Raw genomic sequence first — 576,716 nt, 5'->3', positions numbered from 1 at the left:
TATTCATAGTAAAAGTTGTGTCAGGATGAAGGGATAATACCTCTTCGTAACAGAGCAAGCTAAGGATAATTTTAAACTGCATCAGTTTGGAGCTAGGAGGGGTGAGACAAAGACAATGAACATGGCAGAGAAAAAGATGTTGTTGGGGTGTGTCCAGGGGCAAGTACAGAAAAGTCCACAATCACAAATTGGAATAAGGCAGCTCATACTATGTCTGTAAGATCCAAGGATTGTGCCTCTCAAATCCTCTGCAGCATGGTGAGTGATTCTGAGTGGCACACTTGGAGTGCATGATGTGAAAGTCTTGAGTGACCTCTTGCTACCACCAAATCATTCATTAAAATCAAAGTAAACTTTACAACTGCAAATGGGAAAGAAACCTGCTGAAAGAAACTTAGGGAACTTCCACAGCATCCTAGGCTTTGCTCCTCACACCTCATCCAGCACGCGGCTCCTCACTGCTGCTCTACCTGCCGTGCTCTGTCCTCCCATGGACCCATGCAGCACTATTCAGTTGGTCAATGGGGGGGGGGGAATAGAAAAATGAGACCCAGCCAGCCAACCCCATTCTCACTCTTTCCTCTCCATATTTACTCTTCTTGGCAAAGAAAAAATGGTTGTCACGCGGGGGAAAGCCAGGACCTTGGCTTCAGTGGGAGAGGGAAACTGGAGGACCAGGGAGGGAAGATGAAGCTTTGCAGCATTTCCTCTGGAGTAGCAGCTGAGCTAGAAGTTAGTAGGCTCAGCTGCAGAAGACCTCTGGCATCACAAGGACACAGGATTATGGTCTCAATTCTGGATCAGCACAGTCCTTGCATTGAAGGGGCCTCTGCATACTTGGAATTGAAACACTGAACCTTCTGATCTGAGCTTCCAGTATAAATTGTCAGAGTTTTCAAAGAGTACCAGTTCAATTGTTGTATATTTTTGAACCTAAAGTGAGCATCAAGGTTGAGGCAGGGATTTGCCTATGACCACATCCTGGGCTTTGAGGGCATCAGGAAACAGTCACACATCTCCAAGCTTCTGAGCATTTCAGCTCAGAGCAACTGTAAGCAAGAAGCTCTGTGTCCTGATCCTGTGGAAGGATAAGAACTCATCCATAGGATTTGTCATCCTGAATCTCAGAAGTCTATCAAATGGCAGACTTTTGCTTTATCCTAAGGAGAAGGATAGGACTGGTGGCAACAAGTTAGCTACACGTGATTTTGGATAACTGCCCATATCAATCAAATGGCCTGGACCACCACTATCAAACACCTCAGGGAGTGAATACTTAGAAAAACAAGGAGACTAAAACCCAAGATTCTCTCTTCTTTGCAGCTTCTCCTATCATGTTGAATACTCCTCCCCATCTATGACTGGATTCACACATTGTTGAAGTTGCTAAGTAATAAAATCAGACTTATTGATGATAATTGGCTGAGTTCACACAACCTCCTAAGCCAAAATCAAACAAGCCATGTTCAGGTTTAGAACATGGTGTGACATATCTGAGAATATTTCTGCTAATATGGTAGCTGGAGAGAGGTAGGGAGATGACCATGTCAGAAATATGCAAGAACTGTTACCGAGGTAAAGGGAGATGAAATGTTCTTTAAATCCTGGAACAAGATAATATTCAGATGTGGCTCAGGCAAACGCCTCCCTGATTCACTGGGGTGCAAGAAGAAGGGGAGGGAAAACACAATCAGTCTTGCAAGAGTCTTTTATTATAGCCAATCTCAATGAAGTGTAGTTCTAGTCTTCCCATGGAGTTGGTTTTCTGGTCTGGTTTACCGGGTGGGGCTGATTGACAGCAGCAGCCTCTCTTGTCCCTGGGACAACCTTCCAAGCTAAGCCAACATCCTTATACCACAACTGTCCACAATCCAAATGAGGATTTGAACCCTGGCTCCTGTCTGTTGTCAGGATGACAGTGTTTTATTTGTCCTGAACGCCTCTGGTTCTGATGACAGTGAAGAGAGTATTTGGTGACACCTGGACTTTCTGAGGGTGACATCTTAGCCACTTAAAGACCAGTTTCCTCTAGAAACCTTCAACCCTGGGCAGTGCCACCAGGCTTGACAGCCAGAATAGCCCTGCAAGGGCCACTGCCCAGCTGCCTTGTCACTGCTGGAAAAGCAGACTGGGCCATCCTTGGGTCTGGGCTCGGAGGTTGAGCGGGAGAGTATTTCTCCCAATAACCTGCAGTTTGGAAGGTTTTGAAACAATAATAAGTAGGCGTAATGATTTCCATGCCTCATTCCTGGGCAAGCCAGGAGCAAAAGCCGGTTTTAATTAAAGAAAGGGAGAGGAGAAAAAGAAAGTCTGGGAGAGAGAAAGAAGGGGGAGAAAAAATAAGGAAAGGCTTAGTGCTGTAACTGACTTGGAAGTGGTTCCAAGTATACTAAAAGATTTGCCCCTTCCCTTATTGTCTCACCCTCTAAAAACACAGTAAGTATGAAATGTGAAGTGCAACAGACACGTTCCAACAAAAATGTCTGTCCAAGCACCATTGAAACAAGTAAGACATCTACAAATGCCCCTTAGAGAGCACCCCTGCGCAAGACACTCACTTCTTTAGCAGGAGTGGAGGAGAATCTTCACAGCTAGCATGGCAGTTTGCAAGCCTGTTCTGTAGGTGAGCTATGCATATCCAGGTCATGAGTTAAAGATACAGGATCATTAATTCACCCAGGATTGTGTCTGATATGTAGCCCGTTATGATTTAGTTAGATAAAATAACGAATAGATTAAAGAAATCTCTGAATAGTGGAGGTGGAGATGTTTTCTTAAATTATACTCAAATGCTTCCAAAAATCTGTGGGTTTTAAAGAGATGTTCCCCCTTCTCTGTCATGAAGGATGCAATGTGCCTTCTCAGATGCAGCCTGCTGTGCAACTGGTGTTCTGTCCATCATCATCACCCAATAGGGTGGCAGACACCACATGGAAGAGGCTTTCCTTCCTGTGTGATGGAGAAAGTAGAATGCCTCTTATATGACTGATGGTGCCCCAGTGTAACTAACGTGATAATACAGAGACCGAGCCATTTGAAGCACTATGCTGTCTGGTGTCAGCACAGAACAATGCCGGCATCAAATGGGCAGCCCATATCACCAACTCCTACCCTAGATCTGTATCATTTGTCGGGTTGTCCACATTTGCCATCCATGGCAGTATTTCCATGGCTGGCTCTCTATTTTGCTGAGCTTCATAGAAAGGTATTAATACACAGTATACACAAACCAAGTAAATTGCAGGTAACTGCTTTCAGGACTGGGATATGCATTCCAACAAAATCTGGATTTTAACCTTGTACTCAAGCTCCTTTAGAAAGAGGGAATTTCCACTAGTTTAATTTTTTGACTAAGTGTGCTTGGCACATTTTTACATAATAAAACATTTTCATTATTTATTGCTCAATAAAGCAGTTTCAGGATCTTCCTTATCATGGTGGGATTGGGACAGAATTGGCACCTGCTGAGTCTATCTTGGGTCCCAAGGGGAGATGGCATGCCTAGACCAGCCCAGCATGACCAAGACACATCTCCAGTCACATCTGTAAAAACTCACCTGACTTGACATTCACAATAAAGAACGGCAAAGCATTAAAGTTATGGCAGACTTGAAGCGGTGCGGGGCAAGCGTCCAGCTAAGAGGGAAAAGTTTTTTTATTTTAAGATATGAAGCAACAGTGTAAGATGGCTGAAATCATGGAGCGAAGCTGCGTTGAGGCCAATTGTGCAACTAAAGGGGAATACTGGAGTTGGCAGGGCATCACATAGTACCACTATAGACATCACATTAGAAAAGGGTTAGGGGGTGTTTTCCCAAAAAGTTTTCATCCACAAGACTTTTTCCAAACAATTTCATAGTATTTTTCAGAAATAGTAATGAGCCATGTGACATTTTCTTTTTATGACATTCACATTTTTTCTAGTGTTTAGTCTACCTCTTTCTTTCTGTTAAGGAAGATGGGAGATGGCATAGCTGCAACATGGGCTTTGCTTGGAATCAGTCACCTTATGCCTTCCTCTTCCTTCTGTCATGGCAAGGGGGCAAAGCTGATGCTCTAGAGATTTTCCAAACAGAGTTCAAGTAGGTAATCTCCCCCCACTTACTCTTCTCCCCAATCTCTCTTGACTAAAATTATTTTTATTAGGATTTTAAAACAAAACTATTTTCTCATGCAGAACTATTGCTTTTTCATTTGTAAGTTTAGGCACACGTCACTGACTAGTAAAATAATAACATACTTAAACAATAAAGATTCCATTTAACTTAAGCTTGTCTTTTGGAAAATAAATACGTTTCCAATGTTCATTATCCTTGGTGGATTTTTCAAAAGTTTTGCTTAATCCTGGGCATTCTGAGTTAAGTTGTAGGATCAAGAGTAAGTTCTTATTCAGCCCTCACACAACTTCTAAACCATTGTTTTTTTTCAAATACAAGATTATATGTAATTCATTTATTTTTAATTACAAAGTATTTATACAAATTTTCAACAGGATGTCCAGAAGACCAGAACAACAATGAAGATTTCAGCCCAATTCAAATATTTTAAAAGCAGATAATTTCCAATGGAAAAGTCATGTTCCAAGTAGAATTTCACTTTGGTGGGGAGGGAAAGGTGGATGGGGGTGGGGGGGATCTGGGAAAAAAAAGAACGTATGAACCAAATGAACAAATCCGTGCCCCACTGGCTAACAGCTCATGTAGTCAGGTTCCTCCTGATATCTAACCTGAAGCTGCTCCATTGCAGTTTTAATCTATTGGTTTTGGACTAAAACCAATTATTTTTAATCTGTTGGTATTGCCCTTTGGGGCAACACAGAATAACCCTACTCTGTCTTTTGCAGGAAAACCCTTCAGATATTTGAAGATTTTCTCATACCTCCCCTTACAGGATGATCTCCAGTCCTTTTACCATCTCAAGCCCTTCTCTGAAGTTGCTATAATTTGAACTGTAGTGTCCAGAAGTGCATATACAGACATAGCACTTTAAAAAGGATTGGACCAGAGCAGAACAGAGGAGGACAATTTCTTGCCATGATATGGACTCTATATGAATGCATCCAAATATAGTGTTTGCCCCTTTAACAGCTGCATCACAGAGTTTGGCTCATGCTTAACTTGTAGTCAACAACAGCACTTTGTTGTTGGCCACAAGAATATGAATAATGTCATATCCTTTCTCTTAAGTAGTAGCTATCTTTTTAATTCATAGCTATGGTTCTCTATTTGCATTGGATTGGCATTGCTTGTAATGCCAGTATAATTTTAATACTTTTAAATCTTGAGTAGCAGACCAGATTTTGTACTTCCTTCTTTCATTTTCAACAAGAGAGCCCTTGAATCTCCCAATTTTGAACCATTTAGTTGTTCCATATTCTAATTGTTGCTTCCTTCTCATCAAATTCTTCAATAGGCAGACGAGGTGTCCCAGTTCATCCATTTTTTAATGAGCTTTTCATAATTGGTTAAGGTCTATATTGTCAAGTCTTCAATAAGGCAGTCATTTTTTAGAATTCCATTGCCTTTTCCATTATCTATTAGATATTAGCTATGTGAACTCAGATGGCCCTGCAATTATTGAATCCAGCTTTTATATCTGGTAGTTCTTGTTCCTTGCATTTCTGAAATCAGGATTGCAAAATCTGGAGCAATATGTTACTAGCATATGAGATAAGTTCAAATGTCTGGAAGTTTTAGCATCCTTTAGCTCCAACCCTTTTCTAGGGCCTATTTAACTTCACTTTCCAGAATATCTAGCCCTAGTTCCTACATACCATAGATTTTCATGATTATTTTTGTAGTTTTTCTGAACATTTTGTACCATCACTTCTTTATACCTCCCTTCTTCAATAGATCTTGGTTTTCTTTATCTTTTATTGTGCCCATCTTTGTAGAAGTTTCCTTTGGTTTCTCTAAGTTTCTTAAACAAGTATCTTGTTCTTCCACTCAGTTGCCATCCTCAGTCCTTGCCAGCTTAAACAAGAAGGTGCCCTGGGTCCCACACTGTGAAAATGACCCCCCCCCCCACCCCTTGCAGGATTCTGGACTTGGCTGCCTCTCCTCTCTGCAGCCCTTCAGCTCATCAATGGAGCCATGATCCCACCTTGGTCCAGTTACCTGCCTCTGCCTGGTTGGAGCTTCAGTCTTGCTTTTTCTGATACTGCCCATTCAGTCTTGGCTTGCTAGGCACCTTGGATTCCTCCTGCCCATCTGTTGGCTGCCCCCTTTTTTTTCCCTTTAGAGTAAGACTGCCAGAGGGTTCCCTCCCTTGATCACAGCTGCTCCTTCTTCCTTGACTTGTCTTTCCTCTAGTTGCTCTAAGAAATACAACCATTTTAGACTACAAATGGAGGCGGGGGGGGGGGGGGGGCAACATGATTAAATGCTTCCATATGGAGAAGGGAAAGTCTCCCCACATTCCTGCATAGAGAAAAGGCTGGAATAAGGCTTAGCCTGACTTGCTGGTTTTCAATACAGCGGGGGGGGAAATTAAATTGGTATGGAGGCGTTTGCATATTATTAAATATTAAATTGGTATGGAGGCATATGCAGCCTCCTCCTGCAGCCTGAAGTGGTTTTTCCTGTCTGTAAGAACGAATGGGCTTTAGGGTGTCATAATTCAGGTAAGGGGACAGATGGGGGGGAAAAACAGTGAAGAAAAATGATTGGGAGAAGCAGAGTTTCTGCCTCCTGGTCCAGCAGCAGATTTACAAGAACAGTGAAAAATCTAGGCTGTATCTTGTGCTTCTTTAGTGTTCCTTACCACTGTGTGACTCCCAGCAGTATAAACCATGTGAATCGTACCATCAGAGTGGGGTGGGCAAATCAGAGCATCCAGATAAATGGCCCTTAGCCTCTCCTTGAATACATCCAGTAAAGGGGAGCCCCATCTTTCTGGATAATTGGTTTCACTGTTGAACTTTTACTGTAGGAAGTTCCCCCCCCCCCAACATTCAGCAGAATCTGCCTTCCTCTAACTTAAACCTATTATCCCATGCCCTTCATTTTGAAATCATGGAAAATGAGTTTTGACCTTCTTTGAGACATCCTTTCAGGTACTTGAAAAGGGGAGCTATGACATGCTGTCTCAGAAAGTTAGCTCTGGCTAACCCTGTTTAGATTTTGCAGGGTCATGCCTGGTTAGGACTTGAATAGGAGAATTTCCACATGAAGAAAACTGCATGGAAGTTACCAGCTGGGCTCCAAGGTGTCTTTACTGTTAACTTGTTCCACCATCTTATTCATTCTTCTCAAGGCTAAACACAGTGTTTAACCTCAAGAATAAAATGATGTTGTTTTAATTTTAACCTTCTTGCTCTTCTCTGAGCCTTTCCCGTTTTGTCTGAGCCCTTCTTAAAGCCTCGAACGGGATGTAGCGCTCAAGATGAAGGGCCTTGCCTCACTTGCAAACCGCTGATCAGTGGCACTTCTACTTCTGCCACTCCTCCACTGGTCTGCTGCAAATCCAGGTAATCGCTCTGTCCCGTTCAGGCCCAGATCTATCAGAGGTTGCTCTAAGGACCCTGCTCTCCACCAATTCCTGTGGCTGCCACAAAACTCTACCACACTAACCTGCTGCCAAAAGAGGATCCAAAGACCCTCCACATCTTCCTCTGGGCTTCACAACCTCCCCTTACCCACATCAACATGCTTCTCCAGCCATTCCTTAGGCCCATCTGAACCACACCTCTGCCCTTGGCACTGTCACAAAATATACATCGTCAGTCCACTTCTGTTCATGGACTGCTCTGGCTTTTAAAGACACTTGCAATGTCTTCTCTTTTTTCATCCTATGGCATTTTTATTTTATTCTTTCAATTGCAATTATTGTTTACTTTCTTACCACACTGTATTCTCATCTCCTCCAGAGCAACAGCTGGCCTCCAACTGCATAAAAATTCTCTTTATTTACTTCTTTCCCTTCTTTAATCTTCCTTCCACTCTTTTAAACTAGAGTTGTTCATCGAAACTCCTTGTCCTACTGTCACTGATGACTTAGCTCATTAGTATTACTGGTGGATAAATCCGGGGACAGGGACTTTAAAAGCCCCCAGATGTGTGACTGGGTCCTTCTCAGATATATTCCATATTTTGTAGAATGGCTGAAACCAGAACTTGGCCAGCATTTTTTTCTCCCCTTGGCAGGTGGGGTGAGGAATTAAGTGGAGAAGAGCAGTTGCAGATCACTCAGTCCTGAATGTGTGTGCGCGTGTTTGTGCATGCATGAGACAGGCAGAGAAACTCCTGGATTTGCAGATGGCAGGGCAGGTTTTGAAAGGAAAAGACCAAGCTCAGCAAAACTCACCCACCATTTAGCCTTGACCCCACCCTGACCCCACTGCAGACCAGCTTCTTCCCAATCCCCAGGCTGGAGCAACATTTAGCTCCATGGGTGCTACATCCCAGGGGGTCTGCCTTCTCGCCATTATGAGATCCAAATATTGACCTTGCTGAGGTGTGGCAAAAGCAGGCAGCAGCAGTTTCTCTATTCCCACTTTTTCTCCTCCAGTTTTAAGAATAGGAGGATGGCACATTAATGCAGCTATTCGGCTGAGCCCATTATTACTTCCTGTGATTTGGAAACTATTTCTGAAGATGCAGCCTAAAACTGCATTTGACTTTTCTGCAGCCACATCACGCAGCTGGCTCGTATTAATTTTGAGATCAATTCATATTGCAAGATCTTGGTTCATATTGCAAGAGTATGAGCCTTGAGTCAGGGTTTCCCCACCCATTACCCGTGGATCTGTTTTTGTTTCCTAAATAAAGAACGCTTTCCTTCTGTTCAGTGCTACTGAAGTTACTTTCAGAACAGTTCTTTCTGTTCAGTGCTACTCTGTTACTTTCGGCCCATCAAAATTGTTTTGAATTTTATTTTTGTTTCCTATCTCATCCCATTTTGCCTACTTTACGCACTAAACGCTCCTCCCGCTTCTTCATCCAAGTGGCTAGCAAAAAGGCTGGAGCGGACTCGCTTCATCTCTGGCTGTTTCCAACTGCGGCCTCCCGAGAGAGCGCTCCGGCCTACCCCATCCCGCCCCGGGGCTGCCTCGTGGTAAGGCGAGGCCAATCCGAGAGCCCCGCAGCCGAGCCCGCAGCCTCCCCGCGGCCACACTCGAGCAGCTCCGTGAACTTTTGTTCCGTCAGCTCCTCGAAGCTTCACCCTGGCGCACGTCCGCACGCACGCGCACGCGCTTTCGCAAAGTGGAAACACACGTCCCCTTCCACAGCGCGGCTCTGCTCGTGCACGCCCCACCTCCGCTCCTGGACCTCCGCCAGAAGCACCTTCCAGGCGCCCCGTCCTTTCCCAGCTCTGCAGCTCTGGCGGCGCCCGCCAGCAGGAGCCTGCTTTCGCTTGGGACCCGTCCCGGCCGCAGGGGAGGGTTCGCGGGCGGCGGGCATCGCGAAGGATGTGTCACGCGGAGTTCCGGTGGACTCGCAAAGGGGACGTGACGGTCGCTGGTGACACTCGGGCCCGGAGTGGAGCCGACCGCAGTTTTCCGCCCCCGCTCCGGCTTTCCCCGCACCGTCTCTAGGATCCTGGTCCCTCCCTTCTCACATCACAGTCTATAAATCCGTTTGACTCTTGCAGTTCCCCTCCCCCCGTTTACGGTCCAATTGCTCTTTCGCCCTCCTTTTCTTTGCTATTTTGTTTCACTCTTCTCATTTTCTTTGTTCTCAACTTTTGCCAATATTTGTAACAGCACATTTCTGCAAATTGCTTCCAAAAGTCTGCAGTTGTAGAAAATCTATCACGGGGCTTGGGGTTTGATTCAAAGTTCAACATGGTTTTATATCCTCTCTATAATATCTATTTGAACACGTCCATTGGACAAAACAGAACATTGGTTTTGGCTGGATTCTCTGCTGAGGCTTTTGTAGGTTTTAGAATCTATTTGCTTTTTCTTTAGCAAATGTCAGAAACGTTTTAACCCTTCACTTTGGAGACAGGACAGTTCTTGCTGGGCTGGGGGAGTCACATGCCTTGGTGGCCCTTTCTCCTCTGAACATGGACCCCACCGTTCGGATTCATAACTGAATAAAAACGGACTCTTGAGTATTTCCAACTGTTGCTTCTAATCCAAAATTATTCTGGCTTGGGCCCAAAATGCAGAGCTGGCAGTGCAGGCAGAGACCCCTCCTAGGTATTTACGATTCTGGTTCTCATCCACTCGTGTTTCATTTGTGGAACATTTTCTTTTTCTTTTTTTACCCTAACCTCTGCTTTTTCATTTTCAATCTGTCCCTTTTCCTTTTCTGATATCTTAATGTTTCTGCTTCTGTTTGTTTTCTACTCTTCCTTCTTTGTTCCTCACACATTTATCCACAATTTGAGGCCATCCCTTGGCGGTTGGGTGGGTGGGGTGGGGGTTTCTAAGGTAACTCTGGTCTGTAGCCTTCCCAAATTCAGCAGCCAGCCCAGGACTCATCTTAGCTTCCTCATATCTGAAGTGTGGTTCCAGTAGCCCAAATCCCAGGACATAAAAAGAACGCCAAGAAGATACTAAAGATGACCTCCAGTCCATCTACTGTATGGTTGTAGTTAATGTAGGAATATAAGATGAGCCCTCCAGATTAGGCCTAGCCTATCTTAATGGAGCAGCCAAGTAGATGGCTCAGTCTGATTTAGCAGGACTCTGCCATAGAGGCAAAAGCCAGCAAAAATAAAAATAAAAAAAGAGTTGGGTGGATCAGGGCAAGGGCTGTAGATTAAAAAAAACCCAGAAAAGAAGAATGCAAGGCATTCCTATGGGAAAAATAGTTGGGCAGTGGTTCAGAATGCCGCCAACTCCTCTCTTCTAAGCCCTCTCCTTCTTCCTTCCCAGTCAGGTGACCTAGAACAGAACTATTTTAAGGGGCTGGAGGGAATTTGAACAGCTATGGTCTGTGTGCTTTCCCTACCTGGTTATTTCTTATCATGGTTTACAGGATTGTACTTTGCAGAGTGGACTATTATTCTCAGTCTGTTTAGCCTTCTGCAAAGTACCCAACAGAAAAGTTGGTTTACCACCCACAATTCCCAACAAGCGTTACTAGGCTGGGGAAGGCTGTTTTAGTTTCTCCTGTGTCCCCTGTAACTTTCTGAGTTTGGAGATAAGCAGCACTGTGGTTCCCAGGAAGGAAAGCTTGGGAAGTTTTGGGCCTGAAGTGGAAGCTGGCTGTCAGGACCAGAATCCTGATGCCTCAAGGAAGACAAGTAAAAGTTTCTCACTGCTGATTGGAGTGCAATGGAGTTTAATAATAATGTCCTGTGGTGTCACCATTCTCTGTTCTTTCTGGCCAAGCCAATAAAGTATGGCTGCTTGAAAATCCTCTTTCCAAGGCCTAGTCTTAGACTTGTAATAGATCAGTTACAATTGCTAATAAACCAGGTGTGGTTGCTAACCACACAATAAAAGTAAAGCCACGTTTGACCCTAAAAATCCCCAATATTGTCATCTTTCCTTAGTGCGCCCTTTCCATAATGTGATCTAATCACACTGGGTGTATTTTTATTCTTTTTTTACCTTTTTGAGAAGTGCCAACCAAATAAAAACATGCACCTGACCGTATGTTCTAAGATTCTCCAAATAAGAAAGGGGTACAGGTTCAGAAAAAAGAAGTGCAGAGTAATCACAGCGGTGCATAGCTCATAAAGTGACTTAGAGAGTATGTGGTACAGGGGAAGTCAGATGTATGCTACTTTGGTTGTACAGCTGAAAAGATTTCAGCAAATTCACTTTTTCTGATCATGAGAAGCAGCATTGTCAATACGTCTTCTTATGTACAAATATAAATTCCCTAATCAAATCCTCTTTGCATCTAGTCATTGTACCTAAGGAGCATGTCTGTGTATAACTACAAATACATGCAATAGCTTACCGTAGTTGCTATGCTTAATTTAATTTAATCTTTAAAATACACTCTTGATGTGGGACTCCTAGGATCTGAGGATAAAAGCCAAGAACTGTTCAGTCTTTGGAATATCATCCCCCTATGCTGATATTTGCAGAATATTGTTTTAAGTAGCAAATTATAACGATTGTTTAAAATGTAACTTTGTTATTTAATTGTAACACTTTGCTGTTTTGTAGCTAACAGAAGATTTTTTTCTTTGTTGCAGTTCTAATACATCAGATCTTCAAAAACATTCAAAGTACAGGACTTATTGCAGGACCACATTAGGGCCAAGCTACATGTGATGTTCATGTCGAAAAACACTTTTCAAAACAGTTTTTAAAGAAATAAATAGTGGGTGGGTGAGGCTGGTCAGGAATGTGTGAGAGAAGGCAGATGAGGATCTTCCCGCATTTGTGATCCAGGTTTTTTGGGAGAGGGTGTCTGATGTTTGCATTGGGATATGCTGGGAACAGAGCCCACTAAGAAGTCAGCTGACCAAGTTTTTTTCTAATCCTTTCTTGGCCATGGAGGGAGGGGTGGTGGGTGGGAGCTAGCAAAATACTTTAAAGCAGGGGCTTAGCAACCTTTTTCAGGTGATAGTTCACACTTAGCCTGTAAGAGGCATGCCAGAGTTTGCATTCCAAAGTGCAGGGCCAAGACAAAGAATGACTGGAGGGAGGACAAAAAAATACATTTTATTGAATTTTATTAAATTGAATCATATATTAAATGGTTACAGTATTAATATAACTTCTCCCCATGTATTTAGTAAGTCTCTGCCAGATTAAATATTACTGTTCTTATAGATTTTCCCCTACTTAGTACTTGTAGGGAGGTGTGGAATGCAAGGGCTTATCAACTTTAGTCTGATCTTTATGAGCATGGCAGATTAACATTATAAGGGACTCCACACTTGAAAATAACAAGGCAGGCAATCCTTCTATTGGGAGAGCCTGGGTGTAGAATGGAGTATATTCGGTCATATCAAGTAACAGAATTAGATTAATGCATTTTACCAATTTATATGTCCTTTGCCAAAAAAGGGCAGAGTGGCAACACCTTTTTATGCCTAGACTTATGCCAGCAGACCTAAATGTTTCAGAATCCTTTTTAGTACTAGTTGATTTAACATGTTCTTCAGAAAATAATAAGCCTATAATAGCTATTTATAACTAGTTGTTAATATGAAATTAGAACAAAGTATTAAAGCATAGAATAAGGAATTGAAAGGGCTAGTACATAAATATCAATAGAAGATCATTTGGACATCTGTGACACTTTCATATGATTAATTAAGCAAAAATTATTTTGCATTTGTCTGATACATAAACCTCTTAAATAAAAATTTAGGGTGTCTAAGTATTGGAAATGTGATGCTCAGGGTTTATAAGATACAATCATTTCTGTGGTGGCGTCCCTTTGGACTGAAGTTATTTAATAAGTTATTTTAGTTCAGGATTTTTTTTAAGGATGATTATGTCAATCACATCAAGCAATGGAATGTGCTCAGAAAAATGGGAATTCCAGAACACTGTCCTCATGAGAAAGGGACCTTATATATAGGTCAAGAAGCCACAGCACAGACAGAACATGGTGAAACAGGCTGGTTCCAGGTTGGCAAAAGAGTGTGACAAGACTGTATATTCTCCCCTTATTTGTTCAGCCTATGTGCTAAATACATATTAAGGGAAGCTGGATTGGAAGAACATGTGGTTTTAAAATTGGAGGAAGAAACTTCAATAACTTATACTATGTTGATGACACTACCCTGATAGCTGAAAATGCAAAGGATCTGCAAGTTCTAGTAATAAGGAATACAGAAAAAAATGGGACTAAAATTAAATATAAAGAAGACCAAACTAATGACATCAGGTTAGAACAACCAGTCTTAGAAGTTACAATGAAGATATTGAAATGACGGATAGCTTCTGCCTTTTAGGATCAATCAACAGTAAAGGAAGAAGCAGTCAAGAAATGCACTGCATAATAGAACTTGGTAGAACAATATAAAAGATATTCAGATGCTGTGATGTGTCTGTACCTACAAAGATCAGAATCGTGCAAGCTATGATATTTCCTGTGACATTCTATGGAACTGAGGCTTGGCTTTGAAGAAGTCTAGGATAGGAAGAGTAGTGACCCTTTTGAACTTTGGTGTTGGAGAAGACTCCTGAGAATACTATGGACAACCAAGAAAACAAACCAATGGATCATCAAACAAATCAACCCAGAGTTCCCACTCAAGGCACAAATGACCAGGCTCAAATTATCCTACTTTGGAACACATTATGTGAAGACCTAATTCTCTGAAGAAGGCTCTAATGCTGGAAAATGTGGAAGGAAAGAGAAGAAGAGGATGACCAGCAGCAAGGTGGATGGAATCAGTTACAGTTACAGTGGTGATGAGTGCATGTTGGAAGACCAGGTTAGGGAAAGATTGTCATGGAGAAAATCTATCTATGTGGCCGCTAATAGTCGACAACGACTTGATGGCACATAACCAAATTAAAAAAAAAACGTCCTTTCCAACTCTAGACCAATTGTTCTGCAACTAGCAAGACAATAGAAAGGGATACTGTTATGGTTGCACAAATTAATTTCTACTGCTGTTAAGCTAGAGGGGCACTCTACCTTGTTAATCATAAAATGAACTGAAGAATTCACCTCTCTTGGACTCCATGCTAATGCCAGGAGTCCCATTTGAAAAATTTGAATTCAGACTGCATGTTGGTTAAGTAAAATTATTCAAATGTTAACAGTTTAATTGTATAATATGACAAGGCTAGTTTAGTTTATTTCATAAAAGATTGTGCTTTTGTGGTAACTTTCTGGTTTTTGTATATATTTAAATAAATCCCAGTTCTGCTGTAAGTTTTGAAGGGCTCTAAGGGACACACTTAGGATTATTGGAGGGGTTCCCACAGCTCTGCACTCTTGCTTTAAAAATTAATAATAATGCATTGAACTCTGGCAGCCAAAGAAGATTTTTTAAGGACTTGTGAAATGTGCAGATAGAATGAAAAAGTGCATAGAGGAGCATCATTTTCCTTGTTCTGGGAGAAAATACAACATAAAGTTAACTACGTCATGTTAGTATTTATATCAAAGAGATGAGGCGAGATCAAGGGTCTTCCTCCACTGCTGAGTTGCAGTGCTGTCTATCCAGCCTTGAACTGGCAAAAAAGAAAAAAACCCTATGAAATGTGCTATTTCCATTGCCTCTGTTGTCTTTGTTCTGACTTGCTGCTGAATGGTGCTGTCCTGATTTTACGTGTGTAGCACATGATAAAGCAACTGGTCGATTCCTCTGGCTTTGCTGCCCTTCCTCTTCAGAACACTACCAGCTGGAGGGGAAAAGGTCCATCCATCGTGGCCCAGCAGCAGTGGGTCTGGCTGCACGACTCTGCCTTCTGTAGGTACCTTCCTTCTTGTGCCTTTCTTCCTTCTCCCAGTTCTCTTGTGACCAGAGCTGAGAGCAGGTAAAAAAAAAAGAGGATGGAGTCAAGAAGGGACTGAACCACAAGCAGAACTTTCTCTCCCCTTCTGTTCCTTTCTGTACATAGGCAAACAAAGCTGACTTCCTCCTCTGTGCTCTATTTAGGAAGCAATGAAGGTGTCAGCTCCACTATATCAGAGTTACACTATTTCACGCTCGTACCATTTCACTGTTAAGTATTGCAAGGCAGAGCAAGTAGTTTTCGTTCAGTTTTACAGTACATATCACTGTGCCCAGCTTTTAGGGAGAGACAACAGCAGGATGGTAGCAGGTATGGCTAATGGAGGACCAGAGGGGTGGAGGCATGCTTGCGACAGACTGAAATGGCTACAAAGTGCTGCTCTGATCCCACCCATTACTGGTGACCCAGCTTTGCCTCCAGTGTAATGAAAGTGGAACAGATTATATACACCTTGCAAATGCCTTTGGATACTGTCACATTATGAAGAAAAACACTATTTTAACACCAGTTAAGGATGACTTAGTCCGGTCTCATTCATGGTCTGGGGGCAAGATGAGGGCAATGTCACAGGTATAGAGCAGAAAAGAAAAATCATAAGTTTACACTAGGGTTATGTTCAATGAGGGAAAGGTTCTAGGACCCAGGTTCAACTGGTAAGGTGTCTTCCCTCCAAGAATATACAGTAATACCTCGGTTCATGAACGCTTCTGTTCACGAACAATTCGGTTCATGAACAGCAGCGTTCGCAAAAGTTTGCTTCTGTTCACGAACTCCGCATCGGGACGAACACGACCCGCGGCCATCTTCCCTGCTCTGACACGTGGTCGTGGCTTCCTCTAGGTGAGATCGCCTGTACTTTATTTCATATTTTTGTGGTTAAAAAAAAATACATATGGTTCAGAACGGATTAACCTTATTTACATTGAACCTTATGGGAAAATTTGATTCGGTTGGCGACCAATTCGGTTCACGACCATGTTCGTAGGGGTCAGAATGGATTAACCTTATTTACACTGAACCTTATGGGGAAATTTGATTCAGTTTGCGACCAATTCGGTTCGCGACCAGAATCGTGGAACAAATTAAGTTCGTGAACCAAGGTACCACTGTACATCCTCTCTCTCTCTCTCTCTCTCCTCTCTCCTCTCTCCTCTCCCCCCCCCAAAGTAACAGATTCAGAGAAAAGCAATAAAATCATTCAGAGTTTGTATCATCTCTTCTAGACCCTAGTCATACATGCCTATGAACAGTGTTCTCAAAATCTACTCTGCATTTACCATCACCATAACATCGCCGTGCAATGAAATAATTTCATACTGAAGGAAAATCATACCCACCACAGAAAAACACAGCCCAGATGTTTTTCCCACTCAGGAGGGAAGGCTGAGGAAGGCAAGGAAGCAGCTGTCTCAAGCACTGGATGCTGCTGTGAGCACAGGGCGTGGAGAACTGAACTGGCTTGACTCCACTCAAAGGATGGGCCTTCGGGAGGCTACACTGAGGATCCCAGGATTTGCTGAATTCTTTGCCTATATCTGCCCTGCCTGATGTCAGTGCAAGAGGTAGACTGAGATGGAACCAAAGCCAGGATTAGGAACTTGTGGTGGTCTTCCAGATGTTGCTGAATTATTGCTCCCACTTAGCTTCTGGGTGTCATAATTCAGCAATGCTTGATAAGTCTGCTCCTGGTTTAAAGGCTATAGGATTTGTTTAGAAATATTTTGCTGGGGACTTCAACATCCACTGACATCATCCCAACAAAGGGAAAATGGTTCTATTCTGTCCTTTTGAAGCAAGTAACAAAAAGTTTTCAAGGATTAATGGAGCAATAATGGCTGCTGCCTGCAGGTGAGCTGGACCAGTTTGAGGTTGCTAGTCCTTTGAACCCCTGATTAGAAATGTTTGATCCACACCAGACCACTGTTTATTCTTTAGTTCCTAGGACTTTTGCATAGTCAGGCTGCAGCCAGAAGGCATATGCTTAATTCCACTGTAAGAGCAGCAGCTTGTTCTAAGAACAATCTCCTCAGAGTTTCTGCCAAAAGATTAAAATCTCAGTCAGAGGTCAGGTGGAAGAGCATATAGGGGAAGTGACTGAAGCTGGCAGACAGAAGGACACTGGCAGATAATCAACAAAACTCCAGGTAGGCATCCCTTATTTTTTTCAGGATACTGTGAAAAGTGGAGCTGCTGTATCACGCTGGACAACCTTTGGGCCCTACCTGGAGGGGGAGAACCTTGTACCTATGTCCTGAACATGGCTAGGATCAATGTGTTGCTCAGGAAGTTGCCTTTGAAGACTACCCAAAAGCTACAGTTGTTATAAAATGAAGCTACCCATATCTTGATGAGCAACAGCCACCATAATCACATGATGCAGGAGTTGGAGGTGCTGCACTGGCTTCTGATAGTGTCCCAAGAACAATTTAAATACTGATTTCAACTTTATGGCTCAGTAGCCAGGGTTCTGTCCGGATCTTCTTCAAGAAGTGTCAATCTGCCCGGTATGTTTCTCCTGAATTGGGGTGCAGAGGAAGCACCTCCTTATATGCGATTTGAGAGGAGGAAGCAGGAGCCAATGTTTTTCAGTCTTTGCTGCATCGTTTGGCAGTAGCCGCTCCCCTGAAATCCAGATGTCCCTCATCCTGATGATATTTAGGAAAGCAGTGAAAACACAGCTTTTTTGCAGAGCCTTTAATTTATAGCATGTTGCTAGGAACAGGGAGGCTGGAAGAGGGTTAATGGTTATTTCTAATGTTTTTGTGTGGTTGATTTTGTAGGAAGATAATAGAAACCACCAGGAATCCTTGTGGAGTTGGCGGTATATAAATATAGTAATACATAAATAAAACAGGGAAACATTTTGGAATTGTATAGCAGAGATCTGCTCTCCTTTTTTGTATTTGGTTGGAAATTGGGGAGAAGATGATTTCAAAAAGGGGTAGCCGGGAAGTGATGGGTGTGAAGGGAACTTAGGAAACTGAACTCTGATGGAGGGAGCAGAGACCAAGAGGGAAACGGCTGTGGTAGAGCTTGGCTGATGACTAGATGGAACTGGAAGGGACACACTTCACACCTCTGAACACACCTCTGGTCACACCAGGTCCTTTATCTTCACCTCCAAGTAATGGTGGCAAAGCATTGCACATTATCTCCAGATTAATGCATGCTTTCTATGCTTCTGCTAAGCTCAACCCCTCGGACCTGGCAAACACCACCACCCAGAATTTTCTCCTGGACCACCAAGACATCTAGCAAACTCAGCAAACAGGTAGGTGAGAAGATGGCAGAGCCACACTTGTTTTTCAGTGGTATCTCCCCCTGCACAGCCCTGGAATACTTTCCCCAGGGAGACATGTCTGGGGCCTATCTTTTTAAAGCTACTTAGGCAAAGATACTTTCATTTTATTCTTTCTTTATTTTAACTGTGTACTGAACAAAGCTTTTGTTTTGTTTACAAAAGTTGCCATTTGTGCTTTTGTTATTTAATACATAAGCTAATATTCCAAGTCTTTCTTTATTAAATAATTTAATAAATCATTCTATTTATTGTATTCTGAAGTTTTAGGGTTGGTTGGTTTTTGTTTTTAGTGATTTTAATGTTTGTAAACCACTTGAGATAACTGTTTGAAGGATAGCACCCATTTCTAAAAGAAACAAATTTGGTGCCTTTTGTACTATACTACAACTCCCGTGATTCCTTCATGATTTAAAGGAAATTCTGTCTTAGAACCTATAAGTATTAAGTCCTCAAAGTACCCTTTTATCTGAGGGCACTTACACTTGTAAGGATTTGCCATTCTCAGATGGGCACCATCTTCTGGCCCCCTATCCCAGGTTGGCATTTCTAGCCTTCTTCAACTGGCCCCATTGCTGCTCTAGCCCCATTGATGGAAACACTTTTCTCTTCCTGCTTCCAGCTCTTCCCTTCCCAGGCAAAATTGTCCACATGCCATGGCTGTTTTCTGGCTCCTCTGAAGAGTTCATTTGCCGTTTCCTGCACTGCGGCTGATTTCTCTTTTTCCTCTTGGTGAAAAATGAACACAGTGAGGGCAAAGAAGGAACAAGTGGGGTACCAGTTAGCCACCATTTTAAATGTTTCCTAATTTACCAGCTGGAGAAGGCCCACTTTGAGGAGGCCAAGGAGAAAACTTTTCCCAAGTGGGCATATGAAAGCGACATATATAGTACAAATGTATTTGGCTTGTTTGTGTCTTAAAGGACTTTTACCATATCAAAATGGAAGTAGCTTGTTCCCTCCATGAGCATTTGCTTTCTAAAAAAAAAACAAAGTAATTTTAACTGTTGTAAATGTGGCTGGCAGACTGGAAGGAACTATGAGGAAGACGAGTTTCTAAAGTAGGCTGTTGCCAATATTCTCATGGATGGCTTTTAGACGGAGTGGACTGTACACTTAGTAAATTCACAGATGCTACAAAATCAAGAAAGAGTAACTGAACCCATTATCTTATTAATGTTCATAATTAACATTAAATTACATTTTGGCTGGACCCCACCCACATATTGGAGTGCCCTCCCTCCTGTCCTCAAAGACCAAGTCCAAAAGACCAAGTCTTCAGCCCAAACAAGGGTGCACCCCCCCCCGATTTGGATTTAGAGGCTATAGAAAACAATTTCAATACTGTGAAGATTGGGCCGATAGTAATGAACAGAAATTTAAAATGTTCCAGATGGGAAAGAAGAACAAAATGCGCAAGCAATCAGGGCTCTCCACACTGTTAACGATTTATAGCTTTTTATTTCTTAATTCTTAATACTTGAATGGGAATGACTCATCATCCCATGTTCTTAAATGTTAATGTATAAAAAAAAAATCCACCCTACTCCTGTTCCATTTTTCCCTTTTCCTCTCCTTCGTTTGCATGTAAGTTAGGAATGGAATTAAAATGATTGGGGATGAGTTTGCTATTACATTTTAATGGATTGGTTTTGTTGATTCGAATGAAAATTATTGATCCCTTGGATCCTAAATTATAAGGACTAAGTATTAAGATGGGGCTCCCTAGATGTGCAGGGACTGGACCGGTTGCCCCTTTTAAAAAGGATCTCTCTGTGTTCCTGTCTGTGTCTGTGTTTGTGTCTAAAAAGAAGCCTGCACCGCCTCGGAACTATCGTTTGGGGTCTGAGGCCCTTTTTTCTGCTATACTGGTTTGGGGCTTGGAATGCCAGCCATAAAAGGGCCCCAATTTGGCTGTGAATGGAATAGATCAACCTCTCCGTATACAAGAAGTATACATGGCCTGCCTTCCTGGGATAAAATCCCAACGTGTCATTGGTGCTGCTGCTACCGAGAATTACTGATCTATTTTGCAGATACACAACAATATTGAGCCTATAGCAACACGGGAAAGCCTGTGGTGAAGCCAGGAATTGTTCCAGGTTTTCCCAGTCCAACGGTGCACCATCTCTCTATCTTTTCTCATGTAAACAATGGAAATGATAGAATCCATTGGTTGGCCATCTCTGAGCAGTCCCGCCTGGATCTGCCATGCTGAGTGTTTATCCTTTATTAGTTAGATTTTCTAAAGCATGAATAAGGAGGAGCTATCGCACTTGCATGCAGTAGAAATCCCTTTTAATTGCCTCTGCAAATTCTGGGCGGATGGCGTCCAAAATACCCTGAAATGCTTTAGATTCAGCAGCGTGTGTGTGAGGTGGGGGGGGGGGCTCTATTGGGGTGGAATCAAAGGGAACATATTTAACTCCCCAACCTGCACAGACGCTGCAGATTTCTTGCCTCAAAGCCCAGTGTAGTTGGAATGATATTTTTGCTCATGAGCATGCGTGTGTGTGTGCGTGTGTGTGTGTGCATGCACGTGTGTGTGTGTGTTTTAATTCATTTCCCAAAGAAGATGTAATGTCTTCACAGAGCACTTGACTCCTACATCTGTGTCTGCAATATGGCGTCCTGGCACATCTGTTGGAGCTGAGGCTTGTACTACAAATACAGCCGGCTCTGGCCATCTGGAGTGCATCCCCCCCCACCCCCAGGCTTCTTTTCTTGCCCGATGAATCTCAGGGAAAAGAGGCAGAGCTATCCCTAGAATAACTGGAGGCACATGCATGTTACTTAAGAGGAGCTCCTGACAATATCGGCCATGGCCTCTTGTGGGATGCTTCTGGCTAGTTGATTATTTCTGCATCTACGAGCATCCTTGCCATGAACACGGCAAATACACATGAGCCTGTGTAAAAACACATGGACTTATATGTGGCCCGCTTACCATTGTATGCTTTTATATACTCACAGATAATCCTTCTACCTGTGCGCGGGAATGGAAACGACATTTCTTAGTGATGAATCATAAGGAGACCTCTGCCAGGCAGCTGAGGAAGTAGCTTTTTGGAGCCAAGTTACTTCCAAACAAAATAATTTGGGTTTTCATTTTGCATGAGCCCAAGATGTTCTGCCGCCTAAGGCTGAGCAGCAAACTGCACCGCCATCCAGCCAAATCAAAGCACGTACTACCCCAAACCCGACAAGGTATTTGAACGGAAGTGGTGGAAAATCTCCCGAGCTTTTTTTGCCATTGCTGGCATAGAAACCAACCCTGCGATTAACCATGTGCTGTCCTGGGGTGGCAGCTGGCACTGGTTGCTGCTTTTCTGGGTTGTACAGGCACATACATACGAAGATATCTGAAAAAGCGACAAGAAATGCAGCACCCACATAAGCCAACACACTGCCGGTGGGACAAAGAGATATGGCTGAGCAGGTCCTGCTCTACTGTACAGTTTTCTTCTCTTCATCCCCAACAGCTTGCCATCGTCCGGAACCCAGTTCCCTTGCCTGCCTTCCCTGCAGATAGCAGCTCCCTGACCACAGGGGCCTGGTTCAGCGGGGGGGCTTCTGGCCTGGGGCTCCCAGCAGATGTAGAAAAGAGGCCAGTTGTTTACTCCTAGTTGCCTCTGGAGTATTGCCTGCCCTGTATGAAGCTGCCATTTTTGGAAAAGAAAGAACCTGAACATTTCCTGACCTCCCCAATTCAGATGTCTCTTGGTCATGATGTCAGTGTTGAGACACACTGCTTATTTCATCGCTGATGAAATGTGAGCTCCTTCCCCATTCATAGGGGAAAGGACAGCTCAAGTTTCAAATCTGGGCTTCTTGCAATCTAGTAAGGTCCCCACCTGACCTTTATTCACTGAACTACGTTGCAGCTTGCTTGAGGAGCGAGCCCCTTACTCTTTGCAATGCCGCGGGATTCTCCTTGTGCAGCTTTCAACTTACAAAGGTTCCACTCAGAAGCTATCAACTGCCCTTAAAATGTTGCCGCAACTAAGCTATATCTTGACTTGCTTCTCTGAGCCAGTGCCAGTGCCTGTCCCTGTCCCTGTCCCCAGATATCAAAGGCGCTGGTCTGACTCAGAAAACACTTTCATGTGTGACTCAGGCATTTGGACCCGCAGGTTCTCTGCGATTGTGCCACTACAATAAATCGGAGCTGCAAGATTATGTCCCATGGTTTGACTCCCCCCTCCCTCATATTTGGTCACCTTCAAGGATCCTTCAAATCCACAATGTTTTTTTACCTGTGGGACCCATTTGGTATATTTAATTTTTTCAGGATGGTAAGAAGTCTCCATGTGCAAACAGGGACAGCCAGATTAAGTCTGGAATAAATACACCTCTATGCACATACATGGATGGAGACCCCGCCCCGCCAAATTGCACCCTGGAAATACGGTCCTTCATGTTCCTCCATTCAACTCCACCTTGCATCTGCTTTTCCCCACCTCCCCTCCCCGCCCCAACTCACTGGGCTGTTTTTCTAAATTGTTTTGTACCTAAGTTCCTGACATATTCTGGAATGTCTTCCTTATGCTTAAGCACCATTTTGACTAAATAAGCAATGGTACTTACCCTTATACATTAGTAGCCGAAAGGAAAACCAAACCAAACCGAACCGAACCAAAGTGGACCTCTGCAACAAAATGTTACAGTGCAGAGTACAGGATTTCACCCACTCATGTTGCTTTTCTTCTCTGTTCTGGCTTTGTTCATAATTATAAGCACTCTTTGGTAAACAGTTTCTCAGTATGCAACAGGAAATGACTTATCTAGAGGACAGTTCTGCCTCTTTACATTTATCTCTGTATCTTTTATCCTTTTTTCTTATTTGGACACCCCTGCTGTTTTCCATCCAGTTTTCATGTCACTACATTTTTACTGGGTCAACCTTTCAGAGACCTCTCTCTTAAGTAATTTTTCTTTAATATTTTCACACACTGCAAACCTTGGGGTAATCCTGAATCTGCTGATAGCTCCATCTTGTCCACAGGTAATGTTGTTTTGTCTGTATTTGCACACGCATGGAAAAATCTGAGTTGGCTCTGAAGTACTTCTAATCTTTTATACCCACCATCAATGTATAGGTTGTTTTTAGCAGTCCTCCCCCATTATGTTTTACCCTCCAGATGTGCGGGACTTCAAATGACTTTTGACTGACTTTCTAGCCAAGATAGTCAGTGGCTTCTTGGCCTACTAATACAGTAAACCATCTTATCCCAAAAGTGATCCCTGCACTAAGGAGCTTAAAATCCAAACTTTTGAGTGGGGGAGGGAGTTGGGCAGGAGACATCATAAGAGAAGGGAAGGATGGGAAAGGCAAGAAGAAAGGGATGAATACAAGCAACTGTGTTACAAGAGCTTACTTAGGCATTGTTTCAGCTAGGGTGAGGACTAAGGCTGGAATTAGATATTACAGCATGCATCAGGCTGTTGCCAAGAGCAATATAATTCTGCATCTCCTCCTCTTTCTCTCATAATATCTAGTAATAAAAAACATGTGACATGATGTCATTGTGTTGCAAGCATCCCTGCCCTCTTCCAACTCATGGGCTGCCAATCAGACGGTCATGGGGGGGGCTGTCAGAGAGCAAAACTTGCAACGTGACAGCATCAAATCCCACCATGTCTTTTGCATTATGAAACATCACTGTGGAACAGGAAAAATGCAGAGGCAGGACCACAGCTTTTGGTGGCAGTCACGTGTATGTATCTATCTATGTGTGCCATCAGGGCTTGGCAGAGCCAAATATTTTGGCTCAGCCTTCAGAAGTGGGGAAGGGAGGAAGCGGCAGAATTTGAAGCAGGATCTGGAAGTGGCTTTGTTCTAGAAAATGGAAATATCCAGAATTTGCTTTGGTTAGAAAAGATGGGCCAAATCTGCAAACTGTAAAAAAGAGATAACTTACCATTTTAAAAAAGGAAGGAAACCCTCCAAGATCATTGGGTTCAGCAGGACAGTTCTCAGAGATTAATCCTGCCTCACAAACACAGATAATTTATTTATTAATATTACTTCGAATGCTTATGGTTTGAATTTGGAAAAACTTTTTATTTCATGGATAGTGTTTGCCTGGGGGGTGGGGGGAAGGGGAGCGGATGATGACAAATATATAATGTTATAATCACACAAGTACCATGGTTTACTTAGTTGCATCAGATCATGACAAGTACATAATTGCAATTTTTGCATAATTCTGTCATTGCTCATGTGTCATCATTTTGGTGTCATGATGGCTTGCTGATTCCATTTTTGATAAAACAACTAGGGGTAAATATCACAAGTGCTCAAACAAACATATTCCACAGGTAGCCAGGTTAGGGTATGTATGGTTGGGCCATAGGGACAAGTTGGTGATTTTTCTGTTGTACCATCCTTGCAGCTGCACAGCTGCTCAACTTCACCCTGGAGATGGTGGTTGAGAAATCTAAGCTGATGGGCATGGGTGACTTCAATCTGCCACCCCTGGGCAGGATTGGAGGCAGCTCAGGATTTTATGGCCACCAAGACAACCATGGTCTTCTCTCAAGTCCTCATGGACCCAACATATAAGAAGACCACCCATTAGACCTTGGAGCAGTTAAGACATTGATCTGGTACTGTTATAAGAACTACTTCCCAGTCATGGACAGATTACTTTCTGGTAACCATAGGATTAACCAGTGCTGGGAAGTAGGAATATAAAACCAATTAGAATGGTCCACCCTAACTGTTTGATGGATCCAATTTGTTTCCAGATAGTGTTTGGGGAGTTTCCTAGCAATCTGGAGGGCAGTTCTGTCAGAAGCTTGATCAAGCTTTGGAATATGGAGTTGATAAGGGCTTCTGAGAGGCCTCTCCCTGTGTGCTGATTCCAGGGGCTTCTTGGAGATGAAGCACCAGAAGAACAGCACTGGTAGAGAATGAGGAGCAATCCTGACTGGACATAGGTCTGTGCCCAAGCTCAGATCTAAACCATAGCAATAAGGTCAGTGAGGTGAAGTTAATAATCTGTCCTTATTGCAGCTATGCAGTACCATCTAGCAGTACTTCTTAACAGGACCCAGGAAGGATGAACTGAGAAGAACTGTTCACAGGCAGCTGTGAGATATTAGTGGAACACTTCACAGATAAAAATCACTCCCATTTGCTTGGAGTTAGAAGTCAGCTGGACAAAGTCTGAATAAGTGGTGAGGGTAACATCTGGTGATGGGAACAGCTGAAGCTGTTGGTTCTGAGGAAGTGGACAGAGTCCTGGTGAAATGAGCTCTGCCACCTGTGAGCTTGTTAGATGCCCCACCTGGCTTGTATGCCAGAGAGGAGATGGGGGATTGGGGCCAAGCTACTGTGAATGCCTCATTGAGGGAGGGGGAGATGCCAATGTCCTTGAAGAGGGCATTGGTGTGTTCCATTCTTAAGAGACCAACCCTGAACCCAACTGTACTGGACAATTATCAGACAGTCTTCAACCTTCTCTTTTTAGGGTGGTTGTTGAGAAGATTATGGGAGATCAGCTCCAAAGGACTCTGGAAAAAAATGGTTATCTGGACCCTTTTCATTCAAGATTCATGCCTGGGCATGGGACAGAAACTGTACTAGTTCTTTTCACTGATGATTTATAGTGGTGTAATGGTATCTGGGAATGGCCTTGGGAGACAGGAGGAAGAACTGCAGCCTAGACAATGGTCTGATAAACAAAAATTGAGTCCAAAGGATGAGAGATGGTGAAAACATCTTGCAAGATTCTGTTAATGTAACCTTACAATAAAGATAGAGCTAGTACTCTTGGGTGTGCTTCTTGTCTGGACTACCTCACAAGGCTGATACTAGTCTTGCAAGTCTAAAAGTACCCCTCCTGTCCCTCACTTTTACTTTCCCAAAAACTAGGGAGGGCCACCCATTTTCACCACCCGTCTTCCTTTGGACTCAAATTTCATTTATCAGACTGTTGTTTAGGCTGTGACTCTTCCTCCTGTCTCCCAAGATCATTCCCATATACCATTACAAGTGGGGCTTAGATGGAGAAACATAAATCTACTACTTCAGCTGCATATTTCAGCAGGCTTCAATATTACTGACCATAGTATTTTTCTGGAATGCCTACAAGGGTTAGGGGTTGGGGGCAGCTCTTTCCTGGGTGGACAGTGCCACTCAGTGTTGTGGGAGAAGACAGGTCAAGCCTTTCAGCAATCTAGTATGAGGTGCTACAGGGCTCTTTCTTTTATTTAACATCTGCATGAAGCTATTGAGGGAGGTAATCTGATAGTATGGAGGTCAGTATTATCAGTATGTGGATGAAACTCAATTGTACTTCTCACCCTGTCCAGCAAATGCAGTGGAAATCTTAACACAGCATTTGGATGAAAAGAAATAGGTTGAGATTTAACCCAAGTAAGGTAGAATGGCTGCTGGTTCAGCAACTGTATCTGGGGCAATGCCAACTTTACTTGACAGGTTGGGGGTTCTCTTGGATTCTCAGCTTCAGCTGGAACAGCAGGTGAAAACTGACCAGGAAAGCTTTTCCCCAATGTGCCAGTTGTGACTTTTCCTAGAACAGCAGGTACTGGCAATGATCACTTATGCCCTTGTCACTTCATGGATGGACTACTGTAATTCAGTATTCATTTATATGGAACTGCCCTTGAAGGCCATCTGGAGGCCCCAGGTGGTGCAAAATATAGTGGCCCATGTACACTGTAAACAATGCGTAACTCTCACATAACATCAGTACTGCAGAAACTGCACTGGTTGCTGGTTAGTTTCTGGATACAGTTCAAGTTACTGGTTATAAACGTTAAAGGCCCACATGGCGTGGGGCCTGCTTGTCTGTGAAACTTCATATTCCAGACAGATCTTGCCCACCCAAGGCATGCAGGCAGAGGCTGTATGTTAAGAGTCTCCACCTCACATAAGATGAGGCGGGAGGGGGTATGAAAATGAGCATGCTCTGCTGGAAATGCTTTCTCCTAGGAAATGCCTTACCCCCAATACAGAGTCTGCATCCTCACTCCTGTTATTCAGGAAGCTGCTAAAAATATGGCATTTAAAAAATGTATTTGGGGGCTGAGAAGGAAGTTAGAGCAGTGTTTCTTAAAATGTAGGTCCTAGGACCTCTCAGGGGTCCACAAAATCAAAATGGTTTGCCAGCCTGTGTTGAAAAATAATACAATATTAAAATCCCATCAAACGATCATGAGAAGTGGTAGTGGCAGCGAATACATCCATTTTAATTTTTAATATAGTAAATATTGCTAAATATAACCCATACAAACAAAAGTTATTTGGGGGTCCTCCATAATGTTTAAAAGTGGGAAGGGGTCCTAAGAGAAAAAAGTTTAAGAAACACTGAGTTAGAGGATTACTTGAGATGGATATTAGAGTATGATGCCGCTAATTATTGTGATGATTGTGATTACTGATATAAATATTGTTACATTGTTGATTTTATTATTTAGCTTGCATGCTGCTTAAAGTTGAGTAGTTGAAGCAGCATAAAAGCATTTGTACTAAATAAAATAAAGAAATGCAGTCATGGCCTGAGAGCTATCTGCTCCTTGACAGGCATGTTTCATTCTGCCAGAGCAAGAGAGAGAAGATTTTTTGCCGAGTTAGTTTTAGAGAGACAGGGAACTATATGAGAAGCCCCAGAAAGTAGCTTTCTATTCAGAGTTCTTAGAAATTTCAAAAACAGAGAGGCCCCAAAGTCACCCGCTGGGGGAGATGGGCAGCATACAAATTTAATAAATAAATAAAATAAATAAATATTGCTGAAACGATGTAATACTGCCTTTGGGCTTACTCAAAGAATGGATGAGATATTTTCCTATCAATGGCATTAACAAAAATGGAGATTTTCCTGGATCCCGTTTTCTCTCTTTCTGTCTCTCATATGCACTCACACACACAGAGTCTGAAAGGAAGACTCAGATGAAAGGCTTGTGGTCCAAGAAGCCAGTAGGGCTTATTTCTTCTAAGCCAGGGGCTTTCAAACTTTTTCAGGTTGCGGAGCCAGTTAGTTAAAAAAAAAAATAAATCATGGAACCTCTGATCAAAGCGCTAGTGATAGAAGATTGGCTGTGTTTGAGTGAAGGTTTTTTTGGGGGGGACTTAGTCTCTAATGGAACCCCGTCAGGTTTTTGGGGAACTCTAGGGTTGCACGGAACACAGTTTGAAAAACTCTGCCCTAGAGGGTCAACCATAACACCCAGCATTCGGATGTATACAGATGTCCTTGTATCTGTCTTCTGGACCAGTGGATCAGTTTTTTGGAGGGTGTACTGGTGAGCTAGACCTTGGAAAACGTCATGGCCCTGCATCTGGAAGTATTAATGTCAACCGAGAAAGCTATTAACGTTGCACTGGAACAAGCCCCTTCTGTTTCTCTTTCTAATAATGGAATAGAGTATAGCAGTGATTCTCAACCTTTTTGAAGCTGCCACCCCCCTAAGGAGCGGAAAATTTTTCAACGCCACCCTTTGTGAAAATCCTGTAATTTAGGGTATTTTGGGGGGGGGGGGGAGTTACTGAATTATAAAAGGCAAAAATTTTAAGTAATTTTTTTCAGTAGATTTACACACCAAATTTGTTCGATTTAACTCGATACTTTTGCCCTGGAAGGTAATTGCATTCCTTTTATTAAAATTAAAATGACTAATGCAAAAAAAATAATTCACGACCACGATAAAGAACTAATAAGCGCAGTTACCTAGCCGACTGGCCAAATAAATAATGAAAGTAAATTGAAACTGAGGGGAAAAAACAGAAATGAAGCAAACGAAAAGCAACTCAAGAAACACGGGTCAAATCAAACATTCATATTGAAAGGACGCTCAATGCACGCGCTGCGATTAATCGCGCGGGAAAACAGCTGACGCATGCGCTGTGCTGGTTGGGATCGGAGAAGAATCGTAGTGCCAAGTTCTTCAAGGTCAGCCTACCTAGAATACAAATTCGTCTCACCATTCTTAGAAGTGCGTGAGGGCAGCCGTCGCGTAAGTTCGTTTTATTGCTGGTACAAATGGCGTAAACCGGATAATTGATTTAATAAATTTTTGGGGGAGTTTTAAAATTAAGTTCGAATGCCAAAACATGCTTATCGCCCCTCTACCACCCAAAACATGCCCACCGCCCCCCTACCGCCCAGAACAAGTTCACCGCCCCTCAGCATCCTCCCACTGCCCCCCGGGGGGCGGTACCGCCCCCGTTGAGAACCAATGGAGTATAGCATTGCCAGTGGCCTCTTACTTCATAGAAAGGCCCTTTCTCACATGTTTTAGATTCAGTAAGCAATAAATTATAATCTTGTACACTGTGAGCTACAACTGAATGCATTAGCTTAAAAATGATCTCTTGGTAGTTCCTATGACATCTCATAGGCTCTTCCAGACAGCTGCAGTCAAGCGCTATCCACCAGTCCTCAAGCTGGCAGAAAAGTTTGTCATATCAATAGTGCTGTCCCCATTGCCAATCCCAATTCTGCCACTGTGTAGAGTCCAGTGAATGGTGCTGCCCTTACTCTTTTTTTTAATATATAATTTTTATTAAGAATTTTGATTATAATAGCAAAATCTAATACAAACTAAACTTAAAGAAAGAAAAGAGACTAGAAAGGAGTAAAAAGTGCAAGAAAAAAGAAAAAGAGAGAGAAGAAAAAGTAAGAATTTAATAAAGAAAGAGAAAGAAATATATGAAGAAGTGACTTCCAACCTTCATCATAACAAGTATAAACTGTTTAGAACTCTTCACCTCCTCTATGGTTACAAACGTTTATCTCTTCATCCCATATCTCATCTCTTTTCTATAAACAAATCCATAAAAAGTCCCATTGTCTCCCGACGCTCAAACCCATGGAAAACCACTGTCCTGCAGACTCCTCATGAGGAGCAGCTGTCTGGAGCACATGTAGGCGATGTTCTGTGTTCTCCTGAGCCAGAGAAGTTCCAAGGAACCAGTCTATTCACCAGTTCCTTGGTCTTTGCCACCATCGTTGGCTCTGCTTTCACAGGCCTGTCTTCAGTTTGCCATACATCCCCTGGAAGTTCCTGTGGTGCCTTTACTGATTTGATGCCAGTCATTAGGAATGCAGTTGGTGGATTTCTCTGACTTTTTTGTCCCTCCCACCAAGTATCACCTGCTGGTAGCAAAAACAGCCATCAGTTCCTCTCCTTAACATGGAGTGGAGCAGGACTGGAAAACTGTTGGTGGGTGCTTCGAACAATGGGCTTAGTCACTTGTCAGTTTAGCAGGTGCTGGAGGGGTTTAGCATGGAGTAAAATGGAAGGGAGCTCTCAAGATGATTCTCCCAATCCCTTCCCAGTATCTCTGACCTATTCTGAAGACAGCCCAGCATTTTTCTGAAAGAGTGCTGAGCCAAATTCATAAATAGCTCAGCTGACATAATAGGCGTGGGTTAAGCAACTCTGGAGGACATGCAGTTGTGATTGGCCTGTGTGTAATTTCAACAGCCATCACCATGACATCTAGGACCCCCAAATCGAGCATGAAGTAGGCAAATAGTGCAACTCCTCCTACGCCAATGGAAACATAAGGAACTGTGATTACTGCAGATGCAGGTTACTGGTCCTGGGAGTGTTGTCCAGTGAGGATGAATGTAGTAGTGCTCATGTGCAAGTCTTCAGAATTAATACAAGTAGTTAAAAGCACAGCCATGCAAAATTCTTTGTGGAGGAAAGAAAGCCTGTAATGCTACTAAGGGTGGCAAGAATTAGCAACAACCAGTTAGGAGAAACCAACTCTCTTTCCTGACTTAAATCAACTTTCTGTATAGCACAGGACTAGCACTCTCTCAAAAGACTGCCAAACCATGTTGGTAAGGATCCCATGTAAGACCTCAGGAGCCCAATGAAAAGCATCAGTGTAGCATTACACAGGCAGATGTTGCTGCAGAGGTCAAGTGTCTGGTCTCTTCTGCATCCCAGGCCAGAATGACCATGGAAGCCAGTTCCCAGCAACCAAAGGTCAACCCTCAGCTGCCTAAAGTAGCCATTAGGACCTGGGGAGATCTGAGCCCATCACCATATCAATTTTAAAAAATCACCGGGAAGCATGCCTGATCATATCCTTGGCAAAAATTGTGTCAGGAGAAGAGGGAAAAGACTAATTTAAACTTGGAACACCTAAAGAAAACTTTAAGCTGACTCAGCTATGTACCAGGGATGAGATGAACTTGATGAATATATGGTAGAAAAAAGCAGTTACCAGGGCATATTTGTGCCATGGTTAGGGGCAAGGGAAAAAGAGCCTATATTCTGGAATTTTTCATAAACCCTGCAGAAGAGATACCAAGCAATTCTGCTCTAGCACACACAACAGGCATCTCATGTGATGATGACTTGCAAAAAAGCTTGCCAGAAAGTCACAAACTGGTATTAAGAAAGTGATCCCAGGCTTGGTTTTGTTAGATGTTTGATCTGAGAACAGAACTGATTCAGCTAGAAGCAGCACTGCTTCTCCTGGCTGCAATTCCTTCCTCAATTTGCAAATAAGATAGCTATTTTTCCCCACTTTTTCTAACTCTCCCTCCACAGAGTCTTAACTGAGCTTTCCTACTGTTTCAGGGCTACACAGTGCTGCTAACAGACAGTTATTGTCTGAGGATACATTAGTGAAAGGGCTAAAATGAGAAGTGAGGGACACAAGGAAAAAAACAATTATATTTGGTCTAAACAATCACTCCCTGACTTATAGCATTGATAACCCTTAAGATAGGAACCCACTTTTTTTTTTCTAGATATTCTGAAGGTGAAGGTTGTCATGGGAACTATGAATTTACCTGATTCCTGTATGTCTTTTCCACAGGTGTGTCTTAGACAATGATTATAACATTTTCAGTCCAAAGTAAGATAGGTTGTAGAATCAAGTTGAACTTCTGCTACATATATTGTACTAAGACATGGCGTTATGCTATATCGTTGACTTTTTTTACCACCCCTTTTTTGGATGGTAGGGGAATTTCACTAATTTTGCACAATGTATATCCTGCATGGTGTTTTCAGTCACGCTGACCACCAGGAGGCACGATGTGACTGATTTTGTCCTACTGGGACTCATCAGAGGTGGGTAGCCAGGAACTGAATGCACAGACCTTTGAGTACAGTGTATTAGCTTTAGGTCCAGGTCCTGGCAAATATGATTTATAAGACACAGTGGCTAAGCCCAAAAAAACCAAATGGACATACATAATAGCTTAACACAGTATGCAGATCTGAATTTAAAACCATCCAGAACCTAGAAATGGGGGCCTGAAGAGCAGCTTGATAGGCACCTAGCATGCGTAGTTCAGGCACTTCACCCATCTTTTCCTGCGTTATACCTTGGCCATTTCAATGAAAATGGCAATTCCACAAACCTCTCCTATGTCTGAAGCCATTCCAGACTGCCTAAGTGTTCTTCCATATCTTCAAGATATCGTACAGCTTCTGGCAGTCTTTGTGTGTTGAGCCAATTAACTTCAGAAGTTAATTGGCTCAGCTCCTTTTCCAGAGGAAATGCAGCAGAGGTGGATTAGTGGACCAGGTGATTCCTTATGAATGATTCCCAGTCTCTTGGGAATCGCACCTCTCCTTTCGAGGTGACACCTCTGGCACATCTTGCCTCCTTCTTTTCTGTCTGTTCTGAAGACCCCTTTGCTATATCCCTGCACATCGGTTGTGGTTTGGTTTGGTTCGGTTACTTGTATTTTGCCTTCCCATGAAAAACAATTGCAGAAACAAGAAGTGAGAAGAACAAGAAGGGGGAAAGGTGCTCACTGGCTGCCATTTTTTTGTGCTTCCACTGGCCACCTGGAGGGGCCAAGGGCTGGTTCAAAGGTGGGAAGTTGAGAGCACCTGGGCAATGCTGTTGAATGTTGGTGGGTGAAGCAAAGGTGGCAACTGCAATGAATGGGCATGATTCATTCAGATTTACAGATGGGCCTTCGTGAGATTTGCAATAGATGAGCAAACAGTCCTGACTCCCAGGTACCTAACATTGGCAACTATTTAAAATCTCCCTGCTCAAATCAGATTGCTGAATATACTTAGGAGTGGATATTTATGTGAAAGTAATTGTGAATTTGGTTCCGGGACTGATCACCAATTCCTAGGTGGAATACCTGCTCAAAGGCACCCTTTATTTTCAGTGTGTCTGCTTGCCTGGGCCACTGCTTTCCACCTTGCTCCATTCTCTGTATCTTGAGGTTGCAGTGAAAACAAAGGAGATCCCGGGAGCATCCACAGCCAGGGACAGGAGCCTGTGGTCTGGCTTTGGAAATGGATACGTAGCTTCCACAAACCTGGCTTTTGTTCGCCACAGTGCTGCCATTCAAAGCTCTAATCATATGAACCAGCAAAGAAGCAGGTTCTACGATGAAGTATTTAACCACCAGCTCACACTATTCTGTGCACAGGATTTACATCTGTTGAAAGCACTTAATAATAAATCTCACGCCAAACATATGGTCCATCACAATTGTTCAGTCATTAACTGCCCTCAAAGCCGGACACAATTTCTACTAATGAAGCACTAATAAATGAGCGTGCTGATTGTTTTACCTGTTACTGCCACCATCATGAACATGAAAAGGCCCCTGTGATTTTGGAGACTGAATTTATACATCTGGCAAAAGTTGTTGCAATAGGAAATGCTCCACCTGGCAGAAGTGAAGAGCCTTTTATTCCACTGAGGGAAAGTGTCAGGGAGCTCTCCTCTGCAACTCCGGGAGGGGTGCAGCTAGGCCAAGCTGTGTAGCAACAGCTCTTCATGACTTGGGAAGCTCGAGTGGACTGGAAAGCAAAGACAGCAGTAGGGTTTCTTCGCCTTCACGTCATCTGGAAAGAGAGTGAGGCTGAAGGCAACCATGTTTGCTTCTCTGGGCACGGTCTCAGGGCCACACTAAAGCGCTGCCCTCCATGGCATCAGCCAGCAGAAAAGGTTGCTAGCCTAATTATGCAGCTCCTATTGCCGGTCCCTATTGTGTCTCAGTCATGAGGTTGGTGAGGGGTGCCTTTACTCTTTTTAACTCAGGACAAGTTAAGGAAAGCCACTAGAGGGTTCCCCTCGCTTCATTTCCCCTCCTACTGACCATCACCTGCTGGCAGGAAAAACAACCTTCAATCAATCTCCGCAATGGCGGTGGGGTAGGGAGGGGGGAATTTAAGTGGATGCTTAAATGGCTGGGTTAGAATGTCTTACCCTAACCTAGCCAGTCACGTTGTCCAACTAAAAGGTTGCAGATGTGGAGAAGAGACATGGGGTGAAGCAGGAGGGAGAGGGTGACAACAAAGGGTTTCCATTCTCTGGCAACAGGGAGAGGGGCAGTGCTGGCAATGAGTGGCTGGACTGGCAACACCTGGAAGTCCCCTACAGAGTGGGCAAAATGGTGCTTCCCCCCCAAGTAATAAAAACAGTAAAAAGTATAGCCACACAAAACTCCTTGTCGTCAGAAGCATCAGAAAACCTGCAACTGATGACAGAACTAGCCACAAAGAGCTGGCAGAAATTTCTGGCTCTCTTTTCCAGTTTAAATCAAGCAAATGCTAGTTATGTTTTTTACATGCAGGTCTAGTGCTCTTTCAAAAGACCCGAGAAGCACTTTCACAAGTGCTGGCCATGCATTTCACAGCCAGACACCTCTACAGAAGCCAGCTTTCTGGGTTCTCTTGCAGCCCAACTCAAAATGCCCATGGAGGGCAATTTCCAAAAAATGAAGGAGGGGGATCAGGACAATAGAAGCTGGTCAGAGTCAAACCCTTAACTGTGGAGGAGCCACATTGTCAATAAAGTATCACAGGTCATGTCCACTGCAAAAATTGTGTTGGGAGGGGAGAGAAAGCAGTACTTTCAAACTAGAACAGCTAAAGACAACACAATTGTCTTCTTTGGGACTGGGGATGAGACAAAGCAGTATCATGGGTACAGGGCATGAGAAAGTGATTAATGGGACATATTCAACCAAAGAGGAAGCAGCAGCAGCAGCAGCACCATATGATCCAAGATGCAGACTGCAAAGCTTGGACAGAACTAAAAAAAAGTATTTTTGATGCCTAGGTAGAGAATACAATCTCCTTCTCTCCCAGTAGCAAATTTAGGGCCTTTCCCGTCTGCTGTTTATTCATCTTTGAATCAGTAGAAACCATTGCACTTTGGTATGCCAAGAGAGGCTATAATTTGCTGTCCCCTTTGCCAGTCCCTACCCATGCATCTGTTTCACTGCAGTTACATTTCAAAGTAATGGGTGACAAACAGATTTTACACACTTCAAGGCTACCCTTGATGATATTGGAATAAGGGGAAAATCCCATTTTTATACTGCTGCAGCTAAGGACAACTCAAGGCTGTCTCTCTCATGGATTTGCAATGAAATGATGGCAACCGCTTGGGTCATGGCAGAAAGAAGATGTTGCCAGGGCATGTTTGTAGGGAAAGGCCCATAGACATACAATCCATTACAGCTGATACACAATAATGTATTCCTGGTCTTTCCGTGAGGACCACACTCAGGGGAGATCCTTGGTGGGCAATACACTCTAGATCAGATCTGTGTGTCCCCATACTTCTGCCCAAGCCACCATCTGGGATGGCAGCATTATTCTGCCAAGGGTACATCTGACCTGGAATATTTGGTAAGGACCCTCATATTGCTCCTGGGCTAAGGTTTCCAGCACCTTTGGGGATTCTGTCCCTTTCTGCAAGAGGAGAAGCTATGGCCAGTGTGTGGGGAGCAATGATTGGAACAGCCATGGGGGATGAGGGCAAGGGCGAACAGGGGTGGAAGCCAAGATTCTTGGATAGAATAGCTATTCTGAATAAGATTTGATGGGGCCTTCCTTCTATTTTCTGATGTCTAGGAGCCTTGCCTGGAAAAGGTAAAAAGGTTGATTCTAGATCAGCAGATGTTGTTGAAGAAAGACGGGGACAGATTCTAATCTTAGCCACATTTGGGATCAATGCAGGTCAGGCATTCCCTTGACATCCTGCTTCATTTGTGGCTGGGCCTTGATGAACAACCTGGGGGTAGATGGAGGAATGAAGCAGGCCTTGAGTGTACGCATGTATACAATCTCTCTCTCTCTCTCTCTCTCTCTCTCACACACACACACACACACACAATACAGTGAACAGCCACAGATTGGGGGGACTAGGGGGGTTAGAACTGGAAGCAGATGGTCACTTTGGCAGGGCGCCGAAAAAAAGAATCTGTTCCATACATCGCACACAGCAGTCTCGGCAGTGGCCTCTGCCAGGAAAAACAGAATTACCTCTCTGATTACAGCAAGCGGGCGCAAGCATTCTTCCTGTAACATTGGGCTTTGTGAGCTAGCCAGGCCAAAGAGGGGTTGCTGGTTTTTACAAAATAAAGTACTCCTGCCACACTCTTCAGGAATGGCTTGTTGAAGAAAAATGATTTTTTTCCCTTAGTTTCTACATAATCCCAAGAAAGAAGGGAAGGGAAGGGAAGGGAGTACAAAGAAGAAAGTATTGGGCCATTATCACTACCACCCGACCTCACATAGACATCTTAGTTACCCTTCAGCGTTAACCTCCCTTTTTACCTTTTGAGGAATGTTTCCTTAAAAAAGAAAGAAATCTAAAGTATATTTTGCCTTAATATATCTTTTCAAGTCAATAGTCTGTTATGAAATCTCACTAATGGTTCTACAGCAAAATTCTTTCATTTGCATGTAAATCTTACTATATTCTGTGAGGCCAGCTTTTGATGTAGAATTGCAATTCTCTGAGTCCTCAGTGACCATAAAATAGGAGGATTTCTAGCTAAATGCATACTGAGGATTGCCAGAATAATGATATTGAAGAGAAAGGAAACTTGTTTTCCATCCTCAACCTCACCTGATTTGTATAAATGAAATTAGCTGTTTCTTAAAAAAAAAATTGGCTGTTCGTCTAGAAGTCTCAGGAAATCTAGAGACCCTTCCTAGCCAAAAACAGTATAATTGTTTCATTGGCATATGACTTTGGGTGCTTTCCATTAGTAAAGTTAATTATAGATACCTGAAGTAACTAATAGCATTGATGGCATTTGAAAGTTTTTTAACATCACATATTTTCTGTACTGAGCATACAGTACATACAGTAGAATGCAATCTATCCATGCATGTATCTCTACATGTGTTAAATATACCTTGTTAAATCTCCTAAGCCATCGATACATTACATATACATTAACATTTTAATCTTCATTCATCCATAGGTTCCTTAAACCTGTCATCCATATAATTCTTTCTTTGCAAGTGAGGAAAACAATAAAGATTATTTTAATACCGTAGGTCTTGTTTCTACAATATGATTACCTCAATCACTTGCCAGTGCAGTCAAACCTTCTTTATGGTAGCTCTGACACTCTGGTTGGCACTCACACCAGCCACCATAATCCCCATCTACTTCCTAGAAGAGTCCCAGGAGAGTCCCGGTGAGGCACCACTATATCACTTGTTCCTTCCCATTGGCCAGACAGGCAGTAGTGGATTTGTAATGCAGCCAATCAGTGTTTGGAAGTGGCCTTGACAGCAAGGTCTACGATGAAAACCTTTCTCTTTTAGACCTTCTCTCTCTAACTTTTTCTTGGAAAGCTAGGTAAACAAAGCAATTAGGTTCATTGACAAGGTTTGATCTTTTCATGACAAAATAATTGGGTGAAAGTCACTTGTGAGTGACTGGGTCTGTTTGGGGCTAAAATTAACTAAATTAAGTAGGCCAACTGATCCTTTGTTGGTGTCCTGCATTAACCCTTTCTTGATTGATTATGTGCCATCAAGTCATTCTTCACTCCTAGTGACTACATAGATTAACCCTTTATAGGCCCACTATACGTAAAAATGAGCATGTTTTAAAATTCTAAGCTCTTAATTCAGATGCCCAATATAATGCATAGCTTATCTTAAGCTGCAGAGCAAAGTCCTATGAATATTTAGTAGGATTTTTAAAAAATGAATATGTTCTGAATCTTTAATTCTGAGTTTAATCTTGAAAATACAACCATCAGTAGCTTCAGCAAAATAACTATTTGGTTTTATCAGAACTTCAAATGTACTCAAAAATCTCTTTATAAACTTTAAAGATGTTCATATAAATAGGATAAGGTTGTTGTGTCCATCCATCCATCTATCCAGCCATGCATCTTGCTATTCTGTTTTGTGATAAAGAATGTTATACAAAGTGCAGGAAAGAAGTAAGTAATAGTAAGCCATAAATAAATAAATAATAAAGATGTAAGATAAGAAAAAGAAAAGGAAATATAGTGATTTTGTTATATCTTCACCATTCACTATATCTTCTCTTACTCTTCTTTCCTTGCAAATTAGCTTCGTTTTTACAATGTTCATGCTCAGCTTCATATATTTTGTTTTTTAGAATGTTCACCTCTCCTTTTTAAGGATCTCACCACCTCCATCCACGCACAATTTCCTCAATCTTCTCTTTCTCAACCCACTCAGTCTTCTTTCATACATCTTTTTTTACTATTTGATTGTATTTATTCTCTTTATGTAGCTAAACATCCATAACTGTTTTTTCATCCTGGTTAGTTGTTTTTGTATTCATTCTACATTCATTCATTCAGCATGCATTCATTCTTGGTCCTATCTCTTCTTGTATTCCTACACACACTTCTTCTTAAGTATCCCATTCCAACTGCATTCAACTTACTTTGATGTTTCTCCTGACATTTCCAGTTCTCACTTCCATATAGCAAAGTGGGAGAAGCATACTCTTATCTATTTTCAACTAACTTTCTATTAGCATTTGCACATCTTTAAATTTCTCCATTCATTTTCCCACATTTAATAAGCATTTCATCATAAATTCATCTACTGTCTCTAATGTTTTGCCATTCATTTATAACTTGCCATGATTCACTCTATTTGCCTTTTCAAACACAATTACCTTGGTCTTCAATATACAGTTTGCAAATATGTACTCCTTATTGTATCATACAGTCTAACTGCTGCAAATCAGCTGGGTACTCAGCAAATAACATGGCATTATCTGTATAGTAACGTACATGTACTTTTATGTTCCCAACCAATATACTTCTAACATCCTTGTACCTTTTGCCTATAAATACATTACACACGTACTTGTGTTACTCCTGTTCATTGCTCATTTGCTAAGCATTCAATTTATTTTCATGCATGCTTTAATTCCATCATGGTTCATTGAATTCAGCAACCAACTTTCACCTGCATATTCTTGCAAATATACCATAATTCAAGCTATTCATAAGTTTTCTTTAAATCAACAAACATACCAAAATGTTTCTTTCACGCATTTATACAATTAGTGACTTATTGCAAAGCAAAAAAGTCTACATCTCCAAGCTAGGGTTTTAACTGCACAGCATTTCCCAAATTTTGGCCATTGTCATCTCTTTTCCCCTTTCAATCAGAATTCTGTCAGAAACCTTCCCTGGCTTTTACAAAACGAATCCTCCTACGGTTTCTACATTCATGCTGGCTATCTTTCCCTGTCTAAAATAAAACAATAAAAACCTTCATTCAGTTGCCAGGCAATCTTCACAAATACATTAAATAAATTGCACAAATATTTCATAATAAAAGTACATCCTTATTTTAACATTTCTCCAATTACACTATCTACACCTGCAGCATTATTGTTTTTCAACTTTCCCCCAGCATTTGTGACTACATTTTTTTCCTTGGACCCCAACATTTATAGCATTAATTGCAATGCCACTATTACTCCATACAAACTTCCAGCATTCACTTTCATCTCAAATAATTTCATCATTTATATTTTTAATTTCATGTGGTCTGATGGGGGCTTCCTCTTTAGCCTTCTTTACCCTTTTTTTATATTCATCAACATTTCTCTGCATTTTTATGCCTCATCCAATCTTAGCATTTTTTTGCTTTCTTTAACTACATCTTTTGCAACTCTTTTGTTTCTCAGTACATATATTATGGCTGATCTTTATTTTCTTTGTCTTTATTTCTTCATACTTCATTTTTGTTGTTGTTTAGTCGTTAAGTCGTGTCCGACTCTTCGTGACCCCATGAACCATATTGCGCCAGGCCTTCCTGTCCTTCACTGCCTCCCTGAGTTTGCTCAGTTTCATGCTTATTGCTTCAGTGATGCATACTTCATTTATTATCTTATATTCTTTTCTCATCCACACCTGCTTTTAGTTCACCATTGTACCAAGTGTCCTTTTTAATACTTCCCTCAGCAAATTTTCATATGCCTAATATAAATCTTTTAACTCTGTTCTAAACAGCTTCCATCTCGTTTTTTTTTTGTTTTTTTTGTTATGTCTACTTTTCATTCATTCTCTTGGGAGATTAATCTATCTTCTAATACTTTTTTGTACAGGAATTATACTTTTCTTCCTGTGGTCATTTTACTTTCACTCTAATTTCTTTCATTTATTGCTTTTTTTTTTCCTATGACCATTCCCATCCCTCTCTGCCCCCACCAAGATCTACTCTTGATACTACCAAATAATGGTCTGTCCCACATTCTCAACCACTCATCATTCTTGCATCCTTCACTAATTCGCTCAATTTTTCATTATAAACAAATTCATTATGCTTTTAGATTTAGATTTATTTGTTTGCCATGTGTAAGTATGAATAGACATATGTTTAAACCACTTACTGGAAACAGATCTTTTTAAAGTTGATATTCATTAAATAGTTAACCATTTTCATTCATGCTTCAGTCTCCAAATGGCCCAGTCACTTTTTCTGTACTCTCCTGTCTTGTTCTCATCCATGATACAAAACATAATATTTTCCCCTTCTGACTATATTGATTCAGGACGTTGAACATTTTTCCCCAAAACTCATCCCTGGATTTTCTATTCTCACCATTCACTGGAGCGTAACTTGCAACCATCACCTACCCCACATTCTTACTTTCCTCCACACTCACAGCAGTCTAGGTGACACCATTTCATACTTTTTGACATACATTTTAAGCCTTTCATTCATGTATTTGTGAATCCGGACAAGTATAATGAAATATGGGACTCATTTATACAAAATACGCTGGGTTAAAAAAAATGTTAGCCATATGACTTTATTAGAAGTATATATGTACTTGAATAATATTTGTATTAGATAAGCATATATAGAATTGTAACTGTTTATTGTTATAATGATATATTAACTTTTTTCTTTTTGTTGTATTTTTTTCACTTTTATGTTAAAGCACTTTTATGTATTTTTCCTTCTTTTTGTGATTAATTTTTTTTAAAAAAAATAAAAAATGTATTTGTGAACCCCACTCCATAAGATCAGACCACTTTCATTCAGTTCTATAACATCCTTTCCATTTCTCAACCTATCTGTTTTTCTTTCTTTCATTTCATTTGCTAATTCATACTGTTTAGCATTTAGTCCTCTTAGATTCCAAGCCACAATTTTCCTTTGCCATGGTCATGACCAGGTGGCCCATAAATATTAACATCCACTGCTCATCAAGATATCGGTCAACTTAGGCTTTTTCGTAACACTTTTTAGCAAGATAGAGAAGGTGTAGGTAAGATTACCAGCCTTAATAATACTCATGCCACATATATATATATATATATATATATGTATATGTATATGTATATGTATATGTATATGTATATGTATATGTATATGTATATGTATACATATACATTCTGTGCTAAAAGAAATAGTGATCAAAGACTGCAAGGGGAAGAAAGAAAAATCTAATGTATCAACCAGTCAATTTTTTCATTTCCATTATAGATTCTAGTCAAGATAGCTTTGTTGTAAGTTACAAAGCCAATGGCAGCTGTTTGCATTTGGCAGAACAGGTAAACGACAATTAACAGAGCTGCATATGGTCAGGAAAAGGGGCAACATTGCAGTATATGCATGCTCATGACTTGAATTTTACTATTTTACAGCTACCATGCCTAACTAACCCAGCCATGGTGTGAGCACATGCTATAAACCACCTATTGCACGCCAGGTAGATCACAGGTATTTCCAGTTGCTTTTTCAATCTTCAGACTGGGTTTTAAATTCTTCTATAGAAACCCAGTGAATTTAGTTTCCTCTCCATGCACGCAATCCCATCAGATCATTCAGCAGCAACAACAAAAGTTTAACAACTGCATGAGCAGTTCCATAGTTATGTAGAAATGCTGGCATTAAACTACAGATAGTGCAATTATTTTCAGCTACCCACAAGAAATGATCTTAAAAAATACATTAAAAAAAAAGGTGGATCCCCCTTTTTCTATTAATGGAGGTCAGAGGAGAAGGTAGGGATGTTATAAAACAGGTCCCACAAGCTACTCCAACTAGGGTAATGTTACAGTGTGGCTAGAACAGCACACATTTATAGTGATCCCTCACCATACAGTACTCAGGTTTACCATATGTGAATCTGAAATTTTCTGTATTTCAGCCTCCTGTGCATTACCGCCCAAATCTGAGTAATCATGAGCCAAGTGTGGCATAATTGTTCTTCTCACGAGGGCTGGAGAACCATGTCATCTGATCTTGTTGGTTTAAGATGTCTCCCAGGCATGTTAGAACTGAAGACGTTCATGAAGAGGTATATGTTACTAGGTGCTCTAGGTCCAAAAAAACATTAAAGTGCTGGATAAGTTATAAGCTATAAGTGTGAGAGTAAAAAAGTGGAGCTGCAATATTGCTTAAGGTCTTGTATACGGTGTGTGATAGCAAAGATGGAGCAGGTGTTCCATCTTTGGATGGAGGATTGGATCCAGAAGAAAGTATCCATCATTTAAACACCATTATGAAAGAAGTTAAGAATATGAATGAATATTTTGTAGCCAGTATTGGAAAGGGAGAGTCTAGTAAGGTATGGCCAGCAGAGGCTAGTTTGGAAATGTTAAGAAACTCTACAATTTGCATAACCTGAATTGGTAGAAAAGGCCCCATCCAAGGTTCCTGCTTCCAAGGAAGGATAAGTTATCCAATATGTAGCAGTGCTTCAGGAGACTTCGGGAATGCGCGGTTGCCAAAGTCTTTGCTTTAATACTATACATTGATCTATGGTGGAATATTCTGATCTAAAACCAGCTTGTCTGGGGACCAATATTGAGCATTTAAACTATGTGCTCTCAAGGGCAACAATATAAGATTAATCTTCTTGTTTCCTGGAGAGTGAATAGGAAAAACATGGGTAACTGGTACACTCTTCATGGAATGAATTTAAAATATTGATTTACAAGTTTCTACTCATATTCCTAGCACAATGCTTTGCTTTGGCCCCACCACTTCCCCACCTAAATGGCAGTCAAGATAGGGCCTATAGGCAGCAGGAGATGCTGGAGACAATACTGGACTTCATCCTAGCATCCAGGGATGAAAGGATTTTGATAGCCAGACAAGGGCCAGATTAAGGCCAACTGATGCCCTAAATGCTGGCCAACAATGGTGCCCCTTGGCCCTTTCATTGCTTAACTGACAAGACATTAAGGCTGAAAAATGTTTAGTGTTGCAGTGAAAGAGTTAAGGGCATGATAGCTGGGGGAAAAAACTCTGTGGTGCCCGCCTTCCCTTGGTGTCCTAAGCACATGCTTATTTTGCTTAATGGTCAATCCAGGACTGAGTCAGACCCTAACCCTAACCCCATAGCATAACAGAATAGGGAGTATTTGGGTGGCCAGTGCAGAGACAACCGGCACCCTCTAAGAAAGAAGAATTTGTCCAAGTCTTCAGATCTGCATATCCTGATTTGCACATAGTTTAGCTATACTGCCCTTGGTCGCTCATGCAGCACGCTGAATCACATATATTCAAGGGTTGGTGTACTTGCCAATAATCCACTGGCTACCTTGAGCCTGCCTTGCAGGATTGTATCTTGCTTACTTATTCTTTCTTTTTTGATTTAAAGTGAATATAGATTGATAGTCTGGCTGCCAATGAACAGGGATTTCACTGTACTTCTAACACCTATCATTGGACTCTTATGAATTATCTCAAGGCCCTGCGCCTTTGCTAACAATTCTGCCTTTTTAGATCTATACTGCCCATGAGTTGGGATGCAGGTACCAAGGAACTGGTCACTGGTATCCTGGGAAGAAATTGCAAAATGGCTACCCAATAGGCTAATTGGTGCAAACATTTCCAGCATACAACCTCCTTGGATGATGATCCTAGAATCTGATCTTGCTGTGGGTGGGGGGCTTGGCTTCTGGGAAACAAACCACATTGACACTGTCCATTACTCTTTGTAATTAGAACTATAATTAATTTAATTAGGCTTTTACAGGGATTCAAGCACAAGAATACCCACCCAACATGTTTAGTACACCATTGCAAATGAAATAATGGAAATGGGGTCATCCTGTGCTTTCCCCAACTTCTTTCATATTGCAGCCCATTACTGGAAACTTTGGACAGATCCATCAAGTGAAAACAGTAGGTGCTTGTCACAGTTGTCTATACAACTCAAACATGATGTGGTAGGCCAACGTTTGTTTTTGTAAGGAGTTTCTGATGCTCCCTGGTCACAGTCATGCTGTACTTCAAAACAGTGGGCTGCTAACTCTTTTTTCAAGCCTGCTAGCATTACCTCTAGTGTAAGGTTTGCCCCGTTCAACAGAGAAACTCTCGTGACACGTGTGGTTCACAAAAGAGGTTTACTCATGCGTAACGTAGCAGTCACAAGCAAAGCCAGGACTGGCTTGGTACAATTGCATCACTTGTTATATTCCCCCTTTCCCGCGCTTTTTTCCGCCCCGCGATCGCGTTACCACTGCGGATTATCGGCCCCCCAATAATCCCTCTTGATTGTCCATGATGGCAGGTTCGGTCAGGGTCCATTGTCCTTGATTGACAGTCCCCCTCCGGCTTGGGTTGGTCCCTCCCCGTTACGTGCAAGCCCGAGGGTTCTGTGCTGCGTTGCGATCTTGTTTTGCTGCCTGCGGCCCCGTTCATTGTTGGCTCGCGCCGTTATCAGTGTATAGTTAAAAGCTTCCGCTGCGGTTTTCCTGTTTGGCTGGGCGCAGGTGGCCCGTTAATTAGCGGCGCTTTCAGTTCCTCTTTTCCTCGCTAGCTATCGCCGGTGGAGTTCGCGTGGTCTGGCTGCGAGCTTCCCCGAAGCCCCGTGCTGACCGAACCTGACATACCGCCCCCCTGAAGACAACTCCCCCCCCGACTTTATTTCGGTTTCCCGGGGTATTTATTGTAAAAGTCCCGCACTAGGTCCGGCGCTCTTATGTGGGTTTTACTTACCCATTCGCTGTGGGACTTGGGAAAATGTTTCCATTGCACTAGGAGCTGGACCTGCCCCTTGTGCCTCCTGGCGTCCAGTATCTGGTTGATCTCGAAATGCTGCTCCCCCCCGTCCATGATGGGTGGTGGCACCCCCTCTGCCTTGTGCCAGGCATTCCCCGGCTGGTGCAGCTTTAGCAGGCTGCAATGGAACACCGGGTGGATCCTCCCGAGGCTTTTCGGGAGCGTCAGCCTGACGGTTACTGGGTTGATGACCTCTGCAATGGGGAACGGCCCCACAAACCTCGGGCTGAGTTTTTTCGATGTCTGGTGCGTCTTTAGGTTTTTGGTTGACAAATACACCTGGTCCCCCACTTTCCACTGCCCCTCGGGGAGTCTCTTGCGGTCCGCGTGTTTTTTGTAATCGGCTTTGGCTCTTTGCAATGCCGCGTGCGCCGCTCACCGGGTGGCGTCGATTTGGGCGAACCAGGCGTCCAGGGAGTTGATTTGGGATTCCGGCTGAGGCAACTCCGGCATGGGGACGAAGTCTCTCCCGGTGGCTACTTTGAATGGAGAGAACCCGGTACTCTTGTGGACGGCGTTGTTGTATGCCACTTCCGCGAATGGCAGTAGCTCCGCCCAATCGTCCTGTTGGTGCCCCACATAGCAGCGCAGGTACTGTTCGAGCCCCCCGTTCAGGTGTTCCGTGGCTCCGTCCGTCTGCGGATGCGCCGCGGAGGAAAGGGCTTGCTTCGTCCCCACCCGCTTCAGGAACTCCCTCCAGAACCGCGCGATGAAGTTGCCACCCCGATCGCTGATGACCCGTTGGGGCGCGCCGTGGAGCCGGTAAATATGTTGCACGAACAGCCTCGCCAACCCCTCTGCCGTGGGGACTCGCCGGCACGCTACAAAGTGCACTTGTTTGGAGAATAAGTCCGTAACCACCCAAATAGCGGTCTTCCCCTTACTCTCCGGGAGCTCTACTATGAAGTCCATGGCGATCTCTTGCCATGGGCCGTCGGGCTCCGCTACCGACTGGAGTAACCCTCTAGGCTTGCCTTTGGCCCCTTTCGCCGTCGCGCACACCGGGCAACCCCCCGAGTATGCCTCCACGTCCTTACGGAGCATTGGCCACCAGAACTGCCGCCGAATTAAGTGGAGTGTCTTCACGAAGCCGTAATGCCCCGTGTTCCGGCTGTCGTGGGCTCTTTCCATGACCTCCCGTCGGCACCCCTTGGGCACGTACAACTTCCCTTCGTGCCACCACAAACCCTCTTGGCTGGTTAGCACTTCTCGGTTTTGCTTGAGCCAAGTGTCCCGCTCCGCCGCCTCCGCGAACCCTTGCCTTACTTCAGTCGCCGCGTCCCGTCGCTCCCCCTTGGTCTGGCTCCGGGTCACCGCCTTTGCAGCCAGCCTGCTGGCAGGGATGATGGAGTCCACGATCTCCTCTCGTAGGCTGGCGTGCTAGGGCATGCGAGACAACCCATCTGCTAGGAAGTTGCGCTTCCCGGGGATGTGTTTTAGGGTGAACCTGAACCTCCCGAAGTATTGGGACCACCGCGCCTGTTTGGGGGATAGCTTACGCGGGGTCTTCAGGGCCTCGAGGTTCTTGTGGTCCGTCCACACCTCGAATGGTTCAGCTGCCCCCTCCAATAGATGCCTCCACATGGCTAGTGCCCACTTGACGGCGTACGCCTCTTTCTCCCACACCATCCACCTCCTCTCCGTCTCTGTGAATTTGCGAGAGGCGTAGGCGCATGGGTGGATGGTCCCCTCCGGACTGGGCTGGAGCAGGACTGCCCCCGTTGCCACATCTGACGCATCTACTTGGATGATAAACCGCCGATCTGGGTCGGGATGGCGCAGGATCGGCTCCGCTGTGAACCGCCATTTTAGCTCCTCAAATGCCCCCTGGCATTCTGCAGTCCACGCAAGTGTCATGCTGGGCTTGGGGGGTTTTCCAGTGCCCTTGGTTTTTAGCAGGTCTGTTAGGGGGAGGGCGATTTGGGCGAAGTTCGGGATAAACTGTCTATAGAAGTTCGCAAACCCTAAGAAGCTTTGAAGTTGCCTCCGGGTTCGCGGCGCTTCCCAGCCCAGAACATCCTTTACTTTCGCCGGGTCCATCTCAATTCCCCGACTGGATATTCGGTAGCCGAGGTAGTCCAGCTGCTCCCGATGAAACTCGCATTTTGATAGCTTCGCGTACAGCTGCGCCTTCAGCAGTCTCTGGAGCACCGTGCACACCAGGCTCACGTGCTCCACCAGGGTTTCGGTGTAGATGAGGATGTCGTCCAGGTAGACCAGGACGCCCCGGTAGAGTAGGTCGTGCAGCACCTCGTTTATTAGCTGCATAAACACCCCCGGGGCCCCTTTTAATCCGAACGGCATCACAGAAAACTGGTAGCTTCCGAGCGGCGTGTTGAACGCCGTTTTCCACTCATCCTTAGCGCAGATCCTGACCCTAAAGTAAGCTTCGCGCAAGTCCAGTTTTGTGAACACCCTCCCCTTAGATAGGTGCGACATTAGGTCCTTCATCAGGGGGAGGGGGTATTTGTACTCGGTGCTGATTACGTTCAGCCCCCGGTAGTCCACGCACATCCGGAGCGAGCCATCCTTCTTCTCCTGGAATAGTACCGGGGCCGCTAATGGTGACTTCGCGGGTTGGATGAATCCCCGCGCTAGGTTCTTGTCTATGAACTCCCGCAGAGCCCCCATCTCCCTCCTTGACAGGGAGTACATTTTCGGTTTAGGCAGCGTTGCCCCTGGCTCTAACTCGATGGCGCAATCACTGGGTCGGTGTGGAGGGAGCTGGTCGGACTCCTTCTCCCCGAACGCCGCCGCCAGGTCTCGATATTGCCTCAGGATTCCGCCGCCCGTTGTGGGTTCCCCGGACTCTGTCTCTCGCTTTGCAGTTGTTCCGCCAGTCGCCGCTGCCTCCCCACGCCTCGGGATTGTTGCGAGTCTCCGGGGTCCCGGCGCTGCTGCTGCTGCTGTTGCCGCCCGGGTCTTAGGCTCTGTCTGCTCTCGCCCCGCCTCCCTGTGCCTCGAATCCTCCACTTGCCCGTCTGTGGTCGCGGTCGCGCCCGTTGCCACGGCCCGGTCCCCTCTGCTCTCGCACTTCGCCGGTCTGTCGACCCCGAATCGCACTGCCTCCGCCGTCCAGTCGACCCGTGGGTTCCGTCGCCGCAGCCACGCCAAGCCGAGCACCACCGCGTAGTCAGCCACCGGGACCACCACAAATCTTAGTTCTTCCCGGTGGCTCCCAATCGTCATCTGGACCGGCTCGGTGTAATACTGAGCTGGCCCCCCCCCTGCCAGTGTGCCGTCTAGCTGGCTGAATGCAATAGGCTCCTGGAGGCGCCTCAGCTGTAGTCCGAGTCCCGAGACCACAGCTGGGTGCATCAAGCAGTGGGTGCAGCCTGAATCCAGCAGTGCCCGCAGCTGTGCCTCCCCTCCGGATCTCACCCCCCGGATGTGTATCCTCACCCGGAACGGAGGGCAGTCCTCATCTCCGATTGGGTCCGCGCGCCTCGGTTCCCCTGCTCGCACTGGGACGCCGTTCAGTGCGAGCGCGCCTCGTTTCCCGCCGGCTCCGAGTCCTCCCCGGAGGACGCTGTCTCCGGGGTCGACCACCCCCACCGTCCTCTCTCGGTCACCGCCGCCACTGCACCCTTCCGCGGTCGGTCGCCGGCCCTTTTCCCGGTAGGACGCGGGGGCTTGACTTCGGGCCGTGGTGAGGCTCCTTCCCGCGCCATTGGGCGCTGCGCCACTCGGTGGCCTCTGCCTCCGCACTGGAAGCACAGGTTTGGGGTTCTGGTCGCCTCTCGCCCCCCGGTGGACTGCCGCTGACTACTCCGCCTTTCCTCTGGGGGTCTCTCCCTCGGCTGGTCCCTTGTCTGGTCCCGTTGCCTCGCGCTTTGTTGAATCTGCCGCCATGCCGATTCTGCCGTCCCGGCCAGCCAGATCCAATCTTTCACTGTGGACGGGTCGTCCCGTCCCAGTGCCCGCTCCAGGATCTCTGGATTGAGCCCCCTCTTAAAATACTTCACCCTTAGGGACTCCGGCCAGTCCGTGAGCTTCTCTACCAACCTCCGGAACTCCAGGGCGTACTCCGATACCGACTTATCCCGCTGTCTGAACTGCAGGATGTCGTCCTCAGCCCGCTTGGCGCTCAATGTGTCCTCGAATCTGTCCCGGAGTGCCTGCATGAAGTCCGGGAAACTCCGCAGTTCCGCCGCGTTGGCGTCGTATAGTCCGATCACCCAGCTAGCCGCTTGGCCGTCTAACAGCTCGGCCACGTAGGATACCCTATCCTCGTCCCTAGCGAATAGGTGACCACCCCTCTGCATGAAACCCCTAACATGCGTCAAAAAATGTGGTAGCTGTTCAGGGTCCCCTGAGAACTTCCCAGTGATGCTTCGAAGTCTCAAGGCGTCCGCCGCCCGTCGGTCCACCGACCGGGGCATCGTGGGCGGTGCCGGCTGGGGTGCCGCACTGCCACCCCTGTTGCTCGCGCCATCGCTCACCGCCGATGGTCCCACTCTCTGTAGCAAGGTCTGGAGCATCGCCTCCATGGTGTCTAGGCGCCGCTCGACCCTCTCCTCTAGTCGGGTGAGCTTCTCGTCCCACTCGCGGTTCCGGGGCCCCGAACCTCGGGTCATCGTGACGCCTGAGCTGTCTGGCCCTTGGTTCACGCACATCGACCACCGCTCGGTTGGAGGGTACCCAGTCCTGGTCGCTGTCCCGTCGCTCCCGGGTGGCTCTGACCGTCCCTCCTCGAGCCTGGGTTCCTCGTGCTCCAGCTGACCCACGGATTCCTCGTCGCTGTCATGCCTGTATTAGAAAGAGAAAAGCTCCTCGAAGCATGTTGTTGGGCTTGTAGATGTTCCCTTCTAACAAAAAAGGACAAGTTTTCACTGCTTTACCATATCCCTATGTGCTCTGTACCTGTATCTGCACTACTAGAGTACCTTCAGATGTCTCCCTAACCATTAAATGCAATCCATAGGGCAGCAGTGTGGCATGATCAAATACTCATTTCTGGAATCCATAAAACCATCCAGCCTCTATTGCACAACCTCTAACGAGGGGTAGTCTACCACTGCTGTATGGAGACTGCTTCAATGCTTAACACCTCTCACGATTAGGAAATCCCTTCTCTCCTTGATGTGTAGTCTTTTGGAGCAGATCCTGTCATCTGGACATAATGCTTCAGTTACTGCACCTCAGGACTGCATTGACCTTTTTCACTTCAGTGTCACTCATACTTTGGCAAACTTGCCTTGTTTACCAAACTATTGCATTTTCAGCAAATGAAAATTGCATTCTTAAAAACACAACAACAAAAACAGCAAAAGGAATCGTCTTTGTACTCTAGAGTTCAAAGACTGTGTAGGTCTTTGAACTATATAGTACAATTCAGCTGGGTAAACACGGTAGAAGTCATAGATGATACAATGGAGAAGTGGCCATAGAAATTACCTAGTCCATTGGGTGAATAATTACAAAAAGCTGAAATGCCTCAAGCAAGATGCAGCCTGCAGGTATGTGCTAGCATGAAGCTGTGGTATACAGAGAAGCAAATTCATGCGCATTGTGACTACAGTGACAACACTACTCTGCTCACCTTTGGTGTTGTAAGTTCTTATGTTCCCTTTCTTTCTCAGCTCTCTCCAGTGTATGGAATGTAGCTGTGAGAGCGTGGTTCATACCCAGCATAATGTCTCCACGTCCTGAAGGAATGGAGACAAGATGCAGAAGACTCTGACAAGTCACCATAAAGCCTGCTACTTACCCAAGTTCTTCCCGTCCTGTCTCTTCCACTTTGCCATGTGCTGAAAAATATTTTGCACTACATTCATAAGGTTCCTTTGTTTTAAAAAATTGCACAAGCTGCTTTTTCTAGGCCTAGCCCACAAACCAGGATTTCACAGTCAGCATCCTTTGAGTTGGCAGTTTTCCATAAGATCTTTGATGGAAACCTAGCCTGGACTATGTGATAAGGTTATAAAGTATTGTCTTTGTTTATGGCTTAGCAAGATGCATGGATCCATTCACTGTGCTTTAGAAAGTAACATGTCTTTCTTGGAATGTGTTTCCATCACATGTTAAGCCAAAACCCTTAAACCACATTATGGCTGACATGGAGCCATTTATAGGGGCAGTGATATTTGATTCAACCCCCACAACCAAATTCAGCTTCTGTGTCCCTGGCTTATTACATTATATTCTGGAGTGCCTTAGCAAGTAGTGTATGGGTTGTAAGACTGGTTGTATATTCTGCTGTTGCTCCCAAGATGCAATACTGCCTATGTTATATGCTCAGGAGATTTGGAGCCATCCCCAGGTACAGCTTTCCTCCTTTCTTGAAAGGTAGTATGACTTGGAGGATCATCAACCACCGGAGCAACTAGTGGAGCACAAGCATCTTGGAACTCATCCAAATTCTAATGGGGGCCTTGCTCTCCCATTGTTATAGAGGTAAATGTATTTTTGGTTAAAATACAAGAAACTACAGTTTTGGTACACTTCTCTCCAATTCTCTCCCCCATTGATATCATTTTCCTGAAGCAATGATAAAAGAACCTGAAGTGAAAAGAAAATGACCTTAATGCAGTGCAAAGTCTTTGTATTATAGAATTATTATTTATGAGCAACCCCAAAAGAGATGCCTGCTTGAAGCCATACAGCTAAAAGAGTATGGCTAAGACAAATACTCGTGCATTTTCTAAATATATCATATCCACTTACATTTAAAATTAATTACCTATGAAAAAGTATTTAAAAAAAAATCCCAACCCTATACCAACTGTTTACAGTCAGTCTGTTGCTTGTATCCAACAGAACTGCAGACGTATAGTTCAGTTGGAAGGTACAGATGAAATAAAAACTGCACATGTGTAACATTAAAGCTTTATGTATGTGGAGGTGTTGGAATCCCTTCCACAGTACAAGAAATATACCAGTTCCTGCTGCCACCAGGCCAAAGCTAAAGCTAATATTTTTATTAAAACATAGGTATTAAAAAGCTAAAAACAGGGTACCCCATGAGAGGAAAAAAAAAAGATACCTTAGCACATGACTGGCATGACCAAGTCAGGCCACCAAGGGCCACCTGTCCTGCTCTGTCCTCTGCCACACATTGGTAACTGTCAGAACAGTCTGGTATTCCAGCTGGATACAGTCTGGTGGGTGCTATAATATCCACACTCATACTCTGGGCCTGCCATATGTTCTCATAGATGTTTTGCAGCACAATGCGTGATGCACAGACCCTTCGCTTAGCCACCAGAAGTCTTCCACATCCTGCCTACGTGACTTCAACTGCTGCAAAGTCCAATCCATTACCTTCCTGCAGTGATTGCATACAGAAATATAGGCTGCTTCTCTTGGAACAGGGTGACCATGAATGGCTTCATCAGCCAGCTCTGGACAAGGTGTGCACTGTCCCCTAGGATAACGGATGGGATGTGACCCCCTTGTTCATTGTGATTGGGTTTCTGGGAACAAATTGGCATAGGACAATACAGAGTTCCTCCCAATGAAGTAGGTATTTGACCTGAGCCGCTGTTTTTTTAGCAGTATATATGTGTATATTAATCCGAGGGTGTTGTCTTCTTATTGTTATTTTATGAGGGTGCAGTTGCAATGGCTCTTAGGCCATTGAGGCCATTCCCCACAATGGCCCTAAGGGACACCAGCAGGCTGCATAAAGACCGCTTCATGAACTAGTCTTTTTCCCATGGCAGAGGGACTCTGCCTCTTCCTGGCCCATGCAACACAAAGTCACTTCCAGGTCATGGAAAGGTGATGAGGGTGGTTTACTATCATACTGCACAGGACCAGAAGTCTCATACTCTTGCAAAAGTAAACCAGTATGTGTAGCAACCACAACTGGCTCCAGGGGTTTCCTAGTGATGTCATCTCCTGCAGAGTTTTGTGCAAGGAAATGTGCAGGCAAAGTTCCCAGAGGACAGTCCCCCTCTCGTAGGAATTTCTGCCTCACTATACCTCCTAAAACCTAGGTAGCTTGACACCTTTCGGTGTTCTTGTTTTTGTTTGAATATTACCAAACAAATGTACAACTTAGGATATGAATATCCTTATGTGTGTGTGAGCTTTATTTCCCTTTTGTGTGACCTTCAGCTGTTTGGGATAGAGGAGTTCTTGGACCATTTGCAGATAGGACTGTGATTTTTGCTCCTTGTTTTCCATATTACAAAGTCAGTCGGTTTGAAGTCAGTCATGGACTGACTTCATGCTTTTTGGGAATTGGGAAATGGAAGCAATTAAAGTTGTGGAAGTGTCCTAAGTTTTATGTTACAGAAATAAATGAGACATCGTTGGATTGGGATAGAGTTGGGTCTTATCCTTTCTCTCCCCAGGGTCTATGTGATTTGTTTCTCTCCTTCACTCACCCAAGCAAGTCTGGGAGAGAAAGAGTATGATCCAAATGTCAACCAATGAGCTTCAGGGCTAGCAGAGTCCCTCCAGTCCTGGTTCAGCAATCTAACCACTATATCATACTTTGCTCCAAAGGAGCATCAGACCATGATAGATCAGTGAGTACAGGAAATCACCTCAAAAAGCTAAGCGCTGCAGTTGCTACATTTGCCCCCAGGCCAGTTCCGTTTCATTTCCAAGAGTGTGAGCGGGGCAGGAAATTTGGCTCCATTGGAAGGACAAATGAATCTAAGCAATGTTTAAATTATGTCAGGGCTTAATCTTATTTTAGTATATGCATGAGAGAGAGAGAGAGAGAGAGAGAGAGAGAGAGAGAGAGAGAGAGAGAGAGATCTTTTAAAACAGAAATTCTCCACATCTTCCCCTGGGAATGAGCAGCAGGAAGATAACGAACTGCCTTGATGCACTGAAATTTGCTTTGCTTAAAATGTAAAAGTATAAATACATAAACACACATTTAAAACTGTTGCTAACTCCAAAATCTTCTCCCATACAAATTTCTTATAAATGTATTGCTCCCTCCAAACTTCAGTGGTACTTTTTGTTTTCCCCACTCCCTAAAACATACACAAAAAGAACTGTGACACATATCACCAAAACATGTAGATTCGTTAGTCAAATAACGTCTTCCGGGATCCCCTTTTGGGATCTGAAAGCAGGTAATGTCTGCTTAGATGCGCTCTCCTTTCAAGATCATACATCCATTGTTTTGGATTAACTTAATAGCACTGAGGATTTGAGATTCCTGGATGTCAGGCAAGCTAGAAAGTCCCTTCCCTTGATATCCTAGTAGGTCGTTTAGAATCAAGACAAAATGCTATTCTACTTCCTCGCCTTAGACACTACACCTGTATAGGTAACAAAAACCCTCCCTTTTTTCAAGATTCACTGCAATCCACATATCAAGAACACTGTTGATTACACTCAATGGCCTGTAAGGCCAATCTGGTATATATTCCACCGTGAGCATTAACCGACAGGAGTTTGCATCCACTCACACTGCATTGGGTCCTGGCTTGCAGTTGCTCCTGCTGCAGTTGCAAGGTTTGAACTAAACAGGAACACTCCATTTGCAAGCAGTGAGCTGAGTGCTGAAGTGGCTGCATTTTGCTCCCTTGGGTGGCACAGGATGGTCTCCTGTTACCAACCCTGCCAGGTCTTGATCTCCCATTGTAGTGGCTGAGCAGAAGGGTTGGCCAGGAACAGAACGATAGAGTCAGCAGTTGTATTACCCTGTTGGACAGAAGAAACAGTATCAATTGTTTTTTATGGCTTATTAATTGGGGGATTTGTTTTTCAGTGCAAGATGGAGGGACCAGGATAGCTTAGCATTGATTAAGTGAGTCATCTTGGTGCTACTTTTTTGGCCAAGAAGAGATATTCTGATTGGCTGTTGGCTTCCTGCAAATGCTGCAAACTGTATAGAAGCAAACATGTTTTCTTGTAGCTTCCTGGTAACCTTGAGTGTGAGAACAGCCTGCTCAAACCCTGCTTTGTTTTAACTGTGAAATTAGGGGACTTAAACAACAGTTAGATTCATCATCTGGAAGTGCTCTACACCAGTCCCTGCGATCTATGGCTCCTACTGAAGCCTAATTGTGTTATATGTATTCAGACTAGTTGCTATTTCTTGTGCTAAGTGGAATCTGAAACTGAGGCTGGTAGCATGTAGTGTGAAATAAGCCTTCTTCTCTCGTACTGCTATTCTGTATTCTTTGCCACCGCAGAAGCAGAGACCATCCATTTCCCAAATAGCACACTGATCATAAACATTTCTTTGGATTAAAAGCTTCTACTGATTTTTACAACAGCTCTTTCTGTCAATTAGAGCAGGAAGAAACAACACTAGTTTTTGTCCTATCAGTTTCACAAATCTGAAATGTGTGAATCTAAACCTCTTGCCATATTTATGAAGAGCACATTAGAGTAACACAAGAGGGTTTAACATTCGTCTCTTCTTTTATAGCTTTGAGCTTGTAATTTGTGGCTTTGCTGTTTTCACTTGTACGTAACTCTAAATTGGTAAATTGTCAGCCATTACAGTAGCTGTGGAAGTCTCAAAACAACAAATTGCAAAGTCACACAATATAAAACTGTGTTCTTGAATAGTGAATTGAGAAATCTTGAATAATCAGCCACCAAAGGAAAGCAAACTGCCAGGAAGAATATACAAAAGTGGGGTTTTTCTTAAAGGTGAGCTCCCAAACACTATTGTTAAAGTTTATAAAACAGAAAATGGTGTGAAGATAATAGGCCGAAAATTTCTTTCCTCTTTCAAAATAATACTAGAACTCGGGGTCAACTAGTGAAGTTAATTAGCAGTGGAGAGAGGAGGACAAACAAAAGAAACTGCTTTACACAACACATAATTAACAGATGGAGTTCACTGCCACAAGATGTAGTGAATGCCAATAGCTTGGGGCCAAAGTTGATGTTACATGAAAACAAGGTTAAAGATAGCCCAATAGCCACAGTTTGCCTGAATGGTTTTTTGAATTCAGAGAAGTTGGGGAAGAAACAAGGAAAGAAGCACTTAATTCTTTCCCCACCTGCCATTTTCCTGACTCAAACCATTTTTTTCAGGCAGCTTCACCCATAAAATTTTAACTCGCAAATGCATGAAACTTGAGGCTGGCAGGAAATGGTCACCAGGGAAAGGATTAAGAGCCCCTAATTATCTCTTCCAGAAATGGACGTTTCTGGCAAAAGGGCTATTGGGCTATCAACAAATACATTTCCTTGTAATGGGTAGTTGAGCCCATGGAAATCTTACAAGAGAGTTTATAGAGGAAAATCTCCCTGTGGTTGTTAAGCATGATGTGGAATGGAGTCTCCATGTTCAGGATCAGCCAGTGTATTTTTAGATTTCTTTTAATCTCACCTTTATTATTTTTATAAATAACTCAAGGCAGTGAACGTACCTAATACTCCTTCCTCCTCCTATTTTCCCCACAACAACAACCCTGTTAGGTGAGTTGGGCTGAGAGAGAGGGACCGGCCCAAAGTCACCAAGCCAGCTTTCGTGCCTCAGGTGGGATTAGAACTCACCATCTCCTGCTTTCTAGCCTGGTGCCTTAACCACTAGACCAAACAGTGTATTTTTGCCATTGCCTTCTGATCCTGCTTGTGAGCAGGATATTGTAACAAAATGCTGGATTAGATTTGCATTTGGGGGCTAATCTAGTATAGGGTGGTTACTACTATTATTTCTAGTACAGTAGTGTTTTCTTCTATCCTGCTTTTTATTCTATTATTTGAAGTGTTAAAGATTAACATGTACTTTAACATGGGCTAGTCATGCCTTGACATTTGTCTTTCCCCTTGGCCTCAAGACATTGACCACAACTCCAGCCCATGAATGAAACAGCCTTAAGTCATCATTAGCAGTTCTGGTGTTCAGGTAAAAATGTTCCTCCTTTCCCACCACATCTTCAGGTAGGGTATAACCTTTCCTTGTCACTATAAGTACACTATTTAACTAACAGTATTCTGAAATATCTTTATCCTAAGATGCAACAGTTCCACTTTTCCTCATTACAGGGCCCAGAAAATAATGAAGGATGTTGAATGGAGTTTCATTGCTTATTTGCCAGTATCCCTATTTTTGTCACTTTCAATCACTCCCCCTATCCCACCTTGAAATAAAATAACATTGGCCTAAAATCTTGTCAGTTTCAATTTTCCAGCTTCACAAAAACCTGGCTGATGACACAGTCATGGCAAGGTCTGCCTCCCCACTCTTTTTGGCTATTTCTGTCTTGATGTCTTCCCATATGTTTCTTTATTTCACATTCTTTTAATCTGGGAGATGTCCAAATGGGATGTGGGAAGAGGTGCCGACAGCCTAGACAAATCCAGATAGAGTCCTGAAATCAAATCTACTCCATTCTCCCTGCAGCGTCTTGATTAGCAGATCCTTTCCCAGCTATCCTGCCTCTATCAAGGGATCAGGATAGTCCCATTTGACGGTGGCTCAGAACAGATGCAGTAGGGCTAGGGCAGTGGCTGGCAATGAGGACCGTACATATTATGCTGCCATTCTTTTCTGCAGACTTAAGGATGGGTAGAGAGCATTTTAATTCAGAAGCTGGGAAAGGCTGAAAGTTTCTGTGGACATCTCCCACTGTGGTACGTTTCCCACTTGTGACTTACAGCATCTTCTAGAGTCATCCAACCAACCATCGCTGTGTCAAGACAGTTTTTTTATGACTCAATCGTTGTGGGGGATGCTTGACAGTGATACAAGTCATTGTTGGGCAAGTGGCCATTGTCAAATTGAACTTTGATGCAATCCAGTGTGTGGATTTTGGGGAGGAGGAGCAGAGATCCTCATCTCCATAAAGTTCTTGATAGCTTCCCTTCGTATTTTTTCAAGAAAAATTTCAAAAGGGTAAATTTTGGCAAGGCTAAATATAATGAAGGGTGCAATTCATTCTTCTCTCAATAAATAAATAAATAAATAAATAAATAAATAAATAAATAAATAAATAAATAAATAAATAATTGACCACTAGTGTCTTGTTTCCCAACTACAAATAAAACTTGAGAGATGGAGTCTGTTATGCTTAGCCTCCAGTGAAAAGTAGTAATGGTTAATGTTAATATTCATCCTTGTTTTCTCTAATGTTCAGTTAAGAAATTGTTGTTGTTATTGTTATTATTATTGTTGCTATTTCTTAATAATACTTTTTAGTAACGTGAGGTGTCACTCATTCACAGCATTTACTAAAAAAAGCTTACCATACGATAGAGCTTAAACTATGGCTTTGGCCATATGATGTATTTAGTAACCTATGCCATTTTCCCAAACTGAACAAAGATTTTCAGGAGCACCGCTACACTTACTTTATAGACAAATAGTTCTAATCCATCTTTATAAACTTATCAGTGTGTATGCTACCAGAGAGACTCAATAGCCAACACCAGGAAATGGATAAAATAGATGATCCAGTTTAACATTTTAAAAATATAACATTTAAAATGGAGAATCTTCTCCTCATCTTTCTCCTTTTCTTACTATGCTGGTAGCATATCCCAATATTTACTCATTAGTCAAAATCACTACTCTTATTATTGGGGGGGGGGGGAAATAACCCCTGAAAGCAACAAACAAAGAAGCTTTAAATGTTTGTCAAAATGTTTCTGCATGATCAGGTATTAATACTAAAAATTGCCATATTGATTAGTATAATGCTTATATTTAATTATCTTTTCTCAGCACTGAAGGAATGTTACATTTTCCAGCTATGCTATATTGTACATCTAGGATAATGTATACTCTGCCACTGGCTAGATTTCATAGATGTAGCATCATTAGAACAGAACCCTGTTTCCATGATTGCACAGTATTTTCTAATTATGAATTTAAATTACATGTTAATGTCATAGGAAGGCTGTCTACTTCCCTGCTGTGAGGGGTAATAATTTTCCCATTATGAGATTATTATTACTATTACTATATTTTCTATACAGAAAAGGTTAAATATCTCTCGTTCCTTAACTTGAGATGCCATTCTAGAAAATGATACATTTTTAATTTTGTATTTCCTTACAAGCTGTAGACTTCCCAGTTTTAAGAAAATAATTACATTTTTATCACTGAATGAGGCTGCACGCCAACTTAGAGTCACACAGTTGAAGTGGCATAAAAACATGGAAAAGAAAGGGAAGTTGGAAGTATACACACACACATACACACAAACACATAAATACAGGAAGGAGGGAGGGATTGCTGAAAGCTAGAGAGCAGAACACCAGTGAAAAGACAAGCTGGAGACAGTCACGTTTTAAAAAGACAAAAGAAAAGTGGTGAACAACAGTGAGATTTGAATGGAGTTGGCTCATCCCCCTTCCCAAACTTTTCTTTCAGGAAACTCATGGGCACACTACTCGCTACTCCATTCTAATTCCCCAGCTGCATTCCACATCTTTCAGTACTAAGGCAATCTCACATAAATTTTAAAGACTTTGAAAAGCTGTGTTCTTCTCGGCACAGTAAACCCCTTGCTCTCTTAAATGGGTGGCACCATTTAAATGCATGGAGAGAAAATGCTGGGCAATACAGCCTATGAACATAGGCTCCCCCCCCCCCTTGCTTTCTTTAATATACAGAAACAAAGAAGAAATACAGCAACAACAAAGCAAACAGAGAAAGGGGAAAAAATAAAAAGGACAAAAATATATTATAATACATATAAAAACAGCTCAGTTTTTAAACAGGGCACATCTATAGAAAGCCAGTTCATAAGCAGAGACTGAACACATATTATTAGTCCAAGAGAAACCTTTTTGCTAAATTCCATGCTTGATAAATCCAATGTTCTTCATATAATTTGGAATAATGTTCACACCTTTAAACCATATTACTGTTCCCAAAATGATATTAAAACAAACTTACAGATATTAAGTCAAAGTGGAATCATACTGGGTCAGGATCACATGATATGCTGAATTGTCACCTCCATTATTTTATACTCCCAGCATGATCAACTTGACACCAAAGCTTCTTTTAACATTCTCTGAGGTGTCCAATAAACAGGAAAAATATTTTACTGAATTAATCTCTTCATAAGATCGGAAGGAATTTGTTTGCTAGAATTGTAAGACCCTTAACTACTGATTTAGTAATATAGGGCTTTCCAACGCTTTATTCCAAAGTTCTTGCTAATAATCAATATCCACTTTAACAACATTATTTAATTATCTCTATAAAATACTATAGTTTTGGAGTTGTCCAAAACACATTGCAGTGCTGATGGTAATTCAACTTTAGCTGTCTGAGATGCTGCTAATGCATCTGGATCAAACTGTAAAATCAAAACATGCTTTAATTGAATATACTGCCATGCTACAGTTTTAGGCAATCCAAATTCCTCTTGCAATAATATAAATGATTTTAAAAATTGTTTGGCAATTAGCTGATCTAAAATATTAATACCTCAATTAGCCTGTGATTTAAAAGAAAAAAAAAAGTCCTACAGTTTTTACTCTGGGATTATCCCAGAGTGTAAGTTTATCATATGAATATGGGCAAAATTATGTACTGTATCTATCCTAACATCTTTCAAATATGTCTTGCTGGAAATACAGTATTTTTTTTAAGGGACCAACAGTCCTGCCATATTGTCAGAGAGATCACATAATTTTTTATTTGTACCCAAAATGGTTTTGGACAAGATCACTTGGATTCTATAGTGAAAATGAAGTCAAAATACATGCCTAATAATAAAGCTGTAAGTCAGGAAAGTTAAATGTCATCAGATGATTAAAGTAATTTAAGTAAAGAATATCTAGGAGTTTGTCCTTCCCATAAATACTTTCTTAATAACTTATCAATTTGCTTGACAAGCCTTAACATATTAACTTAGAAATCCTTCTAAATCTCCATCCATCCATCCATCCATCCATCCATCCATCCATCCATCCATCCATCTTGAAGCAATACAGTATTCATTTGAATAACTGCTGATGTGAATGCAGTCTGTGCAACAAAGGAATAAGCAATGTAAGAAGGTCAAAAAGCAGAGCCTGTGGCACAATCTTCATTTCCTCCCAGTCACCAAGTAGGTATTGTATCCATTTTGCAAATGTCTGAAAATCACTCATTGTGTCACCGATTTCCGAAGTTTGGCAAGGTTGGTGGGCTGGCCTAAGACAAAGGAGAGACCCCTGCTCTGATGAGTTTAAAGTCTAAATGTTGGCACAGGGAAGATGGTTCTTTGGACAAAAAGGAGTGAATACTTCCTTTTCCTGAGAAGAGAGAGGAAGGGGAAAGGAGGAGGATGAGACTTCTGTTGGTAATAACAGATGAATATGAGCAAGTAGGGACACCTTAAGGCTCACCGGTATCTCTTCAAAGTGTGGCACTTGCAATCCTCCTAGAGTCTGTCTAAACACCAAGATCTGCAATTGGTCTCCAACTCCCCCATTTTCCCCCTGTGGAAAAGTTGCCTTGAAGTGGTGGTTTGGAATTGAGGCACAGCAGGTGGATGAAATACCCCCTCTTAATGTAATGTAGCTTTTACTGAGAGTACACAGGGGAGGGATGGAGGGTGGGAGAAAGCCCATGTGGGTTTGCTGATCTATCTTTGAGTGCGATCTGTTGTTATCCCTCAAGGATAACTAAATTCAAACTTGACTTTAGCCCAGCTTAAGACTCTATGGGTGGTGAAGGTCCTCCCCCCTATCAGTGATCTGGAAAGGCCTCCCAATCTGTTGAAACCCCCCTTCAAGTATTATATATCCTTTGTCCCATCTGCCCCCAGGACAGAGAGATGGATGGACAAACTTACAGGCTGTAGTTTAATTACTATGAAAACCCTATACCTCTTTTGGCGGATTGCTCCTCTGAAGAAGATGGATTTCTGCTGCAGAGGCATGGCAGAAGATAGCCTTCTCTCCAGACCTGAGCAGACAAGCAGAAAGTGTTCACACAGAGCTAACTCTGGGAATGATATGATGCTCACCAAAGAAATTCTGTGCTCCAAGTTGTTTTTTCCCTCAAACTTTATTGAATTAAATGCCATATATTATTTTCTCTTTTTGTTTGAAAATTACTGATTGGGATTCTTTCAATGTCCTTGTCCTAAACTGTAGTCTTTAAAATAAAAGCTACTTTAATGAATTTGCTATATTTTATTTAATATAAGTATTCTTTTAAAACATCTTATTCATTTTCTCTTCAATATTTGATACATCACTCATTTGGAATTTTGTTATTTTTAATTTAACAGTTGTGTAGCTGTTGAGCTAGGAAAAATATAAGCTGAGTAAATTAATGCCTTTTAATAAGAGCAATAATTCAATTAGTTTATTTAAATACATTTCAACAGATGTTTTGTTTCTTCAAAGATCAAATGATAAAAACAAAACACTTTAACATATATTTAAGGTCTCTTCAAGCCTCTTCCCTTGTTGAAGAGAAACAAGGAGGCTTATTTCTTCTCTCCCTTTCTTTATAGTTACTTAGAATGTGATAATAAATAGATGTCATAATTTCAAGAAGAGAAGAAAAATAGCTAATAAATTAGAAAAGGCCAGTATCATTTTTCTTCAAGAAACTTTATATAAAAATAGAGGTGAACATTACAACATTTTTTAAATGAAAAAATAATTCTCCACTTCTCTGCTGGATATTCTCGCAGCTGTATTTTAAAAAATCTGTATAAGGTATTATCTATGATGATACAAACGTTAATTCTTAAAGGACATGCTCATAATAAAAATAACTTTTGATTGGGTCCACAGACAGGAACAAAATCACTGACTGCCTGGAATCCATCAAATAACAGGTAAGTTTACAGAAAAAGTGCTACTTGGAAAGGGTAAAGTTTTGAAAGGATATTAGGATTGCAATCCTTTATGCCCATTTAACCTAGTGAGACTTTTCTAAATAGAAATACGTAGAATTAAATTGTAAAACTTGTAGACTTATTTTCACTTGTTTAGAAATACGTCGCTCTGAACTCACTTCTGAGGAATTGTACGGAGGCTTGTCTGTCATACAAGCTGGACTGATTAAAAGTAGATATTCAGCATATAGTATTTTGCAAAATTGTGACATATAATGAATGGATATAGTATAAGAAAAGCATACTGCTTTTGTTTTTGCCTCCACATAATTCATATTCCTGATTTTTCAAAATAATTCGGATCATTAATTCAGAAATTATTTGAACTCAGTGTAATTCTATCAATCTTATTGAACCCTGAGTAATGTTGAAAAGCAATAACTGACTCTGTTTACAGAAAGTGCTCAAAGGCTGTTATATACATTACCTGAATAATATAATTGTCTTGCTTAATAAACCAGTAGTATTTTCATATTGTGGATCGGCTGATTGAGGTCAGCGTAAAACAGTCTTCTTGAGGCTAGCCCTTAAGTTCATGGCCAACATTACAGTTTAAAGTGGGTACTTTCAACTATGATATCATAGCAGACTTCTGTATGTATGTTAAATTACTGGAGAAAGCCAGTCTGAAAAGACAATGTTTTATTACAAATTAAAAATGGTTTAGCAACACATATCATGTAGCTTCCTGTTTGAGGAGCAAGAAACAGCACTAGAGTAGCGAAAAGGAGTTTATTAATCCAGCATTATTTTTAAACAGGAAATAGTTTTTCCTATGCAAAAAGAAAGGAAAAGGGGGAAACATACAGCTGCATGCATTATCATCTGTAAAGAACACACAGGGAACTTTAGTTTTAATTTCAAAAGAAGAATGAAAGCTGAAGCAGTAACTTCTGTTGCATAATTGTAGCCAAAGAGCCACTTGCAGGGTTTTTATCTAGAAGGAGAAAGAGAGGTCTGTGCTCCTGTTCTTATCTAGAGGTTATTAATCAGAAAACAATGCGGGTGAAGCAATCTTAAAATCACCTTTTGTCAAATATCAAGGTGTTTCTTTCGCAAGGCAGGCTGCTGGCAAAGGAAGTCTTCACAGCGGCGACACTTTGGGGACAGGGAGGCTATGGAGAGGTTCTCCTGTGCCTGGACCAAATTGGGCTGCAACTTTTCAGTGGCTTGATTTTGCAGGTTATCAATATGTAAATGCTTCCTGTGGTTGCTCTTCATGCCACGGCTCCGTTCCAAGGTGGGTGTCTGCCAAACGCCACTTTCTTCAGCAAACGTGGGCCTTGTTTTCTTCCTCCTCCTCCTCCTCCTCCTCCTCCTCCTCTGGTGTTACTACTCCCTGTTTGGTTGTTGTCCCCCCCCCCCCCTGGAAAATACCGTCTCGGGATCCAGCCTCAAGGGGAAAAGTGCAAGAGGAATTCTCTGCCAAGGGCTGACTGGAAGCTCCCGATTTCAAAGAGTGAGATTTTTGGCAGGGTGAAGTAGACCACCTCTGCAGCAGGTTTGGGATACCAATATAGGTCAGAAAATGACAACGGGTTGATTTATTATTTGGTTTTTCACCATTATGGGAGGGGGACTGGCAGAGCATCGTTTCCATTTTTCTACCTCAGACAGTGAAATGTCCTGGGCTGTTTCTCTGCCAAGAGGGCTGTGATTTGAATCAGGCTATTCAGCAGGACCTTGGGCTTGTCCTTCCTGCACAGAGCTGTGTGACAGACTGGTGATATCTAGGGAGGGGGTGTCTGGAGCTCTGACTGGGGAGAGCATCTTGGGCTTGGAGAGGGATCTCCCCTCAACCGCCCCTCATGTCCTGAAATTCCAGTTTCAAGGGGTAGAACTTTGAACAAAGCCTCAATTGACGAGATGCCCGTTGGTGCCATAGCAACGCCGGCTCTGTCTTATATGGGCAGAGTGTGCCAAGAAGGTGCCATGGTGACGCTCGAGAGGCGCGTGGAAACCTGTGAAATCCCTGCAGCCGATGAGGAGGGCAATTGTCTGCCCTAGGCACTCTCCTTAAAGAAGCCACATTCCCTTCCCCACCCCATGCGCCTGGGTAGGGATGGCTTGGCAGAGGTTTCCCTCCTAAGCTGTCTCTCTGCAGCTGTTATTTGGGGAGACACAAGCTTAATAGAGGACCCCCCCATTGGCAAAGGCTGTGCGCTGGGCTATTGTGCTCTATACCAGCCTGCTGAATAGGAGGTGGCATCTGTTTTCTTCCAGCGATGGGAACTTCATCTCCAAAGCCCTGGCATCAGATTAGGGGACGATCGGTTTGGGTGGGGGAGAACACTTTATTGTCCGAAGGGGGCATTACTTTTCTATCACTAATGCAGCTCACACAGAGAAGGCAGAGACGTGATGCCAACAGCCTTGACCCAGTCTGCCCCAGCTGGCAGCCTTGCCAGTCTCCTAGTGCCACCCCCTTCCCTTCAGTCTGCCCACCCCACCCCACCCCCTCCTGGATTAGCTTTCAAGTGAGTGCTAGCGAGCCGACTGAACAAGAATAGCAGACTTTGGCCGCATCCGAAGTTTGGGTTTCTTTTAATGTAAGGGTTTAAAACATTAGATTCTGTCTGATTGGCCAAAAAGGCACTGGCTCAGACTAATTGGAAAGTCTGATTATATTCTTATTAATGTGATTGATAATTTTTATCATCTTGGCTATTTTGGTCATTTTTCTGACTTGATTTTAATATTATTTCTTAAAGTGTAATACTGTACATGGTTTTCTTTGCATCTGTTCCAATTCAATGTTATTTGTAAGAATTATGGTGGAGTGTTTTTCCTTTTTAACATCTTGTAAATTCTTATGAAATTTACAAGATGTTTAAAATTTTAATATTTGGAAAATCCTTGATGTTTTCTTTTTTTCTTTTCTTCTTTTTTCTTCCCTTCTGTCTTACAATCAAAGCTCAAAAAAAGAACGAGAAAAGCAGATCTTCAGAACTGAAGCTGGTGAAAAAGTATGGGCGTCTTTGGTGCAGTGAAGGGAAGGAAGCTGAACGTCAGACAGCTGGGTTTGTTCCCACATTCCTGAAAAGTAGCAGGATCTAAGTGGGTTTATGCAGCGGGGCAGGGAACTGGGTCAACTAATTAGCCTCATTTTCTGAGCACTGGTTTCTATCAATTGGACTACTATACTGCTACAGTAATGGTGAGGCTTTAAATATACAAGCAAATAAATATCTGCTTTTAGTTCGGATCTAGAACGCAACATTCATCTAAGGAAAATAGATAATTGATCGTATTCTCTGGTGTCCAAGAGACAATTTTCCTGAATGGAAATTTATATAGGAAATAAAGGAATAAATCCAGGCAGGGAATCCTGGAGGATGTACAGAAATTTTTCTTTATGTCTTTAGAGACTGATAAATACTGCTAAGCAGCTTGACTGAAAATGGTTCTGAACACTGACAACAAATGTAGATTTAAAAATAACTTTTTATTGAAGAACCCGTTTTCCCTAGCATGCAAACAAAATCAGGAGTATATGAATGAAAAAGGAGTCAGGACTGCAATATAAAAGAAACTGTTCATAATCAGCACAATTTGACCTTCGTTCACAACTTTCCCATTTGGATCCTCATAGCAAGTCCTTGAAATCATGGAACCAACCCTCTTATCTGGCGTATTTATAACCTTTAGCTAGCAAGAGGGGTGACCACGTCTGTCAGGGCAACCCAAGACCTGAGCTTGTCCAAATGCAAAACCCAAAGAGGCAAACGGCAAGACAAACTATAACGTGGTGGTGCCTTGTTCTTAAGACCAGTTTAAGCCACTGTAATGAAGTCCACTAAACAAAGACTCAGGCTTGGCAATCACACAATTCAAGATTCAGGAAAAAAGTTAAATTAAAACATTTTCAGTGATATAACTCTAAAGCTTGCTTCAGCGTTGATTAAGGAATGTTCTAAATAAATAAATAAATTGGAGGGAAAACTCTTCCAAATTTGGAAAAGTTGTTTAAATAACAACAGCAACAACTGCATTTAACGTGAATCAACGGGAAGATGAACTTGAATATTCCAAACAGGAGAACAAACAAAAAGTCTGCAAAAGTGTCAGATAAACAAAATGAACAAAGCAAAAAAGCAAAACTCCAGACAAGGGAAGCAAGTTTAGAAGTACTCTAGATGGTTCCATAAAGCAGATGATACACCAAGGTATAGTGGTCAAGTGAGAACAGCCTCCCCAACATAGCAACCTTCCCACGTGCCAGGACTACAATATTCCCATTCCCAACATAGTTATAAGGCATCAGGCTGAGAAAGATGGACTTCCCAAGTGAATTTATTTTCTGCACATAGCACTGGTGAAACAAGAACTCCAGAAGCCCTGCAGTACAACAGACTGAGTGCCCTCAATGCCCATAAAAGTCTCATAGGATTTTTTAAAATACAGGCCCTCCCCTGCTCTCCAAGTGTCTTTCACGATAGACCAACTTTCTCCTGTGCTTCAAATCTTTCTATAGGTGCAAACTCATAGGATTAATGAGGGGGAAACAGATTAGTCAGTTATTTTTTGACAGGTTCAATACCTGTGTGGAGGTGGTGAGTTACCCAAGTGCATTTGTTCTATAAACCTCCTTCCAGGTGATGGCATTCTTATTAAAAAAGGTTATTTCAAATCCATTGTTTATATTTTAACGGAACCTAAAGGGCGGAGTCAGCCTGAAATATGATGGATTTAAAATAAAGCGTGAAATGCTTCTTCCTCCCTTGCAAGATCACGGCCTGTCACTCCCTGTCCCATGTGCCTCAGCCCAAGACCTTCATTGACACGTTTCTTCTTTGAGGAGTACGTGAGAGACTCTTTCTTGATTCCATTCTTGCCACCTCACAACACAATATTTTTAGTATCTCCCTGTCTCTTCTAGTCTTGACCTGAGTCTTCTTTCACTCCAGCCTGTTGTGTGAGAGGAACAAGAGGCTAAGGTAGTTTTTACTCTACATGTTTTATCTCCCATAGTAGTTACCAAAGGAAAGCTCATTCCAAAAGCAGCTGAGGACACAAATAACTTGTGCAAGGATTGAGTGTGTTTGTGTGTTTCATTAACTGGGTTAAATTAAACAACACACACACACACACACACACACACATTAAAAACCCTTGTGTAAAGATAATGAGCATATTAGTAAAAATAAAACAAAATCCCTAGAATTTCTCTCCCCACTTAATTTTTCTGTGAGCAGGGTACATGGCAATCAATGTGGTGATTCCACACACATCCAGTTGTGTAGACTTATTGCTTCATCTGTCAGCGCAGCTGTGGCACAACTGCTTTGTCAATATATGTATACTTCAAAGGATGGAGATATCTAATCATCTTATAAAAAGGGTCTATAAGGGAAAGAAAATGAACCTGCCTTAAGCTTAGATGATTTCTCTCCAAGCTAGCTGATTTCCAGTATTGGAGATTGGCTCAAAGAATCACAGAGCTCAGGTGACTATAAACGTGGCTCTTATCAGAATCACTACATAACTGATTTTAAAACATAAATTGCCACTTCCCTATTTTACTGATTAAGAGGGATAGGGAAGTGACAGCACACTGCCCTGCTGAGGCCTGAGATCTTGTTTGCCCACATCCCCTTGCCAGATTTGTTCTGTTGTATAATCATAATCAGAAAAGTGAAAAAGGTAGCTCTGTGCTTTCTTACCTACCTACACACAGAAACAGAAATTAGCTTGAACTGTGAGGCCTTCCAAACTCAAGGGCTGTGCCTGTCTGAGATCAGCACCACCACCTTGCATCTCTAGAGCACTAGAGATGCTGAGCTGATTAATTTGGGGGAAGCTGAGCTGATTAATTATTGATTTAGCTCCTATTCCAGAGAAAACAGAGGGCAATTTTGCAGGTCTTCTATGGAGCAAAGGGAACACCATTTCCCATTTCTGGGGAGCGCCGCCTCATCCTGCTCCTCAGATTCCCCCCTTCTGGTAGTCTAGGTGCTGTGGTACCTTGCCCCCAGTCCTCCTCAGTAGCTCCAAGGGGCAACTTACTACACTCACTCGCTTTTTTATAGCACTCACTACAAAAAGCAAAAGCAGCAAATTGAGTCTAAGGGCAGGGAAGGGATGGGATGGGATGGAATACTGTTTGGCTGCCATTTTTTTGTGTCCACCAATTTGCCAGTGGGAGGGAATGCAACAGTGGAGGCACCAACATAATGCCATGAAGTTGCTGCAGAAGATCTGAAAGCCATGGCTAAGTGGCTGAGTGTAATGACCCTATTGGGTATAATGCCAATATATAGGTAGTCCTTCAGGTTCAAAGAAGACACACTGTTGTGCAGTTCATCTGTGGGCACAGAGGTGGCTCAGCAATCCCAGTCTGGAAGCGCAGAGGCTTCACAGCACAGGGCTTGCCAGCAGGTTCTATCAGCACCTTCTAGTTCCATTGGCTGGATGTCGCAGTTGCGGAGGGTTTCCTTCACAGCGTCTTTCTAGCACTTGTGTGGATGACTTTGAGGTCTCTTCCCAGTCTCCAGTATACCATAGAGCAACTGGCAAGGCATACGGTGGTCATCCATTCTGATGAAGTGTCCCACCCACCACATCTGGGCTCTGATAATCAGGGACTCAATGCTGGTGGACTTTGTGTGATCCAAGACCTCCAGGTTGGAGATACAGTAGATATAATGCATACTGTGCTAATTTACAAGGGGAGCTCATGTGTGAAAATGGACGTGCTGCAACTTCTCTGCTTTGTTCTCTGGAAATACTGCCTTTCTAGGGGTCTACTCCTGTGACCAGCTACCCAAGACATGACTTTCTAAAAGGCCCTTCGGTTTAATTATAAATACTGATCCTCAAATACTGTCTGGCCCTCCCTCTACTTAACCTCTTCAGATTGGGCGACTTAAAAAAAAAAAATCTTATGGAAAGCTGCCAGGTAGCCCTGTTTTTCCTGGAGCTTTTATGATGTTTTTAGAGTGACAGACAGGGAACATACATTTCACCAATGACAACTTTCTTTGTTGACCTGTGGGTAGCTCTGTCTGTTTTTTTCTACTGAACCAGTCTAAAGGGATGTCCTAGGAACAGATTTTAAAGTTGTACTCTGAGGACAATATTAAAAAATATTGCCAAATGGTAAAACAGTACATAAAAGTTATAATGGTTACATAAGAGCCTTAATATGCAGCTAGTGTTAATGTAACTGCAGGGCTGCTTGCCTTATTCCAAAATAAAGGCAAGGACTTAAACTTTTTTTCTACTGCGTTTTTTTGTATTCATTCAGACCTAAACATACTTTTAGGATTTAGCATCTGGGGTCTGGAAGGGGTGCCAGTAAACAGAGGCATCTGAGGTCTGAAAGGAGTAGTTGTAAGTGGTCTGGGTTACCAACTGCTGCAACCCTTTTGGCTTTTCCATGGGCTCTTTAACAGATGCAGAAGACATCACAGATGCTGGAACATTCACTTCAGCCATAGTATTCATAAATTCATCCAAACCTTTAGGTTTCCCCTTCCTAAGGTTACAGTGCTGGGCTACCCAGTTCACCAAGTCTTGAATGTTAGTACCAGGAAGAGGCACACTCTTGTATAAGAACGTACCATTATTGTCCCAGATTGAAAAGTCCTGGTGCTGCTTCATTTTGTTCAGCATTTTTCCTCAATGTGTACTTATGCTACTTAAGACCTCTTGCACTGTCATGTCTATGTTGGTAGCAGTGACAATTCTACTGGGGATGTTAGAGGAATCAGATGTGGTTAACTGGAGAGCTCCTCTGGTTGGGAGAGGGGCAAATGAGATACAGTTTGTCCTTTTCAGACTAATTTTGACTGGTCAGTCTTAAGAACCTTTGCAGCATGGAACTGTAGAGTTTAATTTTGTCATTTTCAGAGAAATCTGCTCTTCAAAGAATGACACGCATGTCATCATCCAGTAGTAGGTACTCTGCTGCATGGTTATTCCATCTGATGACGTGGCACCAGATACATTTTCTCAGCATGGTCCATGGTTTGCCCAGTAAATAGATTGCTCAGCAGCTGAATAATTTATTAAAATTTATTAATAATTTATTATGAACTTAATAAAGGCCCAGTTAAGCCTCCAGCCTGCTTGACAATCTGCTTCATCTTCCTGAGTGAGGCCGTTCTATCACTGAACTTTTTAATGATCCATTTCTTTTGCTTTAAGATTCAGATGCTTTCAGAGGAAGATTTCCATCTAACACGCTCAGAGCTATTTCTGCTATTGCCTCCATCAGATCATTATTAGCACTGCATAAAATGGCCTCCCTCTGTTTTGGTCCAGACTTTACAAACATTTCTAAAATCTCCCAATTTCTGTGCACCCTCTTCAACTACTACTGCTTTTTACTCTTCTATTTCATAGTGTAAACAAAAGGCCAATCAGGTAGAAAAAGGCTGTTCTCAGTTTGTAGGCTTCCAGGTTAGTGGCTGCCATATTTAACAAAAGGTAACTGTGGGGGTTGTGGGTGGCATCTTGGAAAATTTCTAAAAAGTACTGTATGTGAGTGGGGTACACCCGTCGCAGAGGCAACAGAACAACACCAAGTATTTGGAATTCAGAGTGATCAGTCTCATTTTCTTACCTTGGAAAAATAAGTTTTGAAGAATGAGAATAATGCTCTGGTGTCTGTAATGCATATACTACAAGAACGCCTTTTCCATTTGACTGCTATCAAGGCTGAGGACATGAGATCATCTACCACTGATAAATTCATTTCATTTGGTGGAAACAACTTGTCTTCAAAAGAAGATGGAAGACCTTCCACAAACTTAATATATGGAGATTTATCAAGCAGCTATTTATACTGTACAAAGGTTGTAAACAACCATAAAGCCACACAAGATGTTGAGGCTTTTGAGGCAACACAGCATCGCCATATTGTTTGATTAAAATTAGTTTTGCAGAACTAGACAACCCACTCACAGGAGAAAGGATGTACAAATTGTAAGGTTTTTCCATCATAGTTAATAAGGTACCAGATAGTAATCTTTGTCCTTTGGCACTCTTTTATTGTATACCACCTTTACAGTTTTTCAAAGTGCCCATATTCGAAAGGTACACCACTATCTTTTTCTTACTCTCCTCCTCAGACAAGCAGTAACTATCCACCAAATCTTAATTTGTCACAATTAGCACTGTTCAATGTAAGCCCCTTCACTATCAGCACCACTTTCCATTTGATAAAATTTTAGGTATATTTTTGGACCTGCTAACACAGACTTGGTGATCATGTTGTTTGGTGAGATCTTGCTTGTCAGTTGCCCTAAATAATTTCCTAAGGGCTGTGTCCACACTCTTTCCCTGCCGATAAAGATGACTGAATTGGTATCATGATACCGATACTTCTTACCCAAACTGCTCAAGAACCTGCGCAGTTCCACCCGTGCATAAGCTGTAGTAAAACAGGCAATGAATGCATTAGTACATGAGGATTTGGTGGAGTGGTGTTTGGCAATTTTCCATGACATGATGGCTATCTCTGTGTCAAAAAACTCAACATGAAGACACTTCATAGTAGGGCATAAAAAGATATTTGAATAATTCTTCTGGGTTTGCCACTATGCACATGGTTGCATTGTTGGTGCTCTGTCTAAATTTTCCCCACAGTAAATTTAAAAATAATTTACCAATCTCTCTTTTGGCAAAGTTCACTTTGATATGCTCACGCCTAAGCAGATGCCTTCCTTCTTTTCCTAATCTGGAACGTACCGGTCTTTATCCCGTTCTGTCTTGCACCAGTCAGGGTACCTACTAGCTTCTTGTCTTCTCTGAGATGTATGTTGATATATTTTGAAAATAGTGTACTTGTCTTTCTTTCAAAATGCCAGACTTCGTAGATTTCAGCAATGTAGTGTCCTTTCTCTAAAGCAAGATCTAAAGTTCAGATCTATGGTACACCATGTTCCAAACAGGGATCTCATGTCACTGTGGCTACACAAAATGGTCTGTTGTGTTTCTGTGCAGCTTGCATGGAAAATAAACACAACTTAGACCCTGATTTGGTGGATAAGGCTGGGAATTAGAGGCTCCTCAGCAGGTACACTTTAACATTAGCAAGTGCCCCCCCAAAAGTGTATGTCCCCCAAATGTTGATAGATTATTCACAGATGACCAACATTCTTTTTCTTGTTCACAAATAGATAAAATGGTGACATTGGGATATAAGATTTGTTCTCCTGCTTTTGGCTTGTAGTATAGCCACGCAGCATTTGTTCTACTGCCAAAAAAGAGCATCTCATGGGTTCAGGGGTACAGGAGCTTCTTCCCAATTACAAACTGCTTCAAGGAAGCATCAGTCACCAGCTTGGCATCCTCTGTGTTCCCAGATGCTGTGTATGATATAACTCTGACACTTGAGGTATTCTTTAACCCTACTGAGATTGTACAGAACCTTATATGTTAAATCAAGCATGCCATTGAAGTCCTTTGCACAATAACAGATGGGGCAACTGTTGGGAGGGAAAAAACCTGGTTAAAATCAAAAGCCATGGGAGTGCCGTTGACAGAAAAATCATCCAAAAAATAATTACCTACTCGCTTCTCAGCCCCTTACAACGCATGTGGAATATTCAGGTTCTCCTTATAAGGCATGTACATCAATCACTGTGTGGAAAATCTTTTTTGTGACTTGGTGGTAGCCATGCTAATGTGATTTTTTTTTCCAAATACCTGAAATGGTACTGGGTCATTCAGACAGGTCCCAGTGTAACATACTGTACCTCAATATAGCAAATCTCAGTCTCCTAAGGAACATCCTCGTTTTCATCACTTGCTCCCTAAAATGATTACAAGCCTCTCTCAATATCTCCATATCTTAGCTGCAGTAATAAGTCAATTTAGCCCTTTTCAGTTTAAACTCTGTACCTGTGTTAGCAACATTCTACCTCAGAAATTCTCTTTCATTAGGCAACATAATGCTTGACAACAGGGAGTGGTCCCATATAATCTCAATTGGCCTTCATGTTCAACTATAGGGGAAATACCCCTGGCTGCCTTGAAAAGCCATAGCGTGGGGAGTTAGCTTAATTTAAGGGGCAAAAAACAGATTGTCAATAAACTGAATCTTCAGAGTGGCAGTTTAATACATAGCGGTTTATCATCCCTGAGTCAAAAGTTCAACTTGGACCCGTTCAAGGATCAGCTTGAAGGATCCCATCACTTCTTCACCATCCTCTTTCTCCTGCATATCCGTGGCATAGATGTAATTTTGTACGTGGACTCCTGTTAATGTTCAGAATTGAAACAATGCCCTACTTCTGGCTGAGGCAACTGGTTCAGAAAACATAAATAAATTCACTGCCGTGTTTTCAACTTTTCACTAACACCTGCCCACGCTTTCTTTTTTGACATATTTTGTGGGTGTTAAAGTCATAGACCCAGCATGTGTCACACTATACCTTCTCCTTAAACCCTTCCTTTGTCAGCTGCATGTGTTTTTGGAGGTAGAACTTGGAATGGCAAAACAATGTGCATTTAATGCATTTTGTCCCTTCCCCATCCACTACGTGACACTTTTGCTTTAGACACACACCACAGTAGACGGCGTGACAGAATTCACGGAAATAGCATTCGCTCAGGAAGCTCTTGGTGTTTCTGATTCCATCGTAATAATTATACAGCCAAGGCACCCCCAGGAAATCTTTCACCTCGCATTTGTACTTTTTTGCATGATGGGTCTGGATGAAACAGCAGAAACATACAGAACTACAGCAAAATCACAATAACACATTTACACACCTGGTTCCTTAAATCTGCCTGCAGTTGGATAAAACATGGCAGATATGTTTACTTTCTAATCTTCCATGTGTGCATTGAATGTAGGGATCTGAAGTTTCTGCCCCCCCCCGCCCCACATCACATCCAGTGCTGCAAAGACTGGATCATCCAAATAAGCTAAAGAAAAAGGAAAAGTGACCCAAGAGAGGACAGAGTTACTGCAGAAATACTTGAAAAGAACCTAAAATTCTACCAATATTTATTTCTTTGAAAATGGATTACCATCATAGGCTTTCTCGTGTGGTGAGTTGGATATTTCATTCTGCTAAGGGAAAGAAGAGAACGGTCATAAATACAATTTTGCTTCTAACAAAGTTACTTCTCAAAAAAAGTAGTCGTAAAATTTACTTATGTCCATTCTAAAAAAAGTTCTTAGATGAGAAATGGTACACGCAAAATCTCATACTGAAATATGTTCCTGCCTGTATGTTGACATCACAAAGACATCACACCTAAATTCTTAATACCTTTGCCAAGCCAGTCAGATTCAGAAAGGCTGATTTGTATAATACCTTACTTTGCTTTGATGAAATGGTATCTGTCTGCTTTACAGACTGTCATGGTTAAACAAGGTTAGCAAAAGAAATAAAACAGAATTTGTTTTATGTATAAATACATTTTATCATAAAATTCAATGAGAGAATGTTAACATCTTCTTCTAGTTGACAGGAATAACATTTGATGTACCAGCTTTTTCAAACTAACAACCAATTTGGCCCCAATGTTTGACATTACTAAAAGTAGATTAGCGTCCTCTTCAACACAACATATGAAGGTTGCCATTTCAACAAAAGTGTTCCGTGTCAAATACAATTTATCCAACTTGGATGAAGTATTGATGATGATGCAAAGGACCTCAGATCTGGAAAGTCTGCAGCAAAAGCTTTTCATGAGCTCTGTTTCTGTGCAGCTGTCAACTTGTTCTTCTTGGTCACATAGACCAGTGTTCCTCAACTTTGGGAACTTGAAGATGTGTGGACTTCAACTCCCAGAATTCCAATTCTGGGAGTTGAAGTCCACACATCTTCAAGTTCCCAAGGTTGAGGAACACTGACATAGACAACCCATCAGACAAAGACTAAGGATTTTTGTGATTCTGTAGGCTTTCAGAATCTGTGTCATGCTAACAGCTTGAGATCTCACTGTTTCTAAAAAGAAAACAAAACAAAATAAAATTAGGGTGTTGGGCTTAAGAACTAACCTGAAGTACTATCTTGCTTAAACTTTATACTTACCATTTGCTGGTTTACAAAACCTATAGGATAACTCCATCCTGTGCTTTCTACTCAAAGTGGCTATTTGGTTCAGGAGGGTGGCCCCTTTCTTTTCCTGCCCCTTCACTCTGGAGACTGACGGGTCCATTTTACATCAGACAAATCAGCTGCCATGCTGTTTGATAAAAGGCCATGCTTCTGCCCAGACATGCCAGGATGTGCCACCAAGATCCCCTTTATTAAGTGACAGATATTTACCCTTGCAGAATTTGTCTGGGCATGCCTAGAGTAGTTACTTTGGGCATGCCCAGACATAATGAGGATGAGCTTTGCCTATGCCCAGAGTACTTCCTCTGGACATGTCCAGACAAACAAACATCCTATTGCAGGATGTGCCATGCGCATGTCTGCAGTCATCGCAAGGGTGTGTCTCTGCTCTGTTGCAGATCTGTAGTTAAACCTGTTGCACACAGCAGTTTAACATTTTCACCAGCTTTTAATTTTGTTTAGAAAGACTCAAAATAGGCTTTGTTTTCTATGTTAATTTTTTTCATTGCTTGCTAGAGGTTGGAAGTATATGTATTTTTCCAGTTTCTATATATTTGCAAAACTATATGTATGTATTTAACTTTCAGAAAAAAAAATCAGGCAAGCAGGATGTAGCTTTAAAAAGTTCTTTTCCCCTGCATTTAAGGTGCTGATTTAAACAGCTCAATAAAAATAAAGTTTATTAGGCCTTTCTTTATTGCACAATTGCTCAAACTGACATTTGCTTCATAATATAGGTTTTCAATATAGCCAAGCTCTTAGGGTTACCGGAGGTCAATGCACTCAGATAGAGGGCTATGTTAATCGTTATCTTTAGCATTGACAAGCAGCCTTTCCTGATGGCATTTGTAACAAGTCATATCTAGTAGCGTTTTGTGACCTGATGGCATGAGTTCTCATGGTTTACTTTGATGATATCACTGATTAAAACTACTGATACATTTCCATTAGAAGTTAGTATACACTATAACTCCAAAACCGTTTTTTCCAAGCAATGCCAACTCAATTATATTTGTAAGAGGCATAGCTACACCTGAGGCATCTGCTAGTTATAAAGATTTTACAGGTAGGCATTTCTTCAAGGGCAGGGAATTAACATGGCTACACAGTACAGCAGCCTGTAGGCGGTACTAGGGACTGTACTTACAGCCAGTTGTCCAACAGGATTGTACGGATTGCTACAAGTATCAGGGAAAAGATGGCACGTCCCAGCTTCACTTGTTCCTGCAGAGTTCCGGTGCTTGGAAGAACCACTCCACAAACTTCCTGTTTGTACTAGAGCTATTTTACTCTCTGGAAGTACCCTACAGGCATATAGAAATATTTTCAAGTTGCATCTGTGATATTCCAAAATATCTGTTTATAGTGCTCCCTCCTTCTATTTTTCCTCACGGAAACAATAACAAAATGTTATGTCGGCAAACCTTTCTGCCAGCTCAAAACTAGTGGATGGATAGCTTTTTAATGTGGCTGACTGGGCCCAATCTCTCCCTCCTCCCTGCCATCTCAATAAAATTGAAAAATTGTATGTTCGGAGCATGGGGGAAATGCTTGAATGTAGAACTGCAATTAATATCTTCTCATGCTTGCACCAAACTGTAATCACATCTTATTCTGCATCTCGGATCTTCACGGCTGACTATTTCAGTACTCTGGGCATGTTTACCCCACAGGTGGCCTCTTCGTGCTGCTGCAGCTGGCTCTGACTATTTGCAATTTGCCTGATCATCTACATTTAGTCTGCCCCCAAGTAGGGCCCTTGCGGGTTTGCAGGCATAAGATCCACATATCTTAGAGATACGCTGGAATAACTGGGTTACTGCAGAAATGCACAGGCAAGTTTTATTTTTCCCACTCTGTTTTTCGTCATCGTTTTAAATAAAACCTTATAGGGGAAAATTTGCAGTTGTGTTAACAAAGCATTCTTGTGAGTATTCCACAGATTTGCACAGCTGCACAAGGGATGCTCAACAGGTGAAAAACCCTACGATGTAATGCAGTGTGAGAAATGGCCCCCTCTACGTAGCCTACATCATATTTTGTGCTATGGAGTACAGAGAGAGGCTGTCATGGAAAAAGGAAACGGGGATGAGGGCTTTCCTGGATCTTCAGTACAGCTGTATGTTAAGAACCAAAGGACCTATGAGATGAAGCATGTTAATGCTTCATGCATTTTTGTGATAAATAGCAGCTGCTGATACCTCCAATGAAGAGGGGTGACACTTCCCTTCTCTGCAGCATTTCTGACATCCACCTGCTGTCAGGTTATTTTCACATAACAGCAGAAGCTCTACAGCTAAGCGCTGACCCAAAAGAACAGGCTTATGATTGATAATTCTGTGATGCAGACAACAGTTCTTACAACAGCATTGATATTCCCACTTAGCCAATCTAAGACATTTTGCACCTGTGATAGGAAATCCAAGCTAACTGCATCTAGAAGTTAAACAAGGACCAGTTCCCATACACAGCACACAGTTGTGTAGCTCTGCTTTAATTTCATGCTGGTGCTGGTGAAAAACCACAAGGCTTTCCATCAGGCTGTCCCCCAAATGCACCCTTGCCTTACAACTAGAAAGGATTTGCTGTGTATCCCCGTCCATCAGCCTTCGTGTGCCAGAGTCCAAGGTCTGTGATTGGCAGTCAGATTCCAAGCCCTGGCCAACATAAGCCATTGTGTACAAAGCCACCAACTGTCCTGTTGCAGAATCGGTAATTATGTTTTCTCCACAGTGCCATAGACATACATAGTGTTGTGGTGGATCACTGGATGCACTGAGTGAGAAAACGACAACTGCAAGTGTTGTTCAGCATTATGCTATTGCTCCTCATGGGGCACTTATAAGGCAGGATCTCACCCCAAAGCCCCTAAAATGATCCCGAGAACCCAAAGTAACAAACATGCATGCTGTCCCCTCCTGCTGAATGCTTGTGCCTGGGGAAGTAGTCGGACCAGCAGCAGTGGCCCAGCCAGCTCAGGGGCTGGTATGTCAACCTCTTCTTGGGTTTGCAAGTCAACCCGCACAGCCATTTTAAAAATGGGTTACAATTATATTAAATAAAATAGGAAAAAAGACACTCACAGAGGAAGCCCATGAGCGTTCTTTCAGTACGCCTATTTTGTTGACAATTTCCATAGACGTGATATCTGGAACGGGCTACCTAGTGCCTTCAGATAGACTGGTAGTCTGGTTGACCACCTTGTTTATTAATGGAAGCTGAGGTTTCAGTCACACATGTAGCCAAAAGAAGAGGTCAGGAACCACAGGAAACTGGCAGAACCAACTGCAGCCAAATATTCACCAGCGCAGCAGGCATTGTTTTAGGCTGCCTCCCCCTCATGTATCAACATACCTTGTGTTGTCTGCATGAACAGGCAACATGGAAACCACAATCTCCAGGGCACGGCACATATATCTGTTTGAAAATGGATCAATGAAAGGATTTGTTTTTTGGGGGAAAAATCCAATAATAAAACCTCTATAAATCAAGCAAAAACAGAATTGAAATAATATAACACAATAGCCAACGGCCTGTATAACAGCTGCAACCCCATAAACAGTAGTGCAAAGAAGCTATGTGGTCAAAGACTGTAGGTGGAATTCACACATAGCGAACCACCACCTATAATATGATTTATTTGGTTTGGACTTAATGCAGTAGCAGGCATTTGGCCAGGGAGCAGGAATACATCTTTTTTAAAAAATTAACTACCAAAGGGATCTTGGTAACACTGTGGACCTTTTGGGTGCAGACAACAGGTTTAAGGTCAAAAGAAATGTGTTCAGCCTTGCAAAAAAATGCAAAATGGGGCAAGGGCTAAAAAATGGTGTCACTGAAAACCAGCCATTTTGCTGCTAAAGTATGGCAGCACAACCTTAGGAGTTAGTTATTTAACAGCAAACCATGGTTAAGCAAAATATTTCTTGAGGGTGGAACATGAATCTGGAATCAAAACCAAGAAATAGGAATTTCAGGAGACTCCATTGAGATACATCCAAAACCAGGGTCACTGAAGAGTAAACCTGAGACCCCCAATGTGGTATCTGTGTGTGCCCGATACCCACCAGTGCCTCAGACCTATTATTTTTATTTTAAAGAAAATGTTAACACTATGCAAAATTAGAAATGCCACGCTGCAAGGCAGCACACATCAACCTCTACATTTTTCCTTTCTTTCCAAGAGCACACGTGGATTCACAGGACCCGTAAGCAGAAAAGATAATGACAGTAAAATGAAGATTAATAATGAGAAGCTGGCAGAGGGCACCCTTACCGATTTGTCTTGTGGTTAATTTGGGTTTTATGATAGGCACATACACTGTCCTCTAGTACTGTAGCTATTTGAGGAATGGGCAAGGCCTCTTTCAAGCCCTACACAACTTAATGTATCTACTGCCAAGACCCCAGGATTGAACTATATAAATACTGTGCCTTTTGGAATAAGTCCAGTGAGAAGTACCTCTGTGTTAAATACATGGAAAACCACACAAAACAAAACCATGAACAGCTATCATACAGGTTCCAGAATCATATCAAACTTCAAGACCCTTCCTGATAAAGTGCAACCTAGCGGGGTCTCTGCGGTCTGTCTCTCTCCCCGTTGCCCCCTCCCATATTAATAACCACCCTTGGCATGGTTCTGGTGATAGCATCAGTGTCTATGGGGCCCTCTACAAAGTGAAATCTGAGTCAGGTGAGGGGAGAGCAAACCACAACAGCAACCATGGATCTTCTGCTGTTTGGCCAGGATGCAGAGGCCAGGCCTGGCAGCTCTGATTCATTTCAACTGAGTTGTGCAGGCGAACTGCCCCATGCATTTTGGGGCGTGAATCAAATTTACTTGCCTCCCCATTTGCTGCAATGAATGGTTTCCCAGTTTATCTCATGGCATCATCTACCACCAACAGTCCTTGGTCCTGAGATCCCATTTTTGTTTAAACTATTGTAATGTGATCCTCAATAACTTTCAGGCACATCTTAATACTAATACATGTGTGACCACGTGGCTGCGTGATACCATTTTTGAAACAAGCAATCCCCAGCACATCTACATGATTCAGGTGATATATTTGAGCGAATGAACAGAATAGACCTGTAACAGATGAAACCATTTCCCAGTTTTGTTTATTTATTTATCAAATTTGAAAGGCTGCCAGACTCCAGGACCACTCTCCATGGCATACAGAGTTAAAAATAGTTTAAACAATACACAACAAAGAAGGAATGATGGAAAGAATAAAACAAACACCTTCTCTAACACACAACAATCCCACAAGGGGCCCATCACCCAACCTGGCCCATGGCCTGGGAGAAGAGCCAAATTTTAAGGGTCCATTTAAATGAGGTGAGGAGAGGGACAATATGGATCTCTTTAGGGATGCTGTTCTAGAGGGCAGGCACCTCGACCGAAAAGGGTCCCAATCCAATGACATTGTTTAACTGACAGGACCTGAAGGTCAAAAAGGATTAGCAGACACTACAGGTCCCGCAGATAGCCAGGCCCTCTGCTATGAAGAGCTTTATTGTCGATAATCAACACCTTGAACTGCACCCGGAAGCCTAGTGGTAGAGGTGTTACATGGGCACAGTGTTGCATGCCCATAACTACCTGTGCAGCTGCATGTTGGACCAGTTACAACTTCTGTGAGGTCTTTAAGGGCAGCCTCATGTAGAGAGCATTGCAACAGTCCACACATGAGCTGACTCAATAGTATCTTAGCCCCCTATCTGGAAATGGAGATAATAATAGTAGTCCGCTTTCCATGACCATTGTATTTATTGCTGTGGAAAGAGACATGAAGCACTTTGAACATTTAAATCCCCTGTGCAAATTCTACATATATGCGACTAGCATTACTATTATTAGAATTCATCATATTAAGGACTGCCCCCCGCCCCCCAATATCTCACTCCTTGCCATTCCACTTAAATCTGAGTGCCTGCTCATGTTTCCTTCTGACTTGTAGGGATCCTAATACAAGCAGGTCCTTTTCTGTAATGGTGCCAGATGTATGGCCTGCCCTAGGCAGCAAAGCTTGCTATGCTCTAACACCAAGGGCCAGCAAAACCATTGCTTTCCCCAAAAGCACTTAGAAAATTTGCATTTTGTAGCTATCCCCCCCCCCCAGCACCTTCTGCTTGGAGAGGAATTATTTTCTTTTTAAAAAATTACTGTTTTTAGTTTGTGGGCAATTCTGTTCCTTTGCTTTCTCTATTCTGCTGTTGTTTGTTTTGTTTTATTTTATTTTGTTTTATTATTGTTTTATTTGTTTTATTATTTGATTGGTGTAAACCCTTCTAAGATCTATATCTATCTATCATCTCTATATCTATCATCTATCTATCAACATAATTCATACCCAGTCAGTAGCCTGCAAGAGTACTACAGGTGGTGGGTGGGGAATTTGGGAATACTGTTACAAAGCATCAACTTTTCAGTAATTTAATTAATCATTGTGTGTTTATCACTGATGGGGAAAGGATTTTTTGCCTCTAGACCAAGATTACAAATGGCCTCTCTTAAGTAATTTCAGTGGGGGAAGGCTACATACTGGTACAATATACTTTTCACATGTAGTGAAAAGCCATACATTTATATATATATGCTGGTGTGTTTGTATATGAGAGAACCCCCTAAATCACCCTCCTAAATCCTTGGCGGAACTAAGACTTAGGATAAATCCTTAGGGCTAAAACTAACCACTGCTCTCAGATCTGTTAAGAGAGGAATTAGAGAGGTGGACAGAATGATGTTCTTAAGTCACTTAAAATATATTTTATTAAAGCAAATGGCCATGAAAAAAGCACACTTATGGGAGCGCTCTATCCACATTCAAAGTATCCAAAATTGTTTCTTCTCCACCATCTCAGAAGCAAACCTTCTTTCCTTCTGCCCATTACAACATCCATGCTGCTCCCCTATTCTTTCTCATGTCTCTCCATTGACTGGTGCTCTCAACTACCAACTTGTTGCTGTTTTAACTTTTGTGAGATTATCTCTACCTTGCCTACCTCAGCCAAAATTGATAGTTGGGAGCTATCTATTTTATTAAATAAATGCCCGCCCCAAGCACACCTTCCCTGATCCTGCCCCTTCTACCTACCCACCTACCTGCCTGCCTACCTACCTACCTACCTACCTACCTACCTATCTCTCTATTGCTCTGGCAGAGCAAGTTATTCCTTCCTGCCCTTGCAAACATCTGCAGACAGTTGTCAGAAGCCAGAAAAACCTGCTTGTGGAGGGACTGCCAACCCAACATCATTTCAAAACAACCCTCCCTCGTCCCACCCTGTTGCTGCCAGGGCCAGCTCCTCCCCTCCTTTGGCAGGGAATCATGCTGAAACTCTTTTCTAGATGGAAAACCAAATTAAAGTGGATCCATAATCCCTATTCCCCTTGCCCCTGTTTGCATCCCCTTCCCCCCTCCCCCCCACGCTGCTGTGTTTCTCAAAGGATAGCAGCCAGGGATCACAGCTGTCCCCTCCCCAGTTTAGTGCTGTTGCTAAGTGGTTGTTTGTCCTGAAGCCATCCCATCTGCCAGCCCGGAGAGGCCACCACTGCTTGCCAGGGGCTGCTGCTGCTGCGGCGGTGGCGGCGGCGATGGCTGCCACCCCTCCCCACTAGATTCACTTTTTCCCCAGCCATAAGGGCCTTGGATTCTGCGGATGCTTTTCCATCCCAGTCCCATTCTGGTCAGTAAAGTAGAAGGCAATTTTCTGTGTCCATCAGTTCTCATCACTAAAAGGCAAACAGAACCTCCAAAACACCTGATGCCCTTTTGGTTCATATATGCCACTCTTGCCAAACTGAACAATCCCATAGGGCTCTGCATTGCCCTGTGTCTTAACCAGAAAGAGGGAGCAGAATTGGGTTTGTCTGGCAAGAGTGCCAAGTGGTTGTACTCTGTCACCAGGCTGGCCATACAAATGAGGCAGGTTGGAGATCTCTGTTTCAAGGCCACCGTTGCATATGGTCCTGATCCATCCAGATCTCCTGATGCCTTTTTAAAAAGCCATTCAAAAAAGTGGGGAAGATGTGCTTTACTCTTCCTCTGCCATGCTCCCTTTTCTCCCAAATCCCCTTCTTCTTTCCAGCAACCCATAGCCTAAATGAAAAGGGGAAAGAAGAAACAATGTGGGCATTGTGAGACAAGTAAATGTACCTGCCCCAGAGCCACTACTCTGGACCAATTAGCTTCCCAACCCAACTAAAGGTAAAGTCTCTTCTGAGCTGAGTTTCATTCCTGCTGACTTCATGGACAAATCCATGTCACTTTCTTGGCAACCTTGTGGAAGTGGTTTGCCAGTGCCTGTCCAACTGTCCAGTCTAGCCTACAGCCTTGGGATTTCCCTGGGACTCTCCTCTATCCAAGTATTAACTAGGGCTGATCATGCTGAGGTTTCAAGCTGAGAAAGTCAGCTGGGCGCTGCCATCAGCTGAGGCCAACGCAACTTCTTTAAGGCTCTTTTGGTCAGGAGGCCCTCAGGTCATACACAGTTTGGCCTTCTATCACCAAACTCATTTGGTCATTTTTTTCTCTTCATCTCAGCTATAATGGATGCAGCAGCTCTGTCAGTCCCCCAAGATGGGGTATGCTAAGTTGGAGAACTTTTAAGCGCTATGCAATCTCCAGGCAAAAGGCTTCTTTTCCACCTCCAAATCAAGCATTGCGAAATTGTCACCCTTCTCCCTGCCCCCTCTTTGCCCCATATTTATAGGCGTACGTCTTCCGACAGAGGGTGAAGTCATTTCCCTTCCTTAACCCCATTCAACAAAAGGTTCTTGAGAAAAGGAAGCTATTTTGGTCTCTCTGAGATTTATTTATAGGCCCTTTCAGAGCCTGAAAGGGAAAGTGATTCATCCCCCCCCCCCCCATATTTGCCAAGCAGCTTTCTTTCCCCCCTCCTGCATCCCCCCTTCTCTGGCCTTTATGCTTGGTCGATAATAACATGGTGGTGGTGTGTGATCATCACAGCACCTTTTTGCCTCATTATCGGGGAACGGGTCCCATTTGAGATTAAGTCCCTGCCAACTGCCAGCTTGTTAATAAATTACAAGGCCCACCCCTCCTCCCAACAGCATTCACTGAAGCAGTGTGGAAGATGGAGGGAGACTACAGAGTGCGCACGGGCAAGAGCAAGAGCTGGCTAGTGCCCTGAGGGGGGGAAGTCATCTTCTGAAAGGGCAAAGATTGCCATAAGGCAATATAAACAGTGGGAGTGAAGAGGAGGAAGGAGCAGGGGGCACCGTCGCAATGAAAGGAACTGGAGCAGCGTGTCACGTTGTTTCCACGTTACTAAGCAAAAGAGGTGTCATTCAACCTCCCTTCCTCAAGGCCCAGGGGGTCCAGCGCCAACTCTGTTTTTGTACTTAGTGCTGGGTTTCTACTCCAGGACTTATTATTTCTGTTTTGTCTTCACACCAGCTCTGCTCCCCAAGCTGTTCCTTGCATTTCCTCACACTGAGCACCCCGCTTTGGAGCTTTCATGGAGTGAGAGCTAAATAATGAATGATGATCAGTATTATGTAGTTTGTCACTGGTTTTGTTTATTTGTTCTATAAATGGCAGCTATGGACTGCCAGTTGCAAAAAAGAAGAGAAGTATCATGTTGTCATGTTGGCAGGTTTTTCTGCTGAAGATTACCCCCCCTTTTTTTTAAGTGGGGCAAAAAACAGCTGGGAACATTTAATGAAACAATGGCCGATGTTCTGCTTTCGTTTGAGCATCATGTATAGTTTGGATGTCTTTCTTCCACCCCAACGCATTCCTGAGGGCCCTGGAATGTCAGCCGTCCGATTGCAAAAGCTTACAGAGCAGGCACGTGCGAGCATCCTGGGGTCCCCTCTGTTCAGACATCTGTTGATTCTGCAGAGGATTGTTGGCATGGTGTCATTCTCATGTTACAACTGTCATAAATTAAAGAGAGAATTTCCTGAATCCTTTGGGGTGGAGACAAACTAAGGCATGTTATTGGCTAGTGGTTTAAAAATAGCGGGGCTCTTTCTTTGGAAGCTAATTGGAGCTCCTGAGTGACAAGTTCAGTTAGTCTTTTCCCTGGTCTTGCTCATCATCATGGATTATGGATCATCATTACAGATCATCTCCCATAATTTTCTGGCATAAGTAGTGAGATAGCAGATACTCTCATTTTACATGCAGTAATGATCTCCCAACCACACCTACCTAGTGATTGACATGAACTGTGTCCTAAAAGAAGAAAATGACAACCACAGTTCTAATCAACGTAAGAAATGATGATAGCTATGTCCGTAAGAAAAAAAGCCAAGACTTGTAGTAGAGCAATATTCTTATCAGGACCACAAATTATAAGCTTTTGTGCTTATCAGAAATGGCAAAAAAGGGATGGAAGCTTTGGAGTTTTCCAGAACATTCCATCATGTAAGATATTACAAAAAGAAAATGATGGGGAAGAAAATCCAAAAATTAAATTCAGTGTTTTTGCCATGAAGTCTTGAGCTTAAAATCAGTCTCAGGATGGAGACTGAAGTATCCTGGAGACCTCTAGAATGTGCATATGCCTTTATGCATTTTATTTGTCTTAAGAAAACTATAAATTTGTTGACTTCATTCTTTTCCTCCAAATTCCTTAGCAATACTTATACTGAAAGCAGTTTTTGGGGGGATGCTGGATGCGACAGCTGGATTATCCACAGTTACTTATGTGGGACTCATCATCAAATTATCCACCAGGAAATGCAAATATGTTAGGAAAATAGTAGAAGCACCATGATGTTGTCTAATTGCCCCAAGCCATTTCACTGAGTCTCTAGTAAAGCTTATTCTTTCCAGTTTCTTTCATGCAAAAACTATTTTTGTATGAAATTCAGCAGAATGTTGTGAATTCTTTAAAATGGCTGTACAAACTTCTTCCTTAAAGGAGACATTTAAAATATACTGCATATCCATGCAGAGTATTTTTAAAAAGCAGGAAGAGAATCCTGCACAGAGGAGATCAAAGGGCTCTTGGAAGGTGCTGATGAGCCAAGAAATAATTGGAGCAATCTAAATATTTGGGGGTTCAGGTCTTACTGGAACCATACGTACAGAAGTCCTGCCAGTTTTTCCCCCTTTTTTCCAGTGGGAAGAAGACCCACTAGCAGGCAGAAAGCTAGGATCCAGGACTCCTGGGCTAGGGTGCTTTGGACAGGAAAGACCTTGTGGGCTGAAGATTAGATCAAAGCCAGAGCTCCTGCGTTATGTATCTTCTCAATGTAGGAAGAGAGTTTACTTTAGTTAATAACCTAAGACTTTAGTATTTTCCAGATTCCTGTAGACATAATAGAACCCAGAAATCTGGCATTAGCCCAACTCCAAATTCTCAGTGCTGCTTTTGAGCTGGATGTCCATGCTCAGAGTTTATTTATATCAACATGTATATTCCACTTTTTGGCTGCTACTCTGAATACTCCAGAATTCAAACCAGAAGTTAAGCAGTTACTGATGTTCTGAAAGCCTCATCCATGGGGCCAATTCTTGTACAGGATTGCTACAGACTCAGTTGGGGTATAGGAAATAAAACAAGGAGAGGTTGACAAGAAAGGTAGAGACTGCTCCCCCAATAGTGTCCTCCAGGCTCTTGCTTAGGTCTTATCCTCCCCCTCCCCTTAATTGATTCTGGTAAGTTCTCTGTCCACAGAGCCTTTCAAGTGAGCAGAACTAAAATGAGGATGACCCTGTGCAGTAGGCAAATCCTTTGTCTTCTGGTGGAAGCTTACAAATAAGCCCATTGTGACGTTCCTGCTCCCCACACTCCATGAAAAGGTTGAGTGGTCTTTCTGATATAAAGAACAGGCAGTAACAGATCCTGATATACTTTGAGATCTCACAATAGTGAGATTGTTTCTTCTCCTGACACCCCGGAGATATATTTTACTACAGTTCCCATGATCTTCAATGAGTTGAGTTGTCCTGTGGAAAGTGCAGCACACCCTGACTTTTGCCAGAAACCAAAGAAACTTAGGGACATTGGGAAGTTGCACCTACTGTCTCACAGGAGCAAGGCCAGACAAAAAGGACACCAAGCTGGCCTTCAGAGAAAGAACAGTTATGAGAGGATCGCTTCTCCTTCCCTGCCAGAAAGGGCACTCTATTCCAACTTCCTATAGTCCTAGGACTGTAGAAGTAAGCATGTTTGGGACTTATCTAGGAGGGAACAGGAGCCACCAACTGCTTTTCAGCAAAGGAAAATTGGCCCAGCTGGACTGGATATATCCATTTTTGCTCACTATTCTGTTCTGGTCTTCAGGTACTATTGCTTCAGTTTCCTTCCACTCCCTGGCTTTTATGCACTTTGTCTTCTAGCATTATGAGTCTATAAAGGTAAGATTAGTCTTTTCTTTTTTATTGCTATGAGATACTTTGAAAGACAATTATTGGGTGAAAAGCAGGATAAAATGAACTGAATAGAAGTGAAAATAAATAGATAATCTTGGACCAGACCAGTAAATGATCTTTGCTAGTAGAAGAAACCTTATATGGTTCCTTCTACTATAGCCTACCATAGCCTACTATGAAATTCTGGGACAAATGTATAGTCCTTCCTGCAAACTTACAATTTGCAGAGCTGACAATTCTTTCAGTGCAGTAAGGTTATTTTGATAACTAGGGAATAGGACTTTATATAATTTAAATATGTTGTTTGTCATAAATCACACCCACCTAGGTTGATTAATAGGACAAGTTGAAAGGAAGAAAATACTATACAATTAAAGAGCAGGTCTTTCTTGGGCAAAGAATACCAAACGATGGGAAAAGTAACTAGAAGGCAAAGACGTAATGTTGAACATCTCCACCTTTTCAAATTGTCCCATGACTGTCTCACATTTGGAAGAAGCAGCTTGGTTTCCCAAGACCAGCACTTGGGTCTAGCCCCTCAGTGCTTTTGGGGAAAAATCAGTAGAGGGCAGCACAGATATAGCAGCATGCCTGGCCTGACGTCCTGAGTGGCAAAGGCATGGAGCAGGGATGGGGCGAGGGGCATTTCTAGACTGTCCTGCTGCTGCCACTTCAGTTCTTTTGACTGACTGACTGACTGACTGACTGACTGACTGACTGACTGACTGACTGACTGACTGACTGATTGATTGATTGATTTAGCCAGCCAGCCAGCCAGCCAGCCAGCCAGCCAGCCAGCCAGCCAGCCAGCCAGCCAGCCAGTCATCTGGTGGCTGAACATTCCTGGAAATATATTCGTCTGGCCCATGACTTCTCAAAAAGCAGAGAGCAATGGAAAAATATTTGTTGTGGGTCAAAATCCAGAAATCTTGACCCCTCAATTCTGTTCATCTTAATTTATTAGAAACTCCTGTATTACCAGAGCTGGAGTGAGAAGTGAGGAAGAGAATCCAAAGACTTCATTTAGTTGTAATCTCTTGCTACTCCAGGACATATACACACACACACTACAAAATACAACAATTGTGTCCCAGCTTTCTCTCAGGGCCCTTCCCAGTTTTCAGCCCCTTGAAATTTGGAAATTTTAAAACGTAACTATTTCTGACACTTTCTTGTGATTGAAATATGTCACCATCTACTTTTTGTGCTTGTGGTAAGGCACAGGGGTACAAGCAGGGCTCTCTGGGCACCAAGGCAAACCCTTCAGATTATGACCCCAATGGTAAGTTGGGCCCATCTCTGCCACTCAAAATTCCTTGTTACATTTCATTTCCTGGAATTCTTGTTCCAACACCTCTTTGCCTGTTGTGTTTGGGTTGCTACCTCCCAGAGGAGAAGGCAGGGTAGGCAAGTAGAAAATTAAGGGTAGAAATGGTAGAATGCTTGGAGGAGGGATGGGTGGGGGGGAGAGAAGGAGAAAAAAGAGGGCCCTACACCAGAAAGGATTCAGGCATTCCCCCTTTTTTCCTGGAACTAAATTTGGAAGCCAAAAATGAAGACTAGAATAGGACTAAATAAATAAACAAACAAAAACACTAAAGCATCTGCATCAAGCATAAGACTGTTCAAAAATCACCTTTCTATAAAACAGCCAGCGTCTGCTCCCGACTTCCTTCCATTCAGTTTCTCTTTTACAGCTCCTTTTGGAAGTAAAGAGATACAGAACCCCCAAACTCTTTACTAACTTCCAGTGATTGCCCAGAATCTGAAGCTCAGATCTGGTAGACCTATCCAAAGTGACCAGGTTTGTTGAAGGCATGAGTTAAGGAGTGGGTGGCAAGGGAGAGCCTCGTAGGTGGCTTCTTCCCCTGCCTTCCCTATGTTTAATCCCCTAGTAAAGCATCAAGAGATTAATACATTTCCTCTTTCCCAAAAACAAAAGCTCTGTTTGCTGCCAAACTGAAGCAAGAAATTGGGTAGCCCTACTGGATCAGCCATGATTATGGTACAGGCAACCCTTGAATGTCAATCCAAAAATAATTCCAACATTGGCAAATTCCCTCCTTATTCTACCTTGTTCCATTAAGAATGTCAGATCACTTACAACCAATACAGCTTTGGGAACCATATGTGAGAACAGTGTTTTAAGGAATACTATAAGCTTCAGAAGTTGGAATAAAGCTACTAATCATCATTGGGGGATGTTAAAAGCCGGGGTAAACTGCAACTCCCAGGAGCCACAGCTGTCATGGACAGTAGTAAAGGGAAAAAGTGAGCTAGCAACATCTGGAAGGCGATCAATTCCTTATCCCACATTCCTTCCAAATGTATTAACCAATGGCTGGACTGCTTAGAGTTTATAGGAACTGAATTCCAACCTCCAGAGCATACCAGGTTGAGAAGATTGCATCGTCCAATAAGAAAAACACACTTTACAGTGCAATAATGTCATCTGGAGATGAATGTATTTCTACCAAACCTTATGAAATAGTTCTTTTCATGCCATGAAGATTCAAAGATCTCCAAAATATGAAATTTAGCTTTGGGGAATACAGGATAAATTTCTCTCACCAATTTTCTTTTCATTTTAAAATGGAGGTCAGCACACCCATGCATTGAAACAAGAATTGTTTATTATGATACTGGAGACATCAAAGCAAAGCTGGAAAGGGTAGAGATGCAGCCCCTCAATAAAGAATTATGCAAATTAGAGTATACATATGGTTGGATACAGCAAAGCAATTAGTTGGGTATACCAGCACATCATGTGTTTAGTGAGGTTACAACTACAAAAACAATGATTTATTGAGAGAACAAAGACTACTCTACAAATATGGTTTCTTTCTAGAGCAGTGCTTCTCAACCTTGGCAACTTTAAGATGTATGGACTTCAACTCCCAGAATTCCCCAGCCAGCCTTGCTGGCTGGGGAATTCTGGGAGTTGAAGTCCATAGTTCTTAAAGCTGCCAAGGTTGAGAAACACTGTTCTAGAGAGTTACTTGTATGGGTTTATCTTATACTGGACTTGCTTTCAAGAGCCTATGCTCACCTCTTAGCATTTCTCCCAGCTTTATCAACATTCTGTGGCCTTCTAAATGTTTTATGGCTGAGCCGGCAGGGTTTATTGTTTCTCAAGTTCCAGTAATTAGGGAGGGGGGCCGTTTGCTTGTCCTAACCAACACAGTACACTTCTACAGTTAGTCCTCAGGTTTGGGACTGGGATTGCTGGCACTAAGTGATGCAGTCACTTAGTGATGCAATCCTGGCACTCCTGGCTGCCTTTGTAACCCAAGACACACAGATCATTAAGCGGGAAGTGGCAGGAGTCCCCGGTAAGGAATGCAGGGGTGCTGCAAGGGTGTGGGGACGACCAGGGGAGGCCCTGGGGGCCCCCTCCCAGGCCATGTGCTAGTCGGGGGAGGCTGGGGAGGGGGTGCTGCAGCATGGTACATGTGCAAGAAGGCTGGGGGCTGGATGGGATGGCAGGGTGTATGTGCAGGAAGGCCAAAGGTGGGTGGCGGGGTGGGGCACGAGGGCAGGAAGGCCAGGGGGATTTACCAGAGCAACTTGCAACCTTCCCTGCTGGCTTCCCCACTGACTTTGTTCCTGGGAAGCTGGCAGGGAAGATTGCAAATAGTGATCACGTGACCGCGGGACGCTGCAACCGTCATAAGTGCGAGCAGGTTGCCAAGCACCCGAATCACAATCCCGTGACTGCAAGGATGCTGTGACGGCTGCAACTTAGAGGACTGGTCATAAGTACCACTCGTTCATCATTATTGCAATTTTATACAATTGGTGAGGGCTACCTATATTGAAAACTGAGTTTTCCAAGCACCACTACTATGATCCCCATAATAAATGAACAATACAATGCTTTTATATTATCCTACAAATGGGTCACCTGATGAGACAGTCAGTAAAGTTGGGGAGGGACAGGACAGGCACTTCCCTATCAGTGGTGAGAGCTCTAGAAATGGGTGGGGATAAGGGGGGCCACCAGCTGAACTCATTCAGAGGCTGTAGTTGTCTCCCCCCCTGTTGGTCTCTCTTTCTCACACACACACACACACATACAAACACACAGGTTGCTTCCCTCTCCAAAGCCTACTTTTATATTAAATTCAAATCATATTAAGGAAATACCTTTATTTAACCATAAGATTTACAAAATAATATCCAAGCCTTTGAGTTCCACCAGACACGATATGCAAGCTTGCACACTATTTTGCAAACATTGTTTACTGGATATGTAATGGTTGTTTTTGCTTTTTTTTCTTAGGATAAACTGCAGCTTTTCACAGTAGTGCCGCACTTACGTACAAACCTCAGATGTGAGGAATCCATACTTGAGAAACCTTGTGAAGATGTGGAGAGCCATGTCTTAACCGCTGCCCTCATCCTCTGTAAATTGACTTGGGCAGACATCCCTATGTTGGGTGTATTTGCACTCAGAACACTTGCCCTTTAGGTGCAGTGGGTATCACAGACAATGTCTAGCCCTCCATCAACTTTTGAGCCCTAGACTGCTCCCCAGATAGAAAGATGCATTTTTTTTCTCTCCTCACCTTGTGTTCAGAATAGTATAATTTAGGAAAGACATTAACCTTGAAAAATGAAGAAGCTGACAGATCTGGGGGAAATGCGCACATGTACTCATAAACATATTTCAATACTTGCATTCATTCAAATAAAATTCAGAATGCTGGACCTCATTAAAAACAACTCCTTTATGTATTGTAACGCTAGTGCAGTCTAAACTACTATTTCTAGTCTGTCTTCATTAATTAGGCAGCTCTCACTTTCAGTATCTGCTTACAAGACATTGCTAACATCCAAACCCAACAACAGCTTGAATGGATTTAGCAACATACATTTTAATTAACTGATAAAAAGGTTCATAACCTTTTAAAGGCTTTTGCTTTGATCTAGCTTTGTAAACAAGTGGGTCTACCTCAACTGCCGCTGGTATTATTGTAGGTGCTCTATTGGACATTTGCCAACAGGACCATCACCCTGCTCTGCCCTGAAGCAATACCTGGTCTTTAGCTTGACTTTTCTTTCAGTGACCAATCCCCATAGGAGCCAGAAGGGGCCAGAACAGATGGTTGATAGTCTCCGATGCTCAACTGGGGGGGAACGAACACTTCTTGAAGTTATGAAGAATACTATGAGGTAGTATTGACTTAATGGGGGAAAAACTACAGGCTCATACTACCGACTTCTCTGATGAAAAGTGAATAGGTTACACATGTGATATGAAGTTAAGAGGTTAGATTTCTGGAGTGAGACGAGATGGGGCAGGTATAAGAAGTGAAGATCATACTGTCATCCCTGGATGCTAGTCCTGTAGTAAACCAGGGGAAAGATACCCTCTATTCAGCATAGCACTTGATGGAAGTAAGGCGTTAATTCTATAGAATGTGCCCAAAATGGCTCTGTTGCTCCTTGCTAGGCTCTTAACAAGGAGAAAGAGGTTAGAATGCATGAAGAAGATTCCCACCCAGTTTGAGAGATTCCACGATTATAGTCACATTGAAATGAGAAGCAAAGAAGGAGTTTTTATGATTGATAATATCTTATCCATCAGTCTACAAGGGAGGATCCAATGCTTTGCAATGGGAGATGCCCAGTACAATTCCCTTCCGTAAAGGTACAGATAAGTATGGTTGTGCTAAGCTGGGGAGCTGCTATTCCCACTTTCAGTTTGATTTCTGCAAGAGAAGCAGTTTGCCTTTGCTTGGAAAAGTGCTGCTGCTACATCCTAATGAAGAGAGAGAAAAGATAGAAGTTTCTTATTTATTGCAGCCGTGAAGATAAGAAATAAAGCTCAGTAGTGTACCTGGGGAAGGATTTTAATTTTTGTTTGCTTATTTGTTTAGGTTTTTTGTGTGTGTCAGTCTGCATACAGGTTGTCCTTGACTTATGACCATTCGTTTAACGACTGATCAAAGTTACAACGGTGCTGAAAAAAAGTGACTTGTGACCAGTTCTTGCACTTACAACCATTGCAGTGTCCCTGCAGTCACATGATCAGAACTCAGGCCCTTGGCAACTGGCATATATTTATGATGGTTGCAGCGTGTCAGGGTCACATGATCGCCATTTGCGACCTTCCCAGGGGGCTTCTGACAAGCAAAGTTAATGGGGGAAGCTGAATTTGCTTAATGACATGATTTGCTTAATGACCGCAGTGATTCGCTTAACAACCATGGTAAAAAAGGTCAATCAGGTGTGACTCACTTAATGACTGCATCGTTTAGCAATGGAAGTTCTGGTCCCAAGTGTGTTTGTAAGTCGAGGACTACCTGTACTTAATTTTGAGCAAACTGAAAGGAGTTGAGACTCTTTAGTTCTAAAAGGTTAAGTGCAAGCTATAATGGGGAGGACAGACCATGCAATCTTCCTATAAGTCTTGTATTTTAATCCTGGGGGCAGGGTGGGGGGTAAAATAAATTGAATATGCCCAACATAAGCCAGTCAGCAGAGAATCATACCAAATTTCCAGGCCCAAAAGTCAGTTCCTAGCTTAGAATTCTTGTTCTGGAGGAGAGCCTGGGTCTTTGCAGAAGCAGCAGTGTATTTCATATTCAGGATGCTCAAAGCCGTTTTTTTTGCAATCTAGAAAAGTTTTCACAAGATCTGGATGCCATGGATAAAGGGATTTTTTCCCCTAGAAATATCTATTAAATTCTCTTTTGAGTTAGTTTCAGTTTTCCTGTTACGGTGCTAGGCCTACAGTAGCTCAGACCCTCTTCTTATTCTCCTCCAGACCTTTTTACTGAGGCTATTTGGCACTGGAGTTGCTTTGCTTCTCAAACTGAGATGAGAGGGGGACCAGGATGACAGTCTCCCAATGCTGCACCTGATACTGCTAAGCAGAGAGGAAGCCATCAGTCTGCATATTGAGCAACTAAGATAAAAACAGGGCATTCCCCCTGACCAGAAAACAATTCTGAATGAAGGCACCTCTTTCTCTCTGTCTCTCTCTGGGTCAGTGTGGAACGTGGATGCCCCTGTCTGAGGCCTGACCCTGGGACTGCCCTGTCCCCTGTTTTTTGTTGCTCGGGACAGAGGCCTGATTAGAAGAGGGAGGTGGTAAGAAAAGATGGTAGAAAAGCCAATTCTCCCTCCCCTCAAGTCTAGAATCAAGTATGAGAGCATGTCAGGCTGTGGAACCAAAGAAGACTCTTAATAAGTTCCTTGAGGTGATGGCAATGCTCAAGTGTCTTTGCCAGTGAAAGGATCAGAACAAAACTAGAATCATTTGGCTCTGCTACTATTAGCAGGTCTTTCTTTTGCCCTAGTGGTCCCAACAGGCACAAGCCATCACTGACCCTAATTAATAAGGAAATACTAGTTTGCTTGAGGACTTTCCTCCATTTGTTCTTTCTTGGAAATATTTAGTTTAATGTAATGTAATGTAATATAGTATTTTAACTTTAGCTCTGCTATTTTTCTCTGATACTCCTAACTGTAAACATTATCCTCGATTACATTGCTCTCCCTTCCTTTTGCCAAACCCAAAACATCCCGGTCCTAGCAAGTATTCACTCCTGCAAATGCTTCTGCCCGTAGAGTGCAATATAAGAACAATCCAACCTCAGCTGTTTGTTTCAACACACATTTCCAAGAGATGGGGCTCTAATGTTTTGCTTAGCAGAGGAAGTTTAGGATCCATGGCCTTCCCTTCTGGAAGAAAAAAGTGAAACACCCACTTGATCTCTCATGGCAGCAGCTGAGGATTGCAGCTGCCCCAGGATGTGGGGCTTGTGGAAACCTATTGGTTGCCCCAGCAGAGTAACATGGAAGCTCTGGAAATCAGCCCAGGACTCCTTCTTTAAGAGCTTATTAGATGCCAAGAGACAGAGAGGAGCCATTCTCTCTTCTAGATGGAAGCAGAGCATCTGTACAGTGTGTTCTTCCACACCCCTCTTTCCCTGCAGCCCTGAGGAATCCCTAGAAGAGGGGTTGGCAAGTTCCCTCCAACAGGAATTTGGTTTCCTAGGTTTCCTTAAGATTTTACCAGAGCTACTGAACTCTCTCTCTTCTCTGCCATTCTGAAGATCCTGCTTATCCTGAGCTAGAAGCTATCAGAGATCCCTACCATGAATTTAAGGGGTAAGTGCACCAATGCACCTATAACGCAGGGTAACAACATAGCCATGATCTGATTGCTATGAAAGGGTGTAAAACGACTGAGAACTGATTTTAAAGCCCCAAGCCTTAGGCAGGCGTATATGACTACATAAGCTAAATTGACACTGGGCCCATGGCCACTTTATAAGAACCTTGGCATTTTTTTAAAATAAGTTTCTAGCCTTCATGGTTGCAGAGAGAGGGTGGAAACTGCATCGATAATACATGATGAACTCTCAGCTACCAGAGATGATCAGGCTTATCATTATGCTTATGATCTGAAGCATAAAGTTTCAGTGTCTTTGCAAAAGTAGATTAAATGGTGCAATATATGCATAATTACATTTCTCATGATTACATGATGATGACCAGCAGTTGATTCCAGGAATAATGTTTGAAGTACCATGAAAATGGTCTCTGTTGTGCTATTTCCATGAAGATTCCCTTGCACAAACAATCCATCACTTGATTTTGCAATCCACAAATGAGGGACATGCGTATATACAAACCCAATGTTTAATATGAATTTCATGCTTAGGCAGCTGGGAGGAAAGTGTTAGACATTTCCATGACCACAGATAATTTGGATGGGTGGGGAGAGAGGCCACATCTTTGCAAATTGATCTATTTTCTGCTGCAAATGTTAGACTCTATAGTTAACACTGTGACTGAATTAAATTAACTCTTTTGTGGCTGAAACTGACGGGTTCTTCCCCCTCTCCCCCCACTTGCCATATTGGTTTTAGATTATAGTAGATACAAAATATTTACAGTGCAGAACAGAAACATATGAAGGCAAAAAAGCCAAGAGCCACGGCTGGAATTACAGATCTCCGTGTCTTGTTCTCCTTGGCACAGAAAAATAGTTTCAAGCAACACCGTGATATCCTAATATTTTTGTGATTACATAACACACTACATTTCATCATTTTCCAAGTTCCTTGGAACTGCAGATCATAAGATTTCTGATAAAGGAATAAAATTAACCTTTAAAACTTTCAATAACTTCTCGTCCTTGTGGTTGCTAAGTAATAAACCTCCTTGATGAGCTAATGGAAAAAACCACCCATGGACTCCAATGGTTGCTTCTAAGTCCTACTCCTACTGGAATGTTAGGGGGGGAATGTTTATTATTTATACATTAAAACACGCTCTTAGGACTTCCAACTGTAACAAATAAGTACTCAGAAACAGGGTATCATTCCAGGATTGCAAGCAAACGTGTCAGGAGAAATGTTTCAGAACAGGTGACCAACCATTGTGGAAGGAAGTGACTGGGCCATGTCCTGTTACATATTCCCCACTTTTCTTCTAATATCGCCGTTCCTTATTTTCTCTCCTGCATATACTAAGAACAAAACAGAACCTTAGGAGTTTTCCATCAGCCACCTCTCTGAATCCTGGAATCCTGGAACAACCACGGCAACGTCTAGCCCTCCCATTTCTGTCCTCCGGATAGCATCCTGCACTACCATCAGTGGAGGCAATGCTGTGCAGAAGATAAAGGCCCATAAGCATTCTGGAAATAAGCCAAGCCACATGCCTCATAGAAGTAGAAGTAGAAGGGCGAGGAGGAAGCTGAGATTGTACACCAATATGATTTGGAGGAGAATTCCTTCCCACATCTAGCTAGACTTTGGGTATGAGGGCATGCCATTAAATAATGAATGAAAAAAGAGGGGATGCTGAGCCCACTTTTTCCTCACACAGCATTTTGGTTTTGGTCCTGAAAGAAGAAATGAGGTGAAACAAAGTCCACACAATAATTTGAGGACAAAGGGAAGAAGCCCTTCCACAGCCTTTGAGAAGTAGCAGAAACCAAGGCGGAATATCCCAGTGCACCCCAGTGCACGGGAACAGGAAGAGATGAAGAGTATAGTGGACATATCCAACTTCCAATCATGTCCCCTTCATTTTAGACAAAAGGCAAATCAAATGTGTCCAATTCTCTCATCTACAGCACTTCTTCCTTGGGAACACAACAATATGCTCCAGAGTTTGCACTGGGTAGGTCCTCACAAGGGCAACAGAAGATTCTCCTTTGTCAGCATGGTTGCCACAGAAGAAAAAGAAGAAAGAGATACAGTGAAGAATTAAACTCGGGATTTATCATATATTTCCTATCTGTTGTGCATTACTTCAGATGAATATGGTAAAAAGATGCCTGCTCAAAAAATTGTGTACAAACCTACACATTTTTCTTTCTGAGGAAACAAATGATATTTGTAAAGTTTGATTTGGCTAAATGCCTTGCTACCTGATTGCAATTTTTAATTACAAAATTTATACAGAAGAGTGCTGCTCCAGTAACGCCAACATGAAATTAAAAAACGACTACAGGATGCAGGAGAGCACAGTCCCACACAAACAAATCCCAGGCATTGCAACACTGTTTTGAATTGCTTAATAGCTTGTCTGGTTCAAGTGTTCTTTAACACACACATGCACACAACAATCTAATATGCCTATAATAGCTAATTATAGCAATGCTAATGCGAGGCTAGAATCTTTGGACCTGTGAATAGGTTCAAATTTTCAGTCCTAACTGCAAATTTAATGTGATATAATAACTGCAGAAGGAGGTGGATTAAAAATAGCATCACTGTTGAAAGCTCCAAAGGTCACTGCAAGTAAATTCAGATTAATATGTACTGATAAAAACCTCTGAACTGGTGTGGAAGATGAAGGATTTCTGTGAGGAAAAGCAGTTGGGAGTTTTACTTTAGATATACTTCATCTGATAAAGGATGACTAACGATAGGTGGTAAAGCTTATGCAGTGGTGTATATTGTGGCAAGAAGGAAATGCCTCTCCATTTCTAATCGCAGAATTCATGGCCATCTCCTGAAATAGTACCTGTAACAGGACAAAGAAAAGAACACACTTCTTCACGCTGCTCATCTTTTCTGCAAGATAACATGTCAAAGCTGTATAGTTTTTAAAAAGAGAGAATGATGTAACTTCATGAGCGATTATGTATATCAGCGGTTGTTAACCATGACAGCTAGGTGTTTGGAGTAAGAATAGCCTGTAACATGGATAAACCATGAGAGAAAGCTGTGGTCTTCCTGTCCCACTTGTAGCCTTCTCAGAAGTGCCAGAGTCTGCCTGGCTGGCTGGCTGGCTACCGACCACTGGTTGGTAAACTTAGCATGCTGGGATAGATGTACCAACTGTCAGAGCAAGACTCTGTTCAGGTGGCAAGAAATAATTAATATAGTGCATAGTTATTTGTTGAAGTAACCTCTCTGTCTGCGTATGCAAGTACCCACACATACAACTCTGCAGTGTCTGCTTCTACTAAAGCAGCAGTGGCTTTGTTGAGAATCAAGAGACCGAACCTGAACTAGTTCACTGGTATTATGCAGAGGTCTTGGACCACATCCTATGTATTAGGATCAGAATGGCAATGCGATGGTAAGACTCTTTTATGGCCTGTCCAATTCAGAGTTTTCATTAGCACCTTCTACATCTGAAAGCCTCTGACTTCACACAGTGCAAATAATTCCAGACTATGTCATGGGACACTTCCCCCCCCCCGCCCCGTGAAAACTAAGTTATGTTTTTTACTTGGCTTTGTGTACGTTATTGTCTGACAATCAGGGCATATGCATGATAGAATTTCTGACACTATCCCTTCAGATTCTAGGTGAAAGCGAGCTGTTATCTTTTTTAATGCCCTCATTTTTAAAGGAGATAAGAGTGTTAAAAAAATATCTAGTGCAACAGGAAGAACTACTTATTGTGGTTCTTCTGTCTGTAATCTGAATTGGAACTGTCCAGAATTCCTTTACTTCTTTCACCGTAAGAGTATTACCATCAAAACAGCCTATGAAGAAAAATTCGAACTTAAAGGGGGGGGGGAAGCTAAGTCAAAGATTTCTACCTGATTTTTCAAGCCATGATTGTTATAGCTTGAAATGGTCTGTACCACTTTCTTTTGACCACAACCAGGGTTAGTGTAGGTAACCAGTGTTGGAGCTGAAGGAGCTATACCAGACTATGTCATTTATGGAAAAGGGGGAAGTATTTTGGCCCAAAGAAGTTTGTCCCTCCTGAACAAGCCCTTGCCTACAAGGGAATTCCAAAATAACCATGGATGCTCACAGGGTGATTTTGGGCCAGTCACTTTGCGTCAGCCCAGTCTACTTGCAGGCTGGCATGGGGAAAAATTGGAGAAGAGAGTGCCAGGCATGCTGTCTTGAGCTCCTGGAGGAAAGGTGGGATATAAATCAAATAAAATGCTGCCACAAGAAAATCCTTGTCTCTTGTTCCTGAAGAAGTCATGGTACAAAAAATTAGGAGAAGGAGAAGCCTGAGATTTTCCCTTGTATTCTGTAATAGTGTTCAGCAGCTGCACATCCTACCATACGAGGATTCAGAATCTGAGCCAATGGAAAGCTGCAAACCTTGTCCCCCTTGGCCTCATAAGCAAATAGCCAACTTTCCATCTTCAGGCATGAAGGTGAACTTGGTTTAATAGCTGCCGGTATATTAAAGGAACTTTGGGGACTAATTTGCACTGCTGCCTAGGGTGCGCCCAAAACAAATATCCTGTCACTGAATAAGGAGATTTTCCATCCTAGGACTCAGTTGACCACTGGAGAAGTAAAAAGAGGATTAATATCCTCCCATCCACCCCCCAAAACCTATCTGTATGATGCACAGAAGCTCCACAGGAAAAGCTTGTTGAGAGAGAGCTTAGTTCCTTACTTGTTATTGGGCTTTTCCGCACTTACCCTTAATAATTGTACAGACTTGACCTGGCAATCTCTTTTCTGCACCATATCCTCATGACTTTCTTGTTTCCAGCCCATAGCAGAGGCAGTTTGTCATCCTTAGCTGTTCTGGAGTTAATGGTTAAACAGACTTCACTAGTCTTTCTGCTATCTGTGCCTATGTAGTGTTGGGTCAAGAACTACTGTGGTTACTAGTAATGGTGACCAGTAAGACCTACTTCATGCAAGTACTTTTCATTTGTATGGGTCCCCCACTTCTTAAAGGCTAAACTCTCTGAAGTATCCTACAATGGTGATTGCCATTCTCCAGCCTGAGAATACTGGGCTGTATGTTCCATAAATCCAGTTGGCTTCCTGGAGCTATCAAGCATCCTTCCTCTAACCTAGTTATGGGACAGCTATAAACCGAAGGCATAGGCACCTGCTAGAATCCACATCCATGGGCTGGATTTACATCTGAATTCCTATTTTTTTCTCCCCAAAAAGTATTTGGTTGCATCCATTCAACATACTTAACTTTGAAACTGAATTAACTCAACCTCTGGGTTCACACTATACATTGAATCATAAACGAACTCAACAGCCTGTATTTGCAAAACACACTAAGCCATACATAGACCCAAACTAATCATGCTTAGCCCTAAACAAGCTTAAATTATTGTGCAAATGCAACTCATTGCCCTTTAACTGGCCTAGTTATGCATACAGCAACTTCATCTGAGCTGCAAAAATCCTAATGACCACTAGATAGCAGGAAAGAGGGTAAGTTTGAGCCCTTGCTGCCCTCTAGGGGTCCTCCAAACTTCAGCAGCCCAATACTCAATCTAATATTTAAAATACTCAAATGCAACCTATCCTGAAGGGTTCTGGTAAGGACAAATGGCCTAACTGGGGGAAGGACAGGAGAGCTGTGACTGATACAGATTTTTGATATTCCAGAACTTTACAGTAAATGCCGCCCTGACTTCCTTCCTCTCCCTTCTCTCAAAGACAAAAACACCTTCCAGGGCTCCTCTGGCATTGCTGCCTTTGGGGCAATGATCCTCAAGATTTGGGTTCAGCAGCCACTCCCCACACCCCCTCCCTCTGCCACTGGTTCCACCCTACACCCCCTTTTTTACGCATTACGTCTAGGATGCAGCAAACCCTCCTCGCTGTGGTCAAGGCTGCCGGAGGCTAGTGGCCCTCTTTCTTAACTGTTCCGAGAAGCCCAACCTGGCCAGGGTGGAGGCGTCTTCAGTTGCAGAGCAGAGGCCCTTCGGATGAAGTGGCTCAAAGCAAATGCAAACGGAGCAGCCCCTGTTTGCAGGTCAGGGCAGAAGGGCTGCCTGACATTCCGCGTCCAGGGGCGCCTGCCACCTCTGGAAGGGTGGAAGGAGCGCTCCTGGGCCGGCGAGGGCGAGGGCAATCGTGAAAGCGCTGCTGAACTACTGGCTCCGGCACCGAAGGCTCCCAGCTGAAGTGCGGGTGCTGGCTCGCGTTTCCCCGGGTCCTGTGCCTTTGGAAACCCGGCTTCAGGCGTGCCGTCCAACAGCGGCCAATGGGTCGCTTTGCCGCCGGAGAGGCTGAACTGGGTCTCAGCTGGGCTGAGTTTTTCTTACTCGGTAGGCAGAGGGTTTTAAAGCCGGTTGAATCTGCAGAAACGAGGCAGAGAAAGAGGCGGGATTGGACCCACTTTGCGCCGCGTATTACCCTTTCACAACTTACTTTCCAAGTAGCGCCCACCCACCCCCTTCTTTCTTTTCCTTTCTTAATTATCAGTTCTCTAGAGACGTTACCTGTGCTCAGCGTCTCCTTCTACCCGCTTCCTTAAAATAAACGCCAACCAAGTTAAGGACGTCCCTTAGCGGCCTCTTTCCCACCCCCATCTTCTCCCTCTGGAGGTTTCGGGGCTTCCTTCTTAGAACCGGGAGCCCCCAGTTCACCCCACTCGGAGCAGCTAAAACCCAAATGCCCTTTCGCCTCATCGAGAGGGACAGCAACACCTTCACAATAAATAAAGGCTGCTTTGCCGATGGGAACCAGGAGAGGCTTACTTGAAAATAAATCAAACAAGGCAATGCCTCTTCATCCACCTGTCAGTGTCCACCCCATCACTTCACTTTCTCCTTTCCTCTAAATGTTTAAACTTCATCGGAAAAAATAGAAAAAGGAGGATTTCGTTTTGAAAGAAATGACAGCGTCCAAGGAATATGTTTGAAAAAGATATATGCATGTTTGGGCAGAAAAGCAAAGGTTCTGATAAACTACTGCTTCTTAATTTTCATTTAATTCGAGTATCATAGTTTTGTGACCATTGCTTTTGCTTTGAGAGGGGTGGGAAAAGATAAATATTTTGTCTTGAATCGGTGACTTTTGATGGTTTGGAATTCCTAGACTAAATGTAGCGCTCAGAGATCCATTCTCTTAACAGGGACAATCGGATTTCTTTGGGATACTTTCTTCCTGAAAAAGGACCTCAGTCTCATCACATCGACCACCCAGTAATACTATGTAAACTCTTCTCACGTGAATTTGAAATAGTTAAAGCACACACAAAAATTCAAATTCAAGAGACAACTAATTGTATTTATTTATTTAAGAAGTCTGATTTGTTTGGAGTTTGAGGACTTAGCAAAGGTATCTTTTCCTCACTTCGCACACAACTTTGTTTAACTCTTAGTTATACGAAAAAAAAGTCTGGAATTAACTGCTCCGGGTCTTTTTCACGACAATCCTATTTTAACAGGGGGAAGAGTGACGGTGGGATGGGTCACCCTGAACTTTTCCAAGGCTCTGTTTTGGATTCTCACTTCAAGCGTTGCTTGTCCAAAATGTTTTGTTGTAACGGAAATTATTTAGAGCTAATGTATTGAAACAAAATGGGACTGCAATGTGGCCTTGTGTGGTTAAAAATTCAACCAGGCAGAATCCAGAAGAGAGTTCTCTTCCGCAAGCCCAGCCGGTATTCAGTGGACGTAGGAGAGAGGAACGTCTCTCGGAAGTCGTCGCCCCCCACAAAGCTTTTGGGGATGGCTCCCCGGGCCTTAACTCCCAAATGTTCTTGAAATGGGAAGTTAAAAGTATTCCCTCTGTTTGCGCGATCGCTAGTGGAAAAAAAATAGAGGGCAGGAGTTGGCTAAGCGGAATCTCTTTCAAGTACCGTTGATTCAGTGGGAGAAGTAAATCTTACTTAGATCTCTCCGCTGAGATCAGCTGGACTTGGAGTCTGCAGTCTGCAGTCTCTATGCGGGACTAAACTCTATGGAACATCAGGGGATTTACTCCCGAGTTAAGCAAGCCTAAATTTGCTGAACTGCGCCTGGATTGTTCCCACAATGTATTAATTCTTAAGGTGGTGAGAGAAGCTGCTTTGCTGCTCTCTTGGGCCACCCCAGCCTGGGTCAGTAGAAAAGTCGGCAGGAGATCCGAAATCAACAGGCTGAAATTGCCCCCGCGCCGCGCCGCGCGCCGCGCCCGGTCTCTCAAAGAGACGGCGGGGAAGGAGTTGCATGAAGTCAGCTTTGACTATTTGGCTGGTTGGTCGCTTGAAGTTTTCTGCCTGCCCGTTTTTGTATGAACACCAGTATAAAATCACAGTATTTTAAATAGTTAAAACAACCCGAAGGAAGGCGGTGTGTCCTCCTTGCCAGAGGGAAGGGGAGAAGGCTCGCTTAGCGACTGGCAAGACTTGCGCGAAGCGCGATCCTCGCCTTTAATCCCGACTAGAGTGCTTCGGAGCCTGCAAACCTCTTCGGAGCCTGGTGCAAGTTTCGGGGCTTAAGAGGCGACGCGGTCGCGAGAGAAGAAAACAGCTCATCCACCAATGCCGATTCTGCCTTGCTCGAGTCGCTGATACCTCTCCGGTGACAGTCGTTCGCCCTGGCCCGATGCAGGCGGCGCCATCTTCAGCCTGGAACCTACCTTTGGGGAAAGTCTGAAAGACCTAGATGATGGTGATGATGAGGACGACGACAATAATACTAATAAGTAGCAGTAGTAGTAGTGATGGTAGGTGCTTAAGACTCCATTTCAGGAACTGGAATGGGCAAACGGTTTGGGTTATTTAGAGCCATTTGCTTACCAATTCAAACCAAGAAGAGGGAAAATCAGGTGGCTGACCGTAAAATCAGCCGTCTTTGGCTCGAGGACAGTTTTTTCCTCCAGAAAAGCTCATGAACAATACTTTGGTCTTTACTCAGCAAAAATGCCCGTTTTCCTTCATTTAGGGTGGAGCATGAAAACGAGAAGAAAATAGGGATCCTGTCAGCAGTCGGCAGAATTCAATCCGTTCACCTAGTACATCAGCACGTCGTGTGCGCATTCTAAATTCCACTGTCTTATTTCAAAAAGTTAAGCAAGGCAAGAACAATGAAAGTTAAATTATGTGTGTCTCTCTGTGTGTGTATTTGGAAGCCTAAAAGTAAACCTCCAAATATCTTTTACCAGGAAGATTCCGAGACCTTCCCAAACGCCGGAAAGTTTTTCTTTCTTAGTCTTCTCTTTCCATAAATCGTGGAAGTTACTCAGCTGGAGAAGCCCTCCCCTTCTCTCGTGACACATCCAACCCCCTAATTTCTCTCAGTCGAACGTAGGGGCCGATCCCCAGGGTCTTTCCTTGGGAAATAACTCCCACTAAATTCAACGTGGCTTACTTCCCAGGAAGTACGGGGAGGATTGAGGCTCTAAAGCTCGAATCGGCTTTCCCCGCCTCTGCAAACCGGAGGCGCAAAAGACCTTTCTAAGCGCGCATTCTCACGAGACGGCGGGGGGGGGGGGTGTTGCGGCGAGCTCAGCCGAGCACATTCCCCCCTCCACCAACCTATGAGTCACCTGCCTCGATTAGCATAGTGTCCACGTGACGACTTCGAGCGCTCTTCAGCTGGCGGAGGCGCGCCTTTTTGGGGTGAGCGAGAACGACGGCGAGCGGTTGGCATCGACGGAAACAGCAGGCGCTTCTTGTTCCGTCGGTCGGTCTCATTGCAAAATGCCACCCACCCCCCTCAGTGGAGGCCCTCCTGTTCCCCGCCTGTAATCCTTGAGCCCCCAGCCCTCCACCTCAGTTGCAAGGAAGATGCAGGTTTCTGGCGGGACAGAGAAGGCGGAGCAGCGCTTTGCTCCGTCCCCTAGCCTAGGAGAGAAACCAGGCAAGGCGCAAGGGCTGCTGTAGCCTCGCCATCGCCTGCTCGAAATTCTCCTTGGCCCCCGATTTTTGCTCCGTGGTTGCCTTAGGGCCAGGGAATCCAGGATACAGATGGCAGCGGGATATGAGGAAGAGCTCATCGGGTTTAGTTTGAAATGGCTGAAGAGCAAAGGAAGAGCGGAAGAGGGGGTTTCATCTCGCCGAGGCCCAGCGCGCCCCCCCTTCCCCGGCCTCTCTTGCGCTGTGAAGGGAGTTTCTCTTCATTGTTCGCTGGGAGGGGGCTCGTTGTACGGAATCTGCGCTCAGCAGCCCCAGCCCCCAGATATGGGCAGGCTCAGAGAGAAAGCAGGGGGTGTCTCATTAAACCAAAAAGAAGCCAGATTATCCGGGATCGCAGAAGTATCCCCGCTCCAGCCACTTCCCGTCTCTTTCTTCGCGAAGGTGCCAAACGGGGGATCAGGCGGCAGTGGCGGCGGCGAGTCAAAGCCGGGCCGGCCTAGCTTTACGGCGGAGGGAACGAGGCGGATGGCGCCGGAGAAAGGGGCTGACTTGTCTCTCTTGCGCCTGGTTTGGTTTGGCTCAAACTTTCTGACAGGCGACCTAATTATGAAATCCCACCCTCCTGCTCACACCACCCCAAAGCGGGGGGGGGGGGGGAGAAACGCAAACCGCGAGTGAAGTTTTGGTGTCTGCCTTTCACTGTCCCAGGAGTGCACAAGGCAGGACCGGAGTGGGGGTGGGGAAACCTCCTTTTTTCCGACTTTTCCAGATCCTCGGGCTCTTCTCGCCGATATCCACCAAGAGGGCAGCCCGATCTTTACCGCTTTCCATTCCGTCTCTTTCTTTCCTCCTCTTTTAGTAGATCCTACCCAATGGACGCCTCCGGTCTACGATCCCTCGATCTGCAGTCACTTCCCAACCAAGACCCGTATGCCAGCCCACCCCCTCGCCTGCACAAGGCAGGCGCTGCTTCGACCGAACTTCGAAGGCGGTAGTAACAGGATTACCAAACTCGTTCCAGAGCCAGAGCGCGGTTCATGCCCGCCCTTCTCAGCCTCCCCCCCCCGCCCCCAGCTAGCGATGTGCCACCCAGCGGCACTCCGAAACCGATCCCTGGGATTACGGATCGGCCGGGAGTAAAAGAGGGTAGAGGGTAGAAGCGAGCGCGAAGGGAATAGCATAGCGCAGGCCCCGAAGGGCCGGAAGCTCTTGGGAGCCCCCGAACTCACAGCAAGGCTCGATTTCCACGTCTCTCTCCCCCCACCTCCTGCTTCCCTCTCTCGCTCTCCCCCCTCCGCTTCCCTCTCTCGCTCTCTCTCCGCCACCCTCCCCTCCGCTAAAGTGCACTGCTCCAGCTTGGAAGGGTTGCAAATCCGGCGGCACAGAAGGTGGCATTTCTCCAGTCTTGGGAGGCCAATCTCCTTCCAAATCAAGCAGCCGCTCCAGTAAAACACGATCCAAGCGGGGAGGGAAGCTCGCAAGCCTAGACACGGCCAGCTCGGTGCCGCGGTGCCTGCCTTCCCGCCTGCCCTCTCAGCGCCGGGCGAAGTTCTGGGGTCTTTGGGGGTCGCGCTTTGCCCAAGGTGCTCCCGCCCGCACCGCCACGGACTCTGCGGCCGCCTCCCTCCCGCTCCCTCGCTCGCTCGCTCTCCGGCTTCGGGCCTTTGCTGAGCTCCACGTGGTGCCTCTTTCGCCGCTGTCTCATCCACCGCCTCCTGCTCCGTTGCCGCCGCAGCAAGAAGCCGAAGGGTTCGCGGAGAGAGGAATTCGCGGTCCTCCTGCTCCGGTGGTGCTTTGCTTTTCGCTTTTATTGTTTTTATTTTTTAACCCCGAGGAAAAAAAATACATATGTATTTATGTACGTGTATATATATGGGATTCTGATGGTTGGCCAAAATCTCTCCACCGTCACGGTACGTGCCGTGGAAATCAATAATTTCCTCTCTGATTAATACTTTCCCTCCAAAGCAGCGGCGGACAATCACGCCTTTGTGCTCGGCCTGCCAGAGCCGCCGCCGCCGCCGCCGCCGCCTCCTCCAGCGGTTTCGACTTTGAAAAGTAATAGACAAAATGAGAAGCTCATTCGGGGCTAGCCTCTTGATGAGGGCGTGGGCTTTAATTAATGTCTTAATTGTGGTGGTGGCAGAGAGGAGGAGGAGGAGGAGGAGGAGGTAGCTGTGGAAAGGTGTGAGGGGCGCGCGGCCGGGTCGGGAAGCCGCTGTGCTCTTGGTTGGTCGGGCGCTGCTCTGCAGCCGAGCGGGAGAAAGGCATGGATTGGGAAGGGGGTCGGGTCCCGGAGAGCCCCCTCTTCGCCCAGCCACGATCCCGACCGGCGCCAGGCACACCAGCGAGCCAAACCTAAAGGTTTCGCCACCCCACACGTCCCTCGCCTGCCAGAGACTGGGTCCGTCCAAGCAGTCTTTAGCCGGCCTGCCTGTGTTGCCTTTTCCCGCTTCCCTTCCCGTCTTCTTCCTAAATCTGGCTTCGAGAACTGCGCTTTCTGCTGGGTTTTTTTTCCTCCCGCGGGGACATTTCCCGACGGTTCAGTTCCGCGGCAGCAGCTGCCCAACTTTGCAAAAAGGACCCGTCCCTCAGTGTTCCTAGAGAAGCTTCCTTACTCAAGAGTATAGGCCGCCCGGGATTTAGGCATGTGCGGGGGGGCACCCCCCGTTAGTATTTACTGTATCTGCAACACTACACAGCAATTCCTAGAGCTGCCTCAAGGAAAAGCCAAGTCCCTGCCTGAAGGAGCTTACAATCCCTGCCCAGCCGGAGTAGCAGGAGAGAGCGGCCCAAGGGACGGGATGCAGACTCAGGCCTCCCTGGGGAGGGTATGTCTGTAAGAAAAAATACGGAGGGCTCCCTCGGCCAGAGCGTCTCCCCTAGAGCGCTGCGGGATTTCTGAGCCACCGACAATAGATGGCTTTAAATGAGGCAGAGGCGATGATTAACTTCCTTGAACTCAGAAACAGGCGCCCCTTTGGAGCGGCGGCCCGGGCATCTTTGCGAGCTTGGTCGGGCTCGCCGTGCGCCAGAAAATGAGGCAGCCTCAGGAGTGGGGAGGGAGGAAAGATCGGAACTGTCTCCTGGGGCAAATCGAAGGTTTGACTTCTAATGGTTTGCGCGGCTCCTTGCGCCGAATGAAAAGTAAAGACGTCTTTAAATAAAATGGAAGCGGAGTGGGCGGGGAGAGAAAACAGACGGACGTTCGTTTGCGCGCTGCACCTTGGAGCTTTTAAGGCGACTGTGTGTGTGTGTGTGTGCGCGCGCGCGCGTGTGTGTTTTGAACGAGATCCGCCAAGTATCGACGCATCTCGAAAGAAGGAAGGGGTTCCCTAATTAGAGGCACTACAGGCTGGGAAATTTTCCTGCGCTCCGTGCGAGGAATGGGAAGCCGAAAGCGCCAACGCTGGTGCTGGAGAACCGAGTGCCACACTTCGCATTATGAAGAGGCTTTTCTTGGATCTCCAGATCGGTGGCTGGTGCCTTCTAATCTGTAGAAGAGAGACTGAGAACTGGTTTGGCTGTAGCTGGCTTTGAGGGGCACCTGAGAAATTTGGGGCTCTTTCTGTAGCCACTTTTTCGATAAAACTTTTAATCCATCCAAGGATGTGAACTGGTAGAGGAGGTGGCTCCAAACTGGCGCTGCTTCTTGAGGGAAAAGGGAAAGGCCTGACTACGAGGACAGCTAAATTCAAATCTTCCTTATTCTCTCTTCGGAAGCGGAAAAGCAAATTGCGCTTCCCCCGGACTTGGATGGAAGAGCTCAGCCAAACTGTTACAGGCCGGCTCCACTCGAGAGATTGATTGTGCCTGCAAAAGGGTGGGGGTTTTATTTCATGGACGTCGACGGAATGCTTCTAGGAAATGCTCCTGAGTATTTTGTGGTACTCTGGGTCAATTAAAAGCAGGCAAAACATTCCCCCAAATGAAAAACATTAGCCTACATTCTGCTAAATGTCTCTTTCTCCTCTGTCACCCTACTACATGAAGAGTCTCTAGGTCAGGCAAACCGGGAGTGGCTTTTGCCAGGGAACACGTGTACCTTGCACAGGCCTGCAAACAGAGGAGGGCAAAAAGATTTTTCAGCTTTTATGTTGGCATTTGTTGTGTTGGAATTCAGATTGCAAGATAGACTTGTTTGTCAAAATTATTTTATTTTGTATTGTTTTATTAATCATAACCCATAGCTATAGGCTTGGGTACTGACTCAAAACAGAAGTTTTGCATTCACCTAGTACATTTTCATTTCCATTATTATTAATATCAACATCCTGATTTATTAGTGATTGTTGGTAGTTAAACAGTGCAGGCTACTTGCTAGTAAAAATACTGCCAACAAAATGCAGTTCAAATATAATGTGTGAATTGCGGAAGGACTTGTTTGAAATTCTACAGCAGTTGGTGCAAAAATGGAAGACATTTACTCATTTTGATGAATGTCAGTAAATGTGAAAAGACAGCAGACTTGCTGTGGAATTTGATTTATATTTTTGGAATGACAGATTTATGTGAAATCTGATTTGTCCTGCAACCTTTTTAACCTGAGCAAAGGGTCTAGCTGAATGTTAAAAAAATAAAAAGAAGAATATCACTGTAGGATAATGCCAAAAGAAGAGCCAGCACCAGTTTTTCCTAAGTGCCTCATCTGTGCCTCACATTTGTTCATTCAGGGTTGGATGGAACTCTTTGATTCTAGAAGGAACATTAACTTTTGGCTTTTGCTGGAACAAAGCTCATACAAGTTAATGGGACAGGGCATGGTTATAATATCTTCAGTTCTAATTATTGCTTATATTGTGAACTTACAGTGAACACTAGTGTGGTGAGAGTTTGCTTGTGTATCTATATCCACACATATCATTCTGGGACACTGGAAAATGGATAGTATAGTGCTGTCTCTGGAAGAAAAGAGCAATAGACTATCTGTGGATGACTGTGTTGTATAAGATAAAAAATAGGAAATGATTCTATGGTAGGGATAGGTAAGCTGATGTTCTGATAGTCTGGATAGTTAAGCATCACCTTTGATTACTTTGATTGTGGAGCCTATGGGAATTGTAGTCCTGCAACACTGGGCGAGTAGCAGACTGCCCCTTCATCCATTATTCTTTGGCAAGTTGATAGTCACTTAATTTTGTTTATTTGTACTATCAGCAGAGTACAGAGGAGCTCTTACAGTTCACTGTTTTAACTGGAAAATAGCCTTTTCACATTCAAAAATGCTCACCTCTCACTCATAGGGGAAAGTTATATGCTCTTCCTGTGCTGATAGAAAGCAATTGGGAATGATTCTGAGCAGAAAAAACGTCTTGGAGAAGAATTGAGCAGCCCCGCCTCTGCTGCTAGTCATGATGGTGGCCTTCAGTTCTGGGTTTCATAAAAAAATAAGACTATCCTCAGCTATTCCATGTAGCTAATTGAGCCTACTTTTGAGGTTGATGGGCTCTTGGGACTGTTAATTGTTTTAGTCTGTCACTGTTAGGGCAGTCCTCACACAAGCAAGACTTACTTGAAGTTCAGGAATAAGAGTTGCCTGATGTCTCAGCTAGCAACATCTTTGTGTACACTCTCCATTTCAACCTGCTGGTAAGGGAAGCAGCCAGGCTGGCCTGGACGGAAGACAGTATTTTGAATTTAAACCTATAAATGAATGTTTATTTCTATAGATTATCTGCATGCCTCTGCAAGAAAAGACATGGTGAAGAGCAGAAGAAAAGGGGTTAGAGGTACAGATTGTTCAGGGGCCTGGCAGAGCTCAGAATCTCCCCGCCTGAAGGGGCCAGAAGGTCTTGCCAGCTGCAACAGCAGTGGCTCTGATCCTGAGGAAGCATGCAAAGGACGGCAATTATCTAGTCCTGTTTTACACAAAGTCACAACTAAGACTCATCAGGTTTAATGGGCTTATTTCTAAGTCAGTGTGCATGGGATTTTAAACCCGAGTGACACAAGATTGCTTATATGGGTGTGCAGAGTTTGGCTTGGAAGTGAGCAGATCTCATGGTGAGTGCTGGGAAAAAGCAGACCTGAGTCAGTGGATAGTTTCTCTGAAGCCAAGAATTTTAATTTAAAAAGTGGAACATCTGAATTCAGTTTCTGTCTTATATATGCGTATAAGGGCTGGTTCTAAAAAAGGGAAAGCTTTGCCCTCCTAACAGACATGCAAGGACTTTCTGTTTGCCATTTCCAGGGCAAGGAGCCTCCAGAGGAAGCCCCCCCCACCCCCCTATAAATTACAAACGTTTATTTTTGATCCCACCTCCCTTTGGCAAGAATTAGTGTTTTGTGTGCAATCCAGTTCAAGAATGTAACTATCATACAAATTGCAAAAATTGTGTAGAAAAAATGGTATTTGGAAATAGATTAGGCTTAAGAAATAAGGAGGTAAGATTGTCATTTGCTCTTCTTTTGAAAAGGCAGTATTGTGGAAAGATTTCATCCTTTATAGAAAGATGAGCAGGGCATTTAGAGACCAAGAGAAAAATTGATGGATGTGATCTTAGGTGTTAATGGTTTCTAATGGGTCAGGGTCAAGGGAAGATCACTAAGCAATCCTAGCAGTGGGTCACTTTCACCTCAAAAAATATGTGTAGGGCATATCTCCATGAAGTAGGGGAGCCATGCAGGTTACATTAAAAAACAATTACATGCAAACTCACTATTGTTCATCAAAGCTCATGCTTCAGTAAGTTAGGGAGATTGCAAATAGGAGAATACAGTGTTCTACATACTGTACTGGATGTAGTTCACCCAAAGTCTATGGTTTGCATCACCCACTTACCACACCCCTCTCCCACATTCTTCAGTCATCAACATTGATGTGAAGTGGCCCTTCTGCTCCCAGTAGGAGGTGCACCCATAACAGAATCCTAAAAGTAGGGGAAAGGGTTAGGGTTACCATTAGTACAATTAAATTCCTAACCTAAAACAAGGCTATCTTTAAAACTCTTTATCAAATCTATTCCCACAAGTTCCTGATCTAATGGCTCTTACCTGAGTCCACTTCTCCTTGATCTAAATGCAGATACGTGCAATATAGTGAGTCCACTCTCCAGATTCAAACATGTCAATTTTCATCCTTCAGAGCCCTCTGATTGTGGTGTTCTCCATGCTTCCACACTCATGTTATGTATACCCGCTTCATAATATATAACCTCTCACTTTTTTGAACCCAAATGCCTAATTTCATGCTTAAACTCGACTGCAGCTTTGCCTCTGTGATTGTCATACTAGGTAGTTTCTGTATGTTGTGTGGCAATCTGTCCAGGCTAAGTGGTTACATGTAGCTGTGCTTAGTTCTTTTGTGATGTCAGGCCAGCAGGGCTGTTTTCGGGGTGGGAATGTTCACCGTGGCCCCTTTCCATGAGCATTGTCCTCGTCTCTTGTTATTACTCCTAATCTGGGGCCTATGGAATATATGGATAAAGGGAGAAGAAGAGAAAGGCATTGACAATACTCAAGAATAAATTGCTTGGTAAGGCAGATGCCTACCAAGCCTACTAATTTATCATGATGCAAATAATAATTATTAAACATTATTTCCTCTGATAGAAGTTGCATGCCATTTTGGGTAACTTGCTTGGAAATGCTGTTTCTCTTGGTATAACTGAATGATTTTAACATAAAATAGCTGAGGGGGGGGGGTTGGTGGGGGGCAGCTTTCATCACCTGGCTGTTTAATATATTTTTTAGATATGGCCCAATTTTTCAGTATGATTAGTTTCATATTTGTACATTTGATTTTGTTAACATACAGAAATATTAAATCAAAGACCCTTTTCTTTTCCTGGAGGAGAGAGCAAGCATAGGGAGATACAACAGGAGATTGGGCTCAAGGTGCTGAGATGGTGGGGAGGATTCAGTGAAGGAAAGCAGTTGTTCTAAAGGGAAAATAATTGTGAAAACAATTAGCCCGAAGTCAGTTTGGTTCCTGTGAAGCAATCTAGCATGCTTGTTTGCCTATTCATTTTCAGAACTGAATTTTTTGAGAGCGTTTTTACTTGCTGTGCATAAGACTCTTCAAAAGACTTGCAGAGACCTGGACATTTAGCACAGTAGAAAACCTCCCCCCCTCCCACATTTCTTGGCAATATTTTAGCAACCAGCAGTTTGGAGAATACCAGCGACTTTTTGCGTAGCAGCTTCTGGACAGAAACAGCTTCTAGCAAACCCAGTCTTTGTTTTTGAACCATAACAGTGTGGTGGTGGTGGTGGTGGAGTCAGCTTTGGAAAAAAGGACTCTTTTAGCTCTGGTAAGAGAAGGTAGTCGATTTTCCATTTGTTTTCTAAAGTAAACCAAGTAAACCATTATGAATTTTGGAACTGATTCATGGCAGCAAAAAGTATTACTTCCACCTTATAGGAGAAGAAATGCTATTATTTTAAATAAGAAAATAACTATCATCTTTAAAGTGTGTGTGTGTGTGCGTGCACGTGCACGCTCATATGCAGGTATATATTATCAAAATCTTAGGTTTATATATTTGTATAGTTTACTTATAACATTTTTCATTACCATTTCTCCTTTTTTAATTTGAATATCTAAAAAGCTGCAAATGGATTTTTATAAAATAACTGATTTGTTCATTTCATAGAGGAATTTCTGGTTTATACAGAGGACTTTGTTTCTGTTTTTTATTGATAGTATCCTAGATTTATTCTAGCTATAGTATACTGTACTCTGTTTCCAATGCTTCTCTTCTCTTCTCTTCTCTTCTCTTCTCTTCTCTTCTCTTCTCTTCTCTTCTCTTCTCTTCTCTTCTCTTCTCTTCTCTTCTCTTCTCTTCTCTTCTCTCTCTGACTTACATGGATAACTGTCTGGCCAAGTATTTTGGTTTAGAATTATTCTGTCTCTCTGCTCCCTTGAAAAAAAAGTTTTATAGAGAAAAGAAACGTAGCATTAAGAATAATACATAAAAGCCTGGCAAATCAGAAACTGAAGGGAAATTCACCAAGAAATTCTCTTGTGTAGCCTTGTGGAAATAAAGGAGCAATTGGAAAGAGCATTTTGTGCTCTTGGGTAAACCACGTTCATTTCATGGCAGGTGGGAAGGACCTTTCCAGTGTATTGTGTAGTAAGACTTTTAATGGGTTGTGACTTAGAAAAGCAATTTTCTCATTTTAGGCAAGCAGAGAGTCTACTAATAGCAAATACTGATACTAGCCACAAGTTATTGGTTGAAATATTGAAAAGCCATTATAAATTAGATACCTTAACCATGTTCCATCACAGTGGCATTTGTTTAGAGCACGCGGGGACATCAAGCTTGCTGGAATGTTAATAATGAAGTTCTTAATGCTTTGAAAATTATCCAGTTAATAATTTGTATGGCATGAAATGAACAATTATTTTAGGAAAAAAAACAGCAGAAAGATTATTGATATGCAAGGTATTGGAAACATTTGGATGAATATAGATAGGACTTGACTGCCACTGACCATGAGATTTTCACTAGGGCACAAATTATATTTTGGGCATAATGTGAGAAAACACTATGGGTCTGAAGATCTAGTCAATAAACTCGTATTATTTGGATTATTTTAAAAAGTCTTACTTTTGGAGAATGGAAACATCTATTACCAGCCAAGTGATTTGAAAAACCCTTATTTTAAATCTAAAGCTAACAAATGGTATTCTTTTAAAATATTTTTGGATTCACTAAATAGGATCTGTTGGTCTAGAGCTCAGCCAGGGACTGGGGGTGGGGATGGGGTATGATGAAAGGAAGAATAATGATTTCAGCAAATCCAATCTTTTAACACAATCAGCAAGTATTGTTCAAAAAGTATTTGGATTACGAGATCTTATAACATATTAGGCCAACTGCCACATTTCAATTGAAGCTCATAATAATAGAGATAGGCCCATTTCTTGTTCTTGAGTGCCATAGTTTTACTTCATGGTTAAATTGTTGCTTCTGTTCTCTGTTGCAAGCAAAAGGCAGGTAAATGGTGGAATATATCAGCCTGAAATGCTGAAATGCAGGGAAGGAAGAGGAAATGAATCTGCATGATTTTCAGCTAGGAGGCTGTTCTAAAAATGAAGGTTGGATTTATAACTGTAGGCCAGGGCTAAAGAAGGTACTATGGGTCAGTTTTGGCATTTCTCCATCCTGGTGCTTTTACTGAATTCAGCGTTCTGATTCTCATGTTGCTAGCAAACATTTGAACAGAGGTGTTTTAGAAGCCTGTATGATAACTAATTATAATTTAATTATAAAGGTATAGTTTAATTATAAAACTAAAATAATACCACTTTCAAAACCATCCAAGGCCTTATTAACAAAAAATGGAATAAAAAAAAATTTTTTTTAAAAGAACAACATGAAGAACATTTATTTTAAAGTCAGGCAAGGTATCAGCGATTAGATTCAAAACTGACGTTACAAAGAAAACTGCATTGGTCATAATCCTGCCAACTCAAGTGCTTTTGAGCCTTTCGACTTCCACAGGAGAGGTTTAAATAAGTGATGATCTCTTTCTCACTGAGATTTGTAAGACCTGAAGATATTTAACTGGTTGGATAATGCATGTATCTTAGAAGTCATTGGACTAAAGCCAGAATCCAAATACCTGTCTTCATTCTTCCAAAAACTGAATTCTATGAACTGTAATTGAGCCTGTTTGAATAAATTTGCGGGAGACTTTACAGCAGCTGGATTATGCAGCAAATTTGTATATGTCTTATATTATACATATATCAGCTGGTGAAATTTATTTCATTACCTAGTTAAAAAAAAAAAAAGGAAGAAATTATTTAATTTTTTCTGTTTTTTCAGAAAGTATAATTAGGACAATAAACTGAAAGAAGTTGTTCCAGATACTATTTTTAGGGAAATATTGTTTCAAGAGTTTACGTAAGGGTGTATTGTTCACTAGAACATTACAGTAGGACTCCATTTTGTACAGAGACCCATATAAATGTAATCTTGTACAGTGTCAGAAATAACCAAATGAAGGAAATAAAACCCTACCTGCAAGCATCAATATGCAATCTCTCTGTCTGCTGTAGCCATAGTGGAGGCATCCCTAATAATTAATCTAGGTTGTTCACAGTAAAGTCAAGAACTTCCACACTTTACTCCACAAACTCCACAAATCAAACAATAGTCAACTGTGGGCATAAGTCTGTCTGATATGCATTGTTGATTTTAACCTGATATTTGAAGTTTGCATCCTTTATGTTTTTTTGAGGTGGTAAAGATTGGGTATATTGTCTTTGAAAAAAAAAATGTAGTGGGATGCCTAAGAGAGTTAAGGGAGGGATTCCTAATTTTACAGGTTAGGGAGATCGGAGAGCTATGTAGTTGCAAAGAACGTTGGACCTACTCGGTGAGCATTGTTGCCTTCAGCAGGAAATAAGGATCCACAGCCCCAGAAGTTGGACATTTGTCTTTTTGAAAAAGCAGTCAAACTTGGAGCTTGGAATCCAAATTCTGCTTCCATTCCCATGCCAAATTTGCATGTATAGAATTATGACAGATGGACAGATGTGTGCCAAAGATCATTGCTGTATGAAGAAATAAAATTTTGCTTTTGTAAACCTTTGATTGCTTAAACGAACTACTTAAAATTTAGCAGAAGAGTTAAAGCTAGGTTTATGGGAGAAAACCTGACAGTGTCCTGGTTCCATAGGACTAGACAGATACACATTGAGATTCTTAAACTCAATGTTATGAAAAATTAATCAATTACTGAAAGAATCCCCGCTCATCCCAGGACAGTATTTGAGCATTTGATACATGGGTCTTACATAGCTTTCAGGAAACACTCATGTTTGGGTTTTGTATGATTTTTGTGGGAAATACTATTCCAAGTTAGGGTGAAGACTTTTGTTGTGCTCTCTCAATTGGTATTAAATGTATAAAGAGCTATTTTTAAAGGTCACTTGTAGAACACCACTATTTCCATTTCCCAATCTTAAAAATAGTTTGAAGATGATTTGTGATCATTTGTACCGCTTATGATCTTGCAGCGGAGAGAATATAGAATAAAGAATCACAATGCTGGCCTTCTCTAAGCTGTTGTAGATCTTGGAGAAACAAAAATTCCTTCATACCTCCTCCAAAAGGGAAATAAAGTCATTCCTTGTCCTTCTCCAAATCCTTACCCTGTGCTTTGACATCTGATCATCTACCAAACAAAAAAATTCTTATGAAGGGGAGCTCCAAAGCTCTCCAGCACCTTTCCCTTTAAAAGGCCTTCTAGTCAGGACATTGAGACCGGACAAGGCAAGAGTTTGTGAAAATAGGGACCCAGACCACCCGCAGATTCAACAATGCTTCCAATTTGTCAAAAGCACAGAAAGGCCTGCCTGGCTCCATTTTGAAATAAACTGCAATGGAGCCCAGCAGGGGGAAAAACCCATCTCTGTTCTCAAAACAAATTGGCAGCATGCAGTTGCGCAGATCCAGATCCTGTTCACAGGTTTCCTTAGGTGGAAATGCACCAGTGGCTTATCCTGTGAAAAACAAGCTGCCTACCAGGAGCTTCCTGGCCCGGTGGCCAAGGACGCTGAGGTGCAACACTCTTTCCTGGTCCTCAGAAATTCTGCCCTTGGTAAAGAATGTGGGGACTCCTGTCTCAATTCTGTGCTGCATAGGATGTTCTTGTAAGTGTGTTATTTGAGCTCCCATCTGCACATTGAGCTGGTTCTCTGGGGCATTACAGGCTCCTCCCTCCAGAAGCATCACTGTAGGAATAGTAGAATCAGACTTCATCTTTCCATTGAGGCACTGGATCAGGTTCCATTTTAAAATCTTGTGTTGCTTCCTTTGTCTGGCTATTCCTTATTATATTCTGATATTATTCCCTTACTCCCTCTGTCTTGCTCATGAAAGGTTTCCTAAAAATAACATTGGGAAGGGAGGTGGGGGAGAGAGGAGGGCTGGAGTATTTTCCATATGTTGGGCTGTGGGATGAGGCTGATTTCAGGTTCCCTTTTCATTCCAGTATAGAATCTGGCACACACACATTCATTCTTTGGTGCTGCCAAGTGATAGACTGTAAAGTTGTGAATCAGTGCTGTCTTTTAACATTTGAAATAGTGATGTAATGTAGAAGAAGGGCTTTCTTTTTCATAAATAGAATATCAGCAGATCTAAGGTTTGCTTTTGGTGTCATTTCTCACACAAAGAATTCTTAGTTTTGCCCATTACATTCTTCCCATTAACTTTCTTGCTGAGGAAGTTGTGCAAAGCATGTGTGTGCTGGAATAGGTTCAGCAGGTGGCCACTGATGAATGTCAAAATTGAGTCTCTTTAGTGGAGTTGGTTTTTATGAACCTTTTTCTCCTTTCTTAATCTTTTCGGGAGCAATGAAAAAACAAGTGAAACCTGTTCTCTTGCACCCTCACAGTTGTACAGTTGCATCTTTTATTCAAGGAGCCCTGAAACACAATTATTTGAAGCAACAAAATGTCTCGGGCTGGCCCTGTGACGAGAAGGGAGGGGTTCCCATTGGCAAAGTTATACTCTTTCTTCTAAAGACTCAGAAGGTCTGATCCTGAACATTTTCCAGAATAAAATGTTTGTGTTTGAGCTGGCTTTTCTGATGGCAGCAGCTAAACTATGTTGATGGGAGAATGCTATGTGCTGTGATTACGTTTCAATCTGATTACTTGTCTTAATTGGCTTTTTGGGTATTGTCATGTGTCCAGAACCTTTAGGATCGTTCAAGCAAAGGGGGAAAAGGCAAGCAGAATGAAAATGTTCTTACTAGCATTTTGAGCAGGTTGTGGTTTTGCAGAAGATTTACACAGCAGTTTAATAAAGTAGAGAAGATGCTGATAGTTATCATAGCCAAGAATGCAAGCTCCATATTCTGACACTTGAGCAGAAACAAATTTTCTCCCCTAAAGTTCTGTGTAAATTTTTATTACAAATTTTAATTCACTGTCCTCTGAATGTTGTTACAGTTTTTGCTGAATATTAATCAGTTTTGTGAGCGTGCAGTTAAGAAATTGTAGATGGTAAGCCTAATTATTTTACGGGAATCTCCTTCCCTGTTTAGATTATCTTGGGTAATATTATACAACATTCATATGTGGTAATCCAATTGGCTTGTGCAAAGTCTTGAAAAGACGCAACAGACATTTCTGTCAGAGTGAAGTGGCCCATCTCAGGGCTTTGATTGGAGGCATCTAGGTTGAGTACCTTGGGTTTTTTTGAGTTGAACCACCACATCAGTGATGAAGCAGCTATGTGAAGTGGTACTGTTTCACACAGTTTCATAATTCAGCCTTGCGGTAACTGTGTTACATTTGCCCCAAAGTCTCTTGCCCTTGAAAGCACCACTGAATATTTGAGCTGCATTTTGTGATCAGAGGCCAGATAATTAATGGTCCATATAATGTTTGTCTTATATCTTTGTTGCACTTGGATGCTCTGAGATTTCTTCTGAAGTGTTGCGTAAGGCCCCCAAAGAGTTAGAATAACAGTATAGGAAGCCATAGTAGGGTGGGTTCTGGGGATGTAATGTATTCATTTACCTTGTTCAAGCACTTTCAGCAACAAATTAACAGACTGAAGGAACAGATACGGCTTATTTTAACTGTGGGAATTTGACGGTAGAGAATGAAATGGACCACAATAGTCACTTGATGTGTACTAAAACAAAAGTAATTCTAACACATTTGCATTTGGAGGTAATTTCACATTTAAAGTAAATTAAATTTTGTCTTCAAAATGTTGGTGCATTCCAGTCATTTGCAAAGTGTTATTTGAGAGGTGCCTGAAGCAATATTAGTGGTGGCATAATTCTTGAACTGTGGTGTCTGAGTTTTGTACCTGTAAGGAAGTGCCACTGGAATCTTTTACAACTGACTATTTCAGTTACTTTTTGATTTCTGTAGTGATCACATCATTGGGAACCTCTCCATTAGGAAGCAGATGTGTTTTGCAGTTTTCTCATTCTCCTCTTCTTAATTCTTCTTCTGCATAAAACAGTAACAACAAGAAGTCTTTCTTTTAGCTCCAATAAACCAATCAATTATGTTGTTGCCTTTTCCATGTTCTGGAAGTTCTATCCTTACAGCTATCTGCTACAGCCCATGTACTCTTGCTTAACTCGAACCATTCATACTTAACAGAGACAGACAGGACCATCACTCTTAGCTGTCCCAGATCACTAACATGGAATCTGAATGAAGGCACTCTCATGGTTTAGAGCTGCTTATCAGTCTGCAACTCAGAGATTTTGACCCTTATCCCTAATAAGCTGAAAGAATACACTCTTACAGATGCAATTGCTTGCCCTAACTATGCTATGGGAGATGGGAACCAATATGCGTGGTATCCAGACTGCCCCCATATGAAGACTCCAACAACTCCTCAACTTACTGTCCATCCACTGCACTGCCCTCCCAACCTCTTATAACAGCAAAAGCTTCCACAAACCAGAGTAATAAGGCCCCACAAACTACTTCCACATTACAGCTGAGAGTTTGCTCCTCCATAGACGCCTGCAACAAACTGCAAAACAATAAGCAGCTAATCAGTTTATCAATCAATTGTGCAGATAGGCTGTTGTCCCTCAAAAAAGGATGGTTTACAGCCAGAACCAGAAGATACTACATCCCAACAATCCTCAACATCTTAAAAGTATCAGTGGGTAGGAGATCAGTCCAAAGGATCACTGAACCTCTGTCTTGCAAATGCTCTGGGCCTTCAGATCCAACAGATGCCAATTACCCAAAGAATAGAAAAGTGATACAAACTAATGTGGGGAAAAAAAATCCCTAACCTTTTTTCAGTACTATCCCCAGATTTATTGTAATAGATGCAACCCAAGGAAAATCCTGTGCATAGAACCACACTGCTCCAGTTGATACAGAGGGGTGAAATTTAGATGCAACTGAATCTATACTATGAGAGCCTTACTTTTTGAATTGCAAACCACCAGGCATATCTAGCAGGCAGTCACCTCTTTTTATGGGAGATGGTTGCTTTCTTTCTCTCTAATAAATTCTTCACATCAGTATTTCAAGCCAAAGCTGTCTAAACAACAAATCAATACTGTATTGCCAGGTATATACTGTGACTTTTATCATGCTTGCATTAAGAACCTTCCCTTTGGTGGCAAGATTTTTTTTTAGCCTTAAGACTGTGATTCAATGGACAGAATGCAAAGAATAAAATAACTACATGCTGTATGAGCATGAACCTGGGTCAACTAAGCAATACCAATGATACAAACATTGGCTTTGATGGGTCTCTGCACATTGTCATCTGATGAGAAGCAAGTTCCAGACCTTCCACAAGGCTTTGGAACTGAACTATAGTGCCTGTGACATCACAGCCAAGACACTGCCCTTTGGGCAGACTAGCCAAACACCTGAAGGCATGGAAGAGTGTAACTGACCTTGACCATGGCAAAGATTTTCCTAGTGGCCAATGAGGACAGTCTTATGAGACAGTGATGACTGCTAAAAGTGATTCCTGTCCAGTGATTTTTTTTGGCTTCATAGTTTATAGTGACCTTTTACTCTGAAACCAGTTCACAACAGATGAGACTCAAACTTTCAGGAACTGCTAAATGATGTATGGACTTGCAATGAGCTACAAAGCAGAAGTCCCTTCTCATCATTCTTTCTAGCTAGAATGCCTACAGATGCTTCCTGAACCAAATGAATAGCTCATTCAGAATGGTTGACCATCAAAGATACTGGATTCACCAAGAAGGCCAGGGGAATTCTGGGCTTTTAAAGCAGGCCACTCATCCCTATGCTTCTTTCAAGAAAAGGTAGTTCTGTGACTAGTTTTACTGCTTTACATATTATCTTTTAATATTGTATGTCTCCCAGAGTCTTAAAGAGTTGGGTGGCCTTCTAAATCCAATAAACTAAGTAAGTAAGCTACCTGGTTTTCTAAATCCAAAAATAAATGATAAATAACAATAAATAGTTACCACTTTCCTAACAAAAGTATCATCCAACTTTCACATAAATCAATCTTTACTTCCTCTCATATTTTTGTCTTCCTCTTTACATTCATTAGATGTATTTAAAGCACTTATACTTTCTACTGTATACAAAAAATCCTTTTACTGCTCTCTGTAGATATTTACTTGTTCTTCAGGCCTGAAGAAAGGCATACCTATTTCACCCCAAAGATTTGCTAAAAGGTTAAGGAAGTCATCTGTTTTGGTTACCAACTGGCTAAGCTTGCCCCACCAGCTTCTCTTCAGGGGCACACTGTGAAAGTGGTATCACCACTACAGTGCTATTCCAGGAAAAGGGAGTGACCTGCTTGACTATGCAGATGTTCATGCACTACTACAGCCTTGACATATGTCTCTAGGTGGGTGTTTTCTTTGGAAAAACCTTGTTATCTACTGTACTCATCTCCTGGAGCACCTGCCAACCTCCTAGAGGTAAACTTGCTGCTCTTTTAGATTCAATGTTATACATAGTAGATACCATGATGAAAGTTGCTTACTTGTAACTGTGGTTCTCCAAGTTACTCTCACAGTTCTAATCCATCTCTTCCTTTACAGTTCCCTAATATGAGAAATATTTTTACTCCAGGACTGCTATATCAGTTTTTGGGAACTAGGGAAACTGGAAGCTATATTTCTAGGCATACACAGTGGAATATATCAACTATGAAAGATTGCAATGGGTGTATGTGTGTTCTATGGAGGTGCAAAGGCCAAATGTGAAATGTATAGATGACCACTTAACATGGTAATAGTTCAGCAACTTGTTCTTCTCCCCACTCTGCTTTAAACCTTCTTGGGGCATCTTATGGGCCAATGATATATAGAAGATAGGATGTTGAGCAAAATAACCCCTCATCTCAGCAAGCAGGGTGCTTTCCATGTGCTCAGTTTTATCATTTCATTTAGTGTGAAGTGTTCTGTCTCTACATCAGGACTTGTGTCTTTTTCCCCCATTGGTGATTTTTATGGTTCTCCTCCTCCAGCTGTTCAGATTGTCTGAGTTAATGTGACCTATATGTGACCAAATTTGCTTTAGATGCATAGAAAATCTGAAGAATTAGCAAAAACATTGTTACCAAATTTGGGTTCTTCCAGTAAAGTAAATTTGATGGTTCTTTATACTGATCTAGTGGAGGCTTCTTAGAATGGCTTAGAGGCATTGTATTGGATGATGTTTTTCAAGCAGTTACATCATTTCTTTATAAACACATTCATTTCTGGATGTGTGATAAACTTGTACCCATGACTATAAACCATGATAATTGACACTGGATTATCAAAGGAACTGTCAAACTGGCTTAAATGAAAATCGCTCTGGCAGGGCATTCCTATGCTCTGCTCAGAGCATTCTTACGTTTCTAAATGACCTGCCAGCAACAGGTCACCATGGCAGAAACAGGAAGGAAATATATTTGCTGCTCTTCCTGGTATTTATTTGTTTGTTTTAGAATTTTAAAAAATACCTTCCATTGTAAGTAATGGGAAAGAGTAAATTTAGACCAGCTTGAGAGGAGGTCTAATTTTACCCAGTATTTAAAAGTGTGGCAGAACGCCAGAAAGGCTTAAGATCCACTGAATTGTGATCCTTACCAGTTTTCTACCATGTAATTGTAAGCCACCCAGAATCACCCTCTGGGGGAGATGGGCAGCATATAAATATAATAATAATAATAATAATAATAATAATTATTATTATTATTATTATTATTATATGCCCTTTTGGGGTCTTTCAAAAGTTGGGATTTTTTGATGTCACATCAGAGAAAAACTTAAAAACTTAAGCCTAATGATCAGAGAATTGAGGAAATGGATTTAGGTAAAAGCATGAACTGATGAGAGTTATGGAAATAAGATGGCAAAGAGAAAAGAGGCTTGATCTGTTAGTTGGGATGGATGGAACTGGGAACTGTTGATGGGTATCAAGTAGACAGGCAGTGGGTCAAATGCATAAAGAGATTAGATATGGCTTTCTTGTATTTATTTAAATGAGCAAGAAGTAAGTAATAGTAAGAACCTATGTTTCCATGCAGACCTTCTAGATAATTTCAAGTTGTAATTGTTTTCTTTTTTTCTGCCAATATAAAGTAAATTTAATACATTGTGAAAGCAAAAAAAAATTTTTTCAAGATGATTCTTCTACTTGAAGCAAAGCCCACCTTATGCTTTCCCTGAGAAACAAAAATTTTAAATGTCTTGCTGCATGTACCAATTTCTGCTTTCATTCGACTCCTTCAAAGTGCTGTCCCAAGTAAGTGTCCCACATTAACTGAGCTTTGCTTTCTTTCCACTTCTGCTGCGATATTTTACCACTGCATAAAACTGTGTTTTTTAAACTGAGAACCCTGGATAGAAATTGCTTGAGCCCACTAATAATTTTGGTTGCTACTTCCTACAACTTTTCCAGTATGCTTTTTGATGCTAGATGGCTTGAGCTGTATGTTGTTTTTCAAAGGATAGTTGTACCATAGTTTTATATATATAATATTGGCACTTTATTTTCAATCCTTTCTTCAGTTATAGGTATCATGGAAATTTTCATGCTGCATGGAGAGCTGACACTTTTGCTATAAGACCCCAATATTTCTTTCCTGGATAGTAAATATTCAGGTGAAAGTAGAGATTATGGTCGTTTAGATGAGGAATTAGAGCTGGTGGTCAGCAGGCCATCCTAGTTCTCTTGGTTGAAACTGATTATGGAAAGCAGTTTTTATCTGGTTTCTCAGACAGCTTTGGGATAGAAACTGGCTTGCTTATATTAGGTAATGATGAGCAACCTGCAGGCCATATGCAGTCTAGATTCTGAATTCCAGGGACTGTACTGCTGAAACACAGTCAAATCAGCATGAAGCCCTACTGATTTTAACAAGACAATCACGGAAAATAGTGTATGAGCCTTTAGATGGCTTTATACTTCCAAAACACCATGAAACCCAACCGTACTTATTTTTGCAATGCCATGATATCATCATTTCATTCCTTTCAGTCTCTAGTGCTGTTTAAAAAAGTATGATTTTTTTTTTCTGCCCTTGTGCTATTTTTGTGCGGGGGGGATACATATGTGGAGTATGAAACTCTCACTTTTCCTGGCTCTCTCAAGGATTTTGATACCATCCATAGGGTGGGGAAAATCCTGAAATGGGTCAATGCTAAATACCCTGAACAACGAGCATAATTCCTGGACCACTCATTGTTAAGAGCAGCTGCCTTCTTTAAAAGAAAGATTGGCCATTTCAATCCACACCTATATAAAACTAGCTTGGGACTAATGGCGTGAGCCCTTTATAGGGATCCCTTTGAACAGCAACGTCTCCAGAATACTAGGATTAATAGGATTGGATTCAGGAACCATGTGACTAATAGCTTCCAGTCATAGTTCAGACATTCAGTGCAACAAATTGGAGATGGGGAATCTGTGGCCTTTGCCATATCACTGAACCAGCACTGGCTAGTCATATATGGAGTGATGAGGGTTAGAACCCAACAATGTCTAGAAGACAGAAGTTCCCCACCATAGCCCTAAGTAACACAGATTGTAGTATTTAAGTAATATGCCCTCTTCTGTGTTTTCCTGCATGCATGTAAAATAGTTTGAAGTAAACTTAGTCAATTGAGGGCCTTCTTGCTTGTTTTATTTTTAGCCTTTAAAAATGTTACTGGCCTTTTATGGAGGGGATGGCTTTATTGGTTTGGGGAAAGACAGATAATTTACAGGGTTGATTTTATGGATGCCATTATTAAAATGAAAGCAAAAACTGTGAGCAATGTATTATGTGAAATAAAGTCCTAAATGTATTACTTACCTGTCATGTGTATACAGTGATCTGGTTCATTGTTGTCTTTTATTTATTTATTTATTTATTTATTTATTTATTCGGCTTGTATGCCGCCCATCTCCCCCACGGGTGACTCTGGGCGGCTCACAATAAAAAGAAGAAATACAATTCTCTCTAAGATGGCTAAAAACTATAAATAATTTAAAAACATATTAAAAATACCGTAAAAAACCTCCTCTAATTTTGGCCCTATAAAAATCTGTAAGATGCTGGGGGGGGGGCAACCCATCATCCCACCAGCCATCTCCACAGGTGCGGGCCCCCCTCTGGCCCCCAGGCCTTCTGGCAAAGCCAGGATTTAATACCTTTCCTGAAGGCCATGAGGGAGGGGGCACACCGGACCTCAGGAGGCAGGATGTTCCATAGGGCGGGCGCTACAGCAGAAAAGGCTCTCTGGCTAGACCCCACCAATCGAAATTCCCTGACCGGTGGGGTCTGCAACCTGCCCCTTCTGCTGGACCGAGTGGGACGGGCTGAAGTGACCAGGGCGAGGCGGTTCCTCAGATAACCTGGTCCCGTGCCATGAAGGGCTTTAAAGGTGATAACCAACACCTTGAATTGGACCCGGAAACAAACTGGTAACCAATGCAGCCCACGCAACAGCGGTGTTATATGTGCCCTCCTAGGGGCATTAAGAGCTGTCCGCGCTGCCGCATTCTGCACCAGCTGTAGCTTCCGGATACTCTTCAAGGGTAGCCCCATGTAGAGCGCATTACAGTAGTCCAACCCAGAGGTGACCAGGGCATGAGTGACCGTGCGGAGGTCCCCCTGATCCAGGAAGGGGTGTAACTGCCGCACGACACGTTGTGCAAAGGCCCTCCTGGCCACGACTGCCACCTGCTCTTCGAACAGGAGTCGTGAGTCCAGGAGAACCCCCAAATTACGCACTGGGTCTGTCTGGGGTAGTGCAACCCCGTCAAGAACCAAAGATGACAAACTCCTAGATCTTGAGGCTCCCCGTATCCACAGCCACTCCGTCTTACCAGGGTTCAGCTGAAGCCTGTTGTCCCCCATCCAGACCCCCACAGCCTCCAGGCACCGCGAAAGGGTAGTCACAGCATCACTTAAGGCACCTGGGATGGAGATGTATAGTTGGGTATCATCAGCATACTGATGATACCTCACTCCATGGCGCCGGATGATCTCACCCAGCGGCTTCATGTAGATATTAAATAGGAGCAGTGAAAGCACTGACCCCTGTGGCACCCCACACAGTAGGGGCCGGGGGCTGGACTTCTCGCTCCCTATCAACACCAATTGGGTTCGGCCTCAGAGAAAGGAGCTGAACCAGCACAGCATTGTGCCACCCAACCCCAACTCCTGCAGCCGACCCAAAAGGATACCATGGTCGATGGTATTGAAAGCCGCCGAGAGGTCAAGAAGAGCAAGGATGGATGCACTACCCCCATCCCGCTCTCGCCAGAGATCATCTAAAAGTGCGACCAGTGCTGTTTCTGTCCCATAACCAGGCCTGAATCCTGACTGATAGGGGTCCAGATAATCCGTTTCCTCCAGGATCCTCTGAAGCTGCCGCGCGACCACCTTTTCTACCACCTTCCCTAAAAAGGGGAGATGGGAGACTGGACGAAAATTGTCCAGGAGGGTGGGGTCTAGCGACGGTTTCTTGAGGAGAGGGCGGACCAAAGCCTCTTTGAAAGGCTTCAGGAACACCCCCTCCTGCAAGGATGAATTAACCACCGCCAGGACCCACCCTAGGGTCACCTCCTTGGTGGATCTGACCAACCAGGAGGGACACGGATCTAAATCACAGGTGGTCGCGCTGACAGCCCCGAGGACCCTGTCCACTTCCTCAGGGACAACAGGATCAAACCGCTCCCAGATAACTGGGCAAGAACGCTCCCTGGGCAACTGTTCTGGACCTACTCCACCCTTGCCTTCCAACTGAGAACAGATCTGAGCAATTTTATCCATCAGGTGTTCAGCAAATTCCTCTGCACGACCCTGCAAGTAGTCCCCCGCCCCCCCTTTTCCCAGGAGGGCCCGGGTGACCCTAAACAGGGCTGCAGGGCGACACTCTGAGGATGCAATAAGAGCGGAGAAATATTGACGTTTCGCCGCCCTTACTGCCACTAGGTAGGCCTTAATAGCCGCTCTAACCTGTGTTTGGTCTGATTCTTCCCGAGTTTTCCGCCAGCGGCGCTCTAGCCGTCTCTTAGCCCTTTTCAGCTCCCTCAACTCCTCCGTGAACCACGGGGAGCGCCGGGAGTGATGGGCCAAGAGAGGACGCACAGGCGCTTTATATGTTAGCTTTGCCATGTGATAATATGCCCTAACTTGTTTTTTGCTTTTAATGGCAGTGCAAGTTTCAGGACTTGTCTTGGAGCCCCTATGAAGGATCTGAACCTTACTGAAAAAACACTGAACAGGCAATCTGAAGGATTTTAAAATCAGCCTAGAAAAAATGCAAAATAATGTTTACTGAGAACCATTCTTCTGGATGAAAAACAAATGAGCAAAACATGGAAAAGTTTCTCAGTAGGCCTATTTGGTCAGAAAATATATATCATTGTGAATCAGATTGTTCCCAGGGCACCGTCCAGATGTATGAACTTCAATTCCCAGAATCCCCCAATCAGCACGGGCATTGTTGAGAATTCTAGCAGTTGAAGTCCACACATCTGGAGGGTGCTAGATTGGGGAAAGCAGAATTAAACTTTTGAAGTATCTCCAGCTGTTTTGGAAATTGTCAGCTTTTGGACCAAATGCCAGATGAAAGGAAATGATTAAAACCTTTGCTTATGTCATAGAGTCCTTTATCCTGAAACTTATTATTAATGAAAATTAGAGCAGTGCAGGAAATCCTAAATCTAACATATGATAAATATTAATATTGCACTGTTTGTTCAGTGACAATTAACAAAGTTATACATTTGTTGACTAAAGGGCAAAGTGACACAAACTTTCCCCCATTGATTGCATCATTTTTTATTAAATAGATGCACTTGGAAAACAATATTTTGCAGTTTTGTCTTGCCTATCCTAGTATCTGGGTCAGGAATTGTATTGCCCTCAGTGGATCGACCAAGAATGTTCTAGTGATGCTAGCAAGCATGCTAGCTGCCTTTTCATTTCATGAAAGGAAACCGGGATCACTTGAAGAAATACAGGGGAATGGGCTCGCATGCTACTTCTGGCATGTCAGGAGTAATTGGGACTGTACCCTTCTAGGCAGCTGCTGTAGCTCGGGGACCACCATTGTTTCCACTCCCCATTGTTTGAAAATTATTTACTGTTATCTTCAGTTATAACAGCTGAGAAGAAGAAGCAAAAGCAAAAGCATACCATACCATACCATACCTTGCCCTGTGCTGCTGCAGATGTTGCAGCAAGAAAAACATCTGTAAAACCCCTAGGGCAGGTCTATACTACCAGCATCTCCCAATGCAAGACAGCCACCATTCTGGATGGCAGGGATGTATGATGTCACCCTCAACCCATCCCCAGCCAACAGCCCGTGTTTTCTGGCTCTGCATCAAAAGTACAGTTTCTCTGCTGTGTGTGCTTCAGTTCCCTGTGGGCAAATCCTTCCACCCCAGCTGGTTACTGAAGCCTGTGGTGGGAACACCCCCTACATTCGGTCACTGGTTGCTGCCCTGCCCTGCCCTGCCATTTTTTTCACAAGTTCACCAGTGGAATGGTGAAAAGCTTCTTTTTTCCTTACCACTGCACTGATAAAATAGTGCAAGGATGGACCTGTCTTTTCATTTAGCTGAAATTGGCAAGCATTCTGCAATGTTACCTTCTAGACTAAGAAAAATGGTAAAACTGTGGTCCGTCCGTCCTTCCTTCCTTCCTTCCTTCCTTCCTTCCTTCCTTCCTTCCTTCCTTCCTTCCTTCCTTCCTTCCTTCCTTCCTTCCTTCCTTCCCCAGAGGAATTCCCCAGTCAGGTAGTAAACACAGTCAGACATCAAACCATCGCCAAAGTCAAAGCAAAGCAAGAGTTTGAAATCCAGAAAGGGATTTCCTAAACTGACTCCATTTCCAGCATGAGAGACAAGTAGCTAAAGGCTGCAGTGTGGAAAAGCCTCTCGTGTGTAAATGCCCTCTATGGTAGACTACGCCTTTTACATGCAGAAAGTTCCAGGTTCTTACCCTGGCACGTCCATCTCTGTTGAGAAATAAACCCCGGCCAGCCATTGCCAGTCAGTGAAGTTACCTTTGACAAATTATCTAATTGGGGATAAAGCAACTTCCTATGTTCTCCATCTGTTGGTATAGTTGGACTACCTCTCTCTTATTACTGGAATGATTTACATATGGCTTTTCACAGACTGGGAGATTGCATGGTAAACCTCAGGCTGGAAAGAAAATTATATGAAGCAAACTAACCGTTCCATGATCACACAGCCTGTGGGTGCCTTATTAACACAGTGAATTTACATTCATTTTACTGTTGGCTTTACAGCTGAAGTGTCCATATAACAGAACTGCCCTGGGTATGTTAAGACTTGGCTAAAAGCTATTTGAGGCTATTTGAGTGTGGTGCAGGCAGTATGAGTAGATCTATGGAGTTCTGGGCAATTACAGTACTGCTTAACATACATTTTTTTTTTTTTTAGTCAGGACAAGGAGATATGCAGTACGTTAAAAGCTGGCCTTGAGTAACTGGAAATCTTGTTCAGAGCCTTCTCCAGCTTCTGGCACTAGGCCAATGATAAGGGCTAGAAACCTGCTTCAGGAAAGTAACAGAAGAGCTCTAATTCCTAAGGACCTGAGTTCTATACCAGTTTGGCAATCTCAGAGAGCCATAACATTCAGGTAGCTGTGATTAACTTTGGACAAAATTTGTGGCTGGACTACAGCACTCAAGTTGTTTAGTAGGGCATTAACATGGGGCATTTTACTGGAAAGAAAAAAGAAAAACAAAAAGAAGTAAATTAAAAATCAAGCGAGATGTAGTCTGTTTCTTGAAAATAGCCTATTCTGCTGCTTGATTTGGCCAGGTCATTGGATTTACCTGGTTGGAACTTTGGGGGCAGAATTGATGAATATGTTGATGGATCCCTAGAGGGGGCTCCTGCTGCATTGCAGGCTATTCTCCTGGGAGACAATTGTGTTTGATAGAATCTTGAGTTTCTAAATTTATTTATATGCATGTTTCTACTGGTCTGGAAGAAGTATGATAGTTTTCTATTACTACTACTACTATTATTACTATTGTTCTTTCCGTTTGTGTCTGAGAAGATACTAATGGTGGCTAACAATAAGAAATTATTTGCTTACAAGGTTGGGAGTAAATCAAAATCATTTGTATCTTTAGGAAGGATTTTTGTTTTTCAAAAAATCATTATTTTAGAATCCTGCTTGAGCAATACTAGAAACAACAATAATATCTAAGGAAGCTAGAAAGTTGGTATGTTATTCTTGAGTCTTTAAGAAAAGCATGTGAACCTTTCACCTAGACTCTTTAATGAAAGAAGCGGGTTGGAACACAATGTGTCTAGTTTAGCTCCTTTCTCCCCTTCCCAGACAAGTGTCAAAATAGATAGTCATTAAATAAATATCAGTGAATGGAAATTTGGTGAAAGGTTCTGGATTTCTAAATAGCCTCAGAAAATAAAAATAGAGCCTGAACTTTTATGCAGATTATCAGCAAGATAGTGATTTAACACAATCACTCATTGTATACCGTATGAAGCCTTCTCAAGGCCCTCTCTCAGAGAGCACATTTTCTGCATTTGTTGGAGGTCCTCTGTCATTACTGTACTTCCAGTATCCTGATGTTATAGGTGTATTTGTGGGGCTTATGTATTTATTAGATGGAGAAGGTTGCCCAGCTCCATAATACTCTGGGCAGTATATAACGTTAAAAGATAGTAAAAACAATAGGAAACACAGCCATAGTATCTTGAAAAGGCAGTTCTTGAGACAAATAAAGTCCTAGAAGGGATTCAATACTTTCCCTAGCCCAAGGCCTGGGGGAACAGCTAGATTTTCAGGGACGTTGAAAACGTTGCGAGGGTGGGAGCCATAAGGGTCTCTGGGGGGTGCTGTGCCGGGGGCAGGAGCTGTGAGGCAGGCAGGCAGGCTTCCTGGGTCCCGACGGTTGACATGTTTAATGGAAGGATCTGTAGCTCACCAACTTCGCCTGATCATATTTATTTCTAGAAGTTACTACAAAGATACAGGCTTTATATAGAATATATATGACAAAAATAAAACATAAGTTCCGCCTTCAGCCTAATTACAAAAAGACACAAGGAGAGGTGAACAGGAGTAGAGAAGTAGTTTCACATATATTAGGTGAAAAATTAAACTCTGTATTTTAGATATGATCCAAAGTCAATTACAGGTAGTCCCCAGGTTAAGAATGCCTGGTTTAAGGACAACCCATAGTTAAGAACGTAGCCTACTGTAGCAAAATTCAAGTTAAATACACAATGATTTGAGTTAAATACACAATGGTTTGAGTTAATTACACAATACTACTTATACAATATTATACCATAATATTGTTCTGGCTTACCTACAAATTTGACTTAAGGATAGATCTTGGGAATGGAACTCGTTCTTAAACTGGGGACTACCTATAATGGAGATACAAAGGCATTAAGGGAGAATGGATGTAGTCACGGAATGGAATCCTGGCTATGTGATTGACATAAAGAAGAACAAAGAGAATGGAAGGAGGCTTAGATAGAATGATAAAAGAGAATGAAACACATTCAATAACTAATGGATAAATTTAAGTAGAATACAAGGAGGAGAAGGTAACACAGAGTGCAAGGAAGACAAATAATATGGTGGTAATTCTAGGTACAGCAGGTGAGAAGAGTTGAAGAAGTCAAGACAAAAAAAATTGAGAGAAAAAGCAAGAACATCGAGCAGCAGAGGACTGGAGGAGTGTATGAGAAATCAAGAATGAGCAGACTAGTTTTCAGTTGTGTCAAAAGAGACAGAATGTACAACTTTATAGATCTTACAAAAGCAAAAGTGACAAGATTTAACAACTGAAAATGAATGAGTAAAGGGTTAAAACAATTATCCCAAATCTCTAAAATGGTGGAAAGATGTTGAACGCATGAAATAGATATATGTTAAGAAAAAACTTCACACACAGAGAAGAAAGGAAAAGAAAAGTAGAAAGCATGAAGGAGAGAAGCTCTGCTTTACTAGAATTTTATTTTAATAGCAGTCAAGAAAGAAACAGAGAAAACATGAGACTGAGAGATTGGAACAGGAAAAGATGATCAGAAAAGACTATACTGGAAATCACCACATGGAAAGTAACAGAAGCAGCCTTCTTCAGCTTAGTTAACTCCAGGGAATTTAAACTAAAATTTCTGTCAGCATCTACTGATATGGGCGGAGTTTGAAGAGAAGACTCTGGAAATTGTAGTCCATCACACTTAGAGGGCATCATATGGGGAATCCTAACCCTAAGTCTAATCTAAAATAAAAAGATAGGGACACGCAAGAAGAAAAACATTGGAGAATATTGACAAATGGTAAAAGAAGAGAAAGGCAAGGTCCACAGATAGCAACTTCAAAGTCTTAGTTCCAGCAGAAGGTTTATCACTATTGACTGTTACCCCCAAGAGAAGCATAATATGATGGAGAAGGAATGGTAGTGCTTCTTCAGAAGGTCCATGGTAGCATAGGAATTTCAGTACCAGCCAACCCATTTCTTGACCAGTGCAGTCAATGAGATCACATCTATGTGACCATCTGGGGAAAATATTCAATTGCCATGGAAACCACAAAATCCTGAGAACCCCAAAGTCTCAACAGGTACACTGAAGTCCCCCAAGATCATTGCTACTAGCTGATACATTAGCAACAGAATCTTCTTCTCTAATGAGCTTCCAACTAAGAAACATATATTCCATATCCAATTACAGTACTTGGGAATTAGATGCCTTGGACAAATCAAACTGTCTTTATAGGTAATAATGACTCATCAGCACACTTGTTCCACTCATTTCTTGACTGCTGCTGAACAGATCACAGTCTGGATGAAAGCTGGAGGCATTCTCCAGCCAGGCCTTGATGCAACAAGCACAGTCAGAGTGAGATCACAAATTGCTGGTGTGTTGCTGGTTGCCAACCTTGTTTTCAATGATTATAGCAGATTTAGAAGCATTGTTACTTAACCCTTTAAGCATGCCTTATAAACGAAGAATGAAATAAATCATTTATTTCAGTGCAATTTTACTTCTGAGTAAGCACAGTTAGAACCAAGCTGTAAAATTATTGAAGATTCAGGCTCTGCTCTCTGTTGCAGCAGTTGCCCTGCTGGAGCAGAAGGCTGAAACTGTTCTCAGCCGTGCCAGTGGTATATTGAGGATGGTTTGTCCAACCACACCGTGCGCTCCCTTCCTTTCTCCTTCTCAACTGCATCTCATGAAGAAGAACCATCCAATCTCAATCCTATCCCTATTCCCTATCACAGAGGAAATTTAATATTCCTCTTTCCCAATGCTCTCTACCTTTCAGGTAAAGCCATCCACGTTGCAGTTCCCCTTCCAATGCAAAAACAAATCATTTAGCACAAGGGTTCTGTCCCAGAATTGTGTACAACCTCCCAAGTTTCCAGAGCCCTTCCAAATGTTGCTGCTGAACTGGCGTGCTTGACAGAAGGGCAAAATTATTAAGTACATAGAAAGATACTTTTTTAAATGGATTCAATTTAATGTATTTAATTTTAATCACAATTTAATTAAAGCAGCTCTCATTTTTGTCTTGTCAACCCACATATATACTGTAGTGTGTCCTTGATGCAGCCCTTGACCAAAAAAGATGCCCACCCCTGCTTTAATTCTAGATTGAAGATTGCTCTGCAGGACCTAATTTAGGGCAAAGCCATGGGCACTGGGTGGCCTGCAGATTCATGGTGAACAGAGGTTGTAACTTGTTCACCACTGATCTGCTGTGTTCAAGTGATGGGTCATCCTGGGGCGTAGCAAAGCCACATTCTTTCTTAGGGTATACTTGAGTTTCTTGGAGCTGAGGACAGCTGTCCAATGCCCTTTATCACCTCAGTTGGCTGCCTTGCATAAGTAAAGATACATCCTTCAAAACAGGATCTCTTTGGATCCTGCTTTGAAGGATCCAAAGGACTGGAGGAGCTGGGACTGCATTTTTCTGTTTTTGTGGAAATGATCCAAGGAAGATCCATAGCTGCTGAGTCTAAAAGTATCACAACTCTGAGTTTTGTCTGTTTGTTGATAGAAATTGGTTCAGTGCTATTCCCCTTTGTCCCTTTGTAATCATCTCAGAGCAAGTTCCTCCATTACCTGCATGCAAAAGACATCTGGAGGGGGAGACTTTTTCCCTCTCCCACCCTGCTGGTTCCACATATGAAATCTTCCGTGGCACATCAGGGACAACCATTCTCTTTCTCTGGCTGGGCAGGGCACCGTAGCCTGGATTTAAAATTCCCCATACCTGGGAATAGGGCGACTGCTTTCTTGCTCTGCCATGTGTGAGAAATGGCAGCCATGTTCCGTGTAGTGAGCAATTCTGCTGGAATTGCAACGCCAAAGCCATCTCTTTCTTCCCACACCCTCCAACCCTTGCCAACAATTTTGCTATGGCAAGAGCCCCAGTTTGGCTCTGGCTCTCTCCTGCTTCATATGTGGCCAGCCTGTACTAAAATGGCTCCCTTCTTAGTGAGGCTTATTTTGTGTTGTGAGTGGTGGAGACAAGGGGAAGAGGTCAAGGGCTGGAACAGTGTGGAAGTGGGGGGGACGCTGTGAGGAATTACGGCTCAGGTTTGAACAGAATTGGCAAAGATGTGTTTGTCTGACTACACTGATTCCAGGCCTTGCCAAATTTGCTTTCACATGGGCTTTCGATTCATCCACCAAACCGAAAAAAAGATTAAATAAATAAAGGGGCCAAGGCCCCTCCTGCTGCAGCAAAACTGTGCTCAGGGAGTGGGGCGGAGATATGGCTCCAGTGGTGTCTGAGAGTGCAGCTTGAAGCTGGCAGGTCCAGGGACAATGAAGCAGACCTTGGCATCAGAGGTTTGGCAGAGAAATGAGCTTGGGTGGGGAGGAAGGGGGGCTGCACAGATGGTCTTGCCTTTATTTCACCCCAAAGGAAAAGAAGATATGGGGGGATTTGGAAAGGGGTTTCCAGGCTCCAGATGCACCCCACACGGTTGCGGGGGGTGTTCCTTACTGACCCTTCTATTTGGAAGCTAAGGTGTTTGGGGAGAGAATGATTGGATGCATAGCCTAGGAAGGGCTGAGGGGGAGCATTTGGGGATACTGGGTTCAGGAGCCCTGCCTAGCATTCCTGGGTGCCAGAGTCCAAGGGCTCTGGAAACAACGTTCTGTTTATAAGAGCCAGCCAGTTGTGATGAGCAGGAATGTTGATTTGTTGAGTCTTTGTATTAAAGTGTCCTTCCTTTCCTTTCCCGTCCCTTGACATTGGGGTTGACATTTCAGAAAACAATTTTAAGAGGGAGAAGACATTTAGAAAAAAGTTCCAGTAAGTTAAGTTTCCAGGTGCAGATCCCATCACTGGATTCAAATATTATTTATGACAATAAAAAAACTCCCCTTCCCTTCCCTTCCCTTCCCTTCCCTTCCCTTCCCTTCCCTTCCCTTCCCTTCCCTTCCCTTCCCTTCCCTTCCCTTCCCTTCCCTTCCCTTCCCTTCCCAGTGGCATCTGCCTCCCTTATTTGCTTGTCTCTTGCACAGGTGACATAGAGTTGATGCTCCAGCTAGGCAGAGCTAAATAAGTCCCATTTCCTCTTTAATAAGCAGCCGCTGGATATTCTGGCTTTCCAGAGGGAGGGAAATGCAAGCTGCCCATCTGCAGCTTTTTTCTGTTTGCCAGCTAAGGAAAGACTTCTTCCAAACTGCAAGATCAGGTGGGTGAAGTGGAGCAGGTTTGGAACTGAGCCTTCTTCTCTCTACCACTGGCATTGATTGTCATTTCTGCTGGCTATGGAGGATGGGCTTTGTAATCCAGCACACCTGGGGAGGAACAGGTTAGGAAGGGCTCCTTTCAATGGGTCCTGTATCACTGAACTTTCGCCAAGCCTTGGCTATGGCAGGCTGGCAGCAAAAACATCAATTTTCAGAAACCAGGCACAAACCCTCATTAGCTGTCATTCAGTCATGGCATAGGTTATAAATGCTTATACTTGCATTTCTTTCTCCTACTCCTCCTTTAATCATCCATTTCCTTTCAGCGTGTTCCATATGTGATGCATGCCACATCCTAGTTAAAGAAACATAACCAAGATTAAAACTCGCCATATTGTATTCAAACTAGCCTATTGCATAAATATAGACGATGGGTCTAATTGACTAGGTGAAGTGAGTTGGGTGAACCCAGCCACTGACCTACCTCACAGGGTTGTGGGGACAATAAAATGGGCCAGGGAAAAACAGGGGACCCTTAGGCTCCACAGAAGGAAAATAAAATGTAAAGATAATCAATAACAGTAATTTATTAACAACCATATTCTCAGACAATAGAGCTGATGTTGTCAAATGCCACTGCCAGAATAGGCAGTACTGGACTAATAACCAAATGACCTGATCTAGGATGACAATTTTAACAGCTGACGGCAAAAGACATACCGTTCAGCTTTGTGTTTGGCACCTGATATTCCAGGGTGATGGGCAGAACTGTGCTCATGAGCCACCGCTCAAGAAAAGAGCATTGCTATATAAAGATATAAATGGGTATAACACCCTATTGAATGCAGCAGGGCTGTAACTACACTGTCAGGTTTTCATGCCCCAAAGCAGGATAAATTGAACCTTCATTCTGTTCTACTTTGTTTGTAGCTTTCTTCAGATATGTGTTGAAAGCTTGGCCTTTTTAGCAGAAAGACAGTATAACATAAGTGACAACACAAATATGATTTGGGCAGCAATATTGTTAGATGCTCCAGAGAAGAGAATTGCAACCTGACATGTCCAAGATCCCTTCTGGAGGAACACTTGGATTGCCTGTGGATGTTTTCCATCCATTGTCTTCTGCTTACTTGTAGGTTAGCCCAGAATTCAACCCTAGATTCTGTTGAGCTGTCTGTGAGGGTGGCAAAAACAAACTAGGCTCTGCTCTTATGAAAAGCAACATTACTTAGACTATATTATGTGTCCTGGGAACTTCAAATCCAACACTTCTGGAGGACATCAGGATGGAAAAACATGCTATATATAATGTTTTGTCTTTGAGAACAAGACTGTCTATATCTTTATTTCTCCACTTCTCTGTCTATATCTTTGCCCATTACTCATGATATATAAAGACCAGCTCATCAAATAATTGCCACATCATACAGCAATTCACTAGCACATTTATGCCACTCTCAGAGTGCTGTATCTTCTTTCCTGGATTTGCCATCACCATCCTCCCAGTGAATTAAGACCCTGTAGGGTAGTAGGGAGAGCAGGCATCTCTGTCAGGCACAGATTTTGCCTACAGCCAAGGAGAAAGTTTGAATTTATGTTTCATGGATCCAGTTCTGGGATCTGCTTACTTACACCTCAACCAAACTTATCACCAACACTCACCACATTTATTTCCAAATGTGTGAAGCTCTAGACAGCCTCCATGAAAGCAAATTGCAGGGTAGAAGATAAGGTCTTGTTTGGACAGGAGGAAAGGAGAGAGGGAGCCTATTATGGTAGCAGTCTATTGCTCAGAGAGGTAGAATTGGCTACTCTGCCCTCTTTCTGGCAGCAAATCCTTGAGTAGTTATTCACTGGATCATCTCATGGCAAGGTGTGGGGAGGGGGGCAGGAAAGGATTGTTTGCAGTCCATTTGGAGGGGAATGGAGAGGAGATATCAGGGATAATTTGAATAGGAGGCTGTGCATTTCATAGACCAGCTTGGAATTGTGCCCTGGCATGGGTCTGCATTATATTTGCTGGTGATTGATGGCTCCCAATAATGGAGTGGTAGACAGTTGTGTGGGGATGGAGCTGAGGCCGCTGTCAACCTGGCAAGAAGGGAATGCAGAATAGTCTGTGGCCAATTATGTGTTTCTGTGGTCTTCAGGAGCAAATGAATTGGTTCCTCAGGAGAGGAGTTAAGATCTCCCAACATGGTGCCCTCCAGGTGGCTTGAGCCTGCAAGGATCTGCTGACTGGGAATTTTGGGAACTATAGGCTCAGCACATCTGAAGGAGTGCAAGTTAGTGAAGATGATTATACAGGTAGTCCTTGCTTAACGATCACAATAGAGACTGGAAAATTAGTTGTTAAGTGGGGCAGTTATTAAGCAAGTGGTGCCCAATTTTATGACCTTTTCTGCAGCAGTCATTAAGCGAATCATCGTGGCTGTTAAACGAATCACACAGTTGTTAAGCAATTCATGTGGTTCCCCATTGATTTTGCTTGCTGGAAGCTGGCTGGGAAGGTCGCAAATGGTGATCACATGGCCCTGGGATGCTGCGATGGTTATAAGTGCAAGGACCGATTGTAAGTCCCTTTGTTCAGCACCGTTGTAACTTTGAATGGTCATCAAACAAATGGTTGTTAAGTGACGACTACCTGTAACTCAGTCTTTGCGGTTTTTTGAGTAGCTACCTAGTCTAACCTTTTGTTTCAAGCAATCTGACGTTATTCCTCTAGTTTGAATTCTAAGGCATTTGAGGGACAATAAGGCAATAGGAGAAGATATCTCATTATTTTTGCTAAATTAAGAACATTTAATTATATCTTTATAGAAGGCTTTTAGAGCCATCAAAAGCCAAACATGATAGGAAATACTTACCCCTGATCCTTCCTAACATATATGAATGTTCCTGCATACATAAAAAAGAATCCTTACTTACAGAGCGCAAACATACCAGACAGACTAGAACAGAACCCTTATCTCCTACATGGTACTTTTTAAAAAGTAGAGTGGTGTCTTTTGTTTTGTTTTGTTTTGTTTTGTTTTGTTTTGTTTTGTTTTGTTTTGTTTCATTTCATTTCATTTCATTTCATTTCATTTCATTTCATTTCATTTCAAGGAATGTATAGCCACATTCATGGATTTAGCACCGCTTGAGTATCCTTCCTTGCTCCCTCCTGTTGCTGTCTGGGAGGCCATGCAGGTACTATTTATGTCCAAATCCAGTTCAGCTGAGTCCCATCCCACATGCAGGCAAGTTTTTGCATTATGTGATGCTTTGGTTTAGCTGAAAAGCAGAGCAGAATTAAAACTATTTTAAGGAAATGTTCGATGTGGTGAACTCCAACTGCAGTTTCAAGTCTATGAGCCACACACAAATTCATCATTTTAGTAAGAATTAGTCATATGTATTTTTAGTATAAATCTAACCATTTGTACTCTAAACTGAAAACATGTGACTGTAACAAGTGTGTGCTTGCATTCATGTGTGTCCTACAGATACCATGATCAAAGGATTATCTACAACTCCTGACCAACTATTTTTAATAGCAAATATGAGTTAGTTGCTTCTTAATATTTGCATTTTCCTCAGTGGAAAGCAAATCAGTGCTTTGGTTGTGAGAGTATGTTGGGAGATCAACCCTTCCCTAATGAGATATCCTCCAGATATGTTGAACTACAAATGGTTGTGTTTGTGAATAATTCTTGAAGTTGTAGAGCAACATGTATGGAGGATATGACTTTCTGAAGTTTACTGCTCTTTGGCTGGAATTATCTCCAAGGCATGGTTCCACATCATTTTGATATCATAGACTTTTTCTAGTAACCTGAGTAGTGGAGTTGAAGTGCACCTTCTTCAGAAAAATTGTGCCAAGTAGAAGGGCTTGTAGACCTTGAAGGGTGAAATTGAATATGCCAGAAGACCAACTCTGTTTAATTGGATGTTTACCAGGACTTTTTTTTTTAAAGATTAATTAATAGTCGTTTTAATTAACAAAATTCTTTTGTTGCTTTGAAACCTTGGAGTTCATATTCATTTCATTTCCCTCTCCTTCCCCAGTTAGGATTACCTTCACCCTTACATGCTTTTCCTTTTCTTTGGAGGTGGAGCTCAGGCTCAACAGACTTAATAAGACTCCGGCATCTGTATAGTGACTATTCACAGAAGGGATGAAGAATGCTGAGCGAGATCTTTCGTCCTGCTAGTGATCTTGGAGTGAAAGCGTTTTTGAGATGCATTGCCTAGACAGATTCAAGCCCCATCCTTTTAGTGCTTATCTCTTTTCCGTGCCATCTCCTTCAATCCTGTGGTGACAGATGGATGGGAGCTGCTTAGAATAAGTTCCTTGTGGCTCTGCCCGGCAGTGGGAGGCTTGAATTAAAGATAAAGCATCCTCCCCAAAAGATTTGTAACAGCAGCAAAGAGCTAAATAAATAAAGGAATGGGAAGCCGGCAAGGCTGCAGTGACTGTAGAAACAGCCGTGGGATGTGGGACTTGGCAATGACAAGAATCTGCTGCTGTGTGAACAACTAGACTGCCTGCCACGTGGATGAACAGAGAGGGCTGTGAAACCAGAGAGAGAGCCAGGGCAGCTGAGGCGCATAGCACACTCTCTTGGCCAGGGCTGGGATTAGGATCTGGTTGAATATTTGATGTGTGAGAAAAACACAATAATGGCTTGCTACATCACTTTTTTCCTCCTTACCGGCCAGGTGATTTTGCCCAGCCTAGAGAAAAGGGTAAAGACTATGCACCCACTTCTAACTAGCAAAGTAAAGATAGATAACTAAAAGCCTGAGGAACAAGCCTGGTCTACCACATCAGGGTCAGATCTCCAGCATAGCCTCCAATCCCATGGACTCACTCACTCATCCTCCCCCTGCATTTTAGCCATGTTTGCCAAAGTGGAGACCCAGCAAAGGCTCTAACCCCTTTCTTGAAAAGGAAGTGGACAGAACACTTGCCTTTTGATGTACCAGAATGTGCTGCTCATTCTAGAGCACAGGACAAGCCATGTGGAAATGATCATTCAGCAAGAACTGTTGCCAAAGCCTCTGTGGACAAAGGAATTGTCATGGAAGTTGGGCGGCCTACAAATTTGGAAAACAAACAACCAAACAAATAAATAAATATTACTCTGCCCATCACTCACGTTTTGTGTAAGTTAGTGGACAGAGGCTGTGCTGCCTCCATTTATTCAACTGAGAATATGACTCCTTTTGTCTCCAAACACATTTGCTATCCAGAAATGTAAAATGAATATGTTATTCTTTTTTAAGGAGTGAATAGTTTCCTCCCGTAATACTTAAGGTTTTCCTCTCCTCCATAATGTTTATATAATCAGCAGAGGATGTATTCTTCCAACTATCACACTGGAAATCTGATGTAAAGTAGCAACTCAAGTTTCCCACCAAATAGTCCCACCCTAAGTGGCACAAAATGTGAGAACAAGCCCAATGTGGGGTGGTGTACTAGTGAAAAAATTAAGGTTTAGATGTGATCGAATTAAAGGATATCAACTCTATAAGTGTAAAATAAAATAAAAATGTAAGGTTTAGATGTGATCAAATTAAAGGATAATCAACTCTATCAGTGTACATGTAAAAACTAATGCATACAATTTGCAAAACCAGTGAAGAGTTTTGTGATATCTCAAGGGCAAACAACACCATTTAGTTTAATCTCACTCACAAAAGTTTATACCAGAATAAAGCTCTGAACTTTTAAGGTGCCACTAAACTTTTTGTTTCATTGCATTTTCTGCAAAGGCTAACCACAGTAGATGAACACAGTTACCTTCTGAAATCAAACAACTTAAACCAATCAATTTAAGGAGTAGGTAGCTCGTGTGTTTGACCTGTGTTGAAGAATGGAAATTAAACAGCACACATAACTACTGCCCATGTAGTTGCAGGTAAAACGATAATACAGTATAGAAAATAATAATAATTGTACCTATGAAAAATATCATTGCAACTAGCCAATCAAGCTGCATGATTTTTGTTTTTACTTCGGCAAACTTTCATACCCCTCAGTAAGTTAAAAGAGAGAAGCAAGAAACTCCTCATTCTCAGCATCTTTGCACCATTATGCACTGATTCCTTCTCAGTATTATTGAAGCAGTCTATATGGATGTCTTTGTCTGAGGGATGCCTCAAGGCTCAACATTTTCTCTCCTCCTGTTTAACATCTAAAACAGTGACTATTAACATTTAACAGTGAAACCACTAGGGGAGGTCATCCATCGGTTTGGCATCCAGTATCATCAAGATGCTGATGATATCCATTTATACATCCCAATCCTGGGCCAGCCAACTGATGCCATCAATGTCCTGCCCCAGTATCTGGAGGCTGTGTGAGTCTGGATGGGGAGGAACAGACTCAGGTTCAATCCTTCCAAAACCAAGTAGCTGTGGATTTTTGAGCTCCCCAGGTCTAGGTACTCTCCACCTTTAGTCTTGGATGAAGTTGCACTTCCCCACTCAAAACTGGGGCAATCTGGTGTGCCATTTGTGCGCATTCTTAGATAAGGAGGCCCTCCAGACAGTCGCTTATGTCCTAGACACCTTCTGGTTGGACTGTTGCAATGCACTCTACATGAGACTGCCCTAGAAGACCACTTGAAGGTTGTAGCTGGTTCAGAATGCAGTGGTGTGCGCTGTTGGGCATGCCTCAGTATGCACATGTGACGCCTCTGCTCCATGAGCTGCACTGGTTGCCAGTGGGCTTCCAGGTACAGTTCAAGTTGCTGTTTATCACCCATAAAGCCCTTCATGGCATAAGGCCAGTTTACCTAAGATGCCACCTATTTACCATGGTTTCTGCCCATCCAGTGAGATCAGACAGAGTCAGTGTGCTTGAGGTCCCCTCAGTTAAACAATGCCTTCTCTTGGGATCTAGGAAGTGAGTCTTCTTTGTTGCAGCATCTCTGGAATGATACCATCCCAACAATCAGTGTCACCCCCACCCTGATGATGTTCCAGAAAGATTGAAAAACTTGGGTGTTCTCCCAGGCCTTAGGGTAGACGGGTGGTAAAGCCCTGTTGGTCATGTTTTTGTTGGAGAGAGTGTGTTTGGCCAGATATGTGGGACTTCCTTGTTGATTTTCTTATTGTTCATATTTGAAGTAAGCTGCCCAGAGTAATTTTGGAGCCAAGTGGCCTCTACATCTCAGAAATGAATAAATAAATAAATAAATAAATACTCACCAAATTTATTCTAGGCAGGTAGTCACCATGCTATTCATATTTATCCATGCCTGAACTATTTACATACTAAAAGACTCCCATAATTCCCATCCCTCTAAGAAGTTATCAATTAATCATCCAACCTATGGAAATTGGCTCATAGTCCTAGAGATATCATTAGGTTTTAACCATTCTTAGGCCTCCTTCATAGTGGTACAGTGGTACCTCTACTTACGAACGCCCCTACTTACGAATTTTTCGAGATACGACCAGCTCCGGCCCCAAAAATGTACCTCTACTTACAAACTCGCATCTACTTATGAACTGGATCCGCGGCCATTTTCCCTGCTGCCATGTGGTCGCGGCTTCCTGTGGGCGAGATCGCAGTAGCAAGGAGACGTTCGGTGAGGCTTGTGGTGTGTTTTGTGGGATTTGGAAGGTTTTTGTGGTGTTTGGAAGGTTTTTGAGGTTTAAAAATAAAATGCATGTTTCAGAACTGTTTAGCCGTATTTACATTGAACCTTATGGGGGAAATTTAGCTCAGGGTGTGACCAAATTCGGAGGGCAGATTAGCCGTATTTACATTGAACCTTATGGGGAAATTTGCCTCATGGTGCGACCAAATTCGGAGGGCGGAACGGATTAACCAGATTTACATTGAACCTTATGGGAAACTTTACCTCGACTTGAGACCAACTCCAGTTGCAACCAGAGTCACAGAACAGATTAAGTTCGTAACTAGAGGTACCACTGTATTTGGCGAGCAGCAAAATACAATTTAGGATAGGAGCCACCTTTAAACTGTAGATCTGTGGATTAGTGTATTTTATTTTATGGATTGGCAGGGGGTGGGGAAATTTGATCAATGCTGATTCAAGTAAATAATGGTTTGTTGGTTTTTTGATACAGAACTTTGCTGTGCCATCCAAAAATGTACTGGATATTTTTTTTTCAGAAGAGTATCAGGCTCCTGGTTTTTCTATACTGTAACTTGCATGGTAGACCTTTTCTACTCTCAGGTCCTTAACATTCTTTGCACTATTTTGTATTTCAATTTTGTTCCAGCCAAATAATTCTAATTTATTGTGACTCTTTGAATTCCAATCCTGCCCTTAAAAGGGTAAGCTATTTGTCCCAGTTTTATTTTGACTGAGGATGAGTAGCACCATGTGCTAATTAGCATGACTATTAAACAAAAATGATCTGTTAGAGGTTCTCTAAGGGCTATTCCCCACTGCTGAGTTATAGTGCACTGCACCAACCTTGCGTTGATAGAAAACTTTACTGGCATGAAATGGCTGCCCCCATTGCTGATCCATTGCCTCTGTTTCAAGTCACTGCAGTCCTCTGACTTCCCTCCAAGGTCATGTGTAACAAAGCCTAACAGTTTTTACCCATCTTGAGGTGCCTTTGGGTGGTGTCAGAATAAAGGACAACATACTGTATTTTTAACACTGGTAAAGCTAAGGATATCCTTGGATTGACAAACTATTCTGGCATACAGTTTGCTGGTCCTTGCTAGGGAAGGATACTAGCGTGGTTTTAACGGGTGGTCTTTAATTATATTTCGGGCTTTATTGCCAGACATCCATATGGAGTCAGCAGTATAGAAATAGGTAATAAGTAAATACATTTATTCCCTATCCTTCTGCAGATACAATACAGGTATACTGAACAAGACTTATGGCTGGTTCTTGAAGTTGCGGCCATTGCAGCATCCCCACAGTCACATGATTGTGATGTGGGTGCTTGACAACGGGCTCACAATTACAATGGTTGCAACATTCCGCAATCATGTGATCGTCATTTGCGATCTTCACTACTGGCTTCCCTCAAGCAAAGTCAGTGGGGAAGCTGGCAGGAGGTTGCAAATGGTAATCACGTGATGTTGCACCTAATGATCATGGAGGATTTGCCTAATGACTGCAACTGGAACTGCTGGAACAACAGCTGTCATAAGTTGGTGCAGTCACATGACATTGCACTTTACGACTGTGTTGCTTAGCGACAGAGTTCCTGGTCCCAATTACCGTCATTAAGCAAAGACTAACTGTACTAGCAAATAATGCTGTTGTTACTTATGTATACAGGACACACCGAGGACTGGGTTTAGTAGATTCCCCTGGCTAATGGTCACTGGTTGGCAGGAAAACCCCAATTCTCTCCTTAACATGATATGGGCTAGGACTGGAGAGGAGGTGAGGTCTGACAGATCACTAAACCAGCTGGTTTAGCAATTGGTTAAACCTTGTTCTGGTTTGGCACAGAGTAGTCCTGTGTTGGAATAGTGCTAAACTCATGACCAAGAGTAGCTCAAACAACAGCTGGTAAGTGCAGGGAGAGTTGTGTTGGAGAGAGAGAGAGAGAGAGAGAGATCACTCCTGTGTGCAGCTCTGCCTGTCACTGCCAGTACTGGTCAGTTGCTCTGCAGGTTGATCCAAGTCTCTGAGCTTGGCATTGACTTAAAGACCTGGCAGGTATAGGGGAGGCTTGTTTGAAAGAACTAGACCCTTCCACTGTCCACGGCAGAATGGGCCTGAAGATAATGATCAGGGACTGGAGGGGAAGGTGTATACGCCCAGCACCTCCCTAAACTAGACAACAGGTCCTCCTACAGGTCACCTGACTGAGTCCTGGCTGAAGAAACGCCAAAGATTTATTCACAACAAAACCTGTGTTGGGGTAAGGAGGAAAACACTATTCTAACACTGGTGTAGCTAAGGACAACCCACTATATGGTAGCAGTTAGATGAAGACAACATCATGAAATGCAGGGAAAAAAAGGTTGAGGGTGAGAAACACTGGTCCAGACTGTTTTTAAATACAAAGTTGCATTATAATTCTTTCCAATTTTTCATCTTTCAGTGTGAAAGAAAAGATTTAAATAGTAGATGTGGCAAGGCTCACTTCAAGGCTGTAGAAAATTCAAGGAGGCAATCCTGTGCATAACTAGTGATCACATGGGACTTACATGCATATTGCAGGCTGCATGTAACATTGCATTTTAATAACTTCAGTGATGGGTAATTTATGTATGACATTACCCAGAATTAGATGTGCTCTAGAGGAATAATATAAGTGTTCCTGGAGAGCTGTCCAAAGGTCAGTTCCTTTTCTCATGCAGTTCTTGTCCATCCTGAAGAGAACTGGACTGAAAACACTGCTCCCTAGGAGTAGGAAAAGGCCTGTACACCAGGGCTTCGTTCCCATTACAAGTCAGTCCTGGGGACTTGATGGAATTGTGTCGGTGCCTTCAAGTCAGGTTTGACTCCAGACATCTGCCTGGACAAGTCCCTGCAGTTTTATTGACAAGATTTTCGGAAGAGGTTTGCCCTTGCCTTCTTTCAAGGGCTGGGAGAGAGTGACTGGCCCAAGGTCACCCAGCTGGCTTTGTGCCTAAGGCAGGACTAGAACTCACCATCTCCCGGTTTCTAGCCTGGTGCCTTAACCGCTACACCATTGGTCCGCTTCAGCTGGGTTGCCTCTGCAGTCCACATCCATGCTGGAGGGTAGAACACCTCCCCTCCCCGTATCACCTAGAGGCAGATGCATAGGCAAGAGCTGGGGTCTGAGCCTTCTTTCATAGCCATCTCTACACTGGGCCCTGAGGGCTAAACTGTTTCTTCTGCCCTTCCTGGGCAGGGAGGAGGAGGACTAAACATGTCAAACATAATGGGATCCTCAACCTCAAAGACCAGTCATCAGAGAAGTCCTGATAGTTCAGCTGGTATAAAAGCATAGAGAGTTCATGGTGGGGTTTTCCCTGAAACTGTACTCTGTGTATATGTGTGTGTATGTGTCTTCTGTTATTTCTTCTCTTTCTGGTCCGGCAAGATTGGCTGGTGAAAGATACGAATGAATCCCCAGCGGTTTGAATGCGTGGCCTGCTGTAAGTGAACCTGGAGGCCTGGTTGCTAAGGCAGACTGGAGGCCCAGGAAAGCAAAATGAGTGGCCTTCCTCGATCTTGGGATGGCAACAGCCATTTGGCAAATTGGCATTGAGAAAAATAGAGAGGACCGGGCCGTCTGAATCGCCTGCCTGTTGAAATCAAAGGCAAAAGGAAAAGGTTGCCCCTTCGAATCTTGGTGTGTTGCCTGTGATTCCAAAGAGGGTTGAGACAGATCAGGAGTGCTTATAATAATATAAGGAAAGGCCCGCCAATGCCAATCCTGATTGGCATTATTATATATATGTGTGTGTGTGTATACATTATAATATAACATAACATAATAATGTCAATCAGGATTGGCGCTGACGGGCCTTTCCTTCTTCCCCACCACCCCGCCTTTAAAATGAAGTGGAAGGGAGGAAGGAAAACCATCCCCGAACTCCAACCTGCACTTTTGAACCTGAAATGGCAGAACAGCCTCTCCCCCCCACTCCCTCTGTGGCTGGCGGACAAAGGAGGCCCTTTAAGCTGGTTTTTCCCAGGTGAAGCCTCCCTCCGTCCTGGTAATTCCAGCCGCCCTGCCCCCGCCCAAGGTTCCCCGGGGTTGCGGAGGAGAGCTGCCAGCAGCTGGTGAGGCGGGTGAGCGGACCTAAGGTTTTCTAGGGAATGGCTGGCAATAGCGGCCGCCCTTTTCCCTGCAGTCCCCGAGCTCTTCCGACGTGACCGCTGCCAGCGCACCTCCTTCCTTGGCCGCTCGCTCAGCCTCTGAGGAAAGGCCCAGCCAGTGCCTTCGGTGCCCCACTTGGAGCTCTTGCGGGGCCCTTGGGCGAGGGGGTGCCAGAAGACCCTGGGAGTTGGTGCCCAGAACCAGGTGGCAGTTTGCCAGAAAGCAAAAGGCTTCTCTGGAAAGCGCTGCGATCCCTTGGCTGCCTGTTTCAAACCCTGAGTCAGTGAGGCAGAACAGTTCTCAAGACCCTGAAACTGCCTTCTCTGCCCAATACCCTCACAGCCCTCCTAGCCCGCTTCACATCACCCCTGATGTAGACACCGTTTTAGGGCCCTCGAGGGAGTGGAATTCCTCCTGAGCTCTTCAGGTCTCGCCTGGGAGAGACTTCGGCTCGGAGCCAGGAGGAATGCAGGGGGCTGCGGGGCACATGCCGCTCCAGATCATCACCAACCAGGCCGTCCTTGAAACTTACTAGGAAACGGATTTTCCTTCATGCAGCCCCGGCTGCGGGGAAGCGGGGTGGGGGCATGTGGGCTGGGCGGCTGCCCGTTCCTTGGAATGTCATAGCGCAAGTGACTTTCAGCACAATTGACTGGCACCACCTTCGCCCCACTGAAATACGGGGATGGCATTTTGATGCCCAGTGAAAATCAATACCTTATATCGAGCTGGGGTCTCAAGCTTCTATCTGCGGTGCCACGTTCTTCCTCCCTTTTTTAAAAAAATGCGTCAATTTGAACGTCCGTTAGCCTCCCCCCCCCCCCGCCCCGCCAGCTAGCGCAGAATCCAAGGGAAGAGGTGGGCGGTGTGGGGGGAGAGATCCTGGCTAGATGGCATTCTTCATCTTTGGAGATTATTAATATCGGCTTCAAAGGAATCTAAAACTTGCTAGCAAGCGAGAAGAGTTTCTGAATGCAGTGTGTGTGTGTGCGTGTGTGCGCGCGTGCATGGGCGGGAGGGGGGTGAGTGGGAGGGAGCTCAAAGGCTGAACATTTTTTTTCAAGGCAAAAGTGTTCTCCGTTCCAAACTTTGTCTAAACTTTCACTTTCAGAGCTCCAAGGCGGGGTTACAGACCAGCATGGAGTAGAGGCACCGCGAGAAGGAGCCGCAGCAGCCCGAGTTATGCAGCTGCTCGCCTTGTGAACACAATCCCGCAAAAGCAAAGTCCAAAAGTAACCATGTACTCCCCGTACTGCCTGACCCAGGTAACAACTAGCCGAGCTCGGCGACGGCCTGGCGGGGGAGGGCGGCGGCGGCGGCGGCGGCGGCTGGCGTGGGGAGGGGGGAGCGCTTCTTTCCCGCGGGGTTGCTCCCTTATGGGACAGACCCAAACTCTTTTGCTGTTTCTGTTTGTGTTTTGCTTTGCTTTTTATCTCTTCCTCCCCCCTTTTCCTTTTGCCTTCTCAGTGCGCTCGTTCGGTTATTTGTTCTGTGTTGTTGCTGCCGCCGCCGCTGCCACTGTTGCCGCCGCCGCCGGTTTGAGGGTTATTTCTGTCTTCTTGCGTGGTTTTGCTGGGGAAGAAAGAATTCCTCGCGTCTTTCCCTCTGCAAAGAGCGGGGAGAGGGAGGGAAGGTGGGGGGGGAGAGGGAGAGAGAGGAAAGAGAGAGATGGCATCTTTCCAAGCTCTTTGTTATATTCACTGCACATGGGTTTAGGAGATCAGAAAATGGCGCTTCCCCCAAATTTATTTCAAAAAAATTAAAAAGGGGGGGGGAGGAGAGATAGTAGAAAACCAGGCTCGGTTGCCGGTGGCGCGGATGAGGCTATGGCTGGAGAGGTGGGGGTGGGGGAGATAAAGGCGAGGTTGTTGCGTTAAGGGGGAGATGGGTGGGGGTACCTTGACGGGCTGGAGAGGAGGGGAGAAGTTTCTAAAGTTCAGGAGCGTTTTAACGTTTGCTCCTTTCCGCTCGTGCAGAATTGAAACTGCACATCAGTTGTCCTGGGTGGGCACCGGGTCTACTTGGGAAAGGAAAGGGATTAAGGAAAGGAGGGGGCCAACTCTGCGCTGGGAGGGGATTCCAGCCAAAGGCGGTGCGCTAACCGGGATAATAATATTTTTGGCGATGTTGGTTTTAAGCCCCAGTCTTGATGTGGTTCTCTCCATTTTTCTGCCTCCCCTCCAGCAGCTTCTCTGATGAAAGTTAGAGACTCTTTATAATAACAATTATATTTTTCTATTTTTAAATAATTGCTTTTTTCCACCACCGTTACTTCTTGGACAGGCTCAGGTAGACAACGGGGGTTCTCTTTGCGTACAAGTTTGGTACACTTTTATATATTAAAAAAAACAAATTGGCGCCTTTTTAGGTCTAAAGTACGAGCCGCCAGACACCCCCTTTTGAAGGGGGGAGGCCCCATTTCGGGGACCCTCTCTTATTTTTGCCCTGCGTGGTCTCGGGGCTGGCGGCGGAGTATGATCCCTCCCTTTCAGTGTAGCGCAAAAAAGGTGGGTTTGACGCACCCAGGGACTAACCTCCCGCCGAGGTCAGAGTTCCTGCAGGGACTTGCGGAGCGCTGTGGAGCTCTCCGCGCTTGGGTCAGAGAACGGTGACATTTGCGAGAGGGGGAGAGAGGGTGCCTGTCTTGGGGGAGGGGGAGAAATACTCTGTTCCGAAGATTTCTATAATTCGGATATGGAGGTGGTGCTTTCTGGAGCCAACAGGTTTACTGTCTGGAGGGCACTGAGACTCACGACGTGAGGACAAGAGTTGCGGGGGAAAAAGAGATCAAATTATAGAGAAATCGTATCACTTCAAGAATCCGAAGGTTTAAGACTAGTCGCCCCCTTTCTCCTCTCCAACGTCCCCGGAATCGGATCGGAGCCAGTTGAGTTTCACGCTGCTTGCAAACCAGTTGGCCCAACTCTTGTGACCACCTTCCCCGTCAGCCGGCGCGGCCTGTCCTCCACAATTCTCTCTTTCTCTGCCGGCAGCTTTGGGGCTTGCGAGGACATCCTCTCCGCGGGGATTTTTCACCCGGGGCTGTCGGTCGGATTCTGGCAGATAGTGGGGCTCGGAGGAGGCAGGCGGGGAAACGCGGCTGGGGCCACCGGCGTCTCCTTGCGCGCAGCCTTCCTGGTTCCTCGAAAGGAGGGAGGAAAAAGGCGGCCACCGCGTAGGTTGTCTCCCGAGTGGGCGAAAAGTCTCCTACTCCTAATACGGCTGTCTATTACGTTTGGAGCGTGCTAGAATTGCTCTCTCTGCCCCTCCGATCCCGCCCTAGCTCCGCCAGCAACTGCAGGCCAGCCATTCACATATGTATCGTTTGCCCCTTTTAACACCGGAATGAAGCAAGGAGTGATTTTTGATGCGCCCCAAACTCTCTCTGAAAATCCTGCCCGCTTATGAAAAAGGTCTTATCCAGGATAAATGGGGCGGGAAGGAGTAGATGCCGCCCCCCTCCCCGCTTCTTTTCTTAGAAACGGGTGCCGGTGCGCGCGTGTGAAGAGTCAGACTTAGGACAGTTGGAAGAATTGGTGCCCTCTTGACTCTTCAGTCAGCGCCAGTCCCGGGCACCCCTTTCAAGGTGCGGACCTGGGCAGAGCTGTGCCCTGCGCGAGCTCTCGCGGCTGGGGGGTGGGGGTGGGGAGCGGGAAAAGGAGTTCCGAAGTCCTCACAGGGGCCAAGACCAGGAACGGTGTGGATTTGGGGGGGGGGGGGTAGCGCTGAACGTCCACTTTTTGCTATGGTGGTTTTGGGATCGATTTGATGAGTATGGCTCATAATCTCTCTTGCAGGAGAAGGAAAAATTAGTGTGAGGAGCGAGGAAAAATATTTTTCCGCTCTTGCTAAGCAGTGAAATGCAGGAGAATATCAGTTTTGAAAAGTGGGATAGTTATTGCGCCAGCAAAGTTTCTTGGGATTTTAGCAGGAGTTGCCATTTGTTGTTATTACAAGTATCCCTGTTCCTCACAGCAATTGTGTTACTGATGGAGTATAGTTTGTAAAATTTAATATGTGGCTGAAGCCTGAAGTTTAACGTGCTGATTGTCAGTGTTTGTGGCCTGCCAACATTCTGCATATTGTACTCATAATGCACATATTTGAGTACATGTAATAAATTTCCCATATTTCTTTAGTTCTATGGACATACACATAACATATACAGATGAATAAATATGTATGCACGGTCTTCCTTGTAGTGACTTGAAATGCAGAAATTGTGTACTGTTTTATACTTGATTTTATGTTTGTATTTCCTACTGTAGAGTATTTAATATTACAAGTAATGCAGATTTTATTTGACTTTACCCAAATAATATTTCTAATGGTAGATCTATTAGATCTAAACACTTTTCTGATGGATTTTTGTTGTTGTTAGCTGCCCAGACACATGTTTGAGATGGATGGCTATATACACTGAATGAAACAAACAAAAAATCTAAAGACACAGGTACTCCTAAATTTCATGTGAATTAGTATGTGAATAATAAAATATGGTTTTATAGTTTAAACGAAACAGTAACAAAATATTGTAAAATAAGTTGATATTTAAAAAGCTTATAATATAGAAACTGAGTTAAACGTTTATGATAACTGCCTTTACAGATTATTTTTCTTTTTAAGTCCAAAAAAGTATTTCTACAGATAAGTAGAGGTACAGTCCTGAGCGTCTTTCTTGATAGTCGTATGGCATATTCGTTGCCTCTTCCCTGTCCAAGCCTCAGACTGGCTACTTGTCTTTTATTCAGTTTATCAATTTAAGTTTTTTAAAAATTGAGGCAATTTGAGGCTACTTTTTGCAATTTATTAAATAATTCAATATGGGTTTTGTTCTGTTTAGCATAATTTTAGATACTATTTAGACTTAACGTTTAAACATATATGAAAGCCCCATATGGTAAAAAATACTAGTTCTGGAAGGGAAAAAAGGTCTGAAGATCAATCACAGGTTAAAACCTATTACCCTAATAGTTCTTAATTTAAAAGAAGGATACATAGTTTTGCGGTAGACGTGGCCTTTATATTGTGCTGCTTTATAAAGACCATCAACATCTTTTCATGATTTTTTAGCTTGCAGTCTGGTTGACGGTAGACGAGAAAGTGCCTGCCTATATATTTTGCAGGGCCAGTGTTCGTGGTGGATTTCAGGAGGTGTTTCTGGAAAGGGGCATCCTTGTGTGGCTTGGTGTTCAATTCTTTGTTTTTGTCTGGCCTTGGGTTGATGCCAAAGTAGAGTCTAGTTTCATTCCTGCTTCTGAGAAGGAAAACCTTGTGCTCCTATAAAGAGTTGCCTTTTATTTATGTCTGGTGAATTGAACAAACCTGGCTTGATCCATGGCAAATGCCCTCAGTAGATAACAGAAGCATTTTCCTTTTCACTCTTCGAACTCGATAGTTTTTTTGTTGCTACTACAATTCTTAGGCCTGGTATTCTGTTTCTCTTGCCGGGATTCATGATTACCATCCAAATTGCCTATACTCTTCTCCATCCTCCTGCGTGGCACCCGCTTTTTCTGATTAGTCTTCTGTCGGTTTGCAGGGTGGATCTCCAACTAGAATAGGTTAATAAAAAGCTTGATTCTTTCCACTCAGATTAAACATAACTCTCTCTTACACTGCCCGGATCTGATTCTGATTCTGTTAAATGGCAACTTCGGTTCCACAGCCTTTGACTTGGCCTAGTGTCTCAGGCAGCCAGTCTTACGTGCTGGCCTCCTTGCACGCTAGGAGTCACTTGTTGAAGTGGCCGTTGTTGTGGAAATGGTTCATTTATTCTGTGGTAAAATGCTGGACTCTGACACTTCCACTGCAGTCCATCATTAAACTTGATCTCCTTTGTATTCTTTTAAGAAGATTGTGGTCTGTTAGGGAAAAATAGTTGAAATTTTAGCTCTGCAAGTACATTAGATTCTAGCAACATCAAAGTAGGTTGTGGAGATAGGATCAACCATGGCATGTAGACTGTTGTGTGTGTGTGTGTGTGTGTGCGTGCGTGTGGAGAGGGAGAATTGTATGGTTGGTGTGTATGTAGCAAAGGAATGTGAATGGGTAGGAATTGGCCTGCATATTTAGTGTGCTTTTTAGAAACAACTAAAATTATAATATATGTTCCTTTCTTTGTTTTCATTCAAAAAACTTGAATGGGCCTTCAAGAGCACCACTTTAAATGTGATATATACATGCATGTATAATAAAAAGAAACAAGCAGATTTTTAAAATCAGAATGAAAGTTAGGGAGTTGGTTTGATAAGATATATTATATGCTTTTGCTTATGTTACATTGCTTGTTGGCCATGAAACTTTTCTTCAGTAGGTAGGTCAGTAACTACAACCTGCATAGATATAATACTGCTTTGTGCAAATAGTTGACGAGTATTGTAATGGCAGAGTACACTGCAGAGTGTTTACAGTTTGCAGGGTCAGCACCAAATCATTGCCACTTAAAGCCGTTGCAGTAGACAACCTGAGAGACATGCACAGCTGCTCTTCAAAGTCTGCTTGCAATTAATATTGTGGCACATCTTTCTGATGGTATTTCAAGTTTTTGGCAATCTTAAGCATTATGCAAGCTTATCTCACTTCAGTACTGCAGAACTATTTGGATGGGTGCAGGCCCACAAATATTTCATTCTTAGGATAAAGGGACTCAGAGAAATTGAGAGCCAACTTTCTTTGTCCTTTGAACAATATTGACATCTGTATGCAAGTTCCTAAGATGATGTGAGTATACTTATGACATAATTTTAAGTGATGTTTTATCTATGCATTTCTATTTTTTTGTGCAGATATCAACACATTAAAAATAATGTATATATTATTTCTTTAAAGTAGGTGTCGGTTGTGTATATCGTAAGAACATACACGACATTCTCTATGAATAACTGAAGCCTGAAAGAAATGTATGTGAAATACAGAATCAGGTGGAAAGTCATACGTGTCAATCATAATTACTTTTTATATACATTTCCTTTGGATTATATTTTATACATTTACACTGCAATTCTGTATCCATACCTAAAAGTAAGCCCACTGAATTTATTGGGATGTATTTCTGAGGACACATGCATAAAATTGCATTGATATTCACATTTGTAATCTGCTTAATTTGAGCCCTTCAAAATACAGTGCACGTAGAAAATATGTTGAAAAGTGTTCCAAACTAAACACATAAAACTAACACATACTGGCATTTGCTCACCACCATCCCGATACTTCACTACTAAAAACTGACTGAAATACAGTGAAATTAACTTCTCTCTCCTCCTTTCTCTTTCTCACTCTCTACCTCTCCCCCCCAACTTTTAAAGTTTTGGAAAGAAAAGACAGCATTTGTTTGCCAGCAAGGGACTTGAACAGTGAAAACAAATGAGTTGATACTCTCCAGCCGATTACTTTCCCTGGTTCTTATTCAAGAGATGGGTTGCGATACAAAAGTCTAAGAGTTTCTGGCGCTGCTGAAGATAATTCAGCCTATCTATTTCTCTGGTTATCCGTAGCTGAGTATCAGAAGGGCCTGCATTAGACTGCTATAGGAAATATGGAAGCACGTAGATCTTACTTTAATTCCTGGAAGTTGCAGTTTGCTGCTTTACCTTTGTAGCTGCCGGACAGATTCTGTGGGCACTTTTATTTGCTTTCTGTTGCTTCTGTCTGCAAACTCTGCTTGAAAGATCTCTGAGCGATCACTTTTATAACGCTTTTCACAGCTTCGAGGCCATGTAATGCCCTGGTGCAGCCTGGCCAAATCTAGAAAATGGTTCTATTGTAACCTCTGAAATGGAAATGTTTTCCTTTCCTCCATTCCTTTGATGCCTTGCACTTCTAAGGAGAATTTTTATACTGTCTTAGAAACCCATGAATTTTAGTCACTCGTGCAAGCTCTCACAGGGAGTTTTGCTAGAGATCCTTCTGGAGAAAGTAAAGAAAACTGTGGCTGAAATCTCTCGGCAAAAGGAAAAGGTTCAAAAATAATTTTTGCATTTGTGTTATGGGTTGTAAAGAATTTTCCCTTAGGGAACATTGAAAGTATCAAGATGCACACAAACACAGAGTAAAACAGAACAATGCACTAAGCAATAAAGAGTCTGAAATTAGGGAGCCTATAAATAAACATTTATGCAGTGTTGAGACGAGCATTCAGGTGAGTTTACAAACAATTCATTAAGATATTTATAAACTTTCACAGTTTGGGGCTATCAATAGACACTTAATTGTAAACTGTAAACAACTTGTTTTTATTTGAATGATGAACCAAGGCTTCATAATTTTTAATAGATTTTTGTTTTTGTACAATGAATATTAGTAGCTTAGAATGAGTATTTCTGCGGAATATTTCCCACTTCTATTTGCACCTCCATTGTTAGCTATTTTCTCTTCTGAGAGTTCCTGTTTCAGCTCTCCCCCTATATTTTCAGTATTAAAACTCAGCGCCTGAATTTTGGGAGGAAAAAGTGAACAGCTTAGGGCAGTTATATCTTTCAATATAGGTTACACATAGCTAATAAATCAGTGCGCAGTTAACACTGCAGTGTGCATAGCTCATGAACAATGTACTTAATTGTCCAATTTGTAGAAAATATGAAATATGTATGAGTACTCAGTAATATATATTTACTTGAAGCAAACCTGATGGCACAAATCAGGTTTGGTGCAAAGTCTGGGAGAAAAGCAAATGTGAAGATCCAAAGAACCAGGGTTTTCCAGCTGTAGCAGAATGTTGCCTATGACACCGATCTTGTACATAGTATAATAAACCCTACTTGCTATATTTTTCATGGGTTTTTGTCATTTAAAATAATATAAACAAGAATTGTCACAATTCGTCTCCTACACAATTGGGAGCTTGTTCAAGGTTTTAATAGAATACCTGTAGAGGAAGTAAAAGATGTGTACAGAAAAAGCATCCATGTGCACTTGATCATATACCCATGAAGGGAACATAGATGGTAGCATACCCTATTTTTATGTCACTGTATAAATAGAAGCAAATATCAATTTATTTGTATAGCATGTATATAGAACAAACAAATATGAAGCAAAGTTCACATATGAGAACTCCATGGATAGCAACCCATGTTCCAATATTTAACCTTTTTATTGTTTTCCTTATTCATTATTTATTTACTTCTGTGGTTCCTAGAGCTTATTCTAACCAGATTTGCATTGTTCTTTAGGAAAATGTCAGTTTTCCAGTGCATTGAGAATAATGTTAATGTATGAATCCTTAGATTAGAAGACTTAAACTATTCAGAGTCCCCAATTCCCCACCCCCACCCCAAGATCTTAGTTTGTCACAAACCTGGAGAATTGTGTACATATGTGCATGATAGGGGTCCTGTCCACTGCAGCCTTCTGAGTGGAGGATAAAAGACTGCTGCTCCTAAATACCAAAAAGCTGTTCATCCTTGCAGTTTTCTACATCCCTGTAGATCCCAGGCATCTGTGTATACCCCTCTGAATATGCACCCGATGTATACATTTTTTGTATAAAGGATTGTGTTGCCTTTTCCATCCTGGTTGGTTGCAGGCCTGGTACAATAAGGAACTTCATATGTATTTTTATGGATGGATCCTGTTTTTTAGAGTAGCTTTCACAGAGTTGGTATTGGCTCTGGCAGGCAGAATGCTACCCCATATGCCTAAAACCTATGCATGGAGACTTGTTTATTTGAGCGCTGATTCTCCAAATAACTCATTTATGCAGCATGAGGTCATATTCCCAAGCGTACAGCAAACATGGCAAGAAGCTTTCTGCTTATCCCAGCCCCAAGTAATCTTCATTAACTCCACATCCTATAAATTTGTTTAACTAACAATTTATTGTCTCAGAGTGACAGTTTGGTTGGATATCATATTGTCTTCTTGACATTCCACGTTCCTATTATTCTCAAACTTCTCTTGTGTGTATCTTCTCCTTTTCCAAACTTTATTCCAAAGCAAAGTTTGGTGATGTGGAAGCAGTCAGTAGTTTCTTGATTGCCTCAAGTTTTGGAGGCTCAAAGGGATGGAGGAAGAGGTAGAGGGACTTGTTCTGTTTCCATCCCTCTGTCTAAATGGTACTGTACTGATGTTTGCCAAGAGAAAATGTTGCTGGATACATTGGGGAAGGAGGAAACCACTCTGAAGTCTGCAGCCTTCATCCATTATGCATTACTTTTCCATATGCTGCCATCATCAGGGGGACGATGAACCCTCCCATTTTAGGAGCTTCCATCTCAATGCCAAGGCAAGATATAAATCAGGCCCTTGAAAGAGAGCGTAGCTCTGAAATTCCTAATCACTGTTTTAGATTATTGTAATTGTTGTGCTTTATTAGGCGCCTTTTGATACAGCAAAATATACAGTGCTGCCTTCCTGACTCCCAGTGAGAGAGTTCAGGACCCAAAATTAACAGCATGGCATTTGTCCACATGGGCCAGGGAGTATCTAATCCTGATGTTTGGGTAAATGGATGGAAGATGTCTCTCAGATTTCAACAGACTGATTTCATCTTACTGGGAGTTTGGGGTAGATACCTGGGATAAAGAAGGGGTCTACTTGTTTGCTTATCACAGCCACAGAATCCTTTGTATCTCCTGACTTAGCTCTTTGGATCCTCAAAGTGTGACTCTGTATGTGTCTGTGTGTGTATATATTGGGGGAGCATATAATGTTGCTGAGAGTCTTAGGCAAGCTGGCCAGGATTGGCATAATAACAATATAATCTCTTTGAAGAGCAGATTAGTACACTTTTAAAATGAAATCAGCACCCATCATCTTGAAAAGTTATTATTTTTATTTTTATATATATATATATATATATATATATATATATATATATATATATAATTTCTTTATTACGGTCACAGACCAGAACCATTATTTATTTCTGAAAAGCATCATCTTTATATATAGCCTGCTAATTTTGACTAAAACTCATATTTAAAATTTTCCTTTTTCCAGCATCAGTGTTTACCAGTGATTGGATGGGTTCAAATAGACATTTTTCCTGGACTTGGCATATTCAGAGTCAGGTCATTGGTTCATCCAGCTTAGTGTTTACCACAGCCTTTTTCTAATCTGGGGCTCTCTGAATGTCTTGAACTACAAACCCCATCACTCCATCTAATACAGTAATAGCTGTGGCTGCCAGTGCCCTCTCCAGTCCTGCAATGAAGTAGATGGGGCAATGGCAATGGCAAAATTCCCTGTGAAGGACAAGGTTGTAGTTGGTCCTAGGCTGCATAGGGTACCACCCCCTCTAGGCTGCCATGCCAGTAGGGTGTTGGTTATAGCAGTGGCTTCTCCCTGATGGTTGCTTATGCTCACTGGAAAGATTGGGACTTGTTGTCCAATCCATTTAAAGGGTTGGGGAAGACTGGTCTTTGCTGAGAGACAGCAGCTATTGCCAGTCCTGCTTAATAACTGTGCAAAAAGTGTGTTTGACCAGCGAGCTCTAACCTCCTCATAGCAGAGATTCTGCAGTAATTCAGGCAGGGCTTTTTGACGGAGATATCTGGGATTCATTTTGTGATTTCTGATTTGGAAAACCTGCCCTTTCCTCTTTGGTGAGAGTTTTCTGTTGAGGAGACCCAGTGACCTATGAGCTGTTCACAACTGAAAGAATGAACAGCACTTTAGGATTTATTTGTGTGGGTTTGGGCACAGACATGGTTTGGTTGACATAACCTCTCTTGTGCTGTAGTCACAGATAACACAAAATGGCAAATAAGAATATGTGGCAGATGAGCAGGATCCATACTGCTAGATCTTACACTGGTAGAATAGCAACTTTTTGCCAGCCCATACAGGGCAATAAAAATGCATGAGACACATTGTCAACTTACTTTCTAGCCTAAAAATTGTTCTTGCGTCACTTTTACACAAGGACATCAGGGTTCCACCTAGGAAACAAAGAATATTTCTAGGAAAATCCTACATATTCAACAGTGTATTTATAATTGAATTGTTAATCACTTAAGAATTTAAAAAGACTAATTAAAGTAATTACAAACAGGATTCAAAAAGAGTTAAGGGATTTATGTTATGATGATAGTGGAGGCTTTCTTAATAAGATTCCTTCAGGAGAAAAGGGAATATTCCTTTTTTTTTAAACACTGCTCCACCCACCACCCCCATTTAATACCCATGCTTAGCAAATATTTAAAAACACAAGCGCACTAAGAGCTAAAACTGGAAAGCTGTTGATTGCTATACATTTATAATCTGCTCCTAGCAGAATCTTTACTCAATTAAGTTTTAGCAAATCCCCTCAGACTTGATAAATCTACACTACACTGAAATATCTAATTTTTGTTAGAATGCTCAGGTTTAATTCAATGTATGACAAAATCAAAACAATGAAAATATACAGGAAACATTCAGTCTACTATGGCATAAAATAATAGGAAAGTATCTTCTGAGTCATTTTTCTTCCAAATATGGAATGGATATGTGTTTGCATTTTGACAAAATCTCATATATTTAATCTCATTAGAGAAAGCACTTTTGAAATCCAAGAAGGGTATGATTAATACTAGGAAATATATTGAAATAATAGTGTTTCAAATAAAAGATTATTCTGTGGATTATGCTCTAGAACTTGAGAACGTAAAATTGTTTTGAAATAATATTAGCAGTTGTATTTATTTGTTTACATTATTAGTTGGTATGTACCTAGCTAATATCCATCTAAATTTATGACTTCGTAGAAAGACTGTGTGTTCGTGTTGCATAAATATGTCTAATGAACCGAAAATGTTTTGAGGAGTAAAATATTTGATGAACAATTGAGTTTTATACTGCATGCATACAATTTTGCTCAAAGATGCTGCCTGCACCAAAAACTTTGTTACTGATGTAAGAAGATAAAAATATCATGGAACTAGTATTTAATGATTTTGTGATCTATTTCTTCCCTCCAGTGTCTGCATGCAACATTTTCTGACATTGTATCCTCTTCAAACGGGTCTTGTTTCTACTGCATGTTCTACAGATGCCGAGAGGCCTAATCTAAGAGGAAGCATGCCCATTGAAAGGAATGCATAGCAGGATTTCTTATCAGTAGTTCTTGGTCTACTATAGAAGAAGTTATACCTGCAAATGTTTGTGGATAACCAGAGTGATGTATAGATGTCTGGGATTGGACCTTCCCACCCAAAGAAAGTGAAGCCCCTGCTGCTTTTTGCCAATCCCTGCTTTATCTGTTCCTGGCATTTATCTGGCAAGCTTAGGGCAGAGTCTGCATCTGGGTGGGTGGAGGAGCATCGTGTGGAACTAATTTAAAGCTGCAGCTAAAACTGTTGGCTGATAATTAAGGCAGTGCAGCACATGGGCTTGCTTGAGAGAATGATCCCTCTTCTCTAATTAGTGGCACACACGGAGTATTCCGTAGTTGACAAAGGAAGGGGATCATCATGGATAGATGTATTTGTTAACAGCTCTTCTGATTCCAAAGCTCCAGCTGGACAAACTCAGCCCTCTCCTTCATTTGTTTTGACAGTGAAGTAGATTTCCCTTATTCCCATTTTACAGCTTGGAAACGGAGGCCGACATTTAACCAGTTTGTCTTGAATTTAAAATTCCAAAATCCAGGCCTCAGTCTTCTGTGGGATTGTGCTGTGTTTTTGGATGAAGAATTGCAGCTCTCTGTTTGGAGACTTAATTTATCAGGCGGGCTTATAAAGGAGAATTATCACATAACCCCAGCTGTTGTGATGGACTGAAGCCTCTGGACTTCAAGTCCAAAACCATTGTGTATAAATAGAAAAATGGTTATAAGTGCAAGGTAAAGGGCCTTGGTACTGGGTTCAGGAGCACAGTACTCTTTCTGTAATGAAAGAAATGGTGTGTGCACACATTGGCATGTATCCGTGTGCACCCATCCTTATGCACACAGCAAGAGGCTGAGGCATGGACTTCTAGATTAGATAAGACAGCGGATCATCCTACCCACTGGGCCTATTTCTGCTATCAGCTCATACTACTTTGCTTTTCTCTTCATAAGATATTTTTCTTTGGGGCATCTTCCTGTCTCAATTCTGAAGATAATCTGGAGGCCAAACTCCAGAAGTTATAGTCCTTCCTGGGTCAGGTTTTGTTTAACATACGTGTGGGAGATTTAGGATGCATGTATACCAACAAGGCCCTTTGAACAGGAGCAGCGGTGGATCGCTTGGATAGGATGGTTTGCTTGTCCCCCAGTTTTGCTAGGCTAATGACCAGGCCCAGAAGGGTCTGTGGGATCTCCTGCCGGATGGCTACAAAGAGCAAAGCACAGCTTTGCTGCAGTGGAAGTCACTTGGGGGCATCGGGAATACCCTGGGGTGGAGGGAGAGCCCATACTTTCCAGTCCCTCGGAGTTGCATGTAAATTATCAAAGAAGTCAGATTACTTAAACGTGCAGCAGGGTTTGATTTATGATTTTTTAATTTTATTAAATGTATATGGATGGCCACTCACCAAGTGACTCTGGATGACTAACATTTTAAAAAAAAATACGGATATAAAAACACCAAAAAGCAAAAGCAAATCATGTAAGAACCACAAATATGGCAAAGGTTGACTGGCCTAGCAGGCAGTGCGTTTGCACGTGTGCATGTGGGTATGCTGGTGGATCTTCTTGGGGATAGGAACGCTACGTTTGTATCTAGCATAAATCTGGAGATATATTTGGGGCCTTAAATTCAGCAAAAGGAGCCGGCTTGGCAAGAGTCACTGAACTGGAAAATACTGGAAATTACACAATAGAGTTTGATAAAAGGAGAAAGGTTTATGAAATTGTAATGGAAATTCAGAGCTCTTATTCTTTTCTAAAATAGATGGTTCTTTTGTTGTTCAGCATCTTGATCTACTGGAATTCAGCAGTAAATAATAGAATCCACCAGCACTAAAGAATGACAGCCCGTGGAGTCGTATCTCCAACCCCCAATCACAAACCCTGAAACTATATTTTTTGGTTTGTTTTTATATTGGATTATTTAAAAATACTTAAATACTTAAAATCTCCCACCTTTTAAAATAGATGGGTGAGGCGTTGCTCTAGGTGCCTTGTCCTTGAGAGAATGACATTCTTGAGTATGCCTTCTCAACAGATTCAGTATATCTTGAAAACTCTCGCCTACATGAACTTTAGCGGGTGATATTTTTAAAACCTATTTTGGCTGCTATTGATTTTTTAATGGCGTTGCCATTTTGGAGGTGAGGGTAGTTTTTAATGTGGATATGTGATTTTTAAATTATTCTTCACCAACTAATTAGAGGAAAGTAACATAGAAAAATGTAAAAATGAACAAATTATTATTTCAGATTCATGCGGTTGTCTGGAGCAGACAAGAGTCTGAATTCCTGAATTTTATTTTAATTTTAATATTGTCCAAATTAGCTTAAGAACAAGTCATACATCTGTTTTGCTCTAATGCAAGAGAAAGGATTTGGCTGTAATCCTCTGCACATATACTAAGAAATCAGTTCCAGTGAATGCAGTGGTAGTTTTGAGTAGACAAACACTAAAAATACATGAAAATAACAGTAAAATTTAAGGTTCATTTATCTCTTAAAGCTTATAATTGTTCAGATTTTAGAGATACAGATTTTCATGGGGTTTTTTTTCCTAATGTAAAGTTTCTAAAACAAAATCTATCCATTTGAAGATTTTCGGAGGATTCTGTTGCTGTTATTTGGTGGGAAGAGTTCACTATTAAAAAAAAATAAAACAAGAGTAAATTAAACACTATTCTCTTTTAACTGATGGTTTAAAGTATTTTATCTTTTTAAAAAGTCAAGAATTTTTCTTTCAAGATTCAGCTACACTTTGATTTATGGAGGGTCTGGTTATCTTTGTTTCATTTTCTCTACCATTTCCTGGAGTCCTTTTCTTTAAAAATCCAGATTTTGATCAAATGTATATCTCTGTGGAAAACTGTTACTTATGCTACACATTGTTGATAGATTCTTGGAGAGGAGGCATCGCCCTCCCATCCACCACGGATGGTACGTATGTGACAGGATTTTGGAGTATCTTCCTGCTTGCTAATGTGCTGCCTTCTGCAGCAGGAGCAGAGATCATATTTTAGCATCAGAGAAAACAAGTCAGTATTTTGATTGTTCCCTGCCCTGTAGGTCTCTTGCTCTGATGTCCAGGAGGCATTGTTTCACTTCTATCTTGGATGTTGATCTTCAAGGTCAGAGATATAGTAATAGGAATAATTATATACTTCCTTTTCCAAGATACATTATTCACAAAAAATAAAGCTATAACAAGGTAATCAGCTTATACCACTACTGTACAGTAAACCCCTGATTTAACAGACCCCTGGTTTAGTGGACTTCAGATGCAGTGGACAAAATCTTCCTATGGAATGTATGCTTCTGCTCCTGCATAAAAATCCCATATACCACTGGTTAAAAATGAAAAATGCATTTATGCAAAATCCCACTTACCATCTTAATGCATGATGAAATCCCATTTGGATTTAACAGACACTTTGTTTTAACAGACACCTCTTCTCCCCATTACTCCATTAAATCGAGAGTTTACTGTAACTTCCATAATTAGATTGGTCATGTTAATACAATCATAATTAATGTTTCAGGCTTCTCACTCAGTGGAAATATAAGATACAGTCCTACTCCTTTGCCTTTACATCACAGTAGATGCAGGTATCTGTGTAGAATTTCCCCAGCATTATTAGAGCCAGGTATTCTACAATTGCTGAGTGGAGCCTTTTTAAAATGGGTATCATCCTTTAATCTCTTTTGCTCAAATACTAGTAAAAAAATAATAACCATGATAAAAAAAAGTATATTATATATACACAAATATATACAGATACATGCAAGTATCAAATCAAAAAGTTGTGGTCCTGAGATTAGAATTTCAGTGTTAGGTATAGTATTACCACCCCAAACAGCAAATACCATCAGTGTTTAGAAGACCTATAGGCAACAAAGAAACTCTGGCAAGACAATGCAAAACAGGGTTGGATGTGCCAGATAGCCTATTTGTGCTTTGCCAGATTGCCTTGGGCAGGGGCTCAAGAAGGAAGATGATGGACACAACTGTTTTTGGTCACTTACAACACCTTGCTTCTCTTTGTGGTTTTCTCCCTATTTAGAGCTGAAAATCTCCCTCCCCCCAACATGGATACTGTGCTCCCTAAAAGAAACAATTGCCATCCTTTCCCCAGCCCGCCCTTCCTTCCTTCCTTCCTTCCTTCCTTCCTTCCTTCCTTCCTTCCTTCCTTCCTTCCTTCCTTCCTTCCTTCCTTCCTTCCTTCCTTCCTTCCTTCCTTCCCTGTTATGCTGCCGACCACTTTTTGGCTGCTGATGAATATCTTCCTCTCTACTCCCACCCCTTGCATTTTGGCTCCAGCTTTGGCAGCGTTCACTTAGAGCCAATGTCCTGACCTCAAGGGGCAACACTTTGCAGGAAACTTTGTCATTCTCTTTTTTGGGGTGGTGGGCGGGGAAGGAGAGGGAAATTAAGCGCCTATTCTTTGTGAAAAATGAGGCAATATTGGGAGGGTGTTGGCAGAAGTATGGATTTGGAGAGGGGCTGCTTTTAGTTTCCAATCTGCAGTCAACAAAAAGTGGGTGGCAGGGAAGAGGGGAAGGAGCGGGGAAGCTGTAAGCATGTCTGTGTGCATGGCTGATGAGATGGGCAACATCTCAGTAGGTGCAAGAGGCTATGAAGGGGGTGGGCTTCAGCCTCTAGGAGTGGCAGAACATCATAGTCTTTCTGCAGTTGCGTCTTTGGCTTTCTGCCGGAAGGCTACAGCTGTGGATTCGGCAATGTGGCTCCGACTAATGCTGCAGTGTGAGGCAGCAATGCGGGCTGCTGGAGCCAATCAGGAAGCAGGGTTTAGCGGGGAACCTCACCCATATGGAGGTGGTAATGGATGTAGGCCTCATTGTTTGAACCATGCACTTGCTCTGCAAGTAACAGGTAGGGCGCTGACTCCTGTACAGAGGCAGCATGGACATACGCGGTCTTCATTTTGTGGGCGTCAACATTTCCTTACAATGCTCTACTTTTGTTACATACAATCCTATCCATCTATGTTCATGGCAGTGGGCCCATTTCTGCTGAATATATGTATGACGTCAGTAACAATTACTCTACATTGATTTTCTGTGTGCACACAGGAGCATGAGTAGGGAGATGGGCACTCAGTTCTTGAGCATAACATTTTGGACAGGATACTGCATTATTTCTACCATTTGAATAATTACAAGGAGCAAGGAATTGCTTTTCTAAGCTCTCCACACAAACTCCAGCAGATTCTGGACACAGGACCTCAGGTTTCCGATTTTTGGTGTGTGTTCACTGTCAACAGAACATCATTCAGGGTGAGATATTAAGACCGTAGCAATTGAATAGGTGGGGTGGCAGGCACTAAATATAGTCAGAGGATCTTCTCTGAAGTGGAATAATCTTAGGACTGATTTAGCAGAAAATGTGTGCTTGTTTGGCCTTGTCAGTTTTGCATTTCTGGCAGAAAGGAAGGAGAAGAAGACACTGCCGAGCAGAGCCAGGTTTTGATACAATATACCAGTTGTGAAAGGTGAAATTGCTCCTTCCTTCCTTCCTTCCTTCCTTCCTTCCTTCCTTCCTTCCTTCCTTCCTTCCTTCCTTCCTTCCTTCCTTCCTTCCTTCCTTGTAAACTTTTTTCTTTTGCTATACTGAAGTGAAATGGCCAGGTTTTTGTTCACTTCCTCTCTGTTTTTTAAGCAGGTTTAATATATTCTAAATACATTTTTATATGATAGAAAATAAAATGCAAGACATTTCAAAAGAAATATATATATATAAAATAAAATCCCCTGATATTTTTGTGCTTTTTTCTTTCTCCTCACTGTATGTTCTATATGCGCAGCTTTGGTTTCCGTTTCATTCCCAGTACTGCTAGTGACTAGTTTGGTCTTCTGCTAGTTGATGTCAGTGAGCTGAACATTTTCATGCTGAATTATAGTCTACAAAGAAATGTATTTGCACTGAAACCAGTGCTTCCATGGGAAATAATTTATTTCTATTTGCTGGCAAGTCATGTCCAAATAAAACCTTCTGTTTTGAATCCACATTTCACAGCAAAATGACCTTGTGTTTTAGTTTGGTTTTGATTATGAAATGCCATTTTGTTTAAAACAAACAATAAATTCTGTTGAAATGCTGATCTGAGTTGAGGATGATTTAGAAGGAAAGGAAAGGAAAGGAAAGGAAAGGAAAGGAAAGGAAAGGAGAGGCTTTCCACAATTTGAAGCTGAAACTTTTAAAGGTTTCTCTCTCTGCAGTTGATTTTGCTCCCTAGTCAGGCTGTCTAGTGTTCTGACACTCAACCAGGCTGGCTGGGTGCAGACCTTGGCAGCTAAAATATGGGTTGTCCCGTTGTCCTAACTGTTTGGTTTCCCAGATGTCCAGGAAATTTTTCTCCCTCCTGCCCGCTGTGTAGGAATCAGTGTTGATAACTGCATGCAGTAGAACCCCCAGCATCTGTCTTTCAATCTCTGTTTTGCATTTCCTCTGTGAAGTGCCAAATATACTGTAAAGGTGAGCTCCATTTTAAGGGGGAGAAAGCCAGGCAGAGAGAAAATGGAGTGCCTTGGCCCCTCTCCCAATGTGAGCAACTGCCAGAGCAGGAAACACAGGCCGATGAGCTGCGCTCAGGAGTCTCTTACTCAAAGCCATGGATCTTAGTTTCTGCCCGGCTGGCTTTGGCAGGATGGCCCAAAGCATGCACAGGGCCTTTACCTGGGAAACAGTTGCAGGGCACAGGGAACTGGGGGTGAAGAAGGCAGGGAGCCATAAGGGTAGGATTATTTTTGCTGGAGCACTCTCCCTGCTGACCACAAGTCAGGGCTGAGCATTTGTTAACAAGCTGTGGGCAGTTTTCCTTTCACCTAATTACTTCTCCATTACTTCATCTGATGGCTGCCCCTGAACTGCCTTTTCTTCCTTTTTCCTTTTCTTTTTATTCCTTCTTAAAGTGGTAGTAACTTTAAATCTGTTTGTAAAGGTCTACTTGTAAAGTTGAACACAAAAAAAGAGTCCTTATCAAGTGTTTACACTCTGTTTGATAAAGAATAATTCAGTGGTTGGCCTTTCTGCTACTCTTGGTCTTTCTGCTGCTCTTAAATGCATTTAGACAGCATTATTAATTTAGGCTCCCATCCCACCCCTGCTTTGTGAGTTAAGTTCGTAAAGGTTGGTCATGTCCCTTTTCTGTATTGGTGAGCTGGAGGTAGACTCTAAGGGAAAACCTGTGTTGAAATTGGAGAACCTATTCCCATAAACTCATCAGTAAGTTGTGGAGGCGGCATAAAATTATGGCCCTATTGATTTCACACTGCTTCCAAGCCTATAGTCAAACAGTGACATGAAGGCACAGCTATGTGTACTATCCAGCTCTTAGATTGCCACTGTCAGACACCTCAAAAATTGAATCGTGTGCATGGTATGGTTCACAAGACCAGCAGTTTATCTTAAGATGGCACCTTTTATTTTCAGCCACCAGAAGTTTCAGGGTCATGAGAAATTTGGTATTCAGCAGAAATGGCTTGTTGGGCCCTTAATTACTGAATAGCTGCTGCCATGGAATATTATATAAGAATTATTGATAGGAGGTAGAGATCAGTGTTGAAAATGTTGATGAAGCATTAACTTGATCAGTTGAGCTTCTGAACAAAAGGTGAGATAGAAATTTAGCAATCCAATAATCAAGCAAACATAGGCTAATAAATTAATCTCTTATTTCTTCATCATAAAATGATCTTGGTTTTTCATCTGATAGGACATTTATCTAGATGTTCTGAATTCCATTCCAAAATGGATCCTAAGGCATGCAACTCTGGGAATTTGAGAATACTGATCAGAAACAAGAAGAGTGCTATGAAGGAATTATTTGGGCAAACTTCAGGGCGTTAACGCTCTGGATCCATACTGGTTTGCTTAGATTTTTCAAAACCTCAAGGCCCAGTTACAGGAGTGCAGTAGACCAACCAAGAGTGACACTGAGTTGTGAAGGATAGACTTAATGTAATAAATTTAAGGATAGGCTTAAGTAGTAGGTGAGAAGGAGAGAGAAGGGTATATAAAAGCCCTTCTAAGACTGCCCCCCCAGTGACTTATACTTAGGATGTTGGGGTTGCTGCAATAAAATGTAGTTCCACAGGTATGCTGAGTTCATTTCCATGGCCCTGTCATCTTCCCAGCTTGGTGTGAGCCTTATCAAGGAAGTCTACTACCTTTTGTTCCTACATATTTGCCATAGACACTGCCACCCGGACGTGCCTCAGTGTTCTGTTACCTTCTGTTGTCTGGCCTTCTTTGGTTTTTTGTGCTGGGTTTTTGCTTACTATGGAACAATGGCATGCATCTCTTGTAACTGTATAAAGATGATAAGATGTAGTGACTCTTTCTGAAACTCTTTCTGAAAGGGTAAAAGTCTTGAGAATGCTTTATTTCTGGCTCATTTAGATGTGCATGATTTCTTTTACAGTAATCAGAACTTGCTATATTCTGGTAAAATATATACTTGATTCTTTGGGACAGGGGAAAATGGCAACATAAAAATGCTTCAGATAAATAAATAAATCCATCTGTAAAACAGGGGATGTGACATAATAGGATGATGAATATGATAATGATAGTTACATTGTTTTACATCAGAACTGCGACAGAAATTAACAACAACAATACAGTATTAATTTTGTGTGGCGCTCTAGCAGCTCGAATATTAGAATGTCATTCACAAACCTGGCAACCTCATTCAACCTTCACCCCAGATTGTTATGAATAAAGCTCCCAATGCAAACCCTTAATGAGACTGCACTATTTTCTTTTTCCAGTACAAATGTAAAATTTTGATTTGCTAATATGGTATTTCAATTCCCACAATAATGCCTCTTTTTAACTTTTGGTTCTGTATTAATAATTATAAGGCTTTAAAGAGAAATAATTGGGGGAGAAAATTTATTCGTACAGATGAAAATGAGGCTGCAGTCCTCAATGCACGCTTACTCAAAAGCAACAGTAGTTTCTTCTGTAATCCCACATCTGCCTCTGGTTAATTTGCCTCCCACCTCACCAAATGTGGTTTGTACTTTTTCCCTCCATCTAAGAAAATGGAATTGTGTGGTCACCTCCCTCCCACAAACTGAAAAACATGTCCATCCCTCTCATTTCTAAGGATACTTACATTTGTTGATTGGATTCTGCCCTTGGAATGAAAAAGAAACCGTTTAAGATTCATAGATAGTTTTGCTCCTTGCAAAGCTCACCTGGTGAACAGATGCTTGGCTGTGGGGTGCAGGAGGAATGATCGGTGTGCTGTGACTGGTTACAGTTCTGACCTCTAGTTAAGGCAGAATTTCCTGTGGTGACAACAGCTAGGTGCCAATTGGGAAAGAAGCCTCAGAGATGGTTGAATAAAGTATCTGAGATTTATCAGAAATCTTATTAAAGTGCATTCAGATGCAAGATACACTTGAATCCATGGATAAACTTCTCAGATTATTCATATCCAGACTGGCCCTTCAGATAAGCAGCATACACATCTCTCTATATTTCTGTGTCCCCCCCCCCCCTTCTCTTTTCCTTGCTACCTACATCACAATAGTCTCTTTCTTTTCCAATACTGCCATAGGTCTCTTTGCAGCTGTAGCTCCGTTGCTATTTTCTTCCTTCAGTCTCTCTCTCTCTCTCTTTCTCTCTCTCTGTCTGGAACTATGCCTTCTGGCTGAGCTGAATAGCAGCAATATGCAAGTATTTCACTCTTCTGCCCAGGCAGGGACTCTGAGACAAGGGTGATGGGCACGGTCTGCTGAAATAGGCCAGAAAATGTGCACTGACTCCCCCATGTGCTTTCGAGTGTAGGAAGAAGGGCAGCATTACAGATAAAGAGGTCAAGCCTTGGTGGAACCCAGTCCTTGCTATTGCAATAGAAATTGCTGCCAGGATAGTGAGGAGTTGCCCTCTCTGTTTCGACATGTGACTCCTAAGGCTGCATAAATCATGGCAAGGGGATGAGGCAAGGCCAGTCTTGCAGGGAGTAGGAATGAAACTGTGGTTGAGGCCATTCTGGTGAATTTGCCACTTACTAATGAAGACAGGTTCATGTGAGGGACTACAGATATTTCTCCCCTACCCCCATGTAGATACTGAATCTATTGAAAGAGGAAACAGGATTATGCCTATTAGCCCTGCCCCAAATGTTCTTCTTATCCATTGTACATATATAGATCTCCTTTCATTCGAACCCCCAAAACATTGATATTGGGAGAGGAGTCAATGGGTACAACTTCATCCACCTTTGAGAATCATTGGTAAGCAGTCGTTTTGGTATATATATATCAGCATGCTTCCTGGAAACTACTGCCCTCCCCATCTGGTGTAGTTAAAAGATGCAGTGTCAACAATTCAGTCTACTCTTGGAAAATAGGAAGGAATGGAGCCATGATTGTTCCTGTACTGCTAGTGAACATAAGGGGTGAAGTGAGACATTTCTAGAAAGAGGTGTGGAAGGACTGCAACAGTGGGCACTTTAAACTTCCCCAGGAGACCACAAGCAAGCAACCATTTGTGCAGATGTGATCTAGAAATAGGAGAGGTAAAAATCCTGAAATTACATATCTGGATCTCTCTCTCTCTCTTTTTAATGTCAATAGTGGTAGATATTGCATCATATCTACATGATTACATTATTTTCCTCCACATTAGTTGATCTGGAATAACTGTCTTCTATGAATTCAGATTTATTTATTATTGGATTTAGAAAGGCATATCTTACCTTTCTATTTTACTGCAGGTAGCTGCAAAATCATATAATATTGTAATTAAAACATCAAATGTATAAGTCAGTTAAAAGCATGTGAAAAAAGAGGAGCACCCACCACTTCAGGGAACGAGTTAGATGCCAGAATCCTGTCTGAACTAAATAAATAAATAAATAAAGCCTTCTGGTGGAAGGGTAGCAGTCTGATTCCTACCTTCCCCATCATCTCCTTGAAAGACTTTTAAAACATCTGACTGTACATGTGACAGGACAAAGTATGTTCAAGTTTGTTAATTCACATCTGGTTACCTGGAATGTTTCTATTGTCTGTCTTTTTAAAGGCAAGATTGTTTCTAGACGTCTGTAGGCCAAGAACATGAGCTAGCCCAACCCATTTTGCTGCTCCGCTCAGCTGCATTATTATGGCATAAAAAAATTAAGAGCCCTGATTGATCGGACAAATTCAGTACAAATTCTTGATAGTCAGAGGGACGGTACCTAACAGTAGCATGGAAGTAAGACAAATAATTTAGTTAGCAAGACCAATGATTTTTTAAAATAATTTTTGAGGCATTATACCAAATAGATGATCACTTGGAAGGTTGTGGAAAATTCTGTCATGAAATTCCTTGCTTCCATGCTGCTTCCTCAAAAAGAAAAAAAAAATGCATCAGTTGTTTGCTACTGCCTAGAGCAAAAAGTAAATTTCTATCTGCTATCTGCCTCTTCCTGTATCTCACACATCCTAGGCCTGTCTTGAACCTAGCCATCCCAGAAGACACCTCCATCATCCTTTTGCAAAAAAAATTGGAGCCGGCCATCTGAAAAAGACTATTGATACCTGCTTAAGAATGACCTCTTTGATTGTATTGGCACATGCATAGATAAAGTATTCTGGGATGGCAGGGCTGTTTATTTACTTCAGTTACCCCCATGAAAAAATGAAATTACATTACTTATTCAGCACTTGGTAGGCAGTAAAAAATCAATGCTGCCTCTGTGGCTCCATCACAAGATGCACTGGTTTAAATCAAGATGAAATTTCAAATTTCATCCTGGCATAAGAGGCTTTTTTTGTGTGTATGTGTTTCTATTTACCCTTGACTAGAATTACATAGGAGTCTGGAACCAAACTTACTCCATTAGAATGCCATTCCAAAACAGAGTATTTATTGAAAGTCATAGAACCAAAAGAAGAAAGGCAACAGTGATAAGGAAAAAAGATGATGATGAGCATCTGAGATATTAATCCCTTTCCACTTGTGTAATAGCTCCTGCCGAGTACTTGGCCCCACCAATAACCACAATATTGATTAGGTGCTAGTTGGACATTCTTTTACTCATTTTAGAGTCAGTAGGTGTTTATTTTACTTAGTTTTATTATTTGTTATTTATTTTTAATTAAATGCTCTTATCGCAACTACTACTACTACTAAAGACAATTATAACAGGAGCCATTCCTCTTCATTCCCAGTTAACACACTCTGTGTTAGCTGGAATGGTTCAGGGGGAGGTTCAGATACCATTACCTACCTAGAAGTTAACAGATGCTTCAGTCTATTTATATCTTAAATTGACAAAAATCCTCCAAATAATCAAAACTCAACCCACCAAAATAAAAAAAATAACCCAACACTGAAATCCAAGCAAACTTAGGAAATATTATTGGCAATTCTGAAAATATGTTTTTTAAATGTTTTTAAATGCTGGTTTTAGTTTTTTAGGCATTAGCATCATATTTATAGACACTAGCTTTAGGCTAGCTAATATTTCAAATATTTCTACATGCTTTATCAGGGTCTTTGTTAGTTTTCTTTCTAATCCGGATCATACATTTATAGTTTTGTATACTTTTGGTTATGTAGCTAAAGAGATTTTAATGTTAACCATACAGCGTTACACATGACATTGCTATGTTGAGCATTTGTAGAGCAACAATATTATTTGGATGTATCATTTCAGCACAATCTTTGCTCTTTGTATCTGAAAATGTACATTAATTATAAAACTGTTGGGTACTGCTGAAAATAACTGTGGCAGATATCAAATTGTGATGTTGGCAGTGAAGTTAGCAACTTCCACATCAGGTAACATAAAAAATGACCTATAAATACTCAACATAAATCCCCAGTAGTTATCTCACAATGTTTTCTGGCATTCTTTAGAACAAATTCAATCTCTTCTTCCAGTTTCTTAAGCTTTTTTTCTAAAAGATTTCTACAAAAGTATATAATCAATGTTGCCTTTGGTCAGAATTGGTAATTAACTACTATGTTTAAGAGAAGTAATCCATGAATGTTACTTTCTGTGAAGAATGTATTTGCCACTCTATTGCCCATGGAAAAGAGTAATTTCAAAACAGAATGTATATTCTACCTGGCACTGATATTGCCTCCAGTCTTTTGATGTTGGAAAAGTGAAAAAGCATTGCATCTGAAAAAAATCATGAATATTTTTCAGTTTTCAGTAAAATGCACTAAATCCTACTTGTGGATTATGGTTGTAATGAAAAGTAGCTAATATACATTAATCCTGTGCATATTTTCAAAACTATTCAAAACATTTTCAAAATATTTCTGAAGGTTTTCAGAATGCAATTGTAGAATCGTTTTAAAGCAGTTGCTTCTTTTTTCAGGCTTCCACATAAGCCTGTAAGTAGATACCCTTGCTTAAAGGAGTTATGTTAAGGTTGTAGCTGTACAAACAAGAGGACTCCTAAAAGCAACGGTGCCTTTTTCAGGCCTCTGTGGAAGTCTGAATAAAAGATGCAGCTGCTATAAAAACATGCAGCACTCATGCTCTCCAAGTTCCAAAGCAGTTCTTCTAAATCATTGTGCAACCCTATTTTTTATCCATGTACATGCACACATACATACGTAATACTAGGAGATCATATCATAGCATCTTGGTAAAAAGCTCCCATAGATTGCATCCTACTGACTTATTGAACAATTGCCTTTACATTTGTGTAACATGATTAAGAACCAGGTTGGGCAAGCATCTAAGAAGGAAAACTTCCCATAAATAATGCAATTATTTGGATTTTATTTTTACATTAGAGTACAATGCCCACTTGCTGCATAAAATATAAACTTTCTGCCTCTATTCTTACTCATTCTACTGCTATTCATCTCTGTCTGGCCCTGTTATTGATTGAGTCACATTAAAAACTTCCTGATGGTTTTGGGGCTTATGACTGAAAGGACATGTCTATCATACGGCATAGCTTGTTCATCTTCTGAGTGGAGTCAACAAATTATTGAAGTCTATTTTGTGTGTGTGTTTTAGCTGTGTTATGTGAGCACAAGGGAGACAAAGGAGAAGGCAGGGATTGTAACTGTGGGAGCAGGTCTGGCCCACTGGAGTCTGCTGTTCTGTGTCTTTTTCCGGCTTTGTCTACACTGGGTTTGCTAGGTATTAATTCTGATTCTGTGTTGTCTGCTGTGAAAGACAGCTGGGAATTGGCGCTGGTATGGCATTACCACATTGAGAATTGAAGACAGACAAATGTCCTTGTTTCAGCTGGCTGCCCAGCAAGATTATGTGGGGATGAAAACCCTGCAATTTGGAGCCAGTTGTGCTCTCCTGCTCTTTCTTTTCTGATTAGCATTTCTTCCGTTTCTTGCTTTCGTGGACTGTGTATTCCAGGGGCTGCGCAGTGTTGAAATAAGCTGACAATTATAAAAGATTTTTGTAAAACAATAAAATGATGGTGAGTATAATATAAGATCCAAGTATCTTGCCTTGTATTGCAGCTGTAGCACACAGAACTTTTATTTGATAAGAGTGCCAAGGAAGACCAGACAAAGTAAAGCAAATGTAAATATAAGCAGCGTAAACCAAAAGAACCTAAAATGTGATGGTTGAGTAGCACTTCGAACCTCATGTTCAAATGGTGGAGCCTCCGGTGTTCTCTGTTTGATTGGAGTTTGCCTAAGGATAACGGGGTCTTGGTTCTCACATAGCTGTTACACTGGAGTGATGGGGAGAGAGACCACATAAATGTTTTCTGCTTTTCTCTGGTGCTAAGCCAGATGCTTACTTTTTCCATAATACTAAATTCTTTTGGAACTGAGTTTTAGCAAATTGTGCATCTGTACTTTCGTTCTTAAGGCCAAAAAACCATGTTTGCTTTTCTTCCATAGTATAGGTGCAAAATTGTTTCTAGTCAAGGTCACTGGCCATTTGCAGCTTTTGCTTGGGTAATCAATTTTTGTTTATTAAACTTTGTTCTCACCTTCAATATTTGGAATATTTTATATCCCTCTTATTTCTATTTATACAATCATGTGCATAGGTGCGTTGACATTGTTAGCAACAGGATTGGTAGGTATACCTGTGGTCTATTTATTTAGATATTTGATATAATGTATATTTCATGCATTCATTTATTCATTCATGTATCTTTCTATGTGTTATTTTTTAAACAAACTGGTCTGAAATTAAAAAAAAAAAATCTTAAAACAGTAATTACAGATGGTCTGGAATCTGCCCAGACCCAGCTCATCTGTAATTCTTCTCTAAACAGAAAAAAGTTAACAAAATGCTTACTGATAAATGTGGCCACAGGGATAAATGATGAAGGGAAAGCTGATGCCGCAGGAGTGAATGGACTAAAGGCTTAGATTATGATACCATCTCTGAGCTTTCATACTCAGGGGTGGAGTAATCATACATCATGTGAGCGTTTAGGCACTTTCTTACTTTATGTAAGACTCAGACTGTTTTGTTATGAAAAAAGCTCTATTGAAAATGGAGCAATAGCTCCATCTGTGGTCAATTAAAGACATAATTGTGCAATGCATTTCATTGTGTATCAGTGTTGTCCAGTTAATTCTTATTCACTCTGAATATGGCGGATGGTATTCAGCTTTCCACTGAAATCTTATGTCTCCATAAATGGCTATTGAAGAGATTTTAATCTGTAATATACAGAGAACATAGCATAATAATGATGTGAAAAAGGGCAAAATATGGTTGCAGTTGGACCAACCATTTTCATGTAATCTGTTGATATTCATGAAAGGAGGAGATAGAGGCTTTCCCACATCCTTTGCTTTTGGTTTTGCATTCTGTTTCTGAATGTTTTTTCCACAGTACCATCATTTTAAAGCACAGCATAAGGATGTGCTGTTATTGGTAAAGATCCAGTACTTGTATTCTCTCTCTTTGCCTGGCCATTGTCCAGTCCTGCCCCTTTCCCCTCCTTATTAAAGTGCCCCCTCCCTCCTGCTTGCTTACATATGTTGACGCATTGCCATTATTGCAACTCTGCACCCATCCATCTTATCACCTTCTCAATTTTGTCTGTTCCCAGAAGCTAAAAGCCTAATATATTTATGATTCCTCACCAGAGCTAATTCATAGTTCCCCAAAATGTATATGATCTTGCACAATATTATCTCCTCTATTTTGGGGAGAATTTTGCTTCATATCGATTAGGGTGAGTAAAGGTGCTTCGGTTAACAAGAATATTTACTTGGGGTTATATTAATTTTGATAATATAGATACGTTAATAAAATGCGTAGGAACGTACTGTAAACCAGAAATGCTTGAAGATGTTTATCTTTGAAACTGATCAGAGATGCAAACTTGACTATTCACAAGTGCTTAATCTGTTTCTCATGCCTATCAGTCTGCTTAACTATACTAGGAATACAAAAATAATCCAGCATTTTTTTGGTGATCTGCTGATCCCCGTCTCCTCACCCAACAAGACTGGCCATAATATTGATCTTTTCTGACAGGAGAGTTGCAGGGTGGGGGGGGGGGAGGTAAAATTGACAAGGTAGGTGGGAGATTACAAATATGGTTTCAGTCTGGTTGAAATTTCCTGAATAATGTCTTGAGCCTGATAAATCCTCTGTGAGAATCTGTATTGATGTGGGAGTTATTTTCCATAATTATTACCTCCCCCGCAAAAATTGTTACGAAAACAGTGAACATATGTAGAACACCCTTCCTTCACAAAAGAGCCAAGCCTCCTCCCGCCTATATACAGGTAGTCCTCCTTTAGCAACTGCCTCATTTAGCAACCATTCACAGTTACAACAGTGATGAAAATGTAACTTTGTGACCAATCCTTGCATTTATGACCTTCACAGGTCTGTAAAGCAAAGGAAAGCTGAAGTAAGATCATTAGCACAGTGGTGGTTTCACGTAGTGACTGCTTTGCTTAACAACCAAGTTGCTGGTCCCAACTGTGGTTGCTAAATGAGGACTACCTGTACAACGGTTTTGCCACTATAGATTGCATACATATATATATTCATATATGTGCCTCATTTGAAAGTAGGGTACTTGCTGCAATTTTTGTACTGTAATCTTAACCTTACTTCTAATAAATATTAGTAGTCAGAGCTTTTAAATTCTTGTACCATGAATTATATCTTTCTAGTATATACAGCAAGGAGGGAAGTCTGACAACTGAAGACAAAATTTTGATTTATGTTGATTTTTACCACAATGGTGCTGTAAAGATGGGAGAAACTATAACATTGGAAATTTCTGACGGCATGAATTTGGCAATCATCTCTCCTCATCCAGTTTCTTGAATTGGAACTACTGAGTTAGATAGTATCTGGAGAGTCAGTTCATTTCTGTAATGTGAAACGGTTTAAGAAGAAGCTTTAATTTTTCGTGGAATGCAGAGAAATACATTTGAAAGGATGAATATAATCCAACTGTCAGTTTTGTATATCATGGCATACTCTGTTAGTAGTACTACTTTATATGGAAGAAAGTAAAAGGTATTTTGCTTTCCAAGATGAAATTTACTTCAGGAATGGGAACCTGGCCCTCTAGATGCTGCTGAACTGCCCCTCTGGGCAAGATTCACTATTCAGGGAATTGTAATTCAGCCATATTTGGAAAGTCATGGATCCACCACCCTTGCTTGAAGATTACTGTAGTTGCGTTATTCCAATATGCTTTTATAAGTATATTGTTAAATTGTATTTTATTCCTATTTTAGATACTTTTATTATTAGCTTAATGTTTTATTCTTCTTCAGTGTAATACAAAATATTCTCTGTCCTGAAACTCAGAATGGAGCAGAAATAATTCTATATAAAATATATAGTAATTCTGCATTGTAGAACTAACATTGATCAAATTAATATGAAGCTTAAATGGATTAGTTGTATGGTCTCCAGGAGGGCAGGTGAAGGCTCTGTATTGCTGTTGACCTCTGTCTGTGGACCTCCCTGTCTGCCTGAGAGGCCCATCTTTTAGTTGAGCAGCAAGGAGCTCCTCGGCTGTTACTGTTATGATGACTATGGAGTCATGAATGAAAAATTGAGGGAGCCCATGATATAATAGAAACCTATAGCCCCCTATTCTTCTAGCATCCCCCCTGCTGTAGTCCCTTTTCAATATGTCAGTAGGAGGCATTAAAAACTTTTCAAAGTGGGATGGGGAGAGATAAACTGGTGTCATACCTCAAGCTGGCAGGGCTTAGGAAATGTTGGTTCCTGCACCACACATACTTCCATATTCCCAGAGGATTACACTTCTTATATAGTATATAGTATTTTATGTAGTTATATGTTTATCCAAGTGTCTGTCCCAAAGCACCCAAAATTCAGATTTTAGAGACTGGACTAAGTGGTTCTGAGTACTGCAGAGGCAAAGACATCTTTAGGATGGGAATGAAAAGACTGGTATCTCTGGCTTGAGGTTGTTGTTAAACACTAACCCAAGATTTCTTGATGGAAATGCAGCTATACTGGTTCATTGTCTGGAGTTATCCAGTAACTGCTTAGAGTGAGGTATATGAGGCAGAATGGAAATAGGACTGGTTCAGGTACTATTTTCAAAACTCTGTTCATTCTGAACCTGATACAGATGTGAACATTGTACATAAGAACCATTGTGTTGGACCAGTACTATTTAGATCTGTGTTCCCTTTCTAACAGTAGCCAGCCAGATGTTTCCAAGAACCCATATAATGATGAAGGCAATGTATTCCTTACCATAACCTGTGCCCCATAACCTGGAATTCATAAGTATCCTATCATCTTTGAATTCTATTTTACAGTTACAGGTAGTCCTTGTTTAGCAACTGCCTCATTTAATGACCATTCACAGTTACGATGGTGATGAAAAAGTAACTTTACAACAATCCTCATATTTACGATCTTTGTAGATCTGTAAAGCAAAGGAAAGCTGAAGTTAAGATCATAAGCTCAATCATGGTTTCACTTAGTGACTGCTTTGCTTAACAACTGAGTTGCCAGTCCCAATTGTGGTCGCTAAACAAGGACCACCTGTATTTGCTAAAGTTATTCTCTGTTCACTTCCCTGAGCTGCTTTTAAATCTGACTTTTTTTCAAGAAGTTGCACTAAACCATACAATGAAATTTTTATTCAGTGTGCTAAATACACTTCTACACTTCTGCAGGTATCAATAAGACAAAAAATGGGTGACTTGTGTGTGTTGCAGCAAAGCTCTTTCAATTACTATTTGTTTTTTTTTAATTAGCAATTTCAACAATCCCTTTGTGCCATTAAGGCATTTCCATCTTGCTTTTTCATTGAAGATCCCTACTATGCTACATTTTTTTCTAGATTCAGAGAAAGGAGTACTGTATTATTTTTCCTCTTATTTGAAAATCCTACAGTTCTCCCTTCCTCACTGCTTTTGGAGGATGAAGTTTAGACTGACCTCTGACCTCGTGCTAAGATGTTGAATTTTTTACCTGAGACCTGTTTTTATCTGATACAGTCTCTCTGTATTGTAGAAGGAAGTTTAAGTATCCTATTTACAAAGCCTGATAACAAGATATTCCTTCCCTAGTTGCCAGAATACCCAGTTGTTGTCTTACTTCCTTCTAGAATGAGAAAAGTATATCAAGACAATGCTTTTTGTGAGTTTTAACTCATTGCCAAATATTTATAATTTGGTAGAATCAGCTCTTGCCCTGGTCTAGCTCCACACACACCGACCCACCCACCCCTACACAATTATATTGGTGTAAGAGAATTATATTTCATTTATAAACTTTGTATACTGCTTCAATATATAAAAAAACAGTGTTACTGATCTCTTGGAAGTAAAAATCAGTCCTGGTAACTGTTTTTCTAAAGGAAAATCTCTATTAGCTATAATGACTTTTCTAAGAGTCTGTTAGAAAGTCAAGATGTTGAATTCCAGCTGAATCTGTCCAGTGAGCAGAATCTCGCAGTTTGTGGGTGAAGCCTGACAATCAGTAGGAGCTCCCCGCAACCCTGGCCCTTCCATCAAATTATTTCTATGCTGTGTTTTCTTCCTCAGCGTTGTTTTAGTTGGGACCCAGCTGGCAAAAGGAGTTCAGATAAGATTTTTAAACAGAAAACCAGAACAAGCCACTCAGAGGGTTTGGGTTCCTAACTTCTCAAAATGTGCAAATAAAGCTATTGGCCAGTCAATATGTGGAAGTTCTTTGCATTCTAACCAGAATGTTCAAATGTAGGGATTCTCTTAATGAGGAGGCAATGGAACATTTTCAGGGGTTGTGAGGTACTCTGCATTCCATGTGGTATCTCAGAGCGAGACAGGTAGGTAAGACTTGTCTGACTGTAACTAATAGTTATTTAGTTGATGTTCTGGGCTTCAGACAAGAAGGAAAATTGGAAGAAATCATCCCTGTTCAGAACAGCAGGTTAGAATACAAGGCCAGTATGTCATATGATGATAATCATGAAATTAGGCAGTGAAAGCTGTGATCCTATTATTTAGGAGAAAATCTCACCAAACACAAAGTAAACAATTAATTCAAACTTGAAGTAGATACTTTCAAATGTAGGCACTTGCAGCAAACTGAGATTATGTCAAACTGATGACATGTGCAGAAACATTGTGAGGGAAACCCTGCCCTTACATAGTATTTAAGTTGCACTTTTTGCAACATGGTTCATGGAACATATTTTGTCACTTGCCACCCTCTGGACATCTCTGCTTTTAAGAGATGTGAAAATGGATTTCCCAATTTTAAAAATGTTAGTTTCCTTACTGCATAACTCAATTACATTGTTTGAATCAATTTAAATTTCAGTGTCTTGACCTTCAATGCATTCATTGAAAATCAGTAGTGGCAAGAAGTTCTGGTGTTTGTTTGCAAAACAAACAAATATTTAAAGAAATTAAAAGAAGAATATTTAGTTCAGACATAATGGTATATGCAGGTGTGACATGAAATAAATATTAACAGTCCCATTATTAAAGATGGAATATTCTTTCAAATCCCATTAATAAAGATGCTACTATTTTTTAAAATTTAGTTATTTATATTTTCCACAGTCAAGGCAGTTTATGACAGTTCCACATAACTGGGAAAAATAAATAATACAATTATATATGTTTGCTCTTTCAACCATCAAAATAATGAAGTTCAGGATCTCTCTGAAATAATTTAGCTGTTTTTTGCTCTCTTCATCTCTGAATACTTTGTCCATCAAATCTATTGTCAAGAAAATGAGGAGTGCATCATGGAAACTTTAACCAAAGGCTGTATTTTTTAAAAAAAACAAGTATGATGGTCTGACTATTGGATATAAATTCATTTCAGGAAGTATTCCCTCTTTAAGATATTGTTATGGGACAATCTAATGCAGACATAGAAAACTGACATATTAAATATATCTGCATTTTTTCTTGTGAATTTTTTTTCTTAAAAGAATTGGGAGCCACGTATTTGCTTCCTCTTATCACCTAGGAATCTGGGATGAGTTTGCAGGATTCCCTCTATGTCTTTCTTTTTTATTTTTCCCTTAAATTTTCCTCATGTGGAATAATAAAAAGAAAATTTAAGAAATGAAGATAAATACCTTCTAGCATCTTACTTTTAAATGTTCATAGGCTTCATACTTGGGTATTTGGCTGTAAGGGAATAGGAAAAACAAAATGGGAAAGGCTTTTCAGGCAGAAACCTGCAGGTCTTGGTTCCAGATGCTGAACTGTGCCCTAAAGCAAAAGGATATGAAGATTAAATTCAACAAGAATAATTAATTCTGTTGTTGCAGTTGCTGCCACTTAGGCAGTGTTTAAATGTATCCAAGAAGCTTTGCCACTAGCAAATGTGTGGATCTCTTAAGCACAAGGCATGGTGGTTTTGATTTTTTTTTTTTTTTAAATAGCTAAGAGGTCCCTTTTAAAGAGGAGGTTGGCAAGCAGGAAAATAGGCATTCAAAGGAAAACAGTATGATACTTTGAGTTGAGAGCTCTTCAAATGTTGCCTGGCTTCAGTATGAACTAGGAGTAATCTCAGCATTTTGGGGAAAGCTTATGCCTTGCATTCTGGAGAGAATAATATACTTCTGAAGTCTCAATGACAGGAAGTAGGATTTATCTCCCTTAAGAGAGAGTCATGTAGGAGGGTAAACTTGCCCATGTTCAGGCAATATAAGCAACTGACAAATCATCTCCCAAGGAGAGAGGTTGCTACTCTAAATGCCTGAGTATCAGAGAGAAACCCCACTGTTCCCCCCCCCCCCCGTTCTCCTCTGGCTTCTGGCTCTCCTGCAGAAGCATTCAGGTATGTTTTGATGACCAAATGCTCCAACTTGCATACCTGTACCTAGAACACTTATACTGGCTAGTTAAGCAGATTTGCTTCTTTCAATGTCTTTAATGACTTCAGCTTTCCTGTTCTGCCCACCTTAAAATTGGACTCACCCTTGTTCTCCAGAGCACACTAGTATAATGCTTACTGTTTGCTTCAAGGAAGCTCTTTCAGTACAGAATCAGGATCCAAAGCAAGAGAAGAGGGTGGTGATTGAGAAGAAAATATTTGAATCTTATTCTGCATCAGATAATTATTTTAAATATGCTCAAAAGGTTCCCCCTTTTTTAAATGCTACAGTGCACCTGACATTTTGTTTTGAGAGAAGAAAGTTGGTTTCCAAGTGCCATGGAAATGACCTCAGATTTAGATGTGAGAGTTCAGTGTTGAAATTGCCATTCAGCTATGAAGCTTAGTGTTGAACTGGAAGTGCGTAGCAAGAGCTGAATAAACAGGATCTCCCCTTTTTTGGTTCAAAACAATCGATGATAGAATGTGAGTAGAGAGAACAGAATGTGGATTGGAACTGTGGAAAGTGGTGGGGAAGAAAGTTTAGACCTTTCCATACAGTATCTGTACTGTCCCCCTGTGAGAAAGGAATTTAAGTCAGGAAAATAGGAAGGAAAGGGTTAATACTGAATGGGATTTTTTTTTTTTTCATATTTTATGAATTGGTGCTCTTCAAGTGCTTTTGACTACAGCTCCCATTATCATCCTTTATCATTGATCATGGTGGCTGGACCTAGACTGGAATTGTTGGAGGGTACCAGATTAGAGAAAATGGAGTAACCTTTCTTTTTGTCCTCAGCAGGTTTGGTAGAGCAAAGCAGAATCCACTGCCACATGTTTATGCCTTTATTTAGGTGTACAGTAGAGTTGTTTCTCTGGACAGTCTGGTTGATGGGATTGCTAACTTTTTAAAGTAACTAGAATTTCATCTGCAGTTTCACAAACCAGCTTTAGCTGTGCACTCCTGTTTCCCTTCCACACATTCACCCACCTCCTATTGTGGCATTTTCAGTGTGGCAATTCTGCCTAATCCATTTCATCTAAACCAGGAAATTCTGGTTGTATGTATGTCTTCTAGGAAAGAAATCATGGCATTCATCTATAGGTGGATAAATGTCAACCAAAACATAGATTCATATATACAAATATATGAATGCAGTAAATCTTTAGCTACACAAAAATTTTAAAAAGACCTTAATCTGTTTGCTTCCATATATACAACTTCTGTTAAATGCACAGAAGCAGCCATGTTATCTGGAATATTGGTAGGCCAGGGCAAATGAGCTTCAGGATTGAAATATAATTTCAGGTGCAACAGCTACACTGTCATTGTCCCTACAGGGTTGTCTGCAGTGGGAGTGTCAAAAAAAATCAAGATGGTTGATTTTCAACCATATGATCAAAGCCCTTTTATGTGTATTGTACGCAACATGTGTAAAAAAAAGGGGTGAGGCTTTGATTGCATGCTTAAGGCCACATCTGTATGATAAGTTTATGGTTGTTATGTGTTGCAAATAAAGCAAACTTTCCCAATGGCATCCAAGCTCAAAATAGCTGCCAAAAGTTTATCATGCATTTACTGAATGGGTACTTGGTGAACTTGTTTGCAGGACTGACAACTGGTGATGACTCCCTGTTTCTTATTTTATATATTGGCAGTGCAGAAATTCTTATGTGAGTCACAATTATTGAATCCCTGAGGCAAAACAGAATATTCTTAAGAAGAAGTTTAATTAGGGAAGTCAAAAGAAAAAAGAGACATACTGTATAAGAGAAGCAATGGCAGCACACTTTGAAAAACTCAATAAACTTTAAAGGCTACAGTTATTATAGCTAACACGGAGGTGATAGCAGTCACTTTTCAGAAGATGTAGGCATGTTCTGTAATCCCACTTTCTGCCTCACTGCAAGTGATAGGAGGTTCAAGGCAACCTCCTTACTGTACAGTTTATGATTGTCTAAGCTGAATGCAGAGAAGCAGCTTCACACTAGTAGCTTGAAATTAAAAGCTGCTTGCTTTTACAGTATGTTTAGGCTTGCAAAAGTTAGAGAATGGTTAAGGATCTTCTGGGTTCTAACCCATGACTGCTGGACTGCATTTGGCCTCCTTGTAGAAGAATTGTTTTAATTCCTCAAATCCTTATTTAATGGTGCCAGTTTGAGAAAAATTACTTGTTGATTTTAGAAATAATGTTTCAGTTTCTAGAGCTGCCTTCTTCCACCATGGAAAGCTACGACATTAATCTAGTTCCAATTCCTTTTTGTTAAAATGTGATCAGCAGGTGGGTTGTTTGGCCTCTGCAGATTTCTCCATTCAGCAACAAGGCTACCTTACATCCAATCATTATTTTGGAATAGGTGTTACAGCATTGATTGGTTTGCAAGTTTAATTGATATCCTGTCTTACCAGTGAAAATGATCCTCATGGCAACTAACAATAATAAACATTAAGACAGAAACACAGAGCTCTAACAAACAGCACACAAAGTTATTAGGTACAATCTTGTAGAAAGGACAGTCAATTAAAAATCTTATGCAAGTACAATCAAGTAAAAATACATCAGTAAAAAAATACAAACAACACCAATCAATTCCATATACACACAAACACCCAGCAGGCAAGCCAACTTCAAGGCCAGATACCTGCCTGAATGAGAATGGACTGTATTTGCCTTTTAGAGACTGTTGCCTGCAAGGAGCAGAAAGACAATTGCCTGGCCCTTCTTACCCTAGGAATGGCTACCTCAGAGGGTGTAACATTTCAGACTATTTCAGATGTGTTGTAGAGAAGAGTCAGTACATGATATGTTTACCATTTTGTATTAGCAAAAGTGGAAACCAGAAATACTCTTAAGATTCTAACAAGAATATATACGTGGCATGCCTTGAGGATGATAAAATCATGTTCACAGGTCTTCAGTTATTGAAGGAAATCTCTGCTAAGAATGCGACTGTTTATGGTTGAAGTATAGTAACAAGCTTTAGCTAAAAGAGCCATAACACTTTTTTTTTTTTTTATCTGCACTCAGTCATTACCGACTCTGCAGTGACTGCTTTTGGACGAGTCCTTTGCAGTTTTCAAGGCAAGGTGTTTCGGAAGTGGCTTGCCAGTGCCTCCTTCCTAGAGCAGAGCCCAGCTGGTGAGCGCAGGAGGCGGGGTTTCTGTTGCTTCGCGCCCTTTTTGGGCGCGCGCGGTTTTTCGTGCTTACCAGCAACTGCTCCCAACTCCTTTTGCAAGGTGCCACCAGCATTTTTCCTCCCACCGGAGTGAGAGTCCCCATTTATCTACTCACGTAAGTTTTCGAACTGTTGGGTTGACAGGAACTGGGGGAGGAAGCAGGAGCCCACTTTGCTACACGAAGGCTGGGCTCGAACCGCTGAAGTCCCGACCATTTCTGGCCAGCAACTTTCAGCATCATTAAGCCGCTGCGCCACTGTGTCCCCTTTATAGGATCTTTAGCTCTTGGAAAATGAATTTTACCATATGAATTTGTAAAAATTTGCAGATTATTATCATAATTTGCCTTAATAGCTACTTTTTTTGTTGAGCTAACATTTCTGTATATTTGTAAGCTCATGAAGAACAGAGCATTGATATCTTTCAGTGAAAGGTGGGATATAATGTTGATATGTAAACAAGCTTGAGGTTCTCCTGGAGATCTGGATGGCCCCCACTCTGCTGTTGTTCAGAAGAGCCATGAAGACCTGGCTCTTCACCCAGTTCTTCAGTGAGGGAGAGGGACACCCCTCACTTCATTATGCTTGCCATCTTTTATCTTTATTTTTTATTTTTTATTGATTTCATTAAATTTCTTTGATTGTTGTGAGTCTCCCAGAGTCATTGAGAGTAGGGTGGCATACAAGTTCACTAAATTATTATTATTGTTGCCGATTCCTATGGTTAAAATTATTCAGATTTTTCAGTACAACATGGCCTGCTCTCATAACTGGATCCTTGGTGTCCAGGATGACATCCATGATTCCTTTTGCAGGCAAATAAAATAAACCACTGTGATAATCTGGGGCAGGTAGTGGGGAGGTTATTGGTTAATCTGGAAGCTGTAGAGGGGAAAAATAGGAGTTATAAGAGGATGTGAAGGGGTCAGGCCCAACAATTCTGGGAGAGAGGTTTGAGTTCTGGCTGCAATATATTTCACCAATCTGAGCAGCTTTTCAATTAAAGAAACCGCAGGAACTTCGTTGCACGCAATGATTTCATTCATTTTGTTCTTGACAGAGCTGTATTGGGTAACAAGTTGTATTTGAGAAGCAAGGTTTTTTGTTTTGAGGAAAAAATGAGTAATTATAGGATTATCAGAAGAGTAATAATATATATAGCAGTTGAATTTCTGAGGGCATTCTTACAAGGCAAAAACTTACTTAAATCTGCAGTTAAGACTGCCTTTTCTTTTCATTTGCAAAAAGACCTAGAAATGTCAGTGGAGAAATTGTCTTAACTGTCCCAACAAATCAGTGCAGTCACATATAACCTCCAAGACATATTTTATCTTTATGTGGCTTTTCCAGATTACAAGCCTCCAGGTGCTTAAGGAAAAGGTATTCATTATACATACTGCTCAGTGTTTCAGTTCCCTTCCCGGCATACATTATACTACTGTCGTCATGAGATTAATTTTGAGACATTTCATATTTTATTATATTTTTGTCTTTTCTATTTGTTGTGGAGTTCAGTTGCCAAGATGCCTTTAGAAACATGTTATATCATTAAAACATTTTCTGATACCAAGCTGTTGCAGAATGTTGCAATAGGGGGTGCCTGATGTCTCGCCTCCCTTTTCATTCCCCTTTTAATGTAATCAGTAATTGGAATAAGAAACAGATATGGCATTTCTATCAGTTACCATTTGTACACAGAGTCTATATGCAGATGGGAGCATTTCAGAGGTTTGCAGGTGGGATTGTAAAACTGTTGTGAGTGCCTGCATAGTGATTTTTTCAGCTGATACTGGTTTCTGTAGTTATAATCTTGAAATGCTGAAACCAGCCCATATTTATATGTATGAACATTTGATGTAATTGTTACAGATGCCAACTGGACAGTAATTATGACTCATCTGCTATCTGGAGCAGTTTTGCCTTTTTTAAAAAAAGGTTACAAAACATATTATTTTCTTGTTATTCTATGTGAAAGAGTAAATAATATCCACATAAATGCGCTAATAACCTTTTGAAAATGTTTAAACATGTAAATATCAAGCAACCCCATAAAATATACTTTTTGGTCAATTTCAATCTAAAAGAAAACTTTTTAAAATGTTATTAATGTATTTATGTGGATACTACTTATTTTTTCAAACAGAATAACAAGAAGAGAATACATTTTGAAACCCCCTAAAAATTATGAAGTTTATGCTTATTGTATGTAAACAGACTTCAGGCTCCTGTGATCGGTCTCCTCCAAAACATCTGCCCATAGTAGATTGAAAGTATTTATTTCTAATTTCAGTTAACTTCAATTTAGCTTTTTGGACATGTCCTAAACTGTGGTTAATTTTAACAATAGTTCATTGAACCAAGCTACTTTGATGAATCATACTATGAAGTTGACTTGTTTCAGTAAACTGTGGTCGATGAACCACAGTTTATTTAGGTTCAGTTATAATTGTAAACTATGATTTATTATAAATAGAAGCATTCTGTCCTTGTAGCAGTGTCAGAGCACAAAATGGAGAGGATGAAACCAATGAATTTGAGACTCATTCATGTGACAATAAGCCATAGTTTATCAATCCTGGTTTCATGTTCTCCATATGTATGTAATGTATGTTTAATTTAATGTATGTTTGTATTTTAATTATTTATGGATTTTAGCCATTGTTGGAAGGATTGGTGTGTTTGTTCTTTTTTGTTATTGTGAGCCGCCCAGAGTCACCCGTTGGGGGAGATGGGCGGCATACAAGTTTAATAATAAATAAATATAAATAAATAAATAAATAAAAATATGTGTCAGACTGCAGTCCTCAACTTGAGACAGCAAACCCATTGGTCATACTGATAGTGAGGAGCTGCGGTCACTATCAGTTAGATAAGTCCAGTTCGCATTACATCTGAACGCTGCCAGTGAATCGTATTGGTCTAGAAAGGTGTCTGCAGTTAGGATGAGGAACTTGGGATGAACAGATGCTTCCATGCTCCATTTCTTCCTCTGCCAGCAGCCTGAATGTATCCAACTGGGACAGCTCTTTCTTCACCTTCTCAGTGACCACTTAAAGGCCTGTTGGCCTTGAAAGCAGCTGCCGAAGGATAGAAGCTGAAACTGTCTCCTATTTGAAGGCCATTTGGGAACTGCTTGCTGAGAGTCCAAAGGTGGAATGCTTGAGATTAGGAAAGTCGATGGAATGGTGTGCTCTTCATGTGTATCAGAAAACATCACAGGGAGTGAGGAAGTGAAGGAATATTGTGGGAAGCTCTTCTTAATTTTACAGTAGTTTTTTTTTCTCCCTCTGTGTGTTTAAATATACTGTATTCTAGATATTCAGAACTTGTAGGTTTGAGTTTGCAAAATATCAAAATCAGTTGGTGAAAACTGCAATTGTGCCTACTTTTACTGTATCTGAATATAATTTTAGATTATATTTATGTGTTGATTACAGATATTAAGTTAAATATTAAATACACTAATGCTCAGTCACAGATCATGCTACAAATAACATTAAAAGGAAAATTGCTCCTGTTGCTTCTGGTGAATAATTATTTGTCCACAGACAATGTTTGTAAATATTATTTTTATTTATTTATTAAAATTAAGCTTATTTTCATTAAAAGTAGTTTCAAATGTGTATTAAACGGCTGCATATATTGTTCCGATCTTTTTTGTATATCTTTGATCATGTAATCATGTCCGTTTTTTAAAATACACTTTCTGATATAAATCTTAATTCTTGTGGTGAAAAAAGAAAATACGATATAGCCCTTGGATGTTTCCACTCTTATTAGGATGGAATTCTTTTGCTTTTAAAAATATATATATAACCCACTCCTCGTGATCACCTGCAGGCCACGTCCACAAGTGGGTTAGTAGCTTCCCATTCAAGCCGTAGCTTCGTAGTAAGACAACAATACTTTTCCGTCTGGTGCGCTTCAATCTTGGGCTCCTCCTGATGGCCCATCTGACTGAAAAAGCCGTTGCCATAAATGTTTCAGAGCTTCTAATGATGTTGGCATCAAGAATAATATCTACATGAAGCCCAGGAGGCTTATACAAGTTTTCAGTTGTACAACCGTAGATAAAAAGCTCTATCTGCTCATTTAATTTCATTTGCAGTTTTTGGTTGTGGTCTTTGGAAAAATGGCTCTGTCCAAGCCAAACTGTGCCACAGAAACAAAACAAAGGAAACAAACTCTATAATTTCACATACCACAAATGTACACACTGACCTGTTTTAAGCACTGAAGGAAGCCGCTCCCTTTCACTGCAAAATGAATAAATTGTACTTGAATAAACAATAAATGGGGGTGGGGGAAAATGGGGAATACTACTGAATAATGAGAACATGCCCTATCATAAAATTAAGCAGCAAAAGATAATGCTAAGCAAATGCGATGATATTTGCCTTCACTTGCTGGTCTACCATATTTCTCCTTCTTTCTTGCTGCACACCCAGGACTCTTTCAATGCATGTGGCTGGGCTGAGATTCTCACTTGATTCTGTAGAATTTGATGTCAGTCTGATAATTGGTAACTAGTGTTATTACAGTTTTATGTAAACCTCTGTGTATCTTACTTAAGCATAAACATTTAGGACTGCCACTGACACCAAATCTGGTGTGCTGGCATTATCAAATGTTTTTTAACTTTGGAATTAGTTTGGAATACTTATTAGGTGGGGCAGCCAGTTTTTAGATCACGTTCTTAATTCTGTTGTAGTCATTGTGGATTTATAGGGCTATACTGCAAATTAATTTTTATAAAATATATTTTTGCTGAACAGTCAAACACTCATGGCTAAGGCTGAACAGTTTTATTCAGTAAGTTTGTAATCGAAGAGGCTCTCAATTTTACATTCTTAATCCAGGTACTGAATGGAGATCTGGTTACGTACGGAGGACAGGACTGGATTAATTACCTAGAAATTAAGAATCTAATTGTTTTTGTCTCTATTGTTAGAATTATAGAAATGAGGAAGGGACAAACAGATTTTCCTGACTCCCACAATTTCTTCCATTAAGTCCACTTGCTTGGTTTAATGTTAAATTATGGAACCTTTTATTAAACTTGCTTAATTCATTTATCCTTGCCCATTCCATTACTTACCCTTCTGCCTGTGTCTATAAGGTGAAACTATGGAGATAACTGTTCTTAGTGTTTTTATAGCACGTTCTTGCATAGATTTATCCAATACTGCTGTTCCTTCCTTTCCATTTTGTGCATTGTTTATTTTCCCTGCTCAGACAGGGGAAAAATATTTGAATGCAATTCCCCCCTCACTTTTTTCTTTTTGGGGGGGGAGAAAATTGAAAGGGGTAGTGAACCATGATTCAAGAGGCTGAGAGAGCTGCTTTCTTTCGCAGCATTAATTAACTCAAGTTCGTTAGGACGTGGAGTCTACTGCAGTTTTCCCTTGTTTGTGCTAAATCAGGTCAGCGAGAGAAAAACTTTTCAAGCGGACTCTAAGTGTTAGCTCAGAAGAATGAAGAAGCAAAGCGAACTGATGTAACGATTATGTGGATTGATATTGGTCTGGGGATTTTATTGTATAATATGTTAAAGATGTGAGATGTACATTAATAAATATTTCCTACAATTGTGAAAATGAATTCTGTTAATATTGGAGAGACATGATATGTGATGATTACTTTAAAAGAGCTGAATTGGCATTATTGAGAAGCTAGGTTGGATCATGCAAGCGTTGCGCAATATACAGAACAATTTTTTTTAAAAAAATGTATATTCAGAGATTATTTTGTCTACCGGGTAATAATGAAACACTATTTAATTGCCCCAACCCATGCCTGAAGTTGTTCTTTGCTTCTAGTGAATTTGCTTTATTTTAATCTCTGTTGTGTGTTTGTGTATTTATATAACTCTGCTCCTAAATCATGGTGTATATTGCAAGATACTGTATAACATAATTCTTTATAATAATGGAAAGATGTATCCACCTTAAATTCTGTACCCCATCTGGAGCCCAGCCAAGATGGACATAAAGTCCCACTGACTCATTGTTAGCAAAAGCTTTCTCATTTCTGCACCGGGGGGTGGGGGGGAACGGCAGGAGCAAGCCACAGGCTAATATGTTGTAGATCTCGCTAGCCCTGTGGAGATTGGAAATTTATGTGCTATTCATTCACTAAGGAAGTAGTTTGCCAGGGTGCTACTGACTGTTTCTATGACAACCCCAAGAAAGCTTTACAGTTGATCCTCTTGCTGGAAAAGAGTGAAAGTGAGAAGGAGGGAGGGAGAGAGAGAGCGCCTCCAAAAATGAAAAGACAAAAATAAACATACACACACAGAAAATAGACAAAGAGTTGGAAAGTTTTATTTGAAGTAATTAGGTTCTACAGTCTTCTAGATGCTCATCTGGGAGCATGTCCTACTGAACTCAGATTTACTCCTGAGTAGACATATATAGAATTTTGAAACAAAAGTTCTCCCAGACTTTGCATAATCCCCTACCTCCAGACCAGCATTTAAAACTATGTTTTGAAACAAACTCTTTCTTAGAAGATTCCCTTAAGAACTTAAGTTAATGCAGGTAGAAGTGATGATGCTTTAAATTGTGATGGCAAAACATATTTTGCTTTTGTTTTGGTGAAAGGATGCAGAGAGAACCATTACATTCTCTTTCATTTCAGGTATTATGGCTGACTCTTCCTTTTCAGCTTTCATCCTCAGCAGCTTCCTCTAGTTTATTTATTTCCCCTCAGGTTTTTAGAGTGGCTTCTTTTTTAATATACCCTTCTTTCTTATTTCCCTTTAATGTATATGTTTCTACAGGCACCATGTATCTTCTAGTTAGGTTTATTTATTATTTTATTTCTCCTTGCTTGTTTATTGATTTATCAGATGGAGTAAGTGACACACACATTTTCTCTTCAGTCATATTATTCCAGTTTATTATTCTACAATATGCATAATTATGCAAGAAAGAATAATCTTCTCTACTAGACCTCAAGAGGACAACCTCTCCTACATGGCCACCTTTTGTTATTTAATATTGGAAACCCGGGGGTGATACAAGGAACTTCACTGATTTGAATAGAAGTTATATTGCAACTATATATGTTCGATTAAGTCCACGGTAAGGTTTTGTGATATTAGGTGAATTTCCCTAATATGGCTGTTCTAAAGTGCACATTCTCAAATAAGTCTATCATAAAATCCCTAAATAAGAGTAAATGTTTTCTAGTTTGAACATTCAACAGCTCCCTTTGTAATCACCAACAGTGGGTGCCGATGCTTGACGATGTTTCCATTGTTTTGTTTGCAGCCTCTGTTTCTCTTCTGATTAAATGACAAATACCCACAGCGGTATTCAAACTAACCTGGATGTACTAGCAAAATAAAAGGTGCTGTTGTCACTTTCATCTCTCTCTTTCTCTCTCTTTTTTTACATGAATAAAAAATGCTGGGTATAACATTATGGCTTGCTTGTCCAGTGTGGAATTCCATGTGCAGTGTACCTCTGTAAATTCCATAGAACCGTGATAGTGATGCAAGATAATGATTAGGTCGCATGCGAACATAGCTTACGCATCAGAAAAGTAAAAAGAGTAAATCAGAATTTTTGCTGTGACCAAGTATCATCTTATTATAGACCAATACTGTTAGGGCTAGTCTAACCCTACTGTCACTTCAGGTGGTTGCTTAAAGTAAAAATACTTGAAGGAGCCCCAGCACTGAATTCAAGCCTGCTTGCATTTGTTTGTACTTGCACCTGGCCAGCCCAAAAATTGAATAAAACATGGATATTGGTACTCCTTTTCTGAGGGGAAAAAAAGACAATCAAGGATGCGATACTTTTAACAGCAGTTAATATGGTAGCACATTTGCTTTACTAGTTTTACTATTATTATTTCTCGCTTTAGCTACTTGAATATGATCTGACCTAGAATCAAGAAGCTGTAATTTTTTTTACATCTGTTTTGTGCTCTGTCGAGCTTCTAATCTGGCTAGTTTTGGTCATAAGGAAGGAATGATGAGGTTTGCAGTATTTGTTCTCTCAGTTTTCTTCATTCAGCTTAATATTTATAATTTGATCTTTTCAGCTTCTCATATGCATCCCTAAAGTCAGTTTTAAAATATAATTTTCTGCATTGCCTTCTATTACAGAGAGGAATAGTATATTTCAGTTCCATATCGAATCTTATTTTAAGGCAAAAATTATATTAGTTGCTTAGAAGTTAAAAGAAATACACTATTTTAAAGGAAGAATCCTGTGCTTATAAGAAGTTGGGAGTCTCTGCTTTCCCAGGTAACAAGGAAGCGAGAGATTCAAATGAGTTTTAAATTTCACCCACTTATTTTGAAAATGTTTGAGGGGAGGGCTAGGGAGGAGAGAGGGAAAAGGGCAGGAGTTCATTTTTCCTTTATCTTCTTTATTCTACTTTCTTATGCTTCAACTTGCACACACACCCCCCCTCATGACACAGATACAGAAAATTAATCTCCAAGCTTTTGTGCCTGGATAGAACTTTTCCACCTCAACTGCCTGCCTGCCTGCCTGCACTCCCACCTTTAATCTCTGTGATGGAGAAGAAAGGACAGGTTCAGGCATTTGGTCACAGTCCTCTGAGATTTTGTTGCTAGGGTCACAAAGAGGTGTGGGGCGGCCTATGTTTTTCCCAAGCAAGCAATCTGTTTATGAATGGGAAGAGGTTGGAGGGTCCTGTACCCTGCTCTAATGTACTGGCTAATGCCAGATTTGTGGGTGGGGGACAGAAATGAGAAGCAGCCATTTGTCCCCCCCCCCCCCCCACAATTTAGCTAAGCAGGGTAAATGTCCACTTATGATTTGCAAATGTAAATCTGGAGCTCTGATTTGGCCGTCTACTTGGTCACTGAAAAGCTGGCAGCGAGGCCTGGAGCTGGCAGTGGGCATTAGGAAAAGCTCAGCATAGGCCTGTCTTTCATGCTATCTCCATGGACTACCTCTCATGAGTGCATTTGGTGCGTCAGGGGCTGCACTCACATAAGCCTAGTCAAGACTAGAAGCACTCAAGCTACGGCAGTGCAGAGAGGAATATATTGCCCTTTGGTTCGGAATGAGCAGTGCCAATTTGTTTGTAAATTGATCTTCTCTGTCTCTGTCGCTGCCCTCCTTAAAAGATGGTGAGGTGCTAAGGGGCTGGACGGGCTGGACAAAAGAACAAGCAAGCCAGGTTCGGTTATAATAAAGCAAGAATGGGTTCCCAGCCTTCTCTGAAATGCTGCCGTACTGAAAGTGCAGCAAAAGCTTTGGAGGGCAGTTGCTTATCATCATCATCATCGACTCTTTCCTGCCCATAATTTTAATCCTCTCCATTTTATCTTTTTGATTTCCTGTTCCATTTGTTTTTCTCAAACTTCTTTTCATTACACGTTCTCTTTTTGTTTTCTACTTTCTTTGTACTTTTTTCTTCCCCCCCCAAGATCTTTTATCTGAAATTAATTAATACTATTTTTTAATCAACTTTTCTGGTACTCTTTGTTTCAAACTTGCAACATAATCAAAAGCCAGGCAACAAAGAGAGAGAATATCTTAAAATAGCTGCTCTTGAAAAACTTTCAGGATAGTTACATCTTTGCAATATGTTTAAGTTTTGTCACGTATGATTTATTGATTTTGGGTTAGAAGAAAAAAATAAATTCCATCTGGAACGCTGGTCCGTCTACTGTAAATCGCAGGTTTAATGGTTGACGACTAATGCTAAGGACTGAAGCTCTTGGCAAATGTTGAGATGAAATGGCAGAAGAAAGGGGAAAGGTACAGAAGGACACGGGGCTGCTACAATCCCCATTTTGCTAGGAAGACAGAGACTGGCTCTCTGAGGTCTGCAGTAGATAACAGGAACTTACAAAGAAATATACTGGGACGGGGACAATGACTTTCCATCACTGCTTGAACTGAGAAAAAAGTAAGCTAAATCTGGTTCAATCTTAAAGAGTATTATAGCTGAACAGATCTTTTTGTAGAAATAGTTGGGCCGAGAGTTGACAGAAGGAGAATAAGATGGAGAAAGAAAGACAGAACAGCTGCTTTTTCTGAGGCCTGTGGGACTGTCTTGGGGGGGGGGGTGAGTTTGGGGTGTATCCTAGGAGATTTATTTATTTAAAATATTTTGCAAGTTGTATTCTAGCCAAAATCTGCTGGCCAATAAAAATGCCATTGCTGCTGGACTTTGCTTATTCGTTAGATACGAACTTGTCGATTTGGCAAATTGTTTTCAGTCTCTCAGCGGCACAGTCTCTTTCTCTCTGTGTCTCTCTCTGCCACCCCCTCCCTGATTCCTTCTCTGCCAACCTCCCCCTCCACCTCCCTTTTCCTTTGATGCAGCCATTGGCTGCTCCACGATAGGTCTTCTTGCCAAATAGGTGGATCCTTCTTCTCTCTCTCTCTTTTTTCTGCTGGCATTGGCAAAGGCAAATGGTTGGGGACTGAGCATGAAAGGAGAAAGCGAGCAAGCCAGAGAGTTTAAGAGGAAAAAGGGAAAGGAAAAAAAGGGGGGAAACAACAACAACAAAATCCCCCATACCCCAGCAGTTGGGTTTTGCCAGCAGCCGATCACAGCTGATCCCAGAGCGGAGTCTGCCCCTTTTCCCCTAGACCTGCGATCACCCCTGTTCTCAGGCGGAGGGAGCCACATCTAAGTTGCATCTTTGCGTTTCTGCCAACGCTGAGAGAGATTCTTCCCCCGTCTCAGCTCCCCCGTCTGATTAGTTGCTGCTGTTCTTCCTATTTTTTTTTATTTTGTTTCCTTCTTCCCTTTATCACTATTATTGCTGTTATTGTTGCTAGTGTTTTCTTTAACAGCCATTTGGCATTTTTAACCTATTTCGTGCATGTGGCACAGGCAGAGTGATGCTGATTTATTTCTGTCTTTGGCTGAGGTTTCCCTTCCTAGCTGCCTTCCTTCAATTTTTAATCCTTCCTTTTTGCCTTCCTACTCTTTTTATTAAACAAGACTTGAACATTTTGGTGAACGGTTTGTAGTGAAGGATGCAGCCAACAATTATTTTCCACTTAATTTAAGAAATATCCAAGCACTCTTCTGTGCACTTCCTTCGCAGTTTTACTTTCCTCCTTTTTCCCCTCTCCTCACCTTCCGCCCCATATCCCCAATATCGTCCGCCTTCTACTCTCTGCAATTCTGAGCCCAGAATTTCTGAATCGGGGGCTTAGCTTCGCCGGGATGAGACAGAGCAATGGTAATTATTTCCATTTTTGACTTTTTTTTTCCTAGATGCTTTGATTTGTAGGGAAATTTTTATTTTTAAAATAAAGTTAGAAGGCCCACTGAAATTATTTGAATTTATAGAAAATATTTAGAGCATTGGGTTCAGGATGGGGGATCTGAACTGATTTTGTCTTTAATTCCTACATTGCTAAACAAACTTCAGTACTTTTATTTTTAAAGGAAGCCAACATTTTACTTCCCTAACTTTATGTTGATTGATTTTTTTAGATTTCCATTCTAATGGCATTGTTGAAACAATGTTGATTCCACTGTTTTCTCTCCCCCCTCCCCGAAATTCCTGCTTGTCACCCTTCTTCTATTATTGTGTTTATTTTGTAGCTGGATTAATCACATTCTGAGCTTGGCTTTATGTGTTCTCACTTTGCTGGGTTTTTTTTTTTTCATCCTATAAATTTCACATTAAGAGTGATGTTTCCCCCTCCTGATTTTCTTATTCTAATGGATTTCCCCCTTCTTTGTTTTGCACCCTTTCTTCTCACCCTGTTCTCCCCAGGATGAATTCCACCCCTTCATTGAAGCTCTCCTTCCTCATGTCCGTGCCTTTTCCTACACATGGTTCAACCTGCAAGCTCGGAAGCGAAAGTACTTTAAGAAGCACGAGAAGCGAATGTCAAAGGATGAGGAACGCGCCGTGAAGGATGAATTACTTGGTGAAAAGCCTGAGATCAAGCAGAAATGGGCATCCCGACTGCTGGCCAAGCTACGCAAGGACATCCGCCCAGAGTTTCGCGAGGACTTTGTCTTGACCATCACGGGCAAGAAAGCACCGTGTTGTGTCCTCTCCAATCCAGATCAGAAAGGCAAAATTCGCAGGATTGACTGCCTGAGGCAGGCTGACAAGGTTTGGAGGCTGGACCTAGTTATGGTCATCTTGTTCAAAGGGATCCCTCTTGAAAGTACTGATGGGGAGCGGCTATACAAGTCGCCGCAGTGCTCAAACCCGGGCCTTTGCGTCCAGCCACACCACATTGGAGTCACAATTAAAGAACTGGATCTTTACTTGGCGTATTTTGTTCACACTCCTGGTAGGTCCTTCAAATAACACCGCTCACTGTTTTTGGTTTTTGTGTTTAATTTTATCGGCAGTTGTTTTTCTCCAAAATGTTGCTTTTCTCTGTATGTTTCCTTTCATCCATAATTAGCAAATTGCTAACTTGAGAAATGCACTAGGATGACTCCATCATGCTCAGTTATTTGAAAAAGTCCTTCTGTCAAGTAGTCTTTCTTGATTTCCTGCTTCTTTCCTACCTGTGATGCCTGTAACTTCTTATAGTAAAGAAAATCCCTTCTGCTGAAAGCTGGGGGTGGGGTGGTGGTGAGCATAGAATAAGAATATTTAGGTAAATGTCAGATCAATAAAGAGAAAAAGGCTTTATTTAATTAGAAGGCAAATTGAGAAATACTTATTTTGGGGTGAGATTTTTGTTTCTTTGCTTGATTTTCCCCTTCTTCCTAATTCCTTTTGTTGGATCAGTTTAATGTATCAGCGTGCCCACAGCTCGTAAACTGGAAACGTACCGATAGACGCTCCTGGACAAATAGTATGGCAGATTAGAGCCATAAATGAATTTTCAGTGTCTGCCGTCCCACGCAGGAACAAGTTTCTCAAGGGAGAGTAAGTGTGGAAGGGGTGGTTTGGAACCCTTTTCTTTCTTTTGTTTTCATGGCCTCTCTTTTTTCAGCCTGACTTTACTGTGGGCGTGTGTAGATACACACATGCCCCTACTGTATTTAATTTTTATCTGTTTTTCCAGCTCTCTTTTAGTTTTGCTTTCTTGCAGTTGAAACAGAAATGCCTGGTTAATTTTTAGCCCTATGTCTAATTTGCTTCAGACTTTGAAATCCAAATTGGTTGGCTACAGAACATTTCTGGATTTATCTTTTGCTGTAGTCGAAAGGATCTACCCCAAATTTCCCCTTCCTCCTTATGTTGCTACTGTACTATTTCTCGCTCCTTTTTCTTTTTCATTTGCTTTTAAGAGGTCAAGGGTCCAACAATAATCCAGCTTGCTTTCCTGGATGCCACTTCCATCTTTGTTGACACTTTTTCTTCAATAATGACAAAACTCTTCTGTGTTAAATCCAGTTGTCTGCCTTCTGGCCACCTTATGTGTCCCTACCAGTCTGTGTTTCTATAGCTTCAGTCTAATAATATTGTCAGGAGTCTTTTCTCCTTTTTTAGAATATGCCCACCCAGTGTGTGTCCTGCAGCCTCTGGACAATGTCAGGAGGTTCATCTCAGCGCCTGCGGATGGCATTACTGGCACACTCATATCATCTATTCTGCACAGCTCAGGGCACTTCCAGGCCTGGCAAGTAACAAACAGTGTTCCTCTGTTCCTTTTCTTCAAGTGCTTTTCCTTTCCCTTTCCCACTCTAATTAAAGCAGCAACAAAACTAGGCCCCATCACCTTCCCAGCCAAATTCACACAGATCCATTTTAAACACAGAGCAATCCCCTCTCCCCTCCTGCCTGGAATCAAATGCCATAACATGTACAAACCTACAAATTCTGTGCATGGCCCATAAAACTTCCACCTATTTTATTTTTTATACATATATATGTGTGTATATGTATATGTATATATATAACATTTTTGTACATGGAGGCACATTTGTGTAAATCAGAGTATGCATCTACCAGTTTGTGGCAATTTTATCCTCTTTCAGTCCAGAAAAGCAGCACACACAAGCACAATTAAAAGTGTAGGAAAATGAATTTGAAAAAGTATACCCTATCATGCTTTCTAAAATTAAGATAAATCCCAAACACTACATCTGAAAGAGATTATCAATCATATCCCAAGTTAAGTAAGGAAAGGTTAGGCAAATTCTTGAGGTGAACAAGCTAAATCACCTCTGGTGATTTATGTTTAAGTGATTAAATAGCTTTTCCCAGATGTTGGCAAATAAACTAAGCAAATCATTTCTAAAATGTAATTTGATCTCTAAACAATTGATGTGTTAATATTTTTGCTTGCATTCTCATGAATTTGTATAGGCCATATTCTTCACTCCCCTACCCCAATGAAAAGCTTCAGAGTCAGGAAGGCCACCTAAACCTAAAGCTATTTACAGACTAATAGCTGTCTGTGTAAGAATTTGTTATCTTCCAGTTTTAAATTTCTGAATGCAGATATCATAAGTTGTATCAAGAAATGGTTTGGTTACTTATATTTGATGGGATTAATAATATGCATGATATTATTTTGCAAGTCAAGGTTCTCTTAATACTTCATTTTAAGAAAAAGCATTTAACCTTTTAAGTTAAATAATGAAGACTAAGAAAAGGTATGGTGGAACAGGAAATTTAATTCATGCCACTGAGAGAAGATGGGAAATAGAACTTTTGCTAAAAACCCTTTTACTAGTAGAAAAAGCTAGATTTTATACCCTATCGAACTTTAAAAATTGATTCTGTGTTTGGCCTTAGAATTCCAAGTTAAAAGAAGTCTGAATGGTGCCTGCTCCACTACATTGCTTTTTATTCCTGTACAGCTCTTAAATAAAGATAGCAATAAGTAGCATAGGCAGTAATAATACAGATTTTTGCTGACTGAAAGGGCAGAACTGCATGCTGGGAGAATAGTTCCTAATTCTATGCTTTCTTGCTACTTCATTTATTATTGGACCTTTCTGTTTTAAAAAAAGACCCTCAAGGAAGTTCTTATGGTAAATACAAGAATGGGATGTAGGATATTTGTAGAGAAAAGTCAGGGTGTGGGAGATCGCTATCCCCTCTCCTGATTGCCTGTTTTTTTAATATATGTATTTTTCCCCTGCTGTAGGCTTGTCCAGCTGTAGAGGAGAAGGGGAAAACAACCTTGGGGCAGACTTGGAAAAATCAATGTTGTAGGATAAGCTAAACTCACCTTCCTCCTTTTCACCGACATTCTCTGTCTGTGAACACTTGGACTATCTGAGTGTATATCTGGGTCAGTTATCAGATTATTGAAGAAAAAACATTAAATATACTGTATAGGTTTGGGAAGACATGTTGCCAAGATGCCATAAAGCTCAATTCTAAAAAGTGGCAGTATTATTTATTTATGTCCTAATCAAAAATAACACTTTAAACAATAATAGCAGCAGTAGTATTAAAAATTATTGTAGGTCTTGGCTAAGAAAATATGTAAGATATGTAGAAAACCTTTCCATCATAAGATTTTAATGAATTTATTAATGTCTTCTAGCTGTAAACATAATGCACATTTTACCTCTTAATCTACATGTTTTTCCTCATAGAATAAATAGCAATGGGACTGGAGAATGATTTTAATTGGGAAAGTGCTGTAGCCCCAATACAGTTCAGGGTCCTCCCATAGGTACTGCTGATTCTTTAAGAACAGATAGAAGATTCAGATCCCAGCTTTGCGATATCACATCATTAGGTTATGTGCAAGTGATGGTCCTGCTCTTTCATTGGTAACTTGTTAATTGTGCACAAGAGAATGAAAAAGGGAGTAAGAGAACATCATTCCTATGGTGTGGAGGAGAGACTATTTATTCAGTTGTTTGATCTTAATTGCAGATGTATAACTTAGTAAAATAGTGCACTTTACTAGAATTTAGAGCAATTTGCTTTTGATTCAGTTAATCTTATTTTTAGGGGACAATCATGTATAAACCTATAATTTCTACCCCAGTTTAAAACCATAGCCAAAATATTCATCCTTACAGATATGATCTTAATACCGATAGGCCAACTGATTTATCATCCCTGCCAGTCAGGATACTGGGGGCATTGTTTTAGCTTTCTTAGGTATATCTTGGTGTTACGAAAATTTGTAAAACCTACCTGACGAAAGTTCATACGTTGAAGCACTAACTTACATCATTGTTTTATTATAGGTCATGTTAGTTTCTAAGTATTTGTGTCTATTCTTTTATTTCTTTTAAAAAATAGTTTGAATTGTAAAACAAGAGGAGCATTCTCCCTTAGCAAAGCCATGCTTTGTAAACAGCTAGGGACTTTTACTAGATCCACAACTTAGTAATCTTCGCCAAGTTCAATGCCAGCCGTGTATCCTATTCTTACCATTTTGGTGTTTTCTTTTCTTCTTAGTTACTTTATTTGGTTATGAAGATGACTGCTTTGTGTACATCAGGTTTCCCCCTAAAAGTAAAAGGCACCATCTCTTCGGTGCTAGGTTACTTATTGGGCACAAAAACAATCTTCTTTTAATATTTTATATGAACAGTAAACATCATAAAGGGTGTTATGCCACTTCCTACATCATAGGCCGATGGTGAGTTACACATTTGTCATAGCTAAGGAAGGATGAACCCTATCCTGCACTGGTGAGATTCTAGAAATGGCTAATGAAGCTTATTGTTCAGCTTTTAGGGAAATATGAACATCCACCTTTCCAATTAGGTATAATGAATGACATATTGTAGACTGTTCCAGCTGCCTGAAGTCTGCTCTGAGAAGTTGTGTTTTTAAGATAGGGAAGTTACTGTTGCGTTTTAGCCTTGGCAGTCTAGCTCTGAAAAAGTGGATTAAAATATTACAAATAATATAATGTACAAAAATAGTACATTATTCACTCTACATATAATGAATTTGAGGGGTGGTGGAATACTGTAACCAGGATGCAATCTCCCTCTCCTCGTTCAAGAAAGAAAAATGGGTAAATTCTGCTTTTAAAGACCAAGTACAGCCTGTCAGGAGCAGCATTCGCTCTGGAAAGAGGAGCAAGTACAAGAATTAAAATTGCAGTAATTCTAGATTGAGCAGCATTAGGACATCTTAAGATTCCTTTCCAAGTTGAAATTGTTATTCTAGTTTAGAGAAAACCAATTTAGTTTCCAGTATTAGTGTAAGTGCCAAGAAGGTGAAGTATCTCTACAGTAGAAAAACAGATGATTTCTTGAGCAAATTCTGTTTTAAATAATGCCACTGAGGAAGGAAGGGCATTGCGCTGCTGAGTGGTAGTTACGAATTCCATCATTGTTGGGGTGGTTTCCCTATTTAATTTTAGGGGAACATGTGGAACTATGTGGACAAACCTTCATTCTTTCACATTTGATTACCAAAAACTTCCAAAAGTACCCCAGTGTAGTAGTAGTAAGGAATATATATAATTCAGGAGCCTTATCGAACAGACACACCAGAATGTACCCATGATGGAATAATGGAAATGTGTATCCAGTTTGGCTTTAAACAGGTGCTGTTTTAGAACTGGGAAACTAATTTGTTTGGAGATCATTATGAGGTGAAAAAAACAAGTGTGTCCCAAACGCAAAGATAGCTCTGCAGTATCATCTTCAGCTCTCTGAAAAGCTCTTGACTATACACAGAGAGGGGCTTAGAGGAGACAGAAGGATGAAAGACTTCTGAATTAAGTTCTGGGGAAATGGGGGTAGTGAGATATTTCAACATATGAATGCATAATAGAAATACATTAAAAATAATAACTGAGTAACTAGAGTACAAATGTGAGTGCTGAATTAGGTCTGCTGAACGACACGCTACCTAATTGAGACACTGAGGTCGAACAAACTTCTTAACAGTATCAGTTGAGAAAATCAATTGCAATTCATAGTTCCCAGCAAAGCCAAGTGTTTTTCCAGACCCACAATGGTGTTTTGCTGACTGTAGGTGTCCATCCCTTTCGAAATCAGTGGATACTAATATAGACTTAGAATCATGAAAAATTAAGTTAGCAAAGAAATAGCTATGTCTGTTTTTTGAAGTGCAGAAAAACAAAATTAAACAAGCCCACCATCAGAAATGTGGAGCACATTCCTACAAGAAAGACTGTACATAGAGTCGTAGGGGATGTGGCAAAAGGAAAGGAGAAAAGAGAATCAAGTGACACAAAAACAAAACAGCTTTGATAATGGTAATAAATAAAGTAGTCATACATGGATTGACAGGTACTCTGATGAAGTGAGTTTGATCTATGAAAGCTTAAATATAATAACATTGATTAGTCTTATATGAATCACATCTCCCTTTCCCTGTCCCTCTCCCTCTCCCTCTCTTAGCCTTAATTTATTAACCTATTTTAAAAACTCTGTCAGCCCCTCAGGTACAAAAAATTGTTTTCCATTCCTACAGCAAGCAGAGAAAGATCGGCTAGATTATGTGGGCATCTTTCCCATCCCCCATGCTTTGGGCACATTTTTCTCTGCCCCACCTGTTTTCTGAAGTGCCAGTTCCTGGAAATGCTGTAGCTTGCATGTCTCCTCCCATAGATCTTGCTCTGCACCAGGTTGAGGCTTGTGAAGTTCCATCCTGTTAGTTGTGACTGGCATCAGGTGCACGACGTCGTCCGTGATTATCTGTATGCCCTACACGTGTGTTAAGAAGATCAGGAACTCTTGGTTTTTCATCTCTCTCTCTCTCTCTCTCTCTCTCTCTCTCACACACACACACACACACACACTGTTGTAAGTGAAAGTTGTTCTCTTTCCTGGAGTTGGTGTTTAAATGTTTTGCAGAGTGATTGATCTTGGGAAAGAATGAATAGTCCTTCTGTACTCTCTGCAATCTGTCTGAAACCAAGGCATTAAAATGGTGAGTGAAGGAACCGAACTGCACTTTGAGCGGAACGTGTCCATTCACACATAATATAGCATATTTTAGGCAGACTGAAATAAGGTTGTAAATCCATCCTCTTCTATGGCCATCAGTGAGTTAAAAATGTAATACAAGTGCTTTTAAAGTTTATTTCTATCCTTTCGTGCCGGCATACCAACAACCGAAAAGGGACTCAACGTTGTTTTAAGTGGTTGATGAGAAATGAGATTGCCCCTGAGTAAGTACATTGAGTTTCTTCCCCAGGCACCATACATCAAATTAACTGGAGCTCTGGTCTGGTACAATCTTCTGCTGTACAGGGTGCTCCTCAGACTTCCTGCTCACCTTCCACCTCCTTTATCTAATCCAGTCTTCCCATCTCATTCCCCCAAAGGTATCAGCAAGCTGGTTCATTTTGGGACATGCTCTTCTTTCTCTCATGGGTAAACCCAAATTTTATTGAATGCTTTACTTTGACCCAGAATTTTGCAGCAACTACTATGAAGCAATTCTGGATAGATATTACAGAGATTAAAAGTATACATTAACTTGCCTTTCTTAAATGCTGTGGGACATGTAGCATGTTTCAGGCAGGGTCAAACCAGGGGAGGGGGGGGGGGAACCCATGACATCTGGTACAAAAATTCTCCAAGTCTGCTCAATTGCTAAGATTTATCCAGCAAAATTTCTCTTGTTTCTCTGCTGAGCTGTCTGATTTGAAAGGTCCTTTCACGGACCCAGCAGTATAAACACCACACCATAAAAGCCTTATTTTAGTCCTTGTTTGCTTTCATTTTCCAAGGTGGGTGGAGGCAGGGAGGGTTGGCTATGTGTGGATTCAGCTCAGCAGGTCCAGTAGAGCAAGAGAGGGGTGAGGCTTCGTAGTGAGGGACAGAACTTATTTCCTTCTTTGGGTGCAATGTGACCCCTTGGGTAGAGGGGAAGGGGGAAGAGGGAGGGAGTGTAGAGGCATGGTTTACTTTCTCTTCCCTTCCTGCTTCCTCCCACTACTAGCCCCATCCTGAGTTAGTGCTGGAGGACTTACCTCACCCAGGCTGTGCCTGAGGTCCTTTTCCTTTTGATGGTCAGACAGCGTTGTCACGGGGAGCAGAGAAAGGCTTAGCTCCACTCCTTCAGTACTGTACGCTCCTGTGCCAGTCATTCTTCCTCAGCTGAACCTACTTTACAGGGTTGTTGGGGGAAAAATGAGGGAAGGCCTTTCGGTACATCGCCTTGAGCTCCCAACGGAAAAGGAATTACAAATAAATAAAGGTGCCTGAAATCTGGGGTGTGAGGATTAGGGAAGAAGGATGGGGTCTCAAACATCTAGCAACCAAGCTAACAGTGTAATCTTGCAAAAGGAGGAGCTAATTAATTAGTCAGTTTATTACTTTGTTTTGTTTTGTTTTAAAGCTGCATCATTATCATTTGTTTAATTATCTAGCTGACCTTATCCTAAGGGAACAGCGTAGACAACAGTTTAATCATTTTGGAGGGAATGTGAAATCGTAGGATATGCACTTAAGCTTGCTGACATCTGAAAGAACTGAGGAGAGGAGATAATGCTGACTTTAAGATGATTCCTATGTTAAAAATGTAATTTGTTACATGACATTCTTATTCCAGATCAACCAGGGATTACTTGGTTGAAACCATACTTTACCATACATACAGAAACCATACTTTCTACTGTATCTTGTAATGTTGAGATACTTACTCTTGTAGTAATCAGTTTCTGTACCTGGGATGATGGTGTAGTTGTATACATGCCCAGCACAACAATCTTCACAAATTTCAGTTTAAAAAGTCTGGGGCTGCTGGGGCATATTGAGTAGTGCAGGACCATACACACCCAGCTGGCTGGGGAGGCTAGACTGTAATTCATATTTCCTTTATTAAAATGAAAACAATTTTTAAAAATATTTATGACTATACCCCTTATAGCAATTCAGGGGACTTTCTTACCTTTTTGGTTGGCGAAACAGGCATTAGAGATTTGGCGTACTGCAGGTGCTTCAGAATAGAGGTGTTTATGTAGCCATGACTTCAAATCAGTCCAGATTTAAGACTCAGCTCAGGAGATGTGAGAGTAGCAGACTACCTATTTCATGGTTTCACCTCGTTCACATACAAAGAAGAGATGTGGGGAGTGGGAAACCATAACTATAAAACTCTCTTGGTTCTTATTAACCTGGTTAATAACCTGGTTCCCTCTATGTTTCTGATTAACCTTCTATCCTACAACAAAGGACCTGAATGCAGGTTGTGCTTTTCCATGAGTGCAGAGATAGGCAACCTGTGGATATCATAGGACTGACCCTTTGGAGCTAACCTGGGGATCATACCCCGGAACTCTGACAGCTAAATGGCTGGATTTTTAATTGACTTGCCCTAGATTTAAAAAAAAAAGTAGAAGAATATGAAAATGTGTCAAACTCCAGTTTTATATATATAGGAGAGGAGGTCACATAATTGGTTCTGAACCTTTAAGAATGAAAATAGTTAATACGTATTTTACATATTACAAACTAGCAGGCCGTTTTTGCTGTGACGTTTCATGTATCTTTAAATAGATGACACCAAAGACCTCAGTTGCCATATTTGCCTAAAAGAAAAATGATCCTGAATTTAAGATGATACCCCCTCCCTCTTGCAAGGAAGATCAGACTGAAAAAAGTTAATCTGCCTTTATTACTATATTTCCAGTGCATCTAAGACAACCCTCCAATTATAAAGGTAAAGTATTTTGTGGAAATATAGTCTTCCTTTCAGGTAAATACACTGCATGTCATATTCTAGATGGCTTGGATTAGTCTGTCTTCTGTTGAATGCTTCAGAAGTAAAACTGCACTGCAGAGCATGGTGGCTTCTATGTCCAATAAATTTAGACTTCTGAAGTGCCCAAATGTTGTGGGAATTCTTTTTCCCCTCCATATTAACAGTGATTGAATTGGAACAAAATCTTGGAATATAATATTGGAGTAAACCAAAAAAGTGGGAGGCCCTAAATTTAATCACTACCATTTTTTTCTATCAGACATCTTGATCCAAAAATACTGGCTTGAAAAGCCAGCGCCGCCATGTTATGATTCTTGCAGAAGAGCAACTGCCATAGAATTATAATTTCAGCAAACTCCTATGTGGAATCCAAATTCCAAAAACTCTTCCCAAATATATGAGTTCCCTCTGCGTTCCCCCTTTAAATCTTGGCATTGTTACAGGGGGAAAATAGGTTTTGACTTGGCTTCTCACTTTGAGACAGCTGTTTTGCATAGAGCTTGGAAGAAAATTGAAATCCTTATGCTCATATTAGAAAAATGCGAAAGAAAGAAAGAAAGAAAGAAAGAAAGAAAGAAAGAAAGAAAGAAAGAAAGAAAGACAGACAGACAGACAGACACGCAGTTATCCACTCAGTTCCAACTACAAGAAAGGGAATTTCCTTGGACTGGAGGTCGTTATTATGGTAATAATGGCAACAGCACCCTTCCGAAAGAGGCCGTGGCTGCCCCACTACTTCCATGGGGGCTCAGTGGTTAAATGTAGGGTTGAGACTCCATCTCTTTAGCGCTAGCTCCATTCATTGTGCCATACTGGCTCTCCTTCTGAGTTCCGTATGCTTTTTACTTCATGATTTTCATCGACTCTGCCATTAATCAAATAGCAACTACCTCTGTGCAAATCACTGCTAGGTTACTCCTATACATTTAAACCCAGGAGCTTAGCACAATTCTTGTTATTTGCACTTAATTCCTGCATACTCTGTCTCTTTCTCTCTTGCTCAGTTGCTCTCTTGCTATCTTGAGAGATGCACAATTTTTAAACAAGCATGTTATACGTAAATGGCCCCAGTTTTCTTATTAGACATTTTGAGGCCTCATTGACTGAATAGAGAATGTTGTTCCAGGTTTTCAGGCTATAATACAACTACTGGCAATAAAGGGAGCTTCCCCCCTCATGCCATTGGTGTTCCCATAGAGGCCAATTTGGACAGAATAGGAGAGGAAGAGACTGAAGTCCAATTCTCCCATTGCACTTAGTAAACTTGTCGATGCTGCCCGACTGTGTGTGCAGTACATCTCTTCAGTCTTTGTATTGCCATTTAGAAAGATCGGTTGAGACAGATCTCAGCCTGAAAGAGTATGAAGCAACTGCTAGTCACAAAGACAGTACTTGATTAGATTAATTGGTTTAATTTTCTATAAGGTGCCTTCGTATCTCATGAGAAAGATTTGATCTCGTCCTGTGTTTCTATTTAAGGGGAGCTTCTTAGGATATAAATTACTAGTCAGTAGATCCAACCTGTACCTGGCACTGATGGCGAAATACAGATTTATAAACAGATATTCTGCTAGTCAGCGAAGCCCATTAAGAATTACCTCTTCTTTCCAAAGTGGCCAGGTTTTTTCCCTCCATAAATTGGAAAAGTTGTCAGTACACCACAAATGACTAATTAAAGAGTGTCCTGGCAAGGAGGCAAATAAAATCATGGTTTAATTTACCCAGCAAATGAAACTCATTTTAAGAATGTGAAATAATGGTGAAAAAAAAGAAAAGAAAAAAAAAAGCCGTCCTTTCAATTTCTTCAGCATGTTGGGAGAGCATGCAAACTCCCTAAAATAAAAGCAGGCAAGTTTATTTTTTTTCTTTTGGGGGGGTTGGGGAGGAGAAGGGGAGGCCAAGGGCCACAGTGGGGTGAGGCAGTACCACACTTACATTGCAGACAGAGCTGGGCCAGGATTTTTAGCCTGCTTTTTTCATTTATGAATAATAATGCATCTATTGGCTTCCTGCTCGCACAATCAGTAGTGAGTGACTTGCCCCTAAATCTTGGGGATCTGGGTGGAATTTGAGGGCTGCAGGAGAGGGTTTTCAAGGCTGCTAGCTGCCTAACATTGTTTCAAGAGCTGAATTAGCTTTTTTCTCATCTTTTCCTCTGACATTAGGATTCAGAATATTAAACAATGGAGCTTCCATTCTTTTGTTAGCCTATTATTACCTTCATCAGTCTGAAGGCTCAGTTTGCCAATAGAGATAGTTAAGTGTGAGGAGACGGCAATGAATGTCAACTTGTGATTTTTGTCAGTCAGAGCTGCTCCAGGAAAATGTCCTCAACTGAGGTCCTCCCTATTAGGGTAATGCCTTTAAGGACTAGACATTAGATATTACTAGTAGCGCAAGAGGGGCTTGGATTTTGTTTTTGTTTTACTTTTTATTTGTAAGAAATGAGTAAAAAGCTCCTGAGAAAGACTTTCCCTGAAATTGCCATTTTTCTTTTCCCACAGTGCACAGATCAGTGTATACGCCCTGCAAGAATGTATGAGTGTCAACAGTTGCGAAAGGTTCTATGTACTGATACTTCTGCTGTGCCAAGCTCTTGAAAGGGCTGTTCACGAAGCACGTTGGTGTGTTCTGCAAAGCATTTGTGCTTGTAGCATTACAGCAGCTACATTGTCAGGGAGGTGCAGTATGCTCCTTTGAAGGTCTGTTGTGGGGGCTGCTAGTGAAGCAGCTGTGCATGAATGTACACACACAAAGAATTGGGGAAAGTCTTCAAAGCAGCCAAGCTAAGCCTTTGGAGGACATAGCTATTTTAATGTTCCAAAGAGGGAAGTTTTGCTAAAACTTCTTTTTTAAATGTTTTCTACAGCCCTAATTACCCCTAGTGGCCCTTCATGATTACTGAGTTTTAGTGCTATCCAGCCATCCTTCAACTGATAGAAAACAAACCTTTGCAATCCCTGTTCTGTCTTATAGTGCCCCTGTTTCCACTCATTGCCTTCACCTGAATTCTGTCCAAGATAAGGATCACAAATCTTAGCAAATTTTACATACCTTGAGGCTGTAATTGGGTAGTGTCAAAGGGGAAAATAATACTTCAGTACTGGTATGGTAATGCATACAATGATTTAAACACATTATGCAAACTCTCTGTGCATCTTTCTGATAAATATTTAATTGATTCCTAATGTAATGTTAAAAATATGCAGTGCCACATCTATTACCTTCATTCAAGTCTCGGAAAGATTGGGTGTAATGGCAGAATTGTGCCACAGTCCCAACCAACAAAGAACTTATTGCCATTGCTTATTCCCAGGTATAGCAATATGCGTATGAAGACAGTCATAGTTTTTACACACATCTCAGAACAAAATCTTCCAGCATTGTTTTTACAAATTTGTGGAACAGTGGAAAATATGATCCCTAAAAAATAAAAATAGTAGAGTTGCATTGAAAACTTGATTTTTGAATGCTTGAATTCTCTATATATACTTGGGTCAGATATGACCTAATTGTGGTTTTGTCACTGTGAATAAGCTTCATATTCAAGTATACTCTCTTTGCTTCATTTTCTCAGAATATGTTTCTCATATGATTAGTGCAAACTTTATCTCCCAATCAGAATTTAAAATTTATCAGATGTCATTGCAACATTGCACAGGTCAGGATGTGAGGAAGGAAATGTATGTTTGTGAGGAAAAAGGGTTTATGCAACCAAAGAGCACTTTCATGATGGCCAAACCATGACTTGATGGATCATGACACCTGATCTGTGCAATAAGAACTTATATCCATGTATCTGACAGATACAGGGTTTATAAAATGATTGTCCTGCAGCATATCATTACTGCATTTCATAAAGATCTCAGGTTTTATGTGATCTAGCTCATCTTGCCTTTTCTATAAGTTTACTAGATTTCTACCAGGAGGAGCAATGAATTCTCCATGAAGAAGCGATCGGAGAAATGTGTAGACTATTGCTGGGCAGGAAATACATTGCTTCCACTATCACTCACTTAAGGCACTTGTGGTCACGGCTGATGGCAATGTTAGGTTAGCACTTACGTCTCAGCAGGCAATTTTTTTGTTTTTTGTTTAAAAGGTACTGAAGTGATGTTTGCAGTGAGAAGAATAAAAGATTTGGGTTTTACCTTTTCTAATTGTTATTTCACTACACAGCATACACTACCCTGTGCATGCTTCAAAAATATTTGGAAGAAATGCTTTTGACCTGGTGTGAGCAGAGCATCTCTTTGTTGCCTAGAGACTCTTGGGGGTGGGTGGGAGAGTTGATTAGAAGCCTGAAAAAAGACAGTGGCTTTAATGAATAACAGAGAGGTGCTTTGCTTAGGTGAAGTCTAATGCACTAATTCTGAATAGTTTTTAAAGTGTGAACAGTCCTATATTGTGTTGTTCTTTTTAGTAGTTTGTATTTTTTTTTAAAACCTGCACTGAAGAATTTAATGTGGGTTACTCTGAGTGGCCCTTCAGGAAGAGAGACATGGTATATATATTAAAGAAACCTAAGGAAGGAATCCAAGCCTGCTCCGTGTATTTTCCATCAAGCACTTCTGCTAATGCTGAAGTTCATCCAAACTTTTCTTCATTCCACTAGGTCTGCATGAAGTTGCTGCATAAATTCCACTACAGTGATTCTATTGTAGGGCTCTCTTTTGTCTCTGATGCATTCTAGTTCTAAGCATTTAGAGATAAACTATAATAGGTTCAGTGGAATTTACCGCCTAGCATGTGTGATTAGCAACTACTTTTAATTACTCTTGACAACATTTTAGCCCTATCAACAGCTTTCAATGGATAATGGATACACTAACATCTGCTGTCACTTTTTTAAAAACAGAAATTAGATTACAACCATGGTTAGGGAAGTGACATTTTTAGGGACTTACAATTATACGCCAAATTTTAGGGTATTCCACTATAACTCCAGTCATCCCTTCAACTTCTAGAAGTCTGCCAAATTCACTTTATTGAAGAGTGACTGAATCTCAGTGGGTCTTGCTTCTGAACAAACAGGTCACCAAATGTGAGACCCTGTACATTAAGTTGGGCTTTAGGGATCAGTTGGGATTGTTGCTGTTGTACCAGCCACCCTGCTGCATAACAACCTCCCTGCTTGACTGGGTTGACAGTGGAGTTCCCCAGGCTTATGGTCTTGGGGGACTTCAATCTGCCTTCTGGGAATGGGGTCTGAGGTGGCTCAGGAGTTCATGGCCACCATGACAGCCATAGGCCAATCCCAGGTCATCCAGAATCTGACATGGGACAGTGGTCACGCACCAGATCTGGTGTTCCTGTCAGAGTAGTGGCTCTGTGATCCAAAATTGGGGGAGCTTTTAGTGTCCCCCTTGTCATGGTCAGGTCATGCCCTGATTACCATGGGAATCCCTTGTGCCACCATCCACTGCAGGAAGGCAGGACTGGATTGGCTCACCCCTGGTGACTGATGGACCCAGATGGGTTTCAGAGGGAGCTAGGGATTGTTCCTGCTGGTCTATCTGAAGCCTTGGTCGCTGCTTCGAATAAGAGGGCAGCTGATGCTTTGGATTGGATCATGCCTATGCAACCTCTCCCTTCTCCTGGATCCTGTCATTCCCCATGGTTCATGGAGGAGTTAAGGGAAATGAAACAAGAGAAGAGACATCTGGAGCATTGCTGGCATTCTACATGGGATGAACTGGACCAAGCATAGGTTAGAGTTGTTATTAAGGCCTACCTTGTGGCGGTAAAGGTGATGCGTCAATACTTCTCCGCCCTTATTGCATCTGCAGATAGCCGTCCGGCAGCCCTGTTTCAGGTGATATATGCCCTCTTGGCTAGAGGGGGCTTGGAGAACCCCCTGAAGGGATATGCAGAGGAGTTTGTTCAGTATCTGTCAGGCAAAGTCACTCAAATTTGCTCACAGGGGGACGCTGGACGTATTGCAGGTGCGGGGGAGATGTCTTGCTGGTTATCTGGAAATGGTTTGAACCTGTTGGGCCTGATGAAGTGGACAGGGTCCTTAGGACTGTGAGCTCAGCCACCTGCTCTTTAGATCCATGCCTATCCTGGCTTGTTAAAGCAGCCCAGGGGGGTGTTATGTGAGTGGATTCTAGCGATGGTGAATTCTTCTTTGAGTAAAGGGATTGTTCCTTTACCCCTTAAGGAGGCAAGCTGCATTGGCTACCAGTCTGCTTCTGCATCCAATTCAAGGTGCTGTTTTTGAACTTTAAAGCCCTACATGTCATGGGGCCAGGTAATTGAGGGACTGCCTCTCTCTGATTACATTTGCCTGTCCCACTAGATCCAACAAAAGGATATGTTACAGGTCCCATCGGCTAGGGAGCTACATTTGGTGGGTCCTAGGTGGCGGGCCTTTTCTATCGTGGCACCCACTTTATGGAACGTTCTCCCCTCCTCCCAGTTGAGTCTGGCTCCATCCCTATTGACTTTCCAGATATCCCACAAAACCTGGTTGTTCCATCAGGCCTGGGGACCCCAAGGGGCTGATGAGATACTGAGGTGGCTCCATTGTTATTAACATCTACTCTTTGCCTAATATTTATTCTCTTTTTTAGCCTTGTGTTTTTATAGTTTTAAAAGGTTTTTTTAAATAAAAATACTAATAATAATAATAATAGCAACAATTGTTCTGTACATTTTAATGATTTTTTTAGCCTTGTTGTATGCTGCCCAGAGTCACTTGTTTGTAAGATGGGCGGCCATATGAGTTTGATTAATAAATAAACCAACAAATAAATGAAGCTAAAATTCATGAATAAAATTGGTACCTAAATCTGAAAAGGGAAGTAAATATTCAACATACAGTAAAGCAATTTGACAATATAGACATAAATCATTGTATAAAATGTAAAACTCTGAGGTATTAATCATAGAAAAGAATGCATATTGCTTATTAATGTAAGCCCAATTTATGTACTTTCACTGCTGTTACATAAAATTTGGCTGTGTTATATATGATAGAACTTTTTCTTTATCTGGTAGAAGAAAGTAGAGTAGAGACGCAAGGACCCCTTAAACTGAAGGTGTGAGGATAGAGGTGTTTATTATTGGGTAGAAAAAATGTAGGAAGTCTTGGGGAAATCTGAAACATTGTATTCAGCATATTCTCCTGAGTTGCGAGTAGAATCCTGAAAGTGGCATTGCTATATATGGCCAATTTTACTGCTGTACTATAAAACTCCAAAGTCAAGATTCAACGAGAGCAGTGGCCGTGATCACTGTTTGGCTCCTTTATTTTGAAGCAATAGTGTGAAGAGTTGATGCTAGAAAAGGTTTCAGCAGTTTGCCCTCCTGGGGTAGAGCAGTGCATCTTCCCCCTGCCCAAAGCCAACTAGGCTATTTTGAAATATGAAGCAGAAATCCTATTCACTTCTCTTTCTCCATGACAATAAAAGTATAAGAAGTTGGATCTAGACTTAGTTATAGCAGACCTCATGAAATCAGTGAAAATTAAATTAGAGATCAGTGCATCCACCTTTAACTATGACATATTTGGATCCAGTCCAATAACAAACCCTATGTGAGCATTCTCTGAAGTGTGTTTAGGGACATAGATGTGCAAAAAAGTCTTATTTTAAAGTGCTGAAGCTACTTAAAGATCTATTCAGAATTGGGACCTGGGATGAGATTCATGAACACACTCTGGCCGTTTGTATGAACAGGTGAACTCCTACATACAATTGCGACCAATTATATAACCGTTTCCTGCTATTTCGTAACATGAAAAAGTGCTGCCTATAGTGGCCATTTCTCACTCTGGCTAATGGTGGATTGGCCCTGGAGGTTTTCTCAAAGGTTCCAGAGTACAGAACATGTTATTTGTTTGATTGATTTATATAGCTACTCAGCACATGATTCAGGGTGGCATATATAAATTAAGTCCATATAAAGAATAACACAATGAATAAATAGTTTTTAAAAAGCACCATGAAAACATAAAGATATAAAGTATTATGAAAAAATCAGCCAATGGGCGGCTATATAAATATGATAGATAGATAGATAGATAGATAGATAGATAGATAGATAGATAGATAGATAGATAGATAGATAGATACCACTCCTTGACCCAGACAATGGGGAAAGAGAGCTCTTTAATGCCTTTTGAAAGGCAGGCAAGGTCAGGGCCAACCAAATCTCGGGGGAGGGGGGTGCTGTTCCCAAGGGAGAGAAGGCACATCTCTGGGTTACATCAGATGGCATTGCCAAAATGACGGGACCCAGGCTGCTTGGTCTAGACTCACAGTCTTCCAGTCATACTAACCATTCAATATGGTGGCAGCAAAGCTTTTGAAAAGCCCACCTCTGGTGTCTTAAAGAAAAGAGAGAAAGGAGATGAATTATTGAACAGAAAGAGTGTGTGTAGTACTTTGGAATGGATCTGCAGAAAGGCTTTCATTTGGGTTCTGTGTATGCTTCTCCCATTGTTCCAGTGGCCTCTGTGATGATGCAAAGGGCCACCATAAAGGTCTCCAGTTTTCAGTGAAGTCTGCTAGCTGATGGAATAGCAGAGTTCAACTTTCACTCCTTTTGGCTCACCGTTCCTTGAACTGTAGTAGTAGTAGCTTTAATTATTATGTGCTTATAGACATAAAATAAAACAACAATTGATGTAATAATATACTGCAATCAATTACAACATCATAATACATAACAAGGAGCCTCTAAACTAAAAGGCCCTTGACATACAATAATATTGACCTGTATGCATTCAAAGTGTTCCATAAGAATTTGTGTATTTTAAAGCAGCTTCACAGGGGGTCAGGGAAAAGAAATGTTCTTAGTTTTGTTGTTAAGTTAACTGATCCAATTTCAAGTGTAATCCTGATGGGAATCTATGCCAAAGGACTGGAGTCAGGTGAGAAAAAACTCTTAACTCTTATGCAGCTATTTTATCATTTGATAGAGCCAAATGACCCTGGTGTGATAATCAAGTCAAGTAAATAGGTACATGAGTCATTAGCAAGTTTCAAATAACTGGGTGTGCTCGTCTTATCAGTATGTGCTGCCATCTTTCTTGAAGCCCCAACCACTTGGTAATAAAAAGAAGCAGGGGCAAAACAAGGAACGTCCAGAACAGCAGCATTCTGGACATGAATCAAAGGGCAGACTGAGGTCTCGGGTAATCTGGCCAAGAGGCCATTACAATAAGCATAACAGAACCACAAAAGTAGTGGGCAGTGCTGTTTCTCTCTCTGCAGCTTCTCCATTGTTGCCTGCTCATTCCACTCAGAGGACTGCCTGGGGGGGAGAGGTAGCCCTTGGGAAGATCGACCCATGCTGCAGGGGAGAGGAGAAAACTAAGAGCCAAACAGGTCCATTTGCTGGCATTCCTGGCCTTACCAGGGAGGTGAAGTAGACTTGATAGTAAGGGAAGTATCTTCTATGATTGTAGGCAACACTCCTTTTCTTTTCTCGTGGTGACCATTTTGAATCAACTGAACTGTCTCTCGATGAGGCTCTGTGGAAGGCCCTGTTGGCTGTAAAGACGTGGCTTTTCTCCCATGTACTAGATGAGCCCATTCTGGGATGAGAAGTGTAGGTTATTATTGCCAGCCCCAATTATATGTTGATTAGATGTTTTTGCTTGCTTATTTTGGATTTGTATAGTATTTCTTTCTTTCTTGATTTTGTTTTAATTTTTTAAATTGTTGTACACAGTCCAGAGTTACAAATTGTGAGAGGGGCAGGTTTACAAATCTGATAGATTGGTAGATAGGTAGACAGACAGACAGACAGACATTCTCATTGGTGGCTTGCCGGATCAGTTACTGTGAATTGTAAGCATCTCTCTCCCTGCTTTTCATCAGGGCAAATTGTTTTCATTTAAATTGCTTTTAGAGTTATGTTACCAAGTAAGGTTAATATTGCTTCCACAACTGGTTCTATTATTCAGCAATTTTCTTACTGTAGATTTATAATGCTTGGTTTTATGAAAAATCTTATTTAACATATAAATGAAAAATTTTGAAGTGGCATGTTCATTAAGTATAGCTGGAATTCAATGAAGTATTTTTCCTACAATTGTTTTCTCTAACTGCAATGTGTAAATAATCGTGTTCAACATGCTTCATATATGTTCATTATTTAGTCATCTTTGCAGCAACTATGTAAACATTTATAGAGTTTGAAATCTGGATTGCAACAATGCTATTTTCTATACCTCTCCCTATCTTTCTCCCTTTGCAAACCATCCTTGCTTCTGCTGCATCCGTATAGCACTTAACATATTCTCTTTTGTTCTTCAGAGTCCTCACCTCTCTTTTTTTGGCTATTCCTCTTACGATCCAGTCCTCATTCATTTTCTCTGTATGGTCAGACAACCTCAACATATTTTTTTTCAGACTGTTCAGTGGTTCTGTTACTTCCTACTCTTTGTACCCCAATGAGTGTCATTTCTCCAAAATTGTTTTTCTGTAACTGCTTCTTGTATTCAATCTGCATTCATTTATTGCATGCATTGCATGCACAACTGCGGTGTTTCTCCTGACACACCTAGCTGTTCCATGTAACGAAGTGGGCAGATTTTTAGGCATTTTAGCTTTTTTTTGACAAACAGGAGAACGTTCATTCTTTGCATACTACACATTACCTTTTTACTAAGATTTACTTGTCTTAAACTTTCTCCACCCATTTCCCCATCTTTGGCAAACATTCTACCAAAGCGCAGAAATTCATCCTTTTGTTTTGCTCTGGGTTTTTTTTTTGCTGCCAGTTGTGAATAATTTCCAAATGTTCACTCCATTTTAACTGTGAAACACAAGTATCTTGGTCTTTGATACATTAGTTTTCAGATCCATACTCTTTGTTGGATCATACAGTCCAACATTTGCTGCAAATCGTCTGAGTTTTCAGCCAACTGTGTAGTATTGTCTCCATATAAAAAGTGTAGGTGGAATCACATCCCCAAACCACTTCAACCATCATCCTTAGCATTCTTTATATATTTATCCATAAATACCAGAAACATCACACATGTTTATACTTTGTACCCTGCTGAACCATTTGCTAAGCATTCCATTTATTCTCACACTTGCCTCGCTTTCATCTTGTATTGCTATCGCTGCATTTAGTAGCCAAGCTTTAGTTACATATGAACACAAAACACTCCATAATTCAAATTTATTGACTTTATCATATTTTCTTTAAGTAAAAATATATGGAATTAACTTTCTTATTTTCATTTATTTTTATTAGGCCTGCAATGCAAATTGGGATTGAAATTAAAACTCAGAGCATGGGTGGTAATGTATTGTTGATGGAACAAAATTTGAACTGAGTGTTTGTAATTTATGCAGCCCCAGGCATGTTTTCTCAGATACGTGGTTCTTGATTGCAAAGGGACTTAACATGGTATAAATATGTGTGAGATTGCAGTCCATTGTATTCAGTAATAATCTTCATATAGTCTAAGATCACAGATTACACTGAGCCATGGGTTTCTCAATAAACTACAACTGGGTGGATTTACATAGTACATTAAGCCTTCAGGAATAGTTTACAATAAAGCATAGTGGCTGGATTTATATAGTATGCTATGCCCTATTTTGTGATAGGGCAATAGAATTGCGACAATATAAAAGGACTCTTCTTCATCTTTTCCCTTCCTCTATGCCACACCAATCTGCTCTATATGGTCTCCATATTTTCAAAATATGTAGCCTGACAAGGGGCCAGTCACCCCTGTTGTGCTGACAGAACTCTTCTATCAGCAAAAGTCTTTAGTTGGATTTCATCCTAAAACTGCAACACTCTCTGAGGTAGGCCGCTCTAAATTATTTGAGGTTTACTTTTGAACAGATATGTATAGATTTAACCTATGCTACCCTATTCCTCTAGTGTAATGATAACATGCTGAGTAATATTTATATTTAAACATACAAATGTACAAAGTTTAATAGAAGCATGTTCTTCCTGTTCCTGGTTTTGTTATTTATTGAGTTTGTACCTCTTTACTTGTGTTAAATAATTTTAAGAAAAGTCATTGTGTATATTTAATTCTTCATGACAGTACACCATTTGGAGATTTTTGAGCAGTAAAATGAATTTAAAAATCTTTTTTCAATGAAGGTTGTATTTTAATTAGCTTGATTTCACCCATTTTCATGAATGTCTCTTTACTGAATTGAGAATATGCAAGCAGAAAACTGTGTCCTTGCATAATATGGTTCCTAGCAGAGACATTCAGAAAATGGGTGAAATGTTCTGCATACTCTGCAGCAGAAAGCATGGAACTGGAATCCTTTTAGAAAATTGCACTGTTGGGGAGAAAGAACATTAAAAGACTGGGTTTAGTTTTAACTCAATTCCTTTCAGTAACTAGTTGGCATGATTGCTTCTTCTTTTACAGCATTGTTGAAAGTGCCAAATGCATATTATATTAGTGACCCCACTGCCACCACCAAAATAGTGACATTTTTAACAGTTTGGAGAAAATTAAGGGAATGTTGTCCATCACTAGGAGGTTGAGATGCTAATGCCCAGTAAACCTTTTTTTCTTCAGACCTGTGCAGATATGGGACTTCAGTACTTCATTTCCTTTAAACTTTCTGTCTCTGCATTTTCTTAGTGGATCACTTCAACTCGTTAAGTATTACGACATGCAGGCTTCACTGTCTAACTAAAACTATGCTGCCTAGAGTTGCTTGGACAATTAAGGCAATTTATAAATTGAACAAATAAACAAGCCAGTTAGTAAGATGAACAACACTTTCCTCTGATTCTGAAGTCTTCTTTGATGCTCTGAGGTGCAGATTCAGCAAATAGCAGATATTCCTTTTGACTTCTTATAATGGATTCATACATGGAATCATCATTTTAAGCGGAATATATTTTTGTTTGCACTCTTAAGTCCCTTAAGGACAAATGAAAACATATGCAAGGGGATTCTTTATAGCAGTGATACAACCAACAGAGCCACCACCAGGTTCCACCACATTAGTGGAATGGTATGTGAATATAAATAGACTCTGTATATGTGAGTGAGTAGACAGTGTGTATGCAAAGCATGGAAGTGCACCGGGATCCCCTGACTTAGGGCTGTGGCCCTGTCCATTATGGACATGCATTTCCTAGGATGCTCGTCCAGAGTTAATTTGACCCAAAGCACTATCCCTATACGAGGCCAATGGAAAACTGCAGATGTTTAAATGTTATTGCAAGCTTGGGCAGATTCATCCTTCAGGCCAGAGTGGATGTTAAATGTTGTCATGACTATTGTAGACCCGAAGACTTTTTAAAAAGAGTTAGTTAGATATAGTTGATTTTGAAGAATTAGAAGAACAGAAGAAATATTGACCATAAGATGCTCTAAATCAACTCACCTTTTCCTTCTTGGGATTCCAAATCAAAACACAAATGCAACTCAGAGAAGATGGGGGAAACACAGGGTGTGATTCAAGAGGGCTGGATCCTGATAGTGAAACTCCCCTCCTCTGCTGACTGTCCCTCCAGCAGTAATTTTTCCTGTTTGCAAAGGCTACTGACACATGTCTGTGTAAAATCTCTCGTTAGGCTCCTATGTTTACTGCTTGCCTGGGTACTCCTGGGCTTTTAAGGTGCAGCTCCGCTTCAAAGGGCCTGTGTAAGCAGGTGTTCACCACAGCTTTTTAATGGTGACTCCCTTTCTCCAGGTTTCTTAGCTGTCAGTTGAGATGTGAGGCAAGAATAGAACCTCAGGAGAGTTCTCAGTGGAGCAATTGCCTGCCCTCCCCCCTTCATGTACACCTGATGCACTGTCTGTGGCTTGAACCTGATGGGTGCCCAACTCCTTTGAGAAGCCTGGAGACCCTGGTCATTGCACTTAGGCTGGGTAGGCTCAGGCATTTGGCAACCTTCACTCGTGCAAAAGTTCACAGGCATTTGAGGGACAAATGAGGAAGTAAGCAAAGGCTGTTGTGTTCTTATGAGCGTGCTGGTACAGACCAAGGATATGACTTAATGACATTTCAATAACAATACTGTGCTGTTTGTGCTTCGTTCTTTGTTTTTGTTACCTGCCCAAACTGAAGCTATAAATAAACAACAAATCCCAGATAGGAGAAACTTTGGAGAGAGACCTTTGGGACTGGTGCTCTGTTATATTCTTCTTAGAAGGTTAAGGAGGTGGAGTTTTCTCTGTGATCAGCCACAGTTTTACAGTCATATTCTTAGCACATTGCACTAATCCATAATGTAGTTGTTTGGTTCCAATAGTGTGATGCTTGAACCTAGCTACTGGAGTTTGTACCCCATAATTTATGACTTAGTGTTATTTTTGAAGCATATTGAACAAACCAGAGCTAAGTGTGATATTTGAATCCATCCTAATGGATAGATATTACAATGAGGAAATTTTGCTATCTGCTCCACAGGGAAGATATCAGTCTTTCCCAGTCTTCTTTTTCTGATACTGTGTCGTTCAAGTGTCTCAGCAAATGCTTTTTTTAATCTCTTTTTTTCTTTTTCTGCTGGCTGTTCTTGACTACCTTTAGCCTCTCCTTATGCTACATTCCATTTTCATAACTCTGAAATTGGATTATTTTATATTTTTATAGTACATTTTCTATTTTGTATTAAAAAACAAAACAAAGTGGCTTTAAAAAATTTTTTAAAGTAAATTTAAAACTTTTGATATTAAAAAATTACCAGTATGGTGGAGGGAAGGAGAAGAGAACCCTGAAGCGTTAATACTGGGAAGACCTGGGGGCAGACATGAGCCATTAGCAGAAATCAGAAAGATATAAAAGTAGGTTCCTCCTGAAGATCTAGGGGAAGCATTTGAGAAGGTGAGATACCACCACAGACAGGGTATGCTTATGAGAAACCACAACATGACTTATAAAATATAAGTTTATGACTTAGAAAATATAAGTCATCCCATAAGCAGCAAGACCTCTCTTATAATCTTGGTGACTGTCCAAGTCTATAATGGAGAGAGCAACCTATCAGATACCTGTTGTTTATATATCAAAAGCATAATCTTTAATGAGCTCTGCAGCTAATCAGCAGCCAGTGTAGATTGATTGATTGATTGATTGATTGATTGATTTAGCCACCCATCTCAACGAGTAAATCTGGATGGTGAACAGAATTAAAACAGAATAAAAATAATAACAAACATTATAAAAATTAAAAATACAGGCAGCCAAGAAACAAGAACCCAAATCACTAACACAACCAGGAAGCAGGTCTCTGCACACCCTCGAGGCCCCAGGCCCAGGACCTTACGAAAGGCCAGCAGAGTCAGGGCCATCCTGATCTCCAGAGGTAAAATGTTCCATAAGGTGGGTGCTACAGCAGAAAAGGCATGTCTTCTAGGCCCTGCCAACTGGCATTCTTTGGCCAACGGGACCCGAAGCATGCCCATCCTGCCTGACCAAATCAGACAGGTAGAAACAACTAGGGAGAAACGGCCCCTCAAATAACCCAATCCTAGGCCGTGAAGGGCTTTCAAGGTGACAACCAGCACCTTGAATTGCACCTGGAAGCACACTGGCAAGCAATGTAGCTCATGGAATAGTGATGTTATATGTGCCAGGTAACTGGCACCATTTACTACCAGATGAAGCTTCTGAATGCTCTTCAAGGGCAGCCCTTGAAGCAACGGGAGTAGTTTTTTCAGTACTAGTGTAATATGTGCCTGGTCATCATATTTTACATTAGCAGCATCTAGGCCAAGTACAGAGGTGGTCCTCATAGAAAACATGACAGTAATCTAAATCTACTGATGCACTGACTATAGTGGTCAGGCTTTCCCCTGCGTATGAAAGGATGTGGCTGATATGCCAAATGAAGCTCGTATTAGGCACTTCTGGCCACATAAGTAACTTGGACCTCCATGGACAATAACAATGATTTTGATTAGGTGCTACCAGGTTGGTGATGACTTCAGGAGAGAATGGGACAAACCTACTCTTTCTGAGCAAATGCAAATTCATATAGAACACAAAATCTCCAGTTCCTCTGCCAGGGCACCTCCTGCCATAAAGCCTTAGTTTTTTCTGAAATTAATTAGTTTACATCCACTACATTACAGTATCAAAATACTGATTAGAACATTCACAGTTTTTCCTGTTTCAGGTGTTGTGGGGAAATAGAATTGAATATTATCAGAATATTGATGATACCTCATTGCAAAACTCCTGATGACCACCCCAGCAGCTTTGTACTGTATAGACATTAAATTGACCAGTATTACTCTCTGAATCCATCCCTGCAAGCAGGAGTAATAAACAGAAATAATCTAGAAGAATGCCACATTCGGCAGAATGAAAAGCTGCCAAAAAAGGAAGCAGATCAGAAGAGATGCACTTCTCTATCTTTTCCCATGGAAGATAATACATCTGGGCAGCCAAGGTTGAACACATAATAAAAAGTTTTAAGCACCTCACCTCCAGAGAGAGATATTTATGACTGGGCAATAATTAGCATACAGCCTCTGAGTCCAGTTATCAATAATTTTTGACATATGGCTTGCAGAACTGAATAATGTATTCCAGTTGAATGCCGAGTACAACATAATGCAATTGTGTTATTGATGAAAATAACAGTTTAAACAGTTTAAAATGACAGCAATCAATTACCCTTATAGTATGGCACATCTGGTGACATAAATATATTAGATGAAGTTGAATTGCGAACACGAATCCCATCTTCTGAATAAAGAAGATGTGTCTTGCTTCCCCACTTCCCATATTCATATTCATCTCTCTCATTTTCAGATATAGCATGAACATGAACATGTGTTTTACCTGTCCCTGAATTACATCATTGATTGGGTTATCATAGGATCTGTTGAAACTGTAGCTCCTCAAAGCGTGAAGTGTCTATATCTATAGCAGTCAGTAAATGGTATTAAGAAGTTGGTATTTTTATCTTGGACTTGACATTATCCTGAATAATTTCTGTTAGTTTTAGCATTTACAGAAATAATTCCTGATTTCATTGTGTTAAATACCTGTCTGCTAGCATAGACTGGACTGAACACATAAGTAGATGTCAGCCATTTTTGTAATTGCAACTGCTGTTTTGTAGCAAAGATGGCTACTGATAATTCATACGTGTGGCCTGGTCACTCCGCATTGTTTGTGTCTGCGAAGATCATGTGGAAGAATTTGTTATTTTGAACCTGCATGTCTGAATGTTTGCAGGAAATGCATTCAGCAGTTTATAATTCTTTAAGTCCTTGTTCTTTCATCAAAAACTCAGATTAAAATAATTGTTTTTCAAGTTTAAAAAGCCATTTTATTGTCAGTTTCTTAGTTGACATTCAGTATAGCTTTTCTGAAAAGAGAAAATATACTTCATGACAAATATCAGTTAAAATTATTTTTGATTCAACATTGGTTTGAAAAATAAAAAAGCTGAGAAAGAAAAACAATATAAATATGTTGTTAAGCTGGCTTTCCTTAAAATATATTAATGCAAAAGTTTTTGAAAAAATAAAACCCTAACTGTAATCCTAAAATTAATTATTCATTTGCCTCCTCCATTCTACAAAAACAAAAACACCCTATTAAAATAATATTTAAATAAAACATCAACAAGAAATACATCTGATATAAAGCAAGGCAAAACATTGCAATAATTGGGTTTTTGGTTTTTTTTTGATCCTGGAGAAGTTATTACCCTATAAATGCCAAGGTGAATAAAATATTAGCTAGTTTTTGTTTTTTTAAGGAAATGGGTTACATTTCATATAGATTAGGTTTTCTGTTGTGGGTGAGGAGGTGCAGGCAAAGACGTTAGAAACAAATGGAATGAGCCACAGTCAGCACAACTAAAAATTGTTCCTTTGAAACCACAAGTTTCTTTTCCAGTGGAAATCCGTTTTACAGAATAGTGAACTGAATACAGGGCTCAGTAACTAAGACATGATTCTAAGTGCAAATCAGGTGGGGGGGTGGGGGGGGGAAGAGGGCAAATCTGATCCACAGAACATTTATAACCATTATTTCTAATGTAACATAGAACATCAATTTTTGAGCCCATAATGTCTGTTTATTTTTGGCTTGCAGCTATATGCAAACCCAGTCAATATAATTTGTTCAGTGAACCTTTGTTTAAAAATCTTGGTTTAACATTATGTGACTCATCCATTGAGTAAATCAAAGAGAACAGCATGCTCTGAGCGGATGAGGGCATAAGTTTTAAAGAAGCAAGCACCAGGGTTCCCTGGGGGCATCTATCGTGGGTAATCTATTCATAAATAAATGCTGTACCTAGTTTCTGCCTAGTTTGGGGGAACCAATCATACTGAAAGTGGGGAATAATGCATAGCACTGCTCCCAAGTGCCCTGCGGTAGAGTCTGTGTGGCTTTGTTGTTCTTCCCTTGTGTGCATACTCCCCAGGATCATGGAGATATTGAGCCTCAGCAACAAAAATATGCAGGTGTGTTTGGAGAAAGAGAAGGTCACAGACTGGAAGGTGTAGCTGCAGAAATGACTGAAGCGCAGTGCAAGGGAGTAGATTGTGTCGATTTGGGCTTCTGGACACAGAGAATGTGAAGTGTGTATTGATGCTGTCTAATAAAAATAGCCTTAATTCGAGTCAGAATCGTTAATAACAACTTTTAAAGGTTTATCATTTGTACCTTCTGTTTAAAATGTAAGCAGTTGCATTATATACTATATTCAGCTATGTCTTGGGGCACATCAGATGGCTCTCTTGTAGAGGTTACTTGAAAGTATCTTTTCTTTACTGGATGCTTATGCGCAAAATTATTCTGATGAAATAGCTTGCCACAATAATTTATTTTATATGTGAGCATAATTTAAAACACACACACACACACACACACACACACAGTTTCAGTGGCCAGGAAAGTTTTGTAAACTGCATAGCAACTTTTGTTGACATGGTATCCTTCCAAGGTGTTTCCATATGATGAATTTCATGTGCATTAACCTTAACTTATTAACAGCTTGACTTTTGTATTGTTTATACCAGGGATTCAGCATATTTTTCACTGGTGGGCATATTGGAAATTTCTGAAGACATGTTGTTAGTGCTCTTGCAGAATGGATGTTGGGAGAGAAGATTGGCCAATTCAGAGAATAGCTCCAATGAGGGATATAGCTACTTACAAAGCACTGATTTACCAGAATATTAGATCATAACTTCTAGACCTCCTTCAGTAGAATGCTCTTTACTGTCTCTGCTTACCTTTGAGCTATTTGTGAACAGGTGAATGCACTTTTGACTAAAGCACCAGGTTGCAACCAACTATCCTTTTTTCTAAGAAAGCCTATGAAACCCATTTGTAGACATTCTTGAAACTCATGATGATGCTGGAGGCTGGTAAAATGCTGTATTACCATGCCTGATCATAATTTCTTAAATTAAAAAAGAAATCTAAACAGTAAAGTAGGACAGGGAGGCTGGCTGGTGTCAATAGATGTGTCTGTAGGCATGTCGGTGCCCCTGAGTGCCACATTTCAGATTGTAGGATTATAACATTATGATTCTGGCCATTTAATTATTCCTGTTTTCTCCTTCCCCCTCCATAGTGCTCTATAAAAATTTCATTCTAGGAAATACAGTTGGCACTGCCCCATACACACTTGCATGACTGCATTTCATGAAATTTGAGATCCATGCAATTTCCAACAATACACCTTTCTGAGAATCTGATATCTACAAGTCCTGCTTCTTACTGACATTGGTAACAACATGTTTAGGATAACAAGGAAGTGTTAGCTATTAGGGATTTTACAAATACATTAACCATAAAAGGTTGTCAAGAAAGAGGGAGAGGTTTCTGAGAAAACGGAACTTATCTTATTAACAGAAATTACATTTCTTTTTTGTAATTAAAAAGATAGCAAAGAAAGAGGTATGTTATTCCATTCAGTATTTTTACATGGGCGCATCCACTTTTTAATATAAAATATAACACCTGTTCCAGTGAATCTTAGATATGAAGTTCAGTGCTGGCATAGTAAAGAGTCTCAGTTGCATAAGTAGTTATGTAAATAATGTGTTTTAAATTATTTTTTAAATGCATATAAGTGCAGAGCCAGTTCTCGGATGATAATAATAATACAGTACATGCATATATTTGCTAACATGTGTATATGATGCTGTATCCTGTACCTGCCCTGCAGTACTCTTGAAATAATGGGTATACAGTATTTAAATCAATTTGGCACAGAATTCTGTTTGTAACTTTTCTTTAACACTTACCTGTTCAGAAGCAGTGCTGAAAAATAGTGCTGTGTATTCCCATTGGCATTTATATAGGTGCACACAGACTCAAACCTTGAAACTTCTGGATTAGTTTACAGAGTTTCGTGACTGATCGGTGTGCCCTTGATAATGCCTTATTTTCTGTATTTATGTATTGCTAGCTAGAAGCTAATTATATAGAAAAGGTATATGCATGCACCTGAATTCCAATCAGTGAGGCTTTTTGTTTTAGGAAAGCTATTTTCTCAGGGAGGGAGAGGAAAAGCTGAACTGCTTTACCCCACCCCCTTGAAAGAAGTCATCAAGGGGGTTTCTGCATTCCCCACTCCACCCTGAGATTTCAAACACATTTTTGAGTAAGCACCGATAGCCCAAACCTAGAGCTCTTTTTATTTATAATGGGAATATACTAAATTCTAGGTGTGCCTTTTCTTATTCCTCCTCCTCCTCTCCCTCTCTTTTTAATGTTATGATCCCTCTAGGACTGTAATCTACTTGTTAGGAGCAGAATGCTGTGGTGAAGTAATTACAAGGCAAGGAAGACCGGTGAGGATGACTGTATGAAAGGGAGGAAGGTGCAGAAAGGAACCACCAGTCAAGCTGAAAGTGGTTATTATGAGTCTTGTATTTCTCTGTGGCTTAGAGCGGATGCTCTGCTCCAGAAGCAACGTGGCGATTAGGCATTTAAAATGCGCTGCTAGGCAGTGCGCATCCAAAACCAAATTCCTCTTTGTGTCCCTCCAAATTTCCTCTTTAAAAGGATATTTTTCTTGTTTCAAGAGACAATGTATATACATGGCGGTGGAGGGTGTTTTTTCACGTTCACCTTCTCTCTCTCTCTCTCTCATTTGGAACATATGTTAGCCAAGTAGTGCAAAATGTGCTAAATTTTCCATCTAGGGAACAGGCTGAGGATAAACAGTGCATAGCGCTCCCAGTCACTCTTTCCCAAAACGTACAGGTCAATTCTTTTGCTGCGATAGAAATGGTTAGAACTGCTTCCTTGAGTCATGCCAGGTGTTCACTCATGTTTGTGGGTGCATGTGTGTGTGGAAGGCAGTTTTGTGCTTCTGTTATTACCACCCCCACTCCTAATAATAATGTTAATCTTTGTCATGCTTGTTTGCTGTCATTGTTCTCTCAAGCCTGCGGCTGCATTTTATTTGATTTAGTTAGGTCTTTTCTTTTTTCTAGAATGATCTTTTTTTATTTTCTCTTTGCTTTAATATACAGAAAGGAGGAAAAACAAAAACAAACACAGAAAAAAGAAAAAGAAAAGAAAAATGATAAGCACATAACATGCATTTGGAAAACAGCTCAGTTTCTACCACAGGGAGTGATATTGATTAAGTCTTTCCATAATATCAAGAGGCAGTTGGTTCTTAAATGCAGACAGAACACATATAATCAAAGCAGATTTTTAAATCTGGGGTGGCACCATTGTTCCATTGTAAAGGAATAATCCTTTTTTAGTTTGCCCCATCTTGGAAGATCCAGAGTTCTTTATATAAAGATATATTCCAAACTTCACATTTACATCTTTATATTGTGTTACTTTTCTTAAAGCTGTATTAACAGTTAACAAATCTACACATATTGTACCAAAATCATAGAAATAAGTATCCTTTTCATCATTTTACAGTTCCAGAACAATGTTGATAGCCATTGTTTAAAACTTTTAAAAGGTATGCAGTTCACTTTTTGTGAAGTTAATCTTATAATAAGAAGTGTATTTAATGTACTTTAAGACTATTAACCATTGATTTGCTATTTGAAATGCCTTGAAGATATTAACATGGGAATTAGAAAATACCTAATAAATCAGGGCCGAGATAGAGCAGGGATGGGTAATCTTGGGCTGTGAGGGAGCATGCAGTCCAGAGTGCTCTCTGATTATGCAAAGTTTCCTGAATAAGTGAATATTTTCATTTCTTTCACTTCTGTGAAAATATTCATCCAAGTCATGTACCCCACACCATCTTTTAGCTAAGTTCTAGAAAGTATTCTCATTCCTATTGTATATTTCCTTATATTTGTATATTTTTTTACTACACTGGTCCTTTGACAGTAAAGCTGCAGCTTCAAATTTATTGTCAGAACTGTTGGTTTTAATTATTGGCAACTATAGCACTGTAGCAAGTGAAAAGATGTGGGTTTAGCATTGCAGGCTCAGACTCAATGGGTTTAAAAGTAAGGGGTGCTTGGCTAGGTAGCCCTTCCCCATGTAGCTTGTCAAAGAATATTCTCTCTTTTTAGCAAATAATTTTCTGCCAAAATGCAAGTGAGATTCATCCTACTAGGGAATAGGGCAAGATCCAAGCATCTATACAATACGTAACAGATCTTTTCAGGGTCAAACTACATATAACATGGAAGATAAGATAATCTCCCAGCATTTTAATTATTTTTGATTTGTGGGATTCAAATTGTATGCAACCCGTGATATTTGGAATCCTTACCTCTCTGCTATTAGCTCTGCAACAGGAGAAAATATAAATGCCTATATTTTTCCTCCAATAATGCAAATAGCAGTCTTGATTGGGAAAATGGTACTGAGTGATTCTCTCCCTTTCCAAGATCCCATTGCATTACGTTGCATCTTCTCCCTTTCTCTCCCCCCAGTTTTATTTTTCAGTAAAAATAAAAAAATAAAGAAATCTGAGCATTAATTTCCTATGCCACTTCTCTGTTGACTTTCATTAGCAACCGATTCAGTGAATTAATTGGTATTGTTTAGTGCATATAACATTTTGGAGCAGACATTCCTGTTCCCCTACTCTTAAATATATTCCTTTTCAGGTTCAATGTATCTGAATTCTCAGCCAGGGCACCACGCTGACAACCAAGTAGTATATTTGTGTGAAAAAAATGCTATTCTGTTTTTATTCTGGGGTGGTTTTCATTATGTGGCATTTTATTAGCATTGGGGTCTTTGCAGCCTAGCTTTGTGTTATCTTTCTGCTCCCTGCCTCCTCTGTTCAGCAGCACGTGGGTTACCTCAGGCCGTACACATTTTATTGCATAGCCATTCGTTCATCACTCCTCTTACCACTCCTTCTTCTCTGATCTCCACATGCTCCTCTGCTTTGCCAAACCTCCAAGCAGCAGCTGTTGGGCTCAGCCACAGGCCATCTGTGAGCCTGGTGACTCCAAAGAGGATGACAACAGCAAAGGCAGTGCATGCAGGGAGGGGCAGTTCCACATCCTTGGCACTGGTCTCTGTACAGATGGAGGTAGCAGAGAATCCCAGATGCATCACCCTCTGGAGGTAGAGCAGCTTAGAGCTCATTGGCAGGTGCCACTGCCTCCAACTAAAAGCATGATGCTCCATCACCACTAAGAACCCAAACCATAGTAGAAGTTGGGAAGGGACGCTAGTAGATTCCAATGGACAAATAAGATTACTTTTAGGGAGAGGGATTACTGAACAGATGCTGCTTTTCTTTGGAGCCAGTGTTAACCCATAATAGCTGGCTTGCATTTAGTAATTTTCAGTATGGCGCACAGGAGCAGTGGACAGAATAGGGTGACTCTACATTTCTGACTAGTTCTCAGAATGATTCTGATACATGCTTTGATAAAATTAAGACGTGGTATGGTTGTGCCTTCTAAGTGCTTCCAGACAGATGCATTAAAAGACGGTCTTCTGCCCCCAAGGAGGTATGACCTAGAGATAATGCACATTCCTGTCTTCATGGACTCCATAAAAGGCTTAGAGGGAAGGAGGCCTGAAATCTGTTTTTCAGGCTAACTTTCACTGGAATCACTAGCCAATCTTTTTCTGCATCTCATACCTATTTGCAAAATTTATACCATTGCACTCCAATGTTGACAAACATTCCAAAGCTGCTGATTCAAAAAGTTGCTTAGCAACCATCAGGGCATATTCTCATCTTTTCTGTAGCTGGAAGAAATGTCATTCGCTTTAGTCAAAAGTTACAAGATGAGCAAAACCAAGCAATTAAACTATTACTTAAGTTGTTCTCCAGCACATATGGAGTGACCCAACCAATGAGTGCTAATCACTGTGTGGATAAATGAGAAGAATAAAACGGGGAAACAAACAATTGTGCTTCAAGGGCCCTTGACATGAACACTTGACATAGAAATGGGTTGCAAATCATTGTGGGCAGATAGAAAAGAGCCAAAACCAGTGCAGCTGCTGTTCTGACATAAAACTGAGTGACAGGAGTTGAGAAACAATTGGTGTATATTATCAAAAGTTTCACCAAACAGTGGAAAAAACAAATAAGACATTTGCTCATTGCATAAGGACTCATCCATTTGGGACCTGAGCTATGGAACAAATGGGTCAACGGAGCAAGGAAAGGAGGCAAAAGAAGAAATGATGCAAGAAGGATACGAGGGATCATTAATTAGAACAATGGGAAGCGGGATCTGGCAGTCACCTGCCCCTTCCCTTATAGCGCATCTTTATGGCGCAATTCTCATATATATTCCCACAATTCAGAGCAATTTATGAGCATTTGACTAATAATGCCTGGCAGTGGTACTAGACTGAAAACAAAGTTGCAGCATGTTAGCATTGCAATGGGTCCATTTTTGCCTGCAGGTTTGGCAAAAATATGAGACTACCAGCTGAGCCGGCAGCTTATGTATTGTTATGAGTTTGGCTGCCTTGATTAGCATGAAAACTTATGCTGTGGTTTTGCCTGACAAACTTGATGGGTAATCAGAGACACAACAAAAAGGGCTGAATGTTTCTTGATGGCTCTCTAGCCTTGGAATCTCACACCCATCAGAATTGTGGGAGGGGTGGAAAGGCAGCCAGAAGCTGTTTCACTTTGAATTGGGCAGACACAGAGAAGCAAAAGAAGTGTTTGCATGCTTATTTAACATGTACCTATAAAGGGTTTGTGAGTGTCTATTTTTTTCTATCAAATGAACATCACAGGGAGAGAAGTGAAAGTCACTTGCTGTTGCCTGTGGATCCTACTTTACTATACTCATCTGCTATAAGCAATTTCTTAGCTCTGCACATTTCTACGATCTGAATTCAGTGCATCTAGCAAGCGGTATCCTGGATTCAGTAGTCTTTCAGCTGGACCTGAAAGCGTTCTGAGAGTGAAAGAGCCATTTGTTTATTTTATTTATTTGTTTTTATCTCACGTTTCCTCCAAGAGTTCAAGGCAGCTTACGGGAGATCTCCCTTCGTTTTATCCCCACAATAACTTGCAACGCCATTGTCATGATGACTTTTAGACTGGCGCTGCAGGGGCCGAAGATCAGTTAAAATGGTTTGATGCAGGAGCTGATGGATCTAGATAGTTTCCTGAATGCTCTTTGGAAATTTTCCGTCTCTGTATGTATGCATGTATTTATAATTTTGATTTCTGTAACTGCCCATTTATACACGACTCTGTCAGGGCATTCTTAAAAAGTGGTCCTGTGGAACTGCTGTTTTGTGCTAGAGCAGACGTTCCCAAGGTTCCTCAGTTCACTGAGCCTTTAGTGTTTCAATAATTTTTTCATGGCACCTCTAGCAGCTCCCAAACACTTAAGACAGTTTCATTTATTAAGTAGTAAAATATTCTGTGGTACCCCTGTGAGTTTGTTGTGGTGCCCTGTTTGGGAACAGCAGTCCTAGAGTATAGCGTTCCACTGGGGTCTATCTTGTCCCCTATGCTGTTTAACATTTGCATGAAACTGCTGAATTGAGTCATTCAGAGCGATGAAATGGGCTGCCATTAGTATACTGATGACATCCAGCTCTACTGCTTCTTATTTCAAGGAAAACTTCAGTATTGCTTAAATCTGATAATGGGCTGGATAATGAAGAACAAGATGAAATTAAATCTAAATGAGATGGAGGTGCTGTTGTTAAAGAAAAAGCTTGATTTGGAGAGTGAGATGAAGACTGTTCTGGATGGGGTTGCACTCTTCTAGAAAGAGCAAGTTCACCATTTGGGACTGTTCCTTGATCCGTAGCTGTCACTAGACTTGCAGGTAATAGCAGTAGCAAGGACTGTGTTTGCACAACTATGGTTGATGAGCAGAATGCAAATGTCCCGAGCTGCTTAGAATTACCAGCAATTATCCATGCCTAGGTTACAACCCACATTGAAACTGTAGTTGATAGAAAATGCAGTGGCTAGGCTCCTAACTTGCACAAGATACAACAATACTATGGTGCCTGTACTGAAAGATGTGCACCGGTTGCCAGTTGCCCATGAGGCATAATTTAAGGTGCTGATACTGACCTTTAAATCTGGAAACAGACATCTGGACTACAAGACTACCTGTCCTGTTATAAACCTGTCTGGTTACTTGTATCAGTAGGGGATGTCCTTTTGAAAAAATCTCTGTTGCTGGGTCTCATCTGTCTGAAGTTTGGGAGGGGGCTTGCTCCTGTGTGGCTCCCCAAGGAGATGTGTTTAGACCCACTCTCCCTATATTCAGGAAAATAACAAACCTTTATTTCTTTTACCATGGCTTTAATTAATTGATTTTAATTACATTGATTTTAATTTTACTTCTTATTTTAATTGTATTGTTTTTATGTTTCATTATTTTTGTTTGTAATTGTTGCAAGCCACCATGAATATCATATGGACAGAAAAGTAGGATTTAATGAATATATAAAATGGTAATATTTGTTTTTAATAACTATGCAAAGATATCATAAGCCATCAGTATCCTCTTATTAGATGGAATGAAATGCTTTCCTGTGAAATGACTCATGCTTAAAAAAGTGATCACATGATGGTAATGATTTGAACAGAAAGTGTATTCAGTTTTAGAGTATTTTTTATATCTTCATATTTATTATTATACTTCAGCTATATTCAGCTTGAAAACTCTTCAGCTATAGGCTGTATCATTGGAGATACAGCTTTTCTAAAAGTGTACTTTGACAAAAGAATGAAATGCTTTGCATAAGTAGAAAGTTGTTGTCAGAGAAAGAGAAGAACTGGGTGGGATCATACTTCAGTGGATGGAACTTAATATGTGTTGAATATGTACATATATGTACATATCCAACATGCTATTCCCTTTCAGGGTAATCAACGTTATGCAAAGCACAGAAAACAAATAAATAGTAAACCAAAGAAATTAAAGGTATAAGATAAGAAAAGGAAAGGAAAAATAGTTAACTCTAGACATACGAAGCCATTCAATATGCCTCTCCGTGCAGTTATATCCTTGTAAACGATCCTTATTTCCACTATTTCCATAAATTGTTTAAAGAACCATTTGCTCTTTAAATTCTTCATCTCTCTCTTTTTCAGGATCTCATCAATTCCATTCAGTCATGACTTTCTTGATCTTCATATATTTGCTTTACAACTTGTTCCTCGTTCATTCAGTCTCCCTATATGGCTGAACTACTTCCCTGGTGCATCTTTTGCATCTGTATGATGTAACACTTCTGTATTCAGTTTCCTTTCATTTTTGACTTTCTTGCTTATCACACACATTTCTTAAATATACCATTTCTACTCCACTTATCTTTATGTTTCTTCTGATAATACCAATTCTCACTTGTATATAACCATGTGAGGAGCACCACACTCTTATATACAGCCATTTTTGTATCTTGCAACAAACATACGCTCCTTGCAACAGACCACATATTACCATTGTTTGCAGAATGTAAAATTTCTCCATTCTTTTTCCATCTTTAGTAAACATTCTACCGAGATATACAATATACCTACTTGCTGTACTTTTGCCAGTTATATTGCAATCCACTCCATTTTCCCTTTCAAGCATAAATACCTTGATTAATTAATTTTCAGATTCGTACTTCTTGTTATATATACAATCCAACATTCACTGCAGATCAGTTGGGTACTCAACCAACAACATGGTTTTGTCTGTAGACAAAACACATACATTCATGTCCCTAGCCAACATACTTTTACTATCCCTACAAGCATTCCATACAGTACAGATTATCTTTAAATCCATTAAATAGCCAAGATGAGGACACAGGGCCTGGTCTTATTCCCTGCTCAGTGTTGAGACATTCACTAAGCATTCCATTTATTCTCTCACATACTTTACTTCATCACCTACGACTCTTACTGCATTCAGTAACCAACTGGCAACTCCATTTTTGTGCCATCATACCATAATTCAAGTCTGTCACTTTCTCTAAATCAACAATCCTTTCTCTGAATCAACAAATGTAAAGTTTCTCACATTCATATATTTTTCAATGACCTGCTGAAGAGCAAAAAACCTGTTCTGCATCCCTTTGGCTGGCAAAGAGCCACCCTGCATTGCCTGAATTTTGCTCATTGCCTCTTTTTGTACCGTTGTAGTCAGAATTCTGCCCAACACTTTCTCAGACACACTTAAATGGATACTCCTATAATTTTTGCATTCACTGTTCTAATTTTTTCCTTTGGATAAGGAAACATTAATGTCATTCTTGATTTTTTCATTCAGCAGGCACATACGCAGTTTTCACATGGCTACTTCATATGCAAACCACATCCATATTCTTCAGATACACCATCCACACCTTCAGTCTTTCATTTTCAATTTGTCACAGAATTTATGACTTCCTTTTCATCATGTCTTTCTTGGTGATTAATATTTACAGCACTTGTTTCAGTTCTACTCTTTGACACATTTAGTATGTTTATTTTAATTACATTCATAATGGTGGAGGTACTACTACTTCTATTTTAGTCCTCTTCCACCCATAATTTTATTTCCAAAATCACTGTGCATTCTTTCTTCTCTTTCAAGTATAATTGTTTCTTGTTCTCTCATGACATTCTTTGCAACCATATCTTTTTCTCCCAGTACACATTATACAGGAGGTTTTTCTCATCCTCATTTTTTTGCAGCACTCATTCTCTTATAGTGTATGTATCTTTTTTCTTATCCATAGTCTCTTTCACTTCATCATTGTACTAAGCATCCTTTGTCATTCTTCATTTTTTTAATAATATTTTTTATTAAACTTGAAAAATATAGAGATTAAAAACTAATACAAACTAAAAATATATGGAAAGAAAAAAGCATAACTCCATAGGCTTCTTTTTTTTTTTAATAAATTTTTTATTCTTAAAAAACAATCTTATCAAACATCGAGCAGCGAGTCAAAATGGGTTACAAATACAAATGTGCATAATCATATTATCATATTACCAATATATCCAAATACATATGTATCATCAATAAAAGTAAAACATCACATATTATCTAATTAAACTCCTTAACTTTTTCAATTACCCTTTTTCATATTTACTCTCTAGCCAGGCATAAAATACCTGCCATATTTTATAATATTCAGTATCTTCCTTATCTCTAATCTCCAGTGTCAACCTATTCATTTCTGCACAGTCTAATATCTTCCTTATTATATTTTCATCATTCGGTATCTTTTCCCCTTTCCAATTCTGAGCAAATGCAATTCTGCAGTCAAAACATGGCTTCTGTGGCACTCTGTATGATGTAATTCTTTACTGGTCAGTTTGGGCACATTTTGGCCAGTATGCCATAAGCACAAATAGCACCCACTTTTATCTTAAGTGTGCTTATGCTATTCTGTACAAGCCAGAATCTCTAATTTACAGACCACCTTTGCAAGCGAGGGTATTGTGGCACACATCCCACATTTACACTCAGGACATGGATCTTAGTAAAAGAAAACGCCATTGCTTGTAGAAGAAGCCAGGGAAAGTCGAAGACATTTTACTCCCTGAAGGAATGGACAGGATCCCTGAGGAGCTGACTGGGCTGGCAGTTGAATGGGACAGCAGCCTAACTCTCAGGGTTCAGGGCAGGCCACCAGCTCTATCCACCAGTGAAGGCAAAAGACCAGGAGGAAGCTGCTGCTTTTCCTTTACCGTCAAGCATCTGCTGTCTACAGCAACTGCCTAGGTAGGACAGGCCCTGGAGAAAATGGGGAGGAACACCTTTTTTTTCTCTGTGAAAGATTTCCTCTGTAATCAGAAGCAAAGTTTAATAAACTTTAATTTCAAATGAGGTGGAGTGGGGGGCAAGTGTGGAGATGAGAATTGGAGAGGTATTCTTTTGCATTCCACCCTTAGTGTTAAATACACCCTTCAAATGGTAATTTTATGATATGTCAAATGCTTTTATACATTTGAGAACTAAGAAAGGATTATTTGGCCTTGAGAAGTCACGGGATAAATCATGTGGGTTTATATTGGTGTGTTTGTGGGAGCAAATTAGCAGACATATTGAACTGGAAGTGTCTATGGCCAATAAAGCAACAATCGCAAAATGCCATGGGAGGGAGAGGCTTAAGTGGAAGCAAGTTGCAAAATTTGGTGTGTCACATTTGTGTCCCAGAGATGTGCTGCGAAAGGCGATGCAGCTTGGAAGACTTACGTGTGGAGGAGTAAGAGACCCAAGGGAAGAATGAATGGGCAATGTACATTGTTTAAACAGCTCCCTTTAACTGTCCAACGCTGTCCGTCTTCCAAACAGTGTGCTGCTTAAATGGTGGTGTGCAGGACAGAGCAGCAGGAAAGAATGAGAGGGCCTCCCTGTTGCTTGAACAAAATGCAGCGTAGTGTTGTTAAGGATATATTTATTCAGGAAATTCCCTATGAGGTGTCAGGTCAACACCTGTGGTGCCCCTGAGGGAACAGTGACGTGTGTCTAGTTGACAGCATTCGCTGGTCTGCCATAAAACGAAAACAGGAGAGAGGGCAAGACCTGCTGGCCTAAAAAAAGAGGAGGTCTTGAACTGACTGGCTAGAGTGGAGTTTTAAACAGCTAGTACAAGATTTACTTTCTGTGCTCTGTTACCCTGAGAAATAATTCCTGAAACCTGGGATAACAGAGGAGGACTGAGGATCTAGAATTTCTTCCAGCATACCAATTCAGTCCATGGCTATGTGTCATTATAAAGGGGATTCAGTGCTAAATTCAAGGTAAAACAGTAGTGTGAAATGGGAGAAAGAAACAGTGGAAATTGAGAGTTGGACTTCTGTAGATTTCTTACATTCTTTTCCACAATATCAATTGACATACTAAATATGCCAAAGCCAAGGCAGTCTGTGGTTGGATACAGAACTAGAAACCCCAAGCTAACAGGAGATGGCTTCCCCAATAAAGTAGTGATTCTGAGGTGGCACCAAAATGGATGGAAAGTGGCAATCAGGTGGAGATTCCACACAGCACTGTATTATCTAGCAGTTTTTTCTCCCACTATAAACATTCCATAATAGAGCTTATTCATTAATAATTTTTATCCAGGTGACAGTATTTTAAAGAAGTGGATGAAGCTAGGAATCAGTGTTAAACAGTGCAGTGAGACTTTTTAAAATGCTGGTCCTAGAGGAGGGATAGAAAAGGGATTTCATTTTCTACTCAGGCAACAATAGCTATTTTGTCTCATAATATTTTATTTTTATTTTCAGTTAGGGTAATATTTTGTTTTGCTATAGAAAGAAACAGCTCTAAGAAGTTATTAATTCAATCTTCCCATACAACGTCACTTTCCCCGCCCGATATGCTAGGTTGGGTTTGCAAGCAAAGTTTTAATAATTGCACAAGAACTACAAAAAGAGTCTATCCTCCTTGGTCAGCTGTTGCTGTGTTTCTTATTCTGCCAACAGGTTTGGCCACCTATTGTGTCTGAAAAATATATATATATTGAAGGGCAACACAGAAAACACTGGACTTGGACTATAAAAACGAGATGTCTAGATTCTCTATACAAAGTGATTAATGCCAAATCCAGAGAAAAGGACTACTAGGTAAGCCACTGCAGGGAATGGAAAGTACCAAAAAATCTCAATCCAAATCCAAAATGAGCTATAAACCACTGTTTCACAGAAGATACTGTGTCTCAGCTCCAGTGCTGAAATGGAGAGGAATATAAACTATTCATCTTAACAGAAGCAGCATGCTATTTTCCATCACAGTTTAATGAGCAGAATCCATATCTGATCCTGGGAAAGGTAGAAAATTGGCAGAGTTATCATTATATTATACAGATTAATTAAAAGAATGACATTTTGGCCAAAGTAGACATTATGGTGACAGATGCATCTTTCTTTTCACATTTCTGCCTTTTCCACATATAAAGCACAGGTTTTATATCAATAAAAGGACTCCACCAAAGAGGCTGCTCAAGCCAAATGGCACCGTCAACAGTTGTCAAGGTCTTGCTGCTACCACCACCTTGGGCTTACCTATCATTAAACAGGATGGCAGGGATAGTTGAAGAAGGAGTTTCCATCTGCTGCTTACTCCTTGCTGCCATCATGCTGAATTTGCCAGTATCAGAGAATCCACTGGATCTACTGGGACATCCAGAGAGCTCAATTTCTAGATTTGACAACATCTGATGAGAGGCCTAAGACTTTAGAGAGGTCTAGTTTTTGCTAGAGCTGCTGTTGCAGGATGTTGTGACCTGCCCAGTGTCATTGAAAGTTGGGTGGTATACAAGTTTAATAAATTATATTAGGATGGAAAAGTAGGAAGATGGAGCAGGGACAGCCTACCACCTGTTGAAGCTGGGGAAAGGGAGGCACTGATGCATATTTTTATAGCAACAACTTATTCTTCCAGAGCTAGTAAAATAAGTTTGGATGCTATGAGGGCTTTGATAATAGAATGTCTTTTGAGATTTAGGATTAGAAAGGCAAAACCCAGATGCCCTTCATAAAAGTACTAGGGAAGGAGATATAGTTTACAGAACAGTAGAAATTTTGATTCAGTACAAAAGGACAACAGAGATGCAATCCTGGGAATGCCTAGATTGCAGCCCTCTTTTCTGCTTGAAGTTGTGACTGATTTTAAATCAGGGATATAAAATCCTGTCCCTCCGAATATTGTTCCAGTTCCCATCAGTCCTAATCTGCATGACCAATGGTTGGGATGATGGAAGTTGTAGTCAAACAGCATCTAGAGCAGTGTTTCTCAACCGTAGCAACTTTAAGATGTTGCTAGTGAAATGCTGGCTAGTGAAATCTGGGAATAGAAGTCCACTCATCTTAAAGTTGCCAAGGTTGAGAAACATTGCTCTAGAGGATCATAGCTTTCCCACTCCCTGTTCTGAATTGTGGCAGTATTGAATGAGGAACTCATGGCATGACATGTTTGCTTGCACAGCCTCCATTTCCATAACCAGAAAAAAAAAAGAAATCCTATTGAATTCAGATACTCTGGTCAAAATCCAAATGACCAATTTGAGAGAAGACAGGACCCTCTCCTGTTCCTGATAGAAAAGCATGTGTACGCCCTTAATTTGTGTTATTGCTACCTCTTTCAGCAACAGAGGGTCTGTCCCCCCAAAATGCCAATATTCAGGACTTGTGCAGAAGAGGAAGCCTCACTAAAACTAAGTATGAAAATGGAACATGTGGAAACATTTAAGAGAAAGCTCTGGGGAAAATATGTATGTTGGGTTGAGGTAGAAGGAGAAAAACGGGGGGTTTTCTGCCCTAGTTTGTAAGGAATCTACCAACCTTATATTTTTTGTTCTGTCCCTGCTGTCTCCTGTGCCATCTTTTTGCAGTTCAGAATAATGCCCACTATTTGTCAGAGTTTAGGAAATGATGAGGGGGAAGGAACTGTGGTGGTCGGAAAGCTGAGGCCTGAATTCCTTACTATAGGCAAAGTGTAGTTTGACAGTCAAGAGTGGTGGCAGAACAATTGATGCATCTAATTAATCTTGAACTACCTGGGAAGAAATTTAGAAGGGCCCAAAGCTGCTTACCTATACAAAATCTGCAGTGGGTGGGTCAGAGATAAGTGGGAACACTGAAAAGAGATATGATAAGTATGAGCATTATAAGAGAAGATGAATCAACATCTGTGGAATTTGGAAATCATTGCCTTAAAAAATGTGCAGCAGAGAAGAGGAATCTGGGGTTTCAGATAGCCAGGAGTGCCATGACAGGTATGATAAGAGCATTTCACTGGAGCAGGAGGAAAGAATGAAATTTGTTTAAGAAACGAGATTGTGTACACCAATATTTGGTTGATTGATTGAAATCAATATGTGAAATTCAGCTTTGTTCCTCCCTTCAGTGTGACAAATTTCCTTGCTGGCATTTTTTCCTGTTAGTATACCCTCATGTCCATAGGACTTGTGCAATGATGGTATGGATGGGGGACAAATCCTGATTCTCCTTGAAATCTGCTTTTTCTACTGTCCACTCCTTTCAGCCTGCCTTTATCCATCCTTTTTCTATCCTTCACTTCAATTTCTTACAGAAATTACAGAAGAACTTAAGAATATGAGATAAACCTTGTTAAATCAGACCAAAACCCACCTACTCCACCATTATACCATTCCATGTATAGTTACAGTAAATAAAGATATGGATAGTTGTTCCTCCCCTGATAATGTCCAACAAAATAAAATGTTTTTAATCGTTTATTACAACTAGTCCTATGTTTTGTGCAGTCATTCCCTGGAACTCCAAGAACCCTTTCCTGATTACTAATTGCCAACTGAGACCCCACCAACATACATACATACATGCATACATACAGTACATATGTAACATACATATATAACGTTAGAAATTTTGCTCCAGTGTGCATCCCTTCACACTTGCATACAGTGAAACAGCACTCATTTCCACTGTGAAGGTATTATTTTGGAATTCTTTACTGCTCCTTATTGGTTTAAGCACTAAATCTTTTGGGTCATTGACCAAGTAGAAAAATCAGCAAACTTGAAGCATTGGTCCCAGTACAAATCCTTGGGCCTTCTGTGTTTACATCTCTCAAATTCAAGAATTGACCATTTTTACTATATCATGCTTTCTGCTCTTTAACCAGTTACCAATCAATTATAATCCTGTGACTACTAAATTTGCTCAGAGGTCTGCTCAGGAGGAACTTTGAGTCACTAGATCACCCTTTTTACCGTCTTCAAAGATCTCCAAAAGATTAGTAAGTTAGGACCTAGCTTTGCAGAAATCATGTTGTTTCTTCAACAAGATTTGACTATATCTAGAATGAGCAACATTGTTGTTGTTGTTGTTGTTGAAACTGATGTTCTCTTGGAAGTAATTGGTAGAGCTTTTTTTTTTTTTAAGTACACAGTAAGGGAGCTTCAGCAAACAATCTGGACAGAGCAAAAAGTGGTTGGAGCTGTCCATTTTTCTAATGTCCCACGTCTCTCTCTCTTTCTTACCTCCTTTTTTCTCGTCCCATGTAGCACAGATTGCTCTTGCTAGATATCTGAACTGATTAGTTCAAGAGGCGTTTGGCAACCAGGCCGTGGTCTTCATGAGATTAGGCAGAGTGATGGAGAAGATTTGGGCCAGGTTGTAGAGTATTGACGGAACACCTGCGGGCTTGGCAGGACGACTGTGTGAACTGAGGGGTGATGCTGCACCTCTTACATTTTGCCAAAGTTTGTTTGCTTTTATCTTGGTCATAGACACAAGTCATTCCAAAATAGAAGTAGAAAAAGTAAAATATATTAATAAAACAATATAAAGAATATTAGCATAGAATTACAAAATATAAAACCAGGGAAAAACCTATAAATGTAACGTCTGTAGTCTAAGTGCTATAAGTCATTATGCTAAATAACTATAGATAAATACATACTAGGTAATACTAGGATCTATAAGACACTATAACAATTTAAAACTATCCTAACTTTTGATGAGCCTAGTGCTTGCTGTAGCCCTACTAGTATTGGATTGGATTATTGCAATTATAATTCAATCAACTAGAAGCAAGATACTGTAACAAGAAGATAAAACATGGTATAACTGGAGTGGTATGTGAATATTTTTCATTCGATATTTTTATTTTTATTTAGTGTGTGTGTGTGTGTGTATAAAAATAAAAATAAAAGGAAGGAAGGAAGAACTATGACATAAATTGACATATGGTAACCTAGATGCGGCTCAGCACCAGTTCAGTCATAGCTTGGATACAGAACCAGGCTACACAGTCTGAAATCTCACCTCCCAGTCAGCTAGCAAGAAGCAAAGGTAATCAGCCTCTGTCCTGCCTGGATGTTGCATTATTAGTGCCAGAGTAATGAAGAAGCAGTTTGTCACGGGATGTGTTTTCTATGCAATTTTTCACTTTTATATGTGTGTGTGTGTGTGTGTTTTTAATGTATCTGCATTTTGTGTGTTGAGTGTGTGTGTGTGTGTGTGTTTTTAATGTATCTGCATTTTGTGTGTTGAGTGTGTGTGGTTAGGGGATTTTCTGATTTTGGGCTCAGACCTCACTAAACATGTTGTTTAGCCTCACCAGTTTAGTTTATGTGATGTGAATATTTTTTGACTGGCCATTCATTACAGTATAATCATTTTGTGAATGACAGCATACTGCATGGCAGCCGTTTTGCCCTGTCATCCATACAGCTCTCTCAAAATTTTGTGTGCCTACACTGGAGACTCCACTGGAGATCAGTGGAATGGGATAAGAGGCATCTGAATCTTTTAGAAAAATTCTAAAGACTTTAGTGTCTGGCTAAAGTATACCTAGCATTTTGTTGTTGTTGAGAATAGATGTAAAGAGGATTTGATTTCTTTCTGTTTCTACTTTTTGAATCCCTATTTCCATCCTTTCCTGGACTTCAAGTGCAATTTAAGTAACTGAGAAAGCCAGAGGATTTATGAACATAGACATTCCTGAGCACTACCAACTTCACTGGTCTGCTGGAGTTATGTGTCCATCCATTGTCAGTGCTCTCAATTATCTTGATACGAAGGCAGTTTACAACAACATTTTCCATATTCTTGCTCTTCACAGATCCTCCCTCCTCTACTGCACAGGAAAATGAGCAGACAGAGAATCCTTTTAAATAGGAGAGAAGAGGTAGACGAATAATAGAAGATACTAACTGGGTAGTCAGCTTTCCCCACCCTCCAAGATGACACACACAAGATTGTCATGAGGCAACTTTAAATCTGTTTTATAAAGAAACTCATAAAAGAACAACAGAAGTAATTTATAATTCAAAGGCTCAGCTTTTCAACTTCAGTTATTTAGGAATGTTTCCTATCACTGTGACAATGAAGGGTCATATGTTTATGTACTTATTTCAGTAAATACATGTCAGCTGTTATACATTTTCCTTGCTTTTCCTCTACCTCATGGTGTGGCATGTCCTTGGTAATCATGCTCTGGTATGTGCACTTGTTCTGTCTTAATTGCTGATTTCATGCATCATTATTACTAACTGCATAGCAGTTAGTTGAATCCATGTTATGAAATTTGCTGAATTAAATAGTACAAATATTTTAAGGCAGATGCTTGAATTAGGAGGGGAAGGGGAGGCACAGCCAGGGAAATCAGTGTTTTCTCGTGCTTTATTTTAGCATATGAGTGGCAACAATTTGTCCAAGTCAGATGCAGACATTCTGCTATCTGAAATTCTGCTAATGCTAGGAAGTGAACCCAAGATTCTCTGCGTGCAAAGTTTTTGTTCTGCCACTCAGCTATACTCCCTTTTTTCCAGAAATGTGTGCCAGTAGCTTATTGCATTTGCTCAAGAAATATCACTCCTGGTTTGGTGAATATAGTTTCATTTACTGCAGTCTGAATAGTTATATTGGATATAAGCCATGTTTACAGCTGTGCCTATATCTCCAAAACTTTGGAAACAGATGCCCGTTAATATATTATCTTGAACAGTGAGTATGTGTTTAATATGTGGCTATTATAACAGCCACAGATTTGTTCAAAACGTGGCCTTCACAACTTACAAAGATATGTCCAGTCTGAAAGATCTGGGGGGGGGGGGTTGGTTAGAGGGGGTTTTGCTCCAGTACACCCAAGAAACCAATTTTAATTAAATTCAGCTAGCTATTAATTATCTACATTCACTTATATTTAGAGCTATCACAATTATAACTTTTTAAAAAAAGTTTATAAAAATGCCTTAAAAAGAACCCGCACCAATTACTAAAATGTTACACTACCTGTATCTAATTAAAAAAAAGTCAGCCAACAGTATTTCATCCATATGAAAAACTTCCTGTATATGTTTAAAGTGTGTTTTATATGACTTAAACAGTTAGTCCATCTGTTCCAGTGTTCTCTGCTATGAGTGCCCATACTGCCGATCTCAAGCAGAGGGGTTTTTTCCCCCAAGCTGTGCAACCTGAGATGCTTTCAACTAGCTGGGGATATCAGGAAACTTTATTTACAAAATGTGCCCTCTGCTCCAGACATAAAGCATTCCAGCAAAACTCAGAAGAGCTTCTTACCTTCTGAGGTAGCTGGAAGATTTATGTGCTTTATGCAGTCAAAGCCAGAGCATGAACAAGCAGAGCATCGTTTTCTCTCCTGCAGCATATTATTTTCCATATCTTGTTTGTTTGTTTGTTTGTTTTTAATGAAGCAGTTAGGGATGTTCAGAGCCTTTTTAATTTCTATTAGAAATGTTGCAAACAGTTTATAATGAGATGATTGAAATGCAAAGAGAATGTGATCTACAAGTAAACTGGTACAAATAATAGAAATTTCAAATGAAACAAAATATTTTGTTCAAGAAAGAAACACACTTAAGGGGTCCACTTTGGTCATGCTGATACTTCAGAATAAGTAATTCCTTCATTTTAGAAAGGTAATTTATGCATCTTCATGATGAAGTAGGATTTAATGAGCTAAAGATGATTTTGTATGTGTGTGTGTGTGTGTGTGTATGCATTCTTCCAATGGCTAGCCAAAATAGTCCTAGCAAGGATCTCAGTATTTAGGCTGAACTTCATCCTCAACAAGATATCTTCTAATAATGGAACTAAAAATGAAATAGCGATTTTTAGGATGGATTTTTCTATTTCTGGTATTTCTGCTACATATGTATACAATATGCACATCAGATTAAAATATCATTTGATTTTTCCCCTCAGTTTTCTCAGCAGTAGACAAAATGTAAGGAACAATTTATGGAAATGGGTTTTAGATGAATATGTCTCACTAATTTGATATAATTTATTAAAGTACTAGCCACCTACACCTCAAAAACCTAGGGCGAATTACAACTTATTAAATCTATTCTTTATAATCCTACAAATATTAATCCTTGCCCTGGCCACCAAAATTATTTGCAAGAAAGTAATAAGCTCTTTTCCCAGATATAATTTACAATATAGTAGGCTTAATCAGCACCAAACTATTACAATTTTCACCATACACTTAATCCTTATAGATTGTTTTTTTTCTTTGAAAGACTACAATATTTAATTTAATTTAATATTATTAATAATTATAATTTATGTAAATTATATTATATTTATAGAAATAACAAGCAGAAAAGAATCTGATGCATTAAACCAGCTGCATTAAACCAGCTGCACTTCCAATGGTGGCATATCAGATCCTTCTATGAGGCCTGTCAAGATGATGTGACACTCTCCCCACTCCCATTACATGATACAAGTAACTTGTATCCCCAGTTACTGGTTTAGAAATAGTTTAACTCTGAACATTCTGCTTAGCTTTCATGGTTGATAGCCAGTGAAAGACACTAATTCCCCTGCATGAATTTGCCTAATTTTCCTTTGAAAATCTAAGCTGAGGGCTATCAGCACACCTGATCTCCTGGATTCTTTATTTAATATGGTTATATACTATGGTGCAAAGCTCTGATTAGATTCATGATATAGTAGTGATTAAGTGCATTTTTAGAAGAAAAATATGCAATTTTTTAATCTTAAGATTTTTGGACATTTGTTTGAGATTTCTCAATTGCATGCTACTCAGGTCCTCCTTTCTTATCTATGTACAGAACCACCAGTATAGACACAGGATGTTTAACTTGATTCATCTTGCTAATTTATTTTCAGAGCAAACCATAAATATATTGTTAAGATTTTAATTAGATATATCATCAACAATATTTTAAGTAAAAGAATTTTTGCTCTCCTCATGAACAAAGAACTCATTTTTTTTTTCATAATAACGTAGATTCCCTGCTCTTTGGATGATAGCCTCTGTGTCTCTGACTGTATCAGGAATTTTGCATTTGTCTTAAATTAATGAATCATTTTATTAACAGTTTAGGGAAGAATTGCACAATCATCTTGTTAGCTTAATTTTCCAATTCTGCTTGGTGCTGTTATCTGGATAGTTTTTGGGTGGGAGAGCACCAAGAAATCCCAAAGAAGACCAGGAAGTCAAAAGTATATTATTGAGGAATGCAATGGTAAAGTATTTCCATAACAAGAAGACTACATGTCCATGAAATCATCCAAAATTGTCTCAACTCAAAGGAGAATTTACTTTTGTACAACAACATGGAAAGAAATTGCTGAATTAGTTTCAGCCATTCCATGGTAAGGTAAAGTAAGGATGCCCCTGAGTTGAACTTGACGTCTCATGATTTCTTCCATTCTAATTTCATGTTAACGTTACAAAAATAGTTTCCTTTTGCCTCCTTTTGGAATTATTTTTTGACTATCCAGCTTATCCACTATCCAACTGCCCTGGAATTCCAGGGGGTTCTCCATCCAACTCCTCAGCAGTCTAACTTTGCTTTGCTTCCAAGATCAGCCTGGGCCAGCTAGCACTGTTACCTCCTAAGGCCTCAGTAGGGAACCATTGAATAAGGTGCTGTTAAAACTCAGGAGGGCCATGTCTACACTACTTTAGAATCAGCCCTGGATCTGTCTGATCTCATGCCAATTGTGCCTTCAAGTTTTATTGATTTATTGGTGGCTTAGCCACGGGGTATCTGAAAGCACAGGAAAGGTAGTCTTTTTGATTGAAACACCGCACACATTGTCAAGTTTGTAGGTGGTCTATTTTCCCATTGGTAAAAATCAGCCTGACTTCCAGCTTGTTTCTTTCCCCCATTCCTGGTATAGTGTTTCAGCTATTACAGCATTGCTCCCCAAGGTGGGAAGTCTCTGGAGTGCAAAATGGTCACAAACTGGCTTTTAGCTGTTTTTCAGAAATTGAGGAGTAGAAACAGTGACAGAGTGAAGGTGTCCTATTTTAATGCATGATACTTAAGTATGTTCTTAACTCTCCTCTTGAAATGAATGGACTTTATTTTGATTGGATTGGACCCAGAATTTTTTTAAAGCAGACTCACATATCTTTTATCTCTTTTCTTCTGTGGCATTCCATGGGGTTGAATCATAAAATGAGACAGTTATTCTGTTTCTTCCCTTAATCATGGACCTTGACTACACACACACACACACACACACACAGACATACAGACACACACACACACACATATACGTATACATACATATATATGCATCATTTTGCTAGAATTAGTTCCTTATTTAATCTGCCAAGAATAACTTGAGCTTCCTGCATTTGAATATTTAATTATCAATATTATTCATCTTAAAGGCAAACTCACCTGTTCCCAGTTTGGATCCAGCTCATTATTACCAGTACTTTGTTAATTATTTACCAAGTATCTTATTTTTTACCAAAATGTCTTCTGTTGTATTCTAATAGACTAATGTTTGGTATCTTTTTAAGGTTAAAATTAAGTTTTTTTCCTACCAAAATATTTCTGAGTAGGTATTGTAAAATTTCAGTCTTGTATGCAATTAAACTTCTATGTTAAACATTCCCCTGAATCACTGATGTTGGATAAATTATTGGACTTCTTACTTTTTAAATAGCTATTATTAGTATGCTATGAGACTAAAATGCTAGTAAGTTTATCATTTTATTAAGGGTACTGGATCTTGGCTGCAAAGATCATCTAAAATTGATTAAGAATTTTAATTGTTAATAAATCAATTTATTCAGGTTTTTATAGCTCAGATTTGGTAGCTTTAGTTATGTCTTACATGTTTCAGATTTAAATCAAGAATACAACCTGGTTTCAGATTCTGGCTAGACTGAGGTTGAAAAGACATCTCAGAAGAAGACAGTGGCAAACCACTTCCTACAGTTGTCAATTATATGGATATGTCCATGAAGCCATCCGGATTTGAGCTCAACTTGAAAGAGATTTTATTTTATAATATGAGTAGGATGTTCTGTCAGTTTCATTTATCTGGTTGTGTCCCACTTAATGGCCGGGATGATGTTGCCCTCTTCATGGATAGAGTTACAGGCATGTGGCTCTTACAGGTCTGCCATTCAGCCCCACAGATGCCCAACTCATATATATCCCACTGCTAAATTCTCCACTGCTATCAAAAGCGGTTGGCTAATTTGCAGTTCAGTTTATCATGTGAACACAGCCCCAGTCTCTTTGTTTCTTGTATACTCCAAGGCCATGAACAACTTCCCCACTATATTTCTGCAAGAATAAGGAATGTATATATTTCCATATGAATGAATGGGATACCTTTTATGTATATGGTGTGTGTGTATATGGCTGTTTACAAATGGGGGAAGGGGGCTATTTGTCATTATTCATATTTTCATCTACCAGTTTCTTCAAGAAGCTCAGTATTGTATATATCCACCCCACTGAAATTCTCACAGGACTCTTGTGTACTGGTTGAATGACAATTTGGCCAAAGATCACTTAGCACATTTCACAACTGAGAATCTGATCTCAGATTTTCCCAGTCCATTTGGAGTCCATTTGGTGATTTCACAACCACCATGGAATGACACACCTGTGCTTTTATTTTTTATTTATTTTTTTATTATGGTGACTGACCAGAATTGCAAAGAAAAACACATTAAAAATAAAAATAAAAACAAAACGAGATAAAATATTACAATTGGTGGTGGGTTCGTCACTGGATAACAAAAGTCTGCCTAATTTTACAGGCAGTATAACAAAATGTAGCTACATTCAAGGAGACTGAATCCCCTTGTGTACATTGGATTCTGAACCTGTGCAAAACGCTGCATTAGCTGGGGGCACGAAAGCATTGCCCGCCTGAGTCTAGGAAGCTGTAAGGTTCCACATTAGAAGTGCTTCATTCTGCTGGATCGTATGAAATATCTCTACATGGAGGAGATTCAGCTGGAAAGGCACGGTAGCGCGCGCCATCAAAGAATGCCAGCTCAGCTGACCCGCAGAGGACATATAAATGAACAGGGATTTCATCCCCCTGCCCCGTGCAACGTAGGTGACGGTGGAAGTGAGAGGTGCTGAGCAGAGATTAGAGGCATCTCCTGGAAGAGGAGCCCCGGGCCGCAGGAGCTCTGCTCAGGCGGCCTGCTCTCTGCCCTCACACCGCGCCCCCCCACCCGCTCTCCCCCTTTGCTGCCTTGCCACGTGCCTCATTATTGCTGGAACTGTTGAGGTCGTGACCCCTGCCTCGTTCTCTATTGACCCCTGACCTCCCGAGACTAATCTGTGTCAACAGGCCCCCAGGGATGGAGAAACAGCCGCTCTGCAGGTGGAGAGGGAGGAGGGGCCCTAGAACTCACCCCCTCCGGCTGCAGGAATTTGGTGGAGGAAGCAGAGACAGGATGATAAAGGGCAATCCAAGACAAGTGGATGCATTGAAATCAGGCTGATTTAATCCCTTCTCCCAGCAACCTGCCAGTCTTTGCTTTTGTCTCTCTCCTTCCTCGACCTGTCTCTTCACAGCCCTTTGCCTCTGTCCCTTTGTCTTGTCCTCTTACTCTTTTTACACTGGGCTTCTCCTGCACCCTTTCCTCGGTCCAGATTCCTTCCCTTCCCCGCTCCATTCTCCCAGTGCCTTTGCCCCACCTCTCCCTAGTGAGAGGACAGAGAGCGCCCTCTTGTGGTAGGATAATTTTGCTGGCTTCTCCCTAAAACGTTGCTGCCATTTTCCAGGGCAGCACCTGCCAAAAAAGAAACTGCTGTGTCATCAGCTCATACCACACAAAAACAAAACAAACAAAAGGGGAGGGTTCTGCCAGCAGCATTGATAAATACACCGGAAGTATGCTGATAAAATGAGAGTGTTACTTTCTGTTGGATCAACTTAGAAGTTGCTTATTATTCAGTATAGTGTACAGAACTCTGTTGCAGGGCTCTGGATCAGTTCAGGTGGGTCTAAAAAGATCCTGCTTCTGTGATGTTTGTGGGCAAAATAATCACTCTGAGATAACATAGAAAAAAGTCCCAACACTCTTTGTTTAGTCAAACCTGTTTAGTCAAATCAAACCTGTTTAGTCAAAGGGATTTTGTAAAGTTAAAGGCTTTACTGGTAACTGCATGGACAGGTATTTTTCCTAGGAATTTCCCAGTCCACCCTGTGGCCCTGGGATCTGCTAGTGATCTCCTTCCAAATACCATCCAGATCCAATCATGTTGTTTCAAGACCAGCCAAGATTCGCTAGGTGCAGGCAAGTTCTGTTCAACCAACTCTGCCATTCCAAAAGATGAAATGGCTTCTCGACATAGCTTCAGGAAGGCAACAATTGAAATACGTGTGTGAGGGTGTGAATATACGTGTTGTGTGTGAACTGAGGATCTTTTGAAATAAATGCCTAGAAATAGATAACTGGAGTAAGCTTTCATTTCAAAATGATTTGTCCTGCCACTTTTTTCTGTCAGTGCTTGAACCACTGCAGGAGAGAATGGTTCCTTACTGGAAAATATAGGCAGAAAGAAGTTTTGCTCACACTTTTATAATATAAGAACACTGATCATGCTTTAAAACTAAGTACAGGAGGTTCAGAAAAGGAAGTACTTTGTAAAGCAATCCATTGTTAATTCGCTGCCATCAAACATAGTAATAATCATCAGTTTGGATGGTGGCAACAGTAGGCTAGGCTAATTCATGGAGGATATCAGTGTCTGCTAGTGTTGATAGCTGTATATTCCTCCTAAATCATAAGCACCATACGTTATATAGCAGTTGTGCTAGAAAGCATTTGTGGAAGAAATCTATCTCCTTCCTGTACATTCTTGTGAACTTTCTAGATACATTTTTGGCAACTCTTTGAGGCAGAATTCTGAAATACATAGATTAAATGTCTGCCTGATCTAGCAGGGCTTTTCTAATGTTCTGATGTTAATGCTTCCATCCCTTTCTGTTTGAAACAAGAATCCATTTTTCAAACTGCCCTGTAATAAAATTAACAAAGCTCACTTTGCTCCAGCAGCTGGCCAATTATCCTGTCACCACCACTGACCAGCCTGCGCCATAAGGATGGGCACAAGCACAGTTAGCCACGAACATGAGAATGTGAGAAAAAAATAAAACGGGGAAGAGTTAACCGAAGTATTTCGTAATAAGGAAATATGTCAGATCCTTGCCTAGCCCCAGTTGTATTTAAAAATACCCCCCTCCCCCCATCAAACTTGATACTGATGCAGTTCTCTCAGTGGTGTTCCAGAAACCTTTGTCAATGCTTTCTTTCTTTGAAGGCTAAACGATAGACCTGGGATTCCTAGTACTTACCAGGGCCATTCCTTCTTAGGTTCTGGTTGCCACTTCTTAAGGCCCCCAAAAGAGCAAAGGTAAAACCCAACCTGAGTCAAGCTCTTGGAACTTCATGGACATGGACATTTAATTTCTTAACCATATGGAACTGGCTTTCCACTACCTTCTGCTAGGATACCTTGGCTTCCCTATCTAGCCTGGGACTTCCTGGTGGTCTCCCAAGTGCTGGCCAGATTTGACTTGGCTTATCTTGCTGAGATCAGCCAAGTGCTGCCACTTTCCTGGGCTTCAGTAAAGAGCATCTCTCTGTATTGAATAGCATTCTAGCAGGAGGAGTGTTGGCATCTCCAGGTATGCCTGGGTGGTGGGGTTCCACTCCTCATTTCCCCTGTTGCAAAGGGGCAGAAAGATTATCACTGTGATTTATGCAGCTAGGACCACAGACTAAAGAGCCATTTTAAAGTTCTAGGCAGAATAAAAATTGTTTGGTAGTTGAAGAAGGAATAGAAGGTTCATAATGGACACAGGCTTAAGTTATAGTATTTAGGTTTAACCAAGTAAAGCCTTGATTTGTTTATTTAGAGAGCATTCTTGGGTTCTTTATCTAGATTTAATGAAAGATGGTCGACTGGGGCTTCATTTGGTACATCTTCCACTTCTGTGTGTGCAACTATGTATTTCAGAATGCTTTCCTTTGAGGGATCTGAAATGCTGTGAATAATTTTTCTAGAAAAAATTGTTGTTTCAGAATAACAAAAAAGGACAAGAAAATCCAAGGAAATTAGTATAACTGGGGGCCTCCTTAGGTCTACAAATGACAGCAGTGTTTCACATACAGTCCCTGAAAACATCCCTAAAAAGGTGGGGGGGGGAGCTAAAAATAGAGAATTCCTATATATAATCTCACAACAATTATCTACATTTATATTAAGTTTAGATGTCAGATGGCAAGTTCTTCAACAAGTCTTTGTCTTCCCTCACAAATAGGTAACACACCATGCAAATCCAGCATAAGGTTGGTTTAACTTGACACACGTGGATGCTTCTTGCTCCCTTTGCTCCAGCCAGTGCATAAGCTTTGAACTTCAGTAACTTCCAGTGATATGAGGGCTACTGCAGAAACTGCCATTCTGTGACAGCATCATGTAAATCATAGGCTTTTTGTTTTTTGTTTTTTAGTTTTATTGAACTGCTGACATAGAAGGGGTTAGCAGGTAAATAGTAGAAAAATCAATGCATGGAACTTTCAGAGTCAGTAAAAGACTAACATCTAATTCAGAGATGTGGGCTTGGAGCTTGGACTCTCACTCTGTGCAATCTTGATGAAATAATTTGTGTTGCCAGAAGAGTGCAATCAGCTAAGAGACCATTTCTGCCCAGGATGTACAAATGAACACCCTACAGGATTTTCTATCCAAGAATGAATTCACAGAACTGCTTGATCTAATTTTTTGTACTAAATGGGCTTTTTTTTTTTTTCAAACAAGTCAAAACCTTCTGCCCCTTTGGGAGCCGAACGTGTCACTAAGAAGTTTTGGAAAGAAGTTTTAAATACATATATGAGCTGGAGTGGAACCCTCTAAGGTGGCATGTAAAAAAAAAATTGTACTTTAGGAATGGCAGATGGCTCCGTGTGGAATTAAACACTTCATTTTTTGTCATCTTCACCCAATGGGGACTAAGGTTATCTGAAGTCTGCTGTTGCCATTCCCTACTGGGATTTCTCCTGCAGGAGGCAGGGGAGGTGGACTTGTTTTTCTTGGAGGATCTGGAAGTTGAGGCTCAGCTGCTTTTTTATTAGCAAATTAGTAATGGTAGAACAAGTCGGGATGGGTCAAAAGTCAGGGATGGTTTCTTTCAGCACTCTGTTGTTCCTACCCGGCAGTCACGTGCCTATCGGTTACCAGTTCTGTCAGTGACAAAATAGAGCAGAGGCCCTCCGCTTCTCTTTCTGCCACATTAGTGCCCTCTCAGCCTTTCCTTCATAAACTGGCAGCGTTAAAGGAAATGGCTTCCGTCAGTGATCTCTGGCTTTGCATTGGGCAGTGGGTGAGGCGGGAACTTTCTGAAATCACGTGGCAAATTTGTATCAGACGATGAAAGGCCACTCCAAAAGATCACATGCATGATGATACCGAATACCCCCCTTGCCCCCACCCTTGAGACTCTCAGGATCTGATTGGCATCCTGGGCCTGATGATTTGAGATCCTTTCCTGCTTTCCAAAAGTTTCAGTGTAGCTCAGACTTATTGGTTGGAAAATGCCACCAGGTGGCCACAGGTCAGTTTGAATATGGAGTTTTTTAAACTTCAGTTTCTCAGAGCTGCAAGCCTTTCAAATTAATTGCAACAAGAGATAAGTGGGTCATTGAAAACCCTGATCTGCACCAACTATAGCCTAGGTGGAAGAGATTATTTGTATCCTATTTCTCAGTCTTTGGAGCAAATCACTTCCCCCCTCCAACTGTTTAATTATATACTCATTACCATATAATTATAGATTAAATATACATTATTATGTCCTTTAAACCAGAGGGCAGGTTACATGATAATTAGCACTGGATGTGATGAAGGTGCTAATTGTACTTCCCCAAACTCTTGAATCTCTGGGTGGCCAGTATAAAGCCGGCAAGAATTGCCCACTGTTGTTTTGCCCAGGCTTTGCTTTCGTCCCTCTGGGACTGACATCCTAACAGCCACTTGAAGTTGCTCAGATAGGCAAGCACTGAGATCTCCTAGGGTTTCAGAAAAGCCAGCCTACTTTCTGCAGAATTGTGAGGCATACTCATGCTTTGCCTCTTAAGCATTTGCCAGTTTTAACCAAATCCCTTTGTATCTCCAAAGTGGAGAGATCAGAACTATACTGATCTGTTTATTGTATACTTTTTGGGATTAAAAAAATAACCTGGAGAAGTGCTCTTAAAAGAACAGCCCCACTCTCTTCTAGTGCCTAGTTGTTTCAACTAGACCATGTAACAAAGGTTGATATGGACCACGAGCTGGGTTATACAGTTATCCACAGAATTTAGAATCTGTGGGGCCTTCCTCATACACTCGGTATTAATTTAGATCTGATGCAGAAGCTTCATTGTTGTTTCTCCTGCCATTGTTGTCATTTTCTATTTGGAATGTGTATTTTTACTGCTAATCCTTCATTCTTTTTTTTCATTATGAATAGCTTCATAATGCCCTTTGTAAGTGTTAGGAACCTTTTCTCTGACTTGTAGAGCTATAGAGAGAAATATTAATGTCCTCTCCTCCACCCAGGGCCAAGCCTTGATGCAATTGCTGTCACTCAGTTACTTTTAAAGCTACAAAAAGAGACCAAGTTATCCAGTCTCCCATTTTATACCCATCTCCTGCTTTTGTTTTTCAGTCCCTCAGAAAACATATAAGAAAGCGGGGGGGGGGGGGAGGTAGCATCCAGAAGTGGTATGTGTGTTTTTCTATAGGGGTACCTTTGAAAATGTTACCTCCCACTGCTGCACTTTGTCATATAATTTTTCTGCATGCGCAAGTCAGACTAGTTGCTCACACCTTGTAGAGGTCACTAACTAGCTATATTTTATCTATCTACCGTATCTATCTACCGTATCTATCTACCGTATCTATCTATCTATCTATCTATCTATCTATCTATCTATCTATCTATCTATGTATGTATGTATTGTCGAAGGCTTTCAGGGCCGGCATACGATGGCTGGTGTGGGTCTTCCGGGCTGTGTGGCCGTGTTCTTGAAGTTTTGTTTCCTAACGTTTCGCCAGTGAAATAAATACCCACAAAAGGGTCACATCACCCTGGGCACAGAGAGAACTGCTCCTGTCTGTGCTCCTGCACTCTGAAGATGCCGGTCACAGGTGCTGGCAAAACGTTAGGAAACAGAACTTCAAGAACACAGCCACACAGCCCGGAAGACCCATACCAGCTATCTATCTATCTATCTATCTATCTATCTATCTATCTATCTATCTATCTATGATATTTATATGCCACCCATCTCATTGAATAAGTGACCCTAGGCAGCTTACAGGTAAAAAGAAAGCTATAAAAAATACACAAAGTTAAAAGACAAAGAGAGCGTCCTCAAACCACCAACCACCCCCAGTGCTGCGAACCCCCATTGGATCCCCATGTTAGTCAGTAGAGCCAGGTCTTAACATTCTTCAAGAAGGCCAGAAGAGTGGGGGGCCAATCTCACTTCAGGGGGCAAGATGTTCTACAGGGCGGGGGTAACAGCAGAAAAGGGTCTCACTCTAGATCCCGCCAGTTGAAATTCTTTAGCTGACAGGGTCCGTAACATGCCCTTCCTGCCAGACCAGGTGGGATGGGTTGATGTTCCTCAGGTAACCTGGGCCCATGCCATGAAGAGCTTTAAAGATCATAACCAACACCTTGAATTGGACATGAAAGCAAACTGGCACCCAATGCAGCTCATACAGCAGAGGTGTTACATGTGCAGCCCTAGGGGCGCCCATAACTGCCCACCCCACCACATTCTGCATCAGCTGCAGCTTCTGGATCCTTTTCAAGGGTAGCCCCATGTAGAGCGTGTTGCAATAGTCCATATAGGAAATGACCAGGGCATGAGTGACTGAGAGAAGGGCTTTCTGATCCAGGAAAGGGTGCAACATGGAGTTGCACAACATGGAGTTGAGCAAAGGCCCTCCTAGCCACCACTCCTTGAGCAGGAGTTGTGAGTCCAGGAGGACCCCAGATTACGCACCGGGTCCATCTGGGGCAGTGCAACCCAATCCAGGGCCAACTATGGTAAGCCCCAGATGCAGAAGAGCCCCACAGCCACAGCCACTCCGTCTTACCAGATTTCAATTGAAGCCTGTTGTTCCCCATCCAGACCCCCCACAGCCTCCAAGCACCACAAAAGAACATCCACAGCATCATTTAGTTCACCCAGGATGGAGATGTACAATTGAGTATCATCTGCATATTAATGATATCTTGTCCTGTGGTGATGGATGATCTCACCCAGCGGCTTCATGTAGATGTTAAAAAGGAGCAGAGAGAGCACCAAGCCCTGCGGCACCCTACAACGCATGGGTCGCAGGCTGGACCTCTTGCTCCCTATCAACACTGATTGGGACCAGCCTCGGAGGGAGGAGGTGAACCAGCACAAAACTGTGCCCCCCGCCCCCACTCCCACAGCCGACCCAAAAGGATACCATGGTCGATGGTATCGAAAGCTGCCAAGAGATTACATTGCACAGGGTTTGTATATAGTAAAGCTGTAGCTTTAACGATCCCAATCAAGAACACGCCGTGCTCTTCCTTGTGTGATATGTCTGCTATATGTCTCTCTTTCACAGATATTGAATAGACCAATGAGCAAGCATTTATATTTTGCCATGAATCTTCTTTGGAATGGACTTGCTTATTGAAGACTGGTATATGGGCAACAAAACAGAAACAAGGTGCTCAGCTGGCATAGACTACTGCTAGTCTACTTTCATTACATTTTTTGCCTCCTCTTTAATTCACAATCTGTGGTTAACTCTCACTATGTCACTAGACAATAAGCATGAGAAGAGCAAGCTTTGGAGCAATAAACCCAAGCTGAATATTTATCCCAGGGATCTTGCTTTGTGCCATTGCAGCAGCAGGGGACAATAGTGAAAACAGGAATTTTAGACTTCAGATTTTAAGTATTGTGGGAGTGAGTGTTGTTTGGGAACCTACAGAGCAAGGAGATGACAAGCAAGGCTTTAAACTTTAATGTGGCGGCAGTGGCAGCAGCAGCAGCAGTGGCTGCCAAGCAAATTGAGAAGGAGAAGACTTGTTTAGACTCTCCATTATATGAGAATCATCACACTTTACAGCTGGAAATAACAACAACTGGGGGAATAATAATGATGATGTATTGCGTGCTCTGAGAAAGATGAGAGCTATGCCGGAGGTTCAACCACACTGGACAGGTCTCATCAGAGGAGCCAAATGAAGAGTATCTCTCCCATAAATGATATGGTGAGACATAATTTACAGAAACTTATACCAGATCGGTCATTGCCCAGGTCAACAAGGACCACGCTAAGTGTTGGAGTCCCTGGAGTTCCTAGTGGGCTACAGGACTCAGGACTGTTGGCTGAGCAACCAGGGCCAGCAGCTGCAGGACTATTGGAAGAAAAGTTGCTTACTGTTGCAAATATACAGACTGAAAACAAAGAAATAATTATTTGCTATTACAAATCAAGTCCAATGAGAAGAGGATATCTGAAAAGAATGCACCAGTTCTGGAAAGAACAACATCCAGAATTAGAAATAACAGAACAGAGGCTAGCTGGAATGAAGAATAACTGAGCATCTAGAATAGCACAAAAACAACAGTATAAGGTTGTCTCCATTGAAGCTTGTTACAAAAAAAACAGCGCAAGTATTAAAAGATGCCAATACTGTAATATCGAATATAAGGACCAGTTCACTGTAAGAAACAAACCAACTGATGTACAGCACAGCTGAAGTTATAACTGAAGATCTTGGATGCAAAATCAACAACAAGAAAAAAAGCTAATCAGTGCACCACCAAAATGGAAGATCCGGTTGGAAAATAAGATCAGCATGCTAAGATCAGATGCAGGCAAGCTAGAACAGATGAAAGAAAAGAAGCTGAAGAACAAGAAGACCAAAGAATATCTGATCAAGAAATATCACCTAGAGACAAGGAAGATCGAGGAAGCACTGGAAATAATAAAGCAGCAAATAATAGCTATAGTGGAGAAAATCAGCAGATACGAAGCTCGAATTGCACACTAAAGGCAGAATCTCCAATTTCAGTCACATCAGAAACGTTTCTACCAACCCATCAATGGAGACACTGCAATGAACCAGCCAACACACGACAAGAAGAAACAGTCCAGTTCTTCACAGCACAGCTATGGAGCAACTCAAAGAAATACCACAAGAATGCAGCATGGATAAAAGAGGTGGATAAGAATGAAAAAGAAACTGAAATGAAAGAATTTATAATAACAGCAGAAATAGTGGAAAAAAGGGCAAGGAAGATCAAAAATTGGTCAGCACCAGATGAAGATGAACTGCATGGTTTTTGGTGGAAACATCTGACTGGTCTGCACCCACTCATTGCCAAGCAGTTTAACAACATACTGCAAGGAGGTAAAATGGAAGATTGCTTAATGTCTGGCAAAAGCTACCTGATAATGAAAGATACAACAAAAAGGGGCAGCACCAGGCAACTATAGGCCAATTACTTGCTTGCCAACAACTTTCAAATTGCTAACTCGTTGGTAGCTGATACAGTCCAAAAGCATCTAGTTGAAAACAAGCTCTTTCCATCTGAGCAGAAAGGAAACCACCCAAACAGGAGAGGGACAAAAGATCAGCTCCTAATTGACAAGCTGATTTTAGAAAACTGTAAGAGAAGGTAGACCAACTTGAATGTAGCTTGGATTGATTATAAGAAGGCATTTGACTCCCTGCCACATGACTGGATATTCAACTGCCTAGAAATAACAGGAGTCAGTAGAAACATCAGAAGCTTTGTGCAAAGATCAATGGCACAATGTAAGACTCAGTTGCTGGTCAGTGGTGATAGACTGGGAGAGGTTAACATCAGGAGAGGAATCTTTCAAGGAGACTCACTATCACCACTACTGTTTGTCATTGCATTGATTCCTCTGTCAGCAATACTGAACAAGTCAATCCATAGCTATCGAACAACAAAAACATCTGGCAGGCTATCCCACCTCCTTTACATGGATGATCTGAAACTATATGGAAAAACACCATCTGAAATGGAATCACTGCTCACCGCTGTCTTAAGTGCCTTAAGAACAAATGCATATAAAGCCAGAATGGAAAAGACAGCAACAGACAGCAAATGCCATCTCTGCAAAGAAGCTGAAGTGTATCGCCTAGTTAGCTGCCGCAAGAAGATCGCACACACTGACTACAAATAACAGCATGACAAAGTAGCAACAATGGTCCATTGGAATATCTGCAAGAAATACCATTTGCCTGCAAGCAAGAACTGGTGGGACCACAAAAGAGACAAAGTAGTAGAAAATGAAGACGCTAAAGTGCTCTGGGACTTTCGAATTCAAACAGACAAGCACCTGCCACACAACACCCCAGACTTAAAAATTGTTGCTGAGAAAGACAAAAAAAGTTTGGATAGTGGACATTGCAATACCTGGAGACAGCAGAATAGAAGAGAAAGAACTGGAGAAAATCACAAAATATAAAGACCTGCAAATAGAAGTAGAACAACTGTGGCAAAAGAAAGCAAAGATAGTACCAATAGCAATAGGTGCCTTGGGTGCAATTCTAAAACATCTGGAGCACCACTTGAACACCATCGGCATTGACAAAATCACCATCAGTCAGTTGCAAAAGGCAGCTTTACTTAGAACAACTTATATCCTGCAACGATACCTTTAATATTATTAAACAACACCATCTGCCTATCCCAGGTCCTTAGAAAGCATCCGATAGGTGGACAAAAACACCAAATCCAGCCTAAACATCTGGCTGACTGTGCAACCAACCATAATAATTCCTATGAAGGTGAAAACTCAGTTTAATTTAAGCCAATTCCATCTTGGAACTCTGGGGCTTGGAATGAACAACTCCAGATTTTGCTTCCATCTTTCCTAACCTCAGGCAATTGTTCCTGGATGTGGCATGCCCTTATGCCAGAAGCAGAGTTACGTAAGTAGCCTGCTCATCCTTTGCTTAGCCTGAAGCTGCCTATTTTAGCTATCCAGGATAGGGAAGAGCCACAGAGGATGTGCATTGGTGGATAATAGAGGCAGGTGGAGTTAAAGAGGGATAGTGGGATAACTCTGTGAAAAGTGCTGATGTAAAATGGATTCTGGAATGTACTTTGTAGCCCGCTTCCTTTTACTGCAAGGTTTCCCTAACTACAAACAGAGGGTAAGAGCAAGAATTGCCATGATGATGGGAACATCCAAGTGCATTTATCAGTAACGAAGCAAATGTAGCTCTGGTGCCTTTAAAAGTTCTCCAGCTCCTTGGCTGGGCCTCCCCTGTTCCAGCCTGAGGCCCCCAGATGTCTTGCATTGCACACATCTGTTTGACAGCTTATTTTCTGTGGTGGAGAAAGCGGCTGTGGCTATGGGTTTGGGGAGGGAATCTGTCTGCTAGCAGAGGGAGAGAGAAAACAATTGTGGAGAGAAGGTTGGGAGAGCCAGCTCAAAAAATGGATTTGTGGTTGGGGGAGAGGGGAGTGGGACACAGTGCAGAGGTGTCTGGGGTTTGGGACGGGCCTGCAGCAGAGTCCACTGTGTGGCTTTCTTATAGGGAGGCAGAGTCTGCACTTCTTTTCGGTGGTGCACATAGTGGAAGACGATTAGCCCTGTGTGTGTGAAGGGGGTGCAGAAACCTATCCCTTTTTTGGGGGGGAGACTATATGAGGGAATTATTTGGTCCTCCTCCCCGAAGGAGCTTGTGCTGTTGGACTTGGGAAGCTGCCCTATGCTGTATGCGCCTCATGGTACCTCCTGGGATCCAATATAAACAATAAAGTCTTTGTTACTTTGACCTGCTGGCCAAGAGCCAAGCAAATTCTTTGCGTATTTCCTCTGCTCAATTCCCTCCTGCCCACCCCCCCAGCCTTTTCCAAATCTGCTCCTGAGTACATAAGGAAAGGCAATGTGCTGCAGCAGCCAGAGATTCATCCCAAGCCCCCCTTGCCCCCCCAATGCCTTGGCTGCCCATCCACTCTGGCTTCCAAAGGAGCCCCATTCCAGCCTTTAGGCGAAGAAGGGAACAGGAAACCGTAGCAGAAGACCGGTCATGAAATGCGTGTGCGTGTGTGGAAATAGGTGAGCTGTGTTCTCTGCACGGGGACCTTGAGTGGCCGCAGATGGCTTAGGTTTACTACTGTGAAAGAATCGGGCACTGGAAAGCAATGAACATTGCAGGAAGACCACAGGTGCAGGATGAGGACAAGGCTTAATTTGTGCAAGAATACTTTCCTCCCATTCTTTGCAATTAAGTCATGCAATTAAGTTTATTTTAGTGCTGGTGTTTCGTTCTCGAACATAGAGTATTAATGCAGAGCTTTTGAGCATGTGCAGAGCATCTTTCTCTCAGCACTGAACAACTGTAAGCTTCCCTGTGTGCAAGGATGAAGTTGCCAAGGGACATAAGATGCACTTAGATGATGTTTTGGCTAACATAGGTGAGAAGAGGTTGATAATTTCACAGATTGTTTCTGTCATGCAGTTTTTAGCCCACCTAAACAGCAAGTTTCAGTGGAACATGAGGGCAGATACATTCATCTGATGAGCTCAGCCAGTCCAGTAATCATTTTATTTCTTTTTAATTTTTGAAATAACAGCCAGAAAACATGGGGTGATGTTTCACTGCTGCAAATAGGAGCTCTGTATCATAATGTTAGGGCAATAATTTCCTTGCTAAGAGCGGGAAGGCAAAGCTTAAGTATGGAATTTGGTAGGAAATGCAAGCAGTCTTTTGCAAGATGGTGGTCTTCCTGGGGGAAACTGGGATTTTGGCCTGTAGAGATGACAGTGGAACAGTCGAACGGTAACATAAAGAAAATTCTCTGAACGGAATCTTTAAAGCTTATTACTTTGTTATTTAGTCACATGTGCTGTCTTGAACTGGACCACTGTATTTTTTAAAACATGGATCCATCTCTGTTTTGATGTTTCTGTGATACACTTTCAGCCCAGCCATAGGTGAAAAGTCATCTGTGGGTGAAATTTGCCCTTTGGTGAAACTAGCAACAGTATCTCTGTAATTATCCGTGGAGGCCACAGCAGGACCGTGGCAGTGTCAATGCAGCTGCCTCTTTCCCTGCTGGTAAGGGCAGGTTAGTGATTGCAGGGCTGAGATCTTCTGAACTTGCTTCTAAGCAAACAGACGCTCCCTTTTAGGAACAGGACAGAAATGCAGACTCTTCTGTTAGAGAAAGGCTGAAGGAACAACAGGGCCAGGCCGTCTCTGGTGACAAGGGTGGGGAGGACACAGAAAGGGTTTCTCAATATCTTGCTAGTATCCTTGGGTTTGAGTTCAATGTAAGGGGTGGGGAGAAGAATGGGACACAGCAGGGAAATGGGGAGAAGGGAAATGGGAGATGAAAAATGATGGGTGAGCCTAGGGATTCTAATAAGAAAATTGCTTCCAGTCCTAAAGTCTGCAATTGTGGGTTAAAATTACAACCATTCCCCAAACTACATCTCCTCGTAAATCTCCACATCTCGTCCCGTTCACCCCGACAACAGGAAAAGCAAAGCCACTGTCGGGGGAGATGTTATTTATTTATATGAGTAGAAATATATGGAGGGGTTTGTTCAGGGTTGGAGTTTGAAAAAATAGCAAGAATTGGATCATCAGGCCAGAAAGATGATCAGTTTGTTAGCAAATTCTGCTCAGTCTTCTAGGTTTGTTCCACTCTAGAGCTGTCGTCTTCCTCTCTAATTAGAATGGCCACAAAAAAGGTGCAGTTAACAAAATGTAAGGTAAATAGCGCACCCAGGCATAAGCTGAGGAATTAATCACTAATAATCTGTATGCTAAATCATATTGTATGAACAAGCCACTGTACTTATTACAACTTACTAGGAAGAAACAAACTAGCATTTGTTGCCTCTGCCCTTCCATTCTGACAGTATGGAGATCCCTCCATTCCACAACCTTATTCATGAAACGATTTTGGGGTGAGCCTCATATAAGCAGATGGGCTTATACGGATGCAGTTAGGTTGCCCCACTGCTGCGCACATAACCCCAAGAAGTTCCACTAATCTTACCTGTTCAAGGTTTCTGGCTAGGTTTCTCAACCTGAGGCAAAGCCTGAAAGGCCTGGAGTGTTTGGCTGGGAAACGTGTCCAAGGTATGGCTAATAAATAAATAATCATAGTGTGTGATATCCTCATGCACTATGTGTTTGTCTTTCTCTGGTTCTCTACAATCCCTTTGACTTTAAATGCTTTAACCATGTGGCCTAGTAGTAAACTTTTATTCAAGAGCATTTCTGAATGGTGGGGGGAAAACGAAGAAGATCAGCTATAAAAATGCCCAGACACCTGGACACTGGAAGTTCCATGCATGCACTAATCTTTTATGTGGGGAGGGACGGAGAGATTGTGAATGCAGAGGCAGATGTTACAGTATTTGCCCTGGTTTGAGATAGAAATAAAACCTTAAAGCAGAACATAGGAACTGCAAGGCAGGGGCTGTGGAGAGATATCCAAGAACTGCAGAAGCATTGAAGAAGATTCCCTGTGGTAGAAGAATGGCTGTAATGCTAGCCTGTGCATTTTTTTAAAAAAAAGGCTTTTTGTTGAGCAATACGAGCAAGGGAAAACTGAAGAAATTCAAGGTTAGAATTGGGATCGCTCTGAAGTCATTACATTGGCCGGCGGACGGGATATTCTGCAGGTCAAAAGGTGCCTAGAAGATCTGCTTGTCTTCCCTTCTTTACATTTCTATCAGTACAAATCTTCATTTTATACCAATGTTATATGTCCCAAAAGCTGACAGTGGTCATGCCCGCTGACAGGTATAGTCATCATCCCAAATCCATTTTATACAATCCAAATGATGAAGAAAAGCTTATCATTCCACACTGCAGAAATGTATGATTGAACACTCCGCAGATAAAAACCCGAAACTTAGTATTTCTTGGAGAAATCAAGAAATCTATCCCTTATGCCAGTAGTTTTTAACATGGAGAGGCACTGAAGCATCTCCTCTTCCGTATGAAGTTTTAACATGATACAGTGCAAGGAAATCTATCCTCATGTATGTTTAGAGGTGTAGCATGCCATATCCTGAAGACTCCAGATAAGAATAGTATAATCACAGTAAAACAGAATTAAAATGCATTTGAAACCTCCCCACCTTTTCCTGTCTTAGGGCACTTCCACGAGAAACTGCTTCTACTTCCCCCCTCTTTCAAAGCATTTTGAAACTGGTTGTGTGACATTCTTTCCTCCTGTGGATCTTGGAAAGCTGAAAACAGGCAGATATGCCATGAGTCAATCACTTCCCCCCCAGCAGAAATCATCATTCAGAAAGTGCTTTGCTTCGTTAACTGCAGCAGCTCCTGGCGTAACAAAATTTCATCATCCCAACTCCACGCAGAAAGGGGGAAAATTACCTGTTACACCCCCTCCTGTGTTTTCACTCCCTATTGTGTGAGCTTAGCTGCCTCTTTCACAAAATCAAAACCAAACCAAACCAAACCTGAGCTCTTATTGTGAGGGAAAAACTGCCTGTCAGGATGTCAATCTTCCTGCATATATGTTCCTGTTGAAAGTACTGATGATGGCATAACCCTTGTTTTGTAGCTAGGCATTTCTCCCAAGTCTGCAACCATGATTATATGTTGCAGTGCAGGGCCTTTCTTTGTGTTGGGAGGGGAGGGGAGGGGAGGGGAGCGGAGCTTACCTGAGCACTTTGGCTAGGAGGGCAGGTGAGGCAAGAGATTGGTGTATATTGATTCAATTAGCTGGGGAAATCAAGTCTGGCAGTTTTTGTATGGACCATGACACTGATGAGAAATGGATTAGAAGAATTAAGTTTGGGTTCTTTGGTAGGGTAGCTCTGAAATTGATAGCTCCAGATTCAGGAGCCAGGGAAGGCAACTGGCCTAAATGACAGGTAAATGACCAGCCCTCCAAATAAATGAAAAAACAGACTGATCCAGAGAAAAGTAAGCCAAGAAGAATGATATCGTGGGAACACAGAGCCAGTGCTACATGTGAAAGAGCCTTAAACTCTTGGGTTCCAAGTTAAGCCCAAACAGAAAGTTCTTACAGCATGTTCAAAAGTTGTTCAGACTTACCCTTTGGGGAACCTGGTCAAGAGTTGTATAGTAAAGGGAAACCTCCCCAAGTCACCTGCTCTGGCCTGGGGCATAGATGGTCTCAGTAAGAGGATATCCCTCTGTAGATCTCATATAATGAGAAATCGGGGATACAGGGTTCTGTTAAACATTTAATCTGTCCTGCAAGCAGATCAGAGATCAATGCAGCTTGGGACACACGTTTCCTGCCGGTGGTCTTATTTCTGCGTATCTCTGTGCCCATCCAGACATTCACTTCCTCGGGTTCATGGTTCTGTGCTATGGTGTATTTTCTCTTAGAGGATGATCTGTTTGGCAGCTTCTCCTCTCTGCTTTGTTCTGCTACCTTATCTTTTTCTATTCCTTTTTCTATTTTAAACAACTTTCCACTGTGCAACTATCTGCTAATGGTAGTTTACTAGGCCTTGTCTGGCTAGGTCTTAATTTTCTGAGCTGGGATTAATCTATAGTGGTCCAATATGGGATGGATAATTTGGGATAGGCCTTTGTTATTTTGTACCCCAGCTCTGAGTTCAAGGGCACAACCCAGCTAAGGAACTAAGCATAACTTTGCAGAGATCAAGCAGAAAAGGGAGGGAGAAAACTGTGCCCCTGAAATTATTGCCTTAGGATGTCAGGGGAGGTGGCAGAGCTGTTCTTGCTTACTTAATTAAGAGCAAACAACAATTTGAGTCTGCCACCCTCCTATTAGCTATGCCAAGGGCTGTTATCTGGGAGCTCCCAACTCACATCACACGCCTGCCATGGACGTTCAAGAGCTGAACCGTCTTTGCCTTCTTTCGTACATGCTTTCATTCAGTTGTGCACTTACAAAGAGCTATCGCAGAAGAATCCATGTTCCTCCTAGCGTCTAGTTTGCTAGGCTGAAGAGTGCAAAAGTGTGGCATCTAATATGATCCCAGTATGAATTCCATTCACACACAGGCATATGCACACACCGTTTTGAATTCTTGTGGAACTCAGGAGCAGCCTATGTTCATATATATAGAAAAGCAAAACAGCAGACAGGAATTACTAATGGTGAATTCAGCAAGGAAGGGAGTGAGATGCTGCTGAATTTGAAAGAAAGGAGAAATCAGGAATAATACAGTTACAATACAGTAAAATGATTCCCAGAAGAGTAACTTTTCAAGTATGGTAGAAAAAGAAATCAGGTACCTTCCTCAAGATGTTCTGGGAAAGTTGGATGGCAGCTACTAGGGCTCCACTGTTCCCCAGATCTCCACCCAACTTCCCCCATGTGTATTTCATGCCTGTACTCCTTATACACAGGGCCCCCTTCATCTGAATCCCAAGTGCTTTTATGGGCTTATAAAAATAATCCAATCTCCTTGGCTGATTTCCCAGAACATCAGAGCAGCAATTCCTTCAGGATGTAGCTGGGGAGGGCCCCCCCACAAGATACCAGGTACTTGAAGTGCTTATGGGTGTTTCCCCCCACTCTTGTCTTCCTTTCTGAAAACTTAGGTTGCTGTGCAACTGTTACACAAGCCATCCTTTAAGCCTAAAATCTTGTCTGGAAAGGCTGTATTGCTCAGAGAATCAACAGATGCCTCTTCTTCCACCTTTTGTCCTTTTTACTGTACTTACTTAATTCAGTATTTTTTTTTTGAGTTGAGGAAATATATATTGTGATTCTGTAATAATGAGTTTTGAAAGCCCTGCCTTCTAAATCAGTGCAGGGTTGGTTTAAATAATAGAACAGAAAACTAATTTAATGTTATTGCATCTCACAGAATGTTTAATAAGGATTGGTTGCAATTCCCTTGCTGCTGGAGATGCAACAGCTCAGGAAATGGAATGTTAACCGAAATGGTTTGCATGATTTTTAATATCACTCTGGATTGATTAAAATCAGAAGGAATCTGGTAGCAGCTTTTCTGGCAAACAAATTTTATTGAAAGGCATAAGCTTTTGTGAGCTGTAGCTCACTAGTCCTTCACTTATGACCATTTGCTTAATGACCAAAGTTACAATGGTGCTGAAAAAAGTGACTTATGACTGGTCCTCGCACATACTACCATCACAGGTCACCTGATCAAAATTCAAGTTCTTAGCAAGCAGTTTGTATTTATGACAGTTGCAGCATCCCGAGGTCAGGTGATCACCATTTGCAACCTTCCCAGGGAGCTTCTGACAAGCAAAGTCAATGGGGGAAGTGGGATTCACTCAGCAAAAAAAGTAATAAAATCAGGCGTGACTCACTTAACAATCTTATCCCTTAGCAACAGAAGTTCTGGTCCCAATTGTGGTCATAATTCATGGACTACCTGTATATCAAATGCACAGAGTGGCTTGACCAATGTAGGTTTGAAATTGGGATAAGGCAGGCGATGAAGGTAGGTTGGTTATGCAGATGTGAGACAGGTTACAACTACCTTATCAATTAACAATTGTAATGTGTTAAAAAACCATTTTAACCCACCTCATCCCAATTTAAATCTTACATCAATCAAAAATCATTGTGTGTCCAATACACACGAATCAATTTTTGTTGTTGTATTAACCTCATTTTAAGAGAATAAAAAAACTAATTTAATGTTATTTAAACCAATCCTCCACTGATTTTAGAAGGCAGGACATTCAAAGCTCAATATTCCAGAGTCATACAAATATACATTACATATTTATGCACATAAATATACATTTTAGCTACCTAACACATCTCTCTTCCTATAATGTCTGGATTGATTATTGTATGTTAAAGATACATATGATCCTGACTGTAACACTAATACTGTGAATAAAAAAATTGTAGATTTGGAGGGGCATAGGGACTGCCTAGAAGAATTATCATACAACACTGGAAAGAGAAATCTATATCTGTTTGCTGCAACAGTATGTATTGCTTGTCAACATTTGAATTAGATTAAAAGAAAAAAAAGGGGGGGCAGAGAAGAAGACTTTAGACCAAAAATATGGCCAACATTTTTAAAATTGTTTTGCCTATAACATAATTTCCCAGATTTCTGTCCTTTTTTTTATTATTACAGTTATTAATGTTGGGGTCATACTATATCATTAATACTATGATATTATCACTAATTTTTAGCTATCATAATATTATGATAGCTAAATGGAACTCAGTATTCAGTGCTGACAGAACTCTGAATACCAAATACTGGGGACAAGTGTTGGGGGGAGGGCCAAGGTGAGCTGTTGATTTCATGTCCTGGATATCGGCTTCCCGGAAGCATCTGGCTAGCACTATTGGAAACAGGATGCGGGACTTAGTGGACATTCATGTGATCCAGCAAGGGCTCTTCTTATGTTCAGACATGGGTGGTTGTGAGGTTAAGCACCATCCGTTCTCCTGCATCCTTCTGAATGACGAGAAAGGAAGAAAAAGGTAGATCATATGCAACTATGAAAACATGTGCTGATTGTCTAGTGAGTGCTGGAGCTCTGTTCATACCTTGAAAATGTTTGCTAGCACAGATAGACTAGCTAGATAGATGATGTGCACCTTTGTTCATCCACTCTTTCAGTGGATCTGTTTCATCCATCAGTTCTGTCACTTCTCTAGTCACAGAAATATGGTTAAGGCAAACACTGAAGGGAATGTATCTTTCCAATTCTCTCCATTGCTTGGGGGTTGGGGAAAAAACAGGAAACTTCATTGGCGTTTTCAGATTAGAGACTTACTATTAGAACTTGCCATTTTGTTTTTTAAAAATATATAGTATTCTGAATCAACTGTAATTGAATAACTGGGATAATTTTAATACAGCACATATATTTCCTTAACTTATTTAGTAGATTTATATTTAGCCTTTTCTTCAGGAATTCAGAGAGGCTTACATTCACTCCTCCTATTTTTCTCCACAACAACTCTGTGAGGTTAAGCTGCTTCTGTGCATGGGTAATCATTAATGTTAACTGTGCTGACATCAGTGGACAGCCATATATAAAATCCTATTTTTTGTAATGTTTTACAAAATCCTATTTCTGTACTAGATATGCTGAAAGCAAGATTTGTGTATGTATATAGACTCTTCACTGGATTTCACATTTGAAGCCATTTTCACTCAGCTATTAAAGCTGTTTGGTTGTAGTTTACTGACTAGCAGCAACACTACTAAATGAGCATTTTAATTTTACTTTGTATATGAAATAAAGGGTATTTACAAAAATTTTAAAAAATTGAAATAATATTTGTGCAGAAACAACCAAAGGAAAAAATGGACCTGCAGTTCTGAATTTGGATAGAATTTAAATAAAATAATAATTTAAAAGATTTCTGGAAAGGGCTTGGCAGCAATAGATGGTGTCCTTTAGAGAGAAAGTTTACTTCAAGCTTAGCATCATTTGAGAAGAATCCAATGGAAGAGATCATGATTTATTTTCTGTCAACAGATACTAAAGTAACACCATGGTTTGCTGTTCATTTATAAATCATGACCATGGCTTAAGTCATCTTTCTTTGCTTATTCCTAGACTGTTGTTTTGCTTTGCCTTCTCTGCATTAGTACTAGCAAAAAAAATGGAAAAATCATAAGTTGAAGTTACAAGCTCATCAACAGTGTTACTGCCTTCTTTGTGGCATGTTCAACAATCATAGTTTGGGTTAGTGTAATGTGTGAATGCAGCCATCTCCATTTTTTAAAATTTTCTTCCCAATATAGATTACTGTATATGGCATATTAAGAGCCAAGATGGTATTGGCTACATTGATGAGAATTCTGTAATTCTCTGGGTTGTAGTAATGTTACACACTAGAGACTATTTTTCCTTTGTAGGTTACCTCTATTTTATGAGAAGAAACCTGAATTCTACAGCCTTTTTTATAAGCTGTGCAAATCAAGCAAAGATCCTTCTTTTATACAATATTATTCTGCATCTGTTATTCATAGGTGTAAACCAACTATGAAAGTAGCAGAGGAACCACAGTATGCAGGACACTGAAACTCTACTAAATGTTAAGTAACTTGCTCAGCTTCTAAGATGTCACCAACTATACATCTAGGCTTAAGGGCTACAACACATGGTTTCTTTAAAAAAGAAGAAACGTTGGATTCTTCTGCAGTTTTTCCGTCCTTTGGCAAGATCACCATACATTCATACATTGGAGGGGATTCTGGGGTCTGCAAAAAGCAGGCCTGAGGGTTTCCTATAGTTCTATGGCTGCAGGTTGCCCACCCCTGTTGTAGAGTCTATATTTTGTGACTCATAAGATGACTCAGCCTGTTTTTAGATGTACATACACAACATTCCCAGTTCTGTTTTTCATACAGCCTTTTGGATTGCTTGCCCTTCTACTCTGCAGCTTTATCTTCACCCACCCTGCATTTTATAGAACTGTTTTTTTCATCCACCTGCTCCAAATAAAGAGAAAAGCAGCAATACTGAAAACAGCACAAACTCCGTAAGATATACAAGTCCCGGTGATGTCACTTAGGATATGAGGGGAGCAAAAGGAATCTGGGAAGTTTCTTCCCACATAATTGAATTAGTAGGGAAATGTTTTGGCAGAACATTTTGTATCCACAGTGTTTTGTCACCCGGACAACATCTTGGTGGGGAATTTCAGGCAGCTGCCTATGTTGGGTGTGGGAATAGGATCCCATCTCACACTTTTTAACTCCTTCATATGGAATTAAAGAGACAGTGCTGTCCATATCATACCAGGGCTAGAAAGCATCTTAAAGAAAATAAACTTCTGACAGGCCTAAGCAAGTTGAAATTAAGGTAACCTAGAGATGACCCATGAGAGCACTGTTTTACTATAAGGATTACTAACGTCAACAAAGACTGGACAAATTTGTGGGAATGAGAAATATAAAAAGCTTTTAGATCATATGCTCAGATTCCCCTAGTTCAGGCATGTGGGCAGTGACAGGTCCAGTTTTCAGAACAATGTTAGCACTATTGCTTTCATCAAGGAAAACAACTTTGGAGTGGTCTCCTAAGGTAGATGATTTCAAAAGCTGTCATGAGTAACTTCTGGTGAGAATCTATACAACATCTCCAGGTTATCCTTTCCAAGGCTCTGGCCCATGTTCTACTCATCCTTTATAATGTCTACAGACTGTTGCTCAAATAATTTTTTCTTCCATTTTTACCATATTTCTCTTGTTCTTTTATCTGTCTGATTCCCCAAAGCTTTGTATATGGTATTCAACCTTCATTTTTTTTTTTACATATACAGATCTGTATTTCTATGTTCCAGTCATCTTCTTCCTCTTCTCTTATTTAATCCAAAGTTTTTCTTTTTCTCTTCTTTTGCAGATACACTTTCCTTTCCCCTACTCTCCCTTGACTCCATATTTTGTAACCTGATGCATTTACAATAATATATTCAATTCATCATTCAGAAGCATACAGAACTGTTTGTTCACACTCTTCCATGGACTTCCATACTTGTTGTGATTTTTTAAATTACACTAGTCAAAGTCCCTTCCCCCCCATTATAAACACTTCTTAAGGTCAACTTCTATATAGACTAGATCCATCTGTCTCCACTATTTTGTAGAGTATCAGTGCTCAAGAAATGTTATTGTATTAGATAATTTGCCCTTGAAACCCAATAGTGTGTTCTCTAGAAGCATAGTAGATACCGTAAACAATCTACTTTCGTGTCCATCTTCCCAAAGTTAGAGATGTATGGATACTAACTAAAATTCATTAATTGTTCGTCATAATGAATCATTACTTACCATGAATTTATTGGACATGAAAAAAATTAACCATTGATTTCTGTAACATCCTGTGGCAATGTTCATTGCATTCCGTAGACATGATGCAATAATGCAATGAATATTTGTTTCTTTTTCCCTACCATCTTCCAAAAAAGAAGATAAAAACAGAATGAGATGATACACTCTAGAGGCCAAAGGGAACACAGTTTAAACCAAAGGGACTCTTCAGATTATACTGTGTTTTGCTGTTACAAGTACACAATCATAAAAAAGATAGTATCTTTGAAATATGAGAGGGAACTCTGTGAGGACACTCAGTTTAGAGATATGAAATTTCTAATTTATGTAATAAGGGGATCTAAATCTATACTGTGTTAAGGACAAAAGTGAATTAAACCAAGAAATCTTGACTTCCTTCTGTATAAAGTTCCTTCCTTCTGATTGACCACTATAGATATGGATCCCCTTTTCCTTCTCCAGTTGAGCTTACACATACTGAAGGAATTGGCAACGCCAAAAATCATGTCTGCATGACTTTTTGCCATGCATAGCAATAAAAAAGGATTTCACTATAGATCTTCTAGGGAACAAATCTGGGTTTTTCATTTCCACCTTTTTTTTTTTTTTGGCACCCCCAAAAATTTCATACATGACATTGTGTGATCACCTATGATCCCATGAAGTATTACAAAAGAGAGGTACACTCTGAGATGAGCCCTGTACTGTTGTGAGTGTACAGGGCATATTTACTATAAACAAAAAACAGAAAATGAACTTACAATTGCCCATCTTCATACATTTCCTAAAGTAGGGAGGAAGTAATTCCTGCTTAATCCCTAAACCAACTAGCAAATTTATTTCTGGCAATTTATTTTAATGAATTGGGGCAGCAGAGGTGATCTGAGGAAATTGCTGTGAAATTAGTAGACTCAGGCATTCTTGGTAAACTATGGTCTCAACAATGTTTGCTGAATAAACCACATACTGAATCCATATACAGTACTGTAAAGCATGATTTGTGAACGAGATCCACAAATTGCACAAACACAAACAAACCACTTTGTAGCTTAGAACAGGAGTGGGTAACCAGCAGACTTAGGGCTGCATGTGACCCACAAACTTTTTCAGCAGGAACCAGAGACCTCCTCAAAATTCAACAGAAAGATTACTGAACATTGGTAATACAATTTGGCATTAATTTGAAGTGGGAATACGTGACGTAAAAGATACATGACTCACAAATCACTGGAAAAAGAAGTAGAAAATGTCATCCCTAATCATATGATGTGACCAAATTCATTCTGCATCATAGTCCCACTCAATATGATCTTCACTCCCACCAAACCATTTGGCATGAAATGGTTGAAAAGCATTGCTAATAGCTTGCTTGCTTGCTTATTTATTAGATTTATATCCTGCCTTGTGTTCAGGCGCTCAAGGAGACTTACGAATTGCTCCCTCCTCTCATTTTTTCCCCACAGCAACAACCTTGTGTGGGGAGAGAGCAACTGCTCAGAGTCACCCAGTCAGCTTCCATGACTGAGGGTGGACATGATCTTGTCTTCCTGGTGCTAGTCCAACAACTTAATCTTTATATCACAAAGACTTATTTTGAGATATAAACCCAGCCAATTGCCTCATTCTCATAATATTGTAAACAATAGGCCAGAATTCACAGAACACCATGTGGGTTCACACAACACAGCTAAACTATAATGTGGTGTACATAGTTTTGGCTTATCTTGTTGTATGAATGCAGCTAGTAAATCAGTGTGATTCCCTATCAAGCTTGGGATCTCTGGAGGCAAGAATTCTACACTGTACTTTCAATCTTCTAAGGCAGGGTTTGTGCAAACTTAGCAATACTGTGATTCCCCCCAAACTGAGACATGAATTTGTGTGATCCCTCCATGAATAAAAGTAATTGTTTCCTTGGGGCTAGGGTTGGGCAAGAAATATGTGTGTGTGTGTGTTGTACTGTTTTTTATCAATTACTTGCTCTTTATAGCAGCAACTGTAGAAAAGCTTGATTCACACAAATAAGATGTTGCAAACTTTTATCAGCTCTTCAGTGCTACTGATTGATTGGTCATCTCTAGCTTTTCTGTTATCACCCAATACAATCCTTGAAAAACTAGAAACCTAAAATAATGGATAAAACTACTAGACTTCACTAACACGCAAGACTACTACATGCCATACCTGCAGAGAGATGCTGGAAACCGAATATTTCCAAGAGAAGCTGAACAAAATAACATTCTATGATATAAATAATAATGTAAAGAATACAATATTTTTGGTGGACCATAGAACCCTTGTGCCTCTGTTCAGAAAAGAAACAGATGGAAAACCAATTTGTAAGTTTAGCAGTACACAAAAGTCTGAATTTGATTATTGTGCCTGAGGCAATATATGATTTTAAAAAAACAAAACAAAACTGTGCCCCCTCAAGCAGCTCATGACCCACATGGGAGATCATGGCCCACAGCTTGCGATCCCTAAGTTGAAGGAATTGTAGGTTGTGTTTTCTGCTTGGGTCCTCAGAGTCACATCTCCTTACTCTATAAAATTGCCTCTTTATCATGTGAATTTCCCAGTGGAGCTACTCAGAGATGTTTATTTTACTATTCATAAAATTCCTGCTTTTCTGTTTTGGCAGTGTCTAAAGTTGTCTCTTATTCTGATGCTATGGTGCCCCCATCTGCCCCTCTTCCAAGAATCTGGAAGTCTCATTAACTTTAAGAGAACACAAATCACCCTTCTGGGCCTTAGCTAATGGAGACTCAGTATAACTGCTGCTCCAGGTAGAAGAGGTCCAACCCCAAACTCTGTTGCAGGCACACTCTAGTTCAGGAAGGTCATGTAGGTAATTTGGGCTGAGAAAGGAGAATGTAAGTGCATTTTTCTTGAATTTTAGACTCTTTTTTTCCCCAGTACAGACCCCCATCCTCACCCTAATTAAATATAAAAACACAATTCCTCCGAATCCCAGACAATCTAATCTTTCAGTTATGGGCAAGAGAATGACTCCTTTTCTTACCTTACCTAGGAACAAACTACTCATTACATTACAACAAATTTATATAATGGGATCCTGACAACTGCTTTAGAATTGGAAAAACACTTTGGGAAAAGGCACTTGGGAGCAGAGATGGAACAGAGTGGGTATTTAACATTTCTCTCTGCCCATCATTTCTCTACTTTAAATAACCCACAAAAACTATTCCCTCTGTGAGATTACAGGAATGGAAAACACATATTTGAAAACCCAAGGAGAAAGAAAATGGCAGGAAAAGGATTAAATATCTTCATTCTCTACCATTTTTGGAGTATAAGTTGTGCCACGTAGTTTTAAAAATAGTTAAAGATGGGTTCATTAGTTATGTTTATGTGCAATGTGTGGTCATGCCATGTAGCCTGATTGAATGCACGTATAGCCTGAGCTGATAGACTGTGTATTTAATATGTTTTATTCCCAAATTAGCATGCATAGGATTGCAGCCACTGGCAGGGAATTGGGGCCTGTTTTACATTTTACAGTCTGTGGTTAATGGAGTTGTCAAAGGCAAATGCATTGAGGCATCAGGAACGCTTCAAGAAAACAGGAAAAAAAAAAAAGGAAAATTGCATTTACTGCATATATTGATGTTGGACCTTTATTTCAAATTTGGGTTCAAGTCATACAGACAGATGCTTATAGACTCTGGGATGTTGGCACCTGATTGCAAATGGCTTGGATTCTGTTTTCCAAATCTTCACTCTCGCAAGGCAGGAGGGAAGATCATCAGAGGAAATTTTAGTGCCTTGTATGAAATAGAGAAGCCCAAGATACTAGAATGGGTTTCCTTCTGGTTGTACAAGACAGGAATCCACATTGAAAATATTTGGCCTTACAAGTGTTGTTGCAAATTCTCAAAGAGGACGGAGGGCTTGAACTTAAGAATTAGAAATAGAGGTGGAAAGGGAAAGCTCTGAATTCTGTTTCTACAAATGAGAAGCTGTAAAGGAGAGGTAAGACTAGGTCAGATCAGATGGGATGCTAAGTGACTTAGCATGCTGCCATTTAGGATTCCTGAGTGACTACCCTCAATATATATACGTACATGCATACATACATTTTAAAAACAATTCTGGACTGCTCAGTCCTAGGGCAGCTCACATAAACAAAATCAAGACTGAAAAATCATAAAATGTTGTTACTTCCCTCCTGAATCAGGAATAAGGAATCAGACTACTCCATAAGGTTAGGGCAGCCACAGGAAAGTCACAATTTGTAACTCTAACCTTTCACTTTGGGTACGAATATACAGCATTCGTAACTTTGGGTATGAATATATAGCACGCAAATGTTTAACGTGGGCACATTCTACCTGGAGCAAACAGTCCCCAAAGAATTGTACCCAGATAGGTAACCAATGTAGCAGTGGAAGAAGAGGTGTCATTCTGCTGAACCAACCAACAGGCTGCTGCATTCTACACCAAATTTCAGGTTCAGAATAGTTTTCAAAGGCAAATCCAGTCCAGTAAGTTGCAATAATCCAAGCACAATGTAACAAGGGTATCACTGACTGTCACCAGGACATCCTGCAAGGTCCTCTTAGCCACAACCTCCATCTGCTGTTCAGTAGGAGCCACAAATCCAGAAGAACACCCAGATTGCAAACCTGCTCCTTAGTGAATATACAACTCCATTCAGAAATAAATTTGGAGCTCCAAGAACCAGATGTCTTTTGGATAAACAATCACTCCATATTGCAAGGATTCATCTTGAGTCTGCTTCATCCCATCTAGGCCCTAATTGCTTCCAGACAATGGGTCAGGACATTCACTGCATCCCCTGTTCAGCCCAGGACGGAGATGTATACTTATATATCATAGCATGTTGATGATACCTTACATTGGACTGACAGATGACCTATCCCAGCATTCATACAGATGGTATATCGTATTAGATGGAGGGGAGGGGCAACTTCCCTCCTGAATCAGGAATAAGGAATCCTTACTCCATAAGATTAGGGCAGCCACAGGAAAGTCACAATTTGTAACTCTAACCTTTCACTTTGGGTATGAATATATATTCTACAGGAAAGACCAAGAACTTAGATACTCGTCTTCCATCATTATCAACTGGAACTGCCAATTTAGGAAGGAACAGAATCATGGTAAAATTGCCTTTATGGTACCAAAGGTGACTGGCTTGTCTAACGGGGCCAAAAGGGTAGCCTTCCACTGAGGTCATGTGGTACACATTATTTTCAATAGAAATCAATGCAGTTTCTGTCCCATGATCTGACATGGCCAGTTTCTGTCTCATGGCCTGACTTAAATCTGACTGATAAGGATCCAGATAATCTGCTTCTTCCAACCAAGCCCAAATCACATTCTCCAAAACTCCCCCCCCCCCCCCGAGACACACAGAAGATTGGAGATAGGGAAGTTTTCCAGTACTGTTGAACTGACGAATGGCCTCTTTAGGAATGGGGATACCATCCCCCTGCTGAAGACAGCTGGTATCCCCCAATCCATTTACATCACCCCTAATCCAGCTTCTAGTTCCCTTTCTTGCAGTTCAAGCCAGAAGGGGCAGGGCTCCAGCTATAGGTGGGCAAGCTTATGCTACCAAGGTTCTTGTTTACATCCTTGGAGTCCACCACATCAAAAGAATCTGTCATAATGCCTCCGTGTATTGCCGAGTCATTTCATCAGACTGTCCAGGAGTCATCTAATGCTAATTTGGAATAAGCAATTTTGTCTGCAAAATGCTTTGCAAAAAAGATTCAGTGGCCTAAAGGGAAGTTTTGCAAGTCATCTTGATCAAGACCATGGAATGGCATGCCATCAACACAAGAAATGCAGAGAAGTACCTGCACAAACATGGAAAAATACTGAAATACCCACTATGGAGGAATGGATTGTGAAGATGATGGAATTTGCGGAAATGGCAAATTTGACCTGTTCGATCAGGGATAAGATAACAAGTACTTTTATTAAAGACTGGAAACCTCTTATGGACTTTTTGCTGAAAATGGGGGGGGGGGAATGAACTGGTGATTTATGGATTTGCTGGTTAAAAAGGGTTGAATGTGGGAAGAAGGGAATTATGATGTAACCTTAAAGAGGGGGGAGAAATAATGTTTCTAACTACTGTAAAGAAGATCAGAAGTTGCTTCTTTATATATCTTTTCTATTTGTACTCCTTCTCACACTTTTCTTATCTCTTCTTTTTTTTCTTTACCTTACTCTTACTTCATATCATTTCATGTATATCTTTTACTTCTGTGAAAATCTTTAATAAAAATTACTAAAAAAAAGAAAAGAAGTGCAGAGAAGTACCGATGCTTTGCTACCCTTTGGTCCAAACGTGGGCTTGTACCTGTGATTGGTCATGCTTGCTCTTTTGGTTTTGCCCCTACTGTTTTATGAGTCTCTTCTGCTGCTTCATCTCCTAGAGCTTCTCAATAAACCAAGAGGTCAGCAGGCAAGCAGAGGCCGCTTGGCAGCAAACACATCTGACATCCAGTGACCTCCCCAATTGCGAATTCTAGTACAGTAATTGACAAGATACGCTGTGAAACTGCCCACCAGGTTGCTGGGAAAAGTGCCATGTATTCTTTGCCAGAAATTCTCACTTCTGGGTCTTGGTATTCCTAGTCCTTTAAGTGTGTGGACATATTGGCTTTTGGCACCTGGGTGTCCAGGGTTGCATCCCCTTACACGATACAGCTGTGAGCTCATTGGAATCCCAGCCACGGCTGCCTGATCAGCATGGAGGGTTATTGTCTGTTGTCACAGGACAGTCAGGGCCCTGTTGGCGTCCTCCTGCTCTATTATTACAGCAGAAAGTAGGTCACTGTTGGGAAAGTTTAAATGCTGTGAGGGTGGCATGGGACAGCTGGCTGGGCTGGGCTGGGCTGGGCTGGGCTGGGCTGGGCTGCGCTGCGCTGCGCTGGGCTGGGTTTTCTCTCTCTCTCTCTCAAACTGGGCTAACTCTTTAAAATGTCTTCAGTGTGGAACAGAAGGTCAGGCATGATTTTGAGACTACCTAAGATAACCTTGCCAAAGCAGACAAAGGACCTTACAGCCTACCCAGGCCTCCTGGGCCTTTGCATTGAGCCTCCCTGCTCTTCCATTTCCCCCTCCCATTCGCTGGTCTCCTTCATCTGGTGGGGCAGATGTACAACGGGCTGTTGCATGCTGTGAGTGTGTGCAGCTTTCTGAAATAGCTGTTTCGGGCTCCTTGCTAAAGGAAGTAAATGCAGCATGCATCCTGTAAAGTCTTACGTTATTTCTGTAAGCCGCCTGGAGTCACTGTGAGTGAGTTGAGCGGCCATATGAATAGAAAGAAGGAGGGAGGGAGGGAGGAGGGCAGGATTCCTGAAACATTTAGGGTTCTGAAGAAGAGCGGAGGGGAGGATGTGAGGAGCATATCATAAAGGGAGAAGAGAAAATAAGCTGGTTCTTTTGAAATTCCATATTCTGTCCTCTTAAAGGTACAGGAGCTCTGCCTTTTCTGAGGACTGCCCTAATATTGCATCCCCTATTTGCAAGTTTTGCAAATGTGTTGAGGGACCAGTCAGGAAATGGTCACAGAGTCCTTGTGTGGACAAGGATATGGGATGAATCTAAGTTTGACACCTATATCTGGTAAAGCTCTTCCAGACTTTGTGCGGCATATCCTCATGCATGAGCAAAAGTCTGCAATGCTGGGCCGGTTTCAAAATGCAAGTGCTTAGGAGCGCTAAGAAATATTGTTCCTTCTCACACTAGAGTACGTGCCCACAGCTTGATCTGATTGGAAATTTGTCCAGGTAGCGGAAGAGGAGGAAACTGAGAGAGAACAGCCAGGAAGAATGTGTGTGTGTGTGTGTGCGTGTGTGTGAAAGAGAGAGAGAGAGAGACAAAGCTACCTCCTAATGCTGGGTCTTGCCTCTCCCCTCCCTGTCTCAGCACAAAGTAAATTGTATCCCCCAGCAGCATTCAGTGTGCGGGTAAGACTCCCTCTCCTGCTTCCCTCCCTGCCAAGAGCCAGTTTTCAGAGCTCTCTGCAGGAATAGGCCCCTCCTGTGCTCAGGGTAACCTTAACCCCGCTGGGCTCCTGCCAAACAGATGCAGGGGACTGGAACAGGCCCAAGCGGAGCGCTTGTGAGTATTTTAGGAAAGCTCAGCTCTCTCTCTCTCTCTCTCTCTCTCTCTCTCTCTGTATTAAAGGGCCACTTCTCTCTTTTCTTTGTGTTAATTCCTTTTCTTTCTTTGTAGTTTCGTTCCCTGTCTTTTCCCCCTCTTCTTGCTTGCTTGCTTGCTTGCTTGCATGCGGGAGAGGACGCAGGAGACATTAGAGAAATGGGTTTCCTGCATTTTCAAAACCTTTCCTTCACACCCTTCCTTGATTTTCCCCTTTCCTCCCTCACCTACCCCCCTCCAGTCCAAAGCCGAGAGCTCACATTTCTGTTTATTGATTGATTCATTTTCTGAGAGAAACCACATTTTAAAATAACTTTTATTAAAGCTGAGAGACAAAGAAGGAGGTGCTGTCCAAGCCCAGGATAGTTGGCAGCCTTGATGCTGTAAGAGGCCCAGTTGGGGTAGGAGAGGATCTCCTGCTTTGTCCAGGCAGAATAACATTCCCTGCACCATCCGTGAGGCCTTGTTACAATATGGAGTCCAGCCTCGAATAGTTGCTGGGAGATACAGTGTCAGTCATGCCGTGGTGACACAGCGGCTCTGGTAGAGGTTTGAAGAGGAGTTACAGATTACCTTGCATCCTGCAGACACGCCCCCGCCTGAAAATCACATTTCACCTTGAAGAGGGTGGAATCCATTTGGGAAAAATGCTCAGTGCAATTTAGGTACCATGCTGGGAAAAAATGAACTAAGATGACAATTGAATAAAGTTAAATGGGTGATGGGGGGCAGTGGGGAGGGGATTTCCAGTAGTAGATAAAGAACATGAATGAAAACCAATTACCCTACTCACCCTATGAAGGGAAAACTTGTGCAGGGGTGGTGGCGGGGGGATACTTGGTGGCCAGAATAGCAGGTAGCAAGTAGTGCCCAAAAGAGAGGAAATATTTCCCATAGTACATCCTTAAACTTCAATGACTCAACATGCTTTAGTATGTTGTGATTACTAGGAGAATAACAATTGGGGATTTTCAATTAATTTGGGGAAATTTAGCCCAGTCTTACCTATTTATCAGGATAATTCACAATACACAGGTACAGACTGAAGTATTTCTAAAAGTCTATGAACATTTGAAATACGCAGAACAAATAAATGGTCCCGGAATTGTTCTTATATAATGCCCACTACTGGAGACAGAGCAGCATGGCAAGTGGGTGGCAGGCTTTCTGACCCATTCTTAGATCACTTGTAACTTGAACATATAGATGTGAGTATTATAATATATTATAGATCTTTCAGTTTAGAGGGTCCTTTATATTGTGTTGTTATAATTGACTGTAGTGTGTTACAGTATTGTTGTTTTATCTTAGCTTTATGTACAGCACTTAGCTAAACTGTATTGATAAACAACATTATTCCTCTTCCTTTTCTGATACTGTATTCCTGTATCTCTTAGACTCAGCTTGCCTTCCTGCCATGATCAGATGCTGTGTTCAGTCTACTGCTTCTGTATTTCACGTTAGAGGAACTTGGACCCAAGGTCTGAGTCACTTTTCAGTAACCTTCAGAGGTGCTGGACTGTAACTTTCATCATCTCCAAATCTCAGGGATAAAACCTGAGGATGATAGGACGTGTGATCCAATGCCTTTGGAGAGTAGCAGATTGCAGAAAAACGAAGCAAATAATTTTGTAATTAATAAACAAACCTGCCAGTGGATAAAAATTGAACTATTCAAGGAGCACTAACTTTGACATGGTTACAGGAATATGTATTTAAAGAATGAAGGTTTGGGAGGTTTAAGACAGACTGGAAGAATAATTTGTAGGAGCAACATTATTTTACAAATTGAAAATGATCAAACTATTGTGGTTTTCTGATGTTGCTACAACAGATTTACATTGTGTTTATGAGGTTCATGGTACAATTAGGATCAAACATTCCTTCCAAATATTGGAAGATGTGAAAATTCTTATATTCTAATAGGAACTTATAAAATGCATGATGAATATTTCCTGAATCTGTTTTGCTATTAAACTTTCAGTTGACAAGCATGCACTCTCTTTGTTATTCTTCTGAAAAACAGTTGTTTTTTGGTGGCAAATCTGTTAACCTCTGACCTTCAGGTCTCCATCTCTAGATTCTGTGCCAGATGTGTCCAATCTGCAGATCTACCCCACCCCACTTATATGGACCACTGTGAATAAATAGCATTAAAAGTGACTGTGTGGATGAGCAACCATGATCCGAACCCGAAAAGCTTTTGTAATGACCTGTTTCCACAATTCAGACAAGGCTCTAAGGCATTTGCAAAAATGCCTGCTGCTTCTGTAATTCTGTTGTTTCTTCTCAAGTACAACTATGCATTCTAGAACGTGATCTTGCTTCATGCAGGTCAAAGATGGGACCACAGAGATGGCAGTACCTAACCAAGTGTGTGCTCTAGAATGTGCCCTCATATCCTCTGCAATGTGATAAGGTTTCTTGACATTGTAAAAAGGGTTTCCTGCAAGTAGAAAGTTTAAAAATCACTGCTGGTCAGAAAGTAGGGAGCCTTTGGAATTCATCTTCAGCTTAGTGTAGTTCTTTGATTAGTCTATAAACACAGGAAATTCCAGTTTTAGAATCATGTGTGAAACCTTTTCTGAGCATGCTGGCAGTCATCAGCTTCTTCCAAGCTGGTAGTTGCCAGACTGATATTTGTACAAGGAAGAAGTAATTGGCTATGTCTCCCTGAAAAATGCAGAAATAGACTTTGAGACACCCCTCCCAAAACAGAAACAGTGGCTGAGAGACATTACATAGCCTCTCTACCCTAATATCTTTTGAGGGTAGGGTTGACAGTTTGCCAATAGATTGAACTATTTGTTCTTTCCTTTTATCTACTTCTCCGTTGAATGGATTTTGGTTTTTACATCTAGTGGTGTGCCTTTCAGTTTGTATACCCATTGAGCGGACTCTTCTGATTTTTATTACCAAATTGCGGGGGGGAGGGGTTCTTAGGATGCTGGGGGTCTTTCCATCCTGTTGCTATGCCGCCATTTTAGGGGAGCGCACGGTTGGCAGTATGTTCCCATCTCACTCCTATTTCTGTCTCCTTCGCCTTCGTCAAATGGCTGCAGCAAGCACAGGCTGCTCGTAAAACCTGGCTGCCAACGGGCACCAGGGCAGTGCCAAGTCTTCTCTTAAAGAGACAAACACCTTTTTCTTCTTTTGCGATTAACTGTCCAGCTACAATTAGACAGCAAAGAACACTAGGTTTCAGTATGAAAGTACCTTTTGCACCACCCATACAATAGGTTACGTTTTTTTTCTTCCTGCATCTTCTTTATGGCAATTTTAGATCTCATAGGAACATGTAATGGAGGATTGATTCCTGTTTCTCTTATATCTTCTGCTGTCATCACTAGATCTTACTTACCAATAATTCTTATCCAAGTTATTTATTATTACTGTTTCATTATTATTTATTCATAATTATTTTCCCAAATGTTGTAACATTCCTAGAACTAGAGATGCAATCCAGGAGAGGCTGCTTCTTCTATTTTTCCCTCATGCTACTTGTCTCAAATTCTGGAGAACATTTTTCCCCTTCTGCCCCAGTCTAGTATTATTGTCAATTTCTGCCTCACTTGATCTATTATTTCTGAGCCTCAGGTTCTGGCGCAGTTTTAGTTCAGATTCATAATTTTTGATTAAGAAAAATGGAGCAAAGGAGGTTACTATATTTGGACTGAATAACAGTCAGTGTAATATTTTATTTGGATCAATCAACCAATTGGCTACTAAAGAGATTAGTGCAACAGTGTTGGAAATTACAGCTGAACTAATAAAAGCTATCCAATCCCTTGTTAGGCATAATAGAGTCCCCCTTCCTTATCCTCTGCTGTGGCCATATACAGTGACCAAGGATTTGATCCAGTTTGATTATATTCAAGGCACCATCCAAAGCCATTTTTAAAACACTGGTTTGGCTCTTCTCTGGGTTCATGGTTCCATTATGAGACTTTCCCGACAGGGAGTGATGCCATCTAGTGGCAGGAGAGCATACTGTAATACACACCTTTTCTCTAGTACAGTACTGTAGCTGTTAGCAACAGCGGGCCCAGGATTACAGCACTTCGTAATTTCCCCCAAATTTAATTCCACTAATTTTTTTTCAGTCTTACACCCACACATATGTGCACAAACATTTCATTGCCCCTCTTTTATAAGTCTAGATGCTATATGTATTTGCAGCTTTTACTGTAGTTTACTGTGTGCTTCACCCGAGTTGAAGGGATGGGGTTCAGGGATGGGTGAGTCTGTTAAATCCAATTATCCTTGGTTTCTCATTTTTCCACCCTTAAGTTTATTTAATCCCATTTGTGCATCCCATGATAAATGGTTTTGTTCACATTTTCTGAATTGTGGATACAGCAATTAAAAATTAAGTGCTATTTTCAGAATACCGTTGTTTCTTTCTATATGCATATAGGCTTAAGAAGTCCTAGTTAAATATATTTGCACTAAAATACAATGATTTTTCTCTTATATGCCTACTGAATAAGTGCATCATTTTAAGAGACTAATCAATACGAACATTCATTGCTCTGTATGTAGTATCTTTCCAGTACTTACTTACTTCTCTCTCTCTCCATCTTTCTCTCTCTCTCTCTCTCACCAGCTGCCATATGAAACTGAAATTCTTTGGGAAAAAAATTCTGAACATCCAGTTTAGTTTTCTTAGTGCAGAAATGTATCTGGCCTTTCTTTTTTCTTTTTACTTGCCTTTACCTGCTTTAACTTTCTCTCCTGGAATCAATCTCCTTTTTTTTTTCCTTTTTGCCACTGCCTCTTTGCCATGTCTTGCAGTTGCCATGGTATTATTGCCAGTTTGCCATTTTCTGGCCCAGACCAGCACTTGCTCCAGAATCCCTGACTGGGTTGGGGACCAGGAAGTCTTTCTGTAGGTTTGGAGAAGTTACTGGGCAGGGAATGTTGCCAGTATTGTCTAGAGAGCGTACATCCCCCTCCTCCTTTTTTTCTGTCCCCTTGCCAATCAGAGGCCTCCAAATCATCACTGTCCCAACCAGAATGGTTGGGTAGATGCAAAGCGCCAGCAGCTTCCTTTGGCTGTGGAGGAGTCGGCACTGGGCCAACACAGGCATTTTTGTCTTTTCTTGTTCTTTATGTGCCCTGAGAAAGATGGGCAAAGGGATTTTAGCAGCAAAGAAAAAACAGTGCTTTCTTTTAGTAAAAGATCTCTTTCATCTTGCCAGAACAAGACAGTTTGGTAGAAAAAGAGGTAGGGGGTGGGGCAAGAGTATTGAGAGTTTCTATAGAACAGCTTTCCTAATTCTATAGGATCAGAATCCAGATAAAAATATAACGCAGTAATAATAGTAAATACCAGTGTTTCTTTATCCCAGTAGATGGGAATGGATAAGCATTACCTCTGAAGGTCTTAATCTTTCTCCCAATTGCTCCATTAGTATACAAATCTCATGGGGTTGTGCGAGACACAAAGAGATAATATTGCTATGGTTCTTCAGCATGTATCACAGCCAGCTCAGAAAATCAGTACAGGGGACCCAAGCATGATGGCCTCGTGCCAGATGACCCTTCTGTGTCCTGAATCCAGAATGAGCCCTGCTGCTGTTGGCTCCTTCCAATCCCAGCAGAAGGAACTGACTTCACCTTGCCTGGGCATCAGAATTATGTGTCCAGCTGTTCTAAAGTATTTATCAGCCTTGTCTTCAGTCCTTGGGGATCCCAAATTCCAAATTCAGTTTTACAAGAGAATTAGAACAGAGGTGACTACTCTGTAGTGCAGTTATTTCCATCTTAGTGATTTCTAGATATGTTGGCACTATGATTCCCAGAATTCCTAGCACATTGTGGCAATGGCCATAGAGCACTGAATCCTAAATTAATTTAGCTCAGTCTTGCAGCTGCAGTTCCTCCGCTTCTTTTCTACCCACTGGAAAACACTGGACAGAAGAGTATGCCTGTACACATATGGTGGCATGGGTTTAGAGTCAGTTATGAGAATGCTGTTTTAGCTCCAGTACCCAATTCAGCCCAGATGGATCATTAAGCTGGCCTTTGAGCTGGCATGATCAGTTATAAGAGTTTCTTGCCCAAGAAAAGAAGGTACTTTAATTCAGCAATTGGGAATGGGAATACTGTCCCCTAAGCCTCTTGCTTATTTAATTGTTAGAATTATACCCTGCCTTTCTCTGGGTGCTCAGGATAGTGTACATTGTAATCCTTCCTTTGTTTTTCCCCTAAAAATAACCCTATGGGATAGGCTTGGCTAGAGAGGGAAAGTCACCCAAAGAACTTCCACAACTAAGGATGGATTTGAACCTGAATCTCCCTGGCCCTAGAAGAGTACTAAAAATGTTTTGATTCATGTCTGGCTAGAAAAGATAGCAGGAAAAATACTAATTAAAATATTTTCCAAACAGAAAACCTTTACAGCAGGGATAATTTGAGATTAAAGCAAGGGAACAGGGGAAAAAAAACCAGTTTATGGCAAAGATAGTAAGGATATTAGCAAGGATATTCCTTAGTGCCAAATGTTGTGTTATATTGGTTAAATATTGTGTGATGGTGCTGCAAAATACAATTGTTTTGCTTTAGCTTGTAGTGATAGGATCTTAGTCTTTATGTTCCTGCTCATTTCACAGGCTTTCCTCTGATGCTGAAGGGCAATCTTCCCAACTTTTTGTCCTCAGATGTGGCTGAGAATTATAGGAAATATACTCAACTGTCCAGCGGGTGCTCTTGCACAATTGCTAGTGTGATCTGACCAGGATATAAAAGTTTATTATTCTGGGGTTTCATAATCACTAGCTATATGTTTTGAGTTAGGTACTCCAAAACTGAATGTTTCTTGGGCACCAACAAGTATCTACTCCTGGGTGACAGATATAGAAAACAACGCAACAGCCTAAGGCTTTCTAGAGGGTTGGTAGTTAAGATAAGTAAAACTAAAGAGGGTAGAATACGATTAAAATAGGTTGCACCTCTATAACAATTTGAGTGTTATTTATATTTATAGAGTTTGCAAGCTTGGGGTAGAGAAAACACTTATTATTCCTTTTCAGCCATTGACTAAATTTCTTGTCAAAATCTATATTTAGATATTACTTTAAAAAGCATTCAAATTGTTTAGATCTTAGATACTGATAGTAGGAGAGAATCAACAATGTGGGCCTTGACCTAACACTTGATCTAGCCAAGACACATGCCCTGGCAACATCCTTTTTCTGCCGTGTCACAGGATGTTGCCTTCTTCTCATCACCAGCTCATGAGCGAGAGAGCTGCTTAGCTGTACCAGTGTTAAAATTGTATTTTCTCTCTTATTCCAACACAATTAAAGGACAGCATCAACATGTTCATAGGATTCCTCATTCTTAATGGTGGTGAGAAGCCAAGTGGCTGCACTGACTTGAAATGGAGACAATAGAGGCAGGATAGGGATCTGCAATAGGGAGAGCAAATTTCATGCTAGTATCGCTTTCTGCCCAGTGCAATCCAGCAGTGGGAGAGGCCCCATTAGTACCACTGTGATAACTTTGACTTGCCTTCCTTATTTTAAAAAAGTGAAGCCTTGCTTGATTTTGTTTTAATGTAGCCTTTATTGCTTTAGGAGTGATGGAATGAGTAGATAGCATTCTAACACAGGAGTGAGAAAACCTGTAATGAGATGGTGGACAATGGTTAGACCAGCCCACCTTTCAATTCCCATTCAGCCATAAAGGTGACAATGACTTCAAACCAAATTTGATAGGTTTGTTGTAGTAATATCACAGTATGGAGGGGCCATTGAAATCATTTGTAGTTTCACCACCATCTGAATGTGGCCCTTGGGTGGGAAAAAGAAACCAAGTGCAGCCCCATATTGTGCAGCAACTATGTTCCATCTGCTGGTCTGGGTAGAACTTATTGGAATGTACAAAAGGCGAAAGCATAATATTTGTGTTATTTATCAATTGCAATTCCATTTGTAGTTACAATGGTAGTCTATTATTGGGACCTGCATAACTATAAAAAGAAGGCCTGGCCAGGTTCATTAAACATCAGCAAAAATCTTCCTAAGACTTCAAAACAGTGTTGCCCTTTAAAAAATGTCACAGGTCCTAATGCTGGTGGTAAAGCACCCTGTTGAATTCTAGCAGCACAATGAGGGTGCTACAGGGTACCCAAGTGTGATATGGAAGCAGCAAGTGGCCTGTAAGTTGCTCATTCCTGCATTAATAGCTTATGGAGAGCAGTGCAAGGACTGCATAAGTAGAAGCTGCTTTAGTTACCATGAAATACTTTCATGTCAACTAATACTTTCATTTATGCATTTACATATGTACATGTTTTGAAAAGATAATTTGTAGAAAGTAGAAAAACTAGAGGAAGCAAAGCACAGGAAAGAAGGCAAGGACATATCCTTCAAGGCATAAAATGAACAAATGGGAAATTCAAGTCGTGCAATAAAAAAAAAGTGAGAGAAACCCCAATTTAATCTCCTTTCCCAAGAGACAACTCCCTAACTGCCTTATTGTTGCATATTTCTAACCATGCCTGGATTTTTTGTGATAAGAAAAAAAAGGAGAGAGAAGAAAAACAGTAGAAAAACAGAAAAGTTTACAACTCCGTGAGGATATCTTCTAGATTCCCCATAAAATTCTGTGAATTAGGCAAGGTCATTGCATTATAGCAGCATGGTCTGGAAGCATCACTTGTATATCAGAAGGATGTGGGATCCAGAGATTCTTGATGAGAAGGGGTCATCTTCCCTCCAGAGACTACCCTCTTATAAAATTTACTGGACAGGGCAAGGTTGCTAGATTGTTCTGCAAGTACAAGGTAAGTAAAATAGAATAATAAATAATTATAAACTCCTCCTCACTCTGAAAACCTGCCAAAGCTTTAAGCATTGAAGAGTGGTGGCAGCTGAGCTTACTAGACAGTAACAAGGAAGGGTTTCAGGCCACGCCATGCTTGGGTGGGTTATAGGGCCTGGCCTCACGCCGCCCATCTGTTGCATTGTTATTCATACCCTTTATATGTGCCTTTGCAGGAGAAGGGGCAGGCAGAGGCTCAGCAACCAGGCAATGACTGGGCGGCCTTCCAATTGCCTTCCATGCATGACCTCAAGAAGCAGAGCAGGGCAAGGGTAAGGCAAAGCTGTCTATTAGGTAGTGCCATCCCACGCAACAGGCTATTCAGCTGAAGGCAGCTGGGAGAGGTGAGCTTCCAGAAAGTTGGCCAGGCAGAATTTGTCATAGAGCTCCATAGGCCCATGAATTGGCTGCCCTTTCCCATTCTTACTGCATCCAATCCAAAAATTTGACTTAAAAAGAGAGAGAGAGATTTCCAATTGGTTTTGTAGTTGACATTTTACAGCAACTTAGTATTTCACAGTCTTTGTTTAAAATGTTGAACCCATTGAACTTCATGTCTGGTGTTCTGGCGAGGGAGCAAGTGGAGCACTATAGCGCTAAATGTGCTGATCCAAATGTGCCATGGTTAAGGATGGAAAATGAATCCACCATCTATTTCTGTAATAGCGAAATGGCGATGATCCACTTATACTGACCCTGTGCCCAAAATTTGCATAAAGAAGCATATATTTGGGGAAGTTGCACACAAAACTGTGTATCTGAAATGGGTGGAAGTGAGCATCTTGCACATGTGAAGTGTTCCTCCACCCTCTGACTGTAATTCATGCACTGGAACTGGGTGTATGCCATTCAGTTCTGATTTATTGAGTGTCTAGCTCATAGAGTGCAGTTTTCTATGAGAAGGGAATCAAGAAGCTGCTGCTTTAGTAAGCAGGATGAAGCAACGGGAGCCACAAATCTAGCACAACAAGTATCCATAAGAGAACATTCACCAAACATGCCCTTAATCTAGGCTTTATGTTCAGCATAACCCCTTTCAATAACAGGAGCCTATCCTGTGCACTATTCTTATGAGAGCTAGTCTATGTGCATACATGTAACATGTAAATATTGCATGCTTATCAAGAGGTTCTCTGGACACAATTGATCTGTGTAGGCATGTGCATGTCACACATTTGGTTAGTGGAAATCATGAAACATGATAATATTTTTTGAAGGATGTTTTGGAGTCTGTGTTGTCTCCCAATCAACCTCATTCTTTCCCAACCTCAACCCCCCCCCCCCCGCAAAAAACCCTCAAAAACACCAGTGAGAAGGATCTTCTGGCCTGGATAGTGTAACAAAAGCCTCTGGGATTTTGCACCTTCACCCCAACAAAGGGTAAACTTGGCCTAATCTATTAGCCAGAGAGAGAGCAGCTGCAATCAGATTACATCCTCTGCACTAAGAGTGCTTCTGGGCAAGACTTTTATTGTGCAATCATCCTGCCTAATTGAAATTTTAACAGAGTCCAGACAATATTGTGTTTCGTTTGTAACTGTACAGTGTTTTCCCACCATCTCTGTCTTTTTCCTTTTCATTAAAAAAAAATCTGTTTAACAGGAAAACACAGAACGGCCACACAGTATCTTTTGACTACTAGTATTTAGGAACTGTCTATGTGGGAGCATACCAGTTATTACTTAGCTTGGGACAATAGAAATAAAGGGGAAAAAACCACAGTCATCAGCTAGAGGAACAAGAGCTGCTGGATGGTTTCAGATTTTGAATCTGTTGTGAACTGTCCAGGAGATAATGTGAACAAAAGTCAAGTATAAATCAAATTCCATTAAGCTCAGAGAATAAAAGTATATAGTCATCTCTAATTTTTCTATTGTGGGGCAAATCATATTTTCATAGGGAGAACTTTTTTTAAAAACCGCAATAGTTACAACTAAAAGAAAACTAAAGAAAAAAGCAGCTGAAGGTCAGCATCCGTAAGTTCGCATTCTCACTTCAATCTGCAACAGTCTTGAAAAATAGAATACTGTAGGTTTATTCCCATATTATATATGAGATGTGCTAAGGCTGAGGGCATAATGAAGAATGTTTTTGAATTTGTGGAAGAGAGAGATGCTTGTATCAAGATATTTCTAATTCACAACTTCGCTTCCCATGTGTTACAAGAATCTTCCAGAGATATTATCTTATGAAACAAAGTGAAGACAAATGGATAGAATTCTGCAGTTGTGACCTATAGCGCTTGTGGGATGCTTGTCTCCCTGCCAGAGAACACACTGGAATGTATTTGAAGCAAGTGCAAGTTTATAGCATGACTTGAAGGGAAAAGAAACCAAACAAACAGAAGATCTGAATCACTTCAGTGATATTAGCTTGAAGAAAGGGGGTATTACAGCAGGATCTGATGGAGAATGAAATTCTCCATAAGGACAGTCAAACAAAGGGGCAAGCCTAGTACTGTATGAAAGAGAAAAGATAATCTGCATTTCTGAAACTCAGGAACACCCTTCAAGTCTTCCCAGAAGAATCAGTCTCTTAGTTTTCAAAGGAAGTAAAAGATTGCAGAACAGGAGGCAGAATATATAACCTGAAGGGCAGATGGGATGCAGCTGTGCCCTGCCAGAACAGAAAGTGTTATGGTAAGCTCACTTCTGCAGAGAACTGAAATAAATGTAGGCTGACTGGACCATTGCTTCATGAAATGAGCTATCTGCTAAGAGTAAGGATGAGGGATATAACAGAACAACTTCCAGGAGTTCTCAAATCCATTGATAATTATCTTTTCTGGCTAATCCATGTGGGGACAAATGTTACTGCAAAGAACAATTATTGCAGACTTTAAAGATCTAGGAAGACCCTAGAGGATCAGTTGATTGTGCTGACAGCAGAAATTTGGTTTTGGGGACCATCATTTGACTGATCTGTATCAGGGTTTTTCAAACTTTTTCAGGCTGTTCCAGAACCCCTGATCAAGAGGCAAAGATCTAGCGATAGAAAATTGGCTGTGTTTGAGTAAACTCCTCCATCCTTAGACTCTCATGGAACCCCAGTTTTAAAAACTCTGGTCTATATGATGGACTGCTGAGACAGGATGTGTTGCATTTCACAAGAAGTTGTAAAAATGTGTTTGGATGAGCAATATGTTACAAACCAGGAATGGGATACTTTAAAATCACCTTCGTAGACCTCTTTTTCCAAGGGTCCTCTAGTGAAAGATAATTATGATAGATTGCCACCAGTCAAGATGAACTTCCTGACATCCTCTAGTTTGTCCAGCTGGGGAATTCCTAGTCCTTCTACCCAGGCATCTCCCAACAGCACAGCAGTAGGAAAACAGAGATGGTGATGGTGATGGTGATGGTGATGGTGATGATGATGATCCCAGAAATGTAGAACTTAATAAACCTTGTGCCAATCCTGGAATCACGGTTCACTCTGTAACCATGTGGTCTTGCACATGGGGAAGTTTTAATGAGAAATTCCTTGAGAAAACTGTCAAAGTCAGATCTATAGATATAAAAAGGAGTTTATTGGGGAAACTGAGAAACCGAGGGAAGGTAGCAATCACTCACTGTGATGAAATGTCTAATAGATCCTGGGAATGTGGAAGAGAGCAGAATTGTTTCAGAAAAGGTTCCTTAGTCCTGGAGAGGGGGGAAACCTGAGAAAAGGCTCAGCGTAATTGTTTCTTAATTACTCTAGGAATAAATTGATCTGGAGAATTGCTTTGGCAGGCTTTCAAAATTCTGTTATATTACCCTACTAGCAATAAAGATCATTCCAGAAATCCAAGTGGTCCTTGTTTCCTGAGTTTGCCAGCCACAAAAGGCTTGACACACACAAAGAGAATTCCAAAGAAAATCAGTACAATCTAGCTAAGTTAGTTACTTGTTATCTTCTTGAACAGGGTCCTGACTTTCAACATATGTTTCTTTCTGAAAAGATTGTTAGAGGGAATGGAGGGGGGCATCATGTGTCAATGTTTCTTTTTGTTTCCTTGTTTGGGTACCACCTCAAAACTAGAGACTTATCACATGTGGTGAAATTGATGAGGAACATTTTAAACAGAAATGGGAGGTGAGGCTGGTCACAAAGGAAGAGTATATACAGATTGCCCAGAATTGTAGAGATGGTATCAGGAAAGGTAAAAATTACAATGAGCTGAGCTGACAAAGGATGCTAAGACCAAAGAGGACTTCTTCAGATGAGTTTTAAAGAAATGGAAGAGAAAAAAAAGTAGCACACCAGGTTCTCAGTAAAGATGGCAAAATGCTAAAGGTAAAAGGGAAATATTTCATTCCTATTATGGCTCACTGTTCTCCATAGAAGAGAAGAAGCTATTGTGAGACCTCTTTTAAGGAAAAGATTGAAGGGGCAAGATTGAAGACTGAGGCTGACCATGTTTCTAATTGCTTGGTGGATACTGTGTTATCAACCCCTTTCTCTGTTTCAATTATCAGCATATTTCTCATTTCCCTTGAAAAAGTTTAAATATCCAGGACCAGATGAATTGCATCCTGAGCACTGAAAGAATTTATTAATGGCCTGGCCAAATTATGTATTAGCCTCTGAAAAATCCCAGAAAAGGGATAAAGTGCCCGATTAGTTTAGTTTAGTTTAGTTTAGTTTAGTTTAGTTTAGTTTAGTTTAGTTTAGTTTAGTTTAGTTTAGTTTAGTTTAGTTTAGTTTCTGGATTTATAAGGGCACCCCACACAATGTGACTCTGGGTGGCATACGACAGAAAAGTAAACAATGAACCAAAATAACCAAATTACATAATAAAAACAACCAAAATGTCTGGAAGAGGACAAAATTATCTCTATCTTCAAAAACAGGAAAAAGGAAGATTGAGCAGTGAGTCTACAGAGCAGTGAGTCTAACATCAATATGTGGGAAGGCTCTAGAGCAAATGATAAAAAAGAGTTATTTGTAAGCACTTTGAAAACAATGATATTATTAGCCAAGGTGAGCACAGATATTTATAGAATAGAGAAGCCTTAATCTAATTTTTGATTGAGTAACTTTTTTTTTTTAGTAAATTATGGAAATGCTATAGTTGTTACATAACTTTACTTCAGTAAAGCATTTGACAAAGTGCTATTGATTGATTGATTGCCCCATAATATTCTGATTAGTGATCTAATTAAGTGTAGGATGGATGACATGACAGTTAAGTGCATTCATAGCACTTATATATATATTTAACATTATAATCAGAGAATCTCATCAATGAATCTTCATCAAATTAGAATGCAGTATTAGATGGGACACCACAAGACTCAGTTCTGGGTTCTGTACTCTACAAGATTTTTATTAACAACTTGGATGAAGAGGAGGTAGAAATGGTTATCAAATGTGTAAATGACATAACAGTGTATGGGACAATTAGTTTCTTAGAAAACATAAAATGTAAAACTATCTTAAAAGGTTAAAGAAATGGGCTGAATGAAATTTAACAGAGCAAATAGAAGGCTATTCACTGAGGAAAAAGAAATCAAATGTCCAAACTTAAGATGGAAGATACCTTGTTTGATAATGTTACTCATCAAAAAAGATCTTTAAATATTCATTCAATGCAATCCAAGTACAAGTCAGCCATATGAAGTGGCTTCAAAAAAAAAAAGTAAATGTAATTTTAGACTTCAAATTTCATCAAGAAAGGTATAGTTTCCAAATTTTGGGAAATAATTGTTTCATTTTTCTGTGTTAGTCAAATCCCATCTCAAGTACTGTGTTTAGTTCTAGGCACCACATTTTAAAAAGGATCCATCCAAGCAAAGTGGAACAGGCTCACAGAATAGAAGTGCAAATTATCAGAAACCATTGAGACTGAATGAATGTTTAGTCTTGAGAAGGTTGAGGGGGAATATGATACCTGAAAAGATGTCATATAGAAGAATGTCAAGACCTCATGCTTAAAAGGATGTTTCACAGAAGAAGAAAAGAGTTTTGTGCTTGTTCTTCCTGCTCCCCTTTAAGAGAATTTCCTGGTTGTAGCCCAAAGATTCTTTCCCCATTTAAACTGCTACTGAATCTGGGTCATGTCATCTGCCCTGTTTATTCCAATTCCTTCCCTCCTTTATTCACTGTAATGCTAGCTGTACACTTTGAGATAACTTCACCATTGGCTGTTGTGCATTCAGTGCCAGATGTGAATCAAAAAGCAGTGAGATGGGCAGAGGAAATTCAGGATCTTAAAAAAACAGGCATTGGACATAGTTGCTGAGCCTTTTATTCAGCAGTAGCTTTAGAAGATAAAAAGGGAATATCCCGCTTCAGCCTTGCCTTCTATTTTAGAAGAGTTGCTTTCTTGCTTTTCTGTTTTTCTCTATTCTACTGCAAAGGGATACCTGGTGATTAGCCAACAGTCATGAATCAAACCAAGCCTAAAGTTCAAGGATGTAGTTCTAAAATAGCCTGAAGGGGGTTTCTAGGCTAATTCTTAAGCACTGACCTCAGTCTCTTTCAGCACCCTCAGCTAACTTTTTTCTTCTTCAATTTTTGGAAATGCATCTTGTTGAAAATCAAACATCTAGCACAATACAAGGCATGTGTTTATTTTCTGGTGTAAATGGAAAGTCCCCAAATAGCAACCTTTGCCTAAAATGGCAACCATGACCACTTTTCCATATCTTTCTGTAATGAAATTAAAGAAGGGGCAACTGCCTGTGGACTGGGTGAGATTGCCCCTTTCTCCTTCCCTGCCTATTGCTTGGGCAGAGAGGAGATTTACCAGGCCTGTGAGGGATAGATAAAGAGCTCAGCAAAGTGTTTCTTCTGCTGGGGCAATGGGCTTGTTTGTTTGTTCAGCTGCTGCCTCCTGATAAGGGTTTATTTTGTTAGATAAAAGCACCTCTGAGGCTAGGAGATCACAGCCTTTGGGGAAAAGTCTGTTAAGCCAGTTTGAGGAAGTCATGGCATGTACATAGATATACATGCACATGCACACATGTACACGCACACACACACACACCCAACTGGCAGACAAACCAAAAAAGGCAAAGGGATTTCTCTTCTTTCATGTCAGATTGAGGGAAAAGTGTGTGCAGATAGAAGAATTTGAATTGGAGAAACTCTCAGAGGTTATGGGGACACTGAGAGTGATTGTGATGGTGTTATTTTGTACTTGAGAAGGAACAGTTTGCCTGTTTCAAGACAGCCATCCTAATATAGTCCTTGTTGGCATTTCTGGACTAAACTGAACTTTGTAGCAAATGATGTTCAACTCTCCGTCAATGAGAAACACCTGAATTGGAATATAGTATTGTTAAGCCTTTTGTCAAACCACATTTCTCAACTGGTATGTCTGGTCTGAGGTATCCATTTCCAACCCATATACTGTATTAAAAGAAGAAAAAAGGGAATATACTTTATGCCCTTTTCTGATAAGAAACACCCTCTCCTTCTACTGTAGCTGAATCTGTACTTTCATTTCAACTTATTTTCATCCCCAGTCTTTATTCTATGTAGTATATATTAAACCTGAGCTAGTTACTTTACCCAGAAATGCTGCATCATAATCACGGTATTACTTAAACGATACCCAGGGCTGTTCCTGAAAGGTCTGCTCCACTCTATTTTTGGAAAACTGCCTGAATGTAATATTTCATTCACTTCACAGAGTTGTTGTGTGGGGAAAAGAGGAGGAGGAAGGAATATTAGATATGTTCACCACTTTGGGTTATTTATAAAAAAAAATAATAGAGGCAAGATAAAAGAAATCTAAAATTTAAAAGACATTGCTTGCTGGCCCCTTTTCTTACAGAATTATGAGAGGAATTGCATGCAGAGTCCACTCATAATTTGGAAACTTGCTCCTGGGTTCCAGGAGTCTACCCAAGGGCCATCAAAATACTGAGAGAAAGGAAACCTTTTTTTGGCTTTGGACATTTATTTAATCTTCTAAGCATTTTATTTTATTTATATTAAGTAATAAATTCATGTAACATTACAATAGTTTGGACATACTGTTTTGATGTCTTACAGTATCCTCTCCTCCTAGTTGGGTTTTTTTAGTACAGCATGGCCACTATTTGAAGTGATATAAAGCACACACTGCCTCAGTAGTGTGTTATCAGCACAGCAGTGGCTGGATGACTCTAGAAGAAGCTTATGGGGATCCTGCCTCAGAAACTACTCAGGCCCTGGCCCTCCTAAACCTTATATAAAAAATAGGTCCTGTTTTCTAGAGTCTGCTGCTTTTATTCACCATTTGATCTAAGTAACTGTCAATTAATTTCTAGTCTTCTATATCTGGATGAATGTTCCAGTTGAACATATCTAGGTTTTTTTAAACTAAGCTGATTTTCAGTAAGCTGGCTTATGCTCTGAACAAAAATGCCATCCAAGGATTACTTTCAATGGGAGATTCATTGGAGAGTGTGTCTCTGTTGATTCTCCTGGATTTCTCAACAACTTTTGATGAGGACAACCATAGTTTCCTGTTGGATGATTTGTCCAGACTGGATGGCTGAGCTTGGTGGTAGCTTTTCAGCAGCGTAACAGGATGATGTTCAGAAGTTGTTGATTCTGGGAAATTACTTCTCAGGACAACCCCCCCCCCCCGAATTTTACAATAAAGGGTTTTTGATAAAGGAGCCATCTATAATGCATAGGAGAATAAATACAGAAACCCAATACTATAGCCACTGTTGTTTTTCCTTATTGTACCTATGTAGTTGTTTCAGTTCAGTTGAATTATTGAAAAGTTCCACTTGTAGTTTGTAAATTTATTGTAGTTTATTGTTTACACGAGGCTGCTAAGAGATGTTCTATGAAGATTTGAAATTTGGGACCATCAGGATGTACAGGATGCTCAATTCTACTTAATTCGTATTTTCCTCAGGAGCCGAAAAGTCCTTTTAGTCCCTCGCAGTGTAGAGTCAGTAATGGGCTGGGTTAGGATGAAAACTTGGATGAGTACCAAAAATTCCATTCAACTAAGGAGATGTTGATTGGAAGACAGTCAGCTGACCAAATCAGACGGACAGCTTATTAAAATGGGACTGTGCTCCAAGTCCGTAACTCGGAAACAGCCTGATACCATCCTGGCAGCTCTGGGAGGAGTACTGTGCCCCCATTGTGGCTGATACCTCTCCTGAAAGACAAACGTAGTTGGGGCCAGCTCTGTCTCAGTAACCTCTAGAGCCAAATTAAACCGGCCCTTAAGATGATGCGCTGCTCACTAGTTGTTCCTGAGCTTAACTCCAAATACTGTTGATCACCTGAAAAGCCATTAAATATCCTGGTGTCTGAAAGAGTTCCTCCCCTGTATCCTTCTGCACATATCCTGTGCAGAACTCTCTGTCTCACTGTCCCCACTAAGAGCAATGCCTTTGCCATCCTGCTCTGAGATGCCTCGTAGCAGGATAACTGAGTGACTGCACATTGCTTTGATTTGTGCTTTTAATTTGCTGTTATTTATTGATGCTGGTTTTAGATTATTCCTTAGCAATAATGCAAGTGATTATGATGCACGAATCTGACCAAATGCAGCATGGTTCTCTGAAGTGCATTTTGCCCATTTTTCTCCATCCATCTCCTTCAGCCGGCTGTCAGCTGTGGCAGCATTTCTTTAAACTAGAAAGAAAAACAAAAGTGATGATTTATTAATTCTGAAGCAAGCCCCTCATGCCTCTCTCACTCATAGTGCTTAAGAATTTATCTTCCATCTATCCCTGGGCTAAGCAAAGCCATACTCCTCTGTTCGTGCGTCAGTTGCCTGCTGCCGGCATTGTGGGAGCACGCTTAGCCGCCAGCACTAAAATGGCTGCCAAGTTTTAAAATGGCTGCCAGCAGTTGCAAGGCCGGAAGGGAACAGCGTGCCTTAGCCAACTGTGGAAAAGAAGGGAAAAAAGAAGGGGGGGGGTTAGGGGAGGAGAGAACTAACTCTGAAATATTTTCCTCGTGCTTCCCCAGCTGTTGCAGAGCAGGAGGCACATTTCCTTCTTTCTGCTTTACTTTGACACTGATATAGGTAACCTTGCAACGTGGTTGACATAGCTAACCTGAGTTCTGTAGCTAACATCCTAAACGAAGTTAGGACAGGCACCATGAGGCAGGTGGTCCTAAAGCACAGTTGCATAGGGCTGAAACATGACAACCAACCATTTGAAATCCTCATGAAGTCTGGCATTTTTCTTCAGATGTTCTTTTTCTTCTAAGGGATTTGTGGAAATGGATGTTTTTATTAGGGCTACCATACCTGGAATTCAGAAATCCAGAAAACCACTAAATAATAGGAAACAATCACAAGTTGTCTCTGTCTCTTTGCTACCATCTAGTGGTCACCTGGATTTTGACAATCCCAATATGGCAGCCGTAATTTTTATCCAGGAGACTTAAAGATCAGTTAGGCCTTGTCCGGAATTTACTTCACAGACTCTGCCAAGGGGCTCTGCGAGTCTTATCTTCCATTTGGATTGAAATATGGCATGTTTTCTAACATTCCAGTTACAGAAAAATGCATTTTCTATTAAGCAAGAGAGTTAATCTTCCAATTAGCAGAGGAACTGATTCCATACTGAATTCTAGGAGGAAATACTTGTTTAGATAAGTATAGACTTCCTATATATCCTTTAGCATAGAATTCCTTCAAGTTATTATGTAGAAGATGGCATTCTGGCATGTTCAAAATGGGAGAGGTGCCACCTGCCAAAATTTTATTTTTCTCCAAGTAGATATGGCAGGAATCTGGAAACCCTAGCAAGGATAAGAAGAATTAAGGAAACAAACCCTCCTGACTTTGAATTCATCTTTCTGAGATAAGTAATAACCCCAGCCTTCATGTATTGGAATCCTCATTAAACACTAAAAATAACTTTTGAGCATATATCATAAAGCATTGCTTAAATGGTAATTGATATTAGATGATTTTGAATATGTTGTCCATTTCTGAAGTTCAGTCCCTTATCCTCATATATTACATCTTCTGATTATCTTTCCTACTTTAAGAATGCAGGCAAGCTTTGTTGAACCCCAAATAGGACATGTGTACAAATACTCCGGAGAAATCAGTAGTTGGAAGCCACTGATTAATGGCCACTGATAAAGGACATAATATATTGTTTAGATGATTAATAGCTACCATCAGCCCTATCCCCAATTCATCTGCAAATCCATTTTTAAAGCTATCGAAATGATACATTGTATGAATACATTTTTTAATTTCACTTTGCTATGTAAATATTTTGTTTGATCTCTTCTGAATATCCCACCTTCAGATTTTAGATGATCTCATAGATTCTAGTGTTATGAGATAAAGAGTTCTGTCTCTCCACTTTCTCCATATCTTGCAGAATTGTATGCCCCTCTGTTAGACCCCCCTCTTCCATACATATACATAGAGATCTTATCTGTTCTCTAGGATACCAAGACCCAAATCTTAAAACTTTTCCTTGTAGGGTAATTGCTCCATCCTGTTTTTCTTCAATTTTCAAACAATTTTGGTTGTTTTTCTTGCATTTCTTTTCAGTTCGATGACACACCCTAACCCTAACAATATTTTGAGTATGTTCATGCATGGAGTTATGCAAAAATATTGTTAGGATCATGCCCTTATCTGAAAATTCTACAATGTTTCCATGTGTACTTGAAATTAACACTCAACCATTTTTGCATATATTACACAAAGCATTTCTTACTATCTGTGATGCTTACCAGAATCATAAAAGGTTGCTCAGTAATATTTATCCATGTAACGCAGAAGTCATCCTGAATCAGAGAAGTGATATGGCAAAAGGAGTTTCAAATCAGATACTTCTTGATTTGCAGTGTAATTTCTTAGCCACAAGCTGCTCTAACCACCAGGCTTCAAGACTTTACTTTTATTCTGCACAGACCACATTTTTCTTTGGTCAAGCACTTGTCCCCCAAGTTTAACATGTTAATGTTCTAGTGAGATATTTCAGCAGCAAATAAATAGGGTTGGACAAGCACTGTTCAATGTTCAGGATCTTTTCAGGTCTGAGAGTTATTAGATTATAAAGTTATATTTCAGGAAGAGCCATATTTAAACCATAATATGGCCTTGAGGAACTGTATGTAACTGAAGGAAAAGCCACCAAATGACACCCTAGCTTTGTGAGCGCAAAATCAGGAAAGTCTTCAGCATGGCAGAGAGCAGAAGCTGGAGGTAATAATGGAGTTGCTCCCATATTTGCCAGGGCTTATTCTGAGAGCACAGAGCTAATCCTTTTTCTTCTGCAGTTAGAAGGGATATACAGCATTCAGCTGCCTGCCATTCTTTTGTAGAGACAAAAAGACTACAATAAAACGTTAACTTTTTCTTCAAGCTATCCTGAATCTAAATCCTCTCTGTCTTATGGAATGGCTGTAGAACTATGTTAAATGAATTCCAAATACATGTCAAGTGGGAGTGGAAGCAGATGAAAGTGTGCAAAGCTGACCAGTTGATATTATGAACTGTTCCTTGTTTGTGGATTGTTACACCTCAAGGAGATTTTCTCCTAGCCAAACTCGTATCAGAACCTGTGGGGAGAATCCCTTCAGAGAACTGCTGAGATAGTATGAAAAAGAAGAAAAGGTAGCATAATCTCATTGTTCTTTAAATTGGATTTTGCTCTCCCTCTCTTTTACTTGATTCATGCAGACCTACTATTAAAGGAATGAGTTTGCTACCATCACATATAGGCTGGTTTTACACAATGCCCAGACATTGTGACTTATTCAAAAAACCATGATTTAAAAAAGGCCATCGGGGAGAATGAAGCGACTGCTTCAAGCTGAAGATGCTGGGAACCATAGTGCCAGTTCTCTATCCCACCCCCAACTCTGTCTCCCAAATTCTCAAATGTTCATCTCTGCTGGAGAACAGTGTTCTAAATACCATGTGCAGCCTGCCTTAGATATCTAAACAAGCCAAATATCATGGATAGTATCCATTCACTAAGATTCAGCAAGATTCAATTGTATCTATCCAGTTCTGCATGTGGACTTGGAGGACACGGTAGGGCCATCAGATCAGGCTCCAAAAATCCAGATGACCACTAGGTCACAATACATACAGAAATGTATCTCTTTGCTTCCGCCTAGTGGTCATCTGGATGCATATGGCTCTCATCTGATAGCGCTATGAGGATTTTATTATATGCTTCAGATAGCAAAGATAGCATATTCAATTATTAAACTGCACTTAAGAGTAGAAGGAGGTCTTTCTTATATGTGCCTACATAGAAATAAGCTCCAATGGGTTTAATGGAAGTAAGTAAGTATAGGATTGGAGCCATAATCTCTCTCTTGGTTTCAGTAGTTGAAATCAACTGCTTTTTATCCTGTCTTCCATTGTGGAGGAAGGAAGTAATCAACATTTATTCTTTTTTTTAATTACTTTTTATAGATCTAAACAGTGTCAGCTTATTTTCCCTGCTGTTTAGCATGCATTTCATATGTGCAAACTTCTAGTTGCACAAACCTTTGCCATCACTATAGGAGGAAGCTGGGACCTGGCACAATGGGAAGTATCCAGTGTACCCATGATTGTTTGGTGGGACACTCAGATTACTTCCTAAGTAATGAATGAAACTACATCTGGTGAAGCTTGAGATAAACTTGGCGGGGAGGGAATCAAGATTTCCTGTACTGTAGATTTATGTTTACAAATATAAGAGTTAAAACGACCACCACTTTGGATTGATCTGCAACATTGGTATGATACTTATATTTTTATCCATGAGGCAAATAGCAGCCTTGAGAAAGGACAGAGGAGAGGAGTTTTTAATTAAGAAAGATAGAGAGGTAGGATTAAAATGCCCATTTCCATGTCTGCAATTCTCTTTTGAATCATACAAATTAAATGATGCAACAAACAAGGATTCCAATCCTTCAATTTTTCACATATAATTTGGTTTTCAGTCTTTAATAAGCTCATCTTCAGTGGGTTACATCCATTTGTCAGAAAACAATATTTCTCTTTTACCATTATAGACACTGAAATGGATCAGAAGCTGGTCCTTCAGCTATATGACCTCCGGATTTTCATTTGTCCAGTGAAATCTGCCATAGATCAGAATTTGAAGTTTATTTCCTATTGAGTTCTAACCTTTGTCAAAGGAAAAAGTCATGATACGCCTCACTTAAATCTCATGGTACTTTCAGCACAAGAAAGCAATAAATAAAATATCAAATTGCTTACAGAATTAATGCTAACCTTGCAGATTGCATAGTGTGTTTATAATATGAAAGCTGGGACAAAAATACTTGCAGGGCAAGAAATAGATTTGATAAGCAGATAAGGTGGCCTGCTTCAAGAGATGGATTTGGGGATATAAAAGGACAAGCAAAATATTAGTCATTTTGTTTATTTATATCTTTTAACACAAGGTTGTCATTTGAACAAAAATGCATTGATCCATATTTTTGTAAAAAATAAAGCAAAATGTCATATCCACTAAGCTTTTCTGTTATTTTCAGTGGAGGTAAAAATAATACCAATAATTCTGAGTATGTCCTAGTTAGTGTATGTGTATGGGAGAGGATTCCTTCTTGATTCCCATATTGATAATCTTATAAGGCTAAAGTATGAAAGAAAGAACTGTCTACTAAATCTCCATATTTTACAACAGAATGTCAAGAACCTGTGTTCGATAATGGCAATCAAATGTTTCCCAAATTATTTCCATGGGAAGTGAAGGAATTCTGAAATAGTTTATCAATTTTAGAGCAGCCCTTTCATTCACCATGAAAGTAGAAGAAGATACCATACAGTAGGCCCCAACTTTGTCAAACCTGTGCCTCTATTTTCAGTTCTCAGCTGCAGCAATATATTGATGACAGGTTCTTTTTTCCTTGTGTGTTTTAGAATCCGGACAATCAGACAATTCAAACCAGCAAGGAGATGCGGACATTAAACCACTGCCCAATGGTGAGTGAATCACTGCTCAAAGTTGGATTCCCTAGTCAACAATCCTGATATTCCATTTTGTCTTTTCACTGAAGCTCTTTTTCCCCTTTCGCTCCAATGTCTGTTTCTAGGGCCAGGTGAGAATGAGTAGAGAATGATCAGGAGTCACAGATCTTTGTGGCTTGATATGGAATTATTGAGAAATAAATGTAGGAGCAAGCAAGGTAGGATTTAAACATGGAAAGTAAAATATGGCAGACTTGAAATCAGGAACCAGCCTTGAATTAAAACAGAAAGAGCAGGAGGAATGGGATTCAAAGCTGAGGTTAAGATAAAACTCAGAAGAGAGGCAAAAGCTAGATTGCAAATTAGAATTTGTTTTTACCCAGCCACAGTATCGCAAGCCATGCCTAGTCTCCAGTTGCTACAGCCTTTCATATTATACTCCATCCTCATGACCCAGTCTATGTCTGCCTTCTTCTCTTTGCAGGGCATTTGACTTTCCAGGACTGTTTTGTGACATCAGGCGTCTGGAATGTTACAGAGCTGGTGAGAGTGTCACAGAGTAAGTTAAGGCAGCCGAAACTGCAGGATTAAGGTGATGAGACTTGGGGATGCACATGGCTTCTTCTTAGCATCTTCTCAGCATCTTCTCAGGTTGTAAACTTGCTGAGCACAAGGTAGTGAGAGCCGTGATTATGGCTGTACTGGCTCTCAAATGCTTCTGTGGGTTTACTGAATCTAATGAAATAGGTGTGCGCCTGTTCAGATCTGAAATTACTAAAAGGGATGTCTTCCAAATTCATATCCCTTGCAAGGAGTTCTGAGTTCATCAGAATAGTATTACCACTGGTGTCTCCCTTCCACCACTTAGTACATCAATAAATGGTACATTTTGAGCAAGGAAGGAGCAACTTCTTAACTCACCAAAGAACATGGAGGCTCTTCTTTTCAGGTTACTTCTGGACAAAGTTTTTATGTGGTAGGAGGGGCATTTAGACTGTGTCATCTTTTTGTAATCTTCCTGTGTTTTTCTATTCTTTCTCCTGTTAAGGCTGTACCTTTTATTGACAGTTACTTGGAAAAATTACAAAGTCCTCTCCTCCACCAAGCTATCTTTTTTTCTCTGTGATATAACATGAATATTAAAATTACTTCCTGGCAGAAAAGTATATATGATATTCAGATAATCAGTTGAATCAATATAGGTGGATACTGCAATACAAATGGCAACTGCATGCTGATTCCTGTGCTGATAGCAATACACAGAATTAGCCCCACCTTTAAGGATATATTAGCAATAGTTGTTGCTAAGAATTTGTTAGCCTTTCTCAGCAAAGAATGCTTAGTGATGAGATGCAGGCTTAGCAGACCACCAAAAAGTTATCTCAAATAAAGGGAACACTAACACTGAAAGCTCTGTACCCAGAGGAAGAGTTCAGGAAATGGCATCTTTGCTGTATTATAATTCTTCAGTCAATCCATCTAAAATTATAATTTTGTGGGTCCGATTGACTGAAAGAGGTGTTCAGTCTCCAAACCAATGCTTGCCAGCTGTATTTTAAATGGCCAAATAAGGTCCCAAGAATGACATCTTTAAGTACTCTTTGCTGTTTTTTATGAAGATGTCTCTAGGTCATGTTCTGTTTTACTCTCTAACTCTCCTTAAATTTGTTTGTGTGTGTATTTTCTCTTGAGTTTATATAACTGAGAAAGTAGAATTCAGCCATCAGTGCAAGGATTCTCCTTTCCCATTGCTTCTGGTGGCTGAGGCCACATTTAATACTTCTGGAAATTGTGAGGGCCACAATGGGTAGGCTAATGATGCATAGTGGAGGACATGTCTCATCCATGAGCAGGGTCCAGACTTTCTTTTTTCCTTTTTTTTTTTTTGGTATGGTGGGGGAACTGTTGGGGAATTCAGCTATGTTAAGCCTATTTTAGGGCTTGCAGCACAGCTTGTTGTTTTTTGCCACCTCAGACTGACATAAGACACCATGATATTAATTTTTAGTAATTATGGCCAGAGATTCATGTCTGCCGTTGCCAAATCCTGTTCCTTTTTATTACTATATACCTTCTGTGCAATAATATGTCCTGTTACAGAGAGTCCTATTAGAGAAACTCTGATTTCTCTAAGCAGGGAAGCCCCCCCCCCCCCCCCCCCGTACATCTGTGCAAAGAACTTTGCTTTAAAGACACCTGAAACCCTCTCAGATCTCTTGGTCAGTCTGTTTCCCTTTCTTCTCAGGCCAAGAGTTAGACCGCAGTAGGGGGAAGTTTCCTGGTATCTCCAATCTCTCTTCTTACATAGGGTCTTGGTTAGGATACCTGAAATGCTGCCTAAACCAGGATCCATATTTCAGTTTGAAGAAAAAAAATCCCTTTTAGTGATCCTTGCTTGCTGTGCAATCCAACCATGCTTCTGCAGTTGCTGCCTGAGTTTTCTGACTTAGTTAGCCTTAGGCACGTACATAGATTTTCATTTGCTATTGTTATTTATACTGTTTCCATTTACCCATTTGCTTTATTTTTAACATGCATTCTAATCTTTTTTTAATCAGCTAATTAATTCCGTTAGAATTTGTTTGCTAATTTCTCCCAAAATAAATAATTTAAACACTTGGATTCTTCTCTCCTTCTGTGTGTGTGTGTGTGTGTGTGTGTGTGTAATAAAGTATTTACTATTTTTGAAGAGCTTGTATTACTGGGTAAATTGAAATGCAGTGTTGCCAATGTTAAGATATCTGAACATTTATGATCATAATGTGGTCTAAATGATGTGAGCAGATAAAGTAATCATAGTCAGTTATTTAATTTACTACGATATTTCCACCACAATTACGATTAATTTTATATGTGAGGCACCAAACTGATTTTAGCCATTTCTATTGATGGGTTAAATTCAAAGGAAGGCACCACACAGCAATTGGCAAAAATCAGCAGTGGTTGTGCCCAATCCCAATCACTAGGAAGGGCTTCTTCTTCTTCCCTTGAATTTTATCTTCCAGTTTTTGAGAATGAAATTGAAATATGAAAGCAGCATCTAGATACCCCTCACATTATTTTTTTAATTGAAATACTGCATTCTGTAGTTATGAAATGGAGGCTTAGATATTAGCAGGAATATCTTTACTCAGTTGGCTATGTCCGTTCCTGAAGAATATAGATTCGTCTAGGTTATAACGTAGCTTAATTACATCACATCTGGATTATTGCCGTATGCTTTACTTTAGAAAAGTATTCAAAAACTACAGTTGGTCCAGAATACTGTAGCTTCTGGATCTGTGCGTAGGGAGCAGGTGACTTCCCAACTGAAACAGTTGTACTGTCCTTAAAACCCTGAAAGGTTTGAGACCTGGGTATCAGAAGGGTTGCCTTCTCCCATATGAACTCAGAGTCTGAAATCCATCTGATTAGGACTAGGGAAAGAGCCTTTTCAGTGACTATACCTGAACTTTTAAAATATTTAATATTTCTATCTTTTTATTGATACTGTGAGCAATCTAGAGCTCTATAGAGGAGAAGGCAGGTAAAAATGTAAAATAAATAATAAAGACATTGATTTATTTGATGCATTCTTCACACTTCCTTACACATAATCTAGCCTTCCTAACACCTTTCTCACAGAAGAATGCTCTTTTGCTGTCAACTTCTAGAATTATGCAGACTTTTCATGTGTCATGTACTCAAAATTGTGTTGCAATCAAATGGAGACATTGAAGGATAACAGACAAAACCCTTCCTTCCTTCCTTCCTTCCTTCCTTCCTTCCTTCCTTCCTTCCTTCCTTCCTTCCTTCCTTCCTTCCTTCCTTCCTTCCTTCCTTCCTTCCTTGCTTCCTGTTTTTGCTGAAATTACTGTTTTACTCCTCCATAAACAGGGTAATTTTCTTGGCAACCCTGGTTCCCATGGAGCAAATTTATTTAAAAAATGAACATATTTGCAACTATAATGTTAGAGAGGAGAATCAGGAAATATGTTCATGGCAGTAGTACTTGCCTTTGAGTGTCAAAAACTAAGATTGAGATAATAGTGCTGAGGGACAGAATTTCTCCAAGGATATTCAGTTTTGCCTGAATCTGCAAAGCGCATGGTACAAATGTATTTGTAACCAGTACTATCAGCAATTGGTCATGTTTACAACTCCCTTTTCGATATTATTTCAGTTCAAGAAACTCACAGTTGCTCACTTAGGAAATCAGTTTGATCTTTTGTTTTTCTCATGTTGCCCATCTTCCAGTCTACTGAGTTGTTGCCTCTTATCTCTCAGCTCCTGTTGCCACAGCATCTGGTCCAAACTTCTCTCTGGCTGATCTGGAGAGTCCCAGTTACTACAACATCAATCAAGTGGCTCTTGGTAGACGGTCAATAACATCTCCACCCTCTAGCAGGTAGGTCCTCTACAGTCCTTGTGTAATGCAGAAATCTTTTATTCCATTGAAAGAGCCTTGGAACCAAATGGCATCTCTTGTAGTAATGTTAGTCCCAACTGTGAGGGGGTGGGTAAGCACCTGACTCGATACCTCATGACAGATTGGTGCTTACGATCTGTGCCTCCGTGGTATGTTCCCATTGCAGTTCCACCAAACGGCCCAAGTCACTAGATGACAGCGAAATGGAGAGTCCAGTAGATGATGTGTTTTATCCTGGGACAGGACGGTCCCCAGCAGCTGGCAGCAGCCAGTCCAGCGGTTGGCCCAATGATGTGGATGCAGGTAGGAGGTGCCAGTCTTTCCTCATCGGTTGACACAGATTGAGATGAGAAACAAAAGCAAAAGGACTAGTCTGATCTTTGCCCTTCATTAACCACCTCCATTAGGCCTGCACAGATTTCATCCACAATTGCATTTGTTCTTCTAATATGGTGATAATCTTTTTTAGATAATGCCTTGTTAATGAAGAAGGTATAGGACAAGTGACAGTTATGTTTGTTTCAGGAGAGCTCTGTTTGGATTCTATAGACTGGAAGGAGCTATTTAGGGAAGCTGTTCAAACAAGCTGGGATATGGTTGCTTACAACAGATATGAAGCATAGCCCTTTAATGGACACATACTTAAATACAGAACTAAGTGAAGTCTGAGTTTAAAATTTGGTTGTGAAATTAAGTTAAGCCTACATGGAGGTGGGGGATAAACTGGGATGATTAAATGGGATTGGGCAAAGATGCCTCATGAGGGAAGGAATAGATATGAGTCCAGTATGGATGTGATCTGAAAGCAAAGAGTACATATCTTCCTAACACTATAGCATGTAAGAATATATAGGGCTCCAGAGCATGAAGCCCAGTGAGATAATGTGTATTGAAATATTACATAAGCGTAATGGAACCAATAGTAAATAGTACACATTGAATTAAGAATTATTCTCATGAAATTCATATAGACTTCAAAGATTGTAATACAAATCTGCCATGGCCCTGTGTACTTTTGCAGAATGAAATATCTACATGGCTGCCTCAAAAAATGCTAGCTTGTGAGTGTGAATGAGAACATATCGGCATCTATATCTTGGATACATGCATGACAAAACCTTCATGAATAAAGAGAAAGAGGATTAATGTCCAGGATAAAGTAGTTTGTGTGCAGGATTATGGGAATGAAGAAGCAGCTACATAGTTTGGGGGACTGAGCAATGGACTCTAGTGTGAGGCATGGCAGCTGTCCATACTGGGATTTCTTACAGTGCTGGGAATCAACTGTCCTAATGATTTACATGAATGGATTCTAGCTGCATTGGAATGAGTGAAATAAATAGGAGTGAGGGACAGGATGCTGGTGGTTAGAGTGAGCTGGCTATCCATGGTCCAGATATATACTTGGCTTATCTGAAACCTCTCTGGCAATTCCTAGTTTTTCTGATTAAAGAACTGCAAAGTAGGCTTGACCATATTTGAGATACAAGGAAGCTGAGTTCAGTTCTCCAAGTAGGATATACTTTATATTTTGATTGATGCATAAAACTTTTGCTGTAAACTTTAAATAGCAATTTGCTGATATTACATTTATTATTCTTTTATTGGGTATTCAGCTGTTTCTTAGTGGGGTGTTTTCCTTCATTCCAGAAGAAATTATCCTGCATTCTTTAACCAATTGGAATGAAGAAAGAAATGTTTTAAAAAATCCAATCTTCTTCACAAAAGCTAAATTTGCTTTATTGGAAATATTACCAGCCCGTGTAGTGTCTATGGTGAGGTTCTCTTGTATACAGTTACAGCTTCCATCACTTAAAGTAATCCACTGTTCAACTCTGTTTTCCAAATACTGTCTTTTCTTCTGGGGATTGGATATGCTCAGTCAGTAGCCCACTAGGTACTGGAATTACTGTAAGTCTATGATGACAACATAGGAGATGGAAGGAAGATCCTTAATATTGTAGTGACCTATTTCAGTACTCTTACATCATTTTTATACGTTAACATGGAAAGTCTGGCTATTCTTCTGAACACCTTTGCATAGTAATATCTTTGACTTACCTCACAAATACACACATGTATGTGTACACATACATTTGTAACAAGTCAGATGTCATAGAAGAAAAGGAGCATTCCCTGTGCACATGTTTATGGAAATACAGTGTTAGTAAAGCATACCTATGAAAAGGCTTGTGAATTTTGCTGTCAGAATAAAGCAATGGGCAGCTATGTCTGGATGATGCTCTACTTAAAGTTACCAGGGTAGCTTCCAAGGAAGAATAGGAGCAGGAATTGAATGCTTCATTAAAAGGAGCGGGCTTTCCCCATTAGCCTTCCAACGCAGCACGTAGCACATATCTTCTTGAGCCAGTTTCCTAAATGCTTTCCAAGCTGCACCTCCTCTGTGCTTGCAGTACATTTGATAGGTCAAGATTATCCAGCTGATCTGTAGGGAATCATTATGGGAGTGGGTTTGTTTTGTACTTAGGGCTTGTTCTAGTTGCAGCTTTTAGTTACACATTTATAATCCCATCACATTGTCCCCTGTTGTCTTAGATAATTTGATCCCAAAGGTGTGTCTTCCCTTTTGGAAGGCTGAAGGCTGTGGAACAGGCTGTATTCAAACACATTCTTTCTCTTTCTTTTATCTCCCTCTTCCTCCTTTGTCTTGTTGAGATTTGTTCCCAACCATCTGAACAAATCGCCAATTAAGCAGCACAGCTGCAGGGCTTGTATGAACAGCTGGAGAGACCATCCAGCCGTCTGACAGAGACAGGTGTTCACAGCTGGCTGGCAGCCCCCCTCCCTATCCCTGTGCACAGGTATCAGGTGTTAGGCAGCTGGCATGAGATAACAGGCTGGGGGCTTTTCTCTCTCGGGCCCCCTTGCCTGCTGCTGAAGTGCCAGATTGTGCTGGATTAGAAAGATAGTGACAAACAGGAATGGCCCATTTCTGTAAGCAGCACTGTATTCGTCCCCCAATATTCAAGGGGTATACCACCAGATTGCCTGTTTTACATTTGTTGAGATGACTTTTTTATAACTCACAATCCTGTTTCCCAGGGTGTGGATGCTTTTAGTCAAGATGAGACCACAGTGTTCTAAGAATACACACAAAAGAAATCCATGTGTAGATTTTAAATAAGCTTTGCTACTACATCACCTATCTGTATAGCATTTCACACCCAAGTGAACTACTCAAAGACAGATGGCTTGTAGTAACAATGGCTTGTGTGTGCATTAGGGTGGAGGCTAGGGGTGTGTGCATTAGGGGTGGAGGCTAGGGTGGAGTCCAGGAGCCACCAAATCAGTGATGCTCCAGGGCAGCAACATCAGAGCTATGTACAGCAGGTACTTCCAGCAATGTACAATGAAATGTTACAGTATAGTGTTTCTAGTTCTAACTATGCTGTCCTGCCCTTTTCTTCTATATTCCATTCCACTCCCCAGCTCTTAGCAGTTGACTTTTCATGATTGCTGAGCATATTAAATTCTTCTTGAGCTCTTTGTGGACTACCTAATAAATCCTCCTCTCCCATTGTATTACTGCTAATCTTGAATTCCACTAAATCTGGTAATATTTTCCTGTTACACATGGATCTGTACCATTTTGATTATATTATAAACCTCTTTCAGAAACTGAGTTCACTGTTAATACATACCAATTAATAAGGTGCTATTACAGGCAGATCTTCTATGCAAGTTTCAGTAAGGTTTTGTGTGGCTTCTGTGGGAACAGAATGCGGGATATGCCTTTTTATGTTCTTAAAACATAGGGAATAACCCTGCTAAGTGGCTGTTCCAAAAAAGGCATGGTTGAGCAATATTCTTTGTTCCCCTATTTGGCTTCAAAGTCAGATAATTCCAACTCCTGAAGAAATCAAGTACAAAAATGAAAATTAGCTATATTAATTAATAATAAATAACAAAAACAGCTTTGCAGATTAAACTTGCTAGCCTATTTAATAAAGAATTTGATATAATGAGAGTTAATTGCTGATGACAGCAGTATCTCTTGAAACTAGACATAGTCAAGCTAGAAATAAGAGGTATTATTCACTGAACAGCTGCCTGAAGAGAGAAGGTAATAAATCCTTTGACCAGAAGAACCTTAAGCATATATCACACTTTCTAAATACATGGTTGGCCAAATGAAATGATCTGACCATCTCTCTGACAGTTCAACATTTTGTTCTTGAGTTTGCCCAGCTATTTCTGAATACTTCTGAATATCAACCACTTATTTTTTAAGCTTTCGATTCAAATGGCATTCTTACATATTTAAACTTTAAATATTAAAGTTTGAATTTCTTGATTTACTTTGTATTAGTTGATAATTTATGTGGATGATATATTGTGTGGATACGGAAGTCTTTTTGTCCTTCACTTCTTGTTTACAATATTTGTTTCTATTGCACTGCTGTTTCTGGCAAACTCTTTTTTTTTCTGGGACACCCAGATATATAGAAAGTATTACCCTCAATGAAATGTGTAATTTGTGTGTTCAGGCTGCTACTAGACTTACCCCATAAACTTCTGAAGAAAAGTTTGCACTGATACAGCACTGAAAAAAAAAATGCTATGAGATTCCCCTTCCTCCTTCAGCAATGCCCTGCCATTTTAACTTACTTAATTTCATTGTTAAAAGATATGTGTTTCTCCATCTTCAGGGCTGGCATACATATTTCCTCTCCTGCCCCCATTGCAAAGCTGCTCCCCTCCTGTTGCAAAATTTTGTTTTACAGTAACTACTAACACCTCCAATTTCAACTGCAGCAAAAGTGCTCTCAGCTAGAAACCCCATTCCCAACTTCCCCATTCAAAGTTGCAATTACTGCCATTTGTATTTGTCTACTGTATGACTACTGAGAGTATGAAAAACAGGACAAAGATGTAACTTAAATACTTCAACCCCCATCACCAATGTATGTAGTCAAAACTGAATCCCACCATAACAGTTTTAAAGCAACATTAAAAATTTTGAGATATATCATTGTGGAACTTCTTATATGGCTCTTGATACTTTTATACAGTATCTTGATACTGTAATATACAAGGATATTAAGCCCATTTTTAAAAGAAAAAAGAAAAAAAAGTATTATTGATAATAACAAACACATTCCAAGATTCTCTGATTATAACCTATAGTCCAGTGTACTTATTTCCCAGGAGCAGACTAGTCCTTGAGATATAACTGTAGGGTCTGCTTTTTCCATGCCTGATTTTAGTGAGATTTTCTCATAGGTCTTACAAGAGGTTATAAGGTGATACAATTGTTGCAAAATCATTTAAAATGCAGGCTGTTCTTCTTTCCTCTTTTAGCAAGGCCCAGTCCTACCACAACCTGGTATATAGGATGGAAGAAAATGGAATAGCCTGTTTTGTTTTGCTTTGTTTTGTTTCTCAGATTTGTACAACACTGTGATTCTTGCAACTGGAGACAGTAGATGTGTGCTTGGCACTCTAGCTTCCCACCTTGATAATATCGGCTACTACCACCACTTCAAAGAAGTGTATCAGTCAAGTCAAGAGAGCCAGTTTCACGTAGGGGACAAAGTCCTGGACTAGAAACTGGGAGACTGTGAGCTCTAGCCCTCCATTAGGCATGAAAGCTGGATCAGTGACACTGCACCAGTCACTCTCTCCCAGCTCAATCTAGGGAGTATTATGTATACTGCCTTGAGTTATACAAAATAAAGACAGAATATAAGTCTAATAAATAAATAATAACTTCTGGGGAGAAGTAGGAGTCAAGAGATTCAGGAAAATATATCAGGAAAGGTTCCTTATGTTATTTCAGCTGTGCTGATCAGTGAAGAAGTGAAATGATTTCTGGAAATCAATCAATTTCAATAGTTTTCTTGTGAATTATTAAACTTTTTTTTCTGTACCTGTGCCCTTTATTCTGCATTTTTAGGCTATTATCAGTTTTCCTAGCACCCAAATAAGGCCTTGCTGAAATGACAGATGACAAATCTATGTCTTTGCAGGGAACTGTGGGGCAAACTTAAACAGCCTTTGAACAGATTTATATTGATGTTTAATAACTGTTAATTCAAAGGAGGAGAAGCAGTTGTTATGCAAATAAGTATTTTCAGTCGCATGGCAAACTCCACTGAAGCAAGACTGCTTTAGAACAAAGGCAAGAAACTGCTCTGGTGCAGGGTCTTTGAAAACCCTAATAAACATTCAGATTACATCTTGCCACTGAGGTATACCACGCTCAGATGTGCTCTAGGACAAGGAATAATGAGTAGCAGAGAGGACAAAAAATGATTCTTTCTTGAAAGGAAAGAAAGTGTTGCAATCAGATGGAGTCAAAACACTAATTTCTTGCATCTTGGTTGATTGATCCAGGTCTTAACAAGTGGTAGAACCTGGCTGATCTAGTCTGAGCTTGGAAGCTAAGGATATTTGAACTTGATTAGTACTTGAATGAGAGACTAACGGAATCCCAGGCCTGTAGGCTAGAGTAAAAGTAAAAAAAAAAAAACATCCTGGAAGAGGGCACAGGCAACCACTTCCATATTGTCTAGATGACTATGTGGATATCTCCATGAAGTCACTAGGAACCAAGCTTGACACAAAGGAGATTTTATTTACTGTTGATGGAGGCACTCCAAAGAGTCACAGAGATTGCCCTTGCTGTACTACATATTAAGTGCTGTAGAAATAATGAATAACAATGCTGTCTATCTACTTCTACTTCATTGTTGGCTTTTACGCAGAATAGATACGGGAGCTGCTTCTTTAACCTGTTCAGTGACAGGTAGAGAAACTAGAAATTGAAAGCAGCCATTCTCAATGTAGTCCCATAGATCTGTTGTAGAACATAAGTTGGACCACAGGAGTGAATGAAAGAGCATGGCTAACTACTAATCCATCTTTCCTCCATCTGTTAAACCATGAACTTTCTCCCTGATTCCTTGCCAGGACCGGCTTCTTTAAAGAAGTCAGGAAAGCTGGATTTCTGCAGTGCCCTGTCCTCCCACACCACCTCCCCGAGAATGGCTTTCACCCACCACCCGCTGCCTGTCCTAGCAGGAGTCAGACCAGGTGAGAACAAAGCCATTTTCTTAGGGGGGGGAATGGGTGGATTGTGGGCAAGGTGGGAGGCAAGGGACAAAGCTGTCTCCTTGGTAGGGCATGTCAGTACATTCAACCATCTCGGTTCTGGCAATGGTCTCTTGCTGTCTGTCTCTTTTTCTCTCTTTCACTTCCTCTGTCTTTTGTTCCCCTGCTTTCTTTTTCTTTTGCCAAGATGGCTTAACACATTGATTATAAACTGCATTCTCGAGAATTTATCCTTAAGATGACATGTAAAGAGGAAGGTTTTGATAAATCAGATTAACATGAAAGCCACAGCACCACGTTTGAGTTGATAGCAGTGGATAGATGGACTGAGATCCAGTTTAATATATGATAGCTTCATATGTTCATTTGAGAATCCTTTGGAAAAGGAGGCTTCAGAATGAATGGATCTACATTTAAATATTTAGTAAAAAACTGGGATATTTAAAGGTTGCATCTAAGAAAGGCAAGTCTAACCAATAGACTACATTTGATATACTGAGAGTTGTATGTCACATTTCTAGTGGCTTGCTGTTTCAAGGTAAAATACTTATGCTTGCTTCTCTGAGCTGTGCTTGAAATTGAAGTAAAACTGTAAGCCCCATGAAAATGAGGATGACAAACATATTTTCAGTACATTTCTTAAAATCTTTCAAAAGTCAGCATTTCAGTCTATTTTGAAAGTCTGTTTGGAGCCTGAATGGCTACACTTATTTCACTTCCGAAATTATTTTTTTCTTATTTTTACTTTTGTTATTTATATGCTGCCCTTCCAAGTCACTTTCACAGAATGGTCTTGTAATGAAAATAGAAATAAAATACTACAACAAAAGTAATGAAACTCATACCATAGAATAACAGCATTAAAACAGCAGATGGGAGAATATAATGAAATCCGATCACTGGAGAAAAAATACCAGTTTAAAATGCTTCGGGGATTTTAAAAGATCTTCACCTGACATTGAAATCCCATCAGAGCAAGCAAAGGGCCATAGGAGTGTATTTTTGCCACCAAGGTGCCAGTACAGAGAAGGCACTAGATTTGTCTTCTGTCTGCCATTTTTGTGACAGTGAGTTCATCCAAAGAAGGACCTCTAAAGATTACTTCATTGTATAGGTAGGATCATAAGGAAATAGGCATTTCAAAAAATAAATACAATAATTTCTTGAAGAGCAGGCTATAACTTGCTTGACCTTTTCCTTGTTTAAGTCATGGCATATTCAGCTTTTATAGTCTGTGTGCTTAGGTCAAATGAATAGGGACTCTGTTTAGGTGTTGTTTACAAACGCCTACAACTAGTGTTTATGTTTGGGAAGAACCATGATAAAACTGGAGGTATTTAGTTATGTTTCTTGTAGCCAACTAGAAGCAGAATGTTTGAAGTTTAGGGATACTGCCACAGTTTATGGTGTCTGGCTTCTGTTAGGATGATGCTGTGGTTTCCAATTAATAGTGACTTTATGTCACTGATAGTGATGTTATAGTGCATCTGTCCATTAATCCAGTGGTTTGTACAGAACCGTAGTGATTGCACACACGTGTGGCAGTAGAGGGAGGGAAGAAATAGAAGAAGGCATTTTAAGTCATGTAGCAACATATCTAATGAAGTGGTTCAGGTAAGGAGAGTAGAACAAGCAAGTTTAGGCTACATTCCTCAAACCTGGAGTAAGCCACTAAGCTGCACTGTCAAATGGCTTGCCCTGAAGCATCATGCAGGTTTTGAAAAGGGCTACTAGCATTTTAAGTACCAGTAGACTGAGGAGTTCCTTGCTTGTCTCTGTATGCTTTAGAACCTGCCATAGATGGCAGTGACATTTTGTTCATGTCTCACTGTAAACTTAGCGTCAGTTGAAATGCTCTATCAGAGATAGGTAGGATTTATGGAGATGAAGGTTGTCTTCTGAGAACCAATATCAGTGGTATGTTTGGAGAGAGGCACATGCTGCCCAGTTCTTGCTTGAGTCTCCATCTAGTCTCCACTTGTATGAGCTTATGGTATAATACTACTGTGGTGATCTAACAGAAGCATTTATTGTGGCAGGGCTGATATCTCTCTCCTCTCTTTCCTGCAACTCCTCAGACAAGAAGTGACAGTGTGTAACAAACAGCTTTTCAAGGAGTAGGCAGTATAGGACTCCCAAATAATGGGTTTAAAGAATTGTGTAAGCTATATTACAGAAAGAAGTAAAGCTGTAATATTAAAGGAAGCAGATGTAAGCTAAAGTAGGTCAATGTTAGGCAGAAACAATTTGTTTCTGACCCGCCATTTGAAGTACACATTGAATACAGTTGATCCCAAGCTTAGGTGAAAGCCATTGGCTGAAAGGGACAGTAATTAAACAAGCAGTCATTTTATAAAAGGCACCAAAAACTATTTGGGGAAGACATACATTCTACCCAGACATAGGTATAGCGTAGTATAGAAATCACATTTCAAAAGCCTTTACTCATGAATCTCAATGAAGATTTCATGTTCTTTAGTTCTGTCAGTAACACCTAGTTCTGAACTCATAGGAAGGTAGCAGTGTGTGAAGTTGTTAATGCAACACGCATGAATTATTTTAAAAAAGTTATTTGAAAGCCATACAATTTTGAAAACCACACACAGAGACATAAGCCACAGATGGAGCTATAAGTGAGATATGTAATTTTGAAAAAAAAAGTTTGGTTGGAGGAATTTTAATATGTTACAATATTTAAGGGCCAAACTACACATTATACAGAAGATCCATAATACCAATTTCATTTGAGCCACAGTGTGGTGGGAGCCTTCCTTTCACATAAGGCCTTCCTCTCACATCATTTTCCCAGTTCAAATTTCTTGTCTCCAGCTGTTTGTTTTTTTCTCCCTTGTAGAGCAAACAGCAGACAGTGATGCATATATTTTTAATTGGATTATACACCTCCTTCCCCTGGTGCTGAAATTCATTAAAAAAAAGAAAGCCTTTTTTATTATTAAAAAGTGAGGCATCTTTTTTATAATGTGTGATTTGGCCTTGCATACGGGTCATCTGATGAATCTTCCTGTGCAAAGAATTGCCCAACAAGTACACTTTGCATTTGCGTCCCTGCAGTTATCACCTCTGAAAATGACAGAACAGTTTGTTCAAATCCCTGGATTTCTCTTACCATTGTTTACTCAGTCAGCTAGCCCAAGAATAGTAAATTGGAAATTGGCTTGGGGTGCCTAAATCAGTGAAAGAATTACAGCTCATTCCCCTTTTCTATATGCTTAATTTCTTACCCTCCTTCTAGCTGCCCAGTATAGCCTATATTTTATTGTTCTGAATACCTGCTTTGCTCTCATCCTTATTCCCTATTCCAGTTTCCACCATCTGCCTGGTGTATAACTCTGTGTAGGAGGAACTTCAGCCACATAGGGGAGTCAATCCCCAGTCCACAACAGCTGGTTCCTTGGCTGGTTTCCCTCTTCCCTTTCCATTCTAGTTACTAATGTGCCAGTAATTCCCAAAGAAAGGAATATGTTATGCACTTTTGCCCTTTTATACTTGGGTGAGAGAAGTTATTTATATATTGCTGTTAATGTACATTATGTTTTATAGAGCAGTTTATGAGGGAAAGACAGCCTTAACAAGCGAATGAATTAGAAGATGAGAGTAGAAGGGAAGGCATTAGAAAGAAGAAAAAAATAGACGAGAGCATAGTAATAAGCCATAAATGTGAGAAAATATAGGTACTTATACTTCATTTTGATTAGGTTATCACTTTGAAATAAAGTATATAAGAAGTATAATTTGTGTGGAAGGGGACTTCAATAAGATTTAGTAAAAAATGTTAAAGGTATAAATACATGTTCAGAAGCAAATGTATACCCCATTCTTACTGCATGTACATGTGTATGATACATACATGGTTGTTGCAAATTCAGGATGTATAACGCATGCAGCTCAAATCTGCTTGCACATCTTTGCAAATGCTAACCTCTTTTGAGAAAAAAATAACTACCACACCTTGTTGGGATTGTGACAATCCTTAATTAAAACAGCCTTGAAAACAAGAATATGGGGATCATTTTTCAGCTGAGGCCTTGATTGGTATAGGTAGCTATTGGGCTGTGTCAAACTGAAGCAGCATGGCATGGGGGTTGTTACTGACATCTCTTTCTGTCCCTCTCTCACTCTCTCTCTCTCTCTCTGCTTCTCTCTCTATTTCTGTCCATCTGTCCTTACACTCTCCAGGAAGCCCCCGTGCCACAGCGTCGGCCCTGCACTTCCCGTCAACCTCCATCATCCAACAGTCCAGCCCTTACTTCACACACCCGACCATCCGCTACCACCACCACCACGGCCAGGACTCGCTGAAGGAATTTGTGCAGTTTGTATGCTCGGATGGCTCAGGCCAGGGCTCTGGGCAGGTAAGAGCCTCGCACCTCAGCCCAGGGATGCCGGCCTGTCCACCAGAACCCTGCCTTACGGCCCTTTTCTGCCTCCTCTCCCTCTCTGTCTCCCTCCCAAACACTGTCTGTTTGCCTGCCTGCCTGCCTGCCTGCCTGCCTGCCTGCCTGCCTGCCTGCCTGCCTGCTGAAGACATAGGGAAATGTGTAGTACAGAAAGCACTATTATCTAGTCCTGTAAGTCTGGCAGAATGGGCCTTCTTTCCTTGAAATACAGTCTGACTGACACTGGCTTGCTCTTGGCACCTTACCTTTACCTCGGAAAAGACTGAATTGCAAGGCCCAACATTGAGGCTGGGGAAAACAATCCTGGGGGCAGCCAGGATATTTTAAAAAAGGATAGGTGAGAGAAATGCAGCATATTCAAAAGAGAACCTTCTCTTCGGTTTTTGTTTGACCTTGAGTGGGACATGACTTCTACAGAATGGACAGGTATAGCCCAGACAGGATTTTTTTTCCCCCATCATCTGATTTCTCAACCCCTCTTCTGTCTGACACCTTTTTATCAAATACGGTTCTGAAGGGTTTTGAGTCTTCAGAGCTCCTGAATAAGAGAGAATTCCAGAGGGTTGCACTGAGCACATTCTAGAATGCTTATCTTTGTGACATTTGTGAAGGTGACATGAAAGGCAGGATCCAAAGATGTTAGGCTTTGCAACATTGGGAGAGGAACTTATGGACCTGGAAATGAGAACTTTTCCAACACGCTGGACTTTTGAAGATCATGATCTTTAGTTATATTTTGGGGAGGAGGGAAGGGGGAAAAATCAAATAATAAACTTAAGTATTAAAAGTTGAGGCATGGGTAGTTTTTTATAATCAGTTTTGATTCCAGCTTACCTAAGTAAATTGGATTGTACTAAAATGCTACTTTTAATATGCTCTAGATAATATGTTTGGCCCAGTTTGAACACTACTATTAAAAGAGCCCTATGACCTGGTAGATAATAGTTCAAGGCTGTGATGACATAGACAAGCACACCTCCCCAATAATCCTTTCATGTATCAGCCTATTCCAGCCTCCATGGGCTGACAAGAGTCTTGAAAGAGAACTATTATTTATCTTTAACGCCTTTCCCCCCACTTGGGATAAAAGTATTAGACCACAGTAGCTTCTGTTCCTAAAGCAATTTAGTGCCAGTGGTGTACAAACCGTTTAATATGGTAAACCACCTTGAGCCTGACAAGTAGGCAGCATACAAATTACTGTAATAAATGAATAAAAACAAAATTGCAAAAGTCCAGGGAGCAAGTCGATGGATCACAGTAGAAACACAGGAACTCGTTAACTGGTTTCTTGGGAATGGTAGCTGTCACCTCTATTTCTTCAGAGAGCAAGAAAGTCTGAAGTGGTAAAATCCTATGGGAAGTTACTGTTTGCTGCTGTTTTTGTTTTACTGTAATCTCCTTCTTCATGGCCAGGACTTTTCTAAAATATTTATGCACCAATAAGTCCTATTTGCAAAATGTCTTGTAGAAGTTTCCTTTTCATGGCTGTTGTTATCTCATTGTTTCCTGATCAGGGTAGTTAACGGAACAGTTATGAATTGGCCCTTATTTTAATTAGCTTTTTGTTCCTGTCCAGGATATGAATGTACTGAATTCCTGGATCCTGGAACAGTTTATTTCACTAGCCAAGAGAAGAAGGGGGGGGAGGGGACAGGGAAACCAGTACTTTTACACATGCACACACAGAGGATCTGAAATTTCTTATTCATAATTTTTCTTGCAGTTTCACTGAACAGGTTACAATGAAATAAGTTGAACCTTCAAGCAAGTAGCGTTTTTAAAGTCACTCACCCTGAAAAGCCTCAGCAGTACTTTTCCTGCCTAAAGTGGAAAGTTTGGTGGTGATGCAAAAGTGTTTTATAGTGCTCCTCCCTCCAAAAGCTACAAATCAGTTCTTAAAAAACCTCAGGAGGACAACATATAAAATACTTCAGTGAAGTCTGACAATAATATTGATGAATTTCCTTTAAGAAATTCATAAATGAACCCAAAATGGCAATTCCAGGATAATGAGCTAGCACTGAGTCTGAAGAGAAGAGCCTTCAGCCCTAGCCATGCCCATCTGAGGCTACAAAAAGGCAGGCTCATTAACACTTTAAGGTTCCTTACCATCCTTTGTTGTTTACTCCAGCATAGCATACCACTCAGGATAATTACCCTGGTTTAAATCTCCCTCACTGCTCCAACAATAAAGTAATTCCAGAGATCAAGGAGTAGAGATGTTAGCAGAACTGGATATTGATGGTTTATGGAACCTTATTGTCATTCTTAGACTCAAGTAATGATTGAATCCTGTGTTGGTTCCTGGTTCACAGAGCATTGGACTCCCACCCAAAATGAAGGTATTTGTGCTTCTGAATCCTCTTAGGACTTCAGTCAAGTCTGGGAAGGCAGTGACTTACAAACTGCAAGAAGTCCGGGGAGCAAGTTGATTGATTGCAGAAAAAGCATAGGAACACATTATAATTGTGGCTTCTTGGCAAAGGGAGCTATCACCTCTGTTCAAGAGATGGTAAAATCACAAGAGAAGCCACAACTTCAGAACAAGCCCCAATTTCTTGCACATGTCTTTAAAGTTCTAATTATTAACACAATATCCTTTCCATGGATTTTGCTTGCAGTAGAATCCAAATAGAAAAACCTTTGCTTCTTGTAGACTGCACATGGCAGGAAGGAACCAATACAAGAAATTAGTTGTCCCAGAGCTGCTAGCATGAGACTTGTGAATAATCAAGATTAGATATTTTCTACTAACCCAAACTCATTAGCTCTGTGATATAATTGGATTTAAGTTGTTATTCCACTGATCATGTGTCATAGCCAAATGTATTCTCTGTCATGAGTTGAGCCTTCCCCAAGGGCTTGGGAATTGTAAAGATAGTATCTAATTCTGTCTGAGGTGCCCATCAGTGCTGTTGTTTGTAGTTAAGGTGTCATAAATTGTTCCAAATTTCAGCAATCCAAATTCTTTCTAAGTCCACATGGTATAGTGTCCCCAATAACAATTGGTTCCACTCTCAACTTCTTCCATTTGTTTGTTTTCAAGTCTTGGTAGTAGTAGTAGCAATAGTAGTAATATTTTAAAAGGGTTAGGAAAAAAAATTCTTTTTCTGTGCTCAAGTACTAAGAAACAACATGATACAGAATCCAAGTAAATCTGGGTGGCTACTATAAAATCTTGTGTTGATTTCTAAGGACTAGATTCATACTTTTTTTGGAGATCCATGGTAGGCATTTTGCTGAGAAAAAAGGATAAAATCATTAATGGTGAACATATAGCTCAGGCTATATGTGGACAGTGCATACATATTGTCCTATAGGCCCATCCACTTAGGCATTGAAATCTGGAGAACCTAAAAACTAGGAAGAGGGATATGACTTGGATGCAGCCAATCTAACCAGAAGAATACAGTCCATACCTCACAGTAGTGGTCTCTATGGCATTAACAAGAAGTTTTCAGAGATAATGAATAATTCCACTAAGATGTTGGTTTGTTGTCTGAATGAAGAAGTCATTGTTCAGCCCTGCCTGCTGTATGGGAACACAGGCAATCCCTTGATAATGACTCAGGCCTGACTCTCTTGTAACAAGAAAGCAGAACACACATGCTTGAAAGGAAAAGAAAATGAGGACATGGGAAATGTTTGAGGGAGGTAAGGGGAAAATATAAAACCAAGGTGTGATTTTAAGAAGAAAGAAGGGGGAGAAAAAGGGTATTTTAAATCAAATTAAAGTCCCTCCCCTTCTCAGCCCCGAGAGCCGCCAGCAGATACTGCATCTTTAACGTTGCCTTGTCTCGTTCACGCATCACTGTATTTATGTTGTTCGCAGCCTAACGGTAGCGGCCAGGGCAAAGTCACGGGGTCATTTTTGCTGCCGCCACCTCCACCTGTGGCCAGACCAGTGCCCCTTCCAATGCCTGATACAAAATCCACCAGCACTAACCCAGAGGGCGGAGCGCCGACACCAACGTCACCCTGTAAGTGGACCCAAGTGTAACCCAAACCACGAAGCAAAATGGAACTTAGTCTCCATTCCCCACCCCAGGGCCCTCACTAGGTGTCAAGTAGGCCGAAATAATAAGGAGAGCAGGAGGAAAAAGACTAAAAGATGGGCAAGGAAAAGAAAAACAGAGAAGAATGTGCATAGTAACAAATGCAGGAGAAAAGAGGCGCAAATAAGAAGAAGAAAGGAAAAAAGGTTAATAGAATATAGACAAACAAATGGGAAATGAGAGGGAAAAGCAAGCTATAAGCAGCTGGCAGATTCAAAAGGTGGGCTTGGGGCACCATGTTGTCATCATCAAGTCTTGTGCTTTGTGCTTATTTTAAAGGTTTAAACACCCCATCTGATCCCTTTCCTTAGCTGCCATTACCCCTTCACACCTTCCATCCCATTCCCCAACGTTTAAAGATGCAGTAGCTGCCCAGCTCCAACACGTTTATTTTTTTATTTTTTTATTTTTTCATTATATCGTTGGTTGCCATGGTGGCTTCTTGGTAAATTTGGGGATTTTTTTTTTTTTAAAGGACAAAAATAAACCATAAATAAATAATTCTGAGAAGCATTATTGATAGACATTTGGTTTTTGTAATGTGAGGAAGGGTTGTGTTTATGGATGTTCTGGTGCTTCAAAAATCAATTCCCATTGAGATCCATAGCAAGCTTTCTCCCATCACCCTGAATTGTGGTCTGTGCTTTCTCAGGAAAGGGTAATCTGATGGGAGGGAGGGAGGGGGAAAGAGGAGACATTGGGAATCAGAACTTCCAGAGAGTGGCCCTGTGGTTGATGATAAATAGAACCCAGACATTTGACTGGGAGTGGGTGGATCAGAAACCCAGGACTTCTGTTCCCACCTTTGGAAAGGCAGGTGTCTCCTGGTGAACAGTAGTGGCATTATGCAGTATGAAGCCTGGCTCCATCCCTGAAATGGGAATCCTACTAGATTGATTATAGAAGGGATGGAAGTTAAAACTTCTAGATTCTCCAGTAAAGTAATTATGACCATCTTTCTTGGCTTCAGAGAGTCCCTTTGGAGATAAGGATTGGCTACCAGTACCATTTTCTTTTTTTGCTTTTTCTCCTTCCCTCCTTTCTTTTTCTTTTCTTTTCTACATCTGTGCTCATGGCATTACTCACTCTCACAGTGTTCATACTCTTCATTAAATTGGTGATATGGATATGGGGGGGGCAGGGAATGAGAAGCAAGGGATGGTGACAAGTTATAGGCATAAAAAGAAATTCTGGAGCTATGTTATGTGCTGACTGCCATCTTCCTGCTCTCACAAGATGGCTAACAAAGGATTCAGAAGGAAATGGGGTGCTGCAGCTGCTTCTAAGGTTGAAACCCAACTCCAGCTCTCATTAAGAACTGATATGCATGATCAGCAGGCACCAGTATAAAGTATTAATGCTGCTCTGAGCCATATCAGATTGCCAGTAAAGTGTTGGTATTAGTGATGAAGATAAATAAGAATGATTGTTTACCTCAAATTTATTGCATATCTGAATGCTCTCCCTTCTTAAAAAGAAAAGAAAAAAGAAATAAAGCTCCTTTTATATAGAAAAGGGTCTAGAATATCTCTCTTACATAAGCCCATTTTGTTAAGAGTGTGTTTTTTAACAGCGGGAACAGTAAAATTCGCCCCATCCACTTTCTGAAGTAGTATAGCCCAGTAACAGATCCCTTATGTGAATCTACTGATTATGTAGCTCATCTCTTCATCCTTTTTGGTAGCTGGAGGTCAACAAACAGAAATCTAGCCCAGTGTTGCATTGAGAGCCAAAGAGTAAGTGACGCAACTTGCCTCTATAGACCAGCAAAGAGTAGCATTTGCTTCTTACAGCCAAATCCTGAAACCACCTCCACAAGCCAAGCCTTGAACTCACCAAACAAGAGCTTCTGCCTTCCCATCAATGTCCTATGAGGTTGAGCAGCAGAGAAATCAGCTTTAGGCATCGAGCAATATTGTGATAAAAGGTTAAGTGTGAAAGTGAAATGCCACACTTGGCTGTTTTTGTGTACGCATGCCAGTGTGTGTATATTACTATGAGGTTTGCAGTACCTCCAGGAACGTTTACAACATCTCTAAGTATCTTGGCCCCAGACAGGTTTCCAAACTGGAGATCAGCTTGGGGGTGAGAGAATCTCCCATGTCCATTCCCTGCCCCTTACTCAGCTTCATCTAGAGCCCTGCCTTCTTCTGCCACCAACTAAATACCAAACAGCTAAGCTTAGTTATTTCTGGCACACAGTGCTATGCCCAGGGGAGGCATGCAGACCTAGAGACTCCATCTCCTGGCAGGCCCATACATGGGCATGTTCTGGAATGCCATCCACCCCACCAATGGGTAGGAGGGCTGCCTGAGGCTGCTAATAGCAGTTATAACAGAAGCCCCCAGCCACCTCCAGGGATGAAGAGAAAATTAGGCCACAAGATGAAATCTTTGGGCCTATACCCAAAAAGAAAGAACATGCCTAAGAGAAATGAGGTTTATGGAACAAAGGCCAGATACTCCCCAGTATTCATCTCACTCAGTAAGACTTGTATAATAGGATAATCCAGGCACCCCAATAAAGGCACAGGGGATGCTGGGTATGACTTTACTGAAGTCTCCATCAAGTTGCTCTCCATGCAACAGTTGAGATTACTCCTGTAGTGAAGCTGGCTTTTTCCATCAGTATCCTTAAATTACTGTCCTTCAAACAGCAAGCATTTACCATGATTCAAAGGAAGCCCCACTGACAACTAAGAGTTGGCTGTTCCATTCTTTTGAGCTCACTGACAAGAGGGTGTTCTGGGGAGGAAAAGGTTGTGCCCAGTTTTTTTCTTTGGATTTTGCTTTCTTGAGTCTCATCTGACGGGCCTGCATGCCCATCCTTTTCCATCAATGCCATCAGCCTCACCTAGTGGCCCTAACGGCCTCACATCTCTTTCCCCTCTAGCATTCTCAGCGCCAGGCTCCTCCTCCTCTGCCAACCGGTTTGTCGGCATCGGACCCCGGGACGGCAACTTTCTAAACATCCCCCAGCAATCTCAGGTAGGGGGACCAGCTTCATAGGGGTATATGTGTTACAGTAGCCCAAATGTAGCTTGCATTATGTGGGAAGGGGAGGGGACTGGTTCTGTTGAAGGGATGGATGTGGATCACCTCAGATTTTGTTTAACTATGTGGATAAGAGGGAGTTCAGTTGACAGAATAAAACATAGGACTGAACATTAGAGATCTAAGTGTACACTGTTGGGGTATGCCATCAAGTCCAGAACTTACACCAGAACTCTTTGGGGGATTATCTAAAGACAATCATGTTTCAGAAACTATGGCCTTCATTTCTCAGACAAGAAACTGAGTTTCAGAGAGGGTCTTCGGCTTATGAGTCTGAGTCTAAGATGGAATTTGAAAAGATTCCCAAGTTGGAATGTATTTCGGTGACAAGACTGGGGGATGGGGAACACCTCACCAATCTGCTCAACTACATTCATTGGGTGCCTTTGGGCAGGCCACTGTCTCTGAAGATATGATGTCTTTACTGTTCATTTGTTCTCACCATGGAATAAGATGAAGTATGGCTCAAATCTACTCCACAGGGACTTCCATGCTGCTATTGTTTTCATGCCTCAACCCTGAGTTTTTTAGAAGTTTAGAAGCCACCTGTGATTGTTTTTTTTTTTTTTTAAATACCAATTTGATATGCTGACAAGAAGAAGTGTACATCAAGCTCTTCAGGTCCTGCAGCAACAAAAATCTCCTCACCTCCACTTGGCACTTCACAAAGAAAGGGCACTAAGCACCCAGTGGCCCAGTGCTTTGCACCTGTTCCTTCTCTGCCAGATAGAAGGGAGAAATTGACGAAATACTGGTCAATTTCCCCCCAGCTATCTGGGGGAAGCTTCAAAGCCCTGAAGTTAATTTTTCTTTTACAGAATCAGGAAACAAATAAGTTCAGCTTTCCTGTGCCTATTGTAGGAACACAGAGATCTGAAGCTGCTGCTTTCAAATTGATGCAGAATGTTTGTTCTACATCCACATGGCAAACACTTCATTAAAAAAAATGTAGATCATGATGTGTATTTCACTCTGTATATACAAACTGAGTAATAGAAAGACTGTATGTATGCACTAATCATAATTATCAATCATAGTTATCCACAATTTTTCCAGTCTGGATATGTTTTGGGAAGAGTAGATAATCACCTAGCATGACCGCACATATAATACAAAACCATAGTTTAGCTTGTTGAGAGTGGGCCACTGCAGAACGTGATCTCTCCAGCTCCTCACTTTTCCTCTGGTGTAGTCACAAGAAAGCATTTGGAAGCATTCACATCTGATTAAATTTCATCATCATTTGGCATGTTAACCTTAATTATAGTTAATATTAATTATTATTTGTTAAAAGAAGTATCCATGATTTGTGATATAAATTTGGTTTGTTTTAAGCAAGCAGTAGTTAAGGTTAGCTGCAGGTTTTCAAGTTCAGATAATTAACAAGTTATGGTTAACCTAAGCAGAAAGTGAAAAATGCAGTTTATTTCAAGGAGAGAATGAAACTGACATTCATGCAACTTGTTCTCATTATGCTAAACTTTGTTTAGTAATAACATCCCAATGCTTCCTAGGCATTCAAGTGATATATCTGTGTGCCTGAAAGATGCTGTTTCCAAATCCATGTACTCAGTGATTACCTGCATTAGGGTTTCATTTTTTTCCCCATAACTTCCTACCTACTTTTTATGTCAAAGTATGCATATACACCAGGACTAAAGAGTGTGGGCTTTGCCTCACTTCACATAAATCCATAGTGTGTTTATTTCCAAAAAAAAAAAAATTAAAAACACTTTTGAAAAAAACCTTTGCACTATGAAAAATTAAAATTGAGTTACCCTGGCACTGTGCTGCACTGGTCCTGGTTGCCCCATTATTATTCTCCTGCTTCAATAAGCCTCCTTCTTTCAAACTGTAAAGCCTTCCTGCCCCTATCATACACTTTGGCTTATGGTGTTTTTTCTCGGTTGCTGCTGTTCCACCCATCCAGCTCTTTCTCCCGAGGCAAAAAGGAAATAATCTGGATGGTTTCTAGGTGCCTCCCACTGGAATTATAAAGTCATTGGATAGGAAGCTGGAGACAGTTGGCTAGTAGCCACCTGGTTCTTTTAATTATTGTGCAAAGTAGCTGCATACATACAAGACAGTCCCTGTGGAGGTGAAATGGAAATGGAGATGGGAGTAGTAGTCTATAGTAACAGGTTATCCCAACAGTAGCATCATTTGAAAACAAACTAAGGAGAAATCTGGTTGTGGAGATGCCATGATACCATGCCCTTTCTGTGATATCAGCAACCCGAGAAGTTTTGAGTCACATCCTTATTGTTTCTAAGAGAAGTTCCTTTCTAAACTCCATCTAGTGGTGTATGCAGATATGAATCTGGACATTGCTCTAAGGTAAAACAAGGATGACGTATGGACAATTCCAAGTCCAAGTAACTGTGTAGCTCTTTGAATTATACTTCTCTCTGGTATACTGTCCCACTCAGTATGATGTCTGTGCTGAGCATTGGAGGATCAATTGCCAGTTTCCATACTTCCTAGTTAGAGTTTGATCAGAAATCCATTCCTGAAGCCAACTTCTGATTGGCCAGGGAGCTTCTCTCCACCAGTGCCCATAAGGCTCTTTAGGGAAGAAAAGGAAGGGTTTGGTTTTTTTTAATATGTGGCTTAAAATGCAAACTGAGTTGGTGGCGCATTGTTTTTGTCATGTATAATCATTGCAACTAGAAATACAGGCTTTATGTTTTCTCAACATGGTATATACCTAGAACTTGTACTAGGGAAAGAATATAACCTGAGAGACATGTGGGAGAAGAAGAACGTATAGAAGTGGGGAGAATAGTTCACAAAGCAGAAAATTGCTTCCAGGAATGAAGAAGAGCTGTGCTGCTTGTTCTTCTGATGTTCAATAGGCTACACTAGCTCTGCTATAAGATTAAGTTGCTCAGGGAATGTAAAGCATAAGAAAAAAAGGTGACCCCCCTTTTCAAAGTTGCATAGGTGAGAGGAAGGAGTCTGTTGCTCAGCACCAATGATATTACGGGTGGTGGCCATTAAGTACCATTGGCACTCCTGTATGCAGAGCATACCAGCCACTCTCAGTGGAGGATAAAAAGACATGGCAGGGAGGTAGGATCTGCACATTTATAGTTTCTGTGCAGCAGGGATTACCTTGTAATGATTGTGTAATAACTGTGTTTTGTTGCACAATGAAACAAAAGACTGGGTTGTCATATTATTTAGGGCAATCTTAATCATGCCAGTGCCACAACCAGAAGGGAAAAATTATGATGGTATGAAGATTAGAGCAACAAAGGAAAGATGTATACCATGGAGAGGGAGTATTCCTGGTCCAACGTGATTTCTCCCCATTCCTCCTGTCCCACATAAGACAGCTCTCAGCTCGATCTGTCTTTCCTTCCTAGTCTCCATTGCTCCCTGGTGGTGAATGAAGGAGCCAGAGCAGAACAGGAATGAGATCTGCTCCCCTTCCCATCCCATAACCAATGTCACGTCTGGCCCGTCTGGTTTCCCTGAGCAACCAGACATGATGTCACACCCAGATGAACTTGGACTTGGGGGGCCAGGCAGGGAAACAATGGTCCGGAGCGAGGCTGGACCAGGGCCCAGCACGGCCGCAGGACTAGCAGGGGCACTTCCGCCAGCAGTTTTCCTACTTCTTGCTTTCGCCTTCTTTTCTGTTTCGCCTTTCATTTTTTAAATTATTTTTCTTCCTCTCTCTTTCTCTCGCTCTCCCCCCCCCCCGCTCTATCTTTTAGTGTATTCCTATTACTTTCTTTATGGCTCTTGTGCTTCTTTTTCCCTCAAATTCTTATTAGGGTGATGGGAAAAAGTTGCTCTGACCCATCATACATAAGATGGTTGAGAGACATTGAGGTATTTTTCAACCAAGGCTCTGCCAGGTGGGCTTTAAGCTTTGCCAAGAGCCCTTTAATGTGTGCATGTGTGTTTTGTGTACAGAGGGGGGAAATATTCCCTGCTCCATTGGCTAGGCTACAGTATTACTGGGGGAAGGCAAGGGGAGGGCAGATGTTACCACAGTAACCAGTGACTTTTCTGAACTCTGGATTCAGGCAGATGGAGGAGGACAAAAGAGGGGAAGAAAAAGACAGACAGAATTGAGCAAGAGCAAGAGATGAAGGAGAGAAGCACAGTGGCTGCCAGTTCCCCCTCTCTCAGCTGTGGCTTCTGGCTGTTGCCCATAGGAACAGCTGCAGGTCCCGTGAGGTGTAACAGACCTTTGCTTCTAGCCACACTGCTTTTATTATTGTCGTTATTGTTAAATATTCATTTAATGCCAATAGTGCATGCAGAACCCAGCACTGCCCTGATTTCTACTCCTCTTGGCTTAAAGGGTAAGGCTGTGCCAGCTCCACAGGTAAATGAGCTTCAGTGTGGTTGAAGTGTCCAGCAGACTTCTCATTAGATGGTCATCTCCTTCCTGGGCTATAGATTGGCTCAAATCAGACTTATGAGAGTGTGGCTGATGCTGTCCAGCATTGCCCAGGGAATGACTCATAACTAACTATACATGATATAGTGCAACTCCACCCAGAAACTGAAACCCCATAGCAGCCAGTGCAAAAATCACACCATCTTTGTAATGAAATTATTTTTTACCAAGGCAGCAAATGGCAGACTGCATACAAGAAAGAGGATAAAGGGAAGAGTTGATATGACACTTGATTTAATACTCCACTCATTGATAAATAGGAGGGTGGGAGTGGACAGAAATTATTGGGTGAAAAGAAGCATGCAGGTGAGAGAAGTAGTCCACACCACCCTTATCTTATTTTTCTTACTTATCCCTACCAGTTGCCCCAAGCCTGAAAGTGTCAAGCTGAGGAGCAGGAGCGGGGGGGGCGGGTGTGGTGTGCAGGTGAATCAGTAAAGCAGGGGAGGGCTTATCTCCCTTCACCCATGTGCTGTTTTCATAGATCCCTGGCCCTTGACTTTATACATACATGAGGCAAGTGTGTGAATCAATACCTGTAACTGCCCACATTACATCTAGCAGGACCTTATTTGTACTGTGGAGATATAAGCAAGGCAAAGCTCAAATAACAAATGCTTTTATACTACTCTAGCAGTTGATAGAGATGAGTGAAATCCCCGTGTGAAATTTCACTCATTTTACTGAACCTCTTGACTTGTCCTGAACCTCCAAATATTTGGAGAAGAAAACACCAGTGTGCTTTGAGTTTGTCATGGATCCAAGCTTATGGCAAATCTAAGGAGGTGTCAAACTAATTCTCACCACTACCTCCTCCAAGACATTTCTGAAAGATTATGAAAACAAAGGCTGCGATAAACCTTCCCTGAAATATTGTTTCATCCCAAGTCAACAATGGGACAATTCCATTGTTCTCCAAATTAGGATGCAGTTTAATGGGGCAAGTTGGGGCAAGTAGTTCTTCTTATTTTAAAGGCAGAGAAAGAGGTTGCTTAAGGTGCTATATATAAAATGGCATCAGAAACAAGACTCCACCCTAAAAAAAAAACCTTTCTGATAGCAGCATGTTCTACTTTCCCACCCTCTACTCTGAATATTTCAGCCTGATGGAGAATGATTTTCAAAACAGGGGAAAGAGAAAGATAAAAAAAAAAAGAATGATTGCTGTACCAGGGCAGCAGTTTTAAAGTGGGAAAGAGAAAAGAAAATATCTGCCCTCCTGCTATGGTAACTCTCCTTAAACTTTCTCTTTTTCCTCCTCCATTTCATATCTCTTGCCCCCTCCCCCACAAGCAATCTTTGAAAGGTCCCCTCCAAATTCATTATCTGTGAACAGCTTAGTAGTGTCAGGGATGGGGTGGAATTTATGTGAGCCTTATTGACATTTATTTCTTCTGCAATTTTTCTGAACTTTTAATTGAGGAAAAATTCATTTTGAATTTTGGGACAACTGAGGGTGAAGGAGAATGCTTTTCCTGAATCCAAGTAGTACAGTGTTCCTTACCAACAGCACTAGTTCCTATTAACACTGGGCTAGCAGTTCAAATTATGCAGATCAGAAGATAGGCCTAGAAGATAATTGATGCAGAGGTCTTGTAAATCTCAGAATCTGCAGTAAAGAAAGAAGGTATTGGGGGGGGGGTGTCTTTTTCAAAGTCACTGGGGGTTGGGAGCATATACATTTTAATAATAACCACAACAATAAGAATTCATAAGGAGCTCATTCCAGCTTCTAGTAAGTTAGTATTTGGCTGTCCATGGGCACTGGCTTCTGAGGATGAAATACAAGTGAAAGACGTTTCTCTCAGGGCCCAAGTGGGCAAGGGAGTGACAGCTTATATTATCACTTTCCATGGTGACCATGATCTGAAATTTGGGGATAACATATATATCAGTAAAATTATCTCTCAACTTGTGGTTCTAGTAGCCATATACCTGGAATATTTAATCTAAAAGTCAAAATTCCTCCCACCACATGTGGAAGAAAATGGGACTTTCTGGTTAAGAGCAGTGTGGAGCAAGATGATGCAGCCCAGTATTGCTTAGTGCATTGCAAGGCAGATGTCACTGAGTAACACACCAACATTCATTTGAGGTCCGCAGATTTGCACGGATGCTGCTGTAGCTTGTTTTGATTCTGTCATACTTGAGGCAAGAGCAGATTAGGTATGTTGTGGGCAGCTATAATAGATAGCTACAGAAATTAGCTCAAGGCATTTAAATGATGCTCTGACATGAAGGGACATCTGGAGATTGATTCATTCCTCACTGCCAAATAGATGTTATCATAGTGGAGTGACAACTCCTGAGTGGCTTGTTACTGAAGAACAACATTCTGATTGGCTTCCCAGGCATATAGTCTCTGATTCCAACCAATCACAGAGCAGAAACAGTCAAAGAGAATTGTACTATTTTTGTTTTGATTGATTGTTTCCAAATCTCTCATTTGTATGACCGGCTCCACTACCAGAAGATGTCAGGTGGTGGTGGTGGTGGTGGTTATTATTTCTAATTCTCTAATTTGACCATTGCCATATAATTCACATCACTGCACACCTCAGCCAGTTGGTAGCTTTATATTAGGAAAAAGTTTGCATTTGATTGGCTGCAATTTGTGATAATAAACAGTGGTCAACAATCTGACTGGCTGGCATGGATTCACTAGGGTGTAGGAATTGGCATCTTATTTTATGAAAAGAATATGGATTGGCCAAGCAGGAGAGAAGATATGGATTAAAAAGAGCTGGAGAGAACAGACATTTTAAATACATTGTGAAAAGGAGCAGGACCTACTTGGCTAAATAAACTTTGGAAAGCTGAGAACTTGGATTCAATATCCAACCTGAGCAAAGTGGGAATGGTGTTTTCAGTGTGGGCAGGATGGATTGATGCAGTTTGGATCTGGCAAATGTATTTCACTGTGTGTCTTAGCTATAGGATTTTCATCAACTGTGCCAAGCTTTGTAAAATGCATAATTTTCCCTCTCTTTTCCAAAGCAATCTTGGTAGGGTAATGTCCAATAATATATGGCTTCAGAGGAATTTCTGGACTTAGAAAGTTGATTCTAGAGAAGGGAGAGAGATTTGAGAAGGGGAGCTAGAAGCTAAAGTAGTGTTTGCTCTGAGAAGAAAATAAAGTCCATACTGAGAAACTGCGAATTAGAGAGACCTGCTCTCCATCAGGCTCTGAAATATGTAGCAAATGACATCGGTACTTCCTGTACTTGCTATACTAAATCTGTTGAGGCCTGTGGGAATCTCAAACAGGTACTGTTTCTCAGGATGTTGCATCCTGAAAAGAGCTTCACTCTGATGCCAGCCTGTTGTGCAGTACCAAGGGGAAGCAGAGCCGTGACAGAAGGGAGGTGGAACAGAGAGACAGGGAGGCTGAAAGCTGAAGAATAGAAGTTCCAATCTTCCCAGCAGTGGTCTCAGAGCCCCTCCTGGTGGCCATTTGCTGTTTTTTTTTTTCCTCTGGAGAATCTGAATTATTTGAAGCCAACCACTTCTTCCCGTTTCCTTCATTTGCCACGCCTTCAGTATTGTCTCCACATTGCAGATAGCAAGAGTGTCCACAGTGTGGCTCTGCTCCATCCTCCCTCCACCACTGGAGAGCAGATTGTGCCTGCATCTCTGCCTTGACTTTTCCAATCAGAAAAAAATTTGAACTTCCAGATGCCAGGAAAGTTTCTGTCACTGCCTGAAGAAACTTCACATAATACAGTGTCAGCTTCCCTTCCAATCCCTGGCTAGGTTGGAGGAAGGAAAACATTCTTTATCTCCCAGTCACCTTGAGACTATTCCAGTTTTGGGGGAGCAGAGGGAGAAGACAGCTGCTGGGTCTGGGATGGGGAGGAAGTGGAACAGCATAGAAGATGGTCTCTAATGGTGGGGGCCACTTGTGACATGGGGCTGGCTCTCCCTTTGGCTGGAGGGCATGGCCATTTTTGGGGAACCTGGATTACAGAGACTTTGCAAGACAGGGCCAATATTGCTCCATGCAGAAGTGGGCAGATGGGATTAAATATTGTGAGCACCAGCAGCAGTGACTGGAATTCCTCGTCTCTAAATGAAATCTTGTAATTTGCATTATATAACATGCAACTGCTAGCAATAGCCTATCAGCTGCAAATACAGGTATCAGATGGTGTTTTCAGCTGAGATAAAAAAAAATCCTCTGACATTGGTAGTTCAAAATAAGCTTGTTGTCTTTCTTGCCTCTGAGGAAGTTTTGGTTTCTACTAAATTTACTGAATTCTCATCAATTTTTATTGATAAGGCAGCAAGCCCAGCCAGGGTTCAAAAAGTTGCATTCAGCTCTATGCTTTCCATGACAGTAGCAGAGTCTCAAGAGCAATTGCATGAAAGGCGAGATAAACAGAAAGAGAGAAGTTACATCATATGATATGGAGGTGCTAGGAGACATTCTTATCTAATTTCAGCAGAAGGAGTAGCAATGGCAAAAATCCCAAATTCAAGTTTGATGTGGTACGACAAATAGATGTCTATAGTCATCCAGGTTCAATTCTCACTTAATGCCAAATTTGCACTTTCTGCTTTTCCCATCGCCAGTATGGGCCACCCACCATTTCTTGAGTGCAGGAACAGACATCGCAATCCATCACTTAACCCAATGCATTATAAAATGTACCTCCCACCTAAATTTTGTTGTTCTGCTTCAGAAATACAGTTTTCCATCCTGAACTGCCTTAATCCCTTCCAAGTGGCTCATCCACAATGCTTTATTCCAATCTAGGGAAATCTCCATCTCTAACTGGCTACGGGGGCTGGCATGCCCCTTCCTCCCCACTCCCACTCCCACCCCAGCAGCTGGTTCTGCCCTGTATAGCCATTTCACCCTGGGCTGCTATGTTCTCAGCAGCTTCCTTAAAAAAAAAAAAAAGTTGATCTAACTATGGCCCATAAAGAATGGAGTCTGGTAAAGCCTCCTGGCTATCATTGTTTTCCCCACCACTTCTGCCAGCACTCCTTAATTCCACACTTATATCTCCCAGTGGTCTCCCTTTCAATTTCTGCCCAGGGTGGCTGAAGCACACTCTCCTTTCTTTCCTACCCTGTGCCCCCTGTACTGCAATGATTCCCTTTCTCTTTGTAAGTTAAACTATCTTTAATTTGCAGGGTAGGCCCATTGGAAGGAAACTGCAATGATTCTCCTTTACTTCTGTGAATCTGAACCATCCATTCAGATGGTTCAGTTAAAATGGAAGAATCTGTATTAGTGTAAAGGAAGAGAGCACGGGAAGGGGGAGTGAAGGCTCCCATGTACATAATCATCTGGGAAAGCAAAGGAAAAGAACAGGGACTACTGAGGAGGAAACAACCCCTCAAAGGAAAAGGCAGGTTCTGGGAGGCCCATCCACACAGATGCTAGCCAGTAAGGCTTCCCTCTCTCTGCATGAATTGGAAGGGCAAGAAGCAAGGAAACAACTAGTCAGGGCTTGACCTCCTTTGCAGGGTCATTAGAAGAATAAAATTGGTAAGCAGCAACTTGCCTTCAACTTCTTAAATGAAAGGGTCTGAGGGACAAAATCAGATATTAGGCTGGTGACACATGTGGTCTGTGCTCTTTGGTCACACCCAGCTCAACCTATTCTGAGCCTTCTTGACATCATCAGTTTGTTATTCTATACACTGGCAGCAACGCTTAATGACAAGGGATGGAAGCTGTGGATCTCAAGACCCAAGCATATTTTACAAAAGAGGATAGAAAGGAAAGGAAGCAAACCAAATACAGGGCTCCCATTTTCAGTAATGGTTGTATGTTTATCATGTTCTTCCCAAATAGTTTGAAGCATATCCCTATAAATGTGTGGTGTGCATGTGACAAAAATAGATGTATGGAATTATATGTGCAATTCATGTGGAAACATTTCTCTGAGAATCAGTGCTGGCTACTGGCTGTAGCAACCTATTAAATGTATACTTGATGGCCAGCCTGGATGAAACAATCTCAGGAGGTGTCATTAGGTTATTATTATAAGAAGTTGATGGGCACAGTACTGTGGTGCAATATGAATGGAAATCAGAGATTGGGGTGCTAGAGAGGGACCAATAATGGGAGCTATCAGTTTGCTTGAGACTGCAATATGGCAAAGTCACAAAGAGCCTAGAAAACCCATGGGATGGGTCTTAGTGGGTATTTCAGTATCAGGCATGAGAAAAAGAAAGGAGTTTATCAGCATCTCAATTTTAATTCTGCCTCTCTCTTTGTGTCTTCTTCTGCTCCAGTCTTGGTTCCTCTGACAGGATCTTCAAGTGAAGAAAAATGATAATGATGATGATGATGACGACAATGATGATGATGATAATTTTTCACTCAAGCCCTGCGAATCAGAATCTTCAGTCCTTAACCTATATCTTCACTGAGCTGCTCCTCTTCAAAGAAAAGTAAGAGACATTGGGTAACACAGATGAGAAGCTTAAAAAAAATCATGTTGGACCTCCCTGATCCAAAGCAGATTTTGCATTTGCATAGAAGAGTCTTGTCTTCTCAAGGAATCTCATCAACTCACACTGAAGTAACTCTCTGGTTAAATGATGTATAAGATAGTCCTGGACTGGCCACCCAAACAATGGTTTGTTTATTTGTTTGCTTGTTTGTTTAAAAAGGGATTTCTCTTCATTCATCAGGGGAAAGAATCACTCACTCACATCAACCAGTCTCAAATCCCAAAACTGTCTCAAGATTTATGAGGGATTATGTTTGCTGGGGAATGAAAAAGAAGACTGTTCCCTAGAGATTTGTCTATTACTAGCCTAAATCCAAGGTGATTTCTGAATACACTAAAGGAACTAAGAGCACTTGCCTAATCAGAGCTTGTTCCTTGGTTGCTTTTAAAAAACACCTGTAAAGACAGGTGGAGACTGCAGGCAAATCAAGTTTGCTCTCAGTTCCACTCAGTTACTGTGAGTATAATTGCAAGGCCAATTCAGTGTACCATCGTGGTTCAGATCTGGAAATGGTTTTGATTCAACATTACTTCTCCCACCAAACATACGTTCCCTTGTTAACCAAATTAACATTGCATCTCTATAAATGAAAACAAAGCAAAAGCAGAAACACTCCTGAATACCAGATGCTCAAACAGAATTCCATTCCAGAGCAAGGAGTAAACTTCTCTTCCTCCACGCCTTCCTCAGACATGCATGTAAACCCATTTACCCTAGCACCTAATATTTTCTCACCTGATCTTGGTATCTAGTGCTTCCTTGTATTCCTTGCTCTGGATGAACTTTTCCTGCATCTCAGAAAAAAGTAATGTCTGGATTATATGGAAAATATTTCCAGTCTTACTCTGCATGAACTGGAATTCCTTTCCCCTTAGTAACAAGAAATATGGGCACTCTTCAGTTCATGACGACAAGTAAGATTTGACTGGAAAGTGTTTCTCTTTGAAAAGAAACTCCTTGCTGCTATTGCAAATGGACAAATATTTAGGATAGTACAGTATTCATTCTTTTATAAATAACAATTAAAAAAAAGATTAGCAAGACAGCAAAGAGTCATACTACAGTTACACCCCAAGCTGATAATTGGGGCTAGGGTAGCTGGCTCAGACAGGTACGTTTCAGCAGAGTTCCCAGCCTAGTCTAGGCTTCGGCCTTGTGAGATTGTGGGTGTCTGTTGTTACTATGGTTTGATACTTTTCCTGATCCCTTTTCTCCACTTCATTTTCGTCCTCCTTGAGTTGTTGCATTTCCTTTGGCTTCCTCTACATACAGGTGACACCAGCAAAGAAATTAAATTCAATGGGGTTTTGTTGTTACTGTTAAAACAAACAAAAACAAAGCCTTTAACAGTCTCAGCAGACCACAGCGCAACAAAATAAATTGTATATAGTTAGAAGTAATGGAGGCTGCCTAATGGGTAGCTGTAAGGGTTTGACACTACCATCTGTACACCATGTGCAAATGCACACATGTGCACCAGATCAGTCACACAGCTCCACGCACTTTCCTCTTTCCTTGTCTCATACTACAGCAAAACCTGTGAGAAAAACCAGCATTCATTTCTGTTGTGCACCCATGAGATAATCACTCTTGTTTCTTTTTCCAGCATCTGTGGTAGAAACCTCTCTCTCCTTAGTGGATGCTGAGTTGCGGGGACAGGGGCTTTGCCAAATTCTTTGGAGTTTATCTCCCACCTTCCACTCCATCGTTCCTGATAACTATGCTCACCTCTGCATGAGGTATCACTGGTTCTTACTGGATGACAGTGAAGTTCTATATCACAGTATGGGGCAAGGGTAGGGGTGAGAGATTGTCTGATTTGGAAAGGGCCAGAAAGTGTTGCAGGGAACGGGTTACTGTGCAATTAGTTCAGAGCAATTGTATTTAGACTCATGGCTTGCAATGCCTGAAGTTGTGTCCCAAATAATTAATTTGATCTAGAGAATCTCCTGAAGCCTTTCTACTATTTGCTACAGTAATCCCCAGTTGAATCATGGAGCATCCCAAGGATTTCTGGAGTAGACTTAGTCCAAAAGACCTGCTGGTGAGACCAAGAATCTGCACCCTTGTCCAAGTGCAATGAGTTTCCAGTTCCAAATGGAGAAACAGGGTCAAGGAAGGGAATCTGAGGGCTGCAGATTTGCCTCTCTCCTCTGCCAGCAGTAGGCTCCCATGCTTATCCTACAATCCACATGTGAGAGGAATGTCCTGAATTCCCCTGCCCAATATACGCACATGCATACGCGCACACACCAGCAGACACTCCTATCCAAGGCCTGCTCTTGTGGAGGATTCATAGAGCCTGACCTTGCACAGCTGCAGGACAGCTGCTGTACAAAGGGGGAGGTCTTCTCTCTGAGGAAAATTGTAACAGAGTGAGCAGCCTGTGTTTAGATATTTTGGGCTGCTACAAAGAGGAGACACTCATCTGATGCTTTAGTCATTGGTGTGAACCAGGTCTGTTCCTGTCCAGTAAGAATACCTGAATTTCATGAATTTTAGGATTAGCACTCTGCCTGCTGCTTCTGTCATACCAGAGGTCCTCTCACAGTATCTTCTGTAAATGTTATTCAGAAATTAAATATAATCTACCAGAGATAACATTTGAATGAACATTCACACCATGACTGTTGATCCCTCTTTCAGAGGGAGTGAGAGTTGGGGCCAAATCAGTGATATGGGCAGAATTTGGAAGCAGCAGCTACAATTAGAACACAACCCCGTTCCATGTTATGAAAGGTTGTAAATTCCCCAGTTTGTAAATGCCCAAAGTTAGTATCTGTTTCTTTAAGAACACTAAGCCATGGATAAATTTTGCAGCTGTGGGCATTGATACAGTTCCTACCCTGGTGGCCTTAAAAAAAAAGAAAAAGACACCCTTGGACTATTCAGCCTACTGTTCACTACCTTTTTTGCAAAATATCAATATCAAGCCTTTTCTAGTCTGGTTGCATTGGAAAGGATTCCAATGTATAATAAGGCTTGGAGATGTACTAATGTTAAACATGACTCATGCTGTAGCATTTGAAATGCTGTATGATTTTTATTTGATTTGGTCATAAGAGCATTTGAAACATCCCCAGATTGAGAAGAATTGTGCCCCCACTACCCCAAACATATCCAGGCTTCTGTTTGTGTTAGGGTTGACAATTTCTGAGTACAAAGATACAAAGTATGAAAAATGTTTTAAGTATTAAATCATGAAGATCACAATAGTCCGGGTGACCCTTTTTAGTATGCAATATTCCAGACCACCATTAGATTGCCTCCAAGACCAGTGGCCATCTGGATTTTTGTAGCCTAGATAGATATGTTAGCCCTACAAGAACTGATACTGCTCCATTCCTTCAGTTATTAAATATATTTAGTAAGTTTATTCACTTATGACACTGAATGCTTTCCTTTTAAACAATCCAATAATTTAATTCAGTTGCTTGAAGCTTCTAACCTTAATGCTCAGCATTGATCAGAATGGGTTCCCTAAAAACAGGAGGTGGATAGGTCTGGGGAAAAAAGTAGGAATTGCAGGAATCCAGAGGCAGGTGACCACCAATGAAACAGCACTTAAAATGGTAGGGGATGGTTGGGAGAGTAGAAGTTTACTGTTATTTAATTCTGGAAAAGGAAGCTTTAAATCCTAAAGGTGCTTAAGCACTTATTTAATACTTGGGATTTTTAAAAGGTAACAGATGAATAACAGTAGTGTGTGGGTGGGTAGATGGAATACCAGTACCATCCATTTACATGTTACCTTGTTTGAGTCCTAAAAGAAGGGTAAACGTAAACCCTGAGAATGAATCCATAAGGGGTGACATGGAGGAATTTCAATTTTGGTGGCTTGCAGGTATGGGCAGCAAAAATACATAAAAAGTTTTGTTTAAAAGGGGGAGGGGATTTTAAAAAACGAAATATATATTAGGGGTTTTAAAAGAACCAATTTTGTTTGCATTGAGCCAAGTGCAATGGAGTGCATAGTTTTAATATCTTTGTATGTTAAAAATTGTTAAGAAGAAGAGAAAAAATCTATTTTTGTTGCAAAGTCCTCTGTTCCCAGGGACTCTAAATAAATTGGGACAAAAGAAAAACCCACCTTTGTAAGTATGGGGAAAAAAAAACTTTTTCTGTTTATTTTTTCATTTGTCTATTTTTCCTTTTTTCTTGTTTATTTTTTAAATCCTTTTTTAAAAGATTGATAATAATTGGGGATTGGTTGTTGTTTTTTCCCTTTCCTCATTAGTTTTGTCATTTTATGGGAGGGCTGAAGGCAAAAGTTTTGTCATACACAAAATAAAATTGTAAAAAATACTGTATCAGGTTAAAAAATTGAAGAAAATTACAAAATTAAAAGTAAAGAAAAGAAGAAAAAAACTAAAAAAACTAAGCTGAAAAAAATTAAAAATACAAAACCTGGTGCTTCTTACAGTATAAAATACATTAAAATCTCTATTATACATAGTTTATGAACCAATTAATTGTTATCATAAAGCACATTTTAGGAAACACGCATTATCCCTTCTTTATGTTTAGCTGAAAGGGGCAGCGGGCTTTGCGGTCAAACGCACCAGCAGCATCTGGCAGCTTCTCATGGATCTTCCCAGGTTGCCGAGCGAGATGGGTGATGGTGAGGTTGCCATGGCAAAGGGGGAAGGTTCCTAATGAAACAGAGGCCATCCTGGATAGGCTGTGTTTCTCTGGCTCCTTCACCCTTTCAGCACCCTCCATCACTGCCACCGCACATCCTCCTCTTCTGTGTTGTTCTTCTGCCCTGTCTTTTCCCAAAAGGAGCTAAGCAAAACAGTTGACTTGGTGTTTGGCCTTCATTTCTACCCCCGCTTTCTTGTAAACCAGCCTAATTGCAATGTTGGATTTTTTCCCCTTCTTTTCACTTTCTCTCATATATGTATCTGTGGCTCAATGGCTTCTCTTTGGAATGAGGAGCTGATCTATGAACTCACCAGCATCCCTTCCATTGAACTCTTCGCATTCCTACCCCCGGAGTCGGTTGTAACTCCTGCTTGCCCTTTCTCACAGCCTTCCTTGTCTGTTGAGAGGAATCCTTCCTCTTGGCTCATTGTGAAATTGCAAGGCAGGAGGGTTTGTGTGCAAAGCAGAAGTCCAGACTCAGATCATAGCCCGCACCTCACAGAGCACGGGAGACTGACTGGAGAAATTTCTCTCTCCAGGGAAGGACCAAGATGGATGACTTTGCCTTACTCTCAACATGCTTAACTGGCCAGCTGACATAGTGCCTTTGTAAACCCATCTTTTGTTGGAACAGATGGACCATGTGCTCTGCCTGGGGAGTGGGTGCAGGAAATTCCACCCCCTCCTACTGTAATCCATGTGCTCAATATAGGGGAAAGCAATAAAAGCCTAGGCTTGACCAGCAAGAGGGAGATACTTGGGCTAAACGTGGTGGTACCTAGTCCTCTTTGGCCTGGCTACTGCTGTCCCATCCAAAAGAGAGGGTCAGCAGCACCAAGGAGAGGGTAAAGGAAGCATACCTCCTAAACAATCCTGAAGGCAACAGGAATTTTCCCCCCAACAGCCTTTCTGCACTTGGGTTTTTCCAACCCCCTTTCATGGATCCCTGAGTTCTCTGTTTGCATGAAAGGGTGGCCTGCTCAGCTCCTTTCTCCCAAGTGATGCTCAGTTGCGGGTTCCCTTGCTAGCCCAGGAGGGTGTTATAGTTCCTTAGGGCCCAAGACAATTTCATTGGTGGGCAATCATCCTTGCCAGGCTCTGTCCCATAAATGTATTAGCACTCTCCTTGCTCTCCCTTCAGCTCTTGGTTTGGGGAAGTAAGCTGTCCCCTGTTTGGCGGCCAGTAGGCTGGCAGTGAGCCTCAGACGCTACTTGCTATGGAGCTCTTTTTTCCTCTGTCCTTTGCTTTAGAAGAGCAGTTGAGCCTTTCTGTCCTTCCTTTCACAAGGTACCTTTGACAACCCACTTGGCCTCCCCCTTCATACCCTCCATATGCCCCCTCCCCGTTAATCTCAGACCCACATCTCTCGCTCGGCAGCAAAACCTTGAGATCCATGAAACTGCAGCTTCCCAGACTGCAACCCACCCCTGCCCCTTTGAACAAGTTTCTTCCTTGGTTAAGAAACGCAGTATATATATGAGTACAGTACAGTATATATATATAGTACTAATGGAATTTGGTGTGCTTTTTCTCCTCATCCCTGACTCCCTTGCCTCTTTCCCTGTACCCCCAAGCCTCCCTTTGTGTCTTTCAGTCTGTTTTTCCAGTTCCCCCCACTCCTGGCCCTAACCCTCCGCACTTGAAAATAAAGGGTAGCTCTTTGTCTGTTTTTGTTCTTTCTGAAGTTTCTTCCGTGTCTAGCAGAATGCAGGTAGCCATATGTTATAACTGTCAATATTGCTTCACAACAAAAAAAAAATATATAGGAAAAAAAAGAAAAAAAAGAAAAAAAAAGAAAAATCTGAACTGTTTTATCATTTTTGCCTGAGCTTTCTTCGGCTTTCTCCATTGGAATGGCTTATTGTGTTATGTGAATTTAAAAAAATTAAAAAAAGTTTTAAAAAAAATTAAAAACAAAAAAAAACTACATACTTTAAAAAAAGAAAAAAAATCATCGGCTTCCCTCTTCCCATTCCCACCAGTTCCTTCCTCAGAGCAGAGATGGGAAGCCCAGTGGAGGGAAGTGCCGAGGGCTCCAAGGTCATGTATCTGTGTCTGTGTTGGTGGGTGAATGGGGGGGGTCAGTTTTCCTTCTTCCCCATTCCCCTACTTTCTGGAGGAGCTGCTCAGAAACATCAAGATTAGACTCATTTCTTCCATATATACATCCCGTCAGCTTTTTGGTCAAATTTTAAAGTGCCTAAGAGGTATATATATATATATAATTATTTTTCAGCAGAGAGTAGTTCCTGTTTATTTGGGACTGAGCATCTTTGTGTCATGTCTGCCAGCACAGCATCTGCTGATGTGTGGAGAAGTGGCGGCGGCTGCTGCTGCTGCTGCTGCTGCTGCTGCTGCTGCTGCTGCTGCTGCTGCTGCTGTTGTTAATCCTCTGCGTACCTCCTTGCAACCTCTTCTCTGAGGCACTTTTCTCTTTGCAAGGCTCACTTCTGGCTGAGGAGAAAAGCACTGGTGTGGAGCCAGCAGGAAGGTATGCCCTGGGCAGGGAGAGGACCTAGCACCCTTCACCCTCCTTTGCTCTTAAATCAAGCCCTCCTTCCCTCCCTCTAGATATCTGATTAGGGCAGCCTAACTCTAAAAAGATGGGCCTACTGCTGTCATATCTAGCGTGCCAGGGAGTATCACGGCCAAGTTTCACTTTTGCCTTTGAATACTGCAGAGGACCTATTTCAAAAGTCATTTAGGCACCTTTGGGTTTCCAAAAACCTACACCGTGTTTGCCAGAGGCTGCTGTGATCTGAGAAAGGAGGCAAGATAAGAGCAAATTATCAGAGGCCTGAGATCCTGGGAGTTCAGTAGCCAATCCCAAGGGAGGATCTGAGGGATGTCAGGCTCAACGTTGGGAGGAAAGAAACCTTGCTCCTGTTTCCCATGGAGACTTGGAGGAGCGTCCCTTCCAAATGGCATGGAGTTAAACTATCTGACTTAGATGGCAAGTAAGCCCGACAGGCCTGCTTCTTCCCCCAAATCTTCTTCCCTAATTTTTGTAGAATGTTTTGTCATGTCTTCCACTTCTTGCAGAGGTAAATGGTTCCCAGTGATGCCGTTCTGTTTTTCCCCGGCCAGGGAATATGACCGCACTCCCTAGGGCTACCAGATCTAGTGCAGGACCACTAGAAGGCAGCAGAGACATACAGTATAGAAAACACTAATATTTTGCTGCCATCTAACGGTCATCCAGATTTTTGCAACCCAGATATGGTAGCCCTAAAAAGTGCTTCCTTCCCTAGCCCACTCAGGATGTTTACAGGAAGGGCTCTTTTACCCCTGCAACAAGAACCCCTACTTCGACTTGGGCCTATGTGGATATTAAGATAGCAACTCTCCATTTCCATACAAGGAGGGAGGCCCTTTTGTAAGTTTTCCCAGAAGCGTGCCAAGCGAAGGTGTCCCACCTGCCTAGTCCAGACTCAAAGTGTGCATGTCTGTTTCTACCCATATCAGCCTGATGCTTCAGAGCAGCCGCCTCCAGCTCTTTCCCTCGACCCTTTAGTGCCCTTCCACTCCTTATGAAGCTGTTTTACTGCTACTGGTTTGGTTCTGAAAGCAAAAAGAACTTATAACCCTGCAGCCGAATTAAGGGAAGTGCCTTAAACTGATGCCTTTGCTGCCACCAGCGAACAATTGAGACAGGAAGAGAAAGCGATCAAACTTTATGCATCCAGCTTCAGAAATGTGAACAAAATATGTTTACAGAGATTGCAAGCAAATTGCCTCCGGGGGGGCTCATGGGAGCCCCTCGGTTGCTAGCCATCATCACTTTCTACCCTTCCCCACCTGCAGGTTTTACACAGGGGAGGATAGCTCAAGTCCGCAGAACAGCTCCTCTGCTAACCCGCCTGCATTGCATGTAGCTTGCCCCCGAGTGTTTGCTCACCCTCACCCCAAAGAAGGGAACCAGCAGCCGTGATGTGGTGGGTCAGCTCCTCCGGCCCCAGCCCCTGTCCCAGTCAGCCCTCGGCACTACCCCTCCCTCCCCAAGTGCCACTCTCCGAGCGGGGTGTAATACGCATGTGTTAATTACAATTTTTTCCATAATAAAAGTTTATAGATGCAGCACCTTCTTTAACTGATTGAATTAAAGAATGTTATTGACTGTAATTGTCTCTGTTTGTCTTCCTTGAAAGAGAGAGAGATTGAGAGAGAGATTAATGGCCATGGGCTCTGATGTATAAAACCTCCATGACCAGGTCTTGTATGTGTATGTGCACACAAACAGGTGTCTTCTGGAGCTCAAGACTGTAGCCCTAATTAAGGTCCCAGTAGACCTAGAAGTATGTATTGTCCAGGGCATGTATACTTGCATATTTGTCTGTTCCAGAAGACCACCTCTGGCATTGCTTTGCACTAACACCAACCATTCGATCTTCATCCATTGTATGTAGATCACGACAAGGCTTTCAGGCATCAACATTAACATCATTAGATTTAAATCAATTTCTGATGCAAATGTAAATCTACTTCGGCTGGTACAGACAAAAATATTTTAAAGTATTGATGCATAAAGCAGGAGAAAGGGTCACAGACAACTGGATTTACATAACCCCTTTTGGGCAGTTTGGCTTTGAGCGTGTTGTGTGAAACTAGCCACTGTCTTTTGTAAAATATGGTTTATGCTTCAGTGTGTTATATGAACCTGGCCAATTTTGATTCAGTAAACCACCACCAAGGAAACCATGGCAGGTGGCTGTTGCACACTTGCTTTTACTTCTGCTCTAGACATTGTCAGTTGCTGGAAGTATCCTGCAAGCCATTCTCCAACAGACTCAGGGCAGCAGTTCATTGCATAATGCATTCTTGCAGTGAAGTTGCCAGTTTTTTAAGGCCAAGGTAAAGAGATACATTAAAACATGTTTGCATGTATGTTTTTAAGCTGCAGAGTCTTCCTAGTCTATATTCTTGGTAGTGTCATAATGAAGTAGGGTGGCACCAACTTCTGTGCCATTCTTGCTAATGAAAACACCAGCACCATGGCCTCAACTTCTGATTGCCTCAGGAGAGAGGAGGCTGTGGGCATAAATAGCTTTCCCTCCATGGCAATCACATTGGGTCACCTGGAAAATGGGAAACACCATCCTTCCTTCCAGGCCACAGTCTTGTTCTCCCTATCCCTAAAAGTGTAAAAATAAGCAAATGACTGTAGGCACTTAACATGCAGATCCAATCATGCATTACATGTGGCTCCAGAAGGCAGGATATAAATCTAATAAATAGTGACATATTTACCATTGGTTCCAATGATTTGTTTAATAATCCATAGTTAAAACAAAGTGGACCTTAGTGCATCATGTCAACTCAGTCAGTGACACTTCTTAGCTACCACAGAATGATAATGTTTATAGTGAAAAGGATTGCTCCTGCCACACAAATATCACTCTCATCCCTGGTTTACTTTGCTCTGCACTCCCTTCACAGTAAGTCAGTGATATGGGTGGTGTTTAGCCTCCTTTTAATAGATCTCAGGTTCTTCAAAACCACCAGGGAACCAGGATTTGGAATGCTGGATGAGATGAATTATTGGGGTACCAGTTCTGGAATCCAGGAAGCTTAGCGCATTCCTTTTTTAAAGAGGAAAGATGCATAGCGTAGGTGAATGGTGGGCCACCTGCTTTTATCACTGGGGTCCCTTATTAAAAGAAGCTAGGTAGCTTCAGATCTTGCTAAGCAGCTAGCAATCAGCATAGACAATACTGAATGAGAAGAGCCAATGGTCTGATTTCACATATGGCAGCATCATAGAGTGATAAGGATGTCCCCATTTCACTCAAAAATGAGAGAAGCTATTAAGTGAAAGGTTATAGCACTATTCATACCTAAGTAATTTTCTCATAAATGAAAAGCTTTACATACCTGATAAGGAGCAAGTATTCCAGACTGATGGTAACAGAAGAAGCCACAGAGCTGATGCAAGGTGCTTGCAAAATTGAATTGCGGGAGAATGGACATACACGACAATACATCTGCCTGGGAGACACATGGAGGAGGAGGCTATAGATGTATTAAATACACCTCTTATACACCTCTAACTGGATTAATTAACTAGATGAAGAATAGTCATGTAGATTTGGATACCCAAAGAAGAGTCAGACAGTATATTCCTTCCTTTATTGCTTTGGCCAATGGCTTGGTGGATCACTAAAGACTGTGGGCATTTCCATATGTTTGCATGCCTCTTGGATCAGATCAACAGTCCTCTACCAGCAACTCTTTGGTGCAAGAAGAACCACTCTGAATGTGCTTTTCAGCTGGAAACAAGTTCTGTGATGCATGGAGTTCAGCTCTTCCACACTGGAGGGAATTCTTGCATTGCTACCCCCTTTTCTTTCATGAGCTTCAGAGGCTACAAGGGAATGCTAACTTGGCATCCCCCCACCCCACCCCAATTGGCCAGGCCAAACAAACACAGATGAAAATGACAAGATTCTCTTCTCATTATTTTCAGCAGGAGATGAGTTTCTACAAAGCATCAGGCTGTCTGGGCCTTTTCTGTTCTTTCTATTCTTTCTTTCCTCTCTCGTGTGTGTGTGTACATTGTGCATAAAAGGTGAGACTATTTATCTGCTACAGGACCTATAGCAGCTTGGAGCATGACAGTGATTTTTGGTTGGGTTCTCAGCACTACAAGATCAGTGGCAGTGAAAATGATTGTGATCATTGGGAAACTGTCTGGGCAGCCATGTGGAAGTGCCCTATGGCTTATAAACAGCACATGGGGGTAGATGGTCCAAGGTCAGTCCCTGTGGTTTGTGTGTATAGTTCAAGTAGCAAAGGGACCAGATGCCCTAGGATTGGAGGCTCGGTGCTTGAGTGGAGATCTTAGGAAAGAACGGCTGCCTGAGTGCCAGTTTTTGGCAACTAGCAATTGGGGTGGGAGGGGAGACTCAATCCTATCCTGGGATCTTCTTATGTGCCTCTCGGCATAGCCCCAATTCCAAGATATATCTTCTTAGCAAGGTTTTTGGTTCTTTCTGAGTGCCCTTTGCCTGGAACTCAATGTGGTGGTCCTCCACTGCATGAGATAACATTACACCTTTCATCTTCTTTAAAGAGGGAGTATAGCTTCTGAAGGGCAGTGGGATCAAAGCAAGCAAAAGAGGAAGTGAGGTTCAATCTCCAAATATCCCCCATTTCCTCAAGCCAAATTCCCCCACCCCACTTTCCCTCAGAGAATTCTTGAGCTTTGCTTGTGTTTGGCCTTCAAGGAAAGGGTGATTTGGAGCAGGGAAATGTCAGGCAGGAAAAACATCTGCTCCTCCAGCACTTCCTCTTTCTCCCTCTCCTGCTGCTTTGGATTTTTAAACGAAGTGTCAGGGCAGAAGTATCCACATAAGCTCTGTCTGCAATGCACTTGAGCTTCAACTGCACCATCGTAGTGGTCATCTTAACTTTTTTTAACCATCCCCTGTGGACTCCCCTGTCACAAGGTAATATTACAGACACCCTTTAAGATCCTCCTATTATCTTGACCCTCACAGGAAGCAATTGAAATGCTCAGCATGGGGAGGCATGTGTACCACTTCTACCGATACCCTTTAGGGAACATGGAATTGATAAGTGCTTTGTCTGAGTAAATCAAGAGATGCAGTGATCCTTGCACCACTCAGCTGTATGAAACCATGGCAGAATAGGCACTCAGGTGAATGCAAGGGTCTGAAAGGCGGGTCTTTCTTTGCTTGCCACCTTGGTCCCAAGACTTCTAGAAGCCACAAAGGAGAAATGTTTAGCTGTTGCTGATCACTGACCGAAATAAAGAGATTTAACTTGACTTCAGCTGTTTAAAATGGATGACCCCAGTTGTCTCTGTGTGGTGGAATTTAAAACCAGCACCTCCCATGTGCCAACATAGTGGGAAAATGTATCCATTTTTCATTGAGTGCTCTGTAATGGCAACTATAATGGCACCCATTGCTTTTTTAAATATGGCTACCCTACTCTTGATTATAGGAGCCTTCTGCAATACATACAAACATACCACATCCACTTTACACCTATCAATTCTAACAGTCTAGTAGGAGCTGCTCTTGTGTGGCTGAACTGGAATCTTTCCATAAGCCATCCTGTTAATTTCAGTGGGGCCTGAGCAGAATAGTTCACTGACCAGGCCCGCTATGTTTTGATTAATCATTTTCCTTGGAACTATGTCCTTTTCACTGAATTCTAAGCAAAATAAACATTTAATTTGATTTTGGCATGCAAGTTAGTGATGGCATTCAAAGATTCCATCTAAACCCCAACAAAACAAAACTTTTTACATCACTAACTTAAAGAATGATCTGATAATAAGAATTAATGGGTGACCACAGTCTTAGACTGCATTCAACTGATTTACATAGCCATGATTAACTCAGTGGGATGATTTTCTCTACTATCCTGCTCTGGGTTCACATATCACAGTGGCCACAGATTTCCCACACTGGCTGGATTCTCACAACGTCCTTGGCTAAAATGTAATTGGCTATGGCTTGGTTGTGATTCAGTGTGTCATGCAAACCCAGAGAGATACCCTGGATCCTTTCACTGAGCTGCGTAGAACAAGAACCATGATAAGTGGATGTGAAAAATAAAATGAAATAAAATAAAATCAACATCACATGACTGAAGAACCGCTGAGACAAGTGGACAAGAGGAGGAAAGGCATAGTGATTGCTTAGACTACCAACCCAGGAGGTGGAATCAAAAGGAAAGCCTCCTTAACCAGAGCAAAGTGAATGAGACCAAAACCGGCAAGAGGAAACAGGAATACGTCACAAGTTGCCATTCAGCTCTGTGTATTTGGAGTAATTTCTAGCACGTAACTAGGCTGTAGCCAAGGAAAGGTTACTCAGGAACAGGCTCAAGGAACGTGTATGAGGTCATGTAAGTTGCTGGGTTCTTACTGCTGCAGAATAACACACCAGCTCTGATGGTCATTTCCCCACTAGTGACTTACTCTGGCTTCATGGAACCATGGCTGTGCTGCTGTTGTACCTTATAGCACTTCAGTGATGTCTGGAGAACACAAGAAGATGGTCTAGATCTGGGAGGAAGGACCTCAGGATGCCGTACTTCCGTATCTTCAATTGCCTTTCACTTTCCTTTCTATCCCATCCTTCACACACACACACACACACACGCTACATATACAGAGATAGCTCTCATGGATGCCAAGCACGTCATTATTCTTCCTGCCCTTTACTTACCTGTGTATTTCCCCCTCTCATCATTTCCTTGCAGTGAAAAATTTGAGTTCAGAACATAGCATTCAACCCGCATAATCTTTTGCAGTATCAACAATCATCACTGAACAGATCGCTTTGCTTTTTGTTTATGGCATTGACTTCAGTTTTAAAACATCACAAAACTTGGAAGATTTTGGTTCCAAAGAGCTCCTGGTCTGGACAACACTGATGAGTATAAGATTCCCATCTTACAGACCCTCCTCCCAACAAAAGCAAATACTAGCAGAGAACAATACCCTTTGCACACACATTTGGAAATTGAACGGGTGCTGGTGCCTCTGTGTGTGTGTGTGTGTGTGTGGATAGATATGGTCATCTTTCTTCTTCCTTCCACCTCTAAGGCCCTTCAGCAAACGTCTTCACCCGATAACGGGCAGCCCAGGCCTGCCTCCCTCCAGATTCGCTGCTGTCACATTTGGTTTTGGCAGGGGGCCCAGGGTGTGTGGAGAAGGCCGGGACACTGACTCAGCACAAACCGCCCTTCTCTTTCCAGGAAGGGAGCGGGTTTCTGAGACTGTGGGTTCCCAGCGACAACCCAGCCCCCCTCCCCCCCTGCAACTGGCCCCTTGGGAGTGACACAGCAGCTGCTGCAGCACCACCATCCACTCCCTCCTAACTGCCTGCACCTGGAGTAACTCCTCAACAGCACACCTGGACCACGAAGAGCATAACTAAGGCCCAGTTCTCCCCAGAGGTGATGCTTCTGGTATGAATGATACCATTTGGGACTGATGGTGGGGGCTTATGTAAGAGAACTGTTAAGGAAAATGTTGTGGCATGCAGGAAAATCAGCCTGTCAAAAAGAAGAGCTCTAGCCTTGCCCCCTCCCCTTGAATGAGATTGGGTGCCCCCCTTTCCTCACACAAGCCACTGCCTGTAGCCCTAAATGAGCTACTGAACCCCCAAAGAGGCAAAGCACGGCAGATGCACGGAACAGTCTGTACAGTTGTGTGGCCCTTGCCTTCCAAGTCATTGAGCCAGTGCTCGAAATCCTTCAGCAGCTCTTTTCCCATCCAGAAAGGTGTTACCAAGATAGCCTAGCCAGAGCCCCTTTCTGACAAGAAGGTGGAAAGTAGGCTGGGCCTAGAAGCTCAACCTCTAAACCTTGCCTCCTTTCTTTACATCCTTTTGCTCTTTTATACAGGCTCAAATATTTTATGTGGGGCCCAACAAAAATGAGGTTTAGATTTGTGGGCGGGAGCAGTGTTAAGGCTAAAAATCAGAAGCATTGATCAGCAAACAGTAAAAATGAAACTCCAGAGCACCCCTTCCCAGCCAAGGTGTTGCCCGACGTCAAGGTCTTCCTCTCACAGCCAACAAGAGCAAGAGGGTGTCTTATGTAAACCAGACACCATATAGAGCTACTTGCTCAAGCAGTTCCCTGCTGCCCTGAAACAAACCGAACCGGGGAATTGTACATAAAACTTCATTCCTCATCTCTCCCCAGAGTCCCCACTTTTTGAGGCTTCCATTGGGCATGAATGGATGTCTCAATCAAAGGGACTCCGGCACCCTCTCCCTCTCTTTTTGGACTCCTGGGTTCAAATTAAGTCTTAAGTATAAAGTCAGTATAACCCTACTATGGCAGCCCATTCCATGGGTGATGGACCCAAGGGGGGGTGTCTTCTCAGAACAGATATGCAGGCCAAGGAGTTTTCATTGATGCTAGCTTGATCCACATGTGCAGCACTGCAGATGCACAGGATGGGGTGGTGATGGTGGTCTGTTACTGCTAGACATCACCGTGGTTCTCCTGCCTCCAACACAGTCATTGACTCGACGGTCAACTGTTCCAATTTTATGGGTGCTGATGGTGATGGAGTCCTGGGGGTGCCATTGCAGGGGCTGTCTGTCTCAGCAGTCTCCCCTCCAGCCAGCCTGGCCTGGTCACTCAGTAGCTTGACCAGGAAATTGATATATTTCATAGCCAAGCGAAGAATCTCATTCTTACTCAACTTCTTGTCAGGTGGGTGGGTGGGAATGAGTTTCCGAAGCTCAGCAAAGGCACCATTCACATTCTGTTGACGCCACCGTTCCCGGCTATTGGTGAAGACCCGGCGTGCCACTTTCTGGGGTTGAAGACCTAGATAGATACATGGAGAAGTCTGAAAGAGTAAAATTTCTTTGCACAAGGGGTCATGCTGAACATGAATTGGGAACCCCTTCCACCATATCAGCAGCCACTTTATACAGACTGTTTCCATATCTGTCACATGTGCCATTCTGCTTGTGCTCTCTGCTCTGTCCCAACATGGACAATTTTTCCCCATGGCCACTCACCTTCAGTAATGTCTTGCTCATAATGGCTTGGTCTCCGCTTGAGGCGGTTGTTGGGGAAGAGGCCAAAAGTCCCAGAGTTGCCTAGGTAGATGCTAGAGAGAGATAAGAACAGTGATCAGGATCCCATCTCAAAGTATGCATATATGTTTTTATAACTTTACCTACAAATATTCCCTACAAAAATATAAATATTATTGTCACATTATTTAGTCCTAAAGCTCTACATATAGTTAGACCTGTATGTACTGCCCCCTTTTCTCATGTTGCAACAAGTTCAGGATCAGTAATGTTCTATGAAGGGTCTGTTGCTGCCCTCTCCAAGCCCAGCCTTGTAGCATTTGTACTATGGTGAGAACCAAAAACCCATACCTGAGATTAACCCACCCAATTAGTGGCAATTATTTCAGTTATATTATTTCACATACTGTGAGTGGCTCAGTCACATTGTTTGGGATATATCTTTGTTACCCACTGCCATCATATTCCACGAAATGAATATTTGGGGGCATAAGGCAAAGTGTACCTCCAATTTTAAATTCTGAAAAAGAATGTCACCCCATTATAGTGTAGAAAACACGCATGACCGCTCATCCAATGCCATGCCTCCACCAGAGGTTGGGGCAAGGCAATGTGTGTTCAGGAAGGACACTATAGACTGACCAACTAGACAGAGGACAGTGATTCTTTGCCTATCAGTACACCCACTGCCAGACTGTTGATGAACCACAGGAATCAAATGGAAACTCAGCATTTTAAAAGAAATCAATGGATCATACTGAATCTGAGACACATTGACAACTTTGCCCTTCTCCCATTCAGAATGGTCAGGAACCAACCATATTCCTGAGGACCATAGGTAGGGACCACTCCATCAAGCCAACCATCCCTACTTAGCTAGGAGCTTTCAGACAGGATGGCTCTGGATGGAGCCATTGCCATGCAGAAATATCCTTAGGGGCCTCCAGGTTGCTCACTTTCACTCTAGTTCTCTCAGCATATAATCAATAAAGCTGAACCTTTCTAGACCATTTCTACAAACATATAGTTTTAACTTGGCACAATTCGCAGGCTCACCTTCCCCAAAAGTCCTGGCCATGAAACTCAATAAAGCAATCAGAGACCCATCTTTCCTACTGTGCCCTAAATTGCTAGGTTAACTCATCCATTGGTAGTAAAGAGAATCCATGGTTTGCCATGGCCCAAACTATAAACAAGCAAAGACTTCAAGAGGCAGAGGACTGCCAGGATTGTATCATTAGAGGTAGAAGATGAAAATAACAAATCAGACTAAAGGAACAAAATTAAGAAATGGCGGGTGCTACTTCCTGCTTGGTGAGATGAACACTTTAACTGTTAGCACTATATTGATCCTTGGCCCAATAAGCTCCATACCTAAGCTACTATCTTCACCTTCTCAACTTGCAAGAGGTCCCCTCTGGTTTCCACCCTGTGGGAGCTTCTGCTACTTATCACCAGGCCACCTTATTAGCCAGTGACGCTTCCTACTCGACTCCCAAATTCAATTGCCCAGAGATTTTAAAGGCTTGGCAATCTGAAGTATGGCTCAGGAGAACACCTGTCCTTAATGTCGTACCCTCCAGATATGTTTGGACTTCAATTTCCAGAATTCCTAGTCAGCATGGAACAGGTTTTCTGGGAATTGCACATATTCCATGTTAGGAGACACTGTTGCAGAGAAGCTGTGGCTGCTGACATAGACCTGCAATAGTTCTCTCTTTGTCAGCTTCCAAAAGTGGGATAATTGTCTTATACAAGTAGTCCCCAGATTAAGAATGCCTTGTTTACAGATGACCCATAGTTAAGAATGGAGCCTATTGTAGCAAAATTTGAGTTAAATACACTGATTCAAGTTAAACACACACTGGTTCAAGTTCATTACACAATACTACTTATACAGTATTATACAATAATACTGTTCCAGCTTATATATTGTACAAATTCCACTTAAGGACAGACCTTGGGAACAGAAGTCGTTCTTAAACTGGGGACTACCTATAACACAAACTAGATGGACTCACTGCCTTTGTTTCCAGGGTTGGTGCTGGCAGCTTACCAACATAGCCAGGATTTCTTCCTTTCCCCATCCCCCCGAAATCTGATTCCTTTCCCTCTAGACTTACTTGTTGAGAAAGGGATGAGGCTGATATTGTGGGGCTAAAAGTGGACTCCTTACTCCAGCCAGAGGCAAGGATGGTGGAGGGGGTCCGGGTGGCAGACCTGAGAACTGTAAGAAGTTGGGAATGGGGTGTAGGGCAGTGAGTTGGGTTGTGGGGACCTCAACAGGAGTTGGGGGCTTGCTGTAGCCCAGGCTGATGACAGGGACATTGGGGGGCAGTGCTGCTTGGGGAAGCTCAGCGGGAGGGCTCCCCTTTGTTTGAGGTGAGGAAGAGGTGGGGCTGGTGGGGGGTTGGGTGGCCTCTACATCATCCCCCCCACCAGCTGGGGAAGGATGAGGGGTTGGGGAAACAGCTGGTGGAAGGTTTTGCTGCTCAGGATCAACAGGAGACTGGGAATTCTTCAGCTTCTCCATCATGTTTGCTTTGCTTCTCATCTGTGGGGAGAACAGAAGGAGAGTGAGATTGGCACACCACACCAGCTCTGCTCAACCTGGCATTCCAGAAGTCAAAAAAGACAAAGTATCACTGAAATATGGTGGTCCTCTATGTTAAGCTGCTAAAAAGAAAAAGAAAAGAAGATAAGAAGACCACATTGGAGGAGACCCAACACTTATCTTGTCCAGATTCCCTTTCTCACAATGGCCAATTATGAGTAAATATTTGTGGGAAGCCAAGGGCAACAGAGGATTGTCAGTTGACATTTTCCCCAGCAAATAGGACAGAGAGGCATGCTCTTGAACTTCAAGGGAATTGTCTAGTCCCTTTTTAAAGCCCAGTTGATAGCTATTACTACATTTTGTAGTTGCGAAATTCATTGTTTAACTGTGTGCTGAGCAACCAAATAATGCCTTTTGTCTGTCCCCAATACTCCACCATTCAGCTTTATTGGATAACCTTGAGTTCTATGAATATTATGAGAGAAGGAGAAGCTTATCCCACCTCCACTCCCATGTACTCACAAACACCTTTTCTGCATCATATGTGATCACCCATTTAACTATCATCTCTTGCCCAGGCCAACCATTTGCAACAGATTTGGCCTAACTTTGGGAGTTTAGCGGTCAAGGATAGGATGCTAATGCAAGATGTTATGTACCCTGTTTCAAAATACATATAATTAATTATACCTTGGGAGAACTTCAATTATGGTATTAAATTCTCCAGGATATGGCAACTACCCCTGAATTCAAAGTGACATAATGTTTAATTTCCAAGTATGCATGCATGGTTTAGGAGGCTGAAGGTGATTTCTTGAGGTACCTAAATAGTTTTCTGAACTGTGACAGAATGGGCTTTGCTCACTTACCTTCTTAAATTTTGCAAGGCATGGCTCAAGAGAGCAAATGTGAGATAGCAGAGTCCTTATGGAATACCGGATATGAAGAACAAGTGTATAGTGAGCCTTGACAAGACATTATGCAAGTCCCAAGGATGTTCAGTAGTTAAAATATATATATATATATATATACACACACACACACACACACACACACACACACACATACAGTGGTACCTCAGGTCACGAACTTAATTTGTTCTGTGACTCTGGTCGCGACCCAAATTGGTCGCGACCCGAATCAAATTTTCCATAAGGTTCAATGTAAATACGGTTAATCCGTTCTGACCCCTCCGAATTTGGTCGCCAACCGATTTTGGTCGCGTCCTGAATCAAATTTTCCCATAAGGTTCAGTGTAACTACAGTTAATCCGTTCTGAACCATATGTATTTTTTTTAAAACCACAAAAATATGAAACAAAATACAGTACAGTGCACTACGAAGAGAGAGAACACTAACCTTGCTCGAGGCGTGGAGGACAGGAAGGCGGGTGGGGAGGCGGTTATTGCTTGGAGGGAGAGTCCCCCTCCCTACAGGAAGCCGCGACCACGTGTCACGGGAGGGAAAATGGCTGCGGATCCTGTTCGTCACCCGATGCGGAGTTCACGAACGGAGGCAAAATTTTGCGAACGGTGCTGTTCGTGACTTGAATTGGTCGTGAACAGAAGCGTTCATGACCCGAGGTACCACTGTATATACATACATACATACATACATACAGCACCATCTCATCCTCTGAAGCAAAGGAGAAGAGGACCTTTAGAAATTCCAACAGTTGCCAGCTATCATGAACTTTAGCCTAAATCAATATGTGCAGTGGATTAACTTCTACACCTTGCTGTGTGTGCTTTAGTAGATCTTGTCTGAAGCAGTGCATTGGACGTGATGGCCTCTAAGATCCCTTCAGATTCTATGGTCACCTTCCAGTGCTATACGTCTTTATAGTCTTAAGTAGCGTTTCTCAACCTTAGCAGCTTTAACATGCTGGCTGGGAATTCTGGGAGTTGAAGTTCATATGTCTCAAAGTTGCCAAGGTTGAGAAACACTGATCTTAAGTAAAGATATTTCTTCCAGAGCAACCATTCATATCAGGCAGCTCTAAAGCTATGCATTTGGGTGGTGTGTAGAGAAAAAAATGGACACAACCAAATAATTGACTTCAGGCCTGATCTGGAAGAGAAAATGCTTCCCAAATGTTAATTAATATGGCAAATCAATTAATGTTGCTGTTAGTGATGGTCACTATTTTTATTTTACATACATTTAGGCTTTTATTGAATTTTCTCAGATTTCATCAATGCTAGATCCCCTCTTGGACTTTGAAGAAACAAGATGGGAAGAGTATTGATGCTTTTGAACTTTGGTGCTGGAGAAGACTCCTAAGGATACCGTGGACAGCCAAGAAAACAACAAATGGATCACCAAACAAATCAACCCAGAGTTGTTACTTGAGGCACAAATGGCTAGTCTCAGAGTCCTACTTTGGGCACAGTATGTGAAGACCAAACACCTTTCTAGAGAAGGCTGTAATGCGGGGAAAGGTGGAAGCAAAAAGGGGATGACCAGCAGCAAGGTGGATGGATTCAGTTACAGTGGCAATGAGTACACTGTTGAAGACCTGAAAGACCAGGTTAGGGAGAAATCATCATGGGAAAAATGTGGTTTATGTGGTCGCCAAGAGTCAACAACGACTTGACGGCAATCCCTCAGTCAATCAATCAATCAGATCCCCTCTGAACTTTTTCTCCTTTATCTACTTGGACATGTACACCTGCTTATTCATCACAGTGCTTTACGTGCCAAGGTAGATTCTAACCTGCAAACGCGTATGCCAACGTAAATATGCAAGTGTGGCAACACTGTGATCTGGGCTTTGACAACGCTGGGATTCAGTTCAGCCTGGCTGTGATTTTCTGAAGAATGGCTTTTATTGCAGGTGGTTGTGAAAGTCTGATCTGTGGTAACTTCCCTGCCTGCGAGGAAAAGAGATGGCAGGGCAGATAGCGGCAGCCTTCCTCGGCAGCAAAAAGCAGCGGTCGCGGTTGCACCCACAGGCAGAGAGAATCAGCCACATTCATGTGTGGGTTTCTTCAAGCTTCTGCTCTGTGTTGGTGGGAGGGGAGAAGGCTCTTCATGTGTCTCCCCAAGGCCAATCTAGGGCCTGGCAAGGCCTGCTTCCTTGAGACTTCTTTGGGGGGCGCTTTCTCCTCCCGCCATCAACGTATTTGTGAAAAGTACTCCCAGCCCAAGCCTTTTTCCAAGCAAGGGCCTCGCTGCTTGCTCTCCCAGAATTCCCTGCCAGCACTTTGTTTCAACACACCTGGAGGGTGCCAGTCTGAGGAAGAACACCTTCCGAACTGAAGCTTGGGAAGGATGCAGAGAATTCTGCCCAGAGATCCTTCACTTCCCATTACAAACCTAATGTTTTCAGAGTTCCCTCAGAACAGTGACTGTGTTATGTCATATATTGTGAGATCTGCAACAAATAGACAATGCAACACATCACAGTTTGCAGCAACACAGCATACTTTTGCATTTTTTCTATCTCTCCTTGTCTCCTGCCCCCACTCCCTTTTAGGACTTTTGTCCCCTAAATATTTTTTGTATTGCTGTGCCTGCATAAGTTATTCCAAGTATGCTAATATTTTCCATTTCAGTGTAGCAGTGGTGTTTTGGTTACATAAATATGGCCCCTTGGAAGAACTGAGATTGCCATGAATATATTTGTAATGGGATCTTCATGTAAGCAATATATTGGGATCTCTTTGGCTTCCCCTTGTATCTCTCTGACCTCATATACAAAGGAGCATCTACAGGCATTTTTTGTCTTTTTAAAACTTTGATTCACTGCTTGAATTTACTGGCCCCAGTCTAGCCTAGGATTGGCTGAAAGCATTTTTCACCAGTGAAATTAGACCTGTCTCACTTGAAAAACGTATCAGAAGGAGGAGCTGCAGAATGACTGACAGGGTTGGTGGGCTTTTTAATTCACAAAATAGCTTGTGTGTGTGTGTGTATGTGTACATGTGTATGACAGGAGGAAAGAGAGAGGGAGATGAGCACCAAAATACTAGACAAATCTGCAAGATCACTTTTTGTCACCTACTCCTAGACCTTCTAGGCCTAGACCTTCCCTCTCATCTCATCCCAGTTTAACTTTCTTCTTTTTAGGGCAGGAGGTCATTCTTCCAAACAAAGCTCTAGACTGCCATTGCTCTCCATTTCTATTTCATTTTCTAAGGCCACCACCAAAAATCAGTCTCCAAAGCCTTCTGGTTCTGGTTTAAAATACAGATTGATTCAGACAGTAAAGATCATAGGTGTGTTCACAAGTCTGTAGGTTCACACAGAACTGGGAGCCAATCAGCCATTGCCCTTTCTGACCGATAACTAAATAAAGAGAACCTGCCAATTAGGGTTCGCTTGCTGGCTCTCTGCTCAGATCTTTCCCTAACAGACATTGCTTCCTCTCCTTAAAAAATAAACTAAATTTGTACCATTCCCTCTGGGTTCTGTGTTTGGGTCCCATCCCCAGTGATGCCACCCTACAGTTACTATGAGCTGGGAGGCAGGATGAGCCAATCCTCTGCAATGGGAGTCAGAACGTAGTTTGCCACCAAGTGATGCCTGAAGTGGCAAACACTCCTTTAAAATTGATGTTTTCTGTCCAAAGATGCAAAAGGGATGTAGCGAGGTGTCTCACAGTTGTAAGTCCCTGGTCGCAATGTCACCGAGGGTCTTGTGTCATGCCTGCTTATAAAACTTGTCAGGGCTAAAGATGACGCTGGAAATAATCACATATCTGGTGCTGGGGATATGGCAACTTCCCGTGTTTAAAAAAAACAAGAACTTTTTTTTTTAATGAAAAAATGTTCCTGTTTTTTTTAAACACGGGAAGCTGCCATATTTTTTAATGAAAAAAGTCGGGTGCGATGGGAAACCTCAAAGCATGAGGAAAATTACACAGGCCTATTAATGCTTACAGACACCATATGGGAGACCTTGATCCTAGCCTGTGCCCTTCTGCCTAGAGCCACTCCAGGATGCATGCTCAGGTTCAGAACGTGACAGTCAGACAGCAAAGAAAACCTTCTCTTTTATGCAGTCACTGACCACTAAGCAGGGCAACTGCAATTGCATGCTGTGGCAAAGCAGGAATTTGAAGCTGGATCTCCATAGCCTTCTCGTCCATGTTTTGTTGTTAATGGGAATTGGAAGTTACAGGCCCCAAACATGTCCTTGTTGTATGTTTTATTTCAGGGAGACCTAATATCAGCAAGAAATTATTCTTACATATTTGACCAACCCATCTCAGCATCTTTTCCTTGTCTTATCCATATACTTCAACAGAATATACATAAGTTCTGTCCCCACAATGTGAATTTTTTAAAAAAATCTGAATTCTGGAATTCCTGAAGTACTAGGGCAGTGCAGCACTTCAGATTCAAAAGTGAGAGGGTGCTTCAGAGCACATAGGGACACTCACAGACGCCCTGCCTGCAACTCTGGAGTACGCTGCATCTTTTCCCTGGATCATGTGGCTGTTCTCTGAGAAGGGACATGCTTCATTTAAGGAGTTGCCCACAGATGCTACCTGGGTTCCTTTACAAATCTACACAGACTTAGTACCAATGAGTTAAAGGAATGCATACCAGCAGTCTTGCAATTCTAAAAGTGCAAACCCTGCTAAAATGCTGTTAATTTAAATGCTGTTTGTAAGTATTTAGCTCTTTCTTCCTCTTCTACTCCACACATGCCCCCAAAAATGCTCCAGATAGTTAAGAAGCTCCCCAGAGCAGAAAGTGAAAAAGCACAAGAAGTATGAGTGGGTAGGAAAATTGGTGCCCCACTTCATTGTGCTAGAGGAAACGATATCTTCTCACACAGATAAAGAACTGGATTGCACCCCAGAACATTTTTTCCCACAGATTAATTCCACAAGTAACAAAATAACAATTTACTGTGAACTATGCAAAGCAACATCCTTTAAAATATATGTGTATAGTATTACTACAAGTAGACTGCTTGTTCTGCACTGGCAAAGAAAAACATTCCTTCAGCCATGAACATGAAATGTGAGTAGAAGGAAAGGTGTGATAAGTGTTAAAACTGCAGTCATATTATTCTGAATCCTGTTTTGCTTACTTGCTGGTGTGTGTGTGTGTGTGTGTGTGTGTGTTGTGCACAGATATTGGATGGAACGGATGACTGGGTGATTGCATGGACAGATGGACAAAGATGTGGACTGCATGCAGGTAGAGAATATCTGGTGTATGCTAATAAAAGAAGGCCAGTGAGTATTGCTCAGGAGGGTTAAGGATTTGGGTCTTTCTCCTTAAACGGACGATCTCTATACAAAGGGAAAGAAAAACAGACAAAATAAAATACAAACTGATGATGAAAGGATGACAATGTCATCTAGACATTCCATGAAACTCTCCTGCCAAAAGAACAAACATAGTAGGAAGAGGTCTAGCAGACTGACACCCCAAAATAGCCAAGAATAGTCCTGCTGCATCAGTCCTCAGCCAGGTTAAGTCCACACACTTTGCTACACTGATTAAGGCCATGATTTTCATCTATTCATTTGTCCCAGGGTTAAGCCTTGGCACTGGAAACAATGCAAAGGTTGAACCTTGACATAAATTAAGCCTCAAGGTGTGAGTATATTCCTGTATGTCATGTAAGGATTTCAAGGATTTTCTGTTCTATGGAGTCCTTGAGAAAGGGAAAAGAAATCTAATCTACGTGCTGATTAGGCTGATCCTATATCCTATTTCACTAAGGGCAGTCCCATTTTTGAAGCTCCATCCAGTCCAAGTTTGATTTAAAAATAGCCATTGGGAGGGAGAGTAGAGACCTTGACACTGCTCCTTTCCTATAACAGTCTCTCTGCCCTCACTGTGATGAAACATTTGCCCCAAAACCTACAATTAGCACATGCAATTTTTATGCAAATGTAAGCCTTTCCAGATGAATGCTTTAAAAGCAAGTGACTATCTGAGTTGAGCTGTAATTATTTTATTTTATTTCTGTGATACATATTGGTCATCTGGTTGAATAAAAATGCAGGGTATAAATTAAACCTCCACAAACAGCTTTTCCACCCGTCCCACTATATTGCACCCTTTCATTCCCATAGTAGCGCTGTCCTTGATGGCCAAGATTTTTTCTCTCTTGGCTGTCCAAAATCTCAAATCCCAAATCTTTCACTTTCCAATTTGAGATGCCTGAGCCCTCCTGGCAGAACTTCCTAGTTTCAAGCTCCATGGTTCTTTGAAGCTAGACTGATGATAAGACATGAAACTAATGCAGTGAGGCATGCAGTGAGAAAAGTCATTAGAAGCTGATTTTAGTATTCCTTTATTGGTCCTCTGGAGGGAATACAGGTCAGTTTGGATCATTGTCCCAACAACTACATAAAGTACAATCACCACCCATTGCAAGAATGGCTGTGAGGCTGTGGGGAATATTTGGGGGGGGTGACAATGTGGGTCTTTAGGAGTGCCCGAACTAACTGACAACCAACCAACCAACCAACCAATAACTCGATTTGGGACTGATGCTTTGCTTTGACCCTCAAGTACAAACTACAAGGTCAAAGTGCCCATGATGATAGGACGACCACTTGTTTAAAATGATCTCCATCCCACTAACGTATTTGCTTGGTGTGGAGTCTGATGGCTATGTGGGTGAGTGCAGCTGAGCTATCTACGTTCACATAACCCCTTTCACTGGCTACATTTCTCATTACCAAGTTCACTTCCAGCATCAAATTCCTACAGGAGACAATGAGAAGGGTCAAATTGCACCAAAGTAAAGATTGTGTTTGACAGATTTGGCAGGTTTGACAAATTCAACACCTCTCATCGAGGTACTCTTTTTTCCACTTAATTTGCTGCCAGTCCCTGCAACAGCTGTGACAGGGCAAGGTCACAATCAAAATAATGCTTCTTCAGCAATCACTTGTCTTAGAAGAAGGCCAAGAAAAAGTGAATTCATCATAACCATTGAAGAAATAATAAGCTGAGTACAACTGACATTTCAATCTGGAATGTTCAGCTAGTTCAGATTATGCTCCTAAATTTGTTCTCCAAGAGACAAGTGATAACTGGTCAAAGCAAGTTGACAGATGCTTTGTTCCTACCTGTATTCTTTTGTCAATGAAGAGAGAAAGTGGAAAGTGGAAAGAAGAACTTAAGAGATACATCACCAGATAAATCTATCAAATGTAGCATATTGTTTTCAAATTTGGCCAGCCATGTGTCTCACTTGCTTGACAGGCAAGGACCAAGACTCCATGCTTCTTGTTTTCTACTCAGATATAGACTGCCCATGGTGGTCACAAAGTTTCAAATGTTAGTGTTTTGAAGAGGCCTGAAGAGCTGGCTCTTCACCCAGGCCTTTGGTGGGCATGACTGAAGCCTCCCTTTAACTTCGGTTGTTTTCTTTTGTTTCCACCTGGTTTGTCATTCTGTCATCTCTACCCTTCTTTGTTTGTTGTTTTTATTGTCATGTTTCATGTTTTAAATCGTTTGTAAACTGCCCAGAGTGCCTGGGAGTCAGGCAACATTACATTTAATTAATAATAATAGTAATAATAATAATAGTTAATGTTGAAGAAGATTGTGCTTTTCTCAGCCCTGAAACCAATGCCATGCATCTCACAATCTTCCCTCTGCTGACAAGCAGGGAGAAGTGAGACTTTCAACTCTCTATCTTTTCCAGAAATTTCTTCTGGCCTCCAGAGCAGATTTTGAGAGACTATAGGTGGTTGCAGGAAAGAGAGAATAGTTGAAAATCACATTCTCCCCATCCCATTGATAGAAACCTCCCATTGGATGAGAGAAGTTGATTCTACTCTCTGCGATCCAAGGGGCTTCCAGAAGAGGTTTGTCTTTTCTGGGCAAATCAGACATTATTATACCCTGTTTTTCCATTGTTACTTTTACCTATTTTTGCACCCAAGCAAATCTATTAAGATGGCACATGCTTTTCGATATGTACCTAAAGAGGCCTACACCTAGAACATTTCTATAGTATGAGAGAAGAAAATGTTCCAACTGGTTCTGCTAATCATTCATTAAAAAAACTCTTTCCTCTGTGATATTTTTTCTTGAACCAAAAGCCCAAAATGTCTTAGCCTTATTTTTTTTAAGATGACTTTCCATTCTGTTTTTTTCCCCTATGAGATCTTTTTTGAGATGATGTGATCAACACCATTATGACTTGAAATGACAAAACATCTAAAACCTATCTGCAATTAACAAAGTTGTCCTTTGTGTTCGTGCTCTGTCAGTTACCGTATGAAGAACAGTTGGAATTTGATCTTCAGGGCAAGGGAAGAGGTTATACTCACTCCAGAGGTGCTGCAGAAAACACCTTTCCTATCAGCAATTCTCCCTACCAGTGGCCCCCAAAGATGTAGAGTGGGGCTGAAAAAATGCACAGTGAGACTCAGTAGCTGGCTTGCATGCTGGCTTGTGGGGTTCATGGGGAAAGGAGTAATTGCTATGTTGTTCAAACAGCTGACCGTAAGTTAACTTGTCCTTTCCTCATCTAAGACAAGTCCTCTTTGAGTATATTGTTGCTTTAATTTTCACTCCCTCCCCTTTGTGGCCACACATAACTGAAAAGGGGCAAACAGAGAACTTGGGGCACCTGTTCTGATCAGGTCTCCAAAGTTTTGTAGTGTTAACAGGAGAGGGGATAGAATGTGGCATCTTCCAGCTGTATTTGGGGCAGTCTGGAGGCTTAAAAATGACCAATACACAACTAATCCAGTCATCCTGGATCATACAGGGCCAGCTGAACAGAGAAGGAGATAATGGGTCCACAGTATTATATGACCATGTCCCATGGTGAGTGTGCCTAACAATATAGAGAATGGGGGGGCCTGTTATGGGTTCATGTTTGCACCTGCCTTGGCCATAAGTTCAGCTGCCATGGTCATTCTAGCTTCCCAACCCTTCCAGAACTACAAATCCCATCATGCATCATGCTGGCTTGTGATGATGGGAGATAATCCAGTACATCTGGATGGTGACACATGAGGTAAGACTGTTCTAACCTTTCAGTGATGAAAAATGCCTAGTACAGTTCTGGAAGATATAGTTTTAGTACATGTTCAGAGAATGCTTACATTTTTCCCCAATGAATTTTTATTTTAAAGGATTTCCCTGCACTTCCTTTTTCACAGCTACTTGGTCTTTAGTCAAAACTCTATCAGACTGAGTGCATATAAAAACATGTACACGAATAACAGAATGTCATTGTCAATGGTACTTTCTGAATAGACTATGAAGCAACAAATAGAGGGACAAAGTCTTGACCATCTACTCAGTACAAAAGAGATCATGTTTAGAAAGCCTCTCCCTTCCCACTCCTCTGATTCATAGCTGAGAAAGATGGGATGACATTTTGCAAGGCAGGTAACTGAAATGAAGGAGATAAAATAACAACAAAGCACATGCTGAGGCATTGCCTCAGCCCTTTGTTCCCGTATCAGGCAATAAAAATGTTTGAAAAATTGAGGAAATGGTTTTGCAAATGTCATCAGGAGGGTTTGGCTTCCCAACCAGCAGAATCCAAGGTTCTTTCAAAGCTATTCTTAACCTAAGTTAAAAGGGAAAGAAGAGCTCCCTTTAAATGTTTATATTTGGATATGCCTATAATTTTAAAGCAGAAAGTGCTTTTTGAAAAGCTGCAACTGAAATGCATGAGTTATCATATACTCTGAAGCTGAGCAGCAGCCTTATTAGAAATTCACAAGTTCTGGGCAGGCAGCTCTTCATTAGGGCAGCTATTACGCAAAGGGGAAAATGGGGTGCGTAGTACATTATGAGCGCTAAATAGCTATGGAAATTTCACTACAGTCAATCCACAACTAAACAGAGGTAATTAAGTCTTTACTAAATTTGTTCTCTAACTTTCTGTGGAACTGACTAAAATCAAAATACTTCCAATTAAGTGGATTATGAATCTCTTTTGCTAATGCTAGCACAACTGCTTATTTTTTGTTTTCTGAAAAGCATTGATTAAACTATGCACAATACAGACCCACTCCAAGCTTTGTCTGGCATATCAAGAGGCTCACTCCAAAAATGGAGGAAGGTGGAGCCATTGGGGGGTGGAGGCAGGGATTTCAAGGGGTACAATAGAAACCTTAAGATTTTATAAAGTGTCAGGCACCCATTTTGCCCCTTAAAACATCTCCAAAATGTGAAAAGGGGCACACATTGTTGACCCCACCTTTTCTTTGGGAGCTTCTGAGTCTACAAAAGGGATGTTGGTAAGCTGTTGAGCAACAATTTGTACCCCTTATTTACAACATAAAAATACAGTGTGGCCACAGTCCACTTGACATCCAAGTGTATAAAGCAGAGATAAGTAAGTCTGTGATGCTTTGTGGACCTGAGGCTTGCCATGATAAATAGATAGATAGACAGATAGACAGATAGACAGACAGACAATTAGAGATATTAAGAGAGCTGGGAAAGGCATGTATGCATGTAAGTGTGTGTGGAATAGTCATATACAAAATAACACATTCTTTGTGTTTGTGTGTACACAGAAAATGGGTGTTATTATGTATGTAATGATATTTTATTAGCATAAGACTCAACAGTGTTTGTGTGACATAATGGCATTACAATTTCTCCCAGAAGAAAGGCCCAGTGTATGCATTTTTCATATGTGTTGATTCTCAGTTGGGACAATTTCACACACACTTAATTTTCCAGGTTGTTCATGGGAAGAACATACAGAAGGATCCTCAGACTTCCAGCACATGTGCTCCTACCAAAGCAGATATGTGTGTGCAATGTCACATGTGACAATATACAGGCAGCTTTTATTCCTTTTTCTACACGGAAGTGTTTGTCACAGAGGAAGTATGTAATGGTTGTAAAGGCCTTCCTTAAAACAAGCAGGAAAAAATCACTTTCCCTATTTAATATTTCCAACTTCCCAAAATATCGAGGTCAGTTCTATACTTTAGAGATATATATCCCAACTTATCCTTAAAAGTAGAGTATATTCTGTAATCAGTGTATCATTCTGCAATTATATCAAACATACTTCTTACATAAATGATCATATGTGTCCTCATCTTATAGAATATAATGACAGAAATCTAGTATAGACTAATGTAGAGAAAGTCAGAATTACAGATAAAAGAATACTGAGTGTCATTCTGATAGGATTCTTGAAGAAGCTGTGGCTTTGAATTTAATCTTATGAAATACATTGAACCAAGTAAATCACTTGATTTTACTACAAACTGCACCCTGGAAGGAAACCATGAGGCTGATACGACATGATAAGGGATGCAATTGTCAGACAAATTAGATATATCACTGTAAGTTAAATGATAACAATGATGTGTTCTAAGAAAAACTAAAGAACTCAGGAGAGTTTGAAAATCAAATGAAAAGTGTAACTGGAAGTTGTAAACCTATTGATGTATGGAAATTATTTAATTGTAATCATTACACAGAGAAATGAAGATTCATGTAACAGCTATAATTGCCAGCAGGATGTTATTCTAATTTTTAGAATATTTAGATTTTAATGCAAAATCTATCTGGCTTGTGATTATAGAGAAGTAGTATGAAATTTTCATTCTGCAGTTGTATGTTCTAAAGCTTACAGAGGTGACTGCTTTTCTTAAACTGGGCGTTTAAAGAAACCGAGAGAGAGTGAGAAAAAGGCAAATCAAAAGAAGTAAGAAGTGTTAAGAAAACATAATATTTCAGTAGATGCCCCAAGCCTCCTTTTTGTAGATTGCTTGATACAATAAGGAAATAGTTATAAAAACACAGAGATCATTTACTACGAAAGGAAAAAAAGACACAGCATTGCATACAAGGAAAACATGCATGGTATTATGTACTGTAGTGGTAAAAAAGAGATTTAGTCCTAGGTCAACAGTAAATTGCAAGAAAGAGAAACCGCTCCAACTGCCCAGCCTGTGTGGAGCTCATGAATGGAAAGACGTTGGACCATAATCTTTCCTGAAATCAAATGCTTGCCGAAATGCTCTTCCTTGCCCAGAAACGTGCTTTCTCCACCAACCCCCCAATGCGCCGTTCCTCACCTGTCCGAATGCGCCTGACCGAAGCCATCTTTCAATTTCCAAAGGTCAAAGACAGACATCTCTGAGTCCCCGTTGCTGGCGAGCAGGCAGATGGAAAAATTCCGGGTGATTGCTGGGGATCTTCAAAGGGAAAGGAAGGGTCACCTGACTGCTGGTTGTAAGGAGGCCTGGATGGCAAGGTGAAGGGACATGTAGAGAGGGTGCCACGAGAGTCCACCTGAAGATGAAACACGAGGTGCTGAGGAGGTCCAATTCTAGAGTCTGGAAAGGATGTAACCCGCTGGCATTATCCAGGAATTTACCCTCGGTGTCAGCCACATGGCTGCTGCTGGCTGCCATGCTTGGGGGCCATGATTCGCGGCTGCTTCCTCTCTTCTCCACTGCTTCCCTCAGCCAGAGCTTGCAAATAATTATTATTGTTACTAGCAGTGGTGTTGGGGACGTCAAATCAATTAGGCTCCAGCTTTTCCTGCCACCTTGTTCCCTCTGAATCCCCCCTGTGGCCACTTCTCTTTTTTGACAGGCTCTCTTTGGCCACTGGAAGGAGCTGCTTTGAAGACGGAGCCTGGGCCAAGCCCCCTCCCCCTTCCCGCCCCCTCCTGCTCCCCTCCCCTCCCCTGCATGAGAGAGATTTCCTGCCCTCTTTGGACGGGGGATGTTCTGCAGCTTGTAGATAAGCAGCACAGGAGCTGCCTGCACAGGACTGATAAGGAAACTCCCGAGTCCAACCCAGCCTAAGCCAGAGGACTTGGAAGGCAAACAAGAGGAAGCCCAGCGTCTACACACTAGAATAACATAGGCCAGTGAGCACTGAAGGCTCCACAGCACACACAGGAGGGAGGTAGCTTAGCAATCCTCAGAGCGCTTTCATTGGCAACCAGAAGCATGCCTTGAATGTGAGGGTAGCCAAAAAGCAGAGTAGAAACCGGGTTCTGTCCCTCCAGCCTGCTGGCTTGGGGTTCCTTCCAGATACTGTGCCTATCTGCCTCCAGCTGGGTATCCCACTGACTTGGTTGAAAGCCAACACTTCCTTCAGCCTTAGTTAATGTGGACATCAGCCCGTGAGCCATTGGCAGCAAGATCAATGGCCAATTAAAGACCTTAGCACTTCCTGTAAAGAAAGTATGTTTACATGGACCAACATGAACTTATTAGCCTGGTAGGGACTCATCTAATCTGAGGCCATTTTGATGTCATTCTTTTAGCCGTGTCATTTATAGCATGTCTAAAGGAAACTGGCAGAACTGCACATCTTAGGAAAATTAATACCTTTGTGGAAAGCTTTTCCATTTGGAATGGATTCCTCGTGAGTGACACGAGGCAAGACAAACTATAATATAATGCAGCTGATCAAGAGTCCTGTTCATGTGGAAGATGATCATTGTTGACTGCCATAGAGTGGTGGGATGAAGCTTCTTTTTTCTGCTGAGCCACAATTACATGGAAGTGTTATTTTATGACTTTACGCTACTGGGGACAGTGAATGTGGTACAGCCAATCTAGGTGGCCACAGACACCTAAAAACTATTCCCATCTGCATGACGATTAAGAAAGCTGCATCTACTATAGACTCCCACCCTTATGTCATTTAGGAGATCATTGAAAACCTGGTTGTTCTCCCAGATCCTGGGGACAAGGTGATTGTAGAGCCCTCCCTCCTTTTTTTTTTTTTTTTTTGGTCTTGTTTTTTTTCAGTGTGGTTCTGGTAGGTTTATGGTGTATGTTTTGCTCTTCTGGTCAGCTGTGTTATCTATAAGGTTGAGGTTTTTAACTATAAGCCACCCAGAGTTGCTTAGGATATGGGTGCCCTTGAAATCTGATAGATTAATTAATTAATTAATTCCCTGTCTGCACTGGAACATGTAGTATCCCTGAGCAGAACTGTCCTGAGAACAATCCATAAAATATTATCAAAAACTAAATAAATCAATAAAAACCCAAAATCCATGAACAAGGTTGTAGGTTATAGTTGGCCCCAAGTTTTAAACAGAAAATCCACAAAAGGTAGAGCAGCCATGGCACACACATGGACTTGCCTCTTGCCTTAATAGTCAAGACTAGTTTTCAGAAGCAGCTATGAAATGCACGCAATTTTCACTGCACGACCTGCTTACAACAACCTATCGTTGCAAGCTATCCTGTCAGCTTTCCATGGACTGATTCTGGCATCACAAACTATTTGCAGGAACATTTCCTGGAACTCCTGGATGCTAACAATGTCAAGAGGGCTGTATGTGTTTGTGTGTCTGTATGTATGGAGAGGGTACACTGCTTAGCAACGAGTGCACGCTCAAACTATCTACAGGCAACTTGGTATTAGGAGTAATTACCTTTGCTTTTTCATTATTTTTAGCAGAAGTAAGGTTTCTCCTCTGAAAAGTTCACTTTCTGGATAATGTATCTTCAGTGTGTCCATAAAATGGACTTTTATAGTACACCTTCTGTGTATTCTATTCAGCTACCCGTTGCAGGCAGAGAAGCATTCAGTAGCTGTCCATACTGCCGTACAATTTCCTCCAGTGTTCTCCCAGTTCTAAGCAAAACAAATATGCAACCATGCTTGGTCAACATGGAGTTACACCTATGAATTTTCTTCCTATTTCAAAAGAAAGGATAAGTTATTTCTCTTCCCCCCCCCCCACACACACACCCCTTCATTTTTTCTCTTTAACAGAGCTAGTTTCAACCCACACATGAGAAAACACAGCCCTGTTTAAGGATTCAAATGATGGACTGGAAAAGCATAATCACATGTGCTGAACTGCTAGATTTCAAATGTGAAAATATTTTCAACTAAATTTAGGGATGTTCAAGGGTAGAGTAAAGATTATAGTTTTAGCCTAGAAGAAATAGTGTTTATTTAGCAATTATGGTGGTGGTCTGAGGTAACCCACCTGCTATCACAGAACCATCTTCTCCCCACCTTGCGCAAATAGCTTGATGGAGCGTTATTCTAATTAAGAAGCACTTGGGGGATCAGTACACAAGATCCCTGTGTACAATGCTAGCCATACTTCAGGAATCAGAAGTTACTGACAGCACAATTGTACAGGATGTACACAGCAGAACTGAGCCGGGTTAAGTATGCTTGATTCTACCTGGACTCCAAAGGTTTGTGGAAGTTTTTGAAGATATTCAGGAAGTACAGAGTAAGTTAATCAGATCAGGATGCAGGCTATGGGACTACAGTAACTTTCAGTCTCTCTTTATGATGAAACATTACCTGCAGTCTCTCTTCTGTAGTCTAGCTCACCCTCTCATGAGCATCAGTTAGTTAGTTAGATCATCTTCTAAAAATGATTAGGCAATGGATGCACATCCATCTTCACCTGAAGATGTGAGGCCAGGCTGCACTGCCCATACAGCTTAATTCATCTTAGCATTTCCCAATGTCTTATTTCCAGCCCAACTAATTCTTGCAAACCTAGTCCAGAATTAAGGAATGTAGAGTTCAGTGACACACATATAACATTACCAGGTTAAACAGCATATGTAACAGCGAGCTAGTCCAATGCCCTCTCCCCCTATGACTGTAGCCTTTCCACAACTGTGGATATGACAACAGCAGATATTTTAGTACCTCACATTATTTCCTATGAAATAATTTTTTGTGTTGTTGCTGCTGCTGCTGGTTAACAAAAGAATGCTACCTCCCTCTCCAGAATGTAAAGGTCAAATTAGTCTTCCAGAGTAATGAAAATTCACAAACCATATAGTCTAAATTAATGACTATAAACAGTCCATCTATGATATTAAAAAATGCTTGGTGCACCACACAGTACAGCAGGAACATCTGCCAGGGTTCCCAGAGCAACTGCTGCAGAGCTCCTCCCTAGTGCTGTATTGTTGCTCCAAGTGCCTCTTTAGGTTTTCTTCCAGCCTGGCTCAGAAACTGCCCAATTATCTTCTCATTTTCAGTTAGATATTTGTGCTTGTATTTTGAAGGTGACCTGCTCTCCTGAAGTCACTGGAGTGATTTATGAATGCTTAGGGATAAAAGAAAAACGTTCACAACATGGCTAAAAGATAAGAAAGAAAAGAAAGTTAGCAGAACACAACATAGATACTCTCCGTGGACGCTGGGGAACATAAACCACAGGGAGTTCCTGTAACAAAAATAAGAGAAAAGCAGAAAGACCAACGTGTGTGCAAGGAGAGATTTGCATAGGTGTGGGAGTGAATTACTATACTCATCCAACACTAGCACCATCTAGTGGCTGTGTATCAGCAGAATGGGGCAATTTGGAGGGCATCTTTTGATCAAAAGGCCACATTCCTTTGCCTTTACAGGCAAGCAGTTGCAAATTTGATCCTGAATCACGTGAGAAGTTGACGTGGAACAACTAAAATCTGAAATTAGTGGGGAAGATGTTTTATTGGAATGCTTGGCTAAACAAGGGATTAATATTTTAAATCATTTGATTTTTAATAGTCATTTTAAAGATTTTGAAAGATTATTTTTTGAGTTAGACTCACTTTTAATATACACTTGGCAATCTAAACAATTGAAACGTGTATTAACTAAAGAGTATGACCCAGATGTTTTAGCAGCCTCCGAAGTACATGGAATTTTAGCTTCTTTAAGAAATGCTGCACTTGAACAGAAACCAACCATTCAATTTTATAAGGTATTAAATAGCAAAATAAAAGTTAGTTACATGTTTGATCTGTGGAAGGAAGGAAGAATTGTAATATCCAATTTTGGATAATCAATGGGACCAGGTATTACAAAGTGTGAAATACACTTCTTACGATTTAGAAATGAAACTCATTCATCAGAAAATATTATTTTGGGTTTATTGGACCCTTCAGATAATGTTTAAAAGAGGATGGACTTTAGACTTCTTATGCTGGTGTTGTAAGAAATCTGAAGATTCTTCAGCTCACATGAACTGAAGTCTTGTTTTGTTATAACTTTGGTTTGGTTTCAATTAACATGTCTGTTAATATAATTTTGGGAAGAAATATTATATTAAAGGATCTCAGCGTGTGGTTGAATTATACAGTAGTTCACTTTAGGGAATATACAACGATGCTCTATTCTATTCCGTGCAATCTTTTGAAACAGAATATAACAATTATTACAGATTAAGAAGAGGTGGAGCTACCTATCTGCCTCTCCGTCCAAGAATTCAGCTATGTTCGGGCAACTGATAACTCTTCGCTTCATGCCTTCCACCTTTCAACTTCCATTTTCCATTTCTGCCTCCACTAGGGAGGAACCCTTTAGGCTGCTGCACCTATAGAAGGAGTCACTCTACACAAAAATGGGATTAGACTATGAAAAATGCTACCTTCTGTGTCAGGCTCTGATTTTTCCAATTTAATCAAGCAATAAAAACTGACCAAATCTCCAGGCTGTGATGTTAGCACTGGAGCACTGTCTTGTCCTCCACATTGACCTTTATGGACAGCAGAACTAGAATTCCTGATTATTGGGCTGTAGCTAAGGTGAGCCCTGATTATAAAAAAAAGGAATTGAGATTTATCTGCCAATTACTGTCAGTAAACTTTATGTTGGACAATTGTTTAATACACTTTTGGACTGGATTGAAAGTGAGAACAGCCTAGCCAAGGAGCAGACAAGCTTCAGAGGTCACTCTCTTTTTGATCATGCTTTAAATCTTCAACATTTAGTTGAGAAATATGGCACTAGAGCTCATTCAGCACTTTATGCAGCTTTTATTGATCTTAGATGTGCTTTCAGTCTCGTCTCTGGACTGAAATTATGAAAGACTTTGAAGAACTCTTCAATGGAAAGAAAGTTACTGTTGCTTATCCATAAACTCCATGAGACTTCCCAGATGAAGGTGTGCTATAATGTGCAGAGAGATTATACCACGAGAATTCCTGTCAAAAGAGATGTTAGACAAGAGTGCGTTTTGATCCCCATTCTTTTCAATCTATTGCTCAATCCTCTTGTAGCCAAAGTGAACAATACAGCTCGCTATCAGCCAAAATTGGGAGATAAACATGTCTCCTTTATGCAGATGACACTGTACAGCTTTTGTAAATGCAGAGGGTCTTGAGGCAGGCATTTTACATGCTTGCCAAGTACTGGTGGGAAGAAATGCTAGAAATCAACTATTCCAAAACAAGGTTATGTTGTGTGCTAAGCACCCTAAGTTACAAGTGTGCAACTAACTAATCACCCAGTAGAACAAGTCAAGGTGTTCAAGGACTCAGGTATTGTTTTTCATGTCACTGGTAACTACAAAGCCCATGCTGATTGTGCTATCCTAAATGTGTGGAAATCAGCCTCAGCTCTACAACCAGGAGCTCAGTTTGTATCTGCAGTGCTTAAAGTCTTCTTAGCTAAGGTCTGTCCTCGTCAGAGTCCAGCTGAGCCCTTCCAGGTCATCCCTTCCCCTTGAAAGAATACAATCCCAATTTTTAAGATCCATTTTCCAAGCTCCCTACTGTGCTAATGTGATGTTGCACTGTGAAGCCAGTTTACTTAAAATTGAAACCTCTGTCCACATTCACTTCTTTTCTTAGTGGCTTAAAATTTTTTCTCCTGGCTGATTTGGCTCTTCTAATCTTGGTTGACAACTTTAATTCTTCCTGGAGCCCGGCACTTCCTGAGAAATTAAATTGGGGGGGGGGGCATTGTGGACCATAATCTCCCAGATGGACTATGAACGTGTGTTGGCCAAACTGAAGTAGCATGCCACAGACATGGAGATACAAATGGATCTGTCACTTTTGCCCAGAAACGTGTTTTTGAGTTGCTCTACTCATCTATTCCACCATGCTAGATGCCTTAGCTCTGAAACAGTCCCCAAATTCAAAAGGCCAGATTTAACACCCTCCCAACAGCTGTTACTGAGGAGAGGTATTGGAACATCCCATTTGAATGGGGACTGTGCCTCTGGGGTGGAGGAGCAATTGAAACACTGGATGATGTAGCATTTTGGTGCTCATTTAATGCTGACACTTAGCAGGAGTTGTTGTCTCCTACAGGACTCTTAGCAGGAGTTGTTGTAGCTCTCTGGTTGCTCTGACTCCTTTAACTTCCCATTGTTATTATCAGATCAGTCTGACTCTCTTTCACAGAATGTTGCTAAATATTATGCCCCTGTGAGCACAATGTGTCATAGTGCTTCTTGAAGAAGCTCTTTGATATTTCTCATCTGGCTCTGTTGATCACCTATTTTAGCTGCAGTTGTTTATTAGCTGATTATTTGTATCTCTGGGTTATGTATAAATGTACTTTTATTTATTTTTAATAACTTGTTTGTATGGGGAATTGTATTTCTATTTGTAATTTATTTCCACTGGTCTATGCCCATAATAAACCATTGTCCCTCCCTCCCTCCCTCCCTCTCTCTCTGGAAGTTTGCCATCTTTGGACAAGCATTGGCTTTATTGTGATTGGGCTACAACAAAGATGATAATCCTATCTAGCTGGAAAGAAAATGACTCTCCTGATTTTAAGGAGTGGGTCCTGGATATGAGTTTCTTATCTACTTTTGAAAAGTCTTTGGGCTCTAAAAAATAAGATGACACACAATGTTGCTATATGGTCCAGATTTAATAAAAACATAACTAATTAATTACACATAAGTATTTATACTTATCCCATAGATTTTTTGTTACTTATTTTTAATGTTTAGTTCATTTAACTATAATAATGCATTTAGGTTTTTTAAATTATGTTATCACTATTCAATGTCAACTTTTCTCTTGTGTTTTCATAGATAGATAGATAGATAGATAGATAGATAGATAGATAGATAGATAGGCAGGCAGGCAGGCAGGCAGGCAGGCAGGCAGGCAGGCAGGCAGGCAGGCAGGCAGAGATGCCACATTGCCTTGAGATGAAACTGTGTTGGGGCGTACATACAGTGTGTTGACTTGAATGGGTAGGGCTGGAGATAAAAGGGAGTAAGGTCATCCCTCCTCTGTTTTTGAGGAAGTTGCAGGAGGATGGGCTGATCGTGCTTGTCAGAGATCAACTGCCGAGGCTTCCCCTCTCCATTTCAGTTTTTTCCCCATCTTATTTTTTCCCCTTCTTGCCAGAGAGTGTGGCTTCCTGGCCACTCCTTGGGTTGCTCACACTGCTTTCAGTTTCCTCTCCCTCCCACTTTTCCTCTCTGCACCCCTTTCTCCCTAGAGGCTTCAAGTGCCTTGAAGAGCTAAGGGAGCGTGCAAGACACAAACCAACCAACGAGTCTACCCCCTGCAAAGGCCCATGTGCAACGGTAGGCCTTCTAGTCATCTGTGCTCACTCTACTTATTTCTGGCCTACTGCACACTTGGTATTTTGTTTTACGTATCTCAATTTCCAAATGCAAACACATGCAAGTGGCGTGATGGTGCCTCCCTCGCTTATGCATATTTTGAAGTGAAGGAGACCATGCGCCCACGCGGAAGCCGTTTCACACCACAACTAAGATTTGTACAGTACAGGCAAGTCATTGGAAGCATAAAAATATGCTGGAATCTTTTCTCAGATTTCTGTTGGAATCTGAAAAAAGATGTGGCTGCTTTGATCAACTCATTAAAGAAGCTGCATCAGAAGATGGGCTGCTTGAATTAATGGCAGGAAGATGTGCTTGTGTCAGATCTTAACCATTTTCCAAATCATTTTTGAAGCATGCACAGCCCCAGTGAATAAGTATGTGACTTTTTAGTAGCTGAATACTGTGCCAACTCACATGGCAAGTGCCACTAACCACTGCAGAACCCATTAAAATCTCAGCAGTGCATAGTGTTAGAGCATGACCTGCAATATGCTACTTAATATACACAGGGTTAGAGGATATCATTTTAAGTTTTTCTCCTGTCCATGTTGACTTCTCTTTTGTCCTACATCCCAAGTTAATTCCTTTGAACACATCAGTCATAGTACACATGCCAACATTTTCATACACCTGAGCTGTATTTCAGAATTTTAAAATGATCCCAAGTATTCAGCACTTCTTGTTGAAAACTTTCCCATGTTTGTAATATATAAATGAGTTGTCCCTAGAGAGAAATAGCATTGTTTTCCACATCTCTTTCCCCCTCTCAGAATCGGTTGACATATAAACATTCAGGAAAATATATTTTTAAGAAATAAAATAGGTAGGTAGAACAACTACCTCTATACATTCACACAGAAATGTTCCTGTGAGAATACAGGTACTGGACACATTTGAAAATGATAGAACTGAAAGTATCTTGAAATCCCTAACGTCTGCTATTAAGTAATTATTTAAAAATAAAACTGCAGGTCCAAGTGAATGAAACACTTGTATACCTGCTCTTAACAGGTTATGGGCAGAATAAGGAAGGCAACGTACATTGTTGCTGATGTTGAAATCATATCCACATAAAACCAATGGGAATAAATATGGGGAGGAAGTTGTGCAACTTTCTAGCTCATCAGACTATTCCTATTCAAACTGAGAAGAAAAAACAAAAATGTTGGCATGATGACCAAATGATGAAAATACCACCTGGAATTCTTGCCAATGAATACAGGAACGTCCATCCACAAGACAGCCGGGCCCTTGTACAGCCACTGTGGGGCCCACTGTCTTTGTGAGTGTCCCTTGCACCAGCAGACCAACATTCCTAGCGGTTGAGCAGCGGTTTGGTTGATTGCTGATGGGAGTCCTCTCGAGTACTGCTGGGACCAGAGCCCCTCCCTTCCTCCTAGAAACCCTGACAAGGGAGAAGCTGCCCTGGGCTTCAGGATCCCAGACTATCCCTTCCTCACCCTTTATGCAGCTTGCTACAGAGTGTGGCCATCCAGGGCAAAAGGGTTGCCCACCCCTGGTCTGGGAACAATCCCCATTACCGATAAACAAGCCTATCCCAGGGCAGGTGAAACTTTATCACGAGCATTGCAACAGTTAGGAGAAGAAAATAGGTTCTAAGCTCCCTGTAAACCTTGGCTGTGAGAAACAAAATAAGTGAGACTGTCAGATATATGCCAAATTAGTCATTTAGCACCATTTCACTTTGACTGCAGAATTCTGGGGAGCCGCTGTAGGGAACAGGAAGCCAAGCCTCGACAGCTGTCTGTGAAAACACCTGGATTCAGATGAAGGCGGGTGCGTTGGGTACCCAAGGATAGTCACATCAGTGTGGAAGGCTGACAAGGGCTCGGTCTGTGGAGCGGGAGAGGCAGCCTTGAATGGCAGGAAATGTCTTCACTTCCTGCTTCTCCTGGAGCCACTGCTCAGGAAAATATTACTCAGAACCATTAGGCCACTTCACACAGAGCAATAGAGTTGTTTCGCGCTCATTGCTTCCTGCTCTGTCCTGGAATTGACTTTCCTGGAGCAAAGGCTTTGCCAGAGCCTTTTGCAATCATAGAAATCCAAACCTGAATAAGCTAATCCACAAGGGATGGGGGGCGGGGAGGACACCGCTCTGTGGCAAACAGCAGCACAGGGGGCTGGCTGCAGTCAGCTTTTGTTGACTGAGGATTCCAGGATCTTTTGCTGACAAAGAAGCAATGAGGTTGATGCAAAGTTTAGAAAAGTGAACACTCTGGGCTGGTGGACATAAAGACATGACGACATGTTAATGTGAGGTAACACCCCCTACAGACCTGCCCACAAGCCTACAAAGGGCAAAGCCTACCAGCCCTGGCACCACCCAACCTTCTTAACTCAGTTTTCCTAGTGGAGATATGGTGTGCCACATACCCCACCCCACCCAGCCCAGAGGATGTGAAGAGGGTCTTGCCCGCTTCCAGCCTTGGATTATGAGCCATTTTTGCTGCCCGTAGTTGGAGTTCCAAGCAAGGATCTCCTTGGATGAATCGTAGAGGCAAGACAGGGGAAGTTCCCTCCCTATAGCTTTTGCTGTAACAGCAAGTATGTCTCTAAAGGTAGTTTTCTACTCCTTTTATTGTTAGAAGGGCAAGAGATAATTTTAGCAAAAGGAAGTAAACAGTATTCCTTCTTGTTAAGCTTTAGACTGGAAGCTTATTAGAGCACAGACTGTTTTTTGGCTTTTCTGACCCTACAGTGGCCATGGACGCGGGTGACACTCCAAAGGCAAAGAAAGTTTGTAGACACTGCAGAAGACACCCTATGGCTGTGGTGTGCTGACCATCAGGCGACGCAGCTCCAAATCCTGCCCCTGGCTCCAGTGGCATTTTCTAGAGACGCAGAATATTTTCTTCTTGGTATACCCCACATGCTAAGTTTGCCCAGAAGCAGCCACCCACATCTACACATGGCACCCACGCATGCGGCAGTGTGTCTGCCTTTGACCATGCATGCACACGCAGGCACACAGAGACAGAGAGAAGCAATCTGGGGCCCGCATGGGCTGCCTCCTGAGCCCAATGGCAGGAAGCACCTGGCTAGTCTGACGGAAGCAGCCGGCTCCATCTGCTTCCTGGTCTTCCTGTCCTACGGGGGGGAGACAGGCTAGCGCAGGGGGGAGTGGGGAAGACGGGCGGTTCAGGCCCTCGGTCCAAACAGGATATATGCAGAAGTCACCACTGTACAGGTGGCTGGATTGCCCTGATTCCACTGACCCTTACTTGATTTTCACATAGGACGAACTTCAAGAGATCATTCTTTCTCTGACAGCAGTGCCTCTCAGAACTGGGCACATTCCTTGGGAGTCCCTTCATTGCCATTCCTGCTGCCCAGGGCAGAGTCACACTGGAGCGCTGGGAAGTTCTACCGCAGACAGAGTTTGACAATCTGTAATTGTTGGCGCATGACGGGCCGCGCAGAGCACTCTCTGCTGTGCTCAGAATCAGAGTTTGTCTCCTCCCTATGGGAGGAGGCTAGAAGGTTCTTTTGGCCTGGAGAATCAGAGATATTACAGCTGCAGGCTCCAGTTGCTGAGCCATTGGCTTGTCAGATCTTCAAGCACACACAGTTCAGACCATCATTCCTTGGTTCTTGGGCATTTGCTATAGTCTTTTTATAGCTCAGGCAACACTAAAGTGTAAAAGATGGGCAGGAGTTTAAAACAGGAGTTCTGCATGAATCAGTCTCTGAGAAAAGGCTTAGACTTAAGCCTTAGGTGACCTCTCCCTGTGGTCTATAGGGGTCGTCTTCAGATCTAAATTTTCTCTACTCCTTTCTGAAGTTTTGCAGTGTCCAGAAAAGTTTCCTCCTAGATTTTGAAGAGGCTCCCTCTGACTTCAGGCTATGTAGAGGCCCAGTCAGTGTGGTGGGGGATGATGATGATGATGATGATGATGATGATGATGATGATGATGATATTTTTATTCACCTTTTAAAAAATATTTTTGATCAACTCAAGGTGGCAAACATACCTAATACTCCTGCCTCCTATTTTTCCCACAACAACCCTGTGAGGTAGGTTGGGCTGAGAGAGAGAGTGATTGGCCCAAAGTCACCCAGCCGGCTTTCATGCCTAAGGCGGGACTAGAACTCACCATCTCCTGGTTTCTGGGCCAGCATCTTAACCACTAGACCAAACCGGCTCTCTTTTATGATAATCTTCTCCCTTTCCCTTCTCCCTTGCCTCTTCAAGTAATGGACTTTTGCTAGCTCTCCTACAAGTGAATGACATATTGCAAGTTTGAAGCATACATAATGTCTTCATCATGAAAGAACTCTCATAAAGACAAGCAGAGAAGAAACTATCAAAGCAAAATCCCAGCAAAGCAAAATGGCACTAGGAGAAAGGGCTAGGAAATGCATCACCTAAATTATGAATGACATAGGTAACACTGTGCCCATTGATACCACATAAACCCAGTGAGCAAGGCATCCTGGAGCTACAGCTAGTGGGTGGTGTGGAAGAGCCTTTGGTGTGTTTTCTGTGAAATCACAGCTGAACTGGAAATAAATGTCACAAATGCCAAATGTGAAGACATCCGGAGATCAATTCAGCCTTAACTAAAAAATTCTGGCTGCATTTTATACAGTTTGGGTCTTTGTATATGAACAGAAAATGTAATATTTGCATTTTTATTTTCAGCAGTATCCTAGAACTAGCATAATATCCTGTCTCCTCACAATGGGCATTAATTTTGCTATAATGGGGGGAACAGCTCCACTGGCAGGCGTGGAAAAGATCTTCCAATTCACCACTTGCTCCTTTATGTTACAAAGTTTTGGACTGAAATTCCTATACCTTTAGCCGTTCTGGGGGTGATGGGAGTAGAAACTGAAACAATCTGCAAGGCAGCAGGTTGTCTAACTCTAATATTTATCACAAAACCTGGGAGGGAGGGAGAAATACTAAGTCAAAGCACTTAAAGGCATGATATAAGAAAAAGAAAAGGGGAAAACTTCCTAACTAAAACTAGCTTAGATCAACACCATGAAATGTAAGTGCAGAAAAAGAGGTCAGAAGTCTTGCAGGGTTTTCTTTTCCAAAATTTGATTAGCTTCTCAAATGGTCAGGAAAAGAAGACGTCAGCCAGGATGTCTGAAACTTGCCAAAGGACATTCTCAACATAATGTAGTGTAAGCATAGAGTGCACTGCACTCCACCAGCATGTACAGATGCTGGGCAACAAGTGCTGGTTGTGTACATGTGTGCAATAAAGCTAGATAAAATGAATGTGCAAATGGTGGAGGAAACTGAATCTTCCTACTTCTGTTGCTTCTGCCTCAGTTCATTGCTTTCAGCTGATTTCTTTGCAAGGTAGTGGGGGACAAGAAATTGATTTTATGCTCCTGGAGGCTGCCTTTAAATTACGTTGGAATAACAGTAGGGAGAGAGCCAGTTTGGTGTAATGGTTAAAGGCACCAGGCTGGAAACCGGGAGACCATGAGTTCTAGTCCCACCTTTGGCACGAAGCCAGCTGGGTGACCTAGGGCCAATCACTCTTTCTCAGCCCTGGGAAGCAGGCAGTGGCAAACCTCTTTTGAAAACCTTGCCAAGTAAACTGCAGGGACTAATCCAGGCAATTGCCAATAGTCAAAACTGACTTGAACACATAATAATAATAATAATAATAATAATAATAATAATAATAATAATAATAATAATATACTGAACAAGTCAGGCCAAATAATACTGAACAAGTTAGTCCATGGCTATCAAATATCAAAACATCTGCCAGGTTATCCCACCTCCTTTACATGGATGATCTGAAGCTGTATGGAAAAACACCATCTGAAATGGAATCGCTGCTCAATACTGTCCAAATATACAGCCAAAATACTGCAGTGGAGTTTGGACTGGACAAATGTGCCACCCTTACCATCAACAGGGGAAAAATAGTGAAAACTGAAGGAATCAAGATGCCCATGGAAATAACATCAAGAGTCTGGATGAAGAAGATCACTACAAATACCTGGGCATCCTTCAGGCTGAAAACATCAAGTACACTGAAGTCAAGAAGAAGGTTAGTAGCGAATACATCAGAAGAGTGAAGAAGATCTTAAAGTCCAAACTCAGTGGAGGAAATACCATCAAGGCAATTAACACCTGGGCAATTCCAGCTGGAATAGTGGACTGGACTTAAGCAGAACTAAAAGCCCTGGATAGGAAGAGCAGAAAAATAATGACAATGAATCATGCCCTTCATCCACGCAGCAACATTGACAGATTCTTCTTACCAAGGAGCATAGGTGGCCGTGGAATCTTGCAAGTACACCAGACAGTTGAAGAAGAAAAAAGTCATTGGAAGAAAATCTGAAGGACAGTGAAGAAGATGCACCAAAGCTAGTTCACCATGAAGGCTCACTGAATACTGAAGAGACCAAACTGGCCTACAAGACCAAATGAAAAACAGAAAAGAGACATAGCAACACAAAGTATCACATGGCCAGTACACACAAAAACTATCCGGCAAAGCAGATAACAACAAGACCTGGCAATGGCTAAGAGCAGGAATGTTGAAGAAAGAGACAGAGGGGCTAATTCTGGCCACACAAGACCAAGTCTTAAGAACAAATGCATACAAAGCCAGAATTGAGAAGACAGCAACAGACAGCAAATGCCGCCTCTGCAAAGAAGCCAAAGAAACAGTGGACCACCTAGTTAGCTGCTGCAAGAAGATCGCACAGACTGACTACAAACAATGCATGACAAAGTGGCAACAATGGTGCATTGGAATATCTTCAAGAAATACCATTTACTTGCAAGCAAGAACTGGTGGGACCATAAAACAGACAAAGTAATAGAAAATAAAGACGCTAAAGTGCTCTGGGACTTTCGAATTCAAACAGACAAGAACCTGCCACACAACACCCCAGACTTAACACTTGTTGATAAGAAAGACAAAAGTCTGGATAGTGGACATTGCAATACCTGGAGTCAGCAGAATAGAAGAGAAAGAACCGGAGAAAATCACAAAATATAAAGACCTGCAAATAGAACGACTATGGTAAAAGAAAACAAAGATAGTACCAATAGTAATAGGCACCTTGGGTGCAATCCCAAAACATCTGGAGCACCACTTGAACACCATCGGCATTGACAAAATCACCATCAATCAACTGCAAAAGGCAGCTTTACTTGGAACAGCTTACATCCTGCAGCGATACCTTTAACACTATCAAACAACAACATCCGCCTATCCCAGGTCCTTGGGAAGGACTCGATAGTTGGATAAAAATGCCAAATCCAGTCGAAACATCTGACTGACTGTGCAACCAACAACAACAATAATTAAAAAAAGTAGGGACTCAGAACAAGGTGGCTTAAGCTTGTCTCCCTCATTGTAGGGAGGGGTTTGTGCCATGATTAGGCTGCAAGTAGGGACACGGCAGACTGGCCCCGCTCCACTACAGTTGCACCCTCAGATATTAAATAGGTGACGGTTTTCTTGGCGTAGAGACAAAGTGGCACATAAACCACACACCTTCTTTTTCTTGTATCAGGCTGGTATTAAAGGTTCAGGAATAGGGCGAAGACAAAGCGTATTATGCTGGAAGATTTTGTCTTCTGTAACTACTTTTACAAATTTCCTTTTTTTTCTTTAAATGTCAGTAATGGCCTACTGCTATTTAAATGAGCGTAAGATTTGGTCTGTCTGTCTGTCTTTCCTTCTTTCTTCTTCTTTCTTCTTTCCTTCCATCTTTCTAATGCCAGTATGCCAGATGTCCTCATTTCTAATACTTGTGAAGAAGAGGAAATGTTGGCAGATGCAACTTCCTTCAGCACTGAGTGATTAAGCAACACCTGCCAAAATTCCCGAGGGGGTAGACAACCTCCAGATGTTTTGGACTTCAACTCCCCACAATCCCCATTAGCATGGCAACTGGCAAGGCTGGTTCAGTATCTCTGGAGGGCAGAGATATTCTACTTCAGCCCATGTCAGTGAACCCTGTGCTTTACCATCCTCCCTCAGGACCAGCCTTCAGGGGTGGATGGAACTGCAGCAACTGAGGCTCTACAGACTTCAGCCAAATCAGGAAGCTAAGAGATCTAGCTGAATCTATAAAGATGCCTTTAGTCTCTAATGGCTGATCCCTACTTACAACTAACTCTGGCTTATAAATATGCCCTGGCAGCATCTTTTTTCTGTGGTGCCCTTAGGATGTTCCCTTGTGTCACCCCCAGCCCATGAGTGAAATGTCAGAAGTCAACCTTAGTTGTACCAGTGTTAACATACTATTTTCCCCCTTATTTCCCCAACGCGGATTGAGAGCAGACTCAAGGGTTGTCACTGTCCAAAAGCAGCCTCAACCTGTTCAGGTTTGGCACCCATTACCTTGGAGGGAAAGCAGGTGACCGCAAGGCAAAGCAGGGACTGTGGATTTCTGCTGGTTAAGGATGCTGCCCAGCACTTTAATTCAGCAAAGGGGAAAGACTTGAAAAATGTGCTAATTAAAATGCATATGCATTATATACTGTACTGGGAAAATGAAAAGACATTTGACAGATCTTTTAACATTAATGGTGACCAGTGAAATGGTCATATTTGCTAAGGGCACAAAATTGTGCAAAGTGGTATAAAAAAGGAATTGCAAAGAACCAGACTGAGTGAATGGACTGTGAAATAATAGAATCTGTGCAAAATCAGTTAAAAAATTGATGCTGAAAATTCCAGTGGAACTGGTGGTGGAAAAGCCATGGCTTTTTGAATTCTGCATCTAGGAGGCTTGCGCTCATATCCTAACCCAAGCAACTCTTGCTCTAAACTTTTGATCAGGTGGCTGTATGAGCAGCAATTGCGTTTTGGAAAGCTGGTCCTCTTAGATCCTTCCCCAGTTGTCCTGCTGTGACAAATTCTTGGTTTTCTAAGACATTAAGAACAAAGAACCAGCAGAGGTATTGTCCATTAGAGCAGAAAGGGGGACAGACGTAGAGCAATACACCTGAATCCACTCGAGAACTTATTTCCTGGCAACAAGAACAAACCAGAAATTATCTAGAAGGATGTGAGATCAGAGACAGCTGATTGTAAATACAGTCAGCCTGGCTTGCTTAAATATATTTAATCTATATTAAATATAAATATATTTAACATTTTAAAATGCACTTAATGTTTGTCAGGGAAGTTAGGTAGAGATAGTGAGGTAGGTCCTGTCTGCACATCTTTCCTGACAATGTCAAGATGAGATAGAAACAAAATGAAACCTGGAACGTTGTGGAGTCCTTGGGGTTGTCTGACCTTGGTTGTTTTTTTGCAAACGTTTCATTACCCGGCTAGGTAGCGTCTTCAGTGCAGATGCACTGGAACACGAGTGCACCTGGAACGTTCAGAGAAGAAGCTGTTTAATACAGAGTTCAGGCCCATACCTGTTGTGGTTATAGCCCTAAAGTTCCCCCTTTGTAACAGGTTGCCCTGTCTTCCTTTCCCAAACAGGCACTTTGTTTTAATGACATAAGTGGATTATTGCACTCAGTAGATAATTTGTCAGCCTGGATCGTTATGATAAAAACTGAAACTAATTCATGAAAAGAAGCACAGCTCAGTAGTTAATCCTACCCTGCATATTCAGTTCTGATAGATTTGGAAAAAATGTTTCCCTAAGATCTCATCTGGCCAAGATTCACACAATACAATAAAGCATGGTCTGCTTAACGGTGAGTGTAAAAGAAACCACAATTGCCTAGGTTCAAAGATTGCACTATTCTACAAATCATGGTTTGCAGAGCACAAAGATTTAATTCACACAGTACACCAAGCCAAGAACTAAACAAACCATAAATGGCTTAATGTGATGCACAAATCCAGCCAGTTCTGGTTCATTCAATAATCAAACCAGTTAAACAATAACTCATGATGATAACAAGAGAGGTTGTGGAACTGGATGGTCCAACCATCTCTCTGTGTGCATGATAGCTTCCCTCTGTTTCTTAGGATGCAGCGCTAGGGGTCAGCTCCGGAAAATGAGACACATGCTGTGGATTGGCTGTTTTTCCGAAGATTGTCCACAGCTCAGCCCCGTGCCATCAAAGATTAGTGTTTCCAGCTGTAACTGCAATCTTGGCATCTTTCAAATCAAGCATCTGGTGTACTTCAGATATTGGCAAGCTTGCACTCAAATTTTAATGACAAGCCTTCAATTTATTGCCAGCAAACTTCTGATTTTTTAATTTTTTTTTTTAAAGAAAGCAACGTTTTAGCATTTGCCTTGCAAATACCACATCTTCCCAGGAAATATAGATGTCTGAAATCGTTTTTGTTATAGTTGGTTAGCAGTTGTAAAGAAATAGCTTTGGAATAATGGACAATGCAATCTGGTAAACCAATTCTGAAATACATTTTGAAATAAAACAACTATGGCCATTTCTAGGCTGCTCAGACTGTCGCAGGCCTTGGACACATCCTGACTTGACTACTGGAAGGCACTTTATGTGGAACTTCCTTTGCAGTTTCAGTGGGTGCAAAACATAACACTTAGGTTGCAAACCAATGCGTGTCACCAGGAGCTTATTTTGACTGTATTAAAAGATCTATACAAATTGCCATTTGTTTTCTGAGCACAATTTAAGAAGTAGGTTTTAATATTTAAAGACCTAATTGACTTAAGCCTTCACAATTTGCGGACCACCACCTCTCCCATTTTGAAGGTGATTTGGACATCCAGCTCAGCGGATAAGGCCGCCCATGGTTGCGCCCAAATTGTGGAATGCACTCCACTGAGAGCTGCAGTCAGCCCTCAATCTTCTCACTTTCAGGAAGGGGGTCAAGGACTTTAAGTTTGGTTTAACAGTGATTTTGCTGGAGATCCATCTGCAGAAGCAATTCATTCTTTGTGCCTTTTAACCTATTGACCACTAGAGGGGTTGGGAGCAGTGCTAGGAAGCCAGGGATATCTTTGTTTCTGCTCTGCTTCTGCAGCCCCTTTTTCTACATTCCCCACCATGTGGACGAAAAATACATGGATTGTTCAGGCTTTCTGACAGTGTATTTAGTTTTGTGAATAAATCTTATTTACCCTTTTAGACCGTAGGCATCTGCCTCTGAATACTCTTAGTGGATTTGGTTTTACTCACACGTGTATTTGGATTAAGAGAGTTCTCTGAGCCTGGCTTTTCATCTGCAGATGTTTCATTACCTGCCTGGTTACACCTCCAGTGCTTTGTTCTTGGAGAAGCAACAACATATTTCACAACTAACCAACAAATCTCACTTAATGAAATGTTGCAAATGGAAAACCAAGCTCAGAAGAATGGTTTGGGATGCAAGTAAAGCTTTTATTAGAAATTATTTGATACAACATAATACTGAACTTAAGAAGAAGAGGCAATAGAAAACATAAAGTATTTTGGATGAGATAAAAAGAAAAGAAGAAGAATTAAAGAAATTTCCAGGGAAGATAACTATCTCTCAACAAATTAAGCTTTTACAGCAACAGCTATCTATGTTAACAATAAGAGAAATGGAAATAAAAATGGACTATGTAAAGCAAAAAAAACCCCTTTGAATTTATGAACAAACCAGGGGAATGGTTGGCATATAAATTGCAGAAAGAAAAAGAAAACAATATTGAAACTTCAAGAGGGAGATACTGTATTAACAGATAATGTAGCTATGCAAAAAGCATTTTATCGGTATTATTCCAATTTGTATAAAGGACATGACATTTCTTTGGAGAAAATAGATAAATATCTTAGAAAACAAAATTTACCAAGGATTACAGAGGAACAAATTCAAATTATGAATGGACCTATAACAATAAGGGAAATTTCAGAAGCTATTAAAAAGATTAAACCAGGAAAAGTGCCTGGACCAGATGGATTATCGAGCTTGTATTATAAATGTTTTGAGGATGAACTTTTACAATCTCTACAAAACACAATGAATTGTATCTTACAGGGAGGAAAGATCCAAAGACTTGGAAACAGGCCAATACGATTTACAACCACAATTGGGACCGGAACTTCCATCACTAAGTGATGCAGTTGTTAAGTGAATCATGCCCAGTTTTATGACTTGTTTTTTACTGCAGTCATCATGGGCATTAAGTGAATCTGGCTTTCCCCCATTGCCTTTGCATGCTGGAAGCCCCCTGGAAAGATTGTAAATGGCGATCATGTGACCTTGGGATGCTACAACTGTCGTAATACAAGGAGTGGTCATAAGTCACTTTTTTGAGCGCTGTCCTAACTTCAAACAGTCGTTAAACAAATGGTCGTATATAAAGCCACTTCTTTATATATTTTTTTTCTTTCTTTACTATTTTTCTTCTACCTTTTTCCTTTTTTCTTTTTGCACTTTAACTTTCTCTCTCATTTCTTCCTTTTTCTTTTTTTCTTACTTTATTTTAGTTCGTATTAATTTTTACTCTTGTTTTTAAAACTCTCAATAAAATTATATTTAAAAAAAAGAATATTTTACTAGTGTGAAATTTGATGTCCCCATTGCAAAAATTCTCCTGCCTCTGTTCATTGCTTTCCCTGACTTCCTTCCAAGGGAATGGGTGACAAAGCCAAAGAGATATTAAGCGCTATAAGCTATCCTTGGACAGTGTCAGAATGAGGGAGAAAATACTACTTTAACATTGGGAGCGCTAAGGATGGCTCCAACTGTCTCACTCATGGTACGCAATGAGATGAAGACAACTTCCTGGAGACAAAGCAGAAAAAATATATATATTGCCAGGGCATGTAGGTGCCATGGTTAGGAGCAAGCAGAGAATCCTTAGTGGCATTGAAGGTTTGACCAAGAAAAAAGAATACTGTACTTTGGGGTCCTCTATCAAATGGAAAGATAAATAGCAATAGACAGAGAATCCTAATTTCAATGGTTTTATGGTTATCTTTCACAGTCTGCACATGAGATAGGCTTAAGATTTAGACTAAAATCTTTAAAGAGTACAGCATCTTGAACAAGATCTGCAGCTGTCTTCCAAAACCTGCATCTACATAGGAGGCCAGAGTAAGAATTAGGCATTTGCTTCTACATCCATTATCCCCTAATCTACAATATTATTACTAGTGCCATTAACACATAACCATGCACTCACAGCTTGTTAGTTGGTCCTACAGATGCTTCTAAGCTACATATTCCCATGTGTAATTCACTTTCATTATGTGTGACATTAATAGCATACTAATAGAGGTGAATATGTGTAGCTCAGGGTTGAACTGAGGAGTCCTTGGGGTTCTCTGAGCTTGGTTCTTTTCTTACAAACGTTTCATTACCCAGCTAGGTAACATCTTCAGTGCTAAAATGGGATGGGGTTTGCTCTCTATTTATGTGCTGTGGCCTGCCTTGCCAGTGCTGGTAAGGGTGGGGGTTTTGTTTTGCTCCTCTGGTAGTTCTTTGATTGGCATGTGTTTGCTGCTCAATTGTGTGCCTGGTGGTAACCTTTGCTTATCTGGGTGTGATTGCTGGTGATTGATTGCTGGTGAGGCGATCTTCTGGTCTTTTGTCTCTTTTGAATACTATGTTTTCATACTTTCATACTGAATTTTCCTTCATTCCCTTCACCCATGGTTCAGCAATGGCTTAGCCTCCACAGCCATCTGGAAAGGCAAGATACGTTGGCTGGGTCTGCTGAGTCTTCGCTCCTGTCTTAGAAGAAAAAAAGAGTTTAAAAAAGAATAAATGCCCATAGCACTATATTTCTGTATTTTTAGAAACTCTGGGCTTTAGTATAGCAGGGCAACCAGATCTAGGCTGAAAAAACTTCGATGATCACTAGATGATAGAAGAGAATTAGAGTTTTCTGCAACTTTTTGCTGCCTTTCCGTCATCTTCCAGGGTTCAAGTTACCACCATTAGCTGTTACTATAATGATGGCAAACTGAAATAGTTTTATAACTGTTTACAACTGCATTATTATACGGTATTTTATTTATTTATTTATTTATTTATTTATTTATTCGGCTTGTATGCCGCCCATCTCCCCCACGGGTGACTCTGGGCGGCTCACAATAAAAAGAAGAAATACAATTCTCTCCAAGATGGCTAAAAACTATAAATAATTAAAAGACATATTAAAAATACCCTAAAAAACCTCCTCTAATTTTGGCCCTATAAAAATCTGTAAGATGCTGGTGGGGGGGGCAACCCATCATCCCACCAGCCATCTCCACAGGTGCGGGCCCCCCTCTGGCCCCCAGGCCTTCTGGCAAAGCCAGGATTTAATACCTTTCCTGAAGGCCATGAGGGAGGGGGCACACCGGACCTCAGGAGGCAGGATGTTCCATAGGGCGGGCGCTACAGCAGAAAAGGCTCTCTGCCTAGACCCCACCAATTGAAATTCCCTGACCGGTGGGATCTGCAACCTGCCCCTTCTGCTGGACCGAGTGGGACGGGCTGAAGTGACCAGGGCGAGGCGGTTCCTCAGATAACCTGGTCCCGTGCCATGAAGGGCTTTAAAGGTAATGACCAACACCTTGAATTGGACCCGGAAACAAACTGGTAACCAATGCAGCTCGCGCAACAGCGGTGTTATATGTGCCCTCCTAGGGGCATTAAGAACTGTCCGCGCCGCCGCATTCTGCACCAGCTGTAGCTTCCGGATACTCTTCAAGGGTAGCCCCATGTAGAGCGCATTACAGTAGTCCAACCCAGAGGTGACCAGGGCATGAGTGACCGTGCAGAGGTCCCCCTGATCCAGGAAGGGGCGTAACTGCCGCACGACACGAAGTCGTGCAAAGGCCCTCCTGGCCACGACTGCCACCTGCTCTTCGAGCAGGAGTTGTGAGTCCAGGAGAACCCCCAAATTATGCACTGGGTCTGTTTGGGGTAGTGCAACCCCGTCAAGAACCAAAGATGACAAAGTCCTAGATCTTGAGGCTCCCCGTATCCACAGCCACAGTATTACAACTTTAATATCACTATACTTGGAAATACATATGTGATTTATAAGGAATGAGCTTCAAGTGGTGCCATCTACAGGTCCATCTCATAAAGGGATGAAGGTATCAAAAAACACAGTATTGTGATAATTTAAACTGGGAATGAAAAATGGGTGGTCCTCTAGAACATATGAAACTACAATACCCAGCAGCCCTAACAATATGGCCAATAATGAGGAATAGCATACACGGTCCTAGGAAATCATATTTTTTGGGGATTAACCAAGAAGTGACCTTGTACCGGATGCAGGCCACTTCTTTAGCAGATGTAGCCTGGCTGAAAATTGTCTTGTTCCATGATTCACTACTGCCGACAAGCCACAGAGTCAAGCCCATAAGATTCTGTTAAGAATGGAAACAGCATGTCATGGGCAGAATTTAGCACATCTCCTTTTAAAGGGAAGAATATTGTACACAAGAGGAAAAAAGAAAAAATGGAAGTAAGAGACCAGATACAGAGTGGAGGTGCTTCCCTACTACCCCTCATCTTTGCCTTCCATATTTAGCCTGGGGAGCAGAAACTGAGCAAACAGGGCTTTTAGTGGCCTGAAAATGGTGGTTGGGAAAGGCGTGCTGGCTCAGTTCCCGTCTTTCAGGATGCAGTTCAAGGCAGCTACCACCGTATCCCTCCTGGTAGCATTTTAAAAGGTGAGCTGGGTGTTTGTGGTGCTGACCTTGCATCTCGCTGCTTTGACTGGAGTAAACAGGCCTTGCAGCCTTTGGGGTGTAAAATTATAAGTTATATGTACAGCTCTGAAACTGAAATAAACAAAAACAAAAAATCTATATTTCCAAATTAAAAAAAAAAAACACTACTGTATTTTCAAGCCCAAGTCCACATTAAACAGTGGGAAAGCCTTCTCTTCGTCCTCTTACCTTCTCTTTTGTGCACTTACTACAGTTCATACAACTCTGAAAGGAGCCACAATGTTTTTCAGGCTCATTTGAAGGGCAGGCAGATGCTGGGCTCTTGCTTTCCAAATTATTTTGCACAACTGTAGTACTTTGTCCTTTAAGCCAATACTATCTCATCTCAAATTCAGGGTGTATAACACTGATCGTTCTTTATCATCCCTTATCTTAGAAGTTGTCCTGACACAAGAGGGCTAAGGGTGCAAGCATATCCCTCCCCTCCGGTCACTAGCCAACCTCCGCTGCCACCATTTTTCTCTTAGAGTTTGCCCTCTCTACTAGCACTGTATTTTCTGAGTTCCTTCTATACCCTCCCCAATTTTGATACCAACTTTTCTCTCCACCCAGGCACAGGACAGCAGAGCTCCAAAGTTATTTATCTATTAGAGTTACATCCTGCCTTTTTTTCAGGAGCTTAAGATGCCATACAATGCAGTCCTTCCCCCTATTTTTCCGCACAGAAGCAACCTGTGGGGTAGGTTTGGCTGGGAGGGAAACTGGGCAGAGCCACCCACAGCTGCGGGTGGGGTAGAACCTGGCTCTTCCTGCTCGTAGTCCAACCCCTTCATCACTGCACCACCCAACTCTGCTTTAATGGTTTTCTGAATATGTCTCAACTAAATTGCAACAGCCCCACTTTTCCTCTTTGCAATAGCCAACAACTGAGGAAATATCAAAGTGGATAAAAGAAGAGAGAGTTTACCCAGCAGCTAATCCCTTCCAGTTCTCCCCTCCACAGGACCCACTGACGGGACACTCATGGGAGTGCATGGATTCCTCCACCCTGGGCTTCATGCCTCCCTTGATGTCTTCCCACTGGTTTCACACAATTGGAACTGGGGAGCTGCCCAAATGGGGTATGGGAAGAGGGCAGACAAAGCAACATAGAGAAACCCAGAAATAGGGAAGACAGGGAGGTGGCTGCCTTGGGCCCACAAGCGTCTTTGCCCACGGAGAGGGAGGTGCTGCCACTGCTCCTGCATCAGCTGTTTCCTCATCAGCAGCCACGGCAGTGCTGTTGCCTCTCTTCTTCCCCCTCTCCTACGCAGGATCACTAGGGAGGGGGGCAAAGAGGAGCCAAGCCATGAGATGCCTACTGGGGCTCCGGAGGCTTCTGCTTGCAAAAAAGGGACCAGGGCTTCAGCCACGTGGTCACTATCTTGACTTTTTTTTTTAACCTCCCCTGCAGATGGCCTTGGGCGCCTGTTTTCATGGCTGAAAGGGGATAGCTGCAAAGCTAGACACATACAGGTGGCACACTCACCAATTAAAAGAACACCATTCGGCAAAGACTTGGAGCAGAGGCAGTAGAGGCAGGCTGGGGACTGGCGATGGGAATGGCAAATTTCATGCTGGCATCATTTTGTGCCAACTCAAAATGAGTGGATAGCATGTTAGCTCAATAGCAGGAAAAGGCCTTTAGTCCATTACTTGCAGACTGATTCATCAGAAATGTTGAGGTTTGAGGGCTTAATGAGAGATTCTAAGTGAGAAGATAAATAATGGCAGACAAGCTTTGCTGAAAGATGCCTTGCTCGCTACCACTAAACTTCCCTGCAATATATGATCATAGTGCATGTTGGGTATGTTCAAGCGTAGGCATTCAGAACCTGTGAATGAGCCCTGGAATGTCTCCAGTCTTATGACTGATATAGAGAAAATTCCATAAAAATGGAATACTTGAAAACAATTGGCTTGCGTTAAAAGATCCAACCATAGTGATAAATAAATTGTGGTATCTTACCCCTGTGAAAGTTAGAAACTTGTGTTCTCTCTCTAAATGACAAGCCATGATTCCCTACGGTGCTAAGTCTGTATGATGTTGGATTCCTTTTTTTGCATCCTGCAATCTGATGCTTTACGGGCAGACCCCTATATATGGCCGTATTAGAGCTATACAGTATTCACCAACAAAGAGTGAGTATCTAGCCATTAATATTTCTCACCCACGTAGAATTTCTAACAGTAAGAAGAACTGGTTGACCACCTTCCTCCCCTCTTACATTAAACTTCTATATAATAATACTGTCAGGATAAGATGACTTGTCCTGTGTGAGAATTTGTTGCTTCCTCCTTTCTCACCCTATTTTTTATTTTATTTTTATCCGATAGGCCAGTTCATGGAATTTTGGCTTTTCCAAATATAGCCTAGTTTTTATTTAGGTAGTTTCAATGTTTCTCCAGATAGATACAATAGGATCGAGCAATTGATGAGTATCTATCCATCTTTATTTTCAAGTCACCACAAAATAAAATAAAATAAAATAAAATAAAATATCATAATAACAAAATTAAAACAGCAAATAAAATCTATTGTTAAATCTACCTTTATGCCTCTTTCAAACTGACTGTTGGATTATAACTCCCAAAGTCTACAACCAATACACTGCTGGCTGAGGATGATTGAATGATAGTCCATCACATCCAGGGGTGATAAGAATTTGCATCACAGGCTATGTTATTCCTATATAAAATAAAAAGGTTCATTTTCATTTTGTCTATACATCTATTGTTGCTTTGTTTATCTTTCACTTCACTTACCAAATTTATTTGATCATCCCAAATTATACTGATATATTCAATCAAACAAAGGAGTACTAACACACACACACACACACACACACACACACTTATATGAAATTGCCTTTCTGGCTGCAAATATTGAAAAAAAAAAGAACAATGCATGTCTGATTTCATGTTTATTTTTTTATTATCCTATATTTTAATAATTCAAAAATCCTGTTAATCTAACCTCTTCCCAGGTTTCATATGCAATTCTACTTTTTCAGGTCTTCATTATACTACTAATAATAGTTTTAAAACACAGTGACAGGTTATTTCGGTCCACAATTATTGTACTGTCCCACTAATTTTAATTGATGCAATGTAGCTCCATTATAGTTACCTATACAAATACAGGGTCTCAAACTGACATTGGCTGATGAAACACCTGAAACACCACTTGTGACTCTTTTTCTCTTTCTCCCAAAAAATCAAATTTCAAGTACAGTATTTCAAGTATGATCAGTATAGGGGCCACTTATATGAAAAGGCAAATGGAGAATACATGGCAACACATTTGTCTTAATAATTAAGATAGATATCTGTCTCCAACCTTTTTGAGGACATTGAAGTGGCAGCTACAGAATACCCTAGAGAAACTAGACTATTTAGACTCCTTTCAGTCTGAGAGAGGAGAGCATTAGTTGCTCTGGTGGATGATCTTTGCTTGATCTTATTAGACCTCTTAGCAGCATTCAACACCATTGACTACAGCAGTATTTTTCAAACTTGGCAACTGTAAGAAGTGTGGACTTCAACTCCCAGAATTCCCCAGCCAGCACGTTCACACATCTTAAAGTTGCCAAATTTGAAAAACACTGTACTACAGCATCCTTCTGGAATCCTTGAAGGGTTGGGAGTTGGAGGCACTGTGTTATATAGTGTTTCCACGCCTTCCTGGGTAGATGGGTTGACTTGATGGTGGGAGGGGAAGAGAAGTCAGTCTGGAGTACACTCACATTTGGGGTGCCCCTTGGCTTTTTATCATCCACATCAATTGCTAGGTCATCCATTGATTCAGAATGAGGTTTCATCAATATGCTATTGATGATAGCTTTAACCCTGGTTGAACAGGCGATGCTCTAGAAGTCTTGACTTGGTATCTGGATAGGGCAAATCAAACTAAAGAGGAATCCTATCAAGAAAAAGTTACTGTTTATTCAGAAGGGCTGGCTATCAACTCTGTCTGTAACACTGGATTGAAGGAGGAAGTCTTTCTCTTCTGTCTAACTGAGGCGTGCTGTTGCATGCCTTTGTCTGCATGTTTGTCTTTGCCAGATTCATAGATGGTTGGCAATTCCAGGAAAGAGGAGAAATACAACAATGTTGAAAAATTACAGTAAATGTCTGTAAATGTAGTACAGGTGAGGGTACATCTATACTACAAACATAGTCCTCCCATGAATGGTGGGGGGATGAATTGTCTGCTAGAGATAAATCAATTACACAAGAAATAAATAAAAATACTTTATTTTACAAAGGGGGGGGGTAGAAAAGAGAATGTAAAAACTTTTTTTTTTAATGTAATCACATGCAAAACACTGAATGGCCTGGCATATAGCTGATGTTGTAGAATATTATGAAGGCAAGCAGGTTTCAAATGTGTGTTTGTGGAAGAGAAAATCCTCTGTGAGTGTGTACATATTTGATTATATCTATTTTGGTGTGAGAGGAAGTGTGTTTCACTCACATATGTTGCATGTACAAAAGATTGCCCATTCCTGGAAGCTTGCTGATTTATCTAATTGCTTCTGTTGGCAACTTGTAGGAGTAATCAGACTGTGATGTTGGAACAGTACTGTTGATATGTCTGAACCCAGATAGTTAATTTAAAAAAATACAGTTGTTAAAAAAGTCGAATCCTATAGCTCAACAAATACATTAGACTAACTTGATTTTTGACAATGAAGTATATTTAATTATTGGAGAAACTCTCTCTGCTGAGGTCGAGTTCCATTTATTTTCCTAAAATCAGGAGTAGACACTTTTGTGTCCAGGGCCACACTTTTAAAAAAATGTTTTTAGGGTCCTGAAAATGATGGGGAGAGAGCAATGTTGTAACTAAATTGAGAGGGATGAACTTTTCAAAACATTTTTGTAGTTTGGGGAGCTGTTTTAATACAAAATAGATTTCTTTATCATTTTTAAAGTGAAAAATGGTGGAGTCACTGTTTAATGAACTGAACTTCATTTCAGCATATCATGATGAAGGTTTTGGGAGCCATAGTTATCCCATAGGCTACAGATTGCGCACTATGGCTAAGAAATTATTATTAATTTTATTTTTATATTGTCCCTCTTCCTGAAGGACCTTTTGCTTTCAGTTCTTAGCAAATAACATCTAAGCAGGAGGTCAAAAGCTTCCCCTCCAACCAACCTCTCTACAGCAGTCCGAAACTCAGGTTCATTCTGAGACAGATAATATGTAATTAGCTAAGTTGTAACTGATTTTATTGATTTTATGTGGAATTCTGTAAATGTGATTGATGCTGCTCCTTTTTAAATCATGTTTGCCAAATAAACTCATTATATTTGGTCATTATTAACATTTGTCAATATTGTCAATATAGTCAATATTAACGTTTGGCTGTGCAGGACAGTAGGGTTACAGAGCTACCAATTGCATCCTGAGGATTCTCACAAGACTTTTCCAGCAAGGCCTGGGGACCTTGTGGGAGGAAATCCAATGGACCTGCCTTTTAATTGCTCCTCAAAATGAGTTGAAGTAATTTTTGGCAGAAAGGCTTAAAACTTCACCCAGAGAGATTAGGCATGTCAGGAGGTTCAACCTGACTGAGAGAAGCCTACCATGAGTCCAGAGTATCTGCAGGGTGTGGTGAAAAAAGTCTTTTGTTGACCACACCACTGTGGCCGCGCCCTGTGGATCCCCCCGCATAAGTCTTTTGTTGGAGGGAATCCTTGAAAAGAAGAGGATGGTAGAGGAGAATGTCATCCCTTCTTCCAGAACTGTATCAGGGAAAAAATGTCAAACTATAATGGTCTGTTGAGGGAATCAATGCCCAGGCATTATCTCCCTCCAGTATGCTGATACAACAAACCATGCTATTTCTGTTCTTGGGATCTGGTGGTTATGTATCATGATTATACTGGTCTGCTACAGAATGTGCAGTGACAAAGGTAGCGGTAAAGCACTTATCGTCTGACGCTTTCTGATACTTTTGCTCACTAATATCCCAAAGGAGGAAAAAGATTGCAGAAAGCTTAAGGAGAAAGGACTGAGCAATTGGGCCACAGATAAAAGCTCATTCTGGTTGTATGTTTCTCAATAGGTGCTGGAGCTGATATGTGGGCAAGAAGGGTAGAAGATAGGCAGCCATATGCCGCTGCTCACTGCTAAGGCAGTTTGGGTCAATTTAATAATGTTAATATTTGAACAAACATCAACTCTCCACCTACAATCCATTTTCTTCCCCTTCTGCAGCAGTGACAGTGTATTTTACGTATCTGAAGAATGTTTATTGTATTTATTCATTTAAAGTATCTTTAGAAGTTAAGAGACAGCTAGCTATTCATTTGCTTGTTTTGGCAAATAATTAAAAATGCCTGATGTAAGACCCGCCAACAGATTGTATAGAAGCTGAAAGCAGGTTTACTCTGCGCCTGAGTAGTGATTAGTGGCTTTCCCCATAAACAGTATTTTTCTTCTAGACCTCACTTCCTCAAAAGGTAAGAACGGCCTTCTCTTAAAGCGGCAGGCACTTGCCCCCTAAACAGGGCTCTGCGAGGGATATTATGCACTGAAGACAAAAGCAGCTGGAAGGGACAGCCACCTGCTGAAAAGACCCCCCCCCCCCAAACAACAGAAGCAATGCCTGGCTATTAGACGAAATCAAATGACACTCTGCAAAATTCTTATAAGTGTCTGGAAGGGTTTCTAGAACTTTTCATCAGGCAAGAAGTGGAGGGATGGACAAGGAGGATGATCTTGGAGGTCCATGACATCCAAGTTACATTGGTGGAACCAGGCGTGGGCAGCCTTCAGATAGGCATATTGGAAGAGATAAGTCAATAAAAAGGTGATGGTTAATCAAGCTTCACATGGAGCTCAAGAAGCAGACATTTATACTGGCGAGAAGGAAGCGCGGAGAGCAGCAATGGATGCTTGCTGGCTAAGAGACTGGCTAGGTCAGGGGAGGTGCTGATGGAAGTCTAGAAATGAAGTAAGGAGGAAGCTGGGAAAAGGGGAATCGGGGCCCTGCCCACTGCTTTCCTTTTCTACCTCCTGCTGACCCCACCTGCATATAGAGAGGAATAGAGGAGTATGGGAGGGAACAAAGCTCCAAGATCTTTTTCAGAACAGGGGCAAAGGCATCGGGGGTACCAGGGTACCAGGATAACTGACACACATTCCTTGTGTACCTAATCAGTAAGGTGATAACCAAGCTTCTTTGTTTTGCTGTTACAGAGAAGGGGAAAAACAATAAAATAGTGGCTAAAAAGTTTCATCTTTTTTGGCTTCAGAAATAAGTTGCGCTGGGCCAAATGAGCTTGTTCTAAGCTCCCTATGCATAAGACTACTGTAGCGCAGATACTAATCAGTGTACAATTGCCATGTGCTGTATATACACTGAGGTTCAAAATTTTCCATCACAGCATTTCACATAAAAGTTTTCCATCATTCTACAAGTGATCATCTGCTGTCTTTGCCGGTTTTGCATTCTTTCATTCTGCTGGTGAAATCAATCCTAGATTATTCCAAGTAGTACCATTTAATTCTGATGAACAAAAATTGTGTGTGTGTGTGTGTGTGTAGACTGTAGGAACTATTAAGGTCGAGTGTGTGTGTGTGTGCGCCTTCAAATCAGTGTCAACTACTGGCAACTGTCTGGAAAGCCTCCGGGTTTCTAGCCTTGTGCCTTAACCACTACACCAAACTGGCTCTCTCTAAGACTAAGACTAAGATTAAGACTAAGACTCTCTATAGACTAAGGTCTATACCAAATCATAATCTCAAGCTATTTTTTCACCATGAGCCACTGAATTATGCTTGCATCTCAGATTCTTGGTAAATGTGGTGTCCTGACCAAGATGTGGTGTTTGGCTGCTTTCACTTTGACTCGCTCTCAAGCGGGCTTTCCTTATATGTTCAGTGGAAGGATACTGAGCTAAAATGGGTAGCTTAAAAAGAAAATGAAAGAACTTTGCACCTAATGCCAAAAAGTGGAAGATGAGCAGGCCCAATCCACTTCCTGCACTTCTTTGCCTTTTCTAATTCTTCACGAACATTTGTTCAAGCCTGGGAGCATTTGAAAAATCATCATGTCAACTAACAAAGCCTTTAAAAAATTAGTGAAATTTTTCCTGCTGCGTTAGTGCTAAGGTATTTTTTTCATTTCACCAGAGGTGTAAGAAAGTGAGACCCATCAGTGCAATCCCCCTCCCCCTGCCCGGCTCACTCAGAAATCCCGCTGTGTTTCACTAATTGCGAGGAGGGTTGCAGCAGCATGAAATACGAATCAAGGTTCCCGCTTCCAGACTCTTCTCCATTAATCCAGTGTTTCCCAACCTTTTTCTGCTTGTGGCCCCCTTCCCACCTTGTTTTTCTCCTATGACCCCTCATGTCCAGGTTCCATTACCGGATATGGGCATGGGACAGTAACTGGTGCGTTTTCTGGCATCAACAAGACAGTATTTGCTGTATAATACACTTTGCTTTTCTGTAGCCCTCTTGGTACATGCCGTGGCCCTGTTACATGTTTTTCGCCTGTGGCCCACTTTTAATATCCTAGCCCCAGGTTGAGAACTGCTGTATTAACCCATGGGGAGGAAAAGTCCCACAGTTCTCTCTTATGGGGTGGATTTGTCCTGGCCCAATCCGAGTCCCCAACGCCCTACCTGCCTTGTGTCTTGCTGGCCATTTTTGATCTACTGGAAGGCAGCTAAGCACATGGTACAATGGCAAGTCTTCTCCGAGATGTGCTGCATTTTTATCTATTTTATAAGAGTGTTTTGATGGAAAACTTTGAGTAAACTTCAGTGCATTCCAAGAGACCACTGTTTATGTTTTCCTTTTTTATTTAGGGTGTGCCGTGATAACGTATCTGTAGTTGACTCTCAGGGCTTGAAAGTGATGTCAGTGCTCTGCTGATTGTTCCCAACTTGGTCCTGAAGATATCCCCCTTCCGTACATACAGGTTGTTTAAATATTATAATTAATGGCTGCCTATCACTTCTTCTTTAGATACTAAAAGCCAGCTTTGTATTGCCTGCCTGACTCAGGAGGATCAAGCAGGATTGAAGGAAGGAATTCAGGGTCACTGCCTCACTTGAGAGGACCAGGCCATCTTCACTGTTATCTCTATTGGGGGTTTGGAGCGTTTGACCTTTTATTTGCCTTAAGTGACACAAAACTCGTGCCAGTTTATGTTTTAACATCCAAAGATCACCCCTATCTGAACACAGCCTTCCGAAGGCCTCAGGCTGGGGGTCTGTCCCGTGGCCAGGGCGGGGGGCGACTCGCTGCCGTCTAACTTTAGCCTTACTCTGCAAAGCCCCCTCCTCCGCCCGCCCAGCAGAGATGGTTCCTGCACAACCGCCGGTCGCCCCCTCTCCTTCCAAGGTGTCTTCTGGGTCCCCTGAAACTGAGGGGCGTTGCCTCACCGGGCCCAATGTCTGGGCACCTGAGAAGGGTTAAAGTCTTCGGGCGGCGGCGGCTCTTATCAGCCCCGCTCAGGTTAAAGAATGACTTTAACCCCAGCCTGCGGGGAGGAGGGAGCGTCACATGGCGGGGGCAGAGACGTGCGGTTTGCTCCTCCGTTACACTCAGCTTTTCTGCCTCGCCGCTACTCCCCGAGTGGGGGGTGCCGGAGGGAACTGCCCACCCCACCCCCATTTCCCGTTTCCAGCGCCTGATAAAATGCTCCGCTGCCCACCGCGGCGGAGGCGCTTCAGTTGCCCTGGGAGGGCCGATACGTCCCGCAGAAAGCGGCGCTGAGAGGACCCCGGACGGGCGCGCCGAGCCTCTTCGGCTGAGAGAACTGGCAGACGTAAGGCGCCCCTTTCGCTTACGGAGGGGGGCGGCTTTGCGGGCATCGAGGCTTCCCGTCCCGCTTGAGGGTTACTTCTCTCTCTCTTCTCGACTCTTTTGCTGGGTTTCTCACCTCTCTCGCCAGGATCGGCCGTCCTCTCCTCCTTCCTGGAGCGAAACGCCGCTGCCGCCGCAGGTGGCTGGAGGCAACCAGCGCTCTTTGGGTGGGATGGGTGGCTGAAGACCGACCGATAGTGGGATGGCGGCGTGGCTAAACAACAGCGGCAGGGAGGGTATCAGACCATACAGAGGAGGAAGCGCAAAGCTTAGGAACCCAAATTTAATTTTACACCAACATGAGTTCTGAAAAGCAAATAGCAACAGTCCAGAACATAGACTACATGGCAAACCAGCCAAAAGGGCAGTTACATTGCTGGGTCTGTCCATCCTTACTCTCACTCAGGGCCTTCCAAATCCAGGGGTATATGCTCTCCAGCAAGTGAATGTAGGGCAATGGAAACGAATGGGGTTTCCATTTACGGCTACCCTCTGCGTGCAGATGAGACACAGAGATCCGTGCAATTTGAACCAGTGTCGTTTTCTCGAATGGTTCATCATCTTAAAATGAGAGATGACTAAGGATAATCAATCGTAATTTTAAAATGGAGCAGCAGCGATCTTATATATTCAAGGTTACCTTAACTACAGTAGCAATAATGCTTCTCATATGGACTGCTACAGCCTCAGGAATAAGACCAAATAGTTTGATTAAGCCTTGTTAGCACTTATCCTTCTTATTTATTTGGTTTTATTATTTGGTTGGTTTGTTATTACTGCAATAATATATTGTTATTACTGACATTCTACATGTTTGCTCAGTTTTATTCATTGGGGTAGTTCATTTATAGCAAGGTTACAGTAGTGCAGCCACAGGCAGTTTTACAATTACTCATAGTTTGGAGAAATATTGCATTCAAAACAATCTGGAAGACAATAATTCAGCTTTTTCCAAGTGGGAAAATCATCTTGCATACTTGGCAAGTCTTATTTATTTATATATATATATATATATATATATATATATATATATATATATATCACACACACACACACATACTTGGACAGGGGACTGCATAGGAATCTTGAAGGTCAAATCAAAGAAAGCCACAGGAAGTGTTTTATTCTTCACCTGTTCTCAAATATAAGTCCATTTTTAAATATGAAAGAGAGAATAGGTTGATAACTGGGAAGATAGGTTGTTTAGAGTGATCTTGTTCTGCACAAGTCCCATTGAAATGCATAGGAGTTGGCCAAGAGCATGGTCTGCCTGACCAGCACTGAGGCCGCCACCCCGGAGGAATTCATCCTCTTTCTCATGCGGTTATGCAGGAAACCTTTTCCAACAGCATAAGCTACAAACAATTGTGGGACAGCTAGACTTTTTGAATATGCGTATTGAGAGCAATATTTAAAACACATTAATGAAACGTTCTAAATAGAACTGACTCCTCATCAGTTTTAAAGCAAGAAAGCAAAGGTTGACAGTTGTAGTACTATAGTGTTTTTGAGTTTTTTTAATTAATTTATTTAAAACGTGTATTTTCAAAAAAGATATCAGTAAATAGAAAATTACTAAAGTTATACAATTAATGCTCAATTAATAAAAGATGAAGCATGCCAAGCAAAATACATTAAGTTGTTTTTATGATATAAGAAAAAATATGCATTTTTAATGCCAAAATCTCTTCTATACGTATTATTTATATTTGTTAAAAGAGAAAAAAAAGGGTTAGAGTTTTCCAGTATTGTGCAAAGTTTGTCCTCACAGACATAAATATGTATCTTAATAAATTATGGAGTGTTTTTATTGATATGTTCTGGAATTATACCTAGTAAAAAAATGTGTGATTTCATTTTGAGTCTATTCCCTAAAATTCTCTGATGCATTTTTCCAATACTGTGGAGTCCAATACTTCCAATACTTTTGGGTAGTTTTGCATGTCTACCATATATGGTAGAATGTTCATGGCAGGGAAATGGAGCTAAATATAGTTTATACTACCACTCACTATATGTTTCTCTACTTTAATTCATGATTTTACCATTTCCCCTGACATTCCAAGTTGCAATTTTTCATCTGTATGTATATATTATTATTTGATTTATATAGCCACCCATCTCAAATGCATGACTCTGGGTGGCTTACAACAATTTAAAAAAATACAAAAAGAACAAAGTACAATCCAAAACATATAAAAAGCATATAATACCATATAAAAAACGAACTAAAACATGGTCATCACCAGGTGGGCCAGTAGATACTGACCTCAGTTACACCTGATGGCTTTGGTCATTCAAGGTTTTTAACACTTTTGAGCAAGTCAGAGTCATTGAGAAGCATGCAAAAGTGGGAAAGCTCATTGTACTTGGTTTAGAGAAAGTATACATTGAATGAATGCTTTGCACAACAATGAAGTTGAAGGCTGGTTACTGAATGCAGTATGTGCGTATGTGATGTAAGTAAAACAAGCTTGAAAGTGAATGGAATGTTTAACAAATGGTTTAGTGCTCAGCAGGGAGAAATACAAGGTTGGGTGTTTTGGCCAGTCTGCCATATGCATAACCAAAGCCCAGGTTGACCCCAAGCCTGGTTATACTATTTTCTGCAAGCTAAGATCCCTACTCTAGAGATTGCCTGAGAAGCTAACATGCTATTTTCTACATCTCACTAATTAGGAAGTATGTGAGAGTACTGACCCTCGGGAAGTGATTATATATATATATATATATGTGTGTGTGTGTGTGTGTGTGTTGGTACATTCAAAATTTCAGCATCATCTTGAGATTTTGTGCAATTCAAAAGTGAAATGGAATATATTGTATTTTAGGGCCATCAAACATGCAGGCCATTAAATACAGATATTTGGGTTATTATGTGTTATTCAGATTGATTAATTTTAAAAAGGCTATAATAGACTAGGGAAAGGTAGAATAAAATGTACTCAGAACAGTGGTCAATATGGAGATGAGTACTGTCTCTTTCCTCTGCAGAAAACCTAAAGCAATTGGGGTTCTTAGTTTAAGAAACCAATGAGTCTGTGGGGAAATGTAAGAAATTGGTAAAATATTAATAAAGTAGAAAAGCTTATAATGAAAATACTTTTGCTTCTTTTCTCTGAAAATGCAAGATCGCTTTGCAAAATACTGAATGAGGTTTTGCAAAAAAAAAAAAATACGCCCCAGGGAAGTTTTTCTCCATAATGGGCACAATTATTACACTATAATGCCAGGACAACCTTAGTTGTGGTGATTGGGCAGAGGGACAGATAATTCAAGGATGGGCTTACGGCATTTTTTTAATGTCGTCTGCTTGCTTCAGAATGTGTGAAACTGTATTAATCTATCCAGATAATCAGTAGATAACGATTACTAATTTGGGGCTGGTATAGAAATCAGAAATACTTCTGAATCCCTGCTGTGTGACCTTGAATATGTTGTTTTCTTCCCCAACTTTTTGATATTCTCTCCTTGTGTGCCTTCATCTTAGAGCTGTTTATTTCAGTTTTGTTTGGTGGAAAAACAAAGAAAATTTGAATTGTGATCCCTAAAGAATATTGTGTAAACAGTACATAATCATGGAGGCTGACTAAGTGTCCTGCAGAAGAGTTAAAGCAGCCAGCGTTTAGTGTCTATGCCATTTGAAAGTCCTCCCTGCTGAAACAAAATTGATCCACTCACCTTGAATGTGAGAAAGTGTGTCTTTATTTGACCAATAAACCTTAGCTGGATGCTGTCATTTCTTCTGTGCTGTTCAACTTAGCCTTGCATTACACATGTAAGATTTCAACTTTCAAAGAGTAGCCCCATTGAACACATGCACAGGGTTGCATTGTAAATACCAATAGTTAGTGTAATTTTGGAGTGATCAGTGGTAGGATTTTCTTTTTTTTAAGAATACAAATACAAAGTTAGGTGGTATATGTTTTGCTCTAAACTTGTTATTGATTTGTGTTGATGTATTATTATTGTTATTGATTTGATTGATTGGTTGCCTGAGGGACCGCCTCTTCCTCAAGTACATTGGCCCATCCCATTAGATCGGGCAGAGGGGGCACGCTACGGGTTCCGTCTGCAAGGGACCTACATTTGATGCGTCCCAGGAGGCGGGCCTTCTCTGCCGTGGTGCCCGCCTTATGGAACGTTCTTCCCCCCGAAGTTAGGTTAGCTCCATCTCTGTTAATGTCCAGGAAATCCCTCAAGACCTGGTCATGTCACCAGGCTTGGGGGTCCCAGGGAACCGGCAACATTTTAAGGTGGCTTCCTAACTGTGGGTGATATATGGTTGCTGTATTTCTCTCTCCATTTGTGGTTTGTGGGATCTAATTTTTTAATGATTTTTTTTAATAATGATTGTTTATATTTTTATCATGATTGTTTTTATATTAATTGTTTTTATATTGTGGTTTTATTTGATTACTTTACCAGAGTCACTTCTGGTGAGATGGGCAGCTATATAAATTTGATTGATAAATAAAATAAATAAATAAAACTTGTTTTCCTTGTGACATTGAAGTGGCACTGAAATTATATTTGTAAAAATGAGCAAGGCACACTGAGAGCATCAATTTAATTTATTTAAAACGACTGACTTGGCTGCTAGATCCATTGATCTTGCAGTGCTCTACACCTCTTTAGGAGTAAAACCACTACTTCAGTGAGACTAATTCCAAGTTGTGATTGCCATCTGAAAGCTTATCATGACTGGTGGGGGGGAAAAACAGTGAGTGGTTAGGTCTTAAGGAATTCCTAGCATCGTTTGTTACCATTCTGAGAGAGATGCCTTTAGGTAGAGGGAAACAGCCACAATGTAGCAGGTGCTGAGGAGTGAATAGCACAGTGTTGGAATATGCAGTAAAACTGGTGAATGCTTTTCTCTCAAGATTACTGGGGAAAAAATTCAGCTGCTAGTCCAGCTTGGCTCCTGTATGGAATTAGAGAAAGAGAACAGGATTATACCGCTGTATCTTTTATCTCATAATGTCTGAACAACTGTAGTGCTTTTTGAATGGTTGGATGGCCCAGTATAAGTGATGTCACCGTCCTGCCCGTGTTGTCAGAATCCCAATCAGATGACCCATATATTGGGCAGGATTAGCTTCAAGCCCCATCCCCTGAGTTCCTAGAAAAGGCAAGGTATAGAAGTAGGGCTAGATCTTGGCTGGAGTTTCCCAGATAAATTCTGGAATTCCCCCTCCTGCCCTTGTCTGTGTGTGTGTGTGTGTGTGTGTGTGTGCATATAAATACATAATATGGTTTCATCTTTTTCCTCATTTTCAGAGGATGAGCTTCTTGTACCTCTTGGGGTTTTTCCTGGCTGTCCTTCCAAGCCTTCATGCTGACTCCTCCCTGCGTTTCATTGCTGTGGGAGATTGGGGCGGAGTCCCCAATGCACCTTTCTACACTGCTCGTGAAGTAGCTGTGGCCAAAGAGATGGGGAGAACAGTTGCTTCACTGGGAGCTGATTTCATCTTATCCCTTGGAGACAACTTCTATTACAATGGGGTGAGCGATGTGTATGACAAGCGTTTTCAGGTAAGGAGCATGAAAACACCATCGTGGCTCTCTGAATGATGGAATTAGATGCAACTAAAACTAATTTCTCTGCTTAGATATAGTGTATTTAGTGTTACAGCTTCAGATACCTGAAACTCTGAATTATTTTAGCCAGTTTATTTTTAAAATGTAGTAAGATCATACTTATAGTAAATATGATGCCATAACAATTAGACATAATTCCTGGTTCTTGTGCAATCCTTGTGTGCATCTAGTTGGCATTCTGCAAGGTCTTTGGGGCTAATATTGAGCAATTGGCTAGCAATATGTAGATGTTTCTCATGCTACAGATAGTACAGACAGTAGGTAAGTATGAGGTGGTAGAGGATAGTTGAGGAGTGAAGACAGAAATTGGAAAGTGAAGCAAAATGTTCAAGGAAGTCTTTGCTAAATGATTCCATAAACCATTCTCAGACAATTAGGATACTTCTACCCAGGCAGCATTTTTGCCCCCTGAAGCATTGTCATGCCACCCCACAAGTTACTCCTCACTTTGGTGCAAAATAAGCATAATAATTGGCACCCAGCCAGTGTTGCACCCCATGTTCATGCTGGCCTTTAATTCCATGGTGAATTAAAAAGAAGAAGCTATCCACTTAGTGGAGAGTGGCAACACAAAAGATGACTGAAATGGTGGTGAGGCAGAATGAGGTGAGAGGTCCTGCTCTTAGGAAAACGCCCACCTTGAAGTTCAGAATTATAGCCACTGCAGGACTATTCTTACATATATTTCTTTTGTGGGAAGTTTGGCTAAAGGTTAATCAACAGAAGCATGTTAATGTCAAGGAAATAGCCTCATCCCAAATCCCCTCCATCTCTGCCCTTTTGGCCCTCCTTCCCCCTTCGCTCACTTGCATGCACCATGCCTTCCATCCCTTCTTCGCTCGGTCACACGCATGCACTGCGCCCTCTTTCCCCCTTCACTCGCTCACCTGCACCACACCTGTCTCCCCCCTTTGCTTGCTTGCATGCACCAGTGCCCTCTGCTCCTTCACTTGCTCGAGGACTCTCCAGAGGCACTTCTGGCATGCACTCTGCAGCTCATGTTGGAAGCTGCTGGCCATTCATGAGGCTTTCTCCTTCTTCCTGCAAAGCCCCAGAGCTGCAGTGCAGTGCTAAGGAGGCACAGTGCATGCAAGCAAGCAAAGGAGGAAGGAGGGCGCTGGTGTGTGTGAGGGAGGGAAGGAGGGCATGGTGCGTGCATACAAGTGAGCGAAGGGGAAAGGAAGGCACTGGTGCATGCAAGCGAAGGAGGGGAGGGGACAAGAGAAGGAGGGCGCAGTGCGTGCGACCAAGCAAAGGAGGAAGGAGGGTGTTGGTGCATGCCAGCGAGTGAGGTAGAAAGGACGCTGTGCATGTGAGCAAAGAGGGGAAGGAGAGTGGCAGTGCATGCAAGTGAGGGAAGAAAGGCTGGGGTGGATGGGAGAGAATTACCCGAGTGACTTGTGACCTCCCCTGCCAGCTTTCCCTTTGATTTTGCTTGCTTTGAAGGTTGCAAATGGTGCTCACATGATTGCGGGGTGCTTGGCGACCAGTCATAAGTGCAAACAGGTTACCAAGTGCCTAGATTGCAATCATGTGACTGCGGGGGCACAGCAACAGCCATAACTTCGGGGACCAGTTATAAGTCCATTTTTTCAGCACTGTCATAACTTCTAACGGTCGCTGAAAGAAAGTCCTAACTCAAGGACTACCTGTATTTGGAAAGAATTCCATTTCAGGCCTCTGACAAGTCCTCCCTGCCAGCAGAACTTGCAGGGATTCGTAGGCAATGAAGCACCTCTTGAAAGGCAGCATGCTTCTCTTTAATTAAGCCTCAGAAGAAAAAGGCTGACCAGTGACTCGGCCTAGGTTCAAGTGCACAGAGTCCCTAGCTTTTCCTAGGGGGGTATGACGGAGTGGAGCTGTCAATTTGTAAAGTCACCGAGATAATAATAAGCGCCTGGGTCAAGGCCCATTTTTCCAGTATGTGACCCCAACCTGCTATTGTAAAAAAAAAAAAAAGAGATTACCAGTTTTTGTGACCCCTGGAAAAACCTTGACATTTCTACCAGCAGTTGATACTGTGCAAAAAATATTTCTTCCTCTTCCACGCAGAACACAGATAGATAAAAATTTCCTGTTCCTTTGTAGGAAACCTTTGAATCAGTTTTCCAAGCACCCTCACTGCGTAAATTGCCTTGGTACGTTGTGGCTGGAAACCATGATCATTCTGGGAATGTCTCTGCCCAGATTGCCTACAGCAAAATCTCCAAGCGTTGGTAAGGCTGTGGTCTCTTAAACCATAGAAAGAAATTTAGTTGCTGGATGCTCAGGTGTTGGTGGGGAGAGAGTATGCAAGAAGTGCCATTACCTTGCGGTGAAGTGTACATTAGCTGCTAGAATATTCACACTAGAATCATGGAATGCTAGAACTGGAAGAGGCCACTGGGGCCAATCCTGCTCGGTGCAGGCATCCTATTAAAGCATCTCAGACAGATGGTTGTCTAACCTCCACTTGAGCACAATCACTGTTGGCAGGCTACCACCTCTCTAGGGCATTGGTTCTAATGTTGAACTGCTCTTACTATTAGAAAAAAGGGTTTTTTCCCCCCCAAACACTAGCCATCAAGGGCCATCAGATTATGCTGTCTCTTAAAAGGCATGAATAATTCTTTTAAATTCCCTTTTACAATAACATAGCAAAAATCCCTTTATTATCCTTGGGGTATGAGAACAGAAGTTATACAGAGACTGTGCGCTTCCTTTAAGTTCGTATTTCCTTCTTAAACAGAACCCCATCCCCTAACAACTCTGCTAATTGAACGGTTGTGTCCTGCCCTACCCACAAACACATTCAGCCGTAACACTTTCATTCTTCAGCTCATACATGTCTGCAGCAAACCAAAATTGCATCAAAATAGCAGCACACAGATTAATGTCATGATTCAAACTCTACTCTTAGGTAGTTGCATTCTGACATAAGTCAGTCACATTTTTTGCATCATACATCACAGTGCACAATTTATCACTGGCCTCCCCCCATGGATGCCCATGCTGTGGCTGTGGAAGTGTTCCTGTTTGCCAAGGGATCTTCTGGATATTGTAGAGGCTTCTGGGGCATCATTTATTTTATTCCTCCTATGATTTTATATCTTGTCTTTATATGCACCTGCTTAGATTTTTAAAAAGGCACTTGGCTCCTGCAGGGATTATTAGTTATAAGCTGTTTCTGGCCTTTGAATGAACTTAGAGTGGAGTCTGACCAACATCTGTATTGTTATTAGTGGCCAACAGGCTGACTTCCTGAGATCCTCTTCTGCCATTATTCCTGTTTACACTGATAAATTCTAAGGAATCCCATGTTATTGTAAGTCTGAAAGCTGACTTGGATTAAAGTTCTGCACCTCTCTAGGCTGATTGGCTGTGGTGGTCCAGTCACATGGGCAAGAAGCATTCTCCTTGTTTTTTCTTCTCCAAACCACAATTGTAAATAAAGTTTTGGTTCAAGGACCCAAAGCTGTCAGTTTAAAGAGATTCTGGAATCTGACAACCACAAGTCCCAGGTAGTAATCACAGTACTGAAACAACAAAACAGCAGAGTTTACACAAGTCTAGGTCAAAATATATTGATTGGATCCATATATCAGAATTAAATCATGATTTGTTTGACCACAGTTTGTTAAATTGTAGTTGTCAGGTTCCATACAACACACAAGGCTGTAATCCATGATTTACAAACCACTGTGGCTAGGTCCCCACAATTTAGCCAAAATCAAGCAAGTCACATTGTGAGCTTGTTCAAGTGACGTGCTCAACCACATCTGGCACAAACTATGGGTAAGCTCCTTGCTCACTGATTTTTTGCCAGATATCAGTCAAGGGGAGAGCAGTCCCTGTTTGCTAGAGAGCAGCCATCTTGACAGAAACGCAACCACCTTTGTAGTGGCTGTCACTTCCTGCCCTCTTTTCCATTCTTGTTTACATCTTTGGTGGTCTATAGATTTATTCCAATTTCAGGTCTACCCCATGTACCCATCATTTAAACCTTATCGTTGTATTCATCTGGATAGTGCTGATGTCCAAAGTGACAACTTCAATAAATCTATTTTGTTCAGGCATTTGTTATGGTGTTCCACTTGGGACCGAGATCTTTTTTTTTTTAAGTAACCTAGACGGTATGCCTTTTGCAGATCCTGCCTTGACAATGCTCTTGTGAAGTAGAAGGATGTTCTCTTGCTTTCCTCCAACACTTCTTCCTCCGACCTTTTTTATGCAGGCATTTCCCTAAGTATTACTACAAGCTGAGGTTCAAGGTGCCTGGCAGCAACACTACTGTTGCCATCCTCATGATAGACACAGTGACCATCTGCGGAAATTCGGATGACTTCCAAAACGAGCAGCCCTTGCGTCCTCAGAATGCAGGCATGGCCCGTAGCCAGTTGTCTTGGCTCCGCAAACAGATGGCCAGTTCCCAGGATGACTACTTGCTGGTGGCTGGACACTACCCAGTATGGTCTGTGGGAAAGCATGGCCCCACTGAATGCTTGGTGAAGCAGCTTCAGCCACTGCTGCTGAAATACAAGGCCACTGCCTACCTGTGTGGCCATGATCACAACCTGCAGGTAAGAGAAAGAACCTCATCACTGAATTCTGCTGTCCTACGTAGGGAGGGAACCTGTGTCCCTCTGGATGTTTCTGATCTACAACTTCCAGTACTCTATTGCCGTATTGGCTGAGGTGGTTGCGGTGGTAGCACACAAACATTTGAAAGGCCACTGCCTTGAGTGTGCTATTGGATGCTTCCTGGAAAGGGATCCCAACTGATGAAAGAGAGAAGGTCTGAGCCTGAGCCACAGATCCATCAGGAAACTTGTCTTTCAACCTTTATTTTTAACCTGCAAAATGGGAAGGATAATAGGCTCCCTTATAATTGCTCTGGAGATGACCACGACTGTAAATGGTTTATAGAAGGCAATAAATGCAACATCAGTTCTTCATAAGCTGCTTGGGTGTTTGTAAATTCTCTGATGTGCCTTCCAGTCTACAGTCTCTGTTGCTCTTCTCCAGTTTCTTTTTTAGAATGATCTCAAGCAGAAGCTTTCTGCTTTTCGTTGTGGACTGGGAGAGGAAGACTGAGGCAGAGTTCTTTTGCCCTGACCTATCTTTGATCCTCTCGTGTTTGTACTGGGTTCTGTATTGCACCTATCCCTGCCTTCCCTCTGGTCAGCCCTTTTGGTTTCTTGAAAGTTCTCATCAAGTCTCTCCTTCATGAAAGCTTTTCTTGAATGAGCTGAGCTTCCCTGTGTGTGTTTCCTAAGGTCAAATGATCTGCCCCCAAATCCACTCTCTTTTGTTCATCTAACACACACTGAAAGCCCTTTCAGCACAGCCATGCATTTCATTGCCTGTGTCACCCAGCACACTCTGAGTGTTAAATACAGCAATTGTTCTCCAGGCTTAGTCTGGCTGGAGCAGCTAATATTTTTTTCCCATTGCTATGACCACGGCATTAGGTTGAGCTTGCCATGGTTATTCTGCAAGTCCCTAACTGAGCTAAAAGTTGAACCCCCCAAATGGTGTGATGTGATCCTGATATAAATCTGTTTCTTCTCCTTCTCCTTCTCCTCCTTCTCCTTCTCCTTCTTTTCTCCTATTGAATAGTACCTACAGGACAAAAGTGGCATAGGCCATGTGCTAAGTGGAGCAGGAAACTTCATGGATGACTCCAAGCAACACCTCCACAAAGTCCCAACTGGTTACCTACGGTTCTTCTATGGCCAGAACGCTTCCCAAGGAGGCTTTGCCTACTTTGAGGTTGATGGCAAAGAAATGAGAATCATCTACATTGAGGCCAGAGGCAAGTCACTCTACAAGACTTCACTGCCCAGGCGGAGGCGTTTCTAGAAGTCAGACAGCAGTTTTGCTAACTTCTGTATTAGCTGCTGTGACTCAGAGAGAGAGGCACTGGTGGCCTCTCTGGCTCACATACACCCTCGCTTCTTTCTCTTAGGTTGAGAACTGGCAAGTGTAAGAAGGTAACTACTCAGAGAATGTGCTACTCTTTCTCATATTTTGAGGGTCACCCCTGTTGGAACCCTGTAACCTTTCTCTACTCAGCAATCCAAACATTCCCAGTGAATGTAACCTCTGAAGCCCTGTGGGTATGCCTGTGGCTCCTCCCATCCCTTGACGACGGCAGGGCAAGAGTTGTCAGTGGTCCAGCTCGCTTGCTGTATGGATGGTGATTCCTATTTGTTTCTGAATGGTAGTACAGTTTAGATTTTCAGTGCTTTAAGATAGGCCCACTATAGGAACTGAAAACTTAGCAGTATCAGCCAGTGGCATGACCCCTACCTAGCTTAATCCCACTCTTATTCCTGGCCTTTGCTGGGTAATGTTACAATCCTGCTATGCAAGGATAAAGTATGGAGGGCAGTTTCTGTTGGCAGGGCTTTTAGCATCTACCTGTCATGCACACACAAGTAAAGGTGCCAATCACTGAGGAGTAGGCAGCACTGAGTAAGCATTTCTCCAATCTTTCTCCAACACTGTGAGGACAGTTCCTTGATTTGGTTATGTAGTCTGTCCTGGCAGCATGGTAAAAACTTGATCTTGTCATGAGCACTGTAGAAGCAATAATCAGACCTAATAATGCCACTAACTGTAAGGATCACATTAAAGGGAGATGAACTTTCATTTAAGAAAGATGAATATGCTGTCAGTTTCAGGTGAAGATAATGGGACTCAACAAGCTGAGGATTGGGGCAGAGATTAACTTTGCATAACACCTACTGCAGTTTGAAGTTTTTGAGAAAAGATAAAATTGGGTCCAAGAATAACAAAGGCTTTGTTGGCATTTTCCCCCACTGCCACCTTACATCCATCTTTTTACATCCATCTTTTTCTTCCTACCATTGTAGGTTCACAATCTTGCACTCTGTAGTATGAGTTGAAACAGTGCAGCAAGGGGTTTCCTCTTCTCTGCATGCAAAGAGGTCTGTAGAGCAGGGGTAGTAATGGTTGGGGAAGAACAGCATAGAGAACATCCCTCTCTTTGCAACAGGGTAAGGTCCCAGAATTTATGCTTTGACCATGTTAGTAATTATACTGTTTAGCCACTTGTTCTGCAAGGCATTGGACTGAATGATTCCTTCACTTATCCACCCAAGGTGTTGATGCCCCAATGCTGCAAACTTAGAGAATGCCATGATATATGTGCCAAAGGGCCACGAGACTTTCCTGTATTCTAAACAGATTATCTGACTAATGATGATTTGGCATGGCAAATACAGTGACTGAATGAACATCTGATAATAGATCACTTTCTTTCTTATGACTTACCTGCTTGGTGTTTGATTTTGCTTGCAATGTTAGCTGCTGTTATGTATTTGAAGTCATATATTTGCCAAATATTTGGGAAAAGTCTATCTCCTGTGAGATCTATCATTATGTACTGCCAGAATTCAATTTTATTCTGTATGTGGCATTCTTAATTTGCTTTACAAGAGAATACAGTCTTCTCATTTTTTTCTTGCAAATGACTGTTCAATAAATCTCTTAAGGAATAGTGTCTGCTTTTTCATTCATTTAATTTCTGTAGGATATTCTGAAAATGGTTTGCCTATCAAGTCTGGTTGCTTGGAGTGGCAAATTCTTGACTCACTGGACCTCAGATGCTCTTCCACATTGCTTGGCGAGATCATCAATGTCTTCCAAGGTTTCAGTTGTTCCAGAAAGCTTGATCTTAATGCAGGCAAAGTGTGACCGCTGACCATTGTTTACACAGAGTAAAGGAAGCAGGACCCGAAAATTGTTCTGCTGAATTTCAGGGGTAAACCAATAAGAAACTAAAGACATTTTCTACAAATGTTCAGTGGAAAACAATTTTAAAAAACAGTTAGACTTAACACCAGAATAAAAGCTGAAACCCAGAGAGTTGGTTACAAGTGGAATGGCATATTAATCTAATAAAATAATAAATAAATAAACCACGCAACACAAATCCAGTTTCCTAAAACTCTATTTGCCCTATTTTAGTAGGCAGGAAAATACCAAGGAGCAGGAGTATGCTTTTCTTTAGAACCTCAAACTGCATCTTTGCCTACATCTTCAGCTCCCTTTTACCAAATCATGTGTACTTGTCAGTTACCAAGGGAATTATTAGAAAAACCTATGGAAACTATTTTACTCGCACTAGGAACATGCCAGCTGAATATCAGTGATATTTAGGCAATAGGGATGGGGGTGTGATGCATTAAATCTTCAAAGAATGCAGAGAAATATTTCAAAAGGGAAACTGTTTTTCTATTCCATAACAGGATAGCTTCTTAATTTTACTTCTTCCATAACATTATGGATAAAAGCTATTGTGTCTTATCAAGTTAGCTTTAATTTTTAATAAGTCATCCTCAGTTAAAATTAGCTGCCTTAGGAACATGGTTTTGTTCACAAATCAATAGATAAAATAATTCCAACACAGTAGGAGTCATGTGAGTTGCTTTAGTGGAGAAATTAATTCTAAGTGCTTGCCCAGGAAGACTGCATCAGTTTGAAACCGGCTCTGGACCACCTGCCATGATGTCAGCAGCATGTAAGAGCCAAGCTGATATATTTCTGGCTTAGCTGCAGCATATTTGAGACCACAAGAAAATGTGTGGTTTCCTTAAAACGCTGCAGCCCTGTTCATGGGCTGGGTTTCCTAGGAGTCTGTAGGCACCCATCTGAAAGGCAGATCATTGCTCAACTGTCTTTCATGGAAATGTATTTAGGTATCTATTTGTTTAAAAGATTTATATGGCCGCCTATCTTATACAATACAACCCTGGGCATCTGTCAACAACAATATACAAAAATAAAGAAAACTCAGCCAAAATACAACCATTACATGCAACTAAGATGCCATAACACACCCATCCCAAATACACATTTGCTGTGTTCAACTCCCATCCTGGCCCAAGGAAATGTGATGTTGCAATACTCTGTGGCAACAGAGGCTAATAAATGGTGAGAATCATGGACTTTGGGAGTGTAGGAAAATATTCTTTTAAAGAGAGACTGTGTGGATTCAGCTAAAACTGGTTCTTTTGGAATTTGCAAGGGATTCCACAAAATAGCTGCAATGAAAGTTGGAAATCAGATCATAAAATGGAACATCTCAAATGTGTATCAAATCATCCCTGGTCCCACATATCCAGGATTTATATCTTCATTGCAGAAGCTTCTTATTCACACCAATATTCTACAGTGAGAATATTCAGCAATTGTGCCCTGAAAGGCAATAGTTATTTCCCATTAAGAAAGCCAGGTTCTCTTATTCATGAATCTTGACCATGGAATTTGAAAGGCTGCAGATGTGTAAAACTGGGGAGGAATGTGTAGGTTTTTAGGAGAAAAAAGTAATATATTTTCCGTTCAGCTTAAAATGTCGAATGGCATTTTCCCTGTTCTTTCTCCATTTGGTCTTGAAACAACCTTTTCTAGGCTACAAGTTATTTTGGCTCAAAGTCATCCGAACATTTGGAATACTGTATTGCAAACAGATCACAAAATGACTGCCACGGTAGGCACAGCCAGTCAAAAAACAAGCCTTTACCTGAAGACAAACTGGTGAGGGTGCTTCATGTCACCTTTTCCATTCCTTTGGGAAACTTCCTTTTTTCTGGGTAGAAAAAACAGCTACCCATCCCTTGTCTTTTCTGAAAACACGGTGTCCATAGGCCTACTGGGAAATAAAAATAATACTGGAGGACTGTTTGCAGCCTGTCAATTTTTATCTAATTAGAAGGGTCCTTTTTTAAAAAATAAAGTGTGTGGGAGCGGGGGGGGGGGGGAGAAGTCAGGCGGTGCAGTGAGTTTGGTGAACACCAAGGGAGCTGTCCACAGGCACCTCCCCAGGACACCAGGTTTTAAAGTTCAAAAACAGCACTTCTGAATTCTTCCCAGAAACTAATTGGAAGTCAGGGTAGACCATTTTAAAGGAAATAAAATGGCAACTCCCACATTAGAATGGCAGGGATACCATTTCTGAGCTGGTAAAAGGCATGGCGCTTTGCCTTGGAGAAATAAAAATGAACATGAGAGAAACAAATCCAACAAAAGCAAAGGGTGAGAATATAAAATCCCATTTCAGTTACGTGATGTGTGCAGATGTTTGGTGCCAAGAGGGTATTCTACTTATTATTCCCAGAAAAATACTGCAGATAGGAGCTGAATGCATGTAAAAGTTTGCAAACCATCTGAGAAACTTTCCTTCTTAAAACCCAGATGGGGCGGTGAGGTGCTTTCCAAAGTGGCTGTACAATATAAGCACGCAAGTCTCCCCAAGAAGCCACCAAACTTAAATAGCTGCCCTGCAGGACAGAATAAATCCCAGTAGCCCCCTTCTAGTTGATTTGTTAACTTTGTTTTGCTGCATACAATTTTCAGTGTGCTTTTTATGTCAAAATATACCACCTAAATGCTGCATTAAAAGACAATATTCCTCTCTTTGGACTCATCCATATTCTGTCCCCATTCCAGCTCTGAGGTGGGTTGCTTAGTGTTTGTGGAGGACACATCCTTACAATATAGGCTCTATTCTGGGGCCAACCTGCCACTGAGCTCTGGCAGGATAGTATTTTCCACTAGAGAAGAGAACAAGCCTTCTTTGCACAGCAAACTATGCTGCATGGAGGGACACTGGCGACCTGCAAGTTTCCTGTTGGGTCACTGTAGGACTGTAGCCCCTCATCTGGCCACAGGGCTCTGTGCCTCTTCGGCCATTTCTACATTGGCTGCCAGAGGGGCTCCATGCCTCATTCATTCATTCATTCATTCATTCATTCATTCATTCATTCATTCATTCATTCTATATATTAGTGATGTGTGTGTGTGTGTGTGTAACATCAGTTTACCTCTGTGGCAGCGGCAGCCACCACAGATGGCTGGCTTGCCTGCCTCCTCCAGCCATGCTACAGTTGCTGCTCCACTCTTTCTGGCGAGCTTGGAAATACTTTTTCTGGAGATGCTGGGGCTGGAACAATTTCTAATGGGCTTAGGCCATCTAGAATCCCAACAGTGATCTAGCAGATGTCTTTTCCTTAGCAACGGTATTGTTCTGGAGATCTCGCATTCCATAATTTGCTGCCACAGAGAAAGATTTTCAGTTATACAAAATGTGTACTGGCTTATGTTCCCTAGCACAGTTCACATGTTTGATATATTGATTTGAAATAACACTGGATACATCAGAAAGGTTTTTTTTTTCCTCAAGATAAAAATAAAGAGCACATGGTATCTTGCTGAGAAAGCTAATTCATGCCTAAAATACCATGCTAACTTCAAGTGAAATTCCTTCATCACTTTCCTATTCACCTCCTTGCATAAGAAAATGCATCTGTTTGCAGACTTGGCTTGCCGTAACAACCCAGAACAAAGCTCTTATTAAAAGGATCGACTCTGATGCTATTGCACTGCTGTTTGCCTTTTTAAACATTAGGCTTCTAGAAACGTGGACAGTATATGCCACTAATAACCATCTGCAGTATGCATTCAAGCTTATTTTATATTTGCATCAACCTATGGTTCACTTACTTTCTTACTTCAATATTTTCATAGGGTGTGATGTGCTTTACTGGATATTGTGGGAAACAACTGAAGATACTATTCTTGTTTTGAGAAACCAATTCTGTTTTCCATTCTAACAGTTTCATCAGAAAGGGCCTAGTGCTACTTGACTGTGTTATTTACAGGATATGACAGTATTAATGCATCACCTTACAAAGTATACAAAGAAAATGACTGACAGCGGATTAATCAAAATGCCAAAGAACACTCCCACGACTGGACCCACTGATGATCTTTTCTCTTCTTAAAAGTAAATGTCTTAGATCAGGGTACATAAAGTAAGGGGAAGTTAAATTTTCTCTGCACACCAACTCCTCACTGCATATTGTATCTTGCATTCATGTTATAATTGCTTATTTTGTCTGCTATATGAAAAAGCAGAGCCAGTTTGGGGTAGTGATTAAGGCATCAGGCTAGAAACTAGAAGACGGTGAGTTCTTGTCCCACCTTAAGCACAAAGCCAGCTGGGTGACTTGGGTCAGTCACTCTCTCTTGGTCCTAGGAAGATGGCAATGGCAACCCACTTCCAAAATCTCTCTCTCTCTCTCTCTCTCTCTCTCCCTCCCTCCCACAACGCAGCTCTTTATCTGCAATTTCTATCATGGAAATGGGTCTGTACAAAGGGAAGAATGTATGCATGAAACCTCTCCAGCAATCTTTTCAGGGCCTTCCTATGATTATTCATAGGACAAAATTTTGAGAGATCTGCTACCAGAACTCCCACATAATATACAATTTAGAATTATTTACACAGTAGAAGTGAACCACATAAAACATTGTCCAACATCAGATGTGATGTTTCAGCTGATTTATAATCCAACATCTGGTCAGCAGTTCTTAGGTCCAGAATCCATGTGACTAGCAATGGCAAACAAGTGATGGATTAACCTCTCAGCCTCTCTGTACAACACCTCCTGACATCAGCACATGTTGACAAGAATGAGTGTCCTATGCAAAGTAAGAAAAGATGCACAAAGCATCATGGAAGAGGGAGTTTCATAATATGCTTCTCCGTGATCACAAAGAGCACTGTTCCTCAAAAGAGGAATCAGCTGGAGAAAGAGTATCTGCTTCCTTCCCTATATACTTCTATTAGTGCCTCATTTTTTACGTTAAGGTATCTTTTTAAATTTGGGTATATATGTATTCATTTTAAAAGCATGTAGGAGGAGGGTATAATTCACTTAGAGTATACTAACTACATTACAAACATGCAAATAGAAACTATATTACAGATGCAGCCAAAAGTATTGGTATCCCTCCATCTTTCCCCAAAGAATCCCAGTTTGCTGTGAAATAAGTTGAAAGTGACACAAGTAAATGACATCCACCACTCTTTATCCCACAGTCCACAGATGTATGACTTAACCCTACCTTATGTCATATCCTGCAAACCACTGTTCAACAGACCCTGCTTAGAATAAATACTGCATGTTCAACATGCTTTCCTGGTGTTACCTTCACCCTGTAGCCCCAAACTACTGTAATGGGACAGCTGATCCTCTGGATCCAGAACAAGAATTGAAACTAGAATCCCTTCCCTTCCTTGCCCCAATAAACACAGAAGTCTAGTAGATACAGAGAGTGGGCTGGATATCAGTCATATTCATTCTATTTGTTTCCACCCACTATTCTAGTTTAAGTCTTTTTGAATTTTTTCTCCACTCCTCCCAAGTCCTGGCCTCTCAGCTCCTGCTTGAGGAGGCAGTGTCAGCTGTGGCCAGGAAAGCCTTTGCACAACTTTTTTGTGTGCCAATTGCACCCTTTCCTAGACTGAAGGGTCCTTCACACAGTCACTCACATCCTATCACCTCGCAGCTTGACTACTGCAATGTGCTGTACATGGGACTGCCCTTGAAGAGAATCCAGAAGCTTCAACTGGTTCACAGTGTGGCGACATAAGCAGTAATGGGCATGCCTCAGTATGCCCATGTAACACCTTTGCTTTGCAAGCTGCAGTGGTTACCTGTTTGCTTCTGGGTACAATTCAAGGAGCTGGTTGTTACCTATAAACCCCAACATACCATAGGCCCTGGTCACCTGAGGACTGCCTATCTCCCATAGCATCTGTCTAGCCAATTTGATCCTGCACAGTTGGTGTTCTCTAGGTTTCTTTGATTAAGCAATGCCATCTATTGGGACCCTGGAAGTGCACCTCCTCTGTAGCAGCACCTGCCCTCTGGAATGAGGTTTCCCCTGAGATCTGGATGGCCCTCACCCTGCTGGTATTTAGAAAAGCTGTGAAGACCTGGCTCTTCACCCAGGCCTTTGGTGAGGGAGATGAGACCCCTTGCTTCATCATGCTTGCCATTTTTTATGTCTTATTGATTTGATTGTAATTTGATTGTTGTGAGCCACCCAGAGAGTCAGGCACCATACAAGTTTAGTAAATATTATCATCATCATCTAGGGAGTACAACCTATTGTACACTCTCTACCTTACCCTGAAGAAATCATGCACAAGCTCTAAGCCTAATATACCTGGCTCAGGAATACACAGCACTGTGTCTGATGACACTTTCCTTGCTGCTTGCCAGGTTCCCTGTCCTACTTGAATATTTTTTAAAGAAACTTGGAAAGGGAAGGGAGAGGAGGGGGCAGGAGAAGAAGAAAGATGGCGAGTTACAAATCTAACCATCAGCCTCTAGCATCTTTACTTAAAAAGCTGTTTCTGGGGCCCACATAAGTTCTTAGAAAGGTGGTTAGTGCTGCAGCCCAGAGCTTTGGGTGGAAGTATGTTTGCCTGCCCAGAAAAAAAAAAGGCCCATTTAAAAAAGGAAGGGATTGTGGAGGGCAAGAGGGGGAAGGAACTATCTCATCAATTTGCTGTAGAGGCACTTTGGAAATCGGCAAGTTGTCTCATGGCAGCCATTTTATGAGAACTCAAAATAGTTGCTGATCTTTGGTGTAGCTGAACTAGATGCATATCCATTTCTTTTCTACCCTCACTTTTGTCTCCCTCCCCTCCCTAAATATAGTTGCCCCTTCTTTCTTACTTTCACATAGATAATTGTCAAAAATAGCAGCAACAACAAAGAATATGGTGATGGCCACTCTTGGTGATTTTAAAAGGGAGGACAACCATGATATGATAATTGAATGCAGGCTCCAAATGTCCCAGCGATGTCAACCACAGCTGGAACTGCTGCCTTCCTGCTTGTGGCCTTTAGCCAGTCAAATGCTGAACTGGGAGGCTTCTGTGCACGTGTGAATCGACATTAGTCTTCCTTGTGATATGCTTCTTGATCCTCTTCATTACATTTGTAACAAGTGAATAAGACGGTTCAGGAAAAACTACAAAAGAGAGGAGAAAGAGGGATATTGTATATATTTTCCACTGGAAAAGATATATTTAAAAACAAAACAGTTTCCACCCAGGGTGTAAGTCAGAATTGCCCACACAACTCAACAGAAACACCTAGTCAAGATTTTACTAATAGAAGAGAATACATGTACCTCAGGGTTGAACTGTGGAGTCTCTGAGGTTCTCCGAGCTTGGCTGTTTTCTTCCAAACGTTTTGTTACCTGGCTAGGTAACATCTGCAGTGCTAGCCCTGAAGATGTTACCTAGCCAGGTAAGGAAACGTTTGCAAGAAAACAACCAAGCTCAGAGAGCCCCAAGGACTCCACCAAATTTTACTGCAAGGGTAAACGGACAGCAGGAGCAGCAACGTTTTCTCTTAACATAGGCAAAAATACACAAAAAAAGATAGCAGTCGTACCCTTTTTAACTCAATTCATTCTTTGTAAGGAAAAAGATGATATTTTGATCTCTAAGGAAACGTTTGGAGGTGAAAGCGGTCTGCGCCCCCGAGCTCCGCAAGGAAGAGTAAAGGGAGGGGGGTTTAAGTAGCGATCAGCTGCGGAAGCCCTCCATATCCTGCATCAGCACCAGGGATGGCTCGTCCGAAAGAATCCTTTCGGGGGCTGATATCGGGCAAGGTTATACAGTACTCGGCTGGGAGACCGCCCAGCTTAGGTTCTGGAGCGCATTTTCAGCTGGGCTGTCCTGGGAATAATAGCCGCGTCAAATCTGTGCTGCTGACATTTGGAAAAACACGCTCTTACCACCGTGTTGTCGCTGCAGCGTCTCAATGCAGCGCTAAAACCTTTCCCTGGGCCGAAAGACCAGGAGAACCCAGAAGTCGCTTGCGCGTTAAAGCTACCGCGCGTCTACCTTTTCTGTTCTCTTTACTGTGGCGAGAGCGGAGACGATAATATCCGCTTCCTGGCTCAACGCCGGAAGTGCTGGTCTCCGTTGGAAACGAGGCCTGGGGGAGCAATCCGACCAGGTAGGACGTGGGAGCAGCGCGTTTTTCGGCGGGAGTAGCGACGTTTTGAGCCGGGACTGGCGCTTGTGCTGGAAGAAGGAAAGGATCCCGAGGGAGGAAAAATAGGTAGCGCTCCTCGCCGCGGACCTTGTTGCTGCCGCGAAAGGAGGTGGGGGTCGCAGCGTGGTTGAGCTTCGGAATCGTTGTGACAGGCCGCTGCTGCCACCTCTCTCTCTTCCTCGACTTTCCAACTATGTATACGCTTTCCATAAAGTATGAATATTATGGAGGGCTGTTAATTTTTCTAATTAGGGGTGAGCTTCCGTCCTCCCGGCTTCGCTCCTGCTCTGGATAGAGCCGCACTGCGTGTCAGCTGTACTGCTGCAGGAATCGCCGTATCTCTTGGTAGCCAAGAGTGTGGTTGTTTCAGGGCCGCTCTCTCGACCGTGGAGGCCCAACTGAAAGCATGTTGTAAAGAAAAGAAGAAAGATAATTACTGGCCCATAACTATGGGGGAGGGGGGACACAGAGAGAGAGAGAAACCTTTAAACAATTTACTGCTAGGAATTACTATTTTTAGGACCGACCAAATTATCTGAAAACAGTTCTCCAAAATTGTTATCACGGGGATGGGGAATTTTTTTGTAACTGAGGGGCCATACTTAACTTTTGCAATGGTTGAGGACCATAAAGTGGGTGGAGCTACACCTTATATGTGCTTTTATGCCACTGAAGTTTAAAAAATGGATCTAAGCAGGTTACACAAGCAGTATAAAATAAACTACCCAGAACATCTCATTATTAATATGCAGTATCACTATAATATCACAGTTATTACAGCATTGTTAGTAGCACCCACATACAACCTAAATGTCTGTTTTAGATCTGACAGTACAAAATATTGTCCACTTCAGAATAGCAGGAAACTGCCTTCGGTTTTTAATGGTTGCAGTTAGAGGGAATTCTACTATGGCCTAGCAGGTTCCAGTTTGAATGGTACAAGTTCCATCTGTTGCAGATGATGAATCTTAATGTACTTATCCAATGTTGTTGATTAATGTTTGATGAATTTCCCCCGCCTCTCCCCCAAAATCCTTCTTACCATTTGTTTCTCTCTGCTGCAGGCAAAGATGGGTCGTAGAAAGTCAAAGCGGAAGCCTCCACCCAAGAAGAAGATGACTGGAACACTTGAGACCCAATTTACATGTCCTTTCTGTAACCACGAGAAATCCTGCGATGTTAAAATGTAAGCTGTTTATATATAAGTGATGGAAGAATACAGCTTCTCTGTTTGATGGCAAACAGAATTTGATATGATGCAGCCATTGAGGTTCTAAGTCTCCAGAAGAAAAGTTTTTCGAAACGAGCATAGGAAGATGTATTTTTCTAGCTAGGACAGTTTTAAAATTGAGAAAGTTTGGAATGTTAATAGTAATCTAGTTAGCATTAATAGTATAGTATTTTTATTTGGTATGCTTATATCTAATTGCAGTATGAGACCTATTTGCATTGCATTATGCAATCAGAGAGCGTTGTACTAAGAACTGGATGTGTAGCAGATTCCTCCATAATTAAAATGTAGTGGTGGGAGTGCAAAAGATTCTCAACTGAATAGATGCCCCCCCCAAATATCCCCCCTTTTTTTGTAGTTTTTTAGAGGGAAAGTTTAAGTTTAAGGCACTCATTTCTTCCGTTAAAACCCTGCATCCCAAAATTGGCTGCACTCTGTGTTCATCTGCCTACTTTTGGAGATATTCAACAAAGTTAGTGTAGCCTCTGAGCTAAGGGAAATTGCACAGGGTGGCTCAGTCCCCTTCTCCCTTTTCTTTTACATTCTTGACTAATCTATGTTGCCTGTGGAACATAATAGTTGTAATCCAGCCCATATATAGGCCATCAGTTCAAAGAAAAGTGTTCTATACACAATAATATAAAGGAAATATTTGTAGGAGACATTTAAAAATTTTAATGGAAAAAGCCACAAAAACTAGAAATTTTCAAAGAAGCCATGAAGTAAAGAGGGAAAACTGAAACAGTCAAAGCAAATGAGGAAATATTTTAAGAGGTTAGACCTTCCGTTCTCATTCCCAGGTATGGGATGGCAGGAAAGACTATATTGAGGGTGGGGTTTTTTTTAAGTTCTAATAGGCACGTTCTGGCTGAGATGAATCCGTGGACACATATTCAACATGTATCAAAAAATGTTCAGTGTCTAGACAGATATGTATGAGCAAACCCATATTAAAGTTTCTTCTTTTTTAATCTTCAGTTTATACATATACATATATATGTATATGCATATATATAATGTCAGAGCCAGTGTGATGTAATGGTTAAGGCACTGAACTAAAAGCGGGGAAACCCAGGTTCTAGTTCTCCCTTGAGCATGGAAGCCAACTGGATGATTTTGGGCCAGTTACTCTCTTTCTCAGCTAGACTGTGAAGCTGAAAAACATCTGTCTGCCAACAACACTGGACCAATGTGGTAGATTATGACCTATAAACTTCATTGAAGAGACCTTCATCCTGCAATGGATTAATTTAGGCTGATAATGATAGTATTGAATTGCAGTTATTATGTGGTTCTGTGTTCCAGGGAAAGAGCTCGGAATACTGGGGTGATATCCTGTACTGTATGTCTGGAAGAATTTCAGACGCCAATCACTTGTATCCTTTGCTCATTTATTCATTTCAGGTATCAGGTAATTGCTCTGCATTGTCCCAGCTGTGGTTTGCAGTTAAGAAAAATGTGCTTGGATTTTACCTACACTAAAGCCTCAGTTAATGGAACATTCAAGGGGAGGAGTGTCCATTAAATACAAATGTACAGTGCATTCGGAAAGTATTCAGACCCCCTTCACTTTTTTCAGTTTTGTTATGTTGCAGCCTGATACTACAATCGTTCAAATTCATTTTTTTTTCTCAATCTACACTCAGTGCCCCATAATGACAAAGTGAAAACAGAATTTTCGAAACGCCTGTAAATTTATTGAAAAGGAAAAACTGAAATATCACATTGGCATAAGTATTCAGACCCTTTACTCAGTACTTTGTTGAAGCACCTTTGGCAGCAATTACAGCCTTGAGTCTTTTTCGGTATGACGTGACAAGCTTTGCACACCTGGACTGGGGGATTTTCTGCCATTCTTCTTTGCAAATCCTCTCAAGCTCAATCAGGATGGATGGGGACTGTTGGTGGACAGCCATTTTCAGGTCACTCCAGAGATGTTCAATAGAGTTCAAGTCAGGGCTTTGGCTGGGCCACTCTAGGACATTCACAGAGTTGTCCCTAAGCCATTCCTGTGTTGTCTTGGCTGTGTGCTTAGGATCGTTCTCAGGTTAGGGTTTTCTTTGTAGCCTTCCCCAGTTCTGTGTCTTGCAATAATCCTGTCTCTCAGCTCTGCAGGCAGTCCCTTTCACCTCATGGCTTTTGCTCTGATACAGTATGCAATGTCAGCTGTGAGGCCTTGTATAGAGGGGTGTGTGCCTTTCCAAATCATGTCCAATCAATTTAATTTGATTATTGCTGGACTCCAATCAAGGTGTAGAAACAGCTCAGCAGCAATCAAGAGAAATGGGAGGCACCTGAGCTAAATTTCAAGTGTTGTTCCAAAGGGTCTGAATACTTATGCCAATGTGATATTTCAGTTTTTTCGTTTTAATAAATTTACAGACATTTCTAAAATTCTGTTTTCACTTTGTCATTATGGGGTACTGAGTATAGATTAATGAGAAAAAAAATGAATTTGAATGATTGTAGTATCAGGCTGCAACATAACAAAATTGAAAAAAGTGAAGGGGGTCTGAATACTTTCCAAATGCACTGTATGTTAAGTCCAAGTTTGCATCAAGATATATAATTGACATAAATGGTATCATTTGCAATAAAATCTTGTTTTAGCCAATATACCCTCAAATTAATGGATATTAGTCCATTATGTGGTAGTGGAGTGGATGAACAAAAAATTTTGATATCTAAATACACTGAGATGCACTAAACTGGGGGTTTATTGTATTTGGTAAAATCTGATTTTGTTTTGCTGTGTAAATCTGAACTTGATTTTGTGGTTCCGATTTTTATTTTGGGGCAAAACGCTTTTAACTGACTCTTGATATTGCATGTCCTGTCTTTCCCAATAATAAGAACCTGTAAATGAACCTTGATCAAGTCCTATGAAGTATTAAATGCAATTGTTTACTTTCCCTTGCTCCGTAGTGCCTGTACAGTGATAATAGAAACGTTGGCATTACATATTCATTCTGAACTCAGATATTTTTCCAGTGTAGGACAAATTTTAATATTATTATTATTATTATTATTATTATTATTATTATTATTATTATTATTATTATCCTTGACCTTTGATCTTAAAGATCTTTCAGAACCAGTGGATGTTTACAGTGATTGGATAGATGCTTGTGAGGCAGCCAATCAATAACAGGAACCATAGAGGAACTTACTGGAAGTTAAACCATGTTTCTTAATTCAAGGGTGTGGTTATTTGTTTCATAATGCATTGGAGGTACAGCTGAAGTGACTAGGAAATGGTGGTTTTTGTGCTCTTTTTTTCTATCCAGTAACCTATCCTTTTATATGAATATTGTGGAGTTTAGAGACTAAAGACTACCAGAAAAGACCTGCAAGCATGGGAAAGGTCAGTTTTTATTCAGGCTGGTGCTTGGGAAATTTCTCAAGATTGAAGTCTTAGGTTCAGTGCATCAAGTGCTGCTGCTCCACCTTTGTTAATTTATTTTGGGCTTCTACAGAAGGGCTTCCACACCAGCTTCTCTGCCATTCTGTGATAGTTCTTGGAATGTTGTATCCCTTGTGGCCATGTTAAATTTGCAAGTATAGTTAGCAAGAATACATGGAATGTAAGAAAAAATAGCCCTATCTTGGTCCCATCATATAAGCTTTTAGATTTATTTGGTGGAATAATAATCATGAAGACAACCTTTTTCTTAATAAGGTGTCTCCAGTTAGAATGGCAGTGTGTTGCCTCTGTGTTCTGACATGCCAGAAGAAGTTGTGTGCAGGACTCTTCTGTGGCACCGGGCCTGGAATTTTGAGAACTGTATTATTATATAATAAAGTTTAATTCAGAGAAGCAAACCTGCTTGTCTCACTGAGAAATTGTGCCATAATATGACAAATACACATTGGTGTAATATATATAGGAGAATTTTATCAGTATATTGTAATTCCTTTAGTATGGACATTTATTTGACCATTTTACTTTTAGCATAATACCATGTGTGAAATGAGTATACACTCTACTCAGAACATTTCACTCAATTGCTTTTCTAATTGCTTTTTCTTTTTTTAATTCATGAATCCCAGTAACTGCCATTTTTATGACTTTAGAATGAATATGTCCATGCATATAGAAGTGCAGGCAGTGGCTTGATTCTGAATCTGGTATGCAAGGAAGAGAAGCTATTTTGACCTATTCCCAGTTTATCTTCCTTGGTATTGGAATTGATTTAACAGACTTCTGGTATACATTGTTAGGTTATTTTTTCAGATTAAAACCACTATTTTATCAAGTTCTATATCTTAAGTTCTAAATCTGAATTAATTCAGTGCTCTATGAACAACAACTCCCAAGTTCCTTGTATATAATAATGCTTGAAGAAGCACAAGCCCACTCCTTGTTTTTAAACTATTCTGCAAGAATCTTGAATTGAATATTTTTCTTCTTAAAAATGTCATATTGTAAAAGCAGGGGTTCAATGTGTAATTGTGGTTCTGTGACTTGCAAGCTGCTCTTTGGATTGTTAGATACAGCTTTTCCTATTTTTTTACTGTAACTCATAGAACACATAGAATCGTATGGTTGGAAGGGATCTTGAAGGTCTTCTAGTTCAGCCTCTCTCCTAGAGCAGGAATCGTCAGATCATCCTAGATAAATGGTTGTCCAAGCTTTGTTTGAAAACCTGCAGCAATGGAGCACCCAGGAAGCACACTTTCCATTGTTTAATAGCTTTCATGGTCAGGAAATTGCTTCTTATTTCAAGTTTGGTGCTCTCTCTGTAAAGCTTCCACCGATTGGCTCTGGTCCTACCTTCAGGCACTACAGAGAATAAATCTATACATTCTTCCCTATGACATCCCTTCCAGATATTGGAAGACTGTTATCATGTCTCCCCTTAACTTTCTCTTCTTTAGGCTGAACATGCCCAGTGCTTTTAACCATCATATTTACAGGACGCCCAACCATGCAAAAGGATTCTTTGATTCTTTTTTCCTTAATATTCACCCAGATGCTTTGGCAGGGTTTTCAGCCAAAGTGTCACAAGCATCCATATCGGTGTAGTCATTCTTTGTGTATAATACAACACCCGCTTTCTCTTTTGTTGAGTCTGTTTCTTTTGAACAAATTGTATCCTTCCATTACTATAGTCCAATCATGACTTCCATCCCACTAGATTTCAGTAATACCAACAATGTCATGTTTGCACCCCCCTTCCCATGTACTGTGAGTTCTCTGTTTGTTTGCCATGCTCTGTGCATTGGTGTACAGGCACGGGCACCTGAGCCATTTAGGGCTCTTCTTCCAAACAGATTCTTCCCAATCTTTGTAATGTGTGATCTTCCATCTTCCTGTAGCTAGCATAGACCATGGTCCAGGAGTCCACAAAGTTTACTTAACAACATCATCTCTTGAGCCAGTGGTTCACCTCCAGAATCCTCTGTTCCCTTCTCAGGTCATAACATTCATTTGGAAGGATGGATGAAAACATCACCTGTGCTCCAAACTCTAGCTCCTCCTAGTCCCTTTCTAGGCTCCTTCCAGCAGAGTCATTAGTTCCAGCATGAAACAGAAGAAAGAGATAGTAATAAGTTTGATTAGTTAGGTCAGATCTACATCACATCCAGGATCTTTGCATCTGGGAAACCATGCTTCCTTTAAAATTATGTCTGGTTTGCAAGTTGCTGGTTCCATTCCTCTCAGCAGTGAGTTACCCATCACCACCTCCTGCTTTTTCCTCTTTGGGATAGCCATTGGATTCCTTACTTCTGTGAAAGCCTGAGCTTCTCTTGTTCCCTCTCCTGGAATGCTGGGCAAAAACCCTTCTCCAGAAGTGTTCAGGGAGGAGGACTTGAAATTGGGCAGCTCAGCAGCAGGGATTATCTCTTGGCCCTCTGAGCTATATACTGTCAGCCCTTATCCTCTGGGCTCCTTTTTTCTCTGTAGTAGTCTCTTCTTGTGTTCATTTTGCAAACCTCCTTCTGCCTTGTCCAGAAATCTGTTTTCCCTAATACATCTCAATGTGGCCAGATGTGCCTCCAGACCCTCCTCTTTCTCCTCCAGCAACATAGTGAGTTTCTAATTGATACAGATGTAGTTGGAGTCCTCCTCAGGTAGGAACACAAATGTGGCACATACCTTGTAGGTCACCTTGTTCATATCTGTTTGTCTGCCAAAGATTGTGCCACTATTAACAGCTTCTTCCTTCATGCACTCCCTTGACTAGACTCTCTTGGGGGGGGGGGGGAAGCAAACACAACAAACAAAACAAAAAATGCTGGGCCCCATATGTTGAAGAAAAAGGGGAACAAAAGTATGTCTGTGTGGAGAAGCTAATTTAGTATTGTATGCCATTAGGTATTCAGGCTCCTAGCTTGAGCTGATGACACAAGTTCAACTTCTCTGTTGTTCACAGTGCTTATTTCCTAGAATATTCCAGGCATGTGCAAATAACCCTGATCTTCCTTTCCTCTTTTGTTTTTCACTTATTAGGTAATTGTTGTTTATCTTCTGTCAGTATGTATCAGCTCATGTTTATGTTGGGAAAGTTAAGATCAATAGACTATTTCTACTCTGCCAAGAAGCCTGAACCACAACTAACTCTTTTTTTTCAAGTGAATTGTTAATGACAGTACAGTATTTACAAGATTAAATTATTCCTGATGCCCCAAGTAAATAAGCATAATGCTAATTTCTGTCCGAAAGTTCAAAAACAGACTATCATATCACTCACTCCCCAATTTGGGATAATTCCTCTGAGAGTAGAGAGAAAAAAATTATAAACACAGGAAAAAAAACTATGTGGTACCACATCTTGACAACCTAGGTTTGCTAGCTCCAGTCTGAAACCAAATTTGTCTGCATGACTCATGTAATATGGGCATGCATGTGTGTATATGTGTTGTGTACATGTGCCAGAAACCATGCTTCAAAAGCTCAGGGCCAAAACAGAAAATTGAATGTATTGTCTGTAAAATAAGGTCCTCTATTTATATAATTGATCCCCCATCTGCACACACCAACCATTCCCCCCCCCCCAAAAAAACCCATCCCAGGGAAAAGGATAGCTGCATAGAGAAGAAAGAAAAAGTAGAACAATTAATCTTCAAAGACATCCACAGCAGCAATAGCTGCACCTATATACCATTTCTTTGTTTTTATAGTAAGGACATTCTCCAGCTTCAGGCAATTATTGGGGAAGGGGAGGATAATAATAAACTTGTATGCCACCTGACTCCCAACAACTCTGGGGGCTCATAACAAATCCAAACAGGTATTACAATAAAAGGAGAAAAAGAAGATAAAAGATGGCAAGTACAACAGACTGGATCAAATGAAGTGAGGGGTCTCACTCTCCTTTGCCAAAAGCCTGGGCGAAGGGCCAGGTCTTCACAGCTCTTCTAAACAGCAGCAGAGTGGGGGCCATCCAGATCTTGGGGAGAACCTCATTCCAGAGGGCAGGCAGTGCTACAGAGAAGGCGTGCTTCCAGGATCCCAACAGGTGACATTGCTTAATTGAAGGAACCCAGAGTGTGCCAACTTTGCAAGATTGAAACTGCCAGGCAGATACAATGGGAGACAGGTGGTCCCTCAAGTAACCAGGTCCTATGCCATGTATCTTCCCATAGTGTAAATCCAGTACAGTATTGTGAAACGTACATAACACGCTTCCAATGTTTATATGTAATTCTGGAAGGTTTGGAAGTCTTGCTGATTGCTCCAGTACCACCTTATTGCAGAAAAGCCAATTTGGCTGAACCATTATGCTTAGCTTCCTTTGGCTGTCCAAGATTCATTTCACTGGAGGGTTTCAGGTAGACGCTTGTAAATCATCATCTCAGCTCAACCCAGCCCTACAGTCTTGTGAGAGTAACATACCATTTTATGGTATTTCTTGGAAGAAAGCAGAGGTTATAAAAAAATGAACAAAAACACTGAATTATTTGTGAGGAAACTGAATTTTCTGCTCGGATACTAGTTCTAAAAGATACTAGATAATGCAAAGTCTTGCTGAATTTCCTAGGTGATCTATTTTAACATAGGACTGGTTTGATATGTTTAGCTCCTGTCCTTTCTTATGTTTACTAGAGGAAAAAAGATGTATAAATTGCATATAATTTTGGAGGCAATAATTGCCATTTGCTTACCAGATGCACTTTAAGGCATTGTCAGCATCTAGTGAGCCTTGGCTGATCTCAAAAAAGCTAATCAAGGTCAGAATTGGATGGGAAAACATTAGGACCCTAGACTAGACTAGGAGGTGGTGGGAAAACCCAGTTAAATTGAGCTCAATTTGAGGAAATCTGTATTAAGTTTAGAGCTCTAAATGGCTTAGAGCCTAACTATCAGAAGAAATGGCTCTGTCTTTACAAACCTATGTGGCTGTTAGGATTTGCAGGAAAAGCCTTCTGGAAGATGCCTCTACTGTCTGATGTGCATTTTTCTGGCCCAAAAAGCCTTTGTCAGTCTTGCTCTCTGGTTGTCAAATGCACATTTGTATTTGCCCCCCAATCTCAACATTTAGATAATCTCTATGCTTTTAATTTTTTATATTTCATTTTTCAAATTTTCATAGCTGCCTTAAGTAGAAAGGTACTGTCAATTAAATGACCAACTAAATAATAGTTATATGATATAGTATGGCCTAGTTGCTGCAGAACAAAATCTCTCTTCTTGGTAGGGGGTCATTCAGATTTGAATGAAGCATTTCCAGGGAATAGAGGGCAGGGCTAGTCCCATTTCTGGGGAGGAGGGGGCTCATGATAAGGGGGAATTGCCTCATAAATAACACAAAAGCAGACCTGGAACAGGCAAGATATATGCAGCTGACATCCTTGCTATTTGCCTTTTCAAATCAGAAAACATAGGCACTCCTAAAGAAGTCTAGCCAATCTTTCCTCTGCTTCAAGAAAGTCAGTAGCAAACCACTTTCATATTGTAGCCAGAAGAAATATGTCCATGTAGTCATGAGGAGTCCAGCTCAACTCACAGGCATCTTTATCTTTTTATTCTCCATGCTGAGCAAAGTGTGCTCTTCATGGGAAATTAGCCATCCTGGCTTACTCATCAGCTAAAACAATGTGACAAGCAGGGATCGAAAGGGTATAGTAGCCCTGTTTTTCTCCGAGAAGAGGTCCCATCTTAAAGAAATTTACTGAGTTTTCAAATACTGTAGGATCACAGTTAACTGACCCCCCCTAGAAATATGCTAAAAAGTTTCTTCTCTCACTTAGCCTCACTCTAGAGCATACTAGAGCATTCCTGACTCCTTTTTTGTTTGGTGGTTCTTGTTGCTCAATACCCCAAGGTCCCTAACAGATGTGAACGCTAATTGTCCTTGCGTCAGGGATTTTGGATAATTAAGCTGCCCCGGCCAATCATATATACTTATCCATTATTAGCATCATCCTGTTTTTTGTAAAGTGACGGTAAAGTAACCCACCTTATTCTTCATTATTTCGGGAACGACTAAGTAATCTAAGGACCCAGGAGCGTAGAATGGTGTGTTCGTGGCAAATCAGTTGACTGGGCTTGTTTGTTCTGAGAGTCAGACTGAATAAATGGATCTGAGAAACTGGAGTTACCTAATCTCCAAGGCAGTTATTGATACTTTAGAGAGAGTATTCTAGGGCAGCCAAGAGGTCACTCTTTTCTCCAGTGCCTGTACAAACCTTTGGGTTTATATTTTTTAAATGGAAGCTCAGGATGCGTAGAATGGAGCTAAGATTGCTAGTGCTAAACCTTTTTAAATAATCTGTTCATTATCTTGCTTCTTACTGTAAGCTGCCATGTGAATGTATGTATCCACCTTTCCAGTGGATCTTTCTCTGTGCCAGGACCCAAGTCACTTTGGAACTGAATCAACACTTGTTAGGAAGCTAATGATATTACCACACTAACAAAATTGTTATATAAAATAAAATTTTGGAAACACAACCAAAGCAGGGAGATGTCCTCTATTGGCAGTTTATAGGTGCTTTTGTTCCTACATGGGTAGACAACATACTTGACAGTATTTGCTTCACCCTGGAGTTTTGACAGAAGAATCCTCCTCGCTTTTGGTAAAAGATTGTCATGTTAGAGTTTTTGATGCATTTTCCAGTCAGTAAAATGGAAATCCTTGCATGATGGCATTGCTGAACCTACTTAACAGTAGACAGACAAGTGTTTCATGGTTACCTGAAACCATCTGCCTAATCTTCTGCATGAGCCTGGCCTGTGTATGTTATGTAGTGAAATGTGTATAGGGACCGCACCTGTTCACAGGATCACTCTCGGGAATTGCCTTGAATTGCACATCAGCAATGGCAGGGCACACTAAATAGGCTTCTTTTATTTGCAGTTCTGTCCATGAGGTTATATATCAGCTGATTTGGGGATGATTTATCATTATCTGAAAAGTCACTCAGCAGGTTTGCTACAACAAACTCTTAACAGCTGAAATATGATTTCACTTTCACTTTTAAGTCTATGTGTTTTCATTAGAATACTCCCAATTATTCCAAATATGCAAATATAGCATTGTATTTACTGTAAAGCAGAATCTCCTTTGAGTCAAAAGTGACTTGGTGGCTATATGGATACATCCATAGTGATTTTGGCAACAATACAATGATGGTTTTCATTGCCATTTTCCAGATAAATAGAGATAAATACAGATACAAATATATCAACCTCATCTACAGACCTGCTGCATCTGCAAAAATCTAACTGTTCAAATGAGCAGAGACTACCCTCTATATTCAGATTTTATCTTTAGTTTCCAAAGGACTGAAAACTGCTTGGAGATCCACTAAGCTAAGCGGGCTCATGATCTGATATGTGTTATAATAGGAAGGGTTATGGTGGCATCTTCATATTGTTTTGTTTTTAAATAGACATGTCAAAAGTATATGTTAAGGAACATTTAAAATAATGTTTTAAAACCCCTTTTTTTCTCTTCTTTTTATTGTGCCACAGTGAAATGAAGAAGTATTTGTTAGCAGAACATTACAATGAAACATACCTTTTTATGTTTGTTTTTGTTTTGAAGGAGGAGTGCCTTTAGCTGCTCAGCATGCAGAACACCTGCAACTGTAGGGAGGATGTGGATTTTTAGGGAGATAAAAGGCAGGTGCTTTCCTTGACTGTATTAGCTTTTCAGTAGTATATATTTTTGCCATTTTCCCAAATGGTGATTTGGAAAATAAGCAAATATTCCACTAGTTCTAGATAATTAACAGACAACATGGCAATAGAAAAAAACAGTGAAGTCAGCCATTCCTCAACTAAATATACATACAGATGACAAGCACACCGATCCTGAACTACAGGTACAGTGTTTAGAAGATTAATTGAGCAAAAGTGTGATCAGTTAATAGAAAAAATGCTTTAATATGCATAATTACAGATTCATGGGCAGCAAAAAGTGAGAGCCAGTGTGATGTACTGTTCTAGGTGTTAGATTAGGAACACCCTCGCCCACAGAAGCTCACTCAGGTGACTTTGAGCCAGGTTCTCTTTCTCAGCCCAGCTTTTCTCACAGATCTATGTTGTTGTGGGAGAAATTGGAGGAAAGGATACTATGTATGCTTCTTTGAGTTCCTGGGGGAAAGGCAGGGATAGAAATCTAACAAACAAATGTTTCCTTATAGTCTTTTGCCTTTACATAGGAGAAAATACCTCTTTTGAGCAATTTTTTCCAGAACAATTATGATATTATATCTAAATGTATACAAATTGAATTGATTAAAACCTCCATAATTAATCAACTATGATTTATTTCTAATTAAATGATAGTCCTTCTCTAAACCCAGCTAGATGCACAGGCAAGTATCAGTGAATCTTCTACTTCTGTGTGAAGTGTGTATGTGTTAGGCTTCTAACTCACATTTTGAATTGCACAGTATGGGCTTTATGGTAGATGATTTTGTCTTTGTACAAGACACATGATCGTTTACATAAATCAGGAGAAGAATGTTTTAAAAATAAATTAGGTTCCTACATAACCTATGTTTCTGTTAGTTTTACCCAATTAGCCATACCTTTACATTCTTTCTTAGATTGTATGCGAATACACAAATTTCTAATATTTACTGCAAAGTAATATGTGCATGGGGATGAGTGGAATGAATGAGATCAGAGATACTGTAGTGGCATACTGACTAATGAGAGATAAGTAAGGCAAGTACAAAGAAACAGTTGTGTATTGCCAAGACATTCCTATCCATGTAACATAAAAGCAGGTTTATGCAAAATCTGCTTGTTATAGGACTAGACAAAGAATTAAAAAGGGTTAAGCTTTTTGTTTTGCAGGGAAGTTTGTATTGGACAGCTAGCTGTTCAATTTCCAGACAGAGTTTCTGCCTGAAAGTGTAGAAGTTGAAGAGGCTTGGTTTAAATTTGCATCTCCCTTTCTGCCATCCTTTCCAAATGATCTGTCACTGGATATCTACAGCTGTTAAGGTATATAATCTAGTTGTGTTGCCTGGCTGGTGTGTCCAACCTCCTGCAATCACTCCCCACCCATACACATTTTCCACCACAACTTGTTTGTTTTCCAAGGAGTCAGTGGCTGGCTCAGGTTGCCAGTGCTCTTGCACAAACTTTGTGTGTTTTAGGAAAGAGATGTTATTGGAGCCTCTGGCAAAGTTAGCATATGGAGAACTTGCTATTTTATACCTAAGCAGGTCAGAAAACATAGCTTGTCCTGAAGCAACTTCTGTTAATGAGTACAAAATGGAGTGCAGGAGCTAATAATTTACCAGAGAAGTTGTACCTTCATTGCCTGCTTCTGCATTGATCCAAAACAGTAGCAGCACCTGGCACATGGCACTGGGAAATAATGACTGACAGCAGCCAGTTTTTTTGTTTTGTTTTTTTCAATTGAGAAGCCACATTAAGAGGACTCATTCTCTTATTTCTACTTCTCTCAACCTACTGGTTTTATTATTTGACCTTCCATCCTGAGGGTTTTGAGCCATATTAGTGCATGCTCAAAAGCAGTGACAGTAGTTGATAAGTCAAATAAAGCGTGAAAGATATCAAGGTGAAGCTTTAAGGCTCAGTGATGGGGAAGCCTGGCTCTGGCATGGCTTAAGGAGTCTTTAGTGAGCTGGTTAGCAATTTAGGGAACTGTCTGAATCTTCTTATATTCCTGGGTTAAAATAACCACATGACGATGGATCTTTTAAGAAACGCCTTGCAGTGCTGATGTCTCTATTTTATATCTGTCCCACGACTCCTGCTGGCTATTCAGAGTTGTAGAAGTTATGATGACTGTGGTTGTACTGGTCCTCCTCATCTCCAATTATGGGATAGGTGGGTGTGAGACAATACTTGGAGTCATAGACCTGCCGTGGCAGCCCATACACAGTCATGCCTTGCTGTGAGGCCCCTTTGTTGCTGCCCATCTGCAGGGAGATATTCTGGGTGTCGCAGTGCTCCATGCCAAGGGTGGGCTCAAAGATCTGTCGCTTGGTTCCAGGAGCTGTCATGCCCGCCTGAGGTGGGTACAGTAGAGGAAAGGAGGGAAAGAACAGAAAAGTAAAAAGTAGTTACTTGGAGAAAGCTTGCAAAGGATGGAATAATTGATACATGCCCTACACACACACACACACACAAACACATCCCTGCCTGTTAGTATTTAGCATGATTACTAAATCTTCATGTTGAAGAAAATCCAAATATGCCACCCAAAGAAAAAATCTGGTTTTCGTTCTCTCTTCGACTTCTACAATATTTATTTTCTAATATGACAAATCTCAAAATGGAGTAATTTGCTTTCTAGCATACCTCAACAATTTCTTTACTTTATCTTGATCTTTAGAAGCTACAAATGGACATTTTGAGATTAGAAGTACCTAATTTCTGCACTATTAGAGGAAAGAACAAGCTAGGACTTGTTTATGCCAAACTTATCTTGAGATAATGGTCTTTGCCTAGCTTGAACTTGCTTCAGCTTCAGTCCACATGTTTTAGAGACTGGAAGCCAAGCAATCATGTGCTCCCAAGTTAAATGATGATGTACAAACAAACAGGAACAGGAACTCTATCTCTGGAAGAATATGAGGGTTTTTTTTTTAATGAGGCCTGGCAACAAGCTACATAAAAGTGCTCTAGACATAGTTAGCTAGTTTCACACAGCGATACTGTATGTCTGAAATCCTTGAGTCTCTTCCATGCAGCAACTCCAGTGTGGCTACTTTAAGAAGTCAGAGATAGGCGCTATGCTCATGTCCATGCATGCTCCAAAGCACCTGTTTGCCTTTGACTCTGAAGCACTTCAGATCCTATAGCCTTAGCCTACATGGCTAAGACATTAGGAATATCTTAGCCATGTAGGCAAGTGGCTATAGGATCTGAAGTGCTTCAGAGTCAAAGGCAAACAGGTGCTTTGGAGCATGCATGGACATGAGCATAGCGCCTATCTCTGACTTCTTAAAGTAGCCACACTGGAGTTGCTGCATGGAAGAGACTCATTTGGTTTGAGAGTTACAAACAGGAGCCATGCCTCTGAAGCACCCGTTTGTCTTCAAATCTGAAGAGCCTAGTATTATCTAAGTAAGTTTCCATATATACAGAAACTGACTTCATTCTATCTCAGACTTTTCTTAAGATTTTCACCATCTCCTTTGTTTCTCCATGGAAACTGTGCTATAATGGAAGCCATGTGTCTGCTACACTCTGCAGTCATAGTAATTCTGCTAGTCAATAAATTGTTGGTGTTCTGGTGGAGGAATGAAGGAAAGAATAGAGGTAAGAGTATCAAAATCATCTCAGTAATCCATTTTCTCCATTCAGATTTCTTACCTGGCTAGCCCCCTTGTTGGTTCCCATTTGTAGACTGATTGTGGCCTGATCTAGAGGTTGGTCTGTGCCCAACTTTGGGTCATAGAGGTGTCGACGCGTGCCATATGCTGTCATGCCTTGCTGGCTGGCAAACTTGTTGGTGCCCATCTAAGAAGAATGCAGTATTGACAGTTAGACCCATCATTCTGTCTTTGCCAAGTTTCTGTTTCAGGAATAAGTTGAAAGCTTCCGCTTCATTCTGTCACGTAGACTTTTCCAGGGCCATCTTCTCACTAATGATTTATATTATCTTACAACATCACTCAGCCATGACTATGGTATCAAAACACTCCATATGAAGATAGCTTTATAGTGTCACTGTAAATTACAAGTGAAGAACTGGCCCTTTTTATGTCTGTCTTCTGTTTCCGTTACCTATTCAGCAGTGCTTGTAATACTGCAGAAAAACTCAGTTCAAAACACTAATGACATTCCTAGAGATCGTTTTTGGGGAACAATCTGACAAAAATCATATTGGCAAATATAAATATGTAGAAAGACGACAAGATGCCAGTATTAGTGAAATGCATGGGGAATGGTCAGGGATCGAATAAAATGGAAGTGAGGGCACTTCACACACAGTCTTTACACCATTTCTGAATTCTTTCCAGAACTGAATCTCCTACGCTGCTGTGTTCATCCACCAGCTGAGCCTGTTAATTTCTAGCTCAGCTGTAGCGTAAAATGCTATTATGTTTCCAATGATGAAGCTCTGAAGAGTTTGTGAGTGATCTGTTTTCAGGTCTGTTGACAGAAATTCTTGCCTTATACCAGCTCCAGGCTTCAGCTGGCATAGCATCAATGGCATCTAGAGTGGAGTCAAGGTGGGGTCACAGTGATGAAAGTAGCCTCATGTTGCAACCCCATTCCTTTTGACATGCATTGCAATGTTGCATGCGTGTCTCAAAGAGGTGGAGCCTACAGTTGCTTTCATCAATTTAACAAAAGCAGTTCGATCCTGCAGATACCACTAGCACTCAATAGGCCCTTAAACAGAAGTGACTTAAGAGCTTTACAGGCATATCTTCACAGCAACTGCTCCTATATTTTTGGTGCATATCACTGAACAAAAACACATCACTCTACTGATTCCAGTTTACAGTAAATTGTTTTTGTTCCCTGCACACAGTAGCCCAATGAAAAGAGCTCAGGTGAAATTGACAAAAATACCTGTTTTCTTCTTCTCTTCCCTAAGTAATGGGTTGCAAAGCATCCCTGCTGCTGCTTGGGGTTGATTTGTTTTGTTTTTGTTTTTTCCAGCAACAGCCTCCTGGATGTGTCTATTTGGGAGGGGAAATTGGGCTGCTAAGAGTATATTTTCTTTCCCTGCTGTGTAAGATGGGACAGAGGGAATTTCTATTGCTCCTCTCCCCCCTACAACTTTCAGTGTTTTGTTCATGGTTCTCATCAGCATTTTTGACTGCCTAATGCACACCTGGCTCATCCGTATGTGTGCATCTTGCTGTATTAGTCTGGCATCTAATGAGCTAAGAATAGCAGGCATGCTGGTTTGGCACCATTTTGTCTCCTCTGCAGTTAGTTGGCTGGAGGAAGCATTGTCTGGTTCTCAGTATTTCAAGGTTGACTATGGTGAGAAACATTGCAGATCAATCTCAAACTGTTTCAGAAAGTTTGGGCAGAAGGATGAAAGTGCTCATGTGGAAGTGCCACATTAATTATATATTTGGCCACAGTTCACATTTGCACAAAGAAACTCTAATTTTGAATGTATAGCAAGGTATCCTAAATGATTCCATACAGACAGTGATAAAAATATCTGTATCTTGGGGAAACAATTGCTGTGACTGAAGCCACACACCTGCAGTCCAATGATGTTCCTTCCTTCTTTCAGCTTTTCAGGCAGGAATTTCCGCTGATGTTTTTCAGCATATTTCACTCCCATATTCACCTTGTTGCCTTTTGTCTTGGCCTATAGTGTGACAAGCATCAGAAATCCGATCAGATGTTTCCCTTCAGTATTTTGCCCAGAACGAGGCAGATCCTGATTTGCATTTGAGTAGAGAGCAACGGGAGGTTCCCCCCTAACCCCCCTCCCGGCCTTAAATCTCCTGGCTTATTGCACTCCAAATTGGATCAAAAACCCTGGGCTCAGCATTTAACTCTGCAAATGATTTCCTTGAGATATCATTTCCGTGATGTCCAATGTGAAATCTCAGTACCTTTGTTCTGAGTGTTTAAGATTAGGCTGAGCTTATGGCAGTGCAAAGGAAAAAGATTCTATATTTGCTCTTAGCCCTTCTATAGTTCAGGTCTTACTGTTGACATTTAAAATTCTGGGAAGGAGTCTTGGTAGAAATTAGCTGTATATACTGAAACGAGGCTTCTCCTGCCCATCAGCATAGCTCCTCTGGAGAAACAGATATAGACCAGTAAACAATATTGGACATCAAGGGCAGTATACAGGCTTTTTCTTCTAGCAGTGAAGAGTTAGCTATAAGACTCTCATTTTAAATGTAAACTTAGGCCACACTGTTCTCTTGGCCTCCCCCCACATTTGCAATACGGTGATCATGTTATCCCGTATTAGATTATTGGGGTAATACCTTTGAAACACTTTCACACTATCATACAGGTTTCATAAAGAAAAAAATGGGCAAAAACTGCTTACCATGCTAGCCAAAGCAATCAGGGTCGACTGGACCTGGGTGTGGTTTGTATTTTCAAAGAGATCATTAGCTTCAAAAATGTCATGGGGTTTCACTCCATATCTTGTGATAGCCTTAATAAAGTTGCCAATGTTTTCCAGCTGCAAAACAGGAAAGTCAACTAATCATTTACTGAGCCTTTTTCAGGTAATGGTTTCCTTTATATTGGTTCCCCTAACAAGTGGATGGCGGCATTTAAAGGTCTAAGGCAGTCTTCTCCAATATGGTATCCTCCAGCATGTCTGGAGAGCATCAAGGTGGGGAAGACTGGTTTAGTACTATCTCAAAGTTCATTTTTAGCTCAAGGGGGAAAAAATTGTGGCAGCTAGTAAAAAAATGGGAAGGTAGAAAGGTGAATGGTATTCTTGTGCCTTGTTTGGTAATTGCCCTGTGCCTCTAAACAGCCACACCAACTTGCACTTGCACATCAACATGTATAGCAGAACTCTGGAGGCAAGAGCTGCTTTTGAGAAGGAGCAGTTGGATCAAAGAAGCAGAGAAAAGAGTTCAGGTCTTTCCTCATTGACCAGTCTTCATACTCCCAAATGCATCCTTCCCTGTCCGCCAGTCTTCCTCCCACAGTATCGGGTTGCAGATTTTTGCTCACTAGGCTTTGAAATAGAATGTGGTTATTTATTTCTGTCCAGTACATTTGTATTTGTTAATAGCTCACTTCTTCTTTAACTCTTTTTATTTTAGTTGAGACATTTCTTTGACTGAATTGCCAATTCATTACTGTTGTAGCAAACAGCTATGTAGCAAAGAGAAAAGCTCAGCTATTTCATACTGCCATAATGTTAAACTCTTTCATGAACCTTAGTAAAAGTTTCATAATAATATAAAGGTAATATTAGTCTGGACATTCAGGCAGGTTTCAAGGAGGAAGAATTTAACATCTACAGATGGCTGTAGAAAACTTGTCATGTAGAATCTGGCTTATTTTTTGCCCCACTTTCAAAGTCAGAATTTTGAAATTTTGAGAGACTAACATGAATTAGTGACAGATAAGAGAGGATGGTACCTGATGCCAGTTTTGGGTGGACTCATTTATTTTCCTCACAGATCCAGGTTGGAGTTTGTTGATAAGTCTGAAAGAGAAGGGGAGAGGGGAGTTTTATCCCAAGGTGTCTGGGTACAGTACTTTATTTCTTCTTCATTAATATAGACTTCCTTTTGTGCATTTACTTTGATGCAAGAATACCATGTCATTCAGAAATGGCAATATGCATGCTTTTTTCTGCTGAAAGGTTATCTCTATCTAAACAAAAATACTTATGAGTGCTTGCTAGAACTGGTCAGTCAGAAGAAAATTGCTGTACTATTTTTCCATCTTCAAAAAACGACACAGTGTAGATCAGTAATCTCAGTTTTAAAAACCCCAGGCATTCACTATAAATTAAGTATATTAAAAGCTGCAAACAAGTAGAAATCTATTATTCTCCAAGCTCCTCATTAATTGGTCTCCAAAAAAGCACAGCTTAGAAGATTTTATCAGTCCTGATTCTTGATGGAACCAAGGGGAGATTGAACAGAAATATTAATGGAAGACAAAAGTACAAATTACAAAGGACAAGGAAAGCCATTATATATATATACCTACACATACACACACACAAACATACATGTATGTGTGTGTGTGTGTGAGAGAGAGAGAGAGAGGGAGAGAGATGAATGAATTACTTTATTGTCATTAACCTGCACATAAGTGTGTGTGAGAGAGAGAATGTGGAGGAACAGAAGTTGGCTATTTACACATCTAGCAAGGGTGGATAAGTTAGATAATAATGCCCAGGGAGCAATTCTTTTATACAGATAAAAATATTTTTTTTTAATTGAACAAAGAAAAAAATTAGAGGACAAGGTTGGATCTCTGTTCAGTGATACTACAAATATTTTAAGGTTGCTTTGAACATAAAGAGCTGGCGTTACATTCTTAGACCTGTATATACAAATACTGGTAATGTTTAAATTGTTTAATATTCATAGTAATAAAAACAAATGCAATATAATGGAAAACAGTGGTACGTCTGCTTTTCTGCCAGTTGGCTGAGATGGTAAATAGAATTGCCAAATAACCAGAAAAAAAAATCCATCCTTGATGCATTTCATTATGTCTAAGCCACCAAAAGCGATGTGCTTCAATCCTCTGTCTTAAATTTAAAGCATCCTTAATTCCATTACTTGGGATTTGGGGAAGATATTTAGGGATCAAGAATATGAGTACAGGGGAGCCATCAGGCTTCTTTATCCCCTTTCAGAGTAACTTTTACTAAGTATTTACTTTGTTAAATCTTGTATTATCCAAGTTTCTTTTCAAATTATCTATATTATAAGTCATTTGTTGTCTTTGGCAAAACTATTGAGCCCTTGGCATAGGATGGGCTGTAAACCTAATGTCCCACCCCCAAACAATCATTTACATACTTTTTCTTTAAAAAAGGAGATGCATTATTTCTTCTTTCCCATATATCTGAAAATGCCCATCTATAAAAAGATGGTGATTAAAAAAATGTGAGTTAAAAGAGGTAATGCTGTGAAACCAGGGGGAAGAGAGCAAGCATTTCCTTTTCTTAATAGGTTAAGCATACTATTTCAAGTCCTTTGTGGGCTACCTAATACTAGTGTCTAAACTGGCACTAAGCCTCCTTTGTCCACCCTCAGTCTTTGCAGAGTAGGCTTCCCCCTCCCTCTGTGTTGTCTTACTCGCACAGGATGACTCCATCTTTCAGACTTTCCATGAAGCTGTCTCCAATGCGCTTCCCTGTTACTTCCTCAATCCATTGTCGCAGTTCATGTTCCCGCTGGGGATCATATTTCTGTGCTAGCTGTAGAGAGAAACAAAGCATTTTGGAATATTAAACCAAAGAGTAAACAGAAATTCATTCACAAGCATGATGTGATGCCCATCTCATTTGATGGAGTTCATTACTTCTGAGTACAAGAATTTAAAACAGTATAATTAATACTATAATCATTATAGTCCAGAACTGCTCATATTCATAATCAAGGAAACAGAAAATACATGCAAAGCAATAATGGATCAATACTGGATTGTATTCAGGCTTAAATGAAGTAGAATACTGATTTCAAGAAGAGAAGTTTATCTGGTTAATCTGAAGGTAGGAACATAAAATAGGGTTAAAATAATAAAGCTGCTAATATACTAAATCAGTATAACAAGAACCATCATAACAAAAAAGATAGCATATATTCAGTTAAAACCTGGATGAGCATTTTTAGTTGGTGCTGGATCTTTTCAAGACTTGGCTCCAGTTGTAAACATCAAAAAGGGAATCCCATACCTGGATGCTTGTAAAGAAAACAGGTTGTTGCCTAGGGAATTCCTGGCAAATGTCACACCATCCAGTGGGCATCCCCATCAGACCTTAATGCCTGGGCACTGTGTAAGAAAGAATGCAAGCCACCAGCATCCAGGGGCCTAGCTGGGTAAAACTCTCTATGCCAGCATGGACACTTGGAACATAGCAGCACACTGACAATCAGCGCTACTCTTTCAGAGCGGGTATATATGTTTACAGGAGATTGCTCCCCTTCAGCACTCTACCTATGTGGTTGCAGCTTTGCAGCCCACATGTGCACATTGCAAGTCTTATCTTGACTGTAGCCACTAAGGCTCTGCACACTTCAGAAATTATTTAGATGAAATTCTTCAGACCTTGTGCAAGCATGTCACCTCTCATTTATTCATCAAAGCAGTCCATCTGTTTTTTTTTTCCAGGCATCTGAGTGAGCCTGAAATAAAAGTAGCTGTTGCTTTAAGAATCACATAGATTTTAATGGGATTGGCAATTGGCTTTTTCTCTTTCAAGAACTGGCAAAAGATGGGCTGCTTTAAGGAATACCACAAAGATGATGCACCTGTGTGAAGCCCAAAGGATTTATTCCAAGCATTACTGAAGTATGCACTGCCTTAGTAGCTATGCTCCTGTCTTGTCCAGGACCAGCCACAGCCATGAGCGATCAGAGCTGGAAAAAAGTTTTCCTTGCTATGGAAGCCAGCTGTGCCTCCATAGCTTTGAAGGCTTTGAACTTGTACCCCCATGCATCACCAGGACCTTCCGTAATTCCCAGGCAAGACTCTTTGCTGGGATTCAGCTTATTGGCCATCATCTAGGCAGCACTTAGGTGGCTGCGCAGACTTGCCAGACTGGGATGAGATGGAGAAACAGAGCTAATCAGAACACTGATTTAGTCATGATTTGCAGTTCCGAAGACTTCAGTTGCTTTATTAAAGTAAGATGAAGTCTTGGATCCAATCTACATTTTTCAAATCTATCGCTGACAAGATCAAAAGATGTTTTTCTCTCTCACACCCCCAACCCCACCATATGTTAACTACCATTATTTACACACTCTAAAAAAGAAAAGCTACTACTAATGATTGCCAGGAGGGCTGAATGTATGAGGAAGGATTAAGTAAAGCATCTAGTATAATTTAAACATTGCTCTTTATCAAAATAAAGAAGTTCAATTTGTTGTAGAACCTGTATGTGCTGAACTGTACATTAGAAACAGTGCTTTGTGGAGGATGGAGACTCAGTAAGTCACAGATATCTCTCACCCTGACTTTAAAAAAGACTCCGCTCCATTCTGCACTGGGTTTGAAGTTTGTATATTGGGGAGCATATATTCTTTTATTCTGAGAAAAAAAGGGGGGACAAATAGCCACAGAATAAGGCACAGATAGCAATGAAAATAAAAAAGAATACCATACCTTTTTCCTCTCTCCCTCTTTAATATTGCTAAAAAAAAACAATAACTGGCCACATATTTCAACACTGAACAAATTCCTAATCAGCAAGTCCCTGTAGCAATGGAAATCTTCTATTTTAATCATAGGAAATAGCATGTGTGAAAGTTCTAGGTCACTCCACACTTTGTAATCAATCTTCCAAATTTGTTTTTCTAAATACATGCTTATCTCTTATAATAACATTAAGAATATTTCTATATCACCGCATTATATTAATTTAGCACAGTAATCATTCTGTCTAGGAGTTACGGTAGACTAGGAAAAAGGTTTCCAATGTCGCTTGGTTTATAGGCAATGTACAGCATATCTTTTGTTAGTTTTACTGAACCCATAATTCAGTATTGCTATCTCAGCTAAAATTCTTGTTTCATATCCTACTCTGGATCTCAGCAATGGTGTATTCCAGGACAAAAGGCCCTGCAGAATAAATGATGTAGGAAATACGTTTACCATACTGTAAACATTTCTCTTTATTGCTCCAAATAGTGCCTCTTTCAAAGGAAAGTGGGAAATAAGACAAACTCTGAAGGCTGAATTTCTTATAACTTTTCTGACAAACTGGCAAGCACTGCTGATAGATTTTATTCCATAATTCTGCTTATTTTGTCTAAGATGGCCTTAAAAATCATGTATTCTGCCTGCAAGATCACACTGTAATTATTCATGATTTGGATGATCTTCCTTATTTAAAAATACAGATTGCTATAGAGAAGCCCCTTATTAGATTGAATATGTGTGCATGAGCAGAGTTCTCATTTAAGTTTCTTAAATGTATAATAAACTGCATTTTATTTTGGAACCTCAACTACAGCTGAATTGTAAATTTCATGCTAATATACATAACATGTTACACCAAAATATAGTCTGCTTGTTTGAAGCTCCGTATGTTGTATGAACCCAGTTACTGTAACTGAAACCTCAATTTACAATTTACTGTGTTATTCAAATACAACTAGTTGTGGTTTATTTACTTAGTGTTGCATATTGCAATATTGTGTAAACTAATTGCAGGAAACATCAAATGTGTCTGTGTATTATCTAAAGGTCTATTTATATTGCAGAAGAAATGCCAAATTGTTTCTCTCGACAGAGAAAATCTTGGTTAAATACTTAGGCAAAGTGTTAAGTATATAGACATTCTCCAAGGTACCCAGAGGCATGTTCTAATAAAATGCAGTTTCCCAGAATACAGTAAATGAAGTAAAATTTTAGAGAGATCATTATTTTTCCTTTGTCAGTTCCTTCTATCTCGAGGACCAACTTTCCTAAGCTGAATTTTTTTTTTTTTTAATGGAAACCCATTCACAGTTCACCTAAAGATGATTTTTAAGATTCTTCTCTTTATGTCAAATAATAAGTCTGTGATTGTATTGATCTTCAAGCTTTTCTTTCCAAGGCTACTGGCTTACCCGGAGAGGCCCACAACTCAGCTATTTTTCCCCTTTAGGACTAACTTTTGCCCAGAAAGAATGCAAAATGATAATGCAAAGAAATCTTGCTCCCAGAAAGACCCAAAATCTGCCCTTTAGAGATATTTTCTGCAGATTTAGAAAGAGTAACTTCTGCCCAAAGGATTTGGAAAGAACAAACCTTCAGGCCTTACCTTGTAAAACAAGCTGTTAGTGAAAACCAGCTAATAGGATCCTCCAGAGAAATTGTAGGGGAAAAGTTACTAAACTATAAGGTAGGTATTCTTAGGCACGATGGGTTTAATGTTCCAACAAGAGGAAAGATAAAGAATCATGTTGCCATTTGTCCCAGGAAAGCAGGTAACAAACCTGAATTGCAGAGGCTTAAGGCACCCATTTGCATCCCTTAAAAACCCTTGGTTTGAGTTTTCTCATTGTGATGAGGTAAAGGGATAGCTTAAGCTTTAGTAAGATATAAGGCATCAGCTTAACTTCTTAACCTTCCAAACAAAAACAAAACCTAAAAACATGGCTTGCTCATTCCCATGATACAACAGCATTGCTGGATGCACCTTCTGTCACAAAGCAGGAAGTTATGGTATAGCCCCTAATCTGAGAAAGAGCTTAGTGCATGCACTCCAGAGTTTTGAGTTCAAATTACCCTCTGGAACAAATGTTGTAATCAGTCAGAAGGCAATACAGAGCACAGTACTGCAGAGTAAATTACCATTCCAGTCAACAAGTAAATGTGATCTTACATGTAATAAAGCAGGGAGTAAGATGCTTGGGCCTACAGTGATCAACAACTTTTTAAATTTTTTACAACGGGGGGCTGTAGCACATTTAAGGTGTTTTTCCCCTCCGGAATGGATTGCACGGACATTTTTGTTCTTTTTATGCTGGTTTTCACAGGGAGGGGTGTTTGAAAAGCAAGATGGCCACATTTACCATTGTGGAGGCTTAATGTACCCATTTTGCTGTTACTGTGGCAAAAAAAAAGGAGGGAGAATCATGCTGTCAAAAAACATCATTTTTGCTGTCAGACCGAAAATCTGAGAGTAGTTGAATCCTGTATAGCCTCTTTATAGCTTAGGTAGTGATCTTTGAGAACATGAGTCCGCAGTTTCATCTGTAAAATGCTACGAAAGCTTAGTCAGCCGTGGAACTGACATCCCCAGTTTTTTATTTTTTATTATGCCACTGGGAAAGCAACCTCGGCGCTCGTCTGCCACTTTATTTGGAAATGTACTTGCAAGCCAAGTCCTGGCCTTCCTTCTATGGGCTTTTGCAGCCCCCCAAAGCAACTGAGGCCCTGGTTGGACTGGTGTTCTGGGAACAGGCTGCTTGAGTGACAGGAGACAGCTCTGAAGAGTTTGTGATCTGCTGGCTTGCAAAAAAATAAAAAAAATAAAAAAATCCAAAACAGTATTTCAGCTTTGTGAAAGGTTTCTGCCGGTTGAAAATGTCAGGTGATAGAATGATTAAGATTAGGCAGCTTCATAGATTGACATTTGTGTTTTTCTTCACTATCATTAAAAATAAACTTCTCCCAGCAAAGAGGCTGGAGCAAAGGTGTTCCTGCTTCAGAGTGATAATCCTCAGGTGGACATGTGCCACACAAACAACTTCTTTCTTCTTTCAAGACAAGGCTCCCATGAATGGGCTCATGAAAGAGAAACTTCCTTGTGCTAAAACATCTAGGGTATTCTGAAGTAACAGTGCAGGTGGGAAGCAGGAATGGGGAACAAACAAAACAGCACTTGAAGCAAAGAAAACGCAGGCTCTAAGTGTGTGAGGCGATTAGGTTATGAAAATTTTTTAGCCAAATAACCTGTTGGTTTGTTCAAATCAATATGTAGCATTAAACACACACACCCTCCAATCCTACTCCCAATTTCTTGTCTTGAGAATTGCTGTCTGCTGATGTTACTCCTTTGTCTTTTATGAACAGTCTGCCACATTTAATGGAACAAACTCTTGGGTGGGCATGGAAGCAAATAGAGGAAAGTGTTAACTTGTTTAGCTTTAAAAAGTCAAAGGTTCACTTGAATCAACTTTGAATCCTGCTGATTGCAGCCCTGCAGTTTTCTTGGCAGTTTTACGGAAGTGGTTCGCTTGCTACTGCTTTCTTCTCAGATGTTTTTCAGTTTCTCAGTTTAGCCAATCGCCCGGATATTCTCAGTTGACCTCCCATCCAAATACTAACCAGATCCAGTCCTGTTTAGCTTTGTAATATCAGCCAAGGTCAGCTAGGAGTTGCGGCTAAAAGCAAAACCACAAAGCCAGTAAGAAGAGTTGGAAACCTGACTTGTTATCTCCTTTTTTGTTTGTTAGGGCTCCTCATTTTGCCACTTATTAAAATGAGGGACAAGAGCCTTCTGAGCTTCTGGCCTGGCATCCTCGCCTTCTCTTCGGTTCCATAATGTCATTTCCTAATCTGCTCTCTTCCTCCTTGTCAATATTAGACATTTGTCCGCCTGTTATTTTTGTGAAATTTAGATCTAGCACTACCATCTCCCTTTACTTCAGCCACATGCTCCCAGCATGCACATCTTCAGAACACACACGCTGACTAAAAACAAAATGACAGTAGATGAAGTGCCGAGAGAGGCCCTGTTTTCATGGGGCCACTCTAGGACTTTGTCTTGCAAGGGATAGTTAACCCACCAATTAATTGTTCAGATGATACAGCAGATGGGAGACCTCAAAGGGTGTTTAGCCCCAAAGACCCCAGGGATAAGTATAACTCTCATAAATTGACTTGGTCCACAGTTTTCACCGCACACCAGCTAATCAACAACCCAGTTAGGATTGCAATGAGAACAGCGCCTGTAGGAGAATAGCTGTTTTCCAGAACTGCATTTGCTACATCCCATTGTGAGCTGCAATTCTTTTTTTCTGGCAAGGGCAGCTACTCACACATAATATCTTCACATGCTTTTTTGATAAAAAGTGACACAAGGCTCCAAGTAAATCAGATCCAACTCTTTGCCTCTTTGATGGGCAGATCTCCATGCTAGACATTTTTTGTCCACGTTTTTCATTTTTGAAATCTGGACAAAAAGTAACTAGCTTGCTTTGGCATGGGGAAATGGGATTGCTTATTTTCATTAAGTCTCTCAGTTTTTTTTTCACATTTTCACAAAGAAGATCCTCGACACTTATAACCCTGCAGAGCCCTCTGAAGAGGCTGCTTCTCTTCTGTCGTGCTTCCTGGATTAACCATCTGAACACACCCAATTTCAAAATTGTACTTCTGAGGACACTGGCTATTCTTCCCATAAAAGAAAGGAAGGAAATGCCAAGAGCCTCTACTACCTTGTGCATTTACAAAAGTAAACAAGATTATTTTGAGGGGAAGAGACACACTAGAGAGATCTTATTCCTGCAAGCATTCATCTGACCAGAAACTTGATGGGAATGATATCCCCCAGTTCTGCTCCGAGGAGGATTCATAATCCAGTGTATGATTTATTTCACTGATATAATTGCCCAGTGTTGCACAAATCCATTCCTGGTTGTCATCCCTAAGTATATTTCCTTTGATTTTTTTAGTCTGACCTCCTTGGACCCTATGCCCCTCTACCGTGCACAGACACTTCAGAAACTGAATGTTTTCCAGTTTAAATGTATGCCAGTACAAGTCTTTCATAATAAGAAAACTTCACTTATGCAAAGAGATGGGTAAAATTAGAATGGAGCCTGGTCTACATATCCACTGGACTAAGGCGAGAGAATGAACTCTGCCATCGTACACTTCTGAACGTTCTGCTAGGATAAAACAAACAAGGCTTCTTACCTAAGACAGCAGGGAACAGATCGAGATTGCCCCCCACCTCGCCACTGCCTCCAAACCCAAACAACCCATTTTCTTTTTTACAAGGAATTTAAAGAGAGAGAAAAAGAAGCATTTGAGTGTGACATCTCCTATCTGCAAGCGGAAGTGGCACTGGGTAGGAGCAGTGCTGGTGGAGGGCACCCCTCAGCCACATCAACTGATGGTGCCATTCTCACCGACATGAGGACTTGCATGTTTAGAATGATTCGGAAGGAGAGGCAACATTGCTGCCTCCTGAACTGTGGTGCCTTAGGCCAGCGCCTACTCAGCCTTAGCTAAAGCCAGCCCTGGATAGGAGTAGAACTATGGTAATTTTTTTATTTCTGCCTCATCGCCATGTCTCAGAATGAGCAATGTAGCAAGCCTGTAAAGCTCAAACTACAGGAGATGCTATTATGAATATTTTCCAAAGGCCTTCCCCACCCTTTTTAAGCCCTTTTTAAAGATGCAAGAAGTTGAAATCTGCGGCAGATGAACACCAAAAAAGAGGTTATTTCTCTCTTTCCCTGACTCCTGTTTATTTTTCACTGCAAATGTTTATTACTGCAACTGGCTGGGGGAGGATCTTGATTAGAGTGTTTCCACATGTCAAATTTTGGTTCAGATTGTGAATTCCTGCAGCTGCTGGGTATTTAAAGAGTAAAAACCAGCATACACGCATCAGCAAACTAAGGGCAAGTGCTCCGCTCAAGTGTAATTTGACTCAGGGTTTGGACTGTAGAATCTCGACTTTGCCAGTACGACAACAGTACGTACGGTCTGTTCACTGGTGAGACCTTGGTTTAATGGAAACAGCATTTGCTATTGGGGAGGCAGGTGAAGAAAGCATAACGCCACGCTTGATCTTCTGACAAGGTTTTTTTTGGAAAGCTCTTATCCAGTGCTCCTGGCTCGCTGTTGCAAAAGCCCGGGGAGTTCTGCTTTGAGTGGCGGGGAAGACAAGATTGCTGCAGGCTTTTTCTCTCATTAAATGGGCTCCCCTAGATCTTTACTTGTTCTTTAGATGCAATAAAGCCAACCAGATCTCCTCATAAACCGGCAACTGAATGTGACATTATGGCAGCAAGCAGTATTCTGAATGTGACATTATGGCAGCAAGTGATACAAAGAATATGTGAAATGTACACAACTCTCTAGTGCCAAGTGGCCTTCAGACTATCCCACCTGCGCTGGATTGGCAAAAGTGACTCCAGTCCTGCAATTCCATGTTTCTTAATCTTCTCAAGACTGTAGAAACTTTTTTTTTTTTAATGAAGAACACACATGACTGATTATTTTCAAAAGGGGGAAAGGATTAAAGGAAATATTGAAAAAAGTGTTTGGATAACACTACATTTTCCCTCACACTTAACTGCATTGATTATAAATCTGTTTGGGGTAGAATGAGCTTACTATCTTTTAGTCAGAGCACATGTTTTTTTTTCCTTTCTTTTTCCTTAACTTATTTTATGCATACGCAGTTAACAAACAAACTTTAAACTTTAAAAAAAACTTGAAAAAATTAGAAAAGAGGCAACCCCAAACAACTAAAAAAATAAAAGAAAGAAAAAGAAAAAAATCTACCTTATGTTTTATACTTATCAATAGTCACCAGTCACACTACTATAATATGATCAGTACAAAATATTATTGTAAAGTGTCACAACGTCTCTGCCATAGTAACACATATTGCTGCATCCTTTAGTATTAACAGAAAATTAGTAGAAAATACTGCCTTTTCCAAAACAGATCACATATTGCCAACAACCATCTCTTGCCATCTGGAATAATATCACATTTCCAATTTCTCAATATGATTCTTTCAGCCACCCCTAGCCAGAGCACATCTGGGAATATGAATTTAAAAAACTGCAGCATATCCAACCATTTGGTTGTAGGTACTAAGTTATGATTTAGCCTGTGGCTCTATTCAGCTCAGGATACAGGTCCTGCACAGGAAACCTGGTGGCAGAGGGAAGCCAGCTTGCAGAATATTCTGAAGTTGAGATACATTTGTGTTCCACAGAGCATAATTTAGAAAACACTCATGCCCAAAAGGGAAATGAAAACATGAATATTTGCAGAAGTACAATAATAATAGTAGTAAGAGTAAATCATAATTTTAAAAAATGGGGAGAGAAATCAATAGGGTCAGGGCTGGCTAACCATGAAGATGAAAATAAGGAATAGTGCCTGGCTGGCAGGCACATATCCTAAATAAGAATACTCCACATTACAATATTTTCTTGCAGGTATCACTTGTTTACACCCTATTCTTAGGGTATGAATCCTTATGCCCAAATAGCTTCATCCACAAGAACGGAATCAGGAGTCTTTGGAGAAATCTTTATTGAAGTACAAAAAAAATCATGATCAAATGGGGAAGGCCCAAAACACTTCAGTGAAGACCTAAGCACGTATAGTATGCATGGAATACTCTTCTATACATCTTTTCCCAAAGTCATAGAAGCCAATGAGACCCATGATTGATCAACAGGAGCAGTTCCTAGATGGATAAAGTCTCCTTCATGTTGAGATTGCCTCCTGATGTCTTCATGAATATGTCCATTATATTTTCTTGGGAACAATACAGAAATGGTTTGATACTGCATTTTTAAAAAATAAATAGCCTAGATGGCAGCCTTAGTATTTCCCACCTAACTACTAATCAGGTTCAACTCTGCTTAATTTTTCAAGATCAGTCAAGACTGGCTAAGAGGGTATACATTTTGAGGGAGAGTACAGATGATTGAAAACTAAGTAGAAATACTCTTAAAAGATGCTGTGACGAATTGAAATGCTTCCACTTGTACATTTCTTGTTTGGTATGCACAGAAGAACTGTGGTGGGTATTCTTTGACCCAAGTTAAAGTAATACTGAAATCTTCACATCAGAACTGGGTTCTTTGGTACTTGGAAGGGGCAATGAGTTTAGTCGGCCTTCACACAGTGAAGGCTAGAGACCTTTCAAGAATCCACATTGGTTTTCCCTATGTATTATTGTAATGGTATGTGGGAAAGACCTTGGGAGATGGGGGGAAGAGATGCTGCCTAGGGAATGGTCAGATAAGATTGGGCATAGCCTGCAGCTGCATAGGGGGTGGAGCAAGAGGCTCAGAAGGGGCCCTCCTTAAGTTCTCAGGCTGTAAAGGTGACAGCGGGAGAATTGTGCTTTCAGACTTGCAAGGTTCTGCTAATGTAGCTTTACAATAAAGTAGAATTAGTTTATCTTGGTTATGTTTCCTGTCTGGTCTACCTGGTAAGGCTGACAGTTATGGAGAGAGAAAGGAAAGCTCCTTAAAGTTACTTTTTGCATGTAGCTAAAGCAGACAAATGAATTTAGACCAACTAACTGATCGTACTCTGAATTTTTGTAGGCAAAAGCTTTATTTGTTACAATGGGTAAAGTAGGCAGAACAGCATGGCCTTGTGGGTGAGGAAGGACACCAATATACTTATACACACATGGCCTCCAGTGAAAGAAAAACGGTTTTTACAAGGTGAAATTGAAAGCTGAACACAGCTTAAAAGCAGATGCAGAGGTTAGCATGACATCAGATTCAGTCCTAGATAACCTCTGCTAAAGAATATATGTAAATCACCCTAAGAGTTCACAAGATTTGCAGATATGGGGACTAATCCAAGGCTGGCCAGCCAACCATTTTCATGCCTAAGGAAGGACTGGAAACTGTGGCTCCCACACAAGCACGAGTGCCCCCCCCCCTTGGGCATTTTCCTCTGCTCCCATCCTGGCTGCACAAGTTTTCCAAACCATTGATTAGAAGGGCCATGCTCTAGAAGCTGCAATTCAGCAGCATGAAACCTCAGAAATGCACTGCTGGATCCTATCTGGTGTTGTAGAACTCTTGGTTTTGTTCTTTAGAGTTCTGAGTTCCTGAGAAGCAGTTTAGGTGTGAGAATATTAATAGTGAATAACATTCCCTGAAAAATAGATTGCTAACCATTATCAATCTTCTGAAATGCATCTCCTGTGTGTCATATTCCTTGGATGTTTGGTACAGAATATAATGGTGGCTGCATTAATATATAATATTTGAATGTTGTAATCTATATGTTCAGATGAATTTAGAGATTATTATAATTGAAATAAAAATGCCATAAAATCTCAACATAATGTGATGACTATGGCTATCATGTAATCTGTTTGCCTGCTCAGTTTATTATCCAGGGGCTTCCAGTGTCTTGATCTTCCTTCTTATGGTTCATTATTTTTGAACTGCATTTGCATCTTTTCAGATAGAGGACTTTCCTCTATAAAGTAAGAAGTGGCCATCCAAGATGCCCAACAGACCTGGTGAATTTCTCGTACCAATAGAAGAGAATATATGTAGCTCAGGGTTGAATTGTGGAGTCGTTGGGGTTCTCTGAGCTTGGTTGTTTTCTTGCAGACATTTCATTACTCGGCTAGGTAACATCTTCAGTGCCAAAGATGTTAGTAGCCAGGTAATGAAATGTCTGCAAGAAAACAACCCAGAGAACCCCAAGGACTCCAGAATTTCTTGTATAAATGTCTGTCTTACAACACAGCCATGAAATCCTCCAGCACACATAGTGGTCTCTCTGCAGAAAAGATGAGGGTTTCTAATGAAAACAGGTAGAATAGGTAGCTTAGGAAATAGGAAATAGGAAAACAGGTAGCTTTAGAAGTGACAATGAAGATGTCAAAGTGGTGGATAGCTTCCGCCTTTTAGGATCAATTATCAACAGTAAAGGAACAAGCAGTCAAAAAATACATTGCAGACTAGCACTCAGTAGAGCAGCCATGAAGGCCTTGGAAAAGATTTTCAAGTGCCATGATGTGTCTATACCTACAAAGATCAGAATTATACAAGCCATGGTATTCCCTGTGACACTCTATGGAAGCAAAAGTTGGACTTTAAAGAAGCAGGATAGGAAGAGTATTGACACCTTTGAACTTTAGTGTTGGAGAAGACTTCTGAGAATAGCGTGGACAGCCAAGAAAAAAACCCAATGGATCATTGACCAAATTAGCTCACTTGAGGCACGAAAGACCAGGCTCGAATTACCCTACTTTGGACACATTACATGAAGACCTAGTTCCCTGGAGAAGACACTACTGCTGGGAAAGGTGGAAGGAAAGAGAAGAAGAGGATGACCAGCAGCAAGGTGGGTGGACTCAGTTACAGTGGCAATAGGTACATTGTTGGAAGACCTGAAGGACCAGGTTAGGGACAGATCATCCTGGAGAAAATCTATGTGGTCATTAAGGGTCGACATTGACTTGATGGCACATCATCAATCTCTGGAGCTGGAAAGTTAGTTACAGGTGTACTTTTGAGAAAGGGAGAGTGTTAAAGTGATTTGTAAATGAACATTTTGGAGTGTGATTTGTGAGTGAACATTTTGGAGTATGATTTGGAGTAAACATTTGCTTGTGCCATGCAAAATACAAAATGATTACAGGGCACAGTCAGAAGAATAGCTGCTTGAATAGTAGAATCCAAGTGGTGAATTAAAAAGTAAGCATGAACGTTCTCTAGAAACAGACAAGGGAAAGTCTTTTGAGGTCACCTAGTGAATCAGAGGAAGAACTAGAAGGGAGAGATCAGGGTTGAAAGATCAGTATAAATCCACTGGCATCATGTCTAGAAAGGAATGTATAAACAAGAGGCATGACTCTCTCCTAGCAATACTACAGTCTTATCCCCAAATGATACTGTCGCCATTAGGAGACGAAGTATTTAGGAGAAGGCAAGCTGTTCTGTTTCATCTTATGCAAAAGGGAAGTCTGTGTTTGATCTCAGAGACGTCCTGATAGCATCCCTCTCCGAGCGCTGCTCTTCTCCATTCTTGGTGCTTGGCATAAACGTCTTAGCTGAGAACAAGAACACATATGCATTCCTGGGGCCTTTCCTCTCTCTGGATATGAGGCAGCTTCATACCTTCCACTGGTGCCAGGGAGCTCTGCCAATCCAAACAGGCTGTGTCCCCTCTACAAGGAATTCACCAAACTTGGGAGAAAAATGGAGGACATACTTGTCGCAGATCCACAAAGATTTATCCCTTGGTTGGGATGTTTCAAAGATCTGGACCAACTGGACAGAAGCAGGACTTATGTGGAAGTTTAGCAAATGGAGGACTATGTATTTAGCCTGCTGTCAAGATTTGTTTATTTGTTTCCCTGCTCCTTTTGAATATTAAGAGCTAGATCTTACCGAAACAGAAAGAGTGAGGAGGGAAAGTAGCACAGTGTTGGCACTTTGCTCTATCTGTTAGATTACTAGAACAGCTTTCACTGCTGTGACCAACTTTACACTTCCCTGTTATCTGTATATGTAATAGATGATTAGACTGAAAAAAACAATGCTAGGCATTCTGTTTTGATTGTGCCTTGTTTTGCTCATGTGAGTCAGCTAAAATTATTTTCTCTGTTAACTGTAGGAATTTATCACATAGGTTTGGATACAGCAGCAGGTGACCTAGGAATTTCCAAGGCACCAAAGGGGAAATCTATGTTAGCAACTTTTTATTGGACCATTGTTTCTAACTGTTGTGAGCTGCTCAGAGTCACTTAGGTGAGATGGGTGGCCACACAAATCAAATAAACCAATAAATAAGCTAACCTCAAAAACTGTGGGAAAAACTACTTAGTACATACGTTTGCCTTCACTTATAAGTCTTGCAGAATCAGGATGAAGCTATATTTCAGTGGAAGTACCCCAGTGCTCTTTTAACCAAAGTTAAACTAAATATATTATTAAGGTCAGGTCCATGCATATTTATCATCTTATATGGTAATTTCTACATTAAAATTTTACTATGAAATGATCTGCAAAGCCATAAAAAATTAAAATATTCAAGAAATACTGTAGAGGATTGCTAAATTGCTTTTTTTTTTTTTTTTGGCATGCCTTTTAGCCCACAATTGTATTGATATTTGGGGAAGTAGGGACAGTATTAATGGAAAAAAATTACATTGTGTGTTTCAACAAATTCTTTATGCATGAGTGATGATATTATCACTTCCTTGCAAATAATTGAATATATTGAGATTGATTAATATTTTGCTTAGGTCTGGAAGTTTGACAAGCAACATGCTTGAGTCTTACCTATGACTACCTCATGCCTCCAAGGAAGATCACACCTTACACTGGCTGAAATATCAGCTGTTGTTCAATCAAATGTTTGCTTTCTTCTTCCCTTCTCTCTCCTTTTTTTTTTTTAATTTTGTGTCATGTGCTTTAGTCTTTTTAACTTTCGATATATATGCAGCACTTAGAAAATTTGAGGCATAAGTGTTAAAATATAATCAAATCCATGTTAAACCAGTGTTCATTCCAATATTTTGATTTAGAGAGAAGAAAGTTAAATGCTTCAAGTATTTTGTATTTGGATTTATTTATCACTACATTCCTGGAATTTTCAAGCCCTTTACAGAACTTGATCATGGAACTTTCCCAACTTTCTGGGAGCTGTATTTTCCTTAAAATGCCTCGAGTGTTTTCAGCTATATCCTGGGACCTAGGGGCTATTTAGAAGGATGGGACATACTTAGTCAGACTCTTCGTTAAGAAGCAAGAGAAGTGAACTCCCTGGGGTAATATCATGAGCTCCTAATTGGAACTTGCTGGTGCCTGAAACACTTTTAAAGCACACCTTGGATAGAAACTGTCAGGTATGCCTGTATTAAATAACAGAAGTGCTCTTATGACCCTATGCAAGTAGGTACAATTCACATGATCTGAACACTGCAAAAGTGAATTGCAATTGCAAATATGTGTACCCAGGGTTTTGTGTATAGAAGGAAAAATTGGGGCCAGCCTATAGAAGAGAAAAAAAATTTTTTTTGTTTTTTGCATAGGGTCTTCAGAAGGAAAACTTAGATCCAAGAATGAATAAAGATGTTAAAAACATTTATGTGGAACTAGGTAACCAGTTTTTTAGCTAATCCAAATTCAGGTTTCAACTGTCAAGTTGATCCATGCAAATTACAGTTTGAAATTGAATATAGCAATTGCATCTACTTTCAACATGTTAATTCTTGGGAGGAATTTTAAATCTTGGATTATGTATCCTAAAAATAATTAATTGGGTAAATAACCAAGCTCACAACTATCAAGCAAGTAGATCAGTTCTAAAATCAAACTTAAACTGTATAACTAGAATGTAATTCTTCCACTCTCATATTGACAATACTTTAAAAGAGGAAATATTAGAGCTACCATTGTTGAACTGCAGAAATTGAGATGTCATTACTAGATTCTTGTAAAGATCTATAGAAACCTCTAATTATTTCCAGCTATCTAGTGGTTTTCCAGATGTTTGCAGTCCAGATATGGTAGCATTAGGGAATATAGACAAGGGAGAAGCATATATTAATTAAATCTGAATTCATATTTATTATAGGTAGGACTTCATTTTATTTCTCTCAATTTACCCAAGATAGCTGTTAACAACTTGGGGATACCAAGCAGGAACTGGCTATCAAGCCAAATACCATTCTCTCTTCTTCATTTATCAGTTAGCATCAATCCCTGTGTTCAGAGAATCCCTCACTGACATATTGCTGATTAGTACTAACTTTTGTGGGGTGCAGAAGGAACACAGCGAAACCTTTCTCTTGGACTCTGCTCTGAAATCTACAAAGGGCCCATCGAAAGGAGTGCCTGAGAGGTCAGCTGCTCTAGCGATATTCCCATTGCACAAAGTAGGCTTGGGTGCAATTTTAGAGAGCGTAAATACTAATTTATGGGTTCCAGGTTTTGGAGCTACAAGAAATGCAGGCAAGATTGTTGGAAGCTTCAGCTGTTGTGACTGATAATCTGAATTTATCACATGATGTTAATGGGACATTGTTCTCACAGGAATCCCTGTCACAGATTGTTCTGTGCTTTAAACTCTGCTTTTGACCTAAGAAGGGGAAGCAAATTTGGATCAGGATGGATTCCAACAAACTATCTCTGACAGCAGCTTCACAGATCCAAACCACTGCAAGTCATGGATATCAAGCAAATGCATGTTACCGATAGCAGCAGTTTATCTCATGCCAAGTACTTGTGCTAGAAACAACTCTTGCATTCCTAAAAGCATCTCTAATACTTCTACTTCTTCTGCTCCACAGCCAGGGTCATGCCGCGTTTGGTAAAATAAAGGCAGCAGTATTGAAAGATTTCATGCATAAGGAGGCTCGAGTCTGCAATGTTAATAAAGGAAGAGTTATATCCCTCTGAATCGGATACCGATGAAGGAAATTTGGATGGGGGGGGGGGTGTTTTCTGAGATAAACCATTCCATGCATGCTTGTTGCCTTGTCCTGATAAACTCCAGGTTATATCTGAAACTTCCATCCATACTGAAGGATTTATAATCATTACGACAGCTGGTGTGCTTGGTTTGGCTGAGGATGACTCCTATCCTTTCATACTTGCCTATTCTGATTATACAGAACTTCTTCAATTTTTCTAATAAAAAATCCTTCCTAGTCCTGCCCATTTAGCTGCAGAACAGACCCTTCATGAAGTTTGTGTAAGTAACACTCTGCCTGGTCCCTTTATAACAGCAATCAGGTTCATCTCTTGTCTTCCTAACAGAAAGATACTTTTATTTATTTATTTACAGTCCAAGACCAATTTTTAAAAGAAGACACTATTATAACACAACAAATATAAAACCATGATATAAAATAAACAACAAAAACTTCTACAGAAAAGCCTGAAGCAATTAATAGTGTAAGAGAGGCACCAGATGATTTCTGCAAGCCGTGGCTACTGTTGAAAATGTAGCAGCCTTATTGGACATAGCTGAAATTTGTTAGAGGAGCAATTAAGATTGTTAATTATTGGTGTTATAAGTATATAACTTATTGTATGGAGGACAGTCTAGCAGTACCTGTGAAACATATACAAGTCTGATTTTTGGCAGTCTTTTTCCAGATTCTGGAGACAGAAAACAACTGAAAACAACCTCTAAGGCTGTAGTAACTCTTTGTAGGGCCTGAGGATATTTTTGTCTAGTCTTTGCACTAATTAGATTTAGTCTGATCATATTCCAAACTTACTGCAAATGGATGCTCTAATGTGTACTTAATTTGAAGTTCAGATGCACAGTGTTTACACTTCTCTATATTTAATCACAATCTGATGATAGAAAAGCATGCACGTTTCCATGTTTTTTCTTGTTATAGGGATGTTTGAAAGAACTGAACATATTTGAAATTTTAAGTTTGCTCTTTCTGTGGCTTTTTAATGGATTTCTTTTCATTCTGCCTGAAAATTTCTATATAATTCAGTTATTTCAAAGTCTTACATCAGTAGAAATTAAGGTGCTTCTTGTAGATCTTTGAGACTAAGATTGCAACAAAATACAGATATACAAAATATGTTCACAGGGCACTAGACAACTATGTAATTGAAAGAAAGTTTGGTAGTGTTAAAAACTGAATAGCTTTTTTTTTTTAACCTTTCCTGGTTTTTAGGATCCACAATTGTCCTGAAAGGATATTGATTTTTCCTTAAGAACAGAAAAAATATTATTACATCTAAAGGTAGTAATGTTTGAGAGGAACCAACTTGCACAGGATGAAAAGGACAGTGTTCCCACTTCTCCTTCAGGAAGCCTGATTCTCCTATTCCAGAATTCACAAAGAATATTTTGTTTCAATGGCTACAGATGGTGTTTATATCCTGAAGAGGAGGGAGGGACTCTGTGTGTGTGTGTGTGTGCGCGCACACACACACATATGTGTACATGTGTGTGTGATGGCAATGATGGTAGTGTCTCTCACCTGGTATCTCAGCGCAGCCCCCCTGCTGCCTGTTAAAATGTACACCCTGCCCAGCCATGCCCTTATTTAGAACTAGCCTTCAAAGAAACCCCAAAACTGACCATATATGGTGAGTCTGTTGCTGCTGAGACTCCAGCAAGACAGTGGGGAACGCAGGCCAGAGAGTAGCTGTGGAGGGGGAGGGAAGAGACTGGTCTTTTGCTAGAACCGGCCCTCATGAGAAAGGCAGGGCTCTAGGAGAGAAAGGAAGGCTGCCTGGTCCATCAACAGAAGCTCTGCACTCCCCAATCAATCAGGAACTACTAGGAAGCTGTCTTGTCCCCAGCCAAGCGTTGGTGCATCTAGCTCAGTGGGTGGGGATAAGTAGCTTCCTGAGTTGTTCCTGATTGATTAGGGAATCAGTTGGAGACGCCAAGTCTGAAACGCAGGACCCTGGATGTGCACCTCATAGACTTTCTGCACTGCAACCCTCCCAGTATCTTAGAGGATACTGTGATCAAAGCTGGACAGATGCTCTTACATCCAGGGTGGTTCATAAATGAATGCTTCCCACAAAGACTGAAAGGGGCTAAGTTAAAAGAAAAAAGCCTGCTTATAATACATCATCTCTTGCTCCCAATATTGTTTAGGATAAAAGGACATGACACAGGCAGGGAGGCAGCAAAAGGTAACCAAGTCCTAACTTGAAGGCCTGCCAAAGGTCTAGTAGCAGAAAGACAGAGATGCAGGGCTGCCCACCGTGAGTTTTGCTGACTCAGAAAATACAAAGAGCATCACCTTCCTGCCTAATAACTTGGGCACAGTCCTCAAAATCCTGGAGAAGTTCTCCCTCACAAATCTTAAAATGAAAGGAAGGACACAAGAGCATTTACTTTTGTTGAACTTGTGCAGGGAATCTTTCTGCTGGATTGTATCTATACGCAGCACTCCCATTGGTGGGAAGAAAGGGTGTGGGGTGGACATAACCAAATCAGCCATCCCCATTCCCTCAGTTTCCTTTATTTTAATTAAGCATGTTCTCCCTCCTGGAAACCACCTAAAATAGCAGCTAAGGGTCCCATAAAGATTAGGGGTTTGCCTCTCCCCTTTGTAATTCAAGCATTAACTCCATGTGGGCTGTTTTCCATTCTACCCTCCAAATGACACCTCAGTCCCGTAATCTGAAGTGGCTGCCTCATTATGCCTCTGGTGAAGAGTCAGTGATGGCAAGTCCCATCACATCATGGCTTCCTGGGCTTCCCTCTGTTTAGCTAATCCACCCTAAACACCTTATGAGCAGTAGATAATCCACTGAAAGCCCAGCATTTTGTCTCGGCCTTCCCAATTCACTGAGTTCTGAGGCAAGAAAGACCTCCTGCACACATGGTAACAGGGTTCACTGAACATGTTAAGCCATAATTACCCAGCCCCTATGGGTTGGAAAATATGGCTTATGGATTAGCATGTTCATAAAATCATTCAATGTAAGAGCTGGAAAGGATTTTGGACAGTCCAACCCCCTGCCTAGGGCAGGAATCTATTACTGCAGCATCCCTAACGGATGAACCTTCGACTTCTGTTTAAACAACTCTAGCAAGGGAGAGTCCGTCACCTCCCAAGAGAAGTGTAAATCATGCTGGTTCTCTCAAATCTCAGCCCCAAATTAACTGGTGTGATTCAGGCCTGTAGGGAGAGACTTTGTGCAGACAGAGGCCTGTGTATACATTAAGGTGGGAAGCAAGCATTGTAAAAGCCAAAAAACTCATTGCAAGTCACAGCTGAACCTAAGCAGGTTTCAGTCTGGTCAATGCTTTGTTGCGAGGCTGCTTGGGATTCCACATATACCAGTTTGAGTATATTGAAATTAATTTTTGAAATGAATAAAAAGGTCAACAGAGAAGAAATCAGAACTGCAGTCTAAGGCTGACTTATTTTGAATTAAGTACACAGAATGCACTACCCACTATGAAAAATAAGGAAAAGATTTATCAGGATAGCAAGCAAGCAAGCAAGCAATAAATAAATAAATCTAGGTTGTCCTTGGAAAAGAAGGGTATCTGAAGTGACAACTCTTTTAAGCTCCTGCAGTAGTAGTTGCGACAGGGTGCCCAGCTTTCCCCAACCTGGTGCCCTCCAAATATATTGTTCGTACTCATGAACAACTCCCATGGATGGGATGTTGCTGGACCAGAGATTAGAATCATGTGTTGATGCAAAGCCATGGAGGTGAGGCATATTGAATTCAATGGCCCTTACTTATGATTTAATGCAAAACTATAAGCCTCACTGGCTAGAATGCTCATTCGTATGACAAAAAGCTGTCCTCTGAGTGTTCAACAAGCAGATCTTATCATAAATACCATCAATCAGAAAATCAAAAGCCCTCATGTATAAAATTCTCTTTTTATATTGGTAAGGGCCAAAGCTTGTGCCATACCTGTAAAGCCAGCAGGTGTTCCGTATCTGTAAAATGGATATAATTGTAACCTTCCCTAAGTAGAATGGGATTGCCAAGAATGCAGCTTATGGCTACTAACATTTTTTTTCACTGATTCTGTTCCCTCTATGCCCACTTCAGAGTTTACTTCTGCCACAAACACTGTACATAGCCACAGGCAAGCCACAATTTTCCCAGCCTCAGCCTGCCTCTTGCCTGAAACATGGATACTTGGGAGGAGAGATGGTCTGCGAAGCACCTGGAATGCTTCAGAGGAGCCACACTTCTCTCACCTGCTCACTCTCGCTCTCTCGCTCCCTCTTTCTCACTCTCTGACACCTGGATTTTTCATAGGGGCAAGCAGCCCTCTGCACTTCTCCAGTCATCCAATTGATTCAGTCCCATCCCCTAGATTAAAAAGCACTATTCCACGGGGTGTGGTTCTGAAAATATCTCTCTCTCTCTCTCTCACACACACACACACACACACACACAGCATCTTGGTTACCCTTACCTTATTCTTGACTTCAGCTGACATGCCATAGGCTGGTCCCCTGTTGAAATGTGTTGCAGACATGATGGGGGCGTACGGTGGGGTTGCTCAGTGCGGTTCTGTGCTTTCCTTGTTGCACGTCAGATCTAACTCTCCAGAGCTTTCCCTGCAAGAGTTTAAAAACTCTTTGCTCTGGCACTTTCCCCCTCCTCCTATCCGAGGAGGAGTTCTTCCATTGGCCAGGCTGCGTGGCCAATCGCCACCTGCCAAGGATGCTGATGTCAGCCTGATGGTATTAAGGAGCAATGGTGTCATTTTTTCCACCTTGAGGGGCTTGGGGGGGGGGGGGATTCAGTTCTGTTACTGACTCGATTCCCTGATGGATGGAGATTCTAGATGTTTACAGAAGCCCAAGCATGTGAGAAATGGGGAGATGTTGATGGATCTGATTGGCAGAGCATCCCCTGCCCACAGTTCTTTCTCCCTCCCCACTGGTGCTGCCTCGCCTGCTCCTTTACTTCTGTGTTACTCCATTTCCATGTTATGCTTCTGTGTAGCCCCCTTGCCTTCAACAATTCCCTCCCTCTCTCCTTTCTTGTAGCTTCCCTAAGGAAAGCATCGAGACCGCTCACTTTCCTTTTCCTGCATCCAAGCCTCAAAAGAACGAGTTAGAAAAACAGAATCTAGTCACTCAGAGGGCAAGCACTGTCTGGCCAAGCCTCCTTGACTCTTTCTGCACCGGTTCCTTTTGCTTTGTCTTCTTCTCTGAGTGTTGGGTCTCTTGGGTTATTTTGCACTGGCAGCTGGCATCGTTCCTTTTTGTAGCAAAAGACTTTTGCAAACTATCCTGTGAAACCAAAAAGTTTAACTCCTCATTCTTCTCCAGCAGCAACAAGCAGCTGCCGATCCCATCTGAGTTTGTATTCCTAAAAGCTTTACAATTTAAGTACCAGGCTATAATTCTGCTAGTGAGAATAGAGAAGTTAGATAGGAAGAGACAACTTGCACTTAACTAATCCCTTGTCGTGATTCAGTGAAACTAGCAATTACTGCCGTGGATCCTCTAGACAAGGGTAGGAACTGAACTTCAAGGGTAAGAGATTAAAGAAATTAGCATGAACAGGAATGAGAATTTAGTAGCATATTGCTGGGATTCTCTACCAGCTGACCACTCCTTCACAAACACTCACACCCCATCAATAAATACTATTATTCCACCCACCCCCCAGTCTAAGCCACTAGGTCCTGAATGTCTACCCTTTTGCTATTGCTTCCAGATCCCTAAAAATGGATGGGAAACAGCCAGTCCTTCTCCCACAAATAGACCCAGGCGGCTTGAATCTCCTGAATTCCAGCTGATAATTGGAAGGAATTATCTGATACCTGTTGGGCATCAGGGGAGTTTGGTGTAATAACCTCACCCTTTTGAATCTGAGAAGGCTTGAAAGGCCCTCCCCTTCTGCCGCCCAATCCATGGGAACTAATAGAGTCCACTTCAGATTCAAACTAAACATTTGTCATGGCAGAAACAATAGAAACACACTCAATCTGTTTTGGAAGGGAAGTCACCAACAGCACGGTGTTTTTTAGCTAGGATTCCCTCTGTCAGTTTCTAATGTCATCACCCAAGCTTTGCCTCCACAACTCTTTTCAACACAGGGACCTGCTAGAAAGTCCATGGCCAATGCCTGGGAACTGAGTCTGACGCTTTGTCTAATCCCACCTCACTCCCTTGGAGTCCCTGATTCGAGACCAGCACCCTTATTCTCCTAGATATGCCTGGAGCTTACAGCTATAGGGGACTATGGTATGGTGGTCCTTTACCAAAACCCTGCAAATAAGACTGCCTCGTAGCAATTTCCACAACTTCTTCATCGTAACCCTTACACTGACATCATTGTGAAAGTCTCTCTGCAAAACAGATGGTCCCCACGGTGCCAGTAGGGCAGGCTAAGGACCAGCACAGTCTGAAACAGATTCATCTCTGATCTGTGTAGAGGTTTCATGGTGGGAAGAAAAGGAAACTGGGCAACCATTTACAAAAAAAGCCCTTTGCTGGGAAGAAACAATTAGGATTTCCCAATCTGGATTACAAAAATCTGAAGGGTTCCTAGGAAACAAAAAGAGAATAAATTCAGATATATGTTTGCTCTTCATACATCCATATTTCCTTGAGCTTCCTTATCTGGGCTGCAAAAATCAAGACAATCAAAAACATAGCAATGAAGGGTTTTCTATACAGGCAGTCCCCAGTTAAGAATGAGTTCCATTCCCAAGGTCTGTCCTTAAGTCGAATTTGTATGTAAACTGGAACAGTATTGTTGTATAATACTGTATAAGTACTATTGTATAATAAATCACTGTGGTATTTAACCTGAATTTTGCTACAATAGGCTCCGTTTTTTACTATGGGCCATCCATAAACCAGCCATTCTTAACCCAGGGACTACCTGTATCTTGTTGCCACTACCTAATGGTCATCTGGATTTTTGCAGCACAGATCTAATAGTCCATTCACTAAGGGGAGCCAAAAGAAGAGGCCAATTTTCTGAATAAATTATTAGATTTACGTCCCTCCTGACATTCAGGAGTCCAAGGTGGTGTACATATTCCTCCTCACTACAACCACCTTGAGGTAGGTGGTACTGAGAGAGAATAACTGGCCCAAAATCACCCACTGAACCTCTGTGGCTGAAAATGGATTAAAATCTGGGTTTCCTCATTCCTAGTCCAACCTACACCCAACTGGCTTTTATCCAAAAGGAAGTTTTGCAATTGGTGATGTGCGAATTAAACATCACTGAAAAAAGGCTTGTTGCAATATTCAATGAAACACATCTAAGCTCTGTGATTTTCCACCACAGACCATTTGAAGAGGTTGAAATGTTGCTGGGCTTCACTTTATAAATTTAGTAGCATCCTATCTATCTGCCAAATTGTCTTTGGGGCTGATTCAATTGGGTCGCAGCAATTTCTGTTTTGTAGATGGAATTGCTGAAACTCAAAGCACTTAAAATCTCAAATCATCACTGAGGAGGCTTTTAAAAGCCATGGCTGAATTTAATTTTAAAATACAGTATTTGCCCATGTGTTATGTTGTATCTCAAAGTCAGAACCACAGCTTCCCATACACTAATATCTAAATAATCCTAAGAAATGCTATATATTTCTTTACCATCTGTATATGAATTGAATTGCAACTTGTACATACTCTGAGATTAAACACACACACACACACACACACACACCCAAGAGTTTGGGAAGGAACTCTTGTCTTACATAAAGTTTTTCTACTTGGTTGTCTGCATTAAAATCAATTAGTTTAGCTTAATTTTAGAAAAATGGCCTGATAGAAAAGTAGATAACATTTTTCTTATCAATACTCAAACATGGAGTCATCCAATGAGCTTTTGAAGGAATAGATTTAGTATAATTTTTAAAAAAAACCTTTTTTACACAATGCATCTTTAGCATGCAGTGACTGTTACAAGTTACAATATTTGATAGTTGCCTTTTTAAAAATTAGAGAATAAACAGTCTATCAGTAGCCATTAACTATTGCAATAAAATGGAGATTACAGGGCATATTATTAGATTTATGTCCCTCCTGACATTCAGGAGTTCAAGGTGGTGTACATATTTCTCCTCACTGCAACCACCTTGTGAGGTAGGTTGAGAGAGAATAACTGGCCCAAAATCACCCATTGAACCTCTGTGGCTGAAAATGGATTAAAATCTGGGTTTCCTCATTCCTAATCCAACCTACACCCCTATAAGGTAGACAGGACACCATGCATACCTAAAGCTACTTTTATTAGAACAGGTACAGTAACAGATTCTTGCAAGACTGAATGTGCTTCCCTTCCTCTCTCTTTTATCTTCATGAGAATTGGAGGGGGGATGCTGTCTGAGGCATTTTCATAAACCACTTATTTGGCCTGGATTCAAGTCTCATTTATCTGATCATTGCCTTGGTAGCAGATCTTTCTTCCGTCCTTCAAGGCCATCCTCCTTACTCATTACAATTCAGGACAGCGTTTGGTGGATTTATTTCCTTCCTCTCCCCTCACACGTCATTTGGAAGTGGAAAATATCTACCAATCATTCTCCTTAATATGAGATGTTGCTGGGGTGAGGAGGTAGGGAGCTGCAGCAGGTGGCTGGACTGGTGGGATCAGCCATCGATGTAGACTTGCTCTGATTTTGTCCCAGTGCGTATATTCAAAGGGAGCCTGACTATCCGCTAGTATCAGCTGACAGTTGGGCTCCTTCTGCATGCACGTTTAAGGCTACTCCAGAACACGCTATACCCATGTTCAAAAGGAGCTGGACATGGGTTTAGTGCTATTCCAGAAGAACGCTAAAACTGTACTGAAAAGCAGCCCGAAGAACAACTCACAGGTGGGGGAGAATTGGGCCATGAAGCAGCAGGAGAAAGAAAGAGACAACACCCATTCACCTCCACTGATCTGTTGCTATTTAGGCTAATCTAGGTCTCCTGGTTGAGTAGTTAGCTTACCTAGATGAAAGACTTGAATAGAGATCAAGTCCATTTTGGACTCTCCTGCTGTCCAAAATGGAATACCCCTGGAAAACAGTGCCCAAGGATTCAAGGGGAGGCGGTGTGCCTGAACCTACCTAAGGTGATCAATAAGTGCCAGGCTAATCCATTCCCTGTGGAATAGCATCTGTCTGGAGATCCAGATGGCCCTCACCCTCTTAGCCTTTTGTAATGAATCAGTTGGTTTGGATTGTTTAAAGCAACTTTAAGATGGGTGGACTTCAGCTTCCAGAATTCCCCAGCCAGCCATGGGGAATTCTGGGAGTTAAAGTCCACCCGTCTCAAAGTTGCCAAAGTTCAGAAACACTGCTTTAAACTGTTTTTAATTCTGTGCAGTGTTGTGCGATAGGCAACCATATAAATCATTTAAAAGAATAAATATAAATAATCTCACATTCTGCCGCTAACAGAATATATCCACAGCAAACTAGTGTCATGATTGGTGCGGGGGGGTGGGGGGGGACACTAACACCTGTAAAACAAAGGATCACTTAAGGCTGCTTCAGGTACGGGCTGGTGATCAGCTGAAGGCAACATCATGAGGGCTCGGCAGAAGAAAGAGGTTGTTGAGGCATGTTTGTAACACAGTGAAGTTCAAGTGAGAAAAGGCACAAAGGAAAAAGATCTCTGTATTGTCGAAGGCTTTCACGGCCGGCATACAATGGCTGGTGTGGGTCTTCCGGGCTGTGTGGCCGTGGTCTTGAAGTTCTGTTTCCTAACGTTTCACCAGCATCTGTGACCGGCATCTTCAGAGTGCAGGAGCACAGACAGGAGCAGTTCTCTCTGTGCCCAGGGTGATGTGACTGTTTTTGTGGGTATTTATTTCACTGGCGAAACGTTAGGAAACAAAACTTCAAGAACACGGCCACACAGCCCAGAAGACCCACACCAGCCAAAAAAGATCTCCTTTTATATGCATCTCATGGGCCTCCCCAAAGCATCTGGATATGTATAATCACAAAGCAGGACAAGAAACCACAACAGAAAAAAAAAAAAAAGAATGAACTACATAGTAGATCTAGGGAACCATACTATTTTTCATTTTTTTTAAAAAATGTAGCAAACCCGACATATCTAAGCAGACTTTAACTATAGCTGGAATCCCCTGGCCTGACTCACAAAGCCTTCCTTCCAGCAGCTGATTCTGATCCACTGAATCAGAGATTGGAACAAGACACTTACTACTTATTAAATATTTTCCAGTGCTTTGTAATCTTGTGATACAGCATAGCAATTTGGCCTTTCCCCTCACACAATGTCACCTTGAATCACAACTGCACGCAGCCTATTGTCATAGTCTGACATGGTCTTCTGTTGCTTCACTTTGATGTAATTTTCTTTTCCTCATCCTCTTTAAAATGGACTAAAGCCTATTTAATGTCACACCGCATTTATCATTGTATATTTTTATGCCAAGCACATCCATGGTGGTGGAATTTGCGCATACCGTATTAGGTTTGCTGCATGCATTTATTTACCAAATCCCAGATGCAGCAGAGTTTTTTTTTTTTAAGAAATAAAAAATATAAAAACTGATGTTGTTTTATTTACGTAGGTATATTCTGAGGAAAGATAAAGTTGTGAGGGAACAAATCTATTCTATAGGGAGGGGGTTTTAAACTTTTTGCTATCACACCTCCTCTTTAGTGTAATCTTAATGTACACACCTCCCCTAAAAATCCAAATACCAGAATGAACACAAATGAACAATGAAAACAAGACAACGAAACTTTGGGGAAGGTGGATTTATTGCAACCGTGTAACTAAAAGGTTCTTCACACTTCCCCTGGACTCTGTCTGCACCTCCCCAAGGGAGGTACGCCTCACAGCGCATCACTCTTTTTCCCAGTTGGGACAGTCCAACAGATTGAATGTGTGGTTCCACAAGAGATATTTCTTGTTCTCATTCGAATCGTCCTCAAACTGAAGGCTCATTCACTTCATTGTTGCCTACACAGCTGGGGTTCCCAGGGAAGAGCGTCCAAACAATCGGGAAGACAAACGACATTGACAACTGGCCTTGAAGACTAACAAACGATAAAGCATTCTGCTGGGAAGTAGATTCTTTCCTTCATGGTGTGTGTTTCAAAACATGGCAACTTATGTGAAATGGTGGATCTGAAATTGTAGTATCCTTTTTTTTAAAAAGTTGCTCCAAAGTGAGCTAGGGTATTGGCTCGGGCAGAACTGCTTGTGATTCAAGCTTATTTATTTATTTTTAATTATTTAGATTTAGGCATCGCCCAACTCCAGAATGACTCTGGGCAGCTCACATTATCAAAACAAAAACAAAAGAAAAACACAATACAATATAAATAAACAGGTTAGCATCCAAACAATCAATATATAACATGTACGAAGACAGGGGGAAGCGCATCATCATCCAAGATTAAAGATGGAAAATCTCTGGGTCTGGGGGGTCCTAATATTCCTAGCCATTCAGTCTTGGTAGGATTAAGTCAGCATCAGTTTCTTCCCATCCAGACCCACAGAGTTTCCAGGCACTAGGACAGGACCTTGACAACATCACTTGGCCGGGTTGGGGTTGAAAGGTATAATGGGGTATCCTTGTCATATTGATGATACCAAACCATAAACCAGCAGATGATCTCACCCAGCAGCTTCATGTAGGGGAGAGGGTGACCCTGTGTCACCCCACAAAGGAGGGGCTGAGGAAGCAATTCTCCCCATGAACTCCAACTGAAACTGACTTCAAAGGGAGAAAGAGAGCCTCTGTAAAATGGTGTCCCTGATTCCCAACCCCTGTGGCTGTATACCATGATTGATGGTATCAAAAACCACTGAGATATGGAACAAGAGGATGGACGCCACAGGTCATTAACCAGCACAAACAACACTATCTCCATACTGAATCCCGGCCTGAAATCTGACTGAAATGGGTCTGTGCAACTGCAGTCTGACCACGTTCTCAACAACCTCTCCTAAAAAGGGAGACTGGATTATAATTGTCCAGAATTATTGGGTTCAGGGATGGCCTCCTGAGGAAAGGGTGTACCACTACCTCCTTCAAGGCTGAAGATATCACCCCTCTCTCAAAGAAGCCAACAAGACAGCATGGACCCAACCACAAGTCTTCTTGCAATGGCACGCTGGGCGACTCTTCCTGCATGTCACCTCCCAGAGCTCCTCCTTAAGCCAGGGTGCATGCCAAGACTGGTGCACAGGGAGACGTTGCATAGGGGTGATAAGGTCCCTGAATGACCTGCCAGATCCTCAGGGAAAACTCCAAGTCCTCTTTAGAAATTCATTGGGTCCATTTGGCTACCTGGGGTGGGCCAAAAGAATAGTCCTATCTTTCAGCAGAAAGATATATAGGTAGTCCTCATTTAGCTGTCTCATACAGCGACCATTCAGTTACAATGGTGATGAAAAGTAACTTTGCAACAATCCTCGAATTTACAACCTTCGCAGGTCTGTAAAGCAAAGGAAAGCTGAAGTAAGATCATAAGCACAGTTGTGGTTTCACTTAGTGACCACTTTGCTTAACGACCAGGCCCAATTGTGGTTGCTAAACAAGGACTACCTGTAAAGCTTCAGGGCTACATATCTGGGCTGCAAATATTCAGACCATCAACAGAGGACAGCAAAGAGATACAGAAAATGTTCATGCTTTCCTGCCATCTAGTGGTCATCTAGATTTGTGCAGCTCACTTACAGTAGACATAAAACCTTTTCTCCGTGCCTCTGATCCAGTGAAAGAAATTCTTCCCTCTTGGTCCTTTCAGGAAAAAAAGACAGGATTCTGTATTGTGCCTTCGTTTTACCCCTCTTTCCCCCTCCCGACACACACCCATGACACTAATAATTTGTTTCAGATGCAGAATCTGATTATGCAAATATTGCAAAAAGAAAGGATCAGTACTCTTGCTTCATACCATGGGAAGATATGAACATGGATTATGGCTTAGAACTACCATATTCAGCAATATTCACTCTAGTTATTAATTAGTATTGTGGGGAGATCATTAATCACATTCTAATATTCAAACTTGTATATGCTACAAACCAAATTTCATAATAATTCTTCAGTCAGTCCAAATAATATGTGGTCTTTTACAAACAGAACGTTGGCTGAGAATTTCCCATTATCCTTCTGACCTTGTTAAGACTTCCTATTGGCTGCATCATGTATCAGAGGGCAGTTTTTGATTCTCTACATGTAAGCATAGCTGAAATGTCTTGGATAAGAAACTTTCCTCACTGGCATTTACAACTGCTCATTTGAGCCTGGCCTATGTTTTAGGCCAATGTTTCTCAAACTTGACAACTATAAAAAGTGTGGACTTCAACTCCCAAAACTCCCCAGCCAGTATGCTGCCTGGGGAATTTGGGGAGTTGAAGTCCACACATCTTAAAGTTGCCAAGGTTGAGAAACACTGCTCTAGGCCATGATACAAGCAGTCTTGTTCTGCTGTTTTCAGTCAGGACGATAAATCATTACAGTATGCTGTGTAGTACCTGTCACTAGAAAAAGGGCTGGGTTCTGCTAAGGATCACTAATGGAGAAAAGCTTTCAAACCATGACATTTAGATCCCTTGTATTGCCTCCCCAGAACTTTAACTGCTGCTTGTGCTTAGTGAGGAATTGAGAGAATGGATGCAAAAGGAATTAAGCCAACTGCTTTCTCAGCTTCAACGTTCCCCGAACACGTCCCTTTCAAATGTGTTCAGCTTCCATAATTCTCAGCCAACAAAGGATGAATAATTTCAGAACTATGGGAATTGAACTCCAACACATCAAAAATAGAGAAGGCTGTTGATGTTTGTTCCCAAGCATCTCTCACACTATGTTCCCAGTTGTCTTTTGACTTCCTGGACCATCAAATCCATTTCTCGGATTTCAATCTTATTCAGAGGCTTGGAAAAGCAGTGACATACATCTCAGCAGAAATAATTGTTGAACTCTTCTCTGATTTTTCCTGTGTGGCTGTGAAGAGCAACTTCACACATCCTCTCCATTTCAGTTCTCAAGAGAAAAATATCAAATTTAATTGCAGGAATATTCTGCAATTTTATAACTGTTTTATTTGACTGTTCACCAATAGTCACTTATCCTTACTCTTTTATTCTTATTCTTTCCTCTATGGCATTTGATAACTGGAAGACAAAGATGAAGATTTTACTATATGTACAAAGGTACTTGGCAAGCTTTTACTGTAGGATTTTCTTCCTACATACACGCTTGCACTGAAACTGATAAAAACAGCTTGGAGTTGCTATATGCCCAGTGAAAAGAGAAACAAGGTTTGAAATGTGAAAACAAGGGTGTGGAAGAGACTAGTGAACAGTGTACACTTTTGAGAAAATCCCATTGTATGGTTGCACATGATTGCATACTTGCCTGCTTTCTACAACTCAACTGACAAGGGTCCACCTGTCTATTAAACCAACCTCAGTAACATCCCCCACGGCTCTGAAACTAAGAGGATTTAAACCTTTTAAAAATCAGACTTAATGGTCTTATGACAGGTTCACCTGTTTCAAAATGCGGAGAGCCAGCACTGCAGTCTCTGCAGTTCTCCTGAGTTGTTATTTGCTCTGTTCACGAGATCCTTAATTCTGCCCTGAGGCACCACTGTATAGAACTAACTTCCAAGAGATATTTATCAGACTTTGTTCCTTAAATGTGCTCTGATAAACTTTCGGTTTTGGAATACTTTTTAATAATGGAATAGTGTGCTTAAAATCATTACTTTAAACTATTCAAATCCAGCTAATTAAATAATGTTGTCATCAACTGATGTCCAATACTAGTAGAGGCATTTCTCCTACAAATTTGTCTCCATTTCTTTCTTTGTGATCAGTAACCTGAGTAATGTCTTCCTGGTGCAAACTATAAGCAGGTATTGCTCAACAAGCTATATACACTGCAGCCAAATCTACAGTGGTCTTTCCTAAACTATCAGGCATTAAGCAAGCAATTTCTAAATTTTAGAGAAAGGGAAAGGGACAAACATTTACAAAACAGTGGAGAGCAATTTTCTAGTACAGGAGAATCTTGTAGAATTAACTAATAGAGACTCCATTCTGGTTCCTACGGAACATTTTATATTTAACAGTTTAACTCTTAACTTGCAGTAGACTTCTGTCATCTCCTGCCATTGCTGTTCCAACACAAACAGCATATGGTGATAGATCTAGATTATTTCTGTTGTTTGCCCACCTATTGGCTCTGTATATTTAGGGTCCTGTTTAATAAGAGCCTGTGCATGTTCTCTTAATGCAAGATGTTTCTTCTTATTACTTCTACTGTTAGTCATCTGACAGAACTGGACAGAAGGTTCTGGCAACAAGCTTCTCATAAAAAGACAAGTGGTTTGCCCAGCATTCTTGTTCTTACTGTAACAGGGAGCAAATTTAAAAAGAAAGACCCAGTCATATGATTGAAAAGGGGGCAGAAATGCTGGGCTTCTTAAATTGTATCAAGAGAATTTCTGAAGAAGTTGATTAGCTGCTGGATTAGTAATTCTTGATATAAAAAGCTTTACATGCTGTATATATGTCTATCAGTTAATTTTTTGTGCATGTGTTTTCAAGTCAGTTTTTGACTCCTGTCAACTGCCTGGACAAGTCCCTGCAATTTTCTTGGCAACATTTTTCAGAAGTCGTTTGCCCTTGCCTCCTTCCCGAGGCTGAAAAACAGTGCCGGCCCAAGGTCACCCAGCTGGCATCGTGCCTAAGGTGGGACTAGAACTCTCCATCTCCTGGTTTCTAGCCTGATGCCTTAACCACTACACCAAATTGGCTCACCTATCAGTTAATAACAGCAACAAAAACATGGATCTAAACTCCATTCTTCTCCTAAAAGTTCTTAGATTATTTATAGATAGATATGTGCACATGCCCCCAGTTAAGGCCAGTTTGGTCCAATGATTAAGGCACCAGGCTAGAAAGCAGGAGACTGTGAGTTCTAGTTCTGCCTTAGGCAAGAACTGACTGGGTGACTTTGGGCCAGTCCCTCTCTCTCAGCCCAACTCACCTCACAGAGTTGTTGTTGTGGGGAAAATAGGAGGAGTAAGGACTACAAACAGTCCCCTACTTATAAATTTTTGAGTTGTGAACTTTCACTGATACGAACAAGATGGACCCGGAAGTCGGGAGAAGGCAGGAAAGGGTTAGTTTCTAGCACACCACAAACTAATCCTTCCCCGTTTTCTCCTGCTTTCTGGGAGGTTGGAGATATGTGTTGGAGTTGGAGTTCCTGGAAAGGGTTAGTTTACTGGGTGAGGCAGGAGAGGTGGCAGTAGCTCCCTGGATGAAGGGATGAGCTGGTGGGGCACGGCGTGCTCTATCGCTGTCCTGTCTCACCTGGCAATGGAGCACACCGTGCCCCACCGGCTCATCCCACTGTGCTCCTTACAGTCTGTGTGCTATTGCTCCTCACATTGGCAGCAGGAGATGGGACTCCTCTGCCCACACTGCTGCCCTGCCTCCTGCCTCCTCCTTTTTTTTTTTTTTTTTTTACTTTTTACAGTACTTTTTACTTGGTTGGATTTACGAACAAAACGAACTTACAAACAGCCTCTTGGAACATAACCTGTTTGTAAGTAAGGGACTGTCTGTATTAGGTACATTCGCCACCTTGAGTTATTTATAAAAATAATAAAGACATGATAAAAAAAAGAAAAGAAAAGCATGCTGGAATTAAAAAGGTTCCCAGCAATCAGTGTTTCTGAAGCAGCCTCTGGTGCTTCTAGAGTATCTGTCTGTCTCAAGGAATGCAAGAAGAGCATCTGCAAGGTTGCAGAGCATGCTGAGGCACCCCAGAACAATGTCACCGAGATGCTGAGCTCCAGTAACTTCAGCAACGTTTCAAGACATTGTTAGTTACACCTATTCAGTGTCACCCACAAAACAGATCTCCACAACCCATTTGGGTTTTGTTTTCGTTTAGTTTTGTTTTGCAGCTGAGCCAAGATCTGCTTAATAGCCATTCAGAAAATTGCAAGATTGGAGGTCCCATGGGTGGATACTGGTTTTCCCCCAAACGCTCGGCTGACTGCTTTAATACTCTGCAAACTGTCTCATGTGGTAACCCACGTACCTGCTTTATCATAGTCTGGGATTATGGGAATCAGGCTGCAAAAATCCAGGCACCCACTAGATGGCAACAGAAATAGGATTTAGCGAGTAGTTGTAAGGAGGGGACAGATAAAGTGAAAAGATAATATAGATATCAATGTTTTTCCCAGCAGGGTTAGTAGCCAGTTAAAGTTATTGGGCCAGGGGCATAGACCAGAGTTGTTCTGAGTTTTGCAGTCCAGATCTGGTAGCTCTACAACAATCATTATTCTCCGTTACTGGACCAGAACTGAAAAAGTAGCAGAACCCAGATATTCTAGTTCATAGTCCTCTCCCTCATAACTTTTCTAGCTTACAGAGGAGAAGTTTGCTGCCCTAATTCTATGATAAGAATAGATAAACAAAAAATAGCCTTGGCTCTCTGCCCCCTGCTCTCACTGCAAGCTAATTCACCCCGAACACTCCTACTGAATTTTTTAAACTCTGCAAATCTAGCACGGAGCTGAAGGAGGGTGAGCAGTGTGTCTTTAATTTATCTTAGCAGTGCTATAGCTAACAAGCCAAATGTCTGGCTGTAGCAGATTGAGTCCTGCTTTTTACTTGCCTTATAAGTCCCGTATCCTTCCTCACTTGCATTGCTTTTCTCTATTTTTTTCCTCCCTCTTTCCTTTGGCTGTCCATAAATCTGGTAACAATCAGAAGCGAACAGCAGCGGGCCAGGGAGGCTGTGCAGGCTGGAATGAAGGAGGGGGAGGGGAGAGGAGGGGGGAGGCCTGCGCGGGCCTGCATGGATGCCAGTTTCCACAGTACTTTTATAAACATGTTTGCCTTAAGCCAAGGGCTGCACATTTTCAGCCTTTATATGGGAAAAATGCAAAGAAATGGGGCCTCTGAGAACTCTTGGGGCTCTTGCCCCGTGGTGGGGCAAAGGCATTCTGGCAGGGCTCTTCAGGTATTAATAGGTTCTCAGGTCCATGCTGACTGATGCCTGAAGTGGCTGTCCCCCATCTCAGCTGATGATCCTGCTAAGAAGGTTCAGGCTGAATGGTTAGTCATGAATGGGAAAGTCAGAACCTCTCTTTCTCTTTCTCTTTCTCTTTCTCTCCATCAGCCAAGAGCTTTAGGCAATATTGTCCAAACTTGGCCACTTTAAGATGAGTGGACTTCAACTCCCAAAATTCCCCAGCCAGCACTGGCTTTAGGCATTGATGAGGTTTTCCACAGACCCAATTTTGTGGCTTTGAGAATGAGCAGCACCAATCCAACCATTACTCAAGAGTGGCAAAGCAGAATGATGGGAATTACCAGCAAGACATCAAAACTGGATGTGAGGTGCAGCTCATCATGAGTTCCCTCAATTAGCCTGTTCTTGGAAATGGAGGAGGCTATCCAGTTGCCACTAGTAAAATTCAACCAACAATTTACTCTGTTCCCATACCAAGAACTGAGAACTGCTTTGATCAGTCAGCAAAGCTGTTGGGCCAGCTCTTGAGAACAAGAAAAGACATTTTCTGAGAGTTAGGAGAATAATCTTCCTTTGCAACTCAAGGCTGTCTGGAAGAGCCATAAGCAAGCAGCAAAATGTCTCTCCTGATATGGGCTCCAGTGTGAGTCAACACTCTGCATTTAGTCATCCTAAATTCAAGGGAAAATTAAAGATAGTTATTGAACAAGTAAAGTTACATGATAAACCAAAGTAATTAACAACCCTAGACAGTATTATATTCATAATGATAGCATGAGTACTCTTTTTCATCCTAACCAACTATGGAATAATACAACTTTATCCTACAAAAGTTGATCCCTCTCTCCCCACCCGCAAATCAGATATGATAGACATCCTCATAGTCTTCAATTTTACCTCAGGCTTTCTTCCCTTCAGTGTGAAATATCTCCTTTGAAGTCTCACCACGCTACTTGTGTTTTGGGAGAAACTACATCCCCAATTTTTCAGACCTGTCCTGCACCTCTAAAATGGAAGTATGAATGGCTTCTATCACAAGGTTGTCAGGAAAAATAAAACAAGAAAATATTCTTACCTGCCCCAAACCCCAAACTAATTATTTACACATGCAAACCACAGCATTATGGATAGAATCAGAGAAAATCAGTTCTGGGACAACTAAGTAAATATGTGAAGATGACCAAATGGTAAAAAAAAAAAAAAATTTAACATGTATTGTCAACTGAAGATTCCAATTAGTACAGCTGAAGGAAGATTTTATTAATACAGTAAAGGATGCAAAATAGATTTCAGAAATGACAGGAATTGCAGGAATATCTTGCTTCTGATATCCATATTGCAATACTTCCAACTTTTATCATAATATTATCCTTACGAAGAATATTTAGTTGCTGGGCTAGTTGATTTCTACATGTAGAAGAAGCATCTTTGTCTTCTCCTTTCCCAGTCATTTATAGCTCCACTGACTTCTACTCTCCTTGTTTTTGGGTCACTTTTCTGAGAGCCAGATAGAAAAGGGTCCACCTGGCTGCCTCCAGATGTTGGGGCTCTCTGCCAACATCTTGAAAGGGCCAGTCCTGTTGGGTGAGTGTAGCCTGCCAATCCAAGGCAGCAGCGCAAGCCTCCGAGGGCTGGGTAAAGCAATGAGGTGTAATCCTCACCTCTGTTTGTTTGTCCAACCAGGCTTCTTATGTATTACGTACATAAACTTTTCTATCCCTACTTTGAAAAGGTAGTTACAAATTCACACTAATTTATTATGGATTGCTTATATCGGAGTGGCACTCCTGGTTTTGCATTCTACAAATTGCTGCTGTCCGTTATGAGATCATTCTTCTTCCCTTCTGATTCATTCTGAAAACCTTCTTCCACGCTTAGTTATGGAAGTTCATCAGGTGACTTTGGGGCAGTCCCTTTCTTTCAGTCTAAGCTCTTTCACAGGTCATGGCTGGGAGGACAAAGATGAGGAGGGAATGGTCTGTGTGCTGCTTTGAGCTTCTGGATGACAGGCAGGATATAACTGTAACAAACAAAGACCCATCAGTATTAATTCTGGTTTCTGAATGTGTACATGGTTTCAAATTGGAGTTCATTTATAGCAGCTTATGGCCTGTGGACCACATGAGACCCTGAGTCATTTTTTGCATGCTGCAACAATGCTCTGCAGCAGCTGAAGGGGCTGCCTAGAAAAGTCAGGGTGTGGAGTGCCAGATAGGGACTTGGGGTTCAGTCACTCTCTCTCAGCCCAACCTCCCTCACAGGGCTGTTGTGGGGAAAATAGGAGGAGGCAGCATTATGTATATACTGCCTTGTGCTCCTAAATACAAGGCAGGATATGAATCAAACAAGCAAATCACTAAACAGACACACAGGCCACAGGAAGTCTTCTAGGAAGAGAGCAGGTTGGGATGGTAGCCTGGTGGCCATCCTCAGCCGGACCCAACCGCCTCCTCGTAACAGCAGGGCCTGGTGAGCCAGGCCACAGAGTCCGCCCCTCTCCTGCTGAGCATGAGCACTGCTGTCCAGAACCCCTGCCAGCTCTTGTGCTGCGGGATGGGCATGGCTTCTGGAGCAGCCGGGGCGTCGAGGAGGCCAGGCCAGGCCAGGCCTGGCCTGGCCAGGAGAGAAAGGCTAGGAGGCTGGGGCTGCCTGAGGGAGGGAAGGAGGAAGTGGCTGAGGCTGAGGCAGAGGGCCAAGAGGTCTGGCAGCCTTTCCATGGGGGTCACTCTGTTGGGCACAGTGGCAGAGGCAGGGTATGGTCAAATAAGTCACAGTGCAACACACATTAAAAATTGGGAGAGGTTCAACTGAACTGTCATGGCCAATATCTTGACTTGTTTGACCATAGAAGGACAGACTCTATTACACAAGGAAAGGAAAGGAAAGGAAAGGAAAGGAAAGGAAAGGAAAGGAAAGGAAAGGAAAGGAAAGGAAAGGAAAGGAAAGGAAAGGAAAGGAAAGGAAAGGAAAGGAAAGGAAAGGAAAGGAAAGGAAAGGAAAGGAAAGGAAAGGAAAGGAAAGGAAAGGAAAGGAAAGGAAAGGAAAGGAAAGGAAAGGAAAGGAAAGGAAAGGAAAGGAAAGGAAAGGAAAGGAAAGGAAAGGAAAGGAAAGGAAAGGAAAGGAAAGGAAAGGAAAGGATCACTTTGCTCAGCAAGGAGAGACAATGAAAAAAATGGGTTTGGGCAGTTTTGAATAGGATGGGTTTCATAGATTATATCATCTGAGCTACAGTCTTGAAAAACTATTGCATATTAGCCCAGTAATAAAACTAAATTTTGGTGTTCTTGTTAATGAAAAATGCTGACAGCTAAGTTGTGAAACTCAAATGCTGGTTTCACAGCTCTGTTTAACAAGAAGGTTTGAATCACAGGAAAGCTTTTTTATTTAATACATTTTAGTAACATACCATCCTAGCCCTCCTCCTTCTCTTTCTTTGATTCACTAACCACTTTTGTATCAATGAATGAAAAGATTTCAGTGTGTGCCCTCAGTTTGACAGCCTTGATTACCAATGAAAGCATGGGTGAAGGATACATTCCTTCGTTGAGACCACATTTCCTTTTTAGATCTTTTTCCAATAATTTGATTTAATGCTTGTTTTTGATTAATTCTGGTCCTTTGATTATTAATTAGTATTGTAATCCCCACCATAACATTTTAAGCAATCCTTGGGAGAGAGGAAAATGGCCTTTTATTGACAGTGTTTGGGTAACTACATTTCTTTGGAGTAACAAAATGGCTCTCTAAGTGGCCCTTAGAGATACACACTGGCCCAATGTCTGCAGGCTTAAAGACACTGGAGTGCACCAGATCCCTGGAACCATGTCCAGCTACCATTTCATTTTCCCCACAACCTTCCAAACAATACTATGTTGAGATACCATGAGAAGTTAAAATGGTAGCTGAAACTTAATCACCTAATAATAATCAAAACAGTGTTTTTGCCTCTGCCACAGTTGTCCGTCTTGTGAAACAGCAATCCCAGTTGCTTCCTCCTTCCTTGGATTATCTGAAATAGGAACGTTGTGTGGCTTATTGCCATAAGAAGAAGAGATAGAAAGAATGGAGGGCAGGGAGCTGTATAGATTTGAAACCTTGATTTTTTTTAATAAAGGAAAGTATGACACGGTGCCAGTCATAACACTGAAAAACAGAGACAGGCAGCCCACTTAGACTAAGGGGGTAGGAACTGGAAAGAGCAGGGTTGGGCTTTTCCACTGTTAATAGTGACTGAAATACTTTCATTTATGCAAGAGTCTGATCTACCTCAAGGACAAGCCAAAGTAATTGTATCAAAGATAGCAAATAACCAATAACTCATGTGTGTGACAGCTTATCTAAGATGTATTTTCATCCACTAATAAATAAAGACAGATATTACACACCAAGCTGACTATTCAGTCCTCAGTACAGCGTGAGAGCATTGCTTTCTCCAGTGAATTATGCTAGTAAATCACAGGCCCTCTTGGCTGTCCATATTTCATCTCCCAGTCATTTCATGGGCCAAAATATTCACAAGAGCTGCTCTTCTTTGGTTGCCACTTGGCCAGCAGGGGTGGGAAAGGGTCAGGAGCTCTAAGGAAGGGAGAAAACCTTGTGCAAGGTCTGCAGGCTAGATGGAATAGCATGGCATTTGGCCTCCAGACCAGAAGCCCTCAATCCTTATTATATATTAACACAGAGAAAGATCCCACTGAGTTTAAGGCAGTTTTATTTCCAAGTAAGCATGCCCTGTGTCCATGGCATTTCATACACAGAAGCTACAATGCTATCTACACTTTTGTGGAATATAAGTACCACTGAACTTATTATGAGGAAATTTGCATGGGATTGTATGGGATCTTCAGAGAAATTTCATAATCTAATGAACTGTATCATGCTTCAAACCCTCTGAGGTAATTACTATTCAAAGAATTTTGCTTGTTTGTTTGAAATGAAAAGTTGGAAAAGTAATATGAAAGAAATACTTCAAGTCTGTTTCAGGAAATCTGCCTCTAAAGACTTTTTCAATAAACTCTTTAAAAGAAAAAGAGGTGAATACAAAAGGCCCATGTAACATTAAGTGGAAGTTTTTGAGATAAATCCTAACAGCAGTTTTAGGAGGAAAGTGGGGAGACCCCAAGATACAATTGTCAGTTCACATGGTCATTTTTAAAGTAGAAAATTCACTAAGATAACAATTTTCAAGCTGTGGTAACTTACTACATAGGGAAATTTTCATAAGGCTACTGTGCCACAGGAAAATTGAAAATGAATGAGAAAAGTGGTAAAATGGTGATCTTTCCACAACTCAATTCTGTTGAAATCAGTGGGGTATATGCTATGTGTTCTATCAATTTTAATGCCTCATCTAATAAGTTCTCTAAGTACTGTACAGTGTAAAATAAAATCAGAGTGTAGATATAATAAAATTAATAAAATCATACAAGTGGAAAATTAAATAGCACCGTCAGAAACTAAATTTGAGGAATAAAATTAATATGAAACAAATAAATAAATTGAGTGTTAGTAGATTAAAACAATTAAATGCTAAAATACTTTAAAAGCTTGAAAAAATTGAAAAGCGAAAGACGCTGAAAAAAAGAACCCTGTAGACACCAAATGGTCTTGAATAACCATTCAAGAATCCAGATCTTTTCTTTCTTCCTTTCAACTTTGGCTAAATTATGACTAACAATTCTTTGAGCCATTCAATTAATTTAATACCAGCTTCAAAAACGGTACAGAAAGGGGAGCAGGCCTTACATTTGTTCAGTAACTAACACGGCCCGCACTTTACATTGGGGAGATCTCATGTTCCATCTCCTGTTAAAGGATTTTAAAGGAGACATTGGAGAGATATTGCACCTACACAATTAACTGCAGTAGCCTTCAAAGCTTACTGTGTCACTTGGCACACACACAGCCTCATCAATTCCTGAGGGAACTGCTAGGAATTTAATTTTTGCTGATGATGTGAGGCTGGGATGCATGCAGGCTGAATCAGAGCTTCCCTCTCTCCCCCCAGTGTGTCTCTCTAACAATAAGCATTTCCATTTATAGAACCTTGGTAGATGGGCTGATGTCACTGCCTATTAGCTTGGTAAACATAGCCCCTGTGTGTGTGTGTGTGTGTGCGTGCGCACATTGCTTCCTAGCAAGAGAGCAAAACTGCTACTGGATCACTACTGCTGCGTCCCATTTGGCATGGCCAAATGGCCTACTGCTTCTTAGCATGTAGGAGTCATAGTCTGGGCAGAGAGGACTGCGGTCTCATCACTTGGGGATCTCCCTTGCAGAAAGGGAATCTATGGTATGACTATTCCGCTCCATCGCATTGCAGTGAGTGTTCCAAAGTTACATGTAGATGATGCACCATTCCAAGAGGGGCAAATCTGGATAGTACAGTATGCCAAATGCATCAGCCACTGGACAGATGGGGCTAGCTAATGTGACCACAATATCAGTGGTAATGCCATTGTCCTGCTATTTAAGAATAATATATTGGACAACGTATTAAACTCTGTGTGTGTGTGTGTGATATTGAATTTCTATACTGCCAAATTCAAAAGCAACTCCTACCAGTTTGCATAATAAATAAAACTTTATCCACATCTTAGAACAATCCAATACAGAGACAGAATACAATGGTACCTTGATTCATGAACTTAATTCGTTCCACGATTCTGGTCACGAGCCGAATTGGTCGCAAACCAAATCAAATTTCCCCATAAGGTTCAATGTAAATAAGGTTAATCCATTCTGACCCCTACGAACGTGATCGCCAACCGAATTGGTCGCCAACCGAATCAAATTTCCCCATAAGGCTCAATGTAAATAAGGTTAATCCATTCTGAACCATATGTATTTTTTTTTTAACCACAAAAATATGAAACAAAGTACAGTACAGTACAGTATGAAGAGAGAGAACACTAACCTTGCTTGAGGCAACACCAAAAAGCTTCACAGCAAGTGTCTGTCTGCGACCGCGATCTCACCTAGAGGAAGCCATGACCATGTGTCAGAGCAGGGAAGATGGCTGTGGGTCGTGTTTGTCACCCGATGCGGAGTTTGCGAACAGAAGCAAAATTTTGTGAACGCTGCTGTTTGTGAACCGAATTGTTCGTGAACAGAAGCGTTTGTGAACCGAGGTATGTACAAGTAAGCACATCAACTTTACTCCCCCATGCCCTCCAGAAAGCAAACAGCTTAATTAAAAGGGAGACTGTTCCATAATACAAGGGCCACAATGAAAAATGTTGCCTGTGGGCACCCATCCCCTTTCACCTCAAGGGGGACAATAAAAAGATGTTGATGATATATGTGCCCTGAAAATCGGGTGGGCTGCTTCTGTGTGAAGCGAGTAGTCAAGTAAGTACCTAAATGCCAAGCCACATTGGACTTTATAGGTAAAAAACAGCATTTTGAATTTCAGCCAGAAACTTATTGGTAACTAATGCAGTAACAGGCATTACTGACTCACCCATATACAAGCACAATTAGTTTGATAAAAGTAGTAAGAAAGTCATAGAATCATAAGGTTGGAAGGGACCTTGGAGGTCTTTGTCCAACCTCCTGCCCAAGGCAGGAGTCCTTATACCATCTCAGACAAATGGTTGTTCAATCTTTTCTTGAACCTCCAGCAGTGGAGCACCCACAACTCCGGGAGGCAAGTTGTTCCACTGCTTAATAGTTCTCACTGTCAGGAAATTCCTCCTTATTTCCAGGTTGGACCTCCCTCTGACAAGCTCCTACCCATTGCTTCTTGTCCTACCCTCAAGTGCTATGGAGAATAAATCGACGCCCTCTTCCCTGGGGCAGCCCTTCAAGTACTGTATTGGAAGACTGCTATCATGTCTCCGCTCAGTCTTCTCTTGTTAAGCTAAACATATTCAGTTCCCTCAGCTGTTCTTCATAGGATTTAGCCTCCAGACCCCTTATCATCCTTGTTGCTCTCCTCTGCACTCTTTCTAGGGCCTCAGCATCTTTTTTGTATTGTGGGCATCTTTTTTCTATAATTCCCTTTTCAAAATTATCCCATTAGTTAACAAAGAATGGGGTAAAGGGTGATTTTAATTACTCTTGTTTGTAACCAGGGCAGAAAATCTTTTTTAAAAATGCACGTTTTAACCCATCTTCCATCACAGAGCTCAGGATGGTATGCAGAGTTTCTCCCAAATTTTATTCTCCTAACAGTTCTGTAGAGAGTGGATTTCATGAAGTTGCGTTCTGGTTTCCCAAGTCCTAATCTGAAAATGTGTTCACTATACCACACATTCCTTTCTCTGAAAATCAGCAGTTTTAGACTGAAAGAAAAGATACTCAAGTGATCTGAAGAAGCATTTTTCTCCTTCCCTGTGCCTGAAATCCTGGAGTGGCAATAGCAAGAGTCAAACATCAAGAGTCTTCAGAGTCTTCAGTGTAGATATGTACATAATGCACTTAATTGTATGAATATGTAAGCATTACTTCTGCTCTAATAAGAAGCATAATGACTTATGGCTTGGTGCAGAAATAAGCCATGGTTGGTGGTCAGGCTGTAAAAATGGCAGTGCCATCATAGTTCAGCCATAGCAAGTAACTTGTGTAGACTAGACAGAGATTTTTCTTATCTGTTCCTGCTTGAAGTCAGCAGTTTTCTTTAAAAAAAACAAGCAACCTTTGGTAAGGATTTGCATCATAGCTGCCATGTATTTCCCACCAGGAACATTTAGGTATGTGTAATAATAATAATAATAATAATAATAATAATAATAATAATAATAATATAATAGTAGCTATGATCTGTGGTGGCAGCTGCCATCTTGACTCTTTTGACACCCCCATGGATACCCTCCTTTCCTACTTGAAAATGTAGAAAATGACACCAATTTTTGACAGCTGCAATTCGAGAGGGCTGGAAGGTCCAGAAAAGAACTCAGGGCCATACTATCCAGGGGTTCTGGCTGCCCATCCTTGGATGAATATCCTGTGCAATCTAGTCAACGGGCTTATTTAATAAATTAACCATGATGCAGGGCAATGTGTAAACTCAGTCAAAGCCTCAGAAAGGATATGTCTATGTCTATAATGATCCCATATTGTTGCAACAGGATCTTTCAGAGGTTCCTGATTTCCACAGCAGTAGCCATGTCAGTCTGTTGCAGCAAAAATAACTGAAGGTCTCATGGCAACTTTATAATGAAATTATGGATGGGGCACACGTTGAATCAAAGGTCATTTTTTGTCTTTAAGTTGCCAGGAGTAGCTTCCAAAGGCGACCCCTTTGCTCACTTAGAAAAAAAAAAACGTTCATTTCCAAGCAGACATACATAAAATAAAAAGGAACAAAGAAAAAAGGGGGAAACAACACAACAAATAAAAACATAGACCCCAAAAAAACCCCACCTGTAATTACAAATATATTCTAAGTTCACCTGGTTTTGTAAACCTTTGAAAGGGAAAACTAAGCTTTGAGTATGATTACAGAACCAGCTTGGCCAACAGAGGACTTCTCATCTGGAGTCTGCTTGGGCTGGAAACCTGTTCCTTTTGTTTCATACGTGCTGCTGCACCCCCCACTCTCCTTCTGGCCCACCCCATTGCAACTGGTGCAGAAGGTGCAGAAATTCCCAAGACCTTGTAAGCATCAAATTTGGCGGGAGGCCAGGCTGGGTCCATTGTGTAGTTTTATTGCACAACAAGCACTTAACTCTGAACAGAAACACAAATCCAATGCTACAGTGAAGTAATGCATGAAGGAAGGGAAGAAGTAGAGCAAGATACAGGAGCAGCAGCAGCACATCTGTCCTGGATCCAGCTTCCATCTCATTTTCACAGCACAGATGCCTGGCAGACTACATTAGGTATATATTAAGAAGGAATTCAGTGAAATACAGTGGGACGAGGCCTTTAAGTTCCATCTATCCATATATGGTTCAAGCACACTTCTCCATCAATGTATCCACCCCCACAGTACAGGCTGAAACGTTAACATTCAGAAAATGCGATTCACAGATGCTCACATAAGACCAAAACGGAGGGGGGGAAAGTTTAATAAATTAATATTATTTATTATATTAATTAAATTAACATTCATTGATTCCAGTTAATTTACAGAAGTTAGAAAATTACAAACACAGCATTGCAGGATTCAATTATTCTAAACTGCAGGAAAAAAATTAACACATTTTTCACTGCTGTATATGAGGCATAACTTTTCTGAGTAGAATAATGTATGTTGCCAGCTGTACAGATCTAAAACTGAGAGGGCTTATCAGGTTTTTAGGACAGCCTTCCCTACTTGTTAGCCTCCCAACATGTTGAGACTACAACTCCCACAACTTCAAGCACTGTGGACGTTTTGTGGGGTTTTGTTTTGTTTTTTGCCATGCTGCTGGGGATTCTGGGAATTGCAGTCCCAACACAACTGGAAGACGGCAAGATGAAGCAGTCTAGTTTAGACTGACACTGACTGCTTGGCAAAGTTGTTTTAAGGCACATATTTAGAAACAAAGATCTTCAACTTCTCTTTAAGATCACAGCTCATTTTCCTAGCACCAAATACTTTTATATAAATTTAAGAAATAATCCTAGAGCACTCACATTTTTATCCAAACAATTTAAGGCGTTTAGCACCTAGAATCAGTTTTGTTTTGCTCAGACTGACTGTGGAGCCAATCCATCCGTCTGCATTCTCCTGTGCAGACCTCAGTGAAACCAACTAGGAGGTCAATGGGCCTTGTGGAGGCACGTCTCCTGGAGATTATAGCTCTGAAGACAGAATAGCCCTGTATGCTATACTTGGATAAGGGCTAAGAAGTTATAATGATCTGGTATCTAAGTAAGGAAGTTTTAAGAATGAGTAGTCAAAGGCTTTCATCACCAAAAAGAAAAAAAGAATGAACATACTGTACTGGAGGGAGTATGGAATATTGAGCAATCAAAAATCAGAGGAAAAACTACATTCAGTAAAGCCAAATATGGTTCCAGGGATGCCATGCAATCAGAATCAAATGCTTCTAGAGCTCCGTAATCCAGCCTCTCTTAGCAACGGCTTGAGTATCAGTCTCTCACTGATTATGCTTACTCTACATATTAAGCCAAAGTGTCTCCCAACCCATTAAACGCAACTTTTAAACCAATGTGTTAAGCAAGCATCTCATGGTGTCTGAATCCAGGGCCTTTCCTCATGGTTCAGTTAAAGTACTATCCACTCATCCTTGAGCTGACAAAAATGATGCAACCATAAAGTTTTATATTGATCCATATAGTATTCTGCCTCAGTAGCATTGACATCCTATGGTGATGTCCTGACTCCAGGGGTGCAGGGCATGTTAAGCAAAGCCATTGGTTAAACCCGCCTGCCTTCCTGCCCTCCCTTTTTCTGAATGTCATCAGCTGGTGGGAAACTATCCCCCAATCACAGCACAGCTGGTTTTCACAGATGGCCACCTCCCATTCTATTAAAATGCTTTAAATGAAAAAAGATGGTAGGAAGATTTGAGTTGAATCCATTAGTCACAACCCTGGGAACAGTGTACCTTTCCTTTAAATGCTGTTGATATTAAGGATGACTTTAGCTAGATTAGACCTACTTTTTCTCAAAAACTAGTAATTGATAGCCATGCAACACATGGGCACATCCTTTGTATGCCAGTGGGGTGTGATGTTCCACATCAGCGCATGGGGCATCAGTAGGCTTCTAGAATTTTTTACAATGCTTGTGATTTTCCAGGCTCATGCTGATGCTACCTAAATTCCAACAAGTCCTCCGTCCCTGACATTTGTTGGAATTCAGAGATTCAAAATTCATCATTGAATTCTGTTACTAAAATTTGCCATATCTTACCATTACACTTTTGCCAATTCCAATACAGAGCCAACATCATGAGGTACTGTCACTGTATTGGCGGCTGTCTTTTCATGTATCAAGATGAAAAGCAACTATATTATAACAGAAGGAGAAAGGGCATAGAAACATGGAGGGGAAAGCAAGAAGCACTCCACACGTCTGCCAACGGCTTTAGGGGAGGGGGAATCTTGCACCAGCTATGTGTTTAGACTCTAGAGAACAATGAAATAAAATAACAAGTTCAGAAAACTGCCTAGTGTGGTAATGCCTATACCCTTCCACAGGGCTGCATTCACAGTTACAACTGATGCATACATCTGGGAGTGAAGAAATTTTCACTGTAAACTATTGCTGGGAAGATGTGATTGTCCTACACAAGAACTGCAACCACAAGGAGGGATGAAATGAGAGTGAAAATGGGGTACAGCCATAGTGAATGGGAATTCTGGGAGATGTATTCCTGGCACATCCGGAGGCACCAGATATCACTTTAGTTTTGAGCTATCAAAACCACTGAGCAGAGGCAAGTGTGCCTTGCTTCTAACCTTGTTAAAATTCTTGTTTTCTTGCCTTCAGAAGTTTAACAGCTCTTGTATAAGCAAGTTCTTCAACTGAATGCCAAGTTTCAATTGATTTAGTAGAACAAAGATGCTATTTACAGTACTGCTGTCCTCCTAGCCAAGGTCCTGAAATCTTGCCACTGGGTCACAGCAATCCCACTGTTTGCAGTCATAACTGGGCACTATTTCTTTCCTATTCCCCCCTCCAATCTTCTTCTAGTCTTTTCCTTCCACTCTACTGCTAAACATGGCCCAGAAGCCCCTAGCAAACTGGCAATCAAGGGAACACAACTTCCAGATATACTTCCTGTCTCTTCTTCCCCCGGAGCCAGCCTTTTCTTCCTAGGAGGCAACAGTGCCTGATCATTATCTTGGACAGACTGACAACTGAAAGAGATAAAATTCCTGAAGTATTAGAAATGTCACCTGTTTAGCTACATGAAGCTACATGAAGTCCCATTCAAAAGCCCTGTGTAGTGTCAGCAGACTCCCCCAAACCAGGAAACTGTTGGCAGCTGTACCTCTTCCATTGGTGCCAAAGGAATCCCTAAGCTAGTATACCCCCATTTTAAAACTGCCTACCTCCAGCCCTTTGAGGTGTTTCTACAACTCCATCCCTAGAAGATGGACAAGTGTCATTCTCCAGAACCAAATGGCTGGTTCTGGTCAATTTGGCCAAGACCTTTCTTTGATGGGATGGAAAACTAAATGCTCCCATTTTATGAATCTGGAGTTCCTTCCCCAAGGACATAGTCAGGAGCAGTTCGTAGGGTTACTGGCTTCTATGGGAATTAGAAGAGGAAATCCAGCTTTGTCCAGCAGAACGTGGTGTTCCAGGTCAAGTACCACCACTTTTCTTTCTTCACGCTGCCTTGTAGGTCTTAGGCCGGCAGAAAGCTCGGTAGAAGCCACGGATGATGCGGTACATCCAGACCAAATTGAGCACTTCCAAGGCAATGCTTGGCCCAATCCAGGCCAGCTGTACACTCAAGCCCAGACGCTCATATTCAGGAGTTCCGTACCAAGCGTACACTTGCATATAATAGCTGGGGATGACAGCAATGCGCACCACAAAGAACACCACCATCATGGCCAAGCCATTGGCCAAAACAAGCCTGGAAGTACGCGGCCAGCCAGCTGCATCAAGGAACCACCTGAGGCAACACAAAATAAAAGAAATCAAATGCATGTCAGTCCAGCCAGATTCTCCGCCTCCCCCAGTACAGCAACAGCATAAAAATCACCCTCAGGATTATGGCAGGTAACTAATAAGGTTAGACATGAGCATACAGCAGGCTTGAGGTGTTGATTCTAGAACAGAGATACAAGAGCCCCTTTATCAAGAAGCTGGTGCAAGTTCTTGGGCAAGCTATTGAAGTCACACATTTTGTTTTTGGTATCACCAAACTCACCGCAAATTCACAAAGGGTGTGGAGAGTTCCGAAAGGAGACGGAAGTTGGCAAAATAGGGAAGCACCCCACGGCTCTACGGCGACAGAAAGCAATATCTCAGATTCTGGTTTTGCCATCCCATGGCCATACCAAAGGTCTTGCCTTTTTCAATGAATCTTTAAAGTTCTGAGCAGAGATCTCACATCTCCCCTTCTCCCAGCGAGAAAGAAAAGCAACATGTATTAGACAGCAGCAGAACAGATGGCCAGCACAGCCAGACACGCAGCTGCCACTCAAATGTTCCCTCTCTGTTCAGGGACCAGTTTCAATATCTACATTTAATGCCACAAAGTATATTCAGAAAAGTTTAGGTCGCAGACACAACATTGATCCTTTTACCATGAAATGATGAACACTTCCAATTTAGAAGCAGCTGATAAATCTATTTGGAGGCTAAACTGCGTCTCTTTTTTACTGCAACTTAATTTTTCTCCAGCCTAATTTTACTCCAACTTATTTCTTAATGTAGCTGTTTTTAAAACTTTTGTCTAACTTAAATCAGAATTTGGTTACCCAGATTTTTGGCAGTCTGCTTATTGGCAGTTTATTCAACTGAAGCACTCGTTTGAGCTGTTTGGTCCTGATGCCATTGCACTCTCTTGTTCCATGGTTGTTAGGGGGGTTGTAGGAAACAGTTTTGAGTCCTAAATTGTTTATCTACTTTTACAAGAAACTGAAGGAAGTTTACAAAACTTGACCTTAATTATTTAGCAAACTACTGAATAATAAGCATGAATGTTCTGTATTTGTAAACTAGTAGAAAATCATCTTAAAGTACAGTATGTGGGGAGAAGATGGGAATAAGATGACTATTTGGGTGTGTATTAGAAGCCTCGGAGAATGTTGAATAAGAAGGGGATACAATCCCCTTGCTGTTGGAGAGGCAATTTAGAAATTGGAACACTAACACTTGCCCTACTGTTACACATTTTGGCCTGAAATTCACAGGATTTTTAATATGACTTTAGATTAATCATTGCTAGTAAAGGATATATACATTCTGCTTGGTGTATCCCCAACTTTTTAAATTTATCAGGACATCAAGAACTGTGGGTCTTTCATGCACGGAATTACTATATGACATTGGAAGAATAAATCTACACCTGATATATGTACATAGAGGACTGCTGATTTGTCAGCATGACTTCCCTTCCCTTCCCTTCCCTTCCCTTCCCTTCCCTTCCCTTCCCTTCCCTTCCCTTCCCTTCTGATAAAAGGGACGTTTGAGCAATTGGGTTAATTTTTTGGTTTTATATGTGAAATATATTTTAAAATTCCTTTTTCTCTTTTCCTTGTTAAATGTAAATTTCAATATTATATTATTTTGTTTGTTTATATATGCTATTTTTCTTTCTTCAATTTAATTGGTTTGACTATCTATCTATCTATCTATCTATCTATCTATCTATCTATCTATCTATCTATCTATCTATCATCTATCTCACCCATAACTTTGAGCATACTGGTTGTTCCTATCCAATTCTATGTGACTCACAGGATCCTACAAGACTCATATAGAGCGCAGATGTTTTCTTCATACTCCCTCTTCATTGACACACGGTGAGTTTTTGTTTTTTCCCCATTCATATCTCAAGATGAAGGGGGAGCTTTGAGAAGAAACTGCATGTTTTATCTTTACCTGGGTTCTTTGCCACTTTGTTGAAGTTGTTCATGTTCTGAAGAAGTAGCTTTGGCTACATGTGTCTATGTATGTGTGTCCTCAGATGATCAGAGACAACTGGAGATTGGGAAGGCAAGTTTTCAACCATAATCAGTTTTGTTTGTATGATAGACTCAAAAGCCAACTGTGCTCTCTCCTTTCTTACATGGAATCAAAGAGGATTTCAGGAAACTGTTTTATAAATCCTGGCTTAACATTTGGGCACAACAGAGTTGATCCAAAACTACATGACAGATGTAGGGACAATTTTTAAGTTGCACCAAATTTCTCTTGGGGTAGAAAATGAAAGCTTCTAATACTAAAGAGAAAGAACATTTCCCCTAGGGGTTCCACATCCAAGTGTGGTGTGGTACATCAGGTCGATAGCTCCTAGGTTTTAGCATAGCCTCAGGATATAATTATTAAATCAACCCTTTCCCCGACTTGGCTTTATTCTGAAGTGATGTCTGATTTTTAAAATTGGCATAGGGAAGTTTAAATGCTGGGTTCATTCTTTCATCTTTTATTCCTAATATTTATTATATTAAATCAAATCAAATCTTTATTACAGTCATAGACCAGCGTAAATATTTATTATAAGCAATCTTCATTTTTGTGACTCACCTTGGAACAGGTTGTGCCCTAAAATAAACATTATCTTAGAATAGGCTTTATTTTTGGAATAAATCATGTCTAAAATCTAGGTGTTTTTTGCCATTTTGTTACTAATAAACAGGGAATTCCCTCTGGATCACAAAACGGATCCGTGGAGCAGCATTCTGGAAGCAACATTTTCTGCCCTCTGCATCTTAGAAGCATGAATGAATGTAGTTTTAAGGGAAGTCAGACATCTCACATTTCTGGTAGGGAACCTACAACATGAACATAGCCTTAAATTGCACAAGCTCAGAAATTCAAAACTAATATCCTCTCCTCTAAAGACTACACTCCCCCTTATGCTTCTTCTGAATGAGGACAGCACAAAGCCATCAACTAGAGTGTCTGCCATCATCTGGCTCAGTGTTTCTCAACTTTTGGCAACTTTAAGATGGGTGGACTTCAGCTCCCAGGATTCCCCAGCCAGCATGCTGGCTGGGGAATCCTGGGAGCTGAAGTCCACCCATCTTAAAGTTGCCAAAAGTTGAGAAACACTGATCTAGCTGTTCTTTACATTCCCTTTCTGTAACAAACCTGGGCCTCTTCATTCTTAGTATTGCTCTGCATCTGGTCTCCTTTTTGCAGGTCTGGGGTTTGTGACATTAAATTGACATACAGAAATTAAATGTCTCACCCTTCAGGGGATTGGGAGGGAGCAATGTTTGCTCACTGAGGTTGGATTGGAGGGTGCTGAGGTGACGGATAGCTGCAGAAGTAGAATACACTGAAGCAGTTTGAAGAAGCACAGCCGTTTTTTTAAAAGGATGAAGAATAAAGCCCTCCCTCCTGCCCACCCCGCCAGAACTGGAACTAACCAATACGTATCCATAAGCGTATAGCGCCGCCAAGTGGTGGCAAACGAAAAGAGAATCCCCCAACGTTTTCCAGTAGCGCACTAGCAGCAACAGATCTAGAATTCAGAGCACAACACACATACATACACAAGCAGGATTAGGAAATGAACAGACAGAAAATAGCTTCATATATAAGAAAGGAAACACAAGAGTAAGGTGATCCCTTTTTCCTCTGTGGCTCTGCTTCTTTTATTTTAACAGCTGTGCTACCTGCAGGAATTTAGCAGTTGAGGCTTTTCCAAATGTGGGTATAAAACATTTGGCTCCTAATTCCTTTTTTTTTTTTTAAATGCTGCTGTTAGCAGCACAGGTGCATGGCAAACACTGGCAGTCTGAGCACTGAGATCGTCTACGGTATTCATTCATGAACAACTCAACCAATATTCTGCGTACAAGACGCCCCCACATTGGCAAACATCCTACTTGTGCCCCAATCCTTTCTTTAAGAGACCTTGACTTAATAGGAATTCCACAGATTCCTCCGAGTAAATAATTTCAATTCGTTAAACTTCCACAAACAAAACATTTGGTCAAGCCTTGATTTAACAAGCCATCTTCTCTGTACCTACCAAATGTAGAGGAAAAGGGGGGAAAGAATTGTAGCAAGATTTGCTTCAACGCAGAGAGTCCCTGCTTTTGGAAGTAGATCTCATCAGCTAATTGAACATGTGAGATCAAAACCTCCCTTGGAACATCCGGTCAAAACCCACCTCGGAAGATCACCTCAAAGAAGAGCCCTCGTAATGCAGCTGGGATGTCAGCTGGACGATAGACTAATCCCAGCCAAGACTGAATGAGGGACAAAAGGCTGGCGAAAACTCCTGACGGGAAAATAATTCCTCAGAGCCAATGCTAGGGAAAAAGCCCTTTGCACAAACCATTATCAACCTCACAGTCTGCTCCCAAATTTGTTAAAAATTAGCCCTGTAATCTGTGCCAGCCTTCTTGGGCATCAAAAGCATAGAACCCTGAACAGGAGGAGTTCTCCCAGCCCTGGTCTCATTTTGATGAGAATCAATATTCCCCGGAAATGAACTGGATTCACCTCAGATTCTTCTAGGAATTTTTTTAAAACTCTTGTTTTATAGGCACTTGAGTGAATATCACCTACACCAGGGCTCACTTACTTTTGATAGTACCCCCACCCCCATATTCACACACTCCACACATACTGTACATACCATAGAGCAGTGTTTCTCAACCTTGGCAGCTTGAAGATGTGTGGACTTCAACTCCCAGCTGGCTGGGGAATTCTGGGAGTTGAAGTCCACACATCTTCAAGCTGCCAAGGTTGAGAAACACTACCATAGAGGTTGTTGCCCTAGCAGCATCTTTAAGTCTGGCAGGCAAGAGTTGAGTTGAAAATCTGGGAAGTCCTGCCCTAATTTCAATGACAAAGTGATCTATCAGAGCAGAAGTGCCTAAGCCAATATTTCAACTGCTCTTCCTTCCTAGAAGTAGGGTGTATGTGTGGGAAAGTACCTCATGTGGCATAAAAAGGTGTGGGGATGAATGGTTGGTTGTCCTTAGTGCCATCAATGTGAATGTTTGAAGACAGCAGGCACGTGTGCAAACGTAGAACAAGGGGATTGATAATGATTTTTCATCAGGGTTCATGTATTATTTATGTGGCCTTTCTAATCTGCATAATAGTTATATCTGAAATTCTTCTACATGTAAAAACCTGGCACTAACCCCCTCCCTTGCAAATATCAGATAAAAACTGACTTGTTCTGTCATACCTTCTACATGACCATCGTTTTATTTGTTTATTTACTTTCTTGTGGTCTGTAAACTGTATTTATGTATTTTTAAAAATTGTAGCGATGGGTGGAAAGGTGTGTAAAATAAATTCAATTAAGAAATGGGATATCAAACCCAGCTCTTCCAGGTCTAAATCCAGTCGCTCCTCTTTAATGGTCAAAGTCATCCCACTTGCAGGAAAATGTCCAGGGTACATTTCCTACAATGGGTCGCATTAGAAGATGTTCCCAGTGGCATTGGCTGGGAGGAAGACAAGGGAAAGAAAGGCATATCACATCTGAGCACATCATGAGGCAGTTGTACATTTGTTCAGATTTATTTAGACATCTTGATCCCACTGGAAAACTTGGCACTCCTCAAGTGCCAAGTTGAAAGTGGTTCAAAGCAGCATGTGGCAAAATTATTGAAAACAAAAGCACAACAATAAAATGCAACCATCAAGCAAGCTAAGCAGACATCCATTTTTGTACCCTGCTTTCCTACACAACCTCATCTGGCCTCAGTTATGCTATCCCTTGCAAAGTTTTCTCCCTTCTAAGGAGTCCTCCGTCTCACTACGCCATGACAAAAGAAGAGGAGGGAGCCATGAGCTCCTGGCAGTTTTGCTTTAACTTAATACTTTTGGATACACGCCCGTATGCTGTAATGGGTCTCATGTAGGAGGTGTTCCTAGTAGCACTGACTGAGAGGGAGACAGAGAAAAGAAAATCATATAACAAAGATGACTGGTATATGTCAGGATTACTACTGCAAGGACAATCTTCCCAGCAAATCTGGAAGCTACCTTGAACCCGCTAGCCTACCTGGTGAAACACAATGGTGTGGTACTTACCATAGAGCAGGTAGCCACAGGTGACAGCTACATTCAGTTTGACCAACCAAGGATCTCCCCTACAAGAATGAATGGATGAGGACAAGGTCAAAAGGCAAACTCTAGTACTGAGAAAGGAACCCCATTTCTAATTCATTAGAAGCCAATTTCTCCCCACCCTCCAGCCTTGCGGACAACATCATATGGCATTATGGAGAGAGGACTTTTTAAGGTCATTTCCACCCTACCCATTCAGAGTTTCTTCTAGCATCAACCAGCCTATCACTGGGGCAATATTTTTCAATGTTGTTAAACTGATACAGCTGTGGTTGGATGATGCTGTAAGATGCTACAAAACATTAATGAGAAAATGACCAAATGCTTACTTTACTAGCTCTTCCTATTCTTACTCGTGTGCATTTTGCACAATGTTCATGAGAAATGGTAATTCATAAGAGATGATAAGCAGAGGCATTAATATGTTTCTATGAAATTCTAATTTAAGGCCAAGGTTCCAGACACTGGTAAGCAAAATCTCATAGGTGGTAGGATTGAAGGTGGTGTAGCAGGAACCAGTGCTTCCCAGGCTTGAGAAAACCGTTTTGTCAACCTCTCAGCTGCAGCTGCCTTGAAGAGAGGGGTGAAACATACATTGACTTGGAAAGGTTGAAGGAAAAGGCCTAGGATTTAAACCCTTGAGCACAGACAAACATATGTTTTGATTGCTGTATACTGTGTTAGATTTCATTTTAAAGTAACTACTCTAGTCAAGTTGTGTCTGTGAGCGTTCTGCAGCCAAATCTTAAATGAGGGGTTCAGAATCTAGAGTGCCTTGACTTTCAGCCACGCCACATGCAAAGCCAAACAACGAGGAAGCTGGCTAAGTGGTATCAAGCAGGAGTTGGGGAGAAAGAGCAGAAATATAAGCTATGGTATAGACAGAGACAATAATGGCATCAGTACCTCCTGAGCTTTAGAGTCTCCTATCAGCTCAGCCCATTCACTGAAAAAGGAGGCACAGTTCTGCGCAGCATAAGTGGAACGGGATTAAGGGAGCAACTATGGCTTGGGCAGGAGTGTATGCACCGTTTTAGGCCCAATGCCAGGGCCAGTGCAGATCCTCTTGCCTGGAGTGACCCTGTTTCCACCCCTCACATCCTAAAATCAAAGGAAAACAAAGGCTTATTCTTTCTCAGCACAAAACAGTCCTTGTGCTTCCCAGCACAATGAGACCAATCATGCTCATAGGCGCCTCCTCTTCTTCCTATCTTCTCTCTCTCTTTTGCCAGGGAAAGCAGCAGCCAAATCTACATGTTTGCCCCAGGAAGCATGTAAGCAAGTCAGCAGGCTGTTCCTTCTTACCAGATGGGGTTGGCATTTACAGCATCGTCAAACCAAAGGATGTAGAGGCAGAAGAGGCCGACTATCATTGCGTGGAGAGTAGACACACATCTAAAGAGAAGAACGTGCAAGGGTGATTCCAAGATTGCAGCACTAGCCACACAAACTCTCTCTTGTAATATACATGCACACACAATTATTCGGTGCAAAGCACACCAGGCATGGAACATAACCTGTCAGGTTCCATGGAGGTTCTCACACTCAGCATGGGAAAGAACTGCAGATCTCGCAAGCATTCGTCCAGCCACTTCCACGAGACCCTCTACCTGGAATTCCATTCACTCTGCTTGACAGAAGGAAGGCTGGAGTAGCTGGGGCTCAATGACAAGGACAGCTGGGGGCTGAGGGCCGAGAAGGAGAACTGGAAGGCTACGAAGCTGCCAGCCACAATGCAGTAGCCCAGGCGGGTGAAGTCCTCCATTGAATTTCAGTTGCACCTGCAAGTAGACAAAAAGGTGTGTTGGGAGGGGAGAAGAGAGCTCCTATACCCACCTCCAGTAGAAGGCCTCAGAACTGAGGGTAGAGACAACAAAAGAGGCAGATTTTTAAAAAAGAGGGAAGAGATGGAAGTATCAAGGATTGAACATCATAATGATAAAACGAGAAAGATAAAAAAAGTGGCTGGATGATGAAAAAACTCTCCCTAAATCAAATTTTGTCATACTGGAGGTGGATCAAAAGTGGATGCTGGGGGAAAAAAAAAGAAGTATTGAAAAAGTATCTGGGATGTTGGGCTGGACCTCAACCAGAATGTTAAATTCCCCAAGAAGGTGGCAAACATATGATTAATTTGATTCTCTCAGAAGAAGAGAGAAATGAGGACAAAGTAACATGGGGACAGCAGACTATCTATCATCTATCTATCTATCATTTATTTATTTATCTGATTTATCTCCACCCATCTCCCCCTAATGGGGAACTCTGGACAGCTCACAAGATCCGTTAAAACAATAAATATACAGCATAAAACATAAAAACTATACAAAACATTACTAAACAAGAAAAAGTCCAAGGGGCTGATGGTTTCCAGAGCTGCAGACAACAGGCCTCTAAGGGGCTAGCCATCCCCACGCTTGGTGTCTTCCCTCCCCACCCAGGCCAAGGGGCAGAGCCGGGTCTTCAAAGCCCTCTGGAAGGCCAGGAGTGAAGGGGTCAATCTCACCTCTGAGGGAAAGATATTCCAAAGGGTGGGGGCTTGAATTCTTTTTATATTTTTTTATATTTATTTTTTATATTTATATTTTTTATATTTATATATACAAATATTTTTTATATTTATATTTTATACCAACAGTATAAAAAATACAGCATAAAAAAAATTATACCTATAGTATAAAAAAATATAAGAAAACCGAATGAATGCCAAAGGGAGACGGTCAGAGAACTAATATATAGAAACCATTACGCAAACCAAAAGATGGGGAAAAATGGGCACAGCCATATTGCAAAGAAAAATCCAGTTCTATGTAATACTAAGGACATGGAAAAAGAAAAGGAAGGCTCCTTCTAAAAGTTTTTTTATTATTATTAAAGGAAAGAAAATAAATGGAGGCAACTATTTAATAGGATTGAGTACTCCGCTCTTGTTCCTTTTTTGCCTGCCGCTAGTATCACAATCTCATTTCCAAAAAGTTTTTGCTCATCACAGACATAAATGATTGGTGTGATATCCTTGTGATTACAGCGTGGGTACATAAATTTGTAAAGGTAAGCGTCAACCGTCAATCAATAACCCTAACCCATTCTGCATGGAAAAAAGTGTGAGGCAGTTATGTGGACATAAATTAATTGGTGCAGAAAACTCACTGGCAAGCTGAAACTTTTTGGTAGTCAAAAGAAGAACAAGAGCTCTTCCTCTTAAAGCAGAGACGCTGCAGGATAAAGCTTGGATCTTCTGCATGCAAACTACAGTCTTCGTTCTACCCTGTCCCTACCACCACCACCAAAGCCTTCTTTATTCAGGATCAAATCTTAATCAAATTTGGGGAGTGAGTTTATTTCTGGGTTAAGTGGTTACCATTTTATTCAGTAGGGGAAGGAACTCTGCTAGACACCAGCTGCAGCTTTTTACAGAAAATCAGATACGGAATCTCAATCCCCATGAAAATGAATAATTCTGAAATGGTGATTTCCTGTGAATAATACATTAGCATCTGAGTAGAGTTCGCAAACAATGCTGAGCAACATGGCATAATGGCTTAAATACAAGAGAGCTTCCTATAGGAACCTATTAGATACATATACGTTCATTCATGATTCCATGTTAGGTGAAGCTGGCCAACGTCTATTTGTGAGTATGAGGAAATAGGTTTTTCATTTATGGGCTGCTAATGAAAAGATTTCCATACAGATCTGCACCTCTCCATGCCTACGGACTCAGATTAAACACTGAAACCTTGTTTTGGCAATGTGCTGCCAAGATCTTTGCACAGAGATCTGTCTGTGGGCAGGAAACGTGCTCTCTGCATTCGCAAGTCAGGGCTGCATCATTCCAGGAGCAACCCATTCAAAGATCTTCCAAGAGGGAGTTGGAAAAGGCTGCTACTGTGTGACAAAACAGATTAAGGCTGCATCCTACCTGCACCTCTGAACTACTCCCACTGAATTTGTTGCTACTTAATGCTACTTAATGAAGTCCAATCAACTTTACTGGGCTTGGAAGCTAAGCGGTATTGGGCCCGGCTAGTATAGTACTTCAAGAGGAGACCATCAGGAATCTCAAGGCTGTAGACCAGACGAGGAAGTCAAAAGGAGACGAGGAGGTGCTATTGCCAAGAAAACTCCATGGATATGTCCATTAAGTCACCAGCAATCAAGCTGGATTCTTGATGTCACCTTTACCTTACTTCAGAGTAAGTATATGTTACTATTTGCTGCAAATGTGTATAACAGCTAAATCTACCTGTCTATAAAACCCCGTAATTCATTTTATCTATTTATTTGTGTGATTTATACGGCCGCTCATCTCACACAGGTGACTCTGAGTGTACAAAGATCAACACGCAACATTGTAGCATGCAACCCCCAACTCCCAAGCGTAAAACAACAGCTCCACTCACAAGAAACACGTCTCCCAAAGTGTGAAACAGTTTGCTGGTGAGTTTGCTTGCCTTTTTCTTGAAAACTCAACAGGAAGAGTCAAGGTTTTCTTAGGAAGCTTATTCTAAAGTTTGCCTTAGAGCTGAACTGAAATCAACTTTCTTGTACATTACTGCTGCTCCCCAAAAGACATGCTGTTCCCATTCTTTGTTCAGAAATCCTTTTAAATATTTCTAAACCTTCAGCCTAATCCAGCCTCCTTCATCTTTTTTCCTCTTGCTAAATGTGCAAAGCACTTCTGCTCCTTCCTCCCCAGAGGGCTAGCAGAGGGGAGAAGACCTCTGACCTTGTTTTTATGTCACCCCCTGGCTGCCATTGCCTGCGCCTCTCTTCTAGGAATACCTGAGCTGTGATGGGCACAAGGGGAAATCATCATCATCGTTGTCGCTGCCAGTCTCCTCCTTATACAGAACAGGCAACAATCACTGGACCAAGTACAGGTACTCCTCGCTTAACGACCACAATTGGGATCAGTAACTCCATCACTAAGCAACACAGTCATTAAACAAGACATCATGTGACCACAACTTGCGATTTTACTGCTAGCTTCTCCATTGACTCTACTTGTCAGAAGCCCGCTTTGAAGCACACAAATGGTGATCAAGTGACCGTGGGCTGCTGTGACAATTGTAAATGCCCACTAGCTGCAAAGTGCCCAAATCTCAATCACATGACCGTGGATACTTCCAGTGGAGACATGGCGAACTGACATCCCTGAAGGAGCAAGCAGGCATTACGGCTGAAATCGGTAGCCAGATACAGAAAGAAGAGATTGGGAGATCTCCCACATGTACTCCGGACAGCTGCTCCTTGTGGAGTATATGGCAGGAACCAAGGTTTTTGCAGTCAGCTTAATGAGTCATGTGGCTGGAAGTGGAGTGATTCCATCTAAGCTCACAGTCGTAATGTAGCCTCTATGGACACAAAGTTCAGCCAAGCTTCATTTCTTAATCCCTTTTGGAATTACTTTTTTTACTGCCTTTTAGATATTGAGAATCTTCAGAATGGCAAGCCTTATGGCATTCACTGGGTGAGTTTCCTTAAATCCTTAGTGAAAGAAGTTTTAAGTACAAATTTAAGGACTTAGAATTTCTTTTTTCCTCTGGATTAAACAGCAAAAGGGTGATTAGAGTGTTGATTTGGAAAGTTACAAATGGACAAAGGGGCCAGATGGATTTGAAATAAGATTTTGAAATTAATTATAACAATCCTTCCCATGAGAAAATGCTGTTGTTTTAAATTCTTTTAAAAAAAAAAGATAGGTGGGACTTTGAAGGTCAAACATGAAAGGGAACCAGAAGGAACTAAAGATTACAATTAAAGGAGAAGAACACCTACATTTGACTCACTAACACAGAATGGAGCAAAATACTTTAACGTTGGATGTATTGAAGGGTATTTGTGAACAATGGACTCAGAAGTTAATTTTAAGAATGCCTGCCATTATTGACAGACTGTGTGTAAATGATGTTATGGCAGAGGAACAAGTTCTATCCAAGGTTGAAACTGATTTAAATGTAGATTTAAAAATGACAGGCTACAAGAATGATAGGGAAAAAAGATGAAATACTGGATACACAAATGAAACCAGCTGATATTTTAATAACTAAAAGGGACATACAAATAATAAACCAGAAGAGTGATGTGGATAAACAAATGGCAAACCAGAAAAGCAACTTGGATATCTTTCTTATATTGGATTTACAAAAGAGTCCTGTTAAAGTTCTGAAGGATTTTGTGAGGAAGAGGAGGGGGAGGAGGAGCAGGAAAGAAGCTCTAGGACATTACTTGAAGGGATTAAAGATCAAGATTATTAAAAGTAAAAGGAAGGAATATAAAGTGGGTTTATTTGATCAAGGTCAAAACAGGTATGTTGTTATTTCTGGCAACCCTCAATGGACTTTTATTGACCAGGACTGAATGACGAGGTTTTAAGGATTTGTTTATAGATAAGAAATATAAAAGTAAAAGGAAGTAATACAAAGTGGATTTATTTGGTTAAGTTTAAAATAGATATGCTGTAATTTCTGGTGACCTTTAATGGACTTTTGCTGATTAGGACTGAATGACGAGGTTTTAAGGATCTGTTTATAGATAAGAGATAAGATATGGGATGAAGAGATAGTTTGTTGTATTTTAAGAGAAGATAATAAATTGCTAAAATTGTTTATACTTGTGACGAAGGTGGAAGTTACTTCTTTATGTATTTTTTCTTTTTTTTCCTATACTATTTTTTCTTTCTATTCTTTTATTTTTTGTAATTTGCATTACTTTTAATCTGTATAACTATAATCTCTAATGAAATTATTATAAAAAAAGTGACTGCAGGGACGCTGCAATGGTCATAAGTGCGACAATCGGTCATAAATTTACTTTTTCAGCAACACTGTAACTTTGAACAGTCACTAAACAGGGGAGTCATTAAGCAGGATAGTTCACTCCAGAGAGGGGGACCCCCTCATCAAAACCTGGGACTGACTGTGCTGCACAGTCTTTGTCTTCTCACCCAGTGATTCTCCAAGCCTCCTCCTGCATAGTGACAGCCAATGTAAATTCTTTCAGTGGCTCTCTTGGGGACAATGCAGATATGCCTGGCTTTGCACTTTGCATAAAGTCAAGATTTTCTGAACCTGAGCCCGGGCTGGTTCATATGTACATCACACTGGATGCCTTCACATATCCCACTAAGTCAAAAACAAACTAGATTATGGCTTAGCAAGATAGGTGAACCCAGTCAGCTATTAAGAGACCTTGGAATTTCAAGGTACAAGGATTTTCACAACAAGCATATGCAAGACTGTTGACTGCAGGACGGAAGAGATGTGTGTCCCTTCAGTTTAAAACTGAACAACTGTATAACTGTATTACAGTTATACAGATTAAAAGTAAACTGAAACTGTCCCTTCAAAGCTATTCTTTGCTCAATGAGAAAAATGTAGAAGTGCACAAAAAGACAGGCAGGGTTCTTTTTTATTTTAATCTGATTCTACCAGAGCAAAGCTCTTTCAGCTCATGTTCAGGCGTGCCACAAACACCAGCTGGCTGTACCACCTAAATTTGAAGATTTATAGGGGAATGTTTGCTTAACATACCAACACTTCCTGAAATAAAATATATCTGTAATTACAGTGCTGGTAGGGTATTAAATTGTTTAAACTGTTGCTGCTTTTAATTTTTATTTTGGCAGTTTAAAACATTGCTGTTGCTGCTTTTTAAAATTTTAAACTATCTTCTCTGTGTCACTGTACTGGATTCTTAACATCTGAAATTATAATAAGACTTCATGGTTCAAGCGCCTTGGAAGGACTCATCCTCAATGGGCAGCATAGAAATAGTGGAATGAATGAATGCACTGGAATGCAGAGGGGAAACTCAGTTAAGAAATGCCTTTCTCCACTGGCAGAGTACATGCTGCAAATATAAGGGTCCAGGATCAAACCTTTGGCTCTTTAGCCGAAGGATCATAAGGGACATTGTTGGGAGAGGTCCAGGAGCAAAGCCTTAAAGCACTAGGGCTATCTTGACTGGCCCTGGTGCTCCAAGGCTTTGCACCTGGACAGAGGTGCAAAGCTGTGGAACACTTAGAGCACCAAGACACAATCAGCAAAAGGGAGAGCACTTTGTTACCCAAGAAACTCTGGAATGCCATCCAGTCATATGATTCTAAGAGAAGGATTTAATCTTACAATTAGCCTCCAAATCCCGTCAGTGCATATACAGCTCCGTACATGGGTGCTCCAAAAAAAGCCCCAATTGAGGAGTTATATTGATACAGACAGAAAAGGGCTGAATGAAAAGCAGTGCCTCCACCACCACAACTTAATTTAAAAAGGGATATATTAATAAATCAAACAAGTAATCCTTGAAATGAGCTCTTTCATTACCTGTATTTCCTTCTCCACATAAACACCACCATTAACACTTCTGCCAATGATGGACAAGCAGCCACAAAGAACTTCACACTTTGTCTCTTCAACCAGGCCTGACAGTCCTTTCCACTTCTTGATTTGAGGCAAACAGATGCCCACAAAGGATTCCTTCAATTTGGGGGACAGGTGAAAATTGCATGGTGTCAAGTCTAAGCTGTATGGCGGAAGGGGTTAAGACTGCAAGATCCAATTTCACAATTGCCCCTTGGGTGGCTTGTGAGGTATTTTGCAACAAAATTTCCTTTTTGTGTTTCGGAACCCTGCTTAATTGTTGTTTCAAAGTTTTGAGTGTTTCAGTGTAGTGATCTGAGTTGATGATAGTGCCAGGTTCAAGGAAATCCATATGATTAATACCATCTGCGTTTCAAAAAACTGTGACCACAAGCTTTCTTACTAAATCCTTACCTGCTGATTTTTTCCCCCCCATGGGTGAAGCTTTGTGATGATATTCCATGGATTGACACTTTTTTTTCTGGGTTATAATGCTGAGTTTATCTTTCATGAGCTGTCATGATGCTATGAAGAAGTTCATAACCTTCATTCTCGTAGCATGACAAACTGCAGACAAATTTCAATTCCTGAAACTTTCATCTCTGCCATCAGCAAGCAAGGAACTCATCTTGTACAAACCTTCCGATATAAAAGAACATCAATAATGTGATCCACACGTTCCTGTGAAATGCTAAATTTGACAGCAATTTCCCTTTGGGTGATCTGCTAATTGTCCTTAATCAGTTCATCAGCTTTTCTTGTGTGAAACTTGTTGGCTGCTTTCACAGGTCATTCATTCACTTTGTTCTTGATCACACAAATCAGTTTCCCATCTTTATATTTTTTGGCTCAGAGATGCACAGTACTCAGATCAACATATTCCGCATGAACAACCTGCATTCAGTGGTGAATTTCAACTGGAGGGACTTCTTCAGCAGTCAAAAATGCAATCATGATGCATTGCTTAAAACTCACTGATGAGTACTCACTTGCAGGCTTCCATTTCACAAACAAAAGCAACACAACCTTTTCTCACAGCAACTGAAGTGAAAGAACAAATGCTAAAGAACACATCAGAGCTTCTAACATGTCAATTCTACCATCTATTGGTGACTTATAAACATTGGAGGCATTCTACTGGTATAGGCTTTCATGGCCAGTACCTGTTGGGCAATGTTGGGCTTCAGGGTTTAGTGACTGTGGAACAGAGAACAGATTTCCTGGCATTTCGCCATCTTCAGAGGCAAAGTCCCTTGACAGGCAACTGAGCAGGGACTACACCTGGCTATAAAGACAGGAGCCCAGTCACTGCCCATTGGAAGCATTAGTTTTCATTCATCCTCATACATGAAACATTATAGTTTTAGGCTAGAACAATTAAATATGAATATTTAAGAACACAAGCAGTGCCCTGCTGGATTGGACCCCTGGGCCATCTGCACAAGGAAGCTTACCAGTTTCCCAGCAGAACAGAGCTGCCTGTTGCTTCAGCCCAATCTTTAATCTTACACAATTAGGATTGGCCAGTTGTTACACAACAAATACTCTTAAACTGAATATGGGCATTCAAAGGATTTACAGATTAAAGAAAAAAACAACAGTTCAACTTATTGAGGCATAAAATATATTCCTATGCATCATTAGTTTGCGTTCACCCATTCAAATGGAATCACGGTGAGTTGGAGAGAGAAAGTAGTTTACATGGGGAGCATTTACATGTTGCAGTCTGTTTCAACAGTCTACACATGACTTGGATCCACAATAAATATATTGGCAACTTAAACAAAAATTGGGAATTATTAATAATGATACAGCAGTGCCTGTCAGAGATTAGTTTTCCATCACAGATGGAAAGGGTTTCAACAGACAGCAACAGGATTTTCACTGCATTTACCCATGGTTAATTTCCCATGATTTCCTCAATGTACTGTATACAATTTAAATCGTAGTTAACCACACAAGATGCATTCGCACAATATACTAGGCTAAAATGTGGTTGGATGGTTCTGTGTGTTGTGCGAACCCATCGGAAATGATGGCTGCTCCAAATTCAGGCAACGGGCTTAACCTCAGAAAAGCTCACCTTGCAATTAAGGTATGGCCTGGGATGAGGCTGAGAAGACAGCTAGATAAACACAGCTATTGGCCAGCCTGATTTGTTTAGTGGCCATCTGAATATGCTAGCCCTCCACAGTCTCTGGATTCATACATCACAACATGCAAAGTATGTTTCGTTTCTTTGTGGCTAAATATGCTATGCAAACTCAAAGCATGACTTACTGTGATATGTGCACAGTGATCTGGAAGCTGAATAGACTCCTGAAGCGATAGCCGCTGCCCAAAGCCACTAGCTCAGAGAAACAGCTGTAAGAGAGGTTTTCAAGTTGGACTGGAACTGACTCACCCAGCTGTACAATCCAGAATCAGAGACTTTTGTACGGCTTCCTTCAGCCTAAAGAAACTTTGGACTGAAGCAACAGGCAGCACAATAAGGCTGTCCCCCTCCCATATATTTCTGCCCCATTCACCAAGGCCAGCTGGGTAGGCCTATTTCTATCCCTTGCCTCCTTCCAGGGAACATCCATAGGAAATGACCACCTTCTACTCAGCCACAGCCACCAATCTTTGGTCACAGTTCTGACACGTGTGCCTCTTTTCAAACAGCAGCCCTGTTGGCAGTGGAACTCCCCCCCTCCCCCCCCCCCGCTTTTGAAGGGTCTTTAGTCATGGCTTACGACATCTGGGTCATTTTAATGTTAATATTGTAGCTATTGGTCCTCTTTCATGAATGCATTGTATATGTTACATAAGCCAGCTTGGGTGGTTTCAAATGTCCAATTCCAATTATAAGATATAAATTTTTAATATCAAATGCGGCAGGTATGCTTCATCCAGGAGCCGCCTCAATGTTTTTAGGCTGTAGGGATTCCTTCACATCATGATAACGTTTCATCCAATTCAGGACCAAATGAGCTTTTCCAGAGGCGAAGCAGAACCATTCATTTTAATTTGTTCCCTTGCCTAAAAGTAAGTAAATTAAAAAGAGGCTTTGGCTAGATCTCTAAAATATATTCCTTTTTCCTACATTTAGACTATAGTTTATCTATCTTTGCTCAGCTATTCCCTGAGTTAAATACATTGATGCCCCGAAGTTTTCTTCGAGGCTGTGGTTCCTTTTCCCAAATTCTCTGGACTTGGTCTGGTCACATGTTCACTGTGACATTTCCCCAAGAGCACCTGGGGGGAAGGGAGGTGTTCCATTTTTCGACTCTTATTTGTACAGGTACACATACACGTGCGAATGGAACACCCTGCCCAGGGTCCGTGTGCTGCGACTGCCTCCCCACGACGGGCTGCCTCCGTGCCATCCCCAAAGGACCTTCTCCGCTTTGAGCAGGAGGGCCGCCGAAGAGGCGACCGCTCTCGGTTCCTTCCCGCAAAAATTATGGCGATGGAAGGGGTGCGAGTGCGCCTCGCTTAGTCCCCAAAACGAGGAACCCGGAGTCCAGGTCCAACCGCGACCTCCAGAAGCACGACAGGAATACCGCACAGGTTCCTTCCTCGCAAAGCCGACGCTCCTCCAGCCCTTTGCCAAACAGCAAGCCAGTTGGCGGTCGAGTCGATCTGACACGCCAACCGAAGCCGCGTCGCCCTTTGCTCAAAGCAATCCCCCACCCCCGACACACATTTTGGGAGCGGAGGGGCTTCAGGCGACCTGCTCGTAGCTCGTCCTGCCGTGTCTCCATCCGCGCGGGGTACTCACCTCCCGCTAGCTGCCTGGCGCCGCTCTTTCGGCCGGGGCGACAAGGCGACCCCAGTCCGATGGCCACCCGCCTCCTCCCAACAGACCAGCGCCCCCCTCCGCCTCGGCCAATCGACCGCTGCCATGCCGCCCTGGGTCCCGCCCTGTAGACGGGAGGGGGAAACACAGAAGCCAAAATCTGGGTGGGGCGACCGAATTGCCCCCCTCCTTCCCCGCGAGCGCGCTGCCACGAATTCGAAAGGGAGGCTCTGCTCGACAATTCACAAATTATGTTCCGTTCGGAGGCTGCTGTTTTTCCCTTTTGGTTCTCCACCCCCCCCCCGCTTTTCCTGAGAAAATACTCCGCCTTCCTCCCACCCCCACCCCTCGTAGTCTGCGACGATCATAAATCATAGAGTCAAGGTAACACGTTTGTATGTAAGCGTTTCTTTCCCTCCCATCTCCCAGGTCAGCGAGCTACGCTAAATAGAGGCAAATTTAGACTCGTGTGAACACCCCCATCTTGCCTCATGTGACCCCGGCTCGCTACCGAACGCAGCCGGCATATAAACGGAGTCCGCCTTGAGCAGGAAGGACGCTCCCTGCCTCCGTGAACGTACTTGGCAACTAAATTCAGCCCCTCTACCACGCTTGGCGATGACATTTGTCACCTTTTCTAGCAGACAGGTGTCTCCCTTTTCACATAGAAAGACTCAGGTCTGCCTCCACACTACATGGTAAGTCGTGGGTTTAAATATGTAAATCGATTCGGATGGTTTCACAAATTATGTTTACAGAGGTTCGGTTTACACAAGGCACTCAATTGCAAACAAGCAAACTACATTTTGAGTGTGAGTGAACCCAAACTAGTTCATGCAATGATATGTTTATTTACAGGATTTGTATCCCATAATTGACTAAGCAGTTCATTTAATGGCAGGGTATGTGGGATAAGCCCTCATTTTATCCTCGCAACAACTTTGTGTGGTAGGTTGAGCCAAGAAAAAGCAAGTGATGCAAGTCACTGAGTGAACTCTACATTTCAACAGGGACTTGAATAGGGAACCCTTATCTCAGTCAAGTGGCACACATTGCCTAAGATATCTTGTGATTTGTTGAGTTAGGCTCAGTATTTTGTGTGATGTCCCAGTAAAAAAAAAATTATGGCTTAACACATACCAAGTCACTGACTGGACTTGTGCATCATGCTAAACTATGCTATGTTTAATTAAGCTTAGTTGAATAAACCACAACTGATTAGATTTGCTCATTACCTTCAACCGTAAGCTGTACATACAAACTATGATTGTTGTAAGCCGCCCAGAGTTGCTTACAAGATGGGTGGCTATACAAATTTGATAAATAAATAAATAAATAAATAAATAAATAATCACTGGACTGGCATCCTAAAACTAAACATGTCACATTAGGACCTGGTTCATACCACGTGGTTAGGTTATATTCATACAACATACTGTGCCAGCATAGAAGGAAATTAGTATAGACGTGATGCCATCTTACATGCAGTTTGATAATCAAGGATAGAGGTTTAACTGAAGTGTGTCATCGCTTTCAGTGTGTGGAAAACAGAATTTGAAAGTCAAGAGCCATTATGAATTGGAGACTGGGTATACAGTCACAGTAAGCCATTATGTGCTTAACATTTGTGAAATAAGCCACAGTCACTTGGATTCACACTAAGCCGGTAACCATTACTTACAAAGCACAGTGGCCATGCTCACACAGTATGCCAAATCCAAACCAAACAAAGCATGATGTGTGCACTACAACATGGGTTGTGTGAGCATTGCCTAAGTCAAAATATAATACACTTGGTTTTGAATGTTGCGTGTTCTGAATGCAGACATGGTAGTTCATAAACCCCAGTTTATGGTATTGTCGAAGGCTTTCACAGCCATCATACGATGGCTGGTGTGGGTCTTCCGGGCTGTGTGGCCGTGTTCTTGAAGTTTTGTTTCCTAACGTTTCGCCAGCGAAATAAATACCCACAAAAGGGTCACATCACCCTGGGCACAGAGAGAACTGCTCCTGTCTGTGCTCCTGCACTCTGAAGATGCCGGTCACAGGTGCTGGCGAAACATTAGGAAACAAAACTTCAAGAACACGGCCACACAGCCTGGAAGACCCACACCAGCCACCCAGTTTATGGCTTAGATTGTTGTGCAAAGCTAGTCAATTGTTCTTTATTCAGTAAAGTATGTCTAAACAATCTGCAGAGGCATTCTCAGGAGGGGGCAAGAAGGGCATATAACAAAAGTAGTGTGCCATCACTTGATACAGGTAGTCCCCAGGTTAAGAATGAGTTCTGTTCCCAAGGTCTGTCCTTAAGTTAATTTTGTATGTAAGCCAGAACAGTATTGTTGTATAATACTGTACAACTAGTATTGTGTATTTAACTTGAATCATTGTGTATTTAATTCGAATTTTGCTACAATAGGCTCTGTTGTTAACTACGGTTGTCCTTAAACTGGGCACTCTTAACTCAGGAACTACCTGTACACCTCTGAATTTAGACTTAGCACAATGTATGATCCCATGTAGTCTAGAAAGAAGCCTTTGAAATGTACCTCCAATCCCCCTTCCCTCAGTGATGGCTTAGCTACAGTGACCTGTCTTTAAAAAATTGTAATTAAAAGAGTGTACCAAACTGAACTGAAACCAGGAAGAGATTTTCATTTTAATTCTACTTCAAAAGCTATATTTTTTGTTCCAATAGTTGTACTGTCTTCCAGTACATCGTAACATTTATTCAATTAACTTATGTTCAGCTGCATTCCTGGCCAATAATCTGAAATAATACTCTGTCTGACAAGAATAGTTTGTTTGTTTAGTGTGCTTTATGAACTTAATTATGGTAAAAATAAACCATAGTTTATGGTATAGGACCTTCTGTAAACCTAGCCTATTGTAGTTAATTCAATATATCATGGCTAAACAAAAGTTGGCTCCATGGCATCTCTGGCTCAGCCGAAGGTAGCAATGTATAGCGGAATATCAGTATACTGATGGCACCTCCTCTGAACTGGTGAATGATTTTCACTAGCAGCTTCATACAGAACTTAAATAACAGAAGAGAGGCCTAAGCCTTGTGGTACCCCACACTGGAGCAACCACAGCCTTGATGACTGTCCCCACCATGATTACAGACTGGAATTACCCACTCCAGCTTCTAGCCCTGCAGCTGACGCAGCAGGATACCACGGCTGATGGTATTGTTTATTTACTTATTTATATATCCAATTTGTCACTGCCCATTTCATTAAAAAAATGACTCTGGGTGGTTTACAAAGGAGTTAAAATCAATTAAAAATACAGTGTAAAATGGTCCTGAATAAATAGAAAATAAATATAATCCAAGAATAGATGTTAATTGGCAAGTAGCTCGGGGAGCATCATCAAGGTGCCAGCCATGCCAGGATTGGGTAAGATTCTTGTTGCCCCAGGCAAGCTGGCAGAGCCAGGTCTTTAACCCTTTCTGGGAAGCTGGGAGGGTAGGGAAATTATATGCTGTTGAGAGGTCTAAAAGAACTAAAAGGGCACATTCCCCCTATGGAGGTCCCATTGAAGATTATCCACAACTCATGCCATTTCAATTTTATGATGGTCTGAATCTGGCAGGAATCCAGATAATTTGTTTCTTCTGGGTTCTCTGAAGCTAAGTCACAACTACTTTTTCAGCAGTTTGGAACCAGATAGAAGGTATCGAACATGACTGGAGGGAAGGCTTCTTCAAGAGAAGGCATGCAACTTCCTCTATGTTACTCCCTTCCTTGAAGAAGCATTGCTAATTTTCTTAACCCAGCCACTGACCCCCTGCCTGGTCACCTGCAGGAGCCAGGAAGGACATGGACACAAGTCTCAGGTGGAGAACTCATTCTACAGAGAACCCCATCCAGTTCCTTTGGCTAAATAAGCACTGAAGAATCATGGTTGCACAAGATCCAGCGTTCTGTTCAACTGGTATCCAGTCCTGGGCAGATGCAAGTAAGACTGTTATTGAGGGCATGTTTGCACGTCCCCTTCAACTCAGCTTCAGAATGACTGGCTAACTGTTCTTGAATAACACCACCCATGATGAAGTTTGTCAGGCTTTCCCCCACAGCCAAGCTCCTAAGAAATTCATGACAACAATAGATATCAGCACTATTTCTTGAAGAAAGTAGGAAGTTATAATCAAATAATTCAGCCATGATTCAAGGACCAGCTCTAGGTATAGAAGGTATAGAGGCAATGTTCAAACCATCATTTTTCATTTTCGTTCCTTTCAATATACAGTGCAAAAGTTTTAGGCAGGTGTGAAAAAATGCTGTAAAGTAAGAATGCTTTCAAAAATATATATATTATAATTGCTTATGTTTATCAATTTACAAAATGCAAAGTGAGCGAACAGAAATCTAAATCAAATCAATATTTGGTGTGACCACCCTTTACCTTCAAACCAGCATCAATTCTTACACTTGCACACTTTGTACACTTGCACAGTCATGGATCTTGTAGGATTAGAGTCAGGTGTATGATTAACCAATTATACCAAGCAATTGCTAATGATCATCAATTTCATATGTAGGTTGAAAGACAGTCATTAACTGAAACAGAAACAGCTATGTAGGAGGCTTAAACCTGGGTGAGGAACAGCCAAACTCTGCTACTAAGGTGAGGTTGTGGAAGAGAGTTTCACGTCACAAGTCATACACCATGGCGAGACTGAGCACAGCAACAAGACACAAGGTAGTTATACTGCATCAGCAAGGTCTCTCCCAGGCAAAAATTTCAAAGCAGACTGGGGTTTCAAGATGTGCTGTTCAAGCTCTTTTGAAGAAACACAAAGAAACAGGCAACGCTGAGGACTGTAGACGCAGTGGTCGGCCAAGGAAACTTAATGCAGCAGATGAAAGACACATCATACTTACTTCCCTTCAACATCGGAAGATGTCCAGCAGTGCCATCAGCACAGAACTGGCGGAAACCAGTGGAACCCAGGTACACCCATCTACTGTCCGGAGAAGTCTGGCCAGAAGTGGTCTTCATGGAAGAATTGCAGCCAAAAAGCCATATCTCCGACGTGGAAACAAGGCTAAGCGACTCCACTATGCACAAAAACATAAGAACTGGGGTGCAGAAAAATGGCAGCAGGTGCTCTGGACTGATGAGTCCAAATCTGAAATATTTGGCTGTAGCAGGAGGCAGTTTGTTCGCCGAAGGGCTGGAGAGAATGAGTATCTGCAGGCAACAGTGAAGCATGGTGGAGGTTCCTTGCAAGTTTGGGGCTGCATTTCTGCAAATGAAGTTGGAGATTTGGTCAGGATCAATGGTGTCCTCAATGCTGAGAAATACAGGATAAGAAATACAGGATTCTCAATGCTGAGAAATACAGGATAAGAAATACTTATCCATCATGCCATACCATCCGGGAGGTGTGTGATTGGCCCCAGATTTATTCTGCAGCAGGACAACAACCCCAAACATACAGCCAATGTCATTAAGAATTATCTTCAGCATAAAGAAGAACAAGGAGTCCTGAAGTGATGGTTTGGCCCCCACAGAGCCCTGATCTCAACATCATCGAGTCTGTCTGGGATTATGTGAAGAGACAGAAGGATTTGAGGCAGCCTACATCCACAGGAGATCTGTGGCTGGTTCTCCAAGATGTTTGGAACAACCTACCTGCCGAATTCCTTCAAAAACTGTGTGCAAGTGTACCTAGAAGAATTGATGCTGTTTTGAAGGCAAAGGGTGATCACACAAAATATTGATTTGATTTGGATTTCTCTTCTGTTCGCTCACTTTGCATTTTGTAAATTGATAAACATAAGCAATTACAATATATATATTTTTGAAAGCATTCTTACTTTACAGCATCTTTTCATGCCTGCCTAAAACGTTTGCACAGTACTGTATATATAATGGACTTGCCCCCCTCTTTTGAGCAGGCTGATCCATTTCCAACCATCCTTTGTTTTTTAACAGTCAGGTTTACAATCATTTTTTCACTGACTGTGTGAGAAGTAAATGTCACACAGCCTCCCTCTCATCCACAGCCCATAGCTGAGGCCAGCTGAACCAAAGATGATGCTTTCCAGATCTCCCTTTCACAAGACTGGCTATTGCAGTAAGAAAAGTGTAATTTCATAGGCAAAAATGGTCCACCCAGACTCCATGAACAGATTAAAGACACAGCAAAAAAAACAAAAACAAAAACAAAACTCATTGAAGGCCAGAATATGCCTTAGCTGACATATTTACAAATTGTTGGAAGAATAAAATCTGACCTCAGAAATGAGGGAAGGACATTAAGAAAAATGATAGAATTTGAAATGCTTATACAAAATAAAGACCACTAATTAGAACATATATATAAACTCCTACTTAGATATGACAGAACAAATAAAAACATATATAATTTTTGTTTAGATTTTTATCCCGCCCTTTTTTTTCCACATACAAGTCAAGACAGCAAACATACCAATAATCCTTCTTTCTCCTATTTTCCCCACCACAACAACCCTATGAGGTAGGTTGGGCTGAGAGAGAGTGAGTGGCCCAAAGTCACCCAGCCAGTTTTTCATGCCTAAGGCAGGACTAGAACTCACCGTCTCCTGGTTTCCAGGCCAATACCTTAACCACTACACCAAACTGGCTCTCTAGGGTGCAATTGGACGCAAAGCTTCAAAGAAACAGTTTCAATACAACAAAGGGAAGAATTGTGGAACAAATCTATCAAATTCACTCCAAGCTATTGTTTGAGAGAGAACTCTTTCTAAAAACATTTATAAACAATAATATAGTGGAGATTTTGACATTAAACTAAAAATTGTATATTTCTTTTTAATATCATAAAAATAGCTTAATATACTCTGCTTGGAACCCTTACTAATGTCATATTGAGTAACAATTGCACAACTTCAGTAATTATCTGTTTATTCATAGATCTTTTTTGAAAATATACCTTCATTTTAAATAAAAGGACTATAAGACTAAATAATAAAATAAGCACAGAATACTGCCGATGTACTTCTCAAAAGAGGGAAATGAATACATATCCCTACCTATATTTGTGTATCTGTATCTGTTGTATCGTTGTTAAATAAAGTTAAAGAAAAGAAAAAGATGGGCTATTTGCATGATGCATTGATGAGAGGGGATAGGATCTGTCCAGCAACTATTCCGCCTTTGACTGCTGCAGGAACATCTCCTCCCCTCCAATCTGCTCCGGTGGGTGGTGCCTGAAGTCATTTTTATTTGCTCCTCTCAGATCCCCCGCACAGCATGTTAGCCAGTTGCATGTGGTGCTGGGTGTCTGAAGTGGGAGATGAGCTGTCAGACGTTACATACAATGGGAGTACTGGCTGAAACAGAAGGAAGCCCAGCAAGTTTTATCAGCCAGTGCCTCCCCCATGACATATTTGCAAGTCACACAGGGGATATGGGAGATCTGCAACCCGTCACCCCAGCAGATGATCCAGGGGTGCAAGGGTGCTTTTGCTCCCATCCAAGCTAAGCATCTGCCTTTCATACCTTACTCACCAGTTCACTCAGCCTTTTACCAGGGCCATGCCTAGCATCCTTCCTGCCAGACCTGACTGGGTCATGCCAGGCTGGTGCTGGAGCAAAGGCATCTGGCCAAGCACCTACCCAGCAGGACACTTTCACTGATGTCAGTTCACCAGCATAGGCTTTCACCAGCAAAAGCACCATATTGAGAATCTGGCCTGTAAACCTTTCACAAACAGGTAGGTTGGCAGCGGGTGCTTGGCATAATAGATCTGCTATAGTACCCAGCCTGTCACCCTCCTGGCTGTCAGCCCTTACCAGGCAGATGGGCAGAGAACATGCAGAGCACCGAAGCAACTGCATTCTGCCCGATAGCCTCTACCCGCGCTAGGGAGACACAATTGAGGTTGGCTCTGCATTTTGTGAGTGAGTAAGGGAATTCATAACGACATTCTGCGTGCCACTTCGTGGACTGGAGGACAGCACCAAACCGGTTATCTGGATGTGCCCGAAGAGTACAGACTGCAAGGGAAAACAGCAACGAATCAATCGTGGAGCAAGTAAAGGCTGACTGTTCCCCTGAGACGAGGATCAGGCAATAGAAGCTCGCAGGCTGCTTGTGATGCAAACAGATGATGCGAGCTAAGGTTGAGTTACGGATTACTGCTAAAGGCAGGTCAGGATGACGTCACCAGGAGTCCAGCCACAGTCCAATGTGCACAGGATTTTTCCCCCAGCAGCCACTTTACCGGAGTGGCTTAAAAAACAAAACAAAACCCTGCCAGCCTGCCAACCCAGCGGACTTCCAGCCTCCCCCGGCAGAAGCCCACCCGATAAATAAACCACAACCCCGACCTAAGGAACCCGCGCGCGCTCTCCATCCGCTCTTGCGCCTCCCGAACACGCTAACACTGGCTAGGGAATTCTGGGAGTTGAAGTCCACCGCTCTTAACGTTGCCACGGTTGAGAATGACTGCGCTAACGCAACAGGAAGCCTCCCGTCCGAGGCCGCTCTCGCGTAACTCCGGTCGCCTCCGCCCGACCCGAGCCAGGGGGAGCCTGAGAGGGGGCGGGACTTTAGGGACCAATCCGAGCAATTAGCGGAGAAGACGTCACGCGGAGAAACCCCAGGATGGCGGTGCAGACGGAGGAAGGTCAGGGGCGTGAGAGGGGCACGCGGACGCCTGTCGAGGGAACGGGTTAGGGGGCTGCGGGAGGGGGGGACAGAAGCACGTGCCAGAACTGGGAAAATTCTGTAGTAGTCGTGGCTGTCCATATCTATGTTATTCCAGCTAAAACAACGCATGAGGGTGACAAACATGCAGTAGACGCGGTTGACATTTAATATATTCTTATATCTCTATGACCAAAACGTGTATGTGTTTGTTTCCTATTGGCTCTGGGTTTTACAGTATATTTAATGTTTCCTAGCTTTTTGAAGGATGTGCAGGCTGAGCCGAGAGTGCTGAGAGTGAGCCACAAGTAGTAGAATGGGGCATGAATATTTTAAAAAGTTGTGAGGAAGTTTGCTGGAATTATGGGCAATTATGTGTAGATATATTTGTGCTATATTTAGCTAGATGAGAATCAGTATATGCCACTGAGTTGGGAATTGAGGTATAATACAGATTTCAAATCCCATATTAATTGATTACAGGCAATCAAGTTATTTTCGACACTTAGCAACCACATAGAGGCAGTTCTTGAGTTAGGACTGCAATTGGGACCAGGATTGCTATCACTAAGCGATGCAGTCATAAAGCGCAACATCACATGACCACATCACTTAGCAACAGCAATCCAGGCAGTCCTGGTTGTCATTGTAACCTAAGACATGAGGGACATTAAGTGGGAAGCGGAGGGAATCCCAGGTAAGGAGCGCAGGGGTGCCACAGGGGGGTGGGGGAGGCCCTGGGAGACCTGGCGTAGGCCATGCATGAGTTGGTGGGAGGAGTGCTCAATGCAGCACAAACTCAGAAAGGCCGGGGAATGAAGGCACAGGGTGCATGCAATTGCAGGGAGGCCAGGGAAAGAGGATGTGGGGTACATGCGTGTGTGCAGTCGCAGGGAGGCTAGGGAAAGAGGGCACAGGGTGCATGTGTACATGTCTGCATTCACAGGGAGGCCAGGGAAAGAGGGCGTGGGGGATGTGTGAGCAAAGGGGGGAAGGAAGGTGTGGTGCGTACAAGCAAAGAAATGGGGGAGATTTACCCCAGCAACTTGCAACCTTCCTTGCTGGCTCCTATTGAATTTACTTGAGGGAAGCCAGCAGGGAAGGGCACAAATGGCGATCATGTGACCGCAGGATGCTGCAACTGGTCGTAAGTGCGAGCTGATTGCCAGGCACCTGAATTTTGTTCACATCACTGCAGAAGTGCTGCAATGGCTGGAACTTGGAGGACCAGTTGTAAGTCCCTTCATTCAGACTGTCGTAACTTTGAATGGTTGCTGAACAAATGGTTGTAACTTGAGGACTACCTGTAGATAGATCTTTCTCCAAGATGATCTGTCCCTAACCTGGTCTTTCAGATCTTGCCCTTATCACCACTGTAACTGAGTTCATACACCTTGCTGCCAGTCGTCCTCTTCTTTCCTTCAATCTTTCCCAGCATTAGAGCCTTTTCCAGAGAACTAGGTCTTCACATAATGTGTCCAAAGTAGGACAATTTGAGCCTGGTCATTTGTCCCTCAAGTAAGAACTCTGGATTGATTTGTTCAATGATCCATTTCTTTGTTTTCTTGGCTGTCCATGATATTCTCAGGAACTTCTCCAACACAAAGGTGTCAGTACTACTCCTATCCTGCTTTTTCAAAGTCCAACTTTTGCTTCCATAGAGTGTCATAGGGAATACCATGACTTACCCAATTCTGATATTTTTCAGATCCTAAAATACTATAGCAAATGGTGCTCTCTAAACATCACTTCTCCATCATTAAAGTTGGGGATGAAGGATGAAGCTCCATCATTAAAGTTGGGGATGAAGTTGGGGATGAAGGTACAGAGCTACACATGGAAAAAGTAATGTGTAATTACTATTTTATGTGAATTTTCCTGCCAACTTTTGATTGCTTTCTTTCCATAGTTTTATATGTTGTGTTTGACCTCAGAATTGGTCTGTGAACACTTTTTGTGGTGAATTTTGACTATAAAATGCACACATCAAGAAATAAGTTATCAAAACAACATAGTTCCCCTGTTAATTCACACACTTTGTTATAATGTCTGGACAATAAACCTTTGGGACAAAGCAATTTGGAATGTTTGAGAGGAAGTTACAGAATGTTGTTGATCTCTGTGGAAGGGATATACATTGTGTATGTACATGAATGATGGAAAGGCAATAGTATCCTAATAATTTCCCTTACCTAAGGAATCTTAATGTGTTTCCTCTATCCCTAGCAAGCTTTCCATCTCAAGAGTAACTGATGGGCATGGCTTCCAGCCCTTCAATACAGCTAGCTTTTCCAAAACTGTGGAGTCCTTGGTGCTCTCTGAGCTTGGTTGTTAGCTTGCAGACGTTTCATTACCCAACTAGGTAACATCAGTGCCGGTTTGCTCCCTGTTTATATACAGTAACTTGCCCTGCCAGTTTTGGTGGGGAAGTGGTTTTCTCCTTGGTAGTCCCTTGATTAGGATATTGTTTTCTGCTTGATTGTTTGCCTGGTGTTAATTCCTGCTTATCTGGGTGTTGGCTGCTGGAGAGGATGTGTTCTGATCTTTTTGTTTTCTTCTTAGCTTTTTTATTGTCTCTTTTGAATGGTGTGTAAATATGGTTTATTTCTATGTGTCCATTGCTGACTGATTTGTCTGAATGCCAAGCTTCCAGGAATTCCCTAGCATTTTTGGATTTAGCTTGGTCTTGAAACTATGGTTGAGACTGTGGTTTCAAACATAGTTGAAACGATGGTTGAGTCTGTCCACGTGTTGTGAGATTAAGGAGTTTTCATCATGTCTTCTGACTGCTACCTGGTGTTCATGGATGTGTTTTGCTAGTCTTCTGCCTGTCTATCCTACATAGTGGTTGTTACAGTTCTTACACTGTATGTTGTAGACAACTCCTGTTTTTTCTTCTTGGGTTGCTGTGACTTTTGGTTTACTTAAGATGCTTTGGAGGGCTTTAGTTGGTTTGTGTGCTACAGTGATGCTGTCTGGTTGTGGTAGTCTGTTGGTTGTTTCTGAGATGTTTTTGATGTATGGCAGGGTTATCCTTTTCACAGCTTGTGTTGGTTGTGCTTTAATGGGTTGAGAGATCAGGCACTTTTTGATAAAGTTGCATGGGCATCCATTTTGTTGGAAGATGTTGTATAGGCTGTCTGTTTCCTTTTTCTGGCATTCTGGGTTGCTGCAGTGCATTTGAACTCATTTGAATAATGTTCTTACACAACTCCTCTTGTGGGAGGTTGGGTTGTTACTTTGGTAATGGAGCACTTGGTTGGTATGGGTTGTTTTTTGATAGACTTGCATTTCTAATTTGCTGTCATTTCCTCTGCTGATGAGGATATCCTGGAAGGGGAGTGTGTTGTTTTCTTCTTCCCTTGTGAATTTTATTCCTTTGAAGATGTGTTGTTTCATTTGTCTTCTGTAGTTGTTCCTTTTTTATTATGACAAAGGTGTCGTCTACATACTGGATCCATATTTTTGGTTGTATGTGTGGGAATGCTATAGTTTCTAGATGCTATGTTACAGGTAGTCCTCAACTTACAACCATTCATTCAGTGACCAAAGTTACGACGGTGCTGAAAAAGGAGACTTATGACTGGTCCTTGAAGTTGTGGCCATCCCAGCACCCTGCAGTCACATGATCACAATTTGAATGCTTGGCATTCACACTTATGACCAGTTGCTGAGCACCTTGCAATCACATGATCACCATTTGCAACCTTCCATGCTGGCTTCCCCAGAAAGTCAAAGAGGAAGCTGGCAAGGAAGATCACAAGTTGCTGGCATAAGTCTCCCCCACCCATGCACCCTCCTCCAGCCCCTCTGCTCACATGCTGCACCGGCCACATGTGCATCCCCATGCACTCTTCCCGACCCACATGGTGCCTCTCACACACCCTCTCCAACCTGCGCGGCACCTCTTGTGCACCCCTGCACCCCCTACCTGACCCGCACTACACCCTCCCCAACCCGCACGGCACTCTCGCGCACCCTCCCCGACCCATGCTGCACCTTCACGCATCATCTCCAATTCACACAGTGCCTCTTATGCACCCTCGCACACCCTCCCTGACCATCCCTCGCACATCCCCTCACTCCTTCCCCCACCCAGCAACAGCCACTTACCTGCCTGCCGGCCTGGGACTTGGCAATTTCCTGCTGGCTTCCCCGCTGACTTTGGTTGTGGGAACATGGGATTCAGTTAACAATGGCAACTGGGACTGCCGGGATTGCCGTCTCTAAGCGATGGGATCACACTTTATGACCGTATTGTTTAGTGATGGAAATTCCAGTCCCAATTGTCATCATAAGTCAAGGACTACCTGGACGGTCTGTTCTATCAGTCCTGAGAATGGTGATCTCATGGGTGTTCCTCTGATTTGTTGGTATATTTGTCCATCAAACTGAAAGTAGATAGTGAGGCAGAGGTCCATGATTCTGGGTATTTCGGTCTCAGGATACAGTATTTGGTTAGGTCAGGTGTATTGTGTAGTAGTGCTGCTGTGGATTCTTTCACTAGTTCTGGATATATGGACATATATATCCAGTGCTGTGGATGTCAAATGAAACCATAATTTCATCTTCTTCTATTTTTAGGTCTTTGATTTTTCTGGAGGCGCTGTAGTAGGGAGTAGATAGATCCCAAATTTTTTGTTCTCTGATTCTGAAAAGCAGATGGCCTGTCATGAAGTGCCTGAGGGCATTATTAGTGGCTGGGGAGCTCTCTGCAAGAAGAGGTTCCTTCCTTAAAAAGGATCTTCTACAATTTCAAAGAAGCTCTTCTCTCCAGGTACAAAAAAATCCTAAGAACTTCTCTTAATTTCTGAGAATTCTCAGACAAAATGTATGTCTCTTTAATTGCAATACTTCTGTGACAGATACTGTGGTCTGTAGTCCTTACATCTCTTCATAACCTTTGTCTGCTGGTCTTAGAACTCCAGGTTGCTTCCTGTGAGAAGTATTCAACTGAGCACAGTTCTTGGCACTTCCAATTTTACTGTAAAGAATCGTGAAAAACATGACAAAGAATCCACCAACCAATCCTTAATGAAAACTGAAGATCTCTTTGAGGCAACATCTATACATGAAAAAACTAAAGCTACATTTCAGGAAGCTGTGGACATCTTCTGCAAGCGTGATATCCACCGCAAGGGCCATGTAGACTTCATCTATGCAGCTCTGAGGAAGATGCCAGAATATGGAGTGGAGAAGGATGTCAATGTGTACAACAAAATCTTGGATGTCTTCCCTAAGAAAGTGTTTATTCCTCAAAATATTTATCAAAAAATGCTCAAATACTACCCCAGGCAGCAGGATTGTGGTGTCCATGTGCTTGAACAGATGGAGCACTATGGTAGGTACATAAAAGAGCAAGAGGGCCATCAAGGGTGAGGAAATTTTAATGATATTTATATGAAAAAAAACATGGGATCCTCCATCCCCACAAATTGGCTTTCAATTTAAAAAATGCTCTATGTGTTACATGAATAACCTTAGCATAGGATGTTGACCAACACTGCTGATAAAATAATTGTTAATGAAGAACTTTCCAGTCACTTGGAGAAGTTTTTTCTGGTTTTTGCTTTGGAAAGATCTTTACAACATAGTTCATTGGTTGTAGTGGGATATTATGTATTTTTGTTCATCTTAATGTGAAGAAATGGAATAATTTTGGGAAGAAAGTGGTGGAGCACTACCGTTTGTACTTGCTGTTGAACCAACCAGTTTGAAGTCAGTTGCTGACATGAAGGCATTCAGATGTTTTTGGAATTCCACCTGGCTCTGAGAAGCACGCTGTTGATTTCACTGAGCAATCTGCTCCCCTTGGCTCTTTCTGTCAGCGGCAGACCAACAAATCTGGATGTTTATGTCCATGGTTTCTTTCACTGATATCTCACTCTTTGCAGATAAGTGTCAGTAATGGGTACATAAAAAACAGTTTCTTCCCACTCCTGACAAGCTTGTCCTTCCTCTTGTCTTAAAGGTGTCATGCCAAACAAGGAGACCAGGTCTTTGCTGCTCGAAATCTTTGGTGATAGAAGCAACCCTGTAAGGAAATACCAGAGGATCATGTACTGGTTTCCTAAATTTAAGCATATCAGTCCTTACCAAGTCCCAACTCCTCTGCCAGAAGATCCTATTGGACTTGCAAAGTTGAGCTTGCAGAGGATTGCAGCTGACCTGAATGCCAAGGTTACAGTACATCAGGTAAATTGAGAAATTGGGAATCCTGCTAGTACAGACGATGATCTACTTTGCAGTTTGAAATGATTAGCTTCTCTACTAATTGGAAGTACTGATGTTTTCTTTGAATGTAGTACTTTTCCTTTACCATTTTGTGTCAAAACATCCAAATTCCTCAATAGAAAAGCTCAAAATCCTGAGCTCTTGGCCTTTTATGATATATGGGCCACTGGCTTTGTGTGAAATGTATAGCTATATTCCTGAAATCAGAGAAGACTTTTAGCAAGTTAGGTTTAATTATGAAAATCTTAACTTTTTAAGAGAAAAACCCCCAAAGTTAAGAGCTCTCAAGGAAATGAAAGCTAAATCTGAAAATATTCTGGAAGCATGTATAAAGTGTAAGTCTAAAAGAATTATACTTCCTTCCCTTATCCATCTACTCCTCTACTCATATATCATCTCCTCCTCCTCCTCCTTCTTCTTTTTCATCCTCATCCTTATCTTCTGTCTGTTACTTGCTTCCTGTAATTTATTCTGTTGCCCCTTTCCTAAGATTTGTGTCACCAATGAATAAAATCTATCCTAATGTTTACAGATCCCCCACTTGGAAATTCTGGACTCTGAAAAAGTAATTAATCATCCACATATCGTAGGTACTGATCTCTTTATGTCTTGTTGTTGTGCTGGCTGGATAATCTCAGATTTAAGGACTGAATGAATATGCAACAAAACTGGGACTTCCATCACAATGCCTGTAGGTGCCACTGTACCGACAAATAAGACTAGGAGGCTTCTTTAGATATGTTCAAAATGAAAGGAAAAGAAAAGAATCTTACCAGCTGCTCAGTGAAGAAGGCAAAAGGCTAAATGGCAACAAAAGGGCAGTCCTATTTAATTGCAGCTTTAGTTTTCTCTAACAAAAATGAAAGTGTGAAGGGCAGGATGAAGGGACTGATGCCTGACTGGCAAACCCATGGTGGGAAAATACTTCTTTACTTTGAATGACTGTAAATCTTCAGGACCAGATTAATTTTCTCCTCTGCAAGAGGTTTTCCTCTCAGTGCAAATTAATTGATTTCCTCCTTTCAAGTGTGTGTGGGAAGTGGACCAGTCTGGTTTCTTCCTTCTTGCCTGCCTCCTTACTCCCTTCCTTTCATAGGAAACAAAGGGAACTCCTCAAAAATGGTGTGACTCTCTATATCTATATCTCTGCAGCAGCCACTGTTTGCACTCTTGTTATTTTTATAATGCATAAAGCAGGTCCAAAAAGAAGAGTTACAGATAAGAATGCAACAAGGTTTGACTTGTATAGATATTGCTTGACTTGTATAGACTTGGGAAGCATGGATATTTCTGTCCCATTTGGAGTAGATTGTTCAATCCTCATTCATTAGCTCAGAACAGAAATACAAATGTTGAAACTAGAATGGTAACAGGTTGGTCAGAAAGGAAAGAATAAGGAATTTTTTTGCATGCATTTTCTTTGCTTATCTTTCTGATAGCTAACACTTAGTTCTCCACATTTTCTAGTTATCTCATCTCTTCTAGAACTAGGAATAGATCACAGGAGAATTGTATAGTGACAGAAATGCTGTGGCAGTGAAGCTGAAATACTGATTTATAAAATTTCTTCAAGTTATAGTGCTTTGGCTGCCAGCTTAAAAATTGAAAAGGAGCCACCATGAATAGAAAGAAGGATCTAAAATTTGAAACACTCATGGAAGTTATCCAGAAATCTCAGCCTGGATTTCTTGGGATCTGGTTTCTAAACTCTTCATTGGACATCACTGATTTGCTGAGAATTCTTGTTTTGAATGAAAAAAATATATACGATGAATCTTTTTTAATTTACTAAAGAGGACATACTCTTTCCAAAGTTTATCTTTTAAAATGACTGTGGTGGTTAACCTTTACTTTATAACCTGTTCTTGTCTCTCTTCTCTGCCTTTCAGGAATCCAGAGCCCTGATCAACAGTCACTGTTGGCTTCTCATAACACTGAAAAGCCTATTTTCCTTGAGGGCCCCTTTCGCTTATGGCTCAAGAGCAAGTGTGTTTATTACTATGTGCTCAGGGCAGAGCCTTCAGAAGAAAATGTAAATTAATATTTATTATCTTTTTTAAAGGCTGCTTGTAACATTGAGCTACACATGGAAGGATGCATGTAATCACTGTGCTGAAGTGCACCAGATGGAGTTGTGTGAGCGTGTGTCAGTGCAAAATGAACTTTTAAAAAAAGGATGAACTGTGTACAGTAAATGGGCATGTGAGGAGTTAGTCATGTGGGGAGGGGAAAAAACGATCCAGGGTATGGAAATTTATCCCTACATTATAGAGTTTGTGCAGCCTAGAAATTTTAGAGATGGAAGCAACGTAACCAAGTGGGTATTTTCAAAGGAATTTGGTATCTGAATGGTTAGGAGCTATTTTTAGTGTTAAGGTCTTAGCTGAGATAGAAAAGTAAGCATTTATTGTTGGTTTTGGAAGGTAAATCTTGTTCAAGAGCTGAAGCCCCAACAAAGCATTTCCATTCTGATCAGCTACTGGGAAGTGAAGGAGGAGGGGGGAAGGGCAGCAGAATGATGGATAACATTTTTTTTTGTTTAAATAGTCCAACAACAAGCACATTAAACAAAATCTCTGCTGGAAATGCTCCAAAGCAAGTGGGTAGAAGCAAAAAGAAATGAAACTGGGGATCCCAAAAATCCTGACTGGAGAGGAAAAAGGGCTTCCAGCTACAGGAAAAATGGAAAAAAGGGGCTCATTTATGTGGATTTAGCTTAGTAAGGAAGTTTGCCTGGTGAAAGCAGAGAAAAAAACAACTGGGAGCTATTACTTGCTTCTATAGGAAAAATGTTTTTTATACTTTGTTGCATATCTGAAGGGATAGGCTGGCTCAGGAAAAACACCCTGAGCACTAGTATCCATCAGGATTAGTAGAGACCAACAACTTTACTATGCTCTGGGTATGTCCAAAACTTCGTTGAAAATTGAGAATGAGTGGTAGAATAAAATACATCATACAGATTGCTCTGCCATATCCTATGAAGCATGTAACTTTGATGGAGATGAATACAGGAATAAGTCTAATCGGATGTTTTTACTCACTTCTCCCAACCAAAGATACCGGGGTTGTGGTCAGATCATTTAATTTGCTGTTGAAGAAATAATAGTACTTCCCTGCTTCTCTTCACAGATGGTGGAAGTGATTGACCCAGAAAGGAATTTCTACTACCCCATGCATCTGGACATTGATCTGGAACGAGATGTCCTGGATGATTATGAATTTGACACAGATAAAGGTAGCCATCATATATGTGGGTGTTATCTTCTGTATGGTAGAAGTAACAAACATTCTGGACCATTCCCAGCAAGGACGAAATCCCTCCAAAAGTTAAAACTAGGAAAGGATAGGAGAACCAAGTGTTAAGGGATCCTGTTAGTTTAAACCCCATTGTCTCATATGATCATTTGGTAGAAAAATGCCTGCCTGCTTGTCTGTGACCTCTCTTATGAAAACGTAGGCTCTCAGGACCTGGGATTTGTGTAAAGTCCCATCCATAAACTGTATTCTGGGATTTGACTGCCTGAATGAAGAATTGGCCTTGGGGTGCTTACATTTGTCACTCTGATGCTTAAGTTGAGCATTTCCCACCAGTAATTCTTTGTAAGGGCTGCCTTAGAATGATGTCACTGTACTTTGTGTTTTCCCTGCAGTTGAAGAGGGCCCTGTATTTGCCATGTGTATGGCTGGGGCAGAAAACAAGGCTACCTTGGCCAAGTGGATTGTAAGCCTTCAGGAGACAAACCCTATTTTGCATGACATAGTTGTCATATTCCGCCTCACCCACAGCACTCAGGAGCTGCAGTCCAACGAAGAAATAGAGGAGGATAATGCAAGAGCACAGGCCAAATTCTTCAAACAAGAAGTTTGAACACCACTGATCGTGCTTTAAGTCATTTCAGTCATGTTATGTGAGGGCTTTGAGGACATCTTGAGCCAATGAGTTATCTGAAAAGTAATTCAGATTAAGATGTAAATTAGTAAAATATGTTTCTGATATTGCAGATGGTGGAGGATTGGAGCTTTGTAAAATAATATCTGACATAATAAAATCTCCAACTGTCTTGTGTGTATATTTAATTTCAGGCTTGGATAGCTATAGATTAAACAAACAAATTTGAGAATGCTCAAAATGTTACAATCCACGATCAAGCTTAATTCTATAGATAATAGTTAACATTTCTGTTATTTCTGTGATAAAAATGAATGTCTTGCTTAGAATTATGTTTTTGTTTCAGACAACAACTGTTTTGACAACTGATGCACCATTTAAACAGTGGCAAAAGGATATATCTAATTTTTTTGTGGCAGGGGGAAAAACACGAGTTAAATATAAGGTGTTACAAGATGCAAAGGAAAAAGGAGGATTGAGTCTACCTGATTTGAAATTGTATTTTTCAGCTTGCTGTTTGGTTTGGATGAAAGAGTGGATGTTGCTGAGAAATAGAGGGCTTTTGGAGTTAGAAGGACATGGCCTGAGATTTGGGTGGCATAGATATTTGTGGGTCAGCAAAGTCAAAGTTAATATGGATTTTAAAAATAATTATGTTAGACATGCCATATTGAGAATAAGGAATAGATACAAACCCAGGTTGTACCCAAAAACACTTTTGTGGATCTCAACACAAGAAGCATTTTATAGATGAGAAATAATAGGTAAACACAAATGGCTAATTTATCACAAGATACTAAAATATTGCCAAGGGTAATGTAAAATAAAATCAAGAGTAGAACTGGTGGCAGAGGGATATAGTTGTCATTGGTTCTCTTACTTACAATTATTAGAAAGATTTAAAGCAGACAAAAGAATTCATGATTTTGAACATTGAAAGAGTGAGTTTGAAACAGAATTGTGTATAAATTATGAACATGTAATTGCTAAATGTATAAATTTGTACTGAAATATGAAACAGAAGAACATGTGAAAGAATATATGATAAAGTGGGCTAAAAATTTTGGTTATTATATACAGATGGAACAATGGGAAAACATGTGGCTGAAAGGATTGAAATTTACACTATGTTATAACCTTAAAGACAATTTTTATAAAATGATGTACCGTTGGTATATGTCACCAGAGAAATTGTCTAGAATGTATAAAGGCACTTCAAATTTATGTTGGAAATGTGCACAACAAGAAAGGACATTTTATCATGTTTGGTGGATGTCTAAAAAAGCTAGAAAATTCTGGATTCAAATACATACACTGATTCAGAAGATTTTAAAAATTAATATATTATTGAGATCAGAGGATTTTCTTTTGGGATTGAGGGACAAACAGTTTGAAAAAAGTTATGGAACTTTGTTTTTGTACATGATAACAGCAGCAAGATTATTGTATGCATAAAGATGGAAAGATTTGGCATTACCCACAATGGAAGAGTGGTTGGTGGAGATTATGGAAGTTGCTGAGATGGCTAAATTGACTTCCTTGATCAGGGAAAAGACAATATCTACATTTATTGCTGACTAGAAACCCGTTATAGACTTTTTGCATGAAACAACAAAATGAACTTATGATTTATGGTTTTGATGATTAGACAGGATAGATTATAGAAAGAAGAGAGTTATGTTGTAACCATAGAGTAAGAGGTAAATTTATAATTGTATTTATAACTGATGTAAAGAAGATCGGAAGCTACTTCTTTGTATCTTTTTTCTATTTTTATTTTTTTTCTTTTCTTGCACTTTTAGCTTTCTCTTTGATTTCTTTTTCCTTTCTTTCTTACTTTGCTGACATCGTAGCTGCTAATTTCTGTCCCTGTTCTGCAAATATCTCCCACAGTATTTCAAAAGTCATACCATTTTCTGTCATTTTGTCCCAAAGTTGACCAAAGACAAAAGGCAAGCCTATCTCTCTTCTCTTTTTTCTGTTTTCCTGTTATGCCTGGAATCTTTAGTCCCCTCTAGTGTCGAGTTTCTGAAATCATAACGTCTCGAATTTCTGTTATGACTTAAGGTAGATTAAATAATTTAGTTCCCACGAAGGTGCTATTTATATAATTATTTCCAAAATCTTACAGCAAAAGTCCTAATATTCCTAAAAGTCCTAATTTGTCTGTCCCTTAATTCGTTTATAACTTTTTTGAATGAAAGTCTTTAGCTTTATTTCAAATTCTTTACATTCTTAAGCTTATAGTTTTCTTTTATTCTGAAATGAAGGTAAACTCACCAGGTGACTTTGCAAACTTGTCATTTTGAAGCTCTCTATTAGCCTGAAGATAGTTAAATAGGTAATTTCCAAAAGTGATTAGAAAGTGAGTTTGGTGAACCCAGTGTCCTTAAAAAGACTTCGCCATGGTTGAAAGCATGATGGCTTTCCTTCGTCTCCTGACATTCAAACCTGTAGGAAACTGCTGTCCTGCAGTCTCCTCGTGAGGAGCAGCTGTCTGGAGCACAAGTGATCAATCTCCTGTCCTCTCATCCAGAGAGGTTCCGTGGGACTGGTCTACTTGCTGGTCCTTCAGTTGTGGCCACATTATCTCCACTCATTCAGAGATGTGCTAGCTCACCATTCCTCACCTGGAAGTCCCTGTTACTAAGATTATTTGAACATTTACCCTGTACTGCAAGAGTTTTGTGCTGGATGCTTACTGGGGAAAAGTTGCCTAGAATCCTTATGAAATGCAGCTCTTGTCTGAGGGGAAAAATATTTCCTGTCCCTTTGATTAAGTGGTCACAAAGGAGCAGGACTTTGCTAGGGCCAGTAAGCCATCTTCCTATCCATATTAATAGGCAAATCTTGGTGGGACCTTAAGAACTGTTAAGAATATTAACATCACTTGCAGACGGGGTGAAAAGCAATAGTATTTTATTTTAAATTCAAAAATTGGGAGAAGTGTACCACAGGTATCTTTGTCTTATTACACTTTCCTTCCCTATGCATTTTGATACAGATGTTTATGCATTTCTTGTAATAGATAAGCTTTAAAATAAATAGGACAATACAAACAAAGGCAATTATAGGAACAATGGCAGAGGAACATCTTGATGAGTGTAGTCAAGAGGATGAATTATTACCACCAATCAGGAACAGGGCTAGGTACAATAATTCACAGTATTCAGATATAATCTTTAACAAAAGTCTTGAGGAGTGTAAAGAGGAAGGATTTTAAAGAATCACCTGTATCCTCATGATCAGATAAAAGTTGGTGTCAGTTGAGCTCCATCTGAGAGAACTAACCTTGTGATAGGGAAAAGATCCACCAAAGTTGGGGGTGCATTGGATAGCAGTGGAAAAGCAGGGAAAGAAATCCAAAGAACAAAAAGGAAATAAACATGGAGGTAGGCTTGTCCTTTTCTAAAACCCAAAATGGCCATGAGTAAAACAAGGCCTTCTTTTCTTAAGACTACAGTAGCATACGGTGTAACAGAAAATATAGAAATATAGAATTTTCATAACAAAAGACATAGGAACAGCATACATATCAACAGAAGAAATTTAAATGGGACTCAGACCTAAGATTCCCCATATAACCTGCAGTAGAAAGGTAGCTGATGTGTTGATACTAACAGGAGAACATCTCTTGTTGCTGCCAAACTGGTTTGTCAAATACTTGGAATCTTAACTGATAACAGATGTACATGGGATCAGATTCCTGTGACCTAAGAAAGAGTAACAAACCGCCTCGTGTCAGATTTCTTTAGACCCTATTCATATGACAGAATTAATCCAGTGATTTCTTTTTTCAGTCAGTCTCAGCCCAACTTTAGATTTAATGTTAACAGTGAATAGGTTATGAAGTTGTAATGGCATGGCTGAGCCCTTAGGGCAAACAGCTGATGGTCTCCTCTCCCAGAAGCCCCGTGGGTGTACACACCCTGGCCATGCCTCCTTGCCTTCAGGTAAGAATTGGTAGTTTCTGCTGCCACCGCCTATTTTGCAGAGGCACCTCACCTAGCATTCTCCCATCTGCGTGTGAGAGCGTTCTTACTATTTGTATTGCCTTCTTGACAGTAAAAAAATTATGAACAAATTTCTATGATGCAACCTTTTGACCCTGAAGCTTACAGGCATGTGACTAAAAGTTTCAGCCCTTCTTTTGTCCCTTTTGGTAATAAATTAATTTTGCAAGAGATAAACAAAATCAAACTTTATTTTAAAAAAAAACCTCAAAGATATATGAAATCTAATTTACAAATCTATGTGCAATGTGCTTCGCAGACCACCAAGGATGTGATTGGCAGAAGCTCACAAGAACTCAAGGAGCAGCTACTGATAGTCCTGGAAAGAATGTCCATCAGAATTAGCAGCCACTAAGCTACTAAATAAGGGATCTCTTAGTTAACTAAATGAAGCAATTTGAAGAGCTTTCCATACACATAGATGACAGTTATGACTTAACAGATAATTATGTGGGAGGATCAAGAAGGAAAACATGAGGCCATATTGGTCTAATTCTCCCAGTCCAACCCCCTCCCCACTAAAAAGTAGGATGCTCACTTTTTCAGATAGAACTACCCCATTTGAACTATGAAAATCCGGAGGATCATTAGGTGGCAGCAGAGAGAAAAATATAACTCTCTGCTATCATTGCCCTTTGCAACTTGTCTAAACGCCCCTACGATAGCCCCTCTTGCACTTTTTTTTTACTGGCAGTGCTTATGTCTGCCAAAATACACAGCCTCCTGACTCCCAGAATCTAGACTTGATTGATCTGCGACCTCGATAAAAGTCATCCGGCCAAAGCTCCCTTCTCCGCCGGATTCGCAGGGAGGGCGCACAAGAGACTTCCTCCACCCGGAAGTGGATGCGACCGGTCGCCCCCGTAACGTCACTAATGCGCGCCCCAACCCGCTCCTAACAACAAGGTTCCTCGAGTGGCGGGTTCCCTGGTTACGAGGCAGGGATGAGTGATTCGGAGCGCGGCCCAGCCCCAGGTGAGGAGGATGGTGGGGAGCCCGAGGAAGAAGGGGAAGAGGAGGAAGAAGAGGTCGCTGCTGGGGATGTGGATGCCGAGACTGCGCCGGGTGGGCGGAAGGCTCGTGGTGGGCGGAAGGCCCGGGGTAGGCCGCGCCTCACCGAGTCTGACCGGGTACGACGACGCCTCGAATCCCGCAAGAAATACGACGAGCGGCGGGTCTACCTGGGCGAGTCTCACGGCCCGTGGGTGGACCTGAGGCAGCGCAGTGGCTGGAGTGACGCCAAGCTGGCGGCTTATTTGCTGGAACTGGAACGAGAACAGCGGGCCGGGCGCCGCGGGTGAGAGCCGGCAGGAGGGGCTGAGGGAGGAGATGGCTAGACGGTTAACGCGAGTGGGGGAGCGCCCAGCCGTACGCCCCCCGAGGGCCTCATATCGAACAAGGTGCGGGGCGCGAGAAGCGCGGGCCTTCCCTCCGATGGCAGTTGCGAAGGAGGCAAGGACCAAAGACGAAGGGTTCTCCGAAAACATGAATTGGGAGAGGCACGAGGCCTCTTTCTGCGCACGGAGGCTGATGGTGCGGTTTTGCCAGCAAAACTGCATTATGTTTCGGGGATTAGCATAGGGCGATTTCCAGCTCGTCCTGTTGTCCCTGTGTGCCTTCGAATTCTGCTGCTCCAGAGCATCTCGCTTTCTAGAGTAGATTTCAAGGCATTCGAGGAAAGGAGAATGAGATGGTTCAGTGTGCAAGTGGGCATCTTCTTATGTCATCTTGGATTCCAGCTGGTGTTCCTAATGCCTCTTTCTGTAACTTCATTTAGAAATGGATAATTAGAAACAGGTGAAAACCTGGCAAATTATCACCATCCAGTGTTTTTTTCATTATCAACAGGCAGGGCACTTATATGGCTGTTTCAGAATGAAGTACTATAATTTGGCTGTCACATATGAGTATTGTATCCTCCATAACCATCTATTGCCAACTACATTTGTGCAGCCAATGACAATTTATAAAATCTTTTAAAAATTCCCTGAAAATTATCAGTCGTATTCTAAATTTAATTTTATCATAGAGAATGCATGTATTCTCTGGAAATGTAACATTTAGGTCTCAAAACTGTGTGAAAATCAGAGACTAATCTATATTACTATGCATGGTGATCTAGGAATTATACCAGATCAGCTAATAGTGGATAACTGTTCTTGATGGAGTCCTTGGTTGCTCATTGGCAGTGATTGCTCTAACTGAGAAAGTGTGACAGCATGTTAGAATTCTGTTCTGAGTTGTTTTTTGCTCTGATGAAGGCTGTTAGAGAATGGAGTCCTGATTAGGGTATAAACTTGCTTAGGTGGTTTTAGAAACATAATTTCCTTATTTCTTACCATCATTTTCCTTTCTGTGAATGACAGTCTTATTGAAATATTATCTTTGAAGAGATTTTTCAAAGGCTTGTAATACCTCCTTTGGATAAGGCTTTCCTTTGGCAAACAAGTCCTAGCATTCACTTCTGGAGATCTACATGCATACAATGATATGCTGCCATCTTTACTTGCAGAAAACCATGGGAGCAGATGCCTTATGAGCCACAGCGAAAAAAAAGTAAGTGTAATCTATGGATTGATATGTCAAGCATTATTCATGCTCTGACTTCAAAAGTGCAGACAATCAATTGCAGCCAGATCTTAAATTAAAGAAACATTAAAAAAACAAAATGCCACAAAGTATAAAGAAATCAAATGGAAAGTCTGGAATGAATTTATAGTGATACAGAAATTATCAGCAGTTCTGTGCAAAATAAATCTCAGTGAATTTGGCTGAACATTTATAATTATACCAGATTCCTGGTATAAGAATCCTTGCTTACCTATGTAATGATTCCGGAAATAGTTTATTTTTTAATTTAGTAATTCAAATTTTTTATAGCTGCCCAACTCCACTGGACTCTGGTTAAATAATTTTCACTTGTCTCCCAGTATTTAACAATTTTCCCACTTATAACCCAATCAATTTTATTAGTTTTGTTGCATCTAATGTGGTCTGTGTTTTGTTTACTTTATTTTTGCTATTCAAGTAAAAATCCATTAAAATTCTTCTTGGCTATAATCACCTTTACATCTCTCTCAAAAAAACAAACAAGAGATCAAAGGGCACATTATAACCTGTAACTTTCTTTATTGATTCTACTATATTTGACCACACTAAACTTGGCACTGAAACTGCTGTACATCCATTATAGGTTTTATTTCACATGATTGGCTCAAATATTTTTAAAACAACTTTAAAAGCCAAAATGTATATTTGTGCTGAAAAATCCATCATATTCTCATAATATATCACTATTGACTCCCTGGAATTACATTGCTTTCTGTCTTTTTTAAAAGTATCAATAGAGATTAAAATAAAAAGATAATGCTTTGTAGTATATCATATTTTCTGTTAAAATGTTTTATAGTTCTTGTATTGACACAATAATTCAAATGTTAGGGGCTTATCTAAGTTAGCTGATTTTTAAAAATCTGGCCTCTGTATTGACATGAGCATTGAAGGATAATTCATTTTGTTATTTCAACATGTAATGAGAATAATTCTTCCAGTAATTAGACAAATCACATGCCCTGTTCATGTAGGAATCTCAAATTTTTGAAAGTACTATATTAGATAGAGCTGGCATTATGAGTAATGGCTGTTAAAAGTGAAATGTCCTAAGAAATTATTAATTACCTTTTTATCATATTCAAAAGCTCCAATCTGTATTTTTTTCTTAGCCTGCAGTAGTTCCTAGAGTAGAGCTGAAATCATTGCGCCTAAATGGTTCTTGTTTAGTACAAATTATAAATTCTCAGTTATAGCAAGAATATTGCTATCTTTTAATAAAACCAGTTTTGATATGCTGTGACTGTAGTATATAATCCTGGAATAAATCCCATTGAACTAAATTGTTGTCCTGCTTCATAGTCACTGGAACCAGTATTTTTCTTTATTCATTTACAAAAGTTTTGGTTTCTGTTATAAGACATTTCCATATCTTGTGAGTTAACTAGATGTGGGAGAGATAGATAGTGGTCTCTGTATAATTTTCAGGGCTGAACATAGCTGAATAGATCATTTTGTTGCCTAAGCTAAACCAGCTGTACGTAGGACTTACTGATGTCCAAAATTAGATAGAATGAATGAATGAAGAAGGGTTGTGTTTTCTAAAAGGTAGAAGAAATACATAGGTCAAGCAACCTAAATATCAGTGCTGCTCTTACATAAGCTTCAGCTTGCAAAAGATTGCTCTATTATCATAATGTATCATGTACAAACTGAAGTCTCAGGAAGTAGTCAAGTAAATACTCAGCTTAGTGACTAGAGATATGCAATTTGTATCATGGGGTACTAAAGCATTCTATGACTTTGTACTACTCCAAAGTGCTGATATTGCAAAAGAAAGTGTATTCATTTATGCATTCCTTCTGATGAAATGGAAACAACTCAGTATTTTCAAAAAGTTCATCTTTTATTGTCATTAACAATAAAGGGCAATGTGAGCAATGATAATACACTGTCTTTGAGGTGGCTTAAACCATATTTATTTTAACAGCTTTGCAGTGATAAGGTGGGTCTTCAAGGCTATTTTTCTTTTCTTTTTTGCATTATTTTGACTGAAATTGATTTAGTTAGTTGTTTTCCTAAATGTAGAAAGAATTAACATAAAGTTATATAATATATAAAGACAGATGGATTCTGTCTTTAGCTTTCAGAGAGAGCATACCATCTGTTCCAAGTTTCTCAAACTCTTTTTTTTTTTTTGCTTTTTTTTTTTTTCCTTCCCATTCTTAACATGTCCCAAGGAAGAAGGCGGAATGTGAACTGCCTGAAAAACACAGTCATCTGGTATGAAGATCACAAGAACCGCTGCCCATATGAGCCTCACCTCTCTGAGCTGGATCCCAACTTTGGGATGTACACCACAGCTGTGTGGCAGTGTGAAGCAGGGCACCGCTATTTCCAGGACTTGCACTCACCACTTAAACCACTCAGTGATTCTGAAAATGAATGTGACAATGGTAAGTATGCAGAGTGTCCTGAATGTTAAAACTCTAACCTGACTTTTTTTTTGCAGTCAAATGTAGCAAATATTTCTGTGGAGCTTTTGCAACTCATATAGCTAGCTGCTTTCTGAGTTATTCTTTAGTACAACTGAGTGTGGAAATCAGTGAGACAAGCTGGGATCACTTTGGAAGTGCATGAACACAATTTAAGTTATAACAGTGAGGCTGGGGGTGGCCCAACACAGCATTAATGAAAAGAAATTCATTTCTGAAATTATCAACACATCATGGACAGCTCTTTGAATTCCTAAGTTTTATTAGTGTATCTACAGTTTTCAGTTATTTTCTTTTTTTCAGATTGAATATTGTAAGGCAAGATGTTACTGTCTTGAAATGATTATATTAAAATGTCTATGTAATATTACATTATTTTAGCCACAGTGAGTGTTTTTTCATATTTTTCTCCTCATTTCAAGCCTGTCTTTTCTGACAGTTTGTGACAAATAATGTTATGTGCCTTTTTAAAAGATTTAAAGGTTGTTTTTTTTTAATGCCACATTAGAACATTTTCTAGCACATTAGAACATTTCCTAGTGCCAAGTTAGTTTATTTTCCAGGTTGATTGAGGCACACTAACATTGTTTTTCCAACAAGATTTCTTGGCTAGTTAACTATCTGATTTCAGGTACTATAGAAATTAGACAGCGGGATAGCATCCAGAAAGTACTGTTGTTTATATTCACTTCATACAGAGGTTGAGGAAGTACAGTGGAGGGGAAAACCAGATGGTTCTAATCAGTTCTTGATATGCTTGGTCTCTACACAGAGAGTAGTGGTGGAAGAAACAGAAGGCAAGAATATGCACTTGTTGTGTTGAAAGATTTTGGTCTTATTAAGTGATCTAGAATTGTTAATAAGTGTGAAGAGGGGGCTTTATACATGGAGGCAAATAGGGCAGCTGTGGTTCTGCAGGTGTTTAGATATCCTAATTCATCTCTGCTGAATAGTGTAGAGTTCTGGATAGCTGTCAGTGGATAGTAAGGGGGTAAGGAATCTAGCTGTAGGGTTTGTCTGTGCTTTTAAGAAACTATCCACTGATTTTCTCATCTTTGTTGAAATTTGTAGTTGCCAATGGCACTGGAGCTGGAAGCTCTGAGTCTTCAGAAGAGAGCTCTAGCTCTGAGACAGAGGAACAACTGGGGAATCAGAAGGACAAGTCCCAGGTTCAGCAACCCTCAGCAAATGCAGAGGGAGAGAATGCCAGTGGGCTCATCACACAGGATGGCATCCATATTCCATTTGAACACCATATTGAGGACTTACGAGCAGAACAGGGTGCTAACATGTGCCACAATCCACCCCTCAATGGTCCAGAGACAATGGAAACTGTGGTATGCGTGCCAGTGCCCATGCAAATGAGTTCAGGCCACGGAACTCTGTTTGAGAATGTTTCACAAGAGACACTTGGTGAAGTAGTAGCCAGCTGCCCTGTGCAGGGTATGATGCAAGGCTCACAGGTGATCATCATTGCTGGACCCGGCTATGATTCTCTCACAGCAGAAGGAATCCAGCTGAATGTCACCAGCGCAGGAGGAGAGGAGCTGCCTTGTGCTATGATTGAGGGCGTAGCAGCTTATACTCAGGCAGAGCCTGAGAATGGACAGCACAGTAGCACGGAAAGCATGGATTACATCAAAGCCAAAAAAGGTAGTTTCTACCAGGTGTCTAGCCTTAAAATGTGTAAGCTTAATACACAGTTGTAAGTATAAGAGTGGCAGTTTCTGCTGTAGAAGAAGAACTGCAGGAACCTCCAGCTTGTGCTTCACAATTCAGAAGGGGCAGGGGAAGGAGAATCCCAGTCTGTGTACTATTGCATGCAAATTTATCTTCTTATTATTTTCTGTAAACATTCTTCCAGCTGTCAGTGGAGTCTCCTGTGAAGGAGGAAGGAAGGAACTGGCGTTCCTCTGAGGGAGTGCAGTGCAGATCAGTTCTGTACTTTACTCACTCATCTTGCAATAACCTATTTTGTGATTCCTTGTGCCTCATGCCATAGGAGCTGAACTACAGATATATCAGTAATTGCTTATGAAGTACAGTGGTGCCTCGGGTCACGAATGCTTCTGTTCACGAACTTTTCAGTTCACGAACAGCTCCGGTCGCAAAATTTTGCCTCTGTTCACGAACGTCGGATCGGGTTACGAACAGGATCCGCGGCCATTTTCCCTCCCATGACACGTGGTTGCGGCTTCCTGTAGGGAGGGGGACTCTCCCTCCAAGCAATATCCGCCTCCCCACCCGCCTTCCTGTCCTCCACACCAGAAGTCGCGTCGAGCAAGGTTAGCTTTCTCTCTCTTCGTGCTGTACTTTGTGTCATATTTTTGCGGTTTAAAAAAAAAAAACATATGGTTCAGAACGGATTAACTGTAATTACATTGAACCTTATGGGGAAATTTGATTCGGGATGCGATCAAAAATCGGTTGGCGACCAAATTCGGAGGGGTCAGAACGGATTAACTGTATTTACATCTTATGGGAAAATTTGATTCGGTTCACGACCAATTCGGTTCGCGACCAGAGTCATGGAATGAATTAAGTTCGTGAACCGAGGTACCACTGTACTTAACACTAGAGAAAATCAGAAATTGGAGGGTTTACCTTTATTAAGTATTCTTGTTAGGAAGGATAATGTTAATTTTAAAATAAAATAGATTATTTGATATCTCTGAATTTGGGACATGAACATGTATGTTTTGAGTGTGTATACATATTTTTGATGTTAAATTCTCTATGTCCCATTTTTTGGTAGTCCTTGTTAATTTTATATGCAAGTCTATCTTTAAGAGTGAAAGTCACATAAGGAAACAGCAGTACAGACTCCTTTTTGGAGTGGTATGTGTTTGATGCTGCTTTCTGTTTCCTACCATGGAGGCTCTCCAGCTTATTTTCAGTAAGTTTCTGGCTTATTTAGTTTGCTATTCCCCTTCTTGCCCAATAGCTTGTAAAATATTTTAAGAGGGAACACATTTCAGAACTGATTGGTTTTTGGCTAACATCCCTGTATAACTTTCAGCATTTTGAATTACAATTTTGCTTTCTGATTGATGGCAGAAAGTGAGGCACTTTTTAAACTCAAAAAAGAAGAGCATCACCCTCCAACAGAAATAGAAGCATCCTGTGATTCAAAACCCGCCCATAAGAGTGGGGAGCAGGAACCAGAGCCTGAACCGGAGGAGGAGACAGATGGAAACAACATGTCAGCCATTATTTATGAGATTCCAAAGGAGCCTGAAAAGTGAGTGAGCAGCAGAAGGAGATTGTGGCCATCTAGATCTCTATGTTAGGGAAGCAACTGGGTGCTGCTTCTTGGAACATAAGCATGGAAAATGCTTATTATGTGTTCCATAGAGTATTGTGAATACAGCTTGTCCAATTTTTGAAGATTCTGGTTGCTTTTCCATAGTTGCTACATGATTTACCATTGCTTAGACGATTAATATTCTACACTGATACCCCTAAACAGACTTTGCTGACCCAGTTGAACCTCTAAAAGGGACAAGGGGAAATATAGAAAATTATAACCCATTCAGCTTAATGTATATGGCAGGCAGATTGTACTAATAGTAATTTACGCAAAAATAAGTAGGCCCATAGAGGAGCAAGTGTTGCTGAAGGAGAATCAGCATGGGTTCCATAAAGCTATATCTTTCCTCAGCAACCTGTCAGAGTCTCTTGAAGAAACTTAGCAGTCATAGAATAAGAGGACCTCTCCTTTTATGGATTGCTAATTGGTTAAAAAATAGAAAGTAAAGGGGATAAACAGACAATTTCCCAGTAGAGGAAAATGAAAAAATTAACTCCCTGAAGATCTGTGTGGGGACTAGTACAATTTAACTTGTTTATAAATAGTCTTGACTTACAGATAAGCACTGAACTGGCCAAATTTGCAGATTATATTAAACTATTCAGGATAGTAAAAACCAGAATTGATTATGAAGAGCTCCATAAGAATCTTTCCAGCACTAGGATCAGGAGTTATCCAATGAAACTGATGGAGAAAAGATTTAGAACACCCAAAAGTATTTTTTCATGCAACACCTCATCATTCTTTGGAATTTATCATCACAAGACATGGCCACAAACTTTTTTTTTAAGAGGATTAGATAAATTTATGAAGATTGGGTCTATCAAGGAGTATTAGTCTTTCAGATTTAATGTTACCACCAAATTGGGAACATTAAGCATGTTGGGAACATTAGCATCCCAGCGGCACCTGGTCACTGTAAAAGAAAATACTGCACTAAGTTGGATCTTAGCCTGGTCCAGCATGGCTTTTGTGATAATCTAAACCAGAGAAATGTAGATTAATTTAATTTTTGTTAGATCAAGCTTCGGGAACTGTTAGGTAGTTAAGGTTACCAGGAGAAGCAAATTAGTTGTGGAACTTAGTGCCTCATTTCTGGAAGTCTGTCCTTGACTTACAGAAATTAGTGTCTCAAATCTTAATTTTTTCAGACTTCTCTTCAGCCCTGAAATTGGTGTTCTTAAGATTCTGTACAATCTGTTTATTGTGATGCTATGGTGAACCCCTTTTTAGGCCTTTTGGTTCTGTAACTTTTTGTAGAGCACAATAGGATAGTAGAATGGTTTTGTGACATAGAAGTAGGTTTAGGGACAATGTATTGCAGTTTTCCTTTGAGTAACATTTCTCCTTTTAGGAGGCGGCGGAGCAAAAGAGGTCGTGTCATAGATGCAGATGGCATGTTGGAGATGTTCCACTGTCCTTATGAAGGATGCACCCAAGTCTATGTAGCACTTAGTAGCTTCCAGGTATAGTTTCTGTGACCTGATATTGATTAAATTTACAGTTGTAGAATCAAAGAGCTTCTGACCTTAATTTGATTGCTAAATTGTATTCTATACTGGAAAGTCAGGCAAAATGGCAGAAGTAAAAGAGCTACTTTTTTGGTAGTGGGAACGATTATCCTTGATATGTTCAAGCAGAAGCTAGACAGCCTTCGGTTAGAGATGCTTTAATTTGGATTCCTGCATGGAACATGGGGTTAGACTCCAGAGCCTAAATGGCCTGATTATGCCCTATGATAACTTTCAATGCAACCAAGGGTGCATAATTAACCATTTTCTCCAAGTTTGACTTTGACTTGCAAAGTCAACGACACTGAAGGATGGGTGGTGATTTACTCTAATTTAGTGTGTGTTTGTGTGTTTGTGAAGAAGTGGTAAAAACTTTCCAGTTTGTATTCTATAGGAACAACGTTCATCCCATTTCTTTCTGTCCTCAGAATCATGTTAATCTCGTTCATCGGAAAGGAAAGACGAAGGTGTGCTCGCACCCAGGTTGTGGCAAAAGGTTTTACCTGTCCAATCATCTCCGAAGACACATGATAATTCATTCAGGTATATTGTCATCTCTACATTTTCCTAGCTATGATATGTCTTCACTTTAAAGCAGTGACGGCAAACCTATGACACATGGGTCAAAGGTGACATACCACAACGTTTTGGGTAACACGCCAGTGTTCACCAACACCTGACAACAACTATTCTCTGTTTGAGTTACCAAAGAAACTGAGTTTGTTTTACTCGTATTTCATTTCTGTAATTATTTCACATTCCTTTATATAATATGTAGCACCACACATGATTGGACTGTATTTTTTTAAATAAATGAATATGTAAAGAATTGTTTCTCTTTTGTTCATGGGCAATGATATGCCAGCAGAGTCAGGTTAGGCATTTTCCAAATTTTTGACATGCCAAGCCCAAAAGGTTCACCATTACTGCTTTAGCGATATTTTGGTACATGGTGGCTTTGATGGAATTGTTTACCTTGCACATCAACACATACTACAGCTTTGAAGTTGAGCGGTCCAAACCAGGATTTAATTTTCCTGCAGTGGAGGAGGAAAGTTGCTCCTCCCACTTATTCTAGTAGGCAGGAAGATTTGCAGCAATCCTTAGAGTAGGATTTCTCCCTTCCAATTATGTTCCTAACACAGGTTTACAGTAAATCACTGAGAACTCCGCTGCTTTCTCAGTCTTAACTAAAGATTGGGTTCTCGTTTTTCTTCAGGCTGGGGGAACATATTGAAAATGCTATAATTACCCATTTTGGAAGATCTCTCATTTTTCAACTTCTCATTGAAAAGTCTGGGCATATGGGTAGAAGTAGGCCTTTGTTGGCCAAGATGGTACATTTTCTGTTGCAGTGGACATAGCGCCTGGACCTAATTTTCATTTTTTCATGTTGCAGGTTTTCTATCTCTTGTAATTTTATCTTGGTTGTGTTTTCATTGATCAGAGACCCATTAGATTTTCCCAAAGCTGATTGTAGATGCTTTTCATTTTTCCCACAAGAGAAATTATTAGGTACTCCTAAGTCTACTAAAAAGGGATCCTTTTGTTAGCTGACCCTGGAATGGTAATGTTTGATAGTGTTTGTTTATTAAATTTGCTGTTGTAATCTGATAAGAGTATATGTGCTATTAAAATGTATATTGTTTTTGTAGTAGTGTTTTATAGTGTTTTTAACAATCCTCCAGATCATCCTTCTTCTGTGTTAATACTTGAAGATTGTCTGGGGATATGTTCAGTTCTCTGATATACTAAATGCTCTAAAGGAAGGAATTGTACAAAATTCATGTATGCAAGATCTTGGAGGATATTTTTTAGAAAGCTTAGTTTTTCAGTAAATCTATGGAAGCTGTCAATACTGCAAATCATTTATCTGGGTTGAAAGATTCCCAAGCCATTCTTTCTCTGACTGAACTTTAGAATATAACAGTACAGCTATCTGCCCAGTCTAGCAACTTTTTTAGCAGATGCTAAAGTGCTAAAACTTTCACAACTGACATGTGTCTTTTACTTAACTGTTATGTGGCCATTTTGCAGTCCTTATATATTTTTTTTAAATCTCAGTCTGATAGTATTTTACCGGTTCCTCTCTTGCTTCTACCATTGTCCAGTCCTAAGCCTAGACCATTTTGAATGGGGCATGGAATTGGTTGGACATATGCAGAGCAATAAAGATTTAATCTTCTATAACTACTAATTGATTTATTTTCAGAAAATCACTTTACATGTAGTAGAAGTTTTCCATAGCCATATTATCAAGGTTGATCCAGCCTTCTGTTTCCCTCTTATGAAACATTATTGAATGCTGCTCTGGAGGGAGTCACAGTCCATTCTATAAACAGCACAGCTACCCAGGCACCTAGAACTTCTTTTTGTTCCAGAGGCTCTTCTGAGCAGTGCATGTAAGGCCGCTACATGGATTTCTGCATCTTCCTTTGTTAAAGGAAGTTTCTAAAAGTCTTGCAGAATTATATTTTCCATCCATATAGGAACTGCTTCTTCCATTGTAGGAAAATGAAGTACTGGACTTGAAGGTTCTCTTTCTGCAGTGGATGGAGAAGATAATAGTTTTGCCGTTGGGAAAGATTATTTTCCTATTGTGTTTTTTATTCTGTCTGATTTTTCTGTTTTTTTTTTTTCTGTTTTTTTTTCTGTTTTTTTTTTTAGCTATTGCTTACAATCCCATAACTGGAAGGGAAAAGGTGCTCTCTATCACTCTAGGGATTATTATTATAATCCCTTTTACTTCTACTGGAGCCTACTGGAGCAAGTGGGAGGAGCAAGACAGTTTTCAGGATTCCCTCAATTCACTGGAGAAAAGGAACCTTCATTGTTCTGTTCTTTTTGCATTTCTGTTGATTCCTAGAAGTTGTGTAGAACTATACAACTAAACTTATTCTTACTAGTTTTCTTTAAATATTGAATTCCAGTTGACCAATGTGATTGGGAACTCCCTTTTTCTATTATTTTTCTTTAAGTTTAAAGCGACACTATATTCTTTACTTCATGTGTGGTGTCTCAAGGTTTAATTACATCAGACCAATGGCAGGGCTGCTTATTCAAGCAAGTTGCTTTGGAAGGTGTCCCTAAATCAGATCCATTTTCTTTGGGACAGAGACCCCTATGTTAGCCATTGATGTGTTTTGATGATCTTTCCTCTATCTTCCCAGGAGTCCGTGAATTTACCTGTGAAACTTGTGGTAAATCCTTCAAGCGGAAGAACCACCTGGAAGTCCATCGCCGGACACACACAGGAGAGACGCCTCTCCAGTGAGTGACCCGGGGCATGACTAGAAAGTCTGGGCTGATCCATTCTCTAGCATCAGAGCATTAGGGTGAGGTCTTTGGAGCCTGCTTACTGTTGCCTTCTTTGTGCAAGTTGGTAAGGGCTCCGTCTGGCTGATCTTGTTCTTCTGCTAATAATATCTTAAGACATGGTTGTAAAAGCTAGAAGGTGGAATATCTATTAAATATGGTTTTTAAACAGTAGCTTTTAATTGATTAGGCTTACCAGACCCCATTTGGTTCATTCTCTGATTGGAAAGGAACACTTATGGGGATGAGCGTCTAAACATTTTTTAAAATGGGAACCCTGAATGAGCCACTTAGTAATTGTTGCAGTAGCTTAATACATTTGATATATTTGAGGCCAGATAATAGTACTAAGAAAAGCTATTTTCAGTACTTGACAGGAAGAGTATGTAGATCGTTTCCAGCAGGCATGTGCATTAGCTAAAACCAAACGACCACAGAGTGAAAGCAGTGACCTGGCCTGACAGACTGTTATTTAAATACAGTCTATTGCTCTGTGAAGATATGTGAGTTTGACTCAGAGAAGGGGAGGGGAGCTGTTACAGAAAAGATACCTAAGTCCTGGGAAAATAGAAAGTGTGCAAAGGAAGTTCAGAAAAACTCTACCTTGATTGTGTTTAGGTATAAATTGAAATAGGGAGGGGCTTTGACAGGCTTTCAGAGTTCTTTTACAGTACCCTAACCGCACTAGGGTGCATTCCAAGACACTTAGCAACTCCTGTTTCCTGCCTTTGCCTACTTTGAAGGGCTGACTTGCTCAGAATGATAGTATTCCCATCTTGGTTGGGAGCTGCTTTTAGGTGGAATATAGCATCTGGTCGAAATACATACTATACTTGATTATGGGTAGTACATCCTGAATAGACAGCAACAGCTGGTGGTAGTGATTGTGGCTGTGAGTGCTTTGCTGGTCTCCAGTCTGGAGTACAGAGAGTGATAACTCTTTCTCTCCACAGGTGTGAGATTTGTGGCTATCAATGCCGACAGAGGTCTTCTCTCAACTGGCATATGAAGAAGCATACCTCAGAAGTCCAGTACAACTTTACTTGCGAGTACTGTGGCAAGCGTTTTGAGAAGCTGGACAGTGTCAAGTTCCACAAACTAAAGAGCCACCCAGACCATAAGGCTGCCTGATCCTGATCGTGAATCACTTTAATTATTATTCCTCCAAATAACCTAAACCAGCTGAGGGCATGTCTTGCACAGCCACAGCTGAAGACATGGTGTGTGCTTCCCACAGCACAAGGATCTGTCCCTCTTGTTAGGAAGATACGGGGTAGCTTTTTAAGACCAGACGGTGACTGACATAAAAAGCTCGTGCGAATGTCAGTGTGCTCAGGGTGTTCGGACAGCATAAAGTCAAATCATCCTATAACTGGAGATTATGGTGCTAAGCTGTCCTGTTCCTCCAAGGGGGAAAGAACAGTGGAAACAATAGCCAAGAATAATCTTATCCAACTGAAGTATACTTTGCTATCTGCTGAGCAGCACCTTCTACATTTTAGCCACCTGATACTTGACCTGAAGGAGGAGTGCAGCTGTGAAAGGTCCAGTTCCATATCACGTAACTATGGAGAGACTGCTTCCAATATAAAACTCCAGTCCTAGTTCATGTGACTGTTTTATATCTATTGAAAACAGTGTAAGAAAATTATTGGCTCATACGCATTAATTCAATTTCCTTGAAATGGTTGAACATTAGTCATATATTGGCCTAAACATGGTTCTTCTGCCAGGAACTATTTTCCCCTTAACCTTCAGGGCTATTGCATTGGAAGACAATCCAGAGTTGACATTTTTACCCATTTCCTTGAAATATTGGTGTCCTGTAAAGTACAGATTCTGATACCGGGTATACTCACACTCCAGCAATAAGTTCCTTTATTATTCTGGTTATCTATGCCCATCCTCTATGGTTTGCCATATTCATAGTCTTGTTTGCAAATAAGAAATTGCTAAAGTTTAATCCCATAGGTGTATGTTTTTTTAATTATACTGAATATTAAGAGACATGGCTTTTGTCTTTAAAAAGTGCCATTTAATCCTTAGGACTAAGTTAAAAGATACAAAATTGTGTGAAAATGGAGATTTTTTTTCTATAGTTGAAACTTGACATGGTTCTGTGAGAGCGTTCATAAGTGAGTGGGTGTCATTCCTCCCCCCCCAACCCCCAAAATAACCCTTTTTGAGGGACCTGTCAGAAGGCAAAAGAGCTTAGTTGGGTCGGGCTTCTGTGTGGGGTTTGCCATTCTGGGATGGAGGGACAGGAAGAGCTCCTTTCTGTTAGTTTAGGGTAGTTGTACTTTTGGAGGTTCCTTTGTGTGGCTGTTCTTGTCATATTCTTCAAAGATGTACAAGCCATTGGTGAACGGAATTTAAAACCTGCCAAACTCTTGCTTCCTGTTTCTTGGAGTTGCAGGTGCTAAAATGGACAGACCCTCCAAATGTTGTTGCACTCCAGCTCCCCATCAGTCCTGGTAGCCATCATTGTCAGTGGTGAAGGATCAAGGCAATCTGGAGACAAAATATAACTTATAATCAGCCAGGGAGGCTGACTGATTGCAATTCGCTGGTTCTCTCCTTCTGCATCTCTTAACCCAGGCAAGGATCACTCTGAAATCCAGATGGATTCAGATCTGAGTAGAAGGCAAAAGGCGGGTCTGGAGGGATTCTTAAAGGAGCACAGTGGCGTGTTCACAGGCAAATCAGAGACTAAGCAGTGATGAACTTTCGGGCTGAATATACACCACAAAGCAGCTCACTGTGCCTCTGAAGATGCCAGCCATAACTGCTGGCTAAACATCAGGACAACAGAAAACTAGACTACGGCCATTCAGCCCAAAAGCTCATTACTGCTTGTTGACATCAGCCATGAAAGCCTACACCAGTAAACCAGTAGAACACAGGATCACCATTGGAGATGCAAGACCCATTAGGAAAAAGCATGATCATATCCTCAAACAGGCGAGAAGCACTCTGGAGAAGGAGGTTCAACACAGCAGAACCTGGTGATGCTGAACCCTCTCAATGAGTGGGATGTTATCTTGGTGCCAAAAGCTAAGGGGGAGGTTAGATTTTGTGGACCTAAGTCAGTTAAATCATGTCATAAATATTTATAGTTATCCTATGTACACAGTTGATGATTTGCTAAGTAAGTTAAACAGGTGTAGGTACTTATCCACCTTTGATTTAATGCAAATCCCTTTGGAGGCTATTTCTAGAGGGAAGACAGCCTTTATTCTATTTTGTGAAAATGCCACTTAGTCTACATGATGCCTCTGCAACCTTCCAGAGACTGAGGGAACGGGTTCTCCCAGAATGAAGAAAGTTCTGTGAAGTGTATCTGGATGATACTGTAATTTATAGTACTCCATGCAGTGCACTCTCCAGGTTAGCTTGCCCATGAACCTAGTAAAATGCCATCTGGGTTACACAGAACTAAGATTCCTGGGATATGTTTTAGGCTACCAGGAGGACAAACTGGAGGAGGAGAAAAGTCCCACCCCCCCACCCCCCAAGAAAGAGGGTAGGTTGTTTGGAGGATACTATGGGCATTTTATGTCCTATATGGTGTCTGGCAAAATGAGCTGAATTAGATTTGCTGGACTCAGGTCTTCAGTGAACTGAAGACAGCTTTATGCACTCAATCTGTATTGAAGGGACCAAATTTTGATCCCCCCCTTTATAATACATGTGTGCACTTCAGATGCAGGGCTGGAGGCAGCCCTTATGCTACTACATGAGGGTGAGGAGCACATGGTATTGTACCCCTTTTTAAAAACTTAAAATTTTTAAAGAGGGAATATAGTGCCATGGGGCGGGGGGGACAGCAGGTTATGCCCTAAAGTGGGCTTTGCAGAGCTTCAGAATCTACGTATGGGGATGTAATTTCACAGTAGTCAAGCACTACCAACCAGTAGCGTGCTGATAGCACTCTTAGCCACCATAACACCAAACTGAGCCCTATCCTGACAAGTGACTTGAGCTTCATCTTACTCCATTTTCTAATCTAAAGGAGGAGTGGAAGTGTTTCCATATATTTTTAGCTGTTCTGTAGTAAGCACTACAAACTTTTCTCTCTAAAGAAAAGAAAAGGGAGAGAGATTAATGGTAGGTTCTTGATAAGGAAGGCCTTAAGAGTTACTGTACGAATTGCGAGGCCAATGGCCACCAGGAAAGAATCGGTGCTTTCTTTCTGTAAGCTACTGTTGAGTAATTCTAATGTGCAGGGCAAGCCCCGTGTCAGATTCAGCTTCCTGAGTATCCCATATTTTGTTTATTGTGCAGCTGAACAATAGTTTATCTCTTGCCAGTAAAAGCAATCCTGTAGTCAATGCCTATAGCCCCAGTTAAACAGTTTCATCCTACAAGCTTCATCTTCCTTGTTTTCTAGCCTCTTCTGGAGTAGTTTTAGTTAGGAAGGGGGTTAATAATCCATATCATTTCTGTACTCTTTATTTTAAAAGCACCTTGGTGCCTCTTGCCACTCCTGCAAATAGTGCTAAATAAATAATTCACTCCCTGACAAGGCCACATTAATAATGCAGGCTTGGGGAACTGTTCTTAGCACCAAGGACATCTCAAAAGCTCCTCTCCTTTGGCTGCAACCTGGATTTTCTCCCTTTGCAACTGCAAGCATTTCATGGCTCCTGCCAGTTCGCATTCAGAGCATCTTCCTCTTTCCATGTGGATGAGAGGTTGCCGTGCATCCGTGCCTGGGAGAAAGACTGGGCCCGCTGACCAAGCACAGCTGACAAAAGCTAATAAAAAGCCAAACGTTCTACCATGAAGGCGTGTATCTTGTGAGCTTCATGGGAGCAGCTCAGTGATGCTTGCACTGATGAGATTTTGTTGGCTTGAGTTACTGTGCAGAAACAGAACCACCCAGATTCATTATTGCCAAAAAGAGGGCACGTCAATCCTGTATTCTCTTGAAACATAGAAGGCCACGTTCTGTAATACTGAAGTCTGTGATCATAAAAGGAAGAGCTTAGAATCCACTGATGAGCATGAGATCACTTTGCAGAAATTTGTACTGTAACTACATTTTTGCTAAAGAGCTTTTTAACCTACTCTTCTAAAGCTATGGACATCCTATGAGAACTCAGGCAGTCACTTTTTTGACAGACTTTAAATAGAAGAATTAGTAAGCATTTTTCCTACCTATGTTTCAGAGCTTACCTTTATTCATTTGTTCGTTCAGCTTTATAAGGCTGCCCAGCTCACACAACTGCTACTGTTAGTTAACCCGGGCTTTAGGCTGCATGTTTTAGGAATTACCAGCAGATGGCGCTAGTGGCATATTTTGGTTTAAAGAAGCACTTTGATGAAAGGTGCCTCCATCGAGCTTCCACAGCCGAATACCAGTGCTGCTATGTGACATTTTGTGTTGAGTTCACAGTGGGGATGAATTGAGATAACAAATCAAGTTGTGAAGTAAATAACAGTTTTCAGTTTCTTTTAGATGTCACACACAGTCCCTTGGTGTGTTTTTGTTTCTTCTAGCAATTACCTACCTATGCACCTACAATAGGCCTTCATATGGGATGTATTAGGGGACCAAGAGTAATTCCAGAAGTCTCCATTTATAGAAGAGGGAATAAATTAGGTAAAAGAGATCTCTTGCCATGAGTTGGTTTAACAGATGCCCTCTCTGATCTGTTAAATATAATAATCCAGGCCTGTGCCTTAAATTTTCAAAAGAAGGAGTCACTGGTGTAGTCAGGTTTTCAGTGGCATTGGAGCAATTTAGCCAGGAGCATCTGGTACTAAATGCAAGCTATACAGGTCAAGAGAAAGTCCCACCATGTAAACCAGTACATTCACGTTGCTGCCTGATAGGAAGGCTCTCCCAAGCAAATAGGGTAACACCTCCCACTGGCAACTATAGGACAGCAAAGGTGATGGTGAAGATGAAGATGAAGGTGAAGGAACCTGGTGCTGAGAAGTTTAGAGCCTTCTGCCTTGTGTTATAGGGGGAACAACTACAGTGGGGAGAGCTCTGTAGACTGAAGAACATAATGGTCACTTCATAGCTATTTCCTCCTCTGCTAATGAGCATAAGCCATCATGGGCAATTTTTAGTGTGTAATGAATGATGCCCAAATAGTTACAGAGCAGACTCCTAGGTGGTTATACTTGGTCATTTATATTCCACGGTCCCAAATGGCCAGCTAGTTCAGAAAAGTCACTCATCCCAAGGAAGAACTTGAGTGTTTTTTTCTTGGGTTACTTTTTAGAGATTAGCAAAGGGGTCTGAACCATGCGCAAAATGCTTATTTGTCAAAGCACTTTTTTTAAAATTTAGAAATAAAAATCGGGGAGACATTGAGAGTTCTAAAATAATAGAAGGTATGGTAAAAACAGAAAACAGTTGTAAATCGCTTATAAAATTAATTGACAGTAAATTCAGGGCTTTACACAACACATAATGAATGAAATTCATTGCCATAAAATGTGGCTGCAATTAGGAAAGAAGGTATTAGATTACTCCATGGAAGATATAAAGGCAAATTGTTTCTATATACCTCGGCAAATAGTGGAAGAGGATTGTTGTTTCTGTGCCGTTTGTATGAATTCCAAAGCATCTTGCAAGCCATGAATGGTCTCCATCGGATCCATCAACTAGAAGTCCCTGGTCTTCTACTGGACTGTTGGCTTTAGTTCCCCCTCTCCACTGTCTTATATCCAAATTACAATATAAGTTAATTCTACTTAGTGTGGGGGGTTTCGTAAAGAAGAAGGTAAATGTTGGGGGAATGAGGAGCTGGTTGTTGCTTGCAAAGTGCCATGTCTGTCCATTCATAGATGGGGCATACATTCCAGCCAGCCTGGGTGAGGAACACCTCCTTTGTTTCTTTTATGAAGGCTGGAGATTTGCAGCCTCCCCTTCCTTTGCTGGTTTCCCTCTTTGGCTAATTAAGACAGATTGGGCCATTAGTGAATACCAGACGCTGCCTCTTCTGGGAGGAAATTGGATCAGAGGATGAGAAAATGGGAGATGATTTCCACCTCCCAGCGGATGTTTCCGCTCCCCATCTTCTGATCTGCTGGAAGCTTTCAAGAGACTAAGATGGGAAATAGACCAGGCCGGAAGGTGGAAGCATCTGCTCTTCTGGCTTGTGATGATCTCAACATTAATTCTCCACATTACAAAACTTGTTGCGGGGGCGGGGGGGTGTTTGGCCACAAAAATAAGTTGGAGGGTCCTGTTGCTCAATTGGGTTGGTCCCATAGTTCCCTTTGCATTGTGGCTGTACTCCAATGAATGGAGCTCTCTGGAAATTTTGATAAATTTGTTTGTTTGTTTGTTTATTATTTATATGGCCGGAACAAAAATACAAAAACAAAATAATACCAGCTAAAAGTAAAAGACAATCAGTGATCAAGGGCATTTCTTAGATTATATCATATGGAAATTCAATGGAAGAGGTACGCCTCTTAAGTCCAGTGAGATGGCATTGTGTCAAGGAAGAGACTAAAAGCATGCCTACCCTATCAGAGCATGTGGGATGGGCAGATACTATTGGAGAAAGGTGATTCTGCAAATAACTCAGTCTTGTGCCATGTAGGGATGTATAGGTGATAACCAGCACCTTGAATTGCATCTGGAAGCCTATAAAAAGCCAGTACAGCTTGTGGTGATGCTGACCATGTAGTGATTCTATCTACCAAGTGTTGAGAGTAGCCCTCACAATTGCTATGCAGGTACTCCCCAGGCCCTGCTGACCCAGGAAGGATTGGGCCACTCTGAGCAGGGCAGCTAGCCAATATTTGGAGGATGCAATAAAAGCAGAGGAATAAGCACATTTTGCTGCTCTTGTGCTACAAGGTAATACCTAGTGAAGGCTCTTGCCTGTATGCAGTGTCTTCTTCCAGTGGTGATCTAAGCATCTCTTCAGCTGTTCATCCTCCAGAGGTCCTCTGTAAAATGCAACTTTTGTGCCAGAGTCTGTGTACAGAGATTTTGCACACGTGCAATCACAACTGATAGACAGGATCTTGTGGACTTTGCAGTAGGCTGTAGAGATAGAGTATGCCTGTCTTCTTTGTCTTGTGGCAGTCCACACCAGAAACTGGGATTGGCACTGTATATGTTCTACTTTAAAGACAAAGGGAGAAGAAAGCACCTCCTTTGTTGAGGCACTCTCCCCATCTGTCTGCTGTCAGAATATGCCACACAAAATCAATGAGCCACAGTCTTGCCTGTAGGATGACAGGCAAGCTCATGGATGTTGGTTTCCCATGCTTCTGTTGGGTGGTGAGGTTCCCAAGTTCCTGGTACCTAGCCAAGAGCCTTTCCTTGGTTATAAAGCATTCCCCTGATTCAATTTACTCCAAGGGCTGCAGGCTCAGAAATTAGAGGCAATGGGGTGGGTGAGTTTGAATAAATAACAATTGTAATTTCCTTTGCAGGGAAGAGTGAGAAGAGGAGCGGAGGGAGGCAATGAGCAGGAAAGTAGAAACATAGCAAAGGACAAATGAAGGACATTCGATTACCTTCCAAATCTAGCTTGGCAGCTTTGTGGATGCTTAGTAGGAGAAGCTGTCTGAGTATACCTGGAGAGATTGGGCCTGACAGTCAGGCCTAAGTGTTAGTTAAAGCAGGACCTTCCCCCTCCAATCTAACCCCCAGCTTCAGGCAATGCTAGGAGAATGCTTCATGAGCTTTGCAGTACTTTGTTTGTTCCTTTCCAGCCAAGACCAGCACACTGCTCGGGATTCATTGGCCAAGAGATCTTCCCAAGAACAGATGAGGCAGGTATCTACATAAGCTTGTCCCAAGATCCCATACTGGACTCCATGACTGTCCTAATCAGTATATCAGTTCTGCAGATGCTTCTACTTTATGCTTTCTGTCTCAATGCTAGTAGAAACTTCCTGAACCAGAAAAGGTTGGTTTATTAAATTTAGAACTTATCATATGGGATGTTTCTTTTTTCCTCTGGGGCACAGCTTTAGGCCCAAGTTGAACTGCCTTTGGAGGACACTGATTTAAAATGAAGCAGCTAGAATCTCCTTTACTTTTCTTTCTAAGAACACTTTCCTTTTAGAGTCAGCATGATAGATCATATCAATATTATTTCGGTTGGCTGATGGAGTTTCCTAACCAAGGAAACATTCCTGATGGATTCTGCTCAGCCTTGAAGGAGGTTTAGAATGCTGTGCAACTGATTCTGTGGTCAACATTTTTATAAGTTTGGAAACTCCAGTGTAGCATCCATAGGTGCCACTCAGAGCTCAGAGAATGAAGTCTCAAGGATGGTTTAAACACATGACTGCATTAGGGTTTAGAGAACAGAAGGCTAAAGGAAGACATAATAAGAGTTCTCAGATATTTGCAAGGAATGCAAAAGATGGAACATAATTTTTGTTAATTTGGGTGGGCAGGGCCAGAACCAATGTGTGAAAATGACAGCATATTTGGCCCAGGATTAGAAGAAAGTTCCTAATTAAAAGAACTAGTTGAGACTAGAACAAAGTTCCCTGAAAGATGGGGGGCTCTCTTTTGTTGGAAGTATTTAGACTGGCAACTTTCCTAGACATTCATCTATATGAATGTTGTGGCTACATCCTACACTGCAGATCCTGCATGAGATGGACATTGGGATTTGCTGACCTCCATGTTTCTATTTATGATACCTCATGGTGTAACCTACTTCTCCACATCTTTCACACCATGGAGGCTGTGTTCCTTTCAGCAGAGGGTGTTGGTCTCGATAGTGTTGAGGTAAAACTATTCCTTTCTTGGAAGCTGTAATGAAGGGAACTTGGTTGATAGATTTCTGGGGTTTTGTGGCCTGTGCTGTCCATTCAGGTTCAAGCCCAAGAGTCAGAAGATCCTTGCTGGGTTTCAGAGAATCCAGTGCTGTGGTTGCCTATAGCTGTTTTGCTGGTGCCTCTGAAAAAATTGCTACCCAAAGCAGCACTTTGATGGCTTCAGCAGTCAGGCTATCCTTGCACAGCCTATATCCATGCGCTCTAGGTAGTCCCATGTCAGATGTGACTTTGGTTCTGTGGTAATTCATGTTCTCCACAAGACCTGGGGTTGACCTTTGTGGCCCATCCCTTCCTCCCTCTTTCCTTTCTTGCTCAATCCCAGCTGCCCACAGCCCCATGTATAATTGATACCTGCTGCTCTCTGCTCTGCCTCAATTATCCAGTCATTAGCCACCATCAATAATTCATCCCCCCAGCCAGCTGCACTGATTCTCAAAGTCAGCTGCCTAGGATAGCCATTTCACCCTAATGCATTAAGGACTGTAGGAATGGCAACAGAATTGTACAGGGGAATATTGTAACTACTAGGTGAGGCTGATTTTTTTTTCCTGCAGGCTGATGCTTAAACCACTGTGGACCATGAAGGAACTGGAAGAAGAGACTGGAGCTCTTCTCTGTGCAGGATCCAAGATCAAGCCTTTTGGATGATAGGATGTAGGAAGCTTCCTGATCAACTTGGGCTCTTAAGGCAACTCAAGCTAAGAGGAGAATCAGTGCTCTTTTGACTTCACGTTGGCCATTATGGCACTGCTATGCTGGAGTAGGACAATTGGAAGGATCTAACTCTTCCATCCATCACTGCTTTGGAATAATAGTTAGGGAAATTGCATTAATACATTGGGAGGGGGATCAGATTGAGCTGCATATCACTGGCTTGTTCCAGATTTTACTGGAGTGGGAAATGTCAGGGTGGATTACACAAAGCTCAGAATAAAGAGACAGTACATTTAGCCCTCTGTTGGCTTAGCTCCATATGGTCCCTGCACAACCAGTTATTTAGCATGGCCACTTGTTCTTAATCATGGTTGGGAGGCATGAGTAACCAGTGCCCATTGACTCCAGAGCCCCATAAGAGCCTGTTCTGCCCTTGATGAGGTTCCATACCAACATCAAGTACCTCTTTGAAGTGAAAATGAAGTACCAGGTGGGAAACGGAATCATGGGAGGCACAAAGCAGCAAGGGAGTGATGCCTTTCTATATGCAGGAGAGGAAATGTGGCTGGGCAGATGGAGACTCTTTTCCTGTCCACAATGCCTGTTTATGAGGAGCAATGTGAATTCTCCCATTCCTATTGGAAACAACTTGATCCATTGGAGCCTCTCATAGGTACGGGAGGACACTGTTGGAAGAGAGGCAGTGGTAGAAGAGAGAAGAGGGAGGGACAGAGGGAGAGGAAGGAAGGAAGGAAGGAAGGAAGGAAGGAAGGAAGGAAGGAAGGAAGGAAGGAAGGAAGGAAGGAAGGAAGGAAGGAAGGAAGATGCTCCTCAGCCTTCCTTCTCTCAAGAAATCTGACTTTGAGGGACTCCACCTTAAAAAAATAAATAAGGAATCTACATAGTGGGAGGGGAAAATAAAAGGCATTTTGCTGGCCAAGGATTCTCAAACCCTGGTTTCCTTTCAGCTTGCATTGCTTCTTTGCTCTTCTGTCCCACAAAGAAGCAAACTAACTTTTGCCCCAGACTTTGGGGCTTGAAGCAGCATAACTTCTACACACTTTTTTTTTTTTTTTATGCACCCTTCCTATTTCTCCTTTGGATGGAGGTGGAGGTAGGCTGGAAAGCATAGGTTGTCTTAAGCATAATTGCTTTATCTACTCATTGCTAACCCGTACCCCAACCCACAACCCACAATATTGGATGACCCTTTATTCTTTCTGTCCAGTTGAGGCTGGATTTTCTCAAGAATGATGTGTTGGGGGCCACATGCTGGAGGTGCAGGGGCTGACCCTGTGGAAGGCAAGGAACTCATCCCTTTTCCACCACTTGTCCTGTCTTCTTTCCTCCTCTTTCTCTCATCCTCCTCTTTTCTCTTTCTTTTCTCTTCTTTCTTAGCAGAACACCAAGGGGTGGAAGAAGTGCTGTCACTGAAGATTGAAATTGGTCTTCTGCAGAGGGAGGATTGCTCCATTATAGACCCAGGATGAGACCAAAGAATGGGCCCAGTCCTCCTGCTGCCTGTCCATCCCTCAACAGCACTAAAATGTAAGATAAAGGTACAGATGTTGATTTGAGCTCCATATTCTGACCACCAACATCATAAATACTGATTCAGAGAAAATTATCTGGTATAGTACTACTTTCCTATGGAAACAAAATTGGTCTTTGAAGATGAAATAATTACTCTCTAGATATTGGTATGAGTTGCCTGACTTGAAGTGTTGGACGGTTGACCTGATATCTTCTGTGCTTTCCCTTCTATTGATTAGTTAGCACCCTGTAACATCGTCACAACTGGGGGGACTGGGTAGGCAGAAGTGAGAGCACAAGAGCAAAAAGATAACATACAGTAATACCTTGGTTCACAAACGCTTCTGTTCACAAACAATTCGATTCACAAACGGCAGCGTTTGCAAAAGTTTGCTTCCGTTCGCAAACTCCACATCAGGTGACGAACACGACCCACGCCCATCTTCCCTGCTCTGACACGTGGTCATGGCTTCCTCTAGGTGAGATTGCCTGTACTTTGTTTCATATTTTTGTGGTTAAAAAAAAACACATATGGTTCAGAACGGATTAACCTTATTTACATTGAACCTTATGGGAAAATTTGATTCGGTTGGCGACCAATTCGGTTCACGACCACATTCGTAGGGGTCAGAACGGATTAACCTTATTTACACTGAACCTTATGGGGAAATTTGATTCGGTTCGCGACAATTCGGTTCGTGACCAGAATCGTGGAACGAATTAAGTTCGTGAACCGAGGTACTACTGTATGATCAGATTCAGAATAAAGCCCATAATTTGCCTTGTGCTATATTAAGGACCATGGTAAAAATCTACTACTTTCTTACCAGGCTGACCTACCATTTGGCAAAATGAGGACTCTGCCTCAGGCCACCAATCCACCATTTTTCTTGAAACCCCCCCCCCCATCCCCCAATATGGATTGTATCAGGCATCATACATACTCCTTGTTGATAAATGCAACAAAAAACTGGGTAGGAAAAGCTTGCATCACCAGTAAGATATAATGTACTATGTAAATAGTATTTCTGTTGCTCCCTCAATTCTTTGTACTTGGAAACTGATATGGCAATGGGAAGAGGAAGTAGTTCTTAAAAGGAAAACATTCTTAAAATTGATTTTATGCATGCTCAGGAGTGCCATGGGCCATGGGGCACTCCTTAGGGAAATCCCATTTTTCCTTCAACAAAAGACTTGGAATAGCCTCTTTCCTATGCCATCCATACAGAGCCCTAGCAGTGCCATTGGAATGGTACAAACTCTGCCTTATGCTTGCAGTGACTGTCATGAACTTTTGGCAGCCTTTGCATGGCATTTTGCAAATACAAATAGTGTACCTCTACTCTAACTTGTTTCCACTTGGGATATAATATAATTCATAGATGGCAACAGATTCATTTTAATTGCTGTGACCTAAGGATACAGATAGCTAACTTGGAGAGGTACAGTCTTCCACCCAAGTATCTGTGGATGCTGAACTGGAAATGACCCCACTGATCTTGTATGAAGTGGACCACTTCTAAGGAAACCCTCCTTGTATCCAGATAGTAGGCATTTAAGGCTAGGGGCAGAACCACATGCTGTTCAAGGCTTCTAACATCTCTATGTGAAACATTGGGGTGTGTGTTTGTGTATAAATAAAATGTCCTTCTCCATAGAAGATTGTATTGAAGGAAGCTTTGTATAAACTCTTGTCGTGCTCTTTAGCACTTAATCAGAAAGATATGATTTTGCTACGTTCCACACAGCTTGCTTTGGCAACAAAATATCATGGTTTAAATATTTTGATTTTAAATTGGTCATGGTAGGAGGTCGGGCTTTCAGAAGTAAGCATGTTCGGTAGGTCTGAGCAGAGACCACTCAGAACTTCTGGAGGCAAATGCTGATGAGATGGTGCAGAAAATGTGGGCCTGGAATAGGACTGCTTGTGGCTATTTTAAGCTTCCACCAACCAGCCCCAGAGTTGCAGCCATCAACATCGTTTACTAGCCATTTGGTGCCAGGGCGGGAGGGCTTGGCATGAGCCAGAATTACTGTCAGTGAAATTTCACCGCCCAGATTTTTTTTTTTTTTTTTGCTGTTCCAATGTCTTCACATTATAAGTTGTATCACCTGGTTGCTTTGACAACTGTAGAAAAGGAAGCCCTAGTTGCCCATTGCCCAAATGAGATTTCTGAGATCCCCCCTGCCCCTCCTCTTTTGCTTTCTCTGAGTCTTTTCCTGACTCAATGAGAAAGAAATAGAGCCAACAAGAAGATGCACCCTTTCTTTCCCCTTTGACACACCTCATCCACTCTTTTGTGCCTATTCTCATGGTTGCTAAAGGCATTAAAGGGTTACAGCCATGCAATAGCTACGTGCGTGTGAAATAGTTATTGTGAATATGAAACAAGCACATGTTTATTTATTTTTCCTTGATTGATTAATTATGAAATACAAGAGGATCATCTCACATCTCCAGTTTTCTCCGCTCTGAAAAATATTCAGTGGAAGCTGGGTGAGGATATGCAATCTTCCCGTTCAGAGGTTATGTTCCCTTGAGGGCAACTGAATGCTGAAAGTGGGTAAGCCGGGCCCAAAATGGGCAAGGCCAGACAACCTTCTGCTCTCTCCCTCCCCTTTTCCTCTTTCCAAAAAACGTTTTCCACTCATTTCCACCCGGCTGAATGAACTGCTAAAAGAGAAATAGATTGCTCTTTACAAAACCTGACCAGATCCCTGGCAGAGTATTTCCCCATGATTGCGATTGTATCTGTATCTGGGTCTATGTGTCTGCTATTCTTTGGTGACCATGGCAGGGTAAGGTGATATCCTGCTGTGATGGCTAATAAAGGAGGACAGTGTGGTATCTCTGTGCTCATGTTTACTGGACAAGATCAAAAAGAGGGATCCTCAGGGAATCGGGGTGTCTTCATTGATTAATCAATTCCACCTACAGTATATGCATATGAATAACCTGTTAGTTTGGAAGGGAAGGAACATTTGTGGAATAATGTATATTGGTCACAGCAGCACCTTCTCAGAAGAAGCCTGTTTTTCTGAGAGATACTCCTGAGATGGTGCTTGCTATCTACAATTTGTTCAACTGGTACTTTCACTAACAAGTTCTGAAAACTAATTAACATTCCCAATAGTGTTGCATGTTTCATAAAAGCACCATTTTTATGTAATAAAGGTGTTTTTGTTTTCTTAAGAATCTTTCCCAGCCCTCCCCAGCCTCATGGTCTTCCAGGTGAGGACACTGCATCTTGCAGAATTCTCCATAATTAATTGATGGGATGCTGCATCCTTCTCAAGTCTCATGCAATCTTAAAAGATATTACACCAAGCCATGAAGTGAAGAAAGTGGTCTTCAGCTCCAAAAGTTCATTCAGAGCCTGAAGAGAAAGTATCTAGGATCTTGCTGTGCTCTTTGACATCTGGAGCCATCTCTAGTCAGACTGGCCTGAGTGATTTTCTTCCTGTCATGAAAAGTAAAAAGAGTGATCCATTTACCCCTTGGCAAGCAAACCAGACAAAACTGATCAATGATTTCACTGATAGCTAGAGTAAAGGCAAAACACTACTACAAGTCATGCTTACAAAATACAGTAGATGTCCTCACCAAGTTGATTTCAAACAGTGCCAGAATGACCTCCACGAGATTACTCCACCCCACTGCAGAGGAGCTGGAAGAGAAAGATTCAGCCAAGGAGTATCAACTTGTTGGCAGGAGCAAGGGAGGGAGTGAGAATTGTTGATTCATACTGATGCTGCTTGACATCCTTAGTTCATATTAATAGAGCAAATACAATGATGTGGCTGATGATGATGGTTCCCAGAAGTTAGGCCATGCTGCTCAGCACAGGGGGGAGAGCAGCAGCTGGCTGCAGAGGCTTTCCTAGTAACAGCTGGCTGAGGAAGGAATCCAGCTTGGCCTCAGCATAGGACTGTCCCTGCCACCAACTCTTTGGGAGTATTAGTTTTGAGGAATTCCTGGAATTGTCATCTTTGGAACTGGGAACCAGCAAAAAAGAGGTGGATGAAACTCTTTGAAGCTCATGCAAAAGAGAACCACCAAAGCCACGTTTATATTAAGTTATTATTGATCATTTGCAGAAATGACAGGATTTTATTGAATAAAAAATGTGAACTGCTGAGTGAAGCCACTTTTTTTTTACACCCCCCCTAAGAAAGTCTGCTGCAGACTCCAAGGTCCTTTTGTCCTTTCAGAACAGTCATGACCTCTTGCGCCCCCAAATGCACCAGGAGATACGTTCTGTGCACGTGCCATGTGCCCCACCCACCAGGGGCTGGTTGCAGCTGCTTCTACATTTTTGCATGGAGCCCATCAGGCGTCTCATTGCTGCTCTGTTCTGCAAAGTCTCATAAATTGTTTCCCTAAGACAACGGTCAACTCCTTTGCAAGCCAGGATCAGCTAATTCGGAGAGTATCTCAGCTAGCCTTGATGGAATCGCACAGCCTTTCAAGGCGTCAGAATCCTCGGGTGTTGCTGGGGAATGATTCCCGAGTGTGACAGATAACACTAAACTGGTGATGAAGCAATATTATTCAGGACTGATTTTTTGGTTTGCTTGTTTTTAGTGAAGCATGGGAACGATTCCTTAACAAACCCCTTTCCTGAGTCTCTGTTGCATTTGCCTGCCTTGTGGCAAACCCGTGGGGCTTGTGGGGCTCTGCACTTTGCCCTCTGGCAGTATGCTGCAGCCGCTCCCTCCTGGAGCCCTCAGTTCAGCCTGCACATCTTTGCCAATGGAAGATCAAGTCCGGGCAGCATGGTATGGAAATGCTCTTGCCAGACACTGATGTTCAATGCTGGACTTTTTCCACAGGAGGCTGTTCTAGCCAGAGTCTCCGTGCAGTTGAAATGGCCCTGGAAGAGGGGCTGTTGCTTTGCATTCAGCTGAGGCCAGATTTGTGCTGGTGGGAATCTACTCCCTCCATCCCCACCTTCATGTTTCCCCCTGATCCATGCCTCCTCCCTCCCCTGTGCTGGTAAGGAGCATCCGTATTTAGGCCTGGCTCAGTATTCAGGGTGCAGCACTCTGCCTCGATACACAGGAATGGTCCTGGATTGCCATCCCCCGGACATTCGCTTCATCCCCTTGTGTGTTTTCATGATCAGAGGGTGGAGCAAGCCAGATAAAAAAGAACCACCCAACCCTGAGAAAAAACTGCTCATTTCATCAACTTTCCTTAAACCAAAACCTTCCCGATGCGTTGCACTACTATTCCTGGCACCCCTTTCCAGCAATACACAGCAGGCAGATACGTTGCTGTTTCTGGAGCATAACTCCACTCCCCCTTCCATTGCAATAATCAAATAAGGTCTGCTACACTGAGAAAGGCTCATTCATTTGCACAGCTTAAGACATCCAATACTGTATGTCCTTCCCTGCATATGATGTCTTTTGGTGACCTGCACTCCTTCTGCACGGAGGGCACACGGATGCTTAAAGGGGAATGTAGGCAAAATTGCAGAACAGTGATGTCTTGTTGGACATTTTATCTCTGAGTCAAGCTTACCCACTGAGAAATGCAAACGAGAAGCCTGCAGCACAGCTTTTTTGGCTGGGATCTCAGATCAATATGTGAGCCTCTGCAGATCTTTTTTCTCAGGCTCCTGTTTTGTTCCTCTCTCTCTCTCTCTTTCTCTCTCTCTCAGAGTCACCCTTCCCTTGCCTCCTCCTCTTGCGGTCACTGCCATCCTTTCCCAGACTCTTCTCCACTCACCTAAGGATCTTTGCAGCTTTTAGGACCCTTTGCTCACCCCTCATCCCTGGGGCACTGAGGCCTGAGCCATTCACAAGCACTGGCTTCTACATCAATATTTCGCAAGAGTTAATTTACATGAACAGGTAATTGAAAGAACGAGTTGAAAGGCTGGGATTCATTAGCCCAGCTGGTAGCAGACCCTATTGCTTTAGCTAAATAAAGATTATGGGTAGATCTCTCATCACACAGCAACTAATTGCTTCCTATTGGATGTTTCTGAAATGGTTTAATTGTCATGATCTGATGCACCAGCAGATGTGGCGTAGATTTACAAATGTTTAGAGGCCCTTGGTTTTTAAAAATCCTTCTTACACAAGCAGCAGTCCCAGAATCAGATTGTCTCAAATGTCATTGGCATTTAAGGGTCCAAGTTCCAGCACCAACTTCTCCAGCTTGAGCCATGAAAGAAAGGTGTCTTTGCCAGTTCTTGTCCAATTTGGCCCTTACCCAATGAGTGGAACTACAATACCCATCACCCCCACCTGGTGACACCTTGATTTGGTTGGTGCGGAATATAGGGAATTGGGTGGCACCATGGCCCATGAATTGACATGGAGCAGGCGCTTGGAAGACATTGCACACGATCACTGTCACTGAGATGAAGAACCCACAGGGCTGAACGTTCCACTGCAAAGTAGTTCTGTGAGAATGTGCTACATCATCGGGCATCAGCATCTGGAAACAACGTTTTCTGGAAGGCCTGCATCAGTAGAGCCAACTTCTAGTGGAAAAGTATGCGAAGTGTATATTTAGGGGAGGTTTTGCTGCTTGGGGTAAGGAGCAAGGAGGGCCAGGGCTGGAACTCAGTGTAAAGCATGCCCTTGTCTGCAGGTGGGCCTTCCACTCCTCGGTTCACTCCTCAGAATCTTCAGCAGGGCTAGAAAGGTGTTTGCTGAAAACCTTGTCTAGCTGCAGTCTTAGAATAGACAATATGGGACTCTCTGAGCCAGTGGGTTAAGGCACTTCCTAGGTTTATTCTCTGTCACCCAGATCTAAATCTAGTATTCTCACATGAGTCCACTCCACTTCAGTACTTGTTCCTATATCAGCAAGGAGAAGAGCCAGGATCTTTCCCCCAAGAAGTTCTCTGGTGGTATATGCTTTAGATTTGGTGGAGAAAACTGGGGAGAAGCCTTGAACATTTTTGCCCAAATGTCCTAGCTAACAAATCCAGCCTTCAAGGATCAAGGGGGCTTCTGGAGTTCCTCCTTCAGGCAAAGGTTTCAGACCTCTTTTCCCTGAAGAAGCACTTGGGCAGTCAGATTATTCCTTTGCTGTATCTAGTAACCAGATTGATATCTGTGACAGTGAAATTCAGTTTCATGCTATGAACTGCAGAGGATGGGTGAGAAATGAGGTTGACTATCACTCCTGCTGCCTCCCTTTCCCATTTCGTGTGTTTCCATGGGTGCTACCTAGGATCCCAGGATTTTCCTTTTGTGAGATAGAAGGTCAGGGAGTGGGGATTTCTTGGAATTGGATGAATTAATTTAAAACAAGCACAAGAATTAAAAATGTATGTTCTTGGCAACTATCTTTCATCTTAATTTAGGAAGTGGAGGCTAATATTGTGGGAAAAGTAATATGTATTTAAGATTAAGAAAATATGCTGGGAAGGTGGAAATAATCTGTATGGAAGAAAGATAGATTTACATAGCTAAATGGATCTAGAGATGACCAACAATGTCAATACTTTAAGCAGCATTTATATTCACATAATGAATAAAAGAAACACAGTCATGCCTTGCTTGTCAAGTATGATAATTACTATAGCATTTTGAAATAAGATCACCTTGAATCCACTTTTGTTTTTGGAAGGACAGGAACAAGAGTGAGCTCAGGGCAACATGTTAACTTTCCAGAGCTCTAAAATTTCATTTCTCTCTTCTAAATTCTACCATCCTTCACTGCAAGCAGCTCTTGATTCTTCAATCCTTCCATCCCTGTATTTCCCATTCAGCCATATGGCTATTCTGGTCAAGGAAACGGTTACCCAGGCTAAATGTGGAGGTCGCCACCAGTTCCTGAATTTCTGATGTGGTACCATTAGGGAAAAGGGATGTTCCTCCTGCTCCCACTCTAATCTCAGGATCCCCAAAAATGAGCAGTGAGATACACTACACATGTCACTAAACACCTTATAAGAAAATCATCCTGATTTCTCCTATCCATCAATGGGGTCAGAAGTTGTGACTATCCCCAACAGAAAACCTGGGACTGTGTTAACTGTAATTCAGAGTGCTGGAACAATGAAATAGGAAAGCCGCTCAGAGACACCCAGTGGGGGAGATGGGTGGCATACAAATTTAAGAAAGAAAAAGAAAGAAAGAAAGAAAGAAAGAAAGAAAGAAAGAAAGAAAGAAAGAAAGAGAAAGAAAGAGAGAGAGAGAGAGAGAGAGAGAGAGAGAGAAAGAAAGAAAGAGAAAGAAAGAAAGAAAGAAAGAAAGAAAGAAAGAAAGAAAGAAAGAAAGAAAGAAAGAAAAAGAAAGAAAGAAAGGAAGGAAGGAAGGAAGGAAGGAAGGAAGGAAGGAAGGAAGGAAGGAAGGAAGGAAGGAAGGAAGGAAGGAAGGAAGGAAGGAAGGAGAGAGAGAGAGAGAAAGCAAGCAAGCAAGCAAGCAAGCAAGCAAGCAAGCTAGATGACTGCAAGTGTGATCTGTGATGCACCTCATTTAATACACAAAATGTGTGGTTTGAAATATCCTTTCTGTAAAAGGGCACAACTTGGAAATCTTGCTGAGAAGAACTAAAATCAACAAAGATGTAGAACACCTTCTTGGAAATTTTTAGGTGGGGTGAAAGTAAGCCAAAGAAAAGTAATAGGGGGCATGGTTAGGGTTTATGAAATGACCCTCTTTATGGAGGGAGGAGAGAGAATTTTCCCCTGTTTTGGATAACTGTGTATTGTAGAGTTGGGTGGCAGCTAATTCAGGGCAAGCAAAGGAAGCACTTTTTTAAGCAAAACATAAATCACAAGGTGTGCTGATGCCTACAAACTTAGCCAGCTGTTGAAAGGATTATCCATACTAGAGATATAAAAATAGATTTATCTCTGTTTATAGAAACTACGTGTTTAACAGCAATATACCCCAACATTTCATGACCTGTTTGTGGGTTCATTAGATGCATCTTACCCAAGGTGCTGAACTACATGACTGTCAGTCACATTAATCTAGTTCTTATGAAAACCTCCCCTATTCATATGAATATATTATGCAATGAATGGCTCTCATATCTTTATTAGTCTGATTCTCCACTCTTAAATTTCATTAGTTAAAATAAATATTTATTGGAATATTGAAAATGATTTTTAAATATTTAAACTATGAGTTTATGTACAATTCAATGAAAAGCTTTTGGAACTAGGAAATAAGAATATTAACACTGTATCTTATGTACTCAGAGGTCTTACCAAACTTAATGTTACATATGCACTAGTAATTTCTGATTGCAGCTAAAGTGTAGCAAACTCCTGTAAAATAATTGTGAATATACAGTATATGCACTCTTGGAATGAGGAATGGGGGCTGGATAGCTGTTCTAATCTCAGAAGGAAGACTGATATGAGTGTTTTAATTGTACTAATTTATTTAGAACTGTTGTCTTGCTCCAGTATGTTCCTTCAGGAGAAACTGTACATTAAAAAGAAAAAGAAGAAAAATAGTGGTTGTAAACAAAACATGTGAAATCCATCAGAATATCTAAAATGCATGTTATAAAATTAAAATTATTATTTATTCAGGAAACAGTAGGGAGAGTCAAATTCCTGGAATTCTTCTGCCAGTACTTGTGTGACTTAATTATGATGCCATAGTTACAATAGGTTTGGAAGCCTTCACTGTGTAAATGTCATGCAAAAGGAGTACTGAATTTTGCACCAGTTGAATCCCTATTCTTTAGTGATAATCAGATTACCCGAAAATCAAGCTGGTGATGAAGATGACGATAATGATAATGACAGCACTGCAGAGTATCACCAAAAAATTAATGGAGCTGTCTCTGGTGCTGAAATTGATTCTGTGTAACAAAAACAAATCCCACAGACTCTTCTGAGTTTCTAAGCGAGGGTGAATATTAACAGTTGGATTCTTCGGATTGAAAGAAAATATAGGTAGTAATTAAAATATTAGGAACTAGGAAAGTGGCATTTTAATCTGGGTTGAGCAGGTCGCTATATAAGAATCAAACTTCCTGGTTTCTATTCTATTAATGAGAGAGGGGCCAAGCAATAAAAATTAGGAACACAATTCAAAGATCCAATAAGAAATGTCAAAGGGTCCCCATAGTTCCAATGTCCCCAGTGGCCAGTAATTTTCTGAGTAAGTAAAGATAAGAAAATTATTTTCACAAGTATATTTAGATGACATGATCAAACCAAGCTGCAAGGAAGCTTGATCACTGATGGTGTCTTACTGAAAGAGGGGTTCCTTGTTTTACAAAAACAATTGAAACATGGCATGCGAGAAGCATAAATCAAAGAAAACCTAAAATTCTCAAAGCAGAAGTGAAATGCACTAAATTAGAAGTTTTGAGAATAAGTGAACTTGGATGGAGGCTTTAAACCAGATGATAATATAATGTACAACTCATTGGAATGAGTAATTCAAAATAACAAAGTTGGCAATGATACTCAAAAAGAATATCACTAAGTAAAATTGGCAGGTTCATATGTATTAGAATTAATTATATTCAATGAACATGCATTTTATATGGGTCTATGTCCATATTATAGACAATGAGGAATTCTATAACAAATTGAAAAATAAATAAATGCAGCATCTAGAGAGGACATGCAGTACTACTATGAATAAGGAATGAGAACATCAACATTGGGAAAAAATGGAACCTGGAATAACAGGATAATTTGGATTGAGTAAGCATCATAACAGGTTAATAGACCTTTGCAAAGGGAATTCTTTGTTTACTGACAATGTCTTCAATGCATATTCTACATCTGAACATCACTGGGTAGACAGTATTAGAATCAAACTGACTGCATAATAGAAAGTAGAAGGTTGAGAAATACAATCCAGTCAATCAAGACACTTTCAGATCCAGATTGTGAATTAGACTATGGTTATTTTGTTGTTGTTGTTGTTGTTAAATATATGGATTAAATTTAGACAATTAAAAACAATTGGTGTGCCAACAAGATTTGACCTGAATGACATGGTGAGAATATAGTACCGGTGTAAGGCAGTACACTTAATTTAACAAGTCCCATAGAAACTAAAACAGAAAAATATTCTCAAAATCTCAGAGAAGAAAAGTTCCAAGAGGTATTCAGAACAGGCTATCATAATATACAGATGACATTACTTTGTTAACTGAAAGTAAAGAAGACTTAGTGGAGCTTGTTAGAAAAGTAAAAATGGAAAGTGAAAAATCTGGGTTAACGTTAAATGTTAAGAAGACAAATGTAATATCAACCAGCATGCTAAGTAAATTCATAATGAGAGCAAGAAAGCAGAAGTGGTAGATAGTTTTGTTTTTGGGGGCTCAAGAATAGATAAAGATGGACACTATGCTGGAGAAATAAAGAGGCAATGACACTTAGACAAGATCATGAAGGATAAAGATATTTTTATTACAATAAAAAACAGAACATTTAAAGCAATGTTTTCCCAATGACTATGTACAGCTGAAGCTGGACCCTGAGAAAGAGAAAGAAGATAGATGACTTCAAAATTACAGTATGGATTTGGAGACCATTATTAAGAGTCTAGATTACAAGAAGTACCAAACAATCAATACTGGAAAAAATAAAGGCTGACTGCTTCCTTGAGTAATGATCAGCAGGCAGAAACTCATACTTTGGGCAAGTAATATGAGCAGATAACTAAAAAAGAAAAAAGGATATGCTGAGGGACCACTTATCTCTGACTGTTTCTGCCTGTTTGGTACAATCATGCAGAGTGGGTGTGCTCTGGGTGTCGTCACGGTCATCTTGTGCCACTCAGGAACCGTGCTCTCTCTGCTGCAGTGCCTGCACTCTGGAACAATATCCCCTCAGAGATTTATACAGTTCCCACCCTAATGGCATTTAGGAAATCACTAAAAACCTGGTGGTTCTCCCAGGCTTTGGGGTAGGGTGGTTATGAAATTCCCATTAGTTAACTTTGGTTTTATAGTGGTTGTATGGCTCTTCTGGTCAGGTATGATCTTCTTTATATGTACTGTTCTTCTTCTTTATTGGTAAGATGTTCAGTGGAGCTAAGTGGCCTTGAAATTGGATAAATAAATAAAGGAGAAGGAGAAGGAGAAGGCAATAGTAAGATGGAGAAACAGGATCAGGGATATCATTAGAATGTGTCTAGAAAAGTAGATTGTTACCAGGGAAATGTCAAAATGGTGGGTAGTTGTCCATACAGTCACAAGGACTTAGGCCTGACTCGGAGCTACCTAACTAACTAGCCCTGAAGAAACACTTCATGTCATCAT

At 41.3% G+C, this 576,716-nt stretch overlaps 8 protein-coding genes, 1 long non-coding RNA gene and 1 pseudogene across 25 annotated transcripts; 6 read left to right on the top strand and 4 right to left on the bottom strand.

Annotated features, from left to right (window-relative positions):
- Window positions 1–108,561: 108,561 nt before the first annotated feature.
- NFIX (nuclear factor I X) lies at window positions 108,562–350,298 on the top strand. 8 transcript variants are annotated; one of them, XM_088137646.1, is made up of 11 exons: window positions 108,562–108,792; window positions 151,463–151,616; window positions 200,563–201,094; window positions 308,041–308,103; window positions 308,573–308,647; window positions 312,355–312,475; window positions 312,663–312,799; window positions 319,430–319,552; window positions 323,768–323,943; window positions 330,940–331,034; window positions 341,767–350,298. In XM_088137646.1, the coding sequence occupies exons 2-10, from the start codon at window positions 151,590–151,592 to the stop codon at window positions 331,012–331,014; spliced, it is 1,329 nt and encodes a 442-aa protein (XP_087993772.1). In that variant the 5' UTR covers window positions 108,562–108,792; window positions 151,463–151,589; the 3' UTR covers window positions 331,015–331,034; window positions 341,767–350,298. The 8 variants fall into 8 exon arrangements, with proteins under 8 accessions (XP_087993772.1, XP_087993776.1, XP_087993777.1 ...); XM_088137645.1 differs by lacking the exon at window positions 108,562–108,792 and adding an exon at window positions 151,251–151,338; XM_088137647.1 differs by lacking the exon at window positions 108,562–108,792 and adding an exon at window positions 151,314–151,330.
- LOC148216238 (uncharacterized) lies at window positions 260,802–264,942 on the top strand (annotated as a pseudogene).
- A 6,344-nt stretch (window positions 350,299–356,642) lies between the features above and the next one.
- Window positions 356,643–374,271, bottom strand: LYL1 (LYL1 basic helix-loop-helix family member). Its single transcript, XM_088137644.1, has 5 exons — window positions 374,027–374,271; window positions 373,725–373,941; window positions 360,294–360,724; window positions 358,153–358,244; window positions 356,643–357,955 (listed from the first exon to the last, which is right to left on the bottom strand). Exons 3-5 carry the CDS (start codon window positions 360,722–360,724, stop codon window positions 357,612–357,614), a joined length of 867 nt encoding a protein of 288 aa, XP_087993770.1. The 5' UTR covers window positions 373,725–373,941; window positions 374,027–374,271; the 3' UTR covers window positions 356,643–357,611.
- Window positions 374,272–407,101: 32,830 nt separating this feature from the next.
- ACP5 (acid phosphatase 5, tartrate resistant) lies at window positions 407,102–420,498 on the top strand. The gene is made up of 5 exons (XM_007426197.4): window positions 407,102–407,359; window positions 412,678–412,932; window positions 415,087–415,214; window positions 417,212–417,557; window positions 418,597–420,498. Exons 2-5 carry the CDS (start codon window positions 412,681–412,683, stop codon window positions 418,837–418,839), a joined length of 969 nt encoding a protein of 322 aa, XP_007426259.1. The 5' UTR covers window positions 407,102–407,359; window positions 412,678–412,680; the 3' UTR covers window positions 418,840–420,498.
- Window positions 420,499–420,510: 12 nt separating this feature from the next.
- LOC112540414 (uncharacterized) lies at window positions 420,511–428,744 on the bottom strand. 4 transcript variants are annotated; one of them, XR_015795592.1, is made up of 5 exons: window positions 428,608–428,744; window positions 427,536–427,833; window positions 423,828–425,487; window positions 422,528–422,656; window positions 420,511–420,753 (listed from the first exon to the last, which is right to left on the bottom strand). It is a non-coding gene; the product is annotated as an uncharacterized LOC112540414 (long non-coding RNA). The 4 variants fall into 4 exon arrangements; XR_003084496.2 differs by having other exon boundaries at window positions 423,828–424,056; XR_015795590.1 differs by having other exon boundaries at window positions 423,828–427,833.
- Window positions 428,712–441,671, top strand: ELOF1 (elongation factor 1). Of its 3 annotated transcripts, none has more exons than XM_007426192.3 (4): window positions 428,712–428,831; window positions 429,935–430,056; window positions 431,407–431,477; window positions 433,185–441,671. In XM_007426192.3, exons 2-4 carry the CDS (start codon window positions 429,941–429,943, stop codon window positions 433,247–433,249), a joined length of 252 nt encoding a protein of 83 aa, XP_007426254.1. In that variant the 5' UTR covers window positions 428,712–428,831; window positions 429,935–429,940; the 3' UTR covers window positions 433,250–441,671. The 3 variants fall into 3 exon arrangements, with proteins under 3 accessions (XP_007426254.1, XP_007426253.1, XP_015743225.1); XM_007426191.4 differs by having other exon boundaries at window positions 428,792–428,936; XM_015887739.3 differs by lacking the exon at window positions 428,712–428,831 and adding an exon at window positions 428,832–428,979.
- Window positions 441,417–471,412, bottom strand: CNN1 (calponin 1). Its single transcript, XM_007426190.3, has 7 exons — window positions 471,254–471,412; window positions 450,262–450,383; window positions 448,580–448,646; window positions 447,522–447,659; window positions 446,712–446,822; window positions 444,854–445,000; window positions 441,417–443,544 (listed from the first exon to the last, which is right to left on the bottom strand). Exons 1-7 carry the CDS (start codon window positions 471,314–471,316, stop codon window positions 443,293–443,295), a joined length of 900 nt encoding a protein of 299 aa, XP_007426252.1. The 5' UTR covers window positions 471,317–471,412; the 3' UTR covers window positions 441,417–443,292.
- Window positions 471,413–494,810: 23,398 nt separating this feature from the next.
- Window positions 494,811–516,846, bottom strand: LOC103062851 (TLC domain-containing protein 4-B-like). 3 transcript variants are annotated; one of them, XM_088137642.1, is made up of 9 exons: window positions 516,554–516,846; window positions 515,071–515,154; window positions 513,205–513,831; window positions 506,038–506,208; window positions 505,733–505,822; window positions 504,392–504,450; window positions 501,757–501,851; window positions 498,585–498,658; window positions 494,811–498,326 (listed from the first exon to the last, which is right to left on the bottom strand). In XM_088137642.1, exons 4-9 carry the CDS (start codon window positions 506,190–506,192, stop codon window positions 498,035–498,037), a joined length of 765 nt encoding a protein of 254 aa, XP_087993768.1. In that variant the 5' UTR covers window positions 506,193–506,208; window positions 513,205–513,831; window positions 515,071–515,154; window positions 516,554–516,846; the 3' UTR covers window positions 494,811–498,034. The 3 variants fall into 3 exon arrangements, with proteins under 3 accessions (XP_087993768.1, XP_087993767.1, XP_087993769.1); XM_088137641.1 differs by lacking the exon at window positions 513,205–513,831; XM_088137643.1 differs by lacking the exons at window positions 513,205–513,831; window positions 515,071–515,154; window positions 516,554–516,846 and adding an exon at window positions 512,755–513,194.
- An 8,225-nt stretch (window positions 516,847–525,071) lies between these two features.
- ECSIT (ECSIT signaling integrator) lies at window positions 525,072–537,455 on the top strand. Of its 2 annotated transcripts, none has more exons than XM_007423035.3 (8): window positions 525,072–525,198; window positions 529,803–529,995; window positions 530,139–530,559; window positions 531,190–531,413; window positions 531,985–532,042; window positions 533,342–533,484; window positions 534,585–534,690; window positions 535,106–537,455. In XM_007423035.3, the coding sequence occupies exons 2-8, from the start codon at window positions 529,891–529,893 to the stop codon at window positions 535,321–535,323; spliced, it is 1,275 nt and encodes a 424-aa protein (XP_007423097.1). In that variant the 5' UTR covers window positions 525,072–525,198; window positions 529,803–529,890; the 3' UTR covers window positions 535,324–537,455. The 2 variants fall into 2 exon arrangements, with proteins under 2 accessions (XP_007423097.1, XP_025019058.1); XM_025163290.2 differs by lacking the exon at window positions 525,072–525,198 and adding an exon at window positions 525,273–525,419.
- A 2,728-nt stretch (window positions 537,456–540,183) lies between these two features.
- Window positions 540,184–556,040, top strand: ZNF653 (zinc finger protein 653). 2 transcript variants are annotated; one of them, XM_088137640.1, is made up of 9 exons: window positions 540,184–540,332; window positions 541,870–541,913; window positions 544,148–544,363; window positions 545,474–546,055; window positions 547,460–547,643; window positions 549,067–549,178; window positions 549,652–549,766; window positions 552,394–552,493; window positions 553,492–556,038. In XM_088137640.1, the coding sequence occupies exons 2-9, from the start codon at window positions 541,886–541,888 to the stop codon at window positions 553,667–553,669; spliced, it is 1,515 nt and encodes a 504-aa protein (XP_087993766.1). In that variant the 5' UTR covers window positions 540,184–540,332; window positions 541,870–541,885; the 3' UTR covers window positions 553,670–556,038. The 2 variants fall into 2 exon arrangements, with proteins under 2 accessions (XP_087993766.1, XP_007423102.2); XM_007423040.4 differs by having other exon boundaries at window positions 540,225–540,654; window positions 553,492–556,040.
- Window positions 556,041–576,716: the final 20,676 nt, after the last annotated feature.

Source organism: Python bivittatus, unplaced genomic scaffold, assembly GCF_059951505.1.
Source record: "Python bivittatus isolate LINGU-HERP-01145 unplaced genomic scaffold, Pbiv_v1 ctg000220_np1212, whole genome shotgun sequence".
Classification (NCBI taxonomy): Eukaryota; Metazoa; Chordata; class Lepidosauria; order Squamata; family Pythonidae; genus Python; species Python bivittatus.
The sequence above is the reverse complement of the archived record's forward strand: the minus strand, read 5'-3'. Positions and strand labels throughout refer to the sequence as shown.

Excerpts from the sequence above, each read along its gene's own strand:
- NFIX (XM_088137646.1), top strand. The coding sequence starts at position 151,590 with ATGTACTCCCCGTACTGCCTGACCCAG. Across the intron at positions 312,800-319,429 it reads GCCCAATGATGTGGATGCAG|GACCGGCTTCTTTAAAGAAG; the intron begins GTAGGAGGTGCC and ends ATTCCTTGCCAG. Across the intron at positions 319,553-323,767 it reads CCTAGCAGGAGTCAGACCAG|GAAGCCCCCGTGCCACAGCG; the intron begins GTGAGAACAAAG and ends TACACTCTCCAG.
- LYL1 (XM_088137644.1), bottom strand. The coding sequence starts at position 360,724 with ATGAGAAGCAAAGCAAACATGATGGAGAAGCTGAAGAATTCCCAGTCT. Across the intron at positions 358,245-360,293 it reads CCTCATCCCTTTCTCAACAA|CATCTACCTAGGCAACTCTG; the intron begins GTAAGTCTAGAG and ends ATCTCTCTCTAG. Across the intron at positions 357,956-358,152 it reads TGAGCAAGACATTACTGAAG|GTCTTCAACCCCAGAAAGTG; the intron begins GTGAGTGGCCAT and ends GTATCTATCTAG.
- ACP5 (XM_007426197.4), top strand. The coding sequence starts at position 412,681 with ATGAGCTTCTTGTACCTCTTGGGGTTTTTCCTGGCTGTCCTTCCAAGC. Across the intron at positions 412,933-415,086 it reads TGTATGACAAGCGTTTTCAG|GAAACCTTTGAATCAGTTTT; the intron begins GTAAGGAGCATG and ends GTTCCTTTGTAG. Across the intron at positions 417,558-418,596 it reads GCCATGATCACAACCTGCAG|TACCTACAGGACAAAAGTGG; the intron begins GTAAGAGAAAGA and ends CCTATTGAATAG.
- ELOF1 (XM_007426192.3), top strand. The coding sequence starts at position 429,941 with ATGGGTCGTAGAAAGTCAAAGCGGAAGCCTCCACCCAAGAAGAAGATG. Across the intron at positions 430,057-431,406 it reads AAATCCTGCGATGTTAAAAT|GGAAAGAGCTCGGAATACTG; the intron begins GTAAGCTGTTTA and ends TCTGTGTTCCAG. Across the intron at positions 431,478-433,184 it reads ATTTCAGACGCCAATCACTT|ATCTTTCAGAACCAGTGGAT; the intron begins GTATCCTTTGCT and ends TTGATCTTAAAG.
- CNN1 (XM_007426190.3), bottom strand. The coding sequence starts at position 471,316 with ATGTCTGCAACACATTTCAACAGGGGACCAGCCTATGGCATGTCAGCT. Across the intron at positions 450,384-471,253 it reads CAGCTGAAGTCAAGAATAAG|CTAGCACAGAAATATGATCC; the intron begins GTAAGGGTAACC and ends TTCTCTCTACAG. Across the intron at positions 443,545-444,853 it reads CCAACAAGGGGGCTAGCCAG|GCGGGCATGACAGCTCCTGG; the intron begins GTAAGAAATCTG and ends TACCCACCTCAG.
- LOC103062851 (XM_088137642.1), bottom strand. The coding sequence starts at position 506,192 with ATGGAGGACTTCACCCGCCTGGGCTACTGCATTGTGGCTGGCAGCTTC. Across the intron at positions 505,823-506,037 it reads CAGAGTGAATGGAATTCCAG|ATGTGTGTCTACTCTCCACG; the intron begins GTAGAGGGTCTC and ends TCTTCTCTTTAG. Across the intron at positions 498,327-498,584 it reads ACACCCTTTGTGAATTTGCG|GTGGTTCCTTGATGCAGCTG; the intron begins GTGAGTTTGGTG and ends GTGTTGCCTCAG.
- ECSIT (XM_007423035.3), top strand. The coding sequence starts at position 529,891 with ATGAAGTGCCTGAGGGCATTATTAGTGGCTGGGGAGCTCTCTGCAAGA. Across the intron at positions 531,414-531,984 it reads CCAAGGTTACAGTACATCAG|ATCCCCCACTTGGAAATTCT; the intron begins GTAAATTGAGAA and ends TAATGTTTACAG. Across the intron at positions 534,691-535,105 it reads TGAATTTGACACAGATAAAG|TTGAAGAGGGCCCTGTATTT; the intron begins GTAGCCATCATA and ends TTTTCCCTGCAG.
- ZNF653 (XM_007423040.4), top strand. The coding sequence starts at position 540,302 with ATGAGTGATTCGGAGCGCGGCCCAGCCCCAGGTGAGGAGGATGGTGGG. Across the intron at positions 547,644-549,066 it reads ATTCCAAAGGAGCCTGAAAA|GAGGCGGCGGAGCAAAAGAG; the intron begins GTGAGTGAGCAG and ends TTCTCCTTTTAG. Across the intron at positions 549,767-552,393 it reads ACACATGATAATTCATTCAG|GAGTCCGTGAATTTACCTGT; the intron begins GTATATTGTCAT and ends CTATCTTCCCAG.